We start from the raw sequence: 576,716 nt of genomic DNA on the forward strand, positions 1-576,716 counted from the left end.
TGGGGGTTCATTTGAATCCTTTGTTTCTTGAAGAAAAGGCGTACGTGGGTTTTGTCGGATTCACTCAAGATAAGGTTCAGGTGAGGAGCTGGGAGGTTCAGTTCCAAATCAATGAAGAGTTCATGGTTCTGTATCATAAATCTGTAGCATAAATAACTACATATTTTTGTAGTATCACATAAAGTTTCATAATTGTGGAGGCTCAGACTTCATTGCTCACCCAGTGTGAAAGCGGTATATTCAGTACATGCATTTATCTTCATCCTATTTTCTGAGTAGTGACATTACTTAATGTCACAGCTCTTGATTTTCCTGGAATGCTGTTGTGTTTCCTCATAGCCTGACCAGATTCAAAATACAGAGGACTCTCTCATACTGAGACATGCAGTTATTTCTTGGCTTGCTATTATTGATAACATCTGTCTCAGTATTATAATCTAGATCTCTGCTGCACTGGCAGCCAAGAAATGTGGCGCTTCGGGATCAAAAATATTGCTGGGTTTGTTATTGAAAAAAAATTTTTTTTAGATGAAACTATTTAATTCTTGAATTGTGAAATGAGATCAGCTTCACTGACACAGAACCAAAATACTTTCAAGACAATTTTAAAACTTTTTTTAAATGCTGGGTATTATTTTATAGTTTTAGTTTTGGGTAGGATAAAACCTGTGTTATATTCCCGTCCTTCCGAGTCTGACCTGCCTCCTGACCAACCTGACCAGCCTCCCTCCAAAAATGTCTCCGTTCACTGTTTGAACAAAACACTTAAAAACAATTCAATGAAATGATAGCAACTTCCAAATAAAACATTTGGAGTTCATCAACATGTATCATTTTACTGGGTTTAACATGATTCATTTGGAGGTATAGCTTTACTCTGCGAACACTTTTAAAATTGTTTTCTCCTAGTTCAGGATAAAACAAAATTTGAAACCTGCAGTGTTTTAGGGGAAAATGGCATTTGCAGATTTGTGTTGGCTCTTTCCAGGAGACATGGCTTGCTGTGCTTAACCGCTCACCATTCCGCTCGTATGGATGGCAAACTGTAACACACACCTCACCTGTGCAAGCACAGAGTGATCCATAAATGCATCTTACAGAAAGGCCAACTGCTAATCACAAGCAACGATAGGAAATCGGATCAAAACGTTGACAGATTTTACAGGTTCCTGCAGAATGGGATCTTTTCCTGGCAAAAAAACCAGTTACTTGACAACTCTGCTTACATACTTTTAGTATCTTTTTAAGTCCCCCTGTGACCCTGATCCCCTGTTAGGCCAGCAGCGAGCTGCTGGTCCCGCTCTACACTTCCCCACGATCCTGGCTTCTCCTGGAATTTGCCAATAAAACCAGCCCATTTAATATAAATCTCCCCGAGTGAAAAAAAATCACAATCTGATAAGACCGAGAGAATGAGCAGCTGAAACCCGACTCTGCAGAAGACTGGCTTTCCCCCGGCGTGGGGTTCAGCCAACGCGCAGGGCGGCTGCGCTGCCGCTTGCTTGAGCAAGGGCTCCATCTGCGGGAAAAGGACCAGCATCCTTGCCGACGAGATGTTACATTCTTGTAAGAAGAAGGGGAAAACCCTCAGGGTTTCTCCTTCTCCAAATGCATTGTGAATTACTGTTTTGCTAAAATGCATTGCCTGCAAAACCCACAGAGAAAAATTTACTCTCTGAATCCATGTTCCAGCAGCAAGCAAAGCAAGCTATCCGCTGCTGAAGTGGTGATGCTGATGGGTAAGGATCTGATTTTTCTGATGTTAAGTTACTACAGCCTTAGGGCTTGCCTGGAACCAGTACCAGTATAGGTTTTCTGAACTTTTCATGCTTGAGAGCAAACTGGGAATGCGCCTGTAAGTGTCTCTGTGTGCGTGTGTGCGTGCGCGTGTGCACTCTGCTCCCTCTCCATCTGCACTCCCATTCTTTTTTTTTTAGTTTGCTGTTGCCAGACATGCAAAGCATGGGCATTTGGCATTGTACCTGTCAGAAGGAACACATCTTCTGTACATGTCCCCTGCCGTGGCTGAGTCTGTCCAACGTCACTCGGCGGCAGCAGCAGCAGCTGGCGTTCCTAGATAGTTTTACAGTGGGAGAGCAGCTGAATGTTGATGCTCCTGGAAATGCCTAGCAGGGTGAACATTTTCTCATGGCTCTTGTTCATGACAATCCGGCAGGCAGTTCCCTATTAGTTTTTTTATTGCCTCCTGTAATTTGTCTGCGAGCTGTCATCTTCTGAGTTTATATGTGGCTAAGTGCAATCCCTCTGTTCAGCAAGGGAGAAATGTGTCTCACTGATAGCTGGGGTCCCTTCTGCCATTATGAAAACAACGGTGTTTTATTTCTGCGGACAGAGGCCTCCACTCCATACCTGTCGTCTGTTATTTCTGTCATCAGCTAGTGAAGGGTCCCATGTGTTACCATGCTGGATTGTCTCAATGGAATTTTTTTTTTTTTTTTTTTTCCTTTTGGGGGTCCAAGCTCAGTTGCTTGTTAATAAAAGACAGAGGAGGTTTTGTTCAAGGTCCCCACACGTGGACCTGCATTTTGCAGTCTGGGCTTTTCAGGATACCCACCTGGTTTGTGAAAATGATTCCTTTGGGCCTTAGAGGCTATGAATCCGTATCAGTGATCTCTTTACATGAGAGTCTTCCTATAGCTTGGCAAACGGCTTAGCATGAGCCCAAGGTCCAGTGACTCCAGGTGAAACATGAAACGCTGCTGTAAATTTGCTCTGTCTCAGTCTGTGTAAGTTTTGTGCAGAAAAACAACACACCCATCAAGTCAGTAAATGTCCTTACACTCACAGGCAGCAAAATCCAGAGCTAGCACGACTGAATACACGCAGAGTGTTCAGTTTTCAAAACACATCCTCTCCTACCCAGGGCTCTGCCAGCTGAGAAGAGCCCGGGAGGACCCCCTGCCTCTTTTCTAGGAGGCTATGCTGCTCCTCTTCCTCATCCAGCTCTTCCCTGGCCGGCCTGGTGATGCTACACGTGGCCTCCTGCCAGCCGCTGGTCGGTCAGGGAGCAGGATCCCACATGTACGCGGAGGGGCCGAGCCAGTGTTTGGCTTCGGGGTGTGCACTAAGGGCTGCAGCACATGTTGCATTTCCATCCAGATACTTCTCTGAGGTATTGGTGACTTGCCCAGGAGCTGGATAGTGAACCGAAGCTTCCCAGGCCTTTGTTTCAAAAGGAATTTTCTTCCTTTAAGTAGACAGTGTGTTTCTACCCAAAATTTAAAATAAAAATCTGGTAAGTAGCCATGGTTAAAGCATAAAAGTGGTAGCTTTTTTCCTGAAGTATTAGCTGGAAGCTCTTGTGCTTTAACAGCAACCCTTTTAACTCCGTGGATTATTACAGCTGTCGTGGTTTAACCCCAGTCGGCAACCAAGCACCACACAGCCGCTCGCTCACTCTCCCACCCCCCGGTGGGATGGGGGAGAGAATCGGAAGAGCGAAAGGAAGAAAACTCGTGGGTTGAGATAAAAACCGTTTAATAATTAAAATAAAATAACAACAACAACAACAATAAATTGTAATGAAAACAACAAGAGAGAGAACGAGAGGAACAAAACCCACAAAAAACAAGTGATGCAACCGCTCACCACCCCACCGACCGATGCCCAGCCAGTCCCCGAGCAGCGGTCACCGCCCCCCGGCCAGCTTTCCCCAGTTTATGTACTGAGCATGACGTCACATGGTAAGGAATGTCCCTTTGGCCAGTTTGGCTGTGCCCCCTCCCAGCTTCTTGTGCACCTCCAGCCTTCTCAGTCGGTAGAGCATGGGGAGCTGAAAAGTCCTTGACTAGTGTAAGCACTGCTTAGCAACAACTAAAGCATCGGTGTGTTACCAACATTGTTCTCATCCTAAATCCAAAACACAGCACTGTACCAGCTGCTAGGAAGGAAATTAACTCTATCCCAGCTGAAATCAGGACAACAGCGGACCAAAAGGTGTCTCCTAATTATCAGCCATATGCAGTTCCCTCTGACTTTAATAGGAAAAGGTCTTTCCTTGTTGTAGGAGGTCAGTTTCTGAATTATACTGTGTATTCCTTTCTGGTTTAAGTTTTCTTATGAGACTCATCACAGAAGAGGTAGGAAATACTTTTACTGCCGTCCCTCTGTACAGATAACTGCTTGCTTACGTTGTAAAACATCAAGGCTATAACTATTAGCAGCGTCACTGCACCATTTCCCCCCTAGTGTTACCGAAGTAAACATTTCCATAACAGGTATCACAAAAGCTCCCTAGGGAAGAAAAGTATGTATTGTAATGCGGGAAGGTTTCCTTTGCTTGCTTTCAGAACTGTTAACACCATGTCCTTGCCGCTCTGATTAATTGCCCTGCTTTTACCATGATCAGCACATTTACCATTAGGCTGGCCAGCTGTCAAGCTAAGTTCAATCACAGTAGACAAGGCCATCTCAAGAAGATATAAGGCCCAAATCTCCCAGCCCTGCTTATTCTGGGCAGAAAAAAGCTCCTTCCCCCGTAACTAATGGTACTGGCTTAATTAACGTAACTCGAATAGGGCATTGCACAACAGCAGAATTGAATCAATTTTCTTTGTTTTTTACAGAACAAATTGTATGCAATTTAGATAGTGGAATTGCTTATGCACCCAATATTCAATTACATCTGGCTCTAGAGGAGAAAACACTTATCGGACAAATTGGATATCACTTTGCCTACTTCTGAAATGCACACATCGATATCAATGCGCAACAGGAAATCGGCACGCAGGGGAGAGGGAGTGGGGAGCTGGTTTTCTTACAGGTCTTTGCATCGCTACTTACCACTGCACTCTTACAATGGAGAGAGCAGATACAACTGTCATCCAGAAGTGTCATTTCAGAAACAAACAGAGGACTCAAACATCCTCCCCTTTTTTTGGTGGTGGGGAGTGAATTCTGTGTCTTGACTGAGATAATCCTGCTGTGATTTGAGAAAGTCTCAATCCATGACGTCAGGTTCCAGCCCCTGTATTATGCAGCAGCTCGGCACGCATATGCTTTCTCTCACTTCATGGACCAACTCACGTGGTGCTGCTTCGCTATGTTGCTCCTATGATTTTTCTCACTGCCGCTAGCAACCTCATTCTTCTTTTCAGACAAAATGACTGGGGAACACGTAGGGTATTGTGGCTTATTGAAGTTGGATATTTTTCAGATTTCAGGGATAAACAGATGTGTGCATGTACACTGGGAGCCCAGTCCGGATCTCATGAGGAACCCCTTGGCCATCAAGTAACCCAATCTGCTTGCAGACTGCAAAGCCTGAACTTTGATTTAGAAATAATACCAGTGAAGTGAGCTCCTTTGTGGAAAATTACCCATTCCCCTATCATCTGTAGTGAAACTCATATTTACACTACCTAGCGTTCAAATGTCTATTTAAAACAGCTGGTTTATGGGGGCAGGGGAGGAAGGCTGCAGCACATCTACTCTTAGGACATTGTTGTCTCTTGCTGCCTACTAGTTTCTCTCTTCCTCTGCTAAAACTCAAGCTCTGTAGGGACAAATCAGTCTCTGAGTACTGTGCATGAAAGAATAGACTTTCAATGCCAGGACAGCAATTACAGTTTAGGTCTAATAATTTTGATTTCTAGAGAATTAATGTAAGTAGGTTGAAACAGCCTAAAAAGTATAGTATAGTTGACATAGCACAAGTATTTCACTGTCCCAAAGTAGCTGGTATACAGGTGGCTGGATTTTTACAATAGCTGCTTGGTAAAAGTTCTTAAGACCTGAGGTCATTGCAACGGGGACAGCTGATGCTTTCTCTGACACTTAGAGATGGCTGACATGGTTTTTACCAGGTAAGCCAGATGGGAGTATTTTCTGGGTTGAATAAGCCAGAGTTGTACCCTGCTTGTTACTACTGAAAGTCACTTTTTTTCCTTTTTGGTACATGCCACCATTATGATCTTCTAGATTCAGATATTTTAATCCTTTAGCTTTCTCCAAAAACAATAGCCAACCGTTACTGGAGGATTTGCAGTGTGCACATGGAAACTTGTATGAGATGCTTCTGTTCTTTTCTCATGGTCAGAGTCAGAGTCTGGCTCTGAGCTCAGGTTCCTAGAGGTGGATTTCTGTATTACTTGGTCCTCTTTAAATAAAACTTGCATTTAAATATACTGTGGTTTAATAAAGGCTCTCCAGAAAAATCTAGTCTCTCCTCTGTAATATTTCTCACTTCTGCTCTAATTTCTCCTTTAAACACCAGTATGCAATTCACTGGTATTAATCTGTGGACTTTACACTGCAGAAGAGGACAAATAAGTGACTGCTCACAAATAAATGTAGTTATCCCCTTTTCCAGATACCATCAAGGCTAATTTATCTAACTTGCAGATGAGACCAAGGAAAGGTTAGATTGTAAGTGAGAATGGGTTCGCTTTTATACAAGTGGAAAAAAATATTTAATCATAGCACACTTCTTCTCTGTGGGTTGTAGCATTATCAGCGCTCTGGGTTAAAATAGCGTTATTGCTTGCTCTTGTACAGCAGCAGCATCCTCGGCTTTAGTTTTGCAGAGGAAACATCTACATGACTGTCGATGCTGAGATAGTACATACAGCATAAGCCTAAGACTAATAGCCCAGAGCAAGCATGACTGCAGAGAAACAACATACTAAAGTAGAGGAGGAAAGGTTGCATAGAGGAGCCAAAGTGCTAATGTTTCTATGATTAATAATCACCTACTGCCTGTTCCACTTTACCAAATGCTACTGAAAATAATGATGTACCTTCAGCGTAATGAATTTCCCCCAGCCCATCTGAAAATCTCTTTATCTGGGTATTTTGGCTGTCCTCCACTTTGGCTGAGTAGAACTGTTTCGTCATTGTGAAACCACTTGAGAATTTGAGTTGAACAGGACAAAAGGAAAAAACAAAAATCTGAAAGAGCAAATGGCAGCTCAGTTTGAAAGAGACTTCATGTAAGCAGAGAGGCCCAGGCTGGCAAAAGCTAAAACGCTACAGGGTCTTAAGTTTCTTTGTACAATCTGGATGACCATTTTTTCAGAAATACGCCTTTTCTTTTATAAAGAAAGTCTCTATAAAAAGGTTAGAGGTTTTCTCCTTTCCAAATCTGGCCTCAAAATCTTAATCACTGGCTTTATATTTTCTTTCTAAAACTTTGTATACAGCTACAGTTTATATAGCAGGGAAATACATTCAAACCTAAAACCATACTAAGATGAATTAAGGATTTGGGTTGACTCTAGCGGCCTGGAAACTTGTGATTCTAGCCAAACCTTCATCCTCAACTCATCCTGTTCTGGTCAAGCACCTGGCTTGTATGGTTTTGCAGCGCCACGTCTCTGCCTTTGTTTCTGAGAGACGTAGGAGAGAGTTCGTACGCTTTCACACAGGTCTGAGCTCTCACGCTGTGCCTGCCCAAGCTCTGGTGGGCACTGGGGCCTCACTGGTGGTGGGCTGCCTGGCTGGCAGCTTTGAGACACACACACACACACAAATTTACCCCCTCGATCAAAATGAAGGTGTTTGAATGCATGCAGTAGAACCAGAGTTTCAATACGGTGTTTCTGTAAATATTTTCCTGGAAACAGTGTCTGCCTGACTGAATCCGCATATGTTTTTCTACACTGTATCTTTACTTATCGAATTAATTGAATTCAAGCCAGCATCAAATGCTGGATTCATATTTAGTACAAGTTTAATATTATCCTGGAGATTTAGAGTGAGGATGCTGTTATATCACATTACATTTAAGTAGGCTTTAAAAGCTTCTGCTGGAGAGCAGAGGCTCCTTGTGATATGCTGTGTATGCACAGCGAGGAAGCTGTATATTAAAATAAAAAAAATGTAAAAATCTAAAATCTAACCTAACTACATAAAGGGTGAGGGAGATCCAGGCACAGAGAAGCAACGTGAGTAAAAATCATCAGCAGAACTGGGATGAAAACCTAGGTACCTGTTTGCCAGTGTCCCTTTCCATCAGTAATTTTGTTTGTCCTGTACTACCTTGGCCACTTAGCAACTGAACAGAAGAGATTTGGGGCTTTTTTTGTGATTTCTTCAACCAGTTAATGATTCACACTGTCAACATGTTTGAGTTTTTTTGTAAATATGCAAATACCAGCCTTACTAGAAAGTTAAGGATGGAATGATATTTTTTTGAAAAGAGTCATCAGACGATGGGCATCGAATGACTTTCAGATATGAATGGAAGTACCTCCTAAACAAATTGTAACCAAAAAGAATGAAAACCAGAAATGGCATTCTTGTATTATTTCAAGGAAAGATAATTCCCACCCCCCACCCAAATCAACAATTTTCTGTTTTCTTTCAGCTGATTCAAATTTAAAGTGGGAGAAATTTCTGAGTTGAGGAGGATAGCCAAGAAGCTAGATAGCATCATGTACACCAGGGGCTTAAGAGTTTTCACATACTTTCTTGCATCATATCCAGAAGTTATTGGATAAGCTGTGTTATGGAACATGGTAAAAATTGTACACGTAGCAAAAAGAACCAGTGTTCATTTTGAAGATGGTGGTTATAAAGGGGTGCAACATTGAAACAGGGATATTGCCTCTAAAAACTGCCCGGTTCTTCATATGTAGTGAAGTACTCAAGAAGATGCACTATAGTAGGCTTAAACATTAATATTTCACTTCACCATAAAACACGTTTTCTAAAACTGGGTGTACTGATCATCCCAAGTGTCTATTTTAAATCATCTACTGTTAATGCATTTTTCACTCAGGCTCTAATTTTAGAAGTGCTTTCCAGCTCTGTAGTGTTGGCATCTGGGAATCTTTATAACAATATCTATAAATACCCAAGATCGATAATGTGGTTCTTCTGGGCAATGTTCTTACCTAGAAAGATATGCAGGGAGTATTATTCACCATGTGGTTAGTACATGTTTCTCAGTTGCAAACAAACTGTAGGTAAAGAGATCATCAGACAACAAAAGCTAAGTTACAACTGGTCCTAAAGATGAATCGCCCTGCCTTTCCAAAGGATTAATTTTATCATACATGAAGAGGAAACAAAGAAAATGGGAAATGAAAAAAAAAAGGCAATACAGAAATACAAAATGCAAATATAAAAGGACTGGGAATCCTACAAGTTTGGAAGCTCCCATATTTGGGCTGCCTTATACCCTACTCAGAAAAATGGATGTTCTGCTGACATGAAAAATTCTGCGTTTTTCAGCTAACTCCGTATTTGAATACATACTACAGATTGGAGGGCTAGGGCCACACAATAAATCAGGTTTGTAGCCTGGTAGTTCTTGGAAAACCTCATTTCAAAATCAATTTTCCTGTGTGTAAAGGGATGTGATGTGGTAGCTTGCATCTGTTTCCCATGGAAAAATCTTTTTATAATGGAATGCCTAACAAAGCTTCATTTCCTTGCTGAGAACAGACTCAAAACTAGACAAGCAAGTGTTTTATACAGTGTTAAGGTAGCAATGAGTTGGCGAATCCATAGAAAACAATTCCTTAAATATCCAAATTAGTTTTGCAATAAATAGTTGTTCACAAGATTTGTCATGACCTCGGGGGTTTTTCGCGGCTGAATACTCGGATGGGTGCGCTAGTTGCACACATCCTTTTCATGGCCTTGCCACCTCCAGGGCAAAAAGGGAAAGCTTTGCTTTTCAAGACTTCTCAGCAAGAGAAGGAATTGAATCCCAGCCTCCTATGGCATGGAGGAGTCAACTAATGACAGAGCTGCTGAGTGTCCTTCCGTCGTGCTCAATCTGGCAGAGAGACTTTGAGTGTTTACTTCATTCAGCCCTACATGTGAGGGAGGGAGAGGAATAGCAACCTGCAGTTTGTGGTGGGAATTATGGATAAGCTTTGCTGTGTTGCTATTGGTAGGTGATGCGATTTGGGCAGCTCTCAGTGTGTAAAGGGATCTCCCTGGCAGCGACCAAGGTAGCTCACAACCCTTATATGACGGCTGAACTGAAACATTTTAGACTTGTATTAAAGCAGCAAGACGGACTTAGCTACCCACTGTGGCAGTATTTAGGCACCTGAGGTAATTAGACTCTCTCAAAGCTCATTATGAGCAAATCAGGTTACCTTCACCATGGATGAGGCTCAAGATTTAGTACTAGGACCAGGGACTCTCCTACAAACCCAAACACCACAACAGGCAGACTCGCTGTGGGGGTGCACTGTCCCCTGGGCCAGGCGGCCACCAAGTCTGGGATGAATCTGAAAAATTGAAAGGTTCTCATAAGTGGAGGAGAGGAAAGGGGAAAGCGGTCTTGCACTAGCTGTTAGGAAGTTGCTTGCAAGCAGTAGTGGAGAAGTTAGAAGAGGAGATATGTAAGAACAAAATGCTAGAAAGAGAAAAAGAAGGAGCTATAAAAAATAACATGATGTATAAAACACAATGTACGCAACTAGAAAATCAAAACAGGTTCTTAGAACCAGACCTGCAGCTTCAGATCACAGCCAATTCTCACATGCATAGGTATCATTTACTATGGTCTACTCAAATAGACCCTGTTAAAGTGATGGTTGCTATGTAGCCTGAATGCATTCCTGAATTCCTGACAATGAATAGTCAGGAATTGTCTGGCTTGAACCTGATTCTCCCGATCCTCCTCATGGTGATGATTCAAATGATCCAGGACATCAGGAGGCCACTGTGATGGCCACATGCATGGACCACCCCTGGGAGGCCCCACGGACTCGACTGTGCCACTTCTGCTCTTGTGCTTGGTGTAAAGCCAATCGCTTACTTTTAGGGTCAGGAAGGAAACTTCCCCAGATCACAGTGGCTGGGACAAGGCAGGTTTTTCACCATCCTTTGCAGCACGGAGCGCCAGCTGCCTGCCACCATCACTTGGGTCCACCTTCTTCAAGTCACTTCTCATGTAGGCAGGCTCCTCGTGCCCTGCTCCCATCTTGCCTCTCCACACCTCCCACATCTGCCTGGGAAGAGATTTTTCCTCTTTTTTATATTGCATTTTTATCTCAATAAAAATCGGTTTAAATTTGATTTGAACTGTATGAGTTAAGAGTTTTTTTCATTCTAAGAGGTTTGCACTATCAATATAAAACACTGTCCGAGCTTAGACATAAGAATCCAGCTGGTAGTGCCAAAATGTCATATGTCCTTGCAAGCATTACCACCAGGGGTGGGGGAAGCTGCTGAAGCTTTCCCACAGATAAGGGAAGAGCTACCATGAATGTCAGGAGAATTAATTTCTTGCACTCTGATGCCAGAGGATGAGGATGGGAGCACCATAAACCCATGCGCCGTAAGGGTAGCGGCATGGAGCTCCTCAGGAGAGCCTCTGCTCTCACTGCGGGTAGGGAGGGAGCTGAGCCCAAGTTTAGGAGGTTAGGTGTCAAGCAGGGCTGTCTGCTAGGTTCATCAGGGTCCACCTCATTCAGCCCTTTTCCTGGTAATCAAGAGGCCGCAAACAATCGGAGAATTCGTGTCCTCCCATGGGTCACTGGCAGAGGCTTCTTCCTGCCTTCTTACACATTTTCCTTTCAATAAAGGAGTGGAAGATAAATCAAGTTTTCCATTTTGGACAGCTGGAGGATGTCTTTTAAAGGAAGCAACTCTGTGTTCAAGAACAAAACCCTGTGCGCAGCAATGCCTTTTGGTCTTGCCAGGATTATCTCCAAAGGATAAAATTTCCCTTGAACTTGAGGAGGGAAATGGTCAGTGAACGGCAAAAGATCCTAGTGGTATGGCTACGCTGAATACCCAGAGGCGTCTCAATCTGACGTCTGGCAGCTCCACAGGTTTCAGCATTTTTGAGCCCTCAAAGCTGGCATGCCAATGAGGCATTGGGAGGGAGAAAGAAAATGTAATGGGTTAGCAGGACAGTGTTGGGCACAGACACTGTGCCAGCAGCGAGCTATAGCTTAGACATGATGCCAGGCTTATATTCCCACATTATAGTGAACATATGGTACATCCTATAGTCAACGCTGGCTGTTGCTTTCCCCACCCAGAAGTGAAGGAAAGGGCAGGCAGCATCTGAGACCCACGAATGCAGGCACCCGGGAGACGGTTGTGACACTTTGCAAACAGATTAAAGGAGAACAGCTGGTCAATGCTGTTTTGCCGCCTGTTTCCGCTCAGGACTAATCCCAATCTACTGCAGCCTTCTCTGAAGTAGCTTCTGCTAGGATTACTTCGTGTCCCTCCTGTTGTCCCCCTACCTCTGCCTGCCCAGACATGGCCTCTCCTTCTCTGCACGTAGACTTGTTTCCAGGTGGGAGTTTGGTAAGTGCCGCCTGTGTTTTCTGCAAAGCTACAATAGAAGAGGAGATGAAGCTCTTTCCCCTCCCACTGGAGACAGTCAGCTCTGCCGGTCGCAGTGCCCCAGAGCAGGGCAGCGAGATGTGAGGGGGGTCCTAGGCACCGGGGGGAAGGCCAGCAGCAGAAGAGCTGGCCTGTGCCTGGAGGGAGTGAGGGAATATTTGGGCATCCTTAGGCTTGGAGCCACTAACGAGGTAAGAAAGCAGTCCATCCACTGCCAGGGAGCTCAGTTTGTCCTTCCTGGCAGGGCATGCCTGGCTCCAGCTGGTGGTGGTGGTGCAATCAGATCCAGCAATGTCCTGAGGGCTGGGCTTTACGTGCAGTCCCTCTCCTGAGGAGCATCATCCTCACAGGCTGTTTTTTGAGGTCACAGAGTGCAGCAGTAAAAGGATGCAGCACTGCAGCCATCACAGCTCCTTCTTGCTGCTGCTGAAGGGCAGTACATATGAAGGGCCTGGGCAGGGGAGGAAACAAATTCTATCTCCAAGAAATCTGGTTACTTTCCTTTTTCCTTCTGGTGGGGCTACTGCATTTTTCCACCCATGGGGCATGATGAACAAGGCGTACTGATGAGAAAGGAAAGGCAGAATGGGGAGACGTAGCAAAAGAACAAAGGCCTGTTCAGCTGAATTGTGCAACCGATGGTCATGTTTTCTGTGCACATAACAGGACAGCTGCTGGCCTCTGATGGTTTCCGTAGGGCACAATGCGCCTCAGCTCTTGAGGTTGCTGTGGCATGAGCAGACTCCACGTCAGCTGGGGAAACAGAGGCAAATGCTGACATGCGGCTCCTTAACTACAGCATTTAGCTCATCTGGATGATGCTTGGGAAGAGACTGTCTGACCTCTACCCCTTCCACCAGCAGGGTGAAGGCTCAAGAGCTGAATGCTAGTTTGACCTAAATGGTGAGTTTAAAGCTGTCCTATCATGCAAAGCACCTTTCAGTGTGTGAGGCATGGTGTGTCTGGGGCTTTTCTTGAGTGATGGGTTAGAAACTGCCACAAAACCCATGAGAATTTGGGAAGAGGACAGGAAAACTAATTTAACCTTATGAATGACTGGAAATGGTGGATTGGTCATTAGGGGTTGTTACTTACCATGAGATTGTGTTTGCATTTTTTAAAAAAGTGTTTTAATTGTTAAACAACATGAAGCACACTTTCCTCCACTGGAGTAAATGGGTGTTTTATTAAATATGTAAAACCCTACGAAGGTGATAAACACTTGATGTGAGGATAAATGTTGAACAGGTCTCTTAGAAACTCTTGTTTCATGGACAAATGCCAAATTGTCATTAGCGGCAAACTGGGATGTGGATAAATTACCTTAACGTCCGGGAGTGAGTGATAGCCCAGATGTGTTTAGTGGGAACAAACACCCCACCCCAGTGTGCGCTGAATGTGAGGCACTAGCTTGAAATGTCTCGCTAATATCTGCCCATGTACAGAAAAGTTTCCATTTCGAAGTGTAAAATCTTAGATAGATTCTTTTCTAAAGTTCATTAATTGGAGCTGAATCTGCATGGGACAAGAAACAGCAAAGTCTAACAAGAAATGCTACCCGGAGGGAGCCAGTCTGTACCTGAATGATAGGTTTTCTTGTCTTGTTAGATCAGTACCTACTGCACGGTATGGGAAGCTATGTCTGAGGGGACAAAACACATTCTAGTAAAATTATTTGTGCCTTTTCTGGATTTAAGTGTTTTTTTTTAAAAAAGAGATGAGAGAGTTATATTCAGGGATGCTCCCTGATAGGAGAAATGCAAGTGGCACTGAATTTCTGTCCCTACACCAGACTCTAGCTACTATTCGTTTTGACTGGTTGCATTAGAGAAAAAAAAGCCAAGTGTGTCTGTGCATCTACACAGGAGGAGTTCATATGTTTGTGACTGACGGTAAAACTGGTTTGCTTATTCAGGTTACTGTGCGGTGTATAGGTTGTGGTGGGCCAGAGGGAGGACAGCTGCCTGTTTGTCAAGCCCTGACCACAGCTCTCTGGCTGAGCTGCGCCTGGGGGAAGGAAGGGACGCCTGAAGCGGAGCAGAAAGGCAAAGAGGGGCTGAGACCCACTGCAGGCATGCGGGTGAGGACTTGCCAGAGGCCCCTGGCTGCAGCGGCGAGCAGAGCCAAAGCCAGCCCCAGGGGTGACGGAGCCCGCTGAGGCTTCCCACAGACTGGGCCGGTTCCCAGGCAGCTGGTAGACAGCGCTGCATTAAGTGAAGCCCTACTGCAGGGGTGTGGGGAAGGGGGGACACCGCTCACATTCAGTTTGTCTCCTACAGCGGAGTTCAGTTTTCCCCTCTTTAAAGACTTAGCTGCTCCAGTTCAACATTTTGAATTATAGCAAAATTTGGGTGAGGAGCATGTGGTGACTTTGATATGATCCCTTAGAAGAACCAAGTTCCTTGGTTTTGGCTGCATTTTTTTCCCCCTTTTTCAAAACTGGCAGGGCAAAAGTTGAAAATAAGGGAGAGGAGAAGTACTTTTTCCTCGAGAACTAGTGGTGGTCAGGCCTAGAAAATGGGACCTGTGGACTAATTATTCAACATAATTTTTGCTTTCACAAGTTTGGCTGTTCCTCTTCCAGCCTCATGTGTGGGACAAAGCAAGATTTTGGGCCAGGAAGGAACTCTGGAAGCTGGAGAACGTTCTCCAGGTCACCAGGCCACTGCTGTCTGAGCCCCTTTCATTCACCTTAACTCTCGCTCTTGCAGTGACCTCGGTGGCATTTCTGGTCTCTGCCCATGGCTGATCCTGAATTCTGGCACCTAGACGGACCCGCCAGCATGGACCTGATTCAACACAGTTTGCTTGAACTGGTGTTCAAACAAGTTCTGTGGTTGGCTCCAGCCAGCTGCTTTCTGCTGAAAATGTCATTTTATGAAGCTTTTACAAATTTTCAACCAGCTGATATGTCTTTTATCCTTCAGAGGACAGCCCCTCGAGCCCGCTGCTAAGGACTTCTGAACTAAGGGAGCAAATGGTGACAAGTCAGGGTCAAATTCAGCTAGAGTTAGTACATGCGGAGTCTCCAGGGGCAAGGATAGTTTCAGTCTGTCAGGCAAGAACTCGTTAAGTGGGAGGGTGATCATGGGTTTCCACATGCCTGCAGGATAGTTGACTGGCCACAGCGGGAGAAAACTATGCTGCTGATTGCTATTTTTCTGTTATCTGCAGGTGATCTTTGAAAGGTGTTTATGCTTCTCAGGGGCCCTAGTGTTTCCTTTTTAATTTTTTGCCATGCGACTGGTTTTAATGTATGCATCACCTTTAATTCAGACTGTGGTTGCACTCTGCAGTGCATTATAAATATCTCTTCTTAAATCCAGGAGAAATGTCAGTATCCACCTGACAGATTTCTGAATGTAGAAAGATTCGAAACCTCATTTCTGATTTTAATGAAATGAAATACAAGTTTTACCAGTTTTTAAAGATTTCTCTGGTGTCCTCTCTAAGGTACTAATTCAGCCCTGAACACTGCATTATCTCCTCTTACACAACAGCTAACAGGTAATTCTAGGAACTGGTAACTCACTAGTGTTTTTTGAAATTGTTATGAGGTTTATGAAAATTAATTCTTTTATGTAAGGCAAACAAGAAAGATGAAATGGTTTAAAGAGCATCTTCATTTCTCTCCAGAAAACCTGTTAACAGTTCCTATTTTTCAAGCATTAGAAAATGCTCGTGTTTCTTAGGACATAATTATTGGAGTCACAGATCTGACAGATAATAACAAACTGTTTTCAAATATAGTCCACCAGAATTCTTCAGTTCTCACTGAAGTTCTTCAGTTCTTCAGTTAACGCCGTTAAGGTTTCAGAGGGAGAAGTATGCTTCTCAGTATAGTAGCCTCTGCTTGTATTGTCCTGTGCTGCTGTAGGTAGATTTGCGGTAGATTGCAATATTGGTAATCATTCCTTGGATATGTCATTTACAGAATAATGATGCAATAAGCTAAGATATTCTAGAGTTAAAAAAACCCCAAAACATTATCAAGCAACTAGTATGAAATGTCACCAACCAAATCACATACATTCTTTCCTCAAAATTTCTGTTGCAGTGGAGCCCAAGTTGCAAAGCAATTCCTGAGTAGCTAACAGCAGTTTGCTTTGCAATCATGATGGGTCCAATGGTACCTTATAAATGGAGTAAAAATATTCCTGTGAAGCTGTTGTGGCTTGATCTGGAGTGTAATCAGACTGGCAGAGCTCAGTAAGCGTGCTGCCTATTTCATCACAGTGCTGTTTGAATTGCTAAATTTGATTTACACACCAGAGCAGGCTAATACTGATGATACGCAGTTTCAAGAGAAGAATATGTGAAAAGGTTTGCTTTAAATATTACATGACTTGTTTTAACAATAAGTTGAATTTTAAATATAATTCCAAAGGAAAGAAATGTGAATCCGGGGAGCTATTCTGTAGAGCTCCCATTAGATTAGCCTTCTGTGGTCAAGAAACTGTTTACGAAGCAGCTTTATTTTGTATAAATGTTTCTACATTTTTAAAGTAAAAATGGGCTTTCTATTGGTTTTCTTATTGATATTCAAAAGGGTTCTTGAGTGTGTCCAGTCCAGGGACCTCTGCTGAGTTTGACTCCCTAAACTATGCCTCTAATCATAATCTAATTGTTATAAACCTGGATTTTTTTACTTTAAACATTTTAAAACAGCAGCAACTGGAAATTACTTTGTCCTTGAGAGTCTTGGAAGACTGTGTTTCACCACTTACAGTTTTTGGCTAGTGATCTTTAGTTTTAGCAGCAAACGCTGCTACCTTTTAATGAGCAGAACCTGATTCCTCCTTGCTTTCAAGTTGATAGGAATGCATGAGCCATTTCAAGCAGAATTCTTGCTGTTTCTCCTGTGTCCCAACAAGGAAACTCAAAAGTTGCCCTTACACTGCCTGTAGTCCATTGTTTTACTGCCAGTGGGGACTAATGCAAGGAAAATGGAAAAAATGTGACTTTCCAGAGGTGGTGGTGCAAAACCTTCCCTTTGTGCTACACCTTGCTTCTCTCCAACTCGCAGTTTTAATATTCAAACAGGATGGTGACTGAAATACAGGTTTTTACAAGAGGTCTGATTTCCAATGTTGTTATTCTGTCTGGAACTTCAGGCGAGACCTCACCTCACATCGTAATCTGGTTCTGTGGTTGGGTGAACACCGATTTTTTGGTGTCCATTAAATACATGCTTTTTACATAACTTCATTAATTCCAAACAAGTTTAGTTGTTTGGAGGAGACATGAAATTCTTCAGAAGAGGGGATGTATGCATTTTGTGCACATAGAAATGAGCATAGAGAGGGAAGGGTATTAATCCCAGTCTTCTGCCACCACTAGGAATAATATCTTAATTACTTTCATAAAGTCATCAAACTCCCTCTGAAACAGCTTGGGTGTTTTGTTGTCTCTGTTTTTTTTGGAAGGCTCTTCCCGTAATTCACTGTGGCGCTCTTAGGAAAGACAAGCAGAAGACAGACAGGGAAGCAGAAGGGGGATGCTCTCAGTAAGAAGGAGCAGCTGGGATGTATGGAGCAATCCTGTGGGACAGACAAGGGTCTGGTGAGAGCTCGTGGGTCAGATCCAAAGGGAGGCCAGGGAAGGCAGCAGCGTGGGGGGAGCATGTTACTGACCATGGGGTCAGGGTGAGGGAGGGGACGAAGCCTTCCTTAAACCCCTCAAGGAAGTCTGGGGAAGGCAGAGCCTGGTGCTTCTGGGGGCCATAAACCTCCCTGTCACCTGCTGGAAGGGCAGCATGGCAGGACACATGCAGCCCCGGAGATTTCTGGAGGGTCTACAGGGCCTGGTTGGGCCAGCCCAGCAGGTTGGATCTGCTGTCCCTGCCAAGGAGGCACCAGTGGGGGAGGTGGTGACCCATGGCAGCGCTGGCCATGGTGAGCGTGAGAGGGAGGGAGGGAGGAGAGTCGCAGAGCCCAGACATGGGGCACCAGGCGAGCAGCCTGCGGCTTGTCCAGAGAGCGGGCAGCTGGGATCATATGGGAGCAGCTCTGAAGGGTGAAGGAGATGAGGGGAACTGCCAGGTCTGTACAGACCACGTCCTCCAGATACGAGAATGGTCCATCCCGATACCTGGGAAAACAAACAGGAGTATCAGGATCCCGGCTTGGCTAAGCCAAGAACTCATGGCACAGCTCCACTGCAAAATGGCCATGTACAGGAGGTGGAAGCAGGGCCAAACTTCAAAGGAGGGCTTTAGAAATATTGCCCAGGCATGCAGGGGTGGCGTTAGAAAATCCAAAGCTCAGCTTGAACTGGCAGGGCTTCAGCTTCTACATGAGCAGTAAAAGGCCAAACAAGGAAATGTGGGCTCGCTGCTTAGTGAGGTGAGTGATTTTGTGGCACTGGACACAGAGAAGGCCCGTGTCCCTAATGCTGCCTTTGTCTCCGTCTTCACCACCAAGTTCTCACAGCCTTCGGTGCTTAGTGAAAGGGCTCAGGGAGGACAGGAACGATGATCAGTGGGTAAAGACTGAGTCGGGGATTATATGCAAGAACTCGTAGAGATCAGGGAGGACCCTGGCAACTGCAGAGAGCAGCAAATGTCACACCCATCTTCAAGAAAAGCCCAAAGGACAACTTAGGGACCTACAGGCTGGTTAGTTTCACTTTGGTCCCTGGGGAAATTAGGGAGCAAGTCCTCCTGGAACCCATTTCTGTGCACGTGCAGGAAGAGAAAGGTTCTTGGGAACAGTAAGCCTGACTTTACTAAAGGTGAATCATACCTGGCCCACCTGATTTCCTTCTGTGTTCAAAGGACTGCATCTGTGGTTGAGAAGAGAGCAGTGGATCCGAGCAAGGCTTTCCACACCATCTGCCACAATAGTCTTCTTTCAAAGTCAGGACATTGAGGTCTGAATGGTTGGACAATTTGATTGCAAAAAAGCTGGTTGGATAGTTGGGTCCAGAAGGTGGTGGTTAATGGGACCTACACTGCCTGTAGACCAGTAACGAATGGAGTAATGCAAGGGTCTGTGCTGGGCCCTGTCCCATTTGACACCTTTATCAGTGACCTGGAGGAGGTGACAGGCAGTTCTGGTCTCAAGTTTGCAGATGATGCCAGATTGCAGGGACACACAGTTGAGTCAAGGCTGCCAGCCAGAGGGACCTAGCCAGACTGGAGGAATAGACCAGCGGGAACCTCATGAAATTCATTGCAGACACATGCCAAGTGCTGTCCCTAGGCAGGAAGCACCAGTGCAAGGACACAGGCTGGTCCATGCCTGGCTGGGAGCAGCTCTGTGGGAAGGGACCTGGGGATCTTTGCAGACACAAACTGAGCATGAGCCAGCAGTGTGCCCCGGCTGCAGGGACAGCCACGGGCAACCCAGTGCAGGAAAGACACGGAGCAAGTTCATCAGAAGGCCCCCAAGCTGGCTGAGGGCCAGAGCACTTGCCCTGTGAGGGGGAGTCTGAGGGGCCAAGTCTTGCTCAGCCTGGAGAAGAGATGGCTTCAGGGGAGGCCTGCCAGCAGCCTGCCAGCACCTGCGAGGGGGTTATCAAGAAGACAGAGCCATCCACTTCACAGTGGGGCGTTATGGGAGGATGAGAGACAACAGGCATAAGCTGGAACAAGGGAAGAGGTAGGATAGAAGGAAATACTTTTTCACACTGGGGACAGTCAAGAGCTGGAGCTGGTTGCCCAGAGAGGTTATACAATTGCCAACCTTGGAGAATTTTAAGACCTGACTGCTTAAAGCCCTGAGCAACCTGGTCTGACCTCAGAGCTGACCCTGGAGCTTGGACTAGATGTCCTCCCATGGGCCCTTCCAACTTGAATTGTTGTCTGTGATTCATTATATGAATATTTTAAAACTACCTTGAACTTCCAGCTAAATTTATTTGTGAACTATTTGTGTCCTTGAGTTCTTTTGCTTCTTAGACTTGTTCTTTGCCTAAAATAAATAAAATAATAACTAACTAACTAAATAAACAAGTTTTATTCTGCGACGTATTAACTGAGAACAATAACATTCACTCTCAAATTTTGTTAAGCAGAACAAGCTCTTCAAATTTCCTCATGTGAAATAGAGTCCCTACTCCTTTTTCATCCTAATATCCCCTCTCTGCACCTGTTCTGATTTGAATTCATCTGTCTTGCATGTAGGTGATCACAGCACTGCAGTACTGCACAAATACAAATACAAGGTCAACGAAGAAATATTCATATCCTGCACTGGGCACTCTTGCTACTGAAAACATTCCGCAGCACAATACAGCCATAGATTTAATTTGATTTTTTTTTCCACAACTGCACCCTGTTGTGACTAATCCTGTCACTGTTTACCATTTCCTGATCTTGCTTTAGGTACATAGAAATACATAAACGCAGACATATGCAAAATTATTGTGCCATAGAAATGATTAATGATGACAAATCCTACTATTAAAAAGACTTTTCTGGTATTTTCCCTAAACAATTCTCTACTAATTTTCATTACTCTTAACTGGACCTTTTTTTCCCTCAGAATCTGTTAAGTGTTCTAGACCCAGGTGTCTTTCAAATATTTGTACACAGAAACCTTGTCCTCTTTTACATTACCTCTATTGATCTTTTCTGGTGCGTCATTTTTTTCCAGCACCCTATTTGTTTGGATGTGAATGAAAAAGATTTCTTTACAACAAAATGTTTACATATAGTTCTCAATCTTGTCTTTAGGATCCTGTAAAAAGACCACTGAAATATTCTTTAAATCCCAGAGATCACAAGTACCTAAAAGGTGTGAGACAACCTTTTAAGTATATTGGTCACAGAACACCTTAGTCTCCTTGTATTACAAATGCTTTTGAGATACTAACTCCAGTTCCAATTTGGTCATGTGGAATTGTGGTCCTTCTGGGAAGGTGGGCTTTATTTAACTAGTAATTAAGAACAAGAAATTCCCAGTGATATAGCAGGTTTCCCCAGCCATAGTTTCTCTCATCTTCTGTTTCTCCACAAATTCCTCCTTTGGGAAATTGTTTAAAGCTAATCTGGAAGTAAATTCTCATAGTTTCTCAATGAGATTGCCAATCGTATGTTGGTAATTTGCCATGCAAGAGATAAATTGGCTTCTTTTGAGATAGCATTTTGTTGTTCATGGTTTATGTACTGCTTTTCGCATGAATTGTTTAAAGAGCAGTAAGTCATCTGTAGATTTAGTAAGCGTAAATTTGAGCTTGTGAGAGTATAACGCAGAATGCTGGGCCCTGTGTAAAGTTCATTGGCTAAATGTTTATGAATATATAAGGAGCTTTTAGTTCCAATGCTTAAATTATTTCTATCTCCCTTCCAAGTGTAGTTGCAGAAGCCTCCTGTGTCTGGTCTTGGCACGTGAGCTTCTTATGAAGGGAAGGCATGCACTGATTCCAGCATCATCCTGTTGATCCCTGAGAAGGAATTTTCCAGCCACAGCACTCCAGCTACTGCACAAAATAACTCTAAAATTTTGCAGCCATTGGTTACAACTTACTTTGAAACAGAAAAATGTTTAACTGTGCACTGGGTGCAGGTGTCCAGGTGGGGGAGGTGGGGGTGGGAGCTGCAGGGATGGCCTCTCTGAGGAGAGGCTGGGACTGCCCCATGCCAGACACAGCTGGTCCCAAGCAGAGATTCCCCTGTGACCCTGGAGAGATCCTGGTGGAGCAGTATTTCTCTGTAGCCCCTGGAGAGGCCACGGTGGAGCAGGTATCTCCTGCAGCCCATGGAGAGGACCACGCTGGAGCAGATATCCACACTGCAGCCCTTGGAGAGCCTCACACCACAGCAGGTGGACACGCCCTGAAGGAACTGTGGCCCATGGAGAGCCCATGCTGGAGCAGGTTTATCCTGAAGGACTGCAGCCCGTGGGAAGGCCCCAGGCTGGAGCAGGGAAAAGCGTGAGGAGGAAGGAGCGACAGAGAGGAGCTGTTATGGGCTGACCGCAGCCCCTCTTCCCCATCCCCCTGCGCTGCTTGTGGGGAGGAGGTAGAGGAGCTGGGAGTGAAGGGGTGAAGCTGAGCCTGGGAAGAAAGGGGGTGGGTGGAAAGAAGGTGTTTTAGGATTTGTCTTTATTTCTCACCATCCAACTCTATTAAGTTGGCAATAAATTAAATTAATTTTCCCTGTATTGTCTGTTTCTTGCTCGTGACGGTAATTGGTAAATGATGCCCTTGTCTTTATTTCGACCCACAAGCTTTTTCATCTTATTTTCTCCCCCTGTCCTGCTGAGGAGGGGGAGAGAGCACCTCGGTGGGGATCTGACAGCCAGCCAAGGTCAACCCACCACAAACTGTTTTAAGTAAGCTAGAGCTCTCAGAGTCATTTCAGCCCTACTTTTTCATCTTGCTCTTCAACAGACTTAATTATTAATTTGGAAATTATTTCCATTTTCATTTGATTAAATGATATTAGAATTTTTGCCATGAGACAAAAACAGAAGCAAACTTCACAGCATTGATTAGGTATCATGATAAAGATGAACATTGGCTCATTTTTAACATGATGATTCATTACTTGGCAAAATTAAGGCTCTGCATTATTTCTATTTCAGTTTCCATTAGGATTTATTATTACCCCAGAAGCTGTAATATGCATTTCTTCTTTTTTTAAAAAAATATGGGATGTCAATGTCCTATAGTTAGAATGGTATTAGAAGTTCTCAGGCCGCTAAATTCAGCACCGCTGCTCGGAAGGTAATGTCATTTCTGTGCACAGGCACAGCACCAGCACTCTGCAGATCTTAGAGACTCGAGAGGAAGTGCAAGACTTCCCCCGCCTGTGTCATACTTGTGTCTGACATCTTGCACGTCCATGTGGGAGAGCTAAAAGAAGAGTTGGCATTTTCCCTTATGTTTTGTAGAACACCCATTGGACTTTGGCTTAAAGGCAAGGGACAATATATCCTTTACTTACTTTCATACACCTGAACTGAGCTACAAACAACAACAAAATAAAGACAGAAAAGGAAGAATACTTGACTTGTGTCAAGATTCTTTTTCTCTTTGGAAGAAGGTTGTTCAGTTTAATCCTCATGAAAGTGGGAAAAATAACAGTAGTGGATTAAAGCCAGAGTTTAAGAAAATACATGTAAATATTTTTTTTACTTAAAAATTAGTTTCCTCATCATTCAAAGACCTAAGAGTCAAACTAAATTGTATACACCTCAGGTACAAATTGACAAAAGATCTAATAAAGCAGACTATATAAAAGCAAGAGCCTTTTTTTTTTTCCAGAAAAATGTATTTGTGTTTTAGCTGATCGTATAAAAAGCATTAAATTTAAAAAAAAAGTATATATATTTTTTCAAGTGTTAATGGTTTCACCATTCATTGTAACTACATTCCAAAGTCCTGTAACATCAGGGCACATTATCCTTATCCGTGTAGCACAGTGAGCATAATCTTTACACTGAGGTCACTCTCATCACTACTTCCCCAGAGCCGTTATCTTCTGATGAATCTTCCTGAGGTCTCATGCGGTTGAACAGATGTAACAATACATAGCCACACTGAAATCTTGGTGAGGTTAACTGTGTTGGATGAACTAGGCTTCTGTTTCTAAATGCAGTCAGCGGTAACCACAATGTCCTTCCTGCTGAGGGTTCTCCTTGATTGCTCTCTTCTATGTCTGTGGCTTTATCGTAGTTTAACACATCCCAGTGCAGATTCACAGCCCTCCAGCGCTTAAACACTCGATAAACAGATGCACCTTCATGTACTATCAGTCCTGAAATTAAGGAAAAAAAATTAAGTTTGTACAAAATGTCACTGGATACCATTTTGAGAGCAAATACAGATGTAACACGTTGTAATGAATCTGGCAATTGCCAGAGCCTATCAAATTACTTGTAACTCTGATAATTAAATAATTGTACATATGCAATACATCTGGTTATTCACGTGTTTAAGTTTGGGAGGCGGGAACATGTAGAGGAAATAAAATTGTTCTGAATGAAAGCTCAGTATAACCAATACTGGAATAATCTGAGCATGCCTAACTAAATAAAGTATTTAGGTTTAAGTAAACCAATATAAAAGAACCTTACTGGTAGATTTGTAAATTGACTGTTTATGCTAGTGTTATCCTTGTTTGTGGTAAGTACTATTTGCTGAGATTTGTACTGGTTTAAGAAGATCTTTAAGTAAGTTAGACCTTCTGTAATGAACAGGATGGTCTTAAACTTGTTTAAGAGTGTTTTGTAGAATTCAGTACAGATACAAACAAATTTAACCGTTTTCACATTCTTAGTTCAACTTGGGAGCACGGAAGATTTATGAAAACCTGAAAAAGCTGTAAGTATAATGGCTTTCCTGTCTTGCTTCAGTAGAGCAAGAAGAAATTAAATGTTGTTATTAACTATGATGAGCATGGCAAGGACGATAGGTTTTCTTCTTTCTCTTCAAAATTCAGTAGACAAAAGTTGAGAAACATCTTTTTTGCTGAGACCGAGGAAATCTTTTAAAAGGTCCTTCAAGGAAAATACAGAGTATCTGGAGTCCTCAACAGACCAATCTGCTTATGAGCTTCCACGTAGCTAATATTTATGCTTATTGTATGCATGCAAGCAATTTATTTACTTAAATGAAACTCTTCATTTTTCGTATGTGTATATATATGTAGATGTATTTATACACACAGTCTTTATGTGTAAGTATTTCAAATATGGATTTACTGGGGAGACACATGGGGCTTCAGCCTTCTTATCAGGTTTTTCCTCTGTTCCTCCACCAGCCTGGTAACCTACGTGGTTCTGAGCAATGTCACATGTTTCCTCTGACTCCCTGCTTTGGGAGGAGAGCAATCTGCCTAGCCAAACACATTTATAAATTTTTTGTCCAGTGTGTTTCTTGCCTAAATTTTTCCTATACATGGCCACATCTATAATATGATCTGCGGTGTCACAGGCTATAGTCCTTTACCCCAAGAGATTGTATATCACCTGTTCCTACACAACGAAATTTAGGTGTCTGAGGTCTCTTAGCGGGGTTAACTGATACCAGAAGGGAGACATTCAAAGAAAGATGACACAAGCAGAAAGAATGATAAAAACATTTATATGAACAGCAAACCTCAGATTCAAGTGCAATGATTTGCAGATAGCAATGCCTACTCTAACACATTTTTGAAGATGATTACACTGAAAGATGGAGAAACACAAAGATTGCTTTCAGAAGGACATGATAGCAAATGTAGCATCTCTGTAAGGCTTTCAAGTTGCCTAGAATTCATTGAAGCATCCGATACAGCAAAACTAACACATTATAAACTTAATTAGATGTTAAGTATTCTAAATGTATTTTGTATCAGCATAGCATTTTAGTGGAAAATTTTCTTGATTGCAAGATGTCTAACTTCATCTTCTCAGATATATATAAAGCAACCTGTCCTAAAAATTTAGCAGCCATGTTAATACATAAATGCACCTTCAAGACTGGTTATATTGACTTAAAAAGGATAAATGTGTTTGATGACCTACAAAATTTACAAACCAAATAAGCCATGGTTTTATTGCTGTGACTAAGATCCCCCCCCCCCTTTTTTTTTTCTGTTGGATTTCATCTAGAATGATAAGGGAGATGAGCCTAATTTTCCTTCTACCTGTCACTGGATCATAGTATTCTTTGGCCCAATTTCCTTCAAGACTGTGAAGAAGCAAAATTGAGAGAACCTATTTAATCCAATGTAAACATTTTTGATACCTGCCTGCTCTCCACTGGAACCTGAGCAACATATTTCAGAATAGAGAAGGAAGCAGTTGAGAAAGGATCATTGAGGTACATGTAGTACATTTAAACAGTCAAAAGTATCCTCCCAAAATTATGACAGAAAAAGTCATAGGACTTCTGCTTTTAAGGAGGTCTTTTTTACTGTTTTTGAGCTTTCAGGATTTACTGAAATTATGTTTTCAAAGTTTTCTCAACAATGGCAAGGAAGAGAAGTTTTCTTTAAAAATGAAAGCTGTTATTCACATATGCTCTAAAAGAGCTAAGGAACAAAGGATCAAATATTGCAAGCCTTGAAATAAAGTCACATTTGGCAATGCTGAAGGGGCAAAGGAGTACTTTCATAATTCCTCCCATAAAAAGCTTTAATTCCCATCTGATAAAACTACAGATTAAAAAAAAACTATGTAGAAGAGGCAAAAGAATTCCAAGAGATCTTTTGTCTCTTTGAAAGATATTTTCCAGGGGCTGGGGGGAAAAAGTTCTCAGCACCAACAGTTCCAAGACCACAAACAAGGGAAAACCCAGGTAAGGTTTAAATGCTGGAGATCTTCCAGTTCAAAAAAAGTTCTGATGCTCAAAATATAAGTAGTTAGTCACTAAAGTGAAGCTGTAAGAAAATGGCAAAGAATCTTCTTTTTATTAAGACTTCCACAGCAATGAATGAGTATATGAGAGAGAAAACAAGGATAAATCCATGAATAATATTGACTTGTTGCAAATACTGTGGTTTCAACAGCACAGAGGACATAGTTGCACAGTCCTAGGGAAAAAAAAAATTACTTGTTTGACCCAGATGATCCCAAGAGGAAGTGTTAGAATTCACTACTGTTAGCTGTTCTGACATTCTGTCCAATTAATATCTACAAGGAACAGAGTTTTGGGATGATGGACCTGGCAAAATGTCCTAAAGGCTCTAAGAAGACTTTACCTTCAGGATTCATTTGTAAGATGTAGCAATTGTAGTGGAATCCAGAAAATAGGATTATGGGGAGATCATAATTTTCTTTTCTTTTATTGCCGAGTACTATGAGATTCTTTCACTCTATCCAGAGGATTTCTTACCCTGAGTCACAAGAACACTTGAAATTTTTCATACTGAATGTCTTTACAAGAAGGCAACTCCTCTTAGTTCAGATGTGGTAGTAGGTTCCAATGTTGTCTTATTTATCACACTAATCTCACTTGTAATCATTTAGGAATGGTCCTCCCAGAAACATCACAAACTTTTACCTGGGAATAAAAGACCCTTTTCAGAAACAGACTTTACCACTGGACAAAATCTCATCTCTTAATCCTATTCTAGGGTCCACAGATACAAAAAAATGCAATAAAGTGCTTAAAGCATTAAAGTGAAACATGTCCACTCTAAACATAGCAATAAAAGTCTCTCTAAACTATTTAGAATTAGTGAAAGACTGACTTTCTGAGTAGAGAAATATTAAGTGCAGCTAGATGCATTCATTATAAATAACTTCAGCCTGTACATTTTTACAACTAAGGGAGTTACATGAATGTTGCTAGGCTTCAAGTTCCTTGGTGGGGAAGAAGAGGCTTTCAGAGGGCTATTCACACCTCACATTGGCTCCCATCTCTTACTCCCTTGCCATAGTACTGGCACCACTCATGTTCCCGGTGCAATGTTACAGTTGCTTTTCACGCTCTAAAGGAGCTGCACTGTTGTTCTGGGATTGTAAGTGAGCTGTTATTATTTGTGAGAGGTTTTGTTCATGTTAGAACCAGTTAGGACTAGTAGTTATGATTATATTCCAGTGAAAATATATAAAATTATATGACCTCACTGTTATGAGAAATAATTGCTCGGTCTACAAAGCAGAATGGCAAAGACTTGCTGTACTGTCCTTCAGTGGCTAAATAAGGGTTTTATTAATTCTTTCCTTTCATATTAACTCATGAACTCATTCCCTTTGGTAATCCCTACGTAGATGGTCTGATCTTAGCACTATCACTGCAGTAGCTCTGGGTTTCATAGGCAGTAGTTCTACTTGATTAAAATGCTCAAGGTTTGCCTTAGGAAAACTTCTACCATCAGCAAGTTTCAGAGAGAACAGCTTTACGCCCAGCTTAGATGCAGAAATGTACAAACTAGCGACTTGTAGGATTGAAATTAACACTGATAAGTAAAAAAGATGATCCTGTTAGGAAGAAATTAGAATTCTAGAAAAATTTAGAGTGGAACAAGAAAAGCAATGGATACCAATAAAATATGTGCACTGGAATGAACAGAACATATTATATTGGTGATCTGTAATCTTTGGGATATTTCTTTTGGTGAAAAGATAATCAAGACCAAGAATTAAAATACAAGTTACATGTCATTTACTTGATAAGAAAGTGGGTGGTGTGCTACCTATGGTATATAAATCACTCATTGGGAAAACCAATTAATATGTGCAAGTTTTCAAAGATGTCATATAAATATGTCATTATGTCATTACCTTTGGTAAAACTGCTTTAAAAATGATGACAACAAAACATTTCAAAGAGCACAGATATTTACACTTCACAAATGACCAAAAATATTCATATTGTTTATGCAAAGCTATAGGGAGGCATAACTGAAGGCAGTTGGAATAAGTCTTGGTCATACCACCAGCAACTCAAGCACTTGTCTTGAAATATGTGCTGCACAGGAAAACCCACATGTCTGCATAGATTCTTCACTGAAATTAAGAGAGATTCCAGTGGGAGTACAGGTATTCACTCACTGTAAATCCTGTTGAAAACTAAGAGAATGCCATGGATGACTAAACACAAATGAGCGGAGAGGAAATACTAAGTGAGAACTGTGGCTGGCTGTAAGCATTACAAGCTTTGTGATATAAGAGAGTACATATAATATGCAATGGTAAAATCATATGTTAATGCCTTTGGGAAGTCATCAGCGTAATGGACAGTGTTGGGTTTTTTTTAAATCATTCATGAGTAATAACTACATCCATCTATTAGAGAACTTTATTTGAATGTTTTAAATTAAACCTATCAGTCTAAAATCCCTCCCTTTATGATGAAAGAAAAAGATAAAATTGAATAAAGTTGAATATATTAATAAATATTTTTAAGAGTTACAAGAACTCCTGGTCTTACAAGCTTACAGAATGCAGATTACTTGAAATTATATGCAGAATAAATGGGCCGAATGAATCTGGATCATCAGAATTCTACAGTTACCAAACTTCCTTTATACAGCTTTCTGAATTTCCAGATATAGTTTAGTAAACTGTTAAGTCATATCTGCACCAAACTTCGTAATTACAAAACAGTGTCCAAATATGTTTAATTATAGTCAGTTTTACATAAAAATTTCCATGTATTATTTATGATTGGACCATAAAATATGCATTTATGTAATAACAGGCAAGTCAGTTTGTCTGGTGGGTGAAGAAAGCTGCACGTCTACTTTGCTCCTGCATGGTGCCAGCTAGGCTAGAAGCTCCATAGCCATGTGAGGTACATCGTAGTTCAGTAGTTTCCAGTCCAGAGGTGGCCTGAGCCTGGCTGGCTTGAAAGGCAGCTACATAACTGCATGTACCAATCTATTGAAGGCTCGCCTTACAATAGTTTACTTCTACAGATAAATACACTAATATTTCTGATCACCCACAGATGTTCTCAATTGATTTTGAGATTAATTTGGCTTAGGTGTTTTATCTTCAAACAAATGGAAAGAAATGGAAATAGTTTGAAATAACTGGTCATTCCAACTAGTTGATGCATACCAAAATACATTTTTTACAATTGTAATCTTTGTGAAAAAACAGAATTCCATATAAATGAAAAGTTTAGAATGCCTGAAGCACATTTTGTCTTCACTTAGTGTTTTTTTTAAACAAAAGCAAAAATCTCAATATTAAGTGTTAAGCCGGAAAAAGTGGTATTCGGGAATCAGCATGTAAGAGGACATGTAGCTGAGCCCTGTTTTTCCTTTAAAAGCTGAGCACTTGTCCAGAGTATTCGAGATCTAGATTCTGTTCATTTTGTGTCTGTGAAGATTTGGGTTCACAGAAGAAAGCCTGTGTTCTAAAATATTCCAGAGTGGGCTTCTCTTAGAAAAAATTACAAAATAAACAGAACTGCTGATCCAGCTGAAATATAAATACTCTTACAGTAATGGGATGGTTTCAATAAAAGATGATATGGCTTTATGGTTGGAGCAAACACCTGTTTCTTTGCACCTTATTGAGCAGAACTCAGCACAGTCCTTCTGAATTCCCATATATGAGATTGGGATAACACCAACATTTATCACTCAGAAATCTCAAAGCAAACATCAGATAGCATTTGACGTCTGGATTTTCTTGGAATTGTAATTCTAAGAATGTGGTTTAATGTTTGCTGCAATTATTAAATTTTCTGTGCAAATAATCACAGCTATTCTAACAATCAATTCAAGGTTGTTTTATCAAATACCAAAGGGATTTCTATTTAATATTTCTGGGTCCAGTATATTTTCAGAAATTTCAAAACTGATTAAAATTTCTTTGCAGTAAATTGCACTTTATTTTATAAGAGTTCAGCTAGAGTTAAATGACTTGAGACTTTTTAATAGTATAGTAAGTTAGCACTATTAGAGTGCTTTGTAACTGTTTATGATGTACAAAAAACTCGTGTGTCTTCTCTGTTCTTTTCTATTACTAGCACAGTGACCTATATAAGTCTGTGCAACTTAATTTTGGATATGTAGTTTGATGACAACCTCAAGGGCTTCTTCTGCGCTTCATGATGGTACAATCTAATGCAAAGTGGCATCAGTAGAAGACTCGACAGCACGTAATTTTACTAATTATTTTAATAATGTCTTTGTTATTTTCATCTGTTTAACTTCCTGAACTTTGCTAGTGGTCTGTTTTTTCAAGAAATTGAAACTGATCCTGTTCTCACCACTAAGATCTTGGGGCCATGCTTTGATGAATCTGAGAGTAAAGTTTCTTTGGTTCTTTTCTCTTTGCAGTATTTGTAACACTGTAAAAAGAAGTATTTGCCAAAGGTACCAGCTGAGAATAAATCTGCAAAGAACCGGAGTGATCAGTGTCCTGGTTTTGGCAGGGATAGAGTTAATTTCCTTCCTAGTAGCCGGTACAGTGCTGTGTTTTGGATTTAGGATGAGAACAATGTTGGTAACACACCGATGCTTTAGTTGATGCTAAGCAGTGCTTACACTAGTCAAGGACTTTTCAGCTCCCCATGCTCTACCGACTGAGAAGGCTGGAGGTGCACAAGAAGCCGGGAGGGGGCACAGCCAGGACAGCTGACCCAAACTGGCCAAAGGGACATTCCATACCGTGTGAAGTCATGCTCAGTATATAAACTGGAGGGAGTTGGCCGGGGGGTGGTGACCGCTGCTCGGGAACTGGCTAGGCATTGGTTGGCGTGTGGCGAGCAATTGCATTGTGCATCACTTGTTTTGTATATTCTTTTATCATTATTATTATTCTTTTCCCTTCCTTTTCTGTCCTATTAAACTGTCTTTATCTCAACCCATGAATTTTATTTTTTTTCTGATTCTCTCCCCCACCCCACTGGGAGTGGGGGGGAGTGAGCAAACGGCTGTGTGGTGTTTAGCTGCCTGCTGGGTTAAACCACAATAATCAATTAGAGTGACCAATTAGAAAAATAGATATAGTCACAGTCTTAAACCACAGTCTGTGCTGTTTAAAGATTTTGAGCTTACCTATGCATACTAGATCCATAAAACCATACATTCCATAGCAGATTTGAAAAAGGATGTCCTTTCTTTGCCATACTGCATAAGGGCTGAAGGCTGACCATAGAAGCCAAGTCACACTTGCTACTAAGAACAGAGATCCTAGGATTACAGCAACCATCTGCACTTTCTCAACCAGTGTTATAGTAATGCTTTGCCACTAAAAGAGAAACAAAGTTGTATAAGATAAAAATGTTATTTTCTGTGATTGTACATTCAACTCCACTTTTTTCCTGAAATCAGAAATTATTTTAATATTTATACATATCTTCATAGATCTTTACTAATATCCTCGATACTGACATTTTATATAAATTTTTTTACCTATTTCACTTTTAGCTAAAGTGAAACTAATAGTTGCTTCCCCATCCCCTCCAGCGTCACTATCATCACCATCTAGCTGTGAACTTCAGAAGAGTTAATAGTTTTATTTCTGTTTTGAATACATACACAAAAAAAGATTTAGTCTTAGGAATGCAACTCAGCCTTTCATATTTGTAGGCTAATGAAGAGAATAAAAAAAATGTTGGGAAGACAATCTTAACTATGTTTTATGTTAGTGTGACAAGTTAAAAGGGACAACTTTCCTTTCCATCCCGCCCCGCTCAAGTCTGAAGCCATTTTCCACTTTCCTGCTGATCATCAAAGAAGTTCCAGGTTATCTCCAGACATACCAAGGGAGTTGGGTCAACCAGTGTTACATTACAAAGAGAGACCTGCAGCCTAGTATGGAAGCAACCTGAAGACTCAGGAGGAGCCCTGAATATAGGCAGCATGAACATTTCTTTTCACTGCACCTCAATTACATCCACCTTTCCAAGGAAGGCTGTATCCTCTGTATGTGAGGTGACTCAGATTTATAGTGTGACAAGATTTAAATATAAAAGAGTATGCTTATTGAATTCTGTCAAGATAAGAATAGAAATAAAATTTTGTTAAAACAAAGAGTCACAAAAGCAAAACACAGCATAAGGAAAAAAGCATTCTAGATTACCCTTGACATAAATAGTCTTTCTTGGCCGTAATTGTCTAAATTAGCTTGGCAGACTCCCCACTCTAGCCCCATCAGCTATTCAAGAGCTAGTACGCAGACTTTGTAGACTGCCATCTTTCCCGTTCCTAACTTTGAACATACCTGTCCCCTTATATGGTTGCAATAGGGAATAAGTGGAGAAAGAGCTACTGAAGTAAGGGCTCTATTACCTCGTTTCCCATCTGGCAATAATTTTTCCTTTTTACTGTTACTTTATGAAAGCTTTCTCTTTTTACCAGCAGTTGGGTACCCAGTACTGTATGATCGTAGGATGCTAGAATAATTCAGGTGGCAAGGGGCTGTGGGACGTCTCTAGTTAACTTCCTGCTCAAAACAGGGTCAGTGATGAGATCGGACAAGGTTGCTCAGGGCTTTATTCAGTAACACCTTGAAAACCTCCAAGCATGGAGACTGTTCAGCCTCTCTGGGCAACCTGTTCCACTTTCCTCAGGTTGAAAAATGTTTTTTTTTAAAAAATGTTTTTGTTATATCCAGGTTGATCCTCTTTTGTTCCATCTTAAGCTCTCTTCCTCCCGTCAGGTACCACTGTGAAGAGCCTGGGTGAGCAATGAAGTCCTTTGCCCCTTTCATCTCTTTCAGCTTTTTCCATTAACTGTTGCCTAATTTGCACATCTGGTGCTGCATGCCTTCTCTTGTTGCAGCCTTCTGAATATAATAGTACAAAAGACAGCTGTATAACAATTTGTAAATTGTCTATCTTGAAATACTATCCTTTTATAATGAACTTATTAAACTCATACTAGCTATTTCATTGAACTTCAGGGTTTGGAATGGGGCTATTCATATTAAATAATACCTTTTTATGGTAAAGCAACTATGGATACTCATTTCCTTTGTCAGAAATTTTTTTTATAAGGTGTCCTGGTTTCAGTTAAACCACGACATAAGGGCAAGGAAGGTCATTAACAAGTGATGCATGACAGAACGGTGTGAGCTTCTCATGACTCGGATATTAGTTGTATACAGGATTTAAATGTCAGGACTGAAATTCATAGAACTCTCTTTAGACTCTATAGGGATGTGTTCAACAAAATTATTTCTCATTTCTCAGCTGAAGCCACATAGTGTGACTTGGCAGAAAACTGTCAAAAATGCTCTTCGTTATGTATCTCTTTCTAGCTTCTTTCATTATCAGTGTGAGACAGACCTGTAATAGATTTGTTCGGAATGTGCTTGAAATCAAAGTACATTTACATGAAGTAAAGCTTTAACTGTCACAAAATATTAAACTGTCAAATTCATGGAAGAAGCTGGCAATAAATGGAAAAAACTGTTATGTCACTGAAATAAACAGCAGACATTTCACAGTGCAATTTCAGCAATGCAGAAGTTCATAAACTCACTTCAGCTTATTTTGATTTTCTTTTTTTTTTTAAACTTAGATTACTCATAATTATTCTGCAAAGATAGCACTGAATAGAAGGAAAAGTAGTCCAAACATTTGGGATAAGTAATGTAGCATGCAGTCTAGCTATAAAGCCCATCCCTTATTCTGGTGTTGTCTGACAACCAATTTCTATTCCTATCTCCCACTCCCAACCAGAATCAACCACTTGTACCATCTTTTTCCATCTCATGTTGGCTTACCCAAACTTTTTCTTTCTAGAAAAGCTTGGCCTTGAAAAGTCCTAAGAACGATAGATACGATCCTCACCTCTTCCTAGCATCTTCTCAAGAACGTATTCTAGTTATTTTGCTATTCTCCTGATCAGATGAATTGTCTGTCAAGAATGCAAGCGATTGAATCTCTCAACCTCAATAAATTCAGTAATTCCAAAGATTCAGCATATTAGCATGCTATGAGCCAGGAAGGGGAGCCACTCCAATTACTGAGAAAATGCTCAAGCGTTCCACAGGTTGTAGTTCCTAACTCCTTTGCCTTTAAAAATCAAAGAACAGTTACAAAACAAAACAAAACAAAGAACAACAAAACAAAACAACCAAGAACCCCAAAAGGGGGTTGGATGTTTTCTTCTATTACTCATCTACTTTGGCCTTTGTGGTATTCACTGTCTTTCTTCTACAAAAGAAACTATAGTCCTCCACCTTCCTCAATATGAAGGTCAGCAATAACCAAGCAATTTAAACATTTTAGGAAAGTTACCTCCCTATTAGTGTAATCTGTAAGTTAAGCTAATTGATGAGACCCCACAGTAGATAGAGGAGGAAGGACTGTATGCATAAGATGGAAGGCATTCAAGACGCCCAGACAGTTTTATGCGAAACTGCTAACTTGCCTCCTAGTGCTAGGCAGTCTGCCATAAGAATCCAACACCGTAAGAGTCATAGGGTGGGATGGATTAGTATTAAGCTCTAACATGTGATCAGTTTGGGGACCTTGGTTTCTGTGTATGTCCCACCTTAGCACTAATGGCAAGAAGACTGTGGATGTTCCTGATGGCTAACTTAGCCCAACTGAAATTTCCTCCTCCTTGCCCCCCTCCAATCAGTTTTGATTCAGAGCAACCCAAGATTGCCTCTTGGGAAATGAGTGTCTTGATTTTTTTTCCCTTAAGTTTTGAGTTTGGGTACAAATTATAAAAAGCAAACAGATCTTACTGAGACAGACGTATTTTTCACATAATGAAGAAGGTATTCCGTAGTTATGACATTATTCACATGTAAATAAGTTTGGAAGGTTCAGTCCTTTACTTAGCCATGGACAGTATTAGCCATTAGGCAACGAGAGGAACTACATAGGACTGTATTGTTTGGTGGCATTGCACTTCATAACAAGGCTTGTGAAGAGGAACTGGAGTTGTGGTCACACTGTTTTCTTCTACCTGAAGTCTTACAGCATAGCTAATATGTGTGAGTATAGACTCTGACAGACACCCAGGAACAGAAGACTCCTTTTCTAAGACTAAGATTCTTTTTATAGTACCAAAAGCCAGTTAAACTTTTTTTGATTTATCACCATCATTTACCTTATTGTATGCCCTATTATATGCCTTATTGTATGTTGTTATAATCACTTCACCTTTTAATGTCAAATTAACAGCTTACAATAAAGAGGTCACAAAAATAATGCAGTAAGAATAATTCAGTGATAGTTAGTGTTGAGAAATTGCATTTAGAATTTAACAGACTGAATTATTTAACATTCCAAATTGAATGTTCTCATTATTAGTGTGTCATAATTTAAATCCATTATTTCCATAGAAGTTTCTCATTTTCTTCACATAACTTGTCTCACAACTCTTAATTGCTCATTATTATAAAATATATTATGACTTCCTAATTTGTTTTTGTCAGTTGCTGACTATACATTCCATAATCAGTAACAGTTCTTTTAGCTAAGTATTTTGCCAAGTTAGAAAAGACCTATACAGCCTTTTGGTGTCAGCTTCTGTAAAGTACATGACCCTAAAAAATGAGAAAGATTACCATTTTTGCTTAAAAACTAGAAGTTGCAAGAAAATTTTAAATATTTTGTGTCTAGACAGCTATAATAATGTGAGCAATTTTTCAAAGACAGATTAAATCTCATTTAAATATCTGTGAAACAGGATCCCATTTCATATTCCTTCCCATCATATCTGTAGTGTTATGATTTACCATGCCATCCCTGTTGCCCATGAAAAAAACACATTTTACTTTAATATACTATGATGAAATCTTCCTTTGAAAATGGTGCCTTCATAAGCAAAATATAATTCATGCTCCTGATTTTAATGTAATACTGTCTGTCTCTTGCAAACTTCCTACACTTTTAATTCTACTGACACTTCATTATGTTTGGCTCTTTTAATCTTTTATTTACCACTGGTTTTCCTTTCATGAATCATTTGGGAGTCTAGTACATGAATGGTATGCTATAGTTCTAATGCTGACCCCAGAAACATTGCTCAGCTTTTCTTCTAAGGGCTCTGTCAAGCAGAAATACTGCATAATTCCTTATTTTTTGAGGTTGAGACTTCCAGAAGTTGAAAGAAACATATTGCTTTGATGGATTAACTGTTAAAGAATAAAGTTAATACAGTTATATCCATGTCCTTACTAACATAAAGATGGATATAATATTCAAAGATCCGTCATCTTTGAGATAAAGTGATAGTAACTTGCATTTTTTTTTAATGGTGCCTTGTAAAAGCCCATTGATTATTGTAAAATGCATGGCAGTAAATTGATCTAAAAAGTACTGACTGAGGCTGTGCTTGTACGTAGAATACATTACATGAAAAATGTCTGCAATGAAACTACAGGTTTTCCTATATCCTTAATAAAGAACATCTGAAATTTCCTTATGGCTCCCCAAATGCGTACCTGCTTCAACTGTCCCAGTTTGTAATCCACCACAATTCCTTAAACCAAAGAGCTGTTGGGGGTTACCCCGCTCTGTTCTCTCAGAAACACAGCTTTATTATAGACACTGCTGACTGAAGCCTCTCATTCCCTCTAGTCATTCTGGAATGCGTATTTTATATAAAAGTAACTAAAAATCGCTGGCAATGACCTATTATAACATAATATGATTAACCTGAAGACATATCAATTATATGACTTCAAAAAGCTTTTGTTAGATTGCTCTAATTGCTCTGATTGCTAGAATCAGACAGTTCTGACAAGAAGTTCTTTCCTACCGTCATTCATTATGCATAGTAGGATTTGCAATCTGTGTATGTATGAATAAAACTCTTACAGAAGCAAAAGAGCACAATGATTTAGGTCTAACAAACCATTTTTGAAATGCCTGTTCCTTACTTTATCTTGTTAGTAGTCTAGATAATTAGATAATTAAGTTTTCTAACATGTTTTGCAGAAAGCACACATTGACTACATGATCTAATATGCAGTGATATTGCTAACTTACCAGCCTGGATAGACAATGCATAGTTTTGAGTACACATACACACACAAACAATTGAAATGTCATTTTTGGCTACAGACTTCTATTTCTATGTCTTTTTTTCAAAAAGAATCAATGCCACAAAAATTGCAGCTCACCATTAATGCTTACCTATTTTGATAAATTATTAACACATAGAGTGCCTGTAGTCATAACGCCCATTATCTTTTCATGTATCAGAGAGCTCATGAATACAGATAGTTTGGCTTGTATGTAACTTCTCAGTCTGCTTGGAAAGCTGTACCAATATTTTACTTGGGACATTCTGAAAGCATAACGTTTACTGTGGAGATACCGTCCATCCATGCACCACATAAGCAATTTAGCTGATAGCTCCTGGAAGTGTTGGCTTACTGCGTGTACACAACTGAGTAGAACATCTACACCTACAGTAGACACATCTTGGATTTCTGAGTGCCCAGAAGTCTGGACATCCTGAGCAATGTACAAACTCTTCAAATTCTATTACATTCATTTTTCAAAATCTTATTATTTATTGCACGTTCACTGTTCAGCAGAACAGTTTAACATTTCATCTTATGATTTTTTTTAATGATGTTAGAATCAAGATCTGAGACCACAAGCAGAGCTGAAAAATTATTAGTAGTTATCTCTTGCTGCTGGCCAAAACATAAAAGGAATGAGGCAAGACTGCAAGATTTTGTGACCATTTTCACTCTCTTAGAGACAGAAAGTGGGTATTTAGTTTTAACGGTACATGGAGGTGAACTCCCTCTCCACTTTGAGGCATTCAGAGTTTCTGGAAACATCCAAACCTGTTGATTAAAATAAGGATATTAATCCAGGCTGTTAATCCTCCTGTCTATTAAAATAAGGATCGCAATTTTATCCAGTCTCAAAAGAAAGGCTGGCCCTTTAATAATGAGCATACTTGAACCAGGAATCATTCCACAGTAACTAATATAGTATTCTCAACACCTAAAAGCATATGAAACCAAAATATGAAACCTGCTAAATGTCCTATTTGTACCAAATAGTATTTTTTTGATTCTTGATTTCCGCTTTTCATTAAGAATTGCCTGTCAATCTACCAGGATCACATTCTGCCCAAAATATGTATCACAAAATACTTAAAAGTTATGGTGTGTTGTAGAGATGTATCTGTGAGAAATATGTAAGGTTAAAGTGAATTATTCTCAAGTCGGCTTTTAACTCATACGAGACTCTAGCCAGTTAAGTTTAGCTTAGTGGCTTAGTTCACCAGTATTTTGAACATTCCATGGACATGTGTATATTTGGTAAAAGTCAGTGAATGAAAATTACTACTCTACGTGAATAAATACTATTCCTACTGTAAAGCAGGAACTGTTCAATTTCTGTTGCAGCTTTACTGGAAATACTGAGTTTCATTGCAACCTAGCTGTGCTCTTGATAGCATTACCTGAAAATTAAATATGAATGAATGGAGGAAATGAAAGCCTGCCATGGTTGTTGCATTCTCTGTAACTCAAAGATGATCTGCAAAATTAAACTGAAAACAGCTCAAGCATAGACTGTCATGTTATGGATAGGTGAGAAAAAAACATTTATTCTAATTACTAACATTTATTCTAATTTTAACATTTATTCCAATTACTGAGAGGAAGTAAGTTTCAGCAAGCTTATAAGCCAGTTGTGTGAAGGAGGTGTTAACAATTTTCATGCCGTCTAGTCGCTTAGGAGGGTTAACTATGTTTTGCCTATACAACTCTGTACTTCTCTGGACACAAACAGACGGTATCAAAAAGGGTTCTGGAGTTGCTTTTTCCTTCTCTCCTGGAAAAGAAACTGTTTGTAAATTCTAGCTAAAACTGTTGAATACTTTTAACTGAAAAAATGCTGAGCATGAGGCTAAGATCGTGTAGCTCATTATGATATTAATGCACTCACCAAAGATGTGTAAAAAATTGCTCAGCATGGAGGGACAGAACAAGCCTCTTCCACAAAAATGCCCTGGCCACCAGTCAGTATATAGAGGGATCATCTGTTCTTGAGGTCTTCTTGTCTATCTCATTGAAAGTATTCAAGTATTAATTCCAGCTCATCTACTGAAACTCATGTTTCCTCTGCTAGCTGGACTTGCTGAAAGTGCTGGCTACTCCTTCTCTGTCTTTTTGACTCTATGGATAATTAAATATTTTTCACAACCCATACAAGAGGAAACACAGAGGGTTTATTTGAGAATATTCTACACCCTAATGGTTGGTGCATTCCCTTGTGAGAGACCTTGACTCAAACCCATTGTTCAGCTGAGTTAAAGCAAGGTTTTAAACTTCCACCTCTAAAGATACTATTTTAATAACTGAAATTTACATGGTGTTCAGGATATTCAATAGTAGAACTCCTTCAAAGTAATTTATTGGAACACTTCCAGTTCCCATACAATACATTGATGTTCACTGAACCAAACAGAAAGCAAATGAAATTGATTCCTCTATTCATATCACCTCCGTAGGGATGAGTAAGGAGATGATTTTAGCATGGTACAAAGCATCAGGACCTATTTTTGACACTGGCCTATTTCAGTGGGTTCTGGATCCTGAAAAAGAGGTCGTGGAAAGGCCTTTCCTGGAAAAGAACCATACAAATGATGTGAAGGTGGAAGAAATGCCATATCATTGGAATTTTAGAGTTCAAAGTTCCCAGTTTACTGAAACAAGACTGAAAGAGGACTCTTCTAAGGCATTTAAGTACTGTACAAAGGGTAGAAAATGCTAAGTATTAATGTGTTTTTCCAATCCAGGCACAACACAAAATGATGGTTAGATGATGGAGCCAAAGAATGTGGATGTACAAACAAATTCAATTGGATAAGCACAGTTAAGAAGTTGTAAAGCATCAATTACAAACATTTTGTTTAAAGTACACAGTATTTACTGCTTTCTACTATCTGTTTCTAGGCAGTCCATGAATCCAAAGACATGAAATCAAGTAGTGCATCACCGTCTGTTGTCACTGGATTCTCCTGCATCTGGCAACATTATTTATAGCTGAGAATCAGGGATTTCACAATAGTTCTGGCACAAAACAACTCTGTACCCTTGGCTAGGCACAAAGAAGCACCTTCACTGTCCAACCTTCTTCCTATTGCTATATGGCAATGATGTGTTTCAGCAGTGAAGGATACAACCTCACCAGGTACAACCTCGATTTGTATTTGAGTACAAATATTGTCCTTTGGCCTTTTTGGCCCTGAACAAAAACTAATTCACAGAATGGGATCAGAATTTTCATGTGAACATCTGGAAGACACAGAACATGAGGGAAGAGACAATCCTGATTTCATGTGCTTCTTTGTAAGATACAAAACAAAGGAAACTTCAGATTTTGAGGGCAACAAAAAGACTAAAGAAACGTATCAGAGGTAAGGCTGTTGCTTTGTCTAATCCCTAAGCAAGATTATGTATATCTTGGGCAAAGGTTAAAAGGCAGGATGATAAGAATACCAAGTATTATCTACTAGCATGTAATCATGAAGATGTCAATCCTGGGTTCTGGCTTGTACAAAATCTGGCAGAGCCTGCTCTAAAAGTCAATTAGAATGTAATTTATTAGATTAGCAAATCAATTAGATTGATTTTGTAATCAATTAAATTAGCAATAAATCTTCACTTGAAGACAACTTAGTCATAATTATAAAATTTTAGACTGTGCAAATGAATATGGTAAATAACATACTGCTTGAAAATTTGGCCTAATGGAAGAATTAACTTATTTATTATAATTGTTTTATATATTACATATCATGTATGATAATTAAAACTTGATAGAAAAAGACACACCATACATTTATAAGTATTAATATAATGTATGCTTTCTACAATTTTTAATAATAATTATTTTAATTATTAAGTTATTAATTTAAAAAATCTTATAAACAGCAAGATTTAAAAAGTCAGTTGCCTGAGTTTTTTCAGGTACTGCTACATAATCACAACTACAAACTAGTTGGTACTGTTGTTTGAATCAGTAATCACATTTTTTCTAATAGTTTGGGGTAGCCATGGTTTTGATCACCCAGTTATTTATGAGACTCCATTTTTAAGATCTGAAAACGTATAAGATGTAGTGCTTAATTACAGAAAGTGGCAATTTAGATACTAAGTATCGTCAAATATGATAGCTCTATCTGTAAAAAAAGAAAATAGTTGCCTTTATAGTATACACTACACCAGAAACTCTATATTTCTCTCTAACCATATTGTGAATATGTCTGAAATCCCTTGGAGCAATTACATTAAATTGCACAACATAGCTGATGCTTTTGAACACTGAAAATACCCAGCTTTCTGACTTGTTATATTGTGCATCAGCATTCTTAGTACTGCAAGAAGCAATGGTTATAATGTCAAAAACTGTAATACCCATTCATATCGTTGTGTTTGAAAGTCCCTAAACTATAAATTATTCTTGGCTTAATGGTGCTTATATGATTTACACGTAACCCATGTGCCATCTCTTGCAGTACAAATACAGATATAAAAATAAACATACCCCCAGTTTCTCTCAAATATAAGAAGCACCTAAGAGAATGAAAGGTAAGTACATGCTGTCCCTATGGAAAACACGCTTATCAAAGAACCACTTACTCTTCTGCAAATTGTCACTTTTCAAGTTTATGTCTATAAACACAGTCACATTTTGTTGTCTCTAGACAACAAAAGACTAGATATAACAGCTAAGCAGCTGCTACTTTGGACCCACAACATCCTGCAGAGATGCTGAGCGCCACAGGCAGACTAAGCAGTAGGATTGCAGCCTTCCAGCACATACAGAAATTTTCAGAAAGTGCTTTGCTTTATTAATGAAAATAAACATGAGAGATGCAAATTAATCACCCCTTTGGAGCAATGTAAATTCCCACATGAATTTGAGTCTGTAAATAAAGTTATTTAACTTTCTAAAGTATTTTTTTTTCATATCATAAAACATACTCTGCAAAACCCTCTTCTCCCTTAAGGGGGCCTACAGGAAAGATGGGGAGGGACCCTTTATCAGGGAGTGTAGCGATAGGATGAGGTTTAACGGTTTAAAACTGACAGAGGGTAGATTTAGATTAGATATAAGGAAGAAATTCTTTACTGTGAGGGTGGTGAGACACTGAAACAGCTTGCCCAGAGAAGTTGTGGATGCCCCATCCCTGGAAGTGTTCAACGCCAGGTTGGATGGGACTTTGAGCAACCTGGTCTAGTGGAAAGTGTCCCTGCCCATTGCAGGGGGCTTGGAACTAGATGATCTTTAAGGTCCCTTCCAACCCAAACCAGTCTATGATTCTGTGATTCTATGATCCCCCTAAAGTGAATGGAATTAGGTCTTCATTACCAAAAGAAAAAGAAAGACAGCGTAACTCCTGCTGAAGCATGTCTCTATCCCAAGAATCTTCCTGACTTCTGTCACAGTACTGGGAAAGGAGTAGTCAGCATAGTTACTGAGGGGAGTAGAAAAATAGTCACAAATTTAATGTCATAACCAAGGGTCACATCCTTAGGGATTCACATGTCAGAGGCAACAATGGTTCAGTACTTAGATAACCTGGCCAATTCATCAGCAAAGTTAGGGAAAGATGAAGAAGAAGGAGAGAGTGACACCAGGACAAAGACATGGCTTCTTACTCACACTTCAGATATGCTAATTCAGGGTCAGAGGACATAGCACTGTGGAAATGCTAGGTGATTTTTAAGTAAAGAGACTTGAAGCCTGTACCTCTGCACCCAAAGAAGGAAGAAAGGAACCTTTTGGAGATTATCATGAGGACCTGATGCATGAGAGTTGTACAATGAAGACAAAGATTCACTTGTGTCACATGATAAACACCAAGTCACCTGAGAGTAATTCTGAACTACTGAAACTTTCTCTTCTGAAATAGTCTAGGCTAGAAGACTGAAGTCCTTAGATCTTGTAGGTCCTAATTGCTGTGGCTAGGTTCACAGCAATTGTACCAGTGAGGCCCAGAGGAAAGATAAGTTTCTAAAATCCCCACAGCCATAAACTCTTCCCAGTGAATGCACAGCAGATTTTCCACAAATTTCTAAACACATTCAAGTACGTGGTAAGCATATCAACTCTCAGTGGAGAAGCTCTGAAGTAGACACATTTCCCTTGAATAACCAGCAATGTCACATATTTTCTAGATCTTTTACCCAAAGCTTTAGGAAGGAAAGAGCAGGCTGAAGTAGAGGATTTTGAAATCCCCAAGATGCATCTGATGGTCCCTCTCCTTACACTGAGTAGTGGATGATATGAAGATCTTTCCCTTAAGTTTGACAGATATCAGAAGGCATCAGTAATCAATCAAATTACTATTTGGTGCAAGCATCCAGAAAGCAATGAGATGATATGCAATACTCTGTAAATGCTGCCTGAGGAGGAAGTGACCCTCTTTATTAAGTCTCAGGAGGATTTTAAGTCATCATTGTACATTTAAATACAGGCAAAGTGTCCTTTTTGGAAAGTGACATTGAATGATTGGAGCTTCCGATGATTCTTGCGGTCACTAAAGAAGGAGGTTATGTGGATGTGGAGGATAGTGTTTCAAGTGCAGGAAAAGGCTGTGAGTGTAAGACTCCTATATTCTATTCGTGTTATTCTGATGTGAGCCAGTGAGCTCACATCAGCTGTTATGCCGATTCCTTCAAGTAAAATGTCATATTGCTTTCCTCCTATGAAACAGCAGCCCTGAAATTGAGATGCAGAATTTAGTCATCCAAGGAGGAACACAATGTGCTGGGAGTAACCACAAGTTATAGTAGATTGTAAATCGCAGATTGCGCAGATAATAGCAATGAGAGATACATAAAGCATTCCATTAAGAAGTACACTCTGTCTGTCTGTTCTTGCCCAGTGAGCAGAGGGAGCTTCCTTAGCATGAAAGAAGAGAAGGCGTACTGAAGTTTACTCTCATTTTCTCCAGATACAGTTTCCTGGATGTCGATTTTATGGAATTTGCCTTTTACAAGATCCTTGTAGTGCTTGGAATAATCTTCTTCCAGTCTTAGCAGAGTAGCTAAACACACATGAAGCTAGCAAGTGTTTCATCTTGATGGTAAGGTTCATGACTTTCTGAAACTACTAAGGAATTATTTTTTTAATTATATCTGTTGTTTGGGCATAAAAGACCAGAAAAAATGAGCCTTAGCTCAGGAAATGGCCTCCATCCAATAATACAGTTTGTGTGGGTATCAATGTGGTGTATTCCTGTACTGGGAATACGCTTGTCACAGAAATGGCGAAGTTTAATACTGCCACGGAGGGAAGACAGTGCCAGAAAAATATGCAAAAATATAGGGGGAAAAAAATCATAAGGGGAAAGGAAACAGCATGTGGCTAAAACTGGAATACTCATTCTCCATCAGCTTCACTGAAATGTAAACAAAAGTATCAGGAAAAAGAAATGCAGAAATAAAGAAAATAAAAAGGAAAGTTGAAATAAATTACAACAAAAAACAAAGAACCCTATGGGAGAAGAGTCATGCAGGCAAAACTCACAATGCAAAGTGAGTGCTCTGACTCAGACAAGTACTTCAAAAGAACTGAGGTCAAATTGTTCTTTCACTGTTGCACTATTGGCATGAAAGGAGGCAGGGGCTGTCCTTTGCACATTGCTGAAGCAATAAGAAAGAGTCTTCAGTCTGAATGCCAAGTATTGGTATTGAATCTACATTTGAATCTACATATGGGACAAAAATTCAAAAAAATGTACATGCAATAGATTGAAAAGCTGTCTCCCCAGTTGAACAAATTAAGAAAGAGGTTAGCATGACTGGCAGTCATTTGGATGAAGCACTGAAGACTTCAATGCAAACTGACGAACATTCAAAACCAAGAAGCATTAAAAGGAAGTTCAAAATTAATTCAATAAAGCCAACTTTTTTTCTTTAACAAATTTCAGTTGTGGAAAAAAACTACAGTGGCACTCCACAGTTTACACAGCGTGATTGGTAGAGAAGTCTGGAGGTTATGACAGTATTTGGTGCCCAGGGCAGGCTACTTACATTGCCAAATAAGCATGAACTAAGGAATCATAGACAAGAGGTATAAAAGCAGTACACTATGATTCATTAACAAGTTTTCATATTAAGAAATACAAGCAGAATAGATTTTGGACATAAGACGATAAGACAAAAATTTGTATTTGTAAAACTCACAAATCTTTCCTCGCTAAATAAATTTCATCAATTTTAGGCTAGAAGGTCACGCTATTGGGAAAATATCCAATCAAACAGACAAAAAAATGGCAAAAACCAGTAAAGGTTCCTGAATGCAGGTCCCACACCATATCTTAAGCCTTGCATTGTTTACTTAGATATCCTAAGCATTTAAAACAGCAGCAACTATGCATATGTAGCAACCTTGATTCCCATTCACACTGCCCTTAACTTTCGGATGTATTTTTCTAACGGAATCTGTTGTAAATATGTAATTTATGCTTATAATTCCAGCAATAACTTTTATTCAAGAAATTGCCTCTGAAAAACAACCTGGCACCATGTCTCATGCTAGTCATTTTGCCCCATGAAAATCTTAGGCTCAAAGAAATCCACTTTCTTTCCCTGAAGTAGTTAACCCACTATTTAATACATCAACATAATGACACTCTTTAAATTCGTATCTATATCTATATATCTTACCACTAGGTCAGGATGACACCTGTAATTAAAACTTTATTTCCAAGTACAGTTCACAGTTTACATTGCGCTGTTGTTTCACACCATTCAAGCAGTCAAACTGCCCTGAGCACAATTTGCACATTTCATGAAATAAAACAAGAAAACAATTGCTTTTTTAATAAGCTACAGGAAGTAAAAGAGTAACATTGAGGGTCACACACCTATGTACTTTTAATGCTACTCTATTTTTAAAACATGCTCTGTTTTATTTATTTTGTGTAGTTACTTGATTACCTTAGTATACACGTTAGAAGTCCAACAGAACTGCCTAAGTGAATGCAAGACAACTAGTTTAAAATCACTATCCACACGTTAGTACAAAATTGTTCTTTATCCCATAATCACCATTTCTTTGCCTAATCTATTTTTCACTGATAATCCCGTATTTTAAATAGATAGATGCGAGCACCAGAGTGGCTTCTCTAGCTCCCTGCATGCTGTAGCTGATACTCTGACAAGAATAACAGATCTCCTGAGTTCTATCAGTTGAGATGCCAACTTTGACCAAATGTTCCATCTAGCAAAGCGTGAACACACAGAGAATCAGGAAAGCAGATCTCGGGTGTTTGCTGGTGGCACTCCAACCATCGTAGCAAAAGCCCAAATATTAACTATACCTTCTAGATCACCGCTCCAATCTTCATCCATTCCAACCAGCAAGAAAGCATAATTTTTGCCATACAACCTTAAAATCCTGACTAGACTAGGAATATCCAAGTTTCTGAACTGAATCATAGGTTTCAAACATTTGGTTTCCAATTTTTGGCAGTTCTGACCTAAATCACCCCCCCTCCTCACTCTCAGTTCTTTCATAGGGCTCTCTAAAACAAAATCAATCTCCTTCCCCTCTTTCAAGCTTCTATTTTCCATGCACTTAACTCCTTTCTACTCAGTCCTTCCAATTTCAATTCTTGACTGTCTTTATAATCTCCCATGTTCCTTCCTGATAGCTTCAGCTCCCATGCTGATGACCGCTCTGACCTCTTAGATGAATATCATCTCTCCTCATTGGACTTACAAATATGGTTTAGTGCTCGTAGTCAACAAAGCGGCCATTCATTGCTTTGATTAGCTTTTCACCTAGGTCTATATCTAGTCTTTTGTTATTAGTTCTTCTTTATCCCTACCCAACTATCACTGTGATATCACTGATAGAATCACTCCATTTGTTCACATATTATTCTTCATTATTTTATGACTTTCAGATCATTGGTATCGATGATTCTTCCATCCCCTGTTGCCTCTTACCTGTCATTAGTTACCAGTTCTCTCCATCCTTCTAAAGCTTCTACAGTTTTGTTCCTCCTTTCCACTGTAATGTCCATCTTGCACTCCTTCAGCTCTGCATGCTAACAGCCACGATGCTAGTAGTGCACCAGTGGCCTGCTCACTTGCTCCATGACAAATTTGTTCTCTCATCCGAATGGCTAACCAAATGTATTTCTCAAGCTTAACTGACTTTCGTCTCCACACCTTTTTGCTGCCTTTATTTTCCAACTCTCTACTCCTTTTATCTCTGAGTCTCTCTGTGCATTAATCACAAGAAAACAAAGAAAACATAATACAACATGAAATTAATTATCCTCTTAGCATTTTCTCTCTGATGCCTTCTATTTTTGCAATTCTGTCCTTTCCATCAATGGTGAAATTTTTACTGTCCTCTCTTCTTCTATAATCTCTCTACCTTGCACCAGTGACATCATTTTGTCCTTCCTCCTGATCCACTCGCTTACCCTAATTCTCTTTTTCAGTCTCTCATTCACTTTCCGGTCTTTCCCAGAAAGTACACAGGAAATGTATTTTGCCTTTCCCACCACAGAAAAAACCCACAGTTTTGACACCACTGGCCTCTCCAACAGCCTTGCTGTCCTTCTGTTTCTAAACTCATTAAGCACACTACTTAGAACTGATCGTAATCACTAGCTTCTACCCAGTGCATGTCACTGAAACGACTCAGAGTGTATCAAATCGAAAAGCCTATCTAGTCTAGTAACTTCTCCCTAGAAGCTGCCAAAAGTAGATGCTTCAGAAAAGAAAGAGTGTGAGAAGTACAACTACTATAGCTAAGCTGGTGACTGATCTACTTTTCTGTTCCAGACTTCTCTCTCCTGTCGAAACTAAAATATTCATCTATTTCTACCACCTTTTGTATGGATCTTATCCTACATTTAAGTTCATTAAAATCTCTAGGATTTTCATGTCCCTGCCTTCCTCAAGCAGTATGGATTCGTCCTCCAATCCATGAATCTGTTCTGTAACCCAAGCATTATCTTAAATTTAAATATCTATTTGGATCTTCCTGTTGACAATATTTCTAAAACTTGCGGGTGCTTTCTATGTAGCATATCTAAGACTATTCATATATAAAAATTTAATTTCTCATCATCACTTTCATCTTATGTCTCAACTACTGCAACACAGCTTTTACGCTCATGACAAATGTAATTTTCTCAGTGACCACAAGACTGCTTCAAATACAGTTTTTTTTAGTCCACTACTTTGACCACGTTACTGCCCTTCTTTCTCCGCTATGCTGGTTCCTCTCTTCCCCATCACATCAAATAAAAAAGACTTGACTTGATTTTTAAAGTCCTTCCAGGCTTTTACTGACATATTAATTACTTTCTAATGACTACTCAGACATGGAATCTCATCTCTGTTCAGTTCATGATACCTATCTCAGCCAAGTATTTTATTTTCTAACAGCCCTTCCATACTGCCTTCACATTCAAAGGGTGCCTGCAAAGCTTCATTGTTTTCTTTTCAAGAGGCATCTTAAAACTCGTCCCATTTGAGATGCCAAAAATGCAATGATAATTAAAAAGTTAGTGTACCGAGACCACTGGTTTTATATATCTTTACAGACTTGTCCCTTATCTCTTGTTCAAACTTCTTTGTAAATTGTCCAAGATTGGGACAATCCTTTTTGTTCTTTGCGTGTGTTGACATAGTAGCACAATGTATCCTCCCGGATCTTCACTGCAGGCAGTGTAACAGCAGCAACACCAGTAGACTGCTGTTAGTACATAGTGTAGTTTAAAAAGCACAACTGGAGATTTAAGCCTTTTCCCTTTCCCCTTCTTAGTTATGCCTACAAAAAATAAATGCTTTCATCCAGCTGAGCATAGTCATTAGCAATAACTTTTACTAAACATTTACTACACATTTTTTCTGGACACTTGCCTCCATATTGAAGTATCTGATGAACTTGACTTTTGCGCTTTTTAATATAACATGCATATACATACGAGCAGTCTGCTACAAAGTCTTGCTCATGCTTATCTAATTGATGCCAGTGAGATTACTCACAGGAGTGAGGACTACTCACATTAACAAAACTTGAAAAATTGAACTGTAATTCACAAAAACTGTTGAACGTAGTCATCTTTATGATGAGTATCTCAAATGTTAATAATTACAATTTGGGCCACTGAAAACCACTGAACCCATGAGCCACATTCCACCTCCGGTAACTAGATACTTGCTTAAATAATACTAAGTACAACCTTCATTTTTTCGTCTATATTCAAAAATCAGACCTAACGATTAAGAGTTTACTTTTTAAAATAACTGTTTGTTTTGTGATTTTCCTGATGTCAGAAAAGGTGTTGAATTGTCATGCAATTAGCTTTTAAATTAGAACACCAACCTACTGTATTACTTTTGGAATAGGTCTAGCTCACCTAAAGTACCAGAATATAATGTTTTAATGAACAGAAGCACAGGGTATATTAAACATCTAACATAATACTATTTTATGACAGACTACAGTAACAGTCTAGAAAAGGCTATTCTCTAAATATATTTACTGCTGACTTCCATAGGAATTATGGGGTTTAGCACCAAAGTGTATTTTCTGAACCTCTGCATAACTATGTTTGGCTTTTAAACATTATTTCTGAAACTTACAAGAGAATTGACATTCTTCAATATCCATTCATGTTTAACTGCAAGTCTAGTGAACTCATTTACTAACAGCTTAGTAATTAAATAGCACGAATAAAAATAAAGCAATCTGTTTATACTTCCGTTAGGAAGGAAATCTGTACAAATTATAAAAGCTTAACAAACCAATATAAAAAGTATTTCTGCTTGTGCTTTCTTTCTCTTTGTTAATCTAAAATGTAACTCTAAGTGGGTTTAATTTCCAAGTCAGACATTTAAAGTTTCTCCCTCCTTTTTAAGCTGTTTCAAAAACTTTCCAAAACTACCTGCTCAAACCAATATTTGTTCCATCTCCCCTCATTACAGTTTGGTTTTTTTTCTAGTTATTTCTTAACATAACCTTGTCTATTATTGGATCGAATTCCACCCTGCTGTAAGGAGCAAGTCCAGCAATATGGACATGTGCTTTCATTGATGGACTACTGCAAGGTTAAGTATGTCTTTCTGATATGATCCTGAGAAGGATACTGAAAAAATGGCTCAAGTTGCATTTCTCTGTGAAACACCATATCAAACATCATCAATTTGTTTGTGTGCTCATCTTCCACTGTTAGCCCATTGGTTAACCTATAATTTTTTGTGTTTTAAGATCTATTGCTATATTAAAAGTCTATGTGTTTCCAGGATTGGGTTCTTAAAAGTGAATTAAGTAGTAGTTGCTGAAATATACAAAGTGACACTGGAAAAATTTCTATTGGAATAGCCACTTACCATAGCAAATTTTGTTCCTTGAATGTACTGCCTCCAAAGAGGCCCCCCTTTGGGATTACCTTCCCTGCCATGAAGCAACAGAAACCATAGAAAATGTTAGATATTAAATGGAATATTCACATCTATTCCAATCTTCTGGAAGAAAACATAGAAAAATCTCCTACTTCTTAACTCCCTAATCATTGTTATATTCCATAAATACCTGAGGTAAAAGTAAACCTGAGAAGCTGGTGTAAATCTGCATAGACAATTCACTTGAGAAAAAGTTATTTTGGTAAATAGCATCCTTCTTCTCTCTTATGACACTGCCTACACAGATCTAGTAAGTAAAAGACTGGTAGAGACAATTCTAAGAACATGGACTGAGGGAGACTACTAGTTGTAGAGAGTGAAGTACTCCTGTCCAAATATTGTAACTCACGTAATGCAAGAAGTCTCACTTGCTTGGGAACTTTTAAGTACATTAGCTACCTCAATGAAGATGTAAACTACTTCTATACTGAAATGGTCTAACCCTTAGCTTTTTGCCAAACCTGACCAAAAAGTTACCTTAAAAAAGGCTTTTGTGTAGTCAAGCAAAAGATTCAGAACCTGTCCAAAAGCTTAAACCAGGACAGCTGTTAAAAATGGCCAACACTATTATAGTCAAGAATATGGGAGAGGAGTGAGGGCATTTTAAGACTGATCACCCTTATAAAAATACACAGACAACTGCAGTTTTGAGAGTTCCTTTTAGATTCTGTAACTACAAGAGGAATATTCAGTGTAGGAGAATGAGAAAGGTACCGCTGCGTCCCTCCAAAGAGATGTGTGACCTTTTGGATGTCAGGAGTTTGACCCTAGGAATGTATGTCTAACTTATTATTTGAGTATGCAACTCCATGAAATCTTTTTGTATGCTATTTTGCCAAGAACAAAAAAGGAGAGACTTAAATAATTTCCATAAAAAATGAAAGACAGCGTTAAGAATAAATCAAGTATTTTTTAAGCTATCGAAGGAGAAACATGAACTTAGTTCCGCCCCTCCCCCCCCAAAATGTGCCGTAAGCCATGAAGAGAATGGCATTTAACTTTTGGCTCTTCAATTTCTTTCTACTTCACTTGTAGCTCGGGCAAACATTGCTGTCTACTGTGTCACCTACTGACACTTTCTTCTTTGCTTCTGTTTTCCACAGAAATTGAATAGTTGTTCTTCAAACTGGGGCTTGATTCTGTTGTCCACAGATAGGTGTCTAATGACATTTCAGATGTCCTTTAATATCCCACTTGGCCTCCAGCTGCAGTTCCAGAGTCTCTCGTAAGTTGTGTCGTATCTGCTATCCTCTGTAGATATTTTGGCTACCTTGGAACATCTCAAATAGTAGTAGATGCCTCTTTGCAGGCAACTGTGTCATGCCCTTGCTGTCAAACAACTATTTTCAGAGACTATCATTGCAAACTGTTGATAATGATCTAACCTTTGCTAGGAAAAGGATGAGATTGCTGTGGATATACAGGAAACAGATGTTTTTAAAAGGTTAAAAAAAGCCAAAAGGGTCAAACAGAACCCCATGCCAAACCACCAGATAAAGTCTATGTAGAAACAGAATCTACCACCTTCATTTTCTGGAGTGTTTTACAAATCCATGACTTTTTTATATCATAAAGGTTCTATCCAGGAAAGCTTATCAAAAGTTTCCTTTGTGGATTCATAAGAAAAAAACTTGAAGTCACAACTGGCTCTGAAAGTACTTGCACCTAATCTGAACAGCTGTAAGCAAATACTCCAGATATCCTACATCCAAGGAATGCTTATCACATTCACACAACTGCCGTTACCATCCAAGCATGTCTTTTCTATAAAACTCCAATCAAACTCAGGCGCAGAAAAATGACCTGAGTGCTCTGGCCTTTGAGAGCTCCATCATCTCGGAGCTCATAGGATCAAAACTAAAAAAAAGATACAATTATCTTACTAAATGTGTTCCTCAGATGTATGAAATACAATTTCTAGGATGGAATTTTAAGCCTCTAAAGAATTCTGATGTGCAAAGTGGTATTAAGGCTTCCCTAACAGATCTGCTAAAGCTTTGAGTTTCCCCTCCCCTCTCCCTGAACACGCTACCACTATAATATTCTAACTTCCAGCTGCATGTTGTGATGCTGTTAAAAGGGAGCTGTGAAAAATGTTACTGCACAATTCAGCTTCTGCAACAAACTATTGGTGGACAAAACTTACAGACCGTTCTGCTACTCTGGATTGTGCCAAGACTGAAAAGTCACCTTATTTTACTTTTTTACAGCAGATGAATACACAGGCAACAGAAGTTTTCTTTGCCTCTCTCCTCTGGACCTCACGCTTGAAGAATGAATGAAATCAACCTTTGAGTATTTAACAAAGTATAAAGACATGTTTAAAGTTTAGAAAGTGAATCAGGAAGATCAAAGTTGTTCTGTCATGTCTCAGTAAGACTTATCTAATTACAGAATTTAACAACCTCTGAAGACCATTTCTATGGCAAGCCAAAAGCTAGAAGAATATAACAGAATCAAATGACTGTATGTTTTAATATGTAACTGGTCTTAAAAACTAGCTTCAAGAAGGTGCAAGTGCTAACTGGTGAAGCATACAGGCTCTTCCGCTGTATTTTCCAAAAACCTTGAAATAAACGTTAAGTATCATTTTGTTTTTAAAAATGATGGGAAAGACATATTTTTGAAAACAAACAAACAAACAAATTACCTGGCAAGGCTTCTTCATTTTAATTGCTATAACATGGTATCTGTAACAGCAGAGTTCACAGGTCCATGACCCTCTTTCACTTATCCACTTTAACAGGCAAAGCTGATGCGTGTATCGTACTGACCCATCGCAGCGGCAAGGATTTAATAATTCACCCTGAAAAGGCAGCACAGAAACATTAATTTTAAAGGAATCTTTTATGTACATGTAGACTCAGTACAAAAATATTTACAGGTCTGTAACAATGAACGGGTCTCTATTTCAATACGTGAAAAAACATGTATTTTTGGCTATAAAAATTCTCAAAAATTAAACTGTCTTAAAAACATCCAAGTGCTTCTAATGAGTCAAAGCCAGGTAACTGTCTATGCATGCATAGGTACATATGTGAAAAAAATGAAAGATTACCGTGCATCAAACAACAGTAGCATTAGCCCTTTCAAATACCTCAAATGGTACCAAAAGTGGTTAGATGCATTTCTCCAACAGTTATCTGCAGTCATCACTAGGAAAGAAACGGGTGATGTCACAGAGAACCGTGCTCTCGGAGCAGGGTTCTGCGCTGTCCAGCTAGCCAGCTGTCAGGCAGGATCTCAGATAACGTAACTAAACACTTCCCCCAGTAGTTCACATATTTCTATATTATACAAATCGGCTATTCTCTTCTTTCCTTGAAAAGATTTTTTTTTTAGCTAAACTACAAGACAAGCTATAAAATGCTAGTTACGGATCCATTGCTGATATTGTGCCCAGTAATGTAATGACAGAGAAGATACTCGGAGGTCTTCTCAACATTACCTGTAAGCTAACGCTCTCATTTTAAAGTCAAGTTAGACACCCGAGAAATTCGTGCTGTTCAAAGTCCCCCAGGGGAGAGCCAGCGAACGTGATGGCAAGAAGATGTACAGCGTGCAAGCCAGCCATAGCAAATCTCTGGTTTTTCCCAAAGCTCTGCACCGACTCAGAATTGCCCCGAGCGTTTGTCACAACCGCCTCGCACAGCAGCTGAGGCTCGCTACACCCATCTCACCGCCGACACAGAGGAGGGCTCCTCCTGCCAGGGCGCCGGCCGCCGCTCCGCGGGCAGGTCTGCGAGGGGACGCCGGGCCTCCTCCGGGCAGCAGGCAGCCGCACTCGGCCACTTTTCCGCCCCGCTGCCGGGCAGCCGGGGGAGAGGGGGCGGGGGCCGGGCAGGAGCGGCGGCGGGGGCCGGGCGGGCGGTGCCGAGCCCTGTCCCTGGTACTGATCGCTCCCCGCCGCCGGCCCGCCCGGCCCCCGCCGCCTGCCGCCTCCGGGAGCGGAGGGGGGGGGTGGTGTGTGTCTGTGTGTGTGAGAGGGGTCGGTCCGCCCGCGCTGAGCGCGGGGGAGCCGCCCGCCCGCCCCGCTCTCCTCACCTGCTCGGGGCCCTGGAAGCAGATCTTGCAGATGGGGCCGGCCCCGCCGGGGTGGCTGCCGCTGCCGCTCTCGCTGCTGCACACCGAGCGAGTCTCGGGTTTGTCGCCGGCGGCGGCCCCCGCCTCGACGCGGCCGCTCTCCGAGCCGCCCCTCTGGCCCTCGCCGGCGCTGGGGCCGCCGCTCTCCCCCTTCTCTGGGGTGTCCCCGCTCGCCTCCCCCGCTCCGGCCGGCAGCTCCAGCGGGGCGGCCGGGTCTCGCCGCGGATCCCCGGGAGGCAGGACGACGCTCCCCGCGGCGCAGCTCATGCTCGCGCCGGCCCGGGGCACCCGCTCACCCGGGGCGGGGACGGCCCAAAGGGACGGATGGCGGCGGGGGGCAGGGAGAGGCGAGGGCGCCCTTCTCGCTGCCAGCGGCCGGGAAGGTGACCCGGCGTGGCCGCCACTCTCCGCCGCGCTCCGCCAGCCGGCTCCGGAGCCGCGCCGGCGGCGTGTGCGCGAGTGTGTGTGGGTGAGCGCGCGTCTGACCGCGTGTGCGTGTGCGTGGGTCTGGAGGCGGCGGGGCGGGGCGGGGGGGAGGGAGGGGCACGTCCGGCAGGCGCCGGGTCGGGTCGGGTCCGGCCGCCAGCAGCCGCCCTCGAACACCCGGGAGCGCGCGAGCGAGGGACCGTTACTCGGCGCGAGCCGGGGCGGGTGGGGGGAGGAGGAGGGGGGGCGGGGGCCGCGCGAGTCAGTCGCCGCAACCGCCGCGGGGCCCGCAGCCGCCGAGGCGCCTCCCCCGCCTCGGCGCGGTCAGCCCCGCTCCGGGCCGGCGGGCGCGGCGGTGAAACCGCCACCCTCGCCAGCACCCCGGCGCCTGCCCGGCCGGGAGAAAACCCTTCCCCCCCCGCCCCCGGACGCCAGAGGCGCACCTGCCCTCCCGCCGGCTCCCTGCGTCCCTCCCCTCAGCACCGGCTCCCCCCACACCCCGACGGCTGCGTCTCCCGGCCCGGCGCCGCTGCCGCGGCACCCTCCGCCCCCACGGGGACGGTTAGCTTCGCGCGCTGTCCTTCCTTCCCTTCATGGTAGCGTCGCCGTCCTCCTTTCCCCCCTTGGCCTTGGGTCTGGCCCCAGCCATGAACTGTCGCAGGTTGTTTTCCTCCCCTCGCCCGTGCACAAACTCTGATCACGCTGCCGGTCACGGCACCCCGGCGCTCACGGGGCTCCTCAGCCCTGGCACCCCGGTGGAGGGCCTGACCCTTTAAGGGACGCTTACAGATCTTTATTGGGTTTTTCGTTGCAAAAGATTGCTCTTGTAAAAGCTCAACAGAACGAATATTCAACAGTTGTTCTTTGGGTGTGAAACAGTAGTCCTTCCAGTCTCCTGTGGCTGGCTTCCCCCCCCCCCCCCCCCCAAATTCATTACATCACCTCATTTTCAAAATTAAATCTGCTAAAAGCATCATGATCAAATATCTTCTAAAAAAAAAGCCCCACAGTGGTTAGAAACTCTTTAAAGTTTGGCTGGGGCTGGTAAAGGAAAGTATGTGTGAATTTCAGCATGAAGTGTAACACCAGTGCGCATTTCATCTCATGAAAACGACAGCAACTGTCTGCGCAGAGAAAGAGAAAGGAAAAAAAAACCTCAAAGAACAATTGTGCAGCCATATGCTCTTCCCTAGCCACATTTAGATTCAAAGTGTGATGAAATCACCCATCATCTTCATTGGCTGCTTCATATATAGTCTCAAGATGAGGATGTACCTGGATGAGCTCAGCCACTGCCTTCACCAGCCGTGTTTTGATAGTAGTGGCTTTCTTGGAGTGGACATTTTATTAGAAGACCGAAGAAGCACACAGAACCAAAACAGCACTCCTCGGCCCGTGATCACGCGGCTGTCAAGCGCTCTGGAGAGGCTTGCTGAGTATACATCAAACACCTGGTCCGACCTTTCGGCCTGGCCGGAGACCAGCTCAAGCAATAAGCTATCTGCAGAAAGGCAGCAGCCCCGTATTGCAGGAGAGAGACATTCAAACTAATTGGGGCAAGGTGCAGTTAAAGCCCTTTTGGTCCTCCTACAGTCTGCATCTGTTACGGAGGCCATGCGATAGATACATTAAGGACAAAGAATACCACCACTGTTTACAGCATTGCTCTTAAAAAGCGTGTATTCAGAGGTTGTCTTCCTGTAGTGGAATAAGAGGTATGTATCGTTATACCCTTTCTCATCACCCACTAGTGCCCATTCTCATGAAAATCTTAGTTCTGATGGCTCTGCATTAGCTAAGCGCTGGCCATTCAGCTTGGCATTAGGACAAGATGCTCCAACCCTAAAATTACTTTTGTTCACAAGGTGGTTGTTAAGTAGGTAAGTAACATGGATTCGTCCAGGTGTGGTAATGTAAAACAAAAAATGCCACGTTGACAGTGACATTTTCATGAACTACAGACGCTGTGGAGTTAAGAAATTCTTCTACATACAATTTTTTCATAGCAAAGTAATACCTGAAGGGGTTGCCAGAGAGACTAAACAGAACTGGAGACAGAATTAATCAAATAGACTCATTCTAAGGAAAGAAGGGGCAATCACAAACAATGAAAAAACAGGAAATGTCAGTACAAACAGATGAGTCCAAAATACCGGGTAGAAGAGAACTAAAGCAGAACCAGAAGGAAAAGACAGGGGAACTAAAGTAGTGAAGTGAGAAATTAATGCTAAAAAGTTACTCATCTGCATCAGAGGAATACAGCACACCCTTGCCATTTGCTGTATGTAGGGGGTTATGCCATTTTTCTTTCTCATCCTTTTGTTCGTCAGCAAAAATTCAATAAATAACACGGCTCTTGGAAAGGATAAAAGGAGAAGATAAAAATGTCAACACAGAAATGGAATGACTTCTTAATGTCAGGAAAAGAAAGAAAGATGTGACTACAGAGGATAATAGAGTGTATTAAGAAGGTCAATCTTTTCTACTTAATCCTGCCCAAAATAAATGTATAACATGACTCTTAAAACGGAACATATCTAATACGAATTAGAAGAATGTTTCTTTTACACATATGTAATTAACGTGGAGAGCTGATTGCGAGTGGGAATTTCATAGACATGAGGTTTTTAATACATCACCTGTTTGCATGTCTACCGACAGCTACTGGCACACCAGCTAAAATAAAATTGCAAAAGCTATCGATCCCCACGTTTCAGAGTGCATTAGAGTTGTTCAGCGTGTTGGGGGTGTGAGGAGATGCCGACAAAAGAGCAGAAGGGGTGGAGAACATTATATAACACAGCCTCCAACCGAAGTAGTGTTCAGCCTTCTGCTGAGTGAGAGAGGGGGACGGGAGCCAAAAACAAAGATCGAAACAGAAAGAAGAAAAATTTAAAGCACGGAAGGATATTCTGCTTCGTAACAGCAGTAGTGTAGGTGGTTGGGAGAAAGAAAAAAAGAGAAGCTGAAAACAGGAGAAAATAATTTGTGATTAAGGCAACTGGAGCTCATGGGATTTATGTTCAAGCCCAGCTTTGCTATGCACTCCTTGAACAACCCTGAGCAAGTGGCCTCAAGCGGGCTGAACACAGGCATCCAGTTACCTAAACGCAGGCAGCTAGTCGTACTCCCAGCCGGGTGTCCAACAGCCTCCGGAGGACTGTGGCTGTCCCATCTGCCATCTCTTTTGGCAACAGTGGGACCTTCAAACTGGCACTAGACTCCCAGATGCAGGCACATCTCCCTTAGTCTCTCTCTGTCTTGTTCTCAACATAAAACTGAAACAATAATGTTCGCTTTCTCTGTTCTTATTCCTGCCTCTTCCATTAGATTTTGCAGTATTTTACTGGCAGATTCAGGCCATATTTGTACAGTCTTGCATCTTGAACAGTGATACAGATAAAAATAACACCGAGGTAATAAGACTGTGGGACAGTGAAATGAGTTGCATTTTCAGCAGGCAATGGAAAAGGCAGGGGAAGTACAACCCCTGAGGGAATGGAAGTTGTCTCTCCTCTATTTTCCTCTCAGTTCTGCTCCAGGTACATTCTTTTTCCCACTGCGCCAGCTCAGCACTATGCAATTTTTTCCCTCCAAATAAACTAATGGAAACTCAAGCCCAGTTTTTCACATGAGGACAATCAGCTGTAGGTAGAACATCCAGGAAGAAAAAACAGAGAAAGGTGTTTGAACGGAGGGGAAATGTTCAGGGAATGGATAGAACAGGGCTTTTTTTTAATTCATTATTATCTGTCAAGATAAACACTGTAAGTAAAGTTTTATGTACGGAAGAGGTTGCACGGGAATAATGTATGCAGGTAACAAACTACTCGGGGGGGTATTATAAGAATGGAAGCACTGTGTTACTGCACGTTTAGAAACCGACCCCTGCGCTTTTTTTTTCTCAGTTTCCATAATGCATCGGCCTGTACCATAAATACAGTAACAGAACAGCTCAGTGATGGGTTTCTTCCATTTTGCTGCTTCCTGTATCTCTGAAGAAAACAAGACGATATAGTTTTAAAATATTAATAAAGGAGAAAAGAGAGTAATTGCCGGTGTATTACATTCAAAACAAAATACTAATGAGAGAGTAGAAAGTGAAATCTACTTAAATAATAATGCAGACACATTATTATTCTATTTACTGAATAGCATGTATATGCCCCTTTCAGAATAAAACTCAGGTTGGTGGAGATCACCTCTAAACAAAAATAAGGCATTTTGGCTGTAAGCAAATGCTTCAGTTTAATTGGAAATGCGCTTTACACGTTTAATGCAACATAAAATATGCTTCTGAGTAATATCCCCATGTGTTAAATTTCCATGTTCAACTTTATTACACTAAAAGATCCGCACAGATGGTTAATAGCCATGCTAGTGACTGGGTAGTATTTGCTGGTTCACTGAACGTGCCTCATTTTTGTTATGAACACTCACTCATGCTGCAGTCGAAGCTTTTACAGTTATGCCAACCAATTAAAATCTCCTGCAGACAGAAACCTATTGTCTAATGAAAATCTTTATTTTCACATTGCTCTCTTGCTTTTTTGGAAATGTGTACCTAGGTTCCTATCCAACCTGCTATTGCTCAACACCGATACATCTCTACATAGCAAAAGTGCGTACTCTTAGCAGCTACTGGCGTTTCTTCCTCAAACCTTCACAGGGATTTCCCGTCCATGTTGGGGCCCTGAGCGCAACCCTCACAGAGGGTTGGTTCCCGGGGCTTAGGGCTAGCTCAGGGACAGGGCAGCCACAGGCTGTCCCCTTCCTTCCCTCCTTCCTTCCTTCCTTCCTTCCTTCCTTCCTTCCTTCCTTCCTTCCTTCCTTCCTTCCTTCTGTCCTTCCATGACTGGGGATGGCAGGGGAGGCACAGACAGGGCCAACCTCTGCCCATGGGAGTCGCTTTTAAGCTGAGCCTCTGCCGTTTGGCCCCCGCCTGAGCTGCAGCTCCCGCCATGTGCATAGGCCGTGCCTGGCCATGGCCACACCAATCTGGGACCGCGTCCCATCCTGGCCTCATCCCCATCCCCAGGGAGGTGCCTGATGCCCAGGGCTGGGGCTGTCCCTGTTCCCCCCAGCTGCCCTGGCTGCCAGGCCCCGCCGTCACCCACCCAGGGAGCCCCCGGCACTCCTGGCACAGGAGCCTGCAGTGCCTTGATGGCTCTCTGTAGCGCCTTTTCTTCTGTATTGTCCAAGAAACAGTGATTGGCATCCTTTCCCTTTTACGGGAGACTTATGAAAACATGCATCCACTATTTTAATGTGCTTTCAGATGCTTACATGGATGATGATATAGAAGTTTCAAATTTTTATTTTAATTTAATTTTTCTTCTTGGAATATTATTATACCATTCATAATTACTATGTTTTACTTAGTGAATTGCTGTCTTATTTGCCAGTATGCTGTTTTATTCAGAGCTGCTAATTTATTTTTAAAACATTTGAAACTACCTATGATTAGTTTTTTTCCACCGTGAAATATAGCGTCCTGTGAAATACAGTCTCCCTTTTGATCTTTAACTGTTTGGAAGTATTTTTTAAATGTTTTTCCTTGTACCAGTTGTTGAGGGGGAAAAAAAGGCTTAGCATGGCTTCCAGAATGAGGTAATCTTTGTTTGCAAATAAATTTAGTTCCTTGGTTTATTTTGGAAATAGATCAGCTGTCACAGATTCTAGAGGGCGGCATCACTGAGTTCAGTTTACTGAAACAGAAATGACAGAATGTCAATTAGCTTTTCCATTACATGTTACGTGAACAAAAGCTACTGTGCAAGGCCAGAGTGAATTTATCTTAGTATCAGCTGTACAGATCCCTTTCTCTCCGTTTACAAAGAAAAGAAAAATAAACCTTTTTTTTTTAAACTGTCCAACGTTTGCAGCAAGGCAGTGAGATGTGGCTTCTACTGCTGAAATGCCTTCTGGGGGATACCACTGTGGTCTGAATCCTGGTGTGGTCAGCACTTCAGTACACACAAGGCAGGAGACAGAACTTCCCCTAAGTAGTTGCAGGCAAGAAGGAAACACAACAGTGAGTTTGTGATGGTGGGAACTGGAGCTCGTCGTAGTTACATCAGGGTGTCAAAACTCACATCAGATACCCATTAAATGAGAATGGATGTTTTTCTTGATTATCCAAACCACAAAGGGCAACAAAATATGTATTTTGCTGAAATATTTTACAGCTATTTATGTGGAGAAAGGAAAAGGGCATGCATCCAGATTTGAGATGTTCATTCCTGGCTGAGGAAGCATTGGTCTGATTGTTTCTCACACCATCGGCAGTTCTTGACTGTTTTGTCTCCAAGGGCGCAATCTCATTCTGGAAGTAAAAATACGAGCCCCTGTTATTTGAACTGAAGACAGATCTTCCGCCCTTGATGCAGCAGCAGTTGTAAACCTCTCTGTGTGGTCTAAGCCATAGAAGGTGTCACAGCTATGACGGATCAGTGTAACTTACAGAATTACCTAATCTAGTAAGTGTTTTCTGAGAAACTGTGGCAAAACCGCAAACTGCCAGGTTTGCCTCTAGTTGGACTGAGAGTTTTGCAGTTCTAGCGGAAGTGACCTGTGGAAGTTATCAGTTATCTGTTATATAGCTGCTAAAAAAGAGACCGACTCCTGCAGATATGAAACTTTGCTTCCTAAGGGGTTCCAAAACATTAATGCGAATTGATAGAAGAGCTGGAGATAGAATTTATCATTTCAAGGTTGCAGCTTGAGTGTGCTTTTCTGTGAAATAATCTCTTGTTCTCCTTACCTTACTACCCACCAGCCCTCTCAAAAAGAAAAAAGAAAAAAAAGAAAAAACTATCTCATGAGATTGCCCATGTGTATTGGGAGCCAAAATTCTGCTTCTTTGATAAATTTGTAAGAAAATACGTAATGGTCACCACAGGCCATGCTGGATTAGATTAGGAAAGTGTTACATCACTGAAGAGGGTCTTCTAGTTCTTACAAAATCCACTGTATTTGCCAGTTAAATAATCTTGCTTCAGAAAGACAGTTACATAAACCAGAAGAAGTGACATCTTTTATGCTTCTTAAAGGGGAAACAGTAACTACTCCATTCTCACTGATCCCACAGTCCTGCTAGATGACTACCTTATCAAACTGAGATGTTAGGTAAAGCTGTTATTTTAGCTTTTTTTGTCTTTGTTTTCTTCCTCTGAAGGCACTTGCAGAAAATGTGAGGTAATGCAGGAGCATGTCATCTGGTGTGGGAAAGGAAAAGGAAATGGTTGGTTTTGGTGGAAGCTCATGAGTGTTTAATCAAGGTCTGTGGCCTGAAATCTATAGTAAAGGAAATGTAGTATTTCCTGTGCATTGGGGATCAGTCCTGGAGGTGAGTGTTGAGTAGAGGTTTATGCAGAGAAATGAAGGATAGTTTTTAGGAAGGATTCTTTATTTATGGCACTGTGGTACTTTGCAAGCAAGGTAGGACAGGGCAAGGACAGAAAAGGGAACATGGACATGCCTACAGTGCAGTAACACCCGGAGCTGGTGTGTGGCAAGAGTTACTGTCGTTCATTGAACTTCATTCATGCATATACTCCCAACACACCAAGTACACAAAGGGTAGAGCACAAATCTGTTGGATACCTGCTTCCTTCACTGCACACTTTTCACTTTCACTACAGGAAGGCATGCTAGGGACAAGTGTTCTTGCTAGCGGATATAGCTTCACACTCAGAGTCTGCAAGGTTACTGAGGTTACTGCACAGAGAAATTGGACAAAATATGCTAAAGAGCTGCAGAACCGGTGGTTCATTAACTGCCCGTACCTGGTGAACTGTGAATTGTCCAACCTGAACCTGAACACTGAATTGAATAAAATCTCCTGCAGAGATGAAGGCATGTGTTAACTACATATGTGATCCTTTTGAAGCACAGCTGCAGGAAAAGGATAGACTGCAGGTTAGTCCTGCAACCAGTTTGAACATTCCCTGGCTGCTAAAACTGCAAAGTGAAACATGCCTGAGTGATATTGGACATTGTGGAGGCACTGGGACAGGCTTCAGATCCAGTGGCAGACACTTCAGCAAAAACTTTGTGTGCTCACCTGAAGTCTGTGTCCTTTGGACGCATTCCTCTGAGACATTCACACAGAGCCTGCAGATACACCATAGGTCCTATAAGAAACCTGTGCCCTTCTGGGGCAGCATCTGGGGGTCTGGAGATCAAGCAGGATACCTGAGGGTATTCAAAATGGCACCAAATACCTGTTTGCATGCAGCTAATTAAAACCCGAATCAATCACCTCTAGAGAATTAGGAGTGGGGCAAAGTCAGACTGCACTTAAGTGCCTCTCAACCTCTCACTATTTCTCTAGACTTCTGGAGAACTAAAGCATTATCGTTCCCATTTCTGTTTTGGCACAGTTCCTTTTCTTTCTGTCATTTGGGGTGGCAATGGTAGAGAAGGAGATATGTGGGCAATGCTAAACTGGATGAACAGATCCTGGATACAACTTTAAAATGTTCCTAGATTAAGCCTATTGCTAATCATGAATCTACAATTAGTGAACTTGACCCTTGTTCTCCGGGTAACAAACACTTCTTTCTGGAACAATTGCTTGAAACAGCAAGCAATTACCTTCTTCTGTGCATTTGATTACTAATGTCTTACCAGAACAATAAAAAACAAGTCACTTCTCTTCCAGTCCTCATATTATAATTTCATTTCTGCTGCCAAAGCGTGCCTGGCTTCTGCTTTGTATATTTGATGTGCAGCTGTGGTAGAAAGCCACAAATAGCAGCACAGTGTCTTTAAGAGCTGTGCTGCCAAGGGTAAAAGGACCCTGCAGGGCAGCTATTCTGAGGGAGCCATCCTAACTGTTTGGAAAGTAGCAAATCATGTTGTGATGAGAAAGGTGCAGAATTAACTAGAAAAGTGTTCTTTTTCCAACTTTTCCCATTGCAGGAAAGGAAGTGGCTTTTGGCCAACATACACAACAAATCGTTACCCTTTCTCACTAGTTTGAAAGGCAGCCATAAGCTGCTCTAGCTGCGTTATATATTTATGGAGGCATGACGCAGTATGGAAGTATTATAGAATCATAGAATAGTTTGGGTTGGAAGGGACCTCTAAAGGTCATCTAGTCCAACCCCCCTGCCGTGGGCAGGGACATCTTCAACTAGATCAGGTTGCTCAGAGCCCCGTCCAACCTGACCTGGAATGTGTCCAGGGATGGGGCATCCACCACCTCTCTGGGCAACCTGGTCCAGTGCTTCACCACCCTCAGCCTAAAAAATGTCTTCCTTATATCTAGTCTAAACCTACCCCCCTTTAATTTAAAGCCATTCCCCCTTGTCCTGTCGCAGCAGGCCCTGCTAAAAAGTTTGCCGCCATCTTTTTTATAAGCCCCCTTTAAGTACTGATAGGCTGCAATAAGGTCTCCCCAAAGCCTTCTCTTCTCTAGGCTGAACAACCCCAACTCTCTCAGCCTTTCTTCATAGGAGAGGTGTTCCATCCCCCTGATCATTTTCGTGGCCGCCTTCTGGACCCGCTCCAACAGGTCCGTGTCTTTCTTATGCTGAGGGCTCCAGAGCTGGACACAGTACTCCAGGTGGGGTCTCCCCAGAGCAGAGTAGAGGGGCAGAATCACCTCCCTCGACCTGCTGGCCACGCTTCTTTGGATGCAGCCAAGGATACAACTGGCCTTCTGGGCTGCGAGCGCACATTGCTGGCTCATGGCCAGCTTTTCATCCACCAGTACCCCCAAGTCCTTCTCAGCAGGGCTGCTCTCAATCCCTTCATCCCCCAGACTGTATTGATACCGGGGATTGCCCCGACCCAGGTGCAGGACCTTGCACTTGGCCTTGTTGAACCTCATGAGGTTCACACGGGCCCACTTCTCGAGCTTGTCCAGGTCCCTCTGGATGGCATCCCGTCCCTCTGGCGTGTCGACCACACCACTCATCTTGGTGTTGTCTGCAAACTTGCTGAGGGTGCACTCGATCCCACTGTCTATGTCATTGATGAAGATATTAAACTGTACCGGTCCCAATACAGACCCCTGCAGGACGCCACTCATCACCAGTCTCCATCTGGACATTGAGTCGTTGACCACTACCCTCTGGATGCGACCATCTAACCAATTCCTCACCCACCAGACAGTCCACCCATCAAATCCATACCTCTCCAGTTTAGAGAGAAGGATGAACCTGAAGGATGGTTATACCATATATTGCTGTTTATTTTTTTACCTGCTGTAATAGATGAGGGACACTTACAAAGCAATCAATCTGTAGGATGCCTTAGGATTAACTAAAAGGGTTTTTTTCATCATTTACAATAAGGATGGACACGTGGCATTTGTTCAACTGAAGAACCTTATACACTCAAGAAAGGAAGGGAAGCATCCTTAAGCTGTGCATACTAGAAACTAATTGCTCTCCCTTATTGAATTAGAATGCATGAATATGCATGGGCAGCCGTGTCTGTCTTCAGGTGAAATAGGGCAGCCTTTATAAAGCTTACACGACTGGCTGTGGGCTTTTCAAATTCTGCACATCTCAGAGCCTCCTGTCTCTTTTTAGCCAAGTGCTTGAAGCATAGCACTGCTTGAAAGGTAAGCCTGGGTGTTTAATTAAAATCTGAAGAAAGGTGTTTGAATACGTTAGCTTAAATTTCAGCCCTGTATCTGTTTTCTTCTCATAGATGCTTCTCCTGACAGCATCAGCTCTTTTGAAATTGGTCTGTCCTTGTTTATTTGTAATAAGCACTCCCAACTCTCTCTTGATAATATTGCAATGAATCATTCAGAGAGTGGAGTGAGTTGGATGATTTGGTCCAGAGTAAATCCTAATGCCCAGTGATTTTTATCTTTTTATGTCTGGGTCATGTTCACCTGAATCACAGGGAAAATGAGTTTTAGCATCTTTAATAAAAAATGTTCCCTTGGGATGTATACCCAGTTTGCAATGATTGTCAGTTACAACAGCTGATACAGATATGGGAAGTTAACAGCTAACCTTAATTAGCACTTTAAAGCTGTAGATCCTGGGAACAAAGTTCAGTACTACAATTAACTGATCTTTCTGCCTATTTATGTACTTTATCTTCTCATGCCCATACACATTCACTAGTTACTTTGATATCAAACAAAAAACATTGTGCATACGTTCTTCTCCAATTGCATGCCATTATTGACTTTTTATCAAATTTGATATTGCATTTTGAATAAACATGAAACTGCAGCAAAAAGATCTCTAAGGGATTCCAGGGCAAGTACATGAACAGAAGCCTGTGGTAACTTCAAATATTCATGGGAATGTAGGTTTCAACAAGCCAGAAAAGATCCAGAGTCTAAATGCTGAGGTGGCGTGCCTCTGGCAACGGTCTTTAATTATCTTTCAAAGAAAGTTTACAGGGCTTATTTCCACACTGCGTCAGGCGTATCTGGGTAAAAATATATGCTCAAATGCTAGTCACATGGGTGATCTGCTCGTGCCCTAAAGCACTAGATTTGCTTTCTGAAGTCATTCTAATATGAGTTTGCTCTTCTTATTGCTCTCAACCACACTCCTTTAATCTCCTCTTTGATACTTAGGAGAAAAGTCAATCAAAAAATGAGATTCCTTTAGCTCAGTGTTTCCACATGATTCCCCCCTATTTATCTATTTATTTTTCATTAATAGACTGGCTTCATTGTAGGACATGAAAAATTCTAGTGACATAGAGTTTAATTACTGTACTTTTTCTCAAGGGATCTTCATTGTAATCTGTATCACTACTATTACTGCCTTAACTAATAACTAAAAGAGGTCATGTTCTAGGTTAATAGCCTGCAGCTGCAATGTAGAGAAATCTGCAGTACTAAATACTGCTATCTAAATAAACTAGCTACAGCTAATAGTGGTATTCAATGGGGGTGAGTATTTGCACACAGATGTTGACATTAATCTCAAGTGCCAGTTCATTTCACTCTACTTGAGTTTAATGTATTTGCACCTACATTGAAAAAAAAATCAGGTCTGGAAACAGCATGTTGGTCAAATAATTCTTTCAAGCTGGGGAATTTCTGAAGGCGTCCAGCTGGAGAGAAAGGTGTCTGAACCCATGAATTACAGGTGGTCTCAGCCATCTTGACAGTCTTCACTTTAGAAACTTTTACATTCACTGTCAAAATAGACTTTGTGAAGACTTCTTCATCTGTCTGTTCAAGGGAAAATAAATCACTAATCCCACTTTGACTTCAATAATACTTTCAATTTTTTATCAGAGACACTGACAGTGTCCAAAATTATGCTATACTCAGAATTTGCAGAGTACAGCATAGTCAGTCTGCACTTCCTTTCCTATCAAACCTAATAGACAAATATCTGTATATATCTGCTCAGCTATCAGGAGGGGGCTTATAATGAGAACTTCATGGGATAAAAGAATTGTCCTATATCTAACATGCCTGTCTTGCTCAGTCAAAACAGTTCTCACAGTCTCTTGCTTGTGCCTTCACAATTCATTATTATACAAACAAATGGAGTCTTTGTTGTATAAACTGTACGGCATGACCACACTAATATAGATGATAAAGCCACTAATGACTCTTGCATTTGCATTTCATACATGAGAAACGGATGTAGGAAAGTGCAAGAAACTGACTGGAAATTTCAAAATAAAACTTCTGTGCCCATTAGAGTTATCCTTTAAGGTGGTTTGTTTTTTGTTTGGGTTGGGTTTTTTTTTATTTAGCTAAAAGAGTTATAGGATTTTTGGTTTGCATATTTGTATGTTTTAATGTCTTCTGAGGAAGAGCTGCCACCATTTCTTTGTTTATACAGGTATTTTGCAATCCACAATTCCAGCCATTCTACCTAGTGGTGCATCCAGAAACTGTTACTGAGATGAAAACATAAGACTGTTGGAAAGGTGCCAGAGAATGGCACTGAATTAAGAAAGAATGAAATAAGAATGTAAAGAATGGGAGCTATGTTGTCCATGGAGAAGGAGTGGGTTATTCTTCACGCCTACTAACAATGGTCCTAAATGAGTCCTGACACTCAGATGTCCCACAGTTCTGGATGTCAGCTTTGATGATGATCCCCATGCAAGTGTGAGAGCCATGTTACTACAAGCCTCTCTGCAAGTGTCTAGCTGAGACTCACAAACTTTGCAGCTCACTGCTTCCCCACACCCCTGCTCAGCTACCACGTGTGTAGCCTGGTCAGTCTGAAACTACCTCTAGCTCTGTAGGAGAGACAACTCCACCAGCAGCTGGTGGGCAGACATAGACCTTAACCACTGCACAGTTCCCACTCCACAGCAGGAGAAACAAGTATGAAATGAAAATAAGAAGGGCACTGCACCACTGATCTCCCTTGTCTTCTGTTTTTGGTATGTTTTACAGGTTGCATTTTGTTATGTAAAAAGCACAACTCATCACTGTTTGCAGCTAGCTGATTTGTCTGCTGTGTTCTTTTCCTTTCCTTCCAGAAATTATTCAAGGCACACAAAACTATGATTGCCTTCCACCAACAATTATACTAAAAATCCCCCCAAAATTATTAAATTGGCATTACCCTCTTTGGCAAATGTTGGAAAAGAGCAAATACTACAAGAGATACCACAAGGTTTTGTGTCATGCTATGTAATCAAGCAAGCAAGCATGGAGACTAACACAATATATGAGATTTTATTCAAGTAGAGATTAGCATTCTCATTGTCTGAGAAGTTCAGAAATGCAGCAGAGAGAATAAGATATCAAGAGTATCATTTTCCCAGGCAAAGCACATACAATTGCAGTGGATTATTCATTGAAATCATTGTACCTGGCACAGAAATGAGCACATATGGCACTGCAAATTTCCCTTGCCCCCCAGATCCTAGCGTAATATTATTTATATGAGAACTTTCTGGTTATACAAATTAGTCTGTCAATTTCCAGAACTTTCACCATATGGAAAGAGTCACTTATAACTTTACAGATGTTGCACAGAGCACAGATGGCCACACACGCAAAAATGGTATTTGTAACATTTACATCCCAGGTACTTTGGAAACACCACCATCTTGCCGTTAACCTTCAAAATGTGCACTCTACTATCACTGTGCAGCTACAAAGAGTGTAATTAAATTTTCCGTGTCTCTTACAGTGCTACAATAAGATTTTTAAATTGGTGAGAACAGAAAATAGGAACACAATACAACGTTTTATCTCATAGCTTTTATCCCACAAAATAGTCACGATACTTACTTACATCCCATTGCAACAAAGTGAGATGGAAAACATCAGTTTGTCCAAGCACGTATGTGCCTCATCTCTTCATCTTCTTGGTGGCATTCTCTTTACCAGTGAATCTTATATATGAGAACTGATGAACTTGCCCCTACAAGGTCTCAGCAGTATATTCTCAGCCCTGTTCAAGGGCTCAGACAAAGGGCGTGAATGTCCTGTCATGTTCCCAGCAGAGTTTGAAAACCCTGTTCTCTCAATGGCAGCTGTTATCAGCATGTTTGATGTGCCCCAGTCTGTAACTAAATGAACCTCATTGTAGCTCCACGGACCTCCACCATCATCAGACAGCTGATTGACTTACTACTGCTAATTAGCTTTGTTAGCTGAGTGGTCAGTGTCAAGGCAAGTCCTAGGACACATGCCGAACAGGCTGATAGAATTTCAGCGCTGCTAAAAATTACCGAATGGATGGCATTTCAGATAATGGGAAGAGTAAACATGTTGTGAGCTTTAAAAAGAAAGGAAGAAAATGTGGCCAGTCCACAAAGCTTCTGTTTCTGGAAACAGAAGTACTGGAACAAGTAACTAGACAGATTTCTTGGAGGATAACAAGGAGGGAGTAAAGAAACAATGTCACTTTTTTGTGAGAATAGATTATATCAGAATAATCCATTTACCTTCTGTGATGGGTAACAGGCGCTGCAGACAGAGGAAAAGTGATTGCTATCGTATTTCTTGACTTCAGAAAGGCTTTTGATGCTGTTGTTCATTACATTCTCCTTAGCAAATTAGAAAACATGATGTAGATGAGTCTAGAAGAAAACAGACACAACCCACATTGGAAAAGCCATTCTCAGAGACAAAGAGGCTACTGAGGGACACAGTCAACATGGAAGTTTGTATTGAATGGGTTCCATGAGGGTCCAGTGATATTCAAGTGATATTCTGCAGCAAGATACTGCAAATTAGTTCCTTGGGAAATCTTTCCTGGTAAGAGTAAGGATAAAGAAAATAAATGCCTCTCAAGACAGTGGCATTCTCATTAACAGAGCTTTTAAATACCAAACTAGAAAAAAGGTATGTTGAAAAAAACATAGGTAAGAAGCTGAGTATCATAACCTCTCAACATCCATTTTAACCGGTTGTTTTGGTACTCAGGGATCTGGGCAACTACATCTCAGACCCTCTTAAAGGTTTGTTTAGCTTAATGCTCTGACTCTAACCATAAGAAACAAGGAAAATATAAACTAATGCATAGTCTCTGTTTATGCCTCTGTTGCAGTTTCCCAATTTGTGTTATCTGTTTAAGGCCTGTTTAAGGATTTCTCAGGCTGGAGGTTACATCTAGAGCTGATAGCTTCTGATGCATTCATGGATTTTCCAAGGCTCTCGTCAACCTGCTTGTAGTTTTGACTTGACTCCATGCAGAATTATTGAAAGCTACAGTGTAGTCATGTATGAAAAAGTATTTCCTTTTGTTTAATTTTAAACCTGCTGCCTGATACTTTCACTGAAGTCATTTAAACCTTATCATACGCAGGGAGTAATAGAGGCATGACTTACCTCAGGCTGGAGTGCTGGAGTTACTGCTACTTACCCCAGACTGGCAAGGAGAGAACATCCTTTGTGTTGTGTTTGTTCAACCTTTCAAGAAACGTTAGTGCACACCTGATGGCAAATATCATAGTATCAGCTAAAATTGTCCCTAATTTTTCAACTTCATTCTTCGCATTTCTTACTCTTGTGTCTCACAAATTAAAGTCTCTCCCCATCTACACATAGGTAGTTCAGCTGTTGACTAGAGCAGCTCATCTAATGGAGTCACAAGTAGCAGGGAGGATCAATTGTTCGTTGTCTTTTCCATGGTAGGAATTAGGGAATATCAGATGAAAGTAGTGGGTAACAGTTTCAGAGCAAACAAAAGGCAGTGGTTCTTCACACCAAGTATTTACACTGGCTGTGGAGCTCCTTCCTGCAGGATTTTGCAGATGCTAAAGCTTTTACACTGGTTTAAGAGAGAATGAGTCTATTTCATGGAAGAGAAATCCCTTGAGGTTATCTAAATACACAGGAGCCACATTTGGCTTTAGGAGTACCTGACTCTCAAATGGTTAGAGGCTGAAAGTAATACTAAGACGTATCATAGAAACTTGTCCAGTTCTTATACCCTTTGCAGAGCATCTGCATTTGATCATTAGCAGAGAGGCTACTGGGCTAGATGGACCTTTGGTCTGACCCTTTATGGCTGTTTCTGTTCCTGCAAATTGGTACAAAAGTAAGTATCAAGTAGCATGAAAACAAATCTACTGTTGGATTTGTCTAAAGACAATGTCTAATAATGCATTACATATTATTTTCTATAACAGCCTTGCTGTTATGGTGTTGAGGCATTGAGTCCTGCCCCCACAAATCCCAGACATGACCACTGATGGACACAGTGGTTGGTTCTGTGCCTAAGGGGGCAAATGCACGCCACAGTGCGCCTCATAGTCTTGGTCTAGTGCTTGTTCAGATCAAGGTGTTTGCTGGTGTGTGCTGCATCTGCCTTCCTGCCTGCACTCCTGGGTCTTTGCAAAGGAAACCAGACGTGCAGGAGGGGAAAGGTATCACCCATGGCTCATCCTGATATGGAATCAGGCTACTCCTGAGAAGTTCACCTTGTTTATCTGCCCCACATTGTCAGCACCAGGCTTTGTGAGGTGACGTAACCACTGCTTGCCACATATGACAATGTGGTCTAGCTGGTTAGAAGCCTTCCATCAGCTAGAAAGTGTGGGTATCCTGCAGTGTAGACATATCCATAGTTTTTGCTTGCCACAAATAGGCTTGCCACACCTATGAGGGTGTTAATATTTCTCTTTGCATTTATTCTACCTTGGCTTTATTGTACATCTAGATTAAACATAATCAATGTGTCACGCAATTGCACAAATACTTTTGTACATCCCCTGGAAATATACTGTCTTGCAATGCTAAGCTGATGTACAAAAGAGTGACTGCTGCTGCATATTATAATTTCTTGCAAGTAATTTCAGCAGAGCTGTACAACGGACTTTGGGCCAAGCCTTAGCCCAGTGTTTTGCTCCTGTGCCAGTCTATGTGAGGCAGCCATTCACATCAGTAATGCTCTGCCAGAGGCTGATATCAAACAATGCACTTTCATAAACTTTGAATCATGACTATACGTGGCAGATGTAGGACTGGTCTATTTGCCATAGCTTTTAGCTGAAGTACTAACGAACCACCATCATAATATCAAACTTTTACGTTCCAGAAATTCCTTCCTGCTTGTAAGAATACAGTGTTATAATAATCGTAACAACATTCAATAATGCATAAATAATCTTTATTTCTTTTTGAGAATCCAAATTTTGCCACTATTTCAATGAGTAGCTCCTTCTCTAAGAATGGTCCTCTTTGGTTTAATTTTCATGTTTTTGTTTGGTAATACTGACAGAAAAAATATGACCCAACAGGCATAGGAATATCGGAACCTGAACCACTATAATTGGTAAGAAACCTAAGCTCATTAGAAAAAAAAAATCAAGATTTGGTATCAAGATAGAATTTCTCTAAAGCTAATATACACTGAAAATCTAAATGTGACTGACTAAGAAAAATTGCAGCTTTCATTGTTCCTGCACCCTTAGACACTCTAGTTTTGTGGAAGGGTCCCTTACAGGCAGAAGTGCTTTTCCTGCACACATGTAACATGGCTGCTTGGAGTGCTGTAGATCCTGTGTTGTTGGATGGACACCTAACTCTTAGGCATTACACTACTGAGTTTCACAACATTATGTATTTCAGTCTAGCAGCCCGAAATCATTAAAAAGACATTACATTGCTTTAATTGTTTTGGATCAGTTCTCCTTCATCTCTCATCATCTGACTAAAGCAGGACTACCCATGTAAGAGTTTGCAGAATTTGCTTTACACAGCTCCTGCAGTACTAACCCTTTGAAGACTGCTGTTGTCAAATGCTGTTCCTAGACAACATGGAATAATTCAGTGAGAAATGATGGCTGAATGCCAGATGACATAAACACAAAGTATCAAGGATTTTTTATTCCAGTCTTTGAACCATGTGTTAATTGCAAAAAGATGTGTAAGATTGGTGAAAAATGTGGAAAATGCAGTCTGCTGGGCTATTCTGTACACTGATAAAATCTATATAGAACTGACATGTGTCTTCATTTAATCCTATAATTGCCAAAGGCAGTTCATAGGCCCTCTCCAATTCCCTTCACTTCTCTCCCAAAATTCATGGGCTGCAAAACCTGGCATGTTTTTTGTTCTGCCAATTAGAGAAAGATTTGCAGAACCTTCATGTTGTGACTAGCAATATCATCTCATGTGACACCAAAGGTACAACATTTATTAAAGTTAGAAGAATGTTGTACTGTCAGATTGCATCCTAATTGAAATATAGAGCTTGGTATATCAAAGTTCAAGGATGAGTTCTTCCCATTTGGCACATTTATATCAAGAGAATTGGATATAAAAGCTACCGTTCTGACCTGACAGCGTTTTACACAGGCAGCAAGGACTAAGGTAAGCTTGTTCTGTACTCTGCACTCGTAACTCTTTCACCAGGGAAGTTCTCTTCCAATTGTAGCAATACTGGAAATTAGTATGGAAATGAAAATCAAATGCTTTTACCAGACATCTAAGCCTAACCTGAGCAGAATAAGGTGCAAAGCAGTGAAAGTCTGCAGCAAAATTTCTTTTCATATTCCTGACAAAATTAAAATCTTCATTTTTCTCCTCTCATTTTACTCCTCTTAATCATCTCACTGAAAAAGGTCTTCTCACATGCTTGCAGAACCTTTTTTTATTAAACCCCTGTATCACTGACCCTTTGAAACCTGGTGTTGTTAAATATGGTTTCAGATCAGCAGGAAAGGTTTGACTGTGCAACACTTTTTTTTTTAATCAGAAGAAAATCTTGTATCTCCCTCATCATGTCTTCAAGGTCTACGAGCTGCTGTCACCTTCTCCTTCAAGTACTTGCTTCTACAGCACGACCCACAAGTCTTTACTTTCTCTGGCACTTGCTGCTCCCTTTATTATGCTTCCATAATCAATATAGTGAAGAAATGGCAAGTATAAAGGCAGTGAGCCCCAGGAGATCACTGAAGCATTAAGATAGTGCTGTTTGGGAAAGTGTAGAGAAGTGGTGTCTGGTCTCACTGAAGCACTCGCATGCAAGAGTATGGTTTAGCAATAGGCCTTGTGGGCAGGCTCTACCCAGTTCTTTTTATCTGCTCTTTAGAGCTGCTGGCAGTTATTGTGATCTCTCCCAGGTCGCTACTCTTTTCATTCTCACTCCAAGAGCCAGGTCACTTAGTGTCTCGAGCACATAGACGTTCATGCAGTCCTAGATCTCCTCCTCCCTCCCATTCTGCCTCCATCCATGGGCCCTCAAGCAGAAGTCGCCTGCTCAAATGAGATGGTAACCAAGGGGCCATTTTGGCATCCTAATTAGGTCAGTCTGCCCTGTGATCCTCACAGAATCACAGAATGGCTGAGGCTGGAAAGGATCTCTGGAGGTCATTTGGTCCAACGCCCCCTGCTCAAGCAGGGCCACCTAGAGCCGGTTGCTCAGGACTGTGTCCAGACGGCTTTTGAATATCTCCGAGGAGGGAGACTCCACAACCTCTCTGGGCAAGCTGGGCCAGTGTTTGGTCACCCTCACAGTGAAAAAGTGTTTCTTGATGTTCAGAGGGAACCTCATGTGTTTCAGTTTGTGCCCATTGCCTCTGGTCCTGTCAGTGGGCACCACTGAAGAGAGAGCCTGGCTCCATCCTCTTTGCACCCTCCCTTCAGGTACTTATATACATTAATAAAGTCCCCCCTGAGCCTTCTCTTTTCCAGGCTGAACAGTCCCATCTCTCTCAGCTTTTCCTCATAGGAGAGATGGTCCAGCCCCTTCATCATATTTGTGGCCCTTCATTAGATTCTCTGCAGTATGTCTATGTACCTCTTGTACTGAGGAGCTCGGATCTGGACACAGTACTCCAGGTGTCACCTCACTAGTGCTGAGTAGAGGGGAAGGATCACCTCCCTTGACCTGCTGGCAATGCTTCGCCTAATGCAGCCCAGGATACTGTTAGCCGCTTTTCTGGCAAGGGCACATTGCTGGCTTGTGTTCAACCTGGTGCCCACGAGCACCCCCAGGTCCTTTTCTGCAAAACTGCTTTCCAGCTGGGTGGCCCCCAGCATATATTGGTGCATGGGGTTGTTCCTCCCCAGGTGCAGGACTTTGCACTTCTCCTTGTTGAACCTCATGATGTTCCTGTCAGCCCATTTCTCCAGCCTGTCCAGGTCCCTCTGGATGGCAGCCCGACCCTCTGGTGTGTCAGCCGCTCCTCCCAGTTTGTGTCATCAGCAAACTTGCTGAGGGTACACTCTGAGAGTATGCTCTCCTGGGTACTCCTCAGCTTATCCAGAGAAGATAAAAGGAGATGAAAGATATCAGAGTCCTTGAAACTGTGATCCCTGGCTTACATGCAATTTTGCAGCTGCTTTGATCAGTAGTTACCCTTCCCCATGTTACAGCTCAGTAGATCCTGTCCATGTTCCCTCAAACGGAAAAAGAAATTGGGTCCTTTTTTACTATACTCTTTTTACATCCAGTTTCTTTAAAATGCATAAAAAGACTTTTAGTTACAAAAGTATGGACAGGAACATATATATGTAACTAAGTAAACATGCTCTCTGAGACATGCAAAAGTAGCTTCTAAAAGCTTAAAAGACAATATTAGGGCCTCTGCTAAATCTCTGCACTTTCAGTATGTGTAAGATTACAAGAATAACTGTAGTGATGGTGAAAATCAGTAAACCATATAATTATTGCTCTGTATTTGCTATATGTCACACTACTTAATTCAGTCTAAGAGTAACACAAATATTTCTGCTAAGCCCAGCTATAGAGATAGATGCCTAATATTTTTCTCAGAACAATGCTTTGGAGAGGGGCTGCATGTTCCAGAAATGAAAATCAATATTATTAGTTTAAGCTTTGTAACTCCCTCTGCTACCTGGCTTTAAATTGCCACAATTTACTGGGGAAATGAAAGCATATGTGGCTTCCTCAGCTTTTCTTCCAACTTTTCCTCATCCAAAAGGAGAAACACAGTCATCACAATCAGTTTACCCACATCCCCAGACGTGGCATCATCCTGCCGGGAAACAAACAATTTCACATGAATTATAACTGATCCCATAGTTCAGATAATAAAATCTCAAGTACTTTAAGGCAACTACTCCAATAGCAATACGAAGAAGAAGGAAGCAGTGTGATGAATAACTATCTGAATGTGACTCTGATGGAGCTGGTCGCTCATAACCATCCTGAAAGGTAGATTTTTGTTGTTAGCAATGGGACTGCTTACAAAGTAAGGTGAAACACCACCATAGGGAAACTAGTTGCTTTAAGGGGAATGAGATTAAATTAATCTAGTTTGTAAGCAAGTTATTCATTATAAATCATTTTCTCAGCTCAAACCATGGTTTTTATTAGTGCCTCTTGTTGAATCTATTAGAATATCGAGATGATGAGTGCAGCACAGAGAGGAAGCAATATGTCTGGTTTTGTTTGTAAAATAAATGCTTTCCAAAGCTCTGTATGTGAATCCTGGAAAAGAATGGTTTTGATTTTCACTTGAGAAATGGGCTGAAGCATTTTTGTCAATAGGCGTCCTTTTCAGATAGAACCCTAATTCATTCTGGCCCTGCCAAATTGTTTCAGAGCCATGCACCCTGGCAGCAATAATACTGTCAGCTTTACTCTCATATTAAAGTCACACTTGAGGAGCTGTAGATGATGAATTTCAGATTTCTCTAACCCTTGATGCTGTTTTCAGGTTTTGAGTAAACTAAAGCAAAAGCTGCTTGCTGAAGGAAGTAAAAAAAAAGTGTCCGTCGATAAGGGTCTGAGCCTTGGGGTCATATAGTAAAACAATAATTAAAAAAAAAATATATATATGCATTGTATCAACTAATCTATAGGTACCACAATGGCCTTCCTTTAGACCAGCTTAAATCGGATATTTTAACCTTCTCTCTTTCTTTCCTTTTAGGTATGTATATGTACTACATTATATATATAGTTCAGAAATCCTCAAAGAGAACTTATGTTAGGGTCAATTAAATAAACCAAGGAGGGATCTGGTAGTTCAAGTCCAGGACAACTAAGACATTGAAGTAAACTTCAGTTTTAATCCTAAACTTTAGGAAAACAGTACCTTTTTCCAGTCTGGTATGCACTCACCTCAGTGGGGGGTGGGAGGGAAGAAATTTCTGTGCCTTGCATGTTTATACAATGTCTTGAACATTTAAACAAGAAGATGTGCCTATTCAAGATGCAAGTATGATTGCTTTACACAGTGGCCTTGAGGTCTGCATTTACTTTTATGGAGAGAGCATCAGAATGAAAGCCCAATGGTCAAAGGTTTGTGATCCAAGTAGGAACTGGCATGGGAAGCACAGCATTCAGCTCTGGTGAGGAGTCAGAAAAGCGAGTTAAGGGGCAATTCTGGCAAAAAGGGCTCAAGCACAGTTCAGAAACAGAGGTTTTCCAAAGAGGAATTTGTATCCTGTTTGATGTTTTTTTCTTGTGCATATTGGCATGGCACTACTAGTCTGTATACAGCATTCCTAGCTCAGCTGGCATAATTACTCTCTCTTGAGCATAACTAGGTTATGAAAACAGAGATAAGGTTTGGGGTTTTCCCATTCACCAAGGAAAATAGAAAGAAAAGACACATTGAGAACATATGGTTACCTTAAGGTCCCGCTCAACAATACGTGTTTCTTTTCCCTTGATACAAGCCACAAACTCTCCCAAACCTTTACAATGTCTGTCCAGCTGACCTGTCCACCAGAGGTTTCTTTAGAACTGAAAATTGCAATTTGTTACTGGGGAATGAACTTCCCAGCCTTGCCCCATCATAGGAACATGGCTGGATCTCAAGCGGGTTCTACCTGGAGGTAGAACCTTTACTTTCCTCCTTACGCCTCTTTCTTTTCCTAGAGCTATACCCTTTTCCTGATCTACTGGACCCAGCATTTAGGCAGAGTACGCCTTAAAGTCATTACGATGAATGCTAAAAAAATTTTGGTAGGTTTCAGATTGCCAATTAAGTCTAAATTAAATAACCTTACAATATTCACTATTTAATATGGCTTGTTCAAGAGAAGGTTAAAATAAATATGACAACAGCATTGCAGCATGATCATGGAGAGAATTATATTATTTGTTTCAGTTTTGAGGAAATTAGATTCAGTGGGAGATGAAAAAAAATCCTCAGCCATAAGAACCAGCTGTAGCACTAAAACACGGACAATAAAATTAATTCCCGATTTAAAAAAAAAATCGTAAGTACATGGGGAGATGTTTCTTTGTAGTTTAGGGAGGGAGGGTTGTAGATCTTTGAAGACCGGTCTTTATTTGTGCATCAGAAAGTCCTCTGAAACTATCCCCTTTGAACCTGAAATAAGCAGTGGATGCTTCACATCAGCTTCTGGGCATCAATCTTCCTATCTTTCCTTTTACCGTACTCAGTCCAAGCTATGATGCTACCTCACAAATCCAGCCATCAGAGACACAAACCCAGTGTGTTTCTACTAATTTTAGCCCTAACATCATATAAGCTGGCTTATCACCAGGGTGTCAGAAATACCTGGAAGTACTGTTGGAAGATACAGTGTTTAGTTGTATTACACATTAAAATGGAAAACATTGCAATTCACTCAACAGAAAGTAGAAAGTACCTAGAGAAGACTTTCCTCAAAGCACCAGATTCAGGTAACCCCAAGCTAACCCCAAGCACTGAAGAAAGCTGAAGCACGCTCCATTGCCTAAACCTATGTCTTAAACCTGGTAGCAGCCAGGTTCTCTATACACCATAGATGTAAAGATTCTGTAAAGAGAGTAAACATTTCTATTTTACTGCAGGCAACAGGTGAGGGAAGCTCAGAACCAGGCACATGTGCAAATGCTTCACTTGCCAATCCAATAGAAGTCTTTCCTATGCCCAACAAGGAAAATGTTGCAAGGGAAAAGAAATCACAAAAGAAACGGACAGGAAAGGTTCCTGTATGCTGAGGTGGCCCCAAGCAGCACCAAATGTAGGGAACCTTCAGATTAAGTTTCACACTTGAGTGCTCAGGCTTGTCACCGGTATTTGTAGCACTTGGACATCAAAAAAATAAAAGGATTTCCTGTCACTGAAGTCATTCTAATTCATGGATGTTTGAGGCACTCCTAAAAAGCAGTGATGCATAGATATCCTGGGCTAAACTGGTGAAATGCAGCATTCCAGGATTAACCATCACCGCTGCACAGTGATAAGGAGCACAAAACTGCTGCATCGTAGTTCCTGCTGGGCATTTTACAACACGCTCGCTCATTCACTCTCCTCAGCCCGACTAGAGACAGAAATGGAGCGGCACCAGGACAATACTAACTCAACAGTTGGCTCTTGTTTTGTGGTTTTCCCTCTCTCCACATTTTAGCAGTATGTGGCTGTTTCTATTATTTCCTGGTGTCTGAGTCCTCTCTGTGTTTACAGGTGTTGCTAATGGCTAATTGTCTTCATGAAATTCTAGCAGGGAATGCATTTCAGCATGAAATACAGTGTATGTCCTGCATTTATTCTTAATCAGGAAGCTCAGCTTCTAAGGAAGTGTGCTGATACATCTCCTTTATTTTTATGTCTGGCACCTTACAGAAAAGAAAAAAAAAAAAGATTGGCAAGACCTCAGTCTTTACTAGACTGAGATTTTAACTCCTTCAGAGCCTTGTGTTAAGGAAAGATGAATCAGTTTGAATAAGAAAGGCATCATCATCCTTCATGCTGTACATGTGGAGAAATCTCATAGCCCTCTGAGGGTGGAATTTCAGAGCAATGTTATTCCTGATTTCAAATGCAGGCAGGAATTTGAAAATGCAGATGTCACCAACCTACTCAAAACGGAAAGGCTGTATTGTAAGATTTCTTAATCTGCCAGCTAGATTTCCTGATCACAAGAACTTCAGTTGCAACACTGAAGTTGATCCATATCCCTACATCTCTTGTGGTTTATGCATCCCTAGAGAGATGTACATGAACTGAGGAAATCCATTTAGCTCCCTTTTCAAGTCAGGCCTTGTGAATCTTTCAAAAGGTACTCAAAGCCACCAAAAGTCAAAAAGCCAGTGAATCTTAGCAATTTCACTGGAGCTACGCCATCATATACCAGCTTGGATGTAACTGCTGAGAGAAGCAGTTAACATTGGGTTTTGGACCTTCTGTGGCCTGCCACACAATCTCTCTCTTATTGAGAGATTAGAAAAGTATTTTTCTTAATGAAGATGATATCAGGGTAACTTGAAGAATAGGGATCTAATACAGATTCTTCTGAAGTCATGGGGAAATCTGCTATTGATTTCTGTGAACTTCACATCAGACCCTCAGTTAGGAAAGAGTTAAAGAAAGAAAAATGGAGGTTTTCCTTGGTGTGATGCAACGGTAGATCTGCCACATGCTGCGTGCACCCACTTTTTTTATTCCTCTTTTTTGATTAAAAGATTAAAATAACTTGTAATTTGCAGAATTTACATCTTAGAGCATAATTTTCCCCACCACAATTCATGTAAGCGTCTGGCAAATTTCTATCTGCAATATTTGCTTGAAGCTTGTTTTGATTTTTTATGGGTACAAGTTGGCAAAATTATGATCAACAAGTTGTCATATTCTGACATGGGCACAAACTGGATTTGAGCAATCCTTAGAATGTGTCTTTTAATCCATTAAATTAGTCCAGTTCATTAATATTTATTTGCACAGAAATCTAAAAAGAAAGCTACTATTTAATATGGCAAGTGTTGGTGGGCAAGTTTTTATATAGCTACTATTTGAAATGAAAAGGTGGTATCTGATGGGAAAACATGCAAGTCTTCTACCTGGCAGCCACTCACAAAAGGATGCCCTGTGTTTCAGCGTTGGAAAGCATGTGAACACGTTTCTGCTGTCAGTATGAGTCTCATCTGTTACGGTAAGGAGCTGGAGGTAATGTGGAAGCCAGAGTTGCTATCTCTTTCCAAAAGATTTTCTTCAAGAAGCTCAAATCACCATCAGAAGAGTGGAAACAAGCCCCTAATAACGTCATGCCTTCAAATTTTCATTTTTGGCCCTGACAACACGCATGGCAATTTTTAGCTCTGAAACTTTGGGTTCAGCTGTTTTTCCAATTGGCGGGGCCTTTATCCATAGGCATTCATGAATAGACAGTGCTATGTTTATTGTATCATTTGGGACCATACAGCAACTTAAAAAATCAGAGGACCATTTCAATACCAGTGGAGGCTGGTACGGACGATGACATTGTGTGCCATTGTTACCTAATAAAGTACTTAAAAGCGAGTGAAAAAATAGCTGGGCGTATACAAAAATGTACCCTGCATCCAGAGTAAAAATGAACACTTTATTCATACTGATCACGAAGAATGTTTCATTAGAGTGAATTCTGTATGGCTCAATAGGTAACCAGTCTCCAAAGAGAGGCCAAGAGGTAAAAATGTGCATTAGAATACAGGGTCAGAAATGTTATGCTGAAAAACCTGAATAGTCATGTTTATGTTCCTCAAACAGAGAAGAAAACTCTTATTCCATGAAAGCATGTATAGTGGCAGCCAGAAGGGTTTCTAGGAAAGGATGCTAATAATATATGCTGATTTTTTAAGACTCCCTTAAAAAAAATTATAGAAAACACTCTTTTCAAAGCTTGTTTATATTAAATTCCAAGCAAAATGGTTTTGGGAACAGTAACTTTCTGCAGAATTATGCAGGCAACTCAGAAAATGGCCTAGTTAGGACTGTTCTTCAAACTGTAACTTAGATCTGTAGTGTGTATATGAATATATATGCAACTCTATGTGTATACACAGCTGCATATATTATGCCCTTCAGTGCTGATCCAGAAATGCAAATCAATTGGAAAGCACCTAGGGACTGAGAAGGGGGGAGCTGGAACACCCAGTGTTACAGTGGTGGCAAGTGGGCCACTCGCTCAGCTGAGAAAATGCAGGAAGGGAATCGAGACTCAGGCTGCCCCAGAAAGACCCCACACAACTTACCCTGAGGTCTTCCAACGTTTAGAAAAAAACAATGGGAGGTGTAGGAAGCAACAGCTACTTCCCTTCCACCTGCTTAGAGCAGCAGAATATCTGAGCCATTGCCTTTTGATTATCTAATAGTGCTATCTCCTCTGGATGATTTGCCACGCTTCAGTAATGCAGCCACCTCAAATATACATGATGATGCATTGTCATGAGCTCTTCTTAAGGCACAGATTGGGGTGGGGGTGGGGTGGGGGGAGCATATAGGCAGTCCAAGTGCTTGCACACAGTACAAACCCTTATCCTCATAGCTGCTCCTAAAACAAAGCCAGGGCTCTAGATAATCTATGCTTTGGCTGATAATCTTATTAGTATTTATGGGAATTGCTGTGTAAAGTTACACATGGTGTTCCTTGCCAAAGGATCAATTTAATGTTCTGCCCTTAAGGTGCATCAATTGTCTGAATAGTTTCCTCTTTATAGATTTGGGCAATATGAGACTGCATTTTCAGATATTCTTGGCTGGGATCCAGTCCAAGATTCACAAATACATTGATTCAGAGAAGGAAATGAAGGAGATGATGGGGAGGAATGGGGGGAAGTGCACACCCGATAGTCTGTGTCAGATAGATTGAATCAGTCTTCTATTACCTGCATTGGAGGGACTGTATCAAAGTTATGTTTAAGGAATGGCTCTGAATCACTGAGCTCTGTTTCTAAGTAACCAGGAAGCTTACGTTACTGTGATGTTTATCAGCCTTTTAAAATTCTTCTTTAGAAATATACTTATGATTGTGTCTACTACTCACCAGCTTGGCACCTGTCAAAACGAACCTAGCTTGGGTGTTGAAGCAGGCTCCCTTCTTCTCCCCATCCCATCATCTTCAAGCATCAGTTTCATTCCCTAGTATTTCAGATCGGTTAATCTACTCGGTGACTCTTCCTCAGGATCTGGAGTGCCATTTTTTACAATTTCTCTACCTGAAGTGGAATCTCATTCAAGAATGGTGCCCAGCTTGCGTGTCCCCACTGAAGCTAACTTACCATCTTCACTTTTCCCCTGTAAGTCTTTATCTCAGCTAAGGCTGGGAAAGTCCTGACATTCAGACTGATTCCCCTCATCTGCACAGTGCCCTCAGAGCTAAAACAAGAACAATAAGATTATTGACAAATTAATAAGAGGAGGAGATACATACAAGATATTTGCAGGGAGTGGAGATTGTTAAGAGCTGTTAGACCATAAACCCATCCAGCTAGGTCTGCTCAGAAACAGACATGTTTTCATCAGATTTGCGGATTCTTTCAAATAGAAATAATTTCTGTAGGTTACATGATTTCACTGGAATTTGCCAGGAATTCTGCTAGAAACCTCTCTGCTTTCCCGCTGTTCTTCTGCCCAGCTCCGGGGTCACCATCCTTGTTGATGGACATGGGGATAATGGAAATGCCTGATTCTCAGTGTCCCGAGATCCAAAGTGACTTTTGTGTCCGTGGCTCTAGGGTTTTCTTTCCTTTCATAAAAGGAGAGGCATCATTTCATGAAGAGATATTGCTGATGTTCGTCTCTGCACAGAACCACCCCAGATTTCACCATAACCCAGCTCCCCATCAGATGCAGAAATTGATTCTCTCAGCTCAGTTCTCCACTGTGTCTCATGTCTAGCTCTTCAAAATGGGAAAAAAAGCAGAGTTTGGTGCTTAACTGCTTAGAAAGATGCGAGTGCACAGCCAACCCACTCAAGAACTTTGTATTAGTAAGGGAGAAAAAAAAGAAAAAAAACCAAACATGCCAGCTGTTGCTAAATGGTATGCGGAAAAATCAAACCTTTAAGATATGTTTGTGAGGTGCAACTGAGCTATCTGTAATATATACCACATACTGCCTGACACAGTGCCAAGGTTTTAAAGAATACTCTGAAAATTTAAGATGATGCTTTTCTTTTTTTCTAATCCTTCTCTTGCCCATGTTTCATAGTGGATCAGGTAAAAAGGATTTTCTACCATCTTAACGTATGTTAGTGGTAAGGGAGTAATATAATCTGTTGTTCAAACGTCTGATGTATTTCATGTTTATACTTGTAAGGGTAAATTTCATGCGAGATATTTTCTTTCTCCATGGATATTTGCTCTCTTACATCTGTGTTGATGTTGCCTAACTAAAAAAAGATATCTTGCAGATGAACATGTGTATTTCCCCTCTGACTGTTGTTTCCACCAGAGCTGCGTATCTACCCTCTGCTGGAAACTGAGCTGTTTCCACCTTCTGGAAACTGAACTATCATTAGATTTAATCTTGTGGCACTTTATCCACAGTGAATGTGGAAGGAAAGAAATTGCTGTAGGATGGAAAGGGCAGGACAACGATAAATAAAAATGCTTATAAGCTCAAGGTCCATCTTCAGCCAGATGAGCTCAAAGTGGAAAGTAAGTGTTCTTCTTTCAGAAAATACATTACAGCATCCTCTCTTTGGTCATGAAATGGCATGAGCACTGTTGTTACATGTATCTGCAGTCAACTGGAATTAGCAGAATGGGAAGAGCTACTTAAATTCTGTGTACTGATTGCACAGCACCCCAGAAGCCACTGGAAAAGCTGGCATGCAGAAGGGAAAAAAAAAAAGTGTGCGTGGGAGGAGTGGTAAAGGAGAAAGAGAACTAGAAAAGTTAATTTTGATTAAAAAGTGTTCCTATCCGTTGTTGGGGGTTGCATTTCTGACCTGTTGTTATTGAGTTTCATGAATATAAATGTGTACTTTCAAGTGTTGCTGGAAGAGTCTGGCCCGTCTGTCAGTCCAAAGGAACTTGCTCCCTTGCTGATGATGGGCGGAGAGTAACCTCTCATGGAGACTGCAAATATATCTGTGCTAATTTCTCCCTTAAGTAACAAGCTTAGCCTAAGACATTTGAAACCTATCTCTGAAATCAACAAAAATTTAGTACTTTACTGAACTGGCCACATTATCAATGACAGGTCCATCCTCTAAAACATCTGAATATGTTCTCAGGTGAACAAACACTTTCAGGTTGTCTTCAACTAGCAGCACTACTGCACGCAGAAGTGCTTTCTGGGCTGTTTTCCTACTCCCAGCCATCTGTTGCAATGGCATCCAGGCAGCTCAGAAATCCTTGGGTTTGTTTCATTGATGTATATGTGCCAATGTAATACTACTACTAATAATAACAGGTTGACATGGGCAGGCTATCATAATCCTGCAAGGGCCACTTCTCCTATTGGAAGTCTCAAGGAAAAGACTGCCAGCCACCTGCTTTATTTCCCTGTAAGGCACTTTGGTACCATGGTGATGAATGCACAGAGAGGATCAAACATTGCTTTGCTATCAGATGAGAAATCAGAATCCTTTCAAGCAAGAAAAAAAAAAAGGTCCATACCATTAAAACACTTTAAAAGTGCAAGAACATCTTTTCATTGCACAGTCTGACTGTGAAGCCCATTTACTATTATTTCTTGTTTTATTTGCCAGGATAACTTCCATAAAATCTATAGTTGCGTTTAAAAAAAAAGACAAACCTGAAAAGACTGCTCTGCAATGGCAGTATATCAAGGACGATGGTCACAGGAAGACCATTTAATAAAAGATCAGTCAAATGGCACTTTGCATGTACTGTGTCAGTGAAATGCAGCCATGTCTGGGGTAGACCACATGTGCTGTTGAGCAGTGCACATTAGGAACATTGAACACTGGAGAGAACCACCATCGTGTATCCATCTGAACAGAAAAGCCTATACAGAAGCCATTATTTGAAGAGAGTCAACTCCGTTGATGATGGGTGGTTTATACTGGTTGTTTGTTAATCGTAGCATGGATACAGATGCTCTCTCACCGGTCCCCTGTGCACCTTTGGTCTGGTCAGGCTTTTTAGCAATTTCTCCAGGAAGACAGGAATCCTGGTGGAAGGAAAGATCTACTGTCCTTGATGAGATTTGCCTTCCAGCTCACATTAGTGTCCTCTTGCACCAAATACAATCCATTGGGAAAGGGGACCTTCAAGGACAGGAAGAGAAAGTGGTGGTAGTGGGTTTATTACTGGAAACAAACAGCTGGGTTTGTGGCAGCCGAGGGGACAGCATGGCAACTTGCTTGCTAGGCACCAAGGTAGTGAAGCTTGATGCCTAGGGGGGGTACTTAAGGGTGCAAGAATGAGCCCGCAGGTGTGTAGGTATGCTGGTACCAAATGGTAGGGAAGGGTAGGAAGGTAAGCTGTAGGATAAGATCTGGCTGTTAAGAGCAAGGCTGAAGTCCAAGACCTCTATCCTGACTTTTTCTGAATACTTCTAGTTTCCTGGGAGAGATCCTGGGGACAGGCAGAAGTCCTGAGTGCCAGTGTGTGGGTGAATCTTGGGGTAGAAAGGAGGGATTTCTCCTCAAGACCAGGAGACCAGGAGTAACCTGTAAAGGACGGATGGACTATACCTTAACAGAAACAAATCCAGTTTGCTGGTGCAGGAAACCAGGGCTGAGGGAGCTGACAGGCATGGAAAATTCTCTTTTTACAGCTGGCACACTCCTCAGAAGGGACATGGCTAATACTCATTGGGCCTCTGAAAAGGACAGAATGGAAATAAATAGCACAATCACAATGAACAGAAAAAATCAAACTGCCTCCAATGCCAATACTGAGTGACAGAGCAAGGGCAGCACTCGCAAGTGCTTTTTACACCAACACTCGAAGTCTAAATATGGCATGAGGGAGTCAGAACACTTGGCATCAAATGGCAATCCTGATCAAACGGGCACCTTGGGGATGCAGTGGGATGAAGATAATCAATGGTAGTTCTGCCATGCTACCCACTTTACAGGAATGATAGGGTGGGACATACGGATGGGGGAGTGACACTGTACATGAAGGACTATATGAACTGTAATAGAAGAAATATATCATAGGAAAGAGACTCATTGTAGAATGCTTGTGGGTTGAAATACTGTGATGGTACTAACACCATGATCAGGCTGATGATAACATTTAGGAAATGATATCTCAGATCAGAAAACCTGAGAATTTATGACTAGTGACTGTAGAATTCTTAAGCTACCTCTACACAGAGTGAATAAATGCATCCAGATGGAGATTGGTGATGAGTGGCGTCCCACAGGGGTCCGTATTGGGACCAGTACTGTTTAATATCTTCATCAATGACATAGACAGTGGGATCGAGTGCACCCTCAGCAAGTTTGCAGATGACACCAAGCTGAGTGGTGCAGTCGACACGCCAGAGGGACGGGATGCCATCCAGAGGGACCTGGACAAGCTCGAGAACTGGGCCTGTGTGAACCTCATGAGGTTCAACAAGGCCAAGTGCAAGGTCCTGCACCTGGGTCGGGGCAACTCCCAGTACCAATCCAGGCTGGGGATGAAGGGATTGAGAGCAGCCCTGCCGAGAAGGACTTGGGGGTACTGGTGGATGAAAAGCTGGACATGAGCCAGCAATGTGTGCTCGCAGCCCAGAAGGCCAGTCATATCCTGGGCTGCATCCAAAGAAGCGTGGCCAGCAGGGCGAGGGAGATGATTCTGCCCCTCTACTCTGCTCTGGGGAGACCCCACCTGGAGTACTGCATCCAGCTCTGGAGCCCTCAGTACAGGAAAGACACGGACCTGTTGGAGTGGGTCCAGAAGAGGGCCATGAAAATGATCAGGGGGATGGAACACCTCTCCTATGAAGAAAGGCTGAGAGAGTTGTGGTTGTTCAGCCTAGAGAAGAGAAGGCTTTGGGGAGACCTTATTGCAGCCTACCAGTACTTAAAGGGGGCTTATAAAAAAGATGGCGGCAAACTTTTTAGCAGGGCTTGTTGTGACAGGACAAGGGGGAATGGCTTTAAACTAAAGGGGGGTAGGTTTAGACTAGATAGAAGGAAGAAATTTTTTATGCTGAGGGTGGTGAAGCACTGGCACAGGTTGCCCAGAGAGGTGGTGGATGCCCCATCCCTGGACACATTCCAGGTCAGGTTGGATGGGGCTCTGAGCAACCTGATCTAGTTGAAGATGTCCCTGCCCATGGGAGGGGGGTTGGACTAGATGACCTTGAGAGGTCCCTTCCAACCCAAACTATTCTATGATTCTATGATCATCAGGATGAGATGCAGAATAGTTTGAGGAAGCACTTTAAGAACTTTTTCCTAGACTCCCCAAGGGGTGTGGGACCTAGTTCATGACGTACTAGCTAAAGGGCTGCTCTGTAATAGTACCCATAATGCTACTAGGTTTAACACTACAGTGAGAAAGAGCAAGCCAAATAGAGTCAAGCCATAGCTACTCAATTGCAAGTAAGAGCGCTATGTCGAAATGAGGGAATTGATCAAACATATAAAGACCAATTCAAATGCCTTCCAGGAGCCTGGAGAGTGTTCAAAGATACTATATCAAAACCCCAAGTAAATGGTATAGCACAAGTGAAAAAGAGATCAATAAAAACCCTGGACAGAAGTAGAAAATAGAAGAAAATAGGAAATAGAAAAGGAACACTGAAATCTCCAAAATCATGAAGGTAATGAGAATCTTTCTAGTAGCAAAATGCCAGCCTGATGGCAAGGACCTTGTAAAACTGTGTATCTGTGTGGTGGGAGTGGGGACAGATGAGTTTCAGGGTAGATAAATATATATTATGCATCTAGGGGGAAAATAATCCACATGTACATGATGCTGAACTTGGAACCTGCAGTTATAACTCAAGAGGGATCTTGGGGTCATCACTGACAGTTCTCTGAAGCTGGCTTTCGCTGGCTGCTGCACATTTAGCCAACAAAATGCAGGGAATTATCATGAAGGAACAAGACTTTTGGCCCCAGTAAAGACTTTGCATAACCACAACCATTTTAAGTACTATGTACGGTCCTGTTCACTGCATCTCAAGAAAGGGCATAGTAGAGTTGGAGAAAGTTTAGCAAAAATCAAGGGAATAAGCACGTGCCTTTGTAAGAAGACACTAACAGAGCTGGGGCTTCAGTTTGGAGATGGGGGAGGTTATTCACAGATAATCTCTGAAACTTACCACAGGCAGCTGTTGGAGGCACACTGTATCAGTAGGTTCAAAGACAAACTCATGGACCATGAAGAGATGCTAAAGGCAATAAGCAGGAATGGATCTTCAACACTGCTATTAAAAAAGTATGACGGCTGAGGAAATATGAGGAGAATGGATCATTGATAATGGCCAGGCTCACAGACTCTTGCTAAATAGTGTCTCCTATAGCCTTTGCTGGAGAGAGTATTGGGCTGGATGGGCCGTCGGTCTGAGTAGACCTTCCACAACATTATGGCTGCTACTGGAAATAGGATACTAGACTAAGTAGATTTTTGATCTGACCCAGTGCAGATGTTCTCATGTTCCTAGAGAGCTGGAAAATTGAAAAAAAAAAAAAAAAATGCAAAAGCCTTTGTCTAGGCAAGACCGATCTGAACAAACCAAATTATTTCTTACTGGGGACTACCAGAAAGAAAAGCTGTGACTTGCTGCTTTGAAGAGATGGGCGACTGAAGAAAAGCTCAGCAGAGGTGAATGTGCATTGTGTTTGTTTGTGAGACTCTAGCCCTACAGCCAACTTCATTGAGTATGGCCAGGTTGGAGGGCTGAGTCAAAAAACAAAGCAGCAGATGAAAACAACAATTGCCCCAACTTTATGAAGGAGGCTGAGAAGAGTCAAACTCCACTTCACCACAGTCAGACAAGGGAGGATGTAACACCTGAGTCACCTGCCTATAAGACAATCATCATTATTCAGCTACTTCTAAGACAGACATTGGACACTGCTGTGAGGTACTGAGAAGGGGAAGAAGGAACCAGACTTACAGGTCTCTGACCTGCATTACAAGGTGCAAACTAAAAGACTGTCCTTGCCTTAGTGAGCAGGAGTCTAAAACAGGACACAACAGAGAGCAACACAGGTGTAGAGGAGTATGAGAAAACTGTAGTCTAGCACAAGCAGTTGTCCTTAGAAACCTTCAAAAAATAGATCTATTTTCATGGTCTTACATCCTTGGAGATGTGAATTGGAAGTGCTTATAGGATACAGACTAAACTACTGGGCTGGGGGAAGGGAAGTCTGTGGTGAGCAGGTTCAGGGGAACCCACTTTCTTGAAAAGATAACAAGAAAAGTGTATGAAGGAAGTACACTTAAGAAACTGAAGCCAAAGATGACTGGATCTAGTGATACTCAAGGCATGCAGGACACTAGAGAATGAAGGCTAGTGAGTGTCTGGCAAGGTCAGCATTAGCTGAATAGTTCACTTCCAGCCTGAACTGGAAACACCAGAAGGGCAACCAAAAACTATTCATAGTAAGCTACTTATATTTTTGGTACCTTTAATTTTTCCCCAATACAGGCATTTGACCACCATTTTCCCATCTTTATGATGGGTATTGACAACATGAATAACAACAATGTGCAACTTGGTATGTTGGGTAGGCTTGGAAGAAGCTAAACTTACCGCCTCACTCAATCAAAAGGGTACCCCCAGGATTTCATCTGCTTGCTCTGCAGTTACCAAACAGATGTGGAGGAAGAATTGATGTGAAGAAGAACTGTGCAGCTGTTGCAGAAAAGGAAGTGGTCTTAAGTACTACTGCAGCAGTAGAGCAGTTGTGTGAGTTCAGAAGCAGATGAGGAGCCTGTGTGAGATACTCATTTTGGAGTAGGGTAAGAACACGAGTAGGAGACCTAGGAGGAAAAGAGAATCAAGGTTATACACAAAGATTGCATGCTGCTTATACAAACTCCTCCTCAGGCTTTTTGTGGTACCCATGGAGCAGTGCTGCCAAAGTTTAAAGTCTTGAGGCTTTTAAAAGGTTTTCCATTAATTCTGTTCTCTCCTTCAACGTCTTGTGGAGTCTGGCTTTGCCTTAGAGATGATTGCCATTTCCAGTTATAAACTTGAGGACTGAGGAGGAAAGCTGGCAAGAACAATGTAGTCAGCTGTTAGAGCTTTGGCAGGGTATGGGGGTAGGGAGGGAAAAGAGTGGGGGCTGCTTCTTAAATGCTCCTTAAAGATGAAGATTCATGGACTGCTTTAGCTCCAGGAGAGCATCAGTATCTTCACAGAATCATAGAATCATAGAATACCAGGTTGGAAGGGACCTCAAGGATCATCTGGTCCAACCTTTCTTGGCCAAAAAAGATGGCCCAGCACCCTGTCCAGCTGAATCTTAAAAGAGTCCAATGTTGTGGAATCCACCACTTCCCTGGGGAGATTATTCCAACGGTTGATTGTTCTCATTGTGAAAAATTTTCCTCTTGTGTCCAGTCGGAATCTGCCCAGGAGTAACTTGTACTCATTACCCCTCAACTTTTCCATGTGACTCCTTGTAAAAAGGGAGTCTCCATCTTCTTTGTAGCCACCCTTTAAATACTGGAACATGGTGATAAGGTCTCCCCTAAACCTTCTTTTCTCAAGGCTGAACAAATCCAGTTCTCTCAGCCTTTCCTCATACGGCAGGCTTCCCAGTCCTTTGATCATCTTTGTGGCCCTTCTCTGGACCCTCTCCAGCCTGTCCACATCTTTTTTGCATAGCAAGGACCAAAACAGAACACAGTGTTCCAGGTGTGGCCTGACAAGCGCTGAGCAGAGTGGGGTAATGACTTCTTTACCTCTGCTGGTGATGCCCTTGTTGATGCAACCCAGCATCCTGTTGGCTTTCTTTGCCACAGCAGCACACTGTCCACTCATATTGAGCTTGTTGTCCACCAGGACTCCCAAGTCCCTTTCCACAGAGCTGGTCCCCAGTCAGGTAGATCCCAGCCTGTGCTGCACTCCTGGATTATGTTTTCCCAGGTGCAAGACCTTACGCTTGTCCTTGTTGAACTTCATAACGTTCTTCTTAGCCCGCTCTTCCAGCCTATCCAGGTCTTCCTGCAGGGTGGCTCTTCCTTCTGAAGTGTCCGCTTCCCCACTCAGTTTGGTATCATCAGCAAACTTCATCAGGGTACACTTGATCCCATCATCCAGATCACTTATGAAGATATTAAACAGTGTTGGGCCCAATAATGATCCCTGGGGGACCCCACTTGTGAGAGGTTGCCAGTTTGAAAAGGAGCTATTTACCACCACCCTTTGGGTGCGGCCTGTCAGCCAGTTCCCCACCCACCCCACAGACCACTTGTCTAGACCGTCACGCATCAGTTTCTCAAGGAGGAGGCCGTGGGAAACCGTAGCAAAAGCCTTGGAGAAATCCAGGTAGACAATGTCCATCGCTCGCCCCACATCAACTGAGCAGGTTACTTGGGTAACCTGCAAGTCCAGTGCTGCAGTTATCTATTTTAGGGAATATAAAGTTCAACAGGACAGATTAGTCCATTAAGACAAGAGCATGGAGTTCTTCCCATTAAAAAGGAAAACAATCAAAACCTGAAGTTTGGACTCATCATTCGAGCTGCAGCACCAACGCACTTTAAAGTAGACTGTAGTAAGAAAATTAATATTCCTCTCTCTTGCCTTGGCACTCCTCCAATTGCATATTAAGCCTGTGGGCTTGTAAAGAACAGACTTTCCACATAAATATACATCACATGTAATGCAGTAGGTGAGGCTGATTCTTCTGATTAACATATTAATTTTAGCCCTGTTGATCAATGATCAAGTCTCTTGCCATTCTGCATTATCTGTCACTCTTTCAGGGATGTTTGCTTGCCAAAAGCAGCCATCAGTAAGCAAAATGCTGCTCAAATGCTGCAAAACATCTTGGGCTTTTGTTCTTGACTTCAGCCCAGATCTCAGAAGAGGAGACTTTCCAGTGGGGTTGAGGGGATTTCCTGTAGATCCTAAGGATAACCAGGCCCTAGGCTGGATGGAGCCATTTCTCCAGTACTTCTCACTTTCCCCTTCCCAAAAGAGTCCCCATACTGTCTTACACCTCTAGAAATGATGCAGAGGAAAAGTTAAGGTAGTCGATAAAGCTCTACTGCTGAGTATGGAGCCTGCTTATCTGCCCAGATAATGGAAGATGCTGTCAAGGATCGCAAGCACTCAGTCCACAACATTGTGCCTACTGTGATAAGGTATTTAGCACAATTCCCATTCATGCTGATCAGCTGGATCAGCATCACTCTTGATGTTCTGCACACTGCTCTTCCTCCATTCAGTCATTAACTGCTTTTAGCTTGTTTAACCATGCTAATAATATGCAAAAAAGGTTTTGATTTACAGGGCTATCTTCTCAATATGAACATTTTAAAGTTCATTATCACTTACAGAATGTGGGCCCAAGTGAGACAAAAACTTCAGCTCATGAATATTGTTAATAAAGCTCTATGCTGATGAGCTGGGCTTCTGTATTTAGAAGCCAAATAAAAAGCAAGCCTAGGTGAATCAGCATATGCTACACTACTGAGCTATCTAGATCTCATACAGTGACACTATTGACTCCTATTTAATCATACAAGATGACAGTACTGAAAGGAGATAAAAAGGAAAAAAAGGGCATTTGTGAGCAGGCAACAAATCTAAAAGCTGTCGCAGTTCAGCTGGGAGGCTGGGGAAGGCGTGCTGGGCAGAGAGGCTGTCATTTCCTTTAAGATTACACGGGGTTTATGACTACTGGATTTGGACCATCAGGTCCAGTTTGTTATTTCTCTGACCTTGCACACAGCTCTGCTTGGAATGCAAAGGCTAACCCTTGTTTTGTCTTGGCTGAAAATCCTAGGGGCTTGGCACTCAGCTAGAGCCTAAACGTGGCTGTGGAGAGGCTGTAGGAGCCGAAGTGGAGTGGGGCAGATGGAGACACTATGCGTGAAACTAGGAGAAGAGCTGGGGGGAGGCAGCAGTGGAGAGCGCAGCTGCATGGCTGCGAAGGGTCCCACGGAGCGGGTGCCAGAGGGAGCGCGTGAGCCGCCTAAAGCACGTTCCTCCGGCTCCGTGCAGGAAGTCTCAACGCTTCCCACCCATATGGCGCCTGAGATAACATTAGAAGCATTCGGCTTGCGCAAAGTACCAGCTCAGGGAAATGTAACAAGGCTGCTCCTAACGAATGTGAAACTCTTCATCCACTTGCCCCCGCATACCATCTGCCCGGTTCATCACCCGTGTGAGGGCAAGCTGGAAGTAGTTGCAGGGGGAACAGCATAGTGAAAGCAGAGAGAGAGCAGAGAGGAGACTGTCCTCAAGAGTCCTGCCGGCATCATTTGCCAGACTGGCATCACGACTGGTGTCCGCGTTTTCTGAAACACCCGTCCTGATACTACTTACTGAAGATCGATTTTCTGTTACGGTGGCAAATAGTTTGGTCTGTCAGTCGAGCACTCCTGCGTCCAAAGTAACATCGACATGTCAGCTGAAACAGGCAGTGTGGCTGGCCTGAAGTCCTGGCTGTGTCTCTCTGCTAGGCAGAAATGCAATCACCTTGGATGAATAAAGGTGAGGGGGTCTTTACCACAGTGCGCAGACTTGTTTTTTTCCAGCCGTGGGTCTTTTCTTGCATGTTTTGGCCCATTCCCTCTTCTTACCTGCTTACCTCAGGGCTCTCGAGGAAAATTTTTCCCTTATCAAAATGTTTGCTCACAACTCAGTGTTGTTTTCAAGCGCAGGTTCAGGAAAGCCAGATCTTTTACTTCCTGCTTTCAGCACAAAGAACTGAGACCCAAGAAATCCAGCATTAGGCAGCAGCCTCCACTGGATTCTCCTACTGCACGTGCAAAGCACATGCCTGGGTGTCCTGGTTTCAGCTGGGATAGAGTTAATTTCCTTCCTAGTAGCTGGTACAGTGCTGGGTTTTGGATTTAGGATGAGAACAATGTTGGTAACACACTGATGTTTTAGTTGTTGCTAAGCAGTGCTTACACTAGTCAAGGACTTTTCAGCTCCCCATGCTCTTCCGACTGAGAAGGCTGGAGGTGCACAAGAAGCCGGGAGGGGGCACAGCCAGGACAGCTGACCCCAACTGGCCCAAGGGACATTCCATACCATGTGACGTCATGCTCAGTACATAAACTAGGGAAAGCTGGCCGGGGGGGCATCGGTTGGCAGGTGGTGAGCAATTGCACTGTGCATCACTTACTTTGTATATTATTATTATTATTATATTTCAGTTATCAAACTGTTTTTATCTCAACCCACGAGTTTTCTCACTTTTACTCTTCCGATTCTCTCCCTCATCCCACCAGGGTGGGGGGGGAGTGAGCGAGCAGCTGTGTGGTGCTCAGTTGCCGACTGAGGTTAAACCATGACACTGGGTTGGAAGCAGAGGTGGGATTTCCTATGCAAGCCCCTTAGCCCTGTGGGGTGCATCAAGTTTTCCCCAGGGCTGCAGGAGAGAGTATTTTCCCTCTCACGCAGACACTCTGCAGCGTAATGGGCTGTGATGGAAGCTGGATTTTGGTGAAAGCTGTCAAGGTACAGCACAGAAGCTCTTAAACTCCCAACGAGCTGGACTGAGCTGCTTCCAGTCAGCTGGCTGTGGTTCGCTTTGTGGTGGTTGACTTCTGGAGACAACTTATCCCTGCAACAGAAATGTTTTTGCTTTTTAATAGCTGTACTACAGACCACTGTATCACAAAAAGTAGCAGTCTGCCCTGTCCTCTTGTTGCTATGGTGGGCTATGTTTGACTTCAAGGCAATTTGTGTGTTTGCTATTGGATGTGGACAGAAGTTGGCATTTTCTGTGAGGCTGGTGTGCTATCTATAAAGCTTTATACCTCTCGTCAAAACTGTAACAAATTTTTGGATGTGAGAAAGCAAGTTCTGTCTCCAAGTGAGGCACTGAACCCAACTATAGAAAAAGCAAGCAATGGTTTGTCCCTTTTGAAACCATTCTGAATGTACTGGGCCCTTGCAAAGATGAGTATCTTCCATAACTGAATGGATAGGAGACATTGTTGGAAGTAAGCTTAGAGATTGCTGCCCAAGGGACTGATCCGATGACTGAATCAGCAGGGTTTCTCTGTATTTTAGTCTCCAAAATACAGGACTTATGCAGACAACAGACAGCAGGAAGAGGAAAGCAATCAGCTGATAGCACGTCCCACGTTAACAAAAGGCACTGAGCAACTAAAATCCTGTTTGTAAATAATACAAATTATGTTATGCCAACCTCAAAGATCAGCTGGAGTCGGAGCCCTTCCAGAAACCTAAGCTTTTGGGGAGAACATCCCCAGTGTTGTGTGGCCCTCCAAGCTGTAGAAGAGACCTTGGTCCCTGCTGCAAGATTTGTTTTTCCTTCTGTCTGGATACATTTACCTCTTTCTTGCTGTAACCTTGATCTGTAGCTGTACTCCAGCTAGGGCATGTCAGATAGGAAGATGAACAGACGTGCAAGAATGCTGAGGCTTTTTGCAATATCATCACCTTGGCCAAGGATGAAAACAGTCTTTCAAAACCTGCTGGATACTCATTCATAAATTGATGCTGTTGTATTAATGAAGGAATTCCACTTTAGTCTTCAATGGCTCCATAAAATAGTTAGTCATAGCACAGTACAGAGGAAAAAAGAAAAAGCCCCGTGTACATGATGACTAAGAAATAAGAGAAGCAAAGGTGTTAAGAAGGAACTAAATCAAATAAATTACATCTACTTGAGAACCAGTCACCAATTCCATAGCTGGAAAATGCTGAAGTGGCTAAAGTTCATGTTTTTCTGAAGCATTTGGTTAGTTCATAGGAATAGCACACCTGCTTCTTCAATGACATTAAGCAACTACTCTGCAAATATTATCCTCTAAAGATCCATTAGGGCTTTTTTCTTGCAGGCTGCAAACCTTTACACATTCAGTATGCAGGGGCCTTGGACTGCACAAAATCTCCTCCCCTTATCATACCACTTTTTTCTTTTCCTCCAAACCCCTTAAGCTGTGCTGCAGATTTCATTTTTTGCTCTGATAACCTTGAGAGGTGCTGTTAGGCAACTAATGGATTAAAACAGGGAAGATAAAGATGTGTGTATTCCTGAGAATATTCTCAAGCGATTCCGTTCAAGATAGTAGCCAAGAGGAACGAATGCCTTTGTCATGCAGACCTCGGAAGCATCCCAGATGTAACTGGTACACAATAAAACCCTGAGAAGCAAAGATTTATTAAAGGTGCAAGGTCTTAGCAAGAATGGAATGCTAATGAGGGAGGAAAGCCCATGAACTGCTCTCGTAATGTTGCTTTTAAACAAAAACACAGAGTGGGATCTGATCAAGTATATCAAGGCAACCGTTGCCTTTTAATCTTCTTATGATATTTTTTTGTGTGAAGGTTTGAAAGACCTACAGGAAACTGTTCATAAGAGCTACTGACCATGTGGGCAGGTGGGGCACAGTTAAGCTGGATGCTCCTGACACGTGATTTAATGCATTTGTACGACTTCCAGTCCTAGGCATGCTGATTTCTGGCACTTGCCACTGGACATCAAACAACCTAGCCAGTCAAAGCCGGATTATTTCCTCACAATCAATGAGCCAGTAAAATATTATACAGAATAACAGAGGATTTATTTATTCTCTCTGCTTGACTGATTTGCTGTTAATAGCTGCAGCTGTCACAGATAGGCATATAAATGGGCTTGGAAGTTCAAGAGCCTGCATGCTGGAATGCCTCGCTTAAGTGAGCATGTGAGAATGTGAGCTGTGATCGGCTCCTGCTGACACAAACTGCAGGAAGAGAAACATGTAAAAAGTTATTTTGCTATTAGATTTCCTTTGGTTGTTTGCTAGAGTTATCAAGGGGCTTCTTTTACTTTACTTGGAGTTCAATCTCCTACCAGGGCTAATGTCAAGGAACAAAGCATAGATTTGGGGCTACTCTACTGAGCTCCGGGAGCTACTAGCCAGCTTGAGATGCCCTAGAAACAAGGTAATACGAGCAGCAGCAAAACAAGTGCACAGCGCAAGGGCATCTAGCCATCGGTAAGAACAGGTGGATTTCCAAACTATTCAATGCTTGGTGACCTCCTAAGTCCAGGTGATCTTGCTGTTGAGACATGATAAATGTTTGAGGTGGGCTGGCACTGGTGAGTTTCTGGCACTAATTTCCAGTATACACGACCCTCGATAACTCAGGTATGCACGTACAGCCTTGGCTGTAATCCCACCCAAAGTACCTCGGCTATTCTTAATGGCTGTACTGGGATCACTTATTGGAGCTATGCCACCGTACAGAAAAAAATGGATGATTCACGGGGCCAAAAGACCGAGTCATTTAAAATAAACCTTCAAAGGCATCTGGCTGATCTCTATATTTAACTGCCTAGCAACAAAGAATTTGAACAGCCGGCCTATTAATTAAGAAGTAGGCACCCTCCTGCAAGCACTTAAACATTCAAATCAGTTCTGGTCAGTTATCTGAAAAGCACCTGCTCTCAGGAGAGGACTCTCTGCTTCAGATTACAACTGAAGATAGGTGCCCAGACCCTGGGGCAAGGTGAGATGTTGCATTAGATCCTGTTGATTAGTTCTTGGTAGCTCCTTGCTGGAGAATTGTGCAGCCACAGCTGAGCCACCTAATCCTCTCCTTGTGCTCTGTAAATGGCTACGGGACTAAGCCATGATTGTACCGCTCCTCCTCTCTCCTATAAAATGCCATTTTTCTGTCAGGAGCTGTGCTGCAGGAAGAACCATGGTGACTTAGGTGTTGGAAGAATCAAGGACAAACTTAAGCGCAACGTGCTCTCTCTCGTGCAGCTACGGCAGACACGGCTGAGCTAAGCAGACAAGCAAGCAAACAAAAATAGACTCTACAATGAACTATGGGGCTTCTGCCGACACCGGTCGGCCAATCTCTAAAGCATTCGAGGATGACGGACAGAGCTCTGCACCTTACAGGTCACTTTTTCCTTCTCTGTGGGACAATGAACCTTCTACTGGCGAGAAAGCAGAGGCAGCTGGCAAGTGTCCTATATTAAAGGTGAAGAAAGACGACGCCATTTACCAGGCACTTGGATGTGGGATCAACTTACCATACATTATTTGAATAAAAGTAACAGTCCAGGTTTACCCTTGGTCTATGGCCAGTTTAAGGTAATTTCACTTGGTATTGCTTAACACTTAGTGGAAAAAAACCTTGAAACAATTCTTCATCTGCTGTACTTTGAAAGCATGCGCTTCATCAGTATACTTTAGTTAAAATCCGGCGACTTGAATGGCAGGATTTATTGAAATACCATGACTGCAAGGAATTAAGTAAGTTAGGTATGACTGCACCTATGAAAGAGGTCAGAAAATATCTGGATTTTGGAACACTTCAGTGAATACTTTATCAAGATTTTCAGTGCATATAATGTAAGCAAACACATAGTTGCCCTACCTGTTATGGCGTTAGTGGCGGTTAGCATAGCAGAATTGCGCGAGACCAAAGGCAGATCTTGCCCAGGAAAGCCAGATTGCTTTCATGTCTGTAAAGAGTGGAAGTATAAGGGTGGAAAGCTACCCAAGCCAGAAAAAAAGAAGCCAACATATCTACAGAGGACTGTATAAACCTTGCCAAATCATTAACAGGCGTTGGCAGGGATAGGAAATGTGGAATTGTTTTTGTGTGGTGGGATTTGGTTGAGGTGGAGCGATGTAAGGCAAATTGGCCTTGAGGTTTACAAGCACGCCCTCTTTTTTAGCTTAGAAGAACCACAAATAACAGAGGAAACTGAGGCAAGGACACCACACTCAGGCCTCAGCTGGTATTTGGGGCTGCACCTGTGTGTGTTGCAGAGCCTGATGTTAGTGTGCTGCAGAGGCTGCAATCCCCTCTGGAGCACTGCAGCCGATGTGCCACAGGGCGTATGCTCAGGAACGCTCCTTTTTCCTTTCCAGCTTGCTGGAAAATGTCCCCAGAGCTGAGCGCGAGTCTATCCTTCAGCACTCTTCTTGCACATCTGAGGTGCTTGGTTTACCCATTTGTTGTAGAAATGCAACTTCTGTTGGTCTGGTGACTATTTACTGAGCCACTTAGTTTTGTAAACTTCTAGCTGGATCTTCCAGGCATACTTTAATTGTTAAATAAAAACAAAAGTTCTCATTGAGCTGGCAGAATAAAGAAAGAATTGTTCCAAGGAGAAACGTATCTTGCTACAAATTTCATTTTGTAAAATGTTAGGTTATTCTTTGTGGCCTCTAGAGCTCGTAAGAAATGTAAAGATTTTCCTTTTTTCCCCTCTTTAACCAATAGCGTTTGCTGCTGCTAATTCTGTTATTCAGGTTATTGACTGTCAGTAATTCCTACCTAGACCTGTTTCCTGAAGATCCTTCAAGAAAGGAATGTTAAGATATGAGGTCATCTGATGATGTGAATACGCGCTTCTTCTGAGTCCTTGTACACATTCACTTTTGTCTATTAACACATAACGCAGGAGGAGCAAACCTCTTACAGTGGTAAATTCCATAACCTTGGGTACGGAAGTAAATTCTGGGCAAATATAATAAAGTTGAAAAAATAAATCTAAAAGTGGGAAGCAAATAAGACTCCAACACAACAAAGTGAGACATATTTTCTGTCATTCATTACAATGTTAAACAACCCTTTTTCTTGCATCAGAGAACTGTACAAAGACATAAAGGTTTGTTTGGTAATGTCATTATTTAAAAACCTGTTTAATGATCCTTTTTTGCTTTTCGGAAGAGTCACATAACTTTACACTGGGAAGTGCTGACTACTTTTGGAGGAGGGTGATTCTGACTCCCTCCCCAGCTCAGCTAGCATTTATTATTCTGCTTTCAGTCTGCTACCCTAGACACGTGCAGAAATCCTTAACGCAAAACTGGCTACAGGTCTCCTGTCACTGCTTCTACTGCTCCTGAAGTGCCTGGCTGCTGCATCTTACGCAGGGTAGTTTGGGATGTAGCGGGAGAGACAAGGGAAATTTCCTCTGGGTCAGATTCCTGAAAAGAGACGCTTTGGCTTGCTCTGACACACGAAGTGCCACCAGTTGGTCATCTTAACTATCCAGGCTCTGCCGACTGCTGAGGAGTCAGGATTTGATGACAGTCTGGTGACTGCTATTCTCCAGCTGCAGTACGGTAGTCAGTTGGACTAAAGCAATTAACCACTAAGATTCAAAGTTTTTAAGGTATATTTTTAGTTTTCAGTCAGATGTGCCCTAAACCTTATCTCTAACCTCTCATCTATTACAGGTCGTAATAGTCTAAACCCACTTGGGTCTCTGAAGTGCCATTTTCCACCACCGGCTTTATGCAGATAGTGTGGAGGAAGATGACCAAACCCCTGAGCAGACAAAGCCCATTAGCACAGGATGCCTCAGTTTTAATAGATCAGAAATAACTCTTAAAAGTTGTAGCAGAGAATCTCACTCGGATGCCCCTCAAGCATCAGATGTTACCTGGGCAATGGTCCAACTCCTTTACATTTCAGGCCCTCTACCTTGTGGAAACTGATTAGGGATCAATAATGCACTCTTAAAGGGAGTGCTCACTTTAAATAGATCTTTACTTGTTGACTTGCAGCTTCAGCATAAGCAGCTGTTAGGATGTTTTACATATCTGACTCTCCTGTGTCTCTGCCACTCTACATCACGTATGCTTCTCTCTCTTTCTTAGCCCCTTCCTTCCAGATAATGGGTACATGTTTTTCCCCTCTGGTACCACTTGGGTTGCTTTTAGATAACTTAAGTGCGCAAAGCAGAACAACTACTTCCAAATGGAGACGGCAGATGTACTCTATCAGCTTCTCCAATTCTTTAATTCTGCTGATTCATTCTGCAATGCCTGACGCAGCATCGGGACCACTTCAACATTCAGCTACTACTGGATGGACAGGCAGGCAGAACCCCAGCGTTGTCCAAAATGGGGTACCTTTTCTGTGTTTCCTCCCAGCCTTTCCTACTGTGGATGCACCAGCTTGAGAAGGGATCATCTCCTCCTCTGGGAATCGCACAGCCACTGAATTACAATCATACCAGGAAATTCTTGCCCCAGAGTACCCACTATATCCAGAGACTGTCTCAAATCTACTTGGTTGCCTCTAGACTTTACTTTCTTCTCATTCTGATCGTAAGAGCCAGAGAACACAAGGTCAGAGCAGGGGAGCACAAGTGCAAGGCTAGGTCGTAGCTGGAAACATAGCTCCTCAATGGGAACCATCATAATTTGGAATTCCTTTAGGAAACAAAAAACTGCCCTCAGCTATCCTTCGTACAATTTTTAGGATTTAGGCTAAGGAGGTAAAAGACTAAACTGTAACACTGTGAAGCATGTTTAATGAAAATACTCTCAGGTGCTCTGACACAGCTGGAGTTACCCACAAGCTGTGCAGACTGTGGCACTGTTGCTGAATACTGTAGACAATCTGCATACTTGTTCTACCTACCTTTTGCTAGCAATGCTCTCCCTGGACCTACATAAAGATACTAATAGCAATTAATCTCTCAGAAGTCTAGTGCTAATCTTAACTCAGGTTAGTGGCGAGCTTTGCCTTCTCACCCTACTGGTATTCCACATGAATGTACTCTTACTAGACTTCATTTATTTTCATAGTAAACACAATTCTGGGAAAAGCTTTCCTATGCCCTCTGCTGGTTTTCCAAGGCACACGTTTTTAGCTTAGAGTTAAAACTCTTCCTTTAGAATACCAGGAGGTTTCCATACCTCTTCTCCATTTTCTTCTGACTAAACTGCAGTAAGACGTATAGGACAGAGTCATAGGTGCATACTATACAAATTGCCTCCTTCAGTTTCCCTGTGCCTTGCCTAGTGACTATCCATTTTCATTTTTGCTTACTTGCATTTCTTTCTGAACTAGACTGCTCAGGAAATTCAGGCAATCCCCATCTTTTCATAAGCAGCAGGCTTCTTTGAGCAAGTCTGCACAGAGAACAGGAGTTTCCTTTGGCTGCCCTTTCATGTTGAGGAGCGCAGAAGACCCCATGCACCTTCAGCCTGAACTTTATGGATCCAAAGTCATTTGTCATTGGATCAATTATCTCCTTGTATTTCTGCCTTCACTGCCAAGACTCCTTTAACACCTACCTCTAAGACTTTAGCAACTGTACTGGGTTATGCCCAAGACTCTTCCAGGATAATTGTCCTGTCCTTAATGTAAGTTTTGGATATTCCACAAGTGTTTTCCAAAAGCTCCAGACTGAATACCGCTCTGATGCTCACTGCTGACTTATACTGGTACTCAAAGCCAGTTCAGTAGCCTTCAAGTTAAGATTCTGGTTAAGAAGTCTAACCCTTCTATTTCTATGTTTTTGTGGCATTTCATTTTGCTCTATGTGTAAAGACAATTTAACTTGTCCATAAGCATAAGGCCCTTCGATAGTAACCTCTAACTTCAAAGAAAAAGACACGAGTAGTTCCCAAGGGCCAGATGCTGAGTCTTGACAAATACAAGTAGAATATACCCTTATATCCATACCGTAATTGCAAGCTGGGCCAGGTTATGAGCGTAATAAAGGATATGACGTCTTAAGATTCACATAGCTTGAGTCACATAGCTGAGACTCAGTGTCTTCTAACTTTGAGAGTAAAGCCCAAAAACCCAGAGCAAACCCTCTAGAACAAATTCAAATGTGAGCTAGATGCAGCTATGGATACACAATGGCAGTAACTCTGCCTTGCCAGGAAAAAGGAGGTACTCATTTATCAACCCAACTTTAGTTTAAGATTTTGGATGTGAACACAGCCTTTCTTTAAATCTCTCTCTGCTTCAGTTTTCCCTTCACTCAAATCTGTACCTTTTTTAATGTATTAATCACTTGACTTAGTAAATGCTGTGTCAAATCTATAGCCTGCATTACTGATCAAGTTCGTCTTCTCAGCAAAAGCAGGAACAGCAAAAAACTTCCAAGGCGGCAGTACTTACTAAAAAAGGAAAACCCCCAAAAAACCCCACCACAGACAAATCCACAAAACAAAATACATAGTATGCACCTCCATTGTGAAATGATCACTTTCATAAGTGATCCCACAAATATACCACACCTTCAGAAGTGCTGATACGCCAACAGCACTACTTTTTCTGAACTTACTTCTTAGGGAGACTTTAGTGGATAATTTTAAGAGGTCAAAACACAGTGTTAATTGACGAAGTCGCCCCCTACCATATTATGGTGCTATTATGCACACACCATTCACAGGAGAGCAAGAAAACTTACATTGAAATCATGCCAGTGAAAGCCACTACTAGGGAATCCAGAGTAATCCTAAAGTGCAGAAGTGCAACTCGCCTGTAACCAGCTGCAGGTGCCTTCACAATGAATGGACAGGCAAACAAACAGCAATTTTCCGGTGGCATACACTCAGAGCGTCCAGCACACTACCGCTCGGGGCTTCAAGAGCTAGCCTACACCTTTGTGTGTAAGTGCCCACCTCCTTACATGAAGGTCAGAACAACCGGTAAGGTCATGGAAGCTTTTAACATCTACAACACCAGGACCAACGCTAGTGCTGCTGCCTCAGCTCTTTAACAAGCAGGTTTTCTCTACACCTGCCTGTAACAGTTCACCTGCTTAAGTGGGAGAGTGTGCCTCCATTCTAGCCAATACAAGTCTTGGGTCACTTTCCTTCAGCGAGATCATATGAAACACCAGTACTCAATGGGAACAACAAAAGCTGTCATCAATAGTAACTTCAGAGTTTTAATCGGGAAATCTTTAACAGATCGTCAGAAATTTTGATTGACATTCATCTAAATGTTATGGTAATTTTGAGCAGTTTTTAGGTAATGAAAATTCATTAAATTCAACATAAAACAACTGCACTGTAAATTATTAATCCAGCCCTGAGCTGGAGCGTTAAGCAAGTGCAGTCAACTTCTGAGGACAATATTAATCCTGGAGTTATGTTTTCCATCAGTGCATTTCTTCAGTGATCACTTAACCTTCCCAGAATCTCTGCTCTCAAATTTTCACCTCAATAGTGCCAGCTAGAAGTCCAAAACACCCAGCTAACTTATGTCTGGCACCACAAGTGAAAACCTTCAATATACTATCTCAGGCTCTTAAATCTAGGATCTTCTCTTGGCCTCAACCATTTTGCAGAATTGGAAACTGAAGATATTCAGACAAATGACAATGTCAACTGCCCCACAGAAATGGATTGCACAAAGATGGGCAGCAAGACTATGCATGCATCTTTACTCATAGCCGTGACTACTTTGCCACATATTCCATTTAAGGTATTTTATTTTTTAAGTTAGGCCAACCATCATTTCACTGGAAGCGACAAGCTCCCTGCTCTTCTTCTCACAGACGGGAAGGCACACCAGCATACACATCCCCTTCTGATAGGTACCAAGTCCATTTTAGTAACAGAATCCTCGACGCAGAAACCATGAAATCCCCCTTCCCAAAACCAGTTGCATGCAGCTCTCTTGGGAACTCAGAATCTGACTTGCACCCGGAAATGCATCTGCTTTGTAGCATTGTTACTCATTCCTGTCTTGAGCATCCACTTTGACTTCATCCTCTGCAGGTACTGCATATCACGCTGCTGAGCAAAGACTGCCCCTTCAGGGAGAGAGGAGGAAGAGAAAGAGGGATAAATGTCTGTAAGCTTACTTACTACTTATATGCAAACCAGCTAATCTGTCCATTTACATCAGCAGTTAGCTATATGTTTTCCTTCCCATACTGGCACACTTTTCACCTTTCTCTTGGGAAAGGCCAGTTCCCTCTATGAATACCCATGACTGTGATTAAGGGAAAAGGTTGTTTTGCATTCCAATGTGCGATTCTTTTATTTCAAAAGTGTAGATAGATTACATCACTGCTCCCCAACTGGAAAAGTATTCTAACTGTCAAAGAATGGTTTATATTACATTATTAAATAGCAAGAGTAGTGGTTTTGACAGGCAGAAACCAACAAATCTTAGGAAGTCGCCAAGTATCACAAACACGCATGCTAATGAACTGAAGGGCTTGCACAGAAGCTGCAATGGATTTTAGACACAAACAACTTCTGGAACTTATTCTGCTTGGATGTCAGGAATGAAAGGGAACCAAGTGGAAGACAAACTACTGCATAAAACCCCACAAATGTGAAACAAACTCAACCCATTTAATTGTAGAGTGAGGACATCCTAGAACCTCCTCCTGTGCAAAAACCTCACATTGTCACTTACCTGTCTGACTGGTCCAGCCCAAAGCTCTGTACTGCTGCAACACCCGACCCACTGCTTTCTTATTTTTCACAACAGCCACCGTTCTTGGCAGACCAAACCGCTGCTTGTAGTATCTCATTAAAGAACGATGACCCACTCTTGCACCTATTCAGAGGAGACATCTTATTATGCATAATGAAGCAGCTTCTGAAATGCAGTATTCAAGCATATTGTGAAACTGTGGAAAATCCTTATGCTGAGAAATGCTTTTAAAAGGTCCAGAACCTTAAAAACTTTAGGACTATTAGGAACTCAATGTAATTACTGTAAGAGCTGCTGTACAGCACTCTACCTTAAAGAAAAAAAAAACAAAGAGTGGTGCTGTTCAAGAGGGCCTTAGCTCAGATAACAAACTGGCAGTTATCAGAAAAGACAATTTTAATTAGGGGACTGAGCAGAGATGCAATGCTGTTTCAAGTAACCAGGGAAGTAATTTGCTGACATTCAGGAAATCTTCTGTAACTGCATAGTTGGCAGCACTTTTCAGAATGAAAGGGCTGAGGTCCCCTCATACAAAAAACACCAAAACAAACAAAAAAATGCACGCAAGAGTGCCAAATGCTATACAAGCTATACAAGGCAAGAGTAAGGTTGTTTAAATAAATTAGTTTTACTCAACTAGTTTACTAAATTAGTTACCAGCTGCCTCTCTGCAAAAAAACTAGACTAGATAACCTAAGTTATAGCTTCTCCAAGTTGCACTAAAACAAGATATGGAAACTCTTGGGGTATACCATGAGTCACATGTTCATGAACAGTTAAAGCGGGCAAAGGAACCTCCTGCCCCAGTCCACATATACATGCTGAAGAAGTTGAACTACTTGGTAGTGAAAATAATGGAAGGTGAGGACAAAACCCCAAAGACACTTAGATGTAAAATTACTTTCTCCCTTGCCAAAGGAAAACACTTACGATGACGACCTATGCTGCAGGTAATGGCTGCAGCTACAAGAAATGCAGAGAAAGTACATTGTAACACAAATCCTATGCCTACCTGAAGGAAGGATCAGCTCCATGGTGTCATCATCATAATCCAACTCTTTCTCTGCTGGGCGCTCTCCAGGCACCTCCACGTCTTCCCCATCCTCGTGATCAGGGTAACTGCTCCTGTGGAAGAGTAGCAGTACATGGTTTATACATGGTGAGCAGCCACAGCTATCTAGACCCATTACACAAAAGAACTGCCATGCACAGCTACAGCAAGCCACAAACATTGTCACCTTTCACCTACCTTCATTTGAGAGTTCTTCCCAGTAGCACCCTGCCCTGAACAGAGGCTGAAGACAAGGACCACCCTTCCCCCACCTGGTTCTGTAACTCAGCACGGTTCTGCTGCTGCACACTTAACCGCGACTTATGGTGAAAAGCCACCACTGTGCAGCCCACCAGCTCTGCACAGCTACTGAACGAGCGCTCCAAGAAGCTCCACTAAATCCACCTGTCACCATAATAGGAGGTATTTCTGACCAAAATGAACATAGGTTAGGATAAGTTACAGGAAGTTCAACAAGAGACCTCTAAATCACAGCAGTCCTGTTTAACTCCAGCTACTTAAAAAAGAAATCCACAGTCGGTATTAAGCCCACAGTCTGCCTAAAAGGTAATGGAAGTGACAGTTATGCCCTTTTATGGTCTTTGCTGGTGCACTGAAATCTAAACTCAGTAACAGCAAATATACAAAACAGAATTCAAAATATATTTTCACATAGGACTGGTATTAGTGATCACAGGAGAGGAGAACCAATCATGTTGTTATGCTAACCTAGAAGAGTGGTGAACCAGCTATGCAAAATAAGCATCAGAACCAGAAACAGGACTAAATTTTAAGAATGAATAGTAGTTTCTGATGTAATATTCAACTGTCCTTTTGTCTGTCCCCATCTGTGCTCCACTCAAAGAAAAGTGTCCTCACCTGAAATCATAGAAGTCCGCAAATTCCAGGGCAGCATCTCCATCTGTGAAGAGTTTGCAGTGGCTTTTATCATTCATGTGAGCCTGTACTGCTTCTGTAGAGTAGAAGGATTTCCCTTTTTCATTGCACCAGATGCAGATTTTCCCAACTCCAACTTTCTCTCCTGCAGAAAACATTGACACTTCTGTTGGTCTGAATAGAGCCTCCCTAGTAAGTAAGTAGCATTTCTGTGACGTAGGCTTCCCAGCTTGCAGGCAGAGAGACCGAGGAAGAGCCTTGAGCCCTTCATTTCCAGAAAAGCCCTGCTGTTCCTATGCCTTGACCATATGGCTCCATCAGGGATAAGCCTGTGCATTTAAAGATTTCATGTGACACGGCATGGATCATTATGTATTCTCAATAATAAATTTCATACTTCCAATACAGTTTTCTATTTGATACTCCAAAATTATTTTATTCTCATCATTATTTGTAGACTTCAAGGAAGATACATTTTTTTTCTAGCTTTTAGCTCTCACAAGTATCGTGAACCAATGAGGCAAATACTTGCTATTCATTAGTAGGATAAGGCAGTTCATACGCACACTTTAGCAATAGAGTTTTGTCCTAAATTTCATGTTAGCTGAACAACTTTCTCAACACTAGAAAACCATGTGAGACCTGCAGGGTACATGACCACGTGTTTCCTCAGTGGGGTTTTCTCTCACTCTCTCCGGAAAGCCTGTGGTCCTGTTCACAATCAAAATACTGAACTAGACAGCACTCGGATTTTACACAAAAAAACCCAAAAACATTTTAAGCCATATCCAAGTGAAAATAAGCAATAAAGTATGTAATTATCCTGATCAAAAATCAGAGAACGTTTACAGGCGTACCCAGGTACTTGATCAGTCCTCTGAGATCCACAAGGTACTCGATGTCTGGAATGAAGAAACTGTGAGCTTTTGTCATATGTGCCACATTTTTTGTGAGAGATCTTGAATGGTGGGAACAGAACAAGCAGTCCGTGACTGGTATGGCCCCAACAGCAGGAGTGCTTTCAGCTTCTGCCTGCTCCTCCTCTTCCTCTCCCACACTTTCCATCTCTTCTTCAGAGCCGATGTCTTCATCAGAATCCATATCTTCCCAGTCTTTTAAAGGAAGTTTAAAAAATATATATATTTATTTATATGATTACTTTTCCCAAGCAAAACAAGTCCCAATTGAGTTAGAAAAAGTTATCATAGAAAATATTGTATTTTCTATTCTTACAGCTAAGTGCCACACGGTCACTTCCAGGTGCGAGAATATACCATTGCCAGTAAAACACATTTCTTTGTAAGATATACAGCAAAGCTCAAGTCTGCTCGTAAAAAAGCTGGCAGATATTTTTTTCCCCCTCCATTTGCTCAACTATTAACACTTTATTGCTGTTTTGAAGCTTTAAATTTAATTCACCACAGCACAAGAACACATGCATGGCTCATTAAAAACAATACAACTGTCAGAATCATGAAAATACTCATTTCCAGCAGCGACTCAGCAGTGAGGGAAAACACACTCCTGTTCACACATATATCTTTACCAAGAGAAGAACAAAGCCAGCTGTCACAGATACACTACATTACATTATGTGTTACTATATACCAAGATATACTAACAGTTTTACACATTTGAAAGATTACTGCAGAGCTCAGTAACGGATAGACGAACCGGCAATCTGATTATACTGCTAGAGGGGTCTAGAAATCTTTTTTAAGGAGTTCAGATCTGGGGCAGTGAGCATTTCCCAGTACTCTATTCCTGCTGGTCCCCTTCCAACTGCCATGTGCACAGAGTGTTTGAGAACAGGGAACACGGTGCTCCCCAGTGTTGTAGGCTGTTGATTAGAGATCTTTACTACAGGATAGAGTTTAATAATTTTAAAAGCCTGACACTGAATTAACAGGACTTGTAGGAACCATTCCTGGACAAACACTTGAAAGGAAGATTAACATTCAGAAACTACTGAGATTTTAGCATTACAACTTATGACTAACACATTAATACAAAACAGGTGCAAGTTGGCTCCTTCTTCAGACATTAAGATGCATGTTCAGAGGTATACGTTTCTTCTCCTGTAGAACAGATTCCCTGAATTGCAACTAAATTTTACCAGCATAAAACTGCTGTAACAGACGTAATAACATGACACAATGGTTTCAGTAATGAAGCTGGCATAGTATGGTCCCACTTCATTCATATCTGTCCCCTTGCTGCAGTTTAATCACTCCATTGAACTCCTCCAATAGATGCATTTGGAGCTGCACTGTAAACTACAGCCCTGGAAGTGTCCAGGTTAAAAATAACCCTTTTCTGGGAATTCTGAAGCTCTGATCTTTCCAGTTGTCAACTTTCCAGGCTGACCTCCAACAAAGAGCTGTATCTACACAAGCAGTGAAGGTGAAGCAGCAGGAATGAGCAGCTGGGGTGGCAAATCTTAAACCAATTTTAATACAGATGCCAACATGCTGAGAAGCTATGCCACACAGTGTCAGGCTAAGGAGCAAACATTCTCCTCTGGTCTTGATGGGCAAAGAAAAAACAAAACCAACCGCACTCCCACCTCCCTTCAACAGATCAGTAAAGTGATTGATGGGACAACAGCAAATGATCGTAATTGGATTTTTGTTCATCTGTTTTTCAGAAGTAGTTTTAGGGTAACCTTTTATGTTAGCCTTCCTTAAAGGAAACTTCCCCTGGAATTTTATGTGGGAAATAGCGCTCATATTAGTAACTGTTTATATTCAACCTTCACACGCATTAGTATCTTGCGCAGCTGGCAGTTCAGACGCCAACACAGAATCCTTGACTGCAAGCATGGGCCAACCTTAATTCCTTTGTTAAGCTGAAAATTTAATCAACAGGAAGACCTTTTGTGATGGAAAATGCTGTACTACTACAGAAATAGAAGGAGGCTTTTACACAAAACCGACAACCACATAGCTTACCCCAAGCTACCTCTCGTCAGTATGTTTATTGCCTTACCTTCTTCCACATCCTCTTCCTCCTCTGCTTGTTGTTTGGCCAGCTTCTTTGCTTGCTGTTCAAACCACTGTAGCCGTGGAGGTTTTTCCGATCGTTCTCTACTCTGTGATAAGCTGGTGCTTCCCGTAGAAACCAGAGAGCTACTTGCATTACTAGGAGGTAAAGGTGTCTTCTTCGGAGACGAAGACGGCTGAGCTCTGATGGCTTGCTGAATAGCTGCGTTCATTTCATCTTTGTTTACGCTCTCTGGGGCCAGCCCCTTTTCCAGGTTCTTTTCATTTAATATTTTCACCTTCTTGCTGACAGCTTGAACAGCTTTCTTCTCCAACTCCAGGTGCTTCTTGGACTTCAAGTGGTTCTCGTAGGCATTGAAGGTGGAGAATCTCTTGCTGCAAACTGTGCAGTAAGTGGCAGTGATTTTGTTCTGCTCCTCTGCTACTGCTCTCTGTGCTAGGACTCTCTCTTGGAAATTCTCAGCAGTGACAGGAGGCATGTCAGCAACCTTACGCTTCAGGTTGTATCTATGCCAGTCAGTTTTGTAATGGGCACGCTGAATGTCAGCATCCTTGAAAGCCACACGGCAAGTGATACAAGTGTAGGTTGCCATTACTAGAAAATGGGGGAAAAAAAAAATAATCATGCTAACAAAGATAAGTAACAGCCACAAAAAACCCCAAGTGCAACATCCTGACAGCACCCACGTAAGGCAGCGTAAGACATACAGTTCTTGTACAGAATTAAATTTATTAAACGCCAGCATTAGCAAACAGCATGTTATGTACTAGAAGGAGCAAAAGAAGAAAAAAATAAAAGACTTTGATATAGTTATCAGAGATTACTTGTAACACAGCAGCATCTGAGCATCCCAGCTCTGGACCCAGCACCCACTGTGCTTGTCAGGGCTCGGACACAGACCGAGAGGGTTCCCAGCCCCAGCAGCAGTGCTTCGAAAGCTCTGCACTTTTTACTGAAAATCAGAAACTAAAGGTTCTTATCAAGCTCGTGTTCTGCCAACTATAGGCTTTTGAGGAAACTAGTGATTGCTCCAAAATAAGGGTAAAAAAAGGGAAAACCTGCTTTCATGCCTATTTTCTGTTTTCCACAGCCTTATCAAATGGAAAAAAAAAGTTACCGCATTTAAAAATAAAACCCTCTCAGCTATTTTGGAGCAGTGCATGTACTGCTGACAACACTTTACCCTGCAGAACTGTTAATCCAGAGATGCAGTCAGTCATGTCTAGATCTAGTGCTTGAAGCCACTGGTACCCCCGCTCTTCCTCCACTTCCCACCATCCAGCTGAGCTGCACTACTGGGGCTGTCACAGGACAACTGGAGGGCAGGGACCTGTAACTGGTGCTGTCCTTTCCAAAGCCACGCATTTCCTTCCTTTGCGGTGCTTAATGAAACTTAACTTTTTTTTAAACAAAGTTGATGGAATCTTTTGAACACTCCAAAAGCAAAGAGCAAAAAAACGTGTTCTAACTGGAGGTCACTAAAGCCACACCCATCTTTTAACTGATTTAGAAAAAACTATGGTTTAATCTGGAAAAAAAAGAAATAATACATCAGGAGGAGGGGGTCTGAAAGCAGGCAGAGTAACAGCAGCTCCTCCCAGAAGTACCAACAGGGAGAAGCAGCGGTGAAAGACACAAACACGCAGAGTTGAAAGGTACTTTATGAAACGCTCATTCCCTGGAAGAACAGAACTCCTAATTTACTGCTTGCACTATCTGTAATCCCAGTGACAGAAAATACATTAACACAAAACAAAGGCCATACTATTTTATTTGAAATACTGTAAGTATCCATTCAGTGTAACAGATGCTTTTTGTTTCAGAGCAAAATGTATTCTCTGCCCATTGAGGGACCCCAGTTGCTCTCTGAAGCATTTCCCTCCCACCTGCAGAGCTCCCTATCCCTTTCCTAGCCCAAGCAGGTATTTTACTGCCATAAACCAACTGATGCGGAATCATGTTTGCTGTTAATCACAAACTCCTCGCAGAAACCTCAGGGACAGAACAGTTTGATCCGGTTTATTACAGGCAACCAGTAGCTACACACTAGATTACCCTGAGGGTGATTAAAAAACCCCCCAAAAACAGATCAAAAGAAGAAGTATCTAACCGAGAAGATCTAAAACCATAAACCTTCATATCTGACTACTAAGTGGAGAAATAATGTTTACAATTCAAGCTGCATAAAGCAAAAAAGGCACCTGCAGAATCCCGTGTAGTTACGCCAGCACTTCCCATTACCCACATGCATTTCACCACCATTTTAACCCACAAAACCAAAGCACAGAATCTTCCCCTGCGTGGGGCTCAGGAAAACAAAACTTGAGGCACTCACAAGCCTTCAGCCCAAGGCACAGCCAAGTCCTTCGAGACAAATCTGGTTCTCCCCACAGGGTCTTTACTACGGCTGATTTTAGCTGCTTTTATTTGAATTTAAATTGAGCCGGTGTCCATAAGACCGACAGAAGACAGAACGGCCTGACTGACAGGCAGGTGTTTATTATACGCACACCCCAAGCGACAGCAGAACTGAAACCCGGGGGGGAAGGAAATAAAAAAAAAGGAAAAAAATTAAAATAAACCCGAACACAAGAAGGGGCACAGGCGGAAGCCGCGATCCTCCAGGCCGCCGCCAGACGTGACTCAGACAGGACTCATGGGGAGGCTCCACCCCAAGGGAGACCAACCGACGCTCCCAGGCCGCGCGGCCCACCCGCCTCGGGGCCGGGCCTCGCCCTCCCCGCCACCCCCGGCGGAGCTGGGCCGCCCCGCCCCGCCCCACCCTCCGCGCCGCGCGGGAGGCTGCCCCCCCGCGCCGCCAGGCCCCGCGGGACACGCACCTGCCGCCCGTGGGGCGAGGGGTCCCGCCGCGCCGCTGCCGGTGGAGGAGCGAGCGGGAAGTCGCCGCGCACCGCCAGGCAGGAAGGGCGGGGCCGCCCCCTTCCGGCAAGGAGGCCCCGCCCCCTGCCGCCGCGGAGGCCCCGCGGCGCCCCCTGCCCGCCCCGCCCGTGAGGCGGCCTGAGGAAGCCGGGGCCTCCCCGCCTTCCCCCGCCGGGCCTGCACCGCCGAGGGAGCGCCCGCGGCGGGCTGGGCCGGGGCGGCCGCCCAGGAGCGGGGGCTCCTCCCCGGCCTCCGCCCCCCGTCCACCTGAAAACCACCCCTCCTTCAGAGCGGGCAGTGCCGGCCCTGCTCCTGGAAGGAAACTCGGCGTTGTCGGGCCCGTGGCCGAGAGCCGGGACCAGCGGTTAGCGGGTGCGAGCCCAGCCGGGCTGAGAGCGGGAATAAACGGCGGCGCGGCCGAGACCCCGCGGCAGGGGTTTGGTTTTGGCGTTGTGGGGTTTTCATAGAATCATAGAATCATAGAATCATTGAGGTTGGAAAAGACCTCTAAGATCATCGAGTCCAACCGTCAACCCAACACCACCATGCCCACTAAACCATGTCCCTAAGCACCTCATCTACACGTCTTTTAAATACCTCCAGGGATGGGGACTCAACCACTTCCCTGGGCAGCCTGTGCCAATGTTTAACCACTCTTCAGTAAAGAAATTCTTCCTCACATCCAATCTAAACCTCCCCTGGCGCAACTTGAGGCCATTTCCTCTCGTCCTATCACTTGTTACTTCGGAGAAGAGACCAACACCCACCTCGCTACAACCTCCTTTCAGGGAGTTGTAGAGAGCGATGAGGTCTCCCCTCAGCCTCCTTTTTTCCAGGCTGAACAGTCCCAGTTCCCTCAGCCGCTCCTCATAAGACTTGTTCTCCAGGTTTTTTCTTCCGGTTTTGGGAACAAATACACAATTAGACATGATGAAAGATAAAAACTAACACATATTTATTAAGTGGTTTTACAAACAATCAATATAATAATTCCATGTTTACAAAATAGTAATCAGGCTAGGTAAAGTGCTGCAAAATATTTTAAATAAAGACATTTTGTAATTTTCCAGTTTCTGGTTACCCGGATGGGTGGTGCTTACAGCCTGTTACGCTGCTCGTGTGCTGAGAACAGACATGCAGACTACAGGGAATTTGTTCGGAAGGCTTAAACAGTCTGGAAAAAGTGCAGAACTAACAAAAAACAAGTAAAATGAGTATTTCTTCAGATCCTATTACTTTGGGTTAAAATTATCTCCCCTCCTCTGCATAGAAATTTTTTTCACAAACAAACTGAAGAATGGTACGTAGGTGCGTAGTACATGCACACGAAAAGCCCTGTGTGCTGAAGATAGGTGCTTTCACATGGGATTTGACACACCTAAGGCCACTGATGAAATGACGACCGCTCCGTCTGTCGCTCAGATGTACTACTAACGCGAGGGGAAATTCTGTGAGTACGAAGGACTGAACTGCATGCCACAGATCCTGTCCTGACACACGTTGTTTTCTTCCAGTAGGGATGTGTGAAGAAGCCACTGCAAGGCGAGGGAGGGTGAGCACTGTAACCACGCTACTGCAAAAATACACGGCATCCTCCATTTACTACCAGGTAAGAGCACACCAGATAACGCAGGCAGAACTGCATACCCTGTGTTACCCCATGGGCACTTGCTGACACGTCCACGCTCTATGTATGCCCTCTGCGCTGACTGTACTGCCTTTTGACTAGAAATTGCACGCAAGCAGGCTTTCCACAGAACAAACGCATGTTTCAATGCTACGTGCTACCTCATACTCGCTTGCCTTTCTTCCTGCCCGTGTATTCAGTTTTGGAAGATGGGAAGGTGACAACCAGTGCTCAGTAGGAAAGACGCCGTCGACCATTGTGATGGGAATTTTTAAGTAACTGCTGTTTTGTGGCTGCTGTTAGAATACAGCAAAATGAAGGTTTCTTGAGCGATTTCCAGCTGAAGGCAGTGTGGAAGGGATCTCACAAAGGACAGAAACATTTTCTTTGTGTTTTGCTGTCAAACTGCTGGCAGCGGAATGTATCGTGTCCAAGCAAAGCGTTTCTTACGTGCGGTTGTTTGGGAAGGAAGAGGTAACTTCCTGCAGAAAACTAAGCATCTTTCCACTACCTGAGGAGGAATAGTAAATGTTACAGATTACCTCCTTCCTATTACATAGTATTTAGGGGCTTGAATGTAATCAACTACCACAAGAACAGAAAAATAAAATTCTGAAGACATTCAAGTAAGCAATTATGCCCCTAAATGTTAACGATTTGCTTGTTCAAGTTTTGCTTTGTTTTTCTTTCTGGGAAAAAAAAAAATAAAATTGAGACTCGTACTGGAGAAAAATCAATCTATTTTTCTATCTTGAAACCAGAAAATGGATCATTTACAAAAAGTCCGAGAAACTCCTCCAACTGCTTTTCCTTCTTGATCTAATCTATAATTCTAGAAGAGTGCCCCTGCATTACATACTTTTATAACCACAAGTATTCTTCATAAAACAACAATAAAGTGCATGCTGTTACAATGCCACCACTGACAGCCAGCTAGTCTGTTCCCTCAATCCGCTCCAGAAAAGCCTGTGAAGGATGACTCCCTCCTGCCTCTCCCTGTCCCGTAGCCTGTTTCCCCTCCTGGCAGCAGTACTCCTGTACAAGGAAGCACACAGTTGTTTGGGTGTCCTACAAAGTTTCATCAGCAGCTTGGAAGTTGTACTCTTCTACTGTATAGATTGTCCTAAACATGCAGCAAGGAAACGAGGCTTTTAACTCATCTGAGAAATTTAAATGGCCTTTAAACTTACTGATTTGCCAGCAAAAGCTTCTTTTATTTTTGGTTTGTGTTTTTTTTCAAATGGGAAGGACAGGCTGGGGGAAGCTAAAAAGGAAACTTAGCAACCAATGCTGTGGAAGTGATGTGGCCACGGTTTTTCAATAATTTCCAGAAACTCGCTTTTAATGTTAAGATTTTGTAATTTCAAAAGCTGCATCTTGTGGGATCTATATCCAGCATCCACTTACTTTGTAATGGGTTTGATAATGAAGGCACAGGCTCACTTTTTTTACTGGTAAAGGACAGCAAACACGGTCAATATGCATTACTGACACAAAAGCACAAGCAACGATAAAGCTAGTGTCAAAAATTCTCAGCATCTTTCCTTTCGCTACACTCTTTTTGGCCATCTGCCCGTTTTTTCACCAAAATTAAAATGCAGTTAACTTTAAACACAGGTTTACCTACATTTATATGTTAGTGGAAGATTTTTATAATCTGTTGCTGTACTTTCTGAGGGTCCTAGATGACAGCATTCACCTCTTCAAATGCCAGCAAATGGAAAATCACTTGAGTAGTAGTAGCAGCTGACATGGTCCCTCAACTTTGCTAACGGTTTACATCACGTTAAAAAAACTAGCTTTACTTCTTCCTATTTTTTTGATTACTATTGCTTGGTATTACAATTCAATTTTGTCACAGGTGAACAAAAAAGCTCTAGAAAAAGTTAAACAAGTTACCTGCTTAAAATCCCATGCTACTCACTCAGCATGTGTGGAATTTAAACTGGCAAATAATTTAAACAAGTTCTTTTTCATTTGTTTTAAATTACATGCCAAGAAGAAGATTCTGAGTGTCTTCTACAGCAAATGACCTCACCAAATACTTTTAAGTATCTTAAAATATTCAGCTTGCAACACAACTTTTGTTGCAAGTGATGGCAGCTGTCCCAGGGAAAAAAAACGAAAACCCACAGAATCTTGAATTAAGGAAGTGGCACCTAAAAAACTTTTTTTTTTTTTTAACCTCTAACCTCTATTCCAAACAATAACTACCCTCACCTGCTCCCAAAAAGGTGGTTCGGTTTACATGATATTAACTCTTAAATACAAAAGTGTGTTGGCTGACTTTACATACTGCCAAGGACCAGACTCCATCAAGGAACACAGCAGGTGGTCAGTCAAATAGCATGCCACTTTACAACTCTACAAGCCTGAAACAGCAGAAAACTTGGAAATGCATCACCATATCCAAAATAACTCAAAGGTTTTAAGTATGAAATCAAGTTCTTTGATAGTGGTGTACACATATTTAAACTAGAGTTGTGCTGGTTAATGTGTTTCATATATAGTAGATGCACTACACATAATGCTAACTGCAGGGATTCATACTTTTCGCTATGATTGAAGGAGGTGAGATTTAGTTAATCTCATTGCAATCCTCCGATAACTTACCCTCGCTGTGTGAATCATTAATTGTATTACATGGTTGGCAACCAAGAGTAAATAAACTGCTGATGTTGAAAATTTGGCTAGGAGCCCAAAATACATGGTTGGCAAAAAGATAAAACCCCTCTCCCCCAATTCTTTTGAACAACTGACCTCCAACACTCATCTGCAACCAAACAGTGGATAGATAATTCATTTCCATGCTATTACATTGAGGTATAACTACCAGAAACATTAAACTATCAGTATCAGCTGATATTTATCCGGTTAATTCACTCTGCATAAGGGAAACTATTACAACACATCTAAAGGGATAGTTAAAGCTTACAGCTCAGAATTTTCCATTTTTTTTGCATTTGATTTTTTTTGTGTGTTTTATGTTTAATTTCTTCTACATTACCAGCTGCAATTTCCAGGTTAATGACTTCCAAGCAGATTTGAAAGGAAGCCTGAAGATTTTTTCTTTTCCTGGGATTCTGCTTCTTGGCCTTGTGAAAGTCCCAATTCTTTCTCAATCTGCTCAAGCTCAGACTGGTCAAGCAGTTCAAAATCATCAGCTTCCTCTGTGTCTGTCTCCTCGCTCAAACTGGGCACTGCATGTGAGGGAGCTTGCTGTGCGGACTGCAACTGGTCTTTGATGGCAGCAGACACCGCAGCTGCGATGACATCCCCAGCAATTCCACTCATTAAATTAAAGGTTTGGTCACTGGTCAAAGGCAAGGAGAGCCCTGCAGCGGATGGTCTCTCTTTACTCTCTCTGGAAGCGTGATCCACCTTGAAATATGTTTGTTCTTTTTTTTGTTTTTGCTGGATGGGCATACCGATGCTTGAGTCATCGTCATCATTTGTTCCGGCACCATTTTCTAAAGAAGGAAATTCTGAAAGATCTCTAGCAAAAGCTTCTTCATGATCGCTAGGTCGGTCAAAATCTATTACAGGACAAACAGAAGGGAACAATGTCAGCAAACACGAAAGGCTTCCCCAAAAAAGCAGCCAAGTGTAAAAATGCAATTAGTAAGTTTTCCTTTAAATACATTTACTAATCCATAGTCTAGTAGTCTTCCGTAGTCTTAATGCAGAGGAGCTTTGTGTTACATCTAAAATAAAATGGTTCTGAGGTCGTAAACCTACTACCACAAGTCACCTAGTAGCAACCTAACCCAGAAAGTTATTTGAGGATAATATCCTTTTTAAATGGTATCTAGCTCTATATGAAACAAGCCATGCAAATCTTCAGCACAGCCAGTTCTAAATACACGAGCCACATAAAGTCCTAAAATTTGTAATGTCACAACAGGTCTTTAAACATTTTTCTTCACAATATATACAAGTTACAAATATGTAAGTGTGTGTGAATATATTACAAGCTTTTAAAACACTTGCAGAATAAAAAAAGAATGTTTACATGTTTAAATAAAGATATAAAACCAATATGAAGACTTAATTTATAACTTTTCTTGGCCAACGCTTGTATTAAATAGGAAACAGAAAACGGAAACTCTACAGATGACTAGGATAGTTTCACATTTTCAAGAGGATAAAAAGCAGAATGTAAACAAATAAAAGATTAGATTTTAATGGCTGCGTTAATGGCATGATATTTGTTACTATAAATGCATAAAATATACTGACCACAGTACATGGCCTGTGGAAGAGACCTGGATGAGCATAAGGGAGTATTTTGATCTAGTATTTGAATGAGAAGGTAAAAAATCAGTTTGAACTTACTTTCTATGAAAACAAGCAATAGGAGCATTCATAAGGGCTAAGGAAATGAATCCTAAAAATGTCTGATACGTCATTTTCTCCATTTTCCTTAGGAAAAACAGGCTGGGAAGGTGAGGAGGAAGGGTGGTGCTGCAGGCAGAGTGGTGGCTCAAATGCACAGAGCTTTGAGAGGAGATGAGCCAGTCCTTGGATGCATCCCATCTGGTCTTGTACTTGTGTGTATGTCCCATTTGCTGAAATGCTCCGTGGGGGAAGAAGAGTGGATGTTTATTTTTCACTTAGCAAGGCCTTTAATGCAGTTTCCCACATTATCCTTACAGCCAAATTGGTAAGCAAACTGGGTAAGTGAACTGTAAGGTGGGTGGAAAATTGGCTGGACTGCCAGGCTCAAAGGGCTGTGATCAGTGATACAAGGTCCAACTGGAGGCCAGTTATTAGTGGTGTCTCAAAGGTCCTGAAGCCAACACTGTTCAATGTTTAATTTTATTAATGACTTGGATGACAGGATGGAGCATACTCTCAGCAAGTTCATGGGCAGAAAGGAACTGCAGTGGGGCAGGTGCATTTGATATTCTGGAGGGCAGGTCACCCTCAGAGGGACCTCAACAGGCTGGAGAAATGAACAGGCTGAAAAGGAACATAATGGAATTCAACAAAAGCAAATGTGAAGTCCTGCATCTGCCGTGGAATAACCTGTGCAGCAGTACAGGTTGGGGGCAACAAGACAGAAAGCAGCTTTCAAGAAAGAGACCTGTGGACGCAAGTCAGTGGTATACCCTTGCAGCAAGGAAGGCCAACCACGTACTGAGCTATACTAGCAAAAATGAAGTCAGAAAGTCAACGGAAGGGATTTTCCTCCTCTATTCAGCACTGGAGAGCGCGCATTTGGAGTACTTTGTCCAGTTTTGACCTCTCCAGTACAAGACAGACAATGAAAGACTAGAATGAGTCCCCTGGAGGATCAGCATGATTATTAGGGGGCTGGAGAACACGACATATGAGGAGATGTTGAGAGAATGGGCTTTGTTCGGCCTTAAGAGAAGGCGGCAAATGGGGGATCGCATAGTTGTCTTTAACTAACTAATGGGAAGGTATAGAGAAGATGGGGCCTGACTCTTCTTAAAGGTGCACAGTGGAAGGATGACAGTAAATCGACACAAGCTGTAACATGGGAAATTTTAACTCGCTATAAGAAAAAACTTCTTCATCATGAGGGTGATCAAATATTGAAAATGGCTGTCCAGGGAGGTTGCTGAATCTCTACCGTTGGAGATGCTCAAAATTCAACTGGTCACAGCCCTGAGCAACTTGATCAAGTTGAACCTCCTTTGAATAGGAGGTTAGATGAGATGAACGATAATGGCTCATTCCAACTTACGAGTCTGTGACCGTACAATGCCATCTATTTACAACTTGAAATATTAACAAAAGAATTGAAATTATTAACTTGCCCTGTATAATGTCGTTAAGTAATATCATCCTACTTGCCATTTACAATGAACTTTTCCTAGAAAACGAGAAACGCAAGATGAGCAGACTAACAAATCCACAGATAAGATTACACCAAACTACTGTTGTCCTTAATCTTTATTCAGGCAAAGTGCTAACTGAAAGCTTGGTCTGTAAGAAATAAGAACTTAAAGATCTGGTCAAGATCAAAACAAGTGCTTGAGAATCTCTTCCTAGTCTTAGTCTTCACATCTCATTTAGGCTCATTGCTGGCTGTCTTCATCAGCATTCTAGTAACCAAAACCTAGTAATACTTTCTTTAATTAGCTGCTTAGCAATTCAAAGTAGTCACTTTTTCTTCCTCAGCTTTTATTTGTATAGCTCCACAAAAGCATTGGTACTAACTTAAAAGGTTTACTTGCCTAAAAGGTTTACTTGCTTAAAAGGTTTGGCGGAAGAGAGAGCTAAATCTGGCACTTATTCAGTGTGTCGGTTTTACCCACCACTACATTTATTTAGATACTTACTGATGTACTTTATTATTTTTAAGATGAGGACAACTCTTACACAAGATGTATCCAAAATTATGTCAAACACTGGAATTAATTTTGAATTCATTGTAGGGGGAAAAAAAAACAACCCAAAAAACTTTTGTCCTCAAATTCTCTAATCATTTTCACATAACTTACATGACCGTGATTCATCGATGAAATAGATGAAGCCGTTACATACCATCAGATGTGTCTGTCTGTGGAGAATACCCCTCGGATAAGTTAAAGGTCCCATTATCAGTCCAAGATAGTTCTGATACATCTGTGTCAGACACTGACAGCTCTTTGGCAACAACTGCAGGACTAACCTAAACATGAAAGAGTCCCATACATGGTATTCTTATACTCAAAAAATTCACACTACAGGAAGCCAATGCTTAGATACTGAACAAGAAGCCTCTTGCATGTCATAGCAATATAAATCATCGTCTCTTTAAGCTTTAATTGTAGAAACATGAAAATAATAGTATATAATACTTAGAATTGAAGCATCCCTCTTTGTAATAACTGAAAGCTGTATTCTACTAAAGATGCATAGAAAAGTCCAATTATTCATTCTGAAAGTAATATCCTACTGTAATGAAAGCAGAATGAGCCTGCAAATACAAAATACATATAAATGTAAAGAAATGCATAAACTTGGATCAAAAAAACCCCATTATCTATAAGACAGTCAAAAATTAGTTAAATAAAAAAAGTCATTATCCTTTATGAATTTATCCAACAATATTCAATTATGTCAGCTACAAATTTTTATCCCATGGGATATAAGTTTGTTTGTTTTCAGAATACAAAAACACCTTCAAAGCGATCACTGTCAAAGTCAGGCTCTATATACTACTGATCAAATACTGCATAAGAATTCCTAGAAAACTGATTTTTTTTATATCAACCAGTGTTCTGATTATAATGGAAAATCCTTTGCTATACAGTTATTTAGAATATTAAGAGAGAAAGGAGATATTAAAGTGTTCTCATACATATCTAGAAAGATATTTGCAGATAATCTACTGATTTACACTATCACTGAAAATAATCAGACAAGTGATTACACAAGTATCTGACAAATTACATAGGTTTTCTACTAACGTTTCCCTTTTATATTTTAATTTGATAAAAATTAACTGCAGTTTCACTGTTGCAAGTAAAAATAGCCACCTTTGCTATTAAATCTAGTTTAATCGTTCCACAGCCAATATAAAATAAACACATTCTTAGTTTAGTAGGCCAAAGAAGCCATTACCTTGAAGGCCAGAAGTCACAAATGCAGTAAGTTAATTAGCATAAGCCTAAAGATGGAGACTATGAATCACTTTTAAAGCATACTGCTTAGTTCAGGAACACAGCCTCCTGGGCAGGTTAAAGTCTTCCACAGAAAACAGAGACAGTAGTCTAGATACTCTTCCATTATCTATATGGATTTTGAAAGAAAGATAGGGCTGACTGAAAAAAAGTCACCTTTGGACACAGAGCTGATATGTCTAATTCACTGTCGTCATCTGTGGGTTTTGTTTTTGCTGTTTCTGAAAGAAAAAAAAAAATTTTTTATCCTACTCATGACAAAAGACTTTGAGGTTCAGTGTGCGTTCCCTGTCACACAGCTTGCGTAGTACAGTAAATTATTCACCGGTTGACACACGGTGCATCATTTACGTTATATGCTACTAAGGTGAGGGAAAAAAGGCTGAGGTAGATATTTATCAAAATATATCGTGCAGCAGCCAAAGCGGGAGAGAGATTGTTGCTCTGAAATACTTTCCAACACATTTATTTACTTGAAGTCTCTGTTGCTCACCATAATATGTTCCCTGGCAATACATATCTATCTTTTTAACTATACTGCTGGTACAACGCACAGTCATAACATACTGTTAAAACAGGCAGTGTAGTTATCCCAGCAACATTACTTTTACATCAGAACATACAATTTTCTGGATAATTGTGTGTAATCTTAATTCACAAAACCGTACTTCTTCTTTGCACCCAGTTCCCCTGCATTCGCATCATTTATATGCAAATATGCATACAAAGCATCCTCTGAAGCCTGGTAGAATGCTGCTCCTAACAGAGGAATGGAGACACCAATTTCGCCTCCTCTCCTCTCCTGTCTCTGTCTGAGAATAGTCTCATGAATATTTTAAACCAATATAAGCTGAAAAACACAGTAATATTATTCTTGGTTGCCTATTTTTGCAACTTGCTATTTCCTCGCTCGTGCCAGTACAAGGGTTTGCGAACCCATGTGATGAACCCAAGTGGTGAAGCAAGGTAGGGAACTTGTCTGGGGTAAATTAAACTGGAGGGTGAGAGGCAGGAAAGAATGAATCTAACCTCAACCATTTTCCCAGTGCTGGCTTATGAAATTTATGAAACAATAGTCTGATCTCTCTGCCAGTTTCACTAAAAGTAGTACAAGGTGGAATAACACATGAAAGAAAATTTTCAGTGCATTATTCCTTATTTCCAACGACTACTGTATTGTATGTAAGAGAAAGAGAAAAGGCAGATGGTTCCTCTCATTGTGTCTAGGAACAGCACACTGTATGATGAACAGTTACAAGAAATGCATGTTTTAAAGCAGATATGAAATCTACTGATGTAACACTAACTGAAAAGGGTAGGCTACCCTTAAGTAATGTGACTACACTACAAAGGTTTAATTACCAAAACTGTAGCACACACAAAAAGTAAACTAAAAATAACATTGTTCATATAAGTATTTTTCTTGAAATAGCTTCATTACTTAAAATCTAAAAGTTTCCAATGTTGTAAAGAATTCAGGTGAGACAGGTGAGATTTTGTTTTCGACTGATTTCTCCCCTTTCTAACTAAAAACTTTGATTCATTTGTAGCAACTATCCTACTGCAATTCTTAAATGCTTATTGAGTATTTGGGGAAGAAAATGAATTATTGTTGCTGTTGGGAGTGAAAACAAGGCGGATTTAGATACTGGAACGGAGTTTAATCTCTTACGGAAAATTCTGTTATTTACTCATTTTATGTTCTTGAGTGAGTCGCTCTCCTGGATGAGTTTGCCTTATCTAAACAGAGATAAGCATTGCATACTTCACAGTGAGTAGTTTTTTCTGAAAATCTACAAGCAGTACATCTACTCAGCTATGAAGAGAACCATCAGTCTTGCCTTGTTTCTTTCCGTGAAATAGTTTGGGGTTTTTTACCACACCCAGATGTCTGACATACATTATTGCTCCTTATAAAGCTAAGAACGGTAGCCAGGTTCAAAGCAAGAAATACCTTTACAATTGGCTTCACAGGACAAACCAAACTGTCTGCAAGGTGAATAAATTTTTCTCTGCATACAGAAATACATTACTTGGGACTATACTTAATTACTCACCAGATCTCTCTTTTTTCTTCTGGTTGATATATTCCACTATTCCAAAATCTAGTTTCATCAGAACAGTCTTAATTTTGTTGCACACTTTCTGTCCAAATTCATTGCACTTAAGGAAGGGACATAAAAAGGCACACAATACTGTGATAAAAATGAAGACAGAGAGAAAAATTGTATTGAAATATTGCTTTACAAGAAGTTACTCAATAATGATTAAACAATGCACTTGCGTAAGATAACTACCGATTTTACATAATGCAATTAGTTTTACATAAAAAAACACTGTGAAATGCCCATGTCAGACAAACTGTTAATGTCAAATCCAGTTTCTAGGAGCCATTCCTGCTCGTCGCAGAAAATGCCATTGTATTCATATCAACTGATACCTTTTTGACTTCCAGTAAGGCACAATTTATGATCACTATAATATTTATCATTATCTTGATTTAGTCTGATTTTGATCTACCTGAGAAACACGACTATGCAACATTGTGCCAAAATCAACAAGCTGACAAAACTTGTAAGCTGACTTCCATATGACAAAAAGCACTTGTCAGAACCTACATATATATATGTATATATGTGTATATATATGCATGTGTGTGTATATATAAATAAATAAATTAAACCCCCACTCCCTATACAGAGACCAAATAATGAACAAACCACATACATAAATCATGATTGAAAAAGAGCCTATACTTACGCAGGACATAGGAGAGGACAACTCCAGGAATGTAACTTCCCAAGACAGTGAAAAATGTACATACACTGCATACTAGTAGGCAAAACTGGCAAAAACATTAAAATTGGCCATTAACACTTGCACTGTTTAAATATTTAGATCATTTTGCAAAAGAAAAATGTTGCATGCTATATGAAATCTAGAATGCAGTGGAAAGTGGAAGGGTTTTTTTTTTAGATTGGGAAATACTTAACACTTCCTGTGCAAATAAGCATCAAACAGTTCATTTTGGCTAATTAGGATGTACCCCCTCTTCTATTATAAAAATATGCTATTTTTATTCATTTACTGTAAAGGTTTCACAAACTCATGGCTCTTGCTAAAACTACTAGAAATTACTTCACCTTCGTTACACAAAAAAAGGCTAAACACTTGATATGAAGAAAAAAACCCCAAATCACTAACTGAAGTATTACAATGCATACTTGCTGCACGCTCACAAAAGCAAAAAATCCTTCCAATGAGTACAGTTCTCTCCCCTGTTGTGTTGCTTCGTGAAACTGTTTTCTCTCATACGCTGGCAAGCATTCTCTTGATGCTTGTTGGCTACTCTAGCATCCCCGTAACGACAAGACTGAGCTGAATTTTCAATAGGAAAATTTGAGATTCGGCCTCTGCTGTGACTGACATATAGTGCATCTTTTACAACTGCACAATGCTGAGTACAGAAGTGATCTGTTGAAAGTTTACAGAAAGAATCCATTTGCTTTTGGAGTTGAATTGCAATAAAATGGTTAATTCAAAGAAATTTTGCACACAGCATCAGTGCCTAATTTGCTTATAATTATAACAGTAAAATAATGACATGGCTCAGAGAATGAGCCATGGAAAAAGAAAGGAAAGCATGCTGTCCAAATTAGCTTTTCTAAATCAGGATTAGATGTCTCTTAACACAGTTACTGTGTCATGTTACTACATGACAAAATTACAGGACTGTGGATACTGATACCGCATTTTCTTACCTCAATATACACCTACTTCTTTTAAATATAACTTTATTATCCTAAACAGATAATTTCTTTTTGTATAATTTATACATCTTTGAAATGTATTTCATCCTGTTGCTCATACGTATTTTCAGTCTAATCCTAATATTTGAGTGTGGTACTACATACTTCCAATTTGCTAATTCTGAAGGGCCTGTTTCCATGAAAAATTTTTGTGGCAAAGTTAACTGAGATCAAAAGAGGGGAGGAAAAACTTCCTAATCTCCTTTTAAATTTTTATCATTAGCAATACAAGTATAAAACTGAAATCTACTATTGCCATGATATACTTCTGCATTATTTGTATTTTTCTTTGGAAAAGAAAGCTGCTTCACTTTTGGCTAGAACTACATAATGATCTTCTTCCTAGTAGGAAAGAAGAAACCTTACTCTTGCTTGCCTCTTCATGAACTGGGTTCTCCAGCTCAGTCTTTCCAGTAAAAAAACCCCAACAAACAACTATATCTGTACAGAAGAAAAATTAGGAAAGATTCTCTTCTATCAGATAATACTTGGGCAGCTATTTCTGAAAACTAAAATTATTTTGAAAAAAGGTCTATGTTTAGGAACCGTGTACTTTCCCTGCTTTTTCAAGTTTTTATTAAGTGGTGATGTTTTAAATTTCCTTTCCATTGAATGACTGGTGAGGTTCCAGCAGCCGTAAGGGGAGGGACTGTACTGCTGTAAACTTTACTGTGAGCAACTTTGCTTACTGATAACCTAGTTGTGTTCTGCACAGGACGAACTTAGCAGAAACTCAAGACTGAATGTATCATAATATGTATTTTATTTTTCACGTGTTTGTTGTTTTAAATCTATGTTACCAAACTGTTAATCTTACTTGGGAGTGCTTACCTTGCCAGGGTTTTGTTCCTTGAAGTGGGACATTTCTTGAAGAAATACAAATAGGTTCATCAGTGTTTCTGAAATGCACTGATTTATTCTGGGTCTGTAGTCTTGCCTGGAATTGATGACTTTCCAGCTGAGTAAAACAAACAAAAATACCCAACGACTGTAGTTATAGCTCCTAGGAAAGTTGAAACTGGTTGAAAACATTTGAAGCCTTACCGACTTCCAAGCCAGTCATGTTGTAAAGCTATAGCCCCCAGTGATCAAATGGCTGCTGCTATGGTACAGATACCTGTGCTCATTTCCACATATTTTATATTGGGCTAATTCCATCTTTTTTAATCAAATAAATTCTGTTCAGTAGTAGCAATTCTTTGTCCGTACAAGCAATTACGGAAGAAATTACTGCTTACTCGTTCTGGCCATACGAAAATCCTGAGTTCAAGGCACAGTTGTAATCTAAATTAAGCAACTGAACCCCAAAATTGTTTCTTAATATTATTTTTTTCTGAAAAAATATTCCACAGTGCTTTTCATTGCCACAGTATGGCCATACATATTAATACATTTAATTTCATGCATATAATACTTGTGCTTTTTCTTTTCTATTTTTTGTCTTGTTCTGCAAACTATGATGACCTTTAAGAGATTGTTATCCAACTTAGGAAAAAAAAGAAATTGCTCTTGAAGTCTTGATGTTTACATTAATTTCCTTACTGAATTTTTATTTTTCTATCATATTGAAAGGACTGTTTCTAACGCTTAGCTTGTTACTGTTCTGTCCTTTTAATAAAACAAAAAGAAACTGTACTGAATAATTTGCTGAAAAACATGAGAAAGCATATGTATCTAATTTGGGGCTGATCAGTTTAGACAGTATCTAGTTTAAATTATCATCATATACCTTTTTGGAGTAGACCGAGCATCTACAACAAAGATGTTTTATGAAACAACAAAAGAAAGGAAAAACAGACAGGCCAGTTCATGTCAAATCAAACTGGTACAGAGTATGGACGTACCACCATGCAAAGATTCAGAATATGAAGTAAATTCTGCACCACTTTTACAAAGTTATCTTTCACATAATTCACTGCTCAGTACACACACTTTTGATCACAGTGAATGCAAGTAAGCCATAAACAATCCCACAGTCATTTTACTCTGATACATAACCCATTAGATGCCCAATGCATCACTGCATTAATAGTAAAGTTTTGTCATAGGTGGATCAAATTACAGGATAAATCAAAAACTACATTATGAAAAAAATGAATGTACAGGCGTTGGTGTGCAGCAACAAGGACATATGCATAGACTGTCAGATCAAACTGCCAACTCTCATGTCCAGCTAATCACTCTGCTATTTAGGTACTAAAACAGCACAAAGCCCTGTTAACAGTTCTTCTTGTTACTCAGAATGCAAATGCCCTCTGATAGTTCCCTCGGACAACTTAAATTTTAGCAAGCATCAGTAAGTGACTGATGAGATTTTTGCGATTTAAACTTCACCCTGTATGAATTCGGTGCTCACAAGTAATGTTTAAGCACTTGCTTCAATATTAGGAATACCAGGATATGAAATTTTAAATTTTTTGTAGTGAATGTAAGACTAACAAAAAAATGATCTATCATCACTTTTAAAAATACCTGCAGTGATTAAAAACTTCCATGCTAATATTATCCTTGTGCAACAACAGATTGCTTAGTCATTTTTATTGGCTCATATTGTAAAAGTTAAAAGCCATTATGACCTTTATTAAGTCAGGAATAATTTCGGTCAAAAATGTCTATTTACACACATGGAGAAACTTCATCTTTCTCTATACCTATATTTAACTACCGTACAGCAACTTCGCCACGAGGTGGTGACACAGCAACATCGGTATTAGAGCAAGGTTTGGGAGCCATTTCATACAGAACATAAATAGCACGCATGGGGGATTCATGTTCAAACTATCGTATGCATAGTGGAGCGCAGAACATGACTTCAAGAAAAACCAGTATTTCAGCCACGGTTTAAAACTGATTAAAGTTCAAAACCCAAACTGTTGCCCTATTCCTGACTTTATTATATTATTTATTATAGTATAGTATTTACAGTATTGCAGTAGTGTGATTTCCTCTTACATTACAAAATATTCAGGGTGAGGTTTTTTTTCCCGCCTTTGAGAAAAAAACAATTTAAAATAGCGTACCTGCAATTCATAGGATGAGAGTCTCATGTCTTGGACTAGGTGACTTTTGTAAAACAGAGAAAATGCAACATATTTTCTAGCCATGCATGGCACTGCATGCAGATATTTGGCTCTGAGAGGATGTAAATAAAACCATTAAATAACTCATGAAGAATACTACAGGAACCCAGCGAGAGGGATTAGCAGTTACGCAGAACTTTTTGTCCACCTCCCATCCACAATAGCAATTTCAATTTCCACCCTCCCTGACAGTTAGCAGCTTGAGAAAGGTAGTATACAAGGGTTTTGCCTTATGAGAACTGCAGTTTTTATGGATAGTCTACTCTTCTTAAAGAAGCATTGTTTCCAGCTTTTGTGAACCATTCTGCAGCATTAACAGTATGTATTTTAAGAGTTGCCTGTTTATTCTAATGTTGAAAACTACTATTATGACAGTATTCTGAATTACAAAATCCTTTTACAGACTCTACTCCTATCCTTTATTTAAAACTGTTGACAATCAAAGTGGAACTTCGTGGAAGCACAAAGAGAGAAAACGGATAGGCCTGATGCCTACTATCAAAACAGAGCTTTGAAATATGTAGGACAATTGTAGGTAAGTTGGCTCACTAACTTTAAGTTAATTGCAAAAATGGGGGGGGGGGAGATGAAAGCATAAACTACAATAATAACGCAAACTGTTTTCATGTACGCTAACCACCAATATAAAGACAACATAGATTAAAGAGGAAGAGATACAACAAGGCACACTGGGATAACTAGTAACAATTCAACCAAACCTGCAAATTATGCAGAAAAATGGCACATTTGCAGGGAAAGTTCTCTGGAGTTGCTTCTCTGGGTTGTTAATAATGCTTTCTTTTGCCAGGTTTAAAAGATGTTGAAAGTATGAGCTGCAGTGCAGATAAAATGTATTGCTAGATGCTTTGGTCCCATTGTCCGGATGTGGTGCATTGACAAAGAAGCAGCCAAGCGAGAAGAGTGGATGGTACAGGTGAAGCTTGCTTTGAAACATTACAATACAAACCCACTATTAAGCTTGCTCTGCAAAAGACCACTTGGCAATTTCTTGCAGGCCACAAGAAATCATGAGACACCTTTGTCAAGTTCTACTACAGCCACACTTCTCTATTTTACAAGAACACCAGGAACTATTTTGAAGTCTTATTCTGGTCTTAGGCAACTAGAGGTGTAAGAATGTCAGCTTGCTGATCTTCAGGGTGACAAGCAGATGCACGTGCTGCCTCTTCTTGTTCACACCTCCCAACAACTGCCAGCCCTGGTAACATCTGTCCCTCCTGTCCCTTTTCCCCAGAGCCCACTTGAGCGGCAGCGTTACCCAGAGGCCAGAGAGTTGGAACCAGGGGGCAGCAACAGAGACCCTGGTGCAGGGGGAGCGAGAAAGAAAGGAGGTGTATTTGTATGTATGCAAAGATAGAGAGGTTATGTCATGCCCTTGTAGAAACAGAGATAAACATTAAACTTGCATTAGATCAAGAGCTGACAGACACATAACAATGCATACTCCAGACAAATTCATTTTTCAATGATCACATTTAAAGACAGAAAGGAAAAGAAGAAGATATGTGAAGTGATGCAGATGATGAACGTGGAGTGCGTGACTTCAGTCAACCAAGAACATAAAAAACTACTTCAGCATATTAGTGAAGTTACTTACAGTACCTTAATAAATAACTTAAATATGAACCCTATACTTCCTGCCAAAACAGCTTTTGGGACTCCTGTCAAGGTGCTCCCTTGGTGATACAAGCAGCCAAGTCTCTCTGAACACCTTCAAAGGTTTTTGTGCACAATTTAGAAAGAATAAAATTTTATGCTCCCATCACTTATACTGAGTTTGATACAAAGTACTACACTTCTACTCTAAAACTACTGTCAGTAAGATTGAAGGTGTTCAGAGAGAAAATTACTCATATCCTTCTGATTACCTATTGCATCATTTCTAAAACTGAGCAAATGTATAAACTGTTACTTAGTAGCTGCAAAAAAACCCCAAAACAAACAACACTCTCCCGCTCCAGATGCTTCAACCCATCAGAGTCACAAACTCTGGCCAGAAGAGTCGGTGGCATTACATTCTCTAAAAGTGACTGATGGTGTCATGCTCTCATTTTGTATCTAGACATCTGTTCAAGCAAAGCCCCGTCACATTTCTCTCAGAAAGGTCAGCAGCTCTCATGTTACCGGTTTAAAGATCTCTTCGTGATGTGCTGGATTTTTTTTTAATTATGTGTACACAGTTTTATATGTATCTTCACGTAGATACGCTACTCAGAACTACAGCAGTGACAAAGTACACCATGATGTGGTGGATCTGAAGGACTGCACCTACATAAACAAAGAGTTAGTAATTATAGAGCTTCTAAACCTTCTTGATTTCCCAACTGTAACCACACACGCTTGAAACCTGTGCAGACTCTGTAATTTTAAGGGTAACTTAGAATGTATTAGTCAGGGTGGAAGAGCTGAAAGTTACATTCCCAAAGATACATAAATCAAAATATAGGTAATATGGCTATTTTGCAGTCTTTTAAAAAGTAGTATCTAGAGCTTATAGAATGATGCAGCTGTACGGGATGTGGATATCTACGGACAAACCTCATAGGCAACCAGGAGTTAAGTATGAAACTTGACCAAATCAAGTGTGTAAACTGTTAGCAAAACCCAGTCAAGCAGGTTTACCTTTTCAGAGCTTTCACAGGTCTCTCCTGTGAGGAAAGGAATCACCACAGTGCAGAAGGCAGTGATTATAATGATGCAGTTACCCTTCTCCGAAACAAACATTTTATACCTGAAGACCTATGCCAAAAATGTATTTTAAAATTTGTCTTCTAAATTAGTCAGGTACAGAGATAATGGATATAAAATAGTATTTAGATTAAAAAAGTTTTGGAAAAACACTTTAAATGTGATTTTTTTTTAAATTAAATTTCAGGTGACCACATACTCCAAAGGAAAATAACCATCCCTCTCTCCCTCCAAAATATAAAATGGTGTAAAAAGCACATTTTACAGTTAAGTGTATTAAAGTACCAATGGCAAAACCTCTAAAATCTACTATTGAACTGTGTGGTAGAAAACAATGCAATATTGATTAGCCTTATTCTAATACAGCGTAACAAATTTGTGAATGTTATGTGCACTACATGGAAAGACATAATAGCAAGCACCACTGAACTCACAGCATAGCATCTTAATGACCTACGTGGCTAATTTAAAAGGTGATTATGTAGAATTGTGCTTTATCCTGTGCCACTTTTGGATCCTATGCATACTAAAATAATTATATTTGTGTCATGTGGCTGTGACCAAGTCAACAAGACCTGCAATTCAAATGAATCACTGGGGTACCATGTAAAAACCTGCTTGCTTCAAAGAGCTCCACGAAAGGATGCTGTATCACTGAAAGAACGAGGAACACAGGAAGCATCCACAAATAAACTCCATTCTCAAACTTTAGGGAGAATCTTCATCTACAACCTTTTTGCTACAAACTCTACAAAACTTTTCTAATAGAAATCTCTCCAGCTTGTAGATACCCATATGCACTTCATTTCCCATTGCTAACCTATAGGCCCTGCACAGGTTTAGGCTTTCACCAACATGTAATACTGTGGCAAACATCCTTTAACCGATCACATTTGACATCCCTTCAATGTTGAGGTTTGGGCACACTTGGAATCTCTAAGATTTACAAAGTTAGACAGATTTTGTTTTTAAATTGAAGCTGGAGAATGTAGTTATCAACCTTAAAGAGTAACTAACAACATTTCCCAATCCAAAAATCTCCTTTAATTATAATCTCTCCTGTAGTTCAAATACATCATTTCTAAGAACTAAATGAATTCTGTCAATACTGTGCAACACTGCTTCTCAAGCTTTTAAAGTGTTTTCTTTCTGACCCCATCTATCTTCATCTGACACTTCAATTTTGAGCCTTTTATTAACAGTGAGTCAGTCCAATTTGCTGTTACTGTTTTTTTGAGGGAAAGGTGTGCAATAAAAAGCTGAAAAAAGATCTTATTTCACAGTTTTCAGTAACATGCATGCCCCTTTTATTTCTTGACAGAGAATATTTTTTGGTAATATTACTGTACAAGAAATATGTTTAAATCATCAACATTTGATGAGGCTGGTTGTGTTTTTCTCAATGGACTGCACAGCAGACTGGTCAGGACATGTGACTTTCAACAAAACATAATATAAGCAACATTTCATACCTGACTCTATACGCTTCTTGCACAGTGTGTTAAATTAAAGTCATAATGGTATTTTCTTCTCTTCAACTGACCTGGGAACATTTACCACTGGTGTGCTGCTAAACAATAATCCCATAAATGAAGGGTTGTTTTTTTCTTCTTATATTACTAGTCAAGAACAAACTTTTCTGAAAATGAAAGCAATCCTATTGTTATAAAAATACACTCAAGTGTTCTGCAAAGGGATAGGAGAACTCATCTTGTCCTACAGGTTGCTTAAAAAATACCAAAAATGACCCATTACTACTAGGATTTTATTTTGGAGGAGCTGCGTTCATCTCTTCTATTCAAGTGTAACATCAGTCATCTTACAAAGTCTTAGTAAGGAGCTGTACTGTCTTTCTTTAGCTCATCAAATACAAACTGGTTAACTCCAACTTTTTTGAAGGCGATTCCAGTACACAAGTTCCTCAACACAGCAGATTGTACTAAATGTTGTCACTTTTTGCTGAATGTCCTGCTAAAATAAACAAAATATATTGCAACTGAATTTGGGGCATTTCATTGTCCATCTCCTCTAGACAGACTCTTCTAAGCAAACTGATAGGTCAGCCCGCATGGCAAACCCCTCCTTTGACCCGTGCTACTCTTGTCCAGCTCTTCTGAGAAGAACACCAGCCACTCCAGTTCGAGGTCATTCAAAACGTGAAATGTGATCTGATAGTCAAGTGCTATTAGTCTAAACTCATGACTTGGTCAGTAAGCGTAGATTTTTTAAACATCTCTTTGCATGAAAATTGAGTGTTTCAGTGCCACATAAATACAATTATAGACTTGCTTTCTGTTTAGCAAAGACTATAATGCTATTACTATGTGCTGTTGTCTTTTTACCAAGACAGTACAAAGGCTGGGATCTTCCAGGTCAGCTTCGCATTTGTAATAGAAACTGGTGATGCAGAAGAGACATTTTTATTGCGCTATTTTTGTTCAGAAAAGTAAGGAAGTCTTGTTTCTATCAACAGGAGCATAGCGTCCTGTTTGCAGAACTTTAATCAGCTCTGCCCAGCCGTTGGAAGCAATTCTTTCACATTTATTTTTCTCCTGCAAAGACATCTCTTTTAACCCTTTTCACAAACTCATTTTCCTCCTTCAGCCTCCACATTCTTCAGCTGGGATACTCCTAGTTCAAGGCCTCTCAAAGTCAAACAGCTAGGAAAGATGAGCTGAGCATTTCTTGAGTTGCAGAGCAGCTGCACAAAAAAGGAAAATTGGATTTTCAAGTGCCAGACAACACTTTTAACCTGCAAAAACATGAAAACTACTTTTTGTGTAGTATTACAAGGTGGCTTTAACTCTTTCTGTGCGGAAATTCATTCTGACTCTTTTCAGTGGTTTTTAATGTATTTTGTACGAGCAGGTGATCATTTACTTTGATGCATTACTGCATTTCTGAGAGTTCCTGCCATGAGCTAACCACTTGTTGCCTACATTTGTGCACTGAATTCAATCATAAAAGGAAATCAAATACTTTCCACTTTATTAACTAATACTAGCAGAAGAAACAGATATTCTTATATAATTGCAAATCAACATGCTTTGAATAATTAAATAACATGCAGATTTGACTTTAAACTGGATCTCCATTTTTCTAAGTCCAAGCACACACTGAGAAAGGTCATGCACTGCAAGATTGTAGTTCAAAAACAACTGGTTCAAAAGAACGTAGCTTTCTCTCCCATTTTTATTCAAGTCATAAAAGGTTTCTGGGTAACAGTTTAGTGCACCATCCTTTTCAGTAATAAGCAGACAATGGCGATCAGAACAAGACACACATTGTTCTGATAGAGGAAGTTACATGTCGGTATCTCTTTGAAGCACCTACAGCCAGGTGCTTCCACCATGTCAGGCCCGATTATTCACAGTACCTTTTACACATTCTTGACCATCATTAGATTCCTCGTGAGTTGTCATTTTTTTTTTTAATAAATTATACCATCTTACATCAAAACTATAGGGGACTTGATGATAAAGAATTACTGGGGGAAAATATAATCCTTATGCTAAACTGTTTTCAGTCCTTGACCTTTGACCACATCTTTCCTCACTGTTCTCGATCTGCTACCGCACAGGATCATACGACAAAACAAAACAGAAGATATGAGTGGGTACCTAATCTCCACAACTCTTAGCTTTTTTACTAGCCTTACTGAGAAGTATTTGTGCATATGTTCCATAGCTTATTATACATTTAAATTCACAGTATGACTAACAGACTATTGACCAATGCCACATCTTTAACTATGATGTTATAACGTTCATGAAATATACTTGTGATGCAATATCACATATTTTCTGAAGTAGGACATGAACTCAAGAGGGGAGAGGATGTAAGAAGTATTTGGTTGCGTCTGAGAAGAAGCTACACGGAGTGCAGTGTGCTGAAACCTATCAGCGAACAAAGCTCATTCTACAGCTTCTACGAAAATACCACTGCCCTCCTTTTTCAAATATATAAAGCAGTAGCTTTGGTCCAGTGTGCCCTCAAAATTACCCCATTTTTTGTGCATTTACATCACTATCTTCTTTTGCTCCAGTAGAGTTCCCATATTACTTCAGTACAGCTCCCATAGCTCCTCCTTCTAGTCCCTCCTGTTTAACTTGGACCAAAATATTCTGACCTCCACCAAATCTTATTAGCACTTCTGTAGGAACGTTCTGTAGTTATAGCCTATTTGTTACCACCAAGACAAAAAGGCAAATTAATTCCAGAAAAAATCAGAACCTTTTGATTAAACTGTTTTCCCAAACCTTTCTGCTCAATAGCAAAGGCGCCAAAGGATGAGGGACTAGGATCAGGGTCAATTAATTTAATGGTAGTTTCAGAAATGATAAATGGGGAGAGCAGGCCCTATTATCATGTTTTTTCAGGTTACTGCTTTAGACGTGTTCATCCTTTTTGTTTAAAAAAACCCAAAACAAACAACTTTGATTCATAAAAAAAGAAGTCTTAGAGGTTTAGGCCTAGTATTACTTCTCTTTAACTGCCAAAGCGTGTCACACGCCTTTATAGAGAAAGAATTGTGAACAAAGGAAGTTAGATATTACAAAGCTTGTATGTTTTGCATACCAGTTGCATCCTTTTACATACTGGTAAAGACTGCTGCTTCCCCCCCAGTTCGAATTTTGATTTTTTTTTTTTCCAAAATTATTTTTCTTCTCAGCTGGTAAGATTTTCTCCCATCTTGATTTGAAAAAAACCCACAACACATTTTCAAGGAAGGACATGATGCATATCCTTTATAAAATCGATTCAAAAGAAAAAAAAAGGTGATTGTGATCTGAAACTTCTTTTTTTAATGTGTCATGCGTATGCTGTTTTCCTGTATTGAAAAATATACAATTTAACAAATCGGACATCCAGCTAAACATTTTTTAACAAATAGCAATTAACACTTTGGTGGCTATCAGTAATGAGTCAACATTTCCTTAAAAGAAAAGGAAAAAATGCTACCTACTACTACAATTACTTTTAATCTATGTCCTATATAGGGCACAACTGAGATCCCTGCAAACGGAAATGCGTAGGTGACCCCACCCTTGCAGAGACCCAATTATGCCACTGGGGATCCATTCACCCACACTCATCCAATTAGATGACCATGCCTGAATATACTGATCTACAACAGACAACCAGAAACGTCCTCTGTATTTCACCTATCTTACACCACCACATTGACGTGCATGTTGGAAAAACACCCACATAAATGTTCAAATTTAAATCTAACTAGAAGAAATCAAATCCAAAGCCATAATGAAATGCTTACTTCTGATTCTTTTAATTTCTTAAATTTGCCTCTATATTCTGGCATTTGTTAACTAACTTCTAAAAAAAAAATGTCTATTTCTTTATTTCTTTAACACCATTTTAGAGCCAACATTTTGATTAGCATCAAGACAGTAAAAATTGCAACAATGGAAAGAAGATGTGGATTTTAAGAAACCTAGATTATAAACTCTGTCACAGCCAAACATCAGTAACATCTACTTTTAAAATATCTATTTTAAAACCTATTTAGCTAAATTTATTTAGTGCATTTATTTCATAGGAATCTGCTGGATCATATTTGAGAAAATAGTATTTGTTAAATTGTTATTGTTTTAGATCCAACTACTTTCTGCTTGTCCTGACCGTTGGTTTTATAAGCTAACTAAGATAAAAGTTAAACTTCAGAAAGACTGGCATACCTCAAAGGGACGCAGTGCCCCATCTCATAGTAATGAGTTATGGTTCTGTCAGTAACGTGGCTCCGACTAAACTATTTGTGTCTCTGACATTTTGAGGCTTGTAAGTTGTCCCATGGTTGGGAAAAGTGACTAGGTAGAAACCACCCAGTATTTTCTTCCCTTCAGTTTTGGTTTAAGAAATACGTAAGAGCTATACAATTTAACCTCTATGCAGACATTAAGATCTAATACCTCCCTCCTAAGGAGCCTCAGGTTAGCATTAGAGGCAAAACCCTCAGGAATTAGATGATCTGTTACAACAGAGAGAAAATTGATCTTAGGCTGAGAACTCAGGCGCGCACACAGATTAATTTACACAAAGCCTCGGTCCGTACTGCGCTGCACGAGGCGGCCATCAGAATCAACATACAGTACCTTTCATCTTGTCCCAGATCCTCACTGTCTGGCATTTCAGGTGTAAAAAGGAATTCTCTCTCTCTCTCTCTCTACCAATCTAGATAATCCAGGCAACGATCTTCTAGTCTGTTTTGTGTTTTAGAAGCGACAACCCGGGCACCAGTCCTGTTTGCTGCCGAGAAGAGCGCTCCTTGCTCAGAGAGCAAATGTTTACAAGACATCCTAAGTGCCTGCTGGTCTTGAATGAAGTTCAGAGAGTTCGGCTTTGATTGGCCAAGGCTATAAATAAACAAGTCATGACTCACCTCACACACTATGACAGGGTGTTTAGTAGCAAGTACAGCCAAAAGCAAAACATTTTTTTTCTTCTGGTCATGTGAGGGAGAATCACCACCCAGTTAGTACATTTTATTTTTCTGCTTCCACTGGAAATCTTCCTCAGCGTCTCCCATTTTTCTCAGGTGTAAGTAAGCAGCAACCAAAATGACCGGAAGCTAAATGACACAAACTTTAAAGTAAGACACTTAAAAATATAAGAGCAAAGATCTTACTGCAACTGTAAAAACATCCTTTTTTTCCTCCCCATGAAGTGTCAGTCACAAGCTTTCAGAAGAAGCAAAATTTTTCTCCATTGACTAAACTCACAGATGAAATAAAAAATTAGCAATTCTTTTAAAATAAGGAATAGGAAAACAAGTTTTCAATAAAGATCAATTTCATTGTTTTTAAGTTCTGCTTGTGGCAGACAAGCTTGGAATCAGTCTCAGCTGTCACAGGAATACCAGCAAATTGTACTGGAAGAGTCCTCAAAATGAAAGTATGCCGACAGGAGGGGGTTTTCTGCCAAAGTACTTCCAATGCCTCTGTGAACAACCTGAAGTGAATTGACAAATTCACTTTCCTCGTATCGCTTTTTGCTGCGTGCATGACAGGGATTCTGTCACTCCAGCTACACCAGCTACGTCTCTATTAATTTTCAACACCCCAGCAATCTTAATCTGTGCTGATGAAGCTTTGTCACGCAGCCCAAGACTCCAAGGATCACATATGTAGGTTGTTCAGCACATTGCTCAGCACTGCTCCTTCACGTGGCTTCCTTCTTCCATTAAACAGCTTGACCTATTGTTCTTACTGTTTTCAAACAGGTGCTACATCCAGAGATCTTCACATAGAAATCTTTTTTGCTAGGAGGGAACCCAGCAACATTTAGACCTGCCTCTCCTGCATAAGATAGTAGGAATTGTCCTGGGGATGTCACATCTCAAAAATAAATTTAAAAAAAAACCCCAATGCTGGAACAAAAGGTATGTCAGATTAAAAAACAACCACCCCATGTCTTTGATTTGTTAAGCTGTATTTGGTACATTGTGGGTAATGCATCATTCGCTGGAAAGCTGCTGGAAAACATTCAAAACTACAAAGGATTCTATCCTTTCTTCTTATTTTAATATAAAATGCTTCAAAATGGCTAGTAAGATCTAGATAAAAATTGCAAAAATTCCCCAAACCATATAATCATAGATCTATTACTTTAAATTGCATGATTTATATTTACTACGTGAGTATCTGAATTAATAAAATGACCTCAGGAAATGGTGAGAAAACAAATGAAACAGGAATGCTGCCTATCTGTGAATGACAACTTCCTTAACTCTTCTCCCAACATTCCAGTTAGTTCCTTTTTCCTTTTCTTAATCTCATCCAATCCTCAGTTTTCATACCTTTCCTCAATCTGTCACAAGACATGTTCTTCCTGAAGCAGTTTAATCATACTGGACTTTTAAAAGAAAGGAGGGAGAAGAAAAACAGGAATAAAGTCCTATGTCTAAATTATGCAAGGCAATATATAAATATATATATTAATAAATGTCCTGCCCTACTCAACAGAGACGTTCCATGGTCACGTATACCTGCATATTCCAATAGCATCCTCTCTTCTTTTTTCTTTTCTTTTTCTACTTCTGGTAGTTATAGCTGAAAATTATTTCAGCTGAATTTCCTTCAAGCTTACCCTGAAACAACAGAGCTGCTAAATTCAAAAATCTTAATTAATAAAATGGTTTTGTGTGACAGCTTCATTTTCAGATTAAAATTCTGAAGTCCTCTAATTAGGAAAAGAATCAAAAGAAATAACGGAAAACTGCAAACACACAAAAGCATCATTCAAAATTTAAATGTAGCATCAAAAATGAAAGCCAGCAAAACTAAACCCCTTGTGCAACCTGAGTTGCTTTTATTTGTTTACATGCACTGCAATATAGTCTTACATAGCCACATGCATTTACTATGTAAAATTGCCTTTTTACAAAATACTGCTTTTTAATGCATTTGATGATCACACTCAGGAGCTGAAAAGCTTTCAGTATTGTGTCTATCCCTGTATTTCAGCCTTGGAACTCGATGTACTCCAAACTCTTCAAGTACGACTTCCGACTGTTCATTTCCTCCTCACACTCTGTACACAGTGCTCACTGCTACAGCAGAAAAATGGTTCACTGTTTACTTCTACAATTCCTTAGAACTCTTCCCCAGCCCTCAGTGACGTAAGGAGGATAATATCACCTTATTTAGTTATCGATAAGCAAGTCCGGGAAAGATTAGGCTCAAAAGTGTCTACTAAATGAGTACCTAACTGAAATGTCAAGGACCTGTTAACTTGGAAGTAGAGCATTTATAAAACACTTCAATACTCAAAGACTAGTTTCTACTGATATCAGTGCTCATCGTTTTTGCAAATCAGACTTCAGAACAGCATGAGCGCATAATTAGCAGAGCCGCAATCACACTAAAGTATTTTGCTTAGTATCACAAAAAAGACTATCTAGAAAATTCATCTCAATTTTTTGATTAGTCTAAATTCTCCACACTCGAGGGAATCAGAGCTTGCATTGGCCCATCTGGAGGTTTCCAGCAGATCTGGCTCCAGACTATTTCACAATCACATGAGATGGAATGACCTCTCCAAGTACACTTGGGTGGAACAGCAGCAGGTGAGCAAAAAACTGTACTGAATGAGGCCAAAGGCCTTCTGGCGTCTCCTACTCTGTCCAAAAGCGCAGCCTAGGGAAAAATGCATTGCTGCCTTCTCCACATAGTCTTCCAGACTCCAATTGTGGCTCATGGGTTTCCTGAACCAGCAATGATGTCTATATTTTTAGCTCTGAGTGGATTTCCATCCTGTGATAGCATCTATAACATCTTGTGGCAAGGACTTCTGCAGCTTAACTACATACTGTTCGAAAACAAAAAAACCCAACCAAACCTCACTCAATTTTTTTTGCTCTGGTCTAGCCACTTCAACTGATTTCTAAGAAGTCTTATACTGGAACAGGTAGATGACAGTTATCTCTCTCTAGCTTTTCACAGCTATTTATCATTTTTACAGACCATTATCATATTCTTTTTGATGGGCCTGCAGAATTGAAAGGTGGAGCTGCCGCTCGCCTGGTATTAGAATTGCTAAAAATCAGTTTTAAACTTTTTCAACATGGAAAACTCAAAGTGACTAGAAATGGCAGAATTGAGGAAGGAAAAGCTCTTTCCCTACCCATGTTATTTTTCAGGGAGGTTCTTACTTCCTTGCTTAGTTGCAGCTAACGCTACAACTTTCTGAATTGCAGGGGACTTTGGTCCATCCTCTCTGTCCTTTGTAAGCTGCTGCTTGCCATCTCTGAGGCCTCACCTCGCATGACTAATCCTGCCCTTCTCAGCAACCTCTTTGCTTGAGCTGCCATCTCCCAGCCTTGCTGTATCTCTCTCACTTCTCACATCCAGCATTTTCTGAAATTCTCCCTCCCCTTGGCTCTGTTGGTTCCTCAACAGAAGGAACAACCTCTTCCCCCTAGCCCCGTTATTTCTGAAAGGAACATGAAAGCACTTGACTTCGTAATCAAAAGGAAAAAGGTACTTGATCGTGTTCTGCTCTTGGTCAGCTCATTCAGCTTTAAAAGTCCTATTTTGCTCACTTGTTTCATGCATGTAAGCTGCTGTGCACCCTGAAACATCCTCACTGTTCTTTTCCAAACTCTTCCTACATTTACTATAACCAATTTCAGGTGGGAGAGACCAGAAATGTACACCATTATTCCCGGTGAGGGCATACTATTAATTTATACGTTTTGACCCTTTTCGTGAGTTGCTCCTCATGCTCTGTTGACCCTTGTTACCACAGTTTTACACGCAGTTTTCCAGAGTACATGGTCTTTATTTTATTTGGATACCTTTAAGAATCAATCCTTCTTGCTTCTGTTCATCTTCATTACCCTGTTCTTCAACTAAAGAGCTCTCCTCTAGACCTTTCTCAAAACTTCCTTGATAGCACCCTTTACCGTCAGGTATTAAGACACCCCAAAAGATGTGCTGGCACACAGATCAGATGCCTGACATCTTGCTTGATCAGGGAATCTTACCAGTTTTGCTCTTGCTGAGTACAGATTTGGACTGAACATGTGTCATAATTACCAATTAAATGGCCTTCCCCCCAAACAGTATAGACATCTGTGTGAAATTTTCCTTTTACAGGCAGGCACCAAAGACTTCAGAGGAAGTCATCAGCAAGAGAAGGAAAATAAAAGCTACGTTCTTGCCAGAGACAAGGAAGTAGCTTTACCGAATAGCTGAGAGGACCAGAAATTGTGTCGGAGGCACTGTTTTACATACTCAGATACTGAAGATGCTCAGGGGCTTTAGCAGGGGGGTGAAAGGCAGCACGCTGATCATGTGGAGTGCAAGGGGGATGATCTGGCATTGCATGGTAGATGGTGTACCCCACCCAGTCTGCAAGCTTTCAAAGATTTTCATTAGTCAGCCTGTGGCACGCTTTAGCTGGTCGACCAGCTCCAGAACTAGTCACAATCACTGCCGCCTTCTACGTCTCTCCTCATCTAAAAGGAGAGTAAGACGGTGCTTTCAACATATGACTCTGTTCTAATTATTCAGCTATGAACGAGTTCACTTCTAATAATGAACACCATACTGTACACTTAAAGACATCCTAAAAAACTTCAACTGACTCATAGCAAAAAATCACACTCCAAAAAGAACATCTAGTTTAGTTTGTATTTCCAGAAGGAATGGGAAGTCTAGCATTTTATTTTTTGTACATGGTTTATGCTGATATTATTTTCAGCAAGAGCGTGTGTTTAAAAATTACCATCATTGTCAAAGGCATATTTAGGATTAAAACTAATTTGAAACGCATGTTTCTGCTGCTGAAAAAATTCATATTAATAACATATATGAAGTCCCCTAAAATGGATATTTCCTCCCCCCCTTTTCAACATAGAAAAGTGAATATACTGGTCACATTAGTGCGTGTGTGCAGGCATGTGTACATTTATGTATTTATAAGCACACACACATGAAAATATATATTTTAATGTATTTCATCAATTTGAAATGCACCCCCAATTTTCCCGTATTTTCAACATCCAAATTTGTTGAATGGTATCTGTCCCAATTCTTTCTGACTATGTAAAGCTGACTTCAAATTGCAAATGCTTATTATATTTACTTAACTTTGAGATCTCTTCATACACTACAAGATACGCACAGGAGGCTTGTTTTCGAAGAGAGGAAGCCTTTCATACAAGCATAAATGAAAAATCATCAAGATAGACCTGCTGCACATGCTCAGTTCTTTGCTGGAGTATTATAGCAGGTATAACCTCAACCTGGTAAGCAGTGTGCTAAAAAAACTTAAGACACCTATTACACACAAAACATAGTTTTGTATTTATCTGTACCTAGAACTAGGAATGGCAAAAAAAAAAATTAGAAAAAAAAAATCAACAGTCAAAGACCAACAAAAGCAAACAAAATAAGCGCTCAGTGAAATTTTTCTCTCTTCATGGAATCCTGCATATTATGCAGGACTCTTCTTTGTACCTGGATGAAATAACTAATTGTTAAAACATTTTTTAAATCACAAGCTGCACATTCAGGAAAAAAAACCCAGCATTCAGAAGTTTGACATAAAAAAAGTTATGCAACATTCAAAAAGCTAAACAAGATATTGCATGCAAGAAATATTTACTGGGCAGAATAAAGCACATGAATATGTATTTTTAAAGAATCAGAAAAAATTGAGTATGAAAGCAACATGACTATCAACAGACACCAAAACCTGATTTGTATCAGCAACAATGAATTGTCACTGTGAGGTATTAGTGTTTCATCATAAAGCACACATAATAATGCGCCATGGTGCATGAGAGTATTTCCAAGTTTTCGAACACAAGCAGAAAGAAGAGTTAAAGGAAGTAAGAGACTTCAACTGCAGTTTAGAAAGCAAATGCAGTTTAGTCACATGAAGATAGCAAATCTTCCTCTGGTACAAACATGATAGATCATGCTGGATTTGTGTGACAAACAGAGAAGAGTTGGAGACGGCGGTAGAAGATCTTACCACTAAGGGTGAAAATCTCAACTGCTCTGGGACTTTTGGCCATGGGATCTTGTTAAACAGCTACAAAAGAAACACATTTTTGGAGTGGAAAACAAACACGTAATACGTCATCTAGCAATGATCTGAGCAATTTCTAAAGATAACGGAGTATTTTTCCAAATTTGTCAAGAAACTCTTTACATACTGTTTCATGAAATTATTTTGCTTACTATACCACATTTCCTATTTACCCTAAGACCTACAAAGGTACTTATGTACCAGTTCATCTATAATCATGATCTGTAATTCAGCAAAGTCACATTAAAATGCAATTTTTTTTCCTAGGCACACGCGCTACTGAAGATTTTGAAACCTGCCCCTTCACCTGTCTCTTTTGGTTTGTAGCAATCTGAATCTGTTTCTTCTCAGCAATTGGTTTCTTCCCCCGCTGAAAAGAGATGAACTATATGAAAGGCAGACCAAATAGCAAGATAGCTATACAATGAAATCAGCTTGCACTGAACAAGTTGGTCAAAAGATTAAAAATAGTTAAGAACGCATGAAGAATTGAAAATATTTTTCAAAAGTGTTGATACAAAGAATTAAAGCACAAACCTGAGAAGTTTGTTGTGTTTTCTAATATAAGTATTAAACACAGCACAAAACAATGCAAGAAAAACAGACTGCCAGCAAGCTACCAAGAAAAGGAGAATATTTAGAAGACAATTCTATATATAATTCAATTAAGAACATAAGAAGTCACTCAGCTACATAGAATCTCTAAGATTATTAGGACACTCAGAGCCACGTACTGACAATGCCTATGTCTAAAAGATTTTGCTGGTATGCTCACAGTTTGCTAAGACAACCCACCACCATTTCGATGCTGCTGTCATCCTATGAAGAAGAGGATATGAGCCAGTTTTCCACCTAATCATATAATTTTTTCTTCTGTGCAATGTAAGAAAATCTCACCAGAGAGCAGATAGTGCAATTGCAAGCCACAACTAGATTGAAGTCCAGGTCACCAGTCCTGAATTAGACATTACAAGCTTAGGGATGAATAACTGCAGGACTTCAAGTACTTTATAATGGAAGCACAGCACACAGTTACATATTATTAATCATTTTCATTGACATCAGCCCTATTCTTATGTCCCAGCTCAAAGACCCAAAGTTCTTGGTTAATATTCAGAATTGCTAGCCAAACGTTTTCATACTAAATATAACTTCATCTTGATTCCTTCAGGGCCACAGCCTTTTTCAATGCCTATATAACAAAAGTGAGACAGATTACCAAATTATACTGTTAACTTCTCTCATCAACTTACTATCTATTTGTTGGTTTACTGTGTGACAAGAGAGGAAGTCTCTAGTGTTTCATATGCCTGACGTTTAAATTTCACGAATATTCTCTCCCTTTAAAAAAGAGCTTTTTCATTAGAATTATCTTTATTCAGTCTCACTGTGGTAGATACTGTGCAACTGTGACATAAAAAATACTAGATTGTCACTAATGTGACTCAGTCCTAAGGCCATAATTTTATCTGATGGAGCAATTGGTAATTTGTATGCTATCTGTTGCTACTTTCCAGCTTCAAAACACGTAACAGCACATTAGCAAATCTGATATATTATAATGAAAGCAATGAAATGTAAATTTATATAAGCAAAGTTTAAAGTACTTACAAACTAAAACAGATCAGGGAAAATAATGTCAGACTGCATGCCATTTTAGAAGGCACATACTTGTGTATGCAGGTCAACCAGCTTGTTTAAAAAAGGCAAAAATATAAGAACTCCTCACCACAGTTCATGTTACCATTTAATCTCACATTATAGCTCTACCAGTTGGAAAGAGAAACCAGACATATAACTTTGTTAAATGCAAACATCAAAAGAAAATACTCCTGCATAATATCACAGGCAACAACGTACAGGGGTAAGATAGGCAATAATGAGAAATAGCAGCAAGAAATACATTATACGAAGCAATGGTATGCTTCACACGATGACAATTCATACACATACACAATTGCAGACTGGATAGGATGGTTAATTCTGAGATGCATTGATGAAAACAAAACTAACTTTATCCTGGAGTGACTGAAGTGTCCAATTTCTTACCAGAGTTCCTCCAAACTGTGTGTGTCAAACCACAATCATTCTGCTCTTTTAACATCTGTCCCTCTGTGAAATAACTGCAAATTTAAAGCTATGGAGGCTAATGAAACACCACACAGCTCCACAGAAAAGGCAAGGGGGCAGCCAAGACTGCAGAAGAGAACTCAACACCCTCCTGCAATCACACCTACCCCCCAAAAAACTACAGAGCTAAATGGCTCTTGGGCTAACAGAAGTCAAGAAAGAGACAAGGAGCGATGATCAATGAAGGCCTGCAGCCTAACCTGTTTGTCATCAACGGCATGGGCAGATCTGTGATTTAGAGGAATCCCCTGAACTGGTTGGGCGAGCACTGCCAGAACACTCAGCCAGAAGTGCTGAGCTCCCGATAACCTTCGCCCTCCCTGGAGAAGATGATAACACGCATGACATTTTGCGGAGAGGCTGACAGCAGTACCGGGAAGCCAAATTAACTTTAGTTATCTAGACTTCTGTCTCAAAGTATAAAAGACAAATTTTCCTTTCCCTGTTCCTTTACTATTAATTTTTATTTAAATTCAATGCACTACATAAGGTGGTTTAGAACACATGTACAGAACACCTTGTTTTGCACAGCACAATAGCAGCTCCTATCACCGTTAAAACTTCCTTTTCCCTTATTTTTCATGGATGTCTAAAAATTTCTAAAGAAATCTTTTTGTTAAGCTCTAGCAAATACATTTCAATAGTAGATTTTGCTGCCAGAAGACTGAAAAATTAAGCTTTCAATTTAGAAGTTACTTATTCATACATGTATTTTATCTATATAAATCTGTAAAATGCATGATATTTTGTCACAGCTTTTAGAATCATAGAATCATTAAGGTTGGAAAAGACCTCTAAGATCATCAAGTCCAACTGTCAACCCAACACCACCATGCCCACTAAACCATGTCCCTAAGCGCCGCATCTACACGTCTTTTAAATACCTCCAGGGATGGGGACTCAACCACTTCCCTGGGCAGCCTCTTCCAATGTTTCACCACTCTTTCAGTAAAGAAATTTTTCCTTACATCCAATCTAAACCTCCCCTGGCGCAACTTGAGGCCATTTCCTCTCGTCCTATTGCTGGTTACTTGGGAGAAGAGACCGACACCCACCTCGCTACAACCTCCTTTCAGGTAGTTGTAGAGAGTGATGAGGTCTCCCCTCAGCCTCCTTTTCTCCAGGCTAAACAGCCCCAGTTCCCTCAGCTGCTGCTCATGAGACTTGTTCTCCAAGTTTTGCTGTTTCCTTCAGAATCTTGATCTCCGAGATACCTATGAGAAAGCATCCTTTGCTTTGAAAACCTTCTCTGCTGATATACAGATCATAGGGTATCTCAAGTTGGACGGGACCCAGGATCATTGAGTCCAGCTCCCTGGATGTTCCTATAGATCTTCCTATAGAGGAGGGAAGTAGAAGGGTGAAAAAATAACACTCTACCCAGACTTTTACTTTAGTCCAGTGAGGTGAGTTTTTCTTATTAAAAAAAAAGACTTTATTTGGAAAGTATTCAGAGCACTTTAAATACATCATTTTTCAACTACTTTTCAGGTATCCTGCACTTCTCTCCACCTCATTTCCGTGACTGACAACGAAAGCCCCGGAAGACTAATTTCCATATGCTAAAGTTATTCTTTACCAAAAAAAGCCTCTTTAGTATGTTTTGTGTTTGATTACCGATTGATGAAATATTTTCCAAGGTACATCTGGAAGGGTTTTGAGCAAAGTATTTGAAACTTTAACAAAAAATTCTGTTTGTGTGTCCTTTTCAGAAACTTCTTTATATTTCTGCTTATCATCAGATTAAGGAGTTTTCAGATGAATTCCCATGGTTTGAGACTTCGATTATAATACAAAATATCTAATTCAGCTAACAAGTTAGGACAGAAGTTGCCAAGCTATGCATCCTAGGAAAATTGTCTGCTTATGGTGAACTCACAGTGGAAAGAGTTTTCTTCCTGTACAGCCCTGACACGAGAACTTCATACAATAATTGTTCAGACACATTTGGAGTCTTTGCTATCAATACGCGAAACAACAGCCTCACATGCTTTTGTCTCAGTTTGAGTTCTAAGAAAACATAGACATGCATTTGGCTAAAAGTTCTTAAAAATGTTTAGAACAGTATCTTTTTAAAGATCAGACACGCAAACCTCAGATATTACTGCTCTGATTGATTTTATTACTCTGATCTCATGCCTAAATGCATAAAGCAAGTTCTTAAGGTACACGTTGACCTTGCAACTTCCATGGAATGCGGTGGTAGCAACAGACACTCCGTCTAAAATTGGGCAACAGCTCTCTCATGCGCCCTTCTGGGATTTCTCAAACTTTAACATTTATATACAATTTATTAACAACATATACAAATGCAGAAATAAAAAGATGTATTTATTTCAGTCTTACTATGTCACTGAACTGAATAAAAAGTCAATGCTTGTAACGCTTTTAACAAGAACAGCTATACTGGGTCAGCCAAAGGTCCATCTAGCCCTGTGCCCTGTCTTCAACAGTTGCCAAAATTGAATACCTGAGGATACGTAAGCAACAGAGTAAGAACATGGGAAAATATGTAATGATACCTCCATAAAATACAATACAGCCTCCAACAGTCTGCAACTCAGGGACTTTCAAAACCAGAGGTGCTAATGTTTTATTTAATAGCCTTCAATTAATTTTCTTCAAAGAACTGTCCTGTAATTTATATTTTTAATCCACATATAGTTCTAATGTTCACAACAATCCTGTATCAAGGATTTCTAAAGCTTAATTACCTCTTTTGATTTTTCCTCAGCCTGCTGCCTGCTATTTTGATGCCTCCTCATTCCAATAGCGTGAGAGAGAAGGCGTGTTCCTCATGGTATCTTAGAGACCTCTATTATATTCCCCCTTAATTATTCCTTTTCTCTTTTCAAAAGTCCTATTTCATTTACTTGTTTTTTATACGGAAAGAGTTCCATATATTTGTTCTACCTTGTTGCTCTACTCTGGACATTTTTTCCTCCTGTATCTTTTTCTGGGAGGTAGCAGATCAGAACCACGCACAGTATTCAGGATGTGGACATACAACAGATTTACAGGAGTGGCGTGTGGCTGTGCTTACTTTTGCCCCGTGTGTCTTTTTTACTGATACTTAACAGTAGATTTAGTCTGTTGATCAACGCTGGTTTTGTGAGACCACATCTTTCTCATGAGTGGTTACAGTCACCTTTGGACACTATTATTTTATATGTGAATTTAGGACTGGTATTCCTGCATAACTTCACAGTTACCTACACTGAATTTCATATGCTATTTTACTGTGAAAGAATCCTGTAAAGGTCTTCTGAAATTCTTCACAGTCGGTCCTTGTCTTCATTTCCTTGAATAATGTGGTACCTCCAGCAGGCCTGGCCATCCCACTATTCACTGCCTTTTCAGGATCACTTACGACTACGTTTATCAGAACGGTTCCAGCACACACTGCTGCAGGACTCGTTCTGCAGCCTTCCATTAACACGAAGGCTAGCCGTTTAGTCTCACTGCTGTTCCCTATATTCCATCTGTTTTTTTATTCATGGGAGGATCTTCTCTCATATTCCAGAGTTACTTATTTGCTTTTAGCTAATGCCTTTTGGAAATTCAACTGGACTACATCAATCTCTACTCAGCATTCTGTCACAGTCTTCTTGTCTGAAATTTTTAATATAGATTTTTAAAGAATGTTAATATTTTGAAGTATTTAAAAAAAAAATTTCTACTACTTTCATATTGGATATTTTCATATTCACCATGAAATTCTCTTAAGCATTACCTCACACTATGAACTGACCTACAGCAACGTCAATGGCCACAGCTAAGTCAGCGATCTATTAATTGTACTACCAATCCAAGCACTCAGTAAAAAAAGGCTGAACTTTTGAAAGAGTATCATTCTCCTTATATCAAATCTAAGCTAGGAAAAGGAAGCGTGTGTCATATGGTGCTGTGACCGTAACATTCAGGTGGGCTTGAGAGAACTTTCGTGGTTTTGTGCTACAGTAAATATTTATCTCTGAAAATTTTTATTAAACTGGTCTCCTGAATATGTCTGATTATCTGTATTCAAGGAGTGGGGAAACTTGCAGAGCATGAAAAACACAATGAGCATATGCTACCCTTTGTTTTCCTCAGTGTAAAAATAAATGACGTGTAGCTTTATAGAGCTAATTTCCAGTGTTATTTAGACTCTAAAGCATCTTGGAATATTAAAAAAAAAAAAAAAAAAAGAATTAAGGCATTAAATGTATTTCAATAGGTAAACATGCAACATCTCTTCTGCCAGTAAGAAAAAAGGAAAAAAAAAAAAAGGAGACTCAGGGAAGGAATATCATAATGTTTGTTTCAAAATGGCTGAGCTGTTTTACTCAACTGTATGTTGAAACACCTAAAAGAATATAATATGTTATTCTGCTGATAGGCTCACATGCTTCAACAAAACTCTGTGCCAGGACATTCCTTACTAAATTAGTGACTAATCAGATGTTGTGCTGGGAAACACACCCTCACGTGTGACAACAACCCAGGCATCTGCAACATAAAAAAAAAAAAAAAAAAAAAAAAAGGTGTGGGGGGGACTACGACTATAGGTTCTCATGCCCCCTGTAAATAATTTCCATCATGCGTTTTGTAATCTAATGCTCGTATTTGGCAAACCAGATGCAATTAAAGGTCAAACCCCAACTACTATATAAACTCAACTCTACTGACTCTGATCTTTCTCCTGACTGTCACCGTTCTAAAGATTCCAAGCAATGACGTCCTCTTCCTTCCATGGCAATAACTAGTATATATTTACAAATACCTTGTTTCATTAATCATGTATGTTTCTTGCTTCTTCTATGAAGTTCTCAAATTAACCAAAATTGCCTGTTTCTTTTTCCTTCTTATTACACTCAAATTTCCAATATGCTTTATAAATTGTTTAGAATTCGAAAACTTGACAGGAATTAACTCAATAGGCTGTTAGGAGACCTGCACATATTTTCTCCTTGTGAAAAACAGCATTTTTACAAAACTGAAAATGTAAGTTCTATATTCTTGCTGCATACAGGGGGCATACTGCATATGGAAAACTGTGTAGCACTATAGATTTTTCAGTCTTCGTTCTTGTTGTTGAGATGTAAGATAGTACACAAAATATTATTTAAATAATTCAGTTTCTCAAACCACATATAATAGTACAGAAAAGCAAGCTTCCTAAGCAGAGAAACAGATACGGATTCAATTACTTGGGTTTCAGGTTCTAGGAACCTTTGCGTTGTCTGCAGAATGACCCGAAAGCTGGTCTCACGATGCTGAAATCGATGCTTAGGGACAACTGGCCCCAGAACCATTTCTGTACATCATGTATGTATATTCTCATAATCAGATCGATGCGGGTTTATGTGGCAAGAAAAGAAACCTGTGACTGGCAACAACTGTGACAAGCGATCACCGAAATTGGGAGACGAATGCCTCTGATAAATATACCTATGGCAGGTTTGGGTATTTGATTCAGTAACTTTTTTGTGTGGAACAAACCCTGTTCTTCTCCTCAAAATAATAAAATAACAAAAGCAGCATTTCTGCTTACAGGGAATAGATAATACAGACCAATATTAAAAAGGGACAAAAGCTATTTGTACTTGCAGGAGAAAAACATCTTTTTCACATTTTTGTGTTTGGCATAAGCCATACCATTTGCTTTTCATGCAGTCTTTAGTGAGAATATGAAAATACAGAATATGGTTAAGCTTGCTACCTGTTTTTATGTAGTTTTTTATCAAATATGACTTGTCTTGTGTTTAAAAAAAGCAATTCTAAAATGAAACAGTCCATTTTTTTTTCTTAATCCTAAAAGCAGGCTCTCTATTTAAAGTAACACTGGGGGCTCCCTGAATGCTATAGTTTATAAATACCCTTTAAGATGACAAGTCAAATGACTTCAGGATTGTAAGTTATCTCTCACAGTTGTTCAACTGTTAAAATGGAAAGTGGTAAGAATAGAATAAAAATACCCATGGTGAAAATGTTACATGTGCAATGGAATAAACATAGGGAATAGGACACATGAACATTTTAACATTAATCTTTCCACTTAAATTTACTCTACCCTTTAAAAAGGTCAGTTTTGCGAATTTCTCTCCTGATGAGCAATTTGAGGTCTGTCATTCTGTTCAAAGCTCCACACTGATCAGAAATGCAGTCTTCCTCTACTCATGATCTGCCTGGTACTTGTCGCAACGATATTCTGCTGGTTTAGGCATCAATAATAATTTGACGCAACCCACCTAATTATATAATAAAGAACATTTTAAAATATATACAAAAGGTGAAAAATATGAATGTTACATTTGCAAGCAGAACAAATCTCTGAGGCAGGCAAACATGCCCGACAGCTCTGTGGCGATCAATCAGACAGGCTGTTCCCGGACTAGGCAGTAGTTAAATTTATTGTATGGTATAACCCTACAAAGAGTTACAAAAAGGATGTTTTGACTGTATGGCAGTTTTCTGTTCTCTTTAACAGGGCTTGGTCACCTTGCTACTCTAAAAAAGTACTATTGCTTGTTAACCAGTTCAAAGATACAGCAATATGCAATAAGGTCTACCCATCTAGACGTTTTAGTAAGTCTGCCTAAGCTCTCTGAAATCTTTTAACTAGAAGATAGCCTTGCTAACTCTGAGGGTTGCCCTAAAAAAAGGCTATTCTTTAGAAGGAACTGACTTTTTCCAGTTTGCGCTATCTGCAAAGCCTTGGAATACAGTACCTCCACTTGAAAATAAGGAATTAAAGATTGCACTCCAACCAGTAACCTCATGTTAGTTCTAGTGTACCGATATGCAGCTACTTCTACGTAGTCACAACTACAAATTGCGAGACACTTGACGTGGATTCCCACCATAAATTAGAAAATCCCAGAATACCGAATACTTGTTCAAAAGCCTTTGTGGATTAGGGATTATATTCAGGGTGAGGGCTGACAGAGGCAGGGAGTGACCAGCTCTTCCGTTCAGAATGATGCAACTGCATCCAAGTCTTCTCCTTTCCCTGTCTGAGCCGGGTAGGAAGGCTTTTGCTAGTTTTCAAGAGGCAGTTCATAACCTGAGCCTAAATTCAACATGTGAGTTGAAGTACACCTGTCTAAGAACGAACGTTACTTCTTGGATGACATTTTATACGAGTATGTCCAAACCTTTTGGATCCTTCAACTGGAAGGATCTTTACCTACGATATGAGGGGCCTTTGTCACTTTCCCCCACATACACTTTATTCCAAGTTTCACTTTCTTATTGTGGAAATACCTGTCAATCACATCCTTGGACAGGTTTTCTTTTAATGCTATTTAGGCTGGCAGCCAAAATAAGAGTATACCCTTCTACACCCTGCCTCTGAAGCATGCTATTTATAATAAACACTTTGTAAATATAAACAAGTCAAAAAAAGAAACAAAGCAAGGGCTTTATACTGAAAGTGCAATATTACTCAGAATTGACAGCAAAATATAAAGTGTGCCTGCCAGTAGCTAAAAGTTTCCAAGCAGCTTTGAAAAATAAATAGGGAAAGAATAACAGATGCTACGGTTAGCATGAGAAAGCTGATCTGCTCAAAAATGGTCAGAAGAACAACACTTTCTTAAATTCAGGAGGTACCCAAATGTTGTCCCTTTTTTTTTTTTTTTTAACTCATTTGATACTCTCTGTGGGGGTCTTGCATCCCACAACAAGCAAAGATTAATTGCTTGCTTCAAGAGGGGTCCCTGAAGACAGACAGAAAAAGTGATCTGAGATGGATGGTACCAGCACAATTCCTCTGCGGTTTTTCAGATATAGTTTTTCTATAGAGATATTCACAGGCTTAAGAAATCAACCCACGAAGATGGGATAGATGAATACTTTAAGAGAAGCTTGTAGCTTTCATTGTATGTCCAAAGTGTGGCCCACAACTCAACACAGAAGAGAGTATGTTTTGTTTTCCCTGTAATTAGACTTTTAAAGCTGTGTATCTGCTGCTGAAAAATACTGGTGCCAATATTGCTGTATCCGTAAGAAACATGAAAATACTAAAAGTGAAGGACATCTCCAAACTCCCTTGCTGAAAGCTAGGAAAACTTGGCAAATGGCAGGCAACTGCACTGTACAAATCAGCAAATTCAAATGCAGCACCTGCCATACTTGCTCCTGTCTAAGACGGAAAAGAAGATCTAAGCACTTGTTGTTGAGACAGTGCAAAGTTGAAAAAGGGACAAGTGGCATGGGAGAACCCCAGAGTAACATTAACCATTTTGGCCATTTTCTCTTTCTGAATCTCTGGTTCGTTTCTCCACTCACCTCCTCAATGGAATTTTCTGCATTTGCTTTGTGATGTTCCTTTCAACTCCCATCAGCTGCCAGGATTTGGTCTGTTTTCTTAGTGCTGGAAACAAGCTGAACTAAAAAAACCAAAACACCTGCAATTCTAAGTATCTTGTACTTAATGTTTAGTCAATACTGTGATCAAAAGAAACGTTTTATCATTACAATAAACACAGCAATAAAAAAAAGATATGAGAGCCTAGATGATGGTAGGCAGCAGCAGGGTGGTTGCATTTTTTCCCTGGTGATGATAATATGGGTATTACGTGGTACGCCAGCGAGCATGACACAGAGCTATCAGAACTGGGTCAGCTCAGAATTAGCAGTTCTTAGGTTGTTCACCGTGTAAAATCCACCTGGCAGACACAGACACATTTGACAGAACTGCATTTTTGACACAGCGGATCCAGAAGCAAAACTCTCATGAATAATTGAACGGTGACTGCAGCTCCATACTTCAAAAAACTAAACACAGAATAGACCTGGCTTTACTGTGTGTCGAAAATTGCTGAAGAAAAACTGCCTTATGTTTAAATAAAAAGTGACAAACAAGGCTGTATTTCCCTCCTCCCATCATTATGGAGCTAGCATTTTTCAACTGAGTGTAACAGTTCATTTTACCAATGAGTAACAAAGGAAATTAATTACTGAGTCACTTTTGCACAGGATGCAGCATACCCTGCAGTTTGCAAAGACTGCACTTATGTCAGGTATTTATTTCACACATTTAATCATGGATGCAGTGACTTCACTTGAATAAAAGTATTTCAAACCTAGTTTATTTAAGCATAGTAAAACCACACGTCTCACTGTGCTGGTGCCCAGATGACCTTTTTTCCAACATGGAGGCAAACTGGCAAAATCATAGAATCATGTAGGTTGGAAAAGATCTTTAAGATCATCAAGTCCTACTGTAATGCTAGGTATAAGGATTTTTAGAAGCCTCCACATGAAATCTCCTGAAGTTGTTCCATGAAATTACTCCTTCTGACTTATTCAAGGAATAATACTTGTTTATCCCTGAGAAGATAAAAACAGAACACTAAAAAAAAAAAAAGCTTTCAAACAATATGCTTAGAAATTATTACTGAAATCTCCTGCCTGTGAGAGATTAGCGAGACCAAAAAACAACCATTATATCAGACTATGCGAGGTGTTCTTCTGCATCTTGAAATTTTAATTAAATATTTGTATAAAAACACTTTTGTTATCAGAAGAACAGAAGAAAAAAAATTTCCCAGATGTAAACAATGGCAATCTTCTGAATGACTCCCTAGTATCTCAGTGCTGCAAAACCAAAATATACAATATGGAGATCTTTCTGAGCTCTCTAAATAGAATAGAAAGTTTAAAATAATTCTTGATAATTTTGACTACAACTAGCCAATGGGTTAGAGGAAGGGACAGGATTGTGGGACAAATGAAGAGAGTAATACATTTCTCAAGGAATTACCGTTTATGAAGTTAAAACTAGAAAAAATAGGGCTATCCAAGCAATTTCAGATCAACTGCTCTCACTTGGATACTTGGAGAGAGACTGACCAAGTTAGTAGCACAGCTGAGATGCTGTTAAAGCAGTCAACGAGGATTATTCAGTATCCAAACAAGTAAAAAAGAAGGCATGTGTCTTTTAAAAAAGTACATAGCCCGTCTTAAAGAAAAGATGTAAGCATACATCTCAACTGTTCCAATGCTTTTGAAAATTTCCTATATAACACTTAAAAGCAAACTGCAAAAATACGGCTTATATGCAATCCCCGTAAGATAAGTTCATGTTTAACTGAAAAGCCATACAAAAGGGCAGGTATTTGAAGTGTCTTGTAATATGAGATTGATATGTCCTTAGCATTTTCATTCAGTATCCGCACTAATCCTTCAGATGACTGAGTGGCAATACCCTGGGAGGAGTGGCAGACGCTGTAGAGGACAGAATCAGGGTTCAAAGAGGAGCTCAGACTGGAAAATGGCATGAAACAATCAACCAGCCAAACTCATCATGGACATACTGTAATTGACAAGCCAAATGCATGAATGCAAAATGGGAAACAACTTACTAAACAAGCAGTGTAGCGAAAAAGGAGAATGTTCCCAACAGAATATAAGCTACTTGAGTTACTTGCAACAGTCTTGGAAAAAATAAATCTATGCCTGGGATGCATTTACAAGATATTTATGGTATACAGCACAAGTCATCTCTTTTACTTGATACTGATAAGGCCTCGGCTTGGGCATCATGCTAGGAGCAATACACATACTCAAACGTGAATGATAAATGTTTTTGAAAACATAACTCATGACACAGCAAATATTAAATTGGGTTGATGGAATATATCCTTGTTAAAAAAAGTTAAAGCAGCCCCAGTAAAATTCTGCTGGTCCTTTGTTTCTGCCTTTACTTCCTCAGAAGTTACTCTTTTCTTGCAGCCACGATAATGTTTAACCTTTATTTTTAACTAATAGGGACAGAAGGCAAATAAGGCTTACAGAAAGAGGTATACAATATTTGTTTGGTAGTAGTAAAGAGGCTGGACAATTCCAACATTTTCTCCTCATCTCTTCCATGCACCCTCCATAATGAAAGGTGAGTTGAACTCCTGGAGACGAGGAAGAGAGGAAAATGTCTTGTGATGGCTAAGGCAGAATCACGTTATAACCAAATTACTAGAGAACCACAGATTGTAGGCCTGACTTCAAAAGTTTGCAAACCACTCTATGTCAGAAGAAATCAGTTATATGCAGCATACGTTATTTCTGGCAAATATAGGAAAAAAACCAAGCCAAACAAACCATTTATACCAGTGAGATACGTAACACCTACAAAGGCTGTGCCATCTCCTTCGTCTCCCCTCACTTTAAGTGTGACACTTTTGCCAAAGTTACAGCCTTTCTATTGAAGTATTATTATTTTTTGTTCCTGTAAGAAAACGAACACACAAAATTTTACCAGAATGCTGATTTTATCGTTTATCAAATATAAAAATAAAACCTGAAGAACACATTAGCTGAGAAGTGAGCTAACAATTTGGAAATAACTATCCAGAAAGCAGGAATAAAGTCATGCAATTAAAAAAAAACCCAAAACCCAAGTGTCAAGAAGTTTTTGCAATGTAGACAATTCTTTCTGCAATCTGCAGGAGGTTTGAGCATTTATATATAATGTGCCTTTGTGATCTGGAAAAAAACCCACCATGCATATTGCTGTCTGAGTTGTGACAATGCATTATATAAAACAAAGGATAATTACAATTTGATATTTGAACAGTACAGTGGCTACTGAGTAAATAAAATATAGGTTTAAACTGCAAATAAAACTCCATTTCCATTTGCTAAGACTACAGTTCCACAAGTATGCATCCACTTTCTGCAGGACTGCAACCATTTTTTATATTAAGAACATTTGTGAGAATCATATTTTCAAGCAGAATTATTTGAGGTATGTTATTCAGCCATATATATATTCCAGCATAAACTCATATGAATATATGAGCTGAAATGAACAGATCAGCAAACATTACAAAATACCAGGAGTGGAAGTCTTTGAGTACACTAGATGCCTTCAGATTATATTGAAACAACGGAAGAAGGAAATATTTGCACTCTGAAGCCTATTTTTATCTATTTATCTATTAGACTATATTCTGCCCTCTGCCCTTCTGTAGGTCCACAGGAAGTTTTTTCTTCAGTCTGTTACCAGATTTCATGCAGTTGTGTACAGCCATGTGAAGAATGGATCTCATCTGGATGACCACACCAAGACGAAGGGACTGCGCAACAGAAACTGATACTGATAGTCCCGTGTTTCGCTACTGGCTGGCCCACATGTCTGGCCTTGGCTTACATTAGCTTTGTTCCTATCTAGAACATCAAGGAAATGGATTAACAAGCATAAACCAGAAACACTTCCGTTACAACCTTGATTCTGTTTAGATTTCCTAATGGAAAAAGACCTCTTATTTCCTAATCCGCTCACCTGCAGAGATCTCTGCAACACCCCGACGGACAGAACATTTTTTTTTGAGATACGATTAAGAAGCATATCCTCAAGGTCTCAAGAGTGAACTGAATACACAATCATACTGTGCCGGATATTTATTTCAGAGAAACTGCTTGCACACACGCAGAGACAGAGGTAAATCTAGTCCCCATGCTTGTTTGTCGAGCCCTGCAGTTGTTACTGCTGCGGAATGGTATTCCAGCACGTTGCTGCAAGAGGCAGCTTCTTATTGTAACCACAAGCACCAGTCAATGGCATCTTTAAGACAGACAGGCCTTCAGACCAACAGGGAATAATGACACAAGGGTTGTAAATGCTCTTACTCATTTCACCACCCTAGGCTTACTGTATATATACACAAGAGAAACAAAAAGTCACCATTAAGGTACAACGTACCTGACCAGCCTACAGACATTTCATTTAGGACAAGATGAATCATGCTATATATATATCACAAAGTATTTCAACTCTTCCTCCGTTGATCACGAAATAAGACTAGGCAGACTACATCAGAAATCTTTAGGCAAATGACTTGCAGATTGTCTTAAGTCAACCCAGCAGGCAAAGCATATACAAATCAGAGGTATGTGAAGCCTCAGACATAATAAATGAAGCATGGTAATTAGATGAAAGGGGGAATCGTCTCATTTATCTTTAGTGATAACACAAAGAGTTTTTTCCATAGCTGTCAGTGACATATTAAAAAGAATTTTGCACAAGTGCATTATGGAGCTATGATTAGATTTGAAAGATTTTTTTTTTCTTCTTGGAAAAAAACAATAACCACACATTGTGTGAAGGCTGTCAAGCTCTGAATGGTGCTAGTACAGAATATTGTTATTCAGAGTGCACTGACCATTGCAATGCATACAAACATCTATGAGATGGGCTGATGCAAGTGTGGAATTTGTGTACGTCAAAAGATGAATTCAGGTCTTGGAAAGTTACGACCTGAATTTGAAGCTGATCTGTCACGACAGGGATTTAGCACCTGCTGACCCAGTAACGGATGTAGTTCCTTACCAAGCAGTAACACTCTTTCCCCAGGAAGCAAGCAGAAACTTTGACGGCTCTGGAGGTCCACAAGTATCACCACAGTAAACTCTCAAAAAAGGAATCTCTGAAGGAGGGACTGGAGGAGGGGTTGGCGAGAAACAGGAATGTCCCGGGCTTGGACAATAACCTCTGTGTGCCTGCTTGCAACCTTCTGTCAGTGAAGGCTATTATCTTAGAAATATTCCAGTTGGCTAACTCCTGAGCTTCAAGAGAGCTTCAATATTAGCTCATGGTTTTCAACATCAAGTCCTAAATTGCTTCAATAAAGACAGCTGCCAGTTAAAAGCTGCAACCAAGAAATGTCTTTTTTTTCTTGTAAAGTTCCTGTTTCTTCTTATAGAAGTCTAAGTCTTGGTCCCCTTGGGACCAGAAGAGAGCATATTCAAGCCTACCTGGGAGAAAAGCCCGCCTCTGGGAAGAAAAAGTCAGTCTTTCAAAATACAGGGCCAGGAGAACCCTTTCAGGACTTAGTTTCATGGCCTAAAGAATTATAACCAAGACATTCAATGTATAAAAATGTATTAAGTACTGCACACCTACTGCAGTCTGTGCGGCTGATGCAGCTGTTGGTGCAGTAGGGAGCTTAACGCCATCTTTGGTCAGGCAAGCCTCTTCCTAGAAGTCAGTAGCTTTAATTTGGTTAAGAACATGATAAAGCATAGAGGGGCCTGAGAACTAGCTATGCAGATCTTCCAGTTTCCACAGCATTAACTCCTCTCTTTCTGGCTTATTCTCTTCAGTCACTCTCTGGTGGCCTTTTTAAAGGACTGTTGATTAGTCTCTTCTCAGGCTGCAACTGATTTTTTTTAGGCTTGCTATAAAAGGACAATTTTGAATGAATATTAATTTGACCTCCTTAAGTTTGACCACTCAAGAAATGAAGGTGTGCCACAATTCCTGTGTATATTCTAATACATCTGCTAGCACTGACTAGAGAAGCACCAGGTTTCAAAGAAATCTTGCTAGGATGGGAAGAAATAAAACAGCTTTATAAAGAAAAAGAAAGTAATTTAACAGGTGACCTTCTCCAGTGCTCCTTTAACAGTTGTTATCCATTTTTTTAAAAAGGCAAGATATCAGCAGAGACATTCCTCAGAAACAGAAGCACATTCAGAAACAGAACGTACTACAAGAGCCTGCTTCCCTGAGAAAGGTTTAGGATGAGTTCTCATCTTGCTTCAGTTTTAAAATTTTTAACTTAATATAGTACTAAATGACTCCATTAGAAATAAAAGCACAGGTCTTCTTGCATAGACATATTTTAAATAGGAGTCAACTAGCATTTGCCATTTGAGTTAGGGCAATGAAAAAAAAGAGGCTACTCTTGCTCTTATGAGTCAGCAGTGCTCAGCAAAGACCAAGGAAGACCAAAAGCAAGTGCAACAAGTTAACAGTGTCTTTACTGAAGGACTCAATCTCTGATGCTTGGAGTGTATGTGCAGCAGAAGGGATGCACAATGCACGCGAATGTTGAAAAAATGCAAGTTTCAGAACAGTGATAATCAGTCATTCACCTTCCAACTAGCAGAAGCTTCAATTGCAAAAACAATAGTATAAAGCATACCATTTCACTATTAAATTCATCATAAACATAACATATGGAACAACAGTGTGTGATAGCGACGGAATGGTATTAATTTTCAAAACCAGAATTAACGTAACACAAAGGTAAGGCAGGAAACGAGTCTGTTCAGATCATTTGTTACTTTCTGACTATATCTATTTTGATAAACTAAACAGTGTGTGGCATACTGTTGGGCACTAGAACTGGACATTTCTGCAGTTAAACCATTAAAATAGCTCTTGGCACAGTTTCAACACATGCCAACTAGCACTTTCGCAAACAACCCAAAGTAGTTTCAAAGCTGGCACAGACCAGGAATTCTTCCCAGTCTGCACAGGGCCATTCTGTGTGGACCGTAAGGCAGTTAAATGCTACGGACACAGTTGTTTTGTGCCTGTGGGCCATGATGCCAGAGAATGGTCATGAACACATTTAATTTATTAGAACAAGCATTGCCTCTCAAAGTACCACAGATGTATTTTTTTTTTCTCTGTATGTTATTTAAGAGCATGTGATTCTCTGCTGGGTAGTGTTTTTTGGAAACAGTATGGGGATACATTTGACACAGGTTGCTTATATAAGATAACATGAAAACAGTTTTTCATATCCAATTTTGAGTAAAATGAAAAGCAACCATGCACCCAGCCTCAACATCTTATAGCAGCTCTTCCAATTTCAACCCAATCAACAGGCACATTTATATGTTAGCATTCAGAAAAAGAGGGAAAAAATACAAAACCACAAACCCACCCACAGTGCTAACAAATGTAAAGTCTTTATGTGAACGTACAAAAGTTCTAAATGAAAGCTAGGGTGCAGCAGTTGAAATTTCATTTATGCTAAATAACCTCTCTTAAAGCCGCCTTAACACCAGAGGACTGTGAAATGTCTAAAGCAACATCTATTTTTAGAGAAGTCATGCAAGAGCCAGAGAACTGCAAACCAGTGACGACTCATCTCTGTTCTGTGCAAACTGTCAGGAAATCTAATAAAGGACATTCATGTCCTACAGCACAATTTTGTAAAGGACATCACATCTCAAGCCTTCTGTGCTCTCAAAGAGTCAACCCACTTGTAAATGAACACTGATATCCGTAAAAATTCACCTGGATTTCTGAGAAGGCTTTCCACAAGGTCTCTCATCAATGCTCTTGCAGAGCCTAAGAAGTCATGGGATATGAGAGGAATTATTCTGGTAAAGATGGAAACCAACTGCAAGGAATTGTAGAACTTTAACCAAGTATCAAGTGATTTGCTTGTCAAAAGACAGACAAAATGTGAAAAGATTCACATGGGGAAAAAAAAAAAATCTTAAAGTCATGTGGGCTTTAAGCTGACCTTACTACTCTCAGGACCATAATCTTGAGATGATTATATACCCATGAAAACATCAATTCAGAGCTCAGCAGAGGTTAAAAAAAGTCAATCAAGCGTTGGGATTTATTTTGAAAAGAAGAGAAGGCGTTTTTTATGACAATGTATAGTCTTATGCCAATGTATTGTCCAAGGTCTCCCCAAATGCTGAACACTATTTCTAATTCTGCCTCCACCCCATGACGAAAAGGATAACAGAAATGGAAGAAAAGTGCAGAAAAGCACAATGAAGACATCAAACCTACAGACAACTTTTATTTTAGGAACAATTAAGTAGTCATGGACTGAACAGGACAGGATAGAGGTTTATAAAGTCACAGCTTGCTGGAGAATACTAATAGAGAACGATTGCTCACTATTTCTTCCAACACAAAAAAGGTAGAAAGGGATTAAGAAACTATTGTATAGCAGTAAACAAACACAACGCTGTGTTCAAGCTGTGGATATCTGTGCTACGGGATGTTGCGAACATCAGAAGTTTTTAAGAACAAAAGCAATGAGAGAAATTCATGGAAGGTCCACCTAGAACAGTTTAGGGATAAAGGAAAAAAAAAAAGAGAGGAAAAAAAGAAGAGACCACTTCTGGTACCTAGCAGTCCTTTAACTGGAAGCTGCTGGAGGCTGGGAAAGTACCCCAGGAAAAGTATGTTGCAAGCTTGTCCTGCTTTAATACACTACCCAAGGCCATATTTCTCCTGGCTGGTCACCTTCAGAGAGCAGATAGTGGGCTATATGGACATGTGAACTGACCTGGTGTTCTCACCATTGCAAATTATTTTACAGAGAGACATAGAATGCTTGTATTATACTACCCAACAGAATAGGCTATGGTGAGCTCATCAAATTCTCTTTTCTGCTTTCTGTATTGGGCTTCCCACAGAACAGTGAGTCAAGTCCGAGATTCTGGACACCTCAAAACCTGAACCCAAGATATCTGAAGTACTATTTATAGTCTTCTCATGAAGATCAACTGTTCTGGTTTTGGGATGCGATGAACTGGGGAGTGACAGAAAAAAATTGTCTCGGACTGCAGAATTATTTTTCATGGAAACAAAGGGCAGTTAAAACCCTGTGTTTCTTTCCATTCCATGAGTAATTTGTTTTTCTTTGCCCTCCTCCTCTCTGATGTTAGTAGACAGGTAAATTCAGATGTCAAAAACCAAGAAGACAGTAAGTTTTATGTAAATTTCTCTCACAAGGAACAGAATGAAAGAATAAAACACAAGTCACACTATCTATTGTGCCACAGCAATGGCTTCTCAATTAAAATCTTTGAAGCACTGCTGGTCTACACAGATACACTGAGTAGCACCAGCTGTGGTAAAAGAACCATTTTATGCTGCTCAGTTCATGAACTAACCTGTCATCAGTTCCACATAGCTCCACTTCAGGTTTGTAAGGAAGCCTGAAAATAGTTCATACCTCTAGAAGTTTAGGAATGACTGCACATCTGAACTGCTTTCTGTAAGCACCATGATACTGGCATCTATCTCTAGGCAGAAAACAATAACCTGCATCTTCCCTTTTCAACTTTGCATTACTGTTTCTTCAGTGTCAGGGTGTAATATGATAGTGTATTAATGGGTATTGTAGTACAGCAGTTGCTTTCAAATGATGTCAGATATGCAATAATTCCTGGTGGTCTGTTTAGAAGAATAATGCCTTAAATATTCAAACTTTTATTCTGAAAATGGATCATCTGTAAATCATTTAGAGACATTGTTTATATTGCAAACAAACTAAATCAATGATACACTCTACACTAACAACATGATACAAACATTTGCCTGTGGACTGAGTCAGCCCAATGGCAAGTCAACAGACTTGATTAATTTCTATTCCTATGGACATCAAATAATATTTATTTGAAATTATAATGATCCATTACTTGTGTTGGCTACTACAGAGATAAAGGGAAACCCCAGCAAGCTTACCTACTTCTAGACAGCACTGGTATAATGATTTTCTAAAAGAAAGGTACCTCCTTAACCAACACTGTTTTCCCTAATAACCAACTTCAGAGAAAACACCAATTCCCAGAAAACACAAAGCATGATAATCCCACTGTAAGAAAAAGCATTTCTAAAAGTATTTTGATATGTTACTGTATACTTTAACTCAAATCAGAAAAAATACACTTTCTACAAAGTTATTAAAAATTAAAATTGATGAACAAGCAGTAATAAACTTAGAAAAGATGCTAAGATCAAAATAATTCAGTTCTATTTTAATTAGAGGGAAACTAGACTATTTTTTAAATTCCAGACTAACTATAAAAAAGAAGATATTAAATAACCAATATATTAAAAATAATATACCTACTTGCCAGTAAAGGTCCTCCAAAGCTGCGCACCTGCAATTGTGGGAATGTAAGATGAAACACAATGCACTAAAACAGGAACAATATTATTATTTTTTTCTTTGTTCATAAGGAATGTTCAAATTTGGGACAAAATGACTAAGGAGGTCTCTGTAACAGTCAAAACAGGAAGGGTATATTAACTTAGAGTAACAGTTCTTGAATTGTTTTCTGTAAACTTAACATACCAGTTAAAAACGTAAATGGAAAAAATCAGTATCTTATATTGCTACATTCTCACATGGAAGGAGAAGATAACCAACATAACTTATGCTTTACATCTACAAACTGACAACCACTTTCATTACATTCCTTATGAATCTGTAATAGTCTTGCCATCTAGTGGTTGGCTGGAAGCGTGAAGTAGCTACACAGAAGTGTTATACCGGGAAGAATTTTTTTCTGCTTTTTGGAGTGGCACTTCATTGATTTCAAGCCACTACCACAAGATTTCTACAGTATTACTTCAAGAACCTGGTTGTTCTTGAACTCTGTGTACAATGCCATCACAGGCAACAGTAAAATAAAAAAGTCAACTATAATAAAATAATCATTCTGTAAGCTGGGAAACACAGGTCTTCCTAGCCTCATCTCTATGATGAATGGTTAAAAATTCACATAGAAACGGGAGTGAAACACAAATGAAGATGGGATGGTATTCTTACTCTCTTAGCTTGGTCAATATTGGTACATCTTGGATTTGGTCAATACAAAAATATTAGTAATTACAGCTAAGAGAGAATTTATGTAAATCACCACCTTCCAATTAATGAGGTATTCAACATTAGTGGTGATTTATACAACACAGAGCCTAAAAATCAAATTCTGCTAAGCTTTTTAAGTTGGCCTCTGAGCTTGCAATGCTCAAGCAGGAAACAGAACGGTAATGAAGACTCCGGAGAAGGCAATGACAATGAACCATGCTTCAAAGAAGGTTGCGAATAACTGCCGTAACTTAGCAGGAAACAATAGGCTTTTGGCAGTCAGAAATGAGGTGGTAGTACATCAAAGAGGAACACCATGCTTCTCTGACACCTATTTACTGCTTTTGTACTATGTTCAAGTGATTTTTCAAACACTTTGCATGTGGATTCAACATCAAGTGAAAGGCAAAATAAGACACTTAAAAAAATCTCCCCGACAATGAAAATTACAGACTGATGACCATCATTTTGCCAAAGAATTTTCAAGATGGTAATGAAGCACAGGACAGGAATTAAAAAAAAACAACAACAAACACACACACACACTAGCCCAGCCAACTCAAAATCCCTTTCAAACTTGGTTGTATTCACAGAAGACTTTATACACACTGGAAACTAAACACTACATAAAGCAGAAAAAAATACCGCTCACTTGTTATTTCAACTGTGCTAAGATAGGTCATTTCTCAATCTATTCACACAGTTGAACAATTGATATTTGGTTTCCCAAACCTTCCAACAATGATGTGATTAGAGTAATGTCAGAAGAAGTAGGAATGTTTAGGAAAACTTTGTATTTTAGAAAATAATGCATTTTCAGAACTAGCAGTTAAGAAACAAGAAGGATTGTTCACCGACACCAATTATACTCATACTAAAACAAATCTCCTACTGCCCTTTCTATAAAATACAGCAAAACTTCATTGAAAATGGTAATAGATCATCACAGATATATTATTTCTCTCTGAAATTAGCTAATACTTTTACAATAATCATAATAGCGAAGTAGATTTAGTAATGAACTAATATGCTCCCAACTGCAGGTGTTTAAGCAAGGAACTCTGTCAGTATACTGCCTTACCTTTTATCCTCGAGAATACCAAATCCTTTATTATCTGAAGAACTAGCACTCCAAGAATTATGAGAGAAGTCAGATGATACACTCTCCAGGGAGTCAGTGCAACAAACCTAGAATGTCAAAAAGAAAAAAATGTTGAATACTTTTAAACTTATTGGAAGTATACGTAAACTGACAGTTGCTATTAGTACTGAAAATAAAGCGAGAAAAAATAGATTGATATTATGTTAATTGAATTTAGTTTCTCCCCACAACCTTTTCACAGGAAACAAACACTGAGAGCTCCAAGCATGACAGCCTCATTTAAAGATGCAATCGTTAAACATACATTGAGTTTGTAGTAGATTTCTGTCCACACGTCCATCTAAGCACAGAGGAAGTATAGAAAACAAAATATTTTAATTATTGCATAGGACACATTACTTTTAAAATTAATTATGGTTTTATTAACATAAATTGTCTTGGCACAACAACTTTTTTATTCACATACAAAAAAAAGGTTAGACATTTTATTGTGTTTCCTATAGGACCTATGTTCACACAAGACTTTTATACAAATGATTCTTTCAAATGCAAAGATGAGGTAAAACTGTATCATTCATGGTATAACAGTCAAACTTGTCTTCATAACGAGCTTTTGTGAATTTTGTTTTTCATTACATAAAAATTTTAGAACATGTCTAGTCAAGTCAAACAGACCTAGACTCAGAACGTATGATTTATAATCTCATGCACTGCTGACTTTGCTGTCCAGGTGTGTTTGGATATTAGCTCTTCTATCTGTTTTACTGACAAATATGTTAACTCATGAAAAAGTATCCAAAGTGTAAAAGAATTAAAATTCAATTAAATTAAAAAAAAACTGAAGTATTTTAATAGCTTGTTTCAAGCACATTAAGTCAGAGATCTGAATACAGATAATGAGCACATTAGTATCTTTTTCAAGGTAAAAACAAAAACAATTAACTTTAAAGAAAAAAAGAAAAAAGATTGAGGCTAGCCAAAACCAGTAAGAAGCCACTGTCCAAGACAGTGGATCAAATGAGAATCCAACAGAAACAAAATCATACAAAGCTGGAAGGTTTCCAAGAAATCTCCCGGATTTGAAAACAGGGCAGTTGGCCACCCAACTAGTTGCTGCTGCAGAGTTTTTCTGCAAGGAAGAGGGGGAAGGGAAGTGAAAAGGAGTAGCAAGCATGGCCACTGGAGGAAGCCAAGAGACACCCTTTGAGCACATTTGGATTTTTAAAAAGAAAATTGACTACTAGGTGTGTTTAACAACCTCAGGACACACTGCAGTTTTGGAAAATTGCTCCAATATTCCTTGCAATTCTCAAAACCCAGGACTGCATCAAAGAAAATGTCCATGCCACTAATTTTCACATTTAACACAAACTCGTAATGCCCAATCAGCCTGAGCAGACCAGGCTATGATTTCCAATATGAACAGATAAGCTCACTCCGAAAGATTTTTCTGAATATGAAGGGTTTCTACATCTGTGCAGAGTTTGAATTATAAGACTACTCTATCAAAAAAAAAAAAAAAAAGCATGAAATCAGTACCTCTGTATAACGTCAGCCAGCTACGGAAAAGCAATGATTACAGGGTATGCTCTTTCAAAGCTGCTCAAGCATAGCTCATTAAATCAAAACTCCCAACAGCTTTGCATCATGTTGTCCCACTATTTTTCTTATTGATAATGGAGGAGAGGAGGAGATGCAACACTGTAGAGAAAAGTCTAATGAATTTTTCATACAACTTCTAGGCATCAGAAGTTTGTAACAAATGCAGACCTTTAAGTTATGTGGGCTTAATAACATGCCTATTCTATAGGTTCTTCGTGGTGCTTCTGCATTAATATTTTATAGAATCAAACAGCGTGCCCCAACTTAGCAATTGCCATTGGCCTGTCCTCAACGGTTTAAAGAAATACATTAATACTGAAATTTATGTATGCATGTGTGAATGCGTGTGCATACATACACACACATTTTAGTAGTTGTTAAAGGTAAGATCAGATGTTTACTAAGAAGGTTTAGCCTGTCTTTCAAAGAATATTCAGAACATGTTTGACCTACTTTATGCTCACAACTAAACCATACTCCTAGTTTTACCGCAATCACAGCTGTCACCTGCTGTTAAAAACAATTGCACTAATGCGGACGAGGATTAGCAAACAAGGATTAACAAGGTAGCATCCTCCCTGAAAGATGCTTCCAAGTCATGTCGTTCTACCTTTGCGATACTGCAGTCTTTCTGCTCCACAGCTTTTGGGGAAAAAAAACCTGTGATCTAGTTGGAGCAGCTAATGTAGTAGCCAAACAAGGGCTCTTCACTTATTTGGAGAGCTTTGAATTGTTCTGACTGGACTTCCCATGCCTTAATGTTATTAGCTGCCACACTCCTTCCTTCCCTGCTTCAGTACTGTTTATTTACCCTGTGCTGTTTGCAAGAAAGACCATCTCTTATGAACTCATTCACAGCCAGTGTGTCAGCCCTCAGGTGCTCCAGCAGTACAGATCAGCAAAACTGTTTGTGAGCCATGTCAGACAGACCTATGTCCTTGAAGCCCTTACTGGTTAAAAGCTGTTAGGGTCCCCTTGTAGGTTTTTTTTGCACATGTCTACCATAAACTTATCAAAAAATGCTGGGATCTGAAAACCACTTACTATGCTAACAGTGTCAGGATTCAAAATTCTTATAGGAATTATCAACATGATGCATAGCAACCAGACTAACAAAAAGTTTCAGTGGTATTTTTGCTTATTATTAGGAGTTGGGCTTTTTTTCCCCCCTTCTTTTTTAAGGAAAAGAACAGTTTACTTAAGTATTTCTAACACACACACATATCTGACAAAACTGAAAGGCTCCACAGTGACATCATCATACACTACACAAAAATATTTCTGTTTAGTAGAAGAATCAATAGCTATACTTATTCAACAAACTTTTATGCTCTCTTTTTAAGCAATAAACAAAACAGACTGAATTTCCAATTGTTTAATTTCTTCTACAAGTGGTGTGGAAGTAGCAACCATTACTAGAGATATAAACAAGATTTGTCCCCCCGTGAAATTCTGCAGTATTTTGAGCGATATGGGTTTTTTTTTCAGAAAGCAAAGGTTAAAACAATGTATAGAACGACGCATTTTACATAATGACTTCAGCAGTTACCAGGGCAGCTTGCATGACAAGCGGGCAAGAATCTCCGCTGTAGACAGTGTGGGACTGCACAAAAATGGTCATGAGGTGCCACAGGGCTCAGTCCCCAGCAGTGGCTGAAACAGGCCTCCCTGGCACATGGGAGGCCTTCACTCAGACACAGCTCCAGAGGTAGGATACAGCCATCTGGTTTCCGGGCATGCAAGAAATGCCTCAGGCCTCTCCCCTGGGCTGATGGTAACAGTGGCCTCCCCTGTGAAAGATGTGCTCTGGTTGACGTACAGAGCAGCCAAGTAAAAGAGCTACTGGAAGCAGTAAGCAGGTGGCAGACCACTACGGAGTACGACCTCCAAAATTTGATTGGGTAAGGAGCTGAGCAACTTGATCTGACTGTACCTACTTTGAGGAGGAGTTCAGACTAGCTGACCTCCTGTTGTCCTTCCAACCTACATTCTTCTATGTAGGAATAATGTAGGCTTGATGGAGCCAAGCCTGCTACTGAACTCCGCTATGGGAGATTGAGAAACCATGATCATAAAAAGAAATAGGAGAGAGATCAACTATTGACTGTTAGGATAATTAAGCAGTGGTTTCCCACAGAGGTTGTGGAATTTCCATCCTTGAAGACTGTCAAGACAAAACCCTGAGCAACCTGTTCTGAATTAAGTACTGATCTTTTTTGAGCTGGAGGTTGCACTAGAGACTTCCCAAGGCCCCTACCGACCTGAACTATATTTTCATTCTATGACTGTTTTAGTCTATTAAAAGTGGCTGGCAAATCCTTTTCTGTAAGGTGCTGAACTTAGAACTTTAAGGCATAACAGTTTCTATTTCTTGGCCTGGTTGTACTACAGCTGGGCTGAAATGATTCTAAACAGCAACATTAAGAGTCAAAACTTGACTACTTCCACAATTAAAAGTCAAAATTCTTCAACTGTATAACGGTAAACTCTTTCTATTGCAATTTTAAAATAGTGCATATATACAATATGACATACAAGTGTGATTTACTGAAAAAAAGAGTACACCATTCAGAAACTCCACTGAGAGCTACCCTACCTGCTCTTCAGCACTTCAGTCACGTTCATTTCTTCCTACCTACATACAATTAGAGAATACAAAATAATTTTCTTAAATCCCATAATGCAACATCTCTTAGCAAGTCATGCTTCTTTATTTTTAGTGTCACACAAATAAGTACACATTGCCGTTAATCTCTATTGCCTATTCAGAAGTTGCTAAATTCAAATGTAACCTTTTCAGTATTTTGGCAACTTCCATATTTTGCTAAAATGTTATGTTTAAGTTCAAGAATCGTGCTCTGACTAAAAATAAAAAAAAAGAATATCCCTTTGACAAGCTTCCCATAGCCATGGAGGTCAGATGGAAAGAAAAGATGGGACAACAAATGCAGCTGAAATCCCAATGGCAAAAGCAAGACTGTACATAGTAGAAGAGCAACACATTAAAACTAATAGTTAGGCCTAATCTGGTTATAGAGCTCCTTTACTTACTCCTGGAGGTGATATTATGTCATATCGCATCACCTAAAGATATAAAAGTACCCTAAGGTACCTTGTCCTTGTCTTTTCTCCAACTCTTTATTGTATGGGATGGTCATATGTCAATACTGGCAAGAAATGTTAACTAACACAACAAATCATCCATTGGATCTTTTATATCAAGAAGTAGCCACCTCCCAGTGCAGAGCTCCTGGGACAATTAACTGCACAAACCTGATCATAGAGAGTCATTCAAGCGGCACAAGCCAGCTAGGAAATTTCAGAGGCAAACATTGTCACACAATACTGCAGTCTGTAAACATGATGAACTCTTACAGGGCATGGCAAAAGCTATTTTTAATTGTACTTGTGAGATACAGGGAAGGCATGGACCTACTAAATTGCTTTAGAAGTTAAATATATCAATTTGACGATACAAGCTTCATTTCAGCTGTGAAGGTATATTTTTTACAACACATTCTAGAATCATGAATGACTTGCACTTTGCACACACAAACCATGAGAAAATACTTCATCAAGAATTAAACAATTTAGATTATCAGCAGCCAGAGCTAGTTACTTCTGGAAAGCCTTAGTAGGTACACTTTTAATAACCATCTATCCTTAGATGAATTCCAGAAATAACCACACAAATACATAAAAGCTGTGAATAACACAGACGTGAACACGGAGCTTTGCTTCACTGTCAGCTATTACGACACATTTATTGGCTGCATGAGTGATTTGCGGACTTTAGTTCAGTGCTCAACAAACATGTATTTATGTCTTAAAACCAGAGCCCAAACTCTTCAGAGTATTTTTGTAGTGTTTTAAATAGCATAGGTTGGTACATACTTGTTTTCTCATTAAACGCTAAGGTAAAAATCCACTAAGCACCTTCCAGCCATAGTTTCCCGCAGAACCAGTCTTGTTCCGTAAGACACAGCTATGATGCACCACCGAACAGAAGTGAGAACTGTCCACAGCTCCAAATGAGGTACCTGTATGCAAGCGTGGGCTATGACATAAACCAGCTAGAGAATGGCTCTCACCTGTACGGATCAAATATTTCTAGGGCATTTTGAGAATGCTCAGCTGACGACAAGGGATAGTCTGCCTTTTTTTACCTGCTAATTTTAAAGGTATGTCTACTCCTGCTCCTACAGGGAACTGCCCACCACTGTTTCAGACAGACGTCTACAGTGATGGCATGTAGATGAGGAAAAAATTTGGTCATAATTGTTTCCTGGTGGTAACTGTTTCCTGCTTGCAGCTGAATGTAGACCATTCTTCCATGCTTACTACTGGATCAGCACCAGCCTGGTTGCAACAAATTCTGATGCCTGTCTCATGCAAGAGGTCTGGGGAAGGGGAGGAGGGTTAGTTTTCTTCTAAATACAGCATGAAATTGAAGAACACTGCTGAAATACACTGCAAAGGCAGCACCAGAAAGCTTAAGCTCTTACTGATCACTGGCTCAACCATTCCGTTTGCCATCTTGTAAATCAAGAAGCAATAATATATATTAAGTTCAACTATATTTTATTTAAAAGTAATGTAACGTGACTCTCCTAATTGAAAAAACATCCCAAAGCAGGTTTGCAAAACCTGCTTTTTACATCTATTAAATATGTGACTTTACAACTTCTATGTGAATGGCTCTTAAGATAGAAATGATTTTCATATTAAGCTTCTGTAAATGTCAAAATGCAGCATCTATAAATATTAAAATCCAAATGCTCAAGTATTCAACACATTTGAAATCCAGAACTCAATAATCCAGTATTCTTCCTGTTGTTCATTTAGTACATCTTGGTGTGAGCCAAAGCATTTAGATACTTGTTCAAGAATTACAGTGCAAAAATCCTTTCCCCATCCCTGCACAAAAAGTGTAAATACTCACTTAAGGCAGAACAAGTTATGCACACTTTTTTGGTAGAATCTATTTATGGAATAGAATTTGGTAGAATCTTCTTATATTTATATTGTATTTAACTGTCAGTCTGCATGTCTGAAAGACCACAAAAACTGTGGTACAGCAGATTCCCTGTTGCAGAGAGGGAAACATATTACATGTAACAAAATACATTTGCATATGTGCTGTCAAAAATTTTAGAATGAACAAAGACTTTATAAATTCTAACAAACCTCCTCACACCTACAAAAAGCATAATTTGTTGCATAAAATCACTTAAAAAACCATTTACTCTACATCTTATGTTAATCCAGATTTAAAATATGCACACCACCACTTTGGGTGCCTGGCAGCTTGAACTCAAATAGCTGTGTATCCGTTTAGCTGAAAACATGTGAAATACTGTAATAGAATGCTTCTTAAAATATGTACATGAAAAAATGTTTAAAATTACTTTTAATTTAGTGGAGAAAAGTGTAAGCTTCTGTACAGACACAAGGAAGAAAAACCTTTTTCACTTAAAATTTTTTCTAAGTAAGAATGCCATCCAAGAACTTAGATATCTAAGATTTTTAGTAAAATATTTCAACCAGAATAGAATGAATAACTGGAAAGCAGTTGATTCGTTACTTATGTGCCAACCAGCAATGAGTTTTCCGTTGAATAGTGCCCAGAAGACTAAAAATTCTACCATTAAGTACATAAAAATTAAAAAAAAACCAGAAGAGGCATGATTATTTTTCTAAAACTTGCAGTGTTTTCTTTAATTCTTTCTTTGTTAAGACAAAGACAGCTCAGTCATCAACCTTTTATTCAAGAGGCTTATTTGTCAGGCTTTATTCAAAAGATTAGGATCATATTTGTTCAGCCAGAAAGCACAGACCAAATCAAACCTGGACAGCTGTTTTTTGGAAAACCTTCTAGAACTTACTAAGAATAAAGATTCTGGAATAATAAATAAATCTCGTCGTAAGAAACAGACTCCCACAAACTTAAATTACTATAACTTTGACAGTCACCTGTAGAAGCGGCAGTTCTCTCAGAGGTCTGTGCACAGGTTGCAGGGCAAAAGGCTAAGACTGCTGGACAATTCTAACTAAAGTTAGTAACACACAGGATAGGAATTCAAACTGCATATTCTCTTGTCCTGGTTTCGGCTGGGATAGAGTTAATTTTCTTCCTGGCAGCTGGTACAGTGCTGGGTTTTGGATTTAGGATGAGAACAATGTTGATAACACACCGATGCTTTCGTTGTTGCTAAGCAGTGCTTACACTGGTCAAGGACTTTTCAGCTCCCCATGCTCTACTGACTGAGAAGGCTGGAGGTGCACAAGAAGCTGGGAGGGGGCACAGCCAGGACAGCTGACCCAAACTGGCCCAAGGGACATTCCATACCATGTGACGTCATGCTCAGTACATAAACTGAGGGGAGTTGGCCGGGGGGTGGTGACCGCTGCTCGGGAACTGGCTGGGCATCGGTTGGTGGGTGGTGAGCAATTGCATTGTGCATCACTTACTTTGTATATTCTTTTATCATTATTATTTTCCCTTCCTTTTCTGTCCTATTAAACTGTCTTTATCTCAACCCATGAATTTTTTTTTTTTTTCCCCCCTGATTCTCTCCCCCATCCCACTGGGGCAGAGGGCAGCGAGCGAACGGCTGTGTGGTGTTTAGCTGCCAGCCGGGTTAAACCACAACATCTCTCTACCCCAGCTACAAGAAATGACATTTTAAACTTATTTTAAGTAAGTCTAAATAAAAATGAAAAGAGTACAAAAATAAGCAAAAATATTAGAAAAATCTTTAAAATGCTTTGCATTTAATCACCAAAGAGAAATTTGCTTATAAGCTGGTAAATTTGGAAGGATATTGGTGGTCTGGGAAATAGGATCAAGTCAATAATAAAATGTTGCATTGCAAAATTATTTCACACTGGTTGCAAGGAAACCTCTTGGGGAATGCAGTAGTTAGAATCATGTTTCAACATCTGTGGCTTGTGGATCAATTTTACTGTAACCTATTGCATTCAGATAGGCATATAAAATAAAAAATTGAGAAGGAGGAAGTTTAAGTGACCTAAATGACATACCTTCTGGGTCTACCATGACATCAAATGCTACTGTTACATCAGTGACAACATGGGATGGTATTTCCACGGAAGTTAAAATTATTTTGAATTAAACACATAACATCAAATAACCTGGCGTCCTTTATTTTTGCAGAAACATGCCCAGATGACCTTAATTAACCTGTACTCTGGCAAAGTACAGAAGAAATCTTAATCCCATTTTCTCATACAGTAGCAGCAGTTTGATGTTAAACAATCCACCTCTACCATGCTGCCCTAAATCTCCTTTTCTTTAATGCTCTCATTAGTCCTGTAACATCTACCACGGAGCATAGCATATCCCCCTAAAACTTCCATCGTTCTCAAAATTCTACTTACTGTTTGAAAGGTCTCATTATTTTGAGTTAATACATGAAGAAACTATCGTTTCTCTCTTAAGACAATTGCTTTAGACACAGAATTTGTAAGTTTTAGCAAGACAGAATAAATCCAAGCCGTGCTGCAATTTGTTTGTTCTCCTTTGTTCGGGATTTCCATCTTCTGCAAAGTCCTCATCCTGGATTTGGTCCGAAATTGTTCACTAATGCTCGCTTTCCCTCAGTTTCTCAATTATCCCATTTGATTTCTTTCCTGATTGATCCTGTTTTCATCTTACCGGTTGAAAAATGCTGTAAACTGTCCAGGTTTTTATATAACACTGTCTGGCTCTTAAACAATGTCAATTTTCATTCCTGTAAACTGACCTCTCAGCCAAAATGACGTGAACTGTCACTAAAAAGCTGTTGAGATAATGGCTTTAATTTTTTTTGCTAACTAAATTAAATTAATTTAACTTTCTGTTCCACTTTTCTACCTCCAAAGCCTTAAAAAGTTTCAGTAATTCGTATTGGAAAAGTGAACATAAACTTAAAACTGCCTGAGTGAAAACAAGTAGAATCTAAAATTATATCACAACTTGTGTCGTCATCGGAATTTTAGCTTTACTTGAGAAAGCATATTTTGGAATATCACCTTCTAGGAAGAAAAAAATCAAAACAAACCACAAACATTTTTTTAAGCTTGCAGAACAAACAGCAAATTACTGTACTGTAGCTGGGTATAATAAAATAATCACAATACCAATAAGCTACAAAAGCTTGGTAAAAGGCAGCAAATTAAATAAATTAAGACTATCAGAGTAGAAGAAACAAACTAGCACTCATGTAAGAAACCCATTCATGTGGATGCACAGTGAATTTCAAAATTGCCTATGCCAGAATTTTTTTCTTCTCTTTTCTGATAATGAATGTATTATAACTACAAAAGAAATACGTCAATACATAACCTGTTCTACTACCTTTATTTAAGGGATAAGAGATAGAAACTCTTATTAGGGTTTGAGGCAGGATTACAATCTATATTAAACTAGTCACTTGTGTGTTATCCTGATACTTTGGATTTTGGGAATGTAATCCCAAAACGACTAAAAAGGTAGCTTTAAGATTACCTATATAACAAAGATACCTGAAGACTGAAATTTCCTAAATTCAAAACCACATTTAGCATCTGGTTGCTATAAGAAGAAAAACATTTTGTCACAGAAACATACAGATGTGTTCTCCTGACTTGGGAGATATTAGAAATTTAAGATCGTGATCTGAAGGCCAACATACTACAAACTGGCCTCAAAATGCCAATACCCCTTCTTACTCCAACTCAATTTTCATGAATTTTTCTTTATGTTTTGATTCCACAGATTTTTTTTTATTCCAATTGTCAATTTAGTTTGGTAATCTCCCTCCTGTCCACTGCCACTGATGAATTTCCCACATATATTCTAAATGAAAGCAAGTATTTTGAACGAAAAATTTTCTTCCTAAGGATTTAAATTTGGGCAGAATTAATTCTTTCTGTGTTAGTTTTGCTCGGTATGCTCTCAGATTTGAGTGTGGTTTTGGGAAAGCTTAAGTCTGAGAGCGGGAAAAAAAAGGATTCTGAAACAGCTGAGTTACTGAATTAAAGCAACAGGAAATAAAATATTTATATATTGCAATTTGCAATTTCAATAACTGGACTCATCAAAAATCCGTAGTTGTTTAAGTAAAATTAAAAGCTGAATTTACACAGCCAATACAATCTATACACAGTCTCTGTGAATTTCTTACTAATGACATCTGGTGGCATGCTGGTAATGAGGAGTGGTTTGGATGGATAAAAGCCACGTGATCCTTGTACAAGGACGAAGTGAGTCACCCTTAAAGAAGGGACCACACAAACTGCTGGGGGAAAAACAACCACCAACCTCACAACCCCCGGCAGTACTGCTACACTGACCGAAAAACACTAGTGATCACCACACCAGCCTTCTAGGAATAAGATCACTAGCATAAGAAGACCACCTAATACAGACAAGGCCAAGAAGAACGTAACATTTTGTAAGCAATGGACTTCCTGACGTTCAGGATGCCACGTTCACTAAGATGCCCTGTTTGACTGAGCAGTTCCCCGAGGACTCCATTTCCAGCGGTACTCACGGTCAATGTTGATAGTAGGCGGAAATTTACAGTCCCCTTTCTCAAACACTCGAAATGGAACATAATGACATAGCCATACCAAACATATATAGAGTTATAAACAGCTATACGAATGTGCCTGCTGCATGTCTAATAGGTCAGTTTCTTTCTCGTAACAAAGAACTGTATTGGGTTTGCATGGCAAGATTTTGGCAGCGGGGGAGCTACAGGGGTGGCTTCTGTGAGAAGCTGCTAGAAGCTTCCCCTGTGTCCGATAGAGCCAATGCCAGCCGGCTCCAAGACAGACCCGCTGCTGGCCGAGGCCGAGCCCATCAGCGACGGTGGTAGCGCCCCTGGGATAACATATTTAAGAAGGTGGGGGGAAAACTGTGCAACACCAGCAGCAGAGGAGAGGAGTGAGAATCTGTGAGAGAAACAACTCTGCAGACACCAAGCTCAGTGAAGAAGGAGGGGGAGGAGGTGCTCCAGGCACCGGAGCAGAGATTCCCCTGCAGCCCTTGGTGAAGACCATGGTGAGGCAGGCTGTCCCCCTGCAGCCCATGGAAGTCCACGGTGGAGCAGATATCCACCTGCAGCCCGTGGAGGACCCTGCGCTGGAGCAGGTGGACGTGCCCGAAGGAGGCTGTGACCCCGTGGGAAGCCCGTGCTGGAGCAGGCTCCTGGCAGGGCCTGTGGACCCACGGAGAGAGGAGCCCACACTGGAGTAGGTTTGCTGGCAGGACTTGTGACCCCAGGGGGGTCACAAGCGGGGGACCCACACTGGAGCAGTCTGTTCCTGAAGGACTGCACCCCGTGGAAGGGACCCACGCTGGAGCAGTCTGTTCCTGAAGGACTGCACCCTGTGGAAGGGACCCACGCTGGAGCAGTTTGTGAAGAACTGCAGCCCGTGGGAAGGACTCACATTGGAGAAGTTCGTGGAGGACTGTCTCCTGTGGGAGGGACCCCACACTGGAGCAGGGGAAGAGTGAGTAGTCCTCCCCCTGAGGAGGAAGGAGCGGCAGAGACAAGCTGTGATGAACTGACCTCAACCCCCATTCCCCATCCCCCTGCGCTGCTGTGGGGAGGAGGTAGAGAAATGAGGAGTAAAGTAAAGCCTGGGAAGAAGGGAGAGGTTGGGGAAGGTGTTTTAAGATTTGGTTTTATTTCTCATTACCCTACTCTGATTTGATTGGCAATAAATTAGATTAATTTTCCCCAAGTCGAGTCTGTTTTGCCTGTGACGGTAATTGGTGAGTGATCTCTCCCTGTCCTTACTTCAACCCACGAGCCTTTCATTGTATTTTCTCTCCCCTGTCCTGCTGAGGAGCGGAGTAATAGAGCAGCTTTGGTGGGCATCTGGCATCCAGCCAGGGTCAACCCACCACAAGAATAAAAATCCAAATGCAGGTATACACTGCATAGGCACACTGCTCTAAACGTGCAGAAACCTTGCTTTATAGGCAAACTATCCATCAAGATATAGTAGTGACACCATTTACAGTTTGTGTGCAAACACCTGAAAGAAATGCTTAGCCCAGTACTATTTTCTTACATCAAAAGAATAAATTAATCAACGAAAAATACTTTGAGATCTCTCCATGGTAAGCATTATCATTGCCAAGCAGAAATTTCAAGTAAGAAACACTTTAATAACAAATCTTAAAGTGAATTGGATAGTTTAAACAAAACACACCAAACCTCTAAACTCTGAATGCGTTTTTGTTACTAACATTTAAATAGCAATTAGATTTTATATCTGGAATAACCTTCCTACCACAGTCTTTACCTGATGCAATGCACACAGCCAGTTCAGATATAAGAAATACTGTTTCCTCTCTTGATTAATTAATTCTCCCATACGAAAAAGAAAATATTCATTAGGTCCAAGACCAAACAGAACAGAACAAAACAAAATCTGAGTATGGATGGTGACAAAAGACACCATTTTTAATGGTAAATTTGGCCAGCATACCTGTCTAAATCAAGGAATGATACCTGCCTTTTACACAGTTAGTCAGTTAATTTGTTCATCCAGTACGATAACATCATATAACATTGTTAACAACAGACCTGCAGTAACATACAAATTTGTATATCAGAAAGCATATAAAAATCCTCAAAGAAAAATCTGGATTTGGGCTAGCAGTGAGAACAGCAAACAGGGTAACGCAATAAATTCGTTCGACAAGGAGACAGAAACAGAGAAAAGATGTATTACATCTTAGTCTTTCTACTGCCTCTCTTCCCAAGAAACCCTATGGAAATCAGTCATTTGGGCAATTGGTGAATAGATGCAACTGGTGCATCTGAGGATGACCTTGCACACATTAACGTATTATGTTTGAAACATGTATCTGCAAATATAAAACATATATTTGAAACAAATATCTGCAAACTGCAAAAGACAAATAACAGCACAGAATTACTAAAAATAAACTTGTCCCCCTGACCTCATAGAAATATTTAAGATGACAGATTGGGAGAACAAAAATGAAAAGCTGCCACTATCCCCCCTACCCCATACACACACACGCATGAAGTAGTAATTAGGCTAGAATACTAGCTTAAAATCTAGGATTGACCGTTAATATTTGTCTAAGATTAAACCTAAGATTGAAAGTTATCAGTCAGCAGCCTAAAGCTTAGAATACCTAGACTAAACTTCTGGCACCAGCACAGTTTCTCTGCTCTTGGGCAAATCACTCACTTTTTCAGTACTATGCATGTAAAATAGAGGAAGAAAAAAAAAAAAAAATCTTTTTTCCTCATGTGGTATTTTGACTTCAGTTTGTAAACTATCTACAGCGGAAAAGTAGAATCCATATCACATTTCAGACGATTAGGTGCTAAATAATATATATTTAACCCTTGTTCATTTTAAAGATTTTCAACTGGGGTCATTTGGGTGGGGGGCTTAAAAGCTTTCATGGTAAATAAATAACGGCAGTGATAAGTGACAAATGCTTTTTCAATAACCAGATTTCTTTTTACTTTACCTGCCAGCCTTGTTTCATTCATTTTTGAGAAAATTTTATGAAACGTTAGTTCACTAAATCTGTCAGTATATATCAGGTCAGCTTTTGCAGGGTCTGAACTTTAGTGCAGCCTTTATGTTAGAAATCCAAGGAAACTGAAAAATGGTACAGTATTGCCTAGTCTAAGAAGGTCCTGAAGTCACGATCAAGAACTAGTTGCTTTAAGCCTTGTTGAAGAGTCCATGATGATTTGTTAGGAACATTCAAAAAATGAAGGAAACGAGAATGAAATTAAATTAGTAAATTTCTTGTACCTACAATTATTTCAGTAGTAAACATCGAAAATGCATTTATACACAGTACCACGGTTAAAAGATTTTTAGTGGGAAAGAGATTACAATCAAATATATGGGAAAAAAAAAAAAGATTTCGCAACAGGACATCAGAGAAATAGTTGACCCTCAGCAGCTCCGACTGCAACAGTTTACACATGAAGTGTTTTGAATGGCATACACAGAAGAACTAAACTAACCGTGAGGGAAAACAGTCCCACCAAAATTAAAGGGATGGGAGGAAGGAACTATCACTGCTCTTCCAACATTTGGAAAACTGCAAAATTGAACTTCACCTCCCTTTCCTCCCTCTTCCACCAACACTATTGCTGATACAGTGAGAGAAGTCTCCCACCCAGCAATACAGACTTCTCAACTTTGAGAACTACTGAGATTAGAGGCCCAACACACTGGGAGTGCAACTACCTCTGCATGGGGGTAGGAATACTTGCAGGCACACGACGAAGAAAGATGAGGCACATGAAGCAGTAACGAGGAAATGTTTCTTCAACCTAGGCTCTGGCCAGCACAAAGCCCTGTTAGGAGAGACTTCACAGGCAGCAGGGGTGAAGTCTCGTTCCCAGTCCTGAATCAGTAGCGACTGGCTGAGTCATCACAAACCAGGCTGACCAGCTGGATCTCAAACAAGAAAAGGAGAAGCAGCAAACACACTGTGCTGCAAACACTCACGATGCCAACACCAAAGCAGGGAAATGTGAAACTAGATTTAAACGACTGTTTCATTTTCAAAGTGTCAGATTTCATAGGTTTGCTAACAAGATCTTTCCTGATGTTCTTCAGTCTCAAACCACAGAGGTTTACTGGCCGTCATACCTGCTCCTACCCATTTCCTAGTTTGTCTCCACCTCTCAAATCTCCCTGGCACTAGAATAGCGAGCTTCCTGCTGAGGTGCAACAATACCACCAAAATAAAAGCAATCCTTGCCCTAACTTTTGCCATTCTGACTCATCTTGACAGTAAGAAAGTAGAGTGAACTATAAATTTTGATAAAATAACTTCAAATACTGGTCATATAACAAGTTGCCAATAAGACTACCAAAGGAGATTTTCTATAGGCATTACATAAGGCATGCACTATATATCTTGCTTATGATCAAAGTTGGACAAAAGCGTAGCAAACAGGTTGCCCAGCAGCTACTATTCCTTGAGACACAGAAATGTATTGTCAGATGCTGTCCTTGAAAATTTTATCAGAGCCACGTCACAAAGAAACATAAAGCATTATGACCCTTGCAAATCGCTGAAAGAACAGATGATCTCTGAAGTATGCACAAAATGACAGCAAAACCATGTAACTTTCTCAATGAAAGGATTTACCAAGGATACCTAAAAGTAAGATGGATAATAAAAGTCAACCTAAATTAGACATCACACACACTGCTCCTGGGATTAAAGAGGATAAAATGATTTTGAAAATATTTGCGCAGAGATATTTTCTTGTGCAACGCAAAGCTTCAGAAAGTTCTCTTTCCATGACTTGGATCTCATGTTTAAACATCACGCTGTTAGGGTTATAAAGAACTAAGTGGAGTTTGCAATTAATCCACCTCTTTGTTTGCCTCGCATTCCCGTTAAGAGGAAAGAAGGCAGTGCAAGTCACAGGAGGGGAAACACAATTCAGTCTTAAGAGTCTCAACAGTATTATTAGACAGAGCCCTAACACATAAATCGCTCTACATGAGCAAGCAGGCATACAGCAGCATTTTAGATCAGAAAACAAAGAACGTAGGCATGGCCCAAATCTAAGATCAGGGGAAAGTCCTGAAGAAGTTTCACATAGAAAGACAAGTTTTTCCTACAGAAATAAACAGAAGAGTTGTTACAAACACAACAATGAACACGTCCCTATGTTAATTTCTGAGTTTTATTCAAGAAAACTGTATCTGACTGGAAAAAGCTTAGTCAAAAAGAGAACTGGTGCACTGCAGTAACATTCCCACTGTCCCCACTCCACACAGCCTCCACTAACTAGGCCACCAATTTGGAAACACACGCACACGCAAAATGAACTCTGAAGTAATGGACCACGGCAGCAGCGCAGCGCTAACTACGGGCTCGAGGCCCGATTTCATGAGGTTTCAAAACTCTGCACAGAAACGCAGGCCCATGGCTCATCTCAACTGCAAGAAATGCAACTTCTCAGCGGGGTGTGCCGCAGCCGCTCAGGTCAGCTCTGATCCGAGGCTCCTCGCTACTGAATGAAATAGGGGGGAAGGGGAGGCAGAAAGCGGACATAGAGGGTGAAAGAACCCGATGAAGCAGATGCACACAACCTAAGGGCCGTACCCTGCCCCAGAGCGGCTGCCGGGGGCAGGGGAAGAGATGGCGCAGGTGAAGAGGAAAGCAAGACCTTCCCCTAGGGGGACTGGGTCAGCCCCCCTGAGAGGGCGGTCAGGGGACGGGTCGGGGAAGCGGGGAGCAAGGCAAACGCCCCTCCCGGGGGACGAGCGAAGCGCAGGGTGAGGGGAGGAGGCGCCCGTCGCCGGGCGGGGCGGCGGCGGGCAGGGGCTTTACTCTCCCGGGGGGGGCGGTCCCGACCCCGACCCCGGCCCCCACCCCGGCCAGGCTCGCTCACCAGAAGAGCAGGTTGGCGCAGACGAAGCCGCCCAGGCTGTGGAGGGGCCTCTCCCAGCTCAGCGCCGCCGCGATGCAGCAGCCCACCGCCAGCCCCGTCTCCCCCAGCAGCGCCGCCGCCGCCCCGGCCCCGCCTGACACCTCCGCCGGCTCCGCATCCCCGGCCGCCGCCGCGCCCCGCTCCTCGAGGGCCTCCGGCCGCTCCCGCCCGCCGCCACGCTCCCCGCCCGCCTCCGGCTCGCGGGGCTGCGCGGGCGCCGCGCTCGCCATGGCTCGGTTGTCGGCAGCCGGGCTGCCGCTCGGGCGGGCGGAGCTGGGCTGGGCTGGGCCGGGCCGGGCCGGGCCGGGCCGGGCTGGCGGGAGGCGGGGCAGGGGCGGGGCGCGGAGCTCAGCCGTTACCCCCGCACCCCCTACCCCCCCCCACCGGCGCCGGTGACGTCACCGCAAACCGCGCACCAGACACTGGGGAGAGGGGGGAACCGCCCTCCAGGCAGGTGTCACGAGGGGTTGCGCGTGCGCGTGACAGGTGCCGGGGAGGCGGTGCCTCGTGGGCGGGGGAGGGGCGAGAGGCGGGGGGGGGTGGTGACAGCCGGTGGTGGTGGCGGTCGGTGGTGTGCGCGCGGGGGGGTAGGCGTGCTCGGCCGCCTGCCCGTTACCCGGCCGTTAGGGCCGGGCCGCGTCACCCGGGCGGGTGTGCCGGCTGCCTCCCCCCTCGCCCCCCGCCGCTGGTGTCCCGTCTGTATAGGGAGGGTGCTCCAAGCTGCCCGTGTCTTCTGGTGAGTGGAGGGCTCGTAGGTGTTCACCCGGGTTGCAGAAGTGACCAGGTAAAAGTGTCGAGGGTTTCTGTTCCCTCCTGGGGAAAGCTAGGGAACCGGTTGCCTTCTTGATTCAGGAAATGGTGCGGTGATTCTGTGAAACCTACCGGAAGATGTTACTACTGAGACTCCCTCTTCATCTCCTCCTCCTTTATATCCCACAGCCAAGCAACAATCTCCAAAAGCCTCCCAAGAGTGGAGGTAAATGGTTGTTGTCACAGTGCTGGGAACTTCTGAGACCACGAGGGAGGCTACAGGAGTTTGGTGGCTTCCATCTGCATCTTAAGTATCCAAGAAACTTACTTGAAAACCCACACCGTGTTGCCCTGTCACCTGTACTACTAAATATCTGGCCAGCCTGAGGCTCAAGATGGAAGCTTGACACAGTCTTTAGGGTGATGATGTGCATCATAGCTAAGGTGATTACTGGGGAGCTGAATTCTGGAGAGCATGCCTTGTGAGAAACATCACTCGAGCACCTGTCGCTGAACAGAAACAGCTAAAAATTGGAATCAACATGTCTCTCAGCGTAAACTGCATAAAATTAAATAATTTCTATTGCAAGAGAAAAGTAACAAAAATAGAAGAAAAATTTTGGATTGGGAGTTAACATCTGTTTCTAGCTTAATTGAGTACCCCCTGTTAGCTTGATTCCCCCTCTGCCTTCCCCCCCCGCCCCCAGGAAAAGGAGTTGTACTCGCTTCAAGATCAACATGCCTTTTTCTCTTGGAGGTAAAAGAAGACAAAATAAGATCACAAAATTAATTAAGTTGCACCATTAACTGTGGGTTGCAAATCTGCTATGTATTTTGACCAGATGACCTTGGGAAGGAGTTATGTTACTTCTCCGATTCCACATACTCTATGTAGTACATGAATTGCACCCAAGGGGAAACATACAGAGTATTATTCTACACAAGCAATTTTTTTCTAAAGGACATGTTAGTTTTATGCTAATTTGTTACAGTACTGTGCTCGCACCTCTGAGAACCTGGGGCCGGGCAGATGTGCCTGAATAATTAGCCCAGCTAAAAAGTGATTGATTAGGTGTTGTCTACAAAGGTCTCAGAGAGCAAAAGGAAAGAGACAGGCTTCCCTAGTAACCCAAAACACATGGATGGGAAAGAAAGGCTCTGGGAAGTAGTTGCAGCGAGGCTGGAGAAACACCTTGTTCTTTTGCTTCAGTTTTATGCTGATAGATAAAACTTTGCCCTAAAAAGACTTGGCCAAAACAGGGCTTCCCATGCTGGAAAACAGGCAGCTGTCTCATAGGTGTGCAAGCAGCTGCTTACAGTTACTGGGCACTCCTCCTGGTGTCGCTTGAGCATCTGACGCCGCTCTCGGGTGTGTGCAGTGGTTGCCTACAGATGTTGATTCCCTGTTTTTGGGAGTGGGAATCTTACCATGGGAGTAAAAATACGGTCTTCTCACAAGGAAAAAGAGGTAAGGAGAGGAGCACAAATAGGGGGGTTTCTCCTGTACTTTTTTCAGGCCATTGTAGGATGCTGTGTTATCTATGCCAAGCTGCTGTTCTAGTGAACGCTGTCTGTAACCTGCCAAAACCATCCCCAGCTTAGCCAGCGGCAGCCTGCTCTCCCTTGCTAGCATTCAGTTATTTCAGTAATGTGGGCTGTCCTGTCCAGCATCTAAGTCTAGCTAACTCCAGGCAGTTACTAGATAAGCCTGGAAAGAAGTCAGGTGTTCCTCATGCGCTTTTAAAGTGACCATGGGATAGTTAGCTCCAGAAAGCACATGGGGGTTAAAATGTTTAAATCTGGGTTTAACCAATATTAGGTCTTGATTTGTACTGAGCTGGTGAAACGTGGATAATGGCAATATAATCTTGTGGCCCTAAGGATTAAAACCATGGCAGGTTTTAGGCGATCCACCCTTACCAATCTTCCACTTTTTTTTTTTTTTTAAACATTGGAGTATGATTGTATGCCCCCTCCCACTCCCCCATAATTTATACTCTATACTGTACTCCCTTCAGTCATAGGAGGTCAAGAATCCTCCCTCTCCTCAGAAAAGGGGGGATGGAATCTGGGAGGGGAGGATGAGGTGGGGTTTCAGTGGGCAGGGTAGACCACAGATGTGGGAACTTTCCGATTTTGATTAAACTTGCACACATTCTAGATTACTGGCCTCTGCTTTCCTGACCTATACAATGAGTAGAAATCAGTGAAGAGTTCTTCCAGAATAGGTTTTGTAATTTAGCTAATGGAAAAAATGCTTTGCATATTGATGGACAGCAGCGCTTCTTTTTCACTGTGGATAGTTATTGGGTTGGGTTTGTGTGAATGAGCTTACTGAAAGCACTCTGGTATAGACATCAGTGTGAGAGAAGAGATGGATCATTCATTCCCAGCCATTGAAAGTTTAGATGTCTTTTTCAGAAAAAATAGTAGTAAATACGATCTCTGGCTTTGATCTTTCTGTATTTTGATGTTTTGCCTGCTGGGGTTTAAAAGGTTTGTGCGCAGTCTGTGAATTTTAGCTGGGAAAAACTAGGACTATCACCCAGTGCATGGTTGCATGTGTGAGGTGTAATGCATGGAATTAGGTTAGGGACTGCAGTTCTGGTGTCAGGGACTACAATGTAAATGATGGATGAAAACTGAGGAGAAAGCTTTCTAAGTGGTTGTATCAAAGGAGCTTACAAATATCAAAGCATTCTAATACTTCTGAAATAGGTTTGAAAATTCAGATGTCAGCATAGAGTAACATTGTAGAATTCAATTGAGGATTCCAGCTCAAAATGGTATGATTTTTCTTCTTTTTTATTTTTAAACTTTTTTCCATTTGCTTCATTTCATCACAGGATCACAGAATAAGTTAGTTTGGAAGGAACGTCTGGAAGACATTTGGTCTGACCTTTCTCCCCACATACACGCTCACTCAAAGCACCTTGGTAGTTGGCTATGACAGGTTGCTCCGTGTCCTGCCCAGTTTAGTTGTGGGCGTCTCTGAGGACTGGAGATTCTACAGCACGCTCTGGGCAACCTGTTCCAATGTTTGACCACGTTAATTGTGAAGAATATTTTCTTATTATCTACTAAAAATTTATTGTTCTGCAAGTTTTGCCCATTTCCTCTAATTTGTTTGGTCTGCACCTCATAGGGGAGGAGTCTGGCCCTGTCTGCTCTATAACCACACAGTAAGTACGTAGCAAGTAGATCCCCATTAACCTTCCATCCTCCAGAGTGAGCGAACCCAGCTCTCAGCCTCTCTTTCTACATCATGTGCTGTGTGCCACTGACCTTCCAGGGGCCCTCTGGACTCCTTCCAGTATGTCAGCGTGTGTCTTGTATTGGGTTTCCCAAAACTGGACAAAGTATTCCATATGTGGTCTTACAAATGGTAGGAGGGGAAGAATCACTTCCCTTGTCCTGCTAATGACCCACAGTTAGTGCATGATTATTGACTCTGTGTCCAGTCATCCCCATGGCACTTCGTAACTTGTCTCTGCTTTGAGGCTGAAGAGTCTCGTCTTAGTCATTCTTCATGTGGTAGCAGTTTTGTGACTTTGATCATCCTTGCTCTCCATCCCTGAGCCTTTTCCAGTTTTAAGATAACGTTCTTGTGCAGTTCTAGTCATATCATCGCTGCATTCAAAGTGGGAGTAGGCCACGGAATTAAATAGTTTCATAACAATGCTCTGTGGTTTGCTTTATGCCTTTTGTAGTAATTTCTAATCCTTTTTCCCTTTTTCCCTTTTTCCCTTTTTCCCTTTTTCCCTTTTTCCCTTTTTCCCTTTTTCCCTTTTTCCCTTTTTCCCTTTTTCCTTCCCCCCAACTGGTGAAAAACATTGAACTGATATTTTCCCAGAACTATTAAAACTTCACGATGTTGTCCCTTAGTGATAATGATCAGTTCAGCGCTTGTTGTTGTACAGTTAAATCTGGGATTGAGTTTCCCCCTTCCACCGCACCTGCCTCACTTTATCTACTTGGAATTTATTCTGCCATTTTATTGGACAGCTGTTCAGTTTCCTAAAGTCATGCAGTTCTTTAGTCTGCCCTTGTCCTCACTTTCCTGAATAACTTGATGTCATCACTAACTTTGAGCTTGCTGTTCGTTGTTTTTCCAGTTCACTATTGAGTAGTTGAAGAGCACAGAGCTCCTGCAGAACTTCAGCGGTGGTTTCCTTCCTTTGTTGAGAATGGACCATTTGCTCTTATTGTCTGTTCCCTATCTTCTAGCCAATTATTTCTCCACATCAGGACTTCCCTTCTTATGTGGCTACATAGCTTCCTTAAAAACCTGAGGTGGTGAATTTTGCCAGAAGCCTTTTGGAAATCCAGGTAAACCAAATTGCCCCCATTCAGAGGTCACTGAGCCTGTCAAAGAACTTCAGCAAATTTCTAGGGCAGAGCTTTATTTTACAGAACCTGTGCTGCTTCTCCCCAGTAGATCATATTTCTCCAGGTGTCCACTAATTGTATTCTTTATTATAATATTTACTAATTAACATTTAAAGCCTTTAGTTGCCTAGAGCCCCCAAACTCTTTAAAGACCGGTGTCATAAGTGACATACATACCTTTCCTTAATCCTATTTCTGCTTGAAGCCTCATGCATGCTTTTGTGGACTTTCTCACAGGTCTCTTTACCAAACGCTGATATCTTTTATAGTTACTGTTTAAGTGTAGAATAACTTTCCAATTAATAATTGGCAAACAGTTTTCTCCTTGGATACACACCCTCTTTTAGTCTTTCAGCATCCAAAAGGTCTCGTCTCTATTGTGGAGCATTGTTGAAACTACATCCCAAACTGTTTATTCTTTTATTTAACTGTAATATATCATCATCTTAAACTATGGAGCAGGAATGTGTTAAGTATTGTCCTATGTTATGCAAAATGCAATTAGGACTGTGACATACCTTTTAAAGTATTTTACATACAAGTTTGTGTACCAGTTAAAATGGCAGGCACTAACAGTCCTATTCTACTCTCGTCCCCTGCCACATGCTTCAAAAACATAGCGTTCAGTTTAATATTCCAGGTTTTGGGCTTCAGTACAGCCAGGTGGGTTGTTGCAACTAAGTAACTAATTGTAGTTAAAGGAAATGGAGGGAAATTCAGAGGCATCATTGCCAGTTAGTCTGAGGGAACATCAATCCAGAAACACTTTACTTTAGAGGCTGCCCTCTGCTGTTTCTCTCAGCCATCAGCCTTGCTTCTTGCTTCTTTTTTTTTACCTTTTTGAAGTAAGCATAGGATAGCAAAATGGAACGTATTTTTAAGTTTTGTGAGTCAAATCCAGAAAAGTACATCTCGTCCCAAATTACATTTTACAAAAAGAACTTTAGTCACTAAGGTCTTGTTTGGTACTGTATGAGGATTGTGTGTTGTTTTTTCTTATTGTCTCTTTATTTTTACTTCTCATGTGTTCATAAATTTGTGTTTTCCTTTTTTTTTAACTAAAAAGGAAGGACAATTTATGGGAGAACTTAATTAAAAAAAAAAAAAACTTAACACCTTGTCATCAGCAGGATGATGCTGTTTAGAATGCTTGCACTGCCTCTGCTGGCTTTTTAAAGTTACACTAATCTGGAAAATAGAGCACTGGCCGAGAGTGAAGAGACCTGCGTTCTCCTTCAGTGTTCCCACTGTCCTGCTATGTGAGAGGGGGAAGATTGCTTGTGTTTTCCTGATACGCTTAATACTCCTTGTATCTTCCTGACCTGCTCTTTGTCTTCTCTCTTTGATTGAAGTCTTTACGGATGGGGGTGACCTCATATGTGTTTGTGCAGTGCCAAGCCTAAGGAGGGTGCAATTTCAGACACAATTCCCAGGTACTTTCCCAATATAAATAGTGAAAAAACCATGAGAACTTGTAATTTACAAATCAGAACTGTGGTTGATTTATGAAACAAATCTTAAGAAAGGTCTGTGCTTGCAAAAGCTTGTAAGTGACCTTAAAATGGAATACTTAGTTGCCTGAGGTTATGAGACTGCTTAGCATGTACATAATTATGCTGGATTGTGGTAGATTATATTAGTTGGTAGGACAAAATTAAAACTTGGTGCTTTTAATACTGGGTCTGCAAAGATGTATATTCAGAGGAAAAATACATTAATGAGCACAGCATGCTAAGCAAAAAAAAAAAGTTTCCCAACTTGGACTTTTCAAAATGCTCATATGTTACACTGAAATGTTTATCTGTTGGGCAGCTGGAATTCATGGGACCTATTGGCCTTGTAAGCTAAAACTGTCAGGTGGTACAAGATGAAAAAATGTAAGGAAAGAGTGACAAAATGTTGATGCTGCTTCTTATCGAGGAATGTTAATATTCGGGGTTTTTTTCCCTCTCTGCTAGGTTATGCTTCTTCTTAACGCCTGTGAACTCAAAGCTTTAAGAGTAGAACCCAACAATGAAGTAATGTATGGAAGAATCATGCTTATTGTTCTGTTTTAGTTTTCTGTCATACAGATCATCATCAGGATGCTCTGATACCCCTGCATCAGATATTCCTTTTTGTATGGTTAATGTGTGTGAGAACAGTAGTAAATGTTCCATTCTCAAATGCAGCATTGTTCTTTTCTGAATCCAGGCTTTATAGAATTGAGCTAGTATAACAATATAAATTTCTGATCTGGTGTGGCATTAAATGGATAATAAAGACAGGTCAGCTTTAAATTAGAAAGGACGATATCTCTGATGTAACTGTTTAGGATCTGAGACAAAGGAATTTGCAGAAGAAAATCTATGTTGACAGGCTCAACAGCTGTGGTCAAAGCTGGTTAAGAAACCACTTAAAACAAGTTGTTTTAACCCAGAAATCGTGTTGTACAGCAGTCTCATAAAATATTTGTACAACAATTTATAGGTGTTCAACAGCAAACTATGTTGCTGTTCTTGTCTGTTTAATCGTGCCATGTGGAAGATCAATAATAATTGATTTTCATTGATCTAATTTTGGACCTAATTATTGTAATCTCTTAGATAGCATTATCTGTTTGAATGTATGTGCTAGAGAGTCAATAATGACTTCATAGGTTTAGCTCCACTTTTTGGCCAACTCCGCCTGACAGCAGGCCAAGCAGGCCAGCAACCTTTTTGAATCTAACAACTGATGAATTGAATCTTTAGAATTGATGAAACAGGTAAGCTCATACGGGAGTTGTCATTGGCAAGGAAGAATCAAAATCACTAGGAATCAGGAAACTTGTACATTAGTCTTTTGGCTCTATTTGTAGGGAGAGTGATCTAAGCAAAAACATTAGTATTGTGGTAAAACAATACAATGCTTTAAATACTGTGGAGGAAAGTAATTTGACGCATTTATTACATTGACTTCTGTGTCTTTATGAACTGACTTTTTAGAAGCAGGCTATGTGGGTGATCTGTTCTATCAAGAGTTGTTGTCTGATGCTGTGCTTTCTTTTAAAACTGTAGTTCAAGAGATCAAGATTCTCCAAGTGGGAAGAAGTGTGGGGGACACAAAATGGGGAGCAGTTAAGAATGCAGAGAAGAGTATGTTTGCTGAGTAAGTAGCCAGTACAGCACCCCGGCTGCTGCCAGGGAAAGTGCTACAACTTGTGGTCTGTACAGCTAAGGCTGCATGAGGGCAGTGGGTGCATCAGTGTGCTCTGGCGAGGGATAGTAGCAAACAGGCAATTTCATCTGAGGGTAAAAGGCAGAAATTCCTGGTGGCAATCTGTGGAGAGGACAGTTGGGTGTAATGCTGGGTTTAGTAAATGGATAAGCTCCTAGTGAGGAGAAGGCTAAGGTAATGTCTAGCTAGAGAAAACTGGATTGTGGCACTGTACCTAGATTGACTGTGGTAGCATGGGTAGGGAAAATTTCTATCAGAAAGGGCATATAAGAAAAAAGGAAACGTCCTTCAGAATGCAAAACAGATACAGTCCCCTTAATATGCAATTTCCCAAAGTGCACACAAGATCCTTCCTTATAACAGAGAAAAGAGGTCTTGAAGATGGGATTTCAAAATAACATTACTTCTGGTATCTACTTTTTTAATTCTGACACAGTCAAATGAGAGGATGTTTGTGATCTTATTGTTGGCCAGTTGGTAAATATCAGGACTGTGATTCAGGTCTGCCAAGGAGGGGGGTGTGTGTGGGTGTGTGTGGGTGTGACTAGTAGCAAAGGAAAAATAAACAAAAAGGAAGCGATCTAAATTAGAATTGCTGTTTTAAGATACAGAGGATAGGAATTCTTACAAAAATAAAATGGGTGGGATTTTTTTTTTTTTTTAAGGGACCTTGCTAATATAAATCACTAAAGTTAACTGAGTTACCAGGGATGGGTTGGAGATCCTTTGAAATGTTTTCATTAGCGGCATGATTGTCAGAGCAGTGTTTTGATGTGGATGGAGCAAAACTAGGTAGAATAATCATAAAGGAAGGACTGGATACTCCTATGGATAGGAGTAAGAGAAATGAGATATAACAACATAGAATGAAAAATCTCATACTTGGGAACTAATTTCAAGGATTAGTTGAAGTCATGTCAGTTGATTAAATTTGGCCCTTTGTCCCACCTTTCATCTTTATCAGTCTAGAATTCCCATGCAGAATTAAAGGGATGTCACTATGAACAGGACTAGTGGGATTGTGAGATACAGGTACAGTACTTTCAGTAGATGAGAGTACTAGTACTGTTGTTATAAAGCAACAGTAAGGTGTTTAGACCACTGTACCATTCCCACCTCCTTTGCTTTCAAAGAACTGTAATAAATGCTGAAAGATGCTATGAGGCTGATTAAGGAGAATGGAAAACTTGCTTTTGAGAAAAGTTTATTTTTAAAAAAAGTTTTAGTTTGAGTAGTCTTGCAAAACGAAGGCTGGAAGATGATGCAACTACTACATATAAAATGTATTGGAAGGGAGGAGTGGGTAAAAATATATACATGGAGGAAAAATTATTAAAATCAAAAGATTGTGCTGGAACAGGAACAAATAATTTGGTCATGAATCAACTTTAGACAAGAAATTTTGGAAAAATATCTGCAGAGAAGTTCAAGAACAGCCTTCTGAGCAGGGTAATGTGGGCAAGTAAGCGGAATTAAACAAAGCAGTGCCCCCCCTCCCCGGTGTATCAATAAAAAGGAGTGACTGTTCGGTTAGAAACTTGCAACTTTGGACTTTGAAATTTAACTCTTTTCTTAATGTATTTTTCACTTTATGATTGGCCAAAGCTGTAGATGGATGGGGGTGTTGGCATGTCTGAGAAGCAGCCCGAGTAGCTGTTGCTTGCCCTAATCACACATCTGGTGGACAGCAGGAATGACGAGAGGACTCCATCTTCCTTCTCCTCCCCCAGCCTGTTGTCTTTTGATAAAGACCAGGTAAAATTATACTACAGATGGAACCGCTCTCGGTATAGTTCAGTTCTTTGGACTGCTGCTGCCCTCTTCTGCTTGCTTCCCATGACTGTTGTAGCATGCATAGTTTTTGATGTGTTGCACCAAAGGCCTTGTGTCTGTTTTGATGTGTTGTGGGAGATAGTGGAATCCTTCAAGATTAAACTTTATTAGATGTTTGCTTGTGATTTAACTTAACATTAATAACTGAGTAGTTTGAAAGAAACAGGGGTAGATGGAAAGTCCCATCAACCAATTGCAAGCGTCTGTCTCCACAATCTCACCCACCTTGCAGCCGTGTGTGTGTGTATGTGTGTGTGAAAGTACGGTTGTGCCACAGCACAGCTGGTAGCTGTATTCCTGTATCTGATGGAGTGAAATGCTGTGGGTTTCTAGGGCTGGGCACCATGCAGAATTAGTTATATTCAGGACAGTGCTGACGTTTGGTTGGTACTCTTCTGTATTTACTGCAAAGAGCTGTAAATGATCTGGAGTGCATGTGCTGTGAGAAACAGTCTGTCAGCATTGAAGAAGCTGCCACTCTTCTGCCCGACTTGCTGTAGAATGGACTTAGGCCAGCATGACTTGCAAGGCTGTAGCATGTCTGTGTTAGGTGTTTGTACTGGTGCCAACCTGTGTGTACCTGTTACAGCCGTATGCCTCAGAAACGTGGGGCTTGAAACCTAGGTTTCCGATGCAACACTTTTTGGGTGGAGCAATTTCCTGTGCATAACTTGTGTAATTAAGTAAGTTTATTAAGAATTCTGGCACCCTGACAAATGGAGGTATGTGTTATTATGAGGCACAGAGAAAGTGCTAGACTGAAGCCTGAGGACATAGGTGGAATTGAGGCACGGCTAGCTTTAAGGCGTGCTAAGGTGATGACACACAATTGCATTTCCGTTGCAGCTGCCACTCTATTCCTAGGCCGGACTGCGTAGTTTCTATCCAGCCTGCGCTCTCGCAACATGTCTGGCTGGTTGGGTCCCGGGGCGTTTGTCGCTGTGGCTGTATTCCACCAGGCACAGTCAGCAGGCGCGGTGAAGCTGCTGTGCGCTCCCCGCCCCCCCCCCCCCCCGAGGGTTTTCCATCAGGGTCAGCATAACTGCCTGGGAGCGACGGATCCCCGGAGGCGTCCTGGATCGGAGCGAGCGGCAGTGCTGGGATCAGGGCCGGTCCCGAGGGCAGGGGCCTCGGGAGGGTGTTCTCTTCACCCTCTCAGAAAACGTGATAGTTTCAAGTCCTGACGACCGTAACATGTAGAGTAAAATCACCCTTCTCTCTAGAGGAACTGGACAAGGCATGGCGTTTCTCCTAGAAGCCTTTAACTTCCAATACTCAGTTCTCCGTGATTTCTGATGCGCTCAACCTACAGAGTGCAGCAGTTGCAATACAATGGCTTGTCCAGATGTACAGATCTACTCTTTCTTTTTTAAGTGGTGGTAGGCTTCGAATAAAAGTAAAAATGTGTTATGAAAGTTCCTCTCCTATCTTCAGATGCACTCAAGGGCTACTGTAACAGAAGAGATCATAGGCAGGAGAGAATTTCTGGCTCTAGCAAGAAATCTCATGTATTCTTGGAACAAACTTTTACTGAAGCAAAATAATTTGCAAGACTAGATCATCTCCTCAATCAATTTTTAAATATTTTACAATTTAAGGAACACTGCTCTCACTTCCAAGTCCAGGTGTATCTGTTATGCAGTATTTATTTTGACGAACTGTGTGTTCTTTCTTGCAAGTATCAACAATTATGAAAGCTTTTATTTGCTCTACAATAGTAACTGAAGTAAGAATTGTGTGGCAGGTTGGCAGAATTGGCACGAATGAAGAGAAGCCCTTGGATGTAGTGACAGGCACTACAGCAGCGTGACTACATACACAGAGCAAACATCCCTACTAATGGTTGATAGCGTCCAGAAGTCAGTCAGGAGGTAAATGAATTGGGACTGGAGAAGCAGTGTCAACTTTTCAAGGCCGTCACCTTGTATATTCCTGTTTTTTTGACAAACTAATGATGATGATGTGGCAGGGACTTCTCTGAGCACGTTTACAAACAGCACCTACATGAAACTGAACCTTCTTGCTGTGCCAGCTGAAATGTATAAATTGTGTCATTCCAAGGATGCCTTGCTAAGAGCAGCTAAGTTCTTTCCAAACAACTTGCATATGGAAAAAATCAGAAATATTGCAGTCTCAGATACTCTGTGTAGGTGTAGCTATACATACTGGAGTTACAGTTCTCTCATTTTTCTTGTCTTCCTTAGATAAGTTCACCTTTGCTGGGAGGGTGGGGACATGAAATTAGTAGTGTTATTTAGCAAGTTTTTAGGGACCGAGGGGCAGCGTCACAGATGGAGTGACTAAAAGTATCTGCCAGTTGGAGGAAGGTGGAGGATTTCTCATAGCAAGCCTTGTAGTCTGTAAAGGCTACGTAGACTTACGAGGGCAGCGGATGCTGCACTACCATGCTGTGGCTGGCTAGTAAAAACAAGCCATCTTACATCAGGGCTACACAAATAGCAAAAGCTCTACTTGCACATTCCTTGTGGAGTGGAATTGCTCAGCAGTCCTTCCCCTCTATCCTGATGGTGTAACTGACGCACATCACATGATCAAAAAAATTTCTTTACTGAAAGAGTGGTTAAACATTGGAAGAGGCTGCCCAGGGAAGTGGTGGAGTCCCCATCCCTGGAGGTATTTAAAAGACGTGTAGATGAGGCGCTTAGGGACATGGTTTAGTGGGCATGGTGGTGTTGGGTTGACGGTTGGACTCTGATCTTAGAGGCCTCTTCCAACCTTAATGATTCTGTCAAGGAGGTAGTTGTGATCACAGACAGAAACTTGCCCCATTACAACACAAAGCCACATGCACCTTTCCAAGCAAAAACGTATGTATAGCCTACACTGTGCTCCTGGCTTGGCTCCTGAGAAGATGGACAAAGTTAAGACTTTGCTGCAAGTCCAACTCAGTATGAAGTGAGAACAGAGCACATCACTTATATTTTCTTTATTGCTGGCCCCCCTCCCCTTTTTTTTTTTTTAGTAAGTAGGCATGATTCCTTAAAGGCTGAGATTTTTAATAACAGTAAGGTTTTTCAGGTTCCTTTTTTTTGCTGTGGACAAAAAGATACCTTTGATCAGAGTTTTGCCTTATATTACAGTATTTCTGTACAAAAATAAAGTCCAAAATCAGCTTATTATTAGCTGATATTCCCCAATTTATTTACAGGGTACTGTCAAGAACCTTCATCAGGCAACCAGGTAAAATAGAGAACTCTATATTAAAGCAGTTGCATTGTATAACTTTGCATTCTCTAGTCAACTCTGAAGGGCTCTGACCTTTGGCAGTCAGTCTGGGTTGGAGAGTCCAGCCAGAATTATAAAAGAGTGATGTCTTTAAAAGAAAAATTTAATATTAAAAACTTAAGCTGATATTACGGAGTATTGACCTGATAATTGTATTTCCATATTAGGGTAGTCTATAAATATTCTCAGCTACATCTCTCTCTATAATACAGCAGATACAGAATGCAGACTTCTGCTACTTATATGGTAATACATATTTGCAATAGTAAAATCAACATATGAAAATTTTGGAATTTACTTGTTAATAAAACTGCTTAGAAAGTAACCATACAATTGTAACAACTATAACTCTGAACTATTAAAATGTACAGAAAGACTGTTTACACCATTGCACATACTTATTCCCTTTGCTTCAAAAGACTTGTGAAATACAGAATAAAATTAGTCAAATTTTACTGACAGCTCAAATATGCATGCACAGTGTGCACATCCATGGAAGCAAGGGGAAACAAAATGTTGGCGTCCATCAGGAAGGCTGCCAGCAGCTCTCCAAAAAAAAAAATATACCTTGCTCTTCTTCCCTCCCCTTTCCCACATGTATACAGGCCAGTAGATTAGAGCAGAATGGAGGAATATAACTTTGTTTTTAGTGTTCTGGAAGGACAAAAAACATCCTCTTGACTTTTATCAGCAATTTTAGGTCAATACAAGTTGGGTTTAATATTGTAAGGCACTTATTACTGCTTGTATTGCAGTGGATCAAGTCTTAAGGCATTTGTTACATCAACTGAAGATAATAATGCTTTGGAAAGTTTTGAACGAGCCAGCAGTTCTAGTATGTGACTATTTCAGCTGATTTTCCCCTCCCCACCCTGTGGTCTTTCTAAAACAATGTTTGAAGATCTTTTCCGTGGAAACTCTGGTTCTTTGTTAGCTTGTCAACAGATGTGATCAGTATCATCAGGTCGTTTTGAGGCCAAGCAGCGATACGTTCTATTTAGAGCACAGTAGAACTGGTTTTGTTTTCACCTGGAGCTGCCCTGACTTCCATGGCTACTCACTGATCGAGAGGTGCTATAGCGTTTTTTCACGATCATACTGATGTAAGCTTTCATCAGCTTTGCGATGTCAACCACCTGCCAAAAGAGTATAAAGATCAAAGTTCTTAGTAAGGTAACAGTATGTGAATGAATTTCTTTAGATGCTAACAATATAGAACTGTTGAGCTTTCAACAAAACCCTTTCACGGTTAAACAAATAAAAATACTCAGCACTTCTATCCATCTCACTATGTCTTCCCTTTAGCTTTATAGGGATCTTGAATAAATCTGTAATGTGTGCAGCAATTACTTAAATTACTAAGCAGCCTGGCTATCAGAACAGGAAGACCACAGTAACAAAATTCCTTCTTGCTCTTACCTCACTAGTTTCAAAAAGCAGTTCTCTCTCATCCACCACGATCTTGTAGGTGTTGGCAAGCGGTGCACCAAATGACAAGATATGTTCATACTGAAACACCTCCAGAGGCCTTCCTTCCCCACGCTTGTAGACAGAAACTGCATCAGCGCTGACTCCAAGCCACAACTCTTGTGGGAACCCCCCTTCTTTACACTAGAGGAAAAAATGTAGATTAACAGCAAAGGGAACAGCGGGAGCCACGCAACACTTACTGTTGAGGTTCTTGTCTGTAACCATTTTTTAAAAAGTGCATGTTGCTTGTCCCTCTTTGAACGTAGCCTTTTACACGTCTCCTAAACTTGTTTGCAACCCATCAGGCTAGCATTCTGTCCCTCTGTATTTTATGGTTAACTAGTGGATTTAAATGGCTACAGTGCTTGCTAATGGGAGTATGCTTTTAATCTCTAACACTTTATTACCTCAGCTGTCTGAGCATTGTGGTACCGTATTTATGGTTTCCCTACTCAGTAATGAAGCCACCATCTATACAGTATAAACTGTAGTTAAGAGTGTTCAGGAGGTTGTACTCACCTCTACGTCAAAGAGTGTTGAGCCATAGCCAGGCCATTCCTTAATCAAAGCCATATACTTTGCCATAGCCTGCTCCTGGTTCATCCTCTGGAGTTTTTTCCACTTGTCAATAATACTGGTCCTAGAAGCTGAGATTTCCTCTTTGACCCACATGTCTAACATCTGATCCTCCTCAACCTTCTGTTTGCTGACAGAGCCACTGCGAAAACTCCTCCGCAATGTTCCTTCAAGGAAGCTGGCTCGTTTCTTCTCAGCCTTCTCTGCTGCAGTAAATGTTTTGGTAGACTGTGTAATCCGAGACTTCAGCTTTTGCAAGGGATAGACTTCCTCCATTTCTGGTATGGTGGTATGCAGAGTGTAATCTCCCTGAAGGTACTGAAGACGCAAAGCTGCAAGGACCTGGAGGGTTTCTTCAGGAGCAGGATAATGTCCTCTAATCACTGCTTCATGAGCCTATCAAGAGGAAAAAGGTAGCTTTTTATGTACAAACCAGTCTTTGAAAGGACTACGAGAGAAATGGGAAGTAGATTTACTGCCAGGCAAACCCAGAATCTGAAATAAATGATCCACTAAATCAATCAAATGTGGTAAATCTCTTGGCAAATTTGTTAAACTGGGTAAGATGGAGTTTACCAGAAGAACTGCAAGGCAATTGAGGAACTTGCTAAATGGGAATTACAGTTACTAGTACAGCTCTTATATGTGAGTTCACTAAGAGAGCAACTGAATTACTAAAAAGGAAAATAAAATGTAAAGGGGAGAAAAATCAAGATCTAAATACCTGATTGGGAGAAAGCCATCTCCGTTCAAGGGCATTAGGAAGAAATGGGTAGCTCTAGTTTTGCTTACTGCTATCAATAATCTGGCTGTGAAAACTGACGTTTCCAGCCAAACAAGCAAAGCCCTAGGACAGCTTTGTAATAAACCTCACTGAAGGAAAACAGTAACTCTTCAATGGATCCCAGATAAAGTTAGTAAAACGTTTACATGTTATAGTGGTCCGTAGCATCAGGGATGAGATTCTGAACCAAGGCGATGCTCTTCGCACACCCATTCAAACCTTTGGAAATGTGCAGCAGCTAGGATATTTTTTTTTTTCATACGACACTAGTACAGGAAGCAAACGCGCCCCATGTCTGGAGATGCAGGAATTGCAAGCGGTTTAGTAAACACCCAGAGATAATTCACATCTAAGTAAGAGCTAGTTCATTTAGGTGTACACTTAGGATGGAGACAAAATGTGCCTTAAGCCATGCAAGATGGTTTACCTGAGACTGTACACAAGCAGAAGAAAGAGCTGTCTTGTGGAAATGGAAGGACAGTATTTTAATGAGAAAGAACTGAAAGATTTTCTTCAGCGCCTTATGAATTAAAGGATTCAGACTTTAAAATAATGGAGGTTACAGAACTAAAACTGATGACAAAAGGGAACTTTCTTAATTGGCTGAAAAAAAGTCCATGACCGACATCAAAAGCAGACAATTAGAAAAAAAGAACAGAACTGATGTTAGAATGTAATAAGTCACCTCTCTAAGGTATTGCTGTAATATTAATTGTAGGGATTGAATCTGCCATGCTTTATAACTTAAATACTATTGGTCTTGGCAAGACATAAAATATTTGGCTAAACACCGATCAGCACAGAATGCTGCATGAAAACAATCTGCTTCAGCAAATGTGCTTGTTTTAGTTGTTCATACGGAAAACTTATCTAGATCTGCCTCCTTACACCAATAATGTAACGTAAAATATCTGGTGCAGAGCTCTCATGGATTTTCTTCTTACTGTTCAAACTTCATCCCAAAGCAGAGGCATTAACCGGCTGACTCCTCCATATGTAAAACCAGACAGACAGTCAGAATGGTAACGTTTCTAAGCCCAACCAAGGCAATCTATTGCCCAGATCCTTCAGACAGCAATAAGCGGTTCTGGATTGAGCTACAGTAGTAGGCTCTGGAAGGAGCCTTTTGGTAGACTCACGATGTAATATGGTGCCTTAAAACCTAAACTCTGAACAAGGAAGAAATACTCTATTACAGTGAAGATGTTTCTGATCCTGTGGAAGGGGAAAAAGCTTCATACATATGAAAATTGAAATATGTCAGTTCTTGATCACATCGGGCTTGCTTACCAACAGAATATCAGCGTCTTAGCATTGCAAATAGCCTTACTCAGAAATCTTTATTTGTCTCTAGTGACCACTTGAAAGAAGCTGTCCACTGGAAGAATTTTCAGCTATTTGCAATATAGTAGAAAAGAAGGTGGTCAGTCAACAATAATAAATGCCATCAGTGAGAGTTTCTGAGCAACTACAGGACTTCATATAATAGAAATCCAACTGCTGACGCATTTAGTTTTCATTATAAATCGATTTCACTTATTTTATGTTTTGCAATATGGCCCCGTTCTGAGCTCAGCACATTCATTAAGTGGATTTCTGCTTGTCATAGCTGTCTTACAGTTACCGCTGAGACGGGACTGATTTGTTTTACTACGGTGCCTATGAAATACCAATCAGTTTTTGAAAAGAGAAAAAGCTATTGCTCGATTAGTTCTGTACAGTTGCCAACATGGGTCTCTAATAATTAATTTGCTTGCCAGTTACACATTTTTCACTTTATTTCTTGCACTTTCTTAAGAAAATGGTTTCACAAGAGCAAAATTAAAAGCAAGTATTATCCTTTTCTTTTTTATCCAGCTTAGACCCAGTTATGCAATTTTTTACCACTATACATAAAGCAATTCACAAGTAATGCAGAAGTAAGAAAAGTCATAACACTAGGTAAATCATATGTGCTTCACTTATGTCAGGATAAGCCTATTTTGACCACTGAATTGCTTTCTTTGCACTTGATGCTTGAGTAGCAGTGCATTTAGTTAAACAAGCATAATCAAAACTCTCTCTGTGCTGCCTAGATCTCTTGCTTTTTTCCTCCTCTTAAAAGTGCCTCAGAACGGAACCTTTGTCCTTTACCTGCTCAAACATAAAGGCAAATTCCACACTATCTTTTGGGACGTTTTCTGTGTCCAGGAAGCAGTAGAGCTTGAAGTAGAACTTCCAGTGCATCTCTCCAGCTTCAGCAGTGGCAGCAAGCCTGCACAGATGTGTGAAGAGGGAGACAGAGATCAGACCTGTGAAATCAAGCTCCTTTCTAAACTGACACCTGAAGAATCTAAGCAAGGCATCACTGAATTTTGCTTTGTTACACCTGCTATCCATCTGGTATTGTTGACAGGAGCTAATTGTTTTCAGCAGTATACCTTGACTGATGTCATGGGGGGGGAGAGAGATGGGGGGGGGGGGGGAGAGATGGGGGGTGGGGTGGGTGTATTTAGAACCTACAGCAAGATCAAGGACTTACAAATGTTGACTCTCAGTCAACTGTTTCTAAGCCAAATTCTCTTAATAATCTTTTATTTGTGGCTCAGTGAGGTGTTGATAAAAGCAACATTATTAAGTCCTGTTATAAAATGTAATTGCACAACACCTTAGACATTCTTTTTTTCCCCCTGTTCTTATGTGGATAACGGAGGCTGATTGCCACGTCTATAACATAAGGATGACAAACAGGTATTTAGGCTTGTATTACATTTTCTTACTAAAGTGCTATGGGTCGTTTCAATTTTACTGGTAAGAAAAATGTTGTGAGCTGCGCTGTGGTGACTTCCACGTGAAGTTAGGCAATGGGTAGTCAGAATGGCAAATGAGTGCCTGGAGCTCAGTTCTCCCACTACTGGGGCAGCCACAATGCTAGTAGTGGTGGAAAAATTTGTAGTAGTGGAAAAGAAAATGTGGAAATAGTGATGAGAGAAACATTACTCTACTGGTGTCAAGACAAAGGAAAACTAAACACAGGTGAATAGGTGGCTCATTAATTCCTTTAAGAAAAAAAATAAAGATGCTTTTGTTCCAGAAATGGCCATGTGTGTAATTCAGCTGTGTCATCAGAAACAAGCAAGAGAAAGAGAAAATTCAGCATTATTGACATTGGAAATTTATTTAATTGCTACTTATTAGAGTGGTGAGAGAGAAGGAGAGGCGCACTCACTTTTCAAACTTTGCCAAGACATCAGCCACAATGGTTCTGCTTTCAATTGCTTTATCAGTAGTTCCATTGTATTCAAACAAAGCAAACATATTTCTGCTATCCTCCATGGCCAAGCCGCGAATTAACTTTTCAACCACCTAATGAAAAACAGCACATGAAAAAACCACAGCATGGAGAAGCAGCACCACAGAGTAAGACAAATAATTAGAAGAAAATTCAGAGCTAGGTTTTACATTAGACTAAAAATGTTGCTAACGTTCTCATCAGCAGTATTAATTGTTGTCAAATTCCACTTCAATTTTTATACTAAATAATGCTGATTCTTTTAGAACGTATGCGTGCTATCACCTGGCTGGGTGTTACCCCTGTATTTCACCAACTCAGCAGGAGTCTTCCAGCTTTAGGAAGCAACCTGGTTCTCAAAACCACCAATATCTACTGAAGTTATTCCAATAATGCCTCTACTGAATTGCTTAGTCTTTCCTGTAATTTTTCCTGTAAGAGGGAACTATAGTTGGGTAACCCTCTAAAGACGGTTTTTATAGCAGGGATTTCTTCAGAACACGCTGCGGAGTTGGAGGGACAGCTCTCTAAGCCTTCCCTCCCCTGAAAGGAGAGACCGGTAGAGAAACCCCCAGCACTTCCAAAGTTTAACGCTACTACTGGCTGGAACTGGCACGTAAAGGGACACACTGATTTTGTGCCAAAGCCGTTCTGTCACCCCTTCTCACCTCTCCAGCTGTAGTGTGTGAGTTGATTGTAATCTTACAGGAGCCCCCACCATGGCAATAAACTGTGGATGTCATTTCCTGCCTGCCGATCAGAGCTTCGATTTCATCCCGCGATGGCACGAACTCTCTGCATTTGGTTTTCTTCAGAGATTCATAAGTAAAAAGTGCATATTTCTCCATTTCAGTTCCTGGAAACTGGTCACGAATCCTGTGAGATAAATATTATTACTTTAAGCTGCCAGCCTGTGAAATAGGAAGTTTACTTATCTGAGAATGGATTTTTTTCCTGAATGTACTTAGGTATCCAGTAAGCTATTTAATTGACATGCTCAAAGGTTTATCTTCACTGTCAAGGAACGTGTACTAACTTGTGATTTACTGTGGGACAACTTATATGCGTTCATCATTTTGTTCTACAAACCTAATGGAACACAAAAACTGAACTACCTTTATAGCATTAACTACCAGAACCTTGTAATGACTCAGATTTGACAGCAAGATAACTATAAAAATCTTCTTGTAATCAACTCCCCTTTTTGTCAGAAGCAGTTGTTGAATGAAGACAAAACGGCACTAAGGTACTTCAGAAAAAAGCAATACAACATATTTTTGGCTGCTCAGTTTTGTGGTAGTGTCACTTAGGATACTTGATTTCTATTCCTGATTTGTTCAAAGATTCTCTCTAGACCTTACTGTTCAGCACTTAGTATTATGAGTATTCGCTAACAACGTCAATGAACTCAACTCTTAATTATTGAAAACGGTTGAATTCGGGTAGCTTTCAGCACAGAGGTTTTCTATAATATTTCCAGTGATAAAATACCAGCTTCTAAGAGCTACTAAGGTTTAACTTATGTGAAGAAGTACAGTGATTCATGATCCCCAAGGCATAAAAAGATTACTGCAGGATTACAGCAATGCTGTAAGATGACGATGCATCTGTAATATTGAAACCAACCTACAAATGTTGTATCAACTGCAATTTTTTTAACTGGGAGACCAGTTTATGAACTGAGTTAAATTGAGAAAGCAAATCCATGTTGGATTTTTTCATTTTAAGAGTTCTATAAAGTGATTGATGTGTTTCACTAAGCTTACTTTGGTTGAAAGGTATATCTTCAATAGAAGCATTTTACAAATATTTATAAAATAATTACATTTAGCAAAGTGACTTACAAAGTCCATGCTCTAGCACAAACACAGACACGACTTTTAAATTATTGAGAACAGTTTGTTGTTAGTGGACTAACTTTCCTAATGGCACACTCTTTGCGTTCTTACGCTGCGTCACAGCAAGAGGAACTCTACATTCTGGTTAGTGCTGAACTGTCAGAAAGGACTTTTTTTTTTTTTTTAATGGTCACTAATGTCTTAAAATTAGATTTGCAAACAGACATTTCTACCTCAAATACATCTTTAAACATTCTAAGGTTCTTTCATGTGCATGATATGTACCTCACAAAACTAAGGTAAGCAGGATGAAGAATTTTTAACAGGTTGGATAGTTGAGAATGGGACCTGGGGGTACTGGCTGCAAGCCATTTAAGCAACTTTACACAATTACAGAAAGCCCCCGCGTTGGTCAACATTAACAAGTTACACATTCAGTCTAGTGGGATTTTGCTTGATTCTTCAAATGAGAATAATTCCACCTAGATCAACCCATACATGCTTTCCTTACAACATTTTTTTTAGATTCATTGTTTGGCATAACCCGTTCGCTAAGTGAACGCATTTTCAAGTCTCAATTCAAGATGTTTAAACACTGTTACAAGTTGTGGGGAAGAAAACAGTGAGTGAAGAAACTTCTTTTCTTGCTCTAGTAGTTCAAAGCTTCTCACCTTTTGAGATGGAACTTCAGATATTTGAGGATGTTGCGACTCGGCAGAAATGTGCAACTCATGCAGGTGAGTATTTGCCAACTATACAGGTTCCCCCCGCTCCCAGGGTTAGGCACTTTATTGGTCTGCTTGATGAGCTGACAGTAGAGTTCATCTCGAAGAGGTCGTAAATCATGTCCTGTTTGGAGGATACCTTGGATTATAGGGATGGGATCAGACATAGACTCCAGCTGCTGTAAAGAATTAAATATCTTGATGGCTTCATCCTGCAGAGTTGTGTAGCCTTTGTCTTGCAGCACTAAAAAAGAAAAATAGGGAAAAAGGTGCTTAGGCTGAGATACGAAAGAGAAAGCACTCAGGCTTAACGTAGGAATTGCTTAATGCTATTCTGTGACCCTTATTAGGCAGGATATTAGAATGCATTTTTTCCATTTCAAATGTATGATGCAAACTCATTTTATGAGCTATTTTGCTATTGAGATTTGATCTGAATTTAATGAAATCCCATTTTGACACTTTCTGACAACATAACTAAAATGTGTATCTTGCTTGATCAGAGTTTTTTTGAAGAAGCAGCTTCCTTCCAGAGCAATCCATACTGCTGAAGTGTCTACCACTTTTCGCTGTCACAAGAAAGTGAAAACCTAATCAGATCAGAAGTGAGGTAAAGCATGACTGCATTATGGAAAGTGACAAAGATACAAGGCATCACTTTTGGCTACAGTGGTAGCGTTTCAATTAAACCCAAACAATACTACTAAACTAAATAATTGCCATGAAACTACAACTTGCTTTTTGAGTGCTGGAAAAGGTGGTGATTGTTTTTGTACTACAGGTTATTCAGCGTGGGCTAACAACTTTCACAATCTACTTAAAAGCACCATGCAGTTCTTGGGTTCAAGAGATGGAAGAGATTGCTCTGATGTCTGAATCAGTTAGGCCTACTAAGCATCAAAGCACAAAATAGTACAGACGTATGTTATGAATATTAAGTTTCTAACCTGACATTATACTATTGCAGAAAATAACTAGAACTCAACTGCAAGTCAAGGCAATAACTGGGCATCAGTCCATCTGTGGAGCTACATTTAGTATGGGAGGACTTCGGCAAGACTTCTACCTCAGAGGGAGCTAGCCGTTCCTGTCCATGGGGAATAGAGAGCAACCATGCTGCACTCCTGCATGGGACAACCAGCTCAAGTGCCGAGAAGATGAGAACTGTGCCTTGCCACTGTACAGGAGGAGGAGGAGGGGGAAGAGAAGGGAAAGGTTTCTCCTAGGGTTTTCCTTTTCCTTGTCATTTGAGCAGAAGGATATCACTTGGGTTATCAGGAAGTCTTACCTGAAATACCTTAGCTTTTAATCAGCTGGGACCTCCCACCCTCCTCCCAAGAATGAAACTTCTGATCTGAGTCATATCTTGTTTAATACGCAGTTGCAAAATAAGATAAGCAAACCCATTTAAGGATACCAAATTCACAACCATCAATAGCTCTGAACCATTCGTTCAAAACAGACTTCTAAGTTAGTGATTGAGCCAAGGATATTAAAAGACACGATTACATCTGTTTCAGGAGTAAACGACCCATTACTTTTTAGAATAATGTCCACTCAAATCTTGTTCCACATAAATAATGCTTCCCGTCACAACTGATGAAACTTACACTTGTTAATTGGAAGTTGTGGCTGCTGCAGCTCCCCTCATGAGATAGGATGCAACAATAATTTGAGAAAGAGACTATAATTCAAGGAGACTAAATGAATTGGGTTTAGTTGCTTACTTCAGTGCAAAGTTTTTTCAAACTCAGTGGTCTTAACTGCATTGGTGAGGGCAACAAACTTGTATTACAGCAGCGATAGCAACCTTCCCTTCTGCAACACCCGTGCAGGAGCACTACAAACCCACGGCTCTATGCTAGACAAACTGCTATTCTCTACCTCCTGAAAGAGAACAGGAAAATGTGTCTATTTGTACTATAAAAATATATTTTGCCTACCATTACTTCACTATAGCCCATTGACTAAAAACTCCCATCCTCTGGTTTAGTCTTTCATAAAGAAAAGTGTTTCTGTGACTGAAAAACTTACAGTTTAGATTGATGTCCCCATACGGCAGTGGCAGTAACGGTGAGTGCAATGGATGATGAGTGTAACGGAGAATAGGGTTTCTCTTATAAATCTGTTCAACCACTTCAGCATTCAGGCAGTTTTCCTATGGGGTAAGAAAAAAGCAGGCTTTGGGGTCCAGCATTAACAGTGACGCAATGCTTTGTGCCTTTAGGTTGGCTGTGAAAAAATTAGTCGTCAGTGTTACCAACATTATTTGGTGCTAAATCCAGCTGTGGGTACTGTGGCTCCCATGGCACTCTGCGGGCTATGAATGCTCAGTATCTGCTAACCTCAGACCTTGCATAAGCTTACTTTATCTGTGCAGTAAAAACCAAACCACAGCAGAGCTGCAGGAGACAAAAATGAAGTTTCATGAATTTTTTTAAAGTCTATTTTCATTTTACAATCATTTTTACTCCAGTATTTCATAACTGGAATTAAGACATCTGTATCCAAGTTTTATTTAAAAATATTTCTCCAGCATAACTAATTGGTCTTTTCAGTTAGATTCTACAGGAGCTACCGTAACAAAATAGTCCAGAAAAACTGCTGCTGTAAACCTGATGCACCTACTCTGACGTCTAAATACTGTTCTTTCTTAGGCCAAGTTTGACCGATGGGTGACCACTGTCTTCTATCAATCCTGAACTTCCACATATTTCTACTGCTCTGAGAAACAGCCTTCATTCATAGTCTTGGAATTCAGGACTTGATACTGTTGGGTTTTTTTGGGGTGTCTCTTCTGAGAATCATCATCCTCTCTCCTGAAAGCAGATTAGCAAAATCTCCAGAAATACATTCTCTGGCTATGCATGCAATGTCTCCAACAGGACCATAAAGCAGCAAGCATTAATTATGTTTCTCATCACGCAGAGACATGAGATGTTCTATGATAGCACAGGCTAAACAAGAAACGAAGCATAATGAAAAAAAATCACACGAGCTGTCTAGTCCACGTCCTGGCGTGCTGCTCACTGTGGACATAGCCAAACAGGTCTGCTAACTCATGAACCTGCACACTGCGCTCTACTGCCTGGTATAGCAATGTCTGTCAAGTTACACAAACCAGTAAAACTTGTTACTGTTTTCATGGAAAAAAGTTATCCTTCTTGGCCTCCAAGTTGCACTTCATACTTTGCTCTCTTACTGTTTAGACAGAAATTCCTTTACCAGGTCAGTAAATACATTCAGGTTCCACAATTTCAGTCCGTGTCGCTGTGTGATTAAAGCTCACATTTTCTGCTTTATTACCCCGTATGGCAAAGCCAACATAAAAAAGAGACTGATTTCAAATATTTAAGCAACCATTCTTTCCCACCCCACGCCCTCCTGTTTGTGCCTACCTTAATATCCTGAATAAGTTGCTGAGTTGGAGTATCAATCGGTGCTTTTGTGTCAATCACATTCTGGACGGCACTTGACCAGCGGGTCGCCTCATTAAGCAATTTTGTATAGAGACGGTAACAATGTTTGCGTCCATATACAGTTACATTCCAATAACCTAGCACAACAGTAAAAATTATTAATCATAGAAGCTGTATCTATAAAAATACCCCAAATTCTATCTGAAAACAGCTGTAGTCCCATCAGACCCCGAGTACTGCATTCTGGATCACGCTGGCAGTTTTTCAGGAACTAAGGAGTTGTACGAGTAATTAAGTATCACAATACAGATACTATGGCATTAAAGGAGATTCTCTCCTTTAAAAAAGCCTAGGAGTAATCTCGGAGTACAACCACCATCATGCAGCCTCCCATGTTATCCAGTAATCTTAGTAAAAGTGACCATAAACCACCACTATGGAATACTGTCAGCTACTTGTGGCTTGGGGGCCCTGCTTCTCCAGTCCTGTCTGTAACAGGAAAATCTGAGACAGTCTTGCTTTGTAAGCAAGAGTCTTTCATCGTCTGTGGCACACGTACAAACAGGTATAAAGCACGAACTACCTCTTCTGTAAAAAAGTCATTAATTTCACACCACTGAAGTGGCAACTCTGACAGAAAGAGCATTTCGGTTCAAATTCTCTCTCTGCATCATTGTATAGGCTTTTTATGAAGCAGATTCAGTTAAAGAAAATCTGTCGCATCTTTCACTAGCAAAAGCCTCTTTGAAGTGTCAGTGACCCCAGTGAGATTATGCAGGGCTGTCAACAGTCGCTTCTCATTTGCAAACAGCCACTTCTGAGTTGAAAACCAGTTTTGAAAATGCACGGGGGAGCTGACTCAGATATAGTATGTAGGTTAGCACAAACCGGACTCTCACTCTAGATCTCCCTATACTTGCTCCACCAACGTTAGTCCTCATAGTTCCTCAGCAGATAAAATAATGTATGAGGAGAGTGCCACCCATATGTCTTTCCCCAGGTCTTTGATGTGTAAGCGTAAGCGTTCACACTAACTTAGCAGCAGTGTGAGTCTACAATAACTTGAATGTTAGTGAGAACAGGATTTACTCCTGTATGCATTATTACCTCTGGTTTTTTGCCCAGTAATTCCCTGTAAAATGCCTCAGTGACTCAGGAACTCGATTTGTTCATCAAACTGCAACCATAATAATCCATTTAAAATATTCTTACGCACTCTTTGTTGCATTACTAGGTAGTAGGACAGAAAGCAATTGAAAGCATATTTGAACAAGAACAAACAATTACCTGTCTCTTTGAAGATTTTTTCATCAGGTGGGACCACTGAGCAGAGGCTGTTCAGGACCAGCGTACCCAATTTCAAAGCATTTTTCTCCGAACTCTTGTAGTAGTCCAAAGAATTGTGCGTCAAAACAAACCAACGCTTCTTTAGTTTCAATGAAGACATCTTTGGGTTGTTCTTTACTTCCTTGTGTAGCCATCCTGATAAAGACACAACTTGAATCACACTTTTTTTTTTTTTTAAAAAAACAGAGGTGGACAAAATTAGGTTGTTAGAAGTTATTTTTGTTGTTGAAAGTACACAACTATGATGTGAATCGTTTAGCCCACATACTTAACAACTTTGAGTAAAATTCTCAAACAATGAAATGATGAAGATATAATAAAATTAACATGAAAACTTTTCAACTTTGGTGTTTACCTAGAAAAATTCTTTTGTCAACTCACAAAAACGCTTTTGTTATTGTCATGGTTTAACCTCGGTTGGCAACTGAGCACCACGCAGCTGCTCGCTCACTCCCCCCCACCCCCAGTGAAATGGGGGAGAGAATTGGAAGAGCACAAGTGAGAAAAACCCGTGGGTTGAGATAAAAACACTTTAATAATGGAAATAAAATAATAATAATAATAATAATAATAATAATAATAATAATAATAATAATAATAATAATAATAATAAATAATAATAATACACAAAGCAAGTGATGCACAGTGCAATCACTCACCACCCACTGATGGATGCCCAGCCAGTCCCCGAGCAGCAGCCCCCCCGGCCAGCTTTCCCCAGTTTATGTACTGAGCATGACGTCACATGGTATGGAATGTCCCTTGGGCCAGTTTGGCTGTGCCCCCTCCCAGCTTCTTGTGCACCTCCAGCCTTCTCAGTCGGTAGAGCATGGGGAGCTGACAAGTCCTTGGCTAGTGTAAGCGTTACCTAGCTACAACTAAAACATGGGTGTGTTACCAACTTTGTTCTCATCCTAAATCCAAAACACAGCACTGTACCAGCTACTAGGAAGGAAGTTAACTCTATCCCTGCCGAAACCAGGACAGTTATCATTACAGTGTTTTCTTACATGGCATAGCAGGAGCATAATTACAGCTGTATTAATTTGTGAGTAAAGTCCACTGTACAAAGATGAGGCTCCAACACAGCCATGCAATGCTAGCATATTACCCAGATTGTGCTGTGGGAACAATCTCTTCGAAGCTTAATGGTTGTTAATTACTTTGTTACTGCCCCACTCAGTTCTTACCCCTCACGATGAATTCTTGTCCCTCCACTCTAGTGTCCCCCTTCGACCTTTGGAGCAGGGTTATCCAGTGATGCATCTCTTCAGGAGTGTCAGCATTACAGTGAAGAACACGATTAGCAGTGATGATCACAAATGAATTGGGTCTATGAAAATAAATGAAGATTGAAAAAGCCTTTACAATCAACATACGTACTGTTTACCTCACTCACCTTAACCATAAACACTGTCCATTGTTTGCATTTTCTATTCAGACAAGTACTGTCTACTTCTGAAGCATTTATTTCAACACCACTAAACCTAAAAAAAATTAAGCATTTGAAGAGACTTAATTATGCTGGATTCACACCAAAATGCTAGGGTTCTGAATGGTGGGAAAGTTTACATTAAATTGCAACTTGTCCTATCTCAAAATAAATCTATGGTGAGAAAAACCTCCAATCTTTAATCAGCTTTGGATGTGAATCAGAACTCTATTTCAGGGTCAGATCTATTTAGAGTGTCTGCTTCAGTAGTTACATTAGCTAAAACCAACTACAGTTTACAAAGGTCTATAGTGAAGCAGCATGTGAACACAGATTCTTTTATTTTTAATGCAGTGCAACCCAATTCGCAGAGAGTACAATCTATTTTTAATGAGGGTCTGGCTTTTACCCAATCCTACACCAGGATTCACTGAAGCATGAAGAACTAGCCCAAGTGAACTGTGCTGATGGCTCTCTGGATTAGAGAGGCAGGTTTTTCAGCCTACAAACACTTGCTTTAACCCTTTACCATTAATTTTTTCATCCTGGAACACACACAGTTTTTAAGAACTGCATCAGATGTAGAAAATGGGAACGATGCAGCCTGGGCCACCCCATGCACGAGAAGCTCACGGGCCTGCCTTTTACAGTTCTTGCAAGAAGGTAACTGGGTAGAAATTAGAACCAATCAAAAAAATGTTTACGGGAATGGAGAGGTTCACCCACATACAATACCATTCTCTAAAAACAGTGTGTGCCATGTAAAAGCTAGATGGATGACAGGATAAAGAAAAAAGGAAATAAAATTATTAGGAGGAAAAATTAGAAAACTGTGTGAAGGGAGGTTACAATAAATCAAGTAACACGAGAAGCGTGTAAGTTGTCTTAAAAGTTATCTAAGAGCTACCTACAGCTAGTGCTCACCCGTACCATAGAAGAGGGTAAGGGAGTGATCAGAACCCAACGTTTTGGTCACACTCACTGTGGTGCTGAAGTGCTACATTATTCAGGAAGAGTGGTGGATGAGGAAACAAGTGGGCATGTGAACTGAACAGAAGAATTTTGTTGGCCATGTTTTAAAATGTATGAAGAGGAGGCAGCTTGAGATTGAGCTACACGAAGCATACTCTAGAAAGCTGGGTAATGTGATACACAGGACAGAAGCTACAGATGAACTGCAGCAAGAGAACTGACAAAGGAGAGCGCTAAGGTATAAACTAAGGTAGATCAAGCAGTCAAACAGGAGGTTATGATCAGCAGCAGCCAACCTTCCAGGCTCCCCTCTTCTCCTCCCCAGTTCAGGAAAATAACAGAAGCCCTGTTCTTGGGATTCTTTCTGACTACAGATTCAAAGGGCTCTCTGCTCAGCTTCTCTCTTTTGAGCCTGCAATAGTGCATTCATACGTGTCAAGATAAAAGTAATCTATTGCCTGTGTAAGTCAAATTCATTTCCTAACTGAAAAACCTTCCATCACTGATTTAGACTGAGAGAACTAAAAAACAAATTACAAGAAAAAAAATCTGTGTGAAAAATGCTTACAGGAGAAATGCCTTTCTAACTGAAAATTTTGCAGGCTCTGGACATTTGTATTGTACTGTTTAGGAAACCTGGGCTTATAATCACAGTTACTTGTGGTACCAGTGTCTTGGCAGGCCAAGGACAAACCGGTAACTTAAACCCAGCTGTTTCACACATGCACAATGAGGAGACTGGAAAGAACTCCTACAGTGCAAATAATACCTCACAGCCAGTAACCTTATAACCAGAGTCATAGCCTGAACCCAGACGACTTTTTATCCCCCAAAACACTGTTACTTGTTCAAGAACTAAGAATATCCTGACGGTTATTTTTTATGCTGCATTGTCTTCTTTGTTACAAGACATTTTTATTCCGGGAAATAATTCTCATCCCTGTAAAAGACAACATGCTTGCATGAGAAGGTGAACAGAAGAAATGTTAAAATGAATTTTTCTGCCTACTATATTGCTAAAGGACTCAAAAATAAGCTGCTGTTTTTCAGGAGCATTACTTGTATAAATGAAAGAAATATTTAATCTTCTACTTTTGGATCTCTTTAGTAGCTGAACAGTTCATATATGAAGCAGTGTCAGGGAAGTTAGTGAAGCCCCCACGAAAAGCACCGCCATGCCTATTCCATGTTTTAACATGTGGTGTTTAGTACTACGAAAAGGGAGACAATAATGAATCACTAATGCATGGTTGGTCAGCAGAATATAGAGACTAAAGTATAAAGCATCTGATTTTGGCTAGAGAAAGGAGAAAAAGAAAGGAAGTCACCAGGCATGGTTCTGACTTACCTATCTGGATTGTCAGCAGCACAGACAGAATCAATTAGTCCTACATCGAGTGTACCCTATAAACAAATATCCAACCAGAAGAGGAGGAAGACATTTACTATTACATTACTCACAGTACTCTTCTCAGAGACAGGTGAAAGGAGCAGCAGCTTTGATCAAGCACAATGAACTGCGGATTTGGTCATCAGTGTCTCTTAACCATTAAAACTGCTGAGGGGAAAACTAAGAGACTCAGATAAACAGATCCAGTAAAAGATTATCCCTAGTTAAGCTGGAGGCAGCTCAGAAACTACTCTTATTTTTCTATGCTTCCAAACCCGCTTGAATTTTTCACCTAGTGCCATTCCAATATAGATGGCATCCTCTCAGAACGAGCTTCCGAAGCCATTAAGCAGAAGTTTTTATTTCCCTTTGCTTGATATTAGGTTCCAAATTTATCCCATTTATTCCCAGTGTATGTTGTACAGAATGATAAATGCAGGACCAGCGAAATCTCAAATTTTCTACTCTTGGGTTTTTATTTACTCATTAACTGTATCTTTGCCAAACTTCAAACTCAAGCATACGCTGTGGTGTGATAGGGAACCGGACCGGAAAAAACCACCCCCCAAAACAACACTCATTTTTCATCAAGGTGAATGATGGGAGAGGAATCAGAAGTCAGACTCTCCTCTTGTACAGCTACAAGGTCAAGGACATGGAGCCTCTAGCCAGTGTCACAGCTACCACCGCATTTAAGGAAACCTAGGTTGTGACTCTCAGAAGCTGTGACCACCACAGTGCTCCTTGTTTTCTAAAAATACTTGCTTTGAAAAGTTCTTCCGATTTAGACTTACCACAGCATTCTGTGGATTTGCCTGCTCATCATGCATCTCTCGGATCTCTTGCTCTGTGGACGCATGGACTTGACTCAGTACACTAAACCACTGGCTGTGGAGAGAAAGGCAGCAGTGTAAGTAAAATGTTGCTTCTGCACAAGCCTTTTGTCACCTTTGTTCTGCAGACACCTAGCAGGTTCTGCAGGTTTTTGAAATTGCTTAAGATTCCTTTTGTCAACATGCATAAAAGCAGCAAGGCTTTATGTCAGTTCAAGTAATACTGGGTACAAACAAGCCCCTCCAGATCTCCCATCCAAGCTCATGTCATACCCTTCTTCCTAAAGACAAATACCTTGTACAAGAAGTGGCATCTCTGAAAAACTGGCAGTAAGCACACTGAAACATCTGAGTGCTTAGGGAGTATTTATAACACATTCCACACATTTCATCTGGAAAAAAATACGTTACTAGCTACACGCAAAGCCTTTAATGGGAAACCCAACCTTCAGATTACAAATTCTGCTGCACTGATAGCGTGACTGGTAATAGTTTCTTACAATGATACTTCTGCAAAGACCACCCAAGTCCATCAAGTCCTCTGTAGGAGCACAACTCGGAGGGGAAAAAGAATAAAAACCCCAAGCAAATATCTCTACATTTTTTGTTCCCTAAGGAGCATTGGAAAATCCAGCTGCTGGAAGGACCAGTGAAGTTGAACCAGAGCCAATTCGTGCCACTCCAGTAGCCTTGTATATATCCACAATAGGAAAACCGGCAGAGAGTTTTCCAGTACTTTGGCCCCTAGTGCTGCTGAGCAGCAATTGCAGAAGGATTTAATTCCAACCACACCTTCTGCTTCTGGGAAATCTCTACCCTCCTGGCACTTGTATATGATGAAGCTCAACCGCTCTAAGCAACCCCACTGAAATCTGAGGGCAGAGCTTGGCCTGTTCCGCAGGTTCCTGAATGCCATTCTTTGAGATATGAATTTGCCATTCTAATGAAAACCACCTGGGGCCAAGTTTTCAAAGGGCTCAAAAGCCCAGCCTTTCAAACAGACTCCTCACTTTTCTGCAGAGGCTTCTCCACCACCACCAGCTTGAGGAAACAAGTGCAAAACCACTCGCTTTAAATAGAAAGCTATCTTTCCTGCAATTACTTACAGTCACAGAATTTATGCCTATGACACTGAAGTGCTGCCTCCTTAACTCCAACATTCAGAATCCAACTGTTCCCCATAATGTAGATATCTGGAAACTGAACTGCCAAAATAGCTTGAGAAAAACCCGTGGAAGTCTGTCAAACAGTACCATCGCTGCCATATCCTAAATCCCTTCTATCACCTTATGCTTTCATTAGAAACAATGCAAGGCATGAAGAAAAATGAAGATTTAGAGTGCCTGACAATAAAGAAGATGAGAACATATTTAGTTCTGCTTCTTTTGTTAAGACTCAGAGATACCCACAGAGAGGTTGTGCTTAACGCTTACTTTGCTGGATGTAAGACAAGGTCACTGAAACCCCCTCAAAACGAGGGAAGGGTAATCTAAAGAGTAGGAACCATCAGCTGAAGAAAACTAAACCTCATCTACCAAAAGATTCCCACAAATTAAATTCAGCTTCCCTTTTTGGGCTCAGGAATTCCAAATGTATTTAAATGTCAATCTTCTATTTAAAAAACAAAGAAGACTTCACAGCACTGTATGCACAGTTAGTGATAGTTCATTATCGGATTTGAAAGAACAATTCAGAGTTTTCAGAGTTTCACATAATCTTTGTGTAAACAATGAAAAAGAAATTAATCATGGCACTTTGCAAAAGACAAAGGCAGATTTTACTCTCCTTTTGCTTTCTTCCCTCTCAGGACCTCCTTTGCTTCTCAGCTGAGTCCTAGAACCCAGGAATAGGGAAAAAAACAGACTAGGGGTTTGAAAGGAACAAACCCTCAGCAATGGCTGCCCACCGAAGCGTTACTTCTTTCCTCAATTACACTTCCATGATCAAAATAGTGATTCTTCTTTCGGGAGGGGGTGTCAGGTTTCTTTTGCTTTTTCCCATCATTTGAATAAAAAGCAACCTCAGGATCATGATCTAGCCCATGTACAAAATATTTTTTTTCAATAGCAGATCCAGAACAACACAGTCCAATAATTTTATACTTCACTTTTAACAATGCCAAACATTAACGAGGCTTTGACTTAAGCCCATCTGCAAATCCTTACACATCTCCCTCATTAAAGTTTTCTGGGATGACTGAGAAAAAAGAAACATGAAATACACTGGTAAAAAGTATTTGATCTGTATGGTGTGTTATGCATATACACAACAATAGCGTATAGTGTCTCCTCCTCCACATTTAAGAAAAAAAAAAGAAGAGATGCATGACAACAGACAAGTCTTTATGCTGATAGTTTCTTATTGGTCCCTAGGGCATGTACACAACTCTAATAGAAGAGCCTTTAGCTAAGCCTTCATTTTAAAATATACTCACATCACACATGAATCTTAACAATGAGTACTGGAAAACTCATACTTATTTCAAGGATAATTTTAAGGATGCCTAAAAAATGAAGAATGATTCTGCATTGTAAGCATTGCTAAATTTATACTCAGGGTCCTGTGATATAGGAAGGTATTATACCTTTAAAAAGAAAAGAATACGAAGCAACTTTCAAGGCTTCAGAGCAAAACTAGCTCAAGCGATGTTGACATAGGCATCCTGTATTCTGGCCTTGGGGCAGCAAGGCAGCGGGTAATAAGCTTTGATTACTAAGTTCACTTTATTTAAATGCTTGATTTTTATGGGCAAGCATATTATTATCTCACATGAACTGTAGTGTGGGGATTTTTTTTTTTTTTTAAAGATGCACTACAACTGATCTGACAAGTCAAGCTTGCTCCTCACCTACCAGCATCCCCCTACAGTTTGATATGGATCCTTTAGCAACAAAAGCGACACCTTTTTTTAAATCAGCAGAAAGGGAAACACTCTGTTGCACGCTCTTCTTATTCATGAACACGCTTTCACCCTAAAATCCAGTGACCACATTACAACTTTTATCTGAAAAAAAACTGGGCTCTGCTTAGGCAAACAGATCCCAACCCTAAAGAATGGCACTTTATTTCAGGCAGATTACAGGGTCTTAAATATTGATTTAATCTACGCAGCTAAACTAGCAGGGTAATGCACAAGACAAGCACCAATGGCTGATGGCTGGCTCTCTACAGACATACTGTATTTCAGAAAGTTGCTTGTAATAAATGGGTAACAGCCAAGTTCTAGGCAAATTTTCATTGGCAGTCTGACTCTTCCCACTAATGTTCTGCCACAAGATTTCCTTTGAAAAAGTATAAAATGCAACGTGTTTAACACAGCCTGAATATTTTGTGACAGTGGGCGAACAAATTAATGACAAGCACAAGTCAGAATGGCATAGAGGTTAAAAAAGGGAAAAAAAAAGAAAAGAAAAAGGCCTGATGATTTTCATACCTTGCATCCTCAGGAGACTCAGCAATTAAGTGGTAGGTCCTATCACCCATTATTAGATCAATACCGTTTTCTTTGCCTGTATTATCAACAATCTCTCTGAAAAGAAGAAAACGCCAAGATTGAGCATTAGGGATTGTCAACATTTTGAAAATTCTGTTCTGCTGAGAGGCTCACAAACTACTGGTACTTAAAGTAACAGCAGTCAGCCTTAATCAGGTTCATCTGCAAGACTCACAATGTGATTTATCAGACAGTATTAATTCACCAAACGATAGCTGTTGTGTTTTCTGCCTATACGGTACACATATTCAAACTACTATGAATGTCACTATACCAAGTTGACTATTCTGTTATTGTTTTAACAGGAACTAAAGAAAAGGCATTATCAAACCTCAAGAGAGGCAAGGATAACTGATTTGAGAAATGGATGTATTTCTGAACTAATTGCATACCCAAGTAATTTTTGGAGTGGTAAAATGAAAGCTCTTGAAGATTAAAAACAAAAAGCAAACAAAACCTGGATTAGTGATTCTGTGTGGTTGTGAGTCAGCATAAAGACAATTCCAAATGTGACTTCCAGAAAGAGCTGAGCACTCATCTGCTGAAAAGTTACATCTTTCTAAATAGTAGACATCTAAGTATCAATATGTTAATCATGAACCACAAAGCACAAGATTTTTAAGGAGTAATTTAAGCATTACATCAGGTTTTCCTGAAGCTTAAGAAATCAACTTGATTTCCTTTTTGCTGTTTTACTGTATTTGTCTGAAGCTTATTATTTCTTTAACTAGCTATACTTCCTTATCAGCTGTGCTATTCTCATAAATCTCTATCCTATAAACAATATATGCGAGCTCTGCTTATCAGACTCATGAGGACAATTTATCTGCTATTAAAACAAAAAGCTGTAATTCTGTACTGTTTCCTTTAATTTGGCTTCCTTCCCTCCCAATAACAGTGTCCAACAGAATACCTCCCAGTTCTGTGTTTTAAGTGAATCAGCCTAAGATTTATTTGAATGGGGTCCCTAATATGGAGTGGCGAAATATATGTCGCATGATATGTTAGGAATGCACTCAGTGAGTATTAAAGTCACCTAGAAAAGCTATTGCTTATTTCTCATGACATACAGCTCTTTAAATACAAGTACCCTTTCTTTTAGCTATTTTATAAACAAATAGTCATTGATTGAACCTACAGTTCAAGTTAGGTTCAGCAACCTTTACTGACAATTTTAAAAGTACGTTCAGCAAAGAACTATAGGGCACAGTCAATGAAACAATGTAGTGACAACAACAAAAGAAGGTTTAAACATATTAGAAAAATATGCTAAATAAATGCTGTGGTACATGAGACAGAGTCAAATTCAGTATCACAAAAAAAGTTGTGGTGGGAATGTCAGTCTCTATTCAGAGTTTTCCTTGACAGTCGGCAGCCCATTGGTTTTACAAGAGCAAGTCAGGAAGCTCACTGAACTATTTACTCTGTCCTGCCTGAAATCAGGCTCAAGCCAGGACTTCCAAAGAAAAGATTAAGCTAAGCTTTCAATTTAGTTTAAGTACTCTGATAAATTAACAAAATTAAATGGATAGTTGCAGATTACAAGGAGCAGAGTGCAATCAAGTGTTACAGCCATTTCTATTTTTCTCTACCTTGGAAGAAAGCTTAGGTACACTTTTATACAGAAATGAGACTACCAACGTTAGCACACTAATTTTTAAATTAGTTAGATAATCCATAAGTTCATAAAGCATACTGACTGTTTGAAAGGAAAAATACCATCTCTTAGAAAACTTTTTCGATGCATGCTTCAGGAAGCACAGAATTTTAAAGTGTAAGGAACTTTGGTTAGCAAGACATAAGTTAAGTCAGGTTTAGTAATGCTATTCTTTTTAAATGAATATACGCATTTTAAAGACTTTTCTACCACTACCACAATTATTTCAAACATGAAAAAAAAAAAGTAAATTCATGCAGAAGATACAGCTTTGACCCATGCTAACTTAAATATACTCAGGGCCTATTAATTCCACCCTCTCCATTCTAGGTTTGCCTGCAGCTACGGACTTGGCAACATGCCCCAAATTGCCTTGGGAATCATTACAGACTAAGTAGGGCCTCTAGTCTGGGAGGAAGCATAGATGGGTTCATTATAGCAGCAGTTTTCTGAAGTATTTGGCACTGGCTTACCTCTGGAACACTCCGTAGAGTTAGAAGAGAGCCAAGTAAGGACAACGCTTGCTTTCAGTAACTTCATCACACACACTCTCATGCTTGCATTCACACAATTTGAAGGCAGGGCACTCAACATCTTCCCAGATTAAGCCCCAAGAAGTATTTAGGAGGAACTATGGCTAACATACAAACAAATAAACCTACTTGGCTGTTCGGACATCAATGGCACCCTTTAGCTTTTCTTCACTGTCATTTTCAAAGTACATCAACCTGGACTGTCTGAGAACAAACCATCGTTTCTTCCAGTTCCTTCTGGAAAGTGTAGATGATCCACCCCCCTTTTTGTGAAGCCAACCCTGCTTAAGTGCTTCCTGCTTGGAACGAAACCACAGGAAGGTCTCATCTTTCAGGACACACCAGCGTCGCTTCCATGTGTTTATTAAGCCACCTGGCAAGAGAGACAGATGTGGGTTTATACGTAGTTAAGACAAACAATTATATTATAAAAGAGAAGCTGTGACCAAACCAATGCTGGAAGATGCTGACCAACAATGCTGTACTTAAACTGAGTCTCTGCTGTAAGCCACGAAACCAAAGATCTCATTTTTGCATACCCTTAAGGCCATCAATATTGTTGGCAATCTAAAGACCCTTAAATTATAAACTATAATAAATATATAACAAAAACATATATGCAACATATATAATTATATATGCTTATACGTAACATATATATAATAAATAATAAATTATTAAAAAGTCTTGTTGCATATGAGAATCAGATCTTTAACACCGTTTTCAATGTATCTCAATGTTTGTAAAGAAAAGTTTAACACTAAACTCTTTCCTGTCTCCAGGTTATTAGGAGGTAAGAATGTTCAACTCAAAACCACAAAACATGGAAAAGCTATACTTTACTACTTTTCCTACTTTTTCCTACTTTTCCTCCTACTACTTTTTCCTACTTTAAAGTAGGAAATAAACCACTGTGAGCTCAGTCATATCAAAGTGTGGCTATACTGTCTAAACTTCTTGTGAGTTTTATTACGGTAGACAATACACCTTGCACTGTAGTTACATCACAGTCATAAAAACCTTAAGCAAATCAATATACTCCTGTCATTCCACAAAAGCTTATGGCTAACTACGTCAGAAAGTAAAAGGCATGCTAGTGATGATGCATTATTTTTCACACAAACATAGCTGTGCGCACATTCATCACTGTTCCTATTCCTGGAAAATAAGTTATGCTACAGCGATAGGTATCATACAAGGATTCATCTAGATTATAATTTACTATCAATCATCAGAAGATAAAACCAAGAATCTTAAGCAGAGAACTCCTGTGTATATTATTTCAGTGTCTCTCATGCCCCTTTGCTACACATATCCTTCTTTGTGTCTTTCAGATCCAAAATGAAAGTCAACTGAGGTCAGTGAAACTGGTCTGCAATGTAGAATGCTGTCTATGTTACAAGGTTTTGGGAGCAGGAATCACCTTTCCTCAGAATTTGGTACAATTTGACTTTGTGAGTTATCTTGCTATATTTATACTGGATATTCCATTGTTTACGAACTAGCAAAGATGTAAAATGAAACAGAGGCAAGCCCAAAATGTTGATGTTCCTTTGCAGAGGGGAAAAACATTGCTAGATGTAAGCCATTGCAAGTAACTTAATTTGAGAGCAGCTCAAATTAAGTTAAGTTACTTTTCCATCACCCTTTGAAAAATAAGAAAATAGTTTAACTCTTCAGGAATTGGAGAGCAAGGTATAATAAACATTTCTGGTTATTTTGTATATTTAGCAAATTCTGATTCACCCAGTACCTTTCATATACAGAAAGCTGTGAAAGTAGGGCAGGCTGACACAGCTATAGACTGAATCCCTCCGGTAGGAAAGTTCATCATCTGTATCAAACCTGGAGTCAAAATCTTCTTCACTGTCTTCAAACTACAGAAGAAAGGAAATAAAGGTGAAATGATCTCTCAGGAAAGTTTAGATAAAATTGGTTTAGAAGTCTTCAACTAAAACATTTTATGATTCCTCGCTGGTTTTCGTCCAGCTAACAAAGGAAGGAGTACATCATAGTAAGTTGCAGCTTGAACTGTTTGATTACACACTAGCCCTAATGTCACGTAACAAATCTGTGAAACAGCTTTGTAGCTGCTCAGGAAAGTTATCCCTTTGCAAGAGCATGGCAAGGGTACGTTACCTTGTGCTACCTCCCTCCATCATTGAAGTGCTGTGGGTAACAGTTTAGAGAAGTCTTGGAAAAGAAACATATTCCACAAGCTGTGGTAATAGCTTTCCTCCACCCTCACCTCAAATAATCAGAATTTCTGTTCTGTATCTGACACGCACCCAGAGTCATGCAACAGGAAGGAGTCCTTAACAAGAGACGGCTGAAAGTGTTCTCCTTTTAGGCAAGAACTGTCAACTTATCCCAACAACCGTGATGGCCCTTTGACTGGTTTCTATTACCTCAACTGTAATAGATATTTTGGTGTTAACATTTTCCTTCCAAGTAAGTCAGTGTTGCTGAAATACTTTTTCACTTTCCCAGCCACACAGTCTCACAGAAGTATTCTGTAAGTGGTCGAGGAAATCATATTCTTCAAAAAATATTTGTCAGAGCAAAGCCCACAGTATACTCAGTAAACAGCACTGAAAGAGAGCTCTTCAGTACGAGTGTCTGCTTCGCTAATTCTAATATTTGCCGTCATGTGAAATTTACTCTCCAACTCATCTCAAAATACACCTGGCATTTCAGGGACTTCTGCAAGCAGCTTATTCCATAGTGTTGCAACTTGCATGCATAACTGAATCTGTTTTTTTCTGAAATCAATTCCCCACCATGCTATCTGGTGCCCCCCCTCGAAACACACACACAGAGAAGAATTTTGCTTATGAATTGCATTCAAGGCCATGCACTGAGCTCCTCACCAAATAACGTGCAGTTCTGCATTAAAACAGACGGAACCATGTCCTTGCATAAGCCTAGGACTGCAAACAGCATCTGAGCTGCCTCTAACTCTAATGCACTCACCCCAGTGGCATCTAGATGGCAACAGACAACTATGTCCACATGCAGTCTAAGCAAGTCAAACTACACAACACAGACATTTGTAAGAACAGCTACAGTGACTCCATGGCTGCAGAGTGGAAAAAAAAAAATCAGAAAGCACATATCAATTATTAGATAATAAAAACAGTGATACTTACAGAAGACTGAGCTCCTTCAGAGCTAAATCGGTATGCTCCAGAGCTATTGTATGTCCCCACTGAGCATCGGTAGTCTGGTGACCACTGGCTACTGTGCGAATTAGAGAAGGTCACACTGCTACCAGAAGTAATAGCACCATCTTCGTAATCGTCTTGGTCGTAATCATAGTCTCCATCAGGAGAAATAAGTTCCACAGAATTTGGGGGTCTACACGATACATTTTCTGGCATGCAGTATGTGGATTCACCACTTGAAGAGTTGTGGAGACTGACTGTATCATGGGTAGGAGGTATAACCATGGTGTTGCTAGCAGCAGGAATTGTTGGCACCACAGTATCATTCATATAGGGATCCTCTTCTGAGGAATCATCGCTTGTTCTGATGCCACTGGTCCTTTGATCAGAATGGCCATGCTCACTTGGGTTGGGCGAATCCTTAAATGCATCATCATCAGCTTCAAAGCCCTCATCTACCTCCTCCTCAGGATATGGCTGGCTGAAGTTAAAATTGGGCTTTTCACTGCAGGCATTTCCAGTCTGTTCAGTCAGCTCAGCAGGATACCCGTTGCCCACAGAGAGAGACCTCTCAATGTTTCGGACACATTCATCAATCTCATCAAAGTTCAGAGATTCCAGGAACTCCTGAGCTGCTCTACATGCTTCGTCCTCGAGCCGCCGGAGTTCTTCATCTCGAAGCTGCTGCAGCCTCTGTAATGAAGCCTCTGTCAAGGACAGCTCCTGCTGCTTCTTCACGCGCTGCAGGTCTTCAATTTCTTTTTCCAGACGTAGGATTTCTTCCACCTGCCTGCTTTCTTTCTGCTTCTCCACCTCTTGCTTCAGCTCTGCCTCCTTCTGGGCTTTCTGAATGGCGGCCAATTCCTGCTTCTTTCTTTCTTCTTCAGCCTGCATTCAAAATAAAATAAAAAAATAACAATAAAATAAAATAAAGCCTGCCGGTGCAAGATTCCTTTTTGAAATTTATTTATTTCTAAAGCATTATGCTCCCACCGTGCTGTTCATTTAAAAGGACCCTTATCCCTACATCAGAAAGAAAAAAAAAAGGAAAGAAATAGAAAAATGAAAACATGATTACATTTGCTCACAGATACTGGAAAGCTCAAGTACGTGCAGAAAGTTCAATCTTTGCCAGAAATTAAATGAAGCATGAGGTGAAAGAAATTTCCATGCAAACAACTGTATCAAGTTTCCTTTGGCTTTATCTGCCAACTCCTGTAATAAGTTTAGTTTAAATGCCACAGATGGCCTTTTATTTTTTTAATAGCTGGGTTGAGATACTCAAACAGGATGGCTGAAAGCATTAAGAATATAATTTACCTGCTGGGCAAGACGCTCTGCTTCTTGCCTTTGTCTTTCCCTAAAAGTGAGGGAAGAAAAGAAGTTAGTAAATCAAGCTTAACATAAGCTCATCACATACCTTTGGTAGGGCAATAGCTCAACTTACAGAGATCATCCGCCACATGGAAAAGACAGCCAAAAATAAGGTCACCAAGGATACGTTTGTGAATACGAAACTACCATGATAGCTACATGCATCTTTTAGTAAAAGAAGCAAAGGTTTCCAAAATCACTTGATCCAAGAATAGCCTGAAACAAAGGCTATTCAGAGCAAAACCTAATATGGCACAGACAGGAGAGTGATGTGAACAGCATACTGCACCTTTCTTCCTCCTCTTTTCTTCTTTCCTCCTCTTGTCTCCGCTTCTCCTCTAGTCGCTCCCTGTAAACACGTCGAGCAAGCTGGCCTCGCCGCTGCTTCTGAAGGATTATGGCTGCTTTCTTCAGGCACAGGAACTTTTTCCTACTGCAGAATGCTCTGTAGTTCTTCTGTATCACAACCACACAGTAGAGAACCTTTCTATACCGCTTTCTGGGAGAAGAAAAAAAAAAAAGCAAATTTCTAAGGAAACAAGGAACTACCGAGCAGTGACGAGAGGTCTTGCCATGGTGACCTGCAATAATGAGCCCATGGTAGTAAAACAATATATTATTTCTAGCTCTGTGATTGTTTCCCATTCTCGTTCATATTCTCCTCCCTAGAAGAGGAAAGAGATTCTCTCATTTCTATGACAGCGCTGTCTGTGTCTTCATTAAGGAAATGAACATTACTTGGCTTACATGTTCTTATGCCCCTGACAAGGAGATGCTAAAAGGACAGCTCTCTGTGTGCGCACACATGTGGAGAAAGAATATACATAGATAGTCATCCCATATCTCTGAAAAGAAAGATCATGAACAGCAGGATAGCTCTGTCATTAAAAAAGGAATATAGTTTTAAAGTAACATACTGGTCAGAATATAAGGACAGGACTAATATACACATGAAAAGACATTACCTCATTATGCAAACAAGTTTCCTTAAACTGTCCTCAACTGATTTGTAGAAAAAGCAGAGAAATAAACAAATGGGATGAGCAACTCCACCTAATACATAATGCATGAAGCCAGGTAAACAAGTGAAACATTAATCAGTTACCTAATGTCATGGCTCTTTAAGAACCAAACCGATTAGTTTTACTTGCCTTCTCTTTTCTTACCATGACAAAACAAAGATAAAGCTCAATCTCAGCTGGTAACTTGGGGCAGCCCCACTAGCTGCCATCCAGCTAGAGTTCCTACCATGGATCTCATGCCATGATACAATGATACTGGCTGACCTCCAAACTTCCATACTGTCCTATTCATTATATTAAAACAATTCAAACTCCATTTTGTTTTCTTCATGTGTCTGGCAAAGATACCAGCTGTTATTTTCAAAAGCCACTTACAGGATTTGGATGCCTGGTCCCCAGGAAAAGTTAAGAACTGTGCCAGAAGGATTTAACTCCATGACACCTCACCCATTTATTCCAAAACTTAATATTTAATATTCTCATCTAGTCACTTACCGGGCTGCATAACCTAGGATGTGCGCTCGGATAATCATTGCTGCCTTGGTGACTTCCACCTCTCTCTGTTTCTCCAACTTGTGTTCCAAGGACTCCCGGAGAAACACCTACACAAGAAAACTTCTGGCTTAATAACTTACGGAGAGCATCATATATAAAGGACAGCCAGGGGGCTGCCAATGTCAGTCCGAGCAGCAAGCCTCAGCTTTGAATTCAGAGACAAACATACCATTTCCTCCAGAGAAAAGAAAAAAACAAAACGTATTCCTCTTAAAAGAAAATACCTGCAGATGATCCTCTAACTTTGGATTTCAGTGGGAAGAGCCTGATTACAGTAATGGAAATCTTAATTAGGAGCAGGGTTTTTCCAAAACCAGTATAATTACTGCATTCATTAAACAGCCTTTCCCACCAAAGAGTAACACTGGCCAAAGAAGTTGTAGGGCTTAGCATGAACTTCCTGATTTGAGGGGCAGAAATACCACCCCAATAATTTAGCTGTTTCACAGTAACATCAAGCTCCACAACCCCTTATAAGCCTCATTGCTTCAAATGACATTGCTATAAGCCTGCATAAATAAGCAGAAATGAGAGTGGTTTCATATTCAGGCTGACCCGACGGTGTTTTCCTGTTGTTACATGGGAGACAGCTGCCAGGGCCAGACACCCCACCACAGCCGTCCGCCCTGCTGCAGACAGACTGTTCCCCAGGCTCTCATCCGAGCACTAACCTGGATCATTCACCCGGACTGCCTAGTGCCTCTTAGAGGCAGCTTTAGCACATGGCATTGACAGATACTGAGCTAACCCAGCTTATTTTGCCTTAAGTGAATGAAACCGCTTCTCCAGCCAAGCAGAAGCATGGGGGATGCAGCTTCCCTCTTCCACCTGCCTTGACGTCTGCTCTTTACTGCACGCTCACAAAGTGGTGAGCTATCTGCTGTCAGCGCTTTTTCCAGGTCCTCTCAATTTCTCCTTTTTGAAGGCTAAGTCTGCTGGTATCAGCTATAGGTGGAAACAGCCTGTCACGCTGCTGGCTAAGACATGAGCAGCTGGAAATAGCCAGTTCAGTGACACTTGGATGATCTGGGATGAGAGCCACGCTGCACATCACAACGTGGTGATGAGGGAAGTGCATGGATAGTGGAGGCTCTGCTAAGGGAGGAGGGCTGCAAAGACATCTAAAAGCAGGAATGCCTCCTTGAAGTATTTTGGGTTTTTTCTTGGGGGGGGGGGAATACAGATTTTTGGGGGTGTTCAAGTAGAAAAAAAAGTAGTTTTTCCCTCTGTGTTTAGCGGAAAAAAAGCCCATCATCAAAGCCAAAGCAGCATTGCTCCTGAGGAGAGGCACAGTTGTGAGTTTTGAATGTAGCTTGAAAGAGACTATGTTATACCACAAATCACCCAACACTGAAGAACATAAAAAGTCCCACAGAAAGTCCCAAAGTTCCAGTATCTGAGTTGTACTGGGCAGCTCTTTCTATATAAAGCTTTTACTCACAGAAAAAGCCTTTGCTCTACACACACTGGCTTTAAAAACACACCGAAATTCTGCTTCAGAAAGGCATTCAGCTACTTCCTGAACAAAAATGGACGTTAAGCACATGTTAAAGCCCAGGCTAATGCCTTTTCCTGAGCAGGTGCACTGCAGCTTGAGACGTAAAAGACAAGAGAAATTCACGCTGAAGCTAAATCATCACAATGTTGTTATTACCCCTTTTAAATAACATGGGCAGGATAACGCCCCATCCCACGTTCAGTCTGAAACCAATGCCCTCTTGTTCTCTTCTACAATGAGCTGTTTATGAAGACTCTTACAAATGTGCAGGCAGCTCCTGGGGGGGATGAGCCCAGGCCCCAGTAAGGGAAGTTACAACAGAGCTCTGGCTCCTGACAAGGTCCTGAGGAGCAGCTGGTTAAAACAATTCCAGGTTCTCACAACTATATGCCCCTAAGATGCCAAAGCACCGTCCAGGGTCTGTGTATAAATATTGCTAATATACTACATCTGAAAGTATAACGGGAAGCACAGCCTAGCTCTGCGGGTGAACGTTATCACTGTATTATTTGTAAGCCATTGTCTACAAAGATGGGATGAAAGATGACTTCAATTGCCATCAGAATATTGCAGACTCTCTCTCTTACAATAACTGTAAAACGATTAAATCAACTTTCCCAATAGTACCTCTGAGAGTCCTTAAGCGTGCAGAGGAATGGAGGAAACCCTTCAAAACTACGCAGCTGTGGGGAAAAAAGGACGAGGAGGAAGGGCATTTCACACAAAAATCAATCAGATTTTACAAAATATTTTTGCTACCTTATGGTAATGAGAAAGCTTTTTCACAATTCTAACAATTGACAGGAAAACTGCAAGTGTAACACATAATTCAGCAAACTTTACTTCTGGATCTGTTTTTTTTTGTTCTCTCTCCACTACAGAAGCCCTGGGAGTGCCAACAGGAGGTACCCGGAGAAAAAAAGAAGAGAAAGCCATCTGTAGAGGCCTGGGGGATGATCCTTGGCAGTGACGGCCTGATGTTTGTAATCCACGTTTTTAGTATTTAGGAAATCTCAGATCCTGCAATGGAGAATCTTCTCCTGAGTACGCAATACTTTCACATCATTTGTTAAGTCCAAGAGCACAAATTCGCAAGAAGGAGGGAAGCTCTGCACACAGCTGTTGTCCAAAATCAAACTTGCAAAACAAGCATGCAAAAACACCTGGATTGTTTTGTTTCTCAAATTAAAATTCCATTCTTTTAATGAAAATAATTTGAAATTTTTTTGGAAGAAAAAAGTTGCAGGCAAAGTTCAGGTTGTCCAGTAGGACACATATCGAGGTCTAATGTAGCTCTGAAAAAGACTCTCAGACTAGCATGGCAAACACACTTAGTGCTCAACTCTGCTACATGAACACTGGCTAAAATTCCTCCCCCTGTTTTCAGCCACTGAGCAGGTATCATGCAGGTGGGTTTACTAGTATAAGTGGAGCTCCATGCAGAACAAAAGTGTTACCTCACATGCTCGATACTTCTAAAAATGATAAAATCCAGCTTGTTTTAAGTTCTGATCCTTACCACAGCGCCATCACTTGTGAGCAGTGGCAGGAAATTCGAGTGGACTCTTTCCCCATGAGTGAAATCACCAGTCAGTGTCTAAGCGCCTTAGACAGTAAATTCCTCAGCACAACCATTAATTGTTGCTATAAGGGTTTCAAGAGCACCAACAGGCATGCGCAGCTTCTTTTAAGGCCAAAAGTAATTACCATTACAACTACCTCTCTGCAGCTGTGCAGTCTAAATCCTGTCCCCTCAGCTTTGTATAAGCAGCAGCCTATGCTAGTCAGATTATTTTACCTTATTTTTTCCAAGCTGCCATTCAGTGCTCGTGTTGTCATACAGACGAAGTAGGACGGCACATTTCTCATTTAAATCTTCGGGCAGAGTTAAGTTTCTCATGAGGACCTTATACCTGGCAACCAAAAAGTATTTATTACTTCATTTAAGAGACAAGTTCTCATTTTGCCATATGCTTTTTTTGTTACTAGATTTTTCACTTTATTCCTCAACACGGGAATGTTGATTTGGTACCAGTGACTCACATCTGAAGTGTGCAACTCAGTGTGTTTACCTTTTATAAAAGTCTTGAAAGGGCCTCCGGACCGGGAAGCCAGCCCTCCGAATCCTGACTGTTTCCAACATCCCAGAATAGCGCAGCTGGTTAAGCACCACTGTCTGATCAAACTGGTCTGGCATCTATAACGAGCAAGTTCAAAACAAGGATTATAATAGCAATGGTTAAGAGATGTCAGGGGAAATACACAAAGGGCAAATTACATGAATCTGAAATGTACAAAGGCTAAAAACTAGCTACACAACGATTTAAAGGACATCAGCAATACAGAACATAAAAATATATCTACATGATGGAAATAAAAGGGTAATTACACAATATAATTTCTACAGACACAACATTACAGCCATTTAATCCAACCAGCTATCTTTTTCCATTTGTCGTATATTCACAGGCCATTGCTGTGCAGAAGAAATGACGGAAAGAAGCACAGGCAGCTAACAGGCCAACAGCTACAAGCTTGACTATTTTGTTTCTTTAGCAACTGAACTTACAGTCCCTGTAGATGATTCCAAATGTTGAAAATACACAAACACAGTAGTGTGATACAATTTAGAAAAAACAAAACCAGAAGGTCAGAAAAGATTTAATTGTCTAAAATTAAAAATTAAGATTTAGTCTAGGGACACTTCATCTACTATGGACAGGGACGGAAGTTTGCCAATGGCACCTCAAATCTTAAATAAGCTATATTTCAATGACTTTCTATTTGCTGCTATTCTGAACAGCAGAAATATTTTCACCTGTAAACAGAAAAAAAAAATCTGCTTATCTGAAATAAGTTTCCCTTAGTTTGCATGCAGTTCTTTCAGCATCATTTTTAATTTAGAAAACCAATAACCCCAGCTACTCAGTCATGAAAACCTGTGAATACTGATCAGTATGTTCCTGCCCCTGGGAGCCTCAGGAATCCTCTCGTCCCACCTCAGAGTCCCCCAGGTCACCTGTGCTCTCACCACGCTTTGAGGTAAACCAGCCACAGCCACGTAAAACTACTCAAGATAGTTGATAGAGAAGTTGTAGATGCCCCATCCCTGGAAACATTCGAGATAGTGCTAATCACTACCTTGCAAAACGCCAGCAACCCTGATGCCAAAATAACACCACATGTAAATACACCATTTAATTTGTCAGCCCAGAAGTCCACTTAAACACCACCAGTTCACCATCCTGCACTGTCATTTGCAGGGCTGGAGTACAGTGCTTAGTATTTTGCAAGGAGATCTCTCATAGATAGAGTCAATGGTTTATAGAAAATCTGAAGTTCTTCAGCTGATAGAAATGACAGCAAGATCAAGCCCTGAGCAACTGTAAATCAAAGGACTCTCTTGGTATTAACTGGCTTTAATCATGTCTCTTGTTCAACTTAGCAAATAAATGACTCCCCAAAACTTTAACTTCTCAAAAGTAATTTCAGGAAAGCACAGACTCAAAAGTTAATTAAAAATATCTAGTCTAAACTTTTCCAGCAGCGCCTGTATGCATAAAACAAAACACCGTGTGCCAGTGATAACTCAGATGCGTTAATTAGGTAGCTTCAAGAGTATTGATAGATTAGCTTCTACCTCCCTCCTTTAAAAGGTACAATGTCTAAACCAAAATGTTGCTATTCTTCCTTTCATTAATTTCCTTTCTGGAGCAGAGGTGGGAGACTTCTCTGTAGGTGCAGCAGCCCTTCTGCACCGAGCAGTCACAGAGCCGCCCGGGCAAACACTTCCCCGGCACTCACCGTTCCTCCGGCAGCGAAAGACCTTCCAACCCCTTCCTTTGGTACTGGGGCTAAAATTCATATGGAAAAACACCACAGCCTGGCCCTTCCTCCACAGACAATAGCACTGAACAAAAATGAAAACAATTCGTGTTTTAAAAAGTGGCTGGTCACCATGGTGAGCCCTGCCCTGCCTGGGGTAATTAGCGCTGTGTGCCGGCAGGACCTGATCCAGCCCATGCAGGCAGATGGGGGCGATGGAGAAATTCAGCCACCACCAGCAGCTGCTTTTGCCCTCCCTCTGAGACGGGTGCTTTGCCTCCCAGGGAGGCTCAGGAGCTATATCCACTCTGTGAGACTCCGGATGTTGTTACATTAATAGCTCTGTTACAAATGTGACTTAACATTTTATTTCCATACCTGCACGTATAAAAAACTAACGTTCCAGAGGGGGAAAAATGCCTTTGCAAATGATGCAAACTCCCTCTTTTTTCTCAACGATGTGTTTCATTTGGATTTTGCCACCACTAGTAAAATATACCACAAGCAAAATCTTTGTATTTTACTGAACACAGTGTGAATGCTTACAGTGAAGGTATCGATACTGTCATGACTGGTATTGCCAACAGTGTTTTCCATACGTGCCCACCCTACGGCAGTCAGGTGGGTTAGGGAACTAGCCTTGCAAAGCCGCCCTTCGAATGTCCGTGCAGACATCTGCCTGCCTGTTTCTGTGCAGGTGGCTGATGGTGCCGGCAGGAAAGGGAGGGAATGAACACAGATGCGCACACAAATCCCAAGGAAAAACATACTCACTTTTTGCCTTGTGTAACCCAAGACTGATGCGTGCCACAAGCAGACACAGGTCAATGCATCTTTTTTCTTTAACACTACACCTGCTTTTAGTCCTTTTACCCCACCCATACTCATTGGCTTAAAAGGTGACGTTCTTCACAAGACTTGCAAACAAAACTATTTTCGGTGTGCTGAGGTGGGGAGGCAGATGCATGGATGGGAGCGGGGATACACCAAAGACAGGCACATTCGGATGTCTCTCTCACAAGGCTGCCTCTCAATTTGCAAGGGAGCACCTCCTGCTTCGAGAGCCAGATGGCTGCTGCACCACCTAATCCTTTTATTGCCAGCCCCAGGCACTTAAAAAGTCAAAAGTCAGCCACACGGCTGGCTTGAAAGCTCATGTTACTTTTTTTTTTAAAAAAAAAAAAAAAAAAAACACCTTTCTCTTTCCATCCCTGTTTTGAGTCGCAGAGGAAGAAGTAACATTTTCATGACCTTTTGCCAGCAACTACAGAAGTTAGAAACAGCCCTCTGTCACCAGAAGCTGGGATTGTCACACAGTCACTTCAGAAGCCTGCGTTTTAAAGAAAAGCATGAAACTCTGCAAGAGATGCTAACACGGTATCACAGCAGGGCAACCTAAAGACCATCGCAATTTTAATTACATAAGCATACTCCTTCACTTTACATTACTAGTTATTTTTAATTACTCACAGACACATGAGGCTATTAAATTGGAGGGTCAAATCCTGCCCTGGCATATCACTGGAATTACATCTGCAACAAGTCTGGCTGCTTTGAGTAAACCGGGGGTGGTGCTAAGAGATGTGCTGGACTCCCATTTTACACTTTGAATACGGAGTACCAGAAGATACTCCCCATCACCTGGGGGTTTTTGACTGAGCCATCACAGCAACTCTCCAGTCCTCACGAATGAGGAGAGCTGCAGCCAGTCAGAGAGGCAGCCGAAATCCTAAATGCTAAAATGCATCCATGGTTTCCCACGTCTAGTGAAAACAACCAGAAGAAGTAGCAAACGCAGTCCTGTGCACAACACCACAGCATCCAGCATATCCACCTTGTGACTTGGCGATACATTGCACCTCAGGTAGTTTTACTCTGTGGATGAAGAGGATTTCAGCCTCAATCGTATAAACACTTGCAGACAGGGATAACCTTAAGCATAACTTCCAGTCAGCAGGACTCCTCATACTTAAAAAATCAATTGCATGTGCATTTATTGAACCAGAGTGCAAGTATGGTATATACCCCACTATTAAACTGCAAACACTTCTAAGAGAGAGAATGATGACCATCTCCACTTGAACGATGTTCAGTGCAGCACTAAGGAGTTAAACTTGCAATAGTGTAAAATCTCCTCCATGCAAAGTATTACCTATGCAGCTGATGCTCAGTCTTGTATCTTTCCTGGTGCTCCTTCAGACTTCCTGTGGTAAGCAAGCTAACTTTCAGATTTATACCAAAGTAACACAGGACAGGACTCATCTCTGGGGTCTGCTAAATTTTTACCAGTGCTGCTGTAAAAACTGGACTTGTTTCAAAAATGAACACTTGGGAAGAAATTGTATTCTGTAGGAAAATTTCAGATAGACAACAGAACCATAACTGATTTTAAAACAATGTGTCTTCCAAAGTAAAAATCTGAATTGCTAAGACTCCTGCAAAGTAAGATCAAATTTATAAAAGAGAAGGCAACAGAAAAGGAAGTCAACTGATAGCTTCCAAAATTGTCTGAGGGATGCAATCACCTTCAAATCAACTCAATTTTCAATAGATATTTCACTTTTATCAAGGAATGGCAGCACTAAACCACTCCGACACGCAAAGTTGCCAGACAACGGCTAGACTCATGTGGGTCACAGCCACGTTAGGGCACTGAGCAACATCAACGTGAAATTAATAGCTACAAGTCAGGTCTGCTCTATTTGATAAAGGTGTTTTTTGTGGAGCACTGTTTCATAGCGCAATTTGTAATTTATGATTTCCTGAATCCAAAAGTCTCCACTGAATTTGCGCCAGACGGCACCAAAGCCAAGGCTTTAATGCGACCTGGAGTCTCTGCTGGCGAGACTCTGGCTCCTTAAGTTGCTAAATACTTGCTGTGATCTGTTGTGAGCCTCCTAAAGGGCAAAGCTTCTGCCTGAAATCCCAATTAGAAGCAGCCATTAGGACAGACATCTAACACCTACGCATAATTTTCATGACAAAATAGTTCCTTAGATTACAGTGTGACCGAGGCTCGAAAAAACACCATCCCTTTTCCCTGGAGAGCACCCTTAGTGGCGACCCCAAGCATCTGAATAACACACAGAGAGACACAACATTTTTTTGTTCTGCGCACCATTTGCCCCGTTCAAACACAGAGGATACCAGCCTTCCCCCCGTGGAAATCCTTCTTCCTCCCTGAACTACTGGCTGCCTCAGAAGAGTACAGGCACAATAATGACAGATTACAGCAGCCTCACAGATTTTATGTAGGCAGGAGGAACTTCACAGAGAGACTGCGGAGGGGAAGAAAGGAAAAAAAAAAACCACTCTCTTGTTTCTAGATTTCTCTGTGAGAACTACCAAAGGACTACGTCAGCTTTGCTACTGTGTCTTAAAAGTGTTGATTTTCCTGGCTTAGGAAAGCGTTTTGTGGAAGACAGGTACAGAGAAAGAAAAGATGAAAAACAGGTAAGAGGATGTGAAAAAGTAATTTTTTATTTAAAAACCAATAACTTCTCTCAACGTCTTAGTTTTTTTAAAATCTGCTCTTTTACTCCTAAAGTGAAGTCTTGGCAATTTTACTCTGGAGAAAAGCAGCAGAAATTAAAACGAGGTCAGTCTTCCCCTGTTTTAGCGTGGGTTTTGAACTTGTTTTCACATCCTAACGTATACTGATATTTCTTCAGAAACAGGGGGACTTATTAAGCCAGATATTTCTGAAACAGTCCCCATGGTCTCCTGATCTCAGTTACCAGCTCCACAAGACAAAAACAATGCCGGGCTTACCTCCCAGACAAATTTGAAAAGTGTGAATAAATTAACTTCTAATATATAATCTAGCTGAACTGATATGAAAATTTCTGCATGCCCATTGTTTGCTTTCTTTAAATCACATTACTCTCAGCGATTCTTATCCACACGCACTGCTCGGCAGCCTTTACTCGTGGGGAGGATTGAAGCCAATAACCCGAAAGAAGTGAAAGGGAAACGCCTGCACTTGCAATAGGAAAATGTACTGTAAAGCCAGGACGGGCAGGGCGAGGGCAACCTCCCTGTCAAATCCAGAGACTTCAACTGCAGTGCCATGTTGGTCACCCTCCTACCCCCAACAAACCATTTCACCCCCTGCTCTTCTAGCCATCATTTCTTCAGTTGCTTGCGTCGTAAACTTTGATGGCATTGGCTTATTCAACAGTTTCAACCTCAGAATTGCTGCGCTTCCAGCACAAGGAGCATGAGAACTTGTGCACGTCCTGTCCAAGGATCTGGAGCTTCAGGTCCCACTGACCTAAGAGCACACGTATTTCAAGGAAAGAAACCCTCTGTGGTCTCCTCCAGCATGCAGCTAGCTGTAACTGGAACAGGTTCAGGTTAAAACATAGACAAGTTTGATGCCTGCTTTGTTTTTGAAGACATTCCCTTACTGTCCCAGAGTATTTGTGTCCACACAGACAAACACCATAGGAGCACAGGAGAACAAAAACAAAGAACATGCCACAACTAAAAAGTTTATTTGGTATTTCTACTGTATGGCACCGGCAAGTCAAGGAATACCTGGATAAACCTGAAATAACAGTAAGTGTTTTGCATGTCCAAAGTTCTCCTGGCCTTTACCCACACACCCACCACAAAAACCCATAAAAAGCCTTTAAAAATTACTAACACTGCTGGTGGTAACTTGCTAGAAAAAGAGCATGGGTATATTGCAACAACACTCGTGCCTCAAAAAATTCTGCTGCAAACTCCAGGCCAGATTTCACTGCAAACTCAGTAATGATATGCTGGGTCTTTTATACAACCTCTACAGGTCTGAACGTGAAAGTACTGCATTTATCAACAGCAAGCATTTACACGATTAGCTGATCTTCTCTTCAACTCCAACTACTGCATCTGACCTGCGTGACTCATCTTCCAGCCCTGAGTATTTCAGATAAGAGACAGACTCTCATTAGCCGCTCTCACGCCACAGGTTAGAGTTGCCCATGCTAAAAATAACACTGTATAGAAGGAACACTGTAATTTTAGAGTTTTTCCACTGTACCAAAACAGTCAAAGGAGGAGACTCAAAAAACAAATATGAATATGCTTTTGTATTTATATTCAGCCTGTCATACAGCTTACTTTACAAGCAAGGACATCTCAAGGGTGTTTTTAAGACAACAACCTTGAAGCAGTACATTACCACACTGACCATTTGCACTAGTGTTTAAAGATTTCAACTAGGTCAAGACACTGCTGAGTTAGGTCCATCTACAAAGCTGTTGTAGTCATATTTCAGGTCCTGCTTGTCTATATATAACAAAGATAAGAGCTGGAACTAGCTTCATTGTTGGAGAAAAGACGCTCAAATGATTCTGACTGGCTTGCCGCGATTTCATGCTTTCATCAACAAGAATCAATAAACTCACAATCCTGGAGCTATTTAATCTACTTTTTATTAGTCATTGTCACTGTACTCTTGCGCTTCAGAGTAATCTTCCTTTTGTTTGGTTTGTATGGACTAAATGCTACCCCTGAGTAAACACACAATAGCCTCTTTGCGAACCTTCCTTTCTAAAGGTATACAGAATTTCTTCCAAAGGAAGACAGAATTTGTCTGTCTCTCTCATGTAAGCCCAGAGGAATGCTACCTCCTCAAAATGACTGATTTCTTACACACTGGTTAAAACTTCATGGAATAGGAATGGATTGTTAAAGGCACAGGCTTGAACGCCGGAGATACTGAAGTTTTCTAAGTGCATGTTTCGAGCTATGTGATTGCCTAAATTTTCAGCTGAAGTGAGCCCTTGTTGCTTGAATACATTATTCAGGGAGTCCATTGAAATGCACAGCAAGTCTCACAGGCTGTTTGTCCCAGAACAGCAACTGCAGGACCAGACATGTGAGACAGACAGCTAAGAGCATTTTGGAAAAGAGGGATTTAAGGTTTGAAGCTGCTCTGGCAGGGTCTCAATGCACTGACAGAAGGTGCGACTCGCAGCACGGACCCCAGCTGGAACTTTTCATGGACCCTCCTCCTCCACCTGTGAGTAATCTGTTGCCATTTCATCTGAGGTCATCCTCACTAAAGCCTCCAGTCCCTGCAGACTAAACCCCAACCTGGCCTCATTCTCCCCACACTATGACCAGTCAGCAGGCTTCTCCTGAAGAAAATAAATCAGGCTGCCCTATAGCCACAGACATACCATGAAGAAACATGCTGTGAGGTACTAATTGCAAGGACAGCTGTCCTTCCTTATTGACCCCATGTCAAGACAGCCAACACCAACGTCACCACCGTTCATTACAACGGTCAAGAAAACACGCACACACCGCTCCATGTCTGCTGAGGCTGCATACAGACCAACTGCAGATGGTGAAACCCTGACCCTCCACATCAGTGATGACATCAAATAACTTACATGGACTGAGACCCCACCCTCATTTCTCCCCCCCCCCCCCCTTCATTCTTCCATATCAGACTTTTCATCCACACCTTACAAGTTTTTTTGTTATTTGAGAGTTTACTGGCAGGCTGGGCATATAAGTCCATTTCTATACTTAAAAGAAGTAAATAATGTTTTAGGATGGTTCCTCTAACATGATTTCTTCAGATAATGGTGTTTAGTATCAAGCATTTATTCCTGAAAGATATGAAGGGACAGAAAATTAGGATGAAAATACTTGAGAGAACCTGTTTAAGATGAATTTCATCTTGCATGGCCAAAGTCTGACATAGCTGTGAAACCTTTTCTTGTAACAATCTGTGTAAGAACCTAATCCCGTGTACTTCCAATACCTAGTGTAGTGTTCCTACAAGTAATCTCACACTTGAATATGTGAAACCCTCCACGTAGCTAGTTCTCACTGAAATGCTAACACAGTATCACTTCAGAAGTACATCCTGAAATAGTCTTGCAGATAACTTTGATCCACATTACCACAACTCTCCTTGCTTTCCCTGGTGACACGAAACTGAGCAACCTTTTTTCAGAGTGCAGCTCCGTACAGGGGGAGAAAGGATACAGGGATATTGCCTCCTCTTCTCTATTGCAGGTAAGTAGAAAGGAAGAGGTGGAAGAACCTCACCTCCAGCCACAAGAGCTCGCAATGCATGCGTGGAGGGAGTTAACATCGCGCTCCACAGAAGGACAAGAGACATCAACTCGTGGAGCACAAGGAGAGCCGAAGAGGACTCTAAATCCAAATCTCACTTTATTCTCTGCTTCAGTTCCAGGCACCCACCTGCTGCTTCTCTAGATCTGATCACACCCTATTCCTTTAGGACCCCATGCCTGAATGCCATTTATGTCTTGAGACTCTTCTATTTTGGGGCATTGCTTTAAAGAGAATACTAAAAATTCTCTGATATTTCAGAAGTCAGTTTAGTGATTTGTGGGCTAACCTGTGCTCCTTAGCTACGTGACTGCTACTGAAATGCTGTGTCCAATTTTGGAGCACAATAAAGGAGTCCGCTACACTGGAAACCATTTAGACAAGAGACATGAGAATAAAGATCTGAGTAAAAAAAAGCAGTAAGGGACTTCAATAAAAGCCTTGAGGAGCTCATCAATAAGAAAGCTGAGAGGCCTTGATAGTAATCTTTGAGTAGCTATACCAAGAGCATACATTCAACAACAATTTCTAATATACAGCAGATAAAGGCATAAAAAGCATGAAAATCAAAGCAAGACATATCCAAACCAGAAGGCACACCTTTTTCTCACTACGTGTATTCACTGGAAGAGCTTACCCATGGTGGTGGGACCGTCTAAAGCCACCAGACACTTCAAAGAAAACACGGGATGTCCTCCTCTTTCCAGCAGGCGTTAATGGTTTCCTTACAGTTTGCCACGCAGCAGGTTAGACTAAAAGATCTAACTAGTCCCCTTTCAGCACTCCCGTTGTGGAAAAAAATACTACTTTCATTTATTTGAAGAAGCTTAGTGCTGACTTCTGTAACTTTTGGTACTGGGATTCCCGAAGACTGACTCTGCACCAGAGAGGAACAAGACACAGAGCTGCTGGCCTGCAGTGCACGGTGCAATCCAGAACTGCGTTTCCCACATGCAAGCTTCGCCTTGGCAGGAAGCACATTCATTACTTATGCAAGTATTTGGCGGTCCAGCAAGGGAAGTTTGGCTGAGATTTTACTGTGGCTGACTGTCTGTGAAGACACAGGCTGCAGCACTATGGACTAGCTTAGATTAAGTCATTACAAAGCCTTCACACATTCACCACGAAATAATAAAAAGACTCCTCCATATTATCAGCTCCAATTGTTAAAAATGGGAAAAGCCCTACAACAATCATGAATCAAACCTCTGTGTCTATAAGGTTTAAAACAATAAAAAAGTTTGAGTTGCCTTTAATGGATTTAAGTGTGGAGCGTATGTGTTTATTGTATGGCCATGAGGGCCAGCAACTTCCTAGCTAAGAGTCAAAGTCAGATTCAAGCAACGTTAAAAAGTTAGCACTTGATGGCACCCCTTTTTCAATACTGAGGCCACACGCTGTTTCTCCTCCAATGCATTTCTCCCCTGCACACGGTTCATTCCCTCAGCGGCCCATAAAAGATGCCTACAAAGCACAAGGCTGACGTAATGCGCAGACTTGCTGCTCAGTGCTTTCTCAAGTAAGGAAAACGTTCCAGTGTAACTCCTACGCCGAAAAAAAGATATGGTTTTATAAAATTATCTCCTAAGGAGCCCTTTCTCCTCCCCTTCCTGTATTGAGCCTTTTGTTTGAAAGCCGTAATGGGAAATGAGCCAGGCTTAAATCACAGCCAATATCTGATACGTGTAAATGAGGAATGCCACAAAATATTCAGCTGAACAGCTTTGGGTTGCTAGGACACCAGAGGTCGGGCAGCACTGAAAGGGCAGATTATTCCCACCCCGCTGCAGGCACAGGGCTCCATTCACGGCAGGGCTGCTGCCTCTGGGCTGCTGCCTGCAAGGGTGCCGCGACCCAGCCCTCCCGGAGCACCCCCGCTGCCTGGCTCCCCTGGGACCCCGCACTGACCCCTGCCAGAGCAGCCGGCACACGGGCCCCTCTGCACCAAAACCTCCCCATCGGGCTGGGCACGGTCCTTGCTGTTTTTTGTCATTACCGAGGGCTCGCTTCAATCTGGGGGAGCCCAGGACTCCGGGGGATTGCCCAAGAGCTATGCTGCAGCAGACTTGCAGTGGGTAGTCAGGTGATCTCCTTTAAGTTTTAAAAGTATGAGGAAACGTGTGACGCTGCAGTTAAGATACTTTTTAAGTCTAGAGAGGGGAAATTCAAGTTTACAGAAGGTGATGGGGATCCCTGTGATCAGCACAGACATCTACGTAGCTGACAGAGTTGCGTGATGGCCCAGATAAATGACCCAGCTCAATCCCATGTAATCAGTATGTTAATTACTCCTACATCTTATATCTCAGCACGTCTCAGATAGTGTCAGTCTAACTTTGGCATTTTTCTTAGAAAAAAGGTCCTTTGAGCTGCTGCTCTTGTATCCCTATACATTTTTACATTATAAATTCAGGACTTGCCTTGCAGATCTGCAACCGACTAGACAAGGGGGTATTAAGACTAGTGAAATGTGTGTGTGTGTGTGTGTTTGGGGGGAAGGGACAGAAAATGAAGGTAGTTTATCCTTGTGTACATTCATTTCACAGAAAAAGGCAACAAATGTTCTCCTTGGACTGCTTTGTTAAAACACAACAGTCCCGTCCCATCTCCCCATGAAGAGTTGGAAAGTCTCCTACTCGAATTCTTTGATATTTCTGAGAACCACATCAAAATCAAATTAGATATTTCTGATAATTCTGAAATTTCCATCCTAAATAAAAAAAAAAAGCCCCTTTACTGATTTCTTCATATGTTACATAAACACAAGATGGAGGAGCTCTGCAGGTCACAGCTATCTGTGCTGCCACAGAGGCCACGCTGAAGGCACAGGTGAGTCAACATCATCTTGGCTAGAACAGCAGACAGCTCCTGTGCTTCCTGCAAGGATTGCTAATAATTGCATTTGGTAGAGCAAAAAACCATTGCGATCTCATTGCTATAGATTATATATCAGCAATCATTAACACCTGCAATGAAAGTCACCATATATTTTTCCCCTCAAAAAAGAATTGCACAAACTACTTGTTTGTTCCAATTCCTATACATCTGTGAAATGAGTTAACTATAGAGTAAATTAACTTTGCTTTATTAGCATGGTGCAGAATTACCCAAAACGGATGGCAAGAAACCTCCCTTAACACCAATATGGTTATCAAACTATTAACTGATCTAGCTACACACACATATACAGAGAAAGAGAGAAAAAATGAATTGTAATAGATGGTAAAATTACATCAGGACCTAACTAATTTAACATTCAACCACGTTCTGAGTGATTTAATTGCAATGCCACTGTTCACCTCCACAAAGCCTGCAGAATTTACAGGCAGGGATGCTGGTCAATGGCCCTTTGTTTCTCTAAGGCAAGTTCCATCTTTTCTTAGTCACATAAAGCACACACCTAGTTGACTCTATCTATTTTTAAGATGATCCTATGGAGAACAGTTCTGCCCTTACTTATGGTTTTACAATCTGCTGCATCACATTTAAATAAGAATATGGCTCTTCCTGATATCCAGAAGTGGATTTTTTCTGTCCCTCTTCCTGATCATGGTGAAAACACACCGTTGAGACTCCACGATCGGTTAGATGCATTTTAACTGCTGAGGTACCAGCGCGATGTTCTCCTGGGACTGGCCAGCAGCGCGGACTCCACGCCACTGGAGCAACGGATGTAACAAGTCTTCCCTCCTCCTCTGCACAGACGAGTCACAACTTTAGGCTGGATACACAACTGTAAGGGAGCTGCACATATGCCTCACTCCTCTTCAAAGCTGTGTGACAAGAGGGATCGCGGCTCTAGGTACTCTGTTACGGGCTGCCCAGCACACCCACAGCAGCCTAAAACCAGTAGTAACTTAAGCAAAGCATTTAGATGTGTGCTTAGAGCTCATTGAGGCCAATGAGATGTACGTGCCCTTTAAGAACCTGGCTGATATGAGACGCGCCAGGTTATGCACGCCAGTGGTCACAGGGAAATGGCAATTTCGCATGGCTGAAGAGCCATTTCTCCCCTGAGAAATTCCTAGGCTGGCTTAAATATACAACAAAACATAACGCTTAATGTTTGAGTCAGAAAGAGACACTGAAGATAGAATCAGCCTTCCAAAACACAACTTTGTTTGCTACGTGAATTGTTTGCTTATATTAAAAACTTACGTGAAGCTAATTTAAGTGCTAAACCACTTTTAACAAAAATCATCATTTCTTCCTTTGAAAAACTACTTAATTAATGAGGCTGGACACTGGGGTTTTTTGGCTAAATATGCACAAATGGTGTGGCTGGCAAGCTGCAGATGGACATACTCCTCCTTTTCATGCTGAATCTGGGCCAGCCATTCAGTCGAGAAAGCCAGTATCGCAGAGGATTTGGCATTTATATGGCTTTCTGAAAGTGGATGTCTTCTCTCAACCCATCTACTTTATCTCTGCTTGACTATTAAAAGTTTGGAGACCCCCAAAAGCCCCTACTTACCACATACGTCACGTTTCCTAGATCTACAGAGACTAAGTTTCAAAAATGCCATAATAGATCTCATGTAAATGGTGGAAATATAACATAGCACTACAAGTTTGGTGAAAAAACTTGCCTTTTCTACACTGAACATTGCAAAATGCTCATAGGTGTGTATGACTATCCAAGGTGGCAGCCAAAACAAAAAATTTCCCAGTGTCCCAAATGATTTATGTGGTGCAGTGGGCTTCTTGGCTCACCAGCAGCTTCACAGACCTGAACAGAGTGTACGCTTACCCCGTGCTTGGGACTGAACAACAAAACTAATACTGTCCACAGAGCCTGGGGAGTTGTGGTGCTACCACCTCCCCAGCAAAACTCCCGTGAGCGGCACCAGCTGCCCAGCTCCCTATTGCCTGAATGGGGAACGCACATCAGGAGCACGGAGGAGACAAACCAACAGCAGCAACCTCAAACCTCATCATGCGTCAGCCAAAAACTTCCTGTAGTTTAGGCTGACTGCCGTCACACAGCTACGACTCAGCTGATGTCCCGAAACACGGACTTTACAGTTACTACATTCCACTTCATACAACTGAAACCACAACCTCACTTCTGTAATTCTAATGACAGTGTTAGGAACGGACCTGCCTTGCTTCTTATGCTTATAAACTGCCTAAAATTACCAGAAACAGTAAATTCTGAGTGTAAGTTAGACAACAAAGATAAGATGCTTTGAGGCACTTTCAGCAAGCATTTCACGTTTCAAGTTTCATCTTACGAGGTGACTGCAGATGTTCTGAAGTGTACTTAGTCCTTACAAATTCATCACAGTGAGGTTTTCCCCCATGAAGTCTTTGCTTCTTCGCCGCATCCTGTGACTAAATTAAGAAAAGCCACATATATATACACACACACACACATAAACAGATAGATACAGTTAAAGAGAAAAAAGTTTAGCAACTGACCCAAGTCTACTCCTAAATGATATTACCTTCTGCTCTTGACATGGATTTTGTGTTCTGAGGGTAGCTCTGACAAAGATCTGTGAATAGCTGGGACAGTACTGTAACTTTCAGGTAATTCCTATCAGTAATCTAGCTGTATTGGAAAAAAATCATTGTTGTTATGCTTCCAGTTATGTTACAGGTTGTAAATACATTTTTTTGAATAAGCCAGCAAATGAGAAACAAAACAAATCTTATCTTTTTTGAAACTAAGCAGTTTTAGCAAAAGAAATACTGAATACATATAACTGATGTTCCACAAAACAAAAATACCTACATTTTGACCTACCACCACTGTTACCACTTGGGGTTTAAAAGGACACATCTTAACATCAGTGAGAAAAGAACAACTACAAGTTATGAGAACCCCCTTTCCCAGTCCCATAGGCACTTTATGAGATCGTATCTCCTCCATCTAGATTTGCAAGGCAAATCTAGGGTTGCTCTTCTTGAGACCAGAATAAAACTCCCATAGACTTCAATGATGCAGGATCAAACCCATTCCCTTCATAACAGGTTCTCTCAAGCAATTTCATCCTAATTTTCTACCCTGTGGCTGAATTCTAATGTTTGCAGAGGCAAGCTCTTTAAATGGGAAAGCAAGGAGCAAAATGCAGATCCCAGAAGCAAAGGCAATCAGTGGTGTAGAACAGAGCTATTTTGCCTGCTGGGTTGGGGGGTTTATTTCATTGGGGGTGGAAGGGGGGAGTTGACACAGCAAAACAAAGTCAAAATACACTCCTGTTACAATATCCTTTCCATTACTACTGCAATTAACTTTTTTTTTTTCCCAAGCATATTCCATTTCCTGTATTTCTATGGCAAAAGAATTACTGTCTCAAATGTGCCCCATCAAGTTCCTCCAGTAAAACTACAAAATTAATTTAGACTTCTGAGTGCTGCAGATACCTCGCTGGACTCCCCCCACTCCCCAACACACTTGTCCCCAGTGTCGCTTTCTTATCATGTAATCAAAGCAAAACTACAGCCATGCCTTCTGCCTTAAAAATTACAAGAATACTACAGTCCTAAACTTTACATAGCTGGTTTTCCTGAGTCTATGCCACAGATGGCTGAACAACAGAAAAGATCTTTCTCCGGAAAGCAGCCTATCACTACAACACAGGTCTTCCCCCCTCTGCACACACAGCTCTACTTCTGCTGACTTTTTCCCTGCGCTGTGAACAATCACTCCTTTAACTTTCAAACAGAGTGTGATTTATTAAAGCAGACTGCTTGGCAGCAAAGCTCTCCTGGTGTTCGAAAATATGATTAGACCAGTAAATTTAGTCGTTTTTTCATAAACCTGATTCTGCATGCATTTACCCTCTTTAAAAGAAAATACAAGCCCAGAAACATTTCCAGTACAGCTTGCTCAGCCAAACTCCAGGCACTTTCTTTTCTCTTTCTACAAGTCCACTGCAGCTCCAAGTATGCAAGATTAAAATTATTAAAAAACCTACATGAATTAAATCCCTTACCTTTTAAAGCTTTTTCACCCTTCAGCGTTCGCCCATTGTGAAAAACTCAACCTTAGCAGTTGCAGCTATGCACACACACACAGACACACACAGAACAGGGCTTTCTTCAGCTCACTGGTATTTCAAGTCTTTCATGTGATATCTTTGGCTGTACTTGCTTAATTCATTCCTGATGCTACTCAAAGGAAGTCAAGCCTAGCGAGGGCTGGCTCTACAGCAATCGCTGTAGGTATTCCTGACTAACAGGACATGAGGGCTAATCTCACCTTATAGGCATCAAGAATGTAAATGTATTTCAGAGCCAACAAATTCCTAAACATGAAGAGATAAAATGCACAAAATGCCCTAAGACACATTTTAGCAAGGGAGTTACGAACATTAAAGTTTTTGCTAGAGAACAATACTCTGTACCCCAGCTATGCTTCTGGAGCTCTAAGGATGGCTATTTATCATGGACTGTGCATATTCCCTTGGAGTAGTTACCATGAGAACACAGCAAACAGGATTTGAATGTAAATTGCCATCTAGAGATGTGGAGGGATTTTTTTTTTTTTTTGTAGTTAAAAAAGAAAACTTCCAAAGCTTGATGAAGCACACACTTTTTCCATGCATACATTTGCATGACAATGCTTGCAATTCAAATACTTGGTAGAGTGCACAAGAAGGAAGAAAAGCCAAGTTCTTTGCTCGGTATTTATAAAAAGCAAATACTTCAGACTTGGGATCAGTAGTTGCAGTTCCACAAATGCCCATCCATGTCACACAATCACATATGAAGGAATTCATAAAACACAAAAAAAATCCATTAGGTGGCACAAAACGCAGAATTATTGCAGTGCCTGATGTCAGCCGGAGGCGGTAAGACGCTCTGCTGCTGACAGATCAATTGCTGCAGTAGTCAAAATCCTTCTCACTTCTAAATATTACACTGAACTACACAGCAAGTGTTGCACTTCAAAAATATCCCACCCCTAGGTATTTTATTTTTCCCCAGAATTGTTCTGGTACTTTGATGTTCGGGCCACCTCCTCCCAAGTCCCTCCTGAAGCAGCATTTGCTCCCCATGCGTCCCCCCGACCCTGCTCACAAGAGCACACAGCCACGGTTACTATCTGAGATCCAAAAACGACTCCCACCACTTGTGGACAGACTCCTACCAAATGGTCTTTCTGGGAAACTTGGCAACTGTGCACGTACGTGCTGCACAACATGCAAAAATCTGTTTGCCTGCACTGCCTGGAGTTTGATGCAATCTTTACAGCACAGCGTCTGCTCCCTCCCCGGCAGCATCCCTTCTCAGCTTTCTATCCCCAGCCTTCAATACCTCAATTTTAAACTCCTCAATTTTAAACACCACAGTCACTGAAAGACAAACTCTAATACACTTAGCAAAGGGATGCCTAGTCAGCCTGGCTTAGTAAACAACAAACCTTGATGAAGAAGAAGGACATGCCTGTCTGGGTGATTGCCTGGAGAAAGGAATGACCTACTTCAGCCCAGCAAGCAGCAACGCTCTGAGATGGGGACAAAGGGACAACCCAGTGGCTCCTGGGCAGCATAACCGACACGCTGCATCGCAGATGGGAGCGATTTTTCGGAGGCAACACAGAAGACAGGCACTGCCTGTGTAGCATGAAACTTCTTGCAGGAATTGTCTTGTTCTTTCAGCCAGGGATTCAGATCCACGCTTAACATTACTGCCAGCACTTTGTGAGCAGGAGCAATTGCTTTCCTGACACCCACTCTCCTTATCACTTTTACCTAAGGAGTCTTCTAGTGCCTGACCTAATTACTCAAGTGATGCGCCAGAAAATGATGCAGCTGGGACATACTCCACAAGTCTTGATTTGAAGCTATGTAACTCTGCAAAACCCAAGGCAACAAGATCCAGGTGGCTGAATTAAGCGGCGTCGGCTGTGCACGATGCCACACCTTATGACTGCGCCTTCCTGATTACGAACAATAAAGCCTTATGAGGTAGAGGGCTATGGATAAATAGTTTGTATTTGGCCCCGTGCACTTATTGGCCTGCGAGATCAGGTTAACATGCTACGTTTTTGGGAAATGGTTGCTCTCCTCCCAAAGGATGAGCCCAAACAGCAGCTCCCTGAGCCTGACCCAGGCTGCCCCAGCAAGCCCAATCTGTGCTCAGAGCCAGTGCCTCTGCTTCCTCCAGAAGCAATGACAGCAGTAATTGGCAGCCAGAAAGCCTTCTTAAAACGAGTATTTACTGAGAACAACTGAGATTAAAGAGAGATTTTTAAAATAGGCAGTAAGGATCTCTAATACATGAGCTGCTAATACAGCTGTAAATTAATACTACTAGACCTTAACTTTCTACAGATACTACTGCAAATGCCCAGTAGTTGTACCTGGGCCATATAATCTATTCCCTTTACTTTCGAAGTATCAGAGTAGCTATTAACGTGATGATGAGGCTTTCTATTCCCTTTTTCTTACAGATAGCCAGTCAAATTTACCCTGTGATCTGCTAGGTCCCAGCACCAGAGAACACTGCAGCTTCACTACAGAAGGGCTACCCCAGGGCTCTGCAACTAAATGAGGAAACCATAAAGACGCCTCCATTCAGGGCCTAACACTTCTTAGCTTTTAACTGCTGGGCTCAGCATCTTTAAAAACCCACAAAGGCATCTACTCCCCAGTAAGGAGACCCAGAGTCTGCTGAGTGACTGAGGCTGGTGTATAAAGCAAAGTATAAAGTAAAAGTTGTGGATACAGCTGCAGTAGGATGTGCATAGAAGTTTGAAGCTGGACTACTTTATTAAGGATAATTTTTAAAATAAAGACTTTTAAAAGTAAAGTTTTATCCAGATGCTTAGCAATCCTGTGCTGAAGGTACAGTAGAATATCCTTGAAGCTCAGAGTCTCCCTCCCTGCATCCTTCAAGGTTTTAATGTCAGTGCTGTTCTCAGTGCAGCGGCATTAGACTTGCACTGCCCCTACCCGTATTTCTGCAAAAAATCTCTCTACAAGGCAAATTCAGTAATTCATACAGTCAAGGCTCAATATGACAATATTGCAATTCCAGCTTGACAACAAGTTCACATACTGCATTCATTGAACTTGTACCTGCTCCACACCCTGCACACAATCATCCTCGCAGATGGGGCCAAGCTGTTCTCTCATTGTTCCTTTGTACCACGTTCCGGAGCTGTACTTCTAACTGGCGTTTAGCTTGGTATCATGCTATACTTACCTTTGTAATGATTCAGAGCTATTTTAAGAGCACAAGTTTAATTCAGACGCCAAGCGAAATAGGTTTGCATCTTATTTCGTATTAGGGGACATACTGCTTACTATTCCAGGATGTCTCATGGCTATTAATGACCTATGCCTCAAAGTACATTGCAGGTGCCAATAACCTTGATCCCTTTAAATGGCTCTGTCCCCAGAAGCAATGTTAGCAATCTTACTACCTTGATAGTAATTTTCCCAGAATGAATATGCAGCACGATAGGACTCCAAAGCAGCAGTAAGCCTCACAGAATTTATTACAGACCTTTTTCTACCAGTCTTCCTTTGAATTGGAAACTTATTACTAGTTTCACTTTTTTTGTTGCTTCCTGTAACCCCTCCCCTGCAGTAGATTTACAATACAGGTTTAATTTTGTCTCATTTCTTTACCTTACCTAATTAAATTTTAAGATTAAAAAAAACAATATAAAAAAACCTGCAGAGAAACAGAATTGCCCCTTCAGAGCTCAGAAGCATCAGAGAAAGCGACTTTTATCTTGCCAGTGGCAAGACCATCACTGCCACAGAGGAATGAGACAGACAATAAATAAGCAGACAGGGAGGTGAGTAGAGACTCTGCAATCCTGTTCAGGTGGCACACACCAACACAGGTTTCCTCAAAAAAAAGAGGAAAAAAGTTAAATTCTTGTTTATATCAAATATTTCATGCCAACTCTAATGAAGCCAGGATTTTGCCCACCAGGACCAAACTGGACTTAGATCTGTAACTGAAGAGATTGTGCATGAGAGAACAGCTGGGTCTGAACCTGTTGAAGTCTCAAGAACAAGGAATTACAGAAGCAAGCTGTAATAATCGAGATTTTTAAGAGACCAGCACAGATGAGGCCATGCAGATGCTGGAGGTGGGGGCCACTCGTAATGATTATGCCAATGTTATGCCACTCACTATGATTATGCCAATACATTTTCTGAAGAAAAATCCTAAATGGAGAAGGGAACTTGAGAAGGCACTTGAGCCAACCTGCCTGAGGCTGGCTCCTTTTGGCCAACAGGAAAATTTCTGTCTCTGAAACAGCTTGCATAGGAAGTTCAGGTCTTAAATTTACCCTGAACTGTCTCCTAAGCAGCACCAAGGCTTAGCAACTTTATTAATAGCAGCAAGCTGGAAGAAACATTCAGCTGATGGCTGTAGCAATGGTTGTAGCTTGTTTTAAAAAGACAGTCTTTTTTGTTTTGTTTTTCTGTTGGTTTTTTGGGTGTTGTTGTTGTTTGGTTTGGTTGATTTTTTTTTAATTTAAGGTGCACAAAAAAGGATAGATGGAGACCAGAAAAGGCAAGGTTGCAGGGAGGAATCATTATCGAATAGAACAGGAGGCAGGAAAAGAAACATGAGACCAAGAAACAGAGAAAGATGTGTCAAAGTTCAAAAAGATGAAGTGATATGTAGTTCTGCAAGCTGCACTGAAGATAAGGGGAGTTGAGGAGAAAGACCCTTCATTAGCAGAAAATACTCATTAAGCATACCAAATGGAAAAGTTTCCACATTATGGCTAGTTCAGAACAGACTGGAAACTATGAAAACAGATACACTGATTGTTCAGGGGTCTCCCAAAGATTAATGGGTCCTCTGTTCTTCTGTCTGAGGCCTGCTCGCTGAAATGTCTTGTGACAAAAGGTCATGTACTCTGTGTGCCCCCTTTAGGAAATTGCTCTTATGAGTGTAGATCCTGCTTTGATATGTAAATGTTCAGTGGTTTACTGCATATGCTGAGTTGTTTTTGCTTGCCGCTGTAACATATTTAAAAATTTAACTTTTGATCAATTAAAAAATAATCAAATAATTACTGTAAATTATCACGTCTCTTATCCAACATGAATACACTTTAATGTCTAGAAGAGCAGAGAAAGTACTGTCTGCTGCACGTTCTGCTTTTCAAAGGCTTGAATTTGTCTTCCATCCACTCAACCTCATTCACCTACACAATTCAAACATACTTCCAGAGTAAAACAGCCCTCAAGCACCACCACCTCCTCCCCTCCAGAGTTATAGAGGATGCTCGACGAAGGTGTGTCACCTATTCATACTCAAGCCAGAGAGCAATGAGTAGCTTGAGAGGCTTTGCTTCTGATAACAACTTCTGCTCTTTCCTTGCTGAGTCTCTCTGGTCCAGCTCTCCTTTAATGCTGCGTATTTCAAAAAAGCAATTAGAACACCCCTTTCACATCATTTGTTATTTGGCAAGCACTGTTTAAGTACTTAAAGTTTAAGTACTTTTTGAAGAGTGACATTTTATCATTCTGTATCACCATCACTGCAGAGTAAAAACTATGGGCAGAAGACACAGAGGAAAATGCTCAGTGAAGATTTTTACTTTCTTTCAATCCCAGTTTCTCCGGCTCATCTGAATGTTTCAAGCAGTTATGTTTCTAACCAACCCTGCACAGTGAGTCACGTATGTGGTAATCCCTGGTAGTCCATGCACAACTAACGTGTCTCTGAGCCGTACTGGTTCAAAGCTATGCAAACTGACCCACCTTATTTTCCTCTGTCTAACTGAAAAGAAGCAACAAGTTGTATGACAGGATGTGCATCCACAGAATCCAGCTGAGCTACAGAGGAGCCAAATGCCTTTCACGTGCCTGCTTTCTGTACCTGCACCATTGCAGAAGGAGCAACACCAACAACGTCACAAGACTGGCACTAAGAATCACTGTGTCTGTGAGGCATGGGGGAACAGACAGCAGTGCACAGCAGACAAAACTTAAAACAGTGAATCACAAAAACGCATTTTGAGAACACTTCCCTGAGTGAAGAATGCCATCGACAAGTATTATATATGGCTTGCTTTCTCATTTTCCATCAAGTCTCCTACTGAATCAGCTACAACAGGTAAACTGTGTGACCCTTTTCTCTACTTTTGTTCTTCAAATAGGATTTCTTATTTGGTAAAGCCATCAAATCAAAGTTAAATTTGCAATCAAATTAAAGCAAATGGAAAACAAGGACAAAAATTTCTGTGTAAGATTTCAGTGACATTTTATATGTACTTTGAAAGGGATTGTCTACAGGAATTTCCCAATCTGTTCCTGCATACACTCCTGCAATTATATGTGGTTTCCTGAGACTGAGGCTGTCTCAAGCTCCTTCTGCTTGCACAGCTGCTAATTCTGTGAGAACTTTGTTTTAATGATAGTAAAATATATGTGCAGATACAGTAGCACATGCCAAATTTGTCAGGGATGGAGCATTCTAGTGGGAAAAGACTGGTAGAGCAACAAGGAACATGGGAATGGGTACTCAGTGGTTTCCTTGCTATAGAAATGCAACAAGCGCTTTGTTCTTGCATCAACCATGGCAAATCCTTGTGACTTTGGTACTGTGGAGATGAGCCTTACTCGGATGCAAAAGGACAAATAAGGAAAACACACGAGTTATTGAAATTCTTTTTATACTCCAGTGGCAGCAGGTGGGCTTTGTAAGAATCATGGGGCTTCCAGACAGAAACAGGAGCAGGAAAGAAAACAAGCTTTTCAAAACTGCCCTCCCTCAGTGATCAGGGCTTTTGCTACATACATATGCTCATTGACCCCAGCTGCTGGCCAAGGTGCTGTCATCCATGTGGGGTTTGGCTACCTGGTGGCTGCACACCTCAGAGCGCCAAACACTTCAGGATGCAGAAAGGAGGTCGTATTTGCTTCCTGGCTGTTCCCTTTTGCCAAGGTTCCCACAATCCACATGTTATTTGACACACCATGAGCAACAGCGCAAAAGCAGAGTTAAAAACTGTTAGCAACTGAAAACATGTAAAGTTGAGGATGTACCACCCAGATAATACAAAAACCTGCAATGCGATCTGCCTTGTTTGATGTTTTAGTGTCCTGATTAACCAGACATCCCAGAGAAATGTAACATGTAAAACTGGATTTATATCAAAGTCACCTATTTCTCAGTTGCAATGTGAAAACCATAAACCAGATTTGTTAGCACCCCATTTTTGACCTAAGCAGACCATACTGAACAACGGTCTATAAAGTCACAAACAGATGTGCAAAATCCCAGAACATCAGGACCAGGCTAACAATACTAACTTCAGCAATTACTATACCATTACCTCTTCGTTTCTACAGAGCCCTCCAACATACCTAAGTAAGTCTTGACATTGCTTTTCATTATCTGTGACTCAAAAGACAAATCAATACAGTAAGCCTTAGTTGCCAAGTCTGTTTTAAAAAAATAAGTCTGTAACAGAACAGCCAGCATGAAGACACCTAGTATTGTACATAAAATGAAAGACTAAGAGTCTGATGGCAGAGTTAGTCATTCACAGCAGTTTTGCTATATGCACCACCATTCACTTCCTATCGTGATTTAAAACAAACTTTACAGTTTTGACGTTTTCTTCCTGAAAAGGCTCTCTCAGAGTTGTCAAACGTGCAGCGCAGCCTTCTACCTTCCTTTTATAACCACCCTTAGAGCCAGTCATTTATCAGAGTTGTGAGCAATGCCTATTAAAAATGTGCCTAAAGACATGGCCTGCCTACAAAACAATCAAAAGCCTTTCCCAGTGCCTTCACCTCGCAGAGCCTTTTACAAAGTCAGTGAAGAACGCCACCCTCTGCTTCACACAGCTGTAAATAACCAAACAAGCAGTGAAAGATTAGGCCTGAGACATATAAAAAAGACGGGCGCGATTTTAAGTCTTACCTTCTGCACGTTGGGTTTAATGCAGCGAACAAAGAAAGGATTTGAAGAACTCAGCGTCGCCATTAAAGAATGAAGCGATTCCTAAAACACAGGTAGAAAGAAGACAGCACTTCACAAGCTGACTTTTTGTACAAGCAAAATACCCCCACAAAAACTCTTGCAGCTTAGCATGGCAGACAATATCTAACTGCAACACCTAGTGGTTCACACTAGAAATTACCACAGTATGTAAGCTCTTGCCGTACCATACTCTATGTAAGCTCTTGCTATACAGTGAATATACAGAATCAATACATGCGTATTTGTTTCTTCCACTGGCCCTTCTGACCAAAACTATCGTAACCGCTTTACAGTGAACAAGACATAAACAAGATATGAACAGTTTTCTTCATATCATTCTGTATAAGAAAACACCAAACTGGAAAGTTGCTGTTTCAGGGATCTTTTGAATGACTGCTTAAGACTTAGGATTCACATTCCCAAATTGCTACAAGTCACAAGGAAGGATAAGGGGTCTAAGGTAAAACTGAAGTAACCACAAAACTAGATCTCCTCTTTTCATTTCAACCACCCCTTACCCACTCATTTTCCATTTTCCCTGCCATCAGCAGCATTTTGTGTACAGGGATTTACTCCCTCCTGCGTGGTCTCAACCTCTTACTAAAAGGACACTCTGGTAACAAATGTACAACAAAAAGAGGGTAGAAAAAATGATAAAAAATTATGAAAAAAGAGTTACATTAGAATACAGTAGCCATTGTTTTATCAATACTCGATTTTAAAACACTCCCCTCCCAAAATTAACAAAAACTGAGTAAAGGATAGGGTGGTAAAGAAAACACATCTTACTGAAAGACAATGCTAACAGCATTAAGCAGACAGTTTCACAGTTATTTCATGTGATAGCTAATTGCACTTAAGAATAAAAAAGAGAGATTATAAGATTTAGTTAAAAATAATAGAAGAAAACATGGGTTTTTTTCCTAGTTTTAGAACTCTGAATGACCCAATACACATTAGACTATCAGTTGTCTGAACCTCAGCCTGGAGATAAAAATCACAAAAATCCCTCAGTCCTTTTATGATTATTACTTTAATTACACATCCGCCCCTTTCCCTCCTGAGCCGTCATTCCATCTCTCATTCCAACTTGCCTCAGTCTTTATCACTAAGTATGATAAACCATTTTAAACTGAAGTCTTGCATTTACTTTGCAGAGATACAAGTGACTGTACAGGAGCAGAGCCCAGGCTCTGAAGAGCCCAGAAAGCAATGATAATGTTTCACCCCTTAGGTGAAAGGTGGCACTGGATGCCAGGCAGCGGAGAGAATACAGAGCAGGCTGCCAAGGAGACAGAAGATTCCCTTTTTAAAGGAGCAACACTGTGTGTCCTACCGTATGTTTTGGAGCGAAACTGCCAATGGCAGTCTGTTACAACAAATTCTTGCCTTAATCTGCAAACCAAGGGCTTTCTTGATGATTAAACATGAAGTGATAAAGGCAACAGGCAGAGTTGTGGCTGTGCCCAGGAGCTGGTACAGAGCAAAGGGTGCAAACGGTGAAGTGACTGGGAACATAAATGACAGTTCTTGGTTTGTTTGCCTTTGCCAGCCTACGGACCAGGAGTTGGGGGCAGCAAACATTAAACAGCCAGAAGATACAAAGACAAATATTTTTGTGTAAAGACAAATATTTACACCTTCAAAAAGCAAAGGCTTCATCTGTATTAAACCTGTGTGAACATTACAACATCTGCAGACAACCAAGCCAATTCTCAGACCTTTAGCAACACAGGCTACTACTTACACACATTGGAAAAGCTGGTCAGTCTAAACAAAAATTATTTAATCTGTTTTCACATCCATCTGTGGTACAGACAGCCAGATCCTGCACGGTGCTGAATGCCTCTAAGTCACTGTCAGGTGACGAGCTAATCTGAAGTTTGCCCTGCTTTAAGCAGTAGGCTGAAGCAGACGGTAAACAACCTCAGCTATTCTGTGGGCACCCCCAGGCCCGCATTAGGCAGGCTGTCAAATGAAAAGAAGAGTTAACCAACCTATCATGAGAATAAAACTGTGAAGGCAAAGTTCTTATCTTCAGTTGAAGTGAGATGGACTAATCCCTGGAAAGCTTTAAAACATGGGAAAAACACCCAACCTAATTCTTTGAGAACAGGATGATGTGATGGTCAACCTCTTGTAAAGCAGTTCACCTGGTTAATGGTCAGTTACTGCAGCTTTAGACAAGAGGCAACAATATTTTGATTTCATGTGTTATCATGCTTTATGCCAGCCAGGGCCCTGACGGAGAAGAGAAGGAACTCTACATTGTGTTCTACCTTGCAAAGCAGGTGCAAAAATAGGGTCAATTTTTATACGGTAACATCTTAAAGGTCTACTTTGCACAGGTATAAAGACTAAGTGGAAACAGTACCTTCTGCTATCCCAGACAGCTAGCAAATAATACCACCTCATCACAAGAAGTGGGTCTTGTCTGAGACGAGCGATGGTAGCACAAAGCAAGCTGTCCAAGGAATATAACATTAGCGTTTCTTAATAAAAGACACTGTGTGTGCCCCAGCATTTATTCCTTGCTGTTCTGTCCAACAGTTAGCAATAGTCTATTAGGATAAAATCTGCCCTCAAGGGGGTTGAGTGTGCTCCCTTTTTTATAAAAAGTGAATTAACAGTGCAAATGTATATTAAGTCAAACAGAATGAAAGACAACTAATCCAGACTTGTACTCATGCAATTTAGAGGAGGTTTTGTGCCAATCTTTCTCTTTTAAATAATTTGCAGATAGACTTTATGCTAGATTTCAATTTGGTGCCACTTTTGATGGCAGGGCTATAAAGCCTCATAAAAAGGTGTTTAATAAAAATGCTTTCCAAACTAAGTTAAAAAGCAAGACAACACCTTAATGAGGTATTTATTCAGTATTTATTTTTCTTAGCAGATAGCACTGCTGTAAGGCTTTGTGCTTGATTTTCATGGTTGATTTTAGATTAGAAAGGAAAACCGACACCAACTTCATAGACGAGCTTTAAAATAAGAACAAGTAAGCAAATGGAAAGCAGTAATAGTTTTGTGTGGATGGTGTGATGTGAAGGTTAGTTTCTGTTTGAAGCTAGCTAGTATGGCCGATCAATTGACTAGTTAGTGCAGTTTCATAGAAGAGACAGCAATGTTTTGATGATGAAGTTTTGCCTGTTTTAATCTGCAACTGTTCCTTCCTGAACACAGGGTTTATCTATCACTGATTAGCTACAGAGCAGAGACGACACATTAACTAACCTTGAACTGGAGACTGACAGTGGGTTTTCGGTGCTTGCTTCCACATTTAAGAGTGTCTTGATTGTTGCGACTTGAAACATGTTCAAATAGATCATAGATGAAATCAAGACTGAAATGGGAAGGAAAACGAAAATCTCTGAAGTATATGTTAACAGACTACAAGGTTTACCACTATAGAATGCAAAGAAAGCACTGTCCCTTAGAAGGCAGCTCCTCCGTCCAAAAAATGCTTATGGATTTTCTCCATAATCTTTAATAAGCGATAGATTTTGCCTTCGCAGAATTTATGCAGGGGAGCAAAAAAAACCCCAGACCAAACCAAGCAAAACAAAACAAGGAGGTTCTTTCTTCTCCACTCCCAACACATCATTAGGGAAATGAAGTGTGAAGTCCTAGAGTCCTTACTGCATTTTACTCCACTCACTCAACCAAAACTCCAGCTGACTCTAATGGGAACTGTACCTGAATAAAGACTGAAAAACAAGACTTCCAGTTTGTTTGGGGCCATAACACAAAATAGCCACCCACATGAGCTTCACTTTCAGATACCAGCTGTGTATGCTGTTTTCTACACTATCAGTCTGGTATCCTCCTCTTACCACTTCTACAGAAATGCAGACCTTTTAACTTAAATGGAGTCGCCCCAGACAGACGTTGGTGCAAGAGCAAAACCAGGCCCAGCAGCTTTAATTTATTACTTCTACCTCCATACTTCAATTGACAGATGTAATGTCAGATACGTCATGAAACCAGAACAAACAACACAGAGAGGGAAACGCTTACTAGCTGTTTCCCCTGCACAGAAGGGCTTAAGGGATTTACAAACAAGCAACTCCCACAGCAAGGCAAGATGACCGGATGGGACAGGTGAGGGCAGCAGCCAAGACAGTGACGCTCGGGCTCAGCTCCCTCCTCTTCTGTCACCCCTCTGTGTGTCCTGGAGTCTCAACCATACGCCTGTAGAAAGGGACGTGGTACCGCTCCAGCTCACAGGGTACCACTGTAAGGATCCTGAGACCTTACACAGCAGAATGACAGGAGTCATTGGTACTGGAATGACAGGAATGGCAGGTACTAAAGACATCCAAGCTCAGACTTTTAGTAACATAAATCTTTATAGAAATTCTCCCTTTTGAGCAATTACTATATGGCAATTTGCACCGTGGTAGGTCTCTGACACTAAGCTTTCACCCAAATTAGGGAATGCCAGAAATACAAGCAAATCAGGCTCTGTATGAAGCAAAAAACCCATGCATGCGCACTGCCTATGAGGCACCCTGAAACAGTTAAAAAACATCACCAGCTTTCAGCATCCTTACCACTGAGCAGCAAGTGAGCTCTTTAGCAACCCCCTGGACGGAACAGGGACGAGTTACTGTACAATGTGGGAAAACCCTGAGTGAGAACTGATTACAGTCAGATCTGCTTACAGGCACCTCTGATATTTCTTCTATGCTCCTTTCAACTCTGTCAAGGTGTGACGCTATGCAATGTCTAACATATTCAAACCCTGGCAGAATTAGGTGATACGACACCCCTTAGCATCATGTCCTAAACAAAAAATCGCAGAAACGTACCTGCTTTCACGTAACAAGTTCAGGAGATCGTCTCTAAAAGTATCTCTGTTCTTCTCCAAGATCCCCCTGACATCATACTGGACCTGGCAGGGAACAGAGCTGTTTCAAACAACAAGCCAAGTAGTCAGGCACCTCTCACAACAGCGGTACTGTAAAAAGCACTGAGGGAACAGAGTGCTTTAGTTAATTTTGAGCAGCCTCAGGGTAAAATTAAGCTAATGAAAACTCTGTTTGGAATAATTTCAGCAAATAAAGAAACAAAAATTACCTCCCCAGCGTAGTGCTTCACTCCAAAGTTGTGAACGGCAACTCTTGGTTTTACATAAAAAAGATTGTTCTAATTGGAGGGGAAAGAAAAGAGAAAGATATTGGAGGGGGGCGTGTCAGGGAGTGGAATGATACAAAGGATCACATTACCATCGCAGCCCAGATCTAAACAAACCATTGTCTTCCAGTAAACTCCACGGAAGATTAGTGCTCCCAAAGCAAACAACCAACTTATAACGATAATAGGATTTGTTAGTCTGGGCTGCTTCAAATGCAGTAATAACAGATTTATAGTATCTAAAAAGGCATTATACTAAACCTGAACCCATCTGGCACTTTGAAAAAGAAGGCTCTGTCTTAAACTGGCAATTATGAAGATTGGTGGAGATATGCTTGTATCCCAGAAATTCTCGAAAATAGTTCTAGGATCACAAATAAAGGTAACACTAATCTGGACAGAGGAAACAGCAACCTTTTGGTAAATGACATAAAGGTGAATACTTCATTAAATCAAGGGAAATGGAAGATCTAAGTAATCTGAGTTACTGCAGGTTGTCAGAGCTCTAACTAAGAGCAGAATTTAGCTTATTCACCAATATGGAAATCTTTAACTGTACAGTAACAAGCACATGTTCTTCCAGGTATCCGACTCAGTCTTGACAGCAAATGATATGGATTGCCATGGAAGTAGGATCACATCCAAAACCGCCTCTACAACTATGCGCCCATATATTTGAACCATGAATTTCTAGAGAAGCAAAGAGACCCTCCATAATTTGCACAGAATACACGAGCAAAACATCACATACAGCATGCTGGGTATTCAACTTCTCCAGCAAGGTGGAGTCAGTAGCTTGAGGAAAATGGCTCTCTTCATTGATGAGTGCCAGCAGGCCCAGTTTCTGGAACAGCAAGAACAGGCAGAAGATGAATTAGTGCACAGATGGACACAGACCTTGTCCCCAGTTTGGAAAAACCACAAAGTTCTTGAAGTTGTTGTGTGCAGAGAGGCACAAAACCACCTGTACATGACTAAAAACCCACTCACATAGAGGACTGCAATCCTGTTTGTTCTGGCAATGCTCCTTTTGAAACATACAGCATATGACACACGGGCAAAATAAAGAAAAAGCAGCTACTGGAAGAAGCAACAGTTCTCCTGATGAAGGGAGTTTTTAGGTGCATACAATGAGATTGCCCCAGAATATATCCTCAGCCTCCAAGATCTCCACTGATCAGGAGTCCCTTAAGTCTGAGGAGTTTGTGTAAACAGCCTTTCAAAAATTTTTCTTCCATAAAATTATCTACTTACTTGTTGAATCAATGCAAACTTTTAGCACCCGGAGTGCCCAGGGGCACAGCAAAAGACACACAGTTTAACTGCGCATTGCATGAAACACAACCTCCTTTGCTTTGCATATGCTTCCACGCAATTTCCTTTGATGTTCCCTACTTCTCATACTAGAAGAGGTTGTAAACAAAGCAAGCTACCCTGCAGTTAATGAATGTGTCCAGCAAGCTTCAGGTTGATACAGCCTCTCAGAAAAACACGGTTCTCCAGGTGCACATTTTAATAAGCCACTTCCCATCGGCCCAGAGCAGCTCCTGACAAACCACTCCATCCTGACTGCAAGTCATGTCCTGGCAGCTGGATTCCCTGCCCGCTGCCATGAGTTTCTGTGGTCATCTAAACTCAGCAGCCACACACCCCGCTACGGAGATAAACTCACGCAGCCCACTTTGTACTGCTGGCAGAAGTGAACACGAATGAAACTATATAACTTCGGCTTCGTCATCCAGCCAGAGTTATCATTTCTAGGTGGTGAAATTAGACCTTGTCTGCCCATCACTGCTAACGTTCCTACCAAAAACTCTGCAGAAACTTCATGCTCTTTTGCTTCTTTCCTTAGTACAAATCAGCACAAACAGAATTATAGATGAAGCAAAAATTGGCAGGCAACAAATGAAGATTACTCGCATCCCAGGAGAAGCCATTATGGGAGCAAGACACTGTCATTCTTTCTGCCCACTCTTTCTATTCTTTTTAATTATCTCCAAATATTGCTTTTGTATATAATCGTACGCTGTTAAAAGTTACTACAAGGAAAGATGCGTGTGTTGAGCTTACAATATAATGTAGAATATGTCCACGCATGAAAATGATTTCATTAAAAGATCGCTGTTTAAACATGCAAGAGCCACCATTCTCTTCACTTGTTTGTGTCAAGTGTTTTAAAAACATATTACATCAGAACAAAAACTAGAAATATGTACTTGTATCAAATTCCTTATTACCTTTTCAATAAGATCCAAGCACTCTCCATTGTCTGTCCAGTCAATATCCTCCCAAACTAGTCCTTCCCTAGAGAAAATAAGGAGGGCCTTTTTATTGACAACTACAAAGAAAAGCTTTTAAATATAGAAATAGGAGGAGCTGATGTATTTGTCTTGCAAAATACAGCAAAATCAGCTTGCTTTTAAAAAAAATGCACAGCCCCAGACTAGGAGATTTTCAAAGGAATCAAAGGTAGCTGGGAACCCAGATTTCAAGTGAACACTGGTATTTTCAAAATTCTTTCAGATTTCATCTGTCTCTCTTACCTGCTGTATTCCAGTTGCTCCAAGGAAAAGATGTGCTTGTTGAAATACTCCTGAAGCTTTTCATTTGCATAGTTAATATTGAACTGCTCAAAACGGTTTACCTAAAGAGACAAGAAATTTTCAAAAATGCATACACTCCAAGTATTTTGCTTTGCAAACAAGGAACTGGTTTAAGTTGTAACATGTTTAATAATCAACTCACAGTGAAAATGACAAAGATATATAGAATGGCGAAGCATAAATATCAGACAATCCATCTGAATAAACTTTTGAAACCTACCTCAAAATTTTCAAATCCAAATATGTCCAAAATTCCAATGGACTTGAAGTCTTCCTTGCTTCTGATTCTGCTGTTGATTTTCTTAATGACCCAAGCAAAACACTGAGAATAAAGTGCCATAGCCATAGAATCTCTGCTGTCTATTGCCTGCATTAAAGAAGGAACACACAACGCATCAATCACCCCTGTAACTGAGAACTTACCAGACTTCGCTGGTCAGCATCCCTTGCACAGCATAAAGCAAGGTATAATGCAAGCAGGTTTGTATTCCTACATACCTTGACAGCAATTGTATTAACAGAGAGGCCCGATTTAAGCTTTAACAGTGTAAGTTATAACAGCTGTACACCTATGTGGCTTTAAAGTTACATTTCAAAACTAAAGCATTCAAAAATTAGGAAATTATAAACTTAAGGCACAGAGGAAGAAAAGAGAAGGGTAGGAAATAACAGCTTAATTTACTCCATTGTAGAGGTAAGCATAATGTTATGTATACCTTTTCCTAATCCCCTTCTTGCAAATAATAAAAATATTTTCGCTGAAAATTTTCAAAAACACCCACCTGACACAAATGTCCATAATGAAAAATATCAGCCTACATGACCAGAATTTGGAAAAAAAAATGGTAAGCAATCAGGCTTAATAAGAATAACAAGAGCCGAGCCACAAGTCTTGGCCAGAATGACAGGATGGGATATACAGAAATTTCTACAAGTCCAATTATACCCTTCCCAAAAAACTATGTAGCATTTTTGATAGCAACTCTGATGCATGATCTAAACTTCTGTTCCTGAGCGCCCAATGATTTCACTGGACTTGAAGTCCGAGCCATATATTTAACAGACCCTAAAAACATGTCAAAACTGAGATGCCTTTACCTGCTGTATACTAAGAGGTGTTAGGATTTCTTCTCCCCTGAGTATCATTGACCTCTGTGTCAACGCTTCAGTTAGCTGCGTGGAGTCCAACCCCAGTAGTTCAGCAGATCTACCCAGAGCTGGCAAAAGAAAGAGACAAATACAAATATGTCCTTAAATGCATAAGGCTATGAAACTAATTATTATTATTATTACCACCATTTAGGATGATGGGGATTGGACATAAAAACACAACTAGAAACTGTAGGATATGTTTTTGCTGCTCATGAAAAGGCACAGTATCATAAATATGCACAACTGAAGGAATTTAGCAGTAGAATTCATCACGAGTAAGTCACAAATATTTATTTTCCTCTTAATGTTACATGTCAAGGATTCAAACAGTCTACTACTTACACTAACATATCTTTCCAGATACAAACAGTAATTCACTCTTTGTGCACATGAACGCGTTTCAGCTTCCCTCGGGATGATGAGGATAAAGAAAACCAGTGCAATTTTTTTCTTATATGCATAATTTAATTTGCAATTTTGCTGTAATGTGGTATATAAAGCAGTATGCAATGCTACTCTTTATTGCCATATTTCAGCAAACATTTAAAATGCTCACCAGCCGCCAGCCCAATCTTTAGACATACCAGCACACACTTTCAGATTTGTAATTGAGGTATTGAAAGCTCTAACAAAAGATACCTTCAGTGGAGATACCAGTTAAGGAACATATTGAGCACCAATGTTTTATCAGCTTGAGAATATTTCAAAGAAGGAATTAGATTAAAAAGGAATTTCACTACTATTAATGGAATAAATATGCACCCAAGGTCTTCCCTAATTAAAACCTAGGATCCAGCAGCAAACTAATTTGCCTTGTATGTCAAAAAACCAAAAATAACATTTTAATCAACATTTACAGATGCTAAAAAGCAGTAAAACCCTTTCACTGTTTGAAAGGAAGCTCAGCCTTCTCACCTGTTTTAAAGGACACCTGTGCCCCACCAGCAGTGATGAACTCAACATTTCCTAGATGCAAAATGCCAGCCAACAGCCTCAAAACTTCTCGCACCTCCTCCTTGCTGAACTGCATCACTTCCATTGCAGTCTGGAATGACATGCGACCTTCTTCAATAACATGCACACTGACTCAAAAATGGGGACAAGGACAAACCCACCAACTGTGTTGTCAGGCCTCAGAAAGGCAAGTCAGGACCAGTAGAGGGCTGGCAGGAGTTAATTCCTTTGGTTTCATCCCAAACTGAATAATACATCACGGGGACAACTTGAAACATGCAAGTGTCACTCTGGTTTTAAGAAATCTCCTTTTGGTGCTGTATGGATCCTGTAATTTGCTTTCAAATTCTTCTGTATAAACATTGAAATGCCCTACTGAGTTGTGTATCAGATGCAATTTCACTAATGTGCATGAGTAACTGATAACCTCTTCTGTGTTTTTAACAAATTTTGCCAATTAGCCTTGGAGGTAAACCAAGGCATGGGGAAGGAAACACTGCAACATGTAAGATTTGCTCATTTGTTGTCTCAGCCACGGAGAATTCAGAGGAGGCCTTCTGCAGCATGTTCTGGGCAAGCCGTGAAGCCCAAACACACATCTTACCAGTGTGGTCTGACATCTTATAGCAAAATTGAGCAAGAAAGAGATCTATATAAAATGTGTTGAATTTATGAATAACCACTATGGCAATGATCAAGGCTCAACTACGTAACAAGGAGAATGGCAAATCTCTATCTAAAGAAACATTAAAACAAGAAGAGGAACATACACCTTTCTCTGACATAGAAGGGGTAAGTAATTGTATGCCTCTGGAAATCACCAGAATTTCCCAAATTTGGGTCTAATATGAGCCTGTCTGAGACCAGATCACAGTTTTATACCCTTACAGCTAGACTCACCATGTCTGACAGATGACACGTGACACATTTATCTTTCATAAATCATCAGTTACAAATGGAAGCGCCTCAGACTCATCCCACAAAAGTAGAGAAGAGATAAAGGTTGAAGGTGCATTTTGTATAGAAGACCTTTCACAACAGAGCTCTAAGAAAGGCGGCAGCACTGTGAGTTCATCTCCACGTTCACCGTGCAGTTCCTCCTTGTCTCCCACAAAAGTTTCACTTAAGTAACATTTCCGGGACTTAAACCGCAATAAAAACAGGCAAAGGGGATGACTGTAATAGGAAAAGACAGGCGAGGGCAAACTGCGGGGTTTCTGCCCGCCTCCCACTCTGGCAACGCAGCCTGGCAGCCTCAGCCCCTGCTCCAAGCCTTCCCACACCACGGGCAGCACGCAAGCATCACCTGCCCAGCTGATTTCATGCTCTGCCTACCCTGGGATAATTAGCACAAATTAAATGTCATGCTAATCAGCTTAAGCCATGTGACTATAATGTAGATAAGTCACCAACTTTTCCAACACCCCTCCACCCCCACCACACCAGCTGAGGATGTTTTACACTAAAAATAACTGCTGCATCCACTACACATTAATTTGTCAATCTGGCAAAGAGATTAACATAGCTAAGCAAAAATAGTTTGGTGAAGGGCATAAACCCCATTATTTTAACTGATTTTTAAAATCTAACACATATCACCTCAGTAATATAGTAAGCAATTAGCAATTATCCTAACAGTCAGTATAGACTAATTGCTGTAGCTAATTGGTGTGGGTACAAGACAAAGACATTCAGACAAAGGCTCCATCAGGACCTGGTTTTTAATCTGTGTTTACATTTTCTTCAACTCTATTGTGTAACTTACTCCATACAACTGGATTTCCCAGCTGAGGTTAAACCACCACAAACTTAAAGAGCCACAGAAGCCTAGGTGCTTTGCTCCCCATGTGCTGCACTGCAGACTTGACCCAGTAGATGCTACATGATCTGGGCAAAGCTTTAGGATGGAAAAACAGAGGAAGCAGACATACCTGCAATATAAAACAATGCAGGGAAGGGCAAAGGCATGTAAATGCCTTACTGTCTTCCTAACTGATACTCTTTTCGTTTCAAAACTTAATCATTTCACTAAGTTATAGCACACTTTAAAATGACAGAGTAAAAATCAAGTATTGGTAAGGAAGGTAAAGACACGCTCAAAATGACAGTGAAGCGTTACAAGAAAATTTAAGTCCCTGTAAGCTTGTTTCTTCTGAGAGTGCTGCACATAGAGCCAGAATGGCAGAGAGCACAGGTAAGCACAAGAAGGCTTTGTCCCCTGCTCTGTCAGTGGGCCCCAGGGCGCCTGCCCCTCCAGCATTTTTAAAGTGTAAAGAACTAGGGAAACAACTCACAATGACTTCCTTGAAAGAATCTTTGTCACTGATTGTCTTATCCGCTATACATCCAGACTGATTCAGGTAGTGGTAGTTCTCCGGTACAGATAAGTAAAAAGCATCTAATGAGGAGAGAAAAGAGGACGAGTGAAAACAAAAATCCCAAAACAAAAGCACTCCACAAATTACTATGTCAGAGTTCACAATTCATTTGCTCAGAAATTATGATGATGCACAAAAAGTTTTATATTAAAATGCAATATGGGGTTTTATTTTGCTGGTTTTTTTGCTTTATTTAGCTGCACCATGGAGTTTTTAGCACGCAAAGACAGCAGGCCTAAAGGGAGATGCTGAGACAGATTTAGGCAATTTTGCACATATACAAATGTCATTTCTTTTGTTCAGTGGATTTATCTTTATGAGAGAGGATTAGAGGAACCAGAATTATTTCTCTTTGTTGCTGTGGAGTTATTTAGTACCAGCAAAAATATTCAGCTTGAACAGAATGAAGCATGTTTGTCCCCAAGTAATTTTTCCACGGCCACAGCAGAAGCTGGGAGAAAAATTACCGGCAGCTCAGTGACATTCTTCAACTAAGCAGGTTGCTTTATCAAGCTGAGCTCAAATTCACACTCACTGAATTCCGGCTGAATAAATAACCTATTTCTCTGCTTGGGTTAGCGGGTTTCTGCAGTTAAATTCTCTGCTGCTGTCACCATGGCTGACTGCTAGCAGAGAGCCACTACAGTTGTGTGACTTGTGCTTTGCCACTCACCTTTCTCCCTCTCTTCTATCCCTGCCAGCAGAGCATAGAATATATGATAATTTCTTTCCCCGGGGTTTTGTCTTACTACACGATTCTGTCAAAGTAAAAAATAGTTTCCATTTAAGCAATCATTTTTAAGGAGAAATTTTTATCCACAATTTCAAAGAAAATATTAAATCAAACAAAATTAACTGAGCAAAGGCAAACATCAACTTACTTTTTCCAATAAATCTATAGCCAGGAAGAAAAACTTCAGTCAAGGAATAAAGTAAAAAGCAATTAATGCACAAGCTATTCATAATCTTCCTTAATTCTTTCACTTGAGACAACCGGAAGAGCATCATGGTCTTTTCTTACAACATGCCTACTGCCATAACAAGATGAATAAAGTGGCAATAATGATAATATTGCAGCAGTTTTAATACCAACGTGTTCCCACACCTCCTTCTCCTCCATCCCATCAAAACAGGACTTGTCATGTTCTGGATTTTAAACGGCATCTGCTTTCCTTTACTTTTCCCTAAAGCTTGGGACCAGCTTTAAGGATGAAACTTGTCCCACTGCAAAAGCAGCTTCTGTTCAAAGCACTAGGTAGGATCACCTCAGTATATTCCTCATCCCCACACCTCTGGTGCTCTAGTGGAGCTGGGTCATAGTTCAATTTTGCCAAATGCAGGACAAATCCAAGGATTTGACCCACCCATGCTCAGGCTGCAGAAATTCAGCAGCTCTGCTCTTCCAAGTACTTTTCCAGAAACTAAGCAGCTTATCTTTGGATATAATAAATGAGGGAAATAGCGGACAACTGAAGTTATCCCCAAGAACTCAGGCTGTTTTAGCTCACTACGCAGGAACACGCACATGAGCCATGCTAGCAGTAGCAATACAAAATCCTGGTCCTCCTGGAGTATATACATCCCACCCCGCCACAAATGTACGTGTGCACAGACACATGCAGAATTTGGTGTTACTGCTTCTCTTTCCCGTCAGCTCAATTTAATTGTGTTTGTTTCAGGATGGGGTGAAAGGACGGACAAGGGCAAGCCACTTCTCTCTCAGCCCTCCACAGAGGAGGTATGCAGGGGCTGCCCGCAAACAGGGGTAAAATCACCAAATGAGGATACAATCTATAATTCTTCCTCCCTGAATGTTTCCTTTCTGACAGATGTTCAGCTGAATAAACTTCCCAAAGCGACTTGAGTTGTTGTTGTAAACAGTCTTTGCATTGCCAAAAGCTTCCATAATTGGGCTGTGAAAATACAGAAGAACGACAAGAGCGTTAACGCGTGACCAGCATGACGACAGTTTCACATGGGACTGGTGAAAGGAACAGCACTCTGAGAAGCTCAGTTCTGACAGCCTCCTCAGCCAAAACCTACATCCTCAGTATTATCCTCAATTTATTAACAACGGACATCTCAATTTTCTGTCAAAAGATGCCAAGTATTCAAGCAACATGAAGATTGATCGTACTGAACTACTCTGCAGCTTAATCTGTAACTGCTCAGAAGATGCACTCAATTCTCATTGCAGTACTCAAATTATAGAAATAAGAAATCTCAGCACATGCAAATTGCTAGACAGATGTAGGGAAAGTAGTCCTTGCCCTAAGGCAATTAAAAAAAATAATTAACTCAAGATACAGCAGGTAAAACAGAGATGAAGCACGATAAACAAAAGTAATAGCTTCTCAAATTGTCTTTGTTTTTAAATAGTTTAGGACCATGCATTACTTCATTTGAACACGGAGAGATTTTTTTTTTCTTGCATAGAGTGTGTCCAATTTATCTGATGCATTTACTCATCTGTCTTATCAGTTCTCCTTATCTTCCCTTTCCTCAGCATGCTTTTACCATCTGCACACTTTATCCTTACCGTGCTGTATCTTGTTCTACCTTATCCTCAGGCTATAAAAAACAAACCAATGGTTTCTCCCTCCCATCACCCATTTCCCTCACTCTGATTATCTGAATTCAGCCCCAAACAAAAATGTAAGCCACCACTAAAGCATGGTCCATTTCAAAACTCTGCATCTTTCTGCTTCATTAAGATATCCCGCTGTGCTCACAACTCTCTAGAGCAGCCAGGTAATTTTGTTTAATGGAAAATTTTCCCCTTTCCAATATTCATTTTATTGTTCAGTAAAGGCACCCACATCTTAATTACATTGTGAGCTCTTATTTCAATGACAAGGCTTATGTTTTCTGGAAAAAACACCTGTGTATTGAAAGATCTAGTACCTGCTCTCAAGAATAGCTTGCTCCACACAGGAGGTCTTCTCTCTGCAGGACAGCTCCAGAGAATGTTGACTCATTGCAGACAAGAACTTGAGAATCAGCTTAGTGCTTTCCGTCTTACCAGCACCACTTTCGCCACTGAAAGAAGAGGAGGAAAGTGTTTGCGCAGTTCCAGCTGCCAGGCAAAAAGCCCTCTGTCTGGTCAGGCCTCCAAACTCTAAATTACTGGAGGTCAGGAAGACTGGGGTGATTAGAAATGATACTCAAATGGCAGCAGAATACCCCTTTAAGCTTGCTGAATATAACATTCAACACAAAATGCAAGCTATCTTTAGACTTCATATGACTGTTCAGACAGCATTTTGAGGCATTGATTGTGTAAGGATGTACACAACACCCATGAGGCAATGAAGACCTCTCTGAATAGAAACAATTACCCAACAATTCTCACCAACATGGAAAAACAAAATCAGAACAAAGGCATGGCAATGGTCTGGGAGAAAGTCCAGAATATGAATTAAGCTGGGAAAGTTTGGGATTATGTCGCAGCAATCTAGCTAAGGAGGGAGCCCTGCTGTGAGAAGGAGGAGGTTAGAGACACCAATGCATATTGTAACACATAAATGCTACTAGTATAATTAATACTGATATTCTTAGTGAGCTACATATTCTTTAAACAAACTTTTTATATGCCCATCCAAATAAACCAGATTCACATGAGTTCAAAATATACAATTTTCACCTCTCATCACCATCAGAGACGTAAATCCTCTCATCTTCACCCGCAGCAGAACAAAGCTATTTGATAATGCTAAACTGACATTTTAAAAACAAACTGTTAATACACAATCTTGCTGATACAAACGGAAGGCAATATACTCAATTTCTCTTCAAAACCAACACTCTAAAAATGGAAGGTATAAATTTGGCTCATTTCCCCAATATCATTTCCCTTCAATTATGTAGTCTTATAACTAAAAACACACCGTGAGCCATTAAGAAACATAACTTGTGGTTTAAGTTTGTCTAGCTTGCTTACTTTTCATCTTAAGTCATAGCATTATTTCCTAAGCTGCAGCCTAATTCCTAGTTTTCCTAATTAAGCTGTGCCTAATTCCCATTTACTCCCAATGAAAGGAGGTACATTTTGGTCTTATCCTACCCTTTTCATTGTAGCAAGCGAGAGTTTTGTCACTGACTTTGATGGAGCACAACCGGGCATGCGGAGCAAGCTTAGTGTATTTGACAGTCTTTTGTCGTGCCATTGCTGAGTGGTGACCCTGGTGATTTTAGGTTACAGCAAAGTATAACAATACTTTCTAGTAAAAAGCAAAGAAGAAAGCTACAGTTCAAGAAAGCAGCACGGCATTTTCCCGCAAATGAATGCCAACAATTACAAAAACAATCAGGGAAGAGGCATTCAGAAAACAATGAGGCACAGAGTTTTGTAGCTGAGATTTAAGTGTTCCCCAAGAAGAACCAGAGAGTCTTCAAAATGTTTCATAAAACTTCACACAAGATATGCTACCTGCTGATATGTTCCAGCAAGTATGAGTCATCCATCATACTTATACCATCTCAAACAAATTCTGTAGTATTTTTAATTTAGTTTTACCCTTGACGTCTGGCCTTTTCGGTATTTGTTCCCTTTCTCTTTGCAGGCCCTCACCCACTCATGCTCCTTTGCCAACAAAGCAAATATTTAATATTCCCCGTATTTAATACTGGCTCCTTGTACACTAAAGGATTAGCAAAACATTTCTACTACTAGTTTTGAAAGAGCTTCACAAACCCTTGCATTATCCTTGTCTAGTGCAAAAAATCATCAAGCGATACATACCTCTTCCTGCCTAAATTCTCACCCTCCGAGCAGTGTATAACTCAACAGCAGGGATATAGGTGCCAAGGAGGACATCAGCTCTTTCACTGACACCATCCTTCCTCTGCCCCCACCCTCTGTCCCATGCTCTGGAGCATCTGTAGTTCTATGGAACCTGAGTTACCCCACCGTAATCGAGAGCAATTCTACAAGTGAGATATTCAAAGCTGATGGAAAAATATTTCCTGTGCCCATCTCTGGTACAGTTGGTATTATGCACAATTATATGCTCTTGATGTTTTCTTAGAACAGGAGAGGCTCAGAACTGGGTCAGGCTGAAGATCTACCTGCCCAGTGTCCTAGCTCTGACAGTCGCCAAACAGAGATGCCCAGGGAAGACATGTGAAACTTCCCTTCTATGTTTCTTCCAGCTTCCTGGACCTGCTGTTCAGAGGGTTCCTGATCTAAACCTGGTTTCTGTGTGTCTTGTAACCCTCAATGGATTTATATTCCATGAGTTTCTAGCCATACTCCCTTAAAAAGCGTATGAACATGTCTTGCTGTTTCAGATCTGCCTCCTATTAGCTTCATTTGATGCTCCCTAGTTCTCGTATTGGAAGGGGAAACCAACAACTCATCCCAGCACTCCCTCTCTCTGCTATGCATGACTTCATGGATAGCCTCCCCAGTTCGAGTTGCCCGTCTCCATTAGCCATTCCCACATACGGAGCCATGCTATACTTTTGATTGCTCCTTTTTGTTCTCCTCTGAACCACCTCGAGTTCCACAAAGTCCTCCTGGATATCAAGCAAGGGGCAAAAAGGCTCGTGCAAAATACTCCAGATATGAGCAAAGGATGCATTTACACAATGTTCTCTATTCATTTACTAGTAACTACTCTATTCTATTTAGCTTTACAATTACCTTGGGCACTGAGTGGATGGGTTCCTAGTGCCCTCTGGCATGACAGTAAGATCTCACCCCTGCATGGTGTTGCTCAGCTTGGGACCCATAATTTTATGTGCATCAAGTTGGCTCTGCACTTTTCCTTTACAAAATGCTTTATAAAAGACAGTTGTTATTAATGAGATGAAAATCAACAAGCATGCTAAACTTTAAAGTTGTTTATTCAACCCTACAGTGCACACACTAATGGTAGGTTAAGTGGGATCAATCTTTCAGAATCCTTAGAAAGCCTATGCCTACAAGAAGTTGCCAAGGTCAGTAAAAGGGTGAATTTTTTAGTGCACAGCCAACCTTTCCAGCAACCCTTCCACCCCATGAGTTTAAGTGCCCAGCTCGTTCCACATCACTACATTCGGTATTGTGAATATATTAAGTGTGACAGCAACCCACAAGGCCCCCACTTAGGAGATCTTTAGACTTTCTCCATGACTTGTTCTATGCAGGGCATCTCGCTAAGGGCACAGCAGCCTGGACTTCAGACTGCTGCGATGGAAAAAAGGGTCACCGAGAGAGACTCCTCATTCTGAAGGACGTAACGCGAGTGAGGCGGTATCAACACTACTCTAAATCACTTCTCAGTTCTGTCTGCTGGCTTTAAAACCCCAAAGACTGATACACACAGACAAAACAGCACATCTTCAGCAAATAGTGGATGAGGGATAGTTCAGCATTTAGTGGATGAGGGAAAGGCTGTGGATGTGGTCTACCTGGACTTCAGCAAGGCCTTTGACACTGTCTCCCACAGCATTCTCCTCGAGAAGCTGGCGGCTCACGGCTTAGACAGGTAGACTCTGCGCTGGGTCAAAAACTGGCTGGATGGCCGGGCCCAGAGAGTTGTGGTGAATGGAGTTACATCCAGTTGGCGGCCGGTCACGAGCGGTGTTCCCCAGGGCTCAGTACTGGGGCCGGTCTTGTTCAATATCTTTATTGATGATCTGGATGAGGGGATTGAGTGCACCCTCAGTAAGTTTGCAGACGACACCAAGTTGGGTGGGAGTGTTGATCTGCTCGAGGGTAGGAAGGCTCTGCAGAGGGACCTGGACAGGCTGGATCGATGGGCCCAGGCCAACTGTATGAGGTTCAACAAGGACAAGTGCCGGGTCCTGCACTTCGGCCACAACAACCCCATGCAGCGCTACAGGCTTGGGGAAGAGTGGCTGGAAAGCTGCCCAGCAGAGAAGGACCTGGGGGTGTTGGTCGACAGCCGGCTGAACATGAGCCGGCAGTGTGCCCAGGCGGCCAAGAAGGCCAATGGCATCCTGGCCTGTATCAGAAATAGTGTGGCCAGTAGGAGTAGGGAAGGGATCGTGCCCCTGTACTCGGCCCTGGTGAGGCCGCACCTCGAATACTGTGTTCAGTTTTGGGCCCCTCACTACAAGAAGGACGTTGAGGTGCTGGAGCGTGTCCAGAGAAGGGCAACGAGGCTGGTGAGGGGTCTGGAGAACAAGTCTTATGAGGAGCGGCTGAGGGAACTGGGACTGTTTAGCCTGGAGAAGAGGAGGCTGAGAGGAGACCTCATCGCTCTCTACAACTACCTGAAAGGAGGTTGTAGCGAGGTGGATGTCGGTCTCTTCTCCCAAGTAACTAGCAATAGGACGAGAGGAAATGGCTTCAAGTTGCGGCAGGGGAGGTTTAGATTGGATGTAAGGAAAAATTTCTTTACTGAAAGAGTGGTGAAACATTGGAACAGGCTGCCCAGGGAAGTGGTGGAGTCCCCATCCCTGGAGGTTTTTAAAAGACGTGTAGATGAGGCGCTTAGGGACATGGTTTAGTGGGCATGGTGGTGTTGGGTTGACGGTTGGACTCGATGATCTTAGAGGTCTTTTCCAACCTCAATGATTCTATGATTCTATGATTCTATGAAATACAGTTCTTAGACGCACATGTGGATTTTGGTGCGTCAGTCTTGTAAGAACGTCTTCCAATCACAAGTCTGGGTCTCATCCAAAGAGTACTGTGGTTCACATTGATTTTCAAGCTGAACAACACCAAAAAAAAAGTCAGGCCATCGGATGATAACAGAGAGCACAAACTGGTGTGAGACTGATTTCCCACTCGCAGCACTGACTTGAATGTAATCCAGGGTGACTGTTGCTGCTCTTTCGACTGCTCTACACTTCTTTTCAAGTGCTTTAAAGTGGATCAACTGCTGTTGTATCTGAGAGAAGAGCATGTTTGCTTGTCCATGGACTAGATCACCTTAAACAGAGCAGCAACAAAAAAACCCCACCTAAAGATATTTTCCTATTCTTACAATAAAAGGGTGGAGGTTTGAACTTGGTCCCAACTTGCAAACATCAGCTAATCATGGGGGAACTCAGTCCCTTCCCTACATCAGGACAAGCTGTTCGGCTATGCCTTGAGTGAGATAGACTCCTTTCATGCTCCTGCCATGGCACCCAGCTGAAAAATCAGAAGATGTTAATTTTTTTTTTTTTTTAACATGTCTGTTGTAGCATCAAATTTAACTGTGGTGGGCTTTTTTTTTTTTGCTGTTTTAAATGAAACTGGACTCTGTGGTAAGGTTCAGATCAACACAAAACTGAGCATTTGTTGATGTAGACATTTTTGTCTACATGAAAACTCTAGTTCAATAGCCAGATAAGCAATTTTTAGCCTGGGAGGGCAAAAATACCATTTCACAACTGTGTAAATATTCTAATGCACAGGCTGTGCACAGCTTCTTCAATGTGCCATTTTATTGACATTTTAGGCTGCTAAGTTATTTTTATGCAGCATTATCATCACGAAGTAAAATAAGCCTGTGTAACACAGACCGATAAATAAGCATCTTCAGATGACTCCATTTAATATCATCTCTTCTGTATTTCCTTCCTTTTCACTGTCTGGGTGGTTATACTGGAAAAATGGTCTTGCATTTATATTACATTTTGAGTCACTACTGATGACAGGTTCTTGCCTTAACCCTCTTATCTTATCCCCACCCAGACAAATATCCCAAGCATTTCAAAACAGTAGAAGCTTTTTCATATATTTTTGAACCCAATACTTCAAGAAAGCAGCTCCGAAACAAAGCTGAGCTAATTCTGGATGCCAGCAGGGGGCACTTCAAGTCCAGAGGTTCATAAGAAAGTGTTCAGTACCTTATTTCATGGGGCTGTTTGTTACAACTTGCTACTGAGTTTTTAGATCCCAAAGTTAGGAGCAGGTGAAGAGTGCATATCAGAACGTGAAGCCTACACGAACAATTCACTCATTTTAACTGGATGTAACAGTTTATTGTGTTTTCCTGATAGAACGAAATCTTCCTTTTTATCATCTCTTACATTAAATGCAAGACCAGAATATTTGCCTGAATTCAGACATTACAGAGGTCCACTTTTTTTTTTTTTTTTCCAAATGCCAGTAGTAACCAAGAAAGCCTGACAGTGACTTGTTGTAACATCTAATTCTAAGCCAGTGAAAGATGCAGGAATGACCAGGATGCTGAAGATGACGAACACACTGTTATAGCCCGTTGCGACAGGACAAGGGGGAATGGCTTTAAACTAAAGGGGGGTAGGTTTAGACTAGATATAAGGAAGAAATTTTTTACGCTGAGGGTGGTGAAGCACTGGACCAGGTTGCCCAGAGAGGTGGTGGATGCCCCATCCCTGGACACATTCCAGGTCAGGTTGGACGGGGCTCTGAGCAACCTGACCTAGTTGAAGATGTCCCTGCCCACAGCAGGGGGGTTGGACTAGATGACCTTTAGACGTCCCTTCCAACCCAAACTATTCTATGATTCTATACCTCCACTTCTGGTGCCCCAAACTAAGTATATGATCGCAGGGACTTTTCTAAACCTCATGAGGGCCACTGAAAACCTTCAGTACTTTAAAAAAATCCTGCTCTGACTCCACGATACAACAGATAATAGCGTTTTAGGAAAGCAGATTTGGCTTTTTATTTTTTTGTCTTGAATTGCATGTTCCTTCAATTTCTGTAGAAACAAGATACCCTTATAAGGTTGTACTACAGCACTTGTCTGAAACACTGAACTTATACAAATCATTGTTTTAATCCACGACCACAGTAAACAATTTTAAAAGGGACTGCTAATGCAAAACTTCTCCATCTTATAGCTTCCCTGTACCAAGGCACATGGTTTACAGAGCAGGGACTGCTGGAGACTCCTCTGGAACATCAGCGATTTCTGCTTATGTCCTTTTTAGGACACAACCTGCTTCTCTCTTGGCAGCTTGTGGGGAACTGGAAGGAAAGGTAAAATACTTGGGCCAGTACAGAATGGCATTAACAAAAATAACAATGGCCACCTTCTAGGCACCAAAAATTACTTTGGTCCCCAAAATTTGGGTATGTGGGCTATTCACAAGTTATTAGCTGACATTACACCATGAAATCATGACTCCAGGCTAGCTACTTTTGCATGACAAAGATCTCTGTGCATTTCATTTTTTCTCGGAGTGACACCTGGACTCAGCTTTATATGTATAGCACTATGCATTAAATTAAAAAAAAAAAAAAGGAAAAATGCAGTTGAAGAAAGCTGAAAAGCACACACAGCCCCCTCTGTCTTTGTGCCACTGCCAGGCAGGACCTGCCTAGAGGCAAGGGCAGGAAGGGACCGCGACCTGAGAGCTTGCAGAAAGTTGGAAACAGACCTAGCTGTGTGGCATCTGATCCACATTTCTAACAACAGCTTGGGTGCTGAACTACATGCGCCAAATCCTCCTCTTATCCAGGAAGCCTTGCAAACTGGCCTGTAATCTTAAATGCCAGTAGAAACTGCTTATTGCAAAAGGTGCTGCTCTCACTCTGCCTCATCCCCTCTCTGCCCCACCAGCTGCCCCATGCCATGGTCCCACGGCTGTCACAAGGGCTCCCGTGGAGGTCAGGAGACAGCCAAAATCACGTCACCTTGTGTCTGAAGAGCTCTCCACATTTAGCTTGTGCTGGTAGGTTGCAGGAAGGCAAGAGCAAACAGGCTTAATCACAAAACCACTGCAAATGTGAGAGAAGGAGGGGAAACACAAGCTCTCTCACCCCGCTTAACATCACCCCCTGCCCGGAGCCCGATGGCTGGTGCCGTGCTGCCATCGCCACTGAGCTGCTCCTCCCAATCCGGTGGGCAAGGTTTCGGTTTTCCCTGCCCGCTGCGAGCCAACGCAGCTGAGCTGGCAGGCAGGGGAACGGGAAAAGAGCTGGCTGCATTTTCAGCTCTTCTGGAGCAAGAAGGAAAGAGGAGCTGAAAGCAGTGAAAAGCTATTGAAATGTCAACTGCTCTCAACGTACATTCGGCAGCAGCGAGATCCTGAATATCAGCAACAGTGGATCAAACGGGAAGCTGTTAAATCACCATTAAATTAAAGCACAACGAGATTAAGGAAGGAAGATTAATCAGGCAGTTAAGTGGCTGAAATGAGGAGGGTTTTCTCTTTTGCTATTGTTATTTACCACATTTCTCGAGACTGGTGGGTTATTTTTTCTTTTCCTCTAGATACAGGGTTCAGGGTCTACTGGTGACAAACTACTGAGCTGCACAGGGATGTCTAAACGGGTAGGGAAAGCACTTAGGGTAGAATCAGATGTGTGAATAGCAAAAAACGCAAAAAAACCCAATAGATTTTTTCACTAAATGAAATTGTAAGGTGCGTAAGAAAAATTAACATTTTGTTAGAGGTTCACGGAACGATACAGAGCAAGTTCAGAAATCTCTCCCAAAACTCTGATGGTTTAAAAGCCTGCTTTCTTTTGGAGTTCTCCCCTCCACGCGGCCCAAATCCATGTTCCTACATCACCTCAAAAGGCTCACTGGCAGGGATAATCAAAGCAGCAGCAGCAGCTGCCATTTACCTGATGAGGATACACTGGTTGTCATGGCGCTTCCAAAGGCAGCGGTAGCACTCGTTCGCCACAGCGAAGATATGAGGTGCAATCTCTCCCATGTGGTGCTTGCTGTATCGCTCCATGGCGGCGCAGTCGTACAGTCCCGGGATGCTCTTGTAAGGGTTCACAGACGCAACTATCGAACCAATGTAGGTCTGCAAGCACACAGCCCCCCCAGAGTTATTACACACAGGGTGGAACAGATTAACACTCTTCCTAAATGAAAGACAACAAATACACATTTGCAAAAGCCTAGCAATCCTTTGGATAAAGGTGGCTGGTATTTTTCCCTGCTTTCTTCCTTTCAACAAAAGCAACAGAAGGGCAAAAGTTGTTTCCACCTCTGTCATGTTTTCATGCTCACCTACAGCACAGAGCTTCTCGGCTGTACAAATCCCTGCCTTAACGTCGCTTACAGCTGCACAGTAATGCCTACAAGCGCTGGTCTACAGCTGCTTCTCATGCATTCTTAGGGACTCACTGAACTTACTAAAAACCTGACTGTGTCCCAAGTATTGGTGCAAAAGTCCATATTTCCATGTAGAGTATCCAAGTCCTTCTCTGCTACTCATTTTTAAAACAGAAGTATCAGACATTATGGTAGACACTAGCACCATTATATGGTAGCAGGCCCTTAGAAAAGCACGTGAACTGGCAGGTGCTCCCAAAACATTGGGTTTCTGTAACTTAATACATTACTACTTTGATGCACAAGGGCAGCTGACAAGGCATTCATTTCTATCCCACTGCAATTAGAGAGCACATCAGTTAAAACCACCCAGGTAGCAGCTTATGCCCATTCCCATTGCCTTAACTCATTAGACTGTGGTAACGTGATCATTTGCAACAGTCTATTCGCAATGCTGTTCATTTTCTCAGTCACCCTCTATCCACTTCAATGTATTCCTCAAATAAAATCAAATTAAGTGAGGTAGGAGATAACATTAAGTATGTTATCTCCAGAATTTCCAGTACATTTCTGGGGCATGTGAAATCAATTGATATATCATATGATGTGTGTGGCGTTACCGCTGTGAAACTAATTTAATTTTGTTAAGCACCCCTTCTGCAGTGACAGGCAGGAAGCTGACACCTGGCTTCAACAGCCCTGCTGCGGACTTCCAAAGAGCCAGGCTGCGAAGCCTCCAGCCCTGTAACACGGTCCCCATGTACAGACAGATGCTTCACCAGCAGTCAACCCTCTCGTCACCGACAGGAACCAGCTGTGAAGCTGACAGTAGGACTGGAGCTCTCTTCATCTCTGCAGCACCCTACCCAGAAAGGGCTGGATAAGGTGAGCAGCATCTTGCACGCCACAGAAACACAGCCCCACGTGTTCCTTCTGCAGCCACCCTCTTCTCTGGCAAGCCACCGTGGGGGCACTCACTGAGACCCAGCGACCACCAGCTCCCCCACAAGTTTTCCTTTCCTCTCTGTCAGTCTCTTCCACAGCATTTACGTTCCACATCTACCTGCCTCCCTCCTCTTCTCCTTAATTAACATATAATGATCGCTGTGTATCAGCTCTCCTTCCTCACTGTCACCCTGCTGTTACATTCCCCGTTATCCACCTGTTCGTCCTCCATCAGGCCCAACACAAGTAGCAGTTCTGAGCTTTTGCTAAGGGGACTACAGCAGTGTCCTTGAAATTATGACAATTTTATTAGCTGCGAGGGGAATATTCCTCCTCAGTGTAACTCAAATACCTTTTACAGAGCTGTGAACTTTCAATCTGTGTGTTTTATAAAAAACCCCATGCTGTGCAATAGTTCAGAAGGTTTCATCTAGAGGAAAGATACCATTTCAACACAAGATCATATCGCAGGGCAATTACAGCACTGAGACAACAGCTTAATTTCCTGGGATCATCCCCTCTTGGGTTCTTAAATAACTAATGAGGAAGTCTCTGAGAATAAACTTCCCCACTTTGATACATATTTCAGCACATACTGCACGGGCAAAATTTTAAGAGATTTTTTTTTTTTTTAAATTACATGAATACAGTGCAAGCATGACCAATAAAACAGACTGCTACAGATCTTCCTCTTTACCTTATTAAAGTCTGACTGAAGTCTTACTAAAATGTAAGAAGAGTAACTTGAGGCATGCCATCACAACAGATGCCATGGCAAAGCAGCAAATAAAAAAATCCCCACGAAACATGATACCATCTAACTCTGTAACTGTAAGCATCCACTCTATAGCTTCTGCATGATCAAGTACCTGACTGAACATCACCATGCTCCCTGATCTTCCTGTGATAAAGCACTGGCAAAACTGCACCACCACTGGCTACAGTCCGACTTTTCTTGCTTCTCCTATTTTAAATGCTAAATATCGTAAAAGGAGACAGCAGCCCACTTCTGCACAGACTCACTTAACATGAGGCAGTCTTTCACATGCCTTAAGCATAACTTTTTAAAAATCATATAAACACTTCCAGAATATTAGTCATTATTGCAAATAAGAAAAGTTTTTCATTAAAGTCAGCTGGCTTCACTGCCTCATAATTCATGTAAGGTATCATAGAGAAAAAGGTAGTATATTATGACAATAACAGAAACCTGGTGAATAGCAGAAACGATACTGGCAAAAACAATTCCTAAATCACCTCATAGAGTAACGCTTAGGACATGTCACTATTTTAAAAATTCCTTCTCTCTCTCTTTTTCTTTCAGCAAAAATGTGAAGAACCACAACCTCTACTGAAATAGCTCCGATTTTGTGGTTCCAGTCTTCTGGTGCTTTGAGTATGTATTACCTCTTTGCAGAACAAGTTAAATGTGTGCACAAATTGCCACCAAATTATAACGATACAAGACAGAACAAACTCAGGCCCTCAAAAAACAACCTCCTCATTCCAAGGCAAGATCACAAAAAAGCTATATTCTTCACAGGCGCAGTGGATCAGATTTATCATCTACCAAGTGTCATAATCCAACCCGGGAGCAGCCACAACTAGATACCTGCACGCACTAACTAGGAGTTAGCTGGCCCAAGTGAAAGTTCCACCTTAACCCAAGGCAGTTCAGCAAGGTATCGATGAGCTGAAGCAGCATCTTTATTAAAAACTATTCCCATTATTAAAAAAGTTCCCATTAAAAGACAAAATTTCCCACAGTCTTTGTAAATTTCCCCTGGGATACTCAACAGCAGCAAGATCTGCTGCAAGAATCATTTCCTACATCACTTCCAGGCTTACTACTTTTCCCATCCAGTAACTATCACATGCTCTTACTAGTAGCAGTATTTTATAAACAGTAGATCCTTCTGCTAGCCTCTACCCTGGCACCTCGAAGTCAGGGACTTGAGGCGCACCATGACCTGCACCCACATGCAGAAAAGCACCACTTCACCACCTCCCCATTCGCAGGGCTCTGCTTTCCCTCCCCCTGGGGTCTCTGAGCAGCCGCCCAATGCAACCCCTTTCTCGGAGGGCAGACCTTCCAGTTTTGCAAGTGCAAGCACCTTAGCAGCAAGTTGAGCCAGTGTAAAGATACACAAAAAATGCAGGGCTGTTCAGTGGATGCGTACTGTCTCCTGAACACGATTTCTGCACCAGGCATCATCATATGGCAAATTAAAGCAGTTAACAGTCAGAAGTAGGATCTCTAAATTACTTTATTATGCTAACATCGCAAGGCAGCCGCTTGGATGAAATTTCAGAAAAGGTATTTTCACATAAGAATGTCGCTTCCACTTTGCTTAAAAGCGAGTGAATTAAATTTTCTCTTTGTTCTTTGCAGTTTCTAATCTGATTCTCGTAGTCAATAATTACTTATTTTAATGAAAGCACTCCAAAGCAGTTATGAACAGGAAAAATGCTCATACATCTGCCAGAGCACTAGCGAGCAGACAGGATTTCTGAAGACTTCCAGTTGAAATAGTTTGAGGGGTATTTCAGAGAAATACTGTGTAGACCTCCTATCACGAGCCTGACTTCTTAAATCTGTGGCAATGAACAGGACAGTTTACTTTTCCGTGTTACATGACCAACTCAACACTTCAGACAGAACCACACACAAACTCTTGAATTACTTTGTTACAGACTAAACCAGCAACAACTTGTTATCAGATCACCACTAATATATTTATTTATTTAAACCCAAGAATAAATGAAAGTTGAATTATTCAGCCTGAATCCCAATGCAGCGCTTTGATCACCATATTAAAAGGTTGGGCTCCTTTTCCACTTTCAAATTTTTACTGAAATTTTACATTGATAACACATCTCCCAAAACACTTTTGGTCACAAACCACTCCTGCTCCCCCTTTTAGCACAAAAAGAGGAAATAAGATTGTTTTGCTGATCCTCTAAGAGGACTTTCAAAATTAGAAGTTCAAGCCCTGTCTTCTCAGCTAGACATTCAGTAAGGCGATGGCATCGCAAGAGTCAAAATGAAAGATGTACTTGAGAAAGGAAGAGATTTTTCATCAGTTCTCCAAATGCTTTTTGTTTTGCTTGTTGCCTTCTGATAGCAATCAGCTTTGAACCTGTGTCTTGAAATCACTCCAAGCTTCTTCAAACACTCAAAACCAGTTAGTTCTTTAACAAGATTCAAGAGCTTACAAAGATTTCTGATACCCACAGAAATACTCTAGAAAAACTTGCAATGGTCAGAGTAGTCCTCTTCAACATGAGAGGGTTGGTTTGTTTGTTTTTTAAGGAAGACACAATCAGTTTACTTTAGTCTGATGCCAAACAAATGTAAATGATGTAAAAAGCTTTATTGGTTAAAATACACCTTTTCAAGTTAGCTTAAAATTACAAGAAACAAGTTTGCAATAGATGAACTAAATACAGTCTGGAATGTCGTTCTTACCCATGTAGAAAAGGCTTTCAGACTAAAAGAGGAAGAAATAGAGTTAGAAATTTCCCCTTCAAAATTTTTTTCAGGTTCTCTACACAGAAAAAGGAACGAAAGAAAACTGCCCTAATGGCAAGATCACTGAATTAATCCTATAAACCAAACATACTAAATACATCAGGACCACCGTGCTCTCCATCTTTTCCCCTTCACAGATGCTTTTTTGGGTATTTTTGGGTCACGTTTGCTCCATATCCAGCAACCATCCACCTTCCACTTCTTCCCTTTTATGTCAAGACTTGTGCATCTCCACAATAACTTTTCTATTTCTGATGATCCTTTACAATTTCTGTGTTTTACCCAAGCTTGCTCTTCCCATGTAAGGTCACCAATTTTATCCCACACTGTTTCTCTCATGACCTCCTTCCACCCTCTACATCAAGTACCCCTCTGTACTTCCCAGAATTCTAGCATCTGAGGCATCCCATTCCTCCTTCTTGCTTAAATAAATAAATAGGAGACAAAAAGGTGTGTGTGTGGGGGAAGGACTTCTTTCAGGCTTTGCGTATCTCATGCTACAGGGAGGGTGGGAGAGAAGGCAAGAGCAGGCTGGAAGACACTGTTAAAGGGCATTATGTGCTGCTCCTGAACTAGGTCTTTGATCAACAATCACAACAGAAACTAAAACTGCTTGCATTATTAAAACAGGCACAAGGAGACCGCATTCCTCAATTTCTATCACTGTGTTTCTTCAATGACACTAAAAATCAATATATTCTTGCAACCTGGTACTAGAAATGTTGGAACCGATCAAATACAGAATTAAGATGTTTTGTTACAGATATATACATTGACATTGAGAAAAAGAGAGTTAGACAAAGTGCTAAAGAGACTTTCTGCTCTGGGACAAGAAAAATCTGTCTCATTACAGAAACAAATGCATATTTACAGATGCCTCAAAAATTATGTTTCTGGGTTCTTTTTGAGCAACCCTGACTTTCCTGGAGTCACTTAAGGAACTGATTCTGTGTCTGAAAAGTTAGGGTGTTTTTTTTAAAAAGGGGTATTAGTATCAACCTGACAATTTATTCAACAAGTATTATTTTGTGGGCTTACCCTTAATATATGGGAAACTTCAAATAAAACTGCAGTGCAACTGGCTGACTAGAAAGCTACTTATATGTCACTTTTAGACAATGTATGGCAAAAGATTTTTATCACTGTTCCACACAACTTGCGCATCTCTCGTACCTTTAAATCATCACAGCTACAGTAACATTACCGAATTACAATACCAGTGCTTTCACAGAACACGCAGAGGCAGACAACATTTGAAAGACCACAAAGTAGCTGTCAAACTCCGTTATGTTTTCAACACCAAATTTCAAGGTGTCAGGATGCAAAACCTGGGAACAGAAGAGTTTGCCCCACACTGCAGATACAGCCTCCGTCGTTCCCAGTTCTCTCAGGTAAAGGGATTGACAGTAATCATGACTGAGTTTATTCTGAGGCAAAGATAACTTGGTCAACCACCACATACACGTCAGCATAAAAAGGAGAAAGATGGCTGGGCCATATTTTGGCATGCTTTTTAGGGGAGGCAGCAGAAGGGGCAAGGGTATGCCATAAACAGGATGATAATTAATGCCCCTTGTTCTTAGTAGGACCTTGATTTATCCTCTCTGTGGTAAGTATACCCCATCTTTCAGCTAGTCCCACGCTAATTTCAGTGGGATGGAATCCAGTTGTCTCTCTAAATTATAAACTAAAATGTCTGAAGCCAAGCTCCTTTCTTAAAAACCATAATCAAAGTGAAGTACTAAACTACAAATTTAGATGTTTTCAACCAATCAAGCCATTTCTAAGATGGAAATGTCATACTCTATAATCATCCTTATGTGCTTGGCCTTCTGCAGCCCTCACCATGTTTGGTGACTCACGGTGGGTTTCCAACTGCCCAAATTTACATCAGCTTTGCTTTTCTTTACCTCTGTGTTCCTTTGTCAATGTGCACAACCTTATGACCCCTAAATTGTCCTTTTTTCTTCTCAAGGTCAGTTGTAGAATTGATTGTAAAATGAGCTGTTTGTAAACACACAGGCCACACTACAAATGCAAGAGTTAGCATCCACAGGAGAGGACCTTTAGAAGGGAACCAGAACACGACAGAGAATGTCACTAAGAAGATCAAATGTGAACAGCCAGCTACCTACGTCCAAGACCCACCTGCTAAACGTTCTCTTTGTCATTGTTTTTGAAAAGCGTCTTCTCAGGCACATTCACACTGCTTAGCTGCACTTTCCCATGTGCTTCAGTCCACGATGTAAGCTGCAACAGTCTCTTCTACCAACTGCCTCCCTGGTGGCCTTTTCCCTTCCTGTGCTAAGCACAGATCAGATCCAAGGCATAACCGACCAAGGCATTTTCAAAGTCAGGCTTTATGCTTGTTTTCACTGGTACAGTTCACAAGAAGATTTTTGGAATAATTTTGGATTTTTTTTAAATATGCGATTTCAGACAATCAGAGGCAACTGTTGGGGAACAGTATACCATATTAGATGCATCCTTTGTCTGTTATGTTGACCCTTCAACCCAACTAACGTGACCTTAAGCCTCCCTTGGTACAAGAGTATTAAGCAACACCGTCCTGTTCCCAAGCCCCTCCAAGGGCAAAGGCTATGCTACCTCTTCATGAAAAAAGTGGTACTTTGCAACCCAGCTACCTTGACTTCTAAACTAAGTGAATCCTTCCACTCCCTACAGCTTCAACCTTGCACATTCATAGTGTCCTTGCTGTAGGCAGCTAACTGAAGCTGCCTAGATCTGTTTCTTAAGGGTTAAAATCTGCTTTTTTGTCACCTTAGCTGCCAACGTAAATATCCAGAACAGTGTACAGAGGCAGTCACGTCTTTCAGCTTAACTCCACAGAAGGCTCAGAGATGGTGAAGAACCTGCACAAAACTAAGCGCTCTCCACAGGTTAAAAGATACACTCATAGCTTAACCTCATCTTATTTTCCCATTAATTTTCTCTTACTGAACAGACTGTCCCATGTGGATGGAGATACTCAAGGAAACTCTACAAGTGTTATCCAGAATCTGCACAAAAAAATCCAGCTGGGAAAGACGAAACCAATATAAAGAAAAGCTGATAAAAGAGCATTGTTACAGCCAAAGGTAAAAACCAAAACAACAGACAATAATATTGATGTCAGACATCTTTCCTTATTTAAGAACTTCACGTTTCTGGCAGTTTGTTTCCTGTATAAAAAGGACTGAGCCTCCTCGTTTTTATTGCATTTTTTTGCTGACTAATACAATACAACCTCTACCATGTAGCAGTCCTGTCTACCAGATGTCAGGATAATGATCTTTTGTGCATAGACTATTTATATAAACAGTTATGGAAGAGTATCTCTCTTCACCATTACCAAGTGGAGAGAGGAGGTGACCTCCTGAACAAAAAAACACGATCGATCAGAATGAGACATTGATTTTTGTCATTTTCATGAGCTGCAATACAGCATGTGAATGTAGGTTTGCACATCAGACTGTAGCAATCTGTGTGCACAAGTGCACAGCTTAACACTAACCAGGCGATCTCTAGCTCAAATCAGAAAAGGCTCCACAAAGAGTGGAGACCCCATGGCTCGTCACTTCATTTCAAATGGCCTGTGGCCACACACTAGTTCTTCTTCCTGCTTTGTTATTGCACAATGCTCAAATGAGTCTCTCAAAGCTGTCTGAAGGTCTAATTCACCCTCCAGCAAGGAAAAGACAAAAATGGTCTCCTTCCTTTCTATAGATTTCATCCTGGGAAGATGAAGGGGCTTTTCAGAGATAGCACATGCAAATGAAAACAAAAATGCTGGTAGATTATATACCAAAAAGCAGTGTCTCTAGAACACCGGAGAAATATTTTTAATATAAAGCTTTGGAGATCTGTTTCATTCTGCCTGCGAGTATTTTACATACTGATATCCAGATTTTCATAACTTCCATGGTCCTTTAATGTTTTAAGACCTCTTCTATAGAAAGGGGTTTTTTAGGAGGAGAGCGAGAAGAGCAGGAATTATGCTTAAACAGAGCATGAAAACAGAAATCAAAAGCCAGAATAACTATGTATTGCATGGCATATGTCTATGCCATGTAGTTTGTTGGATGGCATCGAACTGCTGCCAAATAGCCGTGGGTCTAGAAATCAGCACTAATACGGCAAACAGTATTAGCAGTCAAAAATCTGCTACATGGAACTTTTGGACTCCGTTTGCTTTTAAAAGGAAAGACTGACAGACATCAAAAGGAAATAGCTGAAAGTGCTTGCGAGAAATGGACTACATCTTTTCAAATAACAGTAACAGCCTGGCTATGAATCAATAGTCCATTTACACAGGTAGACAATAGCTATAAAAGTAATTTAATTCATTCTCAACTTAAATGGGCCTGTGGCCTTTCTAGTATTAAACTGCTGGAATATGTGAATAAGGCAGTTGGACAGTGTAGCACAAGCAGTAAATTTTGTGCAGCTCACTTTACAGTCAAAGCCTAACTCACGTAAAGAAAACACGTGCTGGTGACAGACAAGCAGTTTAAGTTTCGGAGTCCAAATTCCTGCTCTCTTTTCAATGCCTTTGTGGGACTGGGAGCAAACAGACCTTACAGAAAGGAGCCAAAGCTTACCTGCAAGTGAGGCAAAGGCGCACACAGAAGCGTTCAGCACCATTTGCAAAAGCTCTGACTGAACGGTGCTAAGCTGCTGTCGGCACTTACGCAAACGACTGAAAAATTTGCCTTTTGATTCTGCACGTTGGTCTACTTTCTGTTCTCAGCTCAGAGTTAGCAGTGGCATTCAATAAAGGTGTGGAGAAAACAACATGAAAACAAGCCTTCAAATCTCAGAAGACATTAGCAATATATACCATCACCAATGACAAAACCTGCACAAGATGATAAGATTTCTACTTTGCAATTTTCAATATGAAGTTATCATTAAGTAGGGCTTAGGTATCATTCAAAACTCATGGTAGTCAACAGGAATTGACACCATTGACCCTGCATGTATTATTTATTCTCCTACCAACCAACCAAATGAGAAGAAAAATACTGGTACAGAGCAGACAGAAAGGCAAGTTTTTTGATATTTTATAATAAAACTTTTACCTCCTCTGCCTCCACATCTGTCTCACTGAAATAGCCCACTGATGAAGGAGGGCAAGATCCCCACTGCAGCATATACATACAGCAGGTTACCAACAAGTACCTAATGTGCTGCAAACCGTAATATAAATTCATGTGTTTTGTGTAGCCGTTGCATACATTGCAAAGCATTTGTGTGGTCGTTGCATACATGATAGCATACTCAATTACACAGACCTTTGTGAGCAGCTCCCTTTTTAATGATATCACATTGACCACGACACCTCAGGCTGAAATATTTGCTAAGATCTGGAAATATGCACCTTTAAAATCCCCAATATTTTCAGTTGAGGACAAAGTTCAGGCAAACATTCTTTATTGTTGTTTTTGTTATTGTTATTAGCAGTCCCACAAGTTCTGCAGTATGGAGGAATTCAGAAGCAAAGTTGGTTAACCAACCGATGGCACTTGTTTACTTCTCATATCTTTACAGCTATGTTCTTCCTCTAACATGTATTAAAACAAGAAAAACAAATAAAAAATAATTATAATTGGCCTTTGGCAGACAATTGTTGATCTATATAACTGACCATCCTTTAGAAATAGCAATCAACAAAAATAAATTCCACTAGATTTCCAATTAAAAGCCTGCTGTGTTTATATAGATCTTTGTCTGCTGCTCTCTAGTAACAGATGTGAAATGGGAGCTGTAATTAATGCTTGGAGACAGGAACTCACTTTGAACTACATTTTGAAAACATTATCTCATGTGTGTAAGCATAACATGCTAATTATGGACGTAAGTAGCTATGTATAGACATTTGTCGTGCATTCTTAGTAATGGTGGTCTCTGCTCTCTTCACCTCCGCTGAAGGAGCTGGTGGAGAGAATTTTCCCCATCTCCCCAGTCGCATAGGAAGGCATGAAAAACACTGTGATCCATCAGCATGCTTTTAAAATTTCTTTACTGTAAAAGCAGAGCAATTAAATAAACAGCAGTTTCCTCAGTGACCATAGAGCAGATCCTGCAAACCGGGTTACTTGGGACTGCTCTAGAGCATTGGGTGCCTGTGGAGAGGAACTGTGCAACCACAGCTGGGTTGCAGACAAGACCAGGATAAATGTAGTTCTAGGAGCTAGTGTAATAACTAAGGACTTGGTCTAAATGTACATATACAATATTTATATGTATTTTATAGTACTAACTAATGACACAATTTGTGTATACCATTGTTTGTTTTTTTTAAAGTCAATGGCACACACTTATTTATACCATGGAGCACAACAGGCCAAAGACCAAGGCTGTTGAGCTGTCCAGCATAATGTATGGGTCCTTGATACACATTCTTTTTAGGTTGTTTCTGCAGGGAGTGCATCCAGGTTTTTCCATTTAAGAAATAGGTCATGACAGTTTTTGTCTTTATAAGTAAACACTTTGGGGCTATTGTCTTCTACTGATCTTCCTTTGTCTTTCTGCCTCCACCTACAACTTGTACCCGTGCTAGAGGACATCTGAACAGGAGCGCTTCCAAAGTGTATGAATTATGTCTGTCTGTATTTAATTAACCATGACTTCATTATGCCCTACTATTTTCTCACTATAACATGCAGCAACATCATCCACTTCCTGCTGACCATCGTAACATGGCACAGAGCAGCCGCACCAGATCTGAAATGAGTTTTACTGTACTCAGAAAAAAACAAATATGCAAAAACCTAGACAAACAAGTCACAGAGTGCAGCTGACCTAGATACTGAAGTATCTGTGTCTGCAAACAGAATTTGAAAAAACCCCGATGGTGATTATTGATTAATACTGCACAAACATCAACTGGTTGCCTCAGGGAACCCTCATGACTTCGAGGGAGATAAATTATCTAATTACTGCAAGTTTAACAAACTACAGCTGAACACGCTTCTAAAGTAAATAAACAAATAGATTTAAAAATCGACACATAAATAACTGAACATACCTTTTAAGAACAGATAACTGAGCATTCAGTGTAATGAAGTGGCTAGGAGCTCTGCAAGCAACCTTGTCAGGGAAGAGACAATTTTTCCAGTTTAACACCTTTTTTAAAAATCAGAGAAATGTTGCTTTCTCATCCAAGTTATTCCATGTTTGTTGCTTCAGCTGAAGAGAGAAAGGAAGCCAGCCACAAAAACTGAGCTCCTAATTACCATCATCCTCCCTCTGATGTGGCTGGTACAGCACTACATGTCTACGTGGCTGGTACAGAAGTTTTTATACATACACACACAAACCTAACTGACGGTTCTAATTATCAGCGGGCAAGCTGTAGTCCTAATTTGAAAGTGAGAAAAAATAGGTTAATGTTCTCTCTCACCCTTCCTGGCCACCACACCCAACTGACGGACAACCTGGAGGCCACTCTCCCCATCAGGGGAGGGCGGCCGAGGGACCGACACACCCTACCCCACGCAGCATGCCTCTCTGGGCACGGGTACACGTTCTCCACCTAAACAAGACGGGCACACATCAAATCATCACCACTTCAAAGGGGAACGTGCCTACCTGGCACTTCAGAGCTTAATTCAAAAGGAAAAAACTAATCAGATGTGCTTCGAAACTTGTTTATTGCTTGAACTCAGGCAAAGGAGGGTGGATCTGACACTGAAAACCTCCATACTGACCTGCACAATGTATACTGCAGTTACCCGCCTCTCACCTCAGCAAAAGCTGCTCTCTAATCCTCTGGTCTGCTCTTCTGAAATTTGCTCGCCTGCATCAGTAACTAACCACTGGCCACAGGGACAAGACAACCACAGCTCATCCCGGAGCCAGCTCGAACACCATAATTTGTGTGTCTTGCAGCACAATCCACGTGGTGTGGTTTATGGCGTCCTCTCCAAGGCTAAGCCAGTCTCCTCCACAATGTGTACTTAACTAAAAGTAAACCAGAATCAACAGCTTCGGGAAAAACTTGCCTTTGAACAGCGACAAGAATGGCTGCCGCAGCACTTCCCCTCTCCACATTGTGTGCCCCGTGCTGGCCTTGCTTCACAGGCGACGAAACCCCTCATTCGCCTTCACAAAAGGCTGTTTTCAAATGTGGGCACCTTCTGCTTTTAGCACCAGTGTTTATCTTTCCATATTTTGCCACATACCAGCCTAGCACGCAAGCTAATCTGAACATTCACAGACAGACGTTAAACCTCGTATGCTGATGTTCAGAAGCTGGACCTCCCCTATCAAGTTGTTCCTGATGGAGTAAAATGGGGGAGGAAGTAGCAATGAAACCCCCTGCAACATATGATCACTGCCATCCTAGCTCTGCTCCTTTCCTGGACAATAAAAGCAGTGATAGCCCAGAAGCAAACTTTTAGACAAAAGCAGTATTAATCAAGAAACCTGAAAAAAATACCAGACAGGAGCCTGCTTTAAGTAATCAAGAAAGGGCACGTACATCCCATGCTTCTCACAGGCCCAAAAGGAAAAACACGCACTCTTTTCTTTTACAGAAATTCAGACAAAAAGTATCACAAGCAGATGTCAACAGACTTGACACTGATACAAAAAGATGGTTGCACATAGACACGAACAACTTTTGTCATTCACCTTCTCGCTAAGAGCACAGATTCAGCTAAGAGCCTCAACTCATTAAGTACAGAACCAGGCATCATTCACGCTACGAACACAGTCTATATGCTAAATCAATATTCCTCCCTCCCCCAAAACTAGGAAGAAATACAGAAAATCCTCTGCTGATCCTTTATAGCTGCTATTGTTGGCAGCAGCAAAGAAAGTCACTGACACGTTTGACAAAACTTGGCACCCATAGCGAGTATCTTTATAGTATTAATTAGGAAGTAGTGAAGAGTTTAGGAACACGGGTATGATTATGTGAGACAAAAATGTTATTAAGTAAAGGAAGATTAAACTGAACTCAAACATCTGAAGATATTTACTTAAATCCTCATTGCTGGAGAAACAGCTCCTCAAATACTGACAAACACACAAGTTAACAGTGGAAGATTTGCATAAATAATTGTCTTCCTGAGAAAGCAACTGTTCAAATTTCTTCTTAATTGTTTTTCTTCTATATTTTTGAAATTATATATAGTTTACACCACAATTTAGTATATTACACTTCATATAACTTTTGGGCTTGCTTCTTCACACACACACAAAACTTACGTCCTAATTAAGTGCATTCTTCATTAAGGGTACAAAGGTGCTTCCCGGTCTCATTGCCACTGAGAAAACTAGCAAAAAGCTGCCAGACTCAAGAACCACACTAATATGCTTGTAATATTACAAGCATAAAACTAAAAAAATGCCAGCATACAACTTTGCATACCTTCCCCCCCCACTTAGGATGTGGACAAGGAGGTACACAGAGCTGAAGTAAAGAGGGACAAAACACCTGTAAGCTAAAAGTCGAATCACCATATAATTGCCATGTCCTATATTCGGGGACGGCAAGAAGTCTTACAACGGCGTGACCAAGCCCTAGGCTCAGAGTGGAGAGGGGTACACGCCTTCCCAATTTATCCCCAACGTACAAGGGACAGATACAGCCAAGGCGGATACAAGAAACCATATGTGCACTACACTCATGAAGCAATTCCTGGCCAAGGGAGAGGACTTTTTGGAGGGAAGGGAGAAGGCAAATGTACAATCCGGAAAGTTTTGCTTGCTCCTGGCACGAACTCCAATGGCTTCCACTGTCCTGTACAAGAACTAGTCTGGTCCCAAAACAGAATGACCAGGAGCCTAATTTCTTCAGCTGCAAGTATGCCTTCAACAAAGGTAAACTTAATGCACCTTTCAGTCCATTTTTTTTTTTTTAGCATCAAACATTAAAATATCTTTGAACTGTTGAATACAGTTAAGAGATTTTGGCTTGAAAAGACATGGTTCATTTTGCAATGACAATACCTCCTCCTACAACACATGCTCATGTATCTGTGAAGTTTTGTAAAATTATTCAAGTTATTTAATTGGCTTTTCTTGGGGTTTCTGTTCCTGGAGCCCTGTGCTGCTAAAACACCACCGTTGGCACAGCAGGAGTGGGGTATCAATGAGGAGGGAGAAAAGAAGACGTTTCTTACATCAGGTCCCGGTTACACGTATAGGACAACAGAGAGGCTTTCATATGCATTTCAAAACACAACTTTTTTCTGACCACCTTTTCAATCATTTTTCAGGTGAGGTGGATTCAAAAGAGTAAGCAGTAAAATTACCAAAACTGAAGGGATAACAAGTATTCAGCAGCAACTGAAGATGTGTCATCATTAACAGCACACAAACCTGTTTGTCTAGAAATGTACAACGCACTGAGCACCAAGTATCAGAATACCCTAAACTTGCCTTGACAAGCTAAGAAATAAGCTAGGACATGTCTCTTCAGAACAAGGCTATTCTTTGCCTCTGCAAAGAACCACCCTCTTTTACATACACACTTTTTTAAAGGGGGAAGCGTCCTCCATCTGAGTACACATAATGGCTCAGAAAACAATTTTTTTTTATTTTGACTCACACTGAGTATTACATTCTAATCTAATAACACCAGTGGAAAACTAAACTCTTACCAAGTAGCTACTTTTCCCTGCACATGCAGGATTGTTCATATATACTATTAATTTTTTGTTTACTGATTTTTCTGAATGGCAAAATGGTTCATCTGTTTTGAGAAAAAAACATACATAAAAGACTTTTGTAAAGAGAACTACCTCAACACTTAGCATTTGCCGTACCAGCCACTTTAAAGGTAATGTGCAAAGGAACATAATTTCCTTATGCCTTTTTTTGCTTTTTATCATAAAGAAATTTCTAAACACAGGGAAAGTTTATTTTTACATGAAGATATGTTCATTTTTAAAAATAAAAAAGGCAAACTTAATAGATGAAGCTTGGAATAAAGCATGTATATGACCAAATCAAGGGCCTAGACAGGTGGTGCAAACAAAAATTATTTATGTTATGCAATTATTAATTAAAAAAAAAAAAAAACCAAACCAGAAAACAAAGCCACCAATCACTGAACCACTGAAAAGTGAAATTTCACAATCTGTAACAGCCACTAATATTCCTTGTATCTTTCTCACATTTAGTGTCGTTCCAGATTCAGGAAAGATTCATATCTAGTCAGTTCAAGACTAATGAAAGCATTTAAAGAGCAGGTAAATCTAATCACAAAAACCTTCATTACAGAGCTGAGAAAAAGAATTCTGTGTGGACTAATTCCTAGTTTTTCTAACTGATAAACAGCTGCCTGTTCTCATACACCCCAAACTCCGACTATCTGTATTTAATGGCACAGGTCCTCAGCTTGACGATCATAATACCATCCCCTTTCTACTACAATAGAAAAGGGAAGGCTGATCAGAAATGGATCTTGGCCTGATGGGATCTCAAACGGCAGTCACAGACTAAATCCCACAGCATCCTCTTTGATGATGTACGCAGCACATTGTTGGGGCAGAGAGTCAAAGGAGAAGAGAAAAACAAGAGCCCTTTACACAACCCTATCATCGGAAGCGTAACAGTGTATATAGCATGCCAGTTTTTCCAAGGTTTCCAAGGGATTGCCTGGCCAGCCCTGAGCTACTTTCTCCTTCCATCGCTGTTGGCGAGAAGTCACTAGATGTGGCACGCTTCAGCTGTATGTGGATACACAAAGAACTGGAGAACGTTAGGAGGGGAGATACCACAGAACAGCAAAACACACACAGCACTTACACATTCAAAAACATTCCCTCTGGATATTTTTCTTAATTTTAGAAGAAACTTACATAGATCTTATCTTGCTGATATCGCTGGAATAAGTTGTGCATAATGGAGCCTTCATGGAGATCTACAAGTGCTGCCATGTCTTCCATGCTCTCTGTGCTTGTTTGATGCATAGGCGTTACTTTTTGGTGTGTGATCGTGCTCTGTTTGTAAGTGAATACCTGAAAGAGGGGAAACAAAAAGAATATAATAATCAGAGCACACATTCAAAAAATCCTATCTGAGAATGGAGCTTTCATACCCATATTCATATTCCCTATCCAGTTTATCAGTGTGCAGACTTATAAAATATAATAGTCTGCCAGTCTACCTTCTTCGAAAGCTTCTCTGACAATAACTGAAGCCCCAAATACATACATGGATGTCATATGAAACTAGCGCATACTGACAATGCACTGAGGACTAAAACGTCTTTTCCTTTTTAAGGGCATATGTCATCTTGTTTCACACTGGACTACTGTTAGACTTTATCAGGAGAAAAATAGCCAAGCAATAATCATTCCCAAAAAATCCAAAACCAACCAAACAAAACCCCACCCCTTACAGTAAACCCTGCTTATACTCAAATTACTCTGGGAGGAAACGTTTTACAGTGCAAAACAGCAAATGAAAATTATTGCTCTAACAGGCTGCAAGTGTATATGTTTGATCTGAAATCCACTTAACTGTTTCCATTCAATTCTCCGGTCAGGACCGCTATCGGGTCAGGTCATTATTCCTAATCTAAGTAGCACACTCAGTTCAGTGTGCTGCAGATATTTGAAAATGAATAGGTGAACCAATTTCTAATTAATGGACTTTTGAGACAAATTTCTGAAGCCTGTTCCAAAGAGACAGTAAAAGCTCTAAAAAAGCCACAATTTAAATACTCAGTCAGAAAACACTCTACATATCTTCATAAAACTATCACAAATATGCTCAGAAGATGTACCCATCCCCAATCTAGTTAACCTTTTATGAATACTTAAACTTTTATGAATACTAATGACATCACTAAAGACTATAAAACAATAGCTTTGGAATTCAGCTTCCCATTTCCTTTTAATTTACATCTTGGCGGCTCAACCTTATAGACATATGCCTGCATCTCACAGCCAATGCTACTCAGGCAATACTAGTGCCCGCTAATGGTACCGTTTCAGTGTAAGAAACTCAAGTGCGGGGTTAATGCAAATACTTTAATGATGTGCAATATTTAAAAAAAACCCAAACCTTCCCAAATCCTTTGAAATAATATTTATAAAACCAATGGAAGAAGCGCAATAACCAGCAGCCCGAACGCTGGTGAGCACTGCAGGATTGCTGCTGCGGGCTGGGGATCAGGATTGGGTCCCGATGGACAGGGCAGTGCAAGGGGCCACATCTGCCCGGGAAGAGAAAGCCCCTCAAAGGATTTCAGCATAAAAATATATATATGATCCTGGTAACGAAAGACTGAACAAGGACGGTTGCATCATCATAGAAGGCCATTCAGGAAAACAGTGATTTTGTCTGTCTTGCTGAGGCAAGTGAGAAAAAGAAGCTGAAGAAGCAAGAGGCTGAACGCAAACCACACTTAACATAGAAGCTCTATACTCGGATATCCCACCAGCTGATAGAGGAGAATTTCCTGATGAAATTTGTTCATTAAAATCATATCCCGGGTGTACCAAATTCTGGCACAGGCCATCGCACCATCACAGCTGTCACTTGCACCAGCGCAAAGTGCACTGGGGGAGGGCTGGGGGAGAAAGGAGATCCAGGAAACAAATTTCTGACAGGTGCTGGAAGGCAGCACAGATGTCAATGGGACACACGAGCAAACCATCAGAAAGTTCCCAGAGATTCAGAGCATCCAAAGCACAGTCCCTAACTGCGGGGAAAGAGACAGACAGTGAGAGATCTGAGCCGTATTTTGTGGGAAACAACCATCAAGATGACAGGACAAGCATTTGTACAGGGCAGAGAGATGCTGGCCAGGATGGAGAAAGCAGCCACTTGTACATGATCCAGGGGCAAGCGGTCCAGCTATCTAACAGACAGAAGGAACGCGAACAGGATCAACTGATAGCAAAAGTTTGAGGCTGAAAACAGCGTTAGCAGTCCCAAGAATAACCACACAAATTGTAAGCTGGAATTAGAGGTAATTACATCTCAAGAGTAATAAACTGCAGTTCCTAGTCAGAAGAACCATGACAAAAAACCCAAAGGCCATACTGCAGAACAAAGAATATTGTAAGTTGGAAGACTTGGAAATAAAAGGGATTTAAGGAGAGCAAATCCTAGAAAAGTAAGTAGCTTAACAGAAGCCATGTATCAGCATGGAATTAAAACAGAAAAATAGACTCAATAAGAGAATTAGGAAACCAAAAGGGGATGGCACATATCCTGTGAGTGCGGCTCATGTGAACACAGAAAGGAAACAAAACATCATTTCTAGGAGGAGCATTTTTGTATTTGTGATTTCTGTTCTTTGGTATGTGATGCACAGGTTAGGAGGGTAGGCAGAGCACTCCATACATCACTAAACACATTTATTAACATAAGGAATTAATAAAAATGCACTGAGAAAAACAACGTGACAATTGACTTGTGAGTGGCAGGACTATCTAAGATGGTCTTTGCAGATTCATCCTTCCCACTCAAACCCACTATTTTCTCTTCTTCAGGCTGGTTGTCCTCATGCTTCCAGCTCTTCCACGCATTGCCTCCTTGTTTGGGTGAGGAAACGGCTCTGTGAGCTGACTCAGAGAGATGCCCGTGTGTCAACCAGCTAAAAAACACAGTGACTGGTCATAATGGCTGCCACCCAGACTAGAAAGAAGGAGGGTCTCTTCCTCAACGCTGGGGAGTTACTTTTCCTTTACTTTTAATTTTTACCAGAGCCACACATCCTTCAGATTTCATAAACCCACTGTAAAACTTGGTCAAAATCATCTAACGAGATCAAAGTCATCAGACAGGGCAGCAGGATCACATGCGCAGACCTCACCTCCTTAAAGTGGGTTTTTAGCAGTCCTGCTGCTCAAGCCCCGAGAGGCCTGCTTTGTTTTATTTCATCTTGACTCACGCCTTTATTAGGATAAGGATGTGAAAAAGCTACCTTGAACTTTATCGTTACTAATTAGAAGGTCATGTTATGAAATATTACAGCAGATGAAATCCTCAGGAAATAGGAACCAAGAGCCATTCTGCGGGGTCAGCATGCAGGAGAGGAAGATGAACAAGTTGGCTCCTGAACTTCAAGAGGAGCCCGTTGGCAGAGTGCAGGAGCGTCCATCCTCAAGGATCTTGCCAGCATTTCTGGAAGGTCAAGTAAAACATGCAGGAAACTTGGAATAAGATTTAAGACAAGCCTAAATGAGAATTCAGCAAAAAATTCTTTCCTCTCAAGATATAAATGGTCCAAGTTAACAAACATGCTGAATACATGGAAAACTATAAATTAAACCCTAAAGAGACAGCACGCAAAATAAGAACTCTCAAAGTTATTATGGAAGTGAAAATTAGAGGTTGAGATAGGATGGAGCAATGCAAAAAACAACAATAAAAAGAACAAGCTCAAGAAGTACAAGACAAAACAGCAAACCTAGCTAAACAACAGTAAAGAGCATTTCACTAGGAAAGGAGAACAACACTTCAAAACCGCTCAACTGTCCCTACCACAGCTTACTAGTGCTGTGATTAACAGGCCAAAAATGGACTCAAATGAGGAAGCAACCTGAAAGCCCAGGGGACCGATGCTACCAAGTTCCCCAGGTAACACAAAAAAAAGCTGTAAGAGGCACTCTGAAGTTCGAAAATAACGTAGGAGGGAACTATTGGACGCCCAAATATTAATAGCTTGCTGAAAGAAGAACCCACATCCAAGGGCTGGAGGAGCGCTGTTTGGTGTATCTTGAAGAAGAAAGCAAATATGACTGAAAAAAAAGTAATCACATGCTGCTGAGTCAGATTTCTTTCTCTAGTAAAAAAAGGAAAGATTGAAGAGACAGGTGAGTGAGGACAGGAATATTTGAATGAACATTAAAAATAGGGTGACATGCAGAAAGTGTGAAAACAAACCGTATTGGTCTGGTTGCGACGGCCTGTTCCAAAGCTTTGATGACACGACCCCATGTCCTGATTCATGTCTGTTCAGAAATCAACAGGATTATTAGCCCAATTCCATTCTCTCCAGAACTGGGTAAAATTCGTAAGCCTTGCTGTGACAGGGACATACCCAGAGCAGTGTCAAGGTCTGCCTGCTCAACCATCGTGACACCCGCAGCGCTTGCCAGATCTGCTTTAGGACACAACGTCAAGCCCTAGACACTGGGAGTGAGAACTACACTCATACTTCCCAAAAGTACTACCCAGGTGAGAGAGGAGGAAAGGTAGAGAAAATGAATTCATCGTCTCACGAGGAGAACATTAGCCTTGGACATGAGACCAAGGAAAAAGAAGCTAGAGGGAAGTCCTCAGCAGCACACCAACACCTCCAGGATGTGGGCACGACTGCATTGCACAGACGGGACAGACTCCCGCGTCACCCTCTGAAACATCATCCAAACCCCCAAATGCTGCTGCAGGAAGCACCCTCTCTTCGCAGAAGGTGCCAGCTGGACGCTCTCTAACGCACTGTAGGAAGCTGGAGAACTTACGACAACACGCACCGAGATTAAAGGTGAGACTGCAGATGAGCGCTAGGTAAATGGGGTTTTGGTGGTTGATGTTTCATAAAGGGATTTGTTAAGAAACGGTGGAGCAACATAAATAAATAAATCCTTTCATACGGGACTCTGGAAAGCCAACAACTCCTAAACCACATCCCTAAGGCAAAGACATACAATGAAAATGACGGCTTTAGCAAATAAATATATCATTTTCCCTATTCATAAATACCATACCTATTCGTAAATACTGCTGCATGAGCAGTGCAATATTGTACTCCACAATGTGCAAGCATTTGTTATATGAGCCTGTATCTTTATATTTGGTTCAGAAAAGCATTTCTTGTACTCCATGCAATTTGGAATAACTAGTATTTTACATGAATACACTCTTTTAAATCTACTAGTGAGCAAGTAAAGAAAACAACCCACCAACAAATCAGGAGTTTGAGGCATATGACTGCAATTAAATTAATTTCACTGATGCTTTTAGAAGAGCATGAAAACCACCAGCATGAAGACCTTAATATTCCCCACTTCTTTACATTGAAAATGACATTTTTATCCTGCGCAATTAATCTGGCATGAGAAAAAATAAGTCTTTCAAGTATTCCATTTAAGGGGAATATCACAAAACAACGTCTAATTAATTTTCTGCACCGACCAATTACCCCTAAGCTCAAGATATAATGGAAATTATATTTTAACAGAAGATTTAATTTGTAATGCAATTTATTAACACCAGGAAAGAACGTCAGAGGGGGCCCTCAACAACAGGAGCACACATGCTCCCTCACTGTACCATTTTGTGACATGATGCCAAGTGACAAAAATCCCCGCTTGAATAAGGTCATTAAATGGTATCAAGGGATTTCATAACAGCTGAGTCAAGTGAGTTTAGAAGAATGCTGAATTAAGTGCTTAGGTAAAGCACATCAAAAAGCCCCGCACAATCGCCATTTCTTGCAAAAGCTGCAAGTCACAGTTAGGCTTTCCAGTCTGCGCCGAGCCAACACACAACTGAATCTCTCAGGGTGTTTTTCACCAGCAGCTGGGTTTTTGGTCTGATGCTGATGATCAATATTGGATTGGAGGAAGGCAGAAGGTCCTCTAAAAGTTTCCTAATCAACAATTCGGTATTTGGCTGATGACTGAATCTTCATCATTTTAGCAAGATTTCCGTGCAATTTTTATTTAAGGGCAGAAATAGGTTTGTCTGCATCTTGGAAGCCCTCACCAAGCTAGATTGTTACTGATTCTGCTCTCTGAAAATGTGCAAGATCATCTACTGAAAAGTTTACATATTGCGAGCATTTTAAAACAGCCGCTTCTATACAGCGACGTGAATCCTTGCCACTCCCAAGCACAACTCCAAATCAGTGCAGGCTCAGGTCTCTTTCTTTAATTCAAAGACTGAGATTTGGATTAGAGCAAAGGGTGGTGACAGGCACTGGCTCCCCACTGCTGCTGCCTCTAGACAGGGACGAGACGCCTGCCCACGGCCTCGAGCCAGACCATCCCTCACGGCCATCGCCCACCACGCGGGCAGCAACCGTTTCAGCCGGTCACGTGCCACCAGCCTCACCGTCGATAAAACATGCCAGACGTGGTGGCGTCTGACCGATGCCAAGTACTGCATGCTGTGGTGCTCAGGAACGGTTACACAGCTTAGCACATCCCTGTCTAACCTGGTGGTGGTGTAATAAATCAAGAGCGGTGTTTTTGGTAGGCGTGACAGAAAAAGAGCAACCAACCTCCCTCTGCTGCCCTTTTCTACCTAAGAAAACTTTTTATGAGCCCTAGGTGTACTCTACAAACTGCCGGGTAGTACAGAAGATAATACTGCTATTCGTACATGGAAAACAGAAATATCAAAGTCTGGTCATGCACTTGATTTAAATTAAGCTGCTGAAATCCATATAACCAGAGGGATAATGAAAAATATGGTAGTTTAAACATAAAATTCAGTTAAGACAGGGAAGGAGAAAGCAAAGAGGTATCGTACAGATGTCATCTGGGAGACGGGTTTACAAACAGTACAAGATACAACCAAACAACCAAACTTTTTTCAATAATGCCTATGAAATGAGCAAACCAACTACTACAGCATCTGGCCAGCCCACAGACACCAGAAAGCAAAGCTAATCACAACCCAAAAACTGAAGCAATCAGCCTTCCTGTCATTACCCCAGCCTGCCTCATGTTGCTGCTCTATGTGAGATTTTCCACAGGGTTAATCCCAACTGCTACGGTGATGCCTACGAAAATCCATACAACTCGACAGCAACTCCAGACGACTTGGCTCATACGTTCAAGACATCAGTGCCCTCAGTTTTCTAAGGCATCTTTTTGCTTACAGTCACTGACCCTGCAGCAGAGAGATGAGCATAGCCCAGCAAAATGCAGAGGACTGTACAGAGAAACATCCACTTAAAAATACAATTTTTTTTTTTTCATTCTCTGCTGTTGGTCTGAACTGAGGATCATCATTTGTGTTTCCCTCATGTTTAGAAGTTAAAAGAATGCAATAAATCTTACAAAATGTCTTTATACATGAGTCCAAGCAGAAAAAAAGAGGCCTTGGGCTCACATTACAAGCTGTGGAATGCAGTGTTCCAGGGAGAAAAATAAATCACGACAAGCCCAAGGACCCAGAGATTAAAAACAGAAAAAAAAATCTAGTAGTTTACTCTTTTTTCCTGGAGAGATCTACTGTCTAAGTAGATACTTAAAATAAAGGCCAAGGAGGCTCTCTTATAAATCAAAAGCAATTTACAACCAAATGTAAAGCAGATTAACTACCGACATTTTAAATTCTACGGTTAATCACGACAAGAGTGCGACTCAAGTAATGTTTTTGTCCAATAATTTACTATTTCTCTGTAACAGCTGACTTTAGACATCCATTCCATTGTCCCAAAACAATCTTTCAGGCAACGAGATGTACCAGGGCCCAAGGCTTGTTTTGATGCAATATAATTTAATCTTTTTCAAAGCAACAAAAAAAAACCCACAATAAAGTTTCTTATCTATTAAACTATGGAGGAAAATTAAATAATTTTATGTAAGGCATTTATTGATGTCAAGAAAAAAATATTACCAACTAAACTGATATCGTTACTACTGTGACTAACACTGGCCTTTTCTTCAAGCAAACATCCCATACATGCATCAACTGAGCATCAGCTTATTTCCCACCCGTTTTGTAAAATTCCTCCCCATTTACCCTGGGAATCACCTCACTCCCCAGCCTCCTTTCCCAGTTAGATATTAATCTTGACCTCTAACGCAAAATATCTAATGTCCACTTTGCATGTTACTGTACCTACCGAATCAGTTGAGTAACACATAACCCATAAACTGCATACGATCCTCTATTTTGTTCCCTGCTCACTTCAGTTCCAGCCATTTTCAGTCTTCACTCCTCCTCCTATCAGTCAAACCTCTTCCAAACCCTTCCCCTCAGTCGCCCTTTCAGAACACCTCTCAGACTTGCCGGGGCCTGGGACACCTGGGTCAGGAGCTGCTCCCAGGTTCAAGTGCTGGGAGCCTGTCCTGGTGCCTTCCCCCATCCTCTCCCCAACCTCCAGTGGCAACAGCACCAGCGATGCTGGTGCTCCCCTGAACAGCTTTCCTACTACAACATACTGGTTGTCACATCCATGCAGAATATCCCTCTTCACTCCCGAGCTCCACAGTGTGGGGAAGCACACTGCCAGGATGGCAATCCTGGCCATCGCTGCAGCATAGCTCAGCAAACCCACTAAATCGCACCTCTTTGTTGTTTCCCTATGTGTTGACCACTGTCAATAAGCTTGTCTGATCAAGACTTCCCACCTAACACCTATTGCACAAGAGGTATTTCAAGGCAGTTTATTCCACACGCTGACCTGTTTCTGTTCACAGACAAGCTCTATCATCAAGTACAAACAAGCTTCCAATTACAGGTTCAGTGCTTATGACCCTTCAATTGGGCTTGCCTACACAGACAATAAAGAAATTTAATTCAAATTAAACACATCAATTTTACCTAGATTATACTATGGTAAGCCTCTAGGCAGTCCATGCTTATTCTTACAAGAAAAAAAATAAACGTGCATCTTTCATTCAACTTTTTTTGCAAGCAACCTTGTATAACCTATAGTTATACAGCACTTGAAGACACCGCAAAAGTCAATTTTTAACAAGTCCACCCACCTACAAGTACTGTGACCGTGGCACTGCAAAAAATGTGAAACATTCCTGGCACATCACCAGCATTTGCTTCAGCATGGAAAGGTACCCCTTTCTCTCCATGAACCGAGAAGTGGAGAGATTGCAGCTGCCCAGGCTTTCCCAAAAATGCCGGACCAAGTGAAGTAGTCCAAGGGCAGGACACAGGAGATGTACCACAAGATGGGCCTTTGGCTCCCTGCCAGGCAGCTGGTCAACAGCAGGGTCTCAACTAGAAGCCAGCTTTATCTGAGCAGCAAGCCAGTGAAGAGGCCTCCGACCTGCAGGGTACTGCGAGATGAGGCAGAGAGCAAATCCCAGCACGTAGCAGAGGAAGAGAGGAAGGTCTGGGCCCACGATCCCCACGGGTTCAATCTTCCATCTGGCTCGGGACACCCCACCAAAGGCACCCCCAAGTCAGTGGTACTGTAAGTAGCACCCAGTAAAACAGATGTAATGGCAATACTCCTTTTGCTTTCAATGCATATCGCCTTAACTAGCTCTAAGGACAAGGGGGTGAAAATTGATGGTTTCCTCTTCTCAGAAGGAAGACCAAAACACTAAAAAAAACCCCAAACAAAAACACCCTCACCCTTGATCCATCATTTTCTACACAATGGAAAGTGCATCTATGGACAATGCCAGGCACTGAAAGCATTAGCTTGACTGTCAACATCAGTTAAGAATTCAAGTGAAACTCTCAATTTCAAACTCGTATTTATTCAACGATTCATATGAGATAAACAATGACTATTTGCAACTGAATGAACAAGACTGAATTTGAATAAAATGCCCTGCTATCAAGAACTGGAACAACTCTGTTCAATAAGCAGCCTACAAATTATACCAGCATTTTTGATGCACAAAGCAATTAGTCCTAATAGGTCTTTTTCTAAAAAAAAAAAAAAAGAAAAAAGAAAAAAAAGAAAAAAAAAAGAAAAAAAAAAGAAAAAAAAAGAAAAAAAAAGAAAAAGAAAGAAAAGAAAGAAAAAGAAAAAAAAGAAAAAAAAGAAAAAAAGAAAAAAAAGAAAAAAAAAGAAAAAAAAAAGAAAAAAAAAGAAAAAAAAGAAAAAAAAAGAAAAAAAAAGAAAAAAAAAGAAAAAAAAAGAAAAAAAAAGAAAAAAAAAGAAAAAAAAAGAAAAAAAAGAAAAAAAGAAAAAAAAGAAAAAAAAAGAAAAAAAAGAAAAAAAAAGAAAAAAAAGAAAAAAAGAAAAAAAGAAAAAAAGAAAAAAAGAAAAAAAAAGAAAAAAAAAGAAAAAAAAAAAAAGAAAAAAGAAAAAAAAGAAAAAAAAGAAAAAAAAGAAAAAAAAAAAAAAGAAAGCGCCCCACAGACAGCTGACTGGACTGCCTCTGAGTCTAGAATAGGAGCGGCCTGTGTGCAGTGCCACAGTAATGAAAGCAGAGGCAATGCTTACATGGGAGCTGGAGCTCTGAGGGGCCATCCCTGCAAAACAAGCCTTGTCCTGAATGAAGGCTCACTAGAGAAGGCAATACTCCGACAAGACCCTCCAGGATGCCGAAAAAAAGCTCTGAGCAACGCCAACATGAGCCTTTTGGCCTCATCCCTCTACCTTCCTCTCAGCTTAACACTTCTTAAGAACTGACCTTGCCCAGGCTGCCAGCGCAGCCACCGTGGCCTGCGGGTGCAGATGGTGCCCAAACCCTGCGCAGAGGCACATGCAGGGGACCAGGGGGCTGCCCGGGGAACTGCCGCCAGGCACAGCTGCTTGGCAGGAAACTGTTGTCAGGAAAGTCTGAGGCATTTATCATCATCGTATTATTACCAAAATCAAGACGACTCTGCCACAGCACCAACTATGAAGACTGAAAGGTCCCTGCAGCACCCCGGCTCCAGCTGGTCCCCCCACGAAGGGGACCACAGCTGCTGGGCTGGGGCACACCCGCAGCAAGGCTGCTGCAGAGGGCTGGGAGGAAAGAAAAAGAAAACAGAGCCACAAGAAAGGTTTTTACATGGAAATGGGTGGTCTTGCTGGCAAATTTCACTGCACTGAGACAATGTCGGGCTTGGGTTTCCCTCACTCCTCCCACCAGGTAGCAGCCAGCCCCTCAGTTCTGGTCAGCCGCAGCTGGAAACTGCAGTTTTAGCTCCAGCTTCACGGCTCCCTTGTCCAGTGCTGGCCAGGGGTCGCCAGCTGACAGACCTGCAGGAGCACCCCAGCAGGCTCCAGTGCTGGGGCTGTCCCACCACAAGCCATGAGGCAACCTACACGGCCAGGAGCCGGGCTGGAGAAGGGCCAGTGTGGGCAGCGCACGGCTATCAGCCGCAGGATCCGGCACGCTCCTAAGGCAACGCACCAGTCAGGGAGGCCTGTGAGGTCTCATGACCCAGGACTACCTCAATCCTGAAAGCCATCACCCACAGAGGCTCAAGCAGTGACCCGCGCGGCCCCAGTTCCCTCCCACCTCCTCCTCCTGTGGGTCTTACACCAGTGGCAACACAGCAAACCATGCATCTCCTCCAGGGCTTTCCACTAACAACCATCTCTGCGTTCCTCCTGCAAACCTCCCCTGTTTGCACTCATTTCTCCCCCCCATTATGTTCTTAGTTTCCCTCCCTTGCCTCCTGGTGCCCTCTCCTGCCACTACCTTCCCACAGGAGACCTGTCCCATTGGAGCCACCCTGTCACAGACAACCCTCCTGTACCAGCCAGCCTGGTGAGGCAAGAACTTGCTTTCCAATCCACGCCTGCATTTAATTTTGAATTTAAACTGCCCAGTCCCTGAAACGCAGGCAGAGGTGCACATAAGTTAACTGGTTACCCATCTGTCCTGCCCACATCCAAGGGAGGACCTAACATACCAGGTAACACACCAGTGCTAGCAGACAATGAAGTAGAGCTTTTACTGAAAATAGGGAAGTAAACGTTATGTGAGGTGTCCTAAAACATCAGGGCAATAAAATAACATACAGCAAGAAAAGAATACTGGCAGGCGTTATTCACAAATCCAGTGCTGAAGGCAAAAATACCCACTGCACTGAACATTTCTAAAGCCGTCTGCGAATTAAAGACACAACAACTTGCACCTGCACAGAGGAAGTTCATATACACACAATCTCAGCTTTCAGATCTTCTGACAACATTTAACTATAAAATTCTCATAAGCCAAGTATGTTTCCATTTTATTTTATTTTCTCCAAGCCTTAGCTTGGTTTCTTTTAATGTACTGCACACCTCACAGCAAAAATATTCAATTGTAATCAAATCACTTTTTAATCAAATAACTTTTTGTTCACAACAGCAAAGTGTCCGTTTCAGTAGGACTTTCCCGCCTTAATTCAAAAACTGCCTTTTAGATCTTTCCATATTGACAGGTTTCCAGGAAGCAGAATAGGCAAAAGGTTAACATGACAGTGAATTGGCAGAGCTCCAAAATGATCTTTGAGGGACTAATTTCCAAGATCATTTGATGCAACTCCGGTGAAATTTAGATAGGAGTCTAGTATCATCTTTGCTTGTTTAAAAAAAAATAGTTTTAGTTTTCTTTGCTTTTATGTTACAAGAATAAAAAAATCTGAATATGTGAGATCGGTACAAAGCTCTGCATGAGTTTGCAGAGATCCTGAAAGTGTAAATCTGAATTGAAGCACAAGCTATTCATTTTAATGGACAACAAAAGCCAGAGTCCCTTTCTCTTTTTTTTTTTTAAAGTAACTTTTAATGTTTTTTCTGTAATATCACAAAATAACATTTCTACAGTATCACCAATTGCCTTGTAAAGACAAGCCAAAAAACCCACTTGATTGGCAACCTGCACTTCGCGCTCCTACCTATACTCTTGCCACTATTTACTGTTGCTTTAACCCAGGAAATGGGAACCAGCTAACAAGTGATCACAACACTCTGCAAACACCCTAACTTGAACATCAGTCCCTCACTCACACTCTTTTTGTGTTTTAAATTATCAGAGGGGCTTTTCATTAAGTCAGTGTTTATTACCTGATTTTTTCTTGCAGGTTGCCTGCGGTATGAGGTTTTGACACAGCCATACTGCTACCAAGACAGCCAACGATGTGTTTTATTCACAGCTCAAAGCAGTCCTTTAATGAGGTAGCTGTCTATTCAACTCCCCTTCCCCAAAAACTGTAGGTGTATAATAGTAACTTACACAGGGGGTGGGAGGTAGAAAGTGGAGGAACTCAAGCCCTGAATACAGTTAAGCTCCTAAGGACATCTATCTATGAAAACAAATATGTACACGATGACACATAACACACAACGGAGAAGTTCAAAGCAGAATTACGGGTAGGTGAACTTAAAACGTGGCATTTTCCCCATACCTAAGCATACAGTACAGTTGCTATGATAGCCTTGTTTACAAGGCTATGCCATTTCAAAGTCAACTTTTATCATGCATGCTGATCTCAAAACAATTCATCAGCATTTCAGGAAAGGGCTAACTGAGGAGAACACTGCAAGGCCACTCCCTCCGTCACTATAGCCATCAGCATCAAACAGCAATCACCATATAGTCATCAGCAATGACCATATAGTCAAACAGCAATCAGGATTTTTTTCCAGCTCTGACTGCAAATAACTAGAAGATGCCCTTAGACAACAGTGGGAAGGGGGGACCTCTCCTTACCTACATGCCTGGTTCTGACACACAGAGGTAATTATAGTGTAGACAGCGACAGACCAGCCCTCAGTGGGTCTCCAAAGCTGCCCTTCAACCTATCCAAGTTAGTGCTGGGTCCCACAACAGCATAGTTTCCCCTGCCCAAGAATGCACCCCAAATATCAATAAATTTTTTTTGCTAACATGGAAGTACTGTCAAATCAAAAACTAGGTGCAGGCAGTTTATCCACACTCAGAATTAGCCAGTGCCATTCGTATGGCACATGAAACCTGTATAAGCATTGGCAAGAAGAGCACAGTCTAGGGACAGAAGATGCTTTAGCCATATTTCATAGTCTAGGCTGGAGCTAAATCTCAGCTGGCTCCATACAGCGTGAGCAGAGTTTTCTCTGAATAAAGTGTGTGAACCAGGACCCTGGTACGTGCGGTCCAGAGACACAGGACAGTCCATGAGTGGAACCAGCCTGGGTCTAAGAGGGGATTGATCATTCACTCAGCTTCACTACCAATCTCCCCGGACCCAGCAGTAAAGCTCACTACAGCCCACGGCAGCGCCAAAAGGGGACAAGGAGGCCACGACAGAAGAAGGCTCCATGCAGCACACTGGAAAGATTTACTGGCTTTGCCACAGTGCAGCAGAGATGAAGAGAAGCAGCACAGTTTCAGCTCTGCACTGCAGTGAGCCAGTCTTCCTGGAGACTGGGACACGTGAACCGCAACACCGCGGTTCGCAGTGCTGTCTCTGTGGTTACGTAGGGCTATGCTGCTCTTCCCAGCATGTCCTGCGTGAACCTGGGGTGTCTCACACTCCTGTTTCTCCCAGAAGATGAGGAGATGGCTGTAAACCAGATTTTCAGCTTCAGTCTAGAAATAAAAAATTAGACATCCCAGCTTCCATATGCTGGAGAGGAACCTGCCAGTGTATGATTCACTGCAGGGATGGCTGCCCAAGGCTGCAAATCCTCTGAAATAATAATTCTGCAATAATCCCTCCCAAGGGGCACTGCTCTCGCATGCCCTGCTAGCAGGACTGTGACAAAGGACTCTGTGTCTGCAGAGGGAAGGAGCAAGGGACCCTGCCTCCCTGCCAGCAGACAACCATGGGCTGCTGCAGCGACCGTGTGGGCAGCATCCACTGGTCCCAGGAGAGATGGGGGTCCCTCTGCTGTTACCGTCTGGCAGATGGCTTGGCAGAAATAGTAGATGACAGGTGAAAGGTGGGGGAAGGGAGCGAGAAACTGGAATAATTCTGAATTTCTGTACAGTGAGCAAAAAGTGGTGGGGGTTTTTTTATAATATATTCTGAGGAGGTTTCATCATCAAAAATCAGCATAAACCTCGTTATTTTCAAAAAGCACAAAGCTGCCTTATTTTAAGGTCTTACAGAGTGTATTTTGCCCTTAGAGTCTTGCTTTTCTCCAGGACTAGTGTGGTTAGACAACAGCAGCAGGCTCCAACAGATGACCATCGGCAGCTCCTGGAGAAGTGCTGCTGGTCAGTTAGCATTGCTACACACGTCAGCCTGTTGCAGCAGGGCCTTGTTTCGCTCTCTTCAACCCCAAGGTCCTCCTAAAAAAGCCACGAAGGCACCTTGCTAGCTGTGGCACAAAGCAAAGGTTAAAGCTTCAAGACACTCAGGGCTCTCACATTTGCATGATATTCTCACAGCAAGGCACCCAACAACATGTCTTGTTACGTTGAACTATTCACGGAGAGCCACAACTGTTGTCAGCAAGGAAATCTGAAACTTACTAAATCGGCGTAATTGGGACTGGCTTTCCACCATCACCACCCCCCAGCGCTATTTGCTGCAGCAGGAGGAGAGCTTGCTGCATGAAAGAACGAAACAGGTTTGGACAAGCATGAAACGAAGCTGCACGTATTTTAAGATAGCAGCCGAGTCAGTTAAGCATTTTTCGTTACAACCGTGAAACCCAGATCCACTCCCTGAGAGCCCAACTGGCTCCCGTCAACCAAGATCTCCCAGCCCTGCGCACGACTGAAGTCGGAGGGTTCCTGCGGCCCCATGCCAGCCTTCGCCGAGTCAAAGGAGCCAAAGTGTCACTGACAGTTCATTTATGAAATCTTCAGATTTTCCTGTTGCAGCTACTTTTTTCCAGCTGTTTGTTTACTTTTTTGGGGACACACACCACACAACTGAAGTTTTCCAGACCTCATCTGCCCAAGAATTGCTCTAGTTTAAGATCAACAAAACCAGCTGAATATTCCACAATGGTTCAATCATCATGAAAACATGGTGAAGAGAAAGGCAAGTAGTGGAGTCAGAAGAAAATAAAAGAAAAAAAGAAAGAAGACAGACACATCTAATAAATAAATAAAAACCCCTCTATTTTATCTTGTTTTGAAAAGGTGCAGAAATGAGAGGGAGAGTAGACTTGAAATGTGTAAACTCACAGAAATTTAAGATTTTTGTGTATTTGTCTGGACTGCAAGCCCACATGCAACTTTCATTTGTAAGAAAATATTGCAGTGGGCATGAATGCATACTTATCCCAAAGTCTGAAATCTTTAAGTTTAGACTAGGAAAAAGAGAAACTGCTTAGTTACAAGCAGCACGCCACAGTCATCTTCTAATTTGCACTGAACGGGAGCATTAGTCAGATGTAGTCAGGCACTGATTACTTAGGTTCTCTCAAATGCATGCTAGTAAATTTGATTATTACTCAAAGTATACATTGTTAGATACACCAAAGTGAGCTCCTTCTTTGACTCAAAGCTTTTTGGGAAAAAAGCTACCTCTCTGTTTAAAATTTTACAGTGTCTGGCACAAAAACTGAAAGACCTCTTGGAGATACTGAAGTACAAATATGAAAACACTACTGCATTTTAATATGTCTGGTTTGGGGAAAAACAATATTATATTCTTTTGCTTGGTTCTCTTACAAGGAGCAAGAATATAGCAGGCCCAGGAGCCATAAGAGATTCACAGAATGGCTTAAAAAAGCTTTTCTTCTGTCTTAGATCCACTGCAAGTTCCCCTTTTTACATCCTTAGAGATAATACTGCATGTATTACTGTTAATTTTCTGTTACTGTGCAGGTAAGAATCTCTTTTCATTGCGCTCGTCAAGAGCCTGTGGATGTTAAATATGAAACCTTAAGGCTTTTTTGGGGGGTGGGGGGGGTGTTGAATAAGGTTTGAATATGCCCAGTCTGGGCCACACTCCTGTATTAGACTTCTTTTAAAAAAAGATAAGTAAGTGGCTAAAACTTGCCCGGGAGAGTGGAGCACGCATCAGTCATTGCAGGGCATGAATCAACAGGTATGGGCAGATGGAATGGTCAAGAGATGCAATACCTTTCACAGCCACGTCATAAGTCTTATTGTGTGGCATTGATACTGTTTTGACATGTGTGAGAACATGCATTACATACTGATAACGAAAAGAAGTTGCTCTTGGCTGCAAAAGTTTGACAGACTTCTGTAAGTCACTCCCATAAAATCAGCATATAAACTGTCTGGTTTGCATTTGAACTATGAACCTCCTGCCTTGCAAGAAGCAAAAGAGCGAATTTAACACATAAGAAGGTAGCCCACTTATTAAAACATGTGTGCGCAATTTAATTTTCCACAGCTAGCCTGTGCTTACATTTGAAAACCACATTTGTGTTACATACCAGATAGCATGTACGTGTATGCTGGAGAAGCCCAATTACAATCAGTTCCCACGATACAAGCAAAGAGCAATTCATAGTGTTTTTTCCCCCCACATAAGGACAGTACTTCTTCAGTAGTTGTGTCAGAATTATGAAGGAAGCAGACAAGAAAGATGTCTTATATTCAGGGAATTACTTGGTAGCTTTACACATAACCATAATGTTTATAGTCATGGAAAGAAAAACCCCACCTTTTGCTACAAAGAAAAATACACCAGCATTTTTCTGTTTTTGTAAGGATACTGTTGTTTATTTTTTAATTTGCCTTGACAAACCTCAAGCACATGAAGCTGTAAAAGCCCCAGTCTATATTCTTTAAAATGAGGGTTAGATATAAGTTCAACAGGAAACATGGTGAGATTACCCTGACAGGTTACTAAAAACAGATTAGAAGAAGCGGATTAAATTGGACCACCTTTTCTGATTGCTGGCATGGGAGGAAAGGTTGTGAGAGACATACATGGACATGACAATCTTGTGTATTAGCAAATAGCGTTGCCCTCCACTTACCTTCCCAGGCTACTCTCAACTATCCAAACAGATTTATTTTACTGCGTTTTCTGATAAATATCACGTCTTAAAACTCAGCTTTAGAAATCAGTGGGGAAAACCCTCCTGCAAGTGACAAAAGGCTGCCTTTTCCCATATCAAAATCAATGTTCTCTTCCCCTAAAGATGTGACCCCTCTCACCACCCAAAACATGCTCAACTTATTACATGCACAATCTTTTCAAGGGCGCAGTCCTCCTGTTAGCATACCAACTAGCTATCCTTATAGTTATACAGGCACTTATATAGCATATATAGTATACAGGCACTTACAGCACATAGGCCTTAATGTGAAACAGGCTCAGAGAGTAGGGAATAAAGCCGCATGTCCACCTGGGACAGAACTGAACTGATGGTAAATAAGCCCAGGCAAGTGTGAGTTCTGACATCCTTCGCTGCAGGACACTGGAGAGTGCGCAGATTACCTGTCTTTTTCCATCCCAGCCCCTATCCCTCTAAACGCTAGAATTCACTGTAAATTTCAAGTAGTCTGCAAAGTTCATTAAGATGTTCATCATGATTTCTGGTGGAATGCACGGTGAGCAAGGACTTCTATTTAATTTTTCCTCATTTTAAGGTGAGAGGAAGGAAAGAAACTTCTGCTGCAAGGGATGTAGAAGAAAAAAAAAATTACTGAGTGGTTTTATCCACATAACTTACAAGCTGATGGGTATATTTTCCCTAACCCATTGCAGTACAGCAAACAAGCTATAACTTTGAAAAATCCTCCTACAGAAAAAAAACAGCATCAGATTAGAAGAAAAAGGACACATTAAATAACCATTTCATTTAGCTACCCAGGGCCCTAACTAATGTCACCTTACCCTACGAGTATTTACCTAACATGATCCAAGTGATTTCTCCCTCCTCTTCTGTCTCACCTGTGCATGCTTCAGAACTGAGACCCAGGCTTAGACTCACTGGCCAAATCCAGCGATCTTAGTTCTACACATAAACTCTCTCCTGCTCTGACGATGCAATGATTTTTGTTAATGTAACTTCAGCCTGGCAGATTAAATCAGAAGTTTCTAGAAACAAGGGCATGTTTCAATCCTATAGCCAAAGATTACCAAGTTAGAGAGACCGCTGTGATCTTTTAATCTGAGCAGCTGTATAACATAGGAAATAGACATACCTAGATTCAATTTCTATTTAGCAAAGTCTCAGCCCTGAAATACTGCAAATCTCTTTCCTTCCCCCCTAAAATATCTTGCATTTACTACCATCTGTTTGGGTACTGCCTTTTGTTATGCACAGTATTAATTTAAACTAGCAGTAGAAACTTTTCTGCAGGCACAGACATTTCTTGTGCAAGATTTATGGCTCCCAACTCCTGTCCCACTGATTTTAAAAGCCTGGGTTTAGCGATGTTCTGTGTGGTACCCAGCTTCACTTGCCCTCATCCCAGAGCCATTAAGCCCATGGCACTGATAACGTACCACAGCATACAACATGCAGGGAAAGCCATTATCAGTGGTGTGGAAAGTAAAGAGCACAGAATGGGCGTAACTGGACAGTCATATACAGCTGGTTATATATATATATATATATATATACCCCCATATACAAAGGTACCACCTAATACCCAAGTTCGAGTGTAGCCAGAGGACTGCAGTTCTGCTTAATATCAAGGCAATCATGGAAACCCATCCTCACCAGTAAAGAAAGATGCCTGACGAAGCTGCAAATGAGCAAACTGCATCTGCGGACACAGCAGATGACTGTGTCTCACTACACCAACACATGCACCACAGGTGGACTCCAAAAAAAAAAAAAAAAAAAGATGTATCTCTTCTCAAAACTCAAATGCTCTGGATTAAAGGCCAGACTTGTGCCTTCAAGTAAATGGTTACACTTGCCACAGCTAGGACAAAAAGGTGAAATTAAGTCCAAACAAGGACAAAAATGTGCATCACATTAGTAGGACTTACATACACAAGCATCTCCAATACATATTCCATTTGGAGTCATTTTATTGCCCTAAACGCTGCCTGAAGGTATGGAACTGACGTGTAACAAGCCAATTCAACACAGGGTCATACTTCCCATTAACAGTGCTCCGTGACTTCAAAGTTGCAGTCCCAACTATCATCTCAACAGACCATAAAAAAAAAACAGTAAGATGACATGACAAATTAGTCATGCAGTATTGAGCTGACCCACCACCAGGTGACTCATAACTAATGACTGACTCTAAGTCAGCTGCAAAATATGAAAAACGCTGTGTTCCTACAAAAAAAGCCTTAACATTTGTATCACAAGCTCTTTCATCATCAAAACACACATCAGCACCAGCACTAAAAGCAGGTTTCTATACACATTTGTGTTAAGGTGTAAAAGTATTTAACCTGCAAAAGAAGAGATTATTTCCTAAAAGAATCCATTAAGATATATATATTCCTTCCTTTCAGCACAGCAGAACACTTACCAACTATTCATATAAAAGATTCATTATTTGTCATTCTCCATTACAATAGCTTCAAATACAAATCTTTATACTGATATCTTCACACATTTTTCTTTAACATCCACACCGACAAACAAGATACAAGTGACCAGGCAAAGCACACAAAGACCTCCAACAGTCAGTTATAAGCATGGAAGTTTAGTACCAGTGAGGAATCACAGAATCATAGCATAGTTTGGGTTGGAAGGGACCTTTGAAGGTCATCTAGTCCAACCCCCCCCTGCAATAAGCAGGGACATCTTCAACTAGATCAGGTTGCTCAGAGCCCCGTCCAACCTGACCTGGAATGTTTCCAGGGATGGGGCATCCACCACCTCTCTGGGTAACCTGGTCCAGTGCTTCACCACCCTCAGCGTAAAAAATTTCTTCCTTATATCTAGTCTGAATCTACCCTCTGTCAGTTTAAAACCATTACCCCTTGTCCTGTTGCAACAGGCCCTGCTAAAAAGTCTGTCCCCATCTTTCTTATAAGCCCCTTTCAAGTATTGAAAGGCCACAATAAGGTCTCCCCAAAGCCTTCTCTTCCCCAGGCTGAACAACCACAACTCTCTCAGCCTGCCCTCACAGGGGAGGTGTTCCATCCCCCCGATCATTTTCATGGCCCTCCTCTGGACCCAATCCAACAGGTCCGTGTATTTCTTGGGCTGAGGGCTCCAGAGCTGGACACAGTACTCCAGGTGGGGTCTCCCCAGAGCAGAGTAGAGGGGCAGAATCACCTCCCTCGACCTGCTGGCCACGCTTCTTTGGATGCAGCCCAGGATATGACTGGCCTTCTGGGCTGCGAGCGCACATTGCTGGCTCATGGCCAGCTTTTCATCCACCAGTACCTTGCCCAGGTCCTTCTTGGCAGGGCTGCTCTCAATCCCTTCATCCCCCAGCCTGGATTGGTACTGGGGGTTGCCCCGACCCAGGTGCAGGACCTTGCACTTGGCCTTGTTGAACCTCATGAGGTTCACACGGGCCCACTTCTCAAGCTTGTCCAGGTCCCTCTGGATGGCATCCCGTCCCTCAGGCACGTCAACCGCACCACTCAGCTTGGTGTCATCTGCAAACTTGCTGAGGGTGCACTCGATCCCATTGTCTATGGCATTGATGAAGATATTAAACAGTACTGGTCCCAGTACGGACCCCTGAGGAACACTACTCATCACCGATCTCCATCTGGACATTGAGCCGTTGACCACTACCCTCTGGATGCGACCATCCAACCAATTCATCACCCACCGGACAATCCACCCATCAAATCCATACCTCTCCAGTTTAGAGAGAAGGATGTTGTGCGGGGCCGTGTCAAAGGCCTTATAGAAGTCCAGTTAGATGACATCCGTAGCTCTTCCCTTGTCCACTGATGTAGTCACTCCATCATAGAAGGCCACTAGGTTGGTCAGGCAGGACTTGCCCTTGGTGAAGCCATGCTGGCTGTCTCGAATCACCTCCCTGTCCTCCATGTGCCTTCGCATAGCTTCCAGGAGGATCTGTTCCATGATCTTCCCAGGCACAGAGGTGAGGCTGACAGGTTGGCAGTTCCCAGGATCCTCCTTTCTACCCTTTTTAAAAGTGGGTGCAATGCTTCCCTTTTTCCAGTCACCAGGGACTTCACCTGACTGCCATGACTTTTCAAATATCATGGAGAGTGGCTTGGCAACTACATCAGCCAATTCCCTCAGGACTCTGCGATGCATCTCGTCAGGTCCCATAGACTTATGTATGTTCAGGTTCCTCAGGTGGTCACAATCCTGATCGTCTCTTACAGTGGGAGGGACTTTGCTCCCCCAGTCCCTACTTTGCAGTCCATCCGCTCAAGAGGTGTGGGAAGAGAGGTTGCCAGTGAAGACTGAGGCAAAAAAGTTGTTGAGTACCTCAGCCTTCTCCTCATCCATTTGCCAGTCTTGCTCATCAGGGGGGTATGCTTTCTTTGACCTTCCTTTTCTGTCTGACATACCTATAGAAGCCCTTCTTATTATTCTTTACAGCCCTTGCCAAGTTGAGCTCCTGCTGCGCCTCGGCCTTCCTGACCCCATCCCTACACAACCAGGCAGCATCCCTGTACTCTTCCCAGGATACCTGTCCCTGCTTCCACTGCCTGTGCATTTCCTTCTTGCCCTTTAGTTTGACCAGCAGGTCTCGACTCAGCTGTGCCGGTCTCTTGCCTTCCTTGCCTGATTTCTTACACCTGGCGATTGAGAGTTCTTGCGCTCTATGGAAAGTGTCCTTAAAGATCTGCCAGCTCTGTTCTGTTCCCTTGTCCCTGAGGGCAGTTTCCCAGGGGATCCTATTGACTAATTCCTTGAACAGCTGGAATTTTTGCTTTCCTAAAATTCAGGGTCCTGACTTTACTCTTTGCCTGACCCATATCCCTCAGGACTGCGAACTCCACCAGACTCGTGATCACCCAACGCCTCATTTAGTTCAAGATAGGTAGGTACAAGAAAATCATACTTCTTTCTGGTACGGTTTGAAAATTAATTTACATTAAATTATTCTCAGGACACCCTTCTATTGTAAAGGCTGTAAAAGCTACTGTTATATTGGAACTGTTTAATTCTGGAATTCACTCATCTGAAAAGCTCAGTTAACCCAACAAATTTGCTGATACCACCATCACAAAACCTTGCATGCCTAGCAGATGCAACAGAAATACAAGTTCTTGTGCTTTTATGTGCAAATACTACTATACTACGGGGAGGAAAAAACCATCCCACAGCATCATACCTTTAGAATACCCACTTGCAATAACCACACAGGCATAAACGTTCGTTTCTAATGTGCCAAATTAAGAGACAGTCCCCATGATTTTGCATTGGCTAGATTCCTTTGTAGCTGAAATTTTCAGAGAAGGAAATGGATCAAAAAAGAGAAGGAAGGCTCAAACTCAGGTGCTGGAAGTCAAGCACAAAATCATAGTATGAGACACTGAGCAACTGTAAACAGATAGAAAGAAACTTAGCATCCCTAAAAGCAAGCTACGCAGGTTCCCATCGTTACCTAAATTAGAGTGCCTGATTTCACCTACCATTATTTATAGGTTTTGATTTAACACATCTGCCCAAGACCAAAATAGGTAACCTTATCAGAGGTTGCATAAAAATTGAGAATTCCCACTCCACCATAAGACCATGTCCATCAAACACTGCTTCATGTTCCCAAGCAGGGAAACACACCGCACGCAGCCCACGTACCAGCAGAGGAAGCCTGTAGCCTGTTGGTGAGGGGAAGGTTTACCGCTAGACTACCAGGATACACTTCTTGAGAGGACAAGTCAATGAAAGCACATGCCCAGCGTACAATCTTTCAATTAGATTAAGTCAGATAAAGTTGAAAAAGCACTCATTTTGATCCCCTCCGTCTGCTGCAGCTCAGAGCAAGGTAACGCAAGCACTCGGATATATTCGGTTGCTGACAGAGCGTAAGCAAGCGCTGGTCTCCAAAGAAATCCACTTCTCAACATCAGAGGCTTTTCCCGTTAAGACAGGTCTGCACTAGATCCTGCTGATGCAGCCCTGTGAATCATGAATATGAGAGGTTTTCCTAGCAGAGGCCCTTTACCTCAGCACGATTACACTGACAGTGCTTTTTTGGTGAATTTTCTTTTGCTCACAGGGCTACTGGGGTTACTTGTTTCAAGGTTACCTGGCTGTCCCCTCAGCCGGGAGGTGCTAACACATCTGCCAAAATCTTTTTCCAGGACCCTTGGGGCACAGTTCAATCCAATTAAAACATGCACAGAAGTCATAAAACTCAAAAACTATTCCCTTGGTGCTGTGGGCTCCAGCAGTCCAAAGGTCTTTCAGTCTACTACAGCGCCAGCAACTGAAGTCAAACCCTCTCCAACAAAGTTGTTTCCGCTATTACTCACATCACTTGACCCTTTTCCATGTGCATCTGAGACTCAAACCATGCTGGCAGGCTGCGGTCCTTGGACCTGATGGGATTCTTCTACCCAGTTGCAAAGGAACCGAGAATGGCTTTGCCTCTGCAAAATTCAGCGCTTAACTGCAAGCATGTCCTTCTACTGATACAACCCCATCACTGCAGTTAAACCACTCTGCTACATCAGCTGAAGTTACAGTGGTATCAGTGCCCATACAAATATTTTTATTTTGACTTTGCACAAACCACTTCCCAGAAAATGAAAGATAAAAGTGCTGGGAAGAAAAGGGGCGGGGAGGGGGGGGAGTGTTAAATCAAAATAGAACACTAATGTCAGAATTCGTATCACTGTAGCGACAACATTCATAGTCACAATTTGGCTTACAACTTTCTTCAAACATGCCTCCAGTGTTCAGCAGTTATTCTGTAAAACATCCCTCCAAAGGAGGTACTTGCATTTGGCAGCAGCTGCCATTTCAGCAGCGAATTGAAGAAAGAGGTGTATTTCCCCCAGACGTGAAGATCCTCCGCAAAGGACCAAGAACACGGATGCACGTTCACCTGTCTGATTTGGTGAGAAAGACAAGGTCATTTCCAAACAGTGGTGCCAAAGTATGAGTTAGGATGCAAAGCCTCGTCAACTCGGCAATCTGAAAGATGTTTTGAACCATTGGAGAGACATCCCCCTGGAGCACAGCATGACACGCAGATGCTTTGAACAGAATACTGACCACAGAGAACGGAGATTTCATAGTTCAAGCTATCAAGGCATGCACACAGCAACCTGCCACGGAGGAAAGGCACAAGATAGGCTCCCAAAAAGACAAGGGAGTTTTAAATGTTAGCACGCTGTTGCCACCTCTGGTTCAAGATCATGAAAGATAACACTGTTGAGACAAGTTCAAACAAGCGCTCCCCGCAACTGCTGCTGGATCGTAGGGCAAAGAAGCGCGTTCAGATCAGCAACCAGCAAGTGTTTATCTCCAGTGGGAAGAGGCCACCAGTAGTACAGATTCTGGCTACTCCAGCAGCCACGCTCAACAAGCTGTGCTCACATCAGGTACCCAACTTTCACCCCGGTTGGATGCTCAGCTTCACCAATGCCAGGCTAGATCCAACCCACAGGAAAGGCAATGGGAGTCTCTGGGTAAACTCATCACACATGTGGAAACACAACACAGGTACTTGCCCAGGGTATTGCTGCACATACACCTGCTAAACTTACCGGGAGCTGAAAAGTTCCTCTCAACTTGTAATGGGGTGTATTCATTAGTATTTTCTATTAAGAAAAATGCTTACACTCCCATGATTATAGTCTTGTTTCTGACTATTTGCAGTAAGAAAAGCTGCAATACTTCTCAAGCAGAACATAAAAGCAAAAAGCACATTTTGGGGATGGTTTGGGTATTTTTTTCTTTTTGACCCACAGACATTTTCAAACACAAAGCAAGAAGTGAATGACAGGCCTCTTAATACTAAATTTCTAGTCCCAGAAACTAAGCTTTCCATGAGCTCAGAGACCAAAACTCAGACACTTACCACTACCATGTAGTTCAAAACACTTGTAACAGATTCAAGGTCTTCTAAAAGAAAGTTCAAACTCCATTTGTACTCCAACAGTAAGGGCTGGCTTTTCTTCCAAGCCTCTTCACAGACCTGTTGTTCAATAATGAGCTTTCAAAACTATGTCTAATAGTAAAATTCATTGCTCCATTTATACTCATCTCATTATCCTGGCCTCTTGCTGTGCTTGCTCCTTTTAACGGATGGAGCAAGTATTAGCTTGATTTCCTACCACACATCAAGTTTTCAGCTGAGCTTAGCAATATACATCTCTAACAACTGATAAGATCTCTATTAGTTTACTATTAAATGCATAAAGCTAGAGATTTTATTTTTGCCTTGCATCTGACAGATAATGAAAGCACACCTTACTTTCCCGACATGCCGTAACTTCTGCACACAGATGCGACTGATAAAAGGAATTCAAATCAAGGCCAAAATTCAGTTACCATAAAAGAAATGAAATTAATATATCCATTTGCATCCATATGTAGAGGACCAAAAAAAAAAATTCAGAAAGAAGCACCCCAGGAATACTACACTTGATGCATAACAAAAGAAATTTTTAATACCTGAAGTTAGCAATAGCATATTTTGATGAGAAAATTAAATTAAAGGACATGGCTGTTCAAAATACGGCCTGCTGAGAAAGTAAAAAAAAAAAAAAAACACCAACCCAAAAAAACACACACACACCCCCAAAAAACGGTGAAAAATAACTTTATTACTAAGCCTCCCAGATTATATTCCTGAGACCCTGCACATTCAGACAGGGGTAGCCAGGTGTGAATTCAGGTGAAGCAGCATAAAAGAAAATGTGGAAGGGAGCTGGAAGTGGTGCTGACAGATCATGGAAGTCACACCACTCCAGGTGACTCCGAACTCAGCAGACGTGCCAGGATGACGTTACTAGATGCTTTGCTGTTGGCAAGCCTGTGCTAACAGACACTAAATGATTTTCAATTGGTAGACCGCTATTTTTCTTCCTCTAACAGAAATGTGGATCACTTCTTAAGTTTCACAACTGGAAATTAGCAGATAGTATTCATGAACTCATTTCTGCCTCAGTCACCACATATCCTGCAGTGCCCTTGGCTGAAGGCAACAGCCATGCACCTAAATGCTGGAAAAAGTTAAAATCTCGAGCACGAAAAGCCTGGTATTCTCTCTGAAGCTAAAGAAGCCCTCTCCTGCAAGTCCATGAGAGCAAGAGCCAGCTCCTCTGACAATACATATGCCATACAGTGTACAGCATGTTCCCTCAAAGGAAAGTGCCAAGGAGGAACTTGCTCCTTACAAGCACAGCTGACGCCAGGGCTGGCTGCAGGAGCCCCAGCCGTCCTCGCTGCTACAGCTTACCCTACCTGACTGCAACACAGGGAGACACCAGCCCAAACCTGCCACGAGTTTTCCAATTGATCTGGCACTACAAGTTCCTCACTTCTGCCATTTGCCGTTATGCACGACTCTGTACAATGGTGTAATAAATGGATGAGGATCTGCACATGTTACTGCGCTGCAGTAAACATAAAGCAGCAGTAGCTGATGCACACATTTACTTGTATTAAATACATATTTTTAAGCACCCAAATCTTTTCGAAGAGTGAAAAAGAATCACCACAGTCATTTTCAGAATTCCTCCCTACTGCAAGGGCAAGTCTGAGCCTATCAGTACCAATCAACCTCATTTTAAATAAGCATAACAGCCCCCACAAAATTTGTTTATTGAAATTATCTGTGGGGCTGGGGATAAGTTTGGTTTATTTGCTGCAGTAATTTGCAAAGACAAAGCTGTACGCTCAAACTGTTAAACAAAGCGCTGGAGTCAGCAGGACCTTAGGTTCTACTCAACCACCGATTCACCGCCTGACCTTGAAGAAGTCCATCACCTCGTCATAAATCTGTCAGCCCAGCTGCGTAACTGGATGAAAGCAGGACTTCCCTGCAAAATGCATGCTGCGTCTAGTTTGGCCTTTTGTTAAATAAATATAACGCCCCCTCAAAACAAAACCAAAGAACTAAACAATGTGGGTTTTTTCTATATACAAAGCATTTTGTACTGTATAAAAATGGAGTACTTTACCAAGTGGGAGGGAAATAAATGTAAATATTTACACATGTACTGCAAAGAGCTGTTACTCACTCTAGGGACGTATATGCTGGTAGCTGTATACTTCAATAACTAGATCAGCATATTGGGGGTGCCTTTGGTAGACAGAAATGACGTGCTTGTCTCCAGAAAGCAAGCACTGAACTAAGAAGGGTAAAAAAACCCTGACATTAAGGGAACAGTTCCTGCCAGACTGGAAACTAAATTAGCTTCAAACAAAACAGAGATTCAACAAAGCTACAAGTGCTCAGGGCTTAATTACAGCAGTAGATGAAACTCCTAGGTTAGCATCCAGATTTTTTTCCGCTTTTCCATCATCTCACACACTCTTCCAAGAGGCAAGTGTATTTTGGACTGGTAAGTAAGCCTGGAAGCACAGGGGGTAGCTATTTTTCCTTATGCAACTTATGCTTGACTGCCCCTTACACCTCCCAAGAAAAAAAGTTCATGCAAAGATCGGGATGAGAAGGGCCACCTCAGCCAGTAACTCGGCTGCTTCAGTTCTGTCCTGGTGCAAACGCAGGACCTGCTACTTTACATCCCTCCGTACCTGAGCTCCTACGGAGCTTACAGGACACTGTTTTCAGACTGACAGTTCTACTACGGTATTTGGATCGGTGGCAGGTAAGTCCAAATGCGAATTAAAAATGGATTTAAAACCTGTGCTATGTAAGGGAATGAGGTTGACTGGATTCCCTTTCACATGCCAAAGTCTGGTGCCATTAACTCATGGGTACTAACAGCTCAAGATTACAACTTGTGATGAAACTTGTTGCAACTTGCAACAAGTGATGAAAAAATCTGGAACCAGGTTCCAAAAGCTTTCTTCTAAGTTAATTTCATCATCCATTATGAAAATAAGTCTGTCCATTCAAAAACTTCTCAAGAAAAGAGAAGTGGCTACTGTTTTCCGTTGCTATCACTTCAAAGGTGAGCTTGTTTTACAAGCGTCAGCGTGGTAATGTTTGCCCCCTAGTTTGCTAATCAGTTGCCCATTTCTAATCAGCCATTTCTTTCCATTTTCATACATAAATAGAGGAAGCATTGCTTGTAACTGCAACCCCGAACCACATCTGATAAGCTGCTTAGTATTTACATAACATCCACACTGAAACTGATAAGTACTCACGCTGCACACAGGTTAAAGTCATGCAAAAAATGCATGACTCGAGAGCAGCTTCAACAGCTCTGAATCTTTGTGGTATCTGAATCTTGTCTGCTTCAAGCTGCCTAATCTGCTCTAAGGACATCAGGTACAGTAAACAGTTTGTTCAGCTTGTGGAAAGTCAGATCTAAGGATTTCATATTCAAACAGCACTGACTCAGGTAGCAATGTTCAAGGACTTTTCAAAGTGTGACTGCGAAGCTTATCAATACCACACACAAGGTGAATACTGCTCTACCTAACCATGTTTTCTTTAGCCGAGGCCTGGGGTTTTGTTTTAATCTAGCATCGGTGTGACATAACTGAAAAATCAAGCCTTCACTTCGAAAATTTCTGTAGGCTAGTGCTGTCCAGGATTTCTTCTACAGAAATGGACATGCATGTGATGCAGAGAAGCCACATTTTAAGTCCAATGTTTTTGGGAAGCAGTACATGTATACATCTGTGTGAGCACCTACACACACATTTCCCCACCTCATCATCTACACAGCATATATACATGACTTAATACTTTCCAGAAGAGCCGTATCAACCTATTAGAGGCATTAAGATACTGCATCACATTGCAATAGCTCTGCTCGTTTCTGAAACCATTTGAACAAATGTATTAGATATGTACGCTGTTGGGCATGCTTGGGATTAACAGATATCAGCAACTGATTCGGAGTAATTGAATATGCACAGCAGTGTCTGGGCTAATCTGTTAACAACGTCATACGTCTGGAATACAAGGCAAGCATTTTAAAAAATGCCCAGAGAAACAACCCAGAAGAAAACCGAGGGTGATGCTTACGAAAATGTGGACCCCTAGCAGCCTTCTGCTTCTTCGCCTCCCCTTTGCCTTCTGCACAGGTTTTGCTGGATGCAGCCCCTGCCCACATGAAGGGTTTTGTCCATATACAAACTCAGTGCAGTAGGCACATTCTCCTTAGAAGTATACGCTCATACACTGGACTTACTAAGCCTTTGTCACGCTTCTGTTGCTTTCCTGATCATGCAGAAATACTGCTCCCTCTTCCCCCCTATCGAGGACATGTGAAAAACATTAACATATCTCAAATGCCTAGCAGACCTTGAAGTATCCTTCACAGAACTTTACACTTCCTGGGCAAATCTTGTGGTGACAAGATTACCCTGTGTAATTGCATTTAAGCCAATGATGATGCACAGATAATGCCAACAAAGTCTGGCCATCAGATTTCAATGTATATTAAATGTCTGCCTGAAGGCAGCATTAATAATGGATCAGATTTTATTATTTACTTCTAATTAGAACTCCTTGCTGATGCTAGTGAAAAAATGCACTTTCAAAAGGGAAATAATCAGCAGTAAAAGACATATCATTATTTTCATTAGAGGCTTGTGGCACTTCTAGCTATTAAGATTGCTCCCTTCCCAAATACGTTTTCAATAGCTTACAATTCTGCTACACATGGAAAGCTTCAGACGAAGCATTCAACAGCAGGTAAACATCTTACTAACAATGCATATATTTTCAAATTAGCTTATTTTATCACCATAGGCAAAACAGTATTTTTGTTTCGTTCAGACCTACAATAATTCTGGTGATTCGATACATGAACACTCTACCAGACCGTTCTTTGGAGAAGGTAAGTTTAATTTAAAAAGGGAATGAATTGTTTCCAAGAGGCAAGACTTTATCTTTCCTGTAAAAGTCATCAGTTCGACAAAGTTATAAATCACTGGAGAAAAATCCCACAGTGAGTGTTCAGTAGAGCCTCAGACATTTAGCAGCTAAACACCTTGGGAAAGTCTGTCTGCCCTTGGCGTGCTCCAGCTGCTGCTGAGCGAGACCTCCCCGTGCTTCCCCCTGCAGCTCCAAGATGCCGCTACCTATGCTACCCCAGACCGAAGCATGCGAAAGGAAGACAAGAAGACCATCTGACCCTTGTGCTCCTCGTGAGATGAAGGAGGCTTGATGAGGTTTTGTGCTCTGCTGAGGTTTGCAGGGATGTGCCCGATGCCCAGGGCTGGGGCTGCCCCGGTGCCCCCCGGCTGCCCTGCTCCTGGCTAGGGGGGGTGCGATGGGCCCTGGCTGCCAGGCCCTGCCATCACCCACCTGGGGAGCCTCCATGCTCCCACCCCAGGGAGCCACCAGCCCCCCTTGTGCCCTGACAGGGTGTGCGCCTGTGTGTGTGCATGTGCACTCCTGTGTCAAAGAGAAAAACAGATGCAAACAAGAGCCAGGCTGCAAGGCCGAATGAGCAGGGACACATTACAGAAAGCAAAGTTGAAGCAGAAGCTTGGAGACCAAACAAGTAAAAGCGCAGGAGCCTGTGCATGGAAGACAGGACAAAGTGCAGGTAGGAGGCATCAAAACAAAACAAACCAAACAGAAACAAAAGGAAGGACTATGAGGGTGTTTTGAATAAGCACCCTTTACTTCCACGCTCATATATATTCATCCCCATAACCCTACAACATCCAGAAGGTGCTCTGAGCCAACTGATGCTGCTTCTCCCTGGTACAGGTCCCTCTCCTCTCCCATGTGTGCCACAACCACCTAACCACAGAGGGGCAGGACGCTGATTTTCCTACAGTGCAAAAAGAGGCCCTGCAGCATTTCCTAACTCTCCAGGGTTTGACTTCGCAACACAGTGGGTTTTTTTCCCACGTACATTTTATGATTGTCCTTAGTTAAGTCAGCTTGGATAGATAGAATTCCTTAAATCATCTCTCAGCTCCATCATGTGTATGCAAAACAGGACCTGGCTTGTTTTACAAAATAAAGTGTGCCGGATGAGGGAGAGGCACATGACCTACGCTAACATTTTCTTCCCCTGGTTTAGCAACCATAAAAGCACCACTATGAAGGAGCACTTAAAGTTCCTTTTGCAACTAATAATGAAAGAGTTTATTATCACATTGCAGAAATGCTTTAGGGGAAATCTCACTCCGATAACCTTCTCATGAGAAAGCTTGACGCTATCAAGAAAAAAGTCGCTTTGAAACGTTCAAGAACGCAAATGTCATGCGGCTTCCGAGGGTGCAATGACACATTTTATCCCACCAGGAAGCTCCTGTGTTCCCTGCTAAAAGAACCTGAAATTCTGCAAGAAGTACTACATCTTTCAAACAGAGTATTTCGGACATCAAGCCTTGAAAGTAATCTGGCATCAAAACTCCAATCTGACAGCAACAGATTTAGTTTTGTAAATGAAGTTAACCCGTGTGGTGAAGTGTATCTGGAGACGCAGAGAATCCCCCTTGGTTTCCGTATTTCTCGGGTACACAGAGGTAATGTACACCTCAAGAACTACTCGAGTGGCCACAGGGGAGAGATCAAACAAGCTTTCCATCTACAGAACCGGCACCACGCAGTCAAAGGCGCTGCAGCCTGCCTCACAGGACCTGCCAGCGGACACTGCCTACGTCCCTACACATTAATCACCCCCACCTCACGATACCTGCTAACAGGATGTGGGCCGGGACCACCGGCACACCTAACGCAGTACCCTACACATCTGTCAGATAGCTACATGTTTTAAACTACTCACTTGCCTCGAAATAGTAACCTAAAGGATTTTTCACAGCTCGAGCCCCCGAGCCCAGCCCTCTGTCCCCGACAGGGCAACAGGGCAGGAGCAGGACGTGGCTCTGCCAAACAGCGGCTCCCATGCGGCAGGACGTCACGGAGAGAGAGGGCAGCCTCTTCTCATGACTCTCAATACTTTATAAAATGGTTGCTCGTACGCGCGCTAGTGTTTTCTTATAAGCCCTCATTGTGCAAAATCCTGTCCAGAATTACCCAGTCATTTCTTTGACTTTTTAATTTAAAAAATAAGTAAAAAAGAATAATAAAATAAATAATCTATAATAATAAAAAAAAATTAGGGCACTCTATGCTACCTGAGTTTTGCTCAACTCTTAATGGGAATAAGTTCATGCACAAGTTGATGGGAGTCTTCTCCAAGTAAAAATCTCAGTGTCTATCCACCATTTATCTTCACTGCGAGGTACAAAACCTCACCAGAGCAAAACTGAGCAGTGCCCTTGTTGCAGAGCAAAGCATCCCAGCGCGTAATTGCACTTAACCTAAACCATGTGTTCCTAAAAACACCGAAAACACTGAACAATGAGACCAGCCCCACATCCAAGGGAATTTAAGAACAAGGGAACAACTGAAGTGACAAGCTTGCTCGTCACAATGCTACAGATTCATCGTTGTCGTCGTCGTTTTTTGGCACGATGCAGTCTGAATTCCTTCCCATGTTTTGCGAACAGCTGAACTGTGTTCCCTTACAAAAGAAATTAATATGGCTGCCTGTGTACATCTGTTTTAATCTTAAAACAAAAGCAGTTTTGCTATCTTTAGTACAAGCATAATAAAAGCACCAAAAAAGCACAGATGGTTTGGATTTTCTTTGCAGAAAGCAAGAGAGAAGACTGACATCTCAACTGTTTACGTAGCCACAACCCATTACGTGGCCACAGCAAACCAAGGTGGGGGACACAATAAGTACCTCTTTGTCACCATTTCAGATACGGACTGCTTTCAGTCAGGTCTTATAAAAAGCAGAAGGCAACTCTCTGCCCACAGATAAATGCTTTTGTTCATACAGATTTAATTTATATTGTTAGTAAAACACTTAACAACAGCCACACTAATGCCAAACGAATTAATTTCAGTAAAGCTAAAGCAAACACTACCATTATGTTTAGGAAACACAGAACAAAACCCTTGAAAGCCCAACATTAAAGGAGTTATTTATGGTCATTGCTCAGCCTTCCTGCCCCCATCATTTGTGCATTAGAAATCTCTGGGCCGCTCACTTGCAAACTCCCTGACTTCTGACAAAAAGTGGCTATGTACCGGTAGCCAGAAAGCTCATTTTGCAGAAATAATACAGTCAACTTGGTCTGGCAGTCAGGGGTGGGATTTCTGTTTTTGGGGGTTTTTTTTGTTGTTGTTGGTTTTGGGTTTGTTTTGTTTTTGTTTTGTTTTTTTTTACAATTCAACCTGATTTTAAACTATCTCACTCCAGGATTAAAACTTTCCCCTTCCTGGAATTAATCAAACCAATAGTGGTTTTGGCAGAAAGGCAAGTAACAGGAAAAAAGTAAGGACAGCACATGTGCAACATATCCAAGAAGTAATTCATAACCTGCTCTGTATTTTTTATGTAATAAATACACAGTAGTTCAGGCAAAAACACACACAAAAAGAGGCTTTTTCCTATTACCCTTTAACAAATATTCAGAGAATAGCAGTCATGTAAAAATATTGCTCTTGATATAAAGCAGATAAAAAGGCAAGCTGAATTAGCTCCTGAATCAGGGAAAAAAAGTTTTCTGCTACAGATATTGCTTCCTTCAGCATTATGAAATGTCTTTTTAATATTTCTATGCTATACCAATCAATATTCTTTAGAATGTAAGAGACCCAAACTAATGATTTTTCGAATTAGCAAGTACTTAAAAAGTAAAAAAAAGATGGCACATCAGGAAAAAAAAATTCTTCTATTTATGAGTGCTTCCACTTGAACCAGTGATCAAGCATTGTACTTACAAGTAATATTTGGGATTTTGAAGCAGCATTTCCATTAAGGAAAATGTTTGCTGTGAGGCCCTACGGTTGCATTAAACCTTTACTAGGCACGGGGAGGCTTTTGTGCATTGCAGTTACGCTCCATTAAATGCTTCGCAGGAGGGATGGGACGATGCAGCTCAGTGGGTTTGCAAGACACGTGTGGGCTTGCAGGACACGTATGGCCTCTGCAGCCTCTCTTGGTTGATGGAGATCTCTTTCTAAAGAGCATGGGATGGAGAAAGCACGGGTGCACTGCCCTCGCTCCTAACAACCCCTTCCAGGTGATGCCCCACAGGCTGGAGTACCAAACGCCGCCTCCCCAAGCTGCGCTGCCTCGCCTCCGGGGCTGGGACTGGGCCGTGCGAGGCAGCAAGTCCTGTCTCCCTGCGGATGCTCCCGGCGCCCGGCTCGCATCTGTCACGAGCTCTGTTTACAGGCGTGTCAACAGATGCTTGCAGCCAGAGAGTCACTGAACTTTGACATCCCACACAAAGATGTAAACACTTCTCCACAGAAAATAAATCCGGAGTACTAAAAGGCGCTCCGGCTGACTTCTGGCCCTCCCCAACCCCACCCCATCCCCCAAACCCAAAATTCCCATGCACATTCCTTAAAAAACAACAGCAATAAAAAGGACCCAAAACACAAAAAAGCCCCAAGAAGCCAACAAGCAAACAGCCACAGCACCAAACTTTAAGTATACTAGAAATAATCAGGAGAATTATTACACGTAAGCCAAATATAACTAACTGCGGAATAAAGTGAACTTTACAGTGTTTAGACAGATGGAATCCTATTTCCTGGTGTAAAGCTGCTGAATTTGGCATTGACCCGGAGCCCCAAAGGCAGGGGATCTGCTGCCCGAAACACACACGAGCTACCCAACGGCCGGCGTCGACAGTCACAACTCTTCGTAAGCACCATTAAATTAAAAAGCATGGAAGTCTTCATAAATAAAGTTTGCAGAAAGAGATGGATTCATTTAATGCTAAGAGCGGCCAAGACCAAAGCCCACTGCATATATTTGTGTATTTTCTTAAGAGGCTGTATATACAAGGGAGCACACAAAGGGCTTCTTTAAAATGCTCCCTTGTAAGCGTGTATTTCAAGGGTAATAGATACTGAATTCAGGGGAATGTCCAAAAAAACCCACTGTTTGGAAATATTGTCCAGTCTTCACATGGAAGAGCTAGAAGCAAGCACAATGCTTTTCAACGATAACTAAGAAAATCCTTGTCCAGAAGGATTTACTTCTCTGATGCCTGATCCTATGAACTGATGCAGCCAAACACAGCATTTACTGATAAACAGTCCTACTGACTTCAGTAACTTAAGCCAAGTAACTTCAGTGGTGTTATTCATGCCCTGTGAATATGAACGGAAGACTCCTGTTTAAAAGGGCTCCTCACAGTAGCAAAGGCTAGCACAAGAGAGTCCCAAGCGAGGGTGAGAAAGGACACAAGGCAAAGAAAAGAGTCCTTATGAGAAGTGCTTAACCATTGACTGCAGGTTTGGGATTTTTTTTTTTTCCTTTTAAACCAAAAATGAGGAAAACATGAACTCTCCTGGTATAACCACATGGTAACTTCAACATAATCCTATTGCTAACTCAAAAATCAAACAAAAGGAACCCCCGAAACCAAGCAAAAAAAGTAAAAAAAAAACCCAAACAAAGCCCAGGTCTAGCTTTTCTGAATGAGGTCACGATGAGAAACTCTCCCAGCCTTCAAAACCAGGAAGAAAGAAAGAAAGAAGGGGGGGGGGGGGGGGGGGGGAAGGTGAAAACCTCTACGGAAACCATACTTGAGCTGTGTTTAACAAGGAACATCTGTAGCCTTCCCATTCTCAAGATGCAGAAATGCCCCAGAAGAGCCACATTAAGTTAAACACACAGGAAAAAATACTTTTGTTGCTGACCAAACCATTTACAGGTGCCTCTGATTTGAAGCTAAGGATACTGAGCAGCACTGTTTGCTGACATAACATCATGCCGTGAAGGACTTCTTTGTAAAGAAAGTTCACAGAAAGCTGGTTTAACTGACAAAGTCTTTACTGGTGAAACGTGACATCTGTTTTTAAAAAGCCTACATTTTTGGGATATTATCGCTCAGCTGCTTCTATTTATAACATCTTTGATTTAAAAGTTCCTCTCGGGCAACTAAGCAGGTATGCAATTAAATATCCTGAAATTTCAGTGTCAGACTCGGGGCAGTTTGCAGCAATCGATTCAACTTTTACTTCTCCCTGCATGAGTTTCTTCAGAGCAGATTTCCCCAACACATATACACGTGTTATGTCTTACATTTACAGAAAATTTCCCTTGCAGTGGAATGCGCATTATTAAAATTGTGTGCTCTCAGGTGCTCTTCTGAAAGTCCCCAACACTTACAGGCTTAAACACAATGCTACTTACACAAATCACCGTGACTACATTAACAAAAAAAAAAAAGGGGGGGGGGGGGGGATGCTGACTATGCATTTCTTGGCTTTATTTTTATATGTATTTGGATGTACAAATGGAAGAAAAAGTAGAGAGTCCTCATTAGGAGACAAGAAAGATGTTCTTGAAATTAATGCCATGCAACTCCAGACAGCTCTTCTGAAAGATTTAACTCCCTGACAAGCTTTTTCTATTTGCTATCTGTGCTTTCACTGGGGACAGTTTCAAGTGTGTCTGTACAAGTTAAGAGCACAATGCAGTCCTCTTTCATGCAAGGGCAAAAGTTAGTATTTTATCTGAAATAAGATAAAGTTCACATTATTCAGAAAAGAAAAGGAGAGAAACTGGAAAGAGGTTTTTTTCTCAACAGAACCACTGATGCTCTACTGAACATATGCAAGTAATTTCAAACAAAGCATACAGTGACAACAGGGCTTTTAACATTTTATTTAAACATTCACTTGAGCATTTTATAAGCTCACACAACTCCATTAAAAATTTATAGAATATGATGATGAGGAAACATCTGCTTTACTGTAAATAAAACCCTTAAGGAAGAAATCATTTTAACCCTAGAAATAGACGTAGCAAAAATACCCTCAAACATGAAAAAAAAAAGATGCAGTAACTGTAATGCCATCTTTTTTTTATATATATATATATATATATATATATATCTCATAGAACCATAGAATCATTAAGGTTGGAAAAGACCTCTAAGATCATCAAGTCCAACCATCAACCCAACACCACCATGCCCACTCAACCATGTCCCTAAGTGCCTCATCTACTCATCTTTTAAATACCTCCAGGGATGGGGACTCCACCACTTCCCTGGGCAGCCTCTTCCAATGTTTCACCACTCTTTCAGTAAAGACATTTTTCCTCGCGTCCAAATCTAAACTTCCCCTGGCGCAACCTGAGGCCATTTCCTCTTGTCCTATCGCTAGTTACTTGGGAGAAGAGACTGACACCCACCTCGCTACAACCTCCTTTCAGGTAGTTGTAGAGAGCGATGAGGTCTCCCCTCAGCCTCCTCTTCTCCAGGCTAAACAGTCCCAGTTCCCTCAGCCGCTCCTCATAAGACTTGTTCTCCAGACCCCTCACCAGCCTCGTTGCCCTTCTCTGGACACGCTCCAGCACCTCAATGTCCTTCTTGTAGTGAGGGGCCCAAAACTGAACACAGTATTCGAGGTGCGGCCTCACCAGGGCCGAGTACAGGGGCACGATCCCTTCCCTACTCCTGCTGGCCACACTATTGCTGATACAGGCCAGGATGCCATTGGCCTTCTTGGCCGCCTGGGCACACTGCCGGCTCATGTTCAGCCAGCTGTCGACCAGCACCCCCAGGTCCTTTTCTGACAGGCAGCTTTCCAGCCACATATATATGTCTATACACACAAGGAAAAATTAGGACTTACTTTTTTTAAGTCTAAGTATTCATAGCCTGCACTGACATACTTTATATGTATATTCATAGACATGGTGTTTCCAAAACATTAGGCAGAGTCCTTCACCACTTCTGTGCATGTTAATGGAACAAAAAACCAACCAACCAACCCATCCACCAACTAGCAAATGAGTACAGTATCTTCTCTTCTGGAAAAGATCTGGGAGGTGCTTATAAAGAGAAAAACATTTATAATATGAATTGTCTGCAATGGCTCGAGAAGCTGCGATGAGCAGACCCTTTGTTTTGAAGGCCAGCCTGCAGAAGGCTTTTGAGAGGCACTGCAGAGTCAGCTGCAGCTCAACGCCATGAACATGTGCCAAGAGGGATGTTACAGCTTTCATCTCCCACTCCTTTATCGTGGGCCGGGGTGGTGAAACATGGCCCTGATGTACTCTTTCCCTCCCTGTATTTAATGAGGCTTTCATCTACCCCTGTACAGTGCCACGTTTTTCTTTTTTTCCCCATAAAGAGTTAAGACTGTTTTGTAGCTATTTCTTCAGAGAAACTCAAACCGACTCCCTTTTTTTAGTGTACCGTACCATATGTATCAGATATTCCCCCCAGCCTATCAAATCAACTACTTTAACAACCATCTCACACAGAGGGCAACAACAGCAGAAAGCAGTACCACAATCATCTTTAACGATAATTAACAAATGGACTGCTTCATTGAAACATTCAGGCAACACAAGAATACTCGAGGAGCAATTACATCACCATGTGATTATCAAGAAGGGACTCAATACCTGATACGCAACTTGTTAAAACATTGAAAGGTTACGGCATATTCTTGCAAGAGTATTGGCATTGGGTAGGATTCCCTATATCCAACACCCCTTCAGCATAAAACCATATGCCACCATGGGTTTTTGTGGCAAATTTATTTCCACCACTCAGAATGGAACAGTAAGAAGAAATTAAGATGTACTATGCTATGATTTTTCCATTATTCTGCAAACTGACATTGGCAAAGACTTGAAGTCCAAACTCAAAAAAGTAAAACCTGAGCACAACTCCAGCAAACACACCTTCCTAGTCACACCACCCCGTCAATCACGTCTTGAGAACTCATGCAAAATGCTTGGTGGAAAGGCAAGAAGTGCAAAGTCTAGTAGAAGCTACTGAATCAGAGAAGATGAATAACAATGCTGTGCTTTGATAAGGTCCCAACACTTTCATCAGTTTGTCATTAGACTTGAACACAAGCTGCAGCTGTCAAAAGGGTCTGGGAATCAATACACCAGCCACGCTTCAAAAATCATCATCACCCCGTATTTCTGCAACCTCACCCCTTGCTTCCCCTGCCTCATTCTTCAAAGTGATATTCAGCACTGCAGGGATTGCCAAGCCGTCAGAGGTAATCGTCAGGCATTATCTCAGTTTCATTTCACTTGCTTGCAACCTTCTGCAGCCTGTAGGTAACCAAACAGCAAGGGCAAGGATGGTCTAAAAGCACATCAGGAAAAGCAACGGGAGGAAAAATATTAATTGGCCAATGTCAGCTGGCAAGGTCCCTTTACACGCAAAGTGCACTCCTGAAAACATAAGCCCTGAAAAGGATTAAAGTTATCAAATGCAGTGAATCGCTAGTATGCCTTCAGCTGGGCAGCAGCCAGCTCAGACCCGCCGAGGAGACGAATGCCACATCATGGGTCTGAAGGCTACTCCCTACGTCCTTCCCGTTTCGCACCACCTGCTTTTAACACAAGCAGGCCAAACCAAAGAAGGTGGGTTGTTTTTTTTTTTTTTCCAAGTGATGTTTGAAGCACCAAGATTTTCTAAGGAAATGTAATCAGTCAGATGATATCATGGTAATGACTTGAGGCTTTTTCCATATTACCTTGCATATTCAGCTTGCATTATGTACACCACGGAAAGGCAGCAACACCACAGGTAACACACACATGCAAGACCATTAGCAAGCAGCTTTTCCGCTTGTGGATGCCAACATTAGCTCTGCCATCCTTTCCTAGGGCACCAAAGCAAGCTGTCCATTTTACAACAGCACCTGTGGTTTCCATAAATATAAGGGTTTGCAGTTCAAAAAGGCAAGTTCTTTACAGCTACATGTCCAATTACAAAATCCTTCGAAAATTACAGGTAGCCACTCCTGTAAGCACGTGAGTCACTCCTGCTAGGACTTGGAGAGGGCTTATGCTTAAATGAAAGGCCCAATGCTGGACACTGCTTGGAGCACGTTAGTGTAACGACACACACGGCAGCCTTCCTACTCTGCAACCCAAATGTAACAGTGATGCTTTAATGTGATGGATCCTTCTTTTTTTAGCTTCAAAGAGCCAACGGAAGAGACAGTCTCAGCCACTCCACTTCACTGGACCTCAAATTTCAGTAGGACAGGTCAAAATATGCAACCTCCCAAATCTGAGCAACACTAAATGCACAATTTAACATGCAACCCACAGAAATCACACCAGCACATAGGTGGCGTTCCTGTTTCTCTGTGAGAAGGCTTTGCACCTAGTGGTAGTTGCAGTCTAGTTTTGTGGATGTCTTCCCCCATACCATATGTGTCTGGGTCACCAATCCAATATATCTGGTAACTTGGCACAGGTGCAAAGGATCATATAATGGTTTGGGTTGAAAGGGACCTTTGAAGGCCATCTAGTCCAACCCCCCCCTGCAATAAGCAGGGACATCTTCAACTAGATCAGGTTGCTCAGAGCCCCGTCCAGCCTGACCTGGAATGTTTCCAGGGATGGGGCATCCACCACCTCTCTGGGCAACCTGGTCCAGTGCTTCACCACCCTCAGCATAAAAAATTTCTTCCTTATATCTAGCCTGAATCTACCCTCTGTCAGTTTAAAACCATTACCCCTCGTCCTGTTGCAACAGGCCCTGCTAAAAAGTCTGTCCACATCTTTCTTATAAGCCCCTTTCAAGTATTGAAAGGCCACAATAAGGTCTCCCCAAAGCCTTCTCTTCCCCAGGCTGAACAACCACAACTCTCTCAGCCTGTCCTCACAGGGGAGGTGTTCCATCCCCCCGATCATTTTCATGGCCCTCCTCTGGACCCAATCCAACAGGTCCATGTATTTCTTGGGCTGAGGGCTCCAGAGCTGGACACAGTACTCCAGGTGGGGTCTCCCCAGAGCAGAGCAGAGGGGCAGAATCACCTCCCTCGACCTGCTGGCCACACTTCTTTGGATGCAGCCCAGGATATGACTGGCCTTCTGGGCCACGAGCACACATTGCTGGCTCATGTCCAGCTTTTCATCCACCAGTACCTTGCCCAGGTCCTTCTTGGCAGGGCTGCTCTCAATCCCTTCATCCCCCAGCCTGGATTGGTACTGGGGGTTGCCCTGACCCAGGTGCAGGACCTTGCACTTGGCCTTGTTGAACCTCATGAGGTTCACATGGGCCCACTTCTCAAGCTTGTCCAGGTCCCTCTGGATGGCATCCCGTCCCTCAGGCACGTCAACCACACCACTCAGCTTGGTGTCATCTGCAAACTTGCTGAGGGTGCACTCGATCCCATTGTCTATGGCATTGATGAAGATATTAAACAGTACTGGTCCCAGTACAGACCCCTGAGGAACACTACTCATCACCAATCTCCATCTGGACATTGAGCCGTTGACCACTACCCTCTGGATGCGACCATCCAACCAATTCATCACCCACCGGACAATCCACCCATCAAATCCATACCTCTCCAGTTTAGAGAGAAGGATGTTGTGGGGGACCGTGTCAAAGGCCTTACAGAGGTCCAGATAGATGACATCCGTAGCTCTTCCCTTGTCCACTGATGTAGTCACTCTGTCATAGAAGGCCACTAGGTTGGTCAGGCAGGACTTGCCCTTGGTGAAGCCATGCTGGCTGTCTTGAATCACCTCCCTGTCCTCCATGTGCCTTCGCATAGCTTCCAGGAGGATGCAGGCGTTGGCCTGAGAACCAGTGACATTAGGAGGGCAGTGGATGGGAGTGGGAATGCAACAGCTATCAGGGAGTTGGGCTCCCTGACTACCTCTTCAGATGCTGAGGACAGCAGTGACTTTCACCCACCTCTCTGCCTCCCCAGGGATGTAGAGCACAACTAAGTTTTGCCACCAGAGACATGACCAGACACAGATGCTTGGACATGACCTCCTCTCTGTCATCCTGTTTCCTTTGCCACATGCCCAGGGACTCTGAAGACAAGGAAGACATCATTTTCTCTGCCTCAGACCCTGGCTGTTTCACCCCCATTTTCATCCCTCACTGCCAGGAGGGCAGCAATTTAACCTCGAGTAGGTTATATCCTGCCCATCAAAGACCACCCTGCAACTCCGTCTGGTTCCTTTCCTGCCTGGAGAAAGACATGCAAGGAAAGTAAGGGTTCCCTGCCTTGGAAAGACGTGCTTTTCCACCATGCTCACCCAGAAAGACGTTAAGTGAAGGCAGCAAGAACAGGCAGCATGTTTTCCAGTCTACCATGCTTTTCTCAGCCTCATTCACTACCCGAAGCTACCTTCATCTGGTGCAAGTAACTAAGAAAAGGAAGCAAAACTGAGGGAAGAAACATCCTCCAAAAGTCAAAGGGAGTGTCCTCCGGAGGTTGATGACTGTCGCAGCATAACTGTTTATATCCGACTCAACCTATAACTGAAATTTCTTCAGGGAAGCTGCAGGAAGCTAGGTCTGGATAAACCATGGCCTAATGGAGATTAGAATAAATAGATAAATAAAAAGTAAGTGCATGAGAAAGCAGAGCACTTCTAAACTGTCAGCAACTGGCAGGGCTAGTTCTGCCTTCTTCTGGGGGTTAAAAAAAAAAAAAAAAAAAATATAGCCACCAAGCTCCACACCAGCTTCATTCACCAGCTGGCAGCCAGACACGCAGGCATGCACTGCCTGAGATGGCCGAGGTAACCCAAGGAGAGACTGGGACCCATCTCCATGCCTGCAGGCAGACAGGAGCCAGGAGCGCTTGACAGCCAGAAAGCAGTTAAAAGTTAAAATCCTCTTGCGCCAGGAGCTGGTGTAGCTGCCCCGGTTTTGCTCTGGGAGGTGTGCCTTGCTGCCTCCCATTGAATCAGTGACACTCCACTACCGTGATGCCGTGCCACGTGCCAGCCCCCCCTTTCTGTTATTTTAAGGGAATACAAACATGGAGAAGCCACCTACTTCCAGTAAACTACATAACCACCGACCTATGTGGAACAAGGCTCTCACACCTGGCAGCATTGCTTCAGCTTTGTCAAGCACAATCATAGCAACTGACCAGACAGGCAATGGAAAGAGCTATCAAAACCAAAGTTGCGCATTCAGGTCATACAAAATGAGTATTTTATTCACAAACCTTAGGCTTTTAGTTTCCCCTATGCCCTCACCACAAGGAGAGCAGCTTCTCTTCCACAGAGTGGCAAAAAGGAGAAAACAGAGGAGCGATGCCCATACCTGACCATAGTCTGTCCTGAATACGATGACTCCTTCAGCACAGGAATGAACAGTACTGGGATAATGCTGATTATTTTCTCGCAGCCAGACCCGAGACCCCTACAATAAACAAAACAGAGTTATAGATGGCATAAGTGAAAACTGAAAAAAGAATGTCACTCAATATTTTTCTCTGGAAAAACTTATCAAATAAAAAGAGAGAAAGTGAGTGCAAAATCCAAATAAGTAAGTGAAAGAAATAAAATAAAATAATCTCTCAGCAAGTATTTGTTGGTTTATGCCCGAACAGTAAACACAGGAGAACTATACTGAAGTGCCTCTTTTTTTTTTTTTTTTTTTAGTAGAAGTTCCTAAATGCTGGCAAGAGCAGCTGGAGCCAATTCTGAGTCATGTGCCTCATGTTAGCACACATAAAATTACAAAGCCGTGTTTGAATTTGCACACAGTTTAAAAGATCCTCCTCAAAGCCGGCTGGCTCCCTACCCGTTTATTTTCAACCTCTGTTAGGCACTCACAGCACTTCCCCCTGCTATCATCTTTCACCTTTTTTCTAAACCACTTTGCCCTTTATACCATCCTCCTCTTTTGGCTGCACAACAATGCAGAGGATTTAAAAAAAACCAAACAAAAAACCCAACCTACTAGCAAGCAAGGTTACAAAGAAATGACATTTGCTTTTTAGAGGCGAGGAGGCAAGAGGACACTACCAGTGAGACACCTAAGTCAGTCTAATAAGACAGGGTAGGCACAGACTATTTTAATTTTCACCTGGCTGGTAGATCCAGCATCAAGAAAACAGAAATATCCAGCACTGAGAACAAGGGAGGAGGATGTGGGAGGAGGAACCACAGCTGATGCTGCAGCTGCAGCAAAAGCCATCCCAGTAACGATACCCACTCAAGTTGCTCCAGCATAAGAGAAGGCTTCAGCTGGCATGAAAACATTGAGTAGCAGCACCCCGTGATCTGACCTCCAACCCAAACTATACTCCCATTCTCTACAAACAGACAGCAGGCTCCATATCAGAAAGACAGTATTTTAGTGGTATTTAGAAAACAGAGATTTTTTTTTCACCGGAACAGTCAAATTCTCTCCTAAAGAACAAGTAAAGCAGTGGTGGAAAAGGGCTGGGATATACCCTGATAATCATAAGATTGTGACTTTGGGTGTGCGATCACTGAAAAAAAACAAAACAAAACAAAACAATCCAAAGGTTGTCCTTGCCTGAATTTCTACACACAGAAACAAGCCTTGTTAAAGTTGGTGGGGTGCAGGGTCCTTATTAACAATCATGACAAATACAGATTTTTATTTCTGTTACATATTTAAGCGAGTGGCCTGTGAGTCTACCACAGACTTCAGCCACATTACGAGTTGCATACACTTTAGATAATGTTGAATAAACATTATTCTTGTTTCTATGATGGGAGAACAGCAGCACTGAGACACAAGATAATGCTCACTAAGAATGTAAAAGTTCTTGCTGCTTGGTTTCTCCAAATGGCAAGAGTTTAGCTGCACATGGAGGACCATGTAAGAGCATCCCTCATTATTTTTTCCCCCCTCCATCTTTTGACAAACTACTTTCCATTTTAAATGCTGCAGATGTCTGCAGAGCTGTTTGCCCTTCTACCTCTGAAACCTCGAGCCAGGTGGCTTCCAGGTTTACAGCAAGTCCGAGGCAGTTCAAACACAGGGTATGTCAACTCAAAAGCGCAGGGTGAGGGCAGAGGGGAGCGGAAAGGAGGATGCTAGCACCCGAGGTGGGTAGGGGGAAGCAGGGGACTGGGAAACAGCAGGAAGAGGACTCCCCAGAAGTGGGGAGAAGCAACAGAGAGGACTTGAATATTTAATTCAAAACCCAGTGATAGCAGTGGGAAGGCTTTCACTTGCTCCCTGGGGTCTGCATTGGACTTTGGCCGTCAGAAAACCCAGGGCACCACTCTGCTTTTAATCTTCTCGAGCAGCACGAACACCCTCACACTGACAGGTCTGAGGGCATGAACACCCTGTGCTTTCCAGAGGGAGGAAGGCTGACGTGAGGGCATTGTTCTTGGACTTCCTCTGGTACCTCCCCACCAGAGCCAGCAAACAGAAATATCCTATGTCCCTTAAGTACAGGTGCAGGAGCGATGACAACTTTGAAGGCGACATCCTCGGTATTAAGGAATATCTACCACAACCCCCGGGGCGGGAGACAAAGGGCTCTTTCACATTAACGCAGTTGCTACCGTCAGCCCACCATCCCCAAGAGTGCCTGAGAGTGAAAACCTGAGGCTTGCAGCTGCCCATCAGCCCCAGCAGGGCAGTGCAATGCAGTGCTTGGCCACAGCTGCTGCCCGCCCCACTTAGTCCACCACAGCGTGGGTCTAAAGCTCGTAAGGCACAAGTGCATGGTGCTGCATATGAGAGATCACCTACCCATGCTGTATCATGCAATACACTCAGAGCAAGGTGAGCTGAGTCTTTTGCCTCGGATCCCTGTATGTCCTCAGCCACCTCACTTCACCTGTGCATCACAGAAGGCTAAGGTTGGAAGGGACCTCTGGATGGCATCTATTCCAACCCTCCTGCTCAAGCAGGGTCACCTAGAGCTGGTTGCCCAGGATCACGTCCAGATGGCTGTTGAGTATCCCCAAGGATGAGAGACTCCACAACCTCCCTGGGCAGCCTGTGCCAGCACTCAGTCACCCTCACAGTAAAAAAGTGTTTCCTGATGTTCAGTGAGAACCTCCTGTGTTTCAGTTCGTGTCCACTGTCTCCAGCTCTGTCACTGGGCACCACTGAAAAGAACCTGGCTTCCTCCTCTTTGCACCTTCCCTCCAGGTATTTACATACATTAATGAGATCTCCCCTGAGCCTTCTCCAAGTCAAACAGTCCCAGCTCTCTCAGCCTTTCCTCATAGGAGAGATGCTCCAGTCCCTTCATCATCTTCATGGTCCTTTGTTGGACCCTATCCAGCATGTCGATGTCCCTCCCGTACTGGGGAGCCCAGAACCTGACACAGCACTCCAGGTGTGGCCCCACTAGCACTGAGTAGAGGAGAAGGATCCCCTCCCTCAACCTGCTGGCAACACTCCTCCTAATGCATCCAACAGAAATACCAACAGAAACCTCATGAGATGCAGTACTCCTGAGTTAACATAGGACAGCACAAGAAAGAATCATCAGCCCACGAAACAACCTCATTCAGTCTGACAATCACTGTTTCATGTTTGAATATTTTTTGTTATTAGTGGAATCATTCTGGCATAAAATGGAAGGACTAAAAGGTTGTCCAGCTCATAGCAAATTTTTACTTCACTGGGCTTTTCTGCCTCAACCCAATAACCCCACAGGAGCAAGGCACAGCAAAGCTTCCCCCCACCCAGTAAATAGCCATAGTTTTGCTCACAAATTGTAACATTTAATGAAGGTGGCTACTGACACCACCAAGCTCTGGAGACCTGACGGCTCAAGAGGTGAAGGTATGTACTACAGTCACCAAGCAGCAAAGGGAATTTGGCCCCAGACTTCCCACCACCCAGGCAAATGCTTTTGGCAGCCCGCTGCTGGGCATTAAGTGTCTGTACCGGTCAGTCTCTGCCTCCTCCTCCTAGATGAATTCGATCCATCTAAATGCACACATAAACAGCAAAAAAAACTATTTGTCAAAGTGCTGTCAAGTTCTTCAAGTGCTTCAGGACAACCAAACCCCTGTTGTTCCGCTGGTTTATTATTTGCCAAAATCTCCGAGCTTGAATAACATGAAGTTTATGCTTTCAAGGGCAATGAGAAGCTTATAAACATTAAGCCACAACAAAATTTGCCAAAACCTCAGCATTCAAAATAGCCTCTCACAAGGAGGAGAATGTTTTCCGTCTTGAAATTAAAGAATTAATCCCGATTTTTTTTTTTTTTCCTATGAAGGGGAAAAAAAGGGGCCACACAGAAGCATTCACTTGGTTGGGCTGGTCCTAAAATAAGCTTTTTAAAGCAAGTACAAAAGGGTTTGATTTAAACAAACGTACATTGTTAGGGGTCAATAGCTGCTATTCAGGGGAGGCTGGAACAATGCAGTTCACAAAGCCCGAGGCATCTAAAACGCAAATACAACGTGTTCCCTGGCAAGGTAGCTCAACAATACGGTATCTGTCCATGGGCTGGGTGCACTGCAAGGCCTTCCTGTCTGGGGGAGGGAAAAACCAAAAAAGAGTCTTGGCAAAAGATACCTCACAAGCTATGCACGTTACAGCCGCCTCCTGTGCCCAGCTAGCTCTGCAACTGGGCTGCAGTCCCTCTGCGACGTGTTAGCTACGCGCAAGTGACAGATTTGAAACAAAATCTTCACTAGTAGGTAATTTATCACAAGACTTGTCATACAGGCCCTGCCTGAGGAAGGACTCCACTCAACCCACATGGCAGCACGTTACATTGATCGGAACCTGTTTTGGGGGGAGAAGCCTGGTAACTTGGGTTACTCCAGAGCTCCCTGACACGCTGCCCTTCTGGGGTAAGACGGCAAACAAAGCCACGGAGCACTTATTAAAACCCAATGGTTTTTATTTCCGTGAAGCGAGGTTGTAAAAATACTTGGATTAGCATTCGCAGAAGAAGGGCTATACGCCATCATTTCCATAGCAAATAAATTTCTCCCGACTGCAAAAGGGAAAGGAAATAGGTTTGCAAATCTCACAGCTGTAAGACCACCTGAGGAAGTCCCCTAGCCCTTCTACCTCGCAGATTTTGCTGCTAAAAATGCAAACACTACCTCTTACCTTCCTCTGTATTCTGTTCTTGGAGATGATAAAAATCCATTCTTTTTTACTTTCTATTGGACATATATGCTGGAAATCACAAAATTAACTAAGAACTTTATCTTAACTAAGTAAAATGGTGGAGGATTCATTGCAAAACTAACAAGCTACATTTTGTATCCATACAGGTTGTATGCTGAATAAATAACTGTCTGCACACTGATTACATTTTTTTTATATATAGTATATATCTCTATAAATGAAAAAGCAAATATTGTATAATAATCGTGTTCTCATCCAAGTGAAAATGCTACTCATTCACGTTATAATGTAAAATCCAGCCAACTCATGACTGCAGTTGATTCAAAGCAGTTAAAACTGCTTCAAATTAAGGGCAATGAACGTAGGTTATGAGACATCTGCATTCAAAAAGCATGTTGCTATTAGGGCTTGGCAAAGCAGAAGGAACAACAGTCAGTATGTATTTAGAGAACCTTTTGTTCTCTAAAGCACCTCAGTAGCTTGGCTCCAAATACAAAGTTTGAGAGACGGGAAGAGATGTTATTAACTAGGTCAAGCTGGACATAGCTTTTTAATGCAAAAGATAACCAAAACCACATTTATCTTCATTCCTCCTCTTTACTAATTCACACACTGATGACAAACAATGAGGGCGACAGCAAGAAAGAAGCTATCCAGAAAAAATACAACTTTGCTAATTTCATATTAATGAAGAGTTTTGCTTCTGAAAACTCACCCTTCGTTGTTAGCTTAGGACTACTGAAAACACTTCAGTGTAGGTACCCAAAAACTTTAACATGCCAAGTGCGTGCCTGGCCAGACTACTCAGTGGCAAACTCATCAAGTTCAGTGGAAGCTGGATATCCCTCACCGACTTCAACCCAAAAACGAAGCGTTCAGCCTCTTAAGCAGAAGACCAGACCTGTTCTTCCATACCTAAGTCCAGGGAAACAAACAAGTAGTAATGGCCATTTGTCTGACGTATTACTCTGTAATTCAGAGTATTGATCTAGATCGCCTCCTTTGCAGTGCCTGGCTTCCCCGGTGCAGCTTTCCTGCGCTCATCGACAAAAGTCTTCCACAACAGCCGGATGTCAGCAGTGGCTGAATATGAAAACTACTACGAAAATCTGCGTACACTACCGCCACACAACATACAAAAGGGAAATAAATGAATACTCCAGAAATCACTCCAAGACAGTGCCACTAACGGGCTCCGTTTCGCTCCAGCCAGCCTGCCTCCCCTCTGCCAATAGTCGGAAACCAGCAGTTTTTGCCCAAGGATGGGGAGTGGGAAGGGATGGACAGCGTTACGGAGAAGGACAAGCTGAACTCTAAGTCTCTGTAGATAGTGAGAGAAAGCACAGCTTTGGAAGGTATTTGAGCATGTAATCCAGATTTCAGTACTCAACTTCATGAACTGACTATGCACTTAAATCTAGGCACAGACTTAATCCAGCTGAATGGGGTAAAATTCATTTTTAAAACACTCACAGCACTAATCACAATTTCCTCGAAGAGCACAGAAGTAAACTATTAACACCTTTCTCTCAAACTTAGTTCTGCCTCCTGAACAGTATCGCTTTGCTTTACTGTTTTAAAGCAGAACAAAGCCATGAAGATGTTTCCATGGGATATAAGGTCAGTTTAGGGGGGTTAGTTTCCTGCAGAACAAAATCTCCTTGAAAATGAGATGTTTCTGTTGTCTGTCCATCCCCCACACCAGATCAAAGCACCAGCTCTCCTGCTCCCAAGGCCTGTGCAACAGCTGCTGATTAACCTTGAACAGGCTCCATCTCCTTCTGCTTCAGTAATTGGAGATAGCGCAGCACCGACGATGCCATACCACTTTAAAAACAAGAAATGGGATTAAAACATATATTATTACTATTGCTGACTTGAGAGGGTACCGGAATAAATTTGTACCTTCCCCAGCCCTTTGAAAGCACCAGTACTTCTTACAAGACCTCTGCTTCATATAATATGGCCTTTTTTTTTTAATTAAAGAAAAAAACCCTAAACATTTTATCTTCAGTTATGCCCAACACAAACAGCACACAGAGATTACCCTCTATATACGCAGGTGGACGACCACGCACCTCCCCACCTTCTGCTGCTGAGTGTGAAGACACACATTGCTAACAGACCTTGCTCAAAAGCCAAAAAGCAATTGCACTTCTCTGCCAGAGCTCTGTATATGTGGTTGCCAGCTCCTGAGGATGACGAGGTTTCCACACCATTAGGAAACAGCTTTATCATACCCTCCAAAGCAAATCTAGCAATGAGGTGCCATCAAGTCCTTTCGGGAGAGTTACCTGTATTGCTACAGTCCGAATTATGACTTTCATGAGAAAGATTCAAGCGTTACCTTTACATTTTGACAGGTTTTGTCAAATAGCTTTTTCGCTTTCGAGACTGCCCAACCTACATAATGGCATCACGGCTGGAAAAACATGACAACACAGGAATTTGGAAAGCCTATTATCAGTTGCAGTTGAGTTCGACAGGCTGCTACGGGACAACAACTCTTTCTCGTGCCTGCAAGTTTAGGTAAAGAAATAACAGTTTCTGGGCAGTCAAGTCTATGGCATTTCTCATTTATTCCAAAATTAAAAATCAAAGCTCAAAGTACTATTTGGCAACTGACCGTGATCAAAACTGCAAAAATGAGAAATCAGGGAAGCGGGAAAAGTGTACAGCAACTTTCCTCTATTTACCAGATCCACAGTTTCAGGTCCCGCTGTACATCATCAGCGGGTATCACAGACCCGCCCGGCAAGCAACACCGCCTCCACCACTCTCCCCCCCACACCTAGCAGTGGCCAGGCAAATGACAGACCTCCTGGTACATTCATGCTCATTTTCAAAGTAGCATTCTCTCCCCTTATTCGAATTCCTAAAGAAGAATATACAATATCCTCCGAAAAACCTTAAAACTTACCCTAAGAACCAAACAAGCCCTAACTCTGCCTTCACGGATTTCAATAGGAGTTGCAGCTCTGTCTTTGACGACAGCACAGTTTTGCCAAGCACTCACAGTTTTCCAAAACCACATTTTTTTATTAATTACAGACATGACTACAAATATAAGAAAGAAAAAAAAAAAACCCAAACCAAAAAAAAACCCAAACAGAAAACCACAAAAAAACCCAAAATTTCATTTCCTTAAAACCAACTGAATTTAACCAATCTGTACACATGCACACAACCCAACTCTTCATCCATGGGAGTTGAGATTTTTTTTAACCTCAACAGGTATTTTAAGACAGATAGAACCGAGGAAGGACAGTGCACATAAAAGCAGCAGGGGAAGAGAGACTCTCCTCCAAAACTCATTCACCAAACACTACAGCAATATAGCAAGAGTAGTTATCCCAGCACGACTGCCCAAACAAGCTAATTTAAATCACCACTAGCTTCTGCTAACATAATCTTTTCCGTATCGTCTAGTAAGTTGTTACACTGCCGTGCAGCTCTATCACTGACTTGGGGACAAGAGGACAGCCTGCCAAAATGCCTGTAGCTCATCCACCATGCTCAGCTGTGCTTGGCAGTCCCCAATCCAAAAGCCACCAGATTGTCAACTTTTTGCTTATACTACATGACAAGCTTATAAACTCACATCAAGGTGGATAAGGATTTCTAAATCCACATGTGTGAAGTCATGCTAGCACCCTCTTCTCATTCCCTCCTTCAGCTACCCTCTTGGGACCGGTGTCTCAAAGACCAATGAGGCTCAGCCACACAACTTTGCTCTTCTTAAGAAACTTTGCCCTTAAAACCTCCCAGGTACCCAATTTGTCATCTGCCACAGGCTGATAAGAGTCTCAAAACCATTTTTCACAAGTGTTGTAAAACACCCTAGCGTTTTCTTCCACCTTCCTATTGCTTCTCCTGCCTGAGCAGAATACAAAGCAAAGACCAGGGGAGCTGACTCCCAAGCACCAGCCATGTGGTATGGGAGAGACTGACCACTCTGAAACAGCGTTTAGTTTGAGACTGAACTTGAAAGATGTTTCTCATTCACCACCTGCAAAACCCATGGAGGGACTTGTCTGCAAAGTGGGAACTCCTGCTTGCAAAGACATACGTTCAGTCTCATTTCAAAATGTTTTGTTTAGGATGAACATCTTTAATTTGAGTACTTTAAAGCTGATTAAGTGAAAAAAACAAAACAAAACATTCCTTTGACAGACAAGTCCTGAAGAGAAGCATTTCCCACTTGTTTTCATGAGACATGGATCTATTAGGCTCATCAGTCAAAAAACTGTTCAGCTCTTAACATTGTTCTACATGTACCTGGGCATTGACTTTTTAGACAAAAATCTAGTACGGAACAACTATATAGTACTAGTTTTTCCACAGATACTAATTGTGCTACACAAGCATGGATACGCTTTGTCTAGAGGGACATTATACTGGTTCAGCCTGATTTGAATTTGCAAAGCTGATGAAATTTCTGATCAAAATACATTTTCTTCTATTGACCACTCTTTGCCAGCCATCTGATTTTAATCTGGTAGTATTTATCAAAACCTTCTTGCGTCAAGCATCATCAATAAGATGCCAGTGTTGCACCTGAAAGCACACAGGAGGAACTGAATTTAGCAAGGCAGGGACTATTCCTGGTTTCTAGGAAGCTCAGTGTTGTCTTTTTTTTTTTTCCCCCCTTTCCCCTCTCATGCCAAACAAGCAGGCAATTCCAGGAAAACTTACCTTTAGTCAAGTGGGATTCTTGTGTGAAAAAGATAATCCATATTAAGCAGCAGACTGTGCAAAGTAACAAGCATACTTAAAAATTACTCCCAAGAATACTACTACAATTTTCACTTTGCAAGTTACTGCCATCAAAGTACAAAAGGTTCCACTTTAGCTCTTACTTTCATATTGTCAATTTTCATGATCCTTTTACAGGTCTGACAATATTAGAGGGATTGTTTTGTTTTGTTTATGTCTCCCTGCAACTCTAAAATATCAGTTTACACATGAATCATTTTCCTGCGTTAGAGTAGGGATGGGCAACAAGGGAAAATATTTCCAGCCTTAATTGTTGCAGAAAACAACTATAAGACCAGAGCATTAAGACAAAAACAAACTGACTCACCCAGCCCACATTCTTTATAAGTTGGGGGTTTTTTGTTGTTGTTGTTTTTCCCCCCTCTTCTTCCAAGCTCCATATTCTCTTGAAATTAAAACTCAGGATTTTGAAGAGACACAGTTCACAATTTGGTGCCATAAGAATTAGCAAGACTGTATTCCAAGGCTAAGAAAGTAAGCATGAAAAGGAGGGAGAAAAGAGAATAATGGACCAGTCAGCCCACAGTTCTTTCATTCATTTATTTCACTAATAGAAACATTGATTATTGAAAATAGGAGAAATTGAATCAGGTCGTAACTTCTCTTCCTAAGTTGTACTGATCCCCTCACATCGAATTTACAATAGATGATTCGGAAAGCTTAATTTCTCTTTCCAGATTCGCTTTCACGATATGATCGCTACATATCTCTATTTCACCACAGGAACACAAGTATTTAAAGTATGTAACTGCACTGAATTATTTCTTTACATTGCTAATTCATGCTTCAAGTTTTTTGGTTTTTTTTTTTGTTTGTTTGTTGTTTTTTTAATCAATCTCATTTGGCAAGCTACATGGGGTTTGCCTGACAAACACCAGAACCCTTTCCTAACTTTTCCCAGCTACCATGTCCTGCAGATGTCAACAGGACCCTGCATACGGGTAGACATCTGTAGAATAAGGACTTGCTATGGTTAATAGCTAACGGAACACAGAAACCAGGAGGAACAGATGAAAAACACTGGACAGTTGGTAAATTAGGATGCGCTGTTGGACCTGTTCAGTAGCATTTCCAACAACCGTTTCAGCCTTGCCTTTCTGAAGGCCCACCCGGCTGGTCTGACCCCACGCTGAGGAACAAATCCCGGTTACGCTTTGACGACAAGCAGTTGTCAGGTTTGGGCTGCACCAAGCTTAGCAGACGGAGCTCAGGTCCTCCATTCCCATGAGCCACAGCGATCCACCCAGCAGCTTTCACCAACAGCACCCACTCGACCCTGTTCATATGCCCTGTTAAAAGTCAGGGGCAACGTCCTGAACGCAGGACAAGCACCTCTTCGCCACACCAGCTCCACCAGCTGAGACAGCTCCGCAGCCCAGCAGCCTGCCCCTCACACACGCGGCCCCTCAGGGCGGGCACAGGGCAGCACACCACAGCTCAAAGGCAGGAAGAGGAGCCCAGAGAAGCTTGATGAAGAATAAAGACATGCCATGTCTACACCTAGCCAGGAAAATGTGGTTTTCTGGCCTGCAACAAGTGACTGCAGCAACTGGGTAGCAGCAGCGCTGAGGCCAATTTGGGAAGCTTGGGCAGACGTTATCAGACTTGCAGCATCACACAGAACGAGTCCAATATGGGTTATGAAACAACTTGAGGCAGTGGGGAACCAGTATGACATACCCAGGACCTAGCCATCCTTAAAAATTAATTAAATAAAAATTATTTAATCCTAAAAATCCAGGATGTAAGCAACTTGCCTTGGGGAAGCGCACCGCTCTGCGTCCAAAGCCCACCTGTGGTGCCTGGCTTTTACAAGCAGGTTTGGAAGACAGGATGATCCTTTGCCAGAGCAACACATGGACATCCTGACGAACAGCAGGCAGCACGGCGCCCGTCTGTTGCTCTCCCACCTTACCTTTTGCGCTTCGGGTGAGCGCAGAAAAAGCCAATCCTGCCACTGAAGTCCTAAGTTGCAAGGGTAGCATTAGCAACTTCCCACACTAATTTGTACACTGCAAACCACAATAATCACTGAGCAACTCCAAATTGCCTGTCTGGAGATCACCTGATGAAAACACAACCAATTAAGCGAAACATAATGGCACACTTTATCATTAAAGGGCAGAGCACTGGCTTATTCCCATGCACCTGCAGCAGAAAGGCTGGCAGGCACAGCTCGTGCATACAGGGAGTGCAGGGGACGCAGAGGTACACTGCTGTGCCCGGCGAGCATCGGCTGAGCTCAGCCTCGCTCCTCACACAGTACATGCGTGGCCAGCCTCACTGCGGGCATCTCGGTAGCGCTCAGAGCAGGGAGGACATGCAGTCCAGACAATACCCCCAAAGAAGGGAAAGATTTTGTAACTCGGAAGGACGTCTGCACTTTTTATGGCGTGTGATATCCGATGCCTTTTGCCCTCCGACTTCCTGCAGCTCACTGCCTTGCACACAGCAACGAAATGCATGTCTATGAAATGCATGTCTTAAAAAACAAAAGCAAGCAGGCAGCAGTATTTTTATTAAATCCTAGCAGCATATTAAAGCACTCACAACCAACTAAGTAACAGGTATTACAGTTCTACGCAGAAAGGAGCAAGCATGTTTGCTGGAGAGTTACGGGAGCTTCTACCAACGGGACAGAAGCACCTAAAAGAAAAGAGTAGTCAGGGTTTAAATAGATAGTCTCTATTTTCAGAAAGAGGTGGGGGGTGGCTGGAAAAGAGTCGAAGGGTGACCCTCAGTTAAACTCCCTAGCAGACCTGTAAAGAGGCCTACAGGTCTACAGAGATAGGAAAAAAAAAAGTTTATTCCCCTTTCCATTTACTTTAGAATTAATTTGCATTCACAGCAGTTGAGAAAAGTTATACTAACAGGACCCTGTGAAATTACTGCACCTGTCTACAACCCTGAAGAGGTGTCCTTTCTTCCACTTTCTTACATCCTCTTTTCGTTTGTTCTACCTACCCCCATCGATTGTCCAGGATGCCTGGGACAAAGGAACCACCCCCTGAGACTTTTGGTGGACATTTCTCTTGGGTCTGGAGCAGGCAGGAGGACTGGCTGTCAGCTCCTCCTTCTCCAACGATTACCACCTTCTCCTCCCCAGGTCACAAACTAAAGAAAGACTCCCAGCAAATTTTAACACTCAGCCATGAACTGAGATGTAAAACACGGAAGATTTGATCACTGTTGTATTTCAATGGAAAAGGACCTCCCCACCCCCTTGAAATATAAAGAGAATGTATCAAACTATGAAGGATAAAAACCTATAACCTTAAATGATTTATTATTCAATTCAAAATTCATTTTTTGTAAATAGCTCATAAATAGAATCTAATCTACCAACCCTGAAACAAACACCAAAGTGTCAGTAAATACGAAATGGCTGCTCATGAGTTACTTCTCAAACCTGTGATCAAATGTTTTTAAACAAAAAATCAATTGCAACAGTTATTTGAAAACACTTAATTCACTTCACCAACACAGGGGACAAGGAAAATTAGGTGGCAGTAGTGGAAGAGAAATTTAATCCCAGCCCAGTCTCTCTCTCAGCTGTTGGATGGTGCGAGCAGAAGACTGTCGATCAGGGCTAATCGCTTTCCCAGAGGCTACGTGACACCAAAGCAGGCTGCACCGCTGGCGTTTCACACCACTGTAATACATACAGAAGGTGTAACTTAGTAGAAAAGAGAGTTTGGGATCTATACTGAAGGCAAATTTAGCAATCAAGCCTATATTTTAGGTAAAGTTCGAAAGCCATGAAGTTCAGATAAAAGGCAGCACTTCCTGCATGCGCTTTGAACAGTTTTGCACTTTATCGGCTTCAAACTTCTCTTAGAGACGAGGTGATGCTTTGCAGGGCTTCCCACTGCACAGCCCCATCACTGCTGATGAATACCAATGGTACGCAGCAGTTGCAAGGTAAAAAGGCAGCCTGAAACACTGCATTCATTATATTCAGCCCCTCAAGGTCACAACCCTCTGAAAAGCAATCTCCTGCTTTTGCTTAGTCCCCTTCTTCTCCCCGACCAGATACATTTCCTTCCAGTAACGCTACTCTTATTAGCATACGTCTTGATTTTTCTGCACTTGTGCAACTATAAAATGAAGCATCTATAGGGCGAGTCACCTGAGTCATTACGGCAAGTCATTTTTTCTTTTATTGGGATTTTTTCATATATATTACATATAATAAAAATTGACTCCTTTGAAGTTCATTCACCAGTAAACTGCCAGAAGGGAACACCTTTAGTAGAAAACCCAGAAACAGAACAGGTATTTGTATGAGCAAACCTTCTCTTCTCCTGCCATAGAAACTTTCACGCCATACGCTGGACTGAACCCTGTAATTTCATACTGCTTCCCATCTCGCATCTGTAGACAAATCCCCAAGGCAGGTCATACAAAGCAGCTCACAGGTTCCTTGGATGTACAACAATGCACCTTTCCTCATGGCTTGTAGCATCTTTCCAAAGAAGCTTAAAATCTGCACTCCACCTTTCAACAAAAAGGTGCGGCACGTTTCCTCACTTGCAGGCACACCTAGATATATGACACATTCCCATTCTGCGTCCTTGTTTTCATGACAGGGATGAACATTTCCTGCATCACTCTGGTGCTGATTTTTTTTTTTTCCCCTTCAATGCATGTTTACATGAACTGGTAATTGTTAAAAGGAAAAATGACTACCTCAACCTAGTACTTGTGGCAGGGGCAGAAAAAGCAGAAACACAGAGCAGTTGCTTCTGTAATTATTTTTTTTGCATGTATGCATGTTTTACTGTACTGCAAGTTGATAGAAGATTTAATCCAAAACTAAACCACAAAGCAATTAGAAGAGCTTAACCAAACAGAAGTGATTTAAAGCATTAACACCTGACAAAACAGGCATTTATCCCAGAGATAAACGAGGAGTACAAGGAAATGCATCTGGGCTGAGATTCTCTTCTAGTTTACTACGTCCAGTGTGCAAAAGCGTAATAAAAACAGGGTTGAACAGCTGCATGCTTCTCAGCAGGCAAAGGACCTTCTCAACTGAGCAATTTTGACTATACATTGTAATCTCCCAGAGGTGCACCACTCATATATCAAGGTGGGGACCCCTTGCACCCAAACTCTTCCCATTAGCCAAGGGGACTAACTCAAGCAAGAAGCGGAGCATCACTGCAGCAGAGAGATATTTCCCCCCACACACACTTCTCCAGGATCAGGTCTGAAATCAGACTGCACTTTTTACTACCAACGTGACCTACTCAGCCCGAGATGCTAAACTCAACTTTTTTGGTCTAAATCCAGGGAGGAGATCCCATTTCCTTCACACAAAGACCTGCCAGCTGTAACTAGCAGCCACATCTCCCCCAGCCTGGAAGCACCCGTCAGCGCCAGCTGTGGAGAGCTGTGCTTCCACAGATTAGAAAAACTGATGCGAGACCAGAGAAAGACCCGGCAAGAACACAGCTGCTTTGAGACAGAGATACTCAGAAGTGAAACCCAGCAGACTTTAAGGCTGGTGAAAGTAATGAAGTGACAGTGGAGACCTAGGGGGTGTGAGATGTATTTGTGTGTGAAGCACAAGTATCTTTGTGGAGAGCTTGGGATGTACCAACAGGTAGGGGATCACGTTGCCAGCAAGAGCATACCCAGGAGCAGGCACCTCCTTCCACTCTGGCCACCTTGTCTTCAAGAAGAAGTCGTATTTCAAAACACACTATCCAATACTTCAGGCTACCCATAGACTAACATATACCTCTATCAGACAACAGATAGACAACATACATTGACCATGCAGCAGATTGAAGTCTAACAAAAGCATGCTTTTCTCCTGTAAGGAAACTGCTCCACTAGGTTTACACATCCCTGCTCTGCATTTCCCAGCTCCCCCCCCTCTCCCTGCCACCCAAAACGTATGCGGGAAGCTACAAGTAAACATACTGGACAGCAAGATTCCATGAGCAACCCTTGTTGACCCGAAAGCCCAGGGAAGCATGACTTTTCTCTTAGCTACCTCTGAAAGTATGTCTACTCAGGAGCAGGAACCTTTACACAGCAATTTATTTTACTTGGCAATGAATTAAGTCAACCAACTCTTTTGTAAATGGCAGCCCAGACAATTCCATAAACATCTACTTCCCACAGCGTGGTGCAGTTCCCCAGCCTGTGAAACCTGGGAGGACTTTATAGGCTTTCCATCACAAGGATGTTGCTTTAAATTATTTATAAAGAAGGTGACAGCATGGTAAGTTCAAGTGAAATTAGCGGGGTGCCTAAATTAAAATGCAAGTGTAGCACTCAAAATGCAGTATTACTGATTCTTCCCTACCCAGAGAGGTGCTTTTTCTTAAATAATAGAGAACCCTAAAAACAGAAAAGAAAACAAAACAAAACCCAAAGTTTATGGACTTCATAGTTTTTAAATGGCAGCACAAGCTCAGACTGGGAATTTCCCATGACTGCTTGACATAGTGCTATTAAAACATATTTAATCTTACTCATAATCAGATTTTATGGCACTAAAGAACGCAAGTCTAAAACAAATATAAATGTCTTCCTCTGCCTAAACACAGCCAGTATCTATTACTAGTATGAAAAGTAGTAAAAAAGTCACTCCTCATATTACTACACTGTGAGTCAACAAAACAGCTATTTGTTGGGTTTGGGTGGTGGGTTTGTTTTTTTTTTTTAAATAACTCTTAGGTAAAATGAAATTACCTAAACACTGTTGAAAAAAACAACTTTTCCACAAATGCTGAAGCATGGAATTGTGCAAAGAGAAGCATTATAGGCAAATTACTGTAGAACAGAAGAGGATTCAGGAAAGCCTTCTTAGTCAGAAAGAGCATGTGCTTGATTTCAGCTGATGTGAACGTGACGCACACCCAAGAATGAATGAGTGCTTCTTCAGCCCAGACCTCCTTTGGGAAAAATGCTCAAACTTGGTCACCTGGAGGGGTACCTATCCCTACTGAATTACTCTCAGAAGTGTCATTTCAAGAAAAGTGAATGTTTTTACACATGTTACTAATTGTTCAGACTGCTTTAGCCAAAATGCTATTTTTACTCTTCAAAAATAAAAAAGAAAAACAGCCTGTTGTTATTAATCTCAGAGCAGCAGCAGAACATCTGAGAAGCATCTTGCTCATTAATACCAGAAGACCCAACCCCACATGACAGTTCTGCTGAGGCTGGTGCCCCTGCAGCGGTCCTTAACTCTAGGACAGTAGGAATCATGAAAAGCCACTTACACTTTACTGCAAATAAATGTTGCAGTAGCAATGCATTCCTCCACCGCCAGCTCCATATTAACTTCCTCCAAGCTTTAACTTGGCTGGTCAAAAAGATGTGGCCTTAAATAGAACCAATTTTCTTTTCAAAGAAGCCATAAACAATCTCAAAATGGAAAAACAACTTTCTGCTTACTGCACATACTACCTTTAACCCCCCTATGCAGCATATAAAATACTCCATTCTGCAGGGAGGAACAGAGATTTCCTCACCTGTAAGGAAATGAATTTTGAGTCCTTGGAGCTCCACACCACTTCCAGCAGAAAATATTCCAAACCACAAGGACAACGTGCCAGCTCCTTCACCAAGGAAGTCACCCAGAACTTGGCTCCTTGCTTAGCACAGGCGGTAGATCTGGTTTTATTTGCATTGGTGCAAGGACCTTATGCACTACACCTCTCTACCCGGGAAAAGGGAAAAAGATGTTGGAAATGGAAAATCCTATGGTATTTCGCAACTAGAGAACCAAGGCAAAGGCAGATTGAATTACTTGTTGAGGGCTGCAAGTCTTTGGCAGATGCAGCGATGCAGTTTAAATCATCCAAATCCCACAACAGCATTCACATGACATCACCTTCCCTCTCGCTCACAAGCCAGTCTTCCTACAATTTCCCTGTTGTTTCAAGTATCAACTTGTCTTTGTTTTGAAGAAGTGACTATAATTTCATCATAATTCTAGCTGCTAATACATACAATGAGCACGGCTAAACTCTGGCAGCGTGTTCATCACTGAACTGAGATCTTTTGAAGAGGGCGCCTATACAACATTGTTTTGGTCATATTTTCAGTTCCCTTTCATCTTCAGATAGCCACGAGCATGTTTGTTTATGCACAAATGAGACCATCAGAACGTCTGTGTATATTTTCAGATATACACATGCTTTCACGATGTTTTCTTCTCCTAGGAGTTAAATCCCCACCTCATATTCACATAAGCGAGATCCCATTTGTACAGGACAACTACAAAATCTAGGCCCATAGCCAGAAGTATGCAGAGACACACGCTTCATTTTAATTCCTCCAGATCACCTTAACATATCTCAAACATACCCAACTTCCAGAGGTAATACACAACTTCAGACAGCTTGCAAGAAGTTTGTTTGGGGTTTTTTTTACCCCAATATGCTGTACAAGTCTCTCCCTCAGATAAAATTGTATCCATTTATTTGTCTAAAAATAATTTATGGACACATTTACAGAAATTAAAGATGTGATTACATTCAATGGTCCTTCTGTTGCGAAAAGAAGCTTCCAGCAGAAATTTTTCCCAGCAAGTCAAATCTCGAATACTCAAGAGCGAGCACGGGCTGGTCATGAATCACCCCGAGTGCACACACACATCCACACCCGCCGTTCCCGAGGTAGCTGTGAGAGTAACACGGACAGTGCTGCACCACAGGTGTTGAACATTACTTGCCCTGTAAAACTCAGTTTCTACTTTACACAATAATGCATAATGTCATACGCGGTTCTTCCTGCTCATTTCAAGGAGAAAGCAATGCCCAATTCTTCTTAAAGTCTATTTTCTACACAATGCCTCCAACTTGAGACTTTTTTTTTCCTCCTAGCAGCAGCTCTCATGGTACCATCCGGTGCCTGAAGGACACAGGCTGGCGTGTAATTACCCCTATCCAGTCCTAATGCAATTCAATTTCTTCAGCAGAGTTCGGAACTACGAGACACCCTCTCCTTTACTCCTGCACTGCTCCGCTTCTTTTCTGCTAAATTAAAGGAAGCATCATTGAAACTCAGCCTTCTGTGGGCTAATACGTTAGCAACATTTGCAGCCTTCCAAAGCCAATCGTCTCTTAATGACAGCTTCCTAAAAAGCCAAAAAATCTCCTATGCAACTTCAGAGTCAATTCTGAACATCTCCACTACAAAAGTCACCAGTGGTAGATGTTCTTCCCTCAACACATGCCATGCGCTGCATCGGTAAGGAGATGGCTTGATGGCTTCATTAAAAAACAAACAAACAAAAGAATTAGGAATTAAAAAAAAAAAATCATTTCTAGCTTTCCAGGAACATGTCTGCAATAAAAGCAGCTCCACAGTCAACGTACAAATCAATGTAACAATGATCCTCAGACGGATTAAAAAACGGTAGTAAGTTAGACAAGTCATTTGTTAACAAAGCCGCATCTGTGCGGAGAGCACAGAGACCCGACTGTGGCAGAGATTCCTGCCCTTGTCCCTGACGGTACGGACATGGCTGCAGAGGCCGCACCAGCACTCCTGGGTAAAAGGGGGACGAGGCAGCACGCGTTACGCGGGGCGATTTCACTCACTGTTACCCACTTGGGAGTTACAGCAGCGACGCAGAAGGGCACTTCAGTGTGCACTTCAGTGAGAGTAGCTTTACGGAAGCTAGGCTTGAACCATGGCCACTACTACTAAATTTGTACCAAGATCAGCAGTAGTTACCTACTAGATTTTAGTCATTTTGACTGGTTACTGTTAAGTGGAGTTTTGGGGGTTTCCTGAGTCTCAACAGGGGTAGTTCGCAGAGCCAGACTGGTTTGGGTTGGAAGGGACCTTTAAAGATCATCTAGTTCAACCCCCCCCGCCATGGTCAGGAACATCTTTCCCCAGATGTTCATTAACTGTCCTGTGGCAAGCTTGGATTGTGATGTGTAGGAAGCCAAACGACTTGTACCCAGCTAGAAGCCAAAACCACAAGGTATTTCAGAACATGCTTAATTTTAAATACATTACGACTCTTCTCTAATTCAGGTGAACTGTGTGTCCCATATTCATCCTGGGATTACCAACCTTGCTGAATCAAGATCTCTTTACTTATTTTAAGTAGAGCAACATCAGGAGCTAAATCTCCATGGAAAAAATTACACACACCAACATTAAGCAAGTCAAGGCACCAAATTTTAGAAACCCAACCCTCAACACTTTCTCTCACTGCTTGTTTTGGGTTCTTTATCTTCAGCCATGATCGCATTGCTTAGCTATAGGTCACCAAAACCCTAAAACTCTCCTGCGCCTTTAAACCTACCCACCCGCACACCTTTCCTTCGCCAACAACTTCCCCCTCCTGCCCAGCCAGAAGCCACTATTGCAGCCGCTTGTTTGCAAACTGCCAACGCCTGCTGATAAGAGAAGCGAAGCTCACGATCAGGAACGGTCTGCTCACCTCTCCTACCCGCGGCTCTGAAGAGACCTTTGTAACAGCCTCTCTGCTTCCAGAGAGCTGCTGTGCAAACTGCACTGTACGGGGAGCCACAACAAGTAGGACACTCAAAACCAAACTTCTTCTGACTCAGGATAAGCCCAAGAGCATTGCATCTTTATTATTACTACTTTCCAAAGGAGCCTGAGAAGCATAGCATGTCCACAAACGCACTTGGCATTAAAGGGGAAAGAGGACATGACAAATGTCAATGCTTGGTCAAATCAATGCCAAGGCAGAAGAAACCTAGGTCTGAAGATGAACATCCCAGTTCTGCACCAGTGAAGTCAAAGAGAGGTTAATTATTATTTAGTTATTCATGTGAGCCCCCAAGTTCCTCACTTAATTAGGCTGAAACGCACAGCTAAGTGTAAAAGGTAGCTGCTGCTTTAAACAAAGACTTTAAACTAAAAATGTAATTTGTGGGATCAGCACCACACACAGTACAAGAAACCCAACTACACAGACTGCACAAGGTGCCGCTCTGGAAAAGGTTAATCCCAACACCTGGAGACTAGGAAAACCTGCCTCCCCTCCGAGGCCGCTCCCAAACTCCACAGAGGGCCCAGGGTCTTCAGGGCTCTTCCAGGGTCCCCAGGGGAGTCTCAGGGCATCGCTACTTCAGGCTGGTCTGTGGCATCCTCCTCACCGCCACAGCAGGTGTCCCCAAGGAAGAAAATCAGCCTGCTCCTTCATGAGGTTGCAAACCAGGTTTTATTTTCCAAAAGACAAGACCTACTGACGCACTAGGTACACATTAGCTACTCCCCTACACTGTTTCCATATTGCTCACACGATTACAGATATTGGTTTAGAACAAAATTCAGTGTTTTATCAAAACTGTAAATGTACTGACAGAATAGAGACACTGCCCTGCAGAGAACACAACTTATTAAAAGTGAAATGATTCATAAATTAATGTATTTATTTCAGACTGGGGGCAGACAGCTTTTGCCAATTATGCAAGTATACTTGAAGACCTTTCTTTGAGCAGAAAACAGCACAAGTGCAGCTATTTTTAAAGCTATCTAAAAAATAGGAGGGCATGACATACCTTACTTTTTACCACACAGTAAAGATGAAAAACTGGAACAACCTCTCTCTTTTATCCATCTGAGAGCCTAGATGAGTAACTCTTTATTTATAGCCACTAATGGTTACCACTTCTGAACTTATTTTTAATCCTCAGCAAACCGCGTTTCCAGCAGGGAATTTAAGCTTTCAGCTTTTCAGACGTTTTTGTTAGTTTTGCTCAGCATGGCTTCTGAGCTGTCAAGGAACTTCCCAGGTCATTGAAAAATAAACAAACAAACAAAAGGCAGATCTGTTTTACTGTTTCAGTTAATTCCAACTACACATATTTAGATCTGCACCGGCAAAGAGTACAAGGTATTATTGTCCCCCACCCTCCTCCTCTTCATTGGTAATAAGGAAAGGAAGCAACAGCACGCAGCATTGCAGCTGGAGTACAATGAAACATCAGCAAGCTAAATAAATATACACACCCACAAAAGAAGCAGCAGCTTATATAGTCATAGCTTTGACCTTTTTGACATAGCCTTTCCTTTTTTAAAGCACAAACAAGGAGCATCCTAGCTTCCAGGTGGTCTCAGACCCTTCCATGGGTGAAGATGTAAAGAGCAGACTTCCTAATGGTCCCAAGCACAGGCTGCCTCCGGCAGTCTCGGGTAAAGCTCTCGCCACATGACAGAGATATCTTGAAATTTCTCCTTCTTCTAACAATTACAAAGATCTGATAAAAATCCAGCTGTTTCCTGAAAAGCAAGTGGTAGCACCACGACTGCTCTTCTGGAGAGAAAGAGCCACTTGCTGATTACTAGTTACTCTGGTACAGCGTCTAGAACAAAATTAGGGGAAAAGATGATCACATGACAACAAAAAGTAGGAATTTCAGTGTCAATAAAACTAAGAAGGGCAATTTTTGCTACAACAACATTGCCACCAACGGAGCAGTACTAACAAATGCCAAAGTCCTATTTTTTAGGACATACATAACTGCAGCTTTCTCAAGAATAACCCCAGACTTTTGCAGTAAGCCTATGTGAAACTATCCAGAAGCACATCATTGCTCAATACCGCCAAAAAAAAAAAAAAAAGATTTAAAAAGACAACCCTAAAAAGCAAGACTTTCCAAAATGTTGGCATTTATAATACCAGAGACCCAACCAGAAAAAATACACTCAAAACCTACAGCTAGGAAAACTCCAGCTGGCCTCAGGACAGCAACAGAAGATTATTCTCCAACTTTGATAGGAATTGCAAAACCAAAAAAGCTTAATTTATGCATTTTAAAGCTGTAGCTATCAGACATCGTTGTCCCATCCAACAAGGAGACCCCTTTGAGAAGTCGTCCTGCTAAAGCATCTGTTCCTGCATGGAGCCTGACACCAGCTCCTCTCCTCCGCTTCCCCAGGAGCACCTCGGGCGATCCCCGCAGTGGCGTGACCCATGATCTGCTGCTGCACGTGTCCAGACCTTTGCTGCCTTGAGTCCTTCTTGCCCCATCAATTTAGCCACTGATTAACACGCACCCACTCTTCTTTCCGAATGAGAGACGACTCCCATCTACATGCGGAGCGGTAGGCAAATCCCTGTGCTCCGGGACAGCCACAGCTCATGCTGCCTACCAAAAACTCTGATGCCTTCCAGCAGAAAAATCAAAAATCTCAGGAAAACAGCAAACCTTTTGTGGCCTCTCTCACATAAAGTGGCTGCACACTTTTCAAATCAAATATCTGCAAGCAATATAAAGGAGCGTTTCTGTAAGCAGCAGCCAAGTTCAAGAAATCAAAATTCAGGATTACAGCCTGTATTTGCCCGACTCCAGAAGCACCTGGAACACAGTAAATGCTGAATCAGTATCTGAAGGAAAAAGATCCCATGACTCCAAGTTTTCCCTTTGCGCTCAGTAAGGGCTGCTAAGAACAAGCCACCGACAAAGGACGACTGGATGCTCATAAGAAAATGCACACATTTGGGTACCACCTTCAGTCCTCCACCAGCTACTGATGGCATCTCCACCTTAACTGCACGGTACGAAGGCATCCTACTGACAAAGGTGTAACTATACAGTAAAAGTTTAACACAAGTATTTCATTACATTGCAATTATGTTTAATCATGGGCTTCTGTACAAAAAACCCAGGGAGTTTACTACTGCACTAGGGCTGTAGTCATTTAAGGTACTGAATCACCAAAGCAAAATGATGGCAGAAATGGTGCAACAGAAATGCAGAACTTGGGAGTAGAGACTCTCAAAACTAACACAAAACAGAGAATCTCCCTTTTGCTGCAAGCGCTGTGCAACTTTATGCCAAAATCCCATCTGCCATCTGTTAAAACTTCTCTGATTTGGCGCACAAAATATTAGAAATGTAATTGCGGGGGGGGGGGGGAAGGGGCTGCTGCACAAACTATATTTTCCAGCTCAGATTTGCTGCGTTTGTTTATTCCTTGAAATAGCTTATCAAGTATCACATGGCAGAATCCGACTCTGGGAGTTTCAACAACAAAGAGCTCACTTCATCGGACACTCCTCCTGGTACACGGTCTGCAGAGCAGCAGGAAATGCCACCCTTCAAAGCCCTGCTGTAAACGCCGCTCTCATTTTCTTCTAGGGTATATACTAACTGATTGCACACACCAAACAAACCTATCCATCGTACCCATCACCAGAAAGCTGTAATGAGGAGATAAATCCTAATCACAAAACCACAGTCTATATTTAATAAGGGGAAGAGATCCAAGAAGACAACCAACAAAGCAAGAAGTCTGACCGACAGAATCAGCATCTACTCCTTGTCCCGGCGTGAACTCCGCCGTCCTGCCAACTTGGCTCCTTTCTGAAGCAAATAAAAATATACCCTAACCAAGATACACAGTTGGTTTTTGACCCACTAAAATGGTCAAATAGAAATTATCTCCACTGCTTCTGTAAACCAGACGGGTACATTAAACAATGGGATTTGACTTTTCCTCAGGATAAACAACTTTGTAAGAAAAACAATCCCATTCTCTTAACAAATATATTTAACTTCATCTGAGTAAACATTTTAATGGCACACTAAACAACAGCAACTAAAACAGAACCAAATAATCCGTTTCCGTTAACACTGTAAACATCAATACTTTTCCAAAACAAGGAATAAACTTCTCTTATCTCCTGTCCCCAAAACCAGGCCTAGTTTGGCTGAACGCAAAGGGGAGGCGTGAGAATCTTTCCAAAGAAATCCTGCATTTCTGTTAGCAAGGTTGGGCAGAAGGACAACATACGCGTGCAGTGCACAACATCAAAGCCATGCAAGACTTTGCCAGTTGCACCACCTTCACAATCCAGCATCGTTTCAAGAACTACAGAAATGTTTTCTCCAGATGCTGGAAAGTTCATCAAAACGAGTTTTCTAAAGCCTTTTGAAGGTTTGTAAGAGAAAGCGGGAGAAAGAGGGCCAAGGGGGTTGGGGTGTTAACTTTGATCACAACTTTCAGAAATAGTCAGCTTTGTAATTCTGGCTGGAGTTAATGGCAGCTAGCGCTCATCAACCATTTTAGCCTCAGGTCTCTACCCGAGATTATGCTACAGGCACCAAAATCCATCCTGATTTTGAGACTGTGACAGCAGGCTTGGGCAGCAGGGTGCCACTCTGCCGGCATAACCACACCAAGTAGTTAAGAACATAAAAACCAACCCAAAAAACCCTCAGTACTTTTAACAACTACTCCAGTAGAGAGGCATGAGAAAAAGCCCTTGGGTAAACTTGCTCAGGGTGGGAATGTAGCTATGCCCCCAGGGGAAAAAGCAACAACCGAACATTTTCCTCTGCTAAGGTGTCCTTACGGGCATCTCCCGCAAGGACATTCTCCAAAACAAAACACAGTCAGTCTCGTATTAACACTCTCGTATCACTGCCCTATAATAAAGGATTATGAATAGTTTCCCAAGAATATATCGGAAGAGGTAACACTAACATATCAAAGTGCACTTAGCCTTTTATTTCCTGAGTCCTCCAACACAGCCGTTCACCCTGTGTGTGCCATCAGCCAGGATCACATGTGAAGGCACAGCTTGGCTCCTGAAGTCTGCTGCTGAGCTCCCCTCTCTTCCTTCCTCTTCCCCTCATTTGGAAGAGAACCAAAACCCGAATAATTTCATAGAAAGATTTAACGCATCCAAGAGATGGGTTGAAGAGAATATTGATCTCTTCAATATTCACCTTTGCTTAATATTTACTCAAAAATCTCTAGCGAGGCTCGCCACAAGACGAAGATTACATACTTCCAAAGAAAAGAAAGTCTGATACCATAAACCAGGCGAAATGCCCCACTGAAGCAATTTAAGTATTTGCTAAAATGTATTAACACACAAATACAGGAACCCTATTCAACTCTGAAGTCTGATGGGCCACTGGATGGTACAGGAAATTGATAAAGTCTATCCCCCAGGATGTTTTTCTTCAGCACTCCATTAATCCTAGAAGGAATAAAAGGTATTATACTGACTCCCACATTTAGGCTTTGCTCCAACGTGCTTATATTTACCCACTGGGGGCAGGGCCACTGAGACACATAAGAAATCCAGCTTAAAATGTACTGGATCTGATTTTTCACTGCAAGTTCAGAAAAACCATACAAGTGACAAGTACCTTTCGCTTTTGAAGACTTCCTTCCATACAAAAGCGTACACTGTAAAGTTTTCCTCAAAGCCTTAAAAGGGCAGGAGTGCTCTTTGGGTTTTTTTCCAGTTACCGACTGTGGCTGCTCCTCCTTAGTGAAAAATAACTAAGCACCAATTGCTCACTAGGAAAAATTACAAAATCTCATATATGTCAAACCCCTCTACAGAAGAGTTTATGCAAAATGGAAATGTTAATTTTGGTCAGTAAAACCAAACACACCAATACCTGCCATGTTTCAAATCTGAACCAAAATCACATCTGTTCCTAGTAAGGCATTCAACAAGGAAAAACACGTATTATCAAGTTCCTCCAACATCACTCATATTTGAGATTTCAATGAAAAAAAAAAAACCAAACCAAAAAACCAACCCTCTAAATTTTCTGCCAAATAAAAAGGTTTTTACAGGCTAGAAAGAAAAACAGTCACTTGGCCACAAAGGAAAATAGCACCTAAATAGAGAGCAAGTATTTACATTTTTCAGTAAAACAAGCACAGGAGTGACGTGTTTACAGCTGAAACAACTCATCAGCCTTCCCCAGTCAGGCACTGGTTTGCAGTGGGAAAGTGTCCAGCCAGTCACAATGTCCATGGAAGGACACCCTGCAGAGCAGCCACCAGACCCCCCCCGACCTGGCTCTACACTGGCTGCCCAGCTGAGGACATCAAGAACAAACATAAACGGTATTTGGACCTACCCGAGATGACAGTCTTGACCGCTGACTTTGCAGAAATGAGTCCAGGAGTAGACAGTACGTTCCTCCCCAACATCCTCCTAGTTCTTACAGGTACATTTAGAAATACTGGTAATCTTTACTCATTCCTTCTGTCCTAACGAACCTTTCCCAGTATACTTTTCTAATATAATGCTCATATTTTCCATGTAACAAAGTGGTAATTTCTTCTTCAGCATGGATATAGTTTATTTCACAAAGCAGATCTGGAGGGTAGTTAATATCAGTTCCCACTCTGCATCCAAACTTCGAAAAGTCCCGTCTTTAAAAAAAATGGAGTGTTTGAGCTACTTAATGGACTACTAACCAAAAGGATAATCCACTTAACCTTTCTTAATCAGGCAGTTGTCCAAAACAAAGTTGCATTACAGTAAATATGACCAATGGATAATGCTCAAATTTCAGACATACATAGGACATCTTAGAAAATCCTAAATAAGTTTAAAAAAAAAAAAAACAAAAAACCACACCATACAAAATTTGTACCAATAATACCTGAACAACAGTAATTTGCCTATAACTGTTGCCCCAACAGCTATTATGTGACATTTTAAATGTCACATAATGATAAACAACAGGAAGATCAAGAGAAATGAGAACGCCTAAGCCATGACCCTCTCATACAAGCCTGAAGTCATAATCAATCTAGCAAGTTTCGAGGTCACATCCCAAAACTTGTAAAGTAGCCACAATTAGTGACTTAAGGCTGGTAATTCTTTTCTTCCCCCTCAGCAAGTCTTAATTCACAGTGACTTTTTACCTCCTGCCCTTCTACCGGGGCCCCACCCAAAACTACGTTCCTGGCTCAGACCACAGCTGGGGACTGTGATTCACTAAGGAAAAACACCAGCCCTGCGGCCGAAAAGGTTGGTGAGATCAAACTACCCGGAGGACATGCTTCCCTCCAGAACCGCAGGGAACCGTGTGCATGGTGCTGCTGGCCTGCGACAGGCACGCACTCACCATGCCGGGCATGCAAGGGATGGAGCTGCTGCTCCCAGCCCTCACCGGAGGCTGCAGCACCCTCCGCTGGGGCTGCATCCACCCAGGAGATGCAAAAAGACGCTTCTCTTGCTAGAATTTTTTTTTCAAGTTACATCAATATTCACTCCCCATATTAAAAGAAAAGAAAAACAAAACAGGCATGCTATTCACTTGCTAGGGGTTACGTCTGGATTTGTTCTGTGCAAACAGTGACACTATATAAATACACACGCACATGCACCCACACACACATGCACCCACACACGGAGCCAAGGACCTACCAATTTTCCTTGAGCTATCTTCTAAAGCCAAAAACCAGATTGGTGAGACTATACTGGTCTCACCAAGCTGAAGCCCAAGATTCAGCTAAAATCACTACAGAGGAAGTGCAATGTGGTACAATCAAGCCAACCGGCCGCATAATTATTGATGAGGGGCCCCAAACTTTTCCTTCCGTCTTTCGCAGCACACTGGGGCAACAAGAGCACTGGAAGGTTGCAGGGTTTCTCAGGTTACTGACGGGACCAGCACACTAAATTCTCCAAGCGACACAGAAGGCTCAAGCTCCCCTTCCTTTCTGCCTCCCTCTCTCCCGCAAAGTAGTCCTCTCCTGCCTCCTCATAGTCATGGAAAAAATTCTGGAGCGTTTCTGATAAAAGCCCGTGCCACTCAGCTTCAAAAATAAGTTGGGACTGGCCGTGCTGTCAAACACAATTCCCTTTTACCGGGCAGCAGGCTGTGCGACAGCTCCAAAACCAAAAAAGAGCCAGAGAGGTTCACAACCTTCAGTATCACCCATACACAGGGCTCACCAAATGAAAATACATATAAAGAAGAAAGTCTGGTTAGCGCAAAATAGCTTACACACAAAGTGCTGACACAAACATACAATTAGGGAAAAGACAAAAAAAAAAGTAACCATTTCAGTGAGGTGTCACCAGAACGTAAAAAAAACCAAAAAAAGCCAAGACTCAGAAGCAGCCAAGACTTTTGTAACGGTGGTGGTTTCACAGCTCTCCTGTAGCTGGAGTCTGACTGAACATACCTAAAAAACCACGAGCAGACCCTGCACAATGTAGAGCCTCTATTGCTAATTTCAATAGTTATGTGTTTTGCAGCTTTAAGAGAATTCTTGTGTCATTTTACAATATCTGTGGTGCCAGCAGGGCTGCTAGGCTCCAGCTCAGCGACGACGACTATGCTTCAGTTGCACAAATCTATGTTATGAAAGGCACATGTGAAGTCCGTGTTGCAGGCAGTTACGATGACGTGCTACCAATGAGCTGAACACGACTTCCAGACTTACAATCAAACCTACAAAAACTTTCTTTCTGACTCGGTAAGGTAGTCCTGAGTCCCCCTCGAAATGTTTTCCACTCAAAACATAATGCTCTCTAATTAACCTAAAAATAACTGTTGACAAAACAACCATCAGCTTTTAAAAAAACTAACTACAAGAAGTAGTCACAGCTCAGAAACTTCAGAAAAGGCAGCCAATGTCAACAGCCAAAAGAGGCACTGTTCCTTCTTGGCATGACTTGGGTGCTCAGAAGTCCTCCAGAAGTGTAACCTGTATGCCGTCGCTTATGGGATGATGGTTTTGCCCCACCAGTCTGAAATGCAGCTTTGCTGGTGTAAGCTACATCAATATCACAAGCTGGAACATCAAAACCCATACTTGTTCTATCAGTAAAACGCTTTTAACATAAACCAGGAGACCTCCGAGATTGTCCTAAACGTGTAAGCTATGCTGTGCAGCACAGCCAGAACCCATGCGTATCGATGCCAAAATTTATTAGCATCACCAGATTTTCACTTTAAGAGCAGAAACTTGGCAGTGCCAAGGTCATCCAGTTGCAGGGGATACCGAACCTCTCAAAGGTCTCCATGAATGACTCTGCACTGGGAGGCAGTGATCTTCCAAACACCGCAGGACGGGAACACCAAAGAAAAGTTTGCCACAAGCTGCATATATAAGAGCTTCCAGGCTCAGCAGATACCACCTCTGACAGCCCCCTGAAGCTAAGTTCAAAGCCTCAGAATTAATTTTTGCCCCATAGCCTTCCCACAGAGGGATGTTCGACACTTGCTCCTTCAGGACACATGCTGGGAGCCCTGCCTTAAAATAGGGTACACAAGCAAGTATGTTCAACTGTGGAAAGCTGAAATGAAGGAAACCATTCTGAACTCGAGGTACCAGCAGTACTGCTATAAATAAAAGCATGCTGGACACAGAGCACCTGCTGTGCCTCACAGGAAGCTACCCCACAGTTCCCAATAAACCTCTGTGCAATACGAGAGAAACATCAGTAGGACCTCTATGATCGTGATCATGCTTTTAATACCCCCTCCTTCAACATCATCTACCCAGACATGCTAGACAGAAGGCAGGAGACAGAGTTGTTCTTCCTCCTTCTCTTCCAGTTGTGGAAATAAAGGGTGGAAAAAAAAAATCCTTGATCTTTTAAGCTTAGCAGCAACTAAATGCAGTCAATCCCTGCAGCCACCACTATGCACACCGTGCTGCAAGCTCCCCAGGAGCTGAGCACCAGCTTGGAGGGCAGGTTTGGACAAGATGACCTCCAGAAGTGCCCTCCCCAACCTCAACCACTCTCTGACTTCAGCTTGGCCAGCAACTGCCACACTTCTCCTGTGACAAGGAGGGTGACCATGGTTCAGTGCAACACACTATATACGTTGGGCAAAGTGACTCCCCACACAAGAGGAGGAAAATGAACTTGACTTCTGCATCCACTTCCCCTGCTGCTCTGGTAAGCACTGCTTGGGAACTTCAGATGCTGAAGAGGCAGTTTGAGCTTCCCTCTCCCGCCTTTTTTGTGCAAAATTTCCTTGTGTTCCTTCTCATCTTGAGAAGACTCTTCTCCTTCCTTCATGGCATACATCTCCTTTTAGCACAGATGCATTCTCACTGGAAAAAAGAAGTGTGACCTCAGCTACCACAAGGAGACTGATCCCTTGCAAGCACCCTAGCTGTTGGTAAAACATATGGGAACAATTTTTTCAGGCTGTTTTGAGTAACACAGCCAAATGGCTCTATTGCACACATCCATACTTTTAATTCTGAGTATGGATCTTCGGGATTTCTACAGGTTTTAACACTTTATATATGAAAATATGACTATAGAAATATACTGAAAAAGTTACAGTTCCACCAACCGACCTTCCTTCAAACACCAAAAGGTAGCACAGATCAACCAACAGGCTGAAATAGTTTTAAAAAGTCTCGGAAAACACTTCTCCTCTGTATTTAGAATGCAACTTTGTAATTACTTTAATATCTTCCAGCAATAAAAGCATTTTGGGGGGTAAGTTCCAGGGCTGACTCTTCTAGCCTAATTCTTTATTCAGAACAATTTTTTTTCAACTGGCTGAGTTAGAAAACTGGGATAGGGATGGAGATCAAGGCTCCTCTGGAGACAGGTACAACCACTTGTCATCCTAGAAGAATAAAAGCCATGTAAGAAATAGCAGAGGAAGGACACTGGGCAGCAAGATTCAGAAGTCAAAAAGCCGTTAAGTCACGGACGACAGCAGCGTCAGCTGATCGGCGGGAGCTTGGCGTTATCCCACATCACATTTAACATGGCAAGTCCCAACAGGAGCGCCTCCTCTGCAACGCGTGCGTTCCTGCACTCCGGCAGTATCTTACCCAGTTGCCTCATCTTGTTCCAGTGAGTATCGTCCTATACTGAGAGCAGGTTACAATCAGCATCTAGCTATGGAAAAATACGGGAAAAATAGTAATGCGGGGGTTTTTTTTCCTGTAACACCTTTCAGTTGTACAGTATTTTTCTGCAACAGCCAGACTGAAGACACTCCTGGCTCCAGTGCAGCGAACAGGGGCTTCTTGGTAACGCTGAGGAACGAGCCCTGTGAAGCACCAGTATATACCCTTCTTACCTACCAGCTTTTCTCCCAAAACGTAATTATATCAGCAGACTTACATCACTGACAAACAAGAGCAGAGCAGACCAGGCTTTCTACCTGTGCCTTTCATCCAGCTGCTTCTTTCTTCCACGCACTACAACTTATTTTAACAAGAACAATAATTCTCTCAGATAAGTCAGCAAATATTTTCATAAAGAGCAGCTGCAGGATGTCTGCCTCGCACAAATTAAATTACCCAGCTAGTGGCTCAATCCAGTGCCTTCAACAGACATTTTTCTGTGGTAGCTGGGTCAGGCTCAGTGCATTTCTGCTATTGTGCCTTACGCTCCCTATATGCAATTTACATATGCTCCAGTGTGAGGAGAGGAAAATGTTTATACTTATGGGTGGGACTTTGGATGCAGATTAAAGTCAAGGTGCTATATTTACCGATCTTTTAAAGTAATATCAACATGTTGAAAGGGAGTAAGAGTTCTTAAGAAAGATCAAAGTCTGCATGCAGCAACCACAAATTAACATAAATACATGCTGAAATACTAACACAGACTGGCAAAATTTACTTGCTTTTTCCCCGGGGCAAGTAATTTTCGCTACTAGGGGAGTCAAAACCATTAACTCTCTTCTTCACCTTTATGTAGGGCACGCTACTGTACTCTGTGTCAGAGCGAATGACTCTTCAGATTAATTTTGCAAGGCTAGCCTAATACTACCATATTGCTCACGGCTTGCAAGATTTTGAAAGGCGAGGGCTACATCCTCTACAGGAAAAAAAAAAAGCAAAAAAAAAAAGCAGTATTACTACTTAACTCAGACTTTCTGAAAGTTAATCCTGAGTTTCTACCTTCCTATTGAACTTGACAGAACTTTTGTTGTCTGACAAATGAAGAGCTAACAAGCAGTAAGGTGTAAGACCTTCTTTTATTTGACTAATTACTATTCCGGTAAACAAATCACCTATTTTTCTTGGGGAAGCATCAACAGCAGCACCGAGAACACGAGGGAAGTTATTTCATGAGGGCAAAGGACGGTTTTGCAGCTTAATCACAGTCCTGTAAAACAGACGCCTGGCCTGTATTTACAACCCTGACAGTGCAACTGCTTTAGCAGCGAGGGGTGCAATTAAGGCAATCGTGCAGTCAGTTACCAGAAGTCACAACCCAGATGCAAGCTTTGCCAGCAATCTACAAGCACAACACACACACAGAAGTCGCCACATTAATACCAGACACCTTATGTTCATAAGGCTGTGTCGACACTAGGTGGGCTGAACCGATTTGGTAAAATATTGCTGTATAAAATTCAGCTAACTTAGACCAGAAAAGGACCCAATTTTTGATTTTTAGCGTATAGCCTGAGCAAGTAGTAAAGCATCTTTGATTTGGTTTCCTCACCCGACATGATGAAGTTGTCAAGATCCACAAGATAATGGTAAAGCTCAAACCACTTTCAAGACTTAAGCCTCGTTACTTTGCATTTTGCATCGGGAGATTTTGTCTATGCTTAATAGCACGCACTTAATAAACAGACCTTAAAAAAAGACTGCCTAACAACAGCCCTGCTTCTGAAGCCTCCATCATTTGAAGCTTCATATGCCCATGCAAGGCGGAAAAAGTACACTCCCCGGGTTTCATACAGGGAACCCCTGAGGAGGGAGCTCCCCGCTCCCCCCCCCAGACACGGTTTCAGAGGCTGCCACGCCGCCGGGGGCGGGAGGCAGGGCAGGGACCCGCACCAGCCCCGCCGGAGCCCGCGGCAGCCTGCTTCCCGCGGGGGACCCAGCCGCCGGGACCCGCCCCGGGAGGTGCCGCCGGCGGGCGCGGGGCGGCGGGGGCTCGGGCGGCGCGGCGGGCAAAGTCGCGGCACCGGCGCCTCCGGCCCCTGCCCCCTCTAATGAGCCCCAATTAGCGCCGAGCGCCGAGCCGGCGGAAAGCCGGCGGCAGCCCTTCGCTTCAGCTCGGCGGCCTCGAGTTCCGCCCCCGCTCACAGCCAAAACGGCCGATAATTTGGGGGGCTGCGGGGGGGCGCCGCTCTCCCCCGCCCGTTCACGAAGCCCCGACCCCCGAGGGACTGCTCCTGCAAACCCCCTGCAAGCCGAGGTGCTCGGGGACACGCACACGACACCTTCCGGGAGCCCCTCGCCGCTCTGCTGCCGGCTCCTGCCCCACAAAGCGACTCCACGCTGGAGGAGGAGGAGGAAGGGGGGGAGGAAGATCCCGCCGGCCCGCGCTCACCTCCGCCAAGAAGTTGTCCATGGTGGCCCCTGGGCCCGCCCGCGGGTGCGCAGCGCCGGGCCCCAGCCGCACACCATGTGCCGCTACCGCCCGGCCCGGCTCGGCTCGGCTCGGCCCCACCGAGCCGCCTCAGCCGCCGCGCCGCTCCATCCCGCCCCAGCGCCGGCACCGGCCCGCAGCCTTTGTCCGCCCGCCCCCTCAGAGCCGCTCGCCCGGGCGGACCCGGCAGCGCATAGCCGCCGCTGGGAGCCGGGGAGGGGGTAAGAAGGAGGAGGAAGAAGGCTCTCGCCGCCGCACGCTCCTGCCCGGGGCCGCCCCGTCCCGTCCCGGCGGGGCAGGGGCAGAGGCGGAGCCGGGGCCGCGCCGCTCCCTGCGCCGCGCTCAGCCGCGCCCCCGCCCCGCCCCGCCCCGGCCAGAGCGCGGGCAGCGACCCCCGGGCGCCCCCGCTCCCGTCCCGCCGCTGCCCCCCGGTGCGGCGCCCGCGGGGGCCCCGGGGGGCGCGTTTCGGTCCGTCCGCTGCGCCGCGCCGGGGCGGCTGCTCGGGGCACGGAAACCCGCGTCCAGCTGCGGAGTCCAACGGGCGCGGGCACTGGAGAGAAGCGAGAGGCTGGCCGCCGGTCTGAGGGTGCGCTCCGCTCCCTTGTTTTGCAACACAAAGCCATGCAAAGCACCGCCATCCGGCAAAAGTTACTGACGAAGTTAAATGACTTCTAAAGAATATATACCTGCAGGCTTCCGTTGCACACAACAAACTCTTATTTAAGTTTGTGGCAAATTTGTGTACGGGCTGTTGTACCTATGTTCCTTTACTAAACACGTACTGCAACAGCCATTACTTCGCACTGAGAGAATGGTGCAGATGAAAACACCCTTCGGGCCACCTCCTTGGGATGCACTGGGCTTCGTTCGGCAGCTCGCTCCGTAGCTTTTTCAGTCTTTTACATTTCCACAATGCAGATATAAAGTGTTCATTTTTTTTGAAACAGTTCTTGGTCACCATTTTGCACTCTCGCCCTACGGTAAGTAACAGCACAAGAAACACGGTAACGAGAATCAAATCTTGCAGATATATTTTATTAAAGCGGGCCTCTTTCATTCACATTACAGGAAGAACTGTACTAAAAAGTAAGTTACAGCCATAAAGAAAGTGAATGCAGTAGTCAGTCTTTCATTCGCAGGCAGAATCCTAACACTGCTTTGGGAGCTCTAGCATGTGAGTAGTGATATGGGAGACCAGCCCTTGATATCAGAAATAATCACGAGTGTGCAACTCTCATTTTTTTAAGGTGTCACAGGAGCTAACGTGCAGAGCACAAGAAGCGTGGCTAAAAAAGCAAGTTTAAGAATACATACACTACACAAAGAAAAACATTCTTCTTTCGTCTTTGTGTCAAAAAAAAAAAAAATCTGAATAAAGAGGAGAGCAGGTAAAATAGGTTTGGCTTTGAGATACGTACTGTCCAAAATGGGGTTCTGCTGGTCTTGGAGGTTCACACAGTGACATCCAGGCAAACTGCTGTGCCATCAAGGTTAGAGCTGGGGCAAACCAGCACGAGGGACTTTCTGTCGAATGGGTACCTGTTAGAACCTGCGTGGAGGCTGTGGCTGCCCGCCCCGCCAGACAGAAACAAGGTGGGGGGAAGCCTTCAGGAAGGTGGCAACTGCCTCGGACACGGCCATCTTCTATAGATCAGCAGCTCCCCCCAGCTCGCCTTGCCATGGCCAGCCACAACGGCTCCTGGCAGCAACAGCAGAAACGGTTCCCACCTTGTCTGTAGCTCAGCATAGCGTCTCCCGGGCAGCACCCCGGTTGCAGCTTGCCAAGCCCAGCTGGGAGAGATCCCGTAGGACACCCTGCAGCCTCCTGGGGGCTGCCTGGAGAGCGTCACTTCTCTTGCCAGCCCCTCCCCCCAGTCTCTACACCCAGGTATATGGTTCATACCTTCCTACGATTGCTTCAAAACTCAAGGTTTGCCCAGGATTTCACCTGAATTTGCCTGTCTACACAGTACCAATTCACAGTGAAGTTAGCCTAAAGAGTTATTTTGTAGATTATATGGTATGTGGAAGCTCTGTAATTCTATTCCAAACTACCGCGCTTCCGAAGTTACTCCAGGGGAATGGGTTTTTTCCACAATCACTGTGCCAGAAAGCTTCCCCACTCAGACAAGCCCTAATTTGGGGAGGGCTGAGTCAGATCAGGGGTATTTATTAAGTTATTTTGACTTCTGATTGAGTACTTTGTTTGACACCATGCTATTGGAATGTAACGCGCATTTCTGGCTACTGCATTGCACGTACTCAGGTCTATGAAGCACAACAACGTAGGAATTCATGAAAACTTTGAATCTGTCATCCAATAAAAGCAGCCTGTGTTTTTTTAAATGAGTATTTCAGTAAATTACAAGAAACCATTACCAATAGAATGGGACCAGATTTATGCAGCCTAAAAATGTATCACAGAAAGAATTAGTATTCTCTTGTGGTGTGGATGTATTGCAAAAGACTGTAAAACTCTTAAGACTTTTCTTAGGATTTAGAACAACTACAAACAAGCACGAGCAGGATGGGTCCAGGAAGAGGGATTTGGGGAGCAGAGAGGAAGGGAAGAGCAGCTTGTATGGTCACTCCAACAAAATTCTTCCTTTTCTCCTTCTTTGTCTTCTTGTGTCAGTCCCGCTCACAGTTTGTAAGGGCTAGCATCTGTGTTTCATAGGAAGGGGGTTTTGAAACATGGCATTTCCTTTTCCAGCTCTGAAAATGACCCCAAACTGGTTTCTTACTCATTTTATGCAATTGTATTGGAATTTGGAAAACCCCACAGATACGCTGTACAAAGCTCCATACATCTATGAACATCTGGGGACTTGGCCAGTTCTGCACAGCTCCAATTTTCTTTTAATCGGTAGAAATTCCTGCACTGATTGTGTGCCTAAGGTAAATTACTTCCTTTTGAAGCTGCTCACATGCATACCGGCTCAGTTTTCAGCCTGGGTAAGGACCAGGAATGGACCGAAGGCTCAGCTCCACCTCCCCAGTGAGGCACCTCCTCGCTGGCCATAAACGTCTTCGCTCCCTGTGTGGGTGGGTTGGTGGTGAGGTGGCTGGCCAGCGGGCCCCCTTCCCCCAGCCTCTCTCTTACTCCATGCAGTACAGCTTTGGCATTTGCTAGATTGGCTTTAATCTCAGCCAGTCTGTTAGACCGTTTTAATATTCCTCGCTTAAATTTGCTGCATTACATGGGTCAGATCGCATCTTCACCCGGCTTTTCTGACCTTTTTTCCCTCTACCAGTGGTTGCTAAAGTCCATTTTTGACCAAAATGTCCGACAAAAGACAGACACCTCTTCCTTCCTCAGCTCCAAAGTAATCTTAGCAGCTGCAACTTTCATAAGACCCTGGACCTTTAAAACAAATTTCAACCACTCCTGTCTCTGTCAACAACTGGAAATCTCCCATAGCGTGCAGCTCTTTCCACTTCTGCTCTGGAGGCAAAACCAACTTACTGACTGAAGCCCAGTTGTCTATAAATCATATGTTTCACCTGAGCCATGTTTCTTCACAGGGAATTTCCACAGACCAAATTTGTAGGACCTTTTTTTAAAGATTTATTGCACCGGCATTTATTACAAAGTTCATAGACGTGATTGCATCTCAACGAACCATTAACTCATTCAGTACCTCAAGCATGCTTGGTCGAATTCTAGGTCATTTTTCAAAGTAGCTTTCCCCCCCCATTCTCATCTACCAAAACTGTCAGGGCACCGCGGGGGCTGGTGGCTCCCCAGAGCTGAGAGCGTCGGGGGCTCCCCAGGGTGGGTCATGGCAGAGCCTGGCAGCCAGGGCCCATCCCACCACACCAGCCAGGAGCAGGGCAGCCGGGGGACACCAGGCCCCGGGCAGGGTGGGGGGAGCCGTGGGGGGGGTGGGCAGGGACGGTCAGCGTTTGCAGTGCCCTCGGGGCCGTGACAGTAACTGTGTTTGAAACCAAACAAGTTGTTCTGTTGCAAGTCCTACGTCTTTACCGTGTCTTACTGTCCATGATGATGGTTTCTGTGCATTTCACAAATCCTGCTCCCTGTTCAATAAGCAAACACTCGTTCGATTGCCCCAGCCTTAATACAAAATCTGTGGGGGCCATCTTTAAGCTAAAAATCATTTATAAATCATATAAAAATTATATGATTTTTTAAAAAGGCTGATGAGTTTTCATTACATGCATGTGATGCTTTGTTCTTGCCTGGCTTACCTTGTTTTTATAGTTGCCATTTTTCCACAGCGGTATCACTGAACTCAGATGATTTTAGCTTTCGCATGCCTGACAGGTTTATTGCACAAAAGCTTTCCCTCTGCATCACCCTCTGGAGGAGCTTTACTTTCCCTCCTGACTGTGCTGAAGTAGGTTATCTGCCTTACACCACGGCACCGCTACCCCTTCTGTTGGATGTGTAGATTGTTTTCAGTCAAAGAATTAAATGATAGATTTAGTTAATTCTATCTTATTAATTAAAAGGAGCCTAAATTAAAGTTTTCTTCCCACCAAAATGAGGCAGTGTGTTTCTTTACTCCCAGCTCAAGGCCTCGTTTCATCCAGTGCTATCTCCAAAATGTGCTTTCGGATTTTTCCCCTTGGGGTCTTTGTCTGTGGCATACTTCACATTCAGAGTGGCTTTGCATACAGTCTGCATTTCTGGTAAGAATTCCTGTTTCTTTAAACTTACTCCAAAAGAAGAGTTTAACCACTACTTGTGTTTATTCTTTGGGGCTGCTATTGCACTCATGAACTCCAGTCAGGTTTCAGCTAACTTAACTTTTGGTACGCAAGACGTTTGGCATTGACATTGTCCAACAAAATCTCAGAGTTCAAGCACAAGGCATTATTGGAGAAACAAGTATTTCTGCAGTGGGTGACAGTGTACAGGCAGACTGCTAGCACAGAGCACAGTTTGTACCACACAACTGTTGAAGGTACAATGAAAGAAAAGATTGCCCAGCCAAAATTGTCACAATCTGTGCAGAGCAAAAAACCCAGATTCCTCACGTTCTTGTCCATCCTAACTCCTCCACAAGCATGTGATTGGGTTTCAAAGCCAGTTCCAGGTCCTGGTCCTAGCTTTCAAAATAATTAATGGATTGTCTTCAAGTGAATACCCAACAACCAGGCTGGACAGCCGCCTTCTTTTTCTGAATCCTGCTTGTAGTAAGCCAGCTCTCCCCGGGAGCTGTACCGGGAGCTAAGCGCCTGACTAACAGTTGTGAACTCCGTGAGATGTGAGGTACTAGGTCCTGTTATGCTGAACTGCGTCTTGCCAGGATGAGCCTAGCCCTTAAGCATGACAAGCAATGGATCAAATTAATTATTCATTCTCACATATGACCTTCATTTATTAACCTCTAGGAGTAATAAATAAATAAAAAGTGAAGAGCTGGCAGATTTTTGTAACAGCTTCATTTATAGCTACTGTAACATACAGTAATTTCAACATTTTCTTTTTATGTAAACAAACTCCCAATAGGAATGAAGAAAAAAAGCCGGGAGACATATTCTTGTCGTCTTCAGCCTCCCTCTCTCTTCTGGATCCCAACAGCTTCTTCCATCACTTTGACCTCTTTACACCCCAATTCCCCTGATTGTAGTTTCAGTCCAAGTACTTTTATGGAATCCTGGATGAGAAAAAAATAACAACTGTAGAAGTCCCACACAACAATCACAGACACCATGGATGTGATACCGTCTGTGCTGCTGGGCTGACCACATATCCAAAACAGCAGGCCCATTCCTTGTTTGGGATGTACAAATCCAAAACTGTTATCATGGAGCTAGATTTCCATATTACGGTGCATTTAGTCCTATCAGCTTGGGGTCTGGAAAAGGGCATTAAGTATGTGTTGCTATACTCAGTTTCTGACTAGAACCTCTACCTGGGAGATTCCAAGTTTTATTTTCCACAAAGCGGTCTCTGTTACAAGATTTCAAAATGCGATTTCACAGACTCCAACCTTTTTTTCCCAATGACATAGAGCCACCTCTTGATTTAACAGCTGGCAGCACACATATGAAGATGGAGAGCTTTCCAACTCCCCATGTTTTTACCTATTTCCTGAATTCTACTCAGCCCCCAGGCATTGCCTTTGCAGAGCCTTGCTCTCCCTTGCTTATCATCCTCAGGCTGCCTCTTCACGCAGTCCCTCCTATCATGAAGCGACCTGCTTCCTTCTTGGCCCTTCAGGCAGCATCACTGCTCGTGGTGGCAGGCTATTCCCTACGTGCAGCTCCTGTCACCCTCGGCTGTCTGAGCCTCATTGACCCTTCATCTCATTTAAGATCACTGCTGCATTTCTTCCTCACCAGCACCTCTTAATACAGCTCTTCTTCTCTTACGATCTTACTTGCAACCTATTCATTTTAATTCTGTTTATCAGCTTGGAATATAGTTCTTAGAAAAGATACCAACAGAGAAAGCTGTATTGTACAAGTGCGTTGGTTTAACACATAAAGATATCTGCTGGAAGAAAAACAGAGGAGGGACAGACAAAAGCTATCAAAAAGCTTAGAATCAGTTAAGGGATAAAGACAGTGGGGAAGCATAAGAAAAAGCATAAAAAGAAATTAAAGCTTTTCTCATCTTCTTCTGAATCAGGTTGTGAATAAGTTTTCCTCGTCTTCACCCAGGAAGTCTGTTTAAAGACACGGGTTTAGAGGCACCTTATAGTTGCAAACCCTGCAGTCACAGTTTATGCACATGTTCATTTATCAGGTAGTCAGACCTGTGCAAAACATTGCTACCCCTCTCTGAAGGTTACCACCCCCAGAGCAGAGCCCAGCGGGGGAACCTGCGAGGGCACCTTTTGCTGCCTCAGTGCCACCTAAGCCAGGTGAGTTCAAAACACGTCCCCTCGCAATTTAAGCTAGGTCATCCTCATTTCTACTGAGGCAAACAAGGAACACCCACACTTTCCTTGCCACTGGCGGTGCTATGGCAGGAAAAGTCTTCAGTAAAAGGGCAGCAAACCCCAGCGAGGGCCAGTCATATCTTAAGCCACTGCAGCTGTTCAGCCAGCAAATATAAATCAAAGGCTGCCTTCTCACTTGTGGTGTCACGCCAGTTTAAACAATGTCCGCGCTCTACCCCCACCATTTATCGCTCCCTCAGCTGTAATATGTGCAAAGGGCAAGCCTGCCTTAGCACTCTAGCTTGGCACCTTAGAAGTGAGTTTCCAGGTCTCTCCCACTTCTCATGCTTCGGTTTGCATTGGAGAGCAGTCCCAGAGCATGCAAACTGCGTGCCCTCCGTAGGAAATTAAGCTAAAAGATATGCTCCAGAAATGCTCTTACCAGCTAAAGGGTATTCAGGACATTGGGTCAGATTAGAGCTAGTCTGAAATACAGCCTCCTGAAATGTGCTTAGGATGGACAATGGGTCCCCAGCATGATGTTTCACTCTATGGATACGCTCGTATTTCCCTGCATTATTTGCTTGTGAAGCGTAGCTGTTATGTCTCCATGGGTCAGCGCAGCAAATGGGACAGGGGAACTGATCCAAACTTTTTCTTTTGGTCTGAGTTCTGGTTTTGTTTTGGTTTCCTAAAAGAGCCTTGACAGAAAACTGTTTTGATTCTGACTAATTCTCTGGACAAGGGCGCTCTGCATTGCTGCTAGCATTTATTCCTCGTACCAGATCACAGTTTCAAAAAGCCAGGAGGAACAGCCTTCACGGTACCTTGTGCTTCAGGGAAAGTTTATAACTTTCAGATGTTTAGACTTTATCAGCCTGCAGTATAATTAATACTGTCTCTCAGTGCTCTTCTGTTAGAAGTTTCTTTCCATGAATCTGCCATGGTAAAGAAATATGCTTCCCCCTTGCCCCTAGATTCCTTCCTGCGTCTGAAACCAAGAAATCCCATCATAGCACAGGAGAGTAAAATATTCATTTCAAAGCAGACAGAATTTCCCACCAACTCTGGGAGGGCTTAAATGACAACCACCCAGTCTTAGCGAGACACTCGGGATGCTGCGAACCTACACATTATAGAGGAGGATGTTCTTAAGAAGTATGTTAAAAACTGCATTTAATAATGCAAAAATGATACTTGGTGATTGCATCCTTTCATAATCACATTTACAACTTAACAAATCTTGCCTGAAATCCTCTCAAAACCTTCCCTGGTATTGCATTGATGTGATACGTTCAATTTTGGTAGCTTAAATTTTTGCCCAAATGTACTTGTTTTGCTTTAATGTCTTATTCATGCGCAATTTTAGGATGTGTTTAGGCCTTGGTTGAACTATAACTTTATAGGTTTGCTTATTTACTGAATGCATTCACGTGAATAAACATGCAATTTCTTTGGTACAAACAAAAGCAAAGTTCCTGGCTTACATCAACTTGTTGTCCCAGAATAGAATCAAAGGCTGCTGAGGTAGTTTATGTCCCTATTTAGAAATAGGAAAACCTTTGTTTTGTGTACACAGATACTAAGCACTTGAGCTTGAGATGGTAGAGGGAACTGGGGAAGTTAGTAAGCCCAGTGCTAGCTGCATTCTTGGCATGCAGTCTGCTTGTAGCAGTATTTGCTGTTTGTGTTTACTTGCAACATATGACAATTAGTAGACTGGAAAGGTATGGTAGTGATGTTTAGTTCCAGGCTTGTTAAAGGATATATGAGACCATATCTTCTATTTCCCTTGATTCTTATCCCAGCTGCTCTACCGTATACCATTCCCCTAACACCCATAAAACTGTAGCAATGCTCATTCTTTTCTTATTCAATGAATTACAGGATTTGCACAGGATGCAGCAGCAAACTGTAAACAGAAAATAGAGAACAATTCCATAAATACAGTCGTTAACATTTGAGTAACAAAGACGGTAGCAAAACAGGTATTTTTCAACAACGTGACAGTAGCAAGCTGCCTAATTCCAACAGGCTTTCAAAGGGAAACTGGGAAATAACTTGCGTTTGGATCTTTGCAAATTCTTTCTTGAAACAGTTAACACCTGTGGGGATGCATCCCAGCAAGTGCACTACCAGTGTACCAGGAACCTCATGCCTTTTCTGCCCAGCTGCTGCAAATAGGTAGAATTCCAGATACAGTGGAACATAGTGGCTAGTGACCCCTATTTTCTCTTTTTTTTTCCCCTAACAATTTCAGAATTCTGCAACTGGAAAGATGTTTTTTGTGTTTGTGGGCAGAAGTTTGAATACAACAGTGCGGTATACATGGGTTTTGCCCTTCAGTTATTATGTCAGTAATTTTTTCCATTAGAAAACTACCGAATCTTTGCAAGAGATTTTTACTCAAAAGCATTCCAAAGCCTTCTAGAAACGCTAGACACAGCTAATCCCGTCTTCTGCATCTAGCACAAATTCTCCTCTAAGTTTTAAAACTTCAAAAGCAAGTGGAAACCTCTTCAGAAAGGAAGCAAAGACCAACATATTCATGTGAAAATCCCAGCAGAATCAAGTTAGATGGAGGGAAATAATCTGAAGTGAAATCTGGCAGAATGGCCAGCTGACATCTGGAGGGTGAGCGGAATAGCGGTATTCCTCCTAGTCACAGTTATCAGGGTAAAAACCACAGGAAAGCAAGCCCTTGCTCTGTGCACAGGTAAAGCACTGCAGCCACTGTTCGTCTACTGAACAGTACTCTGGCGGCATGGCTCTGCCTTGGCTGAGAGACGCAATTTCTAAAGTCTTTTCATAGAATCATAGAATCGTTTAAGTTGGAAAAGACCTTTAAGATCATGGAGTCCAACCGTTTTCTAGACGAAATTTCTTGGTGACAACAAATCTGAAGCATATTTTGTCCCGACTAAAAATAAAAATGCCTGGTTGAGTTCAGAGCAGCCTTTGCTGCTGACCGACCTAAATAAACTTTATGCTGAAAGGGATAAGTAGCTCAGCTTTGTAGGTTCATATTTAATGAATCAACTGTTGTCTAGCAGTAATGGCAGAAGGTTTCCTCTTATCCTCAGAAAAATAGGTGAATCCTTTCTTGGGAAAAAGCTAACATAAAAAAGTAAACATCAAAAGATGAAGCTGAGTGTTGTCAAGAACAAAATGTGTGCTAAATTAGGGTTGTGTGTTTTGTCTTTCCTGTTATTAATGGCATCCTCAGAGGATACTGACTCACTCGATGACTGAAGTGCTTGTGGTTTGGGACCCATCCTGAGCCAATAATCCCGGAACCAGGGCAGTTCTTCCCTTTTCTTTACATAAGGAAGCTTCCAGACCCAGTCACCATTTGTTGCAACACCAAGAAACATGGGCAGTGAAGGGCTCAAGTTAGGACTCTCTAAAAGGGACCAAGTTACCATCTCATGAGTTTATCCAGCTACCGGTGAGATTTTCTAACAGGGAACAATCAGGGTTTCGGCAGCCTTCGAATACTCTTCCCTTCACACCCAGTCAGACCAAGGATTGATTTTGCAAGTCGTCACTTCACCCTGTCCCTGTAAGCAGGGATTTGTCAGCCGTGGGCACAGACAGACCTCACCTGTGGTCCGAGGAGCAGAGCTGAGGAGCCAGGCAGGGTGATTTGTTTGCAGCAAGCTAGCCTGCCTTCTCTCTAGCTTCTCTCTCTGGCATAAATTCCTGTCACTTCTCTTTGCACAACGCTAACACACTTGCAGTTGTTTTTCTTTTGTTCCCAGGAAGTGATAGATGAAAGGGCTGCACACCTCAGGCTCAGCGCTGTGTTTACACTTGGGCGTTTTAACTTGATTAGAAATTCAACTCCTGCTATTACTCAGGTGGCTGGATTAGTGCTGTGGAAAGCACCTGCCTTTAGGGAAAGGAGAGAAATAATTCAAACCTTGTACTGAAAGTCACCTTCTTCTACCATTATGCTTGGTGTTTACTGGGACCTTCCAGCAGTCAAGAGTCATTGCAACGTCTCCACTGTGGGACACTGGCACTGCTGAAATGGGGTAGCATTTGTAAGGCCTCTTTTGCCTTCGTGCTGCACTAAGCACGTGGCATGTAGGACAACGGTAAGACGATAAAGGGTTCTCCTTGTCAGAGTACTTCAGTCAGAATTGTCATTTTATGTTTTCCCACTACTTGGCCTGACCTCAGCAAGATAGCGATCCAGCTTTAAAAGCATAACTAATCCTACAGAAAAAAGTATGTATTTTTAATTTTACATATGGCTGTGTAGCAACATTTAATCATTCTTAATAGTCTAAGTGATTTTAAAGGACCCAAGCTGAAGAAACTTTAAAAACAAAAAGGTTTCCATATTTAGATGTAAGATGTTAATTGTTTGAAAAGTCTAAGCAGTGTTCTGTTGAGCGCATTAGTTACGCGTGCAGTGAAAAGATGCCCTCAAGATGCTCACAAGCTAGGAACCTGGTCAAGCACTCCTAGGGTTTTCCTCTCATTCCTCACATACTCACCTCTGCCTGTTTGTTGCTGTTGCTAATAGGTACCTTTAGTTTCCAAGTTATTGCTGTGTGAGTGGGCTTTTGGAACTGCCTGAAGCCCTTGCTAAGGCAGGGAGTCCTGTGCATATGCAACAGCAGGCAGTCCGGGCAGCGGTTCACAGACTCACACTTGACACTACACGTCTGGCTTGGCATGATGTCTCAGCTGCATGAAGGTGAGCTTGTGCTTAAGTCTTCACTGAACTGGATCGAGTGACAGTAACCTTGCCTAAGGTGACCCTTAAAATACCTAACTACTGTTTAGCCATAAAACCCAGGAACCTGAAGTGATGTCTGAGCAATTTGAAATGTTAATTTTCAAATCCTTCCTGTTTTAAACATTTACAGTAGATAACAATATTTATGAAATACACCCGATGCTATTTTTATCTAATTGGAAGTTACTCCCGCAGTCTTATTAGAAATGTGCTGGGATTTACAGCTGTGTAACTGAGAGACAAATAATGTTCAAACAGTTGGACTGCACTCGAACAGCAATGCAGTGGGAACGTAGCTCCAATTTCAGCCGAGAAACTGCTGGTCACGCCTCAATCTGCAACTTGCTCATTAGTACACTCTGCTTCATGGGCATGGCAAATCCCTAACTCCTTTCACTTCTGGCTAAGCCATGCCCATCCTCTGTGCTGCAGCTTGGAGAGCCCCTGACGAGGAAGGTTTTGGGCTACACTCCTGGTCCTGTGGGTATTCTGCTGTTCTTCTGCACCTATCTGAGCTCTGAAGCTGCTCCCTAACATATGCAATGTGACAATTCAGTGCCACTGGAACGTGCAATGCTATGCTGGCACAGCAAGGGAGTGGGTTGTTCTTTAAGAGCATAAATTTGATGTGAGGCTTCCCAGTTCATACTTATCAAGAGTGTTTTGTAGTTAAGAGGTCTCTACTGCTTTAAAATTGTCACTCAGAATGGGTTTCTTTTTTGTTTTGGGGGAATGGGAGATTTTCTTTCCTGAGTGACCTTAAATTACCCAGACTATACAATGGATGGCATGATCAGGACACTCACAGTGACCACTTCTTCCTCTGTAGGCCTCCCCCAGCATCTTTTGTCCAAACTACATGAGAGCCATTCATGAGGTTTTCTTCTTCCAGTCTTACACTATTCCTAAAAAATTCACAAAGACAGAATTGATATTCCAAAAAATAATGCCAGCAGGAAACAGAATGGAGTCTGAAGCATTCTCATCTTGAGAAACAGGCCAACAAAGAGAATATTGTCTTCATTTTGTAAAAGTTTATTGTTAAATTGCTTTGACCTCAGCTTTAGACTTATCTATATGTTGCTCTGTAGCAAAATTTGAAATGCTGACAGAACGACATCAGTGCTTACAATACAGTAATCTCATCACATCTTTTGCAGTTGGTCTTTATGCTCACCATGATAAAACAGCAGCCAAAAAGGGCGCATTATATCTAATTACCCCGACTGAAACTTGGACATTGTGTAGTGGAGAAATACAAATCCAGCAAACAGTTTCTTGACTCAACTGCTGGCAGTATTCAGCTTTTGAGATCTTTCAAAATAAAGTATTCATGAAGCTTTTTCACTTAACAAGGTGCAATCCAGCTTCTAAATATAATCCAATTTTTGCTTGGAAGACTGCCACGAAGGGTCAGTACTGAGTATTCCTGATAGCAGCACACAAGTACACATGTAGCTTGTGAAGCAGCTGGTATTTCTTTAGAGAGCTGCACTTTGTCAGGAACATCACAGTCTACAGGGATGGTAATGAGAGTGAGGTCTGCAGACATGAATAGGTCACCCAAGCAGTGACAGTCAAATAACATCAGATTTTTAAAGTCTGTAAGTACAGACTTTATAGAAAATCAGCAAACGGTCTCCGTTTCTACTAAACTAAGGTGAAATTAAGAAAACACTGCCAATAAGGAAATTCTGAAAAAGCCCTTAAACATTCATATCTGAAAACTGGTACCACCATACTTATATCTAATGACTTGGAGTCCAAATAATTCTGAAGCTAAACTATGTTTTAAAATATCTCTCAAAATCAGTAGCTTTAGGTGCTTTAGTTACACAGTGATGGAAAATGTGCACTTCAGAGCTGCTTCCTGGGCTGAAACTTATGTAGTAAGAATGGGGGAATTGGTCTCTGGATACAACTTTTTATGATCATCTAATTTTATTCAAACAGAAAAGTGGTGATGTGCAACGCGAACCTAGTTTTCTTTCACTCACACTTTTTTCCCCAATCGTAAGTCCATTCAGTTAAAGAAGTCATAAAAATAAAAGACAGAAGCAAACAGGATTCAATTTATTAAAGGTCAAAACTGAGATCGGGAGGAATACCACTATATAGAAAAAGTACAAGATGAACATCGTATAAAATTCTGTGGTAGTTCATAATGCTGTGGCATATCTAATGACAACTTCCTGGGGGACAGGGCAGAATAAACATAGCTCTTTACATAGGACAGCATGACAGATAAGCTATCAGATTTTCATTGCACAGCAGTTCTTTTCATTTCTACTGGATTTATTATAGTAGTTATTAAGGTCAATAAAGCACACCATTGACTCCAGGTGTGCTGGTTTTGGCTGGGGTAGGGTTAATTTTCTTCATAGTAGCTAGTATGGGGCTATGTTTTGGATTTCTGCTGGAAACAAAGTAAGGTCAAGGACCTGCACAGAAGATCCAGTTTTTAAGAATAAAATGGCAAGATGGACGTCGTCAGATCCCAATGGATGTGATCAACAAAATAACAGCCATGTCTCCACCAACTAGCAAAAAGGAAACACAAACATTCTTAGGCATTGTGGGTTTTTGGAGAATGCATATTCCAAATTACAGTCTGATCGTAAACCCTCTCTATCAAGTGACCCAGAAGAAGAACGATTTCAAATGGGGCCCTGAGCAACGACAAGCTTTTGAACAAATTAAACGGGAGATAGTTCATGCAGTAGCCCTGGGGCCAGTCCGGGCAGGGCAAGAGGTAAAAAATGTGCTCTACACCGCAGCCGGGGAGAATGGCCCTACCTGGAGCCTCTGGCAGAAAGCACCAGGGGAGACTCGAGGTCGACCCCTAGGGTTTTGGAGTCGGGGATACAGAGGATCTGAGGCCCGCTATACTCCAGCTGAAAAAGAGATATTGGCAGCCTATGAAGGGGTTCGAGCTGCTTCGGAAGTGATCGGCACTGAAGCAGAGCTCCTCCTGCACTCCGACTGCCGGTGCTAGGCTGGATGTTCAGAGGGAGGGTCCCCTGGACACATCATGCAACTGATGCTACGTGGAGTAAGTGGGTCGCACTGATCACACAACGGGCTCCAATAGGAAACCCCAGTCCCCCAGGAATCTTGGAAGTGATCATGGATTGGCCAGAAGGCAAAGATTTCAGAATATTGCCAGAGGAGGAGGTGACGTGTGCTGAAGAGGCCCCACATTGAGTGCCAAAAAGGATTGTCATGTTTTAACCCCAGCTGGCAACTAAGCACCACACAGCTGCTCGCTCACTCCCCCCCGGTGGGTTGGGGGAGAGAATCGGAAGGGTAAAAGTGAGAAAACTTGTGGGTTGAGATAAAGACAGTTTAATAGGTAAAGCAAAAGCTGCGCGTGCAAGCAGAGCAGAACAAGGAATTCATTCACTACTTCCCATGGGCAGGCAGGTGTTCAGCCATCTCCAGGAAAGCAGGGATCCATCACACATAACAGTTACTTGGGAAGACAAACACCATCACTCCGAACGTCCCCCCCTTTCTTCTTCCCCCAGCTTTATATGCTGAGCATGACGTCACATGGTGTGGAATATCCCTTTGGTCAGTTGGGGTCAGCTGTCCCGGCTGTGTCCCCTCCCAACTTCTTGTGCAGCCCCAGCCCACTCGCTGGCGGGGCAACATGAGAAACAGAAAAGGCCTTGACACTGTGTATGCATTGCTCAGCAATAATGAAAAAATCCCTGTATTATCAACACTGTTTCCAGCACAAATCCAAAACGTAGCCCCATACTACGAATAAAATTAACTCTACCCCAGCCAAAACCAGCACACTAGGGAAGATGACAAGAGATACAGCAAACAAGCTGTTATTGATTTGTCTCAGGGACAATGAAATACCCACTGACCCATTCCCAGGTCAGTTATTTACTGCTTTTGCTTATTGCTAGATGACAGCTAGCATGACGGATGTCCTTTATGTTTGTTTTATATAAATATTCTAGTTTGCTGGAATACATACATTTGTGATGCTTCAGAATCTCATGATGCACAGATGAGATGCAATGATCTGTGCAATGAGATGCACAGATATAGATCTGCAAAAAAAATTAGAGAGTCTCTTGTTCAGCACAGAATGATCTTAATAAATGATACTCACCATCAAAGGAATATACTGGACATGTATGTTTACCTGTGCACCTAACATCTAAATACAAGTTTTCATCTTCCCCATATATTATGAAAATTAATGGATGCCACTACCTTGTCCAATTATAAACAGCGTCAAGATTTTTTTTTTAAATTTTGAACAGTGCTCTTATAGTTTATGGTATCATTGAAAACCCTTGACAGATTTATATTACGCATGAATTACAACCAGCTGTGAATTACAGGGTTGCAGTTCTATCAAAAGATTCAGGTAATGTCATAAACCACAGGAGAGAAGTCTGATTCACTAAAATCCCAACGGAATTACAGATCTGTAACTTCCACCTGACTTGCAATTTTACATACAAGCTCTATGTGAGGAAATACCGATACATTTACACCTCCTTGCCCAGATTCCCTTCTCTCAACTCATCCTGCTTCATCATTCCCTCCTTTTTGTGACTCCTCACATCCCTTCATACTGGGCCATAGTGCTTTGAGTGGCAACTATAATCACTGGCTCAGCTGCAATTTTAAGGCTCATACATCATAATTTCCGTCTGTTCTACTTTACATTATCACTGTTTGAACTGCCCCCTGCAGAAAAGTCAGCAAAAGCAAACGTCAGACAATTCACGATATACACAAGTTTACAGGCCAGTGAACTGGCTTAACCCGTCAGTGAAAGTGTCTGTGCTAACCTCCTGGGTGGAGAAATGGTGCACCTGGGGGGTGGTATAACCCCTGTCCTGATACTTATTTATATCGATGCAGATTCCCAGGAGGCACTGGCAGTCTGTCCCGCCTTGGTTACCACAACTCTGGGAGAAAGGATTTTCGCCTTCTTCTTTAAAGGAGGAGGCAAGCCAGGTCATTCGTAAATTTAGCCCTTTTGATGATCCACTTTGCATTTTCCTACCCAGTTTGAACTGCATGGCACAGTACAGAAGGGAATTTTTCTTCTCAGCAAGGATGAGCTGAATGGGGAGCTCTTGCTGGGACTCAGGAAAAAAAGGAGAGTTTACCACTTGTGGAAGAAGGGGCAGGCAACTCAAGAAGAGTACAGGGATCTCGTTAGGTCGTGCAGAGAGGAAATGAGAAAGGCAAAAGCCCAGCTAGAACGCAATCTGGCCGCTGTCGTTAGAGACAACAAAAAAAGCTTTTACAAATATATTAATGACAAGAAGAGAGCCAAGGAAAATCTCCATCCCTTATTGGATGCGGGGGGGAACATTGTCACCGAGGATGAGGAAAAGGCTGAGGTACTCAATGCCTTCTTTGCCTCAGTCTTTAACAGGCAGACTAGTTATCCTCAGGGTACTCGGCCCCCCCAAGCTGGAAGACAGGGATGGCGAGCAGGATGAACCCCTCATAATCCAAGAGGAAGCAGTCAATGACCTGCTACGCCACCTGGATGCTCACAAGTCTATGGGGCCGGATGGGATCCACCCGAGAGTGCTGAGGGAGCTGGCGGAGGAGCTTGCCAAGCCACTTTCCATCATTTATCAGCAGTCCTGGTTAACGGGGGAGGTCCCGGACGACTGGAGGCTTGCCAGTGTGACGCCCATCTACAAGAAGGGCCGGAAGGAGGATCCGGGGAACTACAGGCCTGTCAGCCTGACCTCGGTGCCGGGGAAGATTATGGAGCAGTTCATCTTGAGGGCGCTCACAAGGCATGAGCAGGACAACCAGGGGATCAGGCCCAGCCAGCACGGGTTCATGAAAGGCAGGTCCTGCTTGACCAACCTGATCTCCTTCTATGACCAGGTGACCTGCCTAGTGGATGAGGGAAAGGCTGTGGATGTGGTCTACCTGGAGTTCAGTAAGGCCTTTGACACTGTCTCCCACAGCATTCTCCTCGAGAAGCTGGCGGCTCACGGCTTAGACAGGTGGACTCTGCGCTGGGTCAAAAACTGGCTGGACGGCCGGGCCCAGAGAGTTGTGGTGAATGGAGTTACATCCAGTTGGCGGCCGGTCACGAGCGGTGTTCCCCAGGGCTCAGTACTGGGGCCGGTCTTGTTTAATATCTTTATTGATGATCTGGATGAGGGGATTGAGTGCACCCTCAGTAAGTTTGCAGACGACACCAAGCTGGGCGGGAGTGTTGATCTGCTCGAGGGTAGGAAGGCTCTGCAGAGGGACCTGGACAGGCTGGATCGATGGGCCCAGGCCAACTGTATGAGGTTCAACAAGGCCAAGTGCCGGGTCCTGCACTTCGGCCACAACAACCCCATGGAATGCTACAGGCTTGGGGAAGAGTGGCTGGAAAGCTGCCTGTTGGAAAAGGACCTGGGGGTGCTGGTCGACAGCCGGCTGAACATGAGCCGGCAGTGTGCCCAGGCGGCCAAGAAGGCCAATGGCATCCTGGCCTGTATCAGAAATGGTGTGGCCAGCAGGAGTAGGGAAGTGATCGTGCCCCTGTACTCGGCCCTGGTGAGGCCGCACCTCGAATACTGTGTTCAGTTTTGGGCCCCTCACTACAAGAAGGACGTTGAGGTGCTGGAGCGTGTCCAGAGAAGGGCAACGAGGCTGGTGAGGGGTCTGGAGAACAAGTCTTATGAGGAGCGGCTGAGGGAACTGGGACTGTTTAGCCTGGAGAAGAGGAGGCTGAGGGGAGACCTCATCGCTCTCTACAACTGAAAGGAGGTTGTAGCGAGGTGGGTGTCGGTCTCTTCTCCCAAGTAACCAGCGATAGGACGAGAGGAAATGACCTCAAGTTGTGCCAGGGGAAGTTTAGATTGGATGTAAGGAAAAATTTATTTACTGAAAGAGTGGTGAAACATTGGAAGAGGCTGCCCAGGGAAGTGGTGGAGTCCCCATCCCTGGAGGTATTTAAAAGACGTGTAGATGAGGCACTTATGGACACGGCTTAGTGGGTGGTGGTGTTGGGTCGACGGTTGGACTTGATGATCTTAGAGGTCTTTTCCAACCTCAATGATTCTATGATTCTATGATTCTATGATGTGTCAGAGTAAGTCTGGCAGGTCACTTGCATTTTCGTTGTGACATTCTCATCCAGCCCGTCCACGACTCTATAACCTGTGTCTGACAACTACAAACTCGTGGTTCCTTCCGTTTCTAACATGGAAATAAAAGATATTTAATATACTACTTTTTCCTGTAGAGTCCGGGGACCCGGAAGCCAAGAGGAAGGACCAGTTACGTGTCACCAGCCAGCACTCCGGTAGGTGCAGCCAGGAGCCAGAGAGTCACCAGAGCTCCGGGACTCCCACTGCTAACCAGCGGAATGGTTTCAAAGCACAACGCCCTCCGCACGTCTTGTCAGTGTTACTCAGTTGTATCACTTAACGCCCTCCTACACTTTAATGAAATGTCAACAAACAAAATGATACAGTTTACATAGCTTACACCTGGATGAGCTACACCTCAGCTTGTCTTCCCCAATGCTCACAATTTAAGACTTTTGTAGCTTTCTGAAAATGTTGCAGATCAAGCCATATTGAAAAAGTTAAGGAAATCTAATAACTAGCAAGGGTTAAATAAATCTAATAGCTAGCAATGAAACCCCGGAATCCAGAGCTGCAAAAAGCCAGGACTTGCAGAATTTGGCACTTGAAAACAGATTATACAGGTGCAGAAATATGACAGCTGTGTACGATCATAGCCAAGGAACAAATTAAAATTGCTCTTGAAATTCCCTTGCAATTAGTGCAGGGACACTGCACATCATCAAAGTCTGTGCTCACAAGTCCAGGATTTCACAAAGTGTAATGAATGCTCATGACACTAGCTATGTTTCAGTGTGATTAGCAGTAATTAAACAGTGGGGAAAGTCTCTGCAGACCAGAAGATCTCAGACCCCATTTTGAAGTCTGATGCGGAGAAGCATTTCAAAGAATGTGCAGGCTACCATTTTAAGGTGGAAGCCACATCTGCCTGATTTACAATTTTAACCTTTCATTGAAAGCACTTACGGAGACTGTAAATGTCCGTTAAACAGTGTGTTGGACATATCACCTTTGTCCCAGTGGATTAGCAAAGCTCAGCTAATTTCCCAGTAGTGATACTATACCTTTTTCACCACCAGCTTATTTGCAGATGATTCTTTTAGGAGAAAGAACACAAACTGGCATAAGAGAATAACCTAATTTCAGTGAATTATTTCCTCTGGAGTGTAATTGGTCAGAGGAAAATAAATCAACACAAAAGGCCGTATTAATTTTTAATCTTTGATTTTTCAGAGTAAACGTACATTCAGTGTTTAAGTGCACGAACAGTCCCATTTATGGCAATGGAAAATTTCACAAAAACGAATCATGGTCCAATTTATGTTGAGCCTTTACAACAATGCCGGAAAGAGTGGGGTTTTTTGAAGGTTCAGGTTTTTGAAAGGATGTCCTTGATATATCATATACAAAACCTAGACTAACTTATTGTTAAAATAACCAGCTAAGGTCAAATCATAAAATGCAATAATAAAGCTCCTACCAAGATGGTTGTGTGCTATATTGACTTCATTTTTTCTTTAATATAATACTAATCCTATTTCTCCAGGAGAAGAAATTGGGGGAAAAGATGTGGAAACGGTATCTATCAAAATGCATTGTACACTGGCATATACAAGGCCAAACCACACCCCTCTGAGTGGCCACTGTATCAGGACAGAGTGTTAAACACAAATTATGGTAATATTTTTAAATGTGTATGTTGGAAAAAATTTGTCGGCCTCCGTCAGCCTTCTTCCCACATACCACCTTCTATTTCAAGCATTGCAAAGATGTGTAAAATATGTATGAATAACAAACATGATCTTCAGGTCATAAAAATTTGGAATGAGAGATAATTAAGTTGATCATTGTGTGCAGTTCATAGTACTGTTATAATGGTAAGTTTTCTATGATTTATGCCCATGCTTAATGTTATACATTGTTCATAATATCATCTACGTGTCAAATTGAGCATAATGCATGGATTTTTCTCAAGATCAGAGACCTACTGTGCTTTTTGAACTGCCTAACCCTAACAGTGCATCCGCATCACCAGAATGAAGTATGCCCCTGGGAGTGGGATGCGGAGATCTGAATTCTGCAGGTGAGTTTGCCAATGATTTTCCTCTTGACCTTGGGCAACTCACTAAGAAGGTCTACTGGCACACTGCCAGACATACTTGACTCCCACGGGACTTAGTAAGATGTGTGGGAGGATTAGGACTTCAATGCTGTGTCCCTGCATCCGTTTACGTAGTTGGTTCCTCAAAGGAAAGATTATCTTGTTTGCAAAGGTGTCCCTGACAAACATTTAAGACCTGAAATTTTAGCTGATACTCTTTCCTTCGACTCATCCTAAGCAAAGAAAGACAGAGAAAAACAACCTGCTTCACTGACAGGCCCTAATCCTTTATTGAATCTTCTTGATAGACCAAGCCTCCCAACGCAGCTGCTTTCTGCAGCATCGGCTCCTCGTCCATGGTGAGAACAGCTGGGAAACTGTTATGATGAAACAGTTTTTCATCTGATGTTTTCAGATGAAAAAAAGAGCGGGGGGAATTATCTTTGGGACCTGTGGCAAGACCTTTCACTTTAGGACATAGTTCTGTTTGCAATTTTAAAGTCCTAAAGCTTATGTACATACAGATGCCATATCAAAATGAACAAACAACAAGTCTGCAGAGCGAAGCACGGAGCGGACAGGAAATGCCTTAAGGTAACCCAGGCAACCTTAATTTTCTCCATTTGTGCAGTCTTTAATTTTGTCATCACACAGTAACGACTCTCCTTCAGCAGACTTTGCTGCCAGATGTTTATAGCAGCACCAGCAACCACCAGGTTTAAGGTATCTAGGCAATCTGTGCTGGAAAAATAACAAAAAAACAGTGGTAAAGCCCACATGGAAATTTACTGATCTTTCAGCTCTGAGAAGAACCCCATAGTTCCTGTGCATTCAATTTTCGCTTGGAAGACAGGGGAAAAACTGAGGGAAAGGGAGCAAGAAGAAACCCATGAACAGTCCATCTTGTGTAAAATGATGTTGACATGAGTTTATCCAACTCCTCAATACATCTAAAAAGCAGCTATGTTGCTGGGAGTCCAATCCTGTCCACTACCAAGCTCCATCTCTCAAGGTTTCCTAGCCATCAAGTTTATTTTTCAAACAAGAACTTGCTCACTTAATGAAAAAAAAATCATTTTATTAAAATCTTATTTTCAATACACAACAAAATGTTTTTCAATATAAAAAATTTTCAAAGGCAAATCAAATTTCTCTATAAAGTCCCTTTTGGGAGAAATTGTTCCCCTAGAACTCTCACAAATGTGGAGGCAACAGAAGAACAGTAACTGTTATACTATTTATATAGCTGCTGTTTATAGCAAACACCACTGCTGATTTTTTTGTTTTATAGAGAGTCTGCAGCTGGAAATGCAGTAAGATTGTTCTCCCCACCCCCACTGGATTAGCTATGCTAGGATTTTGCGTTGAGGAGACTAGCAACTGGAGTTTTCCCCAGTACTAAAACTATAAATAATAATCTCCTTTTCTTCTCTCTAGCCAGTGGAGCTAGTAATCAGGCTAAGAAGAGCTTCTAGAGCAATTGAGGAATAGCTGCATTAGCATTTATGAAATATTAAGTACTAAAGAGCCAATCGGCTACTAATATAGCCAAGATAAATACTCCCGCATGCAATTACAAAAGTATAGATGGTACAGAGGAAAAAAAAGTTTACCCATGCTGTCTAAATTGTAGCACTTACTGCATGCTAGCTGGGTAACCAGCCACCTTATTATTTATTTGTGAATACAAGGTTCTACATGTGTCAAATTCACTATTTTTCAGTTATAGGTGGACCAAAGCTGTAAAGCAGAAGTCTGTGTTTGACTCAAAGGGCAGTATGAGGCTGTGATCTATTACTGTTGAAGCAAGCAAAAGGATTGCCTTTGAAAAATGAGTCTGGGGTATCTGCTGTAGAAAGAAAATACAAAAGTACACAAGCAAGAGTAATAAGCAAAATAGAAAAGATGAAGTAATAATAAATCAAGCGTAGAAGTCATCTAAGAACCTTGCAAACTGATGTGCAACTACCGTAACATCTGGAAAATTCCTCCGAATTTCAATCTCTGAAGGCTCTGAGGAACAAGGCAAGCAGATCACAGGCATCCATTAATAATCCCTCATGTCTCTTCTGGGGTCAGTTATCCCTTGCAACAGATCTCACGTTAAAGTTTAGCGTGTCAGCCTCAAAACTCAAATCAGGTTATTAATCAAAGAGTTTGAGAAGTATTTATGACAATCTCTTTTCTCTATTTTAGCTCCCATTACAACAGGATGCAAAGGCTTTCATACCCAAGGACAAATACAGTCTTGTTACTTTGAAATAAGAATTTCAGTGTGGAGTTTAAAATCAACTGAAAACATCAGTCCAGTCCAAAGATATTCCATCCATTTAATTAAAACAATAGGATAGGGGTTACACATCACCTGATACTGAAAATTTGGTTGGTTGGTTTGCATGTTTGCAATGTTTGTTTCTAAGCTTTCCAGTAAGGCAGGGAGGACAAAGGTCTCTCTCAACTCTCTGCCTCTACTTTTTCTCCTTTAAAATTGTGATACAGGCTGGTGTGCAGTGCTCGTAGATGGGAAAGGGATGACAAAAAGCATCTTGTCTTGTCAAGTTTCCCCAGGGCGGGTCTGCCACTGCTCACAGAGGCAGTGTTTCCCCTGCCCCATGGTGTCAGGAGCAGGGCTGTTGTAGATGCCTGCTGTCTACTCTTGCTCCTTAGGCTTGGCAGCTCTGCCAGACCTGGGCTGAAAGGAGCCAGGAGGGATGTGGGTGAGGGGAGAGACCAAGAGGAAGCCAGAAATGTTGGGGTTTGAGGGTAAACTGGAGGAACAGCTTGGAGACTGTGGCAGGGACCCAAAGGGGGACCCCTGCTGAGGGCTGCGGTGGAGCCCACAGAGCCTGGGGAAGAAGGTGCCCTACGGAGACTGCTGGGCAGCAACTAGATGGTCTCCTTGCCAAAGAGCCCTGCCACCAAGCCAAAGATGTGGCCCTATCTCCAGGTGGGCCTTGGTGCAGGCAACGGCCAGCATATGGCTGTGCGTGGCTCATTGCTACATGCCAGGTAAAGAGCAAGGCTGCAACACAGACCCAGGCGCAGAGAGCAAATCGCGTGCCTTCCCCTGACCACTGGCTCCATGGGCAGCAGGCCACTAGGGGGTGGACTCTTGACTTGACCTGGCATGGGCATCCTCATGCTCTAACTAGATCTCTGAAGGGATTGTAACTAACTTTGAAATATGATATACAATTCTCGGAAGAATCCCTTATCAGGATTCCTCTAGAACCCAGATATCACTTCCATTGGCAGGCACTACTTTAGCAAGAAGACAGAGTACTCTAATAGTACTTCTGGTAGTTTCTGTTAAGTGCAAGTAAGTGCTAGGGGCTTGGCGTTAAAAACAAACAAGAAAGCAAACAGATTTTTCCCAAGGCCACCTAAAAGCATAGCTACTCTACTTTTGAGGTCTAGTCAGGAAGATGCAGAGTGTTGGATCCAGCTGACTCAATCCATGTCTAGGAGCAGAATGAGGTGGGGGGAGGTTGTGTGTCTTCTATCCCCCCAGTTGTTCTCCCAAGCACTGGTGAGCAGCAGGGGACCTCCTACGGTGATATGAAAAACAGCGCGCATTTGGGACAAAGGCAAAATCCAGGCATGTTGTAACCAAAAGGTTTAAAATAGAGGTTCACTTCAATAGTTCTATTCACAGGATTAGAAACTTGCAAGAAGCTTTAAAAAAATTTCTTTGGACAAAATGTTTTTTCTAAAGTATACACTAAAGAAAAAAGTGTAACGTATTTAATTATATTTTCAGTCCAGAATAAAGTGTCAGTGGAAATGAGGAAGACATGTGCCAAAAGAACCAACAGTTTGGTGGTTAAGGCAGCTCATCTGCTATGTGGGATAATAAAGTCCAGATCCCACTTTAAATTAAGGAATGTGATTTTCTTGCTATTAATTTAATTGGTTTTTTATTCATGCCAGGAGCAAATTTAAATTTACTTTTGGGAGGTCAAAATTCACTTCATGTTCTTGCAAATGGGTTGAATTATTTATAGTGTATAATGTCAGTAAAAAGATTAGTAAAAAGAAGCTTTTTTGGGGGGATCATCTACATTTGTGCTAGCTAACCAACTTTGGGTTTGACCTATTTGGAAATAGATCAATTCAGAAACAATAAGAAATTATTTACTGACAATTAATAATTCTGCCCACATTTTTCCAGGGCTGTAAGTGCTTGAATAATATTCACCAGATATCAAATGACAAAAAAGAACATGGGAAAGTGAATTGCCTTCACCATCACATTTACATCCATATGCATAACCAGTATTTGTGTTTCTGCATTCTTCTCATTTCCCCATGAGAATGCAGTAATCCTATTATTCCCATTCAGGTAAAACATTTTTTTTCTTTCTTTCTTGTGAAAATAGCAACAGGATTTGGCCCATGGGGACATAAAACTCTAGTAATACTTTAGATATTTTATGCATTGTATCATTAATGTATTTTGATAAATAGCTTTGATAGTGGAGCTCCCATGCCCACTGCTCCTTCAGCTTCTTGATCTGAGCTTGTTCTCCAGGTCAGCAATTGAACTCATCAACACTTTGCAGTCTTCATTAACCTTGGTGTTATATTCGCTTGTTGGTATTTTCATACCTCTTATATTTCTTAAAGACTTCTCCAAACTTAAATTAAAGCTTAATGGTACTATAAAACACTTAAATTGGTTTGCAACTAACGTAATGGAGTTTTGCTTGTAAGAGTAAGGTGGTTTTCAGTCGTACGACATACAAGCCAAGCTGATGTTCCCAGCTAACATAGGCTAAACACCACATCTCAGCATTTTACAGAACAGCTTCGGTACAAATTCTCCCTAAAATCAGCTAGGATTTTAAATTAAGTGTAACCTGATAGCTTGAAGGCAAGGGCTGAAAAAGCCAGTGCTCGTTCCCATTTCTGCAAGCCCTACTGGAAGCAACAGGACTTAAGCTCCAGCGGGGAGCTGGTGTGGACACCTGTATGAGCAGCTCACCAAATACCGGCATGTGTGCTGCTGTGCCACTGCAGGAACGTACTCTGAGCTGTGGGAAACTATAACCACATCCCTGGGGCTCTCTGTCTGGACTAATTTACATGCTCTTCCCGGTGTGTAGCATCCGTTCACTTATCTCTCCATCTCCAGCTATATCTCTGTATAAAAACCCTTTTAATTCAAAACCAAGAAAACCCCTTTTAATTCAAAACCAAGTTTGGCATAAGCTTGGCTAGATCTGATGATATATTCAAGGAGATTTAGGGTTGGTTTTTATTTTCAGTTTATAAAACATACTGAAACTAATTCATATACACAGGTACCTGAAACTCTTTAGTATTTTTGGAAATAAACCACTCATGGATAAGTCCAATGTTTATAATTTTCTATAGCATCTTTTATGCATGGATCTCAAAGCCTTTTCCTAATATTAAATATGCTTAAACACTACATGTGTTATTCCCATTTTAAGGAAACAGTGACACGCAAAGAGGTTGAGTGATTTGGCAAAAAGGGACACATAACCCAGACATCCTGGACTCATGCCTTAGTCAGAGAACAATTCTATTGGGACTAAGTATTCAGCCTGCCCTGCTAAAATTAGCTAATTAATAGGATTATGAAGTGAGAGACTTAATATTCCAGTAAGACCTGTAAGATGGCTATAGTTTCTAACGCTTGAAAGGGTGTCTGGATTGTGATGCCATATGAAGGAGAATACATTCACCACTCACCAATACATTACCATTCACGAAGAAAAAAAAGAAAGAGTAATTTGCTTTTGTAACTAGTGAACACATGGACAGTAAATAAAAATAAAATTAATAAATTTTAATCACCAGGGAACCAGAAGAGTTCAGGGAATCCATGTCCCAAAATGTAAGCTTTTATAGCAACATATGTTTTTTTAAAAGGTAAGTTAAATTTTCATATGTGCATATGTTGGGTAAATAAACAATAATACAAAATGATCTCTCATGAGAGATTTATAATAATAGAGATTTACAGTGATACTGAACATATAAGTTTAATAATTAAGTGAACAGAAAGTGTTCAAATTTAAAAACTAGAATGTTATTTAAAAAACCAACAGGTTGCTAACCCGTTATAGCAGTTAGGAAAAATTTGCTTCTGTAAATTCAGAGACTAATTTTCAAAGAAGATTTGAAGGTAATAGCAGCTCAAGATACAGTTTAACAATGTCTAGGAAGGTTTCTCTTCTTTTATTGTTATTAACAATGTAAAATTATCCTAACCTACACAAAATATTATTATTCTGACAAGGTAAATAAACATATTTACTGATAATATCAGTTATCCTGTTTTGCATAAAGCAATTTATTAGTAGATTAGCAATCAAAATGGCTCTGACTTCTGCCCCTGGAAAGCCTCTCTCTATTTCTCAGTTCTCATTGGCAGTGACTTCTAGACATTTTATTTTCTTTTGGCATAAGTGAAATTAAACTGAACATAGCCTTCGTATAATTATTTTTCATATATACTAAGTTGCTCTCCATACTATCGTATTCTGCTCTCCATATTATCAAATTCTTCTATCTTTTAAGGTTATCCTATGCTATTTCCTATATTCCTTGTGCTAGGTACAGTTAAGTGTAAAGGACTGAAGAGTAAACAACAGGTCTATATGAAGGTCTAAAGCAATGAAGTGTTTCAAGTTCTCCTGGATCCAACAAAATTAAAGAATGAGGCTATATTTGCATCTCTTGAAATGTTCTGATTGCCAAACAGTGTACTTTCAACATAGGTGACCACACAGCCAGACTTGAATATTGTCTGTGACAAGGCTTAAACGGCTTGTCAGGAACTTGAAGGTTGTTTTCCTCTGTCAAGGTTTGCCTGGAATGAGTCTGCTGGGCTAGCACTGTGACTGATTCCCTTAGGTAACCACCAGGCAAAGGATAATATATTTTTTCCTGTACCCTGGGCAAACCTCTGTTAAAATTAGGAGGTAGGTTCAATTAATCTCAGGTTTGTATTTTGAGGAAATTTAGGCTGCTGTTAATTCTAAGGGTCCTTTTACATCATTAAAACAGAGTAAACAGGCTATGGGAGGTGGTGGGCAGATACAGGCCTGCTAGGGAATACTTTACAGGAAAAAGATTCTGTAGAAGATGTAAAGCCACCAGTATGGTCCTCTGCTAGTTCTCCCTGTCAGCAGGTCCACGACTAGCACACCTCCTTTTCTCCAGCCCTTATTAATTTCAGCTGGTCCTACGAGTCTTTGGCTAAATTTATACTGCACCATAATTAACGTCCAGTACAGATGACTGGGAATTCTCCAACCAAACTAACAGAAGATACCAATGAATAAGAACAGCTTGTGGGAATGTGTTTATATCGATGGAAATTTCATTTGGGAGGACTTCTGATCCAAATAATATACCTTACAATAGCCAATAAGCTAGGCTCAGTTTTAAATTACTCCTTGGTCTGACTCAACTCTGCAACCTAACCACCAGGCTGCAGGTGAACGCCAAGTGGATTTCCCAGTCTCTCCTGTTGAAACGGCCCACTTCTCATGATTTCCATGATGTTCTGTGGAGCAAGGACCTGAACCTTAGTTCCCACCATCCCAAGTTACAGTTCTCACAGCTGGGCTTGCCAAAATATTTAATGATTAACACAGAAAAGCTTCAAAAGGAGAAATTGAAACATCCTGCCCATTTCTAGTTTTTCCAAGAACAGTCAGCCGGGGGGGGGGTGGGGGGTGGGGGTGGGGGTAACATGTTCCCGTATAAATGAAGATGCAAGAACAAGGACTTAACCTGAGTGGCCTAGAGGATCACCCAGCTACATTACCTATTCTGGGACAACTTCCTTCAACGTCTTGGTGGATTAGGAATAGTTTTTAACACACAAATTAGTGTGGTATAGGAAAAAAACATTCCCACCCAGTTCTAGCCCTGCAGCTATATGGAACTGCACCAAAAGCTCATCTGGCTCCCAGGCCTCTGAATCTAGGCAAACACAAAGTTAGCTTAAAATTGTTTCCTGCACTGAGATTACCATGAGTTGGTTCTGGCCCTTCATAAATTCTTTTCTGGATCTGCAGAAGAAACAGTTCAAGGAAGATTTAAAGCATACATTTGACTTCCTCCTAGCTTGCTTTGCCCACCCCTGCATGATCCTCAAGTACAGACTTTCATATGTAGCTCTCACTCTGCCCGTGGATGCAAGAAGATTTATACAGCAGTAATGACCAGGAGTGCTGATCTCAGGTACGGTCCTACTGTCCTCACCAATGATACTGTGAAAGGGAGGTCCCAGTCTGAAGAACATCCTCTCTCACCTATATCCTCCAATACTTATTATATCATCCAAGGGGTTGGTTTTTTGTTTTGTTTTGTTTGTTTGTCTGTTTTTAACATAGACAAGCTAGGAGACAGAGGACAAACAGCGACTGGTCAAAAGCACAGTCTCTTTGCAGGTTTGGAGGACTTCTGTGTGGAAATCTGGGCAGGAAGTAATGTATTTGGGAACTGTAACAGCTCTGCAGGTTTCCTATTCAGCTGTTACCCAGGTGGGCCCTGAAAGAATTTCCTTTTAGAAATGAAAGAAAAACATATGGTAGTATCTACATGCACTATTAAAGAACTTGAATATAAACACATCATCCTGAATTATTTTTTATTTAGAACAGATGGTCTTTAAAAAGGGAATGCAAAGGAAGTACTTAAGATGGGATATACACAGTACAAAACAGGTGAGTCAGAAGAAAGGTTCCAGTCTTGTTTTGCAAATTAAATCTCTTGCTGGAAAAACAAGGCTACTCACATTCTCAACAGTTCAGTAACAAAAATAAAATTAGGGGCCTCATTTCCAACCCTTTGTGCATGTGTCAAACATCGACACTGTTTTCATTCAGGAAACGCGGTAGACAGGACTTGCAATGATGATGCAAATCATGACTGAAGTGTTCTGGCAAAGAGCTGCAGGGGTGAAGGAAATATGCATAATGTCCATGGAGTCTGGATCTGCTCCGTACTGTTAGTCACCCAATGCTGCAAGAACTGCTCCTGTAAACCATCAAAAGATGGGGGATGTTAGCCTCCTGCAACACTGTCTGGAGATGGGAGGATGGTTAAGTCTATCTTTCTCATACTCTGACACGTCACAACTTCATCACTTCACAGGACTGTTGCAACAAGTCACTGATAGCTTCTTTTAGACCATCAGCTCTTCTAACGTCATCAACTTCCTACGTGTCAAAGCACTCACTCGCTTTTTTTTTAAACAACCCAGAAGGGATTACTGTCTTTACGGTGCAGAACTGGGAGTCCAGTGGTCTATCTTCTACTCCCTGTAATACTGCTAAATTCTTATCTGACCTTGGCTTGGGACATGGTGCCATGGGTCAGTTTTCTTGTATTTAAAAGAAACTAAAGCTTCCCTGCATTCCACAGGACTTGTCAATTCTATTTAATTATGACAAAAGAAATGATTCTTTTTGTTGCAATACATGCAAATATTTTATATTTCATTATGTTAAAGTCATAACCACAAATACGACATGTTACCCAATACCAACAGGGAATCAGAAAGCATTTCAACAGAACAGTTCTTAACGATGCTTTAGCAAAGATACCTCTGCTTTGTAATTTTCCTTTTGCAGCAGACATCACAACAACTAATGAGAACTTGTCCATTGACATAATCCAGCTTTGTATCTGGCAATTCAAACTATTAATCAAAACTATTCATTTGATCCTCAAAATCCAGGTGATGAGCTTATCTTTTAAGACTTCATTAATCATTTTGGACTCCTTTTTCTTTTAACCTCCTACTCTTCAGATTTTTTCTATTTTCAAGTTTTTTTTTCTGTAGCTACAAAGACACGCAGTACTTAATTTGAAAATATATTATATTCTTTCATTTCTAGTGTTGTCTTTAAAAAGCATCTATCACTTCACCTATCCTTGATAATATCATAAGATTAACCTAATATTAGCACTAAAACCTGCATGACCTTAAGAATTAAAGTTCCAGTGAGGAAAGAGTTACATGGTAAAAACATGCGTGCCATATGCCAGCACGTAAACGTACAGGCATGCAGTCCTTCTAGAGGACTTCCTCATCTATGTATCAATAACATATTATTGAGATTTAATGGGTTAAGATTTGTTTTTATAATTCAGGATATACGAGCAATTTGTAAATTTCCATGTTTGCTGCCATGAAATCAACAGCCCTGCTCAGCAGTGAGCCCACATCTCCTTGTTTGGCCTTTTACTGCTCATGTAGAGGCTGAAGCTCTTTGTTTTGTCCTTGATGTCCCTGCCAGTTCAAGCCAAGCTGTGGCTTTCCTAACCCCATCCTTGCATGCCTGGGCAATATTTCTAAAGCCCTCCTTTGTAGCCTGGCCCTGCTTCCACCTCCTGCACGTGGCTGTTTTGCACTGGAGCTGTCCCATGAGTTCCCAGCTTAGTTGAGCTGGGCTGCTGATACGCCTTGTTTTCCCAGGTATCGGGATGGACCATTCTCATATCTGGAGGATGCGGTCCATACAGACCTCGCAGTTCCCCTCATCTCCTTCACCCTTCAGAGCTGCTCCCATGTGATCCCAGCTGCCCGGTCCCTCGACAAGCCACAGGCTGCTCGCCTGGTGCCCCATGTCTGGGCTCTGCGACTCTCCTCCCTCCCTCCCCTCAGGATCATCTCCACTCTTTCATGCTCACCATGGCCAATGCGACCATGGGTCACCACCTCCCCTGCTGGTGCCTCCTTGGCAGGGACAGCAGATCCATCAGTGCGACCACCTGGACCGGCCCAACCAGACCCCAACAAGAAGTTGTCCCTGACACCCTCCAGAAATCTCCGGGGCTGCATGTGTCCTGCCGTGCTGCCCTTCCAGCAGGTGACAGGGAGGTTTGTGGCCCCCAGGAGCACCAGGCTCTGCCCTCCCCAGGCTTCCTCGAGGGGTTTGGAGAAGACATCCACTCCCTCACCCTTAGTCTGCGGTCAGTAACATGCTCCCCACCACGCTGCTGCCTTCCCTGGCCTCCCTTTGGATCTGACCCACGAGCTCTCACCAGACCCTTGTCTGTCCAACAGGAAAGCTCCATACATCCCAGCTGCTCCTTCGCTTTGAGGGCATCCCCCCTCCTCGTCTTCCCTGCCTATCTTTCCTGATGAGCTTGTACCCTCCATTCCAGCACTCCCACCATGCAGCCTGCCTTGCATGCGCAAAGGCACATTATTCAATGCATTAAGTGTTGTTCAAGTTCAGTCTGTTTCTTCTACATTTTGATCCTACAATATGGTATCAAAACAACACCAGATTCAACAACCTGTTCATCTGCTGTAGACACAATTGTTCCTCACAGGTAGGTAAGTAGTTAGTCTCAATATGGATCATTAGGATTTGGAGAAAGGCTGGGGCATTTACACCTGCCCACACGTTAAGAGGCCACTCAGAATGAAGGTTGCATAGAACAAGACACAGTTAGACCCCAAATGATCCAGGGTTCCTCCCTCCCTCCCTCCCTCCCTCCCTCCCTCCCTTCCCTCCCCTCCTTCCTTCCTTCCTTCCTTCCTTCCTTCCTTCCTTCCTTCCTTCCTTCCTTCCTTCCCTCCCTCCCTCCCTCCCTCCTTTCTTCCCTCAAAAAATACTCAAAGATTCAAAATTATTTCAGTGCACAATTTCCCCAGAAATTTAAATTCCTTGTTCCGTGACTTGAAAGCCATGAAAAAGTATTCAGACTCACAATTTTTTTTGAACTCCGTGCCTCATCTTCCACACAGGATTTTGTACTGTATCAAAAATTTTCTCCCAGCTTTGACTCTTCTGGAAGCCGTCTTTTGCTACTGTTCAGTCCAACATGCTTGTAACTGAGAAATGAGGTATGCAGTAGCTACACAAGCTCTACAACTTTTAATTTATCAGTATAATACTATGAATGCTGAGTGAAAAGTTGAGTAAAATGAAAGTCAAAGTGTTGCTTTTGATCAAAACTACCTAGGAGAGAAGTGAAATTGTAGTGAACAGTAAATTTCCATCATGACAAAGGGGGGCTAACAGAGGGGTCTCAGATACTACTACACTTTGTCTCCTAATAGCTAGTATCACTGTGTATGTGGAGAGGAGAAAACAACTAAACTGAGATAGCGACATTTTTCAAGTGGTATGAAAAAGTCAAGAGAGAGATGTGAGAAAATTTAGGATGGCATCAGTAAGTGAATGGACAACATGCTGACGAATGAACTTCAGTACTGACCGGTGGGCAAAGGTTACACTACTCACACCTGCCTCGTGGTTTCTGCAAGGGCAAGATACATTGGCATTATCATTCAAGCACTGCATCGGGCATACCTCGCTCCCTGCTGCTACCATACCTCCCCTTCCTCCAGAAACTGCTGCCTGAACTAGTCTCGGGCAACATGAGCTTTTCCCCGCTAAAGTTCAAGCTGAAACCCAGCTATCTCTCCCAGCAGGAGAAGGACGCCCCAGTCCCTCTCCCACCTCCCTTCTCCCAAGGAATGACATGCGATTTCTACAGCCGCACCCCTGCCTACAACTTTGTAAACCACTGCAGGAAAGGGAGCCGGCTGCCACTTGGGCTTCGAGGACAGCACAAGAACAGTCTGTACCTGATGCTGAGCTATTGGCAGGGTAGTCAGATGAACAAGGAACAAGGCAAATAGTGCCAGAGAGACACAGCTGTCCATAAACCGGAGGTGCAACCTCACCTGGTCATCCTCTCTCAGAAAGAATGCTACACAACTGGAAGGCTGGAAAACCCTTCAAGGAGTGAATGTTAAGACTATTTAAGACTATTGGGGGAACATGACGAAAAGTGTTTTTAATGAAGTTTTGCAGAAGGCAGATAAGGAGTTGATGTTGTCCCTGATTCCCTTTACTGTGGCAGAGATGGGAAATGTCTGCCAAGATATTCTTCTATTATACTTGACAAGGACCTGCAGGAAATTAATATTTGTGATTTTCAAGCCTTTAAGCTAATGCAAGGCAAGGACTGAGGGGACTGGAATTTTGTACAAAAGCTCTCCTAGGGCATGCAAGTGTATAATGGAGTAAGGCCTGCGTATCCTAGAGGCGGCCCCCAGAAAAGAAAGCAGTACTTATGGGCTGGAGAATTTCTGTGCTTGAGGTCCAAGAGACTTCATGTCCAAGCGGCAGGTTTGCTTTGCTTCCAGTTGGTGCAACTCCAGAGGAGTTACACTGCTCCCAGAGCTGCTTCACTGCATTGTGTGGACACATCAGTCTGCTCAGCTAGTTCAGGGCTCCTTACACCATATGTCATTTCATGATGAAGGCATTAGCCCTGTGTTCAATACACAGTGGACTTCTATCTCACACAAAGCAGTTTTAGACTTGGGATTGCTCAACTTAAAAATCAAAGAGGACATCTTCACTGTGAATACTGTAGTGACCTACTAAGCTAGCCTGGTCGAAAAGAACAGTGGTATATTGCAAGACTTGACCTGGGTTGGAAAGCTCACTTGAAAAACTATTTAAGTAATGGGGCAATTAATGTGTTTTATGCCCAGTGCAGTTCCAAGTGTCTGTGGTACTTCATAGGCCATGCTAACTAGTTTATAGCTAATTCAGTCAGGCCTACATTATACTGTCTTCACAGAAGTGGCTGTAACATAGAAAACCTATCACAAAGGAGCCCTCAAAAGGCATTAATGATTTGTGCTTTTCCTTCTATCATTCAAACTTCAAATAAGACCACATGGATAGGAGTGAAAGAACAAAACACACTCATAAACTTTTACAGACCTCGATGCAGGTGCATGCTCAGCATCTGGAGCTAGTGGTTTATGGTCTTCACAATAATTCTCTAATATTACTGACATTTGAGTAAACTTTCCTATCAAGAAGAGAACTCACCTATGCTATCAGCAGTTGTAAATGATTTATAGGATCTGTATCCAATAACTAGGTGAGAAAAAAAGCTGGAGTACATTCTGCTGTTAACACTGTCACAGGCAATGTCATATCTAAAATAGATCTTGTCAGTTTTAGTAAAACAAGTGCCCTAGTGAGTAATTTTAACCTTAACGTCTTAACGCAAGCACAAATTACAGTTTATAGGAACTTCACAGGATTTTACCATGTTGCAAAATACATGGTTAAGAACACACTTCCCTCACCCTCAGGTGAGGATGTACTTTAACCTCTAAAAGGCTTCACTGGAAAGACTCAACAATTTGCCGGGATTAGTATTTCCAATATAAGACTTGACCAAATATGAGTTATGAGTGTTGAAAAGGACCAAGTTGCACAGAGACATAACTATAGGAAGGTATTTGCTCATCCTTTAAAGTCCTGGGTATTGTGTAAATAAATCTCTTCTTTTACTCTGCTGACTTCAGATATGGAGGATATGTTCGTATACATATTTAATCTAGCATTATGAAAGTTCATAGAAGAGACCTGTACTTCAGGACTAAAAATCAGATAAGACCACTGCTAAGAAAAAAAAAAAAAAAGCCCAAACTGTTGTGGCAAACTTGGAAAAACCACTCAACATATGTATTTATGCTAATAACAGAATGCTGGCATTAAAATTAGTGTTGGGTTATGCAACAGAATGTATTCTAATAGTGAAAACTTGGCACTAGCTAGCAGTGTTAATACATGGCATCAGGTAAAAAGAGTTCCTGATCAGAGTTTATGAGCTAAATTAGACTGATAACGTAAAAGTCATAAGCACTGGAAGAAGCTGCTAAGGGTGAAAAAAGGGGGGTCTGACAAACAAGTAGAGGCCAGTGGAAAAAAAGATGGGTTCTGTGTTTGTTTCTGTTTAGTTTATTTGCAGCAAGGTTAAGAGGAATCTTGATCCTAGTCAGAAATGCTGGGATGGAGAGATTTGATAGAGAGCTCATTATCAAAGAAAAGACTTCCAAGATTCAGTGGCAAGAGCTGAAGCTCACAGAGGTGAAGTTCGCACCACAAATCAGGTACAAGCTTTAAAGTAAGTTTAGCTGTTCATACTGTTTACACAGAGACATCATGTTTTCCTTTCAGAATGCTATGCTTTTACAGTATGTTACAGTTTACGTAAATTACCATGCTGGATCGAAATTGCTTGGTGAAGAAGTTGCATGGCCTCTGTTAAACAGATAATACAGAAAACAGTAAATCCTGGCTGGGCAAAGTGCAGTCTTGCTTACCAAGATTAGGTTTTGTTTATTCAATTTTCAAAACTGTTTTCTGCAACTATTAGGAGCTCAGGGCTGGAAGTCCTGCTCTTGCAATCTCCACTGGTGATGAACAGCTGTTTAGTCCATACAGGCCTGTTTGAATTCCTTCCCACTTCTTATGTTCCCTTCTTTAAAACTACGTATGGCAAACAAGAAATTTTCAGATACCAAGTCAAGAGGCTACACAGACTGTTTGGAGGAGAGATAACATCCCTAATTTAATTTTCCTTCTATCAGATGGGCAGGAGTTCTGAAATGGGGCTCTGTGCGAAATGTCTGGTACAGTGGCATCCCCACTGTGCATGGAAGTGGTATAATTATACACATCTGGGACTGAAAAGTGGTGGTGCTGGGCATATCTCAAGAGATTTGGCAGTTCGGGTCAGGACTGGGAGCTTCAAAGAATTTGTCAGATTTGTGTTCACCACACCAGCCTCTCTTTGCTTTTACAGGTATCTTCTTTGCACCCATAGGTGCAATTGCACCTAAGCATTACTTCTAGGTTTTCCTTCCTAGATGTGAAATTCTGTTCGAAGGAGGAAAGGACAAGTCCAAAGTATAGCGTTACCATTTTAATTTCACTTTTGCATGGAAGAAAGCATCTGTTTTGTTTCCTGTCAGGTTACATATTTTAATAGAGAATTCAAATACTTTCTTGATTGGTTGTATTTTTCTTAACATAAATATAGTCCATATTAATCTTCTCTAGTCTGGGCTGTTGGAAGTCCTCTAAAATCAGATGTCTAATTTTGAAGTCTGCACATGTTACTATACAACAGAAATAAAGTAATCACACTTTTTTTTCTGCGCAAACTCAAGAAAAAAGGATGGTGAATTATTTTGAAGCAACATCATCTTTTAGCCACTTGAGAAACAACAGGGACAAACTCAAAAACCACTCTATCAGGAATGCGTACCCACATGCAAAGGTACTGGAGGACACCACATATCCTAAATTTGTTTAATGAATAAATCAAATAAATCAGAAGGATTTTTTTTTTCTATGCTTGTTAAATTATATCAGTTACATCAACTATAAGTCACCTCTGCTCTGGAGTTTGTACTATTTCTTGGTAAGAAGTAAAAAAATTGGCAGCAATGACTTTTAAGTACATTTAGGAAACTGATGTATACTCTGAGGTGTGGTTAACTACAATGTTCTTTGCGTTACACAGAGGCCAAAATACCTAACATAAACTTCCAAGGTTATGCCTTGCACCCCTTGAAAATTCAGAGTGCACCATTTAGAATTCCTTTTATAAAATGCCCAGTATTTGTTGAACACAATATTTCTGAGCACTTCAGAAGTCTTCCCTGCTTTGATGGGAGTCTCTTGGATAACAGACAACTGAAGTCATCCTGCTAAATCATTAAAAGCTGAAAATACCTGCTACTTAAATATAACCTTTCTCTAAACAGTTGCAGAGTTTGAGTTACAGGTACTGGGCTAAGCAGATTAATCAATATAGTTTTAAAAAGCGTGATTAAAGGCATCCTCATTTGTTCCTCCTCAGTACCTCATCTCTTTCTTTCTAATCACTCTCAGAAACCAATGTCATGGGGCTGAAATAGTACTAGAACTGGTGGGAAAACATGCCAATGGACACATTTTCCGGGCCATTGTCATACAGTATAGTGGAGCACATAATTACATGTTCTTCTTTGCAGGTCACTTTCACTTCTGTCACCTCTGAGGTTTTGCAAAGATTAAATCTATCATCTCAATGATAGGAAGAATGCCACAGGAATACAGCATAATGGATAGTAAATAGTAGACACTATATTACAAGAAATCAGAATCTATGGCTGGGCTGGAAAGGGTGAAATGGACTCCACCCACAGGTTACTTTAGGGAGGTTTCTGAAGAGTCACAGAAGTCATACCTAGCTCTGATCTGAGTCATATTATGGCTGTTTCAAACTGCTGTATAGCCAGAGAATGCCAGTATTTGTCAGTCATAATTATTTACATGCATAGGACAACCCTGGGCACCTTTTTTCAGGGCCCTGAGGGCACCACCAGCCCTGACTGCCCCTGCCGACTCTCTGGGGCTCCCCCCACCCTGCCTATGGCCCAGGACCCCGTGTCAGCCCCCCGGGGCCATCAGCCCCTGCCCCAGCGATGCTGCAGCAGGGCCAGTCTCCTGCCCTGACCCACCCGGCAAGCCCCCGGCACTCCCAACCCGTGCAACATCCTGAGCATATTGCAATCATTTAAGCAAACTGTGTTATTAACAGCATCCCTATGAAGTGGAAAATCAACCATCCTTTATAGAAAGTAAATGAAAGTCTTTAATTTCATCTGGAATTATGTAAGTATCTGGTTAAAAATCCCAAGATGGAAGCATGACTCACTCTCACATGGTAAAACATAACTAAAATGCATTTTTTTAGTAAGCAAATTTATTTTTATCTAAGTGAGTTTTAAGTGGGAAACTTACTTATAATTTACTTAAAAAAAAAAAATCAATTATCAAACTTCTATTAATGTTTTCTTTCCCCAAGCTTTGCAACTGATTGGAAAGAGGGTCCCCGGGGAGAGGAGCTGAGGCTGACCCCCCCCGCCAACCAGTCGGCTGAAAGCAGGAGAGCAGGCTCATAGCTCCAGGCTGGCCGTAGCACATCTTGCCCGGTGCCCAGTGGGGATCTCTGACCAGAAAACCAGGGGTAATGTTATCAGTGATATAAGAAACACGGGACTCCTTTAGAAACCAGGCTTGGTTAACCCTGTTCATTATGGAAAACTTATTTTAGATAGGTCTTTGAAATGCAGCTTGCCATAACTGTGTTTTGTTCATCAGCAAGTACATTCCAGTACTTAACAAATGAGACTGTCTCACTATCGCGTATAACTTCTCTATAAAGCATGCAGTTCATCCAATGCAGTACCATAAAGCAGTGGCAGAAGCAGAAGAAAAGTAGGAATCCCAATTCCCTCGTCCCTGACTAATAGTGAAACTATACTTCCTTTAGTTTTTCTTTGTGATGTAAAGTCTATCACTCTCTCATGTAATCTACAGAGATTACATTTATCTACCTGGATTGATGAAAGAAACCTGTCTTTACAATGCTTGCTATCAGAACTTCTCACAGCACAGCGCTAATGCACAAATTTTATTCCTGGGCTACTTAAATGCTGACTGACACAACTGTTAAACAGGCAGCTTTAATAAAAAACCTTCAGTTTTAGAGTTTCACAACGCCTATAATCTCTGGATTTAAGGCCAGGCTGTAGGTACAGAGGAACAAAATTCTACAGCCCTGAAGAAAAGAGGCTAAACAGTGTGACCATATCATGAGTCACCTGAATTCCTTTCTGCCCACACTCTTTGGAGTTATTTATGACAAATTCAACAAGTTCAACAACGGGAAGAATGGAACAAACAGATGGCGTTGTGTTTCAGCTTTGGCTACTGTCAAACTGGGCTTTTAACCAGGGTGGACCTCTTCTGTTCTTCCTTACAGATCATCACTGATCTGAGAATGTACAGTACCTACAAGTGCAATTGCTCTCCCTTTTCTTGCAAGTTATACCTTTGCAATGCAGAGCCATCAAAATGGCACTGCTAGGCCCCTTGTAATTACTCTCCTTTAAAATGGATATTATATACAGCTCACAAAATCCATCAAGGCTAATAAAGTCCTTTAAGTTTTACAGGTGGAAAAGTACGGTATTTGCCCCTTGTTTATGTGCAAATTTGAGAAATGGCTTCGTCAGAAAAGTGATTTTAGTGGCACTTAGTGCTATGACCTACCCACAAAATAAGAAATATTCTCTTGTCAACTTAAAAATTAATTGCAGAAGGAAGAAAGGTACCAAAGTAAGAACACTTCTGCAATCATGCAGTGTATGTCAAGAATATGTTGAGAAAAGAACATCTTATAGACTGTCGACTACTGTGGGTGCCCGTTTCTTCTCCAGCCACATGTTCCCAGTCCCCTTCTTGTACTAGCTTGCGCAAGTTTGATCTGGCAATAAACCAATCCATAGTAAAAACAAATAAATCTTTTCACTTTTTTGCCAGGTTGGTTTTGATTGGTTTCATGCCCTAGAACTGATTTACCAAGAAATCACCTAAACGATATTGTTGTTGCAAATGAGAGGGTTGTAGCAGTGCTGGTTTAGATAAATTTGGGCTGCCTTGAAGCCACACCTGCAGCTAATGTCCCAACCTTAGACCGCAATATTTCAACTGTATGCAATCTTAGCTGCCGATCTCCATTTGATTTTATATTTGGTTTCGCTTTGCATCAGGATTTATTTTCCTCTGATGGTATTAAAAGCCACTTACATAAAAGTTCTTGGAGGAGAATAACGAACATGTTATATATTGTTTTATTCTCAGAGTTCATTATGATGCACAATGGCATGTTATCATGAAATGAGAAACACAGTACCGAACAGCACCCAGTTCATTTCAATTGTATTGTGATCCTGAAGGGATCTGCCCAACAATGCTGTTAAAAAAAGTATTTAACTTTTGTGGGAAATGTCACAGACTCCATTGAAGCTTTTCCTTCCTTAATACAGCCGTCACAAGCTTAATAACTTTAAGCAATATAGCCCTCAAATTCCCACAAAGAAAGTATTTCAGAGCATTTGCTGGCCTGCCGTAGAAAAGCATAGCATAAAACTAATGGTAAATGGTATTGTTTTACCTTACATGTGTACTTATTGTTTCACAGCATAATGTTCAAAGAGGAGATACCTCTGACAGAGTGCACTATGAAAGCATGGGATTAACAGCAGAGTCAGGACTAAATTAAATAAAGCAGGGCTCTAAACATGTATTCTCTCTTTGGAGACATCTTTCATTGCAGGTCACTATGAAGGGACATACAAAGGGTAAGACAAGGCAATTGTCTTATAAGGCAAGTTGTTGAGGACAATAAAGAGAAATGTCTAACTGAAAGATGTTATGAGGTTTAGTGGGTGATAAAATAGCAGATGAAATTCAAATAAATATAGAGCAATCCTAACTTTATATACCCACTAGTATAGGGTCTGAACTCAATGTTTCCACCCAGTAACAAGATCTAGGGGTTATACTTTCCTGAAAACCTTGGCTCAGTGTCCAGTAGCAAACACAAAAACAACCACATATTAGGAAATTCTAAGTAAGGAATGGAGAACAAGGCGAAGATATCATGCTGCTATATAAACCCCTACATTTTAAATACTCCTACTAAATGTACTCCTACATTTTCAATACTTCATATAGCTCTCTTACCATCTCAAAACGTATGCAGGAGAACTGGAAAAGGTGTGGACAAGGGAAAACATGCGGAGCAGTTTCCATTTGGGAAGTGATTAAATGGGCTAGAATTCCTCAGGCTCAAAGAGAGATGATGGAGGAGTAATGACACTAGTAGATGGCATGTTCAAAACAGAAAGATACGGTCCTCACACAACATGCACTTAAGCTGTGCAACTATTCACAGCTTTGCTGTTGATACTAGAATCGTAGATGGATTCAAGAAGCTCCGGACAAGTTTATAGACACCATTCTGGCTGAGGACAGGCCTGGATACTTCAGGAAGGTGTCCCTTATGCCTTATTATATTCTTTCCTAGGCATTCACTGTTGGCCTCTGTCATAGGCAACATATTAGATGAACTTTTAGTATGAATCAGCATATTTGTCCTTATATTCTTAATCAGATCCTGAATCAGATAAAGTTGTCTGTCGCCATGTAGTTGATCCAATTTCACCTATGATTGGAGAATGATGATTTTTTTCGCAACAATAAGCACTGTGCAAGTGTTAAATAATGAGTATCATTTCTATTTTGGAGTATCAGACACACCTAACTGTTTCAAACCCTAGGCAGCCTTGACCACAATAAAGCCTGTTGTCTGAATGATTCTCTAATTTTAAGAACATCCTTCATAAACCACAGATTAAATTTGTTTCAGTGCAGATAATTCATTCAAGTCTCCAGACAAGTGAGGTTGATCACAATGATATATTTTATCCTCCTAGAATAATCACGGTGGAAAGCATACAGTGAAGCATGCTCATTGAGAATCCAATACAGACTAAATGTCCTTCTCCTTCATAATCTCTTTTAAACAATGGCAATAAACAGATGCCAGTGAAGAGTAAGTATAGGGCACGATACTTATCTCAAATATTCTCCTAGACGCCACATATTTTCAGATTGGCATATTCTAGGCCTAACATGGTTTGTGCGTTTAGAAACCCTGAATAGATCTTTCCTCCAAATACTCATCCTTTTCAACTCACGTAAACTTTCAGTATCCACAACATCCTTTGGAAAGGAGTTCTACAAGTCTACCACCCACTGTGTCAAAAACCACCTTCTTTCATTTGTTTCGGGTCCAGTTCCTACTAGAAGCCTCTCATACTGCCAGAGACAGTGAGCAGCCAAACCTTACCATTATCTCTACACAATGTGTGATTCTGAAGGCCTCTATCATATTGCCTTGTAAGCCCTTTCTCTTCCAAACTGACAAATTCTACCCTGGTCATTCTTCTGGTATATACTTGATCATCCTTGTTTATCTTCCTTGGGCCTTTTCCAGTTTTAGTCAACTTTTTTATGATAAGGGTGGCAGAACTGCACGCAGTATTAATGCTGAGGGCAAACAATACATTTATGCATGCAAAACAATGCTATTGTTTTGCTCTTCATTCCTTTCTAAATCATGTCTAACTTTTATTTTGCCTTTTTTTGACCGCTACTGAATAGACACCGAATTGATATTTTCCATTGAATTGCCACTTTCCATTGAATTGCCACTCATAATCCAAAGGCTTCAATCCTGAATGTCATTGGTCAGCACAGAGCCCCATTATTTTATGTAAAATGGGATTTTTCCTCCTTACTTTTACCTGCATTGAATTTTATCTAACATTTTATTGCCCAGTCACTATTCTCAAAAAGTCCTCCTATACTTCTTCATTGTGTGTCTTCATCCTTACTATCAGAACAACTTCATATCCTCTGTAAATCATTTCACTTATTGCTCACTCTCTCCCTTGCCCTTCCCCTCCCCAGTCATTTCAGCAGCACAGGTTTGGGTATGGACCCCGACAGACCTCTGTGACTTCTCTCAATTGCTATGATGTTTTCCTTCCATCCCTTGCATCCTACCTCATAGCCAACCCATGTCTTACCCCATGGCTCTTTGGATTCCCAAGAGCTTTTAAAGGAAACTGGCTTGACTATTATCAACCAGCCATTCTGTTTCTTCCCACATAGATCACATATATTCATGTGTCCACTAATCCAATTATTTCTCGGAGTTTTACTAACTTGGTGGGTATAAATCTCATGCTACAGATGTGTAGTTTCCTTCATTCTCCCTGGAACCTGTTTTAAAGACTGGCATAACATTTGCCATTGGTCCAGTCCATATGTACCAAAATAGTTTTAAACTGAGAGGTTACGCATCACCATTTGCAATTCAGCAATTTCATCCTTGACTTCTTTTAAAGCACTTGGGTGAACGCTGTCCATCACCAGTTAGTATTTGCATAGTCAATGTTTCCACAACCTCTTTAGCCACTTCAGCGTCAGACATACTCTCTGAGGAACATCCTCCCTCTCCAAAGGGATCCAACATGGATCTACAATTTAGTCCACAGTGAAAGCTTATGTAAAGAATTCATTTGGCTTCTCAGCAGTGGTCTTGCCCTCTCAGTGCTCCTTTAATGTCATGAGCACCATTTGGCTCTACAGCCTCTCTGGTATGCTTCCTACTCTTGATATGTCTGAAGGAATATTTAGTATTCATTTGATCCTCTTTGCTCATTGTTCCTTGAGCTCTATTTTGACATGCACTATTGCATTTATACAATTAATCTGCCGGAGTTTACAATCCTTTGTCATTTCCTCGTTTGGATACAATTCCAGCTTCTTGAAAGATGTCTTCTTATTCTAATAACCTACTTATTGTGCTGATTAGACATGCTTGCTTCCTTTTTACCCTTATTCAAGCGTTTCTTAACAGGTGGTACACACTGCTGCTGGGCTTCCAGTATGCTGTCCTTCAGTAACCTCCTTGTAGCCTGCAAAGATTTACTCCCTTTAGGTTGAATTTAACAAATTCCTAATTTTCACATATTTCCCCTGTTTGAAGTTCACTGAGGTAGTGATGGTGGGGGGTGAGGCTGACCTTTTTACCTTTGTAAGGATATTGAATTTTAATTTAGGATTTGTTTGCACTCCCATTAAAATCAACACTGGTTGTGTCTAAGGAGGGATAGGTTAAGAACTACAGGTCAGGACTTACTGGGTTTTAAAGGAGTAATTTCTATTGGTCTCTCAAAGCTGCTTAAAAATTGGTAACATGATTAAGACCTACTCAAGGATTTTGGCCTAATGAAAGTCAGAGGTACTAAACACATCGTAGTAGGAATGAATTCAACAATGGGCTACATTAGCAACATTACCAGCCTTCAAGCTAAAGAATCATTTATATAACTAAGAGCAGTGTCCTTTTGCCATTTATTTAGTAGTGCCATTTATAAACTATAACCAACAATCCCCTCTTTATTAACTTCAATATGTTACATATGTTATTTGGAGTATGTCAACCATAGTTTTAATTAGTTAAAAGATAGGGAGCCACTGAAAATACACAGCAATCAGTGAGAAAGCTGAGACATTAAGCATTCTTTAGCTCATTTTTAAGCTGGTACTTTACTAAATCCCTATCAGCTTTCTATATCTTCTGATACAGCTGCAGAACACAGTATTTCGAAAACAAATTAACTTTTGTAAGAGCCATTTTATGAGATACATTTTTTTTTAATGGACGAATTCCCTTTTTTAAAGCTGAATCCTGTCAGGAAAAGAAAGCAATTCTAATTTATTTTACACAGATAACATCTTCTTGTGGTTCAATTCAAGATATTATTCAGTAAGGAAGTTTGTTATAAATTTGGCTCAGATTTGCATTATGGTATAAGAAATCATTAGTCCTCTAAAAATACTTGCAGTGCCTCCAAAAGGTTTTACTAATACTTCTCAATATATTGAAAAAACCCTGAAAGTCACTAAAGGTGACATAACTCATGTTAGGGAAACCTATGAAGCCATTGAGGGGGGAAAAAACCATACTACGCTCTATTTAGAAACTATGATAATGTATGTTACAGACAATCAGCTTAAAACAGTACAGGTAACAATATTTCCGGCATGGTTGAAGAGAGCTTGATATTGCAGACTTAATATTCTTCACGTGCGGTATTTCGCATGCCATTTTCCAGATCTTATAAAAGACAATCCTAGCAGTGCCTATCAGCAGAGCTGGAATTTTAATATCATGGCACAGACCTCTGTCATTTGAGCCAACAGTAATATTCACAGCAGACTGCTCTTCTCTGTTCAGGCAGATCACTGGAGGAGACACATGTGGCTTTTGCTGAGCCTTTTCAGACAGTAGAGTCCAATTGCTAGTTCCTCACAGTCCCTACTGCCTACTTTCTTTTATCTTACTTTTGTAGACCTTTTCTGTTCCTGTCTGCCCACACCCACATCACTCCTTGTCCCTTTCTTTACTATCCTCCCTCCCCACTCTGATCCCAGTTGCTACCCCATCCTATCCTCTTTATTCTCGTCTCCTTAATCTTCTCCAGTTTGCTTTATTTCTATCGACAACACTATGTCTTTTTCTCTGGTATCGGTCATAGAAGCAACTGCAATATTTAAGCTGATGCTCAAAACCCTTTTCTTCTTAGACAAATACCCAAAGGAAGTTCAATCTCAATTGCATTTGCCAAATATAAGCATTTGGTAAATAGGAGCTTATATAAAACCCTAGCTACCAAGCTGTCTGTAACAGGTAACTAACCCTTTGCCAGTGTCAGAAAAGCCTGTAATAAAGAAGGCCCTCTAAATTTAGCTTGCAATCCAATCGTTAAAAATGAAATCTGGGAGCTACCTCTCCCGCTTATGGCCACATCTGCAGCCCGGCTCTGCCTTCACCCGGTGATGTCTGTGCAATGTGTGAGCTTCTGTGGTGAAAGTGGCAATTCAATATTTTTTCTGAAAATTTCAAAAGGCAAGGACAAACCGTGGCACCCTGCAGGCATGCATTCTCTTGTATATGCTTCTATTTTCATATCAAAAAACCCTCCCAAACCCAAAGCTAATGAATGGCAATTGGATACACGGGTAAGAAAACACACAATTCATGATCATTTCTCTGAATTGAGCCCTGCGTGACATTGAACATTACGAAGTCAAAATAATCGTGGACACCTTCCACTCTGGGCAGCATGAATAACCCAGAATAATGCTGTCTTGGGAAAAAATACTTTGAGAACAAACATGTGACCAATCACATTATCACCCCTTATTAATTTCTTTCACAACCTCTGGCAACCTGAACATTTCAGATTCTTTCCTAGTGACATCTGTATTCATGCGTCTAACTTAGATTAAAACCCACAGCAACAACACTACCCTTGTGTAAGTAAACATCACTGTCAGCCCTGTTCCTGTACTCACCGAAACCCATTGCCCTTTGGAGCCCTGCTATCAGCTCTTTCCTATTGATCCGCTCTGCATGACCAGATACAAAGGATATCCCACAGCCACCTGTAAACCCTGCACCTTCTAGTTTCCAACTGAAAACAGTCCTGCTCACTCATTATTTCTCTGCTCATTCCTCACCGACTCCTAATACCTATCAAACGCCCCATTTCTGTCATTTGGGAGTTGACTTAAAACTGCAGGACAAGGAAAAAACACAAATAGATGGGAAAGGTTTGCTTGGAGTTACACGTACTCCATCTGCACTCTACCTAGGTTGAACAGCGCAGTCTTCTTAAAGCATCTTACACAACGTGGCAGGGAAAATGAACATCAGCATCTCAGTTATACAGAATTTGTTCCCATCATGCTGACCGACGTGTGAATACATTTTCTGTCTAAGCTAATAAGTTTTTGCTGCAAAGTTAAAATCTTTTTCATATTACACTGACCAACATGCTTAATTTAAATGTTTTATTTGGGTCAGGATTTTAAGCTGTCAGCTTTTTTTAGTTGAAACGTGTTCTTTGGACTGTTTCCAATTAATATTTAAGGAAAGTGTTTTCACCAGCACTTAACCTGAATATCAGCTGCAAACTAAGACAACTTGTCAGGAGCAAAAATGCAGATTGTGCAAACAAATCCACAAATTTCACCAATTTTTGCAAGAGCGAAATAACTATACTGAAGACCACTGGAACTGTTCCAAGAAAAAGGGGGTATTTATACTGCTTTAAATTCACACTTAACTTCAGAGGTTGAACTTCCCTAGGTAGACTTTGCATTTTGAAAGTACTGTAGATAAGAACATCAAAACTAGCAAACCTGAACAGGAAAAGAGGTTTCACAGACTGGTCTGAGGTACTCGGCAGCAAACCTAATTTAACATAACATTCAACTGTGCCCCAGATAGAAGCACTTGAAGTATGATACAGCTCCATTCTCCAACTCTTACGGACATGCCTACATGCCTACTTCATCAGTCATACATCAGAGACTACAGCTCTTTTGTCTTCCATGTGGCAGTTTTCAGAAGCTGCCAAAGGTCATAAAAGTAACAAGGATAGGCAAACAAAGGGAAAACATGTTTTTACTTTAGGGAAAGGCAGATTCAGGGCTCTAGTTCTGAGCTGAGTGACTGATGAGGGAAAAAAATAAGAAATGTGGGAGCAACACTTATTACAATGCAGTCAGTTTGACTTACCAGATTGAATGACGTTTCCTATTCTTTGCAGTGGCATGGCTACATGCAATCCTAAGTAAATTCTCCAAAATGTAACTGCTGTGGATTATGGATTTTTGCTATGAGTTCAAAGCTCTCCATGACAGAACTACAGCCTGACTCATTATATTCGGAGTAATGATTATCCTGTATAACCCACAAAAACTTTCTCCTTGGGAGATACAACAGAAGACTTTCTCAAGTGCCTAAACCTACTACTGTCAGCACTTAAGGATTCACAGAAGTGGTTAATGGGACTTTTTGAAAGTACCCAAATTCTTAACTATCCCTGGAATAAAGGTTCCCCTCAATATCGACATGTAGATGCTCTACCAGGAAACGTTCTGCCTTAATTCACTCAGACCAGATCACTCACATACCTTTAAACACTTAAATACAAATCTTTTGTATTTTCCCCTGTTGCTCTGTGTATTCAAAGGAGGGTATTCAAGCAACCTGCCACACCACACACTCAAAACATATTCTTCTGCCTCAGCAGCTGACTACCTTTTGCTGCTATCTCTGATCCCAGTTCCTGTCAGTCTTCCTCTACTCCTTTCATGAAGCCCATTTCCATATGGATTCATCATTCTTCAGACCCAGTCACCATCTCCATTAAGCTTCCCTGTCTTTGGGCTATGTTAACATTAGAAAGGCCAGAGGCTCTTTTACAGTAACGAGGTATAGATGTGCCTCTGCTTTTTAGTCTGTCCCATGTTCCTTCCCTGCCCTGAGCTAGTAAGATAGAAATTTATGCTCTTTACATGACATGATATGAAATCCACTTTAGGACAATGGTCCTAATTCCCTGCCAAATCTGGAACTTGAAAACTTTCCTAGGGATGGGAAGCTTTGAAGAATACAGCCGTCTACCAGCAAACTTCAGTTAGGCTTTTTTCCTTTAAAAATGAGTAGATTTCACTTTTTGGATGTAGATTACTTGCAGAAATGTCATCGTCTAAATAAGATAAACTGTATCTGGCAAAGCAGAACACAGACTGCTGAAGCTGCTTTATCTCAGTGAAACAGGGGCAGCTTTGTATTCATGAAAGTGACCATCAGAAAGGGTGCTGGTCTTTTATTGTAGTCTAACAACTGAAGGAAGCAAAAGACCAAGCTATTTTATTTTATTTTTTTTAAAGCAGCTCTTACACAGATTTTGACGGGAATATTTTGTGAAAGACACTCTCACATCTTAGTTGAAATCAGGTCTAGTCGGGGAAGGAAGCTTTTGCTTCCTTTTGCTGCTGATTAGGAGTCTAGGGCTTAAAGGGCAAGTCCAGACGAGGAAGGAGATCTTTATCGCTGCCCTTGGAACAGTTCCCACTGTTGTGCTTATTTTTTCCCCTCTTTTAATCACAAATTACAGCTGAAAAACACATCTCAGAGAATGGTACCAGCATACCAGCTGTTCCATGAAGATGCTAAATCATTCAGCATTGTTATGTTTTCAATACTTATAAATATTTCTAATAATATTACACGGTTTCAATCAGTAAACAGTACTTAAGAACTACCGCAGCTGTTTTCTGAGTAGCTAAAGTAGATCAGCTTGTAAGAAAGCAGCACAGGGATGTCCTCCTCTAAAAAATACAGTGTGGGCTGAAGCCATCTGGTGAGTATTACAGGTCACCTTGTCCTCTCAGCAATATTCACCTAGGGTCCAGCCATATAGGAGAGATGTTTTATGATGCAAACTAGGAGGAGAGCTTAGGATCAACTCTCAGCATTCAGATATAACACATCTCTCTAATCAATCAGTAAAGTCATGTGGACATGGTTTCTGTGCTAAATTAGGGGGATGACATGACAAATGGCAGAACTTCAGTTCACTGCGACCTGAGAAACTCAGGGACTGGGGCAACAGAAAACTTATGGGATTCGGGAGGAAGAAGTACGCCTGGGGCAGAATAACCCCAGGCATCAGTATGGGCTGGGAGCTGGCTGGCAGAGCAGCAGCCTCAATGAAAAGGACCCAGGCATTACAGTGGATGCCAAGCTGAACATGTGCCAACCGTGTGCTCCCATCACAAATAAAGTAAACCATTAAGGGTTACCTTAGGGGGAACGTGGCCAGCAGATTAAGGGAGGTTATTCCTTGCTTAATCTGCTGCTGGGGGAGTGGGGCATAGCTGGTCTACCGTGTTCACTTCTGGGAACCCACATACACTTCAGGAGGGATGTTAAAACCTGGAGAGGGTCTATAAAGTGTCAAAAAATTGTTAAAAAATCAAGATGGCCAGGGACACAGAGCACATGAGCTATGAGGAAAACCTGAGGGAGTTGTAGTTCTGTTGTCTGGCAAAGGAGAGGCTAAAGGGGGATCGAGTAGCAGCCTATGAGTACATGAAGGGAAGTTACAGAGATAACAAAGTCAGACTTCTCTTGGCAGTAACAGAGAACATAACAAGGGGCAAGGGACATGTGTCGTGACTTGGGATATTCAGATGGGACATTAGGAAGAATTTCTTCACCAGCAGGATAGTGCAGCACTGACAGCAGCTAGGTAGAGAGTGGGTGGACTTCCCTGCTTTTCAGTATTCAGCTAAGCAAAGCCATTGCTCTAGTGTTGGCGATAGTCAATGATAGCTGGTGATAGATGTAATGATCTAGCGATGGCGATAGTTCTTGTTTCAAACAGAAGGATGGACTGAATGACATCCAGGTGCCCACCCCAACAAATGCTTCTATGATTGTGTGAGAATTTCTGCAATGAGAACTGACAAATGATGCAGCTGAGGCTCCCTGAGCTCCCTCAGCCCAGACCTACTTTATTACTTTCTGTATTTGCTGAAGGAAAGACAAGTGGTTGAACTGTGTTTGTTGATGGGGAAGTTCACATAGGCAGGTTCACTCAAGGGTGACAGTGTTATGACTTACAACCCAGCTTAATTCCAGCTCAATCCTTATGAAATAGACAGTTGCATGTCTTCCATAGCTTCTTTCTAAGTCTTCCCACAGCCAACTTAATTTAAATTATAGTTAATACCTCTTAAGTGGCCTGTACTATACTGTAAAGCTTAGAAGAAAGGATTCCTTTCCACTAATTTTTGATGACTTGCACAGTTTGAGAGTGACTGCCATGACTGCCATACCAGAACATAGGAATTTGAGGTTCCTATTGGAGCTCTGTATTTGGCAGAGCTCCAATATTTTTTCTTTTGTTGGTTTACAGTGATTCTCAGGCTGCCCAAGGCCTGCAGTATGACGCTAGCTGTATCATTGATTTGCCCCAAATACTACTGAGGTGCATGTCTCAGTGTGGATGATTCTCGCCATAAATATTTTTGTTGCTCTGTGACACAAAATAACATAATTTAGGCCAAAAAACATGTGTGATTGGACAGGAACTGTTCTCCATTGAGAAATTTTCGAAGTCACAGAAGCACATGAACAAAGCATTCCTGGGAGGATGAATGTATCTCAGCGTGCGAAGAAGAAACAACACAGGAACACCTGAAGCCCATGCTCAGCCTGCTGCCTGTGCTAATGAGGTCAAAAAGCATAACTTGTCCTTTTGAGGTACCGTGTGAAATTATCAAAGCCAAAACGCGTGTTATTACCAAAGCTGAAAACTGCATAATCCTTACATTTTGTATACTTCATCTTATTCAAACCTAGCTGGATGTACTTGCCATCAGTTCACGATTTTGCCTGACACCTCTCTACTAACTTCACCTACCACATCAAAACAAAGAGCCCTCTGCATTGTGGTTTTGGCAGCATGCAACCAAGCATTGAGAATTAAGACCTTGCCACACGGGGATCATGTCTCATTGTTGACCAGTTTCTCAGGAACACAAAAGAATGCAGATGGTTGCAAAACCAAAACTCGTCTAGACTCTGACACTTGGAGGCTGGCTTCTAGTCTACAATACTGAACTTACATGAACTCCTCAGAGTGCAGTATGCTTGATTGCACAGTGCAAATAAATGTTCATCCAAGGTTAAAATATAGCCATCTTTAACAGAAAAGTTCCAAATATAATAGAGCATCAGTGGAAATGAAGCTTGCCTAAGCTTGGGCTATTGCAGTTACTTTCCTTTATTCTCCAAAGCTGCTGACAAGTCACTCTTTCAACCATAGGATTGGAACTTGTGTTAATATAGGGCTCTGTTAGTTGGAGTTGTTGGGGAAGGACAGTTCTTGTCTCTGCTAGCCATCAGTTGTCAATACCGTGATCATCAGGTTTGCACAAATGCCTATTTTATAGTCAAAAAAGCTTCTCTCAGATATCTCCAGATCTAGATGCCAACGTCTTGGTGATTATTCTTCCACCATCCCCTATTGCATATTGGGGAAAAAACAGCAGAATTTTTTTTGCATTTGATGTTTGTAAGTTTCAAATTATAGAAGAGCTAGGAGTCACTGTCAGCAGGACTGACTAGCTGGGAATGATATGGCAATTAAAAGCACCAAAGCCTGTCCTCAATGTTTCAGCAGGTGAAACATTAATTGTTAAATATGGGACAGGGGACAGATTCTGGAATTTAAACATACCTTATAGCAACCTGCCCATCAAGTGTTATAATGAGAGATGGGTAGCAGCTAGCTGTCTCAGCCACTGGTCCAACTGTTCTGGAGCTGGTTGTTTTCCCCACTGCAACTCCATGTTGTTTGGGTTTTCCAAATCCTGCTTGTCCTCCCCCCCAGCACTAAGACCAAATGTGATAAGAAATATTTTGCTAATAAGTGATCAGACATATGGTCTAAAGGGTGATCAGCATTCCTTGTAGTGCCCAAGACAAGGTACATATTAAAAGACAGTCCTCTTCTTCCAGATTCAAACTAATTTCCAGATTTGACATCACCATTTTTACCTGTGATGACTTCTACCTGGTTTTGTGTTAAAACATAATTTCCCTCCAAGGAGAGTAACAGCTCCAACATCTTCATCCAAATCCTTTAACATAACTATATGAAATAATAATATTTAGTGTTCACTTTTTACAGGGAAAGAATAATGGACAAGCAATATTAGGCATGCCTAGTATTATTTTTGGTCTTCAGCATAAGACATGATATATGTGTGTGTGTTACAGCTCTTTTTCTCAGTGGTATGAGTTCAGCACTTCATTTTACTATGTGCTAATTTTATGTCTTTCTAAAGCCTTTGTACAAAAAGAATGCTAAATTAAAGAAGACTTAAATCACAAGTTCCAACTTGAATCATACAGAAGAGAAAGGCAATTGATTAATTCATGACTGCAGAAGTTAATTTGATTTAAGGGCTATGAAACTTACTTTAGATTCTCTCACCAATATTTATTTCCCTTTTATTAACTGCAATTAGGGCTACAACACTGCAAAAAATGCATCAGAAGAAAGGAAATAGATGGAAAAAAAGAAAATCTTTCTATTCACAATGTAATGTATACAAAGCTTATACAAAGCAGTCTAACAATCTGTGAGCTTGATCTCTAGCCAATTTTAACTTTATTCCTGAGAATGGGATTGTCGTCTAAGATTTTGGTTTGGTTCAGAACCAAAATTTGGATATGAGTTTCCATTCAGTTCAAGAATGCTTGGATCCACACTTAGTCTGGGACTATAATATCAATGAAGGGTATGTTAACTGAAGAGAGCTAAAAGGAAAAGACTGTAGAAAAATCTAGGATACTCTGGGTAAAAATTGCATAGCGCTGGGAGAAGGGAGGGGGGTGGAAAGCATGCTTGCTTAAGTAATGCTTAGAGCAGTAACCTCACTTTGCAGTAGGACTAATATAACTTGTGGAGCTGAAGGTACAACTGTGAGATTCAAACAAGTAAATGATAAATTCATAGATTCTTGCAACTCTATTACAGAAAAAAAGTTATCCAAAGGGGATATCAAGTGGCTGCTGGAAGTCTGGAAGGTGTTTTCTAGGGCTGTTTATATTGGACTGCACAGTGATGAAAGCTATTTCTGTGTTAGGATTGTGTCAAAGCCATTAGGGGAAGCTATCATGCTAAACCCAGAATTAGAAATCTTGCATAGTCTGGGGGGAAAAAAAAAAAGGTTAAGACAGAGTCCCCTGCCCTGGGAATTCTGCTACTATGTGACTTAACGCATCAAGTAACTTCTCACAAAATGAAGGAAAATAGTTTTGGTGAAAAGAAAAACATCTTACACTCTCAAAAAGTGTACAGTTCAGCTCTTTGCTCACTTTATTTTGAAGTAAACTTCTGAAAATCCAGATCTCTTTACACATTAAGTATAGATTTAACAGGGAACGGGATGATGACGATAGTTCTTGGCAAGACAAGAAGCTCCCCTCAGCTGTATTGCTTGTTCCTTGCTCGCTCTGATCTTACTCAAGAAGTGAACAAGAACAAATATTGCCCCTGGGCTTCATTCCTCCTTTTTTGTTTCCTTGCCTTACAGGAATAATGGTCAGGATATAAGACCGAGAAAAGGAAGAGGACAAGATCTGCAGCACCTACTGCTAGCTGTTGCAGAGCACCTTAGGAACCAGAGGTGCTGTGAGCATGAGTACTAATGAAGTCCGATTTCCTACAGGTGTGCTCCCAGTCCTCTCAGCTCTGAGTGTTTCTTCTGCATGGGGTTCCTGGTGTCTTAAAGGGAGATAAGATTACACTGGCTGGGGACAGTGTAATCACCTATGGTTTATTCTCTCAGGGAACTAAACAGGACATACTTTCAGCAGGTGAGAAATTAAAGTACAAATTATCAGTGTAGAGGAACTGTCATGGTAGCTGACAGAATGACAGAAGGCACGGGATGATCCTTTGTGACTTGACACATCAGCAATCATTTGGTTTCATCTACCTACCTTTACCTAGTGTTGGTAACTACAGAAAGACTCCTGAAGACTAGCCAAATAAAATAAAAGCCCTCCCTCCCCCAAGCCATTTGAAACATAAAACATTTTCATAAAATAAGCCAAAACCTAAAATTATCCAGTAGCAGTAGATAATAGAAAGAGTTGAAAACTATTTGGCCTTGCAAAAGCATACTTACCATCTACCCGGTGTTATAGAGGACAGAACAACTGATCATGGTCGATATTCTGTAACACCATTCTAAACCACAAAAATCTTTTCCACTGATTCAGTTTTGCTGTAATTGACATTTTATGCTTTTTCTTCTATACTGAATAGTGCGGATGGAAATATATCTCATCTTGCTGTTAGAAGTACTGTCTTTTCTCCAGCGGATAAGCAAATCCAGAAGAGCAGAGCTTGGCATGAGTGTGTATATAATATAACAACAGAAGCAAATGCTGATCCTCAGCTTAACAGCATGGTTCAAAATAAAGTGAATTGATATAGCTTACAATTACAATTTTTTCAGCCTAGATTTTTATTCCAAGGTAAATTTAAAGTTAATCTGAATTCCAGTTATCGTCATTTGGCCAAAATAATTAATGGCATTATTCACCAATTGTCATGCTGTGGCATATATATATATATGACAGAGACAAGAACTGTTTGTCTGGAAATAATTTTATTTACAAGGTAATTTGCGACCTGAATCTAAAATAGTATGGTTTTGCATTCTCCAATCTCAACCAAATGGACTGCTCTCTAAAAGACTGAAACTCCATGCACCATTATTTCTATTGACCTAGTTTAGTCACTCCATACTGTTGATCTGCAGTCAGCTCTGGGAAGGAATACTTTTTTCCCCATCGCTTACCGTAAAGCAGCGGACTTCTAATATCCAAGAATAATATTGTAAAAGGTAGTCCGTCTGAGGCCTTGTTACAAGCTCAAGGAAATTTCACTGTGACATGACACCGATAGATCCCCACCCTACTCAGAAATGTTGGTTCCCTTCAAAAACTAGCATTATAAGCAAAGATATAGAGGCATGGTATTTTCTGGCAGAGTGGTGCAGCTAAGCCCAAAGAAAGCCTGTTAATGACTGTAAGGATATGGCTGTGCTCATGAGTAAGTGAACAGACGCTCAAGACAGCTCTAGAGAAAGTGAGCATGTGGAGGAGGTGAAGATGTATCCATGTTAAGGAAGAAAAGTAGAGGCTGAATACATTTGTCCTCAAAATCTTCACTTAAAGTATTCATAATGAACAACTGTACTGGAACTATACTAATGCTTAAAGACACAGTTCAAAGCACAACAAAGACAATAGGAACATTGCCATCACCTTAAGAGGGAAGGAAATTTATTTAGATAATATAGGAACCAGTTTGAATTTTCCCTGAGGCTTAAATCCCATCATTATTTTTGTGCTTAAAAATGTTTCAAGTTTTTCATCTTTTCCAATTCCCTTTTGGCAAACACCTCATCGTGTTCTGTGCTGCTGGCTCCAACCAAAATTTACTACTTAAATGTCCATGAAAAGACTGTTCTCATGGTATTTCCTCCCAAGCCAAAAATCACATATTACCGGAAATCTTGCAAGAAACCCAAATCTTGCAAGATTTCTAGCCTAATTAGACTTGGATAAAGAAAACAGACCAGCTTCTGATGGTCTTGACTCCCACAGTGTGTCAGTTCAGGTGTATCTACAGCTATACCAACCCTACAGTTCAGATTTACTTTCTTCACTGTCACTGCTAGGCAGAGAATTTGGGGTTTTTTTACAACCCAGCTGCAACCATGGCTGCGGAAATTTTGTGTTCTCTGCCACATCATTATCCAAAATTCATGTCTATGAGCAGAGCTTACAAGCTTAGGTGCAGCATTGGGCTATCACAGTTATGCCATGTTAAAGTAATTTGCACATGCTCAATTTGCAGTAAGTTACCACTACGAAAAAAATGTTAGCTCCAGATTGCAAGAAATCATGCATTTTTTTTTAAACTGATCTTCAGTCTCTCCATAGAAGAATCAATTTTTAGTTAGTTGGCTGTCTTTTGAAGGGTTGCTAGAGGTAGAGATGGTTGTAGGACACAAAGAAGCAGAACAAACAAGCCTACACTGGTTCTTCTTTTTTTCCGAGCAAAAGCTCCCATCCTACCAGAAAAGCCCATCCACCTCTCCTTAGAGCTACTCTGAAAACGTATTGGAAATTTTCTTCTTGTAGTATAGACTGATACAGTGCAGAAGTCCTTGATAAACTCTGCTAAAGCTCAATTCCTCTCCCTGAGCAGTTCCACAGTTCAGAGAAAAAGTTCCGTTGACCACATGATTAGTGGATACAGCTGTACTAATCATCTCCAGGAGAGCCAGGCAAGTTGAATCAAACTTTCTAAACATGCATTGACTGTCAGATTTTTGTTGCTCACTTGCTGTAAAGTGCAGTCATAACACCTAAATACGAAATCTTTCATTGGCAGTAACTACATGCATTTGACATTTTGGAAAATATTAAACAACACACCTGGCTTCTGAAACTCTGAAAAGAGCAGAAATCTTTGAATTATTAATCTCTCTTCCTTGCCCTTGCCTGGAAACTTGATAGAAATAATTTCCTCTGTTAAGAAATCGTACCTGAGAATTTTAATGCTGAATTTCAAGAGACAGGAAAAACGGAAGGAAGCATCCAAACTGCACACGCCAAACATCCCAGCTACTTGGTTGGTCCAGCAACAGTAGGAAGTGTCAAATATGGGTTGAACAGAGCCAGCTTAATCCAGCATGATTTTGTTTGTGTCAGGGTGACATATACAACCTCCAGAACATTATTATTGCATATGCGTAAACTTACTGGGAAAATCCCATAGGCAGAAATAAATAACTAAGAATGAGAGACTGATGAAAAATTCTTCAAAAGAGGAATTTGTTTATGAAGGAACACAACGCAGTCCTTTTAAAACATAGATCATTTCCTGTTAAGCAAAAGGTCTTAGTGCTGTGAGGCTCGCTTGCACATTTTACTGCTATTTTACATTGCTGAGGGCCTCTTCTATACCATCCCTGAGCTGTTGAACCTCAAGACCTGACCCGAGAGTGTCAGGGAGCAGCAAGAGCGGGGCTGCTGCACAAGGGAGGAGAACCTGGGGTCCTCCTTAGTGCCCTTACCGACGGGTGCTGTCCTGCAGGGTCTGAACACATCAGGCTGGTATCATGGTCCATCAGCATCCCCAGGCACAGCAAGCGATGACCTAGGGTCAGGGTCCATCTAGGGGATTCAGTCTGGAGCAAAATGGGGGCGAAGACAGGGACAGGGCTGGAGACAAGGCTGCAGCGTGGGTGTGAGGTCCATCCATGAGGCAGGTCTGGAGACCAGCACTCCTCTGGCGTAGTTCCAACCAGGTCTGGGTGCCCCAGGCTGGGCTGAAATGGGGTCCTAGGCCATGGGCAGGGTTGGGGTCACCACAGGGGAGGCTGGGCAGGGACAGTCAGGACTGGTAGTGCCCTCGGGGCCATGGCACTGAGCTGATTCTGCCTAAGGATATCTTTCGTAAGTCTGAGGGTTTGGGACCCAGTAACCAATGAGTAAAACATTTTCATCCCTTTCATTAAAGGCTTTGGAACCGTTCATGTTTCTATACGTTAATGTTCATTAACGAATATATACTAGAAGCCTGGCTTTCCCGGTGTAACCTTAAAGCTGTATCTACCCAAACATTTGCCAACATTTTCCACTGCAAATTTCATACTAACAATCAATTTAGGGGTGTTGGCTATTCCTTGTCCAGCCCAATTACCCAAGGGAACTGAGGGAGAAAACAGAACCCACCAGGATTTATTCAACACAAAATGATCCTGAAAAATAGGTCACTTTTTTTCCCTTGCCAGAGCTACGCTAGGTACTCAAAACATTAAATTTATGACCTGCTTGAACTCCCCAGTTTTCATGCACAATGAGGTCAAATTCTGTCTCAAAACCAGCTTACTTTTATGATAAAGTAACTAGAGGAATACTGCTTGTCTAAACTTCTCCTATGACTCTTTTTGTCAAGCATGACTGAGAAAATCCTTCCCTCATTTGGCTCTGTTCGTATCTATGAAACTCATATTATTCTCCTGGAGGAACAGTATGGCTGGATCATGCATTCCCAACGTGTTAATGAAGGTACCAGACATTGCAGGACGATCTCACTTCCACCCAGATAAACACATGAAAATCAGACGTCTCCCATTCCACTGAGCAAGACCAGGTAATAGGACAAACACAATGTAGAAATGCCCAGTGAAGATAAAACTCACTTTTCTGGTCTTCTTTCTGACCATCAAGTGTGGGCTGAAAAACAGAATCCTTATACTGCCCATTACTCCCTGAACTTTTCAGGTCCAACACCTGAGTCACCCTGAACGTGAGGACCAACACAATATTTAACCGCCTTATTTTTGTAGTTGTAATAGCAGAATGTTTTGAACTCAATTTTTTTTTATTTTGAACTCAAATGCAACGTGACCTTTTCACTCCGTGTAAGCAGGTCCATCAGCCCTTAGCTCCAGGCAGGTGCTGCGCACAGCACTCCAGTAACAGCACATCTCCCAGGGATGTACGAAGGGAGGCAGCCCTGCCTCCCCTGAGGCTCAGTAAGGACTCATCCTGTTAACCAGAAGCTACTGTACTTTCCTACCTTTGAACTCAAGTTGTTTGGCAATTTTTCTCATAATAATTATATCCTCAGAGACCTTGGAAATCCCCAGCTCACGCATTTTCTCAGACTAAACAGTTACCCATTCTTTTATCTCCATTACTGCATTTATTGCCAATAGCATTTTTCACAGTCTGTATTAAGACAAACTAAGTCCCACCTCAGTCCCACCTACTTTGACGTCAGCAAAGCCTGCTCACCTCCCTTAAAGCCAGCCTTGTTCGTCATGAAGAATGTGTTACATTCCTTGTGCTGTGGAAGAAGGATAAGCTAGTATAAAGGAACTAAAATTGCTGGGTTTGGCAGGGTAAGGATTGTTTGGAGAACCTATGCTGTAGGAGCTGTTGTGGGGCTCCTGCTCCTTGCCCTGTGCCCTCACATGCTCTGGAGCAGCACACAGGAGAGACAGGCTACAGGACAATCCTGGGGGCTTCCATGCAGCAGCTGCATTAGCAAGGAAAGGGTGGGGGATCTCTCCCAACTTGGAAGCTTCAAACCACGTGGGGAGCTCACTCCTGAAAAGAGAAGATTTCCATTTCTCAGTCTCACTTTATTCATTTTTGTGCATGCAAAATCTGTTTTGTTATAGCCATAATGTCACGCAGAATCTTAACTCCTGGAAGAACAGAAGCATCTGTAACATTGCTGTTATTTATTATGCGACAAGCGATGCTGTGCTCCAGGGATTTGCTCTGCTTTATTACTTTATTTCATTCTCTAGGAAAATGTTCATCTCCTCTCTGTGTGGATGAGCACTGATGAAAACAGGTGTTTAGTATTCCACTCGGCTTCCATTACAGTGGCTACTAACTCATTTCGTGTGCATGCTGGCACAGTCAGACCAAAATATAAATATATAGAAGCAGAGTTAGAAAAAGTAAACCAGAGCCATCTATAACTGATTTTAGCATCTGTTCTCCTTTGCGTGCCGACTGTTCAGGTATATTGTCAAATTCACTGACAGTTTAATCACTTCCCTCAGTATTTTAAAGAAATTCCTCATTTGTATTATGATGTAACATTATAAACTAAAAAACAAACAAGCAAAAATTAAATTAAATGTTCTTTGCTTACACTCCGGAGAAAGAAGAGGACATACCTTGTCACCCTGTGCTGCGTAGGAGTAAGAGGAACCAGACCGGGTTTCCAGAGGTTCCTGCTGAGCACTCAGTCACCAGCTCTCAGCCAGCCCCTTGGGAAGGTAAGCTGGACCAGCTGGGCAGTTGGTCAGACCTGAACGTGAACACAGCCTTACTGGGCAAAGAGCAACAGTGAAAACCAGCAACACCCAAATACCCAGTCAGCAAGACCTGCTGCCTCCGGGCACCTCAGTAAAGCCCCGTGCTGAGCTCTCCTCTTAGGCTTTTGAGTGACTATCCCTCTTTGCTAAGCTGTATGTTATACTCTGCTCTTCACTCATGCTCAGTAGCGATCCTTCAACAATTCACCTCCTGCAGCTGCAGGATGCGGGAAGTTCTTGGTGGTGCTACTCCCGGCCTCTCGGATTTGGGAAGGGAAGAAGAAAATCCTCTGTGAAGGTGCCGTATGAGATGTGACAGAACCGTCAGTGCTCAGTTATGCCAAGCCGGGGCGGGGGGGGGGGGGAATTATTGCTTCGGCTCTCCCTCCATGCTTTTATAAACTGACTAGACTCACTCACCCTGCAGGTTTTAACCCTGGTTGGGCACAGCAAGCAGGTTATTTGTCCCCTGTTTCAAACATGAATAGCAGTGTGCCCAATTTTAAAACTTAGCAGTTGTAGCACAAACATTTCTGCAAATTGGGTCTGGCCCACCCAGCCAATCCCACTTGTACACTAGCAGCTGCCAGCAGACACCCCCCTCCCTACACTAGCAGGGACTTCTGCCCATCTTGAAGACTTAGTAAGTGATTGCTCATTTCCCGTAAGAGGTACCAATGAGGTTTCAGTCACAGGCATTACATCAAACTCTTACTTCTCAAAGTAAACAATGAATACACCTATAGTAGTCAATTTGATGGCACTTTAGTTTCTAGTAATTCTCACATACTGACTATAATGGATTTATCAACTTAAAAAAAAGACAAGATGAATACTAATTATTACATCCCCAGTAAAAAAGCACTATAAAATAGGTTGTGTCTGGTACAACATACTGGAGTAGAATGAAATCAAGAAATAAAATATTTCTATATTTCTATATTTTGATCTTTCTATTCACAAAAATTGATTTTGGCCTTACACTTTGGGGATATAATTATGGTCCTATTAAGAATGTTTGTCAAGAAATATTTCCCTATACATATATTCTAAGAAAATACTATATAACATGTCTTGTCTTTTTCATATATGTGACGATCCAAAGTCCTTTAACAAGTTAGGGGGAGTGGGGATCTATCACTGCTCCAGTGCAGGAGCATTTGTGTTGGGAGCTCCAGGAGCCAGGAACTGAATGTTCACTATGCTGGAAAGAACAACTTACCTGTGTCACCAGATGTTCATTTCCATTTTTTGCCACTCGTAAAATGGGCATGGTGCTTGCTAGTTTAGACAAAAAGCCTGAGATTTACAAATCCAAATTTCCTTAACAATATTTTTGTTACCTCACACAGACATTGTGATGGAAAGTTCACTGCCTATATCAACTTTAAAAGTTAAGGAGACACCATATGTGGTATTAAGTTTATTATTAAAGAATGGTAAATATTAGGAGCTGGTTACAGCAGTTTACTGACATGTGGCAATCGCAGCTCCTTCAGAAAAATAAAGGAAGGGTAATGATGCAGTATCCTGTTGACTCCAAACTAATGTACAAAGGGATATAGAGTCAAATCAAAGAGGAAAGGATGGAGAACCTGGCACCACTATAAGCCTTCTGGACAAAGATTTGCCTTTTTATTATAACGATATAGTTTTTAAATATATCAGAAGTGTATAAAGAAGAAGACACGTTATGAGGGGCAAGGACAGGTCTTCTGCAAACCAAGGTTGTTTTCACTTGCATGTATCATTAGTTAATACTCCTAACTAGGGATAAAGATAGCAAGAAAAGAAAAGAATATAAACACTAATGCCCCATATGTCTTTAAACTTCACTCACATGTTAAAGCTTTCATCAAAGGGGAAACAGTTTATGTCATTATTTCTTCAGTGCTTCTAATACTGACAACTTGCCGTCAGCCCTCCCTCTCTGTTCATTCAGTTTTAATGAAATAATCCAGAGGAAAAGCTGAAATACCTATCAGCAACCCAAAGTATCAAGACGCTTGTTAAAAAGGAACATATGTGTAAAAGATTCTTTAATCCTTCTCAAGGGTTTATAAACTTTGGATTTTCCTGCTTAAGACAGTGCATGCAAGCTCTCTGCAACTACAGTTTTCTATCATCTTCTCATTTAAAGACCAGTAACAAGTACTTATTCTCAGAGGCTCCAAATCTGGATGCAATCATTGTGCTGCCATGTGGAAGTCAGCAGTGAAATGCAACTGCACTTGGAGCTGAGGAGCGGGAAATAAACCAGGGGTTTGGGTTAGGATATCTAACCTGTTCTCAAAACTAATGAGTACTCTGCCTTTCATTTCTGAAGTGAAAAATAACTGACAGTCTCTCTGTCTTCAGAAAGTCAGCCTCCAAAGCCTCTGTCAAGGGATTGCTATTAACATTTGGTTAGCTTAAAAAAACCAGCTTCTGCCTTAAAATACGGGTCCTTGATTTCAGACTGCACAGTCTTGTCCTACCCACATGTGGCAGTTCATATCAAAGAGTTTGCAATGTTTTTGCATTTAGGGATGATTAGTAACAGTCCCTATTCCCCGTTACAATCACGTACTTCTGTAATATGTTTTCTTTTAACAGAAGCTGCTACTTACTAATGCACAAGTATGTCCTTGGGAAGAGAAGCACTCCCTGCTCCTTGGAGTGGGACAGCTCCTCATCTTTCACCACATACAGTTGGCAATGCTCTCTCCTGTCAGCACAGGCAGCTCTTGCCATCCAGTGTGGAAACTCTTCAAGGCCTGAGAATAATGAATAATTTTTTTTTCCACTAAGTTTTAGTGCAAAGTGCAAACTTTACAGTTTGCTATAACCCTTGGAAAAGCAGGCTGCGCTGTTTACAAAATCAGTTAAGCACTGTGTTTGCACAGAGCAAAGAATGAGTACTGTTTGAAAAGGGCTGCTCTCTCTTGGCAACGACCGTGCGTGTCAGACACCAGCCAGAAAAAGAGATCTTAATTCCCGGCTCTTAGCAATGAGGAATGGAGGTGAGTCCAGGAGACAAAAGCGAGATGTGAAGCTGGGACAACGCAGCAGGCAGAGGAGAGCAGCGGGGTGGCAGAGCCTGGGGAGGAAGGCTGGCTGTCTCGGTGCACCAGGCTTTTTTCCAGTTGCTTTTTTTCTGCTGATTAGGTCCCCACAGAGCAGAAAGGTAGATCTGGGATCCCTTCCATGGTCCTCTGCTTTGAAAGAAAAGTCGCGCTAGTCTTTCTGGTCTGCAGTAGTAGCTGGTTGTGGGATGCAGACCACAGTGCAGGCTGGTTGGAGCTACACAGCATATTTGGCGCTGACTTCTCCTCCTGCCAAGTTTCTGCAAACCCACTATACCATGGGAACTGCCTGCATGTAGTCTTTAATTCGCAGTACAAACAAAGCACTCTTTATTCGTGCAGAGGAGGAAAGTGAGCTCATATGAGCCACTGGCTGAGAATGATCACATGGTCCAGTGCCTGTAGCAGCTCCCATCTCACACGTCTGCTCCTCCACACCCTGTATAGGGACTGCAGGGGTCAGGCTTCCCAGTGAGAGACACACCGCAGCTGCGGTAACATGTACAGAATTCAGATTTGAAGTCAGAGGAAATGGGCACTAGGCCTTGATTGAGGGAGAGGAGAAATGTGAGAGGTGATCTCCAAATTGATGTGGCTCTCAGATGCATGCATTTAGCCCAACTCATACATTCAGGATCAAAGATAATAGGTGATGCCAAGTTTGGATTCTGAACTCCCAACACTTGCAATGTTTGCAGCTACTCAGACTCAATTTTAATTTGAATTCCTCTCTATTTTATGTCATTTCCTGAAAACGACAGCTTTGGTAATGTTGGGGAGGCAATATGTTAAATTAAAATATAGTGACATAAATTAAGATTGAGCTTCAGCCAACGAGCTCAAAGCATTTCTCACCAACATGCTGAAGAAGCAGTTAATTCTACCATTTGCATCTAAGGGCAGAGCTAAGATCTCATCCATATATGGTAGAGTTCCCAAGATGCAACTTCTTATTGTTTGCAATCGTGTTGCCATGTAAATGCAGACACATACTCACCAAAAAGGGGATGAATTCAGGAGGCGATGCTGTAAGAACGAAGAAGGCTAAACAGACAAAACTAAAACAAATGCAGTCTTATTTCTAAAAATAAATTATGGTAGTATTGCCACTTTCAAATAAGGAAGAGAAAGCTCTACAGTAAAGTAAAAGGTATTTTGATGTCTTGGTGTTATAGTCATGTTCAATAGCAAAGAATTGGGACAAAATAGTACCTACCTTTTCAATTTTTTTCTGTCAAGAAATCCAGATGTGCTCTACAAATATTAACGAAGCAACCATCACAATACCTGAGAGACACAAGAGTACTGTTACAGGGAGAATTTTAATAGAAATAATTTTAACTGGATGCCCAACCACAGAAACATTAATATAGCTTTACATCTAACACAAATATCCCATGTGTCACAATTTATACACCGGGAATATACCCTCTGCATTTCTTAATTCACTGTAACCAAGTGCTTTCAGAACAGCTTCCTTCTGTCTTCTGTGACTGTAAAAGGCACTATATAGTACAGAACATTATCTTGGACAATTTTTTCAAGGTTATTAAACAAAAATTTCTCATTATTGGATTTGTGATTTGAGGTGCTAGAATATGATGTTTGAGATATGTTTTTCTACAGATCAAAGAGCTGTAATATGTAATACATCATGCAAAACTAAATATGTCCCACTTTTCTCTGAAAAATCAGTGAAAAAATAATTCCTTGCCCTTTTTGCATTACTATGTAGTAGTGTGCATGCATCTCTAGCTGAACTTAAGAGAGCTGGAGGTTGTGGGAAAAATTGTGTTTGGCCAAAACCTGGAGCTGTGGCACACCATACTGGGTTCATAACATGCAATACAGTGCAGTGGTAGCATCTTGAGTGTGGATTGCATAGGATTAGCTTTTTTGAGAATTAGCTTAATTTTTGAGAATTAGCACTCGGACCGTGATTTTTATGGCTTTGCCAGGGAAAGTATTAGCTAGTAAATGTAAGAACAACCATCCTGGTTGAGATCAAAGCACTACTTAACAGGGATCTAAGTTGAAAACTCAGCCATAGAGTGACAGGCATGGCTGTGCTGCCCAATTCATGGCATTGTAGCAGTAAAGGGGAAATCCTACTGTACAGTATATTGAGTGCGTCAGGCTGCAGTCTTTCCTTTGACTCCAAATCCTGTTGCTGAGGTTCTGGCTGCTCTTGTCCCCCTCGTTTTTTTGACACCTGCCACCTTCTCATGCCCACCGAGTCCCAAGACATCCTTATCCATGCTCTCCGACCGAGCTCACCACCCACCACAGTGGAAAAAAGCAGCATGACAAGGGGAGATCTCAGCAACTTCGGATCCTATTTCTGTTCCCTTGTCCTGTCATGCCTCCACGTAGAGCACCCTGGAGGCATCCACCGGTTCCTCAGACATTTTCATGGAGCAATGGGCACTGTTGGGGATCTCAGCTAAGCACCTCCTCTGGCTATTTGGCATTTTTGATTCTTTAATCCTTCACCCCATCCTTTTTCCACTTACCTCCTGTGGGATCACTTGTGCTTTTTCCTGAGCTTGCTGTCTCTAATTCTCTCTTTTGGTGTTTCTCTACCCTCATTTGCTATTCGGGGGGGGGGGGACTGGTTCCCGTGCTTAAGGGAAAACCAATAGCCCACAGCAGACATAGGGGGAATACAAGAGTGGGGCCATTATGTAATGACACTTCTTCTAAATGCTCTCCCAGGCTCCAGCATTTTGTGGCTCAGAGACTCACTGAGCAGGAAGACGTGTCTTTTTATTTAATAGGATTTGACAGATTCATTTTCCATTTGCTTGTCCAAAGAGATGTTTTATCAGCATTAGTCGAACTGTGGCCACACACAAAGTAAGAGAAGTTCTTGCATACATGCAGTATAAAACCCGAGTGTGTAGCATCTAGTTCTCTTTGGCAATAACTCCATAGCTGCTTTCAGATCCTTCAGGAAGATTTTAAACCATGCTTTAGAAAATCACCACTATTAAAGAAATATTTTTCTTACTTCTGACATTTTTCACTGTAGTTTAGAAGATGAATATGCACGGGCTTGTTTCAGAGTCAGGAGCTTATCTCACCAGGGAATAACAGTAATGGTTAGATCTCTGGCTGGTGAGGTGATATATTTAGATTGCCTGGAAATCTTTCTACGTTTGGCAGTTTGTCCCTGACCATATTCGTTCTCAGAACAACAACGGCAGATATTCATTGTTCCAGCATATCAGAGGAGTACAACAAAGACCTTGCAGAGATTAAAACTTCCACTCCCCACTGTAAATCCTACTGAAAGGTGAGAGTTAGTTACGTATTAGTTACACACCATGGTTTATGTAGTCATGCCCCATTGATCAACTGCCCCTGCAGTCACTTGACATTTATTTTTTGCAGCAGTATTCCGATGAATGCAAATTTCAAAACATATAGCTCTCTCTTCAAATTGTAATCACACTTTATGGGTTTGCACTGATGAGTGTGAGATAACATAAAATGACATTTTATATTGCAGTATTTCCAGTTTGTTAGTGGCAGCAACTAATATTCTAATTGAAATATTTAAGTAATGAGGAGCATCTCCAAGTGACTATGGTTTAAAAAAGCGTAGACACATTATAATCTTCTTTTCAGAACAGGGTGCCCAGAAAAGCTCTTGCAGCGTTTGGTCAGCATTTTTGCAAATGTTCACAAACCCCAGTTCACAAGGTACTGAAGCATCTGAAACACCACCTGATCAGGGGTGGTGGGATCTTGTGACCTCTGACAATCTCTCCTCAATGCTCTGTTTTCTAGTAGTATATTTGTAATGCAGGATGAAACATATCTGCTTTATCAGTTACCGCTTTATGGTGACTTGCATCCCCCCTTGGCTCAGGGGCATCACAGGATCCCCAGGTGCTCAATCATTAATGAATTTTTTTTCTCACAGTGAGAAAATGAGATAACATAGGAGTTATCATCCCCAGCTGATACACCCTTTTAGAAAATACTGATTCTGGAGGAATATACATATCTAATGTGTCTGTAATCATTGCTATAGATAAAGACAGACTCCCTTGAACCATGTATTGGCCTCTGAGAGTCTTTTATCCCCTTTCTATCAGCTTTTTCTTCATTTTCCCCTTCTGCTTATAGTACTACTGTGAATTAATGAAGGACAATGCTGAAGACTTTGCATGCTAGTGTATTGTTTTCCTGAATAAAATCTGTAGAGATTTCAGCAAGAAACTTATAAATACCTTGATTTGTTTTGGCTAGCATGCAGATTTTTCCTAACACATTAAAATTATCTGGATAAACTTCCTTGATGCTTTTGCTAAAAAGAATTCCAGGGGAGATGCAGGAAACTTGATCAGTGAGTCGGCTGCTGCTGCAGAGCTATGTTTGTAGAACCAGTAGAAGACTTAGTGCACATACAGATAAATGACACACTTCAGAGGATCAACATGTTTTTTTGTAAAGGAAGTCACGTCTCATAAATCTCGGAACTTTTTGAAGGTGCAGTAAAGTATGTGGCTGATTTAATCTTCCTGGATTTTCAGAAAGCTCTTAAGGAAATGAGGCAGCCTTTGCATAAAAGGGAAGATCATTCCATAGATAATTAAATAGTTAATATATGAGGGTAGGAGAAAAAGGTTAATTTTAGCTGTGGAGGGAGGACATCAGCAGCACGTGATGGTGAAATATAATAAGGCTGATGTGATGAGATTTGCTATTCAGCACAGTCATAAAAAAAATTGGAAGGGCATGAGCAGCAAGGTGAGAAAGTCTTCCAATTATGTCAGTTTATACAGGATAGGAAGAATGAACTGCATGTAGCCCTTACTGGACTGAGTGACTGGAATTTCAAATGACAGATGAAATTCAGTTGGAGATCAATATTAAGTAGTGTTCATGGAAATATGCACTCCCAATTTAAATATTAACTGATGGATTCTGAACAAACTGTTATAACTCACAAATGAGAATTTAGTTATTAATGTGTGGATACATCAGCTCAATAGCAATCAGAAAGCAAGGATAGTGTTGAGAGTTATTAGGAAAGATATAGAAGACAGACTATATAAGTATGTCACTGAATACTTGCATGGCACACCCCCATCATGAATATGGTTTGCAGTTCTGCTCTGTCAACTCAAAAAGGATAAAACAAAACTAGAAGAGGTCTAGTGAAATCCAGCACGGTATGGAAGAGCTTCCCTACTAAGACCAGGACTCTGCTGACCGAAGCCCAGCCAGTTCCCGAGCAGCAGCTGCGCCCCCCAGGCCATCTCCCCCCAGTTTTTGTTCAGCATGACGTCATATGGTATGGAATATCCCTTTGGCCAGTTTGGGTCAGCTGTCCTGGCTGTGCGCCCTCCCAGCTTCTTGTGCACCTCCAGCCTCCTTGCTGGCAGTGCAGTATGATAAGCTGAAAAGTCCTTGACTAGTGTAAGCACTACTTAGCAACAACTAAAACATCAGTGGGTTATCAACATTATTCTCATCCTAAATCCAAAACCCAGCACTATACCAGCTACTAGGAAGAAAATTAACTCTATCCCAGCTGAAACCAGGACAGTATCCACCCCTTATTCTATACCATCTACGTCATGCCCAGGTCCCCATGCTTTCCAATATATTCCAATTAATTGCCACCACTTTTCCTGTCTTTTGATATATATAATCATAGAATCATTAAGGTTGGAAAAGACCTCTAAGATCATCAAGTCCAACCGTCAACCCAACACCACCATGCCCACTAAACCATGTCCCTAAGCGCCTCATCTACACGTATTTAAATACCTCCAGGGATGGGGACTCAACCACTTCCCTGGGCAGCCTCTTCCAATGTTTAACCACTCTTTCAGTAAAGAAATTTTTGCTCATGTCCAATCTAAACCTCCCCTGCCGCAACTTGAGGCCATTTCCTCTCATCCTATTGCTGGTTACTTGGGAGAAGAGACCGACACCCACCTCGCTACAACCTCCTTTCAGGTAGTTGTAGAGAGCGATGAGGTCTCCCCTCAGCCTCCTCTTCTCCAGGCTAAACAGTCCCAGTTCCTCAGCTGCTCCTCATAAGACTTGTTCTCCAGACCCCTCACCAGCTTCGTTGCCCTTCTCTGGACACGCTCCAGCACCTCAATGTCCTTCTTGTAGTGAGGGGCCCAAAACTGAACACAGTATTCGAGGTGCGGCCTCACCAGGGCCGAGTACAGGGGCATGATCACTTCCTTACTCCTGCTGGCCACACTATTTCTGATACAGGCCAGGATGCCATTGGCCTTCTTGGCCACCTGGGCACACTGCTGGCTCATGTTCAGCCAGCTGTCGACCAGCACCCCCAGGTCCTTTTCCAACAGGCAGCTTTCCAGCCACTCTTCCCCAAGCCTGTAGCGTTGCATGGGGTGGTTGTGGCCGAAGTGCAGGACCCGGCACTTGGCCTTGTTGAACCTCATACAGTTGGCCTGGGCCCATCGATCCAGCCTGTCCAGGTCCCTCTGCAGAGCCTTCCTACCCTCGAGCAGATCAACGCTCCTGCCCAACTTGGTGTCGTCTGCAAACTTACTGAGGGTGCACTCAATCCCCTCATCCAGATCATCGATAAAGATATTAAACAAGACCGGCCCCAGTACTGAGCCCTGGGGAACACCGCTCGTGACCGGCCACCAACTGGATTGAACTCCATTCACCACAACTCTCTGGGCCCGGCTGTCCAGCCAGTTTTTGACCCACCGCAGAGTACACCTGTCTAAGCCGTGAGCCGCCAGCTTCTCTAGGAGAATGCTGTGGGAGACAGTGTCAAAGGCCTTGCTGAACTCCAGGTAGACCACATCCACAGCCTTTCCCTCATCCACTAGGCGGGTCACCTGGTCATAGAAGGAGATCAGGTTGGTCAAGCAGGACCTGCCTCTCATGAACCCGTGCTGGCTGGGCCTGATCCCCTGGTTGTCCTGCTCATGCCTTGTGAGCGCCCTCAAGATGAACCGCTCCATAATCTTCCCCGGCACCGAGGTCAGGCTGACAGGCCTGTAGTTCCCCGGATTCTCCTTCTGGCCCTTCTTGTGGGTGGGCGTCACACTGGCAAGCCTCCAGTCGTCTGGGACCTCCCCCGTTAACCAGGACTGCTGATAGATGATGGAGAGTGGCTTGGCGAGCTCCTTTGCCAGCTCCCTCAGCACTCTTGGGTGGATCCCATCCAGCCCCATAGACTTGTGAGCGTCCAGGTGGCGTAGCAGGTCATTAACTGCTTCCTCTTGGATTATGGGGCGTTCATCCTGCTCGCCGTCCCTGTCTTCCAGCTCAGGGGGCTGAATACCCTGAGGATAACTGGTCTGCCTGTTAAAGACTGAGGCAAAGAAGGCATTAAGTACCTCAGCCTCTTCCTCATCCTCGGTGGCAATGTTCCCCCCCACATCCAATAAAGGATGGAGATTCTCCTTGGCTCTCTTCTTGTCATTAATATATTTGTAAAAACATTTTTTGTTGTCTCTAACGACAGCGGCCAGATTGCGTTCTAGCTGGGCTTTTGCCTTTCTCATTTCCTCTCTGCACGACCTAACGAGATCCCTGTACTCTTCTTGAGTCGCCTGCCCCTTCTTCCACAAGTGGTAAACTCTCCTTTTTTTCCTGAGTCCCAGCAAGAGCTCCCCGTTCAGCCAGGCCGGTCGTCTTCCCCGCCCGTTCTTCTTACGGCACATGGGGACAGCCTGCTCCTGCGCCTTTAAGACTTCCTTCTTGAAGAATGTCCAGCTTTCCTGGACCCCTTTGCCCTTCAGGACTGTCTCCCACGGGACTCTCTCAACCAACGTCCTGAACAGGCCAAAGTCCGCCCTCCGGATGTCCATGGTTGCCATTTTGCTGCCCCCCCTCCTTACTTCACCAAGAATCAAGAATTCTACCATTTCATGGTCACTAAGCCCAAGACGGCCCCTGACCACCACATCTCCCACCAGTCCTTCTCTGTTTGTAAACAGCAGGTTGAGCGAGGCACCTCCCCTGGTAGGCTCACTTACCAGCTGTGTCAGGAAGTTGTCTTCCACACACTCCAGGAACCTCCTAGACTGCTTCCTCTCTGCCGTGTTGTATTTCCAGCAGATGTCTGGGAAGTTGAAGCCCACGAGAACAGGGGCTAGCGATTGAGAGACTTGTGCCAGCTGCTTGTAGAATGCTTCATCCGCCTCTTCATCCTGGCTGGGTGGTCTATAACAGACTCCCAGCAGGATATCTGCCTCATTGGCCTTCCCCCTCATCCTTACCCATAGACACTCAACCGTATCATCATCATAGTCATTGAGCTCTAGACAATCAAAACACTCCCTAACATACAGGGCCACCCCACCGCCTCTCCTTCCTTGCCTGTCCCTTCTGAAGAGTCTATAGCCATCCATTGCAGCACTCGAATCGTGGGAGTCACCCCACCATGTTTCTGTGATGGCGACTAAGTCATATCTCTCCCACTGCACAATGGCTTCCAGCTCCTCCTGTTTGCCGCCCATGCTGTGTGCATTGGTGTAGATGCGCTTGAGCTGGGCTATCGATTTTGCCCCCAGCATTGGCATGCCACCTCTAGGCTCATCTCTAGTGAGCCTGGTTTTATCCCCTTCCCCCTTCGAACCTAGTTTAAAGCCCTCTCAATGAGCCCCACCAATTCATGAGCAATGATCCTTTTCCCCCTGTGAGACAGCTGAACTCCATCTGTCGCCAGCAGGCCCGGTGCCGTGTAAACCTCCCCATGATCAAAAAAGCCAAAATTCCGCCGATGGCACCAGTCCCTGAGCTACGTGTTGATCAGGTGTGTTTTCCTGCTCCTTTCAGTATCCTTCCCTGCCACTGTAGGGATTGAGGAAAACACTACCTGTGCTCCTGATCCTTCAACCAGTCGCCCCAGTGCCCTGAAGTCCCTTTTGATCGCTGCAGGACTTCTCTCTGCAACCTCATCACTGCCAGCCTGTAAACCAACAGCAGCTAGTTATCAGAAGGCCGTACCAGACCAGGGAGCTTCCTAGTGATGTCTCTGACCTGGGCCCCAGGGAGGCAGCAGACTTCCCTGTGGGATGGGTCCAGTATTGGGCCCTCTGCTCCCCTCAGAAGGGAATCACCTACGACATTACCCTCCTTTTTTTCTTAGCAGAGACAGTCATAATGCGTGGGGCTGACTGCCTCACCCTAGGCGACCCCCCCAGATGGACCTTCATCTACATCCTCATTTGCCTGGCCCTCAAGTTCCAGGGCCCCATATCTGTTCTGTAAGGGCAACCGGGAAGGTGGGGGAGGCCAGGCACTTAGGGGGGGAATCGTCGGGGAATATACACACAGATATCATTCTCTTAGACTATGGGCCCTCCCTATAAAATGTCTGTTGAGTTCATTTAGTCCATGACTTGGGGCTCCATCTGTCATAACAGTCCTTCAAGGCAGGACAGCTGGTGTGTGGTGTTGGATTGTTGCATGCTGAAGCTAGTTCTGGTTCCATCACCGCTGCACTTGTCCGGTTCTATCATTGCTGCACTTTGCGCAGTTTCACCAAAGTTCATTCTTCATTAATTTGGGTGATTCTTACTGTAATACTGTTAATATGGCATATAGCAACCATAGTAGTGATGACGTACAGTATTATATAGCAATTAACATCGTACAATTCAAATCATTGGCTATTCTCATCCAAATCAAATCCCCTTGAGGTACACATCGGACTTCCCCATCCTTCCGCATTATCCACCAAGTGCACCCAGGTCCTTGAGCAAAAGCAATCCCACAGATGCGTTTGCTTTTGCCCAAGGCAGGAATAATCCAGACTGTCTTCCATGGTGTATTTTTTATGTGCACTACAGGGACTTTATCCCCTTCTACAGTACGTAAAATTTTGACTGGGCAGGGCCAGCTCGACTGGCAGATCCCCTCGTGTTGACTAACCAGGTGGCCTTTGCTAAAGATATATCCCAATGTTTGAATGTCCCGCCACCCATTGCTCTCAGTGTAGTCTTTAACAGTCCATTGTATCATTGGATTTTCCCGGAGGCTGGTGCATGATAAGGGATGTGATATACCCACTCAATGCCGTGCTCTTTGGCCCAGGTGTCTATGAGGTTGTTTCGGAAATGAGTCCCATTGTCTGACTCAATTCCTTCTGGGGCGCCATGTCGCCATAGGACTTGCTTTTCAAGGCCCAGGACAGTGTTCTGGGCGGTGACATGGGGCACGGGATACGTTTCCAGCCATCTGGTGGTTGCCTCCACCATGGTAAGCACGTGGCGCTTGCCTTGGCGGGTTTGTGGGAGTGTGATATAATCGATCTGCCAGGCCTCCCCATATTTATATTTCAGCCATCGTCCTCCATACCAGAGAGGCTTTAACCGCTTGGCTTGCCTGATTGCAGCATGTTTCACATTCATGGATAACCTGTGCAATATAGTGTCCGTGGTCAAGTCCACCCCTCGATCACGAGCCCATCTATGTGTTGCATCTCTTCCTTGGTGGCCTGAGGTGTCATGGGCCCACCGAGCTAGAAATAATTCACCCTTATGTTGCCAGTCCAGATCCACCTGAGCCACTTCAATCTTAGCAGCCTGATCCACCTGCTGGTTATTTTGATGTTCTTCAGTGGCCCGACTCTTGGGTACGTGAGCATCTACGTGACGGACTTTTACAACCAGGTTCTCTACCTGGGCAGCAATATCTTGCCACAATGCAGCAGCCCAGATGGATTTGCCTCTGCGCTGCCAGTTGTTCTGCTTCCACTGCTGGAACCACCCCCACAGGGCATCTGCCACCATCCATGAGTCAGTATAGAGACAGAGCACTGGCCACTTTTCTCGATCAGCAATATCTAAAGCTGGCTGGCTGGCTTTCACCTCTGCAAACTGACTCGATTCACCTTCTCCTTCAGCAGTTTCTGCGACTTGTCGCATAGGACTCCATACAGCAGCCTTCTACCTCCGATGCTTTCCCACAAGACGACAGGACCCATCAGTGAACAGGGCACATTGCTTCTCATTTTCTGGTAGTTTATTATACACTGGGGCCTCCTCAGCACGCGTCACCTCCTCCTCTGGTGATATTCCAAAATCTTTGCCCTCTGGCCAATCCATGATCACTTCCAAGATTCCTGGGGGACTGGGGTTTCCTATTCGAGCCCGTTGTGTGATCAGTGTGACCCACTTACTCCACGTAGCATCAGTTGCATGATGTGTACAGGGGACCCTCCCTCTGAACATCCAGCCCAGCACCGGCAGTCGGTGTGCCAGGAGGAGCTGTTCTTCGGTGCCAATCACTTCTGAAGCAGCTCGAACCCCTTCATAGGCTGCCAATATCTCTTTTTCAGCTGGAGTATAGCAGGCCTTGGATCCTCTGTATCCCCGACTCCAAAACCCTAGGGGTCGACCTCGAGTCTCCCCTGGTGCTTTCTGCCAGAGGCTCCAGGTAGGGCCATTCTCCCCAGCTGCAGTATAGAGTACATTTTTTACCTCTTGTCCTGCCCGGACTGGCCCCAGGGCTACTGCATGAACTATCTCCCGTTTAATTTGTTCAAAAGCTTGTCGTTGCTCAGGGCCCCATTTGAAATCGTTCTTCTTTCGCGTCACTTGATAGAGAGGGTTTACAATCAGACTGTAATTTGGAATATGCATTCTCCAAAAACCCACAATGTCTAAGAATGTTTGTGTTTCCTTTTTGCTAGTTGGTGGAGACATGGCTGTTATTTTGTTGATCACATCCATTGGGATCTGACGACGTCCATCTTGCCATTTTATTCCTAAAAACTGGATCTCCTGTGCAGGTCCCTTGACCTTACTTTGTTTTATGGCAAAACCGGCCTTCAGCAGGATTTGGACTATTTCCTTCCCTTTCTCAAAAACTTCTCCTGCTGTGTTGCCCCATACAATGATGTCATCAATGTATTGCAGGTGTTCCGGAGCCTCACCCTGTTCCAGTGTAGTCTGGATCAGTCCATGGCAAATGGTGGGGCTGTGTTTCCACCCCTGGGGCAGTCGGTTCCAGGTGTACTGGACGCCCCTCCAAGTGAAAGCAAACTGTGGCTGCACTCTGCTGCCAAAGGGATTGAGAAAAATGCATTGGCGATATCAACTGTGGCATACCACTTGGCTGCCTTTGACTCCAGTTCGTATTGAAGTTCTAGTGTGTCCAGCACAGCAGCACTCAGCGGCGGCAATTCTGCCCTGTTTGTGTATGCAGCACATGAACTATGCACAGCAGGTGTCACATTAAGCTTTTTTCTAATATGTTTGGATGAGCTGCTTCTAATTAGTTAGCCTTGCAGAGTAAGAAAATGTGGTAAATATGGTCATGCAGGCTGTCTACCTAATAGCCCAATTAAGTCATTGTTCTGTGGGGTCTGGCTGGAAGCTGCTGCCATGTGTGAAATAGAAATAGTCTATGTACACTTTTTTAAGGACAGTCCATCATGGCTTCTGCAAAGAAGCATAACAATAGTTCAGGCACTCATGTACAGACTGCTATGTATTTTGCGTCCACAGTTAAGCTTTATTTGTTGCATAAAATATTTGGTATCACTTATTAATGTCAGAGCTGCAGCTGGATGTATTGAATAGTAGTCTAAAGACTACCCTAAAAGTTGAAGCTATGAGCATTTCAAGTATCAACACCTCATCTAAAAGATTCAGCCAATATACTCTGGATCAATCTGAGAGGTCAACAGTGAACACAATTAATGAATACTGATTAAGTTGCCCAACATGAAATATTTTCATCTACGTGGAGTTTATTGTCCTTATTAAGTTTCTTGTAACACAGTTCTCACACACATCAGGCTATTTCTCTAGAGACCTGACTGGCAAGCCCCTGCTCATGAGTAAGCTGACTCAGCATTATGAATGTTAGAAAATGGGCCCAGTAGTGTCATTTAAATAAGATGATAGCCCATTTAAAGCTCTTCAGTCCACAATTTAGATAAATGCAGATAAACAGAGAACAAATGTCTATTCTTCAGCTGATGCTAGCCTCAATGTCATGCATTAGATACTGGCAGCCTGTGATCTGCTCTAGTGTTAGACCTGCAGTGACCTAGCTGCAGCTCGAGTTGAATTTGCACCTGCTTGAAACTATGCTAAGCTCCACTGGTGCCGTAGAAAGTTGCAGTTTGTAACCTTGGGGGTTTGTGCTGATGCGGTTGTGCCAGATGGTGGCTATGTATAGCATGGAGAAAGCTGACGTAGCATCTGGCTTGAGCTACTAAAACCCTAAGTATGCTTCCCTTTAAAATAAACATCTGATATGAATAACATCTAAATTGAGGGTCTTATCCAAACACAGTATCAAATGATGGTCTAATCCTACGGCTATTCTCAATTACTGAAAATTCAGGGTACATCCTTGTTGGGATGCTATATTAGAAAGTCTAGGATTCCTTTTGTAACCCCTGAGACTAGATAGCTCCAAGCAAAGGAGCTTTAAAATAGCAACTCTAAAGTTGCTAAAAGCATGCTATTGCTAGCTAGCTTTACTTGAGTCTATAAAAGCAGTGATGACCTAGCTTGTGGCTTGGCATAATTTTAGAGAACATGGCAGACAATAGGGGAAACTCTGCCAACACTAATATCGCATTTCTAAGAACTGTCCAAGTAATATTAGTTCAAATTAATTATATGGGATAAATGAAAGTTTACCTAATAAGTACCATTTTCATGAAAGCAGCAGTTAATTAAAAATGGACTAGTAGAAGCTATGTTGAATTTTACAAAGTTCATGCTGCTAAATTCTGCCCCTCCATTCAACTGAATCTGATGGGATCTCCCCAGAGATGTGACTTGGTGGAGAGGGAACAAGTCTCATTCATGTGTGCAAAACTTTAACTTCAGACTAAGTGGGTGTGGGAATTCTTATTTTCTTCAGTCAGGCTATCCTAGATGTCATCCAGAAGTGCGTACATGAAGAAATTTGTTAAAAAAGACCTGCTGACATGTCCTATGTGTGGACCTTTGTGCACGCTCCTTCTCCTTACCTGGACTTGAACGCCAGGCTTTGGGCTGCACTGCATGTGGAAAAGCTTAGCTTTATTTGCTTTTTAATTTTAAACTCTTTGTGGAAAAGTATCTTGGTGTGGCATATTCTACTTCAGAGGCTTAGTCATTGCACTCTGTGATACAGTGGCTAAAGCTTTTAAGATTGTCCTTTAACAATTAGACAAAATTGAAGAAGTGCCTTTGTGCTCATGACCCTAAAGCAAAACTTTATGCTACTAAATGGGGAAATGACAAGATTAACACAATTCACAAAAAAAAAAAAAAAAAAGCCCCAATGCAAATACCACTCAAAAGTAGGGATTTAAGTTCATGCTTGTTCTGAGAAGTATGAAGTCAGAGTTCATACTGCATGATAATCCTGCTGGTTATGAATTTTCTTGTACAAACAGCTATTTAAGATACACAAGGCAGTGGAATACTCTGATGAAAATGTGAAACTTTGAGGAACTGAACTGCTCTCTAAAGACTCTTTCTTTGCAGGGGTTTAGTATAATGCATGGATTTTTCATTATAAATCTGAGAAGACAAATTTTGCTTCCTTGTCTGCAGTTAATGGCTTCCTGCCAGTGCTCATGGTATTTCTAACATATTTAAAATACCAATTATCTGAAGTAATGGTGACCCTCTGCCCTTCTAAAATTTTTAGCTTTGCACATAGGGAGTGAAGTTAAAAAGCAGATGGTGAAACTGGGAAACTGAATGCTGCTACTTACCTGACTATAATGTTTTCTAACTCTACTCACAGTGCTTTCTGCTGAATTTTGTGGGGGCTTGTTTGTTTGTTTTCGTCCATGGAATTCATCTGGAGTCTGTATTTTTGCTTGAAGAAGAAACCTAGAGAGCTGTAAATCAACATAGTCCATGTTTTCTTAAAACACAAACAGCATACAGTGTGCTCCAGTTCCTGCTGGAAGTCTCTTAAACTAACAAGTCATTTGAGTCAATCATTGTAATAGCTTAAGGGAAGTGCATGGCCTGCACAGTCCTTCTGTTTTCCTGTGGAGTCATTCGTCTTTCACAAATGAGTTTTTGGCACCCAGGACACTTCTAGACAAGTAAACCTGTTTTCTAGGAAAACACTTATTTGGTACTAAATTCTCCTTTCATTTGATGGCCTTCAAAATTATGTACCTATTTGCTGTCAAGTTTACATTATTTTTGTTTTTACCTAATGGAACTACTCAAAGCAAATCAACAAGTGATTAAAGATGTAGCTATGCACTCCTTCATATGCAAAATGGCTTTAGCTACATTGCCCTGAGATCACTTCACACTTACCTGGCTGAGCATTCCTGTGTTTTTACCTCTGCATCTGGAAACAAAACCAAGGTCAGGAACAACATCAGAAAATGATCAGTATGAATCCTGACACTAAACAAAATATATCCAATTACTCTTACTGCAATTTTGTTTGCAAGTCCTGTTACACTGGAGTTCATTTATATGTGACAGAGACAGCGATTAAGTTCTGTAGACTTCAATTCACTAAACAGACTGGATTTACTCTTCTCATTCCTAGCCATGGCTTTCAGACTTCAAATCACGCATGTAGGTCTCACTTTCCAAGTCAAAATTCCATTTTCCAAAGTATTCAAACAGGTCTGGCAACAGCACACTCCAAAGTAATATAATCTTACTTGTTAGGGTTTTGTTCTCTCAGTTGTAGTATCTCGCTATTTAGTGTTCATTATTAGTACGCCTTGACTCTACTGATATTGAGGAGGACCTATATGCCAAGGTAAGTTCATTTAAGAGTAAGCCTCTTTTAATACTGTCAAATGCAAAAATCAAACACAGTTTTCACTTGCTGGTGCATTCAGATAATATTTGTTCACTTTTCTTGCTTTTATCACAAAAAAGTGTTGTGTTTAAGTATGGGATAACTCAAAAAGAAGAGCTAAGAGAAAACAAATTGTTATCCCAGCGACAGAGATTTTATCACTCTATTAACTGACCTGTGATGTTCTTGGGTTGAGGAAAAGTAGGTAAGATTAATACCACCTAATCATTACATCACATACCACCATTATGACTCAATAATGTTTTGGACTGTGTGAGAGTAGTAAAACTTATTACATGCTGTAGATGGTTTTGTGCTAAGTGTGTTACCTCAAAAGTTTTGTTACTTCTATTTGCAAATACACCTCTTACTGAAATAAAGTTTTTTGTAAACCTCATTTTGAAGATGAAATCATCGATCCTACACTATTCCTAAGTACTTAAGTGCTTAATCTTCCTTGTTAGCCATCTAAATCCCTACTTAGTCTCCGGTTTTGTACTCAAGTTATTGAAAAAGATCTTGTCCTGCTACGTTGAGATCATAGCTTTTCCATCTTCCATTGCTGTTTCCAGCCATTCATCCACATTAGCTTCCAACATAAACTGTCTGACTTGTTCTGATATCACATTCACCCACTCACCCAGCAACTTTGGTTTCCTTTTGCTCTCTCACAACCCTTCATTATTGCAATCTTTCATTATCCATTCCACTTTATATGCCTGGGAACTAATAATCTTTACAACAAGCATATCCACTGCTTCTCTAATACAAGCTGATCTATTGTCATGACTGAAATATGACTCAAACCTACCAGTCTTACTTCCACTACTGCACATTAAGTCTGATTCAGTGCCAGCTGGCAGCGGATGGGAAAACCCAATTACTTCACTGAATTTCTGAATGAGTCTGGAAAACGGTGATTTGCTCACATATTAAAACTCCTTGTATTCAAGTAAGAATAACAGTGGCCCTCATGTTCTATGATAGTGTTTTAAACTCTAGAAGTCCCAAATTTTTTCTTAGACTAATTTGGTTACTGCTGACTCTAGGAAAAAAAAGAGTGATTTGTATCACTGAATTTGATTGAATCTTCTCTGGGCGAAAGCAGGCTGTCACCTTCTGATATTGGGGCGAAGGCGTTTTAGAAATAATAGCAGTTCTGGCTTAAATTCCTCTTCTTGAAACAAATACCAACACTCTTTTCCCCAAGTTCAAAGTAGTTGGATCTTACTCTTACACTTATGGAATTAACAGGGCTTGTCAGTGGATTATGAAATCATTTTCTTTAATGCTTTTTGATACATAAAACAGAAAAATATTCTGAATCATGCATGTGGGAGTGTAGCAGGGACTAAAGGGAAAGGCGAGCAGGTGGGTGGGGAACACATGCCACCCTGCAGACAGTGTGGTCTCTTGGTTTCTTCCTCTGCCTCCTGACACCATATTGGCCACAGTACTGGTACCCTCAGGCTACAGTACTGATTTGCACCAGCAGAGCTGGGAGGACAGGCTGTGTTCACTCTTGAATGCAATACAGGATCACAGGCTAATTCAGGCTGGAGAGACCTCAGGAGATCTCTATTCCAACCTCCTGTTACAGGTAAGGTCAGCTGTGAGATCAGACCAGGGTTGTACAGGGCTTTATCCAGTCCGGTCTTGAAACTCTCCAGGGATGGAGAGGCACTCTACAGCCTCTCTGGGCAACCTGTTCCAGTGCTTCACTGTCCTCAGAGTGAAAAAAAGTATTTTTTTTCCTTATTCCAGTCCTTTTTCCTTTTTCCAGCCTGAACTTCTCTTGTTTCAGCTTATGCCCATTGTGTCATGTCCTCCCACACTCTGCTGTGAAGAGCCTGGCTCCATTTGCTTGATGACCTCCTTGCAGATACAGGCAGGCTACTGATAGGTTCCCCTGAAGCCATCTCTTCTCCAGGATGAACAAACCTTGGTCCCTCAGTTTCCCCCACAAGGCAAATGCTCCAGGCCCTGAGCAGCTTGGGGCCCTCCACTGAACTTGCTCCAGTTTGTTAATGTCGTTCTTGTATTGGGAAGACAAAACTGGGTGCAGTATTTGAGACGTGGTCTAAGACATTCTGAGTAGAGAAGAATAAACCCTTCCCTTGATGTCCTGGCTATGCCCCTGTGAATACCTCCCAGGAAGCTGTTGGCCGTCCCTGCAGCCAGGGCACACTGTTGGCTCATGCCGAGCTTGTGCCTGCCAAGCCCCCCAGGTCCCTTCCCGCAGAGCTGCTCCCAGACGGGCAGGGGCTAACCTGTGTCCTTGCAACAGAGCTTCCTGCCCAGGGGCAGCACTTGGTGTTTGTCCTTGATGAATTTCAACTGGTTTCTGCTGGCCCATTCCTCCATCCTGTCTAGGTCCCTACGGATGGCAGCCCTGACCTTGAGTGTATCAATAATTTTCCCCCGATTTGGTGCCATTTACAAAATGGAGGAAAGTGCAGTCAGGCCATTGATAAAGATGCAGGACGGGTTGCAGGAAAAGCCCCACAGTACTCCACTTGTTACTGGCTTACAGATAAATTATGACCCATTAACCCCTACCCTTATGAGCCTAATGAATGAGTTTTTAGATGGATGGTTGTCCATCCATCCAAACCGTAACATCCTAACTTGGATACAAGAATATTGTGTAAGACTATGTTGGACTATGTTGAAAGCCTTGCTGAAGTCAAGACAAATGACAGGCAGTGCTCTGCCTTTGTCCAGAAATTAAGATCCTGATCACAGGAGGCAACCAGGTGGGTCAGGCATAATTTACCCTTGGTAAATCCATGCTTAATTATCTCCCCTGGGACCACCAAAGCGAGACCAATTAGCCTGTAGTTCTTCAGGTTGACTTTTTGGCCTTTTTTTTGAACATGCATATGACTTTTGCCTTTCTTTAGTCATCAAACACCTCCGCTGGATCTCCAGGGGTACAGCTCTAGACAGGCCTTGAGAGGGAGGCCTTGCCAGGTAGTGTCCTTGCTCTGTCTTCCCTTCAGACACTTTGTTTGGAAGAACAAAGTTCACCTGGAACAGAAAACAGCGTGTTGCTTTGGGTTTCCCTTTTTAACACAGTGGTAATCTTCCATCAAGCAGAGAGGAAACCGAAATTCTTCTGCTGTCAGCACAGACAGCGCAGATTGAATGATGCCCTTTATACATGTGCCCACATGCACTTACGGGTAAAATTTCAGAGCCCTGCTGTAGAACCAGGGAAAAGGTCACTGGGTTGGGGAGCTGCTACTTCACACTGGGTACCAAAATTTTCCATTCCAAACTTCTGCATCAAGCTGAAAAGACTTGAGAAACTTTCTTCAGTGACCTCTACAGAAAAAAAAAGGCTCTAAATTTTCCCTCTGTTTATTTATATTTGGTCAGAGCATATGGCAGTGTTTTCTCACACTTGAATCATTCAAAAATGGCTCAACAGGTTTTACTCAGACATCCAACGTAATCACTTTTGGGCTGAGGTCGAGTGTGGAAAATTGAAGCCAAAATGAATTTGAATTATGAGCAATGGGAAAAGGGATAGGGAGCCAGGGGAGCAGCTGGATTTCTAACTACATAATTCTAACTACATCACAAAGAGCCTCACAGCTTCAACTGCTTTCCTATTCTAATTCCAGATGAATGAACACCACATATTTGGAGTTTTCAAAGTTGCGAGTGGAAGTAGCCTGCAAACATCAAAATATCACACAGCGTTTTGCTTGTGTGTAACCAATCACTTAGGGAAAGGGAAGGGGAAAATGAAACCTTTTGAAGCAGTTGACTTAACGAACAGGAGCAGAAAGTTTATATGATTCATGAGCTGGAGCAAATGGTATCATCTAGCTAACTGTATTTACCAAGGTCTGCTGAGAAAGGAGAGTTGAGGATGTTACATCCACTAGCTAAGTGACAGTCCATGGAGTGGTGACATGGCTGATGCCATACCGAAGTGAAAGCTTACCCTACAAAATCCCAGATGGATTTTTGAGAAGAAATAATTAAGGGGGAGGGAAAGCCACCTTGTCTGTGAGGGTTTCAGTGTAGGCTGAAGCGTGCTACTTCACAAATATTCTGGATTCCCTGTGTGAAGAAAGAAGAGAGCACGAACACAGGTAAATATGCATAGTGACAGCAAAGCAAGCACTAATGTGTCTCCATAAAAGCTGCTGCCCCCTGTTTCTGTGGTGGTCAGTCTCTCCATGCCTAGCAGGGAATACCTGGTGATATGTAAATTATCTCTGATAACTAAAACCAGCTGCCTTCCCCTTCTGTCTCGGTGAGTCTCAGACTCGCTGTTGCTTAAAAAAGCTTCTTGGCAGCTGTCTGTATGAATTTGAAGGACAGCTTGGAAAGCGGAACTTGAGTATTTTCTGAAACAGTGCTGGCAGGCAGCCTGAGACAGTAGCTCGGCTAAGTGTGTTATGCTCAGTTTTGTGTTTGGGTCTCAGAGACAGGCCAGGGTGGATTTTCCCATTGAACAAGACGGGAGTCTTACCGCTTCCACGGGAGCCTTTGGGAAGTTCATCCTTTCCGCTAATACAAACAAAAACCCTCGGCACTTTTTATGTATAGACACAAATTAAAATGGTGTTAGAAATAAAAGCACAAGAGCCTACTGACTTAATCCAGTGAGATTGTTGTAAAAATGTACCATGTGTTAGCATTCAGCTAAATCCAGAGGGCTGCTTTTAGCAACGGAGAGGCAGGAACTTCAGTTTACCCAAGTACTGCCTCCGAGGAAAGTGGTGAAAGCAGTGCAAATGCCCAGGTCAGGAAAAAAGGGATGAAAAAAAGATGTCATTTCTGGCCAAGCTCAGTGAGGCATGACCTAGTGCAGCAGTTCAGTCTTGAAGGGTGCTCATTCAAAAATACAGATGGTTAATTTAGAATGTGATCCAGGGGAAATTCAAGTTTCCTGTAGACTAGACATTTAAATATATTTCTGAAACATTGCAGTGACTTTTAATTAATGAAATTTTATATAAGCTTTTCTATACAAATACACATTAATGAAATGCATACGCACATAAACATAACAAAATTCAAAGAATGTCTTCTCCTGCAACAAAATACTGCTTTCAAGCTTAACCAAAATTGAAACATCTATTTCCATTCTGAAAAGGGTTTTTTATAAAAAAAAACAAAAAAACCCAAAAAACAGAAGAAGAAGAAAATAAAACTATTCAACTTTTTCCAGAGAAAATACATTTTCAAATGTGAGGACAGGAATCAATGTATATAAATGTCACAGCTTGTTTCTACTTCTGTGCACTTTAGGCACTACTAAGAAAACAACATGCTAGATACAGAGAAAAAAAGCATAATTTGCCATGTTGAGACCAGGATGTTCCTGAAAAATTGTTTATTCCCTTTTCACAGTGTCATTTCCAACATCAGTTACAGTTGCACCTTCTGAGGGTGCATTAGTGATAGGGAAATCAGAGGAAATGGTTAGACCTGCGGGATCTGTTCTGGTCTAAGACAGCTGAATACTCAAGTGCCTGTCAGTTTGGAACTGCCATGGCCCAGAAGCAGCTTGAATGCAAAAAGAGCCCTGGTCCATATATGCAACACGGTCAGAGCAGCTGTGTGGTCCTCTGCTCCATCGTTCCATAACGCTTGAGGAGATTCTCAGCTTATCAATGATAGTGTTTGTGCAAGCAATTAGTGCTGCATTTTGTACATATTCTGTCTTGTCTAGGCTGTTTCCTACTATACTTCATTACTCTGAAATTGAATAACCTAATGCTTGTATATAATTGCAGTTAAGGCCATTGTATTTTCTTGAGAAAATAAATCCACCCTATGCTTGATGAGAACTCCATGTGCACTGTTACATTGTTTCGGTCATAGAGGCATCTAAATACCCATTTCTTGTATACCGCAAGTACAACTTCATTCTATCCTAGACTGGGAAGAGAAAATACAGAAAAGGAGCCAAACTCCATTGTTAGACTACCAAAGTTTAACAGAACACAAATGTTATAATTTGTCTTCTGATTATGTTAAAGACAACTAAAGAGCAGCTTGATTGAAGGCTTACCATATTTTCTACCCTTGCTTGTGAAGGGTTTGAAGTCATTATGTCAATCTCCCTGCAAGGAGCATGGCTTACTACTTCTCTGGCCCTTTTGGATTAAGATTTCATGAATGCCAAGCTCCTTAGAGCTTGTTTTTTCCATTGGAAAGAATTCAGGGCTCTAAAGTTTCACCACCCTTCTACAAATAGATCATACAGAACCTGCAGTAACTTGTTCAATTTTAATTTTTATTTTCATGTTTTCATATGAAATTGTAATGTCTAAAGTTAAATTTACTACTTGCTTGCTATGAAGGACAGTCCTTGAACATGCTTTATATACAAAAATCCAACACCACTTTTCCAAGAACAAGTATTTCCAAAGCAGCATGGAATTTTCCCGGAATTACCAGTGACTCGCCAGGTCTGCAGCTTTGGCTGATGTAAATTAGCATAGCAGTAATAAATGAGGTTATGCCACCTACATCAGCTGAAGATGTATCTCACTGCACAGCACTGAGAAATTTGATGAAGGCATACCCATTTTATGATCTTACTAATGGATCATACGGTCTACTACTGATGTGCTTTTGTTACTCTTTCCTTTGTGAGTTTACTTGAAAGCTGTAGCATCTGTGGGCCACAAACAGAAGACCAAAAGGCTGAAGCAGTTCTCTGTTAGCTGCTTTGTAGATGATTATAAGCCAGACCAGAACACTTTTCAAGAAATGTGCATTAAAATCATGAGGGTTTCCAATCTGAAAACAATGACATGTTCTGGACCAAGTCTCTTTCCAGAAATTAAAGAGTAAGTTACAAAATAGGCTAGTTCTCAAGCATTTTGGAATGACAACAGTTCAAGATTTTTGTGGTGAAAGCATAACCTTTGAAACTGTTATTTCACAAACAAATGGCAAGCTCTGTCCTTCTTCACACAAACACAAGATTTGATTGCATCTGTACAAACTGCCCTGAAAGCATTTCCTTTGGCTGATGTGGAATGCTGACTATTCATTAAATCAGACACAGAAAGACTTTTTTTTTGGCCTTTATGAACTTCTGAAGCTTTGGGGGCTAACAGCTGCTTATCTTGTGAACAGAATTTCCTGTTAGCATCCTTCCAGCCTATTTGTTCACTAGAAGCACAACAAATGTCAACAAAAATAACACACTATGTTCCACTTCTTAAAGACAATTGAGAAATCTCAGATGTTTTACATTTCCAAAATAGACTCCTGTTCTATTAATGAATGTACTATTATGGCCTTGCTCAGATCTCATTTAGTTCTGGTGACTGTTAGTTGGAGTGAAATTATAAAGATGTTGAGGGACTGACTATAAGCACCATATTCTTGTAACATACAATGCACTTCCAATAGCAGTGCTAGCAATCATTTTAGGAAAAGTTGAATATTTTTTAATTGTAAAAAAATGGCTCTTTTCTTGCTATGACAGTCAGATTCTGAGTAAATCTGTTGTTCTGACTCCTTTCAGATTAGCTAATAAGCAGTGATTCTGGCTGACAAAATGACATGTCTCCCAGTCTCTCTACCCTGTGGAAAGCTGCACTGCCTCCAGAGCTATCTCCCTCAGCTAATTCCAGTTATAATATCGGTGGAGGATCTGTGGACTAACCCATTCAGGACATCAGACTATTAGAGTGTGTCCAGAGGAGGGCGATCAAGATGGTGAAAGGCCTTGAGGGGAAGATTTACGAGGAGTGGCTGAGGTCACCTGGTTTGTTCAGCTTGGAGAAGAGAAGGCTGAGGGGTGACTTCATCGCAGTCTACAACTTCCTTAAGGTGGGCAGCAGAGGGGGGAGTGCTGATCTCCTCTCTCTGATGACCAGTGGTAGGACACGAGGAAATGGAATGAAACTGCATCAGGGAAGCTCAGATTGGACATTAGGAAAAGGTTCTTCACTGAGAGGGTGGTCGGTCACTGGAACAGGCTCCCCAGGGGAGTGGTCGTGGCACCAAGCCTGGCAGAGTTCAAGGAGCATCTGGACGATGATCTTTCTTAGTCATATGATTTAGTTTTAGGTAGTCCTGCGAGGAGCAGGGAGTTGGACTTGATGATCCTTATGGGTCCTTCCAACTAGAGATATTCTATGATTCTTGGGAGAAAAGGTAGCAAATGTTCTGTGGCCAACACTCCTGATGCTACAAACTATGCACTACAGCTTTCATTTGGCCAAGGAATAGAAGATGGGAAGTGTTGCTTACTTCCTGTTGTGTGGAAGATTGAGTGGGCAGTACGATGATTTGCCAGGAGTCCCACTCCAAGATAAGGTAGTGTAAGCCTGGGCATAGCAAGGGCTCAGGACAGGTAACCAATATTCATCTGTGCACCTTCTGTAGTACTCCCAAAACTGGGAGTTAGAATTAGCTAGCAGATCCTGCTCTAGGAGCATAGGACCACTGCTCATTCCAGCAGGGAGCCGGGGATGTTTGAATTACTTGAGAGCTGGTTTTGGCCCATCTTGCATGAGCTTAAAATAGGAAACAAAAGGTATCAGATTCAAACAGAGGGAAATTTGAAATCAGTAACTGCTATTTTTGTAGGAATTAATGATAAACATTCTACTCCTTCAAAAGTTCATTCAGATTGCTAATAGTTGAAATGAGTCATTCCCCTCCAGTCAAAACTGTCCCTGATGGGATTCTGCTTGATTTTTGGTTTGGTAAATGAGCAGAAGCATGAAGCTTTCTGATAACGCCATTTCTAGCAATGCCTGCTGCATAGAATGGTGCTGATCTATTCTCTCCAAGGGTACTTGTCACCAAGATTAAATCATCTGGGTGCCTCCCCACTTTCCATCAGAGTGGGACACACAAGTGCAGCAAACAGTGCTGCTCTGCTTATTCCCAGGGAGGTAACCTGAAAGCTACAGCTGCTTTCTCAAAGGGGGGACCAAACACATGACAAATCATTTGTTTTGCTTAAGACACTACTGGAGAGTGTTCGCATGCTGCAGAAAGCCAAGAGTCTAAGAAGACCACACACCATCCTGGACTTAGAACTACATTGCCTTGAACTCCTTCGACAGCATTGGGTGATATTTCTAGCACACAAGTTTGTGGTACTTTGTAATCCCACCCAAAAGGCAGGAGCCAATTGGGAAGCTATGAGAATTATGCACTGCAGAGCTTCACAGGGCTTGAAGGAAGTGATCCTCCTGCTGGCCTTGCTAGATGAACAATATCAGGAGAGATGGCTTTGTGCAAGAAAACAAGGAGCTCTGTGAGCAATCGAAGTTACTGTAACAAGTGGAAGTTTGTTTTCCAGATCCCTGTAGCTTATGTTCAGTGTCTACCACACACATGTTATGCTGCATATGCACACCGTAACTGCAAAGCATGTGTGTAGTAAAACCAGATCATCCAACATCTGTGCAGCACATCTGGTCTCATTTATGTGAGACGTTGACTTGCTATGTACATGTACCACAAGAGAGACGTTCTTAACATGCCCTTAATAACTTTTTGCGTCCTGTCTCCACTCTCTACCTAAAGATGTGTGCAAAGTTCTTCTTAAACCCAAGGCATTCAGGATGCTTATACGAGCACTTTCTGATGTCCCTGAGGTGCAAGCTCACATTGCAACCTTTCCCTAAAGTGGAGCAAAACCAGACTCCCTCTAGAAAAGTAAGCTTTTCATGTGAGACCTCTGTCACTGCTGGATAAAACTGCCCGACGGGTTCAAAGTTGTGGAGGTGGTGGGGGAAAGAAGTTTAGACTTCGCATTTCTGCTTGCAAACACTGTATTTTCCATACAAACCTCGCTACATATAAAGCATCAACAGTGGCACTGTCAGCACTGTCCTGTACCCTGGACTCCAGAAAGCTCTTTTTCTTGCCACAGTATGAATTCTTGGGCTTGTCAGCAAATAGCAAATGCAGAAAACGTGCATTCCCCACAGTTGTCATTCACCCTAAGACTGAGACAATAAATCCAAAGTAATCTAAAATGCATTTTCATTGACATTAGTGATTCTTAACTTTTCAGGGGGTATCTGCTTATTTGCACATATATTTGTACCTTTTCCGTAAGGATGCTACATTCCTATTCGTGGTGGTGAGGAAACCAGACGCTGTTCAAGATTATGGCATCACAAATTCAAGAGGGATCCACAAGCCACATACAGCCTGACTTACAGTTTATTACATGGAATACAAGTATAATTTTCCGTGCTTGTAGCTGAAACACACTGTAAATTAGCTGCTTTATAAATAATCAAGTATAGAACAAAATCCACATGAGTACTAACCGGAAGGTGGCTCTGGATTCCCACTCACAAGCTCTACAGTCCAAACCTAATGTGTTTCCCATGTGAAGGGGGAGAGTCAGCCTTTCCTAAGGATGCTTTCCCCTTATTGAGTGCATAGCAGTGTCTTGGGTTATGAAGAATTGATTCATTGTGTTCATTAGCATTTCAAAAGCACTTAGCTTGGCTGGAGCTCTATAAAAGATTGCTGTGAACTGTATTGCTGTATGTATACAGGCACTACTGAATACAGTAGGAAATAGGATCTATTTACATTTTTATGAGAGTTTCCTGAGTTAAAGGAATGTGCTTACTACTTTGAAGTTGAAAGCAAGTTCTCTTTCTGCTCTTCCTCAGCCGGAATGGTCATGTGTGCAGCATAACTGTAGTATCACAGTTCAGGTGAAGTCATTGCTGTTCTAAACATTCCTGTATTTTCCACAGGTGCAAATGCAGGTGTGGGAAGAAAACTGGATCTGAGTGCTGGGGCTTATCTGGTGGCTCATCCCGGCTCATTTCACACCTTGTCTGTGCTTGTGAGCCATGTCACAGGGAACAGCTGTGTTGTTCCCTTTCAGATCACAACTTCATCTACCCCTGTTTGCAGAAATGTAAGGAGGACAGGTCCTAGATTTCTTTTCCCTCCAAAATATGAAACAACATTTAACACAGCAGGTTTTGCATAACTTGTGTAAGTGAGCAGTAAGCTAGCTATAAACAGACATCAAGGTTGGACAACTTGAATGCGGATCCTGTATTCCCCTCTTGTATAACATAGATGCCTGGTGAACAGAGACTGAAGCCCATAGTCAGGCATGAGTAAAAGCTGTTTAAGAAGGACAAGCAGGGAAGAAGAGGAGAGGGGCTCGTGAAGAGTCTGACTGTCCAGTGCTCCAGTGTAAAGCTGGAGGACAAGTTCATTGAGCATGTCTGTGGGTCAAGAACAGAGGAGGAGGGTACACTGAGGATGAGTCTGTAAGAACTACCTGGCCAAGAGGACAGAGCAGATGCGGCTTTCTAAAATGACTAGTAAAGGTCTCCCGTTTCTAGGCGCTCATCCTCATGTGGTTTTCAACCCTCTAGACATTGACAACATGGCATTATATAAGCATTCCAGGAAAACCCTAGATTGTGTTGGTGATAATTGCGTAACACAGAAATGTTAGCGGCTCAACTGCAGGTAATGCTCTACCGGACCTAGCGCTCACAAACTGTGAAGAGCTAGTGGAAAATGCAGTCATGGTTGGCAGCTTGGGTTGCAGTAACCACAGGATGATTGAGCTCAGGATCTGAAGGAAGGCTGGGAAGGAAAGCAGCAGGGTTAGGACTCTGGATTTCAGGAGAGTGGACTTTGGCTTATTTTTAGGGAATTGCTAGGCAGAGTGCCCTGGGAAGCAGCCATGAAGGGGAAAGGTGCCCAGGAAAGCTGGCTAATTTTTAAAGAAAACTTTTTGAGAGCTCAGGAACAAACCATCCTGTTGTACAGGAAGACCAGGAATTCTGGCAGAAGACCTGCTTGGCTAAGCCAGGAGCTTCTCAATGAACTAAAACACACAAAAAAGGAGTGCACAAGAAACGGAAACAAAGAGAGGCAATGAAAGAAGGGTATAACAATATTGCTTGGCAATGTTTAAGGACAAATGCTGTAAGGACAAAATCAGGATGGTCAAAACAGAAGGTGGGTCTGGAGCTAAAACTGGCCAGGGACACAAAGGGCAGTAAGAGATGTTACAGGAATGTTAGCTGGAAAAGGAAGTTCAGAGAAAAGCTAGGTCAGTGGATGAATGAAGAGACAGTCTAGTAACAAACCCGGAAATGACTGAAGTACTAAAGTCCTTTTTTGCTTCTGCCTTCACAGACAAAACCTGCTCCCAGAGCTCTGTGTGTACCAGCACATATTTGGAAGGAGATGATGGGTAGGGGGCACAACAGTTTAGGGGCTACCTAGAGAAGCTGAAAGTATTCAGTCCATGGGAGGAGGTGGGTGCTGACAGAGATGGCCGATGTGATTGTGATGCCTCTGTCCATGGAAAATAATGACAACCAGGAGAAGCAGCTGAGGAGCATGTCCTCTGGACATTTCCAAACCCCCAGAGGACAAGAAGGTAACACAGATTTCCAAAGAGCAAATCATCCTTTCCTAACCAGATTACCTTCTCTGACAAAATGACTGGCTATGTAGGTGAGGGGAGAGTAGTGGGTATAATACACCTGACTGTAGTAAAGCATTTGACGCCGCCTCCTACTGTATCCCAAATCTCACTCAGAAGCTGAGGAATTTTGGGCTTGAGTAGGGTAGAAACTGGGGCTCAAAGGGTAGAAATCAATGGCTTGAGGTCTGACTGGCAACTAGTGGAGTCCCTCAGAGGGTAACACTGCAATCCATATTATCCAGTGTTTCATTGATCTTCCGTTGTCTTGATGATGAGGCAACACACACCCTCCACAAATTTGTGGATGACGCTAAATTAGAGGGGGGAGTGACCGACATGGCAAATGGCAGAGCTTTGGTTAACAGTGACATGAGAAACTCAGGGACTGGGGTGACAGAAGATTCATGGGACTCAGTAAGGAAAAGTACATCTGGGGCAGAATAACCCCATGCATCAGTACTAGCTGGGAACTGGCTGGCAGAGCAGCAGCCTCACCGGAAAGGACCTGGGATTACAGGTGTTACTTGGTGTGACAGTGGATGCCAAGTTGAACATGTGCCAAACGTGTGCTCCCATCATGAATAAAGCAAACAGCTAAGGGTTATCTTAGGGGGAGCATGGCCAGCAGATCAAGGGAGGTTATTCCTTGCTTTAATCTGCTGCTGAGGAGGCCATAGTTGGACTACTGTGTATGGTTCTGGAACCCCCTGACACACTTCAAGAGGGATGATAAAACCTGGAGATGGTCCTGCAGAGGGCTATCAAGACAGCCGAGGACACAGAGCACATAAGCTATGAGGAAAAACTGAAAGAGCTGGGCTTGTTTAGTCTGGTGAAGAAGCGACGAAGGTGAGATTGAATAGTCATGACTACATGAAGTGAAGTTATGAAGATGACAAAGCCAGACTTCTCTTCACAGTAGCAAGCACAAAGCAGACAAGAATAAGGGACATATGTTGTGACTTGGGAGGTTCATATAAGTCATTAGGAAAATATTCTTCACCAAGATGGTAGTGCAGCACCCGAAGAAGCTGTGAGAGATGCTGTAGAGCCTCCACCCTTGAAGGTTTTCAAGACTCAGCCAGATGAAGCCATGATGAGCCTAATTTAGTGTTAATGATCATCCTGCTTTAAGCAGAAAACTGAACTATATACCTCCCAAGGTTCCCTCAAAACAGCTCTTGTTATATGCTATGACATGTCTCTAGTCCAAGCTGAAATCTTGCATTTCAAGGAGTTTATTTTGCTCATGTGCTGTATATCAGTGAAGGATATACAATTCAGATTGTCAGGGAAAACTTCTGGCTAAGAAATTCATTGCAGTTTATGGTCTATTTTCACCATCTATCTCAAAGCAGATATTTTGCAGGGTTGGTTGTTTGGAGAGAGATTAGAGAAATATTATATTCAGGCACTATATTTTGAAAGGTCTCAGTAACCAATAAAATTGTATTGCACATAAATCCAGAAACTGATAATTAATCAGTCAAATTGAAAGCAACCTCAACTCAAACTGCTGACATTTATTTTTTGTTTACAATATTAACTCTAATATACCCTGGTAAAAATGGTCTGGTTCAGCCTTCCTATCATAATGGTGCAGGAGCTTGCAGTATATTCTTCCCATGGTTCCTTACAGCAGAACTACCTTGTGGTGGACTCAACATTCCTGTTATTTACTGAGTAACAAACGTAAATCTTGTTCTAACTTTTTTTGGTATGAGAAGGCTGAAAGAAGTGGAGGCAAATCTTCAGCATCTTTCATTCATCGCATGGTACTGAGAATGAGCTGTATCAGCTTAAAGTGTCTTTGCAGTTTGTGCTGAAAGCAGCTTTACAAATGTTGATGGTTACAGGGAACAGGAGAAGACAGCCTTCTTTCAAGCTTCCTGTTTCTTTATCCGGTTGGGGCATCTAGTGGCTCTTGTGACTAAATTGCTTTTTGGTTGTAAAATAAATTGCTGGCTACAAGTTAGTTCCTCCGTGAGAAAGGCCTACACTGGTAATTTTGGCAAAGATTTTCAAAATTATGCTATAGAAAACACTAGCAAGTGCTTGCTTCTATAGATGGAAGAAAGTGTTTGAGAAAGCAACATGGCAAAGTTTACGCTTTTGTCCTCTAATACTGCATTTCATCTGTGCTCAGAGGCTTAATTATTCAGGCCAGAATATACAGTAACTTTTGCTTAAAAACAGTCTTTAAAAAAAATAACATGTAAAGAAAGAAGGCAACAGGATCTGCTTTAAGTTATGTTACTAACTTCTACAAACAAAAGAAACAGACATTGAGTAGAAGCGGCAGAACAAGAAAACCAGATGTAGATCGTAGACTGAAGAAGACTGGAGCTTCAGACCATGCACATGGCTATGCACTGTATTCATTACATACCACTGCAAATTCACCATGAAATTCTCAAAAGTAAGTCTATTACATCTGTTGTGGAAAAGCAATATTTACTCAGAATATGACTGCCCCACTATGCTCTGATCAGCTTTTCTTTCTAAATGCAACAGTAAGGATTTTTATTCTTAGTACTGATGGTTTCCGTGCCAAAAATCGGGCGTAGGTAAGCTGCTTCCTGATCTGATCTGATAGCCCCTCCAACATCCTTCTTCTCTTCCTGCAAGGAGGAAATCATCTACTTTAGGTGCAGTTCTGGCATCAGTATATCCTCCCTGATGCATAATTTCGGTCATGCTGGCTATGTTGGGACAAGCAGCAGGAGGCGCCTGAGCCAATGCACCGTCATTAGCTACCGATACAACAGAGGGGAACAGCACCCACAAAATCCAGCCTTGTTGCCTCTTAGGCTCTTTTACTCCCACTGTAGGGGCGTTACTCATCCTTATGCTTTTTACGATCCTTCCACTGTACAGGAGCCTAGCCAGCATCATGATGTTACTAATCTATTTGACTTGGCTAGGACCTACACCGCACAGGTGTGTATGAGCAGGAAAAGTTTCTGCCTTGTCACAAAGACCTAACACTGCAACAGGACAGACTGCGCAGATGAAATCACATGAAAGACTGAAAAGCAAGGTGACTGTGGCGCTTTTGAGTTTTGATTATGACTTGATTTTACTTACATTATGAATTCCTGCTGATCCCTACACTCCCTTTGCATTGGTGAAAGATGGTATAAACTCCTACCCCAGGCATGCCGAGTACTACAGCCTCTCTGGCAAGAAGCCAAAGTGCTGGTTCGTAAGGGAAGGAAGGGGAGAGGATGGACAGGGATAGTACAAAGAAGAGCTGAAGCATCTCTTAAACGCTGAACAATTCATCATTTGGCTAACTGGCAACTGTTTTGTACTATGCCGTTGCCCAGTTTACTTCCTCAGTTCAAAGAAATAGCTGCTTGAAAGCCCTTTGCTAACGCAGTGGCTACCATATCTGGAACAAAAACTCTTTAATGATTTGGCTTGTAATCTTTACTTATTAATAGCTCAGCCTCAGGCTTATGGAGCTCACGGAATTCAGGATAGATTTACTAACCCGCAACTTACTTCCAGGTGTGGTATTAACCTTGTTTTCCTGACTGATGAATTAAAACACACAAGTTTGCTTGAGACTACAGAGCAGATGGGGTCAATAAAAGATGGCATCTATGAACTTCATTGATCAGAAGTAAAACCATATGCCTCTTCACAGAAGTCCTATTGGACAATACATAGAGAAAGTCTAGGCTGTAAGGTCACACCGTGGCCCGCTGGTCACAGCTCTTCCGGAAAGTGCCAGAGACTTTGACCATCTTGGAAATTATGATGTTCCAGAAACACTTGGAAAGCACTCCTTATAGAAAGTTCCAACTTTCCAGTCAAACAGGCTGCTTGTCCTGTGAGCTTTCTGTCAGACCTACCAGCAGTGGGGCCTCTTTCAGCGATTTTGATGAGAAAAGACGATGCGCTCTGTGTCCCATTGGAAAGTTCTTTCTCAGCTTTTTAACTCACTAAATAGAAACTGGAGGTGCTGTTTGCATGGTCAGATGTTGTTACCGCAATTAACTGATCTTCACTGAAGGACAGACTGGTGGTGTGGTGACAATAGCAGCCTGTGCCTGTCACCAAGGCTGTTACCTGTCTCTAAACAAATATGAGCCGCTGGGCAAGCAAAAGCAGCATCTGCCTCCGTTACATGAAGTCATTCAATTACACCGGTCAATGAACTGTAGCTGATAAAGCAGGGAATGTCCGATACTTCTGTGCTGGAGCACAATCAGTTATCAGCTTCTGGATCTCCACAGATCCCACTGGCCTTTATCTTTTTCTTTGTGAAGTTTTTCAGTAAAGCTTGAACCATTTTGTGTGTGAACGAGTTTGATTTATGCACTGTAAAAACCTTGATCCTACCATATGTCAGGAATCCCCATATGTTCTTTCATTTGTAGTATCCACAAAATTCACCCAATAAAGGCAAAAGGTACAGCCTGGCTACAGATCCTCTGTCATTCAGCTACAAACAGCTGGTAGTGCACATTACAAGGCTTATTTAAAGCTCAAGTACTTTCACCCACCCTCTCTGATAACTAAACTTGGCATGTAAAAACGTGAAAATAAAAATATCAAAGTAGTGTAGCGTTTCAGAGAAGCATTCATGAAGCAGACAGCATGTCTTTCTCCAACACAGAGAATCCTGTGGCTGAATGCATGGTGCATGCTTTGAGAATGTACCCATCTCTGGTATGGAAAGGACAGGTCATCTAGCTGTGGTCGCATAACTTACCATGTAGCTGCTCACGCTTGCATTCACTCGTCTGAAGCACTGGGTCCTTTCTGTGACGATCTACTGCTAACACTTCAATTTCAGAAAAATCTCCACAATTGACTCTTGATTGGAAGCAGAGGAGTGTTTTCGTACGTGGGAGTGATCTCAACAACTCGTGCTATTGACATGTCTGGTGGTTAGCTGAGGAATAATGGTTTTGAGGCACGAGTATTATCTGGCTCTCATTTTCCGGGAGAGCCACTTCCATCTCAGTGTTTACAAATATTTTCAGCTTTAGCCACCTCAAACATAGTTATTTAATTTGACTCCACAAGTCATTTGCAGCTTGTACTTGGCACAAATAGCGCAGTAAAGTACAAGAGGCAGACAGCTTTAAATCTACTACCTCCAAGTTGAAGGAATAAAGGGGACTAAGAAAGGTGGCTGTATAGGACTAGAGCTGCTGTAATTTATGCAGGTTTAAACTCTTTTCTGTGACCACTTCAATCACCAGAGATCCTCAGAACACCTCATTTCAGTCAGTTCCTGACCTAGAAATGCCCTTCATTGGGAGAGGGATGGGCAAGGTATATAAATGAGTGCTGCAACCTAGAGCAGTAGGAAGACAACCAAATGATCCTATGAATTTCTCCCCTGTAATGAACCCCCAGGCTTTCCCGCAGTCAGCTTCCAGGACAGGAGTGGCAGCAACAACAGATAGGTGTCAGGAATATTTGCCCCTGTTAGACAAATTTGAGGTGGGTGTCCATCTTGTCCTTTCCCTGCTTTGACTCTGTGGTGACACTGGCACTGTTAGGAGAGTTTTAATTATAAGACTAAGTTTGCAAAAGTACAGATACAGGTGCTCCTGAAGTGGCCTCACTGTCCTGGTTTCGGCAGGGATAGAGTTAATTTCCTTTCTAGTAGCTGGTACCGTGTTTTGGATTTAGGATGAGAACAAAGTTGATAACGCACCGATGTTTTAGTTGTTGCTAGGTAATGCTTACACTAGTCAAGGACTTTTTAGTTTTCCATGCTCTACCGACTGAGAAGGCTGGAGGTGCACAAGAAGCTGGGAGGGGGCACAGCCAAACTGGCCCAAGGGACATTCCATACCATGTGACGTCATGCTGAGTACATAAACTGGGGAAAGCTGGCCGGGGGGGCCGCTGCTCGGGGACTGGCTGGGCATCGGTCGGCGGGTGGTGAGCAATTGTACTGTGCATCACTTGCTTTGTGTATTATTATTATTATCATATTATTATTATTATCATATTATTATTATTATCATTTTATTTCAATTATTAAACTGTTTTTATCTCAACCCACAAGTTTTTCTCACTTGTGCTCTTCCAATTCTCTCCCCCATCCCACCGGGTGGGGGGGAGTGAGCGAGCGGCTGCGTGGTGCTTAGTTGCCGACTGAGATTAAACCACGACACTCACGTGACCCAGTTTTAATCTGAAAGCAGAGCAGTGGTACCAATGTCATGAGTGCCTTCACCAAGGAGCAATGTGCCAGGTAAACCCAATGGCTTAAGTTGGAGTTACCTCAAGGAACTGCATTTTGTGCTGTCTTTACACAACTAACTGGGCTGCCAGGAGGCACCTGTGACAAACTGGTCGTCGGGGAGCAGCAAGCACAGGGCTGCTCCACAAGGGAGGAGGAGACGAGAGCTGGGGGGGCAAGATGAGGAGACAAACCAGATCCAGGGTCCATCCAGGAGGTTCAGTCAGAAGCAGCAGAAGATGGGGTCAGAGACAGGGATGGCATCAGGCACAACTGTGGTGTCGCTGGGGCAGGGACTGATGGCCCGGGCTGAGCTGAAACAGGGTCCTGGGCCATGGGCAGGGGTGGGGGGAGGCCCCAGGGGAGGCTTGGCAGGGACAGTCAGGGCTAACAGTGCCCTCAGGGCCATGGCCCTGGGGTTCACAGCCAGACGTTCTCTCTCAAGGTAAGAATCCAACAACTTGTGTTTCAAACAGAGCAATGTTTTAGTCCAGTAAGTAAAGTATATAAGCAGCCCATTGCAGAGATGAGAACACGAAATACTGGAGCAGAGAATCATGTTTTTCTTCTCTTAGGGTATTTGACACTCTTTTCTATGCACCTCACTTCTCCTACCTTGTAGGAGGTACATCGTAGCTGTCACATTAGTTAGATCATCCAGTCAGTCGTGCATTTGATCCTACATTACTGACATTCTTGTAGTTGAATGAGGACAGAAGGAAATACTACATGAGAAGCCAATTCTGACCACTATCAAGATATTGATATAGTCACTCCAGCTGTTAACTGAAAGACATTTTTGTGGCCATAGAAGCCAAACAGTGAATATCTTATTCAGCTGTTGCTTTGGTGAAAGTTGCAAGTGAAAACGGAGCAACGACTCCGAGATCTAACCTAGATGGTCACGGAGAAGCCTGGCATACATGAATTGTAAGGGAAGCTTATAGTAGTTGAGCACATTTGCTTCTTTTGTACATAAGTAACTCTAACTCTTTAGGATAACTGGGGTAAGAGACAGAAATAACCCAGATAATTGTACTGTCGGAATAGCAACTATATCCATCTTTGGGAAAACTTGCACACAGACTTCTGTGGAGCAGGGAAGCCTTTTAAAATCGATGGCTAGCGCAGGACCTCCTGGGAGGCACATATGCTTTGCGTTACAGATTGAGCTGAAGCCAGGAACGTTGGGGTAAAGCAGGGTTCACAACCCATATATCCCTACCTGGCTATAGGCATGAAGCACCACTTTTTATGGTATAAACAGAAACACCCAGTCTAGTAAAACTAGACTTAGCTACGCCTACCACCATACAACTTTGGGTCGTTAAGATTAAAATTGTTATCAGAGATTTGCATCTGTCTTCATGTCAGGACTTAAATTTAGATTGAGGTGTTCCGGTAGCGATTTATCAAAGTTGTTATTTTAGGATTTTATCAAAGCCGTTTATTTTATGTGCTTTGCCTGCAAATCTGTGAAAAAGCACCTTGTGTCTGCCTATGCTATTGCAATCAGTTTTTGAAATTCATGTAGCTGGTATTTACATTTATGAGGAGAATGATATCCACTGCAAATAAAAAATTTTACATATGCCTTACACTGACGTCTTTTATTTTCCGCAGAATAAATGACTCTATAACCGGGTGAATCAACACGGAATTAGACTCTAATTACATTTTAGATATTCATTATAAAACTTACTGTAAATGAATAATAATCTTACGAAATGTTAAAAAATTGCATTGCATGGTAAAAGGAAAAAATATTAAGAAAATGCTTATGGGGTAAACGGGCTTGGGAAAACCTCTACATACGGGAAACTGCGTTTATTCCCTTCGCCTCGATACAGGGGAAACGAGGTTTTGCCAATAAACTGAACAAAATGCTCCCTCTTGTGGTGCAAGCTTGGAAATAGAGCAGCAGATGGAGGCTCGGAGGGCCAGGCTGCTCCGGCAGATGCAGCCGAAGTTGGCAGGTTTGGAAAGCCCTGAGCTGTTACGACTCTGGGTTTGCTTTTGTTTTGTTGTGATGATAAGTGCGAGGAAGGAGGCGTCGCTCTTGCTAGGCTGATTCTGAAAGAGGAGCACAGGTGGAATTTCTAACTGGGTGATTTCTTTTTTCCTTGCTTTGCTGGTCATTTCCTACAGAATAAAATCAAAAGGCCCCTACTTCCCCAGAGCAGGTGCTCCTATTGATACTAGCTTGTCCTGAGGAAAAGGACCAAAGAGCGGTCAGACACAGAAATGGAGGTGCTGGCTGATAGGGATGGAGGGATGTTGGCAGGGTGGGAGAAGAAGAGGGGAGGTGGCCTTGTGAGTACTTCGGACTTGTGCTGTGATAATGTTGGGCTAAGAGCCGTGGCTTGTGGTGCTGTTGTCAGACCTAACATCGTCACAGAGCAAGGAGTTGATTATTAATCAGAAGAACAAAGTGAATACAAATTAAAGATGAAAAAAAAGTATTTAGGATTGGATTTGTTCCCTAGTGGGGAAGATGGAAATATGACAGCGGATGAGACCTGGAAGACAGACAGGGCTGAACAAAGTTGGGCCTGAAAGGTTGAAGCTGGAGGGAAAGGCACTGAGATGGAGTAACTGGAAAGAGGTGACAAGAGGAGCTGGCTAGGAAGAGGGAGGTAGCTTGGGTGTTTGTCACAGCAGAGTAAGGGTGTGGATTTCAGAAGAGCAGTGAACTGTTACATTGCACAGAAGGGCCTAGACGTACCTATGTTTCCAGAACAGACCTGGTTCTCCATCTTTTCGCAGATGTCTCTGTTCAGTGCTTTTTCTTCTTCCTGATACCAACTTTTTCTTTCAATTCCTTCGAAGTATGAGGAAAAGGTGGGGATACTCTACACACCCTTAGTTATGACAAAGATGTTCAAAGGCTGCTTAGAATCCCCATTTGGATAAATGTATCACATTTATCAAATAAGACATCCAGATATGTATGATATGTTGATGCAGCAAAGTAACTAAAGGGAGCATTTGATGAATTCTGAATTTGGGGGGTTGTTCAGAGATACATAATTTAGCATGTAGGTATATTTAAAAGAATACTAGCTAGTAAACCATGGTTATCATCTCAGCCCTCTAGCTGGTGAAAACAGCAAAAGGATCAAAACCCCTCTCAGACTGGTAACAGCAATGACTATTTCCATGCCACTTCGGGTTGTACAGGCTTTCCCAAGGAAATGACTCAGTACACACTCAGGAATTTTGTTTCCTTGATATGCTGGGAACCCTATGTAACTTGTATTTCTCCTATCAAGTCAGATAGTGCTTGACTCCATCCAGGTGAACATTCACTGCTTAAGCCCACCTTCAAATACAGGCTTAAATACTGGCCTTTTTTTTCCCCTCTATTATATTATTTCACACTGGTTCTGTAGTGGTCGGGCAATTTTACAGGACAATCTCAACAGTCTAAATGTCATGGCCCTGCGGGCACTGTTAGCCTTGACTGTCCCTGCCCAGCCTAACCTGGGGCTTCCCTCGAGCCCTACCCATGGTCCAGGACCCCATTTCAGCCCAGCCCAGGCTCTCAGTCCCTGGTTGAACTATTCCGTGGGCGTGCTGCTGTGCTCTGCCTGTCTCTGCCTTACTTCCTGGCTAGATTTTGGATCCATCTTGCCTGTCACTTCTCTCCAGCCCTGCCTCACAAATACACGTGGCTCAGAAATAAAACTGGGGAGAGAGATTTTTCCCCTTGACCTTGCAGCAGGCCACCGACGGGCAGGCGCCGGCGTTATTGCTCCCTCTACAGGGATGCTCCCCGGAAAACGAGAGGATGGACCCCGGCGCGCCCAGGCTGCGCGGAGGCCGCCAGCCGCCACAGCCCCCGGGGCGCTCGGCCCGCCTCTCCCCGCGGAGAGCCGCGGAGGCAGCGCGGGGGCGGAACGCGCCTCGGCTCCGCGGGGAGCAGCTCCCCCCCTCCCCCGAGAGCTGAGGCGTGTCAGGGCGCTTCCCCCCCCCTTTCTTTTTTCCTCGATTACCCAATTTAACGGTAAATGCTGCTTGCCTCACCCGTGCGGTGCAGCCGCCCCCCAGCAGCCCGTTACCGTGAGCGGGGAGATGTCGCGGGTGGGGGTGTGTGTGGGGGTCCCGCCTGCTCTCCCTCCCCCAGCTGCGGCAGGGCGTAGCCAGCTCCGCACCGCGCCTGAGGAGGGGTGGGATGCTGCATTTGGGCAGGTGTCGCATGGCGAGCTGCTGCGCCCTGCAGCTGCAGAGCGAGGGTTAAGCCACCGGAAAAAAAACGGAGATACGGAGGAGAATTTAAGGGGGGGGGGGGGGGGGGAAAGAGGAAAAGGCTGAAGCGAAGGCTGGCATGCGAAGGTTTGCACGAAAATATGGGGAATTGTCCCTGCAGTCGCCCGGGTAACCCGCCGTGCCCGTGCTCGCTCCTTCCCTCCCTCCCTCCACGCCCGGGGCTTTTGTGTGACCGCGGGGGGACAACGGGGGCTCCCGCCGCGCTGCCCGTCCGTCTCTGAGCCCCGCGTCTCCCCCGGCGGCTCGGGCCGACTCCCCGCCCCGGCAGCGGCTGGATGCTCGGCGCGGCCACAGGCACCGCAGGGTGCGGTGCGTGAAACACATAAACCCCAAATGCCTTTTATTGCCCGATAGTTTTCCTACGTGGGAATGTATGGGAAGCGGGACTCCCCGCGTCGCACATCGCACCGCACACCGCGTCCCTGCAGCGAAACATCCTCGCCCCCGCCGCGCCCGCCCTCTCCGCATGCCCTGCGCCCTTTTCGCTCCGTCTCTATCGAAAATGCAAACCGGAATTATCCCTATCACGGGCCAGCTACGCGTCTCTCACTCGGTCCTTGTCCCCACATGAATGGGAAATAGCCTTCATTGTCCCTGCTGAAAGATGGTGCTGCTGGCTTTGAAGCCCTGGCGTAGCCGGATGGCTCCCCTCCGCGCCCCTTCGCCGGAGCGTCCCCGAGGAGATGCCGCCACCGCGGTTCGCTCCCAGCGCGTCCGTTTCACCGGCCTTCCCCGGCAGCGGGGTCACGGGGGCCGGTGGCCCGCCCGGGAGCCAGCGCCCGGCCCGGCACAGCAACCCCTGCCCGCCTGCCGCTCGGGGAGCAGAGGGCGCCCCAGCCCCGCGCAACAGCCGCCGCCGCCGCCGCCGGGCTCCCGCAGCGCGGAGCGGGCGCGGAGCGGCGGGCAGGGCGCGCCCGGCTCCGCCGCAGCCGGGCTGTGCCTGGCGGCAGGGTTTTGAAAAGAGGGAGGTGAGGAGGTGCGGGCAGTGCCCTTAGTTGTGGCGGAGGGTGCGGGGGTGCTGTGGCGGCCCCAGGGACGCTTTTGAACAGGGGGAGAACTGGAGGGATACCAGACCTGAAGCCCCAGCGACGTTCAGGCCAGCTCTTCAGTTGCAGGAGCGCCCGGGAGAGATCCATTCTCCTGAGAAATGGGTTGCTTTCCTCTATTTTTTTGCCTTTTGTGTTTAACGGGCAGACCCTCTCCTTAAGCGTGCCAGAAGCATAAACGCCTGGGGTTTTTCAATCTCTTCCGCCTGTGCCACCCCTCTCCGGAGCGGGAGCGGGCTCCCGCGCTCCCCGAAAGGGCTGCACCTGTAGGCAGGCGGCTCGGCTTGCCTGCTCCCTCCGCCGCGCAGCTTCTCAGCCCCGCCGGGGCCGAAGCCGCCGCCGCCGCACGGGGCACAGCCGGCACAGCCGCCCCCGCCGCGGCGCGGGTGCGGAGGGCGGCGGAGCGCCCCGCACCTCGGCGTGCGGCTCCGCGCCGCGCCCGCTTTCTTTGGAGCAGGAAGGCTGGCTTCTCCCTTCCCGCTCCCCGTCCCCTCCTCGCCGGGATCCTTCCTGAGATTTTTTTTTTGGGGGGGGTGGGGGGTAAGGTTGCAAGGTGCGTTTGCGGACCTCCGAGCAAGTCCTCCCGCAGCGTGCAAGGCTAATATTTAAAACCTTGGGTCCGTGCGCCCCCTAAGCGTGAACGTCGCGCAGAGCATCTCCCGCCTGCGAGCCTGGAAAATAAATAAATAAGTGCGTGTGGCTTTTGAACTGCCCACAGACTGTCACAGAGCGGGGGGAGGGAGGGAGGGAGGGAGGGAGGGAAAAAGGGAGGGGGAGAGAGTGAGAAATGCAGAGGCAGCAGCCGCGGTAGCGGCGGCATTGCTCCAGCAGGCACTAGTCACTCCAGTCCCGGCGAGCGAGCAGGGGAGAGCCACAGCACTCAGACCAAGCCGAGCGGGCTCTGGGCTACCCGGGACTCTCTTTGTGACACCCCAGCACACAAATACACAGAGTGGGAGAGAGGAAAAACATAAAAAGGTAAGAAGCGGCATATCTCACTTATGCCATTTACATGGCAGACCCCGCGAGCTTTGCATTTTTTATCATTTCCCCCCCGCCGTGGTGTCTCGGATGTGGGGAAAGGAGATGTACGTTTGAATCGGACAGAGTGGGGGAGAGAGGAGCAGAGTGGGAGCCGCCTCCCCGGGCACATTTTAGGAGTATCGCTGCGAGGAGCTCGATTCCTCGAGAGAGAGACCGCCTAGGAGCGGATTCGAGGCACAAAATGGACTGAAGGCTATTCCGTGAAATTTAAATGCCCGATAAGGCTTTCTCGGGGGAGGGGGGGGGGGAGCGATGGGTGTGGTGCGACAAATAGTGGTTTATGCCCAATTTCTTTTCGGTGCCTTGAGTCCGTGTCCAAAGGGAGGCTGCTTAAAAAAATCGACAGTAATTAAAAAAAAAAAAAATCCCCAGACCTCCCCACGAAATGAATCGCTCGGAGAAGAAAGCGCACCGCGCTAGGAAGATGGCAGGGCGGCTGGGCGGCGGTGGTGCAGGGGGGTGCCGGGGGGCCAGGCGGCTTGCGCGGGGGCTCGGCGGGGCCGGGCGCCCCGCTGCCGGGAGCGCGGTGCCGGGCTGCGGGGGGCGGCGGGCGGGGCCGGGGGTGCGGAGGAGCGCAGCCCGCCGCGGCGGCGAGGCGAGGCGCGGGGCGGCGCGTGCCCATTGTGGCCGGCAACAATGCGATTGTTGTCGGCGAGGCAGCGAAGGAGCGGCGCTGCCTTCGCGGTCACGCGGGCGCGTGGACGCGACGGCGATTTTAATCCCTGCTCTCGGCGGGGCGTTACGCCAAGGTTTCGGGGGCCCGGCTGCCCGAGTCCCGCCTGGGCAGGGGCTACGAACCCGCCGTCAAAATAGGCAGGGGCCGCCGCTGCCTCCCCCGCTGCTGCTCCGCTAACAGCGCCCGCTCCCCCATGCGCTTCTTTCATGAATATTCATCGAATGCCGCCCCCCTCTTCCCACAGATACCCCCTTTTCCCCCCCTTTTCCGGTTTTTCCCCCACCAAAGCAAGCTACGCCTCCCCACCACCTTTTTTTTTTCCTCCTCCCGACCCGCCTCGCTGCGTCCCCTCTCCCCACGCACACGCGTGTCTTTCAAACGCGGCTCCCGCAAGGAACTTTCCCCGTGCCTCAGCTGGGCGTGGCAGCCCACGCGAGGGAAGGGGGGGGAAACACGCACACGGGACCCACCCGCCCGCCCGCCCGCCACGCCGAGTGGGCGCCCCGCGGGGCCGCGGGGGGATGACTGAAGCCCCGCCGCCCCTGCCCGCGCCTTTGTCTCTGCCCGGCGCATGCGCGGAGGCGGGGGCGGGGATGGGGCTGGCGGCGGAACAAAGGCGCCGCTGCGACCCCCCGGGCCGCCCCCCCACCCCCGCATCCCCCCCTCTCCCCCCCGCCCCGGCCTTGCCGGGGTTTCGCCCGGCCCCGGGGAGGTAAATCGGGGCGTCCCAGCGGCACGCCAACACCCTTCACCCCCCCCGCGCCCGGCTTAGCTTCAGCATCTGGCACCGCGCGCGACGGCGGAGCTGACCCGTGTCCCCCCCCCCTGCACCCCGTCACCTCGCCGAGACAAAATGTGGCATTTTTGAAGGGGAAGAGGAAGGCGGTGCTGCCCGCCCCCCACCCCCTCCCCGGCCCGCAGCAGATTTCGGTCGGCGGAAGGCGAGTGCCTGCGGGGTGCCCGCAGAGCTCCCCCGCCCTGGGCTCTAACTCCCCCCCCCCCCCCCCGCAAAACGGCCTTCATGGGGCGGCGCAGAGAAGGGGGAGCAGGGGGGTCCTCTACAGCAGCGCGGGTACGCCAGGTCCATTTGTGGGTCCTTTCGGTCAAAGAGGGCCAAGCGGGTGCGATGTACGTGCCGCAGTTGGATGCCCTGTGAAGCAGCCACGCCGCGAGGACGCGCTTGCTGCCGGGGTCCGTCTAGGGGGGAAACACTCGCGTTCTGCGTGTCCGGGCGGTCTCCTGAAGCATCTCCCTCTGCCGAGGCGAAGCAATCTTTCAGGAGGAAGATTTTGTGTGTGTGTGTGTCTGTGTTAGTGCGACATCTTGAAATCTCTTTTGTTCGAATTGTTGCAGCTCGATGCTGGCATCGGTGCTCGTTCCTCCTCCGCCCCTTTTCCCTCCCAGCAGATGCTCTTGTCCAAAATTAGGATATATGTTTCTCTTTAGGGTGAGCATGCTGAAGCCTGTTGCAAATGGGTTATTTTGTAAGCTAATGACTGTTAGTTTCTGACCATAGAGAACGGATGTATTAGTCAAGCCGGAGTTAAAGATGACAAAAGAGTATCGTGGACTCCTAAACAGAGGGTGGCAGTGGGTTTTATTGCTTACCCTCTAGGGTGATGAACATTCGCTGGAAAACATACACCCCAAGGCCTCTCACATGGTGATTACTTGGTATTTCCAGTGTTTTCAATTAAGGTTTCTTCTGAAGAAGCACTGCCATCAGAGCCCTAAAATCTGTCTTAATGTCCCCTCTCTGCTTGCCAGATGCTTGCCAGGCACCACCTAGACCAGTGGCCAGGCTTCAAACACCGAGGGTTTTTTCCCAGTGTAGCTGTTCCCCATTAAGCACGGGAGCAGTGAGAGCGTGGGGTGGGAGTGCCGTACCAGGGGAAGATGCGGCATCTGCTGCTACTGCTGTCTCCAGTGGAGATACATTGACCTGCACAATCTTTTTGTATTCAGGGTGTTTCTGAGAATTTTGAGCAGACCCACCAGGCTTCAGGGGCAAGGGAAAAGGAAGAAGCAAGGACATGACCAAAGGTTTTTGCACTTGCTGTCTCTACTCATTGTCTCACAGAACTTAATAAGAGGGAGAAGCTTTGCTTTGTGATCATCCTACCTACTGGATTGTATGCAGTGAATATTTTCTTTTTGTCTGGCTGCTTTAGTTTCACTGGAGAGCACCAACTCTGGTCTGTGGACGGAATAAACCCAAAGCGTTGGGAAATTCATGGTGGCTCTGTCTATTCTTGTATGCTTCACGTATGAAATAGCTGCTTGTGTAATTCAGGGAAATTGTACGTAGCTGCCAAAAAGCAATCATGCAGCAGTTTCTTCTGTTGATATGAACCTCTGAGCATATCATATCTAGTTAAAATAAAATCAACATTAAAAGGTAAAACTGGTAAAATTACTGTCCTAGTTATTGCATGAAGCAATGATCAGGTGCTTTTTTTTCTCCCCCCCCCCCCCCCCGCTTCTTTGCGTTTGAAATGCAACGCCCACTGAAGCAACCCTGGTGATAAAAGATTGATTTATTTCAGATAGTGGCATACCTTTGGAATGTACCCTTTCCCTGAGATTATAGAGCGTGCACACTCCATAATTTCAGAACCATCTCTAGAGCTATCTGTAGTCCTTAAGTATTTGTGTGTTTTGATCTTTCAACATTAAGTCTCTGGAATAAATTGTATTTTCAAATGAAGCTTCTTGTGTTTGTGCTGTGTTCCACTGATAGCTTTGCCCCATGCAGTGAACCATGAACTCCTTCAGCAGAGCCTCCTGTGTACAGCACAGCTTCCGTCTGAACAACGCTAAATTCTTCCCTTGTGCAGGCATCCACCCATGCCCCGATGGGAGACACTGAGGGAGAGAAGCTGGTTGCAGGGCAGAAACAGGCCTTCCCATGAAATCTTGGGAGAGGTCTGTGTGGCTACATTTTCAGGCATTCAGCTACCATTGAGCTACTAATTATTTGGACACTTGCCATTGAAAGGTGATTTTGCACTAATTTTGAAAACAAGAATTTCAGGATATTTCTCTTTTTTTCTTCCATCTGCAAGAAGAGGATACTGCATTTGTATGTACACATTGGTGTGCAAATCCCAGGTGGTGATTTAGGTCTGTAGGTGTGTAAATGTAGTGTCCTTGGGTGCACTGTAAATTTAATGGTTAAAATCTGAGTTCTTCAAGTAAGAAAACTGCATGTTATTCAGATATAATGAAGAGTTATCAACCAATATTCAAGGCCCTACCTTCGTTCCTACAAGGGTGGTAAAGGCAGGCCATTTTGAAGTACTGTACAGATGCCTTGAGACAGCTTCATAACTAAAGAAAGAAAACTTAGGAGGGGCTTGGGTTGCTTCTTCTGTGTCAATCAGGAATGACAAGAATGAGGTAACAACTAGAGAAATCAAAGAAATTCCTGAAAGCATTAGAGACTTGAAAATAGAAACCATATGCAGCTTAATAGAGATTTCATGCATTAGTAGGAAACGCTTTCAAGATTAAAAAAAATGCAGGAGGATGAAGGGGGGGAAACACCTCGTGCAGAATGGAAAGAACTTTCAAGTCTTCTCTACAGCATCTTGTATCTCACAGCTGTCTTAAAAGCATGATGCCAGCTAAGCTTCTTACTTCAAGATGGAGAAACGCGGTTAGTATAAAAATGTAGCTGTTGGTTATTTGATATGAAAATTCATAAGTTTAAAATAAAAACTGATTGATAGCAACACGATTCCTCAAACATGAAAGATTCCTGACTTGCCAGAATCTGAAAATAAAATCCTTTGACTTTCTTCAGCACACCAATAAATGTAAAGAGATACTGATTTGTAACACATGTGGAATGGTCAGGTTTTGCCTGGGAGCAAGATGTGTAGTAATTCCCTCTTAAGTATGGTTAATGGAATTTAACTCTGAGGAAACAGTTTTATTAATAAAAACCGTCTGTCTTAGGATATAAATCAGAAGCCGATCTCTTTTGATGTGTTTGGTATTGTGTTCTGCAGAATAGAAATTAAGCAGGCTGTATAGTTGATCTGACTTGTTGGGTTTAGGCTGCCAAGTACCTCACCAGTGCTGTAGTGTTGGGAAAGCCACATGCTTTTTAGTCACATGTTGCATAGTTTAGATTTTAGCCTGGTAAGTAGTGCGCCTATGATTATGATCTGCTGATCCAGGGATTTTTTTTTTTTACCCTGTAGGAATTTGAATGTCTTTTCAAAAGATTTAATTTTATGTACACTGCCCTAGCAGTTGTGCAGAGCAGCATGCACTTGGTGCTTAATGTAAACCGCAGGACTGATGATAGGAGCTTCATTTTGATTGGAGACTTGCTGTCCTTACAAAGGAGACAACACTGAATGTGTAATAGGATTGGGCCTTAACCACCTACCTTTTGCTACTTACGAAAGTATGTTGATGGGTGCTTGCTAATGATGTCACGATGGTGGTTGTAGTACCCACGCATTGGCATGAGGAGGATGTGAATGCAATGTTGAAGCATGACCTTCTACTCCAGGCAAAAGCCTAGTAACTACAACGGCAGAGCTTCCCATAGGATTAATTTTAATGACAGAAATATATGCCATCATGACTTTACATGACAAATGGAAGCCACTTCTGTACAAGTAGTAAAATCAGGGGGCTGCTGGCCATCTCCTGCTTCAATAGTCCTTAAATACTCAATGGGATGTAGAGCATAACCCCTGCAAAAGGACAGAGCCTGGTTTTAGTCTGTGAATTTATTTTCTGCTATTACTGTTTTCCTTATGTGACTGGTTGGTGAAGGAGGGGCTCATATTCAAAATTACAGCTTGACGTTGTTAACTGCTTTAGGATGAAGTTGAAGATGGTCACATAGCGGGATGCTGTAGGTGTGCATCTGCTAGACAAATTTAAGATGATTGCTGAACTACGGAGAAGAAATAAAGCAAAGTTAGACAAAACAAAGAATGGATCAACAATAATAGAACTGATACATGTCTCTCTCATCTAACTACCTTAGAAAACCACACACAAAACAAGCGCCAATCCGGATGTAGAAAACAGTGAAAACCCAGTTGCAAACACATAATCAACAGGGGAGAGTAAAACCATGAGAAACCCTTTGGTACATCTGTTTGTCCAAGATAGACTGGAGCCTGAGAATTGCTACATCAGCTTCCTGTAATCATCCTTCCTCAAAGCAGTGAAGCGCGTCGTTTGGGGAGAAAGGAAACAAAACCAAAAATAAAAACAGGCTAGAGGTGGTATGAAACTAGGAGTCTGGAAAAGGATAGGGTGAAACCTGTCGCCACTAGATGTGGTGCTCAGATGATTTTGGCATTCCCCATTCATATGCAAAGTTTCGTGTTGCTTGTATTTTGGCCAGCAGTGGTAAGTGCATGATTGACTTCTGCTACTAATTGTGCTGAGCTGGTGGAAGGAAGCAAATTCAGTGAGCTCTGAGCTGGTGAAAACAGCTCTTCTGGGTTTCTTGCCGTCACCACAAAAGCTGAGGCAAATGGGGGAGATATGCTAGCTGCTCTAACCAACAGGTTTCCAAACCAGATGGGCTGAGAGAGTGGGGCTCGTTCTCCTCCAGCAGCATCGCTCAGCCCTGTGTGCAAACTCTGCACCAGTGAATGTACAGCCCGCGCTGGGAATAGCTGGTCTCACTGAAGAGTGGGTGAAAGCTGCCTGTTGACTATTGCTTTCCTTTTCAGATCTACAAGCCCTGTGAAGCGAGGGAGACCACAGCTCCCCAGAGTGTAAAAATGAAAATCTGGCCAGATTTTCCAGGCTCTTCCATTCCATACTTTGCTTGAGATGGAGGAGACTGTGCTGTTGGTTTGTAACTTCATTTCACTAGGAGCTTTCACTAGGAGCATGTGAGGCCTCTGTAGTGTACCTGAGTGCTCGGGATAGCACTGAGCCTATAATTCAAATGCCTAAATTAGCGGACTAAAGCAAATGTGGAAATGTGGAAACTCTTTCCTTGTTTGCAGTCCATACGTGCTCTGCATAACTCCAGCATTCATAGCTAAGAGCATCTTGATGCCTCTAGAAAGCTGCATGTAGGATGTGAGAGTTCAAGGAGAGTGACAAGTTGTCCACGCAGACAATTTTTTTGATGGATCTGGTATCATTTGCAGGGAAGGATTTTGGTAAGAAGGATTTATCCATTCTCTGTTCCTGTACACTGTTCCCTTTTCTCATTTCCTACCCTCAGGGATCTTCACCTTGAAGGAAACCATCCTGCAGTGCAGAGGTACCAGCAGAACCCTTTTAAGCCACTTGTGGCCATCTGACGTTCCACCAGCATTGTACATTTCAATGATTTCCTCAGTGCTAGTTTCCCTAGGTGATATTTAGAGGAACATTCAGCTTTCTGCATAGTGGCCCATGCTTTACATCCAGTTGCCTTGAACTGATGATACTGCCTTAATGAATAATACTTTTAGAACCAAGCTAAGTAAGACCTGCCATGTGCAGTGAAATACGATAGCTCACCCAAGTGTACTCTTTTCCCATGCGTGTAATATTGAGTAAAAGCTTCAACAGAGCTCAAGAAAACTAGTATTACAGTATTTTTTTATAAGCACTGGAATAATTATTAGGTCACTGAAAGTTCAGCTGTCATCTCCTTCTGTGGATGAGTCAGTGACTGACAGATTCATGAACAAATTATTGGTGGTGATGGCAAGAGAAATGTGGCACTCCTCATGATGTCTCATTCCTGACCTAACAATACACTGTATTGACAATCCACTACAGCACAATGTCTTGAAAGTGGCCTTCAGTGCTGAGGTAGCTTCTGTTACCAAGGGTTCAGACTATACTGCAAATCACCTACAGGTGTTTTTGTGAACATCTCTTGAAACAATGCTGTCACCAAGGCATTATGGAGAAAAGCAGACATATCAGTCAACAAATGACAAATATAGTGGATCCCCCTTGATTGAAGCAGGATAATGATTGTGTCTTTAAATACTTGCCATCTCTGTTCTAATTTGGAGTTGGTATATGGAGGATGGTGTTGAGGGAAACGAACTGGCTTTGCATGCTCTCCCAAAGCCATTGACCGTGTGAGGCAAGAGACTGAACGTCCATGTGCCTCACCATCTAAAACACAGAGGTGATAGGGAACGAAGGAAGTTCTCCGTTGACAGATTTGTGGTTCAGAAAAAAAGTCTGTCCAGGAGTTTGCTGTGAAACAATGACAGTAAATTTACAGTCTGAGAACAGACGTATTTATCTCAGCAGCTTTTATTTCCTTTCTACTTAAAAACTGAAGTTCTTTGGCACATTTTCTCCTGGTTAAAGAAGCCATTCAATATGCTTTTTGATAGAAACTTTGTATTCTAACACGTTGGGACGTACCTTATTATCTCTGTGCATATTTGTAAATGCGTCACAGTAAAAAAAGTTTTGGTGTCTTCAAGCTAGTACTTACTCATTTTTCAGCTAGCTTTGACTCTGTATCCTTCCTTGCCATGTTATCTGTATTTCAATTAAATTATCACAGTGGTTATGTTGCCGTTTCCTTTGGTTATCTTTTCTAGAAGTCCATATTTTCAGCTGTGAACTAACTCAACCTATATCAGAGAACACCTTGTTAATCACACAGTAACATGCAATATGTGCATTAGCAGATATGCAGAACACAGTAACATCTATGTCATAAGCTTAAGTGTGTGCTGTCATTCCTGTGTAATAAACGGAGATATGAAAACAGAACCACTTATTGCAAAACTTTAATTCTAAACTCTAAAACTAATGCTACTAGACCCCAACTGTTTGCATGGATATGGCTCCCAAATCTAGATGTTCACTACAGTGAGATCATATCAACATGAGAACTTGATCTTAAACAAAGTTTTATGCAAATCCTGTAACAATATGGAAATCTTGGAGCTCTGCCAACCAAAAGCATTCAACACTTCTAACTTCTTATCACTTGAAGAAATATTAATGTGATTTCTCCTTCTTCTGATTGAAAGGGAAGAGAATTTTTTCCTTTTTATATGTTGTTTTAGTTTTAAGCAAAACTGGCTCTTGACTAAATGAAAAAAACAACAACCCTGTATGTGATAGCTTGCATTGTCAGTCTTATTTTCAAGAAGAACTAGATTTGTTTGATTCCTGTAGGACATTAAACAAATTTCTGCAGGATCATAATTAAACTACATTACTGCGTTGCAAAACCTTCCAAAACACGCTTTTAGGGGAAACATTTGCTATTATAATAGACAAAGCTTGTCTGTCAAGCTGTGGCTTTGCTGGGCTGCATATTGCATAAAGGCCAATAGCTGCCACAGTCATACTGGCCTGAGTTTCTTTCAGAGAGAAATCCTTCTTTGGATCCACTTCTAATTGCTTGAGATTTTCATTGTGTCCAAATAAAGCATAACATCTACAAATGATGGAGACAGCAACATGATTGCTGTGTAAATTCATTATGAATGCTGTCGAGATGAGGGCCATGTTCAGGCCAAATGAGTTCATGATGGCAAGTATATATGCCTTTTTTTCTGAAATACAAGTTTGTAGCTACAGAGTGGTGACACAAAATAGCCTTTGGTTGCTGTGGAGGGTCCCCAAGTAGGGGGCCAGAGAACTCAAGGGGATTGATTTAGATCATCTCCTGTACATTGAGCTCCCAAAGAAGACCAAAAAACTCAGAGGACATTATTTTCATTAGAATTACAACTAGTCAACTCAGTTAATTAATTCCTTAAATAGAGAAAACTTACAGCGATGAGAGAACCAAAATAATAGATAAAAGGTTTATTCACAGCCTGATCTCTGTCCATGAGCCCTTGCAATTTTCGAATACTAATGTTGGTTTCAAGTACGCAGTGGTTTTCTGCATTGGAGCAAATGTCCACAGTCCTCCCTGGTCCCGAGCTTCCTTTCCAGCACCTCTGGGGTCTGACTGTGGGTCTGCTACATGCTCCTCACAGCATTTTTACGGTTTTGCTCCTGAGCTGCAGGTTCCCGGCTTGAATCTTTTGCCTGTCTCACCCTGCTGTCTCTGGAAACCTTCTCTCCTCTGATCAGCCTCAGGGACTCCTCCAGGGAAGGAGCTCCTCTGGCCGCTCGGTCTTCTTCTTAAAACAAACAAATAAAATGAGGCTGTCCACAGGAGCCTTCTGTCCTGTCTTGCAAACACAGTGGCTTTGGTGGGACTGCATCCATGGGGCATACGTGGTCTGGAGTGCCAGTCATCGGCTGCTGCGCTGACGATGTTTGTTGGCTCCCTGCACTGGAAAGGAGACCAAATAGCAAACTTAATTATTACAAATGCCCTGTTTTATCTTAATTAATCTAGCCATATGATTCTGGTTCCCTGATCTAATTAGCTAGGGAGATAGTTAAATATAACTTCATGTATCTAGGCGCATTTAGCTATTTGTGGTTAAATCTGCTCACGGTTCCTAAGAGACTATATTTCAAAGTTACGGAGTCACAGCCGGGAATACCTCCCAGCTGCCCTTCATCTGAAATAAAAAATACAGACAGTTCATCTTAATTAACATGGTGGAATATTTTTTATGTTAGCAATACACCTCATAACTTACAATCATGTTAAAGCCTTTCATGGAAACAAGGAGGCATCTTTCTCTGTTCTGCCACTAAGGACTAGCAAGTAACTGTGTTGTACACAAGAAATGGGATTTCCACTGTTTGAGTAGATAAACATAACTTTAGACTGCACGTGGAAAATATTTGCCCTTTGCTCTGTAACAGACGGAAGATGGTCAGTAACCTGAGTTAAAATAATTTGAATAATTTGAAATTAATAAATCATAGTAAAAATTCCTTGTCCATGGAATAATTTCTAATAAACAGTACGTGGTAGCCATAAAGAATATGTGATCAGAATTACCATAAAGAAGATTTTGTTGACCAGAAAGGGACAACAAGAATAACAGAGGTCCACTCCCTAGTTGTGCTAAGCGTTTGCAATCAAAATAGAATAAATTGCCTTTTAACTGTCCTAAAATGGACATCTAAGAATTTCCTTTCATATACTATGCATTGAACATTTAAAGATATTACTTGCATGGGTCATATGCCACATAAAAGAGAGATACCGTTCAAGTGGATGCACACGTAAACAGTAAGAGTGATCAAACGGGACCTATGAAAGGGAAAAATGAACACATTGGTTTTGTGCAGTGTAAAGAAGAATATGATTATTTTAAGAAGAGGTAAGAAAATAACCAGTGAGAGAACACTTAAATGTAACTCATTCTGCCTTGGGGCAAGAAAAGGGACTATCTAGACTTCTCTTGAGGTCCCTTCCAGCCCTATGGTTTGTGGGATCAGGCACATGGGGAACCTTTGGAGCGAGCTTGTTCTTGAGTGCAGAGAAATTTGTTCAGTTGAAACAAAGTCATTCCCAAGCGTACTAATTTATTGGCAGTATGTCTGAGCTCTGTGAAAATAGAGATCAAAAGATAAACTCTCTGCCAAGATGCTTTATGGACATGGTATATTCTAGAAAGAAATACACAAATAAGGCTTTTCTAGAGCTGGCAAAAGGAGATTTAATTTATTGATGCTGAACAGCATAGGTTGTTAAACGGAGTTTTCTCATAGCACTTTTGACAGAATTCCTGAAATGTGCTGTATGATTGAGGCTATTCTTCAAATTGGGGCTGATGTGCAAGAAGGGGAGTAAAGCTTACAAAAATGATTGAGGCTTTTCAGTTTCTAAATTTTATTTCAAGACAGTGATATGTAGTCATGTGGGTATGTTTGAAAATTTTACTCTGTAAGCCCAGGATGAAATTTTGTGATTGCATCTGAGGACAGCTGTGTAATTCTGATTGATACGACATTAGGATGTCTTTTGTTACTTAATCTATAGGCTGCAGAGACGTTTGCTGGGTTGTTCCAAAGATGAGTGGAGAATCTTAACTGCGTAACAAAGGCTATACACACGTTTTCAACACATGGTTGCTCAAACTTAATGGCATAATAACAATAGCTTTGAAGGTTAAGCCTGATATAAATTAGGCTCATTTCTAAAGAAATCCTTGGTGTGTATTCATAAATGGTTTTGAATAGACTTAATGTTTAGCTGAACAAATATCTTTGTGCAATCTATCTTTTGTGTGCAGGTGGGCAGCTGCCATTGAAGTTCCTGGTTCAATACCAGGGGCTATCCGTGCTGTGGCTACTTTGGACTAAATGTTCGAAATCAATCAACCTTTCTGTACCTGAGGCCAACCTGAGATTTATTTAGTTTCCATATGTGCTTACTGGAAATAGTGTTGTGCTCTTAAGAAGCACTTGGAGGATTTGTACGTATGTTTCTGTTTAATGAACCAGATTCTTGGCTAGCTGCCCATATCTTGGTGTTATTAGAGATGAAGAAATGCTCACCTTCGTTTAGCTGCTAATTGTTAGATTATTCAGCGACGTATGGATTTCGAGCTGTGCACAACAGTGTGTTGGCATTTTCTAAAGCGAACCTTTCAATGAGGGAGGCGTGTTTGGGAGCAGAACTAGAACTGTGGGCTTGATTCCGGTTTTATTTATGTTGTTGATCAGTGAGTATTTGCTTTGAATCTAATTGAGTTGTACTAATAAAGTCAGAGCTGTGAGCTGCTAGAATTCCACAGTAATTTGGATGGTTGGGTGGGCAGCACTGATTGGGTCTGATGCTCTTACGTCATATAACAGTGCTTGTGTTTGCAATCTTAATACGTAAGCATTTACCAAAACATTAAATCCCAGTGTTCTGTCATCTGTTTGCTTTTCTTCCTGTCTTCCTCCCTGGTTCCTTTGAGAAACCAATGGTAGGTTAATGTAGATAGTATTGATGTTGAAGGTGAGTTTCCTACTGCCTGAAGAGGAAGAAGGATTATGTTTTTAATCTGTAGAAGGTAAGTGTGTGCAGCAGTGCAGTTTTCATGTCGAGTAGATAGGTCAGAAAAAATATGCCTTAGGTTAGAATTATTTTGGTCAGAGACATTAGGTCTTATTAATATTAACAAGCTCATATAAACTGGCACAAAGGGCTGCAGAGTAGTCTGTAGAGCAGAGAATTTTTTTTCCCAGTGTATGGGCCTGTACATGAGAAACAGCAGACCTAGTAATTACGGCAGTGAGGGAAGAGAGTGTGTCCTATACATACTAGGCTATGCAAGCGCATACTACTATGCAGTAGTACATACTAGGGTAGGTAGGGAGTGTATACTAGCGTATACACAGGCGGTGCCCCCTTCTCTGCAGTAGATCTCTGTGTGGGAGCTATTGAATGAGGATGGTGGGTTAGGGTGGTCGTGGGGGTTTCACTGCTTGTCTTGGGTTTGAGTCAACATCCTGCATCGGAGCTGGCTTCAGCTGTGTTTTGGTGGCGAATCTGGTTTCGGTAAAAACTGTTCACAAGTGATCCAACCAAGCCTGTTTCATCAGCTGCCTTATGGAGCTCTGCAGTACAAGCAATAGGTAAGCAAGATGAAGTGATAAAAATGACCACGCTGGAACTTCATTCAAGGGTTGATATGCCCTAGAAAATAGTTTTTCTCTTCAAGTGTTACGTCTATGACAATGTTTAAACTCCAGAGCTGGGCTGATTTGTCATAGAGAAATATCTGACATGTATAAACCAGATATGGCTGGCATAATTAGTCTGCTTCTACAAAAACCTTTTCTACTTAAGAGACAGGCCAATGAAAATAAAAATGAACTTTAAAATCAACCATCAAGTTTGTATTTCAGGATTAGAGTATGCTTTTGAGACTACTATCTGCAACAGTAGGATAGTAAAAACATTTCCATTTGCTACCACAAGGTAACTAGACATTTAATAAAGAGTACAGTTCATAGAGTTTCAGGTTTAAGACCTAAAGCGTGCAATAGCATACAAAGCCTATGGACTAATGAGTGTTAATTAAAGAAAGGCATATATCACGTGCCTATTGGTAAAGCATCCTGAGGAAAGTCCAGCAATAAGAAAACTTGTTGCAAAAACTATAATGTGAATTATTTGAAATTTGAATATATTTAATAGATTTTGTAGCTTCCTGTGTAGTACCACGTCCTTTGCATTTTTTTCACCAAATGGGAAGTGTAATAGTGATAGGAGGAAAGTTTGAATAAAATCCTATCAGCAGTTTCTAGTCAAGTGAAGAGTACTTTTGACTTTATAATTTTTATTTTCTTTTACTTTTTTTAAAAGGTTGTCATAAAAAGGTTTGAGATTTGGCCATGACAATGGAGGTGGCTGGGAATCCTTCAATGAAATGTTTTCTACTGGAAGACATTTGAGTTCTTGAAGCTCAAATTCTGTAGGAACAATCATACAGGTTTTTATTTCTAGCTGAAAAAAAGAAAAGACTTACCCACTTTGAGCTAGCTAATCATTTAATGCATAAGAAGCCCATGTGGACAGCCAAGATTCAAATTTTTGCTCTTGCTGATTCCAGCTGGGGTACTAGACTTGTCTCCTATAAAACAAGTGAGTAACATATTCAGCAGACTGTTGTCCAGTTTTGGTTGGGTCAGTCTCAGCCTCTACCGATGGAGCTGGCTACTCCATGCCATATAAACTACCAATCGGCAAGAGAATGTCTCTGGTCAGAGCACTCACCAAGGTGTTGAAAGCTGAGGTTCAGGTCTGAACTGGACAGAGAAGAGGTGAAACATGCTCTTTTATAGATAAAGTGGCTCTCTTTAAGCAAAGGGTTTAAACCTGTGGCTAATTTTTTGCCTGACTGTGAAAGCTCATATAAAAATACCGTAAATACCAATCTTTTGGGAGACTGGACAGCTTTTTACCATGTAGCTCCAGTATAAAGCCAGTGTCTTTGTTTGGATTCATAAATTAAATATCTACCCCTTCTGCCATTTCACAGTATTTTATTTGTAGGAGTTTCCGGCAAGATGTTCAAGTCCCCAGCTGCCAATTAAGTGCCTGGCACGAATCTTAACCATGGAGCTGGTCCTGCTACTTTATGTTAGAGGCAAATTACACAGCGTGAAAATTTTAAATTTATGTTACAATGTATGGGATTTTTTCCTTATTTGAGAACTAATGCCATCTATGGTGTTAGATACTTCCACCTCAAGGGTGCAGGTAGGACAGCTGAACTGAATCAGCAGCTCCTTAGGGTGGGCTGGCTCCATGCTTTCCCCCGTTAGCTTTTTTTTTTCTGGCTGGGCTCCTTTTCTCCCAGCTCAGTGAGCTGAATCACCTCGCCCAGGGCTCAGCTAAGAGCCAGACCAGCTGCAAGGGAAGGGGAGTGGGCAGTGGGCCCATCCCACTTGAAACAGCAAGCTATTTAATTTGGCTTAGCCGTATCACCTAAATACACCTTCATTTCAAGATTTTAATGATTTTTAGTGTTATTCTTCTAAGCATGTTTTTCATCTAAACCCACATTTTTAAGACTAGAACATGGAAACATCACATTATGGAATAAAAAAAAATTGCACAAACTTTTGCAGATTAAAACCCATTGTGAAATCTTCCAATAAAATGCTTTTTGGTTTAAAATCCAGTAAGTGAATTACCTCAGTGCCAAAGGGCTAAATCTGCCCAAAGATCACTGTATGTCTGAATTGACAAGAGACTTCCAATGTGGGAAATCAGAAGTGAGTTAACTCAGACTGTGACCTCTAATGACCATCTACTTCTCTTACATCCATACCTATTTTGCGTAAATGAAGACCAACGCAAATCTTAAGCTTCCTTTTTTTTGTCCTTTTAAGTTGTTTCAATTCCCATAAAAGCATGCAATAACTCTTATGGTTTATGATGCAGTCCTTTTGTTTACATCTGAATGGAGATTGATGTGTAAAACTCAGGTGTGAGTAAAGTGGTACGGCGAGCAAAGGGATGCCTCAGAGCATCCGACACTTCTGTGCCTTGGGCAGGAGCCAGACCTCTCAAGGGATATTGTGATCCTGGCACTGCAAGACAGCTGCAGAAGGCTCACTAAATTCTTTAATGTTGTCTTTTGATTCAAATATTAAAAATAGTGAGTAGGTTGTTATGATAAAACTGTTACATTGGACTGGAAACTTGGGTTCATACTTTCAAGTGTTTCTTAATGTTTGTTTAATACTGACTGGGGGGAGTTGGGGGGATTTCCATCAGTTTTAATCAAGGGGACTACATTTTAATTCCTAATACATATTTATGATCTCTTCAAAGGAGGTGGTGTGTTTTTTTTTTTTTTTTGTTAATATAAGAGTCAGTCATAGTTTGCTTCAAAAGATAAAGGAAATTATAGCTCGACTGTTTCATCTGTAATTCCTGATTCCCACTACAAAACAGGTCGTTGAGACTAGAGGTTGTACACCTTGATAGAATTAGATCAGTAAAGCAGCAATCAAAATGTGTTGCACATAACAAATTGCTACACTGATGCTGGTTTAAGAAATCCTTTATATTGTAAACAGGAACTTAGCACTTTTTATGAAATGTCTTATCCTGTAGATAGCTGCTCAGCATAATTTATGAATATGTGTAGTTTTCTCACTTAGTGTACTGACGAGATGGCTATAAAATTGAGCTTCATTTTGTACAGGTTTTTCGTATTTATGACTCTGCGTCAGCCATTTGGCTGCAGGAAAATGGTACCACTTGCTCATGGGAGGGGAAGTTAGGACTGTTAGCCAAACATGAGACAGTTTGTCAGGACAGCGAGGTAAGTGCACTTGTGTAAAGCTGTATTTTGTGAGGTGAGCCCAGCTATCATATTATCTTTTCATACAGTAACTCATCAGGTACTTCCTGCCTCCCGAAACTCCCTGAGAAGTGTTTTCTACCACGTCCTGAGGCAATACAGTAAAAAGAAAGGACTATTGATGGGATTTTTGAGAAACCAACTGCAAGTAAATTTGTTTTCTGATTTTTATCTGGAGGTGGAGAACAGTTGGACCATTCCTAATCCATCAGATCTACAGCTGTGGATCCACAATTTTATGCTCGTTTATATTGCAGCCATAAAAATGGGAATATGTCCATAGTGCCTTTGGAAGCTTTAGAAGTGCGGGAGTTAGCTCTGTTCCCAGCAGCGCCATAGCCACGTTCATGAGGAAGCTCTGTGGGAGCTAATTTTATCCTTCTGAGAACGTTTAGCCACCTCTTACAGAATTCCACATGTATTTTACCCTACTGCTTCCACTAACTTGGGCACCAGTATGTTGTACTGCTCTGTGCTCCATAGTTCTGCCTTCCAACTGAGTGTTTCAGTACTAGTTCCAGTGTTGCATTGCCTGGAGTAGTAAGTATCCTTGTTGCATTCTTTTCAATTGAATTAAATTGAATAAAAATAACATTTAAAAAATCAGTGTTAAATATACCAGTTTTATCTTTCATTATAAAGCTTTTTTTGTGCACATAGCTCTTCAGAAATGCTTGTAAAAAACAGTCCCTCTTAACTTCAACCTTAAATAACCAAATAATTAGAAAATGGCAACATGAGAGGTGACAGTAATGATGGAGATCCCACTACCTTGTATTTGCACACTTCTACAAATGAACGGCACTACAGAGACTGAATCCATCATACAAACGTTAATGGGTCCAGTGTCATTCCTTCAGCACAGGTAGTCAGCATAAATGCCGTTTAGTGCAAACCAGTGTGCCCTCTGTTACAGGGAACAGGACACCGACCCCTGTTTTCTCGTGGTTTTGCTTCTGTAAAACAAACTCACATTGAACGAAGGAATTTAAGCTTGTAAAAAATGTGATGTAACTTATACTCAGATAACAAGTATATGGATAAGCATATCATCCCTGATACAAATACTAAAAGCCATCAAGGAGAACAGGCTGAAAAAATCACTTTGTGGTTTGGGGTGAAGTTGTGATCTCATGAAGTTTTCTGGCCTGACCACCCCTGAGCGATGCCACGTGCCCTCTTGGTGGGGAAGCTACCCAGCATGGGGGGCGTGAGGGGCTATGCCTGAGGGCTTACTTGCTGTCCCTGCCAGGCAAGCCACACAACTGCACTGCTGGATCAAAAGCTGCTTCCTTCTCCTTCTGCCTGTGAATTTTATGGCACATCTGCACTGCTGGTGCTGCTGTGATGGCTCTGTGATGCACCACTAGTTTTGAGTTAGCTCAAAGCATGCGCTAGAGTTGCATGGCAGCATGGAGCTCAGCAATCTGCAGAAACCATGCAAGCAGCAGTGTGAATACACAAATAGTTAGCCCATGCTGCGCTTTGGGGTAGCCCACATGACTACCAGCACCTGGCGTAGCTGGTGTTAAAGCTAGGCTGCATGCATCTGCGCTGCAGATGGTCTTGTACGAACCTACGCCCGATGAGGCGTTGGAGCACTCCAGCTTCTCACCTAATGCAGGTCTGATTGAAAATCCATTTGTTATAAAGACTCTAAAGACTGCTGCCTCTGAGAGGAAGAAAGATGACTCCTTGAGAAGAACTTGAGACAAGGAAGAAACTGTATTCATTTTGAGCTGAAACTCAAGTGCTAATAATACCTAATCACTGTAGAAATCTAATCTGAATATTAACAGCCCCCTGTGCTCTTTTGCAAGGACAAACATTTCTTTCTAAATCTCAACAAAGCAAGCTTCTAATGTGGGTCAAATGGAAATCCTGTTTATTAAAAAGCTGCTAAAGACAACTAGATTTTTAATTTCAATGGAAGAGGCTTCTCTGTGACCCTTGAAGGCATGCCAATGGACTCTTCCAGCACATGCCTCAGTAAACAACAAATGAGTCACTGAGGTGCTTTAACGAGGATTGATGTGTCCACCCAATTAGAGGGATATAAAGAGTGCTCCCTTGAAATTCTGGGTTCATTTGGGTTGCTTTGCTATTTCCGCAATCTAGTGCTGAAGCATTGCTTCAGGGGTATTGTTAGCCTCAACAACTGGCTTGTGTGCGTTGTCCTAGCTAACAAGTACAAATTTTGTACAAATATTTCTCCTATGAAGTAGTCAAACACTGAAATAAAAAAACCAACTCTGAATATCAGAGTCAAATCAGCCACTAGTGTCTGTTTAAGCTAAGAGCAAGATCTTCTCCAAACTTGGCACTGCTACAAGCGTGATTGATAAGACTCTTTAAACACCTGTTTTCAGGGGCTTACAATTTCTCAATTTTACATGGGTTTAATTTTCTCATGCCTAAAATATGTGCAGTCTGGGGAGGTGAGAAGGTGTAATGTGTCTTGTATGGTGTGATTAATGCAACTGGTCAGATGGAGCAATGCATGGAAAATACATTAAGTATTTTGAGACTGTTTCCTCTTTCTCTTGGAACAATGTTTCTATTTTCCATTTTAACTGTACGTGTAACTTGCACTGCTTCAGAAAGAATTTCCTCACGTCATCTTAAAAGAAAATTAAAAATTAGACCATTTTCTCACTATACAGAATATTTCTATTCCCAGACAAATAGTCCAATTGTTTGCACAGAAAAACACATAGAGTAGCCAAAAGAGGGACATCATGCAGATCAACAATAAAGCAAAGATCACAGTGTGTTTTGTTTTTCAACCAGCTGCTGCCTCAACAATCATGGAGGACTTCAAGACTTCAGAGGGTATCCTGCAGGTACTATTTAAGGATTCACTCTGACACAGTGTGGTGGCAATTTGAAATTCCCTGACCATGCTTCCAGGAAAACTGTATCATGTTATTATGTCTTAAGATAGTTAGATACTGGCACCTGAAATTTCATTTCCTAGACGACAAATGAAACCCCAGCTTTTTTAGCAAATTGCCTAGGTCAAGCAATAAATGACTACAAAACAGCTGATTAAGATACTCAGCTAAGTGTTACAGAGGATGCTTTAACTGCTTCCCTCTTGTTGCTTCTTTTTATCCCTTCACTGTGACCTGGGTCTTAGTGAGGGATTGTAACTTAGCTGTGGTTAGCAGCTGTTCGAATTCAACTACAATTATATGCCTCGGTTATATGGTGTTTTGAAGCCTTAGTTCATCATGTGTGAAGGTCCTTACAACAAAGGGCTAGTAGTGCTCTGAAACACATCATTATTATGTAAAAGAAGATTTTTCTCTGTTCTGTAGGTTTTATAGAAATTGAAAATGTAGTGTTGCAGTTCTCACCGAGTAGCTTAAGAAACAAACTTGAATGCCTAAATTAAAAGCCTTGACATCTACCATTTATGAAGAAAGCCAAGCTGCTCAGTGCTCCTAATGATCCACTGAAGATAATCAGCAGATTTACTTGGACATGGTTATCATACCTCAGGTACAAAAGAGATGAAAACAATCTGAGGATTTCTTTGAAGCAAAGTAAAGATGAGAAGTGTGAGTTAGAAACAGGTTCTGTAAGGTACTGCCTTTCCTCTTTGTATGGCCAGAATCCTAATATACCATGTGTTCAGTGAAGCTGTGCATGATATTTCAAAAGATATTGAAGATTGATTTAAGCCAAGTTTACTGGACCCAGTAACTTCGAACTCAGGTCTGTGCTGTCTTTTAAGCCAGAGAACCTTCCTAGCTTGTCTTTTGCCAATTCCTGCTTTTTCATACCCACCAAGACTTTATTTTATTAATAGATTGGCTGTGTTGGGGATGATTTGATCTCCTATTTCCACTGTTTATGTAATGGAGTCACTGACCCACTGTGGAAATTCAGTAGCAGGCAGCTGTGATACAGAGTGTATGTGCCTTATGTCACTGGCCTTTGTGTCCATAAACTTAAAAGCTGCTGCCTGGCCATGACTCTGCTTGCCAAATCTGCCTGCTTGCCAAGTCCTTGAGAACATAAAAGAATCAACGTGTTTTCTTAAAATTGAGGCTTTTTTTTTGGTGAGGCTTTCCCATTAGAGTGGAAAAAAAGAAAAAAAGGAGCACAGTAAAAATATTCTGGAATGACTTCAAAAAATATCCCACTACAGTAGTGAGTGAGACCTCTGTATTTAAAATAACCTTAATAGCGTTAAATACTAGAGTGAATGGAAAAACAGATGAACACTGTGCTTGTATTTAATCCATTGCTGTCTGCCAATATGTGTGTTTTTTTGCGGTACTGGAGACTGTTTCACCTCTGCTCCTCTTGGGCAACTGCTTCAGGGCTGGACCAATGTAATGGACAATTCTTCATTAGTTCAGATAATGGGAAAGGAAAAAAAACCACAGATGAGGACGGCTTGTTAGAAGTTTGATTGTACAAAACTCCTTGATTTTAACTCCTATTCAGTGCCAGACCCAATCTAGCTGCCTCCAAGCCCACCTGAATCTTGACCCAACCTTTGTCAGCCTTTTGGGAGGCAGCATGCAGGCGCAGACACTCTTGCTCGCTATGGAGATTGGAACAAAGACCAAAATCTGTTTGTATGAATTAAGGATTGCTTTGCTGCCTTGAACAATCTCCTTCCCCTTTTATCTTCCTCCCCCTTTTACCTTCCTCCCCCCTGAGCCCCTCCACCCCCCAAACCCCAAACCAAAACAAGGTAGCAAAGATCGCTTCCAGCCGGGGGCTCTCAACCCAGCACGTAATCTCTTCCAGTCCTCAACAGGGTGATTTTCCCCTGTCTGGCACTTCTGTGTTCCTGCTCTGGGGACGTTGCCCTTGCAGTCTGGCATGTTGTCCTATCCCTTATCACAGCAACGGCCTCTTTCAAAGATGTTGATCTAATGTGCAGAGCCCTCTGTAGTTAATTATTGGCACAGACATCTCTGCCATTAGGAATCCCTCTTGGGCGGTTCCCTCATCCTTCTCCCAAATCCTTCATGTCTTTGGGTCTCAGGGCTTTTCTTGCAGTCAGTTCCCATCCCAGTTCTACTTCTTGTGCTCCCACATGGTGCGAGGTAGTCCCAGACCCCTGCCTGACATAGGCTCCCCTTCGCGCTCAGCTCTTCTCCTTTGCCCCCTCTCCCTGTGTTCACTCCTGCCTGGGCGCAGCTTAGGTGAGAGCCTGCCTGGTGCTGCCTAGGGCTCACGGGAAATATACTTCCAATAGACACAGCAAAGCTTGCCAAAACCTTGCGCCAGGGCACAGGATAGTTTGTTCTGGCAGGCTATCTGCCCCACCGTCTGCCAGCTGGCAACGATTCTTTTGTGTACTTGTAGTATCTCCAAAAATACTGGTCCTTCCTTATTTTGGGTTTACTTTAAATTCCTCACTTACATGGCCTAAATTTTATCACATGGGTTTTTCCATTGAGGGCTATAGGAATGAATGGAGCCCGGTAGGCACGCACTAAATGCCGTAACAAGTGCAGCACGTCCTTAAGCAAGGAGCTGCTTTTGTTCATTGACCATTAGCCACTTCTTCAGTTGCACTGAGTTGAAATTCTCTCATGGGTTAAGAAATTCTCTGAGTTAGTTCACCCTCCCCCCAGACAGTTGGGTGTTTTGCAAATGAGTACCACAAAGCAGAAGTCTCACTCTCTGGATTACCTCCCTTGGTGGAGAAAATAATTAATTTTAACTGGCAAACGCTTTCATTTAAATACTTAGAAAATTTCCTATGTGCTTGGTATGTTGGAAGTAGTGAATAATTGAGGTATGTAAAATGGAAAGAACTTACACAACAGAGTTTCACAGGCCTGCGGGGAGACCTGAATTTGCTCAATCCTGCTCTGCTGCATGAAGCTCTTAAATTTTTACCTTGCAAATACAGATGAAAATATGGAAAGCGTATCAGACCCGTATCTGACCAGTCATCTCTTGGCAGCTTCTAGATCTGTTACGAACTTTTCCCACTGTCATTTCTTAGGACATTTTTCACTTTTAAATGAACATTTTCAGCTGTCACTTTTCCATCTTGCCTTTTGGGATACATTCTTAGAAATGAATGACTTCACCCATATCAGGAACTCCTAATTCTTTTCCCTCCCATTCCTGGATCACCTCACTGCTGCCACTGTCAGTGTTGAGTAATAATGAGTTTTTCTGCAGTCACCTCAGACCACTCACTGTAAACAGCTTCTATTTGCATCCATTTGACTCTTTATTAAATATTATAAATATTATATTTATTAAATAATGCTGTGGCACTGAAGTCCTTGCATGTAAAACACCTTCTTTCTCCTAGCGCAGGTGGGCTAGAATAAGTTACTGCATTTCTTACAATAAATGCAGGATGGAAGTCATAAGGTAGACTCTGCCTGTGAGGTGTTACTTTCTCTCTCTTTCAGACTGTTGTGCTGAGTCTGTGCTGCTGCAATGGGAGTCCATTGCATCACTGGGAGAAAGCACTGCTTACACTGAATGTGCCAGAATACGTAATTCAGATGGGCGAGAGGCCTTCTTCAAGTTATGCCAGGGATCAGAGTGTAAAATTTAAGGAGTAAATTTAATGAAGAACAGAGGAAATGTAATGCCGGATCTGGCATTTTTATGAAGTACAATGGAGTAAAAACCATAACTTAAGACTGGTGCCTCTACGATAGAGTGGCAGTTTATTTTCAGTTCTCTTGAATTTGGAGGATTTCTTTTTCTAAATATATTTTAAATTCACAAAACTAGTATCCTGGAAATGTTGAGTTTTGAGGATACTCACAGTTTAAGATTTATTCCCTATTGTTAGTCTTCAGACTGCCTTTCTGGCACTGGAATCCGATTCACCGAGGTGATTTCCATCTCTCCTTCACGAAGAAGAATGGCACTCCTTTCTCTTATAGCATGCCTGGGGCAATCCCACAGCAAATTATTTTCCAGCTTTGTACTTCACTTTTACAGGGTTCGTCACTAATATTGACGTATTCATTCGGAGTTTCTGTTGTTATCCCTCTGCAATGGCCAGCATGCAGGAAGGAAGCTTAGGTTTCTCTGGAACCGTGCCTTGTTTTCTGTTTCTTCGTTTCAAAGTCTTTTCAAGTCAATAGAGCAAGCTAAATCCAGATGAGGTAGGGCCAGTTTCTTATAACTTTTAGTTGTTGGTTTCTGCTGTTAATTCATTCAGAGCCTACAATCACCCCAAATTTGTAGATATTGAGGAATCTAGCAGTGCAACTTGGTAGCTAGCCTTAGATGTTTAAATGAGGTCTGCTGCAGTACTTCAAAGGTATTACAACACCAAGGTTAATGATGACCTGATGACCTACCAGACTCTTGTTTTGTTAGATTGCCCAGAGCTGATACAGTTTTTTAGATAAAAATGAGATTATTTGTAAATTTGTTTTAAATACCTTAATACGCATGAAATATCAACCTGTTTGGGTAACCCGTGAAGTGATTTAAATTAGAAAGGTCCAGATTAAAAAAACCTAAGTTCTTTACTGTGCGTTTTTCTGTCTCTCACTACATAGCATGAACCCTATCAGTTCTACTTTTCTTCCACTTTTCAGCTAGCTTGTATCTATATTCAGCTCTGTATTTGAAAACTTGTGAACTTACAGTAGTTTCACTTCCTGCACAATTTCTGTCATCCCAAGCTGGTGTGCGGTATGCACGCCTTCTCTGCTGGCGCCGTGTTGTGAAACTTTCCTCTTTCAGAAGCTATGACCCAGGGAGTGGGAAAGATATGTTGTAATACCGGGGGGGGGGGGGAGGGGACAGACGGACGGACGGACGGATCGGGGGGGGATGCCCATCTCTTCTCTAAAATTGTCATTTCTCATAACCTGAGTGGTCATCTTCTCCTCTGAAAAAGGTGAAACCTGGGCTGTGTTTGTATTCTTTTTTCACTTATTTTTTTAGTGGAAAAGTGTTGACTAATGACTCTCGCTGAAGGAGTAACTGCAGACGTGCTACCTGTGCTGTACCTTTCCCAGACAGGAAAAAAAATTATCCTGACATTAACCGAATGTCGCTGCAAGCCTTAGCAGTTCTGCACTGACAGAAAGATGGGGTCTGTAAAAACAATTCTCTGCAGTATTTACTTGAGCCTTCCTTCTGTCCACACAAACCAAAATTAGCAATGTCAGTGTAGACGCTGGGTAGTTATGCCACACATGGATTTATGAGCTTGCATTAACATCTTGTTATTAAAACTTTAAATATTTACACTGAGATTCTGCTGCCTTCTGGACTGTTGTAAGATTATTTCTGAGCACTGAGGTTGGTTTTTTTTAACTGAGAATATTCTAAGGTTGACTTTTTAACATAAAACTGCTTCAGTGCTTTTTTAATCAATGGTTACAGATTAATTTATGCTGTATCAGGGCTTAAGTGTTGCTTAATCCTTTTATAGTTCTAGTGAAGACTGGCCATTTGAGTAAGATTATGTAGCTTTGAAAAAAAGCAGTTTTAAATAGGACATTGAAGCAAAATTAAGGAGAGCTCAGGGTGCTGACTTCTGCTGGTATCTCCACGTTTGGATTCTGCAATGATAGGGCATATTTCTGTGTAGGGCCCTTAGGAAATCAAGGCTTGTGCTGACTGTTTCTCTTAAGGACCCAGTATAAATCCCCCTAAGTGAGACTCCCATTGTTTTTGGTGAGACTTGAATTGGGGCATTAAAGCAGAAATCATTATAGTAGGTTAAACTTTAAACTCTTTTCTGTTTGGCTGTATATACATGTAACAAAACATGCCCTTGGCTTGCCAAACATTATCCAGTTGGCAATCACATGGCAAACAGCATGCTGAAGATTAAAAGACTGTGCTTTAAACAACACTTTCCATGCTTGATACAATATTTCCCTTTTAATTATGTAGGGAACTAGCACTGTTAAGTGGAGGCAAATAATTGCCATGAAAATTTGCACATTTTCTGAGTAGAAGTATTTCTTCAAAATAGTAGTAGGGTAGAAATGGTGGGTGGTGGGAGATAAGAAACAACCGAGTATACCTGATGGAAAGCCTGGCTTAATAAATGACTGGTGCTGCACTTGAATATGGTGGGACCTGGAGGAGCTGCAGACTGCCAAACATCACTCATCGAGTAATGCAGTGGCAGCTCTCTTTTCAGCAAAACAGCAATGGTCCCCCGTCAGCGTGGAGAGGGGAATCATGGGATGAGGCAATTTGTGCCAGGGATGCAAATTATAGCTCCAGTTGCCTGCAGTGGATCTTTTGATTTTAATATTTTTAGCATAATTTTAATTCATTCAAAGAACAAGCTAACGCTAATTTTTTCCTCTTTTAGAAGTTTGGAAGGAGGTAAAAGAAGGATTAAGTAATGACTTAGGAATTTTACAGTGAACATGGATGTTGGCTCTCTGTTGCTGTAGCTTCATCATCCATCTCGACATACAGTAGCCATGGGAACAGAGCTATTGGACCTTGCAAAAGGAATGCAAACATTTCACTGCTGGTTTGCCATTTGTCAGAGTCCTTTTCTCAGAAGTCTTAACATAATTTCCATTCTGGTCTTAGCTCGTTCAAGCCTAAAACTCTAACCGTCACATCTCCCTCCTACAGAGTCAGTCTCAAGGCAAACAGGCCTCTCTTCTCCGTATTCTTACAAGTCTTTCTATCAAATTCCGCTTTGTTGACATAGTTTTCTTGGGGTTTCTTCCCCCTTGACTGAGCAAGGACGCTGAGTAAAATATAGCTGTAGACAACAGAGGAAACTGGATGGGCACGGAATAGCCTGTCTAGCATCACAAATAGCTTCACCGCTTAGGACACACCTGCAGTCGGGCACCTCAGTCACAGAATCCTATGGGTGTTGTGAGCCCAAATGCTCTGTTTATCCTGGATCTCAGGGAATATGGTGGTGGTGAGCAATTTAAAAATGCTTGATAGAATAGCTTATTAAAATAAATAGTAACAATAAACTTACTGTGTTTCAGAAAATGTAACAATCAGCTGCAAGGAATAAGGGGCATTAAGCAGCTGATCCAAGAAGCAGCTTTGTAAACAAGGGGTGCTCATACTCAGTAGAACCTATATATGTATATACATATATATTTATATGTATACAAATTCTTAAAAATAATGTAATTTAAATATAAATACACATGTAAGTTGTAACTGTTTAGTGCTCCTTCCTACACAGCATCCTGACATAGGCTGCAAAACTCCTGTCCTTTCCTGGCTGAAGAATTGACAAAATTATGTATATGTATATTAGGCTACTTTACCTGAGCACTATTGAACATTGGTGGCCTTAGGAGGAACAGAAGTACCATAAATATTGCTTTTTCAGAAAGCTACAGGAAAAGAAACAGGGCAGTTGAAGTAAGATACTTATGTTGATGAAATTAATGTTCACAGCGTGACCCTGTCAAAACTTGACTTAATACATTATAAGCAATTTACCAAAGAGAACTGGTATATTCAGGATAAAGACAGCCACAGTGTCCTGGTTTCTGAGAGCAGAATATAGTTGAATTTGAACCTCCAGAACTTGATCCAGGCTTACAATTTTTGGCTTCAAATCAAACCAGTAACATCCTACTTCCTAGGAGATGAACTAAAATAAATCACCCGTGAAGCCTGATTCTGTTTCTTGCTTCTATCTATTCTACTGCAAGTAAGATTTCTTGTTAAAATCACCATGGATACATGATCCGTATAATCCTGTGAGTCTTTCGGATTGTCTGCTTAGCTGCAGAAAGTTAACTAACGCTGTGCCTAAACTTGGAGAAATTGTTATGTAGGTAAAAATGAGATTAATATCTTCAAAGCTTCAGGTGAGGAAAGGAAAAAGCAAACTCTTTGTGCTTGCTTATGAGATCTCAGTTTCTCTGCCAGAGACTGGATAACAAGCTGGTACCAAGGTGGAAGAAGATATTTGGACTGGTGCCATTGTTTTTTATGCTTACAGGGTTGTGGGGGGGGTCTTGCCTGTGAGCTATGAAATTGCTGCACAGTTTTGCCCTTTTCCACCTATTCCTCCTCCCCTCAGAGTAGTGTGTGGAAGAGAAATAGCTTCAAATTAAATTTAATTGCACTGTTCGTTTGTGGAAACATATCTGTTTTTACACCCAGGCGGTGTCCCGGGTCCTCTCCTGTTGTGGGAAAAGGGAAGGCTGCCTTGCACATGTTGTACACGTGCACTAGAGGACAGATTAGGCTGTGGGAGAACCAAAGTTCAAACTGTTTGGCAAGATAGAGGTCTTTGATTCCTGGTCACCCTGAATTAAGCAGAGCAGGAACTTGAAACTGAATCTCATGTGTCGTAACATGCTGCATTCTCAGACCCCTTAGTGGTGACTAGAGAAATGAGCTGCTGCCCCTCTCCCAAAATCCCAAATCAAAGCAGCTCACTTCTGAATCGACCGCGGGCATTTTGACCTGGTTCCACCGTGGCAGATGCATTTGACAGTGTTTTGCGTCCATCCCAGTGGGATCTGAGGTGTGTGCTCTGTGCTGCGTGGCGTTTTGCAGTAGCAGAGAAATAAAACATGGTGCGGGAAGTTGCTTAGGTGTCTTTGGAAAGAGCGGAGCGGCAGTTCAGAAGCAATTGCCCTGACACAGAGCTCTTTCGCAGAGGCCTGGGCATACTTCAGCAAAAAAAAAGCCTTTATTCAACAACCGGTATGATTGCTATGGACCAGTTGGTTATTACTGGTAAACTGGTAAAATCAGTACTCTGATTTGTATCAGCACGTCCCTGCCGTGAGAATATGAATGTGTAGTCTCTGATTTTCTACCCTGTTGCTTATAGGCATGAATTGGAGTCTCTTAAACTTGGTGACATACAGTACATTGGGCAACTCAGTCGTCATTGGACTGGCAGTGATCAGAAAGGAAGGGCAAGGATTGAGGATCCTGGTTTAAGTAACTGGAGCAGTATTCTGTACATCAACATACTGCTGTCATTACCTTCTACTGGTATGGGCTGTCAGTAAAAGGTAGCACAAATGACTTACGCTGTACGTGTCCTTTCTGGGTTCCTCCTTAGCAGCCCAGATGCGGTGTCATTATGTGCTTCTCAGTGAAGGAGGCTGCATTAAAAATGACTTCTGTTACTGTTTAATGTACTGCAGCAAATTCTGCGTAGATCTGTAAATCAAGACATTTGTTCTTCATTTTTAGCAATGCCCTTTCCCTGAACTCGTTTAATGAGACCGAATTGTAAGATGTTTGTATGTTATCCAGCTGGACTGGGCGCGCGATTCTTGAACTCTGACTCTTACTACATTCTCATTTTAAAGTGTCCCGTGTCAATAGATAGTGGCAGCTATACTCTTAAGGCAGCCTTATTTCACATAATACCGCTCTAATGTTATAAGCAGTGTAATAGACAGGAAAATGCCTGAAACTGGGAGAATTTGGGAGTTTCTTTGTTACTGAAGTCCCTGACAGCTGTGTTTCATAAAAGTGAAGGGGCACTGTAAGTGAAGGGGGAGGGTAATTTATGAAGTAATGTATGAACCAAAATGTGACATAGAGCAGAAGGTGACGGTGAAGAACAGAAGACTGTGTGATTTATTATCCCTGTTTGTCACAGAAAACATGCCCAGAAATCAGTTCTAGCATATAAATGCAGTTTATGTAGTTATAGCAATATAAACAGTTATAAAAGTAGTTATAGAGGCATTATTACCTCTAATTTCAGATATCTGTTAAAATTAAAAAAAAAAATGTTCCTGAGTAACCAAACTATTTTCTATCTATCTGCTCTAGATTAAACTCAAGGTGAGATTTTTTTCAACCCATTTAACAATTTTTATGCCCCTTTTCTGATGAATGTCGTGGCAAATGTAGATTGCTCAGATTCCTAGGTCAGCTATGCATCTCAACCCAACTACATTGAATAGCCGTTTACCAAGAATGAGTTAAGTATACTGTTTTTTTCTGTACACTTTGCTGTTAAATTTCATTTGAAGTCTTGCTGGGCCTAGTCTTGTGCATTCAGACTGTGCCAGTGCCTCAGTGACACCAGGCACTTTGGGCAAGCCAGGTTGTGTCCAAACAGATGCCGAGCTCCAGTGCTGGAGTTGCTACTGCTGGTCTGAGAGAGCTTTTGTTGTCTTCTGTTTTGTCTCAGTGTTTTGCTAATGCTGTACCTTTCTTATGTAGGCCAGGAGAACATCTTACACCTGTGTATGACACCTGGAATAATGGGACATTATCTGACTTACAGCTGTGGGTGGGGAGGACTTTTTGTCTGCAAGGGCCCCATGGAAAAGGAGGTGAAAGCTGGTCTTGTGGCACCATATTCTTACTCTTCTTGAACATGAGAAGGATAGATTTCCTATTCATCCTTTTATCTAGTTTTCTGTCCTCTGTGCTGTCCCTCTCCTCCCTTCCCTCAAAGTGTAAATCTCCTCCTCTGTGTGTTTTCATCTAGAAACTCCAGCTTCTTTTGTGGGGTCTGTTGTTTCATGCCAGTGCAGAGGAAGCAGGAAGATGATGCTAACTGGTGCCAGGAAAAGGAGAAGGGGACACTTCCCATGCTAAATGTGCCTAGGACAGCTTGGAGCTGAGGTGCTCTGTCATGGTAATAGAGAGCTGACCAGCAATATGGGCCATACTGACCCTGTGTATTAGTGGCTTTGGTTTCTTGGTTAGAACACGGGACACCTTGCCTTCTTTGTACGATGGCCACACTGTCCTGCACACTAGAATAATGTACTGGATATTCCTTCAGTGAGGAACATGATAAAAACATGGAGGAAAGACAGTGGGAGGGAGGTGACCTGCCATGTTCCAGTATCCGCTGTAGAAGCAGATAAGAGACATCCTTTCTTCAGAAATGTTCTAAAGGGAAAGAGTTGCCCTTTCGTCCTTTTCCCTTCTTTTGCAAACTCTGTTGGACATAAAAGCAGTTTCACTCTTTAACATTTACACGATTGACCTCAGAAATAATCAGTGGCATCCTAAAATGACTGCTAATCCTGGGGGCTGCAAAGATGTCTGCCATTTGTCAGATACTTACACAACATTTGAATAATCAGAAAAGCATAAGGACCAATTTGGTGACCTTTTCCTGGCATTGCTTGTTACACATTTGCTGTTAGACCATGCTCAGTATGGACAATGGCAGTGAGTAACTTCATTTTCTGAATTACGGTAATTCCTCGCACTTCAGTAGCTCATGTTCTGGCTAGCAGTCTTACTTTAAATCTGTGTTTTAACTTTCCTCAGTACCTTCAACTCTCAGATTCTACACATGAGCTTTTCTTGGTAACTATGCTTGTAATGTCCAAATAGGTTCCCTAATGCCTTAATATTTTTAAGATCTAAAACGCTGCTGTAGGAAGAACTAAAGCATAGCCTAGAATGAAAGAACCATTTAACACTTTTTATGCCCCTTTTCCACTGAATTTAGTGGCAGATATAGATTGTTCAGATTCCTAGGTCAGCTAGGCACCATGACCCAATAATACCAAATAGTTATTTACAGCTGAGATGCAAAATCCCATAGCTTCTCAGGCAAAAAAATGGTGGGATTGCTTGCAATTTTTTTCTTTTTGCGTTAAAAGTAGAAAACTTTACATCTTGGGAGGATTTAGGTGGACAGGTATAATAACCCCCATGAACCTATTCTACCAAATTTATGCTAGTATCTGATCAGAGAGTGAGTCTTCTTAGTGCTATAGAAACCTCCTAGCAATATCGTGCTCCAAGAACAAAAGTACAGCTTGGAGGTGTCCATACAATAATTGTATGGAAGTGTCTTCATCTAGATATCGATGTTTCAGGCTGTGACTGGTTGTTCAACCCTATAAATCTGCACCTATAAATCTGCATAGCGCCCTTGAGTGCTGATGGTCTCTCAAATCTTAGCAAGATCTGCAATGGAGCATGGAGCCTTTCAGAGCTGCAGGACTGCTGATCTTTCCAGGTGGGGTGTTAAATAAAGAGTCCTGTGATGCATTCCCATTGTCTGTGGATAACCATCGATTGAAAATGGGCACAGATTGACAGGCTCAGTGAAGTCCCCACATCTGAATGGGAATATAGAGTGACATTTGCCCTTTTTTCTTTTTTTTTTTTCTTTTTTTTCGGTGCCTTTCCAGTACCAAATAAGAAGGGGAAAGAACACCCTTTTCTCAGATCTCATTACCTCTTTACAGACTCCAGACTTTGTTTCCTGCTAAATTTAATTGCAGTCATGGTCTAATGTCTCTCTTTTTAACACAAGAATGTGTACCTGCACAAAGTTGCTGTCCTGTTGCTCCCTTCTCCTGTCCATTTATTAACAGAACCATCAACTGCTTGATAATGTCACTTGAAGGAAGATGGGGCTTTATATTTTCTTAGACGTTAGTCCGAGGTAGAGTTACAGAGTGCTAATGCAAAGTCAAGCTTTTAATTTCATCCTGCTGTAGTCAAATATTTAATTGTTGCATGTTTTTGCAGCTGAGTACTAAGTCTTTTGTTCCACATGCTTAATCACTCGCGTGGAATTTTCATAAGCCTAGTGGTGCATTCTGCTCCACAGCATCGTGCTGAGGTGCTAGTCAAGGGGAGGCTGTAAATCCCAGCGATTTACAGTGGGGAAATGGCATTCTACCTTGCAAATGTAAAGAATATGCTTTCAATAACCTTCTAAACAACATTTTAAAGTCATTAAAGCAGTCTGAGGAGGGTGACGCTCAGTTGAGAAGAGAGTTAATTGCTCTCAATCTGTATAGGCAGGTGGCCATGTACAACTGTAATTCTTCTTTTCTCTGGCTATTAGCTTGCAGATATTGATATCCATCCAGGTTTACCATTGATACTAATGTTTTCCAGCTGCTGCTTGCTAGTATGAGCATATTTCTGGTAACTGAGGATCATATTTGAGTAACTGTAGATGTCATACAGTTGGACTGCATATGAAACACATGATTTTTGAAAAAAAATGTTGAATGTGGGGTTCAACAAAGCCAACCGGCTTCAGGGCCTCTGGTTCAGTATTCTTTGATCCAGTTTCTAACTTCATTTGTAGGGCTAGCAAACAGTGCTGGAGTCTTTCTGTCTCTCTTTTTCTTGTTTTTTATTGATAGAGAATTGTACTGGCAAATGCTAGAGATGCGATCAAAGATCCCAGCTAAATTTCAGTCTCCTAAATAGAAAACTTAGTATTTTAATACTCATTTGAAAGTACTGAATTACAGACAGTCATGGCAGATTAACTTTTATTTAGCATTTTTAAGCATTACTTTGTAGTTCTTCAAGAGAAACGGCAAAATTATTCTTAATGATGATGGCATTTTGTAAAGACCGAGTTCTTGCTTTGCACTGTTATCTGTAGTTATCTTTGAGGGAAAGATCATAAGGAAAAACTCTCAAGAGCACCTAAATTAATTTTGAAAATATAACTGATGGAAAAAAGTGAGGAAACTCCTATCTCTTCAGCAATACTGAAATTACACATTGATTGGTATCGGAATTACTTGGTATAGCAGATAGTATCTGCTATACTCCATACATTATATATATATTATATATATATATATATATATATATTATATATATTACTCCAAACAAGTTTTAGAACTGCTTTTGTTTTAATCTAGCCTGATGGCAAGTAGTTATATGCCAGTTGTTAAAAATAGGAAAGAGACTGGAAAAAAGATGGAGAAAAATATCCAGGCAAAACAGTTGAAATGGCCTAACAGGCAGCCAATTTCAAATTCCCATGTTTTCATTTGTGGATTAATTCTATGCTATAAATAATATAAATAAAATCAAATGATTGTTATAGTGTTCCAGCTGGAAAACCACTCAGAACACCAAAAATATCAGTTAAGTGCAAATGAGCAAAGGAATTTATGTCAAAACACTCCAGAAGCTCAGTAGATGGAGAGCTAATAGCATAGATCATCTTGCAGTGATGCACTGTAGCTAGCTTGTAGAAAACAAATTGTTCTTTACTGTTTCATTTTAAAGTTAATTTAATTCTTTAGGACAATTTTGGATTCTCCGTGTAGGTTTGAAATGGAAAAATTGTTGGGAGTGCCTCTTTTCTCTACTTGTACTGATTTTGACAGACTCCCATCTCTGCACTCCTGACACACCAGAGACTCAGTTCTCTTCTTTCCCATCCACAATTCTTCTCTCTTCCCTGTGGCCTTGTTGTACAGTCCTTTATCAGGTTTATTTCAAATGGTTCTAGATGTCTTGACTCCTGAATATGCGAGGTTAACTTGTCAGAACAAAGCATGCTAAGGAGAAACATTCACACAAATTTTAAAATAAATTTAAAGAACTCTTGTGTTTCTTGAATTTATCTGAATACCAGGCTAACAGGCATGAATGACTGAAATAAATTGCATCATTTTTTTTAATGAATGTTTCAGATACCTTTCTGTCCTTGCAAGCATGCAGTGTTCCCAGCCTTAAGCATTTAAAATGAATGATGTCGTAACAAACCATGACACAAAAAACGCTTTCTGGGTTTAGGACTCTTTCAGGACTTTTCTTGCTAAAATAAGGATTAGAAATGAAAGCTTAGATTATTTTTGTAATAAATACTAGAGCTGATGTTTAAAAAAAATTCCAAATACTCTGCGGTTATGATAAAATTATGAGCTGACAACTTACAAACATAAGAGTTCATAGAAACTGAGTTCATTTGAAACTGAGTGTCATATGGTTATGATCCCATATTATTTAGTTACTTTAACCTCGCTTCTTTCTCAGGCTAGGATCTTTAAGACTTTTTGGCACACATAACTTTTTTCCTGGCTGGCCTCTGACAAATATGATAATAAGAGTAGTTTTCTTTTGATTTAAAAGAAAAAAACCCTCTTAATCTTCTTTTCTTCCTCTGTAACAGTTATTTGAACTCTTTACATGGAAATTATACTTATTTTTGTAATTCATCCAAAAACTTTTTTTGCTTTTAAGATAAATTTATTTTCCAACTAGTGACTACAAAATAGGTTGTGAACCTGCTCAACAGACACTGATACGAGATTTTTTCAAAAGCCTCGTGTTTATGTAATTGCCACGATGTAACCTGCATGGAAGCGGAAGTCTCTGCAACAACATGTGTACGCCCTTCATCTACTCATAATAAAAAAAAAAAGATTACATCAAAATGTACATTAAAAAAAAATTACATCAAAGTCAGTGGGTACAAAGTTAGAGGTTCACAAATTCAGCCTGTGACTTTGAGCCCGCAGTGCAGTCCTTTGTAGCCGCTTGCCCCTCGGTGCAGGTACTAAGAACTGAGACCTACGCGGCCGTTCTTCATTCCCCTGATATTATTTACCTGGCCAAATTTGCGCTGCTGATCTTAATTTACTTACCAAGGCTTCTGAAACTCCAGAATACAGACTAGTTTGAGCAGAGTGTGTGAAAACACTGCTACTGAGGGGAATTTACCTAAACTTGTCACCCTTCAAATCCCTAATTCCTGCCATTCCTTGCAGATGATCCTTTCGTATCCTGCTCTGTTGAACATCATCTCCAGCAGCGCCATGTTGTCACGTCTGGTTGATATTTAATCGCACATTAAAGGAAGACACTTCTAATTTTCATGAGTTTCTATGACTGTAACAATGTAGTCGCTACAGCTCAGATCTGTAGGTAGGAAAGGCAACTTCTGCAGTATGTGACAAATATAACTCAGAATTTTCAAACTTGCGTAATCTTTAAAAAGGTCTTGGAAAGTTAGTGAACCAGTTTAGAGCTTCCTCTTGCATCTGTTCAAATTTGAATAATTACTCCTAAAAGGGATGTCCCTTTAACAAAAAAGACATGCATCTAATTAATAAGCATAGAATAAACATAGCACTGACCATGATCCATCAGTCCAACACCTGAAAACCTAATGAAAACAGGTTAGAAGGGGTTTATCGTAGTTATTCAAGCATTCACAATGTTCGGTTTAAGCAAAATTACTTTGTTTTCTTACATCTGTCTTTAATAAAGCACTAAGATGGATGCCAAGCAGTAGCTTCATCTTTATCCAGCTGGATACACCTGACCTTTCTTAGCTTGAGAAAAAATCCTTCTCATCAAGTGAACCAAAACTGAGTGAAATGTACGTATTTGGAACTATAAATCAAAATGTCCATGTACAGATGTTCTCAGCCTAGAGGCATAAATGCGAAGGAGCGTGGTTCCAGAAGGAGCTTTCAGCAGTACCTGAAAATTTTCAGAGATGCTTTACAGCTCCATATTACAATATTAGCACAATACTGTAAAATCTAGAAGAGTGACTTGCTCGTTATGCTATTCTACTATGTGCGATACAATGGTAAGCTTCAGAGACGGTAATTCAGTACAGTGCCAATATGCAGAAAAACAGCCTTCTCTAACAGAGATTTGGGGTGAAGAAGTCATATGGAACGAGCTTGCTTTTTAAAACAAGGAAAAATATCTCCAACCCTTTATAGCACCTGTTGGCATCAAGCAGAGCGTTTCTGAGGATGAAAAGTGATATCCCATTTTGCAAATGGGGAAGGTGGGCTGCAAATGAGGTGGCCTTTCACGCAACAGCAACTGGAAGAGACTGAGTAAGTTTTGGGCTCTTGCCTCCTCTGACCCCAGACTGTTGTGGACCCTGAAAACAGGGAGAGAGGGATACTTTCATGATTTTGTACTACGTTGCAGTTTTATTGCAGTAATATGTGTCTGCATTTGGGCTTTGGAAGGGAAGATCTCGTCTGTCATTTTTTCCGTGGTATGCTTCGTACTATGGAAGCTCCCAGAAGCTTAAACCAAGGGATATTGTCTCACTGCTCTAGGATGGTATATTTCACCTTGAGGAGATGACTCCTGCTCCAAATTAGCATGTTGTGATTTTAGGGATACGAGGTTGGTTCTTTAGACTTGCAGAAAGATGCAGAGCTGGGACAGGCTTCACACATGAAGCTGAGTGTGAATGGCAGGGTATGGCAAAATGTAATGGTGTGATGGTAGTTTTGCATTATTTATCTAAGTTGTCCTGAATAAAGAGAATAATTCCTTCTGTACTTGGTTTCTGTGTTTGAATGAAGTGGCTCATGGCAGATTTTGTCAGAAGTGTGTGACATGAGAGAAGTTTGCAGTCACTGGCAACTAGCATAAAAGGACCCCTCTTTTTAGCCCTATGTATTCACACAGAACAGACTTTGAAAAGAAACTATTTTTTTAATCATTCCTTTGCAAAAGCTAATAAATACTTAAATAGAAGACTTGCCCTTTTATAGTGAAGAAACGCTGAGCTGAAAGTGGGCAGTGAAACTGGCCATTTATGGAAAAAAGTTTTTTATTCTGTTTTATGTATAAATCATAGAATAAGCTTAACTGTGGTATTGCTTACGAGTTACCTGTGATTAAAAATAGAAGAAATACAAGAGAGGAAGAGATTGTGGTAGGTAAGAGACTTAAGTGAAGATTTGGGGTTCCAAATACTCTTAAAATAGTTACGTGTTTCTTGAGACGTATTTCTTGATACTGTCTCGCTTAGCATTTTCTGAAATAGCATGAGATCTTTGAAAGTAATATTTCCAAGTATGGATATGAGACTTTTATGCACTTGAATCATATTTAGACCCGGCCCCCTTGCTTGGGATGTGTGAATTTAATGCTCAACTTGTGCATGTGGGGGGATTACCCAGAAAACTGCAGTGAGCAGAGCTGCGTGTAAGATTTCCGCAGAGCTGAATGCCTCTTGGCTTGTGACAGCCAACATCTTAAAGTTTATGAAGCGCAGCTCCCCCTCCCCACCCTCCAAGCAAATGAATTGCCAAACCCTGGGAGCCAGAGCTGAGGCAGCAGGGCAGAGGCACTCACTCGGTTCCCGTTCCTCGACGAGATCCCACAGGAGGATGCAGGGGCTCCGTCCCACCAGCTACCCTGCTAGTGCAGGAAGGAAAAAAAACAAATTGAAGTGCTGCTTGGTCTGACCATTGCTACCTCACCAGCCAGGAGAACTGATTACAAAAAAACCTCTGGAAAAGACAGTTATTGTCGGGAGTCTTGGCAGCTGTATTCTGTTAACGGCATTAAAATGAATTGATACTCTTTTACTCCTCCTAAAACGTGGACATCCTGGGGCATGGATGGATTCCACGTATGTGCTAATATGTGGGACAGCAAAATGGGACCCCAGTGCTGGTTTGAAACATGGGCTGCTGCTGAAACATATTAGTGATGAAAGAGCTAACAGAAACTTTCTAGTGGTATTTTTCTTTTTATTTATGGCTCTGTCTTGAAAAATGAAAACCAATTTTCCATACTTCTCGAGTCTCCATTACTTTGATAGACTTCTCTCATTTTAATGCTGAAATAGCTTAGTTGTACTTTATATTGATGTCTGCCTGCCTTCTTTGGTTAGAATAAATAATTTTTCAAATAGACATGGACTGAAAGCTCTTTAAACTGAAGGAGTGACTCTAAGAGTTCTCTGTAAGTAGCTTTCTGTACAGCATGTGGGCCTTGGAAAGTAAGCTCTTTTCTGTTATACGGTCTGAGTTGACCACAGTTGCAAATTGGCATACATACAGCCTTGATGGAGGGCTAGTCTACATCAAGAGTAATATAATCTAAGGCAATTGATATGCATTCTGAACTGCAGAAATTGAATTGTGGCCATATTAGGTATTAATTACATTCGTTGACACAAGATGCAAGTCAGTGCTCAGGTGAGGGGGAGGGAAAGGGACTACAGCCAACTCCACAGCTATCCCTGCAAAGTTATTTTTCTTTTGCTTTCATTTTGTGAGTTTAAATTTGATAGCTCTAAGATGGATAGATTTCCCACTGATACTTGAATGGAAAAGAAAAACAAGCTATTTTATTGGAAGGACATGTGCACCTGATCACCTTTCCTGATTTCTAGTTTTCATTTCATTCCTTCTGCACTGTTTGTTCTTTTCCTTTTTGGGTAGCTGCTAGCTTAGAATGGTTCTGGCTGAGTAATTACTAAATTGGATTTCTGCCTTCCTTGGTTTGCACATAAATCTCTTAGTGCAATTCGTGGATTGCACTAGCTGCTATCTTTAAATCTTGCCAAATGGACTTGTTAGCCTCCAGTCTTATGTAACCTTCCCTCTAGCAGAGCTGATCAGCCACCCCAGTGTAACCCGAACCAAATCCAAGGAAAAGAAAAGAGAAAGTACAGTCAGCAAAGATGTCAGAAAGAAACTTAGGCAATCAGTCTAGATCTGGGAGCCTTGAACCCGAGTTGACATGTCTAACAACTTAACACATGACACGGTATGGCTTATTGCCTGGCAAAGCTCTTGCTTTGGGATTATTAGAAACACTTTAGATTTTCAAAGTGGATTTCTCAAAGCAAACCATTATCATGTTGGGACACAACACAAAACTTTCTAATAGAGATTGGTTTTATTCTGCAGCCCCCTCTGTCAGCTTGCACCACTGACACCAAAAAGCAAACTGCCTCTTTCCTCTCAACCATCTATGGCACTCTCTGAATTTGTATAGCTTATTACCAAAATGTGGCACTGAAGGAGTGTAATAGGCTCCACATGACAACATTTGTTGATGCATACCTACAGCTCTCATTTCTAAAGTTTTGGAGAATATTGCCAGTCTTAATAAAAGATTGCCTAAGACATCCTGGTATGTTGAACAGCCCTTAGAGGAGTGTAAATGAGTACTGGTGAAAAAGATGGAGAGAGATATTTGTAAGACACAAATAGAAATCAGATGCTTAATGCTCTTTGCTCGCCAGTGATTGTTGTGTACCGGTTCCTACCCCAGTGACTGAAGTGAAACCGGTAAGCCTGGTATTTGAATGTAACGCTTTGTTTAAAAAATGGAGGGGGGGAGGGAAAAAAGTCAAAATCCAGTATAAATATGCATTCTAAGTAACATCAAAAAAGAAAGTCTGGAACATGAGATTTTCTTTTCTGTTAAATGTATGGTGTTTTAAAAAAACACACATTGTGCTAGTGTGAGAATCCAGAAGTGAGAATGACCCAAGTGACAAACTTAATATAATAGACCAAGCTACAGTCTGGTAGAAAATGTAAATGGCACAAACGAGTGTCCGGGAACATGAATGTAAAAAGTTTTCCAAGATGTTGAGCATTCAGGCTTGCATTTCTCTCATTTCTTTTGAGCATGTCTTCACTACAAGACATTATTACAGCAGCTGTGAGAAGCTGAGAGCTGATAAGGTGCTGACAGTGATACTGTGGTCACGAGGAGGAGTTTTTTCTTAGCAACGTGGAAAATACTTGTAATCCAGCCCAAAGTCTTGCAGGGTTTAATTATAGGTAGTTTTGATGTTACGCAAAGCATGTCTTGACTTGTATACATTGACTTCAGTACAGAATTTTTCATTTAAAATGAAACTTTGTACACAAGACAGAAAGTCAAAAGGTGTTATTCCAAGGAGAGATGCAGCAGCTCTTCAGGAAGTCACTGTAAAATACCCTGTGACTGCTGCTGAGGTGGTAAGTAGGTTTTGTGTTGACTGCTTGAAGGATGTTAAATTCCACCAGAGGCATGATGTGTAATACTGTCCTAAAAACCTAAGTGTGCTCAGCTTTCTAATGCAATGTTAAACTTGCAGTTATTTTCAGAGTAACATTCCAAATACTAATTTAACTGTCATTAGCAGTTGTGTATTAACTGGAGGATGAAATTGGCTTAATCCCATGATTCTTGCATATACCTTCATTTCTGAGGAATCTTCTTGTGGTGTTCAGGACCGAGGTTATTAGGAAGGTGGGCACATCACCAGTAACTGAAGCAGCTGCATGTTCTGTGATGGAGATTTGGGAGAAGAGAACTGTGGGTGTTTTTTTAAAATCAACCAACCTCTTCCAGTGTCTAAACCTGAAGCTGTGGTACCTTCTGGAGCATCAAGTGTATCTGCAATCATTTCCTTTTGAAGAAAAACAGAGGAAAGCTATTGCTGCAGCTTAATATAGAGCTGAAACAGATAAGAGCAGATAGAGAATGTGTTAACTAGATCCTAAGCCTTAAAATACTTTAATAATTAGATAATGGAGTAAAGGAGTAAACAATAAATACTTCATTTAAATTGGTAATCTTTTGTTTTGCTGAGTAAACTAGATACTGTGTATTTTGGAAGGAAGCGCTTGCAATGTTCTCATGAACACCACGATAGGCACTGCAGCAGAGAGTGCTGCCTTGGGTGGCTGGTGGCTGGTCTTGGTTCCCTGTTGTTTGCTTCCTTTCTGTGGTGCAGTTGCGGAGCAGTCAGAAATGGTGTGCTGCAGTCCATGTAGCTTGTATTTGAAAAAGCAAAGCAAAACTGAGATTCGGATTTGGTTCATAAACGTGGCTTCACTGCCCGTAGCGAGGGTGTCATGCAAACAGGAGAAGGAAAATACATAGTCTAAGGATTGCCATGATCTATCATAGGTCTGAGCTGTCTGTTAAGAGTCCTGTTCCTAGCTATAGGATGTTTTCTTACAGCTGGGGTGTACACCCAGTGCTTTTCCAGTGAGCAGCACCGTGAGCAGCCTAGAGATGGGAAAGAAAAATGCCAAAGAATTTAGCAATCACATCAGAGAATCCATTTTCAAAGTAAAACTGGTAGTTTCAAGATTTCAAAATGAATGTATCCATTTCTTGTAGCATACTGTAATTTATATGTCTCAAGTTTGATTGAAACTAGTTTGACCAGTTAAATGGGCATTAAAGTAATACAGGTTTTTAAAGTGTGGAATATTAAACAGATGTAATGTAAATGTAGATCCCCATACATACCTGTCTCCAGTGACAGTTCCCTAGTTAAATGCCCTAAAGCCTGTTTTAAAAAGTGAATGTGGGTCTCCACACCCTTGTTAAGGAAATGGCAAGTAAGTTTGCTATTTATGCAAACGGTAACCGAGAACCTCTGCTATTGAAGAAAACATGTAAATGAGGATCATATAGTAATTTCTTCTTTTTTGGTATAGAAAGCATGAATTTAAAATCTCTTCGTGTGCCTTGTACTGTATGTTTAGTGTAAGGCTGCATGTTCTTTGTTCAGGGTGAGGCTAGAGAAATACAAGCTATAGGTGTTAAGCTTGAAAAAAATTCCCTTTCCCAGTGTGCAGTCCCTCCAGGAATGAGGTCTTCCCACATCTGCTCCTCACTAGGGTTGTAGTGTGGAGGAGGCTAATGTTTTCGTTGCTTACTAGCATCTGACTGTTAAATTTTTGGAGTGTCTCTTTTGGAGGCACCCGAAACAGTTCAGGGGTCTGCCAGCCAAGCGTATTTGTGGTGTTGAGATCCATGATCGAGATAGCGTTGGAGGGACCAAATTTGAGCAAAATGTGAATTAGAAGGAAATTGTCCCATTATCTAGGCTTTTATCACCTTGCGTGTTTTTGTAATTAGACATGGTGGTGGTGTCTTAAGTATTTGAGGGAGGCAAAAAGTGCCTGGCCATAATTGGAATAATATGCGTGGAATCTCGCCTCTCCCTTGGCTGTGCGTGTTCCTGGGACCTGAACAGTTTGAAAGATGTGGGTAATAAGCACCTCTGAAATTTACATCGTTTCCTATTTAGGAACTTAATTCTAGGATATAGATTAGAAAGCTATAAAGCTATAAGCTAGTGTAAAATATTTATTAAACTGCTTCCTGGGCAGTCACGCACAAACCCCAGAGTGATGTGGCAACTTAGAAAGAATAAGAAGGAGGCACATGGTTATATTTTTGGCTTATTCTTTCAGGTTATTTTGAAGCCTGCAAACTGTTTCTACAAGAGGTGTTCTTGTAAAATTAATCTCAGTCTCTGCAAAGCAGGTGTTTACAGCAGTTTCCCCTTCCAACCGTGTGCCTAACAATAGTGTGATTAAGATCTCAGTCTGGGGCAGGCTGACTTTTGGCTGCATGTGTGTACCTGCATGAGCATGTCTGCAAGCTGCTTTTATTATTCAACAAAAAGAACATATGCAGTTAATCTGAATATAGGAGAAATGCCTTGAACGTGAGCTGGGTCTCAAGTCTGTAGGAAGGCTGGTAGACTGAGTGGGGCAGATGAGGCAAATAGAAATTGATGGCAGCATTTTTAATTTAAGCAATCAGAGCATTGGATGAACTGAACGCAAGACTGAGCAACACATACACTGCACTGTAAAAATAACCTATTTTATGCTGCTTCTGTGTTGCTCAGCTTTTAATATGGTTTATGTTTCTGTTATAAACAATGCAAACCAGCCTTGCAGGAGCTGCCAGGGATGAAACTGGAGGCACTGGCAGTTGTATCTACGCTGCTGGGCAATGTAATGTGTTGGATCACTGAAAAAAACAGGTGTGGCAAAACCAGTGCGATTCTGATTTGAAACCAGCAATAGGAAAGTATCAGATAATGCTAACACCAAAATGGATCAGCTATAGACAATCGTCTAAGAATAGGGGTGATGTTATTTCTAGCCGTATTAGCTGGTCTTGTAAAAGATGTTATCTCTGCCTACAAAGCACAGCCTTGCCTGGGGTGAGTAGGGGGTTTGCACACAGCAGAGCATTTCTTCCATGCGGCTCGTTGACTCGGGAAGGCAAGACTGTGTTGGTCCGTGTTCTGCTCATGTCTTTTGCGAGATGGCTTTGTAGCTGGAGAGGCTAAGGGCTTCTAACGGCTTAAGGAAATGAGGTGTATTGCATTTGGGAGCATGCTTCTACAGAACAGCTCATACAGCACACAGGTCAGTACTTCACATAAGTGGCTTTAATACAGGGTGAGACACACAGAGACTGCATAATGCAGTACCTTGATATATTTGTTTCTGAAGACTCTCCTACAGCTAAAGTAGTGCTGGTGTCTGACCAGAGTCAGACTGGGTAGTGGATCTTCAGTCACTATGTGTCTCCAGGGTCTTCAGCTGTACAGCCTTCCAAGTCAGGAGGATGTAAGTCGAAAGTCTTCGATAGTTACTTTCAATGTAACCTGCAAAATCTTCATTACTCTTTCATCAAATAATGGATAAATTTTATTTTCATTCAGGAATTCTGCCTAGCTAGCTAGCGTTATTCCACACAGGGTGCGAAGATGAATTACACATGCGAAGTACTTGTGGTTTCAGGTTGATGCTAATACGAATTGATAATTTTGGCAAAACCTTTGCCTGTAATGAAACTGCTGATCTTCATTCCCACGCTGTTCTTGGAAAAATAGGTTCCTAATTAATGATTTAATACATACCTGAGAGCTCAAGTATTTCACATGAATCTTAGTAATATCTCAGGTACAACTTTTTAATTTGCTCTCAAAATAATTGTCATGTGATTATTAACTTTTCTGATAACTTGCTGTATTATTAGTAGTTATGCGTCTCAAATGAAGCGGTTAGTCATGTACAAATTCTTAAATAGCCAGGCACAATTTATATCAGCCTGCAGTGTGCTTAAATTATTATAACTCTCATAATTGGAGTCTATTATCAATGATCATAATTTTGATATGATTTTGTCATATTAATGACAAACGGCCCATATTAAAAAAAGCACATCATTCTTCCCATTTTTGTGTGGTATATGTGTCCCCAGGAATTATAAAATAATATAAAAATTGAAGTTCCTCTTTTTTCTTTTTTTTAAAAGAAATTTGCATCAAATGTATTCTATTTCTAACCAGAGGAGAATAGGATTGAGATCTGGCTGAGAATTAAGCCCTTAGACTTGGCAATATTACTTCTTAGAATTCCTTTATTGGCTGCATATTAAAAGAAAACAGGGCAGTAACAAAATTGGAATTGGCTTCTTTTAAAGATCAAAGTTAGAAAATCAGGTGAACACAATTTCTGTATTTTACGTATTCACTGTTCTTTTCCTCTATACTCCTTTACTAGATCTTGAGATTCACAAGGCTTTGGAGGAACGAAAGGAGGCACATTAGTTACAGGACTGTGCACATACTGAGGGAAGGAGAAAAAAATTATCTGTGGTCGCTGGAGAAAACAGCACAGGTGCCAAGCCAGGATGTTCCCAGTTTATTATCGTGTGTCTCACAGCAATAAACACACCAAATTGTTCAGTGTTAAGGACTCGGCTTGAACAACCAGGGCATGTGGAGACCACAGGCCATGTTTTCTTGTGTGCATCTAATGAACTAGCATCTTGTTACCTTCGGATACATGCAGCTGCCATGTGATGGTGGTGTGCTGCTCACAGCCCTGCAGGTGTGGAATTGCATGAGGTGCCTGGCCCCCCGGGGCACAGCCATCTCTTCGGTAGGGAGAGGTGGTCAGCTGTGTGTTTTCTGCTGCCTCCCTTGCACCAGCAGCACAATCCGCCTGACTGAAGGAGAGCTGGTTCCTGTCACTGCTCTGAAACATAAGGAACACAGAAAAAGAGGGTAGGGTAGGGTAGGGTAGGGTAGGGTAGGAAAGGAGAAAGGAGAAAGGAGAAAGAAAAAAAGAGAAGAGAGAAGAGAAGAGAAGGGAAGGGAAGGGAAGGGAAGGGAAGGGAAGGGAAGGGAAGGGAAGGGAAGGGAAGGGAAGGGAAGGGAAGGGAAGGGAAGGGAAGGGAAGGGAAGGGAAGGGAAGGGAAGGGAGGGGAAGGGAAGGGAGGGGAAGGGAGGGGAAGGGAAGGGAGGGGAAGGGAAGAGGGAAGGGAAGGGAAGGGAAGGGAAGGGAAGGGAAGGGAAGGGAAGGGAAGGGAAGGGAAGGGAAGGGAAGGGAAGGGAAGGGAAGGGAAGGGAAGGGAAGGGAAGGGAAGGGAAGGGAAGGGAAGGGAAGGGAAGGGAAGGGAAGGGAAGGGAGAAAAGAAAAGAAAAAAGAAAAAAAAAAGGAAAGGAAAAGAAAAGAAGAGAAGAGAAGAGAAGAGAAGAGAAGAGAAGAGAAGAGAAGAGAAGAGAAGAGAAGAGAAGAGAAGAGAAGAGAAGAGAAGAGAAGAGAAGAGAAGAGAAGAGAGAAGAGAAGAGAAAAGAGAGAAGAGAAGGTCACTACTACTAAGGTGTGAAAAGGCTGGAACCTCAGGACCTAGCATATCTGTTCTGTTAATTCCGAGTAACATCAGAGGAAAAGGAAGATGTGTGAGGATAGTTGAGGAACGACAGAAAAACATGGCTTTGTTGCTAAAAGACAAGGCTAGTGAGTCTAATTCTGTCTAGGGGTGTGCTACAGACATCTTCTAACATTAACCTGGTAAACTGATTGACCTGGGCTGGTGAGATAGGAGTGTGTCTGAGTGTGTGTGTGTGTAATGGGAAGCCTGAAATTGTACTGCATATTTTGAGAAGTAGTTAGTTCTTTTTTTTTGCCTTTAATAAAAGTTTCAGAAAATCTTTCGAAAACTGTGTCTGGAAATTCCTTGTTTCCTTAAGTTCCTATATATGTGCCTTTATAAAAACCTGCATTTTTTTTTTTTTAAAACAGAGGTGTAGGGTGAATCAATGAGGTACAGCGGTGCAATGGTTTCTTCAAGATCTTTTTATTTATTTTGAGCAGCTGGGGGGTGGGGCAGTTTCTGAGATCAATATTTCCTTTGGTTTGGAGTGTTGAAACCCTGCCTTGGGAGGGATGTGCATTTTACAGCTCTTGTCTGCAGGCGATGTGAGATAACTCATGCCTGGGAACAGGCTTGTGCAAGGGCTACTTTGGCCTGACCCACCACACGTGCCTACATTGCGCTGCAGGCAGTGGGATTTCAGAAGATACCTGTTGTCTTCCTGAACTGGTTTTTCTGGAGGTGGACTGAGCTCCCCACACTTCACGTGAAGTTGAACAGGAGCTTTGGAAGTTTAGCTTTGGCAATCAGACTATGGCAGTTTACAGGTGATATCTGTGTTTTTGTCCTTTCCTGATGCACTGTTCTCTGTACTGAGAATGAGGGTGATAGCAAGTCCATTCCTGTAATAGCCGGACCCTTTCGTGGGATGTGAAAGTGTGTGCTAAATGAAACATTTAGAAATTTATAAGCACATAAGAAATCTAATTGGGCAGACAAATCTTTACTGACAGAAGAGAGAGTCAAGTCTAATTCTAGGGACTTTTTCATTATAGAAGCACAATTTGAAATATAGAACTTGGAAATAACATTTCCTTTTCCAAACTGTGCAAATGTATGCTGCCTGTGTTCCAGGGATTCATCTCCACCAGATCAGCTCTGTCTTCAAGTGTAAAATCTAAAATGTTCTGTGAGTTCTTCTTCCTGCTGTATTATGATCTTACGGACATTAACTCTTTTTCTGACACTTATCCCAGGAAATCCTGATTATCACGAATATTCAATTTTCAAAGTGCTTAAACATGCTCTAGGTGACCTGTAGACATGATATTTTGTAATACAAATATAGTCACATTATTTCTTCTATACAATAAGAAAGATACCTGTGCAAGCTGCCCAGTTCTCTTCCTGCTTTCTGCAGGAGAATGGAAACTTCAGGATGAGCACAATGAACAGCAGCTCTTAGAAACTGAAGAAATCCTTGCTCCTTCTGTAGAAGTCCTCCATAGTGGTCTCTGGATCTGTTTCTTCTTCCATGAAAAAAAGCAATACAGTCAAAGAATACTGAGCATGCTGAGAAGCAGATGAAGTCTATTATAACTTTGAAGTGTTGTATTTAACCTTGCTCTTCTGATGCGCTGGTCTGCCAACTGGTTCATCAAAGTTCCCTGACAATAACTGATATATTGCAACTTCTTATATAAAATCTGCTTTTAGACTGTCTCTCTATAGACCCTTTGCTGTCCAGTAGTGAAGGGGCACAGCCATCAAATGCTGTGCCATTTTACAGGAATGGTGCTCAGCACCAAAATTTTCAAGGGTCTTCTTTTTGGATGTGGTTTGCATTCAGCTGGTAGCTGCTAGAGCTAGTTCAAAACTACTATGTGTCAATGGTAGTGCAAATAACTGAAGCCATACCGGGTATTAGCCTGTATGGTAAATAGTTGTAGGCAAATTTCTTTTCTGGGTCTGTCATTTCCAAGGTGGATGCAATGGTTATATTGCATATATATATATATATATATATATATATATATATATATATATATAGGGAGAGGCAGGGGAAATGGGAGAGGCTGAGCAACGGAGCCAGGGCCATCAGACTCACTGGGACAGGCAGGGTATCTCTCCTTTTTGTTAGAATTTAGTCCTTCGGTGGAGGGGGGGCAAAAAGGTCTGTACTCTTGCAAGTGTTAATATGTAGGTAGTAATACAGAGTGGATTTAACACCGTATGAATACGTACCTCAATGACTTAATGCACTTTGCTGTCTGTTTCACTTGTGAGACATTTCACTGAGATTCACTTTCACGTGGCACCAGGCAGGATTATCCCTGCAAGACTATCCAGTACAGTCACAGAGGTGGTTAAGTGGCTTGATCTACAGGCTATGTTTCTTCCAGGTGTAGTTGGTTGTAATTTTAAAATACTTTTTAAGGTCTGCTTTGTGTCTGCTGCACCCTGAGACTCTTCGCACTGGACGGTTCAGAGCTGTGCTGCAGGCACAGTTAAGGTGGGACAGGGACTAGATCAGCATCTGTTTGAGGCAGTGGAGCACGTGGGGGCTGTTTCTGGAGAATGCGACAGGGGAGCCCAGATACGTTATCAGGAGGCTGGGGAGAGGAGGAGGAGTATTTGTAATTCAGATACAGGGGGAAAGGAACATCATAGCATTGCTACCTGCAGGGCTGGGCGATGATTGCTGTGCTTTTGCATGATAGCCTGGCATAGCTATAACGATGATGATCTAGGTGGCTTTTAAATAGGGAGATGTAACATTCAGTGTCACGACGAGTGAATCTATTCTGTTATAAAGTAGTTGAAACTATGCTGGAAGGTGGCAGTCCATTTTAAACTGTAAATATTTACTAATAGACCATAATGATAGTCTCTGAACCTCTTCCTCATCTTCTGCTCCAGTATCTTGAGCCAGTTGGCTGTGATGCAAATTGAGACACAGCGATTTCACAGTATACCTTCGAGCAAAGACAGTGTGTGTTTCTTTTCACAGTTTGGGAGCACGTTTCTCATATGCATGCTTCTCTGCTTATTAAAGGTGCTTTGGCATACTGTAGCTAGCTGTATCTGAGGTTAAAAGCTTTTTGTGGAAGAAAATATAAATTGTGGTGAGTTACTACTCTCCATGAAACAGCAAAATCTGGAAAAATACAGAAGACGCAGCAAGTGAAATTAGGCTCACAGTATCTGGGCTTTGCTGGGAAACAAATACAGGCTTAATTAGGGATTGCAAATTGGGATACACACATGACTTCAGTATAAATCTCTGATCCTGCTGACTTGCAAAAGCCCTTTCAAAGTTTTTTGTTGTAACTGTACATAAACAATAAGCTGGAACAATATTTATGGAGTATCAAGAAGCCTGTAAATTTGTCAGATAACAAACTAATGTCCATAGGCTCCCCTAAATACCTAAAAAGCTGGTATCTCTGCCGTGAAGGTAGAGATTAGATTGCTCAGCTATGGCTCTGTGGAAGTTAATCCTTTTATTGCTGTTCCCCATAAAATTTCAGACAACAAAGTAGTGTTTTAGTCACATTAGGTTACCATTTTGCAGGGCTGTGTGCTAACCTTTCAACAGTATTTGCAAATTGTTATTCTTCTTGAGCGCCAAAATCAGAAACGTCTCTGCTGACCATAATATCTCATTTTTGCCCAAGACATGGAAAGTCTACTGTTGGGCTGTGCCTGTGTCTTCTACCTGTGGTAGCAGAAAATCTACTGAGAGACAGCTAGTTCTTAGTGGTATTAAAAACTATTTATTATTTAGCCTTCTATGAGCACTCCTATTAATTTTTACTGGTTTGTATCCAGAATTTTGGCAAGTGTGTGAAAAATATAGGGCCTGTGAGACTACCTACCTTTGCAAAACAGACAATTAGAATGATTCAGCTCCCTCGGAGAAACTCTTAAATTAAACATTTTTTTGACAGTATTTTGAAAAAATCACCTTCTCCACTACTTTCAAATGGTACGAAACTAGGAATTTTTTTTTCTTAACCTTTCATTGAGTATGAATGATATATTTACTACCAGAAGTGTATTTTTTAGGCAGTCATAGAGATTTTCACGTTCATTAATGACACAATATATCTGTGTCTCCTCCTGTTTTAATAGACAATGTTTGCTTTGAAGTGCTGTGGAAAATTTTGTATATTCTTAGTTGAGACTCCCACATGAAGGGTATATAAATAATGATATGGTTACATACATGCTCAACTTCTTTTAAACAACTGAACTGTGTACCTGATCATTTGTCATGCTTGCAAACTGTGAGCAGAGGCTGCAAAGCATGCACCCCTCTTTTCCCCCCCTATTTTTTATTGCATCATGTCACGTACTACGTGTAAGCCTGCATTCAGAAGTGCCCATATTTGCGTCTGTTGTCTTACCAGGTGGTCGCAGGCTCGCTGTGTTTCAGGCCCTGTGTTTCCCATCCTGCTGCGGGGGGCTGTGAGGCGCTGCCGTGTGTGGGAATGTGGGGCTCATGGTTGGCGATCCCCGCGGGAGCTGTGGGATGGGGGCTCCGTGTGGGGGGACGTCCCCGCTTGGGAGCTGCTCCTACTTCTGGGGCTGCCAGAGTGTGGTGTCCGCACCCCTCTGGGTGAGGGAGGAGCACGCCCCTGGCCTCTGGGTACCATCAGCCCTGCACATAGGCTGTACATACAGTGGGAGCTGGCTGTGTAGGTAACAAGCGGTGAGAGTGGAGTGAGTAGATGCAGTCTTCTGTCTTAGGAAGAACATCAGCCTTCTCTAGGCTCGCTTTGATCTTTCCAAACCTTAATGCAAAGCTTGTTCATGGCCTTTGCTAGAGTGATAGTGGGACTTTGTGTTAACCAGGGGTGGATGCCAAGACTGACAGTCAAATTCAGTTTGTGCCCAACCTGAATATAAATACAGCTTTTTTCTACTTTCACCCTTTATATCCCTTTCTCAGGACACAAGAGATCGTGATGTATGTTGGTCCTTCATCATCTTGTTACTCCCTTCCCTCCCTCCCCCCTGAGAAGTATCCAGGGTTAGAGGGGTTCAGAGAAGGACTGTTCATAAGGGGATGTGGCAGAAGGGGGTTTGCTGACTGAAATGCTGCGGGGCTGAGCGGGATGTAAGTTCAGCGGCAGTGGTGCTCAGTGGCGTCAGTGCGTTCAGCTGACAGTCTGACCAAACCTGTTGTAGTCTTCTTTTCAGGAGCCAGCGTCAATTTTTCTCTTGCACATCAGTTGATCTGATTTTGATTCTCTCGGTGATAAATGCTGGGCTTTGGGTAACCACCTCCTTCTCTTTTCTATTACAGAGCTCCAACATGGGAGGCAAACTGAGCAAGAAGAAGAAGGGGTACAGTGTCAATGATGAAAAAGCTAAAGACAAAGACAAGAAGGCTGAAGGAGCAGCGACTGAGGAAGAGGAGACTCCAAAGGAGGCTGAGGATGCCCAGCAAACCACAGAGACCACAGAAGTGAAGGAGAACAACAAGGAGGAAAAGGGTGAAAAGGATACTCAGGTCGCTGCCAATAAGACGGAAGAAAAAGAAGGGGAGAAGGAGAAAACAGTGACCCAGGAAGAAACCCAGAAACCAGAACCAGAGAAGTTGGAGGCTGTTGTCGATGCGAAAGTAGAGCCACAGAAGAACAACGAACAGGCACCCAAGCAAGAGGAGCCGACTGCAGCCTCTGCTCCCGCTGCCAGTAGCGAAGCACCCAAAACTTCTGAGCCTAGCAATGATGCAAAAGCTTCCCAGCCTTCAGAAGCCACAGCTCCCAGTAAAGCAGATGACAAGAGCAAAGAGGAAGGGGAAGCCAAAAAGACTGAGGCTCCCGCAACACCTGCAGCCCAAGAAACTAAAAGTGAAGTGGCCCCAGCTTCAGACTCAAAACCTAGCAGCAGCGAGGCTGCGCCTTCTTCCAAGGAGACCGCGGCAGCAACAGCAGCACCTAGTTCCACTGCTAAGGCCTCGGACCCTGCAGCCCCACCAGAGGAAGCGAAACCTTCTGAAGTTCCAGCGACTAATTCGGATCAAACCGTAGCAGTGCAAGATTAAATTGGACAGCCTGTTGAAACAACCACTTAAAACAACCTGTGTCTTTTTTTTATTTTTTCAGCTATACTAACTCGTTTCAGATCTGAAATAACAAATATGTATTGCCCAGAAAGAAAAGGAGAAAAAAAAAAAAAAGAAAAAATGAAAAGGATGTCCCATCAAGTTGGGAGGGAGGGTGGGGGGAGAATCCAAATAGTATTTTTGTGGGGAAATATCTAATATACTTTCTGCCAACTTGACACAAGTCCTGGATTAAAAAAAAAAAAGTAAAATAAATGGATGTCTGAAAGTACAGCACATCTTTTGTATCTGAACTGCTGTAAATGCACTCCACCAATGTATCAAAATCTTCTTTTTGTTCTGTAATGGGGTTTGGGAGTGATGCGTTTGATTCTGCCCACTGGGTTTGTGCCAAGGCAATCAGATCTTTATGAAAGCAGTATTTTCTGTGGTTTTTTTATTTACAGCCTTTCTTATTTTGATATTTTTTTTATGCAGTGGATGAATGCCAACTTTCAGACAAAACCCACTTAGCTGTCCACATATTTCTCAATGCCGATCCTCCAATTCTTCCTCTCCAAATATTTTTTGGGAGTAAAAAGCATTCTCATCCTACTTAGCCTACCTAGATTTCTCATGACGAGTTAATGCATGTCCGTGGTTGGGTGCACCTGTAGTTCTGTTTATTGGTCAGTGGAAATGAAAAAGTCTGCGTTCATTGCAGTTCCAGTTTCTCTTCCATTCTGTGTCACAGACACCAACACACACTCATTGGAAAACAAATGAAAAAACAAAATGTACAATGGATGCATTGAAATTATATGTAATTGTATAAATGGTGCAACAGTAATAAAAGTTAAATAATTTAAAAAATATAAAAGTGTAAAGACTGATTAAATCTTCACTTTTACCCCTTGGGAACTAGGTGAAGGAGATCCTTACACTCAGAGAAGAAGTGTTACATCTGGGGCTGCTTACTCTCCTATTTATAGCGAAGTAGAGGTAAAGAAAGAACATCAACCTCATGATGCTAGAAACATGCTGCCATAAACTCCTACTTCGACAGCCACAAGCATTCACAGGTGAGGTTGGAAGAAGTGGCAAATGAACAGCACATGTCATATATGTTTTATCCCAGGCAAAGTAGAAATGGCTTTTGCTTGCCTTAACATGTGAAAAAAATGCTCTCTTACTGTTTTAAAGAGCAGGAGGCATGCTGACTGGATTTTAACTGGGAGTAAGACAGTGGATTTGATTAACTGATCTTTTAAAATGAGGCAATTAAATTTAATCCTAGTCCTATTAAAATATTCCTAGTGCTGATACACTTTTCCCCATTGCCATTGTGCAAGAGGTGAACCGCAGCTGCCACAAAAGGCCAGTTCTGTGTATTTCAAATATGGGTAACCTTGTGTAGCTGAGCAGAGTTTAGCCTAGCATAAACAACATTTTTCAATAGTTTTGCCTGTTTGCCCCATTTTTACTCAGCAGAACTGCTGAATAATTGCAGTTTCTGCTAAGTGGTGTCCTTGCTAGATACGATTTCAGTGCAGAGCCCAGGATTCACAAAACTGGTTAAAGAAGCGTATTTGGTCTGCCCATCAATAAGCTCTTAGGCTGAGCAGAAGTTCTGAGAGAAGTGGGCAATGGTAAACAGAAACACAGCTTGTACACATAGCAAAGGGATGAGTGGACTTGTATTTAGTAAATAAGGGAAATGGTGTTTTAAAATTATTTCACATACTCTCTCTCCATGCAGTGAGAATGATTCACTCTACAGACTTCCATAATTCTTATCCTTTATTTTATTCAGAAATACAAGGTTCCTATACCGTGCTGGGGATACTGATGTGCAGTCATGCACCCGTGGAAAGCTTACTGGAACAGGCGGGAGTAGTTCTGTTGGGTTTAGATCAGGTCATTCACTTACATGAATCTTGCATCACTATCAAGCTTTTGCATCCTTAACGTGGAGTCAATTTCATGCATAACACGTCGAAATACAGTGGATTCTTTTGCACAGAGAAAGTTCAGCTAAGTACTCTGGCTTAAAAAGAAGGCAGGCTTTTTTAGATTAAATAGCTGAAGCACGCAAGGGGCCAGGCAGATAACACATTTGCAGTAGTTTACCAAGCTTTGTGCGTATATCGCTGTCACAATCTACAGCATCTTTGTGTGGCCAAGTCTGTGGCTTTCCTGCAAATCTGTAAGAGCCCTCTGCCATCATTTCCCAGTGTAGATGTGTCCTGGAAAGGGAGAACTTCTGTCCACAACTCCCCCATGAATTTTCATGAGACGAGTCCGGGATTGAGAGGAGGAGTGCAGGGATCCTGCAGTACTTCGCGGTGACATAGTACTGAATCGACCCGAAGCTGAGGGGACTAAATCTGTGCTCTGCCTTTGGGCTGGAAGTGGCTGCCAATGGATAATAGGTATGTAACTTGTTTACTGGGATGGTATGAGAATGTGCCCGCTAACAGTATCACACCTTGGCTGGTATCGCACCCATTCACTTTCAATATAATGTTCAAAATAGCGCTTAATCTCTGTTACTAAAATAGTTTGACAATCAACACATGCCTTGTTTTCCCGAGCTTTCTTCAGTTGGCACACTTAAAGCTGGTGAGAAGATCTTGAATGCAGTCTTACTTTAATTTGTTGAGGCAATTAAAAATACCCCCTGTGCTCCCCAGCTGTATCCAAACCCAGCAGCCTCTGCAGCAGTTGACAGCAAACTCTTAACATACATGCTGCAGTTCTCACAACCTGCTTGCTGATGGTAGTTTCTTCCCGACAGTGTTGATGGTGCAAGGGAATGTTATGCCCCATGTGGCTGGAAATCACTAGCACCCGGGCAAAGAAATACGCACTTGTGTTTGAGAAGCTGAGAGGCAGTGCAGCCAAAGACTGATGCACTTATTTAAGTGCTCAGTATTTTCAAAAAATAAAAAGGAAAGTTGGCATATAATGTTTTTAATTCTTTTATTAATAGAAGGGGCTGCAAAATTAGCCTTGTCATAGTAGTTAAAATGCTTAGTGTGTAACTGATAGTGCCACGGCATTCTGGCATAGGCTATTGCTCCACAGTGCTGCTATTCTATACCTACACATGCAATGAAAGAAATCATCTCTGTTCAAAGAGCTTATGAACTAAGCGTATATGGTTAATAGAAATGTGAAGCATGTTGCTTGCCTGAAGTGGCGTGAGAAGAGGTTAGAGCCTAGAGCCCTGCTTTTCTTCACCTCAGTCCAGTATCTCATCTCCAAGATCCTCTTTTTCTGAGTTATAATGACTCTTTAATAACAGTAAAAGTATGCTAAGGGTACAGAGCTAACAGGCATGTTAATGCTTTGAGCGTAAGCACGTTGCAGATAACCTCAAAGGACCCAGCCCTTTTGTGAAAGCGTGCCAAAGGAAAAGAGAAATTCAACCCTGGGAAAGAACTTTTGCTATTGTTTAGAGCCCCTACAGAGAGATGTTTGCAAGGTCTCCCTTGTTTTGCCTTGGAGACTGTCAAGAATCTGTTGCTCTCGCTCTGACAATAGGAAGGTCAGTGCCATTGGCTCTGCTCACGCTTTGCTTGCACTTTCACAGCAAGGAGAAATGCGGCTGCTGTTAAATGTACAGCAAATTAACCTTCCCTTTTTTTTTTTCCTTTTTTTCCCTGTACTTGAAATGTACCTGCCGGCATTTTTATAATGACATTTTGAGATGGAAAAACAACTAAAGTTATGTTAAAAACTTCCTAGGAGCAATGCTTTCCACTTGCCCTGAAGCTGGTTTCTGTACACTTACTTAAGTGTCCATACAGGATAGACAACTCCATGAAGAAAGAGTAAAATAAAATGTTACAGGATGTCTCGGTGTCCTGTGTGACAGCACTTCCAGGCATGTGACTGTGTGACTGCCTGTACCTAAACAGTCAGTGACTTCCCAATTTCTGTTGGCGCTTCCTTTGTTCCAGCACTTAACTAGGAGGTCTATCCATTCTCTGTTTCGCCTAACAATTGCTTTCTCCAGGTCGGCTTGAACTCCAGCTTGATTCCAGTGTACTGAACTGAGCTTGAAGCAGTGGTTGAATCAAGCCCTCAGTCTTGCTTCAGGAGCTTCTTATCACTAGGTTGCATTTCCGTGAATTTATCCTTATTTAGCCAAACTGGGGAGTGTGTCAACGAAATACCTCAGAGTTGTTGCCAGTGCTGCAGAAGGCATTTTCTCACAGTACATTTCTTCAGTACATCTACTGTTATACTTTCACTGCTGTCTCATTGCACTGAATTCATAGTCTTTAATGCTATTTTTAAAGATTTTTAAAATGCTAATCACTTGGTTTGCTCTTTTTTTTCTTTTGGTCACATGTTTTTTTTCTGCACCAAACTCTTCTGTCTCTGCATTTATCCTGAGTCTGATTTGGTTGACTTTCTGCCTTTCATTTACCTTTTTTTTTTTTACATCCTGTTTTATATTTAACCTCCCCACCATATTTCATGCAATATGAATGCATCTTAAGCAGCCAGGCTTGGAAACCATGGCCCTCCAGTCATGGGAAAAACACAGCATAAGGAACAGCAGCATACATGCGTTTTCCTTCATTGCTGTGAAAAAGAGTCCTCTCCGGGACTGGCAGATCTTTCCATGCTGCATTTATCATCGTGGGCTCAATCTCTGGCCACAGTCAGGTAAGCAGGAGGAGGTATTTTCAGTTCGTTTTTTTTTGTTGGGGGGAGAGGGAGGGAGTGGATGTTTCAAAATGTGGCCACAGGAATTGGGACACAGGACTTATGAAACAATCTTTTTGTTTCCTGGAGCAACACTATTGTATGTTAACTGGCCACCATAGGGTTACCAAGTCTCTCCAACTTGTCAGGATACTTGTCTCTCTTTTAGCATATTTGCTTGTGTAGGCAATAAATATTAATTCTAGCTCTTACTCTCATGGCTGTTTAAATGTATTGCCTCCATCTTTAGCTTGTCTTCCCTCCACAATGTAAGTCTTACATCTCCGAGAGTCTCCTGTTGCATCAGGAGTCTGACCGAGCTTCTTGACGGCTTGATCAAAATTACTTTTTTTGACTTTTCAGTCTCACTTGGGAACTAAACAAATCGTACTGGGCTCAATACAAGGACGGAATAGAGCTGTTCACATTAGGAGGTGGAAAAGTAACAGAAGTCAATCTTTTTTTCCTCCATTCAGTTCCAGCCAGTTCAGAAAACCAGCGTGAAACAGGAGTCTGTCCCTAGATGGTCTTTTCACTTTGGGAATGGGGCAAAGCTCATATCAGCCAGACTGTAATTCATACTAGCCAAAAAATGGAGAAGGTCTTTTAAACTTAACAGTTAGTACTTTAAACCTTAAACCTGAATAGTAGGTGTTTTAATCACAGGCTGCACAGCCCCCCTTGAGAAGCTGGGCTACTAGAGATACCAAGTGTGGCAGGAAGCCAGCTGCTGGGCTTCTGTTCTATCTGTTCCAGTGGCTCTCATTTTTAGTACTCCTTTTCCCCTATCCCTGTTTTATTGGCATTCTACCAGTTTCAGGTTTATTATGTGTTAATGACAATAGTGTGCTGTAATGACAGACTATACTGATGCTCCATTAATAGCATTTTTCTGGCTTTTAATTTTTTTTGTAGAGTTCTGGCATTACTTGCAGGATTCTGGACTGGGTCTGTAAAAACTTACATGTTTACCAAGTAGAATATGAATTGATCTGGTGGGAAGGAGAAGCTGAAAAAATAATTATATCATTGGAAATTGGTGCAAGTCTGAAAGAGCAAAGCCTTTATTCTGCAATGGTCCGGGATTCTGAAATGGCTCACTGTAAGCTAAAAGACCCTATGGAGATTTCAAAAGATATCAGATGTCAGTGTGCTAAATGCATTGTTGGTTTAAGCTCTGCTGCTCTGCCCAATTATCTGAACTTTGTCAGCTGCACTTCATTTTTTTATTTTTAAATAAAAGACAGCATTCCCAAGCTAGCATTTTTGTTTCAAAAGGCGAACAACTGTAGCTCATGAGTACATTGCAAAGGAAAATTTCAATCCCGTTAAACCTTGAATAACCTTTTCCAGTAGAAGAAGCTCTAACACTACTTAGGAATCTTTTCCAACATTTTATTTAAAAGAAAAAGTTTCCTGATAGCCAGTTTTTCAAAGACATATTCATAAAAGCATACTTCTATAGCATAACTGTTGATGATAAGCTAAATGGACAATCTGATGGAGTCTGGCCACACATCACAGGCTAAGGAAAGAAAACCTGCAGCATGGGAGGCCAGACCATCAGCTAGCAAAATTATGATTCAGGTCCACTGAACTGTATGAAAATCATTTTATTTGCAGTTATTCCATATAATATCCCTATAAAAAAAAATTATTAGCAATAGAATGTCACATTATAGTAGGTAGCATTGAACGATTGGATATGAGAGAATTAAGCTGTTAACCTTAGTGATAACCTAGTAACAGACAGATTTGGATTTGAGTCGAAGCAGTGTATGAATACTAATTGGAAATGTAAGGTAAGTTCTGAAATAGTAAATTTCAAGGATTTATTCAAGAATTTAGGTAGTCAGTTTTTATGAATATTTCACAGTGTTTCTGTGAGACAAGGGGGACGACATAAGGATCAGCATATTTCTATATATGCACATAAAAATGAAACGGAGAAGAAAAATTAATGATAGCAGGGAGGAGTGGTATATACTTTCTAATAAGTGTTAAATTTAAACTGGTGCATCATGCTGCACTTAAATATTTTGGGCTTGAATTTTGCTTTGCACCATATTTTGGTTGGCGTTCTAGCTTAGCTGTATCACACACATGTTGGACCAGGTTTTTGGATGAGATTTGAACAGCAGCTCTATTTTCACTGCACTGACACTATTTTTGTAGCCATACCTGACCTAATTTTATGCCAATTTTTCTAGTTTAATGTGCCAGGACCAACATGGCTACATTAGTGGGGATCTGAATAGGTGACGACACAAACTCTCAGATGGGCCTTTACCATCCAGACTGAGCTCTGTGCTACCGTGTTGTATCTGAGCTCGTTACCTCTGGCTTTGACGTGTCCATACCAATGGCAGGGACTGGGAAAAGCTGTCAGTGGGTTTTAATGTGCGTTGGGTGCCCCACATCCAACTGATCCCCTCTCTTCCCCGTGCTCAAAAAGTAAGGGTGGCTGATACGTTCTAGCATGCTGAGCTGGAGAGTGCTTCTCTGGGTCAGCTGCAAGGCTGAAAACTTGAAAAAAGCTGTACAGTTCCTTGGTCAAGATAAGCCGAGAATGGAAGAGTCTTTGAAAGTATGATTGTTAGCATGAAAGTGATGTTTAACTTCATGGTGGAATTAAGGTAACAAAGACATAGGCTGCATCCTGAGAAAAGCAGCACCTTACAAATGGGATCCCATACAGCATTGTAGAGGAGGAAGCTGAGTACAAAAATGTAGCTACCATGTGAACAAATATTGCTTTTGGGCAAAAGCAAAACTTGTGATGATTGGAGGGACATCCAGTTTGGCAAGAAAGACATGTCCACTGTTGCAGTAATTTTTAGAGAAGGGATCATATTTGAAACCTATTTAAATAGATTTTTTGTGTGATGCTTACGTTTCTGAGATTTCATTTAGATTACAAATACAAAGAAAATACATTTTGGTATACTCAATGAAATTTTGCAACAGCATAAGCAAAACCTGTCTACAGCAGGATGTAGGAGTGTAAAAGAAATGAACCATGGTGTCGGTGAAGCACAAGCTCCTAGCTAGTGCCCTGCATACACGCAATGTTTCTAATAAAAATGAGACGATGGGATGGAAGCTGTGGCCACAGTTCTACACAGCAATCAGAGCTCATTTTCAGTGAATGAGAAGTCCTGTTTCAGTGATAGTATCATGAGATACTGTCAGATCCAATGATACCATCAATCAGATCCAACTGCAATCAATTGTAGTCATAATGCTTCATCATACATATGACTTCTTTGAAGGAGCAACTTTTATGTGAATGGCTTCATTTTATAAACTTGCTGTCCAGCTTGAAAATCCCACAATGAGTTTGATGGCATTGAAAGTAAGAATCATAGAATCATAGAATCATAGAATAGTTTGGGTTGGAAGGGACCTCTCAAGGTCACCTAGTCCAACCCCCCTGCCGTGGGCAGGGACATCTTCAACTAGATCAGGTTGCTCAGAGCCCCGTCCAGCCTGACCTGGAATGTTTCCAGGGATGGGGCATCCACCACCTCTCTGGGCAACCTGTGCCAGTGCTTCACCACCCTCAGCATAAAAAATTTCTTCCTCATATCTAGTCTAAACCTACCCCCCTTTAGTTTAAAGCCATTCCCCCTTGTCCTGTTGCAACAGGCCCTGCTAAAAAGTTTGCCGCCATCTTTTTTATAAGCCCCCTTTAAGTACTGATAGGCTGCAATAAGGTCTCCCCAGAGCCTTCTCTTCTCTAGGCTGAACAACCCCAACTCTCCCAGCCTTTCTTCATAGGAGAGGTGTTCCATCCCCCTGATCATTTTTGTGGCCACCTTCTGGACCCACTCCAACAGGTCCGTGTATTTCTTGGGCTGAGGGCTCCAGAGCTGGACGCAGTACTCCAGGTGGGGTCTCACCAGAGCAGAGTAGAGGGGCAGAATCACCTCCCTCGACCTGCTGGCCACGCTTCTTTGGATGCAGCCAAGGATACGGTTGGCCTTCTGGGCTGCGAGCGCACATTGCTGGCTCATGTCCAGCTGTTCATCCACCAGTACCCCCAAGTCCTTCTCGGCAGGGCTGCTCTCAATCCCTTCATCCCCCAGCCTGGATTGATACCGGGGGTTGCCCCGACCCAGGTGCAGGACCTTGCACTTGGCCTTGTTGAACCTCATGAGGTTCACACAAGCCCACTTCTCGAGCTTGTCCAGGTCCCTCTGGATGGCATCCCATCCCTCTGGCATGTCGACCACACCACTCAGCTTGGTGTCGTCTGCAAACTTGCTGAGGGTGCACTCGATCCCTCTGTCTATGTCACTGATGAAGACATTAAACAATACCGGTCCCAATACGGACCCCTGCAGGACGCCACTCATCACCAGTCTCCATCTGGACATTGAGCCATTGACCACTTGTTCATCCATGCAGGTCTCCTGGCGGTTTTTTGCCTGACTTCCTCTTTGTTGGGATACATCACTCCTGAGCTTGAAGGAGGTGATCCTTGAATATTACCCAGCTTTCTTGGGCCCCTCTTCCCTCCAGGGCTTTGTCCCATGGCACTCTACCAAGCAGATCCCTGAAGAGGCCAAAGCCTGCTCTCCTGAAGTCCAGGGTAGCAGCTTGTTGTGCGCCCTCCTCGGTGCCCTAAGGATCTTGAACTCCACCATTTCGTGGTCACTGCAGCCCAGGCTGCCCTTGAGTTTCACATTCCCCACCAGCCCCTCCTTGTTGGTGAGAACAAGGTCCAGCGTAGCACCTCTCCTCATTGGCTCCTCTATCACTTGGAGAAGGAAGTTATCATCGATGCATTCCAGGAACCTCTCCGATTGCTTATGCCCTGCTGTGTTGTCCCTCCAACAGATGCCAGGGTGGTTGCAGTCCCCCATGAGGACCAGGGCTTGTGAGTGTGAGGCTGCTCCTATTGTCTATAGAGGGTCTCATCTGCTCGGTCTTCCTGGTGAGGTGGCCTATAGCAGACCCCCACCATAATGTCACCTGTCCCTGCCTTCCCTTTAATTCTGACCCATAAGCTCTTGGTTGGCTCCTCACCCATCCCCAGGCAGAGCTCCATGCACTACGGCTGGTCATTGACATAGAGGACGACACCCCCTCCTCATCTCCCCTGCCTGTCTTTCCTAAAGAGCCTGTATCCCTCCATCCCAACACTCCAATCATAGGAGCCATCCCACAACATCTCCGTGATGCCAATAAGGTCGTAGCCCTGCAGGCATGCGCAAGTCTCTAACTCCTCTTGTTTATTCCCCATGCTATGTGCGTTTGCATAGAGGCATTTAAGTTGGGCCCCCGATGAAGCTGTCTTACCGGCTGGAGTTCCTTTGTGCTGCTCTTCAGGCGCTCTCCTGCTGACCTGTGTTCCTTCTCCAGGCTCTGGGTAATCGATCTCTTGCAAGTCAGTGACAGAGGATAGGTGAAACAGAGAAGACTAAAAGGATATTACAAGGTCAGAGAAGCATTTGGGAAGGAGTCAGTCAGAGGGGGAAAGTCAGGAGAAGATTGCAGTCGGTGTGCAAGGCCAGAATAATGTTTTTCAGAGCTCCACTTTGAATGACTATGGAGACAAGGCACAAGCTGAGAGTCTGGACTAGACAGAATGGCTTGCAAGCTAGTGATGTTATGCAAAAAGAAAGTACAGGGGTTTTGCCTGCATGTGAAGGCACAGTGGAAGTCATGCACTGCTATTCTTTTCGCTTTCACTCCAGCTCTCCCACATTGATATTTACTTCCTCCTGCAGACCTAACCTTGCCCTCAAGGATCTCTTTCTTCTCGTCCCTGAGATATGCTTTAGTCAACAGGCAAGATTTTCCTAAAGTGGCCAAAGAACCCATTTAAAAGGAACGTGATGCATACTGCATGTCTTCCAGAGAGGTCCTGTGCTTCTGGAGAGGCTTCATATACAGCCTTGCCCTTCAAAGCATCTTGTAAGAAACAAAGATGTACCAGCTCACCTGGTATCTGAAACCAATGGGTGTCTTACTCTGTTACCGTGTAGATTTTCTCCACTGTTTTATCACTATGCAGATACAGGCGGGTGTGTAGTATTTTAGTACTTGCCTGAAACAACAGTTGTCCTGTTAACCCAGAGAGATCATTTTATGAGCAACTTCTCCAGCTGCGTTACATGCTGCCAGGCCTGGACTGACCGTGCGGGCGAGGAGAGCTGCCCACCTTTAGCTCACCAGGGCTGCCTGCGGTGGGCTGCAGGTGGGCTGCCTCTCCCTGCCCACCAGCTGCTCCTCCCTCCACCTGGGGCATATCTGCACCAGTCTCCTGCTGAAGAGACTTGGCTTGGAGGACAATAAATCACCTGGGGAGGCTGTGGAACTGCCTTGGGGGAGCTTAAGGATGGGGAGAAGAACTATTTGTCAGGAATTACGTGGATATGGTTGCATCTCCCTTAGGGCAGGAGAATGGGAAGCCCTAAAAGACTCTGAAAGTCGAAGTCTTTCAAGTTTTCTATGGTTCTGCCATAGCCAGAGATTGTCCCAGTGAAAACTGTTTTCCTTCACCTGAATAAGTAAGAGTTAGACTATATCTGCTTTCGTGGAGTAATAATTCTCTCTACATTGCCTTCAGCAGGACTAAGGGCAGTATAAGGTACTGTTCAGTCTTAAATAAATCCCACAGTGCTGTACTTCAATAGCTGCAGACTGTTACTCTGGGATATTGAGTATCCCCCTTTTAAATGGATTTTTGAAGTGTTGTCTTTGTGCCCAGAATGAAATGTTTCTCAGTTTTACTTTACGGTTTTTTCCCCTTTCTTACCCAGTGCCCAGGTGCCCAAGCAGGCCAATAGCATTCTGGTTTGTATCAGAAATAGTGTGGTCAGCAGAACTATGGAAGTGATCGTCCCCCTGTACATGGCACCGGTGAGGCTGCACCTCAAATACTGTGTTCAGTTTTGGGCCCCTCACTACAAGAAGGACATTGAGGTGCTGGAGTGCGTCCAAAGAAGAGCAACGAAGCTGGTGAAGGGTCTAGAGCACAAGTCTTATGAGGAGCGGCTGAGGGAACTGGGGTTGTTTAGCCTGGAGAAGAGGAGGCTGAGGGGAGACCTCATCGCTCTCTACAACTACCTGAAAGGAGGTTGTAGCGAGGTGGGTGTTGGTCTCTTTTCCCAAGTAACTAGTGATAGGACGAGAGGAAACAGCCTCAAGTTGCGCCAGGGGAGGTTTAGATTGGATGTGAGGAAAAATTTCTTCACTGAAAGGGTTGTCAAGCATTGGGACAGGCTGCCCAGGGAAGTGGTTGAGTCACCATCCCTGGAGGTATTTAAAAGATGTGTAGATGTGCTTTGGTTAAAAGTGCAATTGACAATGAATCTCTGATGAACAGTGCTAGTAACCCTGCAAACTCTGAGAGTGCTGCCTGTGCAAAACTGGGTGAGTCTTTCTTTTAAGAAGTACATCTGCTGATTCAGCAGAATTGGACCAGCAAATTGTAGTGATGAACTGGATAAAAATGACCTGGAAAATCCCTGCCTCATGTACAGTGCTGACTGCTGAGCAATCATTGCTGTTCTGTGCTTTTTCCTTCGTGCTGGCCTGTGCATAGATATACTAGTACTGAGTTAATTCAGAGCTGGGATAGGCATAGGAGAAACCACAAAATTTTAAACTCCCTTTTTTATCCTGAAGAGAAAATTATTTTCTAAGCCCTTGTTGTGGGGAGGGAGCAAAGAGATTAGAAACTGAAGCTAGGTCAGACTTTCTCAAGTCCTTGTGCATCTCCACACAGCCATGTTTGGGCACTAGAAGCTGCTCAGAAGTGACTCAGCCATATGCATAAGAGTAATTAGATCCATTTGAAACTCGGGAACTAACAATTTTGAGGATTCTTTCAAAGCCTTTCCAGTTGAAAACTCCATAGGTTTGTCTCCCTCTGTTCTCTGTCTTGACTCCTGGCATCTATTAGCACCTAAACCTCAGAGCAAAATATCTGCAGAAACTGCTGGGTTTTATGTCAAAAGTCTTGGAAACCACCACAGTTTCCATGCTCCCCATACCCCTCCAGTCTTAGTTTGGACAAATTAATCCAGATCTCAGCGAACTTAAGGACCAGACTGCACGTACAACTTGCCATGATTTTAGCCAGGGTAATTATGCTGTTCAAATAATCATGAAAGCTGTTGAAATGAAGGAAAAAAGAAAATGAAAGATTTATTCAACTGGAGCAACTGTGGGTAAGATGCTTGATTATCTTTTCCATAATAAAACCTGGAACTGCTGAGTAATCAGCCATGCCCTTCCACAAAATCTGGACTGTTTATTCATGGGTGGTTCCCAAAGATTCAGCTCACCTGGTATCTGAAACCAGCGGGTGTCTTACCCTGTTACCGTGTAGATTTTCTCCACTGTTTATCACTATGCAGACACAGGCGGGTGTTTAGTGTTTTAGTACTTGCCTGTCTCTATTGATAATGCTCCCCCACAGTCCCTAATCTTTATTGAACAGCTTTATCTTTTTCAAATAAGAAACATGAGTTTCTTACAGAGGGTACAATTGGACCCGTCATAAGAAGTTACTGAATAACTAAGGGGAGAGCCGCATTCCTTGAGCCATTGTATCAAACTTAAACACAGTAATAAAAAGAAGAGAGCTCCTTTTTCTCTTCCTGATGCAGTTAACAAAGATCTAAGAGAGAGAAAATGGCAGGGTAGTTTATTTTTTTTTTCCCTCTGGAAAGTTACAGTATTTTCTGTTCTCATAATTTTCTTTTAGGAAAATATCCTGAAGTTCTCCTACGTGTAAAGTATTTGGCATAAAGATTGCAGCTGCTCATAATACTCATTATCTGCACTCATTGTGCAGAAGCGATGCTATTTTAAATCATTAAATGAATGGAACTGTATAATATGTACTTTGGAAACTTTCACTCATGGACGATAAGGTATATCCGATTAGCTGATTTCACTATGGAAGATAAATGGCAGTATATATACTCCCATTACATATAGCTGTTACAGTGGGCCCAGTCATTTTGTATAGTGCATGCAGCTGGAATGCAGTGGTGTCATACGGTAAGAGAGACCACTCCTGCTATGGCTGATAACCTGGACAATCACAGATATGACTACTCTGTTCATGAGTTTATGTTTAATGAGATATTTTTGCACCCTGGGGCAAAGACAAAACAATTTTTTAAAACTTGCTATTTGGATGTGCTTAGTTTTAAAGCAATTCCTAAGAGGATAATCAGAACAGCTCCCAAGAGATGCTGGAGGCTTGGGGGCAAGGAGTGGAAAGGTAGGAAGAAAAAATATTTTTGTTTTTGATTAATTTCTTATTACGCAACATTTGGCAGTTTCTTTACTAACATCTTTCTTTTTAGGAGATCACTCTCCTATTTTTAATTTTTTAGAGCCTGAAGCTTTCCATAGATGTTCTTTAATGCATGATCTACTCTTAGTGAAGGGGAAAACAACATAGAAGGTTAAAAAAATGCCCTCAGTCTAAAACAAAGCTTCAGATTAGTCTGAAACAGTAGCACCTAGTGCAGGCTTCAAGTGCATAAGCAGTAATGCAGCAGGTAAAAAAACTGTGTGCATTACAGAGTGACAGTCTAATTCACTTTGGTTTTGGAAAGTCAAACTGAAAACAACTCAGCCTTGTCCTGGACAAGATATCTATGCTGTTCATTATTAACTGCTCTTCTGAAATCAGGCATGTGCTAGTTACCCATGTAGCCCACTCTTCCCTCTGCCTTCCCTGTCTTTAAGAGTCTAGGGGAGTTCTTGGTTTGCAGCCAAGTGTCGTAGTCTGGCCAGGCAGTGTCATCTGAGGGAGAAAAAACGTGATGTGGTTGCTCTGGCGTAACCATTAGTACAGCTAGTGATAAAACAGGGAGAGAAATAATGCTGGTGAGATGCAAAGGTTAAAAGCTTATGTTCTTGTGTATTTGTAATAATACAAACTCTATTAAATTATCTGAAAGTATAAGGATTTGTTAAACCTCTGTGTACAATGCTGTTCCAACTGGGTATTTTGGTAAGCTGCCTTTATGTAGATATCTGTACAACATAAGCTAATGCTCCACTAAGAAATAAAATGTTTGGGATTATCCTGGAACGATGAAGAGGCATCGTATGAATTACAGTAGTATAAATGACTGTCTATTGGTTTAATTAGTCTATGGGGGGCAGGGGCTAGGTTGCCAGAGGAGCACCAGGGAAACACTCAGTGAGAAGGTTTAAAAGCACTAGCTATACTTAAGAGCTAAGGGAAGCACGAAGGGTGGAGGCTTACTCTGCTTTCTCCTATTCATTTTCTCTCTCCGCTTGTAGACTCAGCAGTTTTTGTCACTTCTCCCTTTGTAATATTTCTGTGAGCCTCTGCTGGTGGACACTGCTGACATATTTTAAGTATAGAGTCTTTGCTGTGCACCTTCTCTTTACTCTGTAGCTTTTCTGACCAGCAATTCTTTTTAAGAATCTATCAAATGTACTGTAAAAAAATGATCTACATTTTTCCTCTCACTTACCAGCATCCCGCTTGCCTCCTTCTCCAGGTACTACAGTAGTGACCTCAGAGAGATCTGTCTCTGGGTTTTTCCTTGCTTGTTTTTAAGTCTTTCTTCTTTCTTCCCGGCCCCCCCCCGCCCTGCCTCTTCAAAATCTTGGTGGAAAGAACATGACCGCTTTCCCTTTGGGGAACAAAGATCCCAATTAATCTGCTATTTTTCTCATGGAGTAAAAGAAGTCACTGAACTTACATGTTCCAATAACCTCTCTACTTTGTCTGTGTTTATCCTAGCAAGCACTCCTTCACATGGTAAAAAAAAAGAATATATATCCTAATCCTGTTCTGAATGAAATTGAGGGATGTTTTGCTTTGACTGGTAGTGATTGCAAAACAAGGTCCTTGCAAAACAGGGATCAGGTTGTACACCACACTGAAGGAATTAATTACATCACCACTGATTTTAGTGTGGGAGAGGACAGGTCCGAAGTAGTATCAACAGGTGATTTTTCAAATCACGATTTTCTATGATTTTCGCTTTGACTCGGGAGAGCCACTGCTATGAGCAAACAGGCAGGCAGAGAAGATGGAGGAGGAAAAAGTGCTTGAAGGAGATGACTGACAACGATTTTCATTTTTCTCTTCACAGGACAAACACACTTTGGATCGTTGTTATTGTGAAAGGCCAATCTAAAGCCGATACAGCGACTACCCAAGCACGGAAATAGAGACTTAAATTCCCATGAAGAAAGTTCAGTCCCCTTATCTTTCACATACAGCTCACTGTGTAAATATAACCTGTCTTTTTTATTGCCACCTTTCTCTCTTTCTCACTTTCTTTTCTATTCTCTTTCTGCCACTAGGCTTTATGTAATATTCCAGGTGTGGAAAACATTTCATAACTCAGTTGTCACTCAAAATAAACACAGTCCTTCACATCTGCATTGGTAAACATGTGGGGAAGGCTTCTCATACAAATAACTGATAAGAAATATTTGAGTCCTTCCCTTGTGAGGATGGTGGGATAAGAACAGGATGCACTCCAGAGAGCCAAGGTATTTTCAGGGTAAGCAGTATTTGGATGCCAAGCTCCATACTAAACCAGGACTGCCCTAGCAGCTGATACCGGCTGCCATAGGCATGGATCCAGCAAGGGCAATGCCCTTGTCCCCAAGCACTTGGCTGTTTGGTGTAGCCTTGGGAACAGCAAGGTTAAGGCAGTTATGCTATGGGCAGTGGCTTTAGTGGTGCCTTGCTTCTCCCTCAATGGCTTCTGGAGATGGGGACAACAGGCCCTTTAGTCCCTATGGTCAATCTGTACCTGGATCTGAAAGACATGACATGCCCTGTGTACTCTGATGGCACAGTAACTGTGAAATCTCTAAGTGATAAATTTAAATTGTGGTTAAATTTTGTCCTGATCCCTCTATCGGGTATATCCTATGATTTAAACTGTTTGAGAAGCTCAGACTTCCTTCTACACCTTCTTGGGTGCCAGCTCCCCATCTCCACCGTCTAAATATCAAGCATCCTCCTAACAGCTTCAATGAGAAGACAGCAAGAAAGTAAAGAGGCTTTTTGAAAATTCAGGGACCACACAAAATAAATTGAATATATTATCTTAACAAAACAGAGGCTTCTTCTTATTCAATTCCTATTATTCAATTTTATTTGAACTGAACGCATCTCCAGCAGCATTGAACCAGTATAGCTCATTAGACTTCAGAGCTTCGGTGGACTTAAAGCTTCTTAAGATTTGACTCTCAATTTTTGTATGTAATGAAGCTGCAACAAAATTAACACAATGCCCAGAAACCAGAGCTCTCCTCTTCAGAATTTAGCTTAGTTTGTCACATTGTATACAAAGTCCATTTATTTAACTCCAAGATTATTTAAGGAGGAATTTATTAGTGTTTCTAAGTTGCTTCAAACAGGCAAGCCAAAGTGAAAGTGCCATGTGTGCTTGTACTTACTAATCAACAGAATGGTCATAGTATAAACCTCCAAGTCTGAGATAAAATATGATTAGCTGTGAGCTCCCATTTAAGGTGAATATCTGATGCACTGTAATTTGGAAGATTCATTTATGCAAGTTGAGTACTATGTTCTGATACTGGTTGTATACATAATGTAGAACTATTTGTAATAAAGGAGGATGTTGAAAAGTGGATTTCCATGTTTGCTAGTAAAAGGCTGGAGGGAGAAGTAAGCATAAAAAGCTATATCATCTGAAGTATTCTAGAAGATATCAGCAGAAAAATGGAATTTTTCTTCTATGGAAAATTGAACATTTAGAAATTTGGTTTTAATCTGAACTGAAAATGTTTCTATTTTAAAATTTCCAGCTGAACCCAAACTCATGAAAGTTGTAATTCTGAAAAAGGAAAACATTTTGTTAACTATTTAAAATATTAGAAGATTGTAAATATGTACAATAGTGTGTGTTTGCATTCTGTGTTTATACATGTATATAGTATTCGTAACGAATGTCCTGAATATTGTATAAATATACTAATATAACCTCAAAATTATAAAGCTGCAATGACATTTATCAGCCCTAAAATTAATATTAGACCTGAAACAATTTTTTTGATGTTTCTCATAGGAGGAAATGAACGGTTTTGAAATGCTTCAGTTTTGACAAGAGTGCATTTAAAGTGGTGGTGAAAAACTCTTCTGGCCTTTCAGGGAGGCCCTAAAAATTTTATATTTCTCTGCTGAGAGGAGACAATGTAAAAAAACTAAAGAACATATGTCAGAGCAAGAACTGAAGTTTGGCAGGAGAAGTGCTGAACTTCACACACTCAATACCTCCCAGGAATCAGCTGGGAACCCACTGAAGTCAATGGGAATTTTTGACTGGCTTCAATGTGCATCGGATCAGACCGAAAAGGGCTCTATGCAGCAAAATAGTTAGGTGGATTTTACTTCACGCATGAACTTAATGAGACTTTAGCAGGTACTTAAAAGTCATGCACACTTGCATTTTTTTCAATGCACACTCGAATTTTTTTAATTTATTGAGATCTCTACAGTGTGAATTGTTGCAATGTAATAATAAGAAAAATCTTGAAGCAGTGGTCTTTAGTTGTCTAAATACATAAAGAAATGAAACTTCAAGAGGAGGTGCTGGGCTACACTTCTCAAAGGAACCACAGAAAAGACAACTATTTCAGAAAAAAATGGTTCTAGCAGAATGGGAAGTGAGAAAAAGCAGACGTTATAACCAGGGGATTTTCCAAGTTTTAAATGTGAGGCCAAACTTACACTGTGGTAGGACTGAAAGATCAAAGCCAAAGGTGGTATAAATTGGCATATCAATCACTCGGATTAAAGGTTTGGTTCGTAGTGTCCCTGACCCGGAAGGGAAAAGAAATGTGAAACGGCATTTAATAAAAATTTTCATTTCTGGATTCTAGTGACTCCCGCCAGCACCCGCTTCACCTGCGGTGGAATTCTTTGTAAGTGAGAAATAGTTTATGGGGTTTTATTTTAAAAATAAGAGTAGAAGAACTGCTTAAATTCCTATAGAAATTAAAATGCAGATTAAAATGCATACCTACAGATTTCAGCAGCTAGGAGCTATTGAAATAAGATTGAAATTTTCAAAGAGAACATTTCCTTTTTTACATTAAAGAAAAGACATAGCATTTGAGTAAGTTTGGATTTGCATTTAGCACTAGAAGTGATATTCTAAAAGGATATTTTTCATTAGCTTGTAGCAAGGGTGATCCTTTCATGTCTCTGAATAAATTGGGACCCTTAAGTTGATATATTGTACTTCTGTTTTTATTTTAGCCATTTTACAGTGATTCAGTTATGTGAACCTGACTTACTGTTCTGATGCAGATATTTCTGATACGCAGTGAAAACACTGTCACAAATATATACTAGGTTCTCTTAATACTGCATTAGAAAGTCCTGTAAGTGTAGTCACCACGTCAGCATCCTGCTTATTTAGTAACCAAAACACGTGTGCAATTTTATCACAGCACTCAAAATGAATCACTGGCCACCCCTGGGGGATGCTTCCATCAGATGCATTGTCATTTTCTGGAACGACAGTCTAGCAGTGTGAAACCTGAGAAACAATAAACCCCTAATAAGGGTAATCAGAAAGCCCAGCCCTCGCAGGCCCTCGTTCTGAGGTCAGGTGAGTCATGTAAAAGCAATCCAGGCTGATCATGAGACAAAGTTTTTGTAGCCACATCAGCTTTTCAGCATTTACTGCAGCTCCCAAGTCTGGCTTGTGCTCATTGTTAGTTATCAGATTTATGAATGCATTGTTCTGAGTTTTAAATTACAGCCCTTAGTGATTGTGTCCATACAGATGTCCCAGTAGCAGGCAGCAGAGAAGTCTTAGGAGCAGAAATGAGCGTACACAGGCTCTGCTCTCTGCAGGATACTGCTCACTTAAAGCAACTCTATTTTAAGATTAAAACTTTCTATGAAGGTAGCTAGTTTCTCCCTCTCATTTTCCAGTTCACAAGCCCACAGTGCAGTTCTGGCACGTGTCTTTTACCCTCAGGAAACAACCTGCCAGGCCGCTGTGGGGACTGAGACATTCTTCCAGGCTGGGTTTCTGCCTTGCTTTCTTTTACCTCAAACCATTTCCTGAAGTTGAATGTTCTTGCTGAAAGGTTTAGCTCTAAAGCATGAGCTGAGCTATTTACCTCAGGGATTCCAAATCAGGAATTTTAATCATGTTGATTATATAAAATTTCATTTAGGAAGTTTTTACTTCTTATTCCTGAATTTAACTGTGGCAGCTTAAGACGTGACTGGCCTCATCCATCCATGGTTTCTCTCTGTTCTCTGTTTTGTCCTCTTCTCCAGCTTCTGGTAGCAAGGGAAGCATGACTGGTTGTGTGTTAGATGGTGACTTCACCTCTCTCGATAATGGTCCTGTGTGTTTAAATTGTTGAGGAAGTTGTGTGTGCAGTATGAGGCTGGGGAAGCTCAGGCATTGATGTATAATTCCCCTGCCATTCCTTTTCTGGGCAACAACAGTGACTTACACCACTGCAGATGAATCACCACTGCTTGATGCTCAGGGCCCTTTGAGTTATATTTATTTAAAGAGGCTGAATAAAACTGAGGATATCAACAGTTTCCCTGGGAGAAAACTATAAGCAATAATAAATAACTGATATCTGTTGCTCTCCTTAGTCGTACACATAAATCCACATACTGGCAGTAGAAGTTCTGCACCAGATCAAGGGTGAGCAGCACGTGGACTTTTGTACTAAAAATAAATTATTTTGCAGATGTCCATTGGTGACACAGGGTGGTTCGAGCATAATTAGAGCAGCCACTTCTCTGTCCTTCACATACGAGAGAGCATGGCAGCCACTGTCTCAGGGCGCAGTGACTGAGGCCGCTGAACTAACCTCTTGGCTGTAGCTGGGCTTTCCAGAACAACCGCGAAGCACCAGGAGAGGGACACCAGGAGGTTTCCCACCCCGCGTGAAAGGAGAAAGGGGATTTTCGTCTCTGGGACCATGGAGTGGCAAATTCTGAAAGCACAGCAGTTACTAGTACTAGTTACTAGTACTTTCTTTAATGAATTAATGAGTCATGGTCAAAGAAAAGCAGCAGAGGAAGCAGCACTCATAGCTCAATTGATGTGCTGTGTCTTTCAGATAGTCGTTATGCTGGACCTCCTCATCCCACAGAAATGTGACTTGGCAACTTTACCAAACCTCCTAATTGGTGCACTTTTGGGAAATAATGCTTCAGCTAGGCACAGCATAGAAAGAAGTAATGAGGAGGCTCTCGATGACAACTCTTCTCAAGAAAGCTTTTACCGGGTTTTACCAGTTTCATTGGCTCTGAGACATGAAGTACAGGGAAGTTTTCCATCTACTAGAAGCAGACTTTTTGTGATCAAGACATTTTCATTCCACATGCTAAGTTTAAGATTTAAAAAATGCCACTGTTACAGATGGTTGTGTATTTACAAGGAGTACCTGAGATGTGTTTTTAATTTAGGGACTAAACCTGGGTCTGTTCTTCCTTGGTCCATCCACAGATTAAAACACTTCTCTCATATATCTGTGAGTGGTATCTTTTAGGGCTTAGGCTTTGTACGTGAAAATAATATTTGGACCTGGAATGGAGGGCTAAAATCTGGATTTACCTTAGGTAACACTAAACCTGTCACAAAAATCACAGTCCCAAATAGTTAAAGTGTCCGAGAAATTATTTATTTTGGCTGCTCAATGGGCTCTGAGGGTACTGTTAGCCCTCACTGCCCCTGCCCAGCCTAGCCCGGGGCTTTCCCCATGCTGCTGATGGCCCAGGACCCCATTTCAGCTCAGCCTGGAGCCCTCAGCCCCTTCCTGAGCTATGTCACAGGTGGCCATTTTGAATTGTTTGGATTTCACGGGGTGATCCCTGGCCTGACTTGACTTATCCCCCTGCCTTCATTAGATGATCACTAGACTGTTGATGGGACCTGCCTCTGTCACTAGCCCAGCCTTGCTCCGGTGCTACGGGCTGGTTCCTCCTTGGCAAGCGCATGGCCAGTGCTGGGGTCACCTGCAGCTCCTGGTTTGTCCCCCTCTCCCTGCTCATTTTCTACTGAGCCAAAGCTAGACGGTTTCACAAAGTTTTCTGTGCTCACTGATATTCTCTATCAGTCTCCACAAAACTGGGTGGGCCTCGCATTGAGATTTTGGTAAGAGCTTCTTTACGATTATGAGTGGAAAGGCATAGATTTTGTTTAATTCTACATGGCTCACTGATACTTGTATCTTTTTAGCTCAAGAAGAAAACAGAAACTAGTGCAGAGTGTGATCTCAAAAGCTGAATGTGAGTTTAGAACATGCCATTTCATATTAAACACAGAATCTGTATTTATAAAATGACGTTCAAACGTGTTTTACAAGCACAGGATTATCTTTCCTCATTATGGTCATACTACAGTACCCTTTCAAAATCTGAAGCCAGCTTCAAAATGTCTCAGTAGTTTTGCACACACTTGGTATGTAACTTTGAAAGGCACTTCCCTGCTCTCAGCTGAGGTTATAACGCAAACAAGAAACAGCCCATGTTCAAGACAAGAGACCAAAGAACAATTGTACTTCAAAGGAAATTTGAGAAACAATCACCCTGCAAGCTCTATAGCAACACTTACATGAAAACTGAGAGAAGCCCTTTCAGATTTTTCTTTCAGCACACTTAACGCTGTTAAATATGGGATTGCCAAAACTAAATTAAGGAGTCTTGATGGTACTTATCTCACAAGGAAGAGCTTGAAATTCACAGCACCTGGAGGCTGTTGTTTTCATGCTGTTTTGTAAATGACACCATGGGAAAGTGCTAAGATATCTTCTAGAAATGGAGCTGTGTTAAGGAACTATTTGGAATTAGTTTGAAAAAATGTTATCAGCAGTAGGTGACTGGTTAATCAATGGGTTTTTTTGCAGAGTTGTATAACTTGGGATATACCTGTGCTGCAGTCACAACACAAACTGCTATCCAACAGTTCCATACCCTAGCTAGTGCTAGAAATTTAGAGCTGGGATCAATCTATCTGTAACCCAGCTGCAGGCTAACTTTAGCCGCCTTTTTGGCAGGTCAGTTACCCAGCCCAGTGTTGCCATGGCCTGCTTATTACCTGCTTCTAAACCCCTGAATTTAAATGCTCCTTCTCTGTCACAATCATTTTGTGACTGCAGTCCTTACTGTCCTTGGCCCAAATTTGGCTCCCAAATGTATGAGTGCAACTCTAGAATACATTAGCTGAAATCAATTAAGTCTCTCTCAATTTATAGCAACTGAAAGCTGAATTTGTCCAATATTCTCTGCTGACTCTCTAAATGCCTGTATCTTTACTGGTCAAATGCAGTGCTGCTGTGCTAGTTTGAGCCAACAGAGAATTTAGCTATGTAAAAGAAAATCAATTAAGTGAAGCCTTCAAATAATCTGAGCTAACTTCTCAGCTTGACAAGCACATGGAAACACGTATCAACACTATTGTAATAATAATGAAAAAATATGAACGTGGATCTGAAGCTACGTCTTTTGTATATGTACACTATTACTTTGGGAATAGAAAGGAATCTCTGTATAAGACCACATTCTTCTAAACAAATTAATTTCACTCCGGGGACTATCGCATGAAAAAGATCTACCACATTATGATGTGTCTCTCTGATGTGACATCTTTGAGACTCTGGATTAATCAGACCTCTTTGACTCCTTTTTGCTGAATGATTAATACACAACAGAGGAACATTTAGATGTCTGAGAGTAGATGTATAGGAATAGGAATATCTAGGCCTATCTGAGAAGGAGCAATATGGATACTCCCATTTTAAAGATGGCAAACATCTTGCCAGAGGCAGATGTCTCAGGATAAGGGGAAAGTTAGGGAGTGTACAAGTCTGCTCAGATTTCAATTAGAAGTAACTGTAGTGAACTGTAAAGTCATTAAGTGCAGTATCAGGCTCAGAATCTCCAGTTATCTCACACTATCACTTAAAGGGTGGTATCTTATTCGGTAAAGCCCATTGCAATCCTTGTAGTGCTTTCAGCTAGCAGCTTCCATCTTTAACTCACATGCTAATTGTTAGTCTTCTTATAATGAAGCTTGCATATTTTCTTCTTACTGAGAGTAAAAGAGGAAGTGTTTTTACTTTGAAGAGTGAGTGACAATAATGCTGTGGTTGATTGAATGGTGTTTCAGGAAGGGGTTGAGAAAGCCTTGAGAGGCTTTTGCTATAGTGCTTCCTGAGATTAGATTTACTGTATTCTTCTGACTGCAGTGAAATAATTAGATAGATATTTATTATACAGAGAGATAAGCAAAACCCAAATTCAACTAAATAAAGTCTTTTGCTAGTCAGTGCCTGGCTCATTATCTGTTTATTAGCTACCTGCCTTGAGTTCTGGTTCTCCAAATGGCTGTTTGCAGCTAAACAACTGACTCTTAGGGTCCAGAGGATGAGGATGGTGTAGGACAAAGATGGCTCACTTGTATGGCTTAGGTTCTGGTCAAAGGTCCTGTGGTGGAAGCTAGAGCTCCCTGTGTAATTTCTGTAGCCTAAGGCTGCCAACTGCACCGGGGATATCCAGTGATTTATTCTTTTCCTCTTCCCTCCTGCCAGGATTACAGTCTCAGCTGATGAAGTGATAGTTATGTACATAACTAGATCTTCATATTCACATTTCTATGGCCTATTTCTGTATCTGATGAAGTCAAAGGGAAAGTTTCCACTGAATTCATTGATGCAGAATAAAGTCTTACGTGCGATTTTTTGGGGTGGGTTTTTTGTTGGTTTTTTAAAAAATACACATAGCAAAGAGGTTGGTCTCCAGATGTGCCAAGTCAGAGCAAGGTTCCCCTCTTTTTTTCTTTCCTGAAGTGTTATAACAAAGCTGACAAGTCGAGGAGGAATGTTTTCTTCCAGCATATCCACTCACATCAGATTGTAAAGGATGTAAAATAGCAAATGGTTATAGAAATAAGTAAACTGATAACGTGATTATAGCATACATTTCTCAAAGAAAAACAGCTGGTGAATTTCATACAGAGTCCCCTCCATGCTGTGAAATAGCAAAACAACACATTCCAACAGTAAGATAAAGCTAAAGACTTTCAGGGCGGCAGCCTATACAATGTATTCAAAGGATCCTGCTGTCGACTTAGAAGATCCTGTGTGATCAAAATCTTCCTCTTTCCCTTCTGGTTGTAGTTTAACACTTTCTAAGAGCAAATTACACAGTAACAAGATTTGTGAAAAAGATTCAGAAGAATATATGGCAGACCTGGAGACAGTCCTGAGTAAAGCCTGGGCCATTTGACAGATGGAACTGAGGGCTACTTCTTATTTTTTTTAGAAAAAAACACCAAAAAGGATATTTAGATTCTCAGTTCCCAGCAAAATCAATTCTGTGGAAGTTAGGCACCTAAATTCCTGTAAAACTGTAGGTCAGAGGGACTGTACTGTTCATCTGATAGTGTGCAACCTGGGATATCTGTGGCCGCCTTTAGATACTCTCCTGAAAGCAGCTTCTCTGCTCAGAGCATAGCTCTCATGGCCCTCAGTTGGCATAAAGTGCTTAGCCCTCCTGCAGATCAGAGCCTGGGAGTGGAGAATCAAATCAGTTTGGGAACTGGTATTTAAAAGACTCTGTGCACTGATCAACTGTTGTGGAAAAAAAGTTTGGCTCAGTGGTATATTCAGCGTCATAGAAAATATCTAGGGCAGAGGGAGAATCTTGCTTTTATCTCTCAGCTCTGCAACTCCTTGCTGCTCATTTACTTATCACAGCGTCCCACAACTCCAGCATCTATACTGGTTTTGCATCTCAGTTTCTGCTCTTCTTACTTGCTCCTAAACAGTCTGCTTCTTTTTCCATCTCTCTGTTGCTTGGGTCTTGCTAGAGCAGCCACTGAGTCGTTCTGCTTTCTGTCACTGAAGTAGGTACTACATCATGGCAGAAGCAATCCCAAGGAAAGTCCCGTTCATCCCTCAGGCTCTGTGGAGATCTGGGCAGAGAAGATAGAGTTTTCTAAGAGTTTTGCTATCAAACCACTGAGCAGATACAGACTGAAATATTCAGGGGCCTATAAACTAGTTTGAGTGGACGTTCATTAGGACAAAAAAACAATACTGGGATGTTCCATCTGCCAAATCTGAAGCTTTTGCTCAAAAGCACAGAGGAGCCCTAGCAAACACCCTTAGAGTGCTCTAACATGGTGGTTCCTCTATATTATTTTATTTCTGAGGAAATTGCTCATTTACTTCTGAAAAACACGAAGGTGGAATGCTTCGGTCTAAACAGGTAAAGTTTGGAGACATGTAAAGAATTGTAGGAAAGCCTTGTAGTAGAAAGGATAGAAAAAATACTTTGGTCCTTGCTTTGCAGAGAGGAAAATCTCTACACTATCACATTTTCAGATTTCCATGAGTTCTTCTGGTTATCTCTTTTTTTTTTCTTTTTTTCTTTTTTATTTTAGTATTTGTTACAGATTAGGAATCAGAATGTGAGAACTACCTGCTGCCCAGTTCACAGTTACGTATGTGAACACATACATTTGGCATAAAAATAAATAGAACTATACACATGTACATATGTACACTTATCTATATATTCAAAGTAATTTCTGTAGCTAGGTATAATTGTTTGGGATAGTGTTCTGCATTAAATAGCCTTACCAGAAGGAAACTCATTTGTATTAGCTGTGTCTACAAAGAGCAGTCTTCTTAATGAAGTAAATGTATCTCTCACAGCACATTAAAGTCTAATATGCTACTCAAGAGTCTTATTCTCTGCTAACAGTTAAGCATTCCAATGTGAAGCACTTTCCAAAACACTGGCATCTGCATTACGCTCCTTCTTTGAAGTTAGCTAATGTTTTAGCTCTAATTGGGCGTTAGAGCATTAGGAATATTTTGTGTTTTAAATGTTCTCATCAATGTGTTCACTCTCTGACAGGAAAATAATGCTGGTAAAATTAGAATAATGTATCAGCCTGAAAAATGCTTACAACCTTGCTTTGGGCAAAGAGAAAAAAACCACCTGAAATATCCAGATCATTATGTTATTTTTTCCAGCTTTCTCCACCAGTTTTTACAGTTCTGTTGTTGCTGTTGTTTTCTTACTGGATATTAACAAACAGAACAACAAATTTAATTGTCTTCATGGTTTTTGGTGCTGTTCTATGTAATTATATTTTCTAGTCTTTCTGTATTGAAGTATTTGCCAGCGAATTCAAAGCAGGCCTCAATTTCATGGTTATCTGTGTTTTGTAAGAACTGCCTCTGGATTAATGGTCAGCTCAAAAGCTTTTCAAAACTTTCAATGGACTGTTGGGACTATCTCATCTGATCTCTTACTCAGCCTGAGTCAGAAAACTTCACCTGGTGCTATGTACAATGCTCTAGGATGAAAAACACATTCTTCTATGCCAAATGCGATTTAAATTAATTAGAAAAACCGTTATATATGAATGCTGACCAAAACACAGTTGTTCCAAGTGTGTATGGGTCAGCAGCTCTTCACTTCTGCCAGTTCAGCAGGAATCCCATCAGAACTTCTGGCAGGTATTTCTGCCTTCTCTGAAGAGCCCTCAGAAACCTCCACTGGGACACACAGAACTGCAGCGTACTCACCTCCCTTCCCATTATAAGGCCTGGAAGAAAGTGGCCACTGTCAATTACCCGCTAGTGAGCAACAGGAATGTGTTGGTGACACAGGATTTGAGCAGAAGTGATTTCTGATAACCCACAACCCCTTGTTGTGTTGCTTGTGCTTATGGGGGGGGGAAACCCAACCTTTTGAAGGAACATCAGAGTGAGAAATGACAGAGCAGTCTACCAAGTTATTCAAGGTATTTGAATGGGGTTCTGGAAAAAAGGAGAAAAGCAATTCTTGACTCAATATGAAATGTAAATAATTGCTTCTGAAATTAACATGTTTTATTCTGGGAAAGAGGGTGGGGGAAAGTTAGTGTTTTTCATTTACCTACCAGCATAAACAGCATGGTTCTAGCTACAATATGTAGTTAATGTTGTTCAAAGCAAAGCTTTCATTTAGAATGAAATAGTATCAGTGATATTATTGACTAAAAAACCTCTCTGCCACTTGATTGAACAAAATACAGATGCCTTGAAACTAATGGGTGAAGTAAAACCACAATTTCATTCCAAAATTTACTCGAGAATTTTTTTGTTTTCCAATATACTCATCCTCATTGTAAAATTACATCAGTTGGATTATTATTCCTACGTTAAATTCTAATATGCAGAACTGTGAATCAAATTTTGGTTTGCAAAGATCTTGGAGGTAACTGACTGTTATTCCTTTTTTCCTAGTGGAATTTTTTTTAAAAAATGAATAAAAATATTTCTATTGGCCTTCAGTTATGCAAGCAGACTGCCAAATTGCTCTACCTGTGTTCCATTAGTTGAGCTTTACTTTTTTTGTCTTTCTGTCAGTCAGTATTTCTTTGATTTTTAAATGAATAAATAACAAGTTGGCTTGTCCTTGGTTTACTCCCTCCCCCAATATCTTTGTGGATATACAATGTGAGCCACTAGGAAGAGAACACAATTTCTATACTGAAAATGAATGAAACTTGCAAATTCCTTCTTTGCTCTGAAGTAATGCTCAGGCAATAATCCTAGATAGATACAAGGAAAATGTTTTGCCTTGGCTTTGTGCTATATAATAGAATTCTTTTTGGGGAAAGCAATACTTTTAACATTCTCTATCCCTTAGTATTCCCAAACATTATAACTTTAAAATTGTGTTTGTCCATCTCCTCCTCTAAAACCCACAAATTTTGGTTACTAATATTCTGTATTTAGTCACTGCCTTCATTTCCACGTAACACAGGTGGTACGAAAAGATGGAAGTAATTTCTCCAAGTACAAGATTCTTTGCTCTATGGATCTAAGTCATACTCATTTGCTGCAGGACAAGAAGAGCAGCTGAAAACAAACTCTTTAACCTACTGGTGGTAGGGAACAATGAGAACAAAGAAAAGAGTTTGAATTTCATATTTTGAGGGCATGAGCTTGCACAATCAAAACACAAAGGACAGCTGGTTGTTGACAGGCAAGTAATGATCCATGTTCTTCAAACCTCATGTTCTGCTTTCCATCAAGCTCCATGCTTGGAAGAAGAAAGTAAGAGAAATTTAAGTTTGTGGGGGTACCTTGGAAAGAGTGGGGGAAAAAGAGGAGAGGAGAGTTCTGTAGGAAATTAAGCTCTCATTACCCATGAACAGTTCTCCAAACAGCTGAAATCTCATGCAAAATGTTTCCTAGTGCTTCCTCCCTCTGAGAAATGTCTTGTGCACTGTTAGTGTTCTTTCTATTAGAAGATGTTGGGTTTGGTTTTATTTTTTTGAGGAACTTCTCTCGAAAGGCCATCTGACTGTCACTAAACCAACTGAGGTCAAATAATTTAGTATAGGAGGAAGCAGTAAATTTTAGTGGCTGTGGATTCCATTTAGGCATGTTATGGGAAACCTGTAATTATTAGGATATCATGAGGATCCCAACCCACGATTATAAAAGCTGCACCAAGACAGTTACACCAAGTCATGCACAGCATAGTCTAATATATCATTTAGAAATGCAAATATACAATCTGAAATCTCTTTAATTGTAACAGCTGCCATTTTTGTTGGTTTGTTTGTTTTGTAGACAGCTATTACTGTTCCTTATAAATGTCATCTTGATTTTTGGGCTTTTAATAATTTGCTTAAAGAGAGGGAAAATGTGCAATGGAAGATTGTTCTTTGTAACTGCATGAACAAAATCTTGGATCCTTGGATCTTATCATCCTATCCTCCTGGATCTCACCCTCTTACTGGAGCCTACAACGTGTGTGTTTAACATAGTGTAGCAGCCATAGGATCACTTACATTTTTAAGGTGAAAAAATCTCTGGAGTATCAATCAGGGTATTAAACTGCTTTTAGAGTGGTGGGTATAATAACTGCTGGCTAAGTATCTAAATAGCACATTTAGTCTTTTTCTCTTTTTCATTTGCATTAGTTTCTTCATAGAGTTTGGCAGTTTTTGTTGTTGTTCCTAAATCAGTTTCAGAAATGTCAAGGAAAGAAAATAAAACTAAAAAATAAAACTTGTAATCAAGCTATATCCAATTTGTCAGAAAAAAAAAATTGTTTTAATATGTGCAATGTTTGGCCTTTTATCAAAAAACTTAGATTTTTAACTCTTGACTTGCTTATAAGTTGAAATGTCTATTGGTGAAAGAATATTTCTCTCGTAGCAGCCACAGCTATGCTGTATATGCAAATCTATAGAACCATAGAATCATAGAATAGTTTGGGTTGGAAGGGACCTCTAAAGGTCATCTAGTCCAACCCCCCTGCCGTGGGCAGGGACATCTTCAACTAGATCAGGTTGCTCAGAGCCCCGTCCAGCCTGACCTGGAATGTTTCCAGGGATGGGGCATCCACCACCTCTCTGGGCAACCTGTGCCAGTGCTTCACCACCCTCAGCGTAAAAAATTTCTTCCTTCTATCTAGTCTAAACCTGCCCCCCTTTAGTTTAAAGCCATTCCCCCTTGTTCTGTCGCAACAGGCCCTGCTAAAAAGTTTGCCGCCATCTTTCTTATAAGCCCCCTTTAAGTACTGATAGGCTGCAATAAGGTCTCCCCAAAGCCTTCTCTTCTCTAGGCTGAACAACCCCAACTCTCTATGCAAAAGAGATTAATCTGAAGGCTCTGCTTTTAAGAGTAATTTAAACCCCTGTTGTCATGACAAGAAGTAAAATCAATGTTGTTTGATTTAGAAAATTCAAATAACTCATGAGCAAGAATTTTTTTGACCTATTGGATAGAGAGAATCACTAACTTTGATGAAAGACATGGGTTTCAGAAGTCAAAGGTTTTAATATTGTTGTGTCACTGTAAACATGAGGTTTTGATTTGCACTGCAGAGACGATAGTTAAACTCATTATAGTGATACCTATAAAGAGATACCTATAAAGAATACAGAAACCTATGTCAAGCCAGGAAATTTACAGACTATGATGTGGACACATACAATCAAAATACATCTATTTCAAAATTAAGTGGTTATGCAGAATGAGTATATGGTTTCCTTTCCAGACAGGATACACAAGTTAAGACTTTTATTTTGTCATGAAGTACAGCTTTTAGTTGATCTCAGGTTTTGTTTTGTTTTATTTTGTCATTGATCTTGCTTTTTGTTGTATGTGAGGCACTCGATCAGTCATGAGCATCTGTTCATGAACGGTCAGCTGCTCTGGGATGGCACGTTGGCTACAACTGGCCATTCTGGTCAGGTCCTTTTTTTTGGCAGACTCTTCAGTTAGGCTGAGTGAGTGGGCTACCTCATCTTATCATGGTTTCTACAGGTGGAAAGGGAAGGTTCTGTGATCCTTGAGGTATGCAGGTGAAGGGCTGTAAATGACACAGAAGTTGGATGTCCTCTCCTCCTGTTTATACGTGACTGCCTGCCATTTGTGCTTTGCTGATCCCTGCAGTTTACCTCCAGTTTTGGACCACTGGATTTCTGATGCTGCACATCTTTCCAGCAGATATGAGCTCATCTAATCCTGAGAGAAAATATTTAGGTTCTTTTTTTGCCAGAAATAACCACCTTGACTTTTTCATTTTCCCCTTCACATCTAATATTGATGTTGATTGGCGTTGCAAAAGTAAATTAGATTGTTGCAAACGTAAACCAGAATTGCACTAGGCTGTAGCTAATAACAGTTCAGTGCTGAAGTAAGTTAGTATCAATTACTGTGAATTGTGACATGAAGGGAAAGCACAGTGTAGAAAAGTGGGAAAATTCATTTATCCCATCTTTAATTAGATAATAACAATAGGAAAAAAAAGTGAAAGAAATGCATTAAAAACAGTTCTAGAAAGTTTCAGGATTTCCATGTCAATATCTTGAGTGTCCACATAGTGATCCAGAGGGATCCAATTTTCTTTCACTGAGGTAGTCATAGGGTCGTTGCTATGGTGGTGTTATTTGAATTTGCTCACTTGTGCTTCTCTGAAACTGTGGAATTGGCTTATCCCTGCTATTTGAACAAATATGGGCTGTCATGCAGCAATGACAAGCAAAATGCTGTGACTGTACACATTTTAATTGACATTTTTGTCTCCAGTAAAGATTATTTTCTCATTACACTTGTCTAAATCTTCAGTACCTCCACGGGTTACTACCACTTTGATCATTGAACTGAGAACTAGATTTCTCCACAGATATCTTCTGTCCTACTGCGTACATCTTTTATTTTATTTTGGTTTTGCTTCTGCATCGGGGAAAATTTCAGGAAGTGTTGAACTAAAAGGTACTGGTTCCTTGTATTAGAATTGTCTTAAAAATATCTCTCTTCCAACTAGATTGAAAGTTAAGCTCAATCTTGTGCCACTCCATAGAATACATGGTGTTAGTTCTTCTCGACCCTGGGAGCAATCAGCCTGGTTTTAGCTCTTGGTCATCAGAAACATCTCATTTCTCTGGGTTTTACTGCCAGTTAGGCTGAAAAAGGGTAGATCACGCTAGCAGTAGAAGCCACTGTTAGCCGAATAGTATTAGGTGTGTGCTGAAAGGCAGTGGATCAAATTGCATCTCCCAACTTCCACTATGTCTGTCCATATTCACATGCCACAGTTCAACAGCAGGACTGGAGCCCCTTATATGTGCCACCCTGACGTCTGCCATTTGGGTTACTGTAGCACACGGTGGTGCCAGTGATGGGGCGTCATCCTCTGTCGTAGCCTGTGCTGCAAAAGGAAGGGGCTTTCTTCCAATGGGTTTCCTAGTGGCTCCATAACAGAGGATGCAAGATGAGATTCACAACCCTCAGACTTCCTTAGGTTCTGGGAGAGTGTGCTCTATGGGCACAGGCTTTCCTGCCTGCTTCTTTTTTTCCTTTCCATCTACATCCTTCCATCCTGTCCCTGTTACAGACACCTTCTCTCTCCTATCTCCTTTCTCAGGCCTGCCTCTGTTCCTTGCCGTTCACATTCAATTGATGTAAAATGGCAGCCAAGAAAAAGCAGTACCCAGGCTTTATTCTGCTCTTTGTGTTATGACAACCACCAAGTACTTTCTGTAAGTGCTTTTAAATTCCTGAGCATTAACTTATAAACATATGTCAAACAGACCCATACGAGGAGGTTCATACTGTAACTTTCCTTGTGTCACTTTCATGGGAGTTAATGAAATGAGACATGAATAACATAACTTGTGCACATACTGAACTTTCAGGTACATTCCTTGAAAATATGTTTCAGATAAATTAACACCAACTCTACTGAGAGTTTATTATTTTGTTTTGGGAATAACGTCTTCTGTGTCTTGGTACAAAGCCTTTTGCTTATTTAGCAAGATGCTGGAAAAACTTCAAGTCTTTCTTTTGATGACTGGCTACTGCTTTGCACTTGCTTCATCTTGTGCTGGCATACGTTAAATCTGTTTTGTCATCTATTGCTTTTTGGCCCATGTTCTATTCATATCGGACTGGTGGATTCTCTGAAGGGTGCTTATTTTAGACTAGACTAGACTAGACTAGAATAGAATAGTTGCAGTTGGAAGGGACCTACAACGATCATCTAGTCCAACTGCCTGACCACTTCAGGGCTGACCAAAAGTTAAAGCATATTATTAAGGGCATTGTCTAAATGCCTCTTAAACACCGACAGGCATGGGAGATCAACCACCTCTCTAGGAAGCCTGCTCCAGTGTTTGACCACCCTCTCGGTAAAGAAATGTTTCCTAATGTCCAGTCTAAACCTCCCCTGGCTCAGCTTTGAACCATTCCCATGCGTCCTATCGCTGGATACCAGGGAGAAGAGATCAGCACCTCCCTCTCCACTGCCCTCCTCAGGAAGCTGTAGAGAGCAATGAGGTCGCCCCTCAGCCTCCTTTTCTCCAAACTAGACAAACCCAAAGTCCTTAGCTGTTCCTTCCAGCCCTTTCGCCAGCTTTGTTGCCTTCCTCTGGATGCATTCAACATCCTCCTTAAATTGTGGGGCCCATTTTCTGTTAGAGCTATTTGATATCCAGTTTTTGTGCTTAGGTTTTTTTTATGGAGTTATAAGCTACCAGCTACCAGCTGCTTTTTGCCAAAGCGCTTGATAAACAGTAAAAGAAGAGCTTTCTCTCTACTGATGTGGTATGTATCTGAGTATCACTGAAGTTGACCGTTGCAACCACATGGTAAGCATGTGCTCCTACTTTGTAGATTGTCAAAATGCACCTGTAATGGGGAAGTATTTCAGGAGTATATCTGTGCACCACTCAAAGCAGAGTTATTTGCTAAGGGGGGGAAAAAATAATATCCGGCATTCGTGAGTTCATTTTAAGAAGTATCTTATTACTACACAAGATTAAATGAAAAAAATCCATCGACCTTATTTTAGCAAACAGTAGCCTTTGGAGCTTGGTGACATGTTTGGAAGTATATTTTCTGAAAAGTTATCTATCAGTAGTCCTACTGAGAGGCCAGTTCCAGAAGTACTGTGCTTTTTTTTATTGGTTCACAGATCTGGATCCTTTTCTTAATCATGACTTTCTGGAGATGTTCCTTCTTATTGGCTAAAGACTAAATGCAAGTGAATTTCAGAAAAACACCTTAACTCCCAGTATCCTCTTTTCCTGCTATTCAGCTCAGTGATGTTGCAGCCTTGTTTGTCAGTGAAAATACAAATTTAATACTGGGTTGCCTCATATAGGAGAACTTGTGAATATAAAACTACTACTTTTCCTGTTGTGGTGGTCTAGCTTCACTTGCCATCAAATTCATTCTCTTACAGAGCATATACGATAAATGTGGTGTCTTTCCTCACCCTAAGAGTTTGCTTCGGGTTTTAGTTGTTTTTAACCAGGCCATTTGTCCTATTTTATACAACCTCTTCTTGCTTGGTGCAAAATTTCTTTCATAATCATTCTTAAAAATGACTATGGCATGAACTCCCTGTGAACTCCACAACTTGCCTCCAGGATTTCTTACAGATCAGCTGTGATACGTTGGTGCAGTAGGCAGTGAAGAAAAAAACTGATGCTTGGTCAAATACTACCCCTTTTCCTCAATGACATTATTTATTATAGGGTGTTTGTCACAAAAGTGTTGGCCCATGCTTTTTTATGACTATCTCTTGGAATTCAAGAATGGTGCCATATGATGTTTCCATCTGAACATCAGGAAACACTTTTTTACTGTGAGGGTGGCCGAGCACTGGCACTGGTTGCCCAGAGAGGTTGTGGAGTCTGCATCCTTGGAGATATTCCAAAGCCATCTGGACATGGTCCTGGGTGACCTGCTTGAGCAGGGGGCTGGGCCAGATGACCTCCAGAGGTCCCTTCCAACCTCAACCATTCTGTGATCCTGTGACTTTTTTTTTACTTTTTCACCTTTCTTTTGGTAGTGTATATAACCATTTTTAACAATTTATTTGGCTTGTTTATTTGACTGGCATTGGAAAAATTGGATTTTGTTGTTTCTCCACTTTGAGTTGTGTAAACAGGTGTCCGTTGCCTGAAGTTCATGTGTACATTTTTTTCCACGTTTTTCTTAATTCCTTTCCTGCATTGTTCTCCATATGGCATTTCCTGCACTGCTTGGGACTCATCTTCCTGGCTCTAGCTAGCAAAAAGGTAGGCCTGTACTCTGAGCTAGCTATAAGGTTCCCCCTGAAATCAGTAGGAAGAAATAGGTGCCTCCAGGACAGTTACCTCATCCAGAGATAGCTGTCTATTAACTTTCAGGGCAGAGTAAGCAAGTAGTTTAGAGGACATGTGTAACTTCTGTCCGCCTTCAGTTAGGGGAGATGAATTCAGCTGTAGGCTTCTGTATGGTCCTTCTCTGTTGCCTTTTTTTCAGTCGCTCTGATCTCTTAGGAGATTTTCTGTTTTCATTAGCGTGGATATTATGATATGAGAATAAAGGAGGTGAAATACTACACATTTGACTTGTGTGAAGTCATGCTGTTTTGAGAGACAGGTGAGGTTGCTCTGCAAGTGCCCAGCACAGCAACATATGTGAACACGTATTCATCTTTGCCCTGGAAGATTTGTTACTGGACTCTTTCCACCCCCTTGCCCTGAAACGAGGGCAGAGCAGTCCCTTAGCCTTCTGTTTTATATTTACTTCTTAAAGAAAGATAGACATCCTTCTAGCTGGCTGAAGATCTCATGCTCTGACTTAATTACTATTTATTTCGTACTGTGAGGCTGCTCTGCATAACTTGGTAAGCACATACCTGTCTTGTGTACCATGCATCAAATACATAACATTGCAGATTGAGTAACAGCCAGCAGCCCTTAAAAATGCTCTGTAGTGATGTGTATTTAATTTCTGCCTGAATAGTTCCCTCTCCTTGAACATAGAGCTTGAACTTTTCCCACCTGAGTGGTACTGAAAGGTATTCCTTTTCCACTGGGCTTTCACCGGTAGTGGTAAATAAAATAGGCCTTACAGGACACCTTCATATGGCTAAACTGTCCTCCTGCTCCCTTCCCACTCCTCATAAACGGGGTTGCTTGTGCTGCCAGCAAGGAACACTGACCCTCTGGCTTGCATGGTTCCTAAAAGGGTAGCTGGGCTGTGACAGGGAGACGGCAAGTTGCCATGAAGGCACCCTGGCAGCTCAACAGTTGGGCTATTGTGTTCCAGGGCCCAAGCCTGTGTCCTCACTCTGTTTAACTTGCTGGTATGGAAAGCCTCTGTGTTTAGTGGGTGCCTGGATGCAGGAGCTATAACTTCTTTTCTTTTGCCTGAATGGTAGCACAAGCACATTACCAGTGTCAAGGCACTGAGGGGGCTGGCGGCTCCCTGGGTCTGGGTGTTGGGAGTGACGGGGGCTCCCCGGGTGGGTGATGGCAGGGCCTGGCAGCCAGGGCCTGACCCATCTCCCCAGACAGGAGCAGGGCAGCCAGGGGGCACCAGGGCAGCCTCAGCCCCAGGCACTGGGCACCTCCCTGGAGATGGGGATGGGCTGAGGCCGGGCTGGGACGTGGGCCTGTGGGTGGGCCTGGCTCAGCAGGGCCCATGGCTGGGCAGGACAGGGCTGTGGGGAGCTGGAGGCTGGCCCTGCTGCAGCTTAACTGGGGGAAGGGTCTGACGGCCCTGGGGGGCTGACATGGGGTCCTGGGTCATGGGCAGGGTGGGGGGGAGTCCTGGGGGGCTGCAACAGGGTCCTGGGCTGTGGGGAGCCCTGGGAGCCTCAAGTTAATTTCATTTAATTTCAGATTTCTTTCTGGGCTCCTTCTGGAGGAGAGGTGAGCGGAGCCATGCTCCCCCTTAGCTCCCACGGCCCAGCTGCTGGCCGGTTTACCACAGCATCCCTCACAGGGGTGCTGATTCTCAAGGGGTCTGCTGATGTCCCCTGGGCAGCACCTTTTCCATGTCCCTCCACTGCAAATGTGAGTCCAAAGACTGCTGTCTTGGTGTGTAATCACAGCTGATTGTCATGTAGGAGAAAATGGTAAAAGGCATGATTTACTATTTAACGTTGTATGTAAAACGTATGCTGCAGCATGATCTCTTTGCCCCATGGTACTTCACTGTTTCCTGCTCATTCCTGGATGCTTTCTGAGCTTCCAAGTGAAAGAGCACAACCTATGCACTGTATAATGTGCACTAATAATTTTCTATGGTGGTAACTGCAAAACAGACTGTTTTACCACATAGAATTACTGAGATAGCTGTTCTCACTTGGTAACATGTATTGATTTTATTAAGAAGAGTTTTGCTTTAGTATATCAGGTAATGGTTCTTTAACTGTGAGCAGTTAGATGTAAACTATTTTTTTATTATTATTTTTCTTTTAATTTTTAATGCATGTGTTTGGCTTTCTGATACCTATTCTATGCTGCTTTCTGACTTTGTGCTGTATAATGTGTGATACTAAAAGCAAAAAAAAAAAATTAAAATTTTTTTATTGTCTTAAGAGTGGGCACTTGATCATTTTTTGTCTCTGAGCATGTCAGTTAATGACTTGCTTTAAATGTCTGGTCCTTCACTGCATGGATGCAATAGTGCACTGGGTATGGTTTTTATTTGTGTCTCTCTCATAGGAATCATCTGTAATTTAGGTTTAATGTGCTGGGGTTAATAACTCTCTTGTTTTTGCTAAATGTCTCTCTAATGTTTGTACCACCTGAACTTTCACTCTGTCTACTTCTTCCTTGATATTCTCCTCTTAATTTACTCGGCCTCATGGTACTGTGATTATATGATCAGAGAATTTAAAATTTGGTTCTGCTATTTTCCTTTCTCTTCATGTACACTTCTGAAGAGGTCTTTGTGCCTTTCACACACATTGATGCCCACTGTTCATTTGCATTCCATTTCTTATTGTGTTCTGCTGCCTTGTCTTTGCATCTGGTGCTAGTCTGAACTTCACAGTCCATTTAATTTTTGCTGTTTTGCACTGCACTGATGTCACATACATGCAAAGATCTCTGAGTCACTGCTTACTTTCTCAATATGGGGGCATTTTTTTCTTGTCTGCAATCCTTTGCATAATGAATTGTCTTGTCAGAATTTTTGCCTGTGACCCCATGTAAAGGGCATTTCATTATCTTTCTTTTTTCCACAATAGCCATAGATCTTTGAATTTTGTTCATCTCTTCTGCTTTGCGTTTGTATGCCTGCCTTTGTCAAATTTTCAGTAAATTTTCATGCCTTCCTTGCTCTGCCTTCTGAAATACCTTTGTGACTGCTTTGCTTATATTCTCTATTTGGATGTGAACTTGTTCACTAGCCGTGCATGTCTTTAGTTCTCTGTAGAGCTAATGGGGTCTCTAAGCATTCTCATTTGAGTGCCTGGATTTTTGTCCTGTCATTATTCTATCGCAAATTAGTTCAGCCTGTAGAGTTTGGTAATTGCATGAATCAGTCATCTTTGTGTAGTTTGCCAAAGCTCTGACCCATTGTTCTGCAGGTCCTTGATTGATGGAAAAAGGAGCCTTTCATGTAACAGGATTTTTTAATGAATTAAAATGCTCAGGAGCATTAAGATTTCTCCCTGCCTGCTGCTGATGTAGTGGGATGTCACTGAAGGATAAGACACCCTTTGCCCGTAACAACTGTAACAGTCTGCTTTTCTTATTTTGTTTCCTGTTTTCTAGAGCCACATTGCAATCTGTTGTTTTCTTTCTGTGTCTGTGTAGTTCTATAAGTTCTCTCTTTAAATGTTCATCTGCTCAGGCACTGGACTATATTTTTCCTTAGCTTATGGTTTTCGTTGGCTGTAAGATAACATTGAATTTTGATCCTGTAACTGTCCATAAGCACAAGCAAAGGTAGTCAAAACAGGACGACATTCATGTTTTTGTTCCTTCCTTCACATGTAAGGTCTTCACCACTCAGAAACTTGAGCATTTTGTATTTGGGAAGAGCTCTACAACATTGTTCTATGTTACTCTCACCTTTCTGTCCCCTCCATCTCTTCACTCTGTGTCTGGCCTCTAGTCACTTGTTCCTTGTCCCCCTGGCTCTGTTCTCAGTCTCTCACAGTTTTGTGTCCTAGTATCCTTGCCCACTCAGCTCCATGCCCACATGCTTCATCAAATCTGTCTTACCTATCCCTTAGGGCATCTTTTCAGTGGTTTGCAGGTTCCCTGCTTTTAGCCGCCTTTTTGCTACTCCTCCTGACACCTCTTCTTGCCACATCTACTTGCTTATCTTATCTTTTATATTGTTCCTTTGTGTAGGAGTCAGGTATATTCCTGTTCCTTGCTTGGGATCTGGCACACGTGATGGGAAGCTGGTATGGCAAAGAAGGTGTTGCTTTATCCCTGGAAAATGTGAGTGGAACAGAAGTATTAACTGTTGAACCCTAGTAAATCTCTACTGTACATATGCAAAATTGGATGATTCCCCCAGCACCAGAAGGCTTGTGGCACAATCCATTTCAAATGCATATTTGCAAAGCACATTTTCCTGATACAAAGGCCATTACCTTGTCCCTTTGTAGTTTCTGCTCCAAAACATGTAACTTTCAAAGAAAAGATCACCAGTTTTAATACTGAAAAAAACCCATGCTTTTCTTTCCCTAGTCTTTCAAAAGTGACTGATCTATGGTAAACTGAGAATTGTTTGGAAAAAATCATGCTGAGCCAGCAGCAAAAGAGAAAATTTTATCTCCAAAACTTAGTGGGTCAAGGTCACAAATAAAACAGAGCAAAATCTTACAAATGAATGAATAAGACAATTATAATAACGATAATAAATTCATTAAAAGAAAACTTCAGTGTGAGTTTAGGAAAAAAAGTATAGGATCCATTACTTTAGCTGGGGTTGAAATAAGGAAAAGAGTTGTATGGGGGAATAGTTTCATTTAAATCCACTGAATCGGTATGCAAGAAAAAAAAAAGTCATGTCAATAAGAAAGAAGTCATTACTTAAGGAGACAATCTTTCCCCATTAATGAAGTAAACTATGCGAGTGGGTTGTGCACATGAAGAAAGAAAAGAAATAGTGTCAGCACCTGCCATGGCTAACCTTAAGATGCTGAATCAAAGGAGTGAATAAAAACTTTCCGTGTCTCAAGAGCATTTTGTTCTGTATCTCTTCACTTAGAATAAATATTTGTTCCAGATGAGATCAATGTGATTCATAGGTGCAAATCTTTCTTATGAGCTCAAAATATATTTGGGTGCAGTTATACTACAGCAGTCTGGATCTGATCTGCCAGAGGCCAAAAAGCCTCAAGAGGAAGGGCATTTTTATGATACCTGACAGCATACTTTTGGGTAAAACAAAGCTTACTTCTAAATATAATGTCACTTTAATAACTTTTATTTCCAATCTATGCACTAATGGGATAACCAATAAATGAGCAGCTCAGCATTTAACCTCTAGCGTAATGATGTCTTCAGTGCCTTCCTAGCACCATTTCTATTGACCTTGTCAGATTATTTCTGTTTCATAGTCTACCTCTGTCACTCCTGAGTCCTCTGTGTTTACTTGTATGCCTTCATTATAACCGCAGACCAGGTCCAGACACTATTTCCCAAATGCAATAAGCTGTTCAGTCCTAGGACATCTGTTTTGTTTGGTAACAGTACCGCACAAACCTAAGAGAGGGTACAATTGGGACCAGGTTCACTGTGTATGAAATGGAGTAAGAACATTTTCTGAGCATTGACTGTGACTGAGAAGTCGCAGATAAAAAGGTGCTACCTAAACCAGATACAGTCTTGAAACTTTGTCCCTTACACTATTCCCTCTGTTCTGTTCCCCTTGAAATGTTCAGCTATTCAAAGCAGTTTACCTCTTAGATAACTGATCCACTATTATAGAGAGTATCCAGGTTTTACACCAGTGTGCAGGCTTTAGAAGTTCATTCCAGACGTATCCTAGGATGGTTTACTGTTGTTGATATAGGGCCCACTTAATATAATCAAACTCCTTTCCATCAGATGAAATTAATGGGGAATGTTTTGGGAATTGATGCTTTCAACATTTAAAAAACCCATACTTTTTGAAGGCAAGTGGCGTAAGCTACTTGCAGGTATTCAATGACAAATAAGAACTTTGTTTTGGACTTTGCAGAAGTCTTAAGAATAAGTGGCCTGAATAGGTTTTTTTTTTGTTATTTTTGTTTGTTTCTCCCCTTTGGCCCCATCTTACTTTCATTGAAAGTATTTGACAGGGGCAAGGCAACAGAAGCCCTTTGAGGAAAGAGGTTTGTTGCATCAGGCAGAATATTTTTCATGGGAAAAGTGCACTCATTGCGAGGTATGTGACAGATTGCCAAAACTCATTTGTGTGTTTGGTCCCGGTTTGTTTTGATTTTTGGAACTTGGTGTGTATCGTAGGATGATGACAGCAAGCCTGTCACAAGAGCAAATAATGGAAATAACATCCCCGTGTTTCACAGCTCATCTCCCCTCAGTTTTTAAATAGAGCAGAATCAATTCTACCGATTCTTGTTTTTTCCCCCTTGTGTCACAGTTCAGCGGGGCTCCTGGTGCTCCTCTGTAAAAGGAATACAATGCATGCTAGTCACCTAAACAGTGCTGAGGCTCAGGCACTGGCCCTTGATAATGCATAACTGTGACCACGTTCCTGTTTGACCCAGGGTTGCTAACACACTTCTAGGCATGGTTTGGGGAGGACCATATGCCGAGGACTTTTCCTGGCAAGCAGTATAGACTAGGCCATTCAGCTGCGTGTGGGGAAGGGAAAGCTTAGCCATTTGAAGGTGAGTCACACTGCGCCACTTGCCATCTCAGTGCCAGAGGCCTGTCTGAGTTACTTAGATAGGTGCAGTCTAAATGAATCAGCTGATTGACCTGGGCAGGGGAGTGTTCCTCTTGTCACTCTGTTGGCTTCCGTGGAGAAATGAAGTGAGGTTGGATTCACTAGAAATGAAGCCCATTATTTTCTTTAAGCTGTGGCATGGATGTGGGCATTCTACTTTTCTGTTATTAAACCACATGCAGTTTGATGGATCTTCAGAAACTATCAACAGAAAAGGGCTAAGAGCTGTTTAAACAGTGCATGTCCTTCTTACATATCTCTTCAGGTTTCATTTGTTTTTCCATATAAGTCACCGGTTTTCACTGGAGTGTTCTGGGCTTGCATGTATTTGTGACTTTTATCTCTGCAAACACTTTTAGGCTCCATAGCACAGGGTCTGATAACCTGCATAGGGAAGTTGCACTTCAGGACAGGAGTGGCAAAACCTGAAAAAGCAAAAAGTGGATTAATCAATTTAGCTAAAATAAAATTTAAAAATGCAAATGTATTATTTTCTTGCAGCCCCCCCTTTCCCCTTCCCCCTGCAACTAGTTAGGTTTAAAAACGGTTCCTGATAAAATACCACTGCTGACTGACTATTGTTATACTGTTGGTAAGGTATCATAGGGTACGTTGTGACAAGCTGTGACAGATATTTTAAGCTGGGTTTTTGTGCTGAAAGGTCACAGACAGGTATAAAGCAGTAAGTTCTAGTTTCTGATATGTTGGCAGGGCTCACTCCCTGCTCAGGCTGGCTGGGATGAGAGGGCACAGACCTTTCAGAAGCTACTTTTTAGTCGTCAGCAAAAAACCACTGTGATTTTGATAGCAGCACTAGACGGCCAGGTTTCCATGGCTAGTATCTGTGTTGTCACTTCTGGTCTGTATCTGTGCTGACAACCACTGAGCACAAGCCTGTGGAATTTGCCAGAAAGCACCTTGTCTTCTCATCTGGGCTCACTGCCTGATTTCTCTATTGCCTGTGACACCAGTCTTGCATTTCTGTTTGCTCTATGTGCTTCACAAAGTTGATCTGATAATTGCTTCTGGAGAACAACAACCTGCTTTGCTCTCTCAGCTTGTTACCTACCTGCCTTGTCTTTGCTCATAGGCTGTCTCTCTTTCAGACTTTCCTCATCCAGCAACAAAACTGATATCCAGAGGTCTCATAACCCTCTGTCTCTCTTCTAAGTATAGGGCCACCTTCATATTTCTTCTTCTTTTCCTGCTCAAAAAACCTGCAGGTTTTCAAAATAGAAAAACTGGGACAGCATTTGTAACAAGCACAAAGCATGGATCAGGGATGCCTATCCATTTCCACTTGGGCAGGAAGGAGAATGGAAGATGAAGAGCAAACAGTTCTTTCTCACCATATTCAGCCAAGCAGAATTGTCCCTTTCAACCCTTTCCACAATAGGTGGAAATTAAAGACTGTAATGTAAGCTGTCAAAACCTGAGAGAGTACAGGACTTCTACTTACCGGAACTGGATGGTGGGCTGGAAAAGGAGAGGAGCAGCATGTAGTTTAGCTGGGGAATAATGCAAGTGGAAGAATGGAGGGGTGGAAACGGGGGAGGTAGGAAACAGAAATATTCTGAAGACTAATCTTTCACAAACAGGTATTTGGCTAAAAAATTCCTCTGTGATATGCTCCAACTATTCTAAGGATCCCATATATTTGAGTGGGGTAGGACTTGTGCAGAAGCAGTTTGAATAGGTTTCTTAAGATCTTGCAGGAGATTTTGAAAACTTAAAAAAAGAGATAGCCTGGAACAATAGGTCAGGTACTGAATACAGACTAGATTTCCAGGTTTCTGAGGTTTTTTTTTAAACTTCCAAGATTTTTAAAGGGTTTGGGTCAGGTCTTCAAAATGATCTACTACTGTGGTTGAGCTCTTTTGAAAATCTGACCATAAACCAAGGTGGAAGAAGGGGTCAGGAGGTGGGAAAGGTCCAGATCTACATAAAACCTCAGCTCCCTGTTGTAATTTTCATGGAAAATCTGGCACTTGAGAAGTTTCTGACTTCTTGATCACCCCAGAATAGCTCGTGGCCCACACTTGTAAAGTAGTAGAGAAGTCAGTAAGTAGGAAGTCAGCAAACTTGCTGTAATATATTATACACAGATGTATCTTCTGGTCAACATCCTCTTTAATTTACTGGTTGTTATGTAGGACAAATGTTGCTTGTCCAAAAGGTAATTTTAAAACCAAAAGGAGAGTTGTTTACTTACAATAGTCTGCAAAAACACAGGAAGCACTTATTTTTTTTTAGAAAGAGCCAACAGCAAATAAAGATGTCATAGATATAAAAATACACCTATGCAAGACTGCATGCAAAGTAAATAGCCAGAATAAATTCTTTTTTGGGCATACATAGTCAAATTATGTCATGCATGTGACTCCCCTCTTCCCCACTTGAAATCAAAGCAAAAATTCAAGATGCCGAAGTAGGAGAACTAGTTTTTGTGGGCCTGATTCAAGGCTACCCTATGACAATAGACCTGTTTTTGTGCTTTCAGTCTAGGTGCTTATGGTATCTTATTTCTACAAGTACAAGCTTCCTCCTTGACACCTAGTATAAAGCAAAGAGAGTTGAGTAGCTTCCATAACAACAAAATCCCCAAATTTGTGGTTGGGCAGTCAGAGGAGTCATAACCTATAAATACAACCAGCTGTAGACATCACATACATTTTCAGTTCCTGATTCAGTGTGGGAAATCCCAGCAAACTCACTGGAGATCTATGTAGGTGGATTCAGCCCACTCTCGTCAGGCCCTATCTGAAGCCAGGGTTTGCTAATGAAAAAGGTGGGTAAGAATAGTGACACATAGGCATAGGGCAGTACAGAGAAGCAAGCTTTCTCTGCCACTTGAAGTTGCTGCTCTTTCCTTTAGTGAAAACATAGTTAAATTCTCTTATCTAGCTGTTCTGGCAGAATGCAATTACACAGAGAAAATCTGATTGTAAGGGGTCTAGAGCAGTGATTTTCAACCTCCTTCAGTGAGCAGGAAAAAATCATGGTATGGAGTGGACCCCTGGATTCTAAGCTGATTATCTTTCCCTAATAATCTTTAGGCCCCTGCAGACCAGGGGTAACGCTGCAGGTCATAGGGGGGAAAAATTTCTTAAGCAGAGCCATTTCTTCTCTGGATTTTTGTAATGTGTTCCGTAGAGCATCAATCCACTGGACCTTCTCATCTGATCACTCACAAGATAATAACAAGCCTGCCTGAAATAAAGCAGGGTCAATTTGCACCACAGGAATTCTTTCTTCAAGATAATTTTCCTTACAGAATTGACTTGTCTTTGTTAGAGAAGGACACAGAGACATGTAAATCAAGTAGATCTTGTACATCCTCACAAAATTCCCTTCCGCCACAATATCTTACAGACAAAATTCCCCATTGGCTTCACAGTGGGTTTGTGAAAGTGTCATGCCATTCCTTTTGAAACATTAAAAACATGGGTGCAGCAGGAGTGAAGCACAAGCAGGGCCTGAAAAGTGAAATTCTCTGTGGATTCTTGCAGTTGGATGAAAGTATATAGGTGTAAGGGACAAGGTTTGAGTTGAGAGAGAAGTGGTCCCTATTTGGTCAAGCATGGGTATAGGGAAAGCCTGATGATAGAAATATGGTTTCCTATGCTTTGCATTAAAGAGTTTACATTTGTCGAATTAAAAAAAAATGCAGAAAACATATTAGGCTTTAAAGTAAACCACATTGTATTTGTCAGCTTAGTTTTCTCTGTGGTTAAAAGTTCTGTCTCATAGTTTGGCAGGGTAATCCCCTAATCACCTGGGCAGTCTTCTAAGGCAACCCCTTGTAAAAGTAGTGGATGGTTTCAATGTAAAGTGGTCTTTGTAGTATGTGGAGCTGCTCTGTGGTCATGATGTTCTCTGCTGTTTCATCATAAACCGCACAGGCATTTTCTGCTTGCCATTTAATGGATTTAAGATAGGGAGGAGAGTGTGGAGGCATGTATTTTCTGAAGCAGACATATTCCATTAGGGTTTTTTTGTGTGGTGCACTGTTCTCAGATATACAAAGTTGAAATATTGAAAGATAATTTCCATGGGAGTTCCCTTGGTAATTTCCCATGTTCCCCAAATAGCGTAGCCAGAAAGTCACCAGAATTTTCTGCAAAATTCTTGGGGCTGAGAGAATGCACAGAGATTTCTTTCATTGTGCTATGCATGAAAGAATAATGGAAATACAAAAGAAAAAAAATAATCTCGTTTCAATGAGACATCTTTTATCTATACCACTGTTTCCAAGGTTATATGTATGCTTGATGAGAGATGAAAGTGCAATGTAATGTCACATATGGCTTATAGACTGCCATGTTTTTGCTCTTCTTGTGCAGGGGGCGGATTTGTAATAAAGTCAGCAGGTTCAGGAAGCTTTGTGGTCATGCTCTCTGTTCTGGCACTGCCACAGATGCTCGTGGGGAGAGGCAAGGTAGAGCAAGGAAGGGAGGGACTTGTGATGGCTGAAGCTGGGTAAGGAGGAAGGAATGTGACAGCCTGGGAAAGGCAGGGGCAAGCGAGAAGGCAGTGACAGTAGCTGTAACGGGAGAAGGAAAGCGATGGAGGACTGAGAAAGGAGTGTAATAATTTGTGTGGGGTGGCAGGAAATGAAGCAAGAACAGATGGGAGGATGCAAATGAGAAAGCGAAAGGCAGCGGCAGCAGTCAGGCTCAGCTGCAGAGAGGTTGAAACTGTCACCTATGTTTAATATAATCCTCTATTTGACTCTTGCTTTGAGAACAGGGGTATCTGGAATATGGGTTATGGAATAATTTGGGGTGTATCTTTCTATGCGGCAATTGACATCTCTTCTGCAGCAGCTGGCTCGAGCCCTCCAGCCTAGACAGTATGAGCTACGCAAATTGGTGAGAAGTGAAGGAACTGCTCCTCCTCAATTTCTGTCTCACACCCTCTCTCTGGATCAGCTAGCCAAAGAACTGACATCCTGAGGGGGGCTTCAGCATCTTGCCAAGAATACCTAGGAAGCAGAAGGGCACTGGAACCATAAGTCTAAAAGTCTTGCAAAACAAAATCTGTGGTGATATACATAAAATTGATACTCCACAGAGAGCTCTATAAACTGAAATTCACCACTTTCTCTAATGCTAGAGAAAGTACATATCGCTTAAAAAATTCTGGAGAAAGGATGCCATTATTTATTAAACTCTTTAAGATAAGTGCCTAATGAACCCTATTGACTTAATTGCCATCGCATTCCATTGGAATTTTTTCATAGGTAGTTTATGTATATATTG

At 41.8% G+C, this 576,716-nt stretch overlaps 5 protein-coding genes across 7 annotated transcripts; 1 reads left to right on the forward strand and 4 right to left on the reverse strand.

Annotated features, from left to right (window-relative positions):
- Positions 1-23,290: 23,290 nt before the first annotated feature.
- Positions 23,291-55,358, reverse strand: MARCHF11 (membrane associated ring-CH-type finger 11). The gene is made up of 4 exons (XM_076332252.1): positions 55,053-55,358; positions 53,659-53,814; positions 31,679-31,871; positions 23,291-23,989 (listed from the first exon to the last, which is right to left on the reverse strand). Exons 1-4 carry the CDS (start codon positions 55,356-55,358, stop codon positions 23,667-23,669), a joined length of 978 nt encoding a protein of 325 aa, XP_076188367.1. The 3' UTR covers positions 23,291-23,666.
- A 49,923-nt stretch (positions 55,359-105,281) lies between these two features.
- ZNF622 (zinc finger protein 622) lies at positions 105,282-114,685 on the reverse strand. The gene is made up of 7 exons (XM_076330367.1): positions 114,603-114,685; positions 111,748-112,356; positions 109,617-109,871; positions 108,742-108,904; positions 107,824-107,936; positions 106,791-106,934; positions 105,282-106,176 (listed from the first exon to the last, which is right to left on the reverse strand). The coding sequence occupies exons 2-7, from the start codon at positions 112,352-112,354 to the stop codon at positions 106,049-106,051; spliced, it is 1,410 nt and encodes a 469-aa protein (XP_076186482.1). The 5' UTR covers positions 112,355-112,356; positions 114,603-114,685; the 3' UTR covers positions 105,282-106,048.
- Positions 114,686-115,573: 888 nt separating this feature from the next.
- RETREG1 (reticulophagy regulator 1) lies at positions 115,574-185,927 on the reverse strand. Of its 2 annotated transcripts, XM_076330368.1 has the most exons (9): positions 185,659-185,927; positions 168,617-168,723; positions 166,795-166,825; positions 128,547-128,673; positions 126,667-126,751; positions 125,964-126,101; positions 124,063-124,127; positions 122,786-122,912; positions 115,574-119,805 (listed from the first exon to the last, which is right to left on the reverse strand). In XM_076330368.1, the coding sequence occupies exons 1-9, from the start codon at positions 185,925-185,927 to the stop codon at positions 119,294-119,296; spliced, it is 1,461 nt and encodes a 486-aa protein (XP_076186483.1). In that variant the 3' UTR covers positions 115,574-119,293. The 2 variants fall into 2 exon arrangements, with proteins under 2 accessions (XP_076186483.1, XP_076186484.1); XM_076330369.1 differs by lacking the exons at positions 166,795-166,825; positions 168,617-168,723; positions 185,659-185,927 and adding an exon at positions 139,615-139,856.
- Positions 185,928-198,863: 12,936 nt separating this feature from the next.
- MYO10 (myosin X) lies at positions 198,864-374,280 on the reverse strand. 2 transcript variants are annotated; one of them, XM_076330371.1, is made up of 41 exons: positions 374,002-374,280; positions 340,437-340,535; positions 296,755-296,913; positions 280,020-280,207; positions 271,421-271,555; positions 270,305-270,429; positions 269,398-269,411; positions 269,190-269,274; positions 268,433-268,536; positions 266,100-266,229; positions 265,131-265,249; positions 264,253-264,399; positions 263,973-264,073; positions 263,667-263,733; positions 262,181-262,273; positions 261,373-261,441; positions 261,105-261,187; positions 259,528-259,636; positions 256,234-256,314; positions 232,539-232,663; positions 232,265-232,379; positions 228,909-229,015; positions 227,681-227,890; positions 227,338-227,377; positions 226,003-226,905; positions 224,607-224,730; positions 222,983-223,226; positions 220,604-220,699; positions 217,132-217,225; positions 216,296-216,351; positions 213,734-213,876; positions 212,484-212,678; positions 211,176-211,333; positions 209,812-209,935; positions 207,724-208,021; positions 205,883-206,090; positions 205,152-205,288; positions 204,077-204,197; positions 201,103-201,555; positions 200,533-200,724; positions 198,864-200,249 (listed from the first exon to the last, which is right to left on the reverse strand). In XM_076330371.1, exons 1-41 carry the CDS (start codon positions 374,020-374,022, stop codon positions 200,139-200,141), a joined length of 6,183 nt encoding a protein of 2,060 aa, XP_076186486.1. In that variant the 5' UTR covers positions 374,023-374,280; the 3' UTR covers positions 198,864-200,138. The 2 variants fall into 2 exon arrangements, with proteins under 2 accessions (XP_076186486.1, XP_076186487.1); XM_076330372.1 differs by lacking the exon at positions 340,437-340,535.
- Positions 374,281-478,003: 103,723 nt separating this feature from the next.
- On the forward strand, positions 478,004-530,410 carry BASP1 (brain abundant membrane attached signal protein 1). Its single transcript, XM_076330373.1, has 2 exons — positions 478,004-478,193; positions 528,787-530,410. Exon 2 carries the CDS (start codon positions 528,796-528,798, stop codon positions 529,528-529,530), a length of 735 nt encoding a protein of 244 aa, XP_076186488.1. The 5' UTR covers positions 478,004-478,193; positions 528,787-528,795; the 3' UTR covers positions 529,531-530,410.
- The last annotated feature ends 46,306 nt before the right edge of the window (positions 530,411-576,716 follow it).

This window comes from Aptenodytes patagonicus, chromosome 2 (genome assembly GCF_965638725.1).
Source record: "Aptenodytes patagonicus chromosome 2, bAptPat1.pri.cur, whole genome shotgun sequence".
NCBI lineage: Eukaryota > Metazoa > Chordata > Aves > Sphenisciformes > Spheniscidae > Aptenodytes > Aptenodytes patagonicus.

Coding starts and splice junctions, on each gene's coding strand:
- MYO10 (XM_076330371.1), bottom strand. CDS start 374,022: ATGGACAACTTCTTGGCGGAG. Junction 270,430..271,420: donor CAAGCTATTCTTGAGAGCAG/GTACTAGATCTT, acceptor GTATTTTCACAG/CCCAATTATGGAAGCTTTTG. Junction 213,877..216,295: donor GCTGCTGACAATCCAGATAG/GTAAGTCAGAAC, acceptor TTATTTTCATAG/ACCCAATTCATTTGTGATCA.
- ZNF622 (XM_076330367.1), bottom strand. CDS start 112,354: ATGGCAACCTACACTTGTATCACTTGCCGTGTGGCTTTCAAGGATGCT. Junction 107,937..108,741: donor GCGGACTTCTATGATTTCAG/GTGAGGACACTT, acceptor ACTCTTCCACAG/GAGCAGTTACCCTGATCACG. Junction 106,935..107,823: donor GGAGCTGATCCTTCCTTCAG/GTAGGCATAGGA, acceptor TCCTCTGAATAG/GTGCAAGAGTGGGTCATCGT.
- MARCHF11 (XM_076332252.1), bottom strand. CDS start 55,358: ATGAGCTGCGCCGCGGGGAGCGTCGTCCTGCCTCCCGGGGATCCGCGG. Junction 53,815..55,052: donor GCTTCCAGGGCCCCGAGCAG/GTGAGGAGAGCG, acceptor CTGCCTTTTCAG/GGTGAATTATTAAATCCTTG. Junction 31,872..53,658: donor AAATGAAGAAGCCTTGCCAG/GTAATTTGTTTG, acceptor TTTCTCTTTTAG/TGGCAAAGCATTACTATAAC.
- BASP1 (XM_076330373.1), top strand. CDS start 528,796: ATGGGAGGCAAACTGAGCAAGAAGAAGAAGGGGTACAGTGTCAATGAT.
- RETREG1 (XM_076330368.1), bottom strand. CDS start 185,927: ATGGCGAGCGCGGCGCCCGCGCAGCCCCGCGAGCCGGAGGCGGGCGGG. Junction 126,752..128,546: donor AGGAACAAAACCCTGGCAAG/GTAAGCACTCCC, acceptor TGTTTTTGCCAG/TTTTGCCTACTAGTATGCAG. Junction 126,102..126,666: donor TGTCCTCTCCTATGTCCTGC/GTAAGTATAGGC, acceptor TTTTTATCACAG/TATTGTGTGCCTTTTTATGT.